At 46.8% G+C, this 576716-nt stretch overlaps 1 protein-coding gene across 2 annotated transcripts; it reads left to right on the plus strand.

Moving 5' to 3' along the window:
- Positions 1-24877: 24877 nt before the first annotated feature.
- CCNI (cyclin I) lies at positions 24878-456078 on the plus strand. 2 transcript variants are annotated; one of them, XM_078676373.1, is made up of 7 exons: positions 24878-25159; positions 26090-26246; positions 135760-135894; positions 322336-322410; positions 368796-368936; positions 453837-454067; positions 454463-456078. In XM_078676373.1, exons 2-7 carry the CDS (start codon positions 26133-26135, stop codon positions 454913-454915), a joined length of 1149 nt encoding a protein of 382 aa, XP_078532499.1. In that variant the 5' UTR covers positions 24878-25159; positions 26090-26132; the 3' UTR covers positions 454916-456078. The 2 variants fall into 2 exon arrangements, with proteins under 2 accessions (XP_078532499.1, XP_078532500.1); XM_078676374.1 differs by lacking the exon at positions 26090-26246 and having other exon boundaries at positions 24896-25159.
- The last annotated feature ends 120638 nt before the right edge of the window (positions 456079-576716 follow it).

Here is a 576716-nt window from a genome sequence, read left to right on the forward strand (position 1 = left end):
AAAGCACTTACACTGCTACACGCCTTACACTGCTGCCCGCCTCACACTGCTGCACGCCACACTGCTGCATGCCTCACACTGCTGCACGCCTCACACTGCTGCATGCCTCACACTGCTGCATGCCTCACACTGATGCACACTGCTGCATTACTCACACTTCTGCATGCTGCACACTGCCGCACGCCTCACACTGCTGCACGCCTCACACTGCTGCATGCTGCACACTGCTGCATGACACTGCTGCACGCCACACACTGCTGCACGCCACACTGCTGCACACCTCACACTGCTGCACACAGCTGCATTACTCACACTGCTGCATGCTGCACACTGCCGCACTCGTCACACTGCTGCACGCCTCACACTGCTGCATGCGGCACACTGCTGCACGACACACTGCTGCACACACACTGCTGCACACCACACACTGCTGTACGCCTCACACTGCTGCATGCTGCACACTGCTGCACGCCACACACTGCTGCACGCCACACAGTACTGCCCGCCATACACTGCAGCACGCCTCACACTGCTACACGCCTCACACTGGTGCACGCCTCACACTGCTGCACACTGGTGCACGCCACACACTGCTGCATGCCTCACACTGCTGCATGCCTGACACTGCTGCACGCCGCACACTGCTGCATTACTCACACTGCTGCATGCTGCACACTGCCACACAACTCACACTGCTGCACGCCTCACACTGCTGCACGCCACACACCGCTGCACGCCTCACACTGCTGCACGCCTCACACCTCTGCGCGCCTCACACTGCTGCACGCTGCACACTGCTGCATTACTCACACTGCTGCATGCTGCACACTGCTGCACGCCTCACACTGCTGCACACCACACACTGCTGCACGCCACACACTGCTGCACACCACACACTGCTGCACGCCACACACTGCTGCACACCTCACACTGCTGCACGCCTCACACTGCTGCATGCCTCACACTGCTGCATGCCTCACACTGCTGCATGCTGCACACTGCAGCATTACTCACACTGCTGCATGCTGCACACTGCTGCATGCCTCACACTGCTGCACACACTGCTGCATGCCACATACTTCTGCACGCCTCCCACTGCTGCACGCCTCACACTGCTGCACTTTGCACACTGCTGCATTACTCACACTGCTGATTGCTGCACACTGCCGCATGCCTCACACTGCTGCACACCTCACACTGCTGCACGCCTCCCACTGCTGCACGCCTCACACTGCTGCATGCTGCACACTGCTGCATTACTCACACTGCTGCATGCTGCACACTGCTGCACGACACACTGCTGCACGTCAGATACTGCTGCACACCTCACACTGCTGCACACCTCACACTGCTGCACATTGCTGCATTACTCACACTGCTGCATGCTGCACACTGCTGCACGCCACACACTGCTGCGCGCCACACACTGCTGCACGCCTCACACTGCTGCATGCCTCACACTACTGCATGCCTCACCCTGCTGCACGCCACACTGCTGCATGACTCACACTGCTGCACGCCTCACACTGCTGCACGCCTCACACTGCTGCATGCTGCACACTGCTGCATTACTCACACTGCTGATTGCCGCACACTGCCGCATGCCTCACACTGCTGCATTACTCACACTGCTGCATGCTGCACACTGCTGCACGATACACTGCTGCACGCCACACACTGCTGCACACCTCACACTGCTGCACACCTCACACTACTGCACGCCTCACACTGCTGCACACTGCTGCATTACTCACACTGCTGCATGCTGCACACTGCTGCACGCCACACACTGTTGCGTGCCACACACTGCTGCACGCCTCACACTGCTGCACGCCTCACACTGCTGCATGCCTCACACTGCTGCACGCCACACTGCTGCACGCCTCACACTGCTGCACGCCACACACTGCTGCATGCCACACACTGCTGCACGCCTCACACTGCTGCACGCCTAATACTGCTGCACGCCTCACACTGCTACACGCTGCACACTGCTGCATTACACACACTGCTTGTTAGAAATGGGATCCCTGGCTGGCCAGGGCTTGCGCCAAAGTCAGTCAGAGACCACCACTTCCACGTCAGGGCAAGGGAGTTACACGCCAAGATAACCCCTGCTCACCCCCTTGGTAACGTAGCACGAGCAGTAAGACTAAACTTGGAGGCAATGTGAGTTAAGTGTTTGCACACACACCCCCAGTAACAACACCCAAGGCCCACCACAAAGGAAACTCCACATAAGGTCATGTATAAAAATAGCCTTTGTATTACTAAAACACATCAGATAAAAACACACACTTTACAACGTGCCAACAGGCACGGGCAGAATTTACACGGGATATGTACTGAGGTACTGGGTTTTTAAGAACCGGTACAGAACCGGTAACCCAGCGGTGCCAGGGGATCAACACCCAGAGACCTCGGGTTCTCCTGAGTCAGACCTACAGAAACTTCAGAGTCTTCCAGGTGAAGTCAAAGATTAGTTTATTGGCTGCAACCAAGGTGACAGGGTCCTAGAAGTACGATACGGCTATATTCAGGAGACTGCACACTTTCACGAAGTTAGGCTTCTCTTCTTATACATAATATTCAGCCTTGGGCAAAACATTCCTTGGATTCGTGGTATTTCATTTACGGTTACTGATTACAAAAGAAAAGCAGAGTCATGATGACATGTACATATTTCACGTCGTGCTGCCCATAACAAATTATCCGGCAAGGCCCAACATTTCATCAGATATCGCTGGACCCCTAATAAAAATGGTCACCTCCCCATCATAAAGTAAGTGAAGAAAAGGAGTGGAGAAAGATGTGAGCGAGATATGGCAGGTGTGCGCGCTGAAATGGTTTTATGGCTGGTTGGGCCTAGATGCTATCTTGCTCGGCCACTGGGAGGGAACTGACCTAACGAGTTCGGCCTGGGGCAATGGTTCTAACTTGTACTGGGGTCAGGAAGAAGTCGATTAAGGAGTATGTGTCCTTGTGGAATCAAATTCAACTGGATTAAGGCCTATGTAAAGGGCAACATGCAGCTAAGGGTTTAGAAGGTAAATGACGATTTCGAGGTGAAATCGTCACTCGAATATGCCGAAAATACATGTACTTGATGTACTCGTCATTCTCGGTCTTTTGATACCAAATTCGTCCTATTTCGACGAAGTTTTTATTCTCGAGTCCAGAACTATTATGGATCCAGATTTTTCAGAACCACAGACCCTCCTTTTGCCCTTACATAGGCAATTAATCTATCCTCATGTTAATCTGAGTCCAGATCTATATTCCTAAAGTCATTGAGATGTTGCTGCAACATCATTCTAGTGCTGAGCTCATGTCTTGACACAGGCTTCCTTACACATAATGTAGCACAAAGGCCACATATTGCAGGAGCACACTGTATGCATAGACAGAACAGGAAAAGAATGGCTAAGACCATCCCAATGACCACCAGAATTTTCCATCCCCAGGCAGATATCTGTCCCCAGAACCATCCCATTAACGACCAATCTCCTTTATCCACATGAATAGAGTCGGAAATTTTATGTAGTTTGGAGATGGCCCCGTATACTGTTGGAGCATTATCTGGAATAAAGATGCAACAACTGGACTGGATCAATTTGCATACTCCACCTCGGTCCGCAAGTATTACATCCAAAGCGACCCGGTTCTGAAGGGTCATAAGTCGATCCGACTGGAGCTCAGCAGTCAGGTTACTAAGGGCACCAGCAGTTTCAATCACGGTGGATTCAACTACCCTTGTCAATTGCCTTATGTTTCTGCTGTTAGCCATGGCTCCCCAGAACGGCAGAACACCCATTGCAAAGTCACCAAATTCTTGACCTGCAGTGTCTTCTTTACTCAAAACACCTCTAACTACCCTTGTCCGATGGTAATCCGCCGCTGCTGTGTAGGTGGGAGGTAACAGGAATGAAACAAAACATGAGCCCGAGAAGTCAGGGGGCAACCATGTATAGGCTCTATCATGGCAGATGAAATAAGTACCCTTAGCGGCTAAAAAGGCAGGGGAAGTCTGGGATCCAAAAACGTACGTTTCTGTACAGACACTCTTCCCTAGCTGAGCTCTGGGATTCCTACCAATACCTTGCAGACACAGGTGACCTTGATGGGGTACGATACAGATAGGGGACGATCTCTTGGCTTGCTGTTTCTCACTTAATGTAGTGCCATATCCGGTCACATTCCAACCTACATATGCAAGTATCTCATCATCCGGGGTATCTTCGTAAGAAGTTACTTCCTTGATCATGTCAACTATACCCTTGACTAGGGCGCTAGTCTTGAGGTTGTCTTTTACAGAACGTAGGGGTTGGATTTCTCGTGCATATATGAACATTGTCCTATATGCCCATACTGACCCATTGTGACTAAATGGCAGGACCAAATAGGGGATACCTCTATCCGTGGTGTGGGGCATGAGACCACACACCCAACAGTTGGTTGTGTTCATTACAAGTTGGTGTTGGTGTAATAACTGAACGAAGGAGTTATTAATGAACTCTAATCTCCTATTTGATTCGTGGTCAGGCAAAGGGTGGAAAGAATGAGAGGAAACAGTAGGAGGAGGTATGGGTGATGTAGTGGGCGCAAATGTCACATGAAAAGAGAATAAAACATAGCTTATAAAAAAGACCATTACGCTAAATAGCATAAAAATACACATTATTATAAAAATTTTCTTCGTCATTGTTTTCAAAAGTCTCTGCTTAAAGTTCATTTGTTTGGCAGGCCTCTCCACATCAGGAAACTCCATCCTCTCTAAGGTGCTGCCCGCGGTGGTAGGTTGTTTCTGCTAAAGGATGCTTCCGTCAGTCTAGGGCAGCTCCCTTGGACCAACTGGAACCAGCGACCTATCGTCGTCAGCTGCACCCAAAAGTCTTTAATCAACCGCGACCCTAGCAGCGGAACCCGGATGGCGGTTCGAAAAAAACAAAAATAAGCAAGTTACCTAGATGGGAGAATCTGCACTTTCAAAATTAGGATTTGGGGAAAAACACACATTTTTATTAGTCCACAGGTTTTTCTCTCGGATCATAAAATAAATCACTTTTACTTTAGTCTGTTTTTCTTGGTCGCAATTTGTAGCGTCTTTTCCCGGGTACTGTCTGGTCCAGGAATAGTATTTCAGGTTCCACAGAGTTCAATTGTTCTGGTGGTGGCGCAGTGTCTTGAAAAATGTTCCCACTTTCATAATCAGGATTAGCTTCTTTTACACGTTCGTCAGTTGTGCGCTCTGAGTCAGTGCCTCCTTTCCGGACCCATTGGTCATGTGGCAGAGGGAAGGGTATTTTCTTACAATGGATCCCGTGGACCCAATTGGCCTTCCCCTCCACCCTAACAGTCGACCTTGTAGACAGGAGGACGAGGTGAGGCCCGGTCCATCTGGGCTGGTCGTTTCTTGTTCTTCGGAAATTTCTTACAAGCACCCAGGAACCGGGGTCAATGGAGTGACCCGGTGTCTCAGAGACCGGAGGCAAGGTGTTGTGGACCTGTTGATATAAAACATGCAATTTAGCCGTCAATTCATACAAATAGTCAAGCAAAATGGGGTGTTGCAGCTCGCTAAACTTCGTGGGCCTAGGCACTCCCCATATGTTGGCTGGCCGACCAAAGATTATTTCATAGGGGCTGAGTTTCACTCGCGAATGCACAGTCATTCTGGTGGATAGGAGTGCTAAGGGTAGAGCGTCAGGCCATTTAAGACCTGTGCTCGCTTGGATTTTGGCCAATTTAAGTTTAAGCGTGCCATTGTAACATTCCACTAATCCAGCTGATTGGGGGTGATTTGCAGCGTGGAACTTCTGCCTAATGCCTAGCCCTTCACACACTCTTTTCATCACACAACCCACAAATTCACTTCTGTTGTCCGACCAGACCATTCTAGGCATTCCGAACCTGGGGAAGAACTCTTTCACAAGGGCTTTCGCTGTGGACAAGGCAGTATTGTCCCTTAGGGGATAGGCTTCTACCCATCTTGAGAACGCACAAACAACCACGAGCACATATTTTAAGTTGTTGCACCTCTCCATGTGTATGAAATCTAGCTGCAAAACCTCGAACGGATACGTAGGAGGTGCAAAATGACCAGCTGGAGTTGGGGTTCCCCTACCAGGATTGTGCTTCAGACATACCATGCAATTCTTGACAACATTCTCTGCACACTTGGGAATCCCTGAATTCTTCCACACTGGGGCCAACAACTCGCAAATCCCTTTCGCGCCGATATGGGCCATCCCATGAGCCATTGTAACCACTGCAGGCACATATGCATCGGGTAACAACCATCTCTGTTGCTTTGTCGATTCAATCCAACAACCATTTGCATCCATTCTCCCTGTACTTTCTCTCCACATGCTTAACTCTTTCTCCGTGGCCTCAGCTTGGATGGACTTCACACTTTCTATCGTGTCTTCACATATTCCAACATCACCAGTCCATCTTTCTGGGCTCGCAAACATACATTCGGCTCATCATATTCTTTGCAGTTTCCTTAGCAGTTTCATCAGCAAATGCATTTCCACGACCAACATCATCAATCACTTTCTTGTGTGCACTACATTTCACGATCGCTACTTTCAGGGGCAACGTCAGTGATTCAAGAAGCTCATTCACCAACTGACCATGCTGAATCTTAGCTCCATGCGAAGTCAGGAACCCACGTTCTCTCCACAATCGTCCAAAACTGTGAGCCACTCCAAAAGCATACTGACTGTCGGTATAGACAGTCACTTTCATTCCTTTGGATAACACACATGCTCTCGTCAGTGCCACGAGTTCAGCGGCTTGAGCTGAACCATGTGGTATTCGCGCAGTTTCAATGATTGTGTGCAAAGTTGTGACAGCATATGCTGTAGTCACATTACCATTTGGGAGTTTAAAGCATGAACCATCCACCCATAATGTACCATCATATTCGGCAAGAGGAGTGTCGAATAAATCAACTCTCCCTTTCGTCTCTTCCTCTGTTCTGAGGAAACAATCGTGCTGCTCTGAAGCATCCGATTCCTCAGCAATTGGTAACAATGTGGCTATGTTCAAGGTACTGCACCTTTTTATGTGCACATGGCTTGCTAGTAGTGTCAATTCATAACTGGACAGTCGAGCACTAGTTAAATGCTGTGTCTTGGTCCTATTTAACAATGTGTCTACTGCATGCGGGACCATCACGATTAGTGTATTATTCATTACTAGACCTGCAGACTGTCGAATAGAAACAGCTGCTGCTGCCGTGGCCCCTAAACAACTTGGCAATGCTCGTGCTACCGGATCCAAAGTTGACGAAAAATAGGCGCATGGCCGCTGTCTATCTCCGTATAACTGAGTCAGCACAGACAATGCACAGCCCTCCTTCTCGTGGACATATAATGTGAAAGGCTTACTGTAGTTGGGGTTACTTAACACAGGGGCCGAACATAATGCTGTGCGTAATTCGAGAAAACTTTTCTGACACTCATCAGACCAAGGAATGGGATTGGGTGTATTTGTACACGTTAGTGCCAATAAGGGTTTGGCTAATAACGAAAAATTTGGAATCCACTGTCTACAGTACGATGTAATGCCCAAGAAAGCGCGTACTTCTCTCTGCGTTCTTGGCACATTCAATTTAGCTATTGCCTGAATTCTTTCTGGGGTCAGTTTCCTTCCCTCCTTCGATAAGAGATGACCTAAGTAGGTCACTTCTTGTCGGCAATATTGAAGCTTGGAAAGTGACACCTTGTGATGCAGATCACATAGATGACGCAGTAATGTCAACGTGGCCATTTTACAAATTTTCTCAGTATCCGCAGCGATGAGCAAATCGTCCACGTACTGTACGAGAGTGGCACCTTTGGGCAAAATCATTGCGTCAAGCTGACTTTTCAGAGCTTGACTGTATATTGAGGGGCTTTCACAGTAGCCTTGAGGAGCGCGTTTAAAGCGGAAGCTGCGACCACCTAAACTAAAGGAAAAAATATCCCTGCTTTCCTCAGCAATCGGGATACTGAAGAAAGCATTCTTCAGGTCAATCACCGAAAACCAGGAGGCAGAGGCTGGAATCATAGTCAATAATGTTGTAATGTCGGGGACAACTGGGAATTGTGGCACCACTATCTTATTTACTTCTCTAAGATCAATCACGAATCTATACACAAGTGGCTGAGAAGGGTCAGTTCGTTTTAAAACAGGCAGAACAGGACTATTGCAAACATTGCCTCGTGTTTCTTCAATTACGTCTTTTTCAACCAACTCGTAAACAATCGCTAGCAAAGCTTTTTCGCCCTCATTGGATATTCTGTATTGGGGAATTCGTGGCATTTTGACATTCGACTTCAATGTTACAACATATGGTGGAATTTCTAAAAGACCTACATCATTCGGACCAGTAGCCCAAAGAATATCTGGAAGAAGTGCCAATTCTGCTGGAAGTGCATTTCTCGACAAATACATGGGAGAAACCACTTTCTTACCTAAAGTAAGTTGTACTCCTGAGGGAGAACAGTACAAAGTCGCATACAATCTTTTTAGCAAATCTAATCCTAGCAAATTTTCACCACAACCTGTTGTCAAAATAAGGGGTGCTTCGAATTCACAAGGACCAACAGAAAGAGATAAAGGGTCAGAAATCGGATTTCTAACCGGGGCGCCAGAAAAACCTACGGAAACGTTCATTTCGCCAGACAAAGGTGCGCCAGGGAGTTTGGAGTGCATAATAGAACTCTTTGTAGCACCAGTATCCAACAGAAAAGGTTCTGACACACCCGATGTAATCACCTCAACGTAAGGTCCACTCTGATCTACTGGAACTGAAACAACTCCCTCTCCTTGTCTAAGGCTGTCCTAGCAATCATGATTCTCCCACTGCTCATTTTCTGTGTAATACTCATCAACGTAGTATTGAGCTGTCCTGTCAGATACGTTATTTTGCTGGTCAAACCTGTTCATAGAGTTTTGTGGTGGAAGGGGACGTGCGTCCTGAGGGGCGTTTCCACGCCCTCTACCTCTAGGCGCTTGCTGACTACCACGACCTCTTACGCCAGAAATTCCATTTGCACATTGTGGCAGGGCAGGACAGTCATATTTGTAATGACCCTCTTGTTTGCAGTATAAACACTGATTGGGACCTACGCGGTTTTGATTGTAATCGAATCTCTGCAAGTTTCTCTGAGGCTGCTGAAAAGTGTTCTGGTAGTGATTCGGACCATTATTATTTTTATTACCACCACCACGTGGCGGATAGGCTTGCTGTAGCAAAACCTTCGTTTTGAGTTCTCTAGTTTTCTTTTCTACTTTATCTTTCTCATCTTTGTCTCTATTCTCGTAGTACTGTGCGGTAGCTAATATCTGGGCTGAAGATGAGACTGCCCAAGAACTTTCCGAATCTTTCAATTTTCTACACAAGTCTGGAAGTAGATTGTGCACAAATTTATCGACAAACAATCTCTGACCACCTTCTGTGGTCATATCTTGACCGCTGTGGTCAATGAATGTTTCTTCAAATCTGGTGAAGAAATCTGACACAGTTTCTTCTTTCTTTTGCTTGCATGCAGATAACTTATCCTAATTTACGCGTATTGCAGGCATTATCGTTTTCATGTAATCTACTATTCTACCAGGTAGTTCCGCTATCAGAGGCTCAGGCTTGGCACCACCGACTTGTCGTGCATCTGCAGCAGTAATATTAGCCCACGTGTCACCTAATTCCTGGTCATGATCTACATGACGAATTTTTCCCCATAACGGCTGTGGAACAACGTTCCCGAATAACATATCGATATCGGCCAAATTCATTATACATGACCCAGCAGTTTGCGACAATTCTTTATAGTACCCTGCAGGATTTTTACGCGGATCTGGTAGTGTTTGTTTGAGTGCTAAAACTTCAGCTCGCTTCCATGGGACATGTACCCATACGCGGTGAAAGTGGGGCAGGACAGGTGGGACAGCTGTCGCGTCACCCTCTCCCCATTGTGGGGGAACTTCTCTCATAGGGTATTGTCGTGCCTTTTTCCTACTAGATGCACTGGATTCCGATGGTGACCCAGAACTGCTTCCCTTACTTCGATATGATAATAGCATTTCAACTGCTTTTTTCACATCGGGACCTACAATCATACCCTCTCCAAACTTAAATCGTACACGACACATCTCTAGCGGGATGCATTCTTGATCATTGTCTTCTAAATCCTCGCCAAGAAAGACACACATCTGTTCGAACACATATCTCTGTGTCGCTGCTTCCCATTGATGGAAGACTTCCATGACAGACTGTAAATCATATTTTGCAGTGTCCATGACCCATTTCCGAGCTAAACTATTCAGGGAATCTCTCTCTTGATAATCAGGCAGTTGACTTCGCAACTGTCTTCTACTTATGTTAGGGGTCGTAGCAGGCGACCCGAAAAGAGGTAAAAGAAGATTAGTAACAGTGCTGGCCATTTTCTGCCGAAGGGAAGGTGAAACTGAAGGACAAACAGATGAAAAAACGGGGTGAGATAAGGCGGGGGTAGAGATGGCAGAAGAGGTATCAGGAATAATAGATGTGGTACTAGGCAAAATCATAGAGGGGGCATTAGGAGATGTAGAAAGTACAGTAGGCAAAATCGTAGAAAACACAGGTGAAACAGAAGTGGTCGGTGGGCCTGGAGGAGGCTGCACCGGAAAAGTAGGAGCCAGCTGAAGAACAGCTGGTGGGTGCTGTGGAAGAGCCAGAGGCGCAGCTTGTGCAACTAAAGGTTGCGGGGGTGCTGTAGCATTCTGCGCATAGGGGGGTGGCGAAGTTAATAATTGTGACATTAATGGGTCTTTTTCACGCTCTTTTGCTGTCCCTTGCTGAAGAGACGGCAAAACTGGATAACATTTATCTATTGCCATTTTACGTTGCCTGTGCAACTGCTCATTTATCTGCTCTTCCTCATTATCCTTAAACTGCACGGCAGCTTGCATTACTGAAAGTCCCCCTTCTCTCTTATTTTTCTTAGCTAATTTAATTTCTTTTTGTTTGGCTTCTTTGCGCCATAAGCGGAAAGAGTCAAACATCGCCGGCCGGGCTTTCCTTTTGAAGAGTTTAACTTCAAGGTTGTCTAAGATTTCAGAATCGAAGCTACCATATTGGGGCCATTTTAAAACACCATCTTTCCTAGTGTATTTAATCCATACCTTGTTGTAAACGATGGGGCCTACCCCATGTTTAACGTACAGCTCGTAAGTCGGAGTTCCAACTGGAGGAACCGGACATGAGTCCTCCAATCGGGACTCCCTATTATTACTACCAAGACAAAACCAATTCCCGAGTCTAAGACTAGGCATCCTCGCTCTCTAGTCTAGTTCCAAAACTTCAAAGGATTTATCGATTACGATATTTCTCGTGAAGACACGAGTCCTTCGGTTATGGTGCTTGCAAGAACCAATAAAAACCTTATGTATCTCCAAGATACCACAAAGTAAGTCCAACTAAGGACTGGGAGACGCTCCACTTATACTTAACTGAAAAATATCGATGGCTTCACCAGAAGACCCGTCTCAGCGTTTCGCTCTACCGAAAACTTCAAGGGTCCAACATCAGGGCGATAGCCAGGGCAGCAGTCCTTGTAGCCGTCGGGAAGCGGGGAACCTCGCAGTAAAGACCTTCGGACCACGTCGACATGCAGGGGTCGATGAGGTGGTGGGCCCTCCTCCGGAATTTCCACACGAAGCTCCTCACGATCTTCAGGCTGATTGGTACCACTGGAATCGCCCAACGTTGGGCGCCAATTGAGGTACTGGGTTTTTAAGAACCGGTACAGAACCGGTAACCCAGCGGTGCCAGGGGATCAACACCCAGAGACCTCGGGTTCTCCTGAGTCAGACCTACAGAAACTTCAGAGTCTTCCAGGTGAAGTCAAAGATTAGTTTATTGGCTGCAACCAAGGTGACAGGGTCCTAGAAGTACGATACGAGTATATTCAGGAGACTGCACACTTTCACGAAGTTAGGCTTCTCTTCTTATACATAATATTCAGCCTTGGGCAAAACATTCCTTGGATTCGTGGTATTTCATTTACGGTTACTGATTACAAAAGAAAAGCAGAGTCATGATGACATGTACATATTTCACGTCGTGCTGCCCATAACAAATTATCCGGCAAGGCCCAACATTTCATCAGATATCGCTGGACCCCTAATAAAAATGGTCACCTCCCCATCATAAAGTAAGTGAAGAAAAGGAGTGGAGAAAGATGTGAGCGAGATATGGCAGGTGTGCGCGCTGAAATGGTTTTATGGCTGGTTGGGCCTAGATGCTATCTTGCTCGGCCACTGGGAGGGAACTGACCTAACGAGTTCGGCCTGGGGCAATGGTTCTAACTTGCACTGGGGTCAGGAAGAAGTCGATTAAGGAGTATGTGTCCTTGTGGAATCAAATTCAACTGGATTAAGGCCTATGTAAAGGGCAACATGCAGCTAAGGGTTTAGAAGGTAAATGACGATTTCGAGGTGAAATCGTCACTCGAATATGCCGAAAATACATGTACTTGATGTACTCGTCATTCTCGGTCTTTTGATACCAAATTCGTCCTATTTCGACGAAGTTTTTATTCTCGAGTCCAGAACTATTATGGATCCAGATTTTTCAGAACCACAGTACAAGACAGGGCCACATGGACCACTGTCAGGAATATGCACTTTTAGAACTTAGGGGCACATGCATCATTGGTTTTTGCATTCGCAAACGGGGTGAATCGCAAAATTCGGCCGTTTACGAATGCAAAAACCTTTTTTGGGATGCATCATTTTTTTTTCATTTTTCTCAATTTAAGAATTCGCAATGTTTTGTGATTTCTTAAATTGCTATAGCATTTAAAAAATCACAATTTTTGCGATTTCTTAAATGCTATGCATGATTATTTTAAAATAGCGAATTCGCAATTAGGAAGGGGAAAATTACCATGAAGTTGACCTTCATGGTAATTTGCGAAAAGTTTCAAAAATTCACAAAAGTGCATTTTTGAAACTTATATTTTACACACACACCTGCCCTTGGGACATGTGTGTGAGTAAAATGTACTTACATGACATTTCAGGGGTGCAGGGGGGGTCCTTTGGACCCCCCCCTGCCCCCTTGAAATTGCATTCTCATTTTGCGATTCCTTAATTGCGAATTCGCAAAATGAGAATGCCTTCCCATTGATTCCTATGGGCCCAAATAAAGAAAATTAAGGAATTGCAAAAACTTTTGCAATTTCTTGATGCATAGGATTTTGCAATTCCTAAATTGCGATTCCTTAATTTTCGCAATTTAGGAATTGCAAATTCCTATAATGATGCATGTGCCCCTTAGCACTTGGAACATATAATAATAATCACTGTAGCACAAAATAGAACATAAAGCACACAACCAGTAACCACTGGTAACCGGTAAGTACCACCTACGCAACCCTAACCACCTTAGGAGAATGTCACGCAGGGAACCGGGGCCTCACTAGCAACACCTGTACTAGGAGAAAAACAACCACCTAAGTATCACCATACATTTAGGGGTATAAGCATAGGAACATTACACATGATGCATAAACATTCAGAGGTGTAGGGAAGGAAAACACATGATGCATAAACAACACATTCAGAGGTGTAGGAACAAGGCACATGACGCATAAAAACATTCAGAGTTGCAGGAAAGAACAATTGCGCAAAATTCACATTAGTCACCACCTGTGACTGTCCCTAGGCCAACTGGCCTCGCAGGGGCTAGGACGCCCTGTGTCCCAAAGTCATGGCGGCCTAAACGGAGCAGCTGCCCACTAAGTGCTGGACAGCTGTGGAGACAATGGGGCCAATGCTGGAGCCTCGCGGCCCTAAACAAATAGAATGTCCCCCTGACGTTGGAGTCCCCCCTCTGGGGACTCGAAATCAACAAATGGCCCCAAAAGCCTTGTGGGCTCTAAACAAACACTGCGGCACTCCAGAGCCTCTCAGGGCTCGTAAAACAAATATGCCCCCTTGAGCCTCTCTGGGTTCGCAAACAAAGTGATGCCCCCGGAGCCTCTCTTAGGCTCGAGAACAAATAGGGCTGGGAGCCTCTCGGGGCTCTAAATAAAGTTGTGCCCCCTGAGCCTTTCAGGCTCGAACACAAAAATGCGGCACTCCCGAGCCTCTCTGGGTTCGTATCAACTGGTGCCCTCGGTGGAGCCTCGGGGCTCTGGGACCAAGATGCCGGGAAATCGTTGGAGTCCCCGCTTGGGGACTCGGAAAAAGAATGCCCCCTTACACTGGAGGGGAGGGACGGGCACCGGCAATGTGCCCCGACGCCCTCCTCCTCGATACTGCACACCGGGCCCCACTCACCGGTCCGCAGACTCCTCCGGACTCCTCTCCTGATGGCCGGGGGAGTCCAAGGGCCCGCGGGGCTCTCCTCTGGGGCTCAGGCCTCGCTGGACTGCTCCTCAGGTGCCGCGGGTGGGGCTCCCCTCCTCCAGGGCCGCGCCTCTGCTGCTTCACCCCGGGGCTCTCCTCTCGTCTCGGAGCCCCGGGGGAGGGAGGTTGCTTCCGAGTGTCCGGAGGTCCCGCCCCTGGCCTTCCTGACTTCCGGCCGGCGGCGGAGGTTCCTTTCTCGGGGACACGGGGTGAAAGATGCCGGGTGGGCACCGGCCAAAGCGATGGCAGCGCTCCCAAGCGCTATAGTAAAAATGCGCTGGGGCGCTAGAACTAAATAAAGCGCTCCCAGGTGCTAGAGCAATATAAAGCGCTCCCAGGCACTTAGAATACAAATAAAGGGCTCCCAAGCGCTAAAGACAAAATACAGCGCTCCCAGGCGCTTTAAAGCAAAATAAAGCGCTCCCAGGCGCTAGAGGAACAACAAGTCCAGCAAAAGGTCCCTCAGCAGAGCAAGGTAAGGGGGGGCAAGGCTGGGCCAGGGGCCAGCTCACTGGGCCCTCCAGGCAGGAAGGCAGTCCCAAGTGGCGGTTCCTCCTGGCACCCAGCAGCAGCCCCCCTCAGTAGGATCAGGAACAGAAGAACACATTGTAAGGGGACACAGCCCCTTTTTATACATAGTATTCCTTTGTCTGGCTCAGGGTGAGGGGAAAAACCAGTCGCAGCTGGTTTGTGAGCACTCTTGATGTGCTCAGCCCCTCACTCTATTCACTGACAGGGCTAGGGATATTAGACGCACCACAGAGGGCAGAGCCAGCATTGTGTGGGGAAAGCCCAGCCCTATTCAGGACCCAGGTGCACCACTCCCTCACATCACACATGCTAATCTCAACACTCACCAACGGGCAGACCCATCATGACTCATGGAGCCTGGCACCCCAGCCAGCTCCAGCCAATCACACACCAGCACCTTTACAGCACACGCACAGACATGTCTAGAAGTGGCACTTCCACACTAGACATACACGCCGCATACATCATTGCGCAGCATTCAATCACACGAGTCCGCACATACCAGACTCGAGCCTGCACACCCCACGCATCAGGAACTACCAGGGACACATACATTCCCCATGCATTCCTATGGGAGGGCAGGCCTATCTCACCACATGCACTCAGAGAGCGCACGCACTTTCCACTGGGACACAGTGAAAGTGGGCAGAAACCAAAAATCACCATCACTAGGTCACCATTAAAAAGCAAAAAGTTTAGGGGTGAACCTGCCAGGAGGGCCAAGTCCAACACTGCTGCATGCTGCAAACTGCTGCACACCTCACACTGCTGCCTGCTTCACACTGCTGCATGCCTCACACTGCTGCACGCCTCACACTGCTGCATGCTGCACACTGCTGCATGACACACTGCTGCATGCCTCACACTGCTGCACGCCACACACTGCTGCACGCCTCACAGTGCTGCACACCTCACACTGCTGCACGCCTTAGACTGCTGCACGCCTCACACTGCTGCACGCTGCACACTGCTGTATTACTCACACTGCTGCATGCCTCACACTGCTACATGCCTCACACTGCTGCATGCTGCACACTGCCGCACGACTCACACTGCTGCACGCCTCAAACGGCTGCACGCCTCACACGGCTGCACGCCTTACACTGCTACATGCCTCACACTGCTGCACGCCTCACTGTACTGCACACCACACACTGCTGCACGGCACACACTGCTGCACGCCTCACACTACTGCATGCCTCACACCGCTGCACACCACACTGCTGCACGCCTCACACTGCTGCATGCCTCACACTGCTGCACGCCTCACACTGCAGCATGCTGCACACTGCTGTATTACTCACACTGCTGCATGCTGCACACTGCTGCATTACTCACATTGCTGCATGCTGCACACTGCCGCATGACTCACACTTCTGCATGCCTCACACGGCTGCACGCCTCACATGGCTGCACGCCTTACACTGCTACACGCCTCACACTGCTGCATGCTGCACACTGCTGCATCACTCACACTGCTGCATGCTGCACACTGCTGCACGACACACTGCTGCACGCCACACACTGCTGCACACCACACACTGCTGCACACCTCACGCTGCTGCACACCTCACACTGCTGCACGCCTCACACTGCTGCATGCTGCACACTGCTGCATGACACACTGCTGCATGCCTCACACTGCTGCACGCCACACACTGCTGCACGCCTCACACTGCTGCACACCTCACACTGCTGCACGCCTTACACTGCTGCACGCCTCACACTGCTGCACGCTGCACACTGCTGTATTACTCACACTGCTGCATGCTGCACACTGCTGCATGCCTCACATTGCTACATGCCTCACACTGCTGCATGCTGCACACTGCCGCACGACTCACACTGCTGCACGCCTCACACGGCTGCACGCCTCACACGGCTGCACGCCTTACACTGCTACACGCCTCACACTGCTGCACGCTGCACACTGCTGCATCACTCACACTGCTGCATGCTGCACACTGCTGCACAACACACTGCTGCACGCCACACACTGCTGCACACCGCACACTGCTGCACACCTCACACTGCTGCACACCTCACACTGCTGCACGCCTCACACTGCTGCACGCCTCACACTGCTGCATGCTGCACACTGCTGCATGCTGCACACTGCTGCATGACACGCTGCTGCATGCCTCACACTGCTGCACGCCTCACACTGCTGCACGCCTCACACTGCTGCATGCTGCACACTGCTGCATGACACACTGCTGCATGCCTCACACTGCTGCATGCCTCACACTGCTGCATGCTGCACACTGCTGCACGCCCCACACTACTGCGCACCACACAGTACTGCACACCACACACTGCTGCACGGCACACACTGCTGCATGCCTCACACTACTGCATGCCTCACACCGCTGCACACCACACTGCTGCACGCCTCACACTGCTGAAGGCCTCACACTGCTGCACGCCTCACACTGCTGCATGCTGCACACTGCTGTATTACTCACACTGCTGCATGCTGCACACTGCTGCATTACTCACACTGCTGCATGCTGCACACTGCCGCACGACTCACACTTCTGCATGCCTCACACTGCTGCACGCCTCACCCTGCTGCACGCCTCACACTGCTGCACGCTGCACACTGCTGCATTACTCACACTGCTGCATGCTGCACGACACACTGCTGCACGCCACACACTGCTGCACACCACACACTGCTGCACACCTCACACTGCTGTCCCTGCTTGCAGGGCCGGTCGCTCCACGCACCGCGCGGCTCCCCCCCCCCGTGAGTGCCAGGACCTCTGACCCCTCCGCTGCTGCCTCGCTCCAGCTGAGCGCCTAGATTGCTTGTGTTAGTAACTTGTGCCAGTTTCTTCATTCTGTATTAGCTTGTGCCCCTGTTTTTGCCAGTCTCTTGTTTTCTTAGCTGTACCCCTGCTATTTTGTTGTCCCCGTGTACCCGTAATTGTTTTCCCGCCGCTTCTCCCCCTCCCCTCTCCCCGCCGCTGCTCCCCTGCCGCCCCGCCCCCTTTTCTTTCTGTATCCCACCCATTGGCCACCCCGCTCCCGCCTCCCAGCTGCTCCTCCCTCCCACTTGGCCATTTATGGAGGTCGCCGCACGGTGGTCAGCTGTGACCTTTGTCCCTGCTTGCAGGGCCGGTTGCTCCACACACCGCGTGGCTCCCCCCCGTGAGTGCCAGGACCCCTGACCCCTCCGCTGCTGCCTCGCTCCAGCTGAGCGCCTGGAGTGCTTGTGTTAGTAACTTGTGCCAGTTTCTTCGTTCTGTATCAGCTTGTGCCCCTGTTTTTGCCAGTCTCTTGTTTTCTTAGCTGTACCCCTGCTATTTTGTTGTCCCCGTGTATCTGTGATTGTTTTCCTGCCGCTTCTCCCCCTCCCTGCTCCCCGCCGCTGCTCCCCTGCGGTCCCGCCCCCTTTTCTTTCTGTATCCCACCCATTGGCCACCCCGCTCCCGCCTCCCAGCTGCTCCTCCCTCCCACTTCGCCATTTATGTAGGTCGCCGCACGTTCGCGCCGATTGTGCGCCGAAGGCGTGCCAAAGGCAAGCCCGCCTGCGCCCGTCTGCGCCTGGACCGCGCCCAGCGCCAGGACCCCTGCCCCCCGACGATGCCAGACCACATGACGGACCTACGACGCCGCCACCCTCAACGCACTCATCGCCGACCGGAACCCCGCCTGCTACCGAGACTCCCCGAAACGCACCCACGGACCCTTCACCTGCCAAGCCTGCAATTTCACCTGCCACCGGACCAGCACCACACCTGAAAGGCCAGGCACCACCAACAACCACCTCAAGTGCATCCTGCTCAACACCCGCTCCGTCCACAGACACACTGTCGAACTCTGGAACCTCCTCGACACAACATCACCAGACGTCGCCTTCCTCGCGGAAACCTGGATGAACGCCTCCTCAGTGCCCGACATCGCCATAGCCATCCCGGACGGATACAAGATCACCCGGTGGGATCGCGTTAACCAGAACGGAGGAGGCATCGCCATCGTCCACAGGAACACCATCCGCATCACGACCAACTCCGACGACACCTTCACCGCCGCCGAGCATCTCCACTTCCAGATCCACACCGACCCCAAGACCACCCTCAGAGGCACCCTCATCTACAGACCCTCGGGACCACGCACACAATTCAGCGAAGCCATCGCAGACTTCATCAGCCCGCACGCCCTCACCTCCCCTGACTACATCCTCCTGGGGGACCTCAACTTCCACCTGGAGAACAACAAGGACAACAACTCCACCACCCTGCTGGACAACCTCGCCAACCTCGGACTCAAGCAACTGGTGAACACCCCCACCCACTACGCCGGCCACACGCTTGACCCCGTCTTCTCCTCCAGCAAGCACATCTCCTTCAGCCACTCCACCGGACTCCATTGGACTGACCACAGCTGCGTCCACTTCAGCTTCAGGAGAACCACGACCCACCACCACCCGCAACAGGTTCCCCGCAGGAGCTGGAGCAAGATCACCGCCGACCAACTCACCACCTCCCTCAGCCAGAACCCTCCTGCCAGCGCAACGGACCCCAACGAAGCAGCCAGCATCTTCACACAGTGGCTCACCAACTGCGCCGACAGCCTCGCACCACTGAAGAACCCTCCCAGCAGACCCGGCAGCAAGAAAGCCTTGTGGTTCACCGACTAACTCAAAACATCCAAGAAAAACTGCTGCACCCTCGAAAAAGCCTGGCGCCACGACCAGACTACAGAAAACATGACTGCCCTCAAGAACGCCACCCGCACACACTACCAGCTGATCCGCACCACCAAAAGGACAACATTCAAAGAACGACTGGACAACAACACCCACAACAGCAAGGAACTCTTCAGCATCGACAAAGAGCTCTCCAACCCCAGCGCCGGAAACAACAACATCACTCCCTCGCAAGACCTATGCGACTCACTCGCCTCCTTCTTCCACCGCAAGATCGCTGACATACACAACAGCTTTGGCGCACCGCCCACGCACCCAACCACCGAACCACCGCCCCCCACCACCACCCTACGCAACTGGACCCCGGTCAGCACCGAAGACACCACCCGCACGATGAACACCATCCACTCCGGATCCCCTACCGACCCCTGCCCCCACCACGTCTTCAACAGGGCCGACTCCATCATCGCACCCCATCTCCGAGACATCATCAACATCTCCTTCGCCACCGCCACCTTCCCGGAGAGCTGGAAGCATGCCGAGCTCAGCGCCCTCCTGAAGAAACCGACAGCGGACCCCTCCGACCTCAAGAACTTTCGCCCCATCTCGCTCCTCCCTTTTCCGGCCTAAGTCATCGAGAAGACCGCCAACAAACAGCTCGCCGCCTTCCTCGAGACGAACGGATCCCTTGACCCCTCACAGTCCGGTTTCCGAGCCAAACACAACATCGAGACCACCCTCATCGCAGCCACCGATGACATCAGATCCCTGCTCGACAACGGGGAAACAGCTGCCCTCATCCTCCTGGACCTCTCTGCGGCGTTCGTCACGGTCTGCCACCGCACCCTAATACAGCGCCTCAGCAACATCGGAATCCAAGAGAAGGCACTGGAGTGGATCATCTCATTCCTCGCCGGAAGAACCCAGAGAGTCCGCCTCCCCCCGTTCAAATCCGCGGCCACCGAAGTAATCTGTGGCGTTCCACAAGGATCCTCTCTCAGCCCCACCCTCTTCAACGTCTACATGAGCCCCCTCGCAGCCATCGCACGCCAACACAACCTGAACATCATCTCCTACGCCGACGACACCCAGCTGATCCTCTCCCTCACCAAAGACCCCGCCACCGCCAGAGCCAACCTCCAGGAAGGAATGAAAGACGTCGTAGAGTGGATGAAGACCAGCTGCCTGAAACTGAACTCAGACAAGACGGAAGTCCTCATCCTGGGATCATCCCCCTCCGCCTGGGACGACTCCTGGTGGCCCCCCGCCCTGGGCTCCACCCCCAAGTCAACGGACCACGCACGAAACCTGGGCTTCATCCTGGACTCCTCCCTCTCGATGACCAGACAAGTCAACGCCGTCTAGTCATCCTGTTTCAACACCCTGCGCATGCTCCATAAGATCTTCCGATGGATCCCCACCGAAACCAGGAAGACGGTCACCCAGGCACTCGTCACCAGCCGACTGGACTACGGGAACACCCTCTACCACTGCCAAACTGCAGAAAAGACTCCAGCGCATACAGAACGCCTCCGCACGACTCATCCTGGACATCCCCCGTCACAACCACATCTCCGACCACCTGAGAGACCTGCACTGGCTCCCCGTCAGCAAGAGGATCACGTTCAGACTCCTCACCCACGCACACAAGGCTCTCCACGACCTGGGCCCCAAGTACATCAACAACCGCCTCACCTTGTACACGCCCACCCGCCAGCTGCGATCGTCCAGCCTCGCCCTCGCCACCGTACCACGTATTCGCAGAGCCACTGCCGGAGGAAGATCCTTCTCCTTCCTGGCGGCCAAGACATGGAACTCCCTCCCCATCCACCTACGGCTGACCCAGGACCACCTCTCCTTCAGGAAGCAACTCAAGACCTGGCTTTTCGAGCAGTAGCGGACCCCCCCCCCCCCCCCCCCCCCCCCAGCGCCTTGAGACCTTCCAGGTGAGTAGCACGCTATATAAATGTGGCTGATTGATTGATTGACTGATGCACACCTCACACTGCTGCACACCTCACACTGCTGCACGCCTCACACTGCTGCACGCCTCACACTGCTGCACGCTGCACACTGCTGTATTACTTACGCTGCTGCACGGCACACTGCTGCACGCCTCACACTGCTGCACGCGACACACTGCTGTACGCCACACACTTCTGCACGCCTCACACTGCTGCACGCCTCACACTGCTGCATGCTGCACACTGCTGCATTGCTCACACTGCTGCATGCCTCACACTGCTGCACGCCTGACACTGCTGCACGCTGATGCATGCTGCACACTGCTGCACGACACACTGCTGCACGCCACACACTGCTGCACACCTCACACTGCTGCACACCTCACACTGCTGCACGCCTCACACTGCTGCACACCACACGGCTGCACACCACACTGCTGCACGCCTCACACTGCTGCACGCCTCACACTGCTGCACGCCTCACACTGCTTCACACCTCACACTGCTGCACGCTGCACACTGCTGCATTACTCACACTGCTGCATGCTGCACACTGCTGCACGCCACATACTACTGCACGCCACACACTGCTGCACGCCACACACTGCTGCATTACTCACACTGCTGCATGCTGCACACTGCTACACGCCTCACACTTCTGCACACCTCACACTGCTGCACGCCACACACTGCTGCACACCTCACACTGCTGCACGCCTCACACTGCTGCACGCCACACTGCTGCACACCACACTGCTGCACGCCTCACTCTGCTGCACACCTCACACTGCTGCATGCTGCACACTGCTGCATGACACACTGCTGCATGCCTCACACTGCTGCATGCATCACACTGCTGCATACTGCACACCACACACTGCTGCACGCCACACACTGCTACACACCTCACACTGCTGCATGCCTCACACCGCTGCACACCACACTGCTGCACGCCTCACACTGCTGCACGCTGAACACTGCTGCACGCTGAACACTGCTGCACGCTGAACACTGCTGTATTACTCACACTGCTGCATGCAGCACACTGCTGCACGGCACACTGCTGCACGCCTCACACTTAGGGATGCTACACACTGCTGCACGCCTCACCCTGCTGCACGCCTCACACTGCTGCACACTGCTGCATTACTCACACTGCTGCATGCTGCACACTGCTGCACGACACACTGCTGCACGCCACACACTGCTGCACACCTCACACTGCTGCACACCTCACACTGCTGCACACCTCACACTGCTGCACGCCTCACACTGCTGCACGGTGCACACAGCTGCATTACTCACACTGCTGCACGGCACACTGCTGCACGCCTCACACTGCTGCACGCCACACACTGCTGTACGCCACACACTTCTGCATGCCTCACACTGCTGCACGCCTCACACTGCTGCACGCTGCTGCATTGCTCACACTGCTGCATGCTGCACACTGCTGCACGACTCACATTGCTGCATGCTGCACACTGCTGCATTACTCACACTGCTGCATGCTGCACAACATACTGCTGCACGCCACACACTGCTGCACACCTCACACTGCTGCACGCCTCACACTGCTGCACACCACACTGCTGCACGCCTCACACTGCTGCACGCCTCACACTGCTGCACACCTCACACTGCTGCACGCTGCACACTGCTGCATTACTCACACTGCTGTATGCTGCACACTGCTGCACGCCACACACTACTGCATGCCACACACTGCTGCATTACTCACACTGCTGCATGCTGCACACTGTTGCACGTCTCACACTGCTGCACACCTCACACTGCTGCACGCCACACACTGCTGCACTCCTCACACTGCTGCACGCCTCACACTGCTGCACGCCACACTGCTGCACACCACACTGCTGCACGCCTCACTCTGCTGCACACCTCACACTGCTGCACGCCACACACTGCTGCATCTCACACTGCTGCATGCTGCACGACATAATGCTGCCCGCCTCACACTGCTGCACGCCTCACACTGCTGCACGCTTCACACTGCTGCATGCCTCACACTGATGCACGCCACACTGCTGCATTACTCACACTGCTGCATGCTGCACACTGCCGCACGACACACACTGCTGCACCCCTCACACTGCTGCACGCCCCACACTGCTGCACGCCATACACTGCTGCACGCCACACACTGCTGCACGCCACACACTGCTGCACGCCTCACACTGCTGAACACCACATCACTCAGGGACACCGCCATATAACTCTAGGACACCACCACATCACTCTAGGACACCACCACATCACTCTGGGGGCACCACCACATCACTCAGCGGCACCACCACATCACTCAGGGGCACCACCACATCACTCACAGACACCACCACATCACTCAGGAACACCGCCACATCACTCTGGGACACCACCACATCACTCAGCCCAACCACATCATCACTCAGCACCACAACAGCATCACTCAGCACCACAAAAGTACTGTCCTTGCTTGCTACCAACAAGCATTGCCATAGCCATTAGGAAAGTGTAAGCTATTGGCTTTGTGAATAACAATGCTATTAATTTATATATTTTCAAAGCCAACACATATTAAAAAAAATAGTCATTTACAATACCAATAGCTCTCACTTTCCTAATTCAAGACCCATTGCATTGCAAATGCTTGTTTATTTTAAATCTCCCTCGTCCCTGTCGTAAAATGTTGGCATGTATGCATGTAAAGCAACCCAATCATTTCGGATCGAGTTTGTGCTATATCAAAGTGCAAAATAAAAAAATCTCCGTATAACCGGTTATGGCAAGACGAGAACAGAAACCATTTTGCACGTCTGCAGGGCACAAAAAAGCCATAAAACGTAGAATGATTTTGTTGACAACGGCAGAAAAAAAAGAGCCCGCCCTGAGACGTTGGAAATAAAGGCAGGACTAACGTACAAACATCTTTAGCGGGTGTAGTATTTCGTCCTGGCACTTGAAGATTTAGCCATTGATCCCAATACTCCGAGTTTCTACCAAGAAAAATCAATGCAAACATGTGTATATATATATAGATATACATATATTTATATGTATATATATATATATGTCAATAAAGCGAAAGATTTATATAAACTATTTATAGTATTGAGCTAGTACAGGGATCCGCGTATCTAACCAGTTTTTAAATACTTATCCTATGAAATTCTTAAGTTCATGAGAGTAGCACGATTAAGTCACACTTATGTATTGTATTCATGCATTTTCAACTTGGAAACTTGTAAGAAAGGACTGTATAACACGGCGCCGTAACCAGCATTTGCAGAGCCTTTGTCCTTCTTTGGTTTTTAAACATTTTCACCGTGATTATGTATCCTTCCGCGGACAGCCGGTCCTTTTTTTTATCCCCGCCCCCTGGCAGTGCCTGCTCTGCGTCTTACCTTTTCCTAGCTTTATATTTTTTTTATATAATTACCCCCTTTTATTTTTTTAATCCCCTGCCCCGCAGGCCCCGTGTCCACTGCCAGGATGCGCCCCCAGTCCAACAGCAAGATGCAGGAAGCAGCCTGAATATTTTTTCTTTGTATTAAGATATTTTACGTTATTTTTAATGGACCGGATGAGCTCCAAATGCAACTGTGAATTTTACAGGTTTGCAGGGGAGGTAAGAGGTTTAAGTGGAACTTGGGGGGTAGGGAATCGAGAGGGGGCGGGGATTGGGGAGGAGGGGGGGGGGGGGCGGGAAGCCCTTGACCTTTCCGATCTTTGGTGATTTATAGTTTTACGCGGAATGCACCCATTTTCTAATAGCGGCAAATGGTATGACTAGCGTATTTTGGTTTAAAAATACGAAGATTCACAATACCTAACTATAGTGTTTTTTTTGTTGTTGCAGAATTTTTTTGTAGGTTTGTATTATGTGTCCCCGAAATTGATGGTGCTTTACCTTTGTGGATGTTGCTTTACCTTTGTGGCGTCACTTATAAATTGACTTGATTAGAGTGACGTAACAGAGGGTTTCTGGCATCGTTGAGGTATTAGGCACCCTAAATCTATATTGATGGATACCACTTTTTTGTAGCTGCCACGAAGAAGCGATACACAAGTGACATGTTTACAAATAATAAAGTTTAAACCTCATAACTTTGGCACCTCGCCAGGTGTAGTATGCACTATATATGTGCTAATTTAGTTTTGATAACTAGAATGAAACCGAATCAAACTGTAATTTGCCTTTTTATTTATCTGAAGTGTCAGCGAGTACGATGTGTCTGCATATCTGTTGGGACTCTGTAATCCATATTTTCTGTTGTATTTTCTAGATTAATGCCCTTGAGTGTTTTTTTTAATTCAATTTAAAGTGGCCCAGCATTCGCACAACGTCGTTTTCCTATTGTTGCCTGTCATTTAGGTATTCTTTCACTCGAACAGCATTTAGGTATTCTTTCACTCGAACAGCAAACATTACAGTTTGTGAAAATCACCCACCGTTTGGACACAAAATCGCGTAGAAAGCTCAATCCTAGTTCGCATTTGTCTAAATATGGATCTGATGTACCAAAGCACATTTCTGCTTTCTACTTTACTTTCTCAGGTAGTCGTATCCAGCCGGGAGGCAGGCGTATCCAAGGGGTACCATGAAGTTTTCAGGTCCCCTGGAGAGCCAGAGATTGTCATTTCTTTTAGAAGTGGCAATTTCTAAAGAAGCCCAGATGGGGAAGGTGTACGTGCCCAAAATTCTCAATAATCAGGTAATGTTTTCCTTTTTTTGTTGCAGTTGTTGTGCCATGCCCATAATAATAACCTTCTGCTTAAGGTCGTCACCAGAAGTTACTTGTGGGTGTTACACCTTACAGTTTTTGTGCTGATCAGCCCAAAGGAAAAAAATATATATCACTGCCAGAGGCCTATAGCTGTCTTTTGGGTGTATATATTCCTAACCCGAAGAATTCATATTCTATCTGTTAACCTTAAGGACTGAAATACATTTTCCCAAATACTGCTTTCAGAAATGTTTTCTGTTCAACTTTGTGATTACAAATCTGCAAATGTGGCAAACATAGAAAACTCATAATGCTGGAACATTCTGGAAAATATGTCTCAGACTTGTGCTGTTGGTTTATTTAACATCGAAATTCACACGAGTGACTTGTGCTGTTAGAGGAAAATATATCTATTAAAGAAACACCAAGAATGACAAGTTAACAATAGAATATGGGTTTATTACAATACTGTACTGAGGATCAGTCACTACAGGAGAGATCAGTTCACCTCAAGGGAGATACAACTCTGTCTCTGCCCCAGCTTAGAATCAGCTGTATTTATTCCTCCAAACCACAAGAGAAAAAAGTTACAAGCATAGGATGTACGTCCCAAAAGAGTAGATTAAAACCAGCAGAAACAACAATTTCCTGAAAACAAAGCACATATAGATATGGGCCACATGGCCCTCGAATCTCATATTGGCGGAAACCCCCTCAGTAGTTTTCCTGTTGTCAGACTTAAAACGTCATTAACAACTTTTACACGGATCTTTTTTCCTGTGAAGCAAGTGATTACGCTTTTTGGCCACGCTTATCTGACCTCTGACTTGTGGTTTCATTGATCATGCCAAGCATCATATAAGTGTGACATGTGGTTTTCAACTGAAGCGACTTATGAGCATGGGCAAGATTTGCAGCTGGGCCAGTCCATCCTGTGTATGCGGTTAATCTATGTGTGCATGCATTAGTAACACAGTTGCAAAATACATGATTGACACCTTCCAGCTCAGTCTCTTAAGCAGATGGACTTGTGGTTTTTGTAGTTCCAACATTTATAACACTACTGCTTTCCAGAGTCTGGAAGAAGATATGATCTACTCTTCATGCAGTAGCTTATCTTTGTGACTGCAGGCCATTTCCTGACCTTTCAACAAACTGTGTGACCTGATAAGTTCAGCTAAACTCCATGTCCTTTGTAACATGCTTTTTCTGACCTATTTCTCCTGCAGAGGCCTGGCCTGTATTTCTACTGAGTCCTAAAGCTGCTTTTCACTTGAAACTTCTGCATACAAGTTGCAGGCCTACTCTGTGTGTTCGTTTGCACAAAATGTATCCTATTGTTCCCTATATCATTCCCCCCTCTAGTTGATTCTTCAACTACTTCTTCTCCTAATCTCCCATCCTCGAAGGGAATCTCCTCGTATATAAAACTCTGTTCTAAGACACCTGTGGTGCTTTTCCTGACAAAGAATGCTCCTCCCACACTAGTTGTCATCTTTTTGCAACAGGCTAGTATCACCTGAAATACAAGGCACATTAAAAGCAATACAACAATTCAAGGCAACAAGGCCTTGAACAGCCCCGACATCCAGGATGGCACCCAATCGAGCCAGCCTTCGAACCGCTCATCCAGAACACCCACCTCTTCAACCAACTTCTTGTGTAGATAATGCAGTGTCTGAATGGCCCCATTCAATGTCCCATTGTCCTCTTGCACACTCCCCCTCATGGCTGTCATTATCAACGTTATTCTGGTTCTGCTTCAATATCTAGTGCGGGGGAGCTCCCAGGGGGCTTGGAAACCGCATCTGGGCCTAGCCAGATCATCTCCTCTTCCCCCTGGGTCAACCCTTTGGTGGCAACCCCTAATGACTGGCACGATGCTACTTATGACCACATGTGTCATTGAATAGTCTGTGTTCCTGTGGGACTGTTTTCCCAAACCGCTGTGCCATAGTATTCTGCAGCTTGCTTTTTCTTCCGCTGATGGTGAAACAAAGTCTCTTAGACAGCACATGGGGTGGTCATACAAATCGTAGAAGTCCACTGCTGATATCACCAGGGAGGGTGTGTATAAGTCACAGACGCCATTCCAGTTCGGGGTCAGGTGAATGTGAAGCTGAGTCCCGTACTGACAAAATTGGTCCGTCAGGCTGGCGGTGCCCCCCCGCATGTCCGCGTCGTCCACAGTGGTGTTGCAGTTGAGGTTACTTCCCCTTTGCTGTCCTATTTCCTCTGAAACAAAGAGAAAACTGAGTTAATTTCACTGCTATTCTAGAGTGGTGTGTTTTAGTTCCTGTCCAAATATATCTCTATATGTTTACTTTCCATATTAGCTTAAACTGTCCTATTATGTTACCAAATCTTAAAGGGCTACTTGTCCCTGCCATTCTACAATGATACAACTCTACATATGAATGTGACACCGGCATGCCATTTATCATTGGCAAATACTGATCCTGTACTACATTCAGATGATGGTTGAGTTACCTCTAAAATACCCCTGTCTAATATCCCTTTTTTCCCCCACTTTGGCCAATCTCTCTTATGACCTGTTTCCTTAATTCTTGATATCTGATCTCTATTCTTTAGTCTATCTGTCAAAGTCAGTAGTACTTCAGCCATGGTATCAAATCTTGTTGTTTTAACTTGCGTAGTAATGGGGCTAAGATATGTTTGTTGCAGCTGTGCTTTTATTCTACATAAAAAGGTGCAAAAGACAGTGAGTAAAAGCTTGGGAACACCTCCTTAGGGTAATGCAAATTATCTACTGCAGCAACATAAGGGATGAGGGAGCATACATAACTGGTATTAGCTGTGGATTTGCCTTTACTAAGCATGTGGTGGTACCTGGTACCACATATCTTCAAAACAAAGCAGTGTAGAGAAGATCATGGTCAGAATCATTATCGGCTGTTTTGCGCATGCATATAATGGAAACAGACAAGGGTTAACAAGCATCAGTATTAGCGCACAGAGATGAAAAAAATTAAATCAAAGCACATAACTTAATATAAATGTCTCTTGTTGAAGCGGTGGAGGGGGCTTTACTCCTGTTGCTTCTCTGTTCTCCCCCCTCTTTTTGCTGCTTGGTGTCCAAAGGGATGGATATCACAGCTAGGGCCAGGCAGATGTTGGAGTGAGACAGAAATCCATCGCTTGTAGCTGCAAATTTTTCACTACAGGCAACTGTGCTGTCAGAATCTCTTCACTGGTGAAACAGTTTCTAATGCAAATTAGAGTTTCAATGGCAAGGATGTCAGTTAGTCATGCACTGGAGGGGCATCATATGGAGGGGCTTTGACGCGCATGGCAGCTACAGTGTACCCTGTTTAGAGACGAACTTTGACACTTGTGTTAGGTGAGACAAATAAACATACATTTAAGTTTGTACTATTTCAGGTGCACTCTCAGTCTGTCACCTATGTCTAGTTAGTAGCACAATGATGTTCTTCCTTCCCTCTGTCACTATCTGATGTGGGGTCAAATGGTTGTCGGACCTGAGGTGTTTCTCAAGGTGAGCAGTGCTAATGGGAGTCAGTACAACCATTTCTTTTCTAATGTTACACACAGTTTACTTATTGTGTGTTTTAAGAGGTAATTTAAGCACACCAAGATGTTGTTACTTTGGGGGTGGTAAGCTAACAAGAGTTGGTTTGTCATTCTTAACAAAGTAGTGAGATGGGGGAAGATATTATTGAAAGAAATGCGTGCGCCAAAATCATATCTAATCTCCCGAGGAATGCCCCACTGGAGCATTCTCTCACCAACCAGAATATTAGCAGCAAACTTGGCATCACAATGGACATGAGTTCTTACTTTATCACTGGTGGCGCCTGGTGTGAAAATGTTTGTTGGCGCTCCCCAATGACCACCTCTGCCACTGATTCCCTCACTACCAACCCTTAACAGTGCCCCTTAAGTCATTTAATTAATTCTCATACCAGGGAAGGGTGTCAAAATACTCTACACCCACATTACATAGAGACAATCAGTCACACGTGTAAATCAATGTATAAGAAATGTTTCATAAGACCGAGAACTACAAGGTGTAGGAGTTACAAGTCATCCATACAGATACTCTCTCCCACACTCATCTGTCCTCTTGTCCACTGGACCACACTAGCTCCTCCCAGGACGGCAATTACAGGCTCACTCACAGCAGGCAAGTGGGGCGGCCAAAATTAGCTGACGTGCTTCAGGTCCTCCCATGTAAGCCCCCAGGAGATATTGCTCCAGTCCAGGTTTTCACACTCGTTCCCGCTGAAACGCTGCCATATTCAGAGAGAGGTGGTAGTGGACGCCGCGGTGGTGGCTCACCCCTGGACTACCTGCTGTTTAGCTTGCCGTTTCACCTCGCCGAGTCCCTGTGAGCCCCTCCGAGGCTCCCTGTGGACCCCACAGCCCGAGCTGCGCACCGCGCAGAAAAAGGGCTGAAAGTGAGTTGACGCACAAGTGCTAGTGAGGTCGAGACACATGAGCTTGTCTCAGTGATGCCACGGTGCCTTGAGGAAGTAGATGCGACACACCGAGTGACTAATTAGCAGTGAGAAAAGACAGCGACAATCCGTGCTGAGGCGAGCTGAAGCGGGCGAATTACTGCGGTGTGCGGGGGAACCGCTACATAAGAGCAAGGGAACGTGAACCTGCAGGACCACAGCTAGTATTGGCGGGGAGGCGAATGCTGGGAAGTTGACTGCCTGTAACGCCCTCCCTAGCAGGTGGACGAAACCTGGTGCCGAACTGGCAGAGAATGCCGCTGCTCAGCGGAGGTGGGCTCTCTGCGTGAGCACCTGAGTGTGCTGCAGGCTTTAATTCGACGGCGCTGCCCTCGGATTACACCGAGAGTGACCTCCTGGTTGTGAGGCGAGGGGGGGGGGGAATCAGCACGAGGCCTTATACCCACAGGGACACTTGCAGGAGAGTGACACCACATGCCCCCTTCTGCACTGCACGCAGAAACAGCTGAGGATTGCACCGCTGCAGTCATTAGGATTGTACTGGTATAGTTCTCATCCGAGATCTTTGGGTCCTGCACTGAGTAGCAACAAACAAACTCTGAGGTGACCTGAACGTGCTGTGAGAGGAAGACCAACGCACTGTGACAGCTGGACTTCCTACTGGCCAACGGCTTGTCCAGTTGATCAAACGAACTTGAGGGTTGTGAATCTCGATGCCTTCGTGGTGAAATGTCTTTTTGACCAGGTACTCTGCCTCATTTGCCCGAAGCTAGCACCTAAATCCTTCAGTGGGATAAGATAAGGGCCAAGTCCAGGACCGGGAGTGTAGCGAGTGGTGAGACTACACTCCCTATGGTCCCTTGCGGCCAGCCACGCCGCCGTACACCGCGGACGTCATCAGAGTGCCAGGAGGCGCGTACTAAAGAGCCCATGGGCTCCTGCAGCGCGGGACGCGCGTGGGTGTGCCCGTTTGAGCCCGTTGGAGACCGGAGGAGGCCGGGCTAGGCTCCCTCTCTAACCCCTGTGGATGTCCAGGCTAGTTGTTGTTGGTTACTGATTGCTTGTTCCACGCTATATCTTGGACACTAATCTCTTGGGAACTTTGACCTGATCGTGTTTCTTGTTCCCCAGGACAAAAAGAAAAATAACACTTGCGAGGGTAAATGTAGATCGGCATTGACTGGGGGAAGTGTTGTTGGGACTTTGGACCAATTTTTAAACGTTCGTCGCTGGGTGGCTTAGTATCTGCACGCTCTCCGGAACGTCTCATGGTCACAGCGATCGAATCCCTTGACCCAATAAGAGTCACTAGTCAGTCCTCGCCGGTGTGCCCAGAAAATTCATAATTACTGGAGAAGTCAGCTAGCCCCGTACCGGTAGAGGTGGTCAAAGAGGGCGTGTCCGGTGGCATACATCTGTGTATTGCCACAAGGTCCGCCCCCAATCAATCTACGGTGACCCCTGTTCCAACACCAGAGCCGGCGACAAAAAGGTAGAGGGGTGATGGCACACAAAGGCAGAAAAATCCCAAAGTCTAAAAGACAGACAGGAATGGTAGGACAGCACCTCCAGTGCCCCCAGTGCTTCCACCCGCTACCTCGACTCCAGTTTCATTGGGCGGCCCACTGTCCAATACCCATGAGACCTTGTTGGCTGAAGTTGGGGCTCTTCTTTTGTCCTCCTTATCACTGATCCTCGATAAACTGTCCCTGATAGAGGAAAGACTAACCAATCTTGAGTTGCATGTTACGTCGAATTTCTGTTTTATTGAGGGCACTTTTGGGAAAATTATCCGGCCTCTTGATACTGTTACCAATGTTGTGTGTGATCCTGTAAACTCTAGACCCCCTCCAGTGTGTAATAATGGTGAGGTGGGTATTGCTACTAAAGATGTTTTAGTCTCATTGGGGGATCAGGAGGGTGTGCTAGGGAACATGTCAAGAGAATTTGCTCAGTTGATTCCGAGTTCCCCCAGTGGGGATGGCAGTAGATCCCGGGGCAGGCCTCCGAGTAATCACACCCAGCATTATTCTAAGCGTAGGATATGGGACCAGCCCAATATCGCCCCTTTGCATAATAACTGTGAACCCTCAACTGTTCATAACCCCCTGGAAGGTAGCACTGGTTCTATGGTCCTACACCTCCCACCAGCTGCAGCTCCTCTGGTGGTGGTTCTGAAGAATGTACCGCTCCTCCTAGAGAGTTAAACGGAATCCACCGAGCAGCTAATGGCTAAAACAATGCATTGGCTTAGTGCTCAACTGAAGGCGGAGGGGGTACCGGGATGGGATATTTGCAACCAAATGATTATGGCTAGACGTGCATCTTGGGTGGGCCACACTAAAAAGGAAGGGTGGGGTGATTGTGAAGTTGCTAATTTTAATAATGCTCACGCTGTTAGATTTCTACTGGGTCATCTAGGGAGTAGAAACCATTGGCGCTATCCTGAGAAAATCTCCCTTCTGCCTTTAGGTTTCTTTTACAGAAACAATCATCTTTCTTTGCAAGCGGACGGGAGAAGTTCTGCACCACAACGCTCCACTGTTGGCCCCTTCAATCTCAACCTCGTTAACAGATTTGCTCCTCTGTCTGGTTTGGACATGTGCGATTGACTGGCCCCTGTAGCTTTATCTGTAACTGAGGCACAAACTAACCAATCTGCCCCCTCTGCTGGGATAGCTTCAAGTTCTCAGAGGGCTACAACTGAGGGGCCTGAGCATATGGAGGCTCCGACATTAATGGATCGGGGGGATGGTATAGCCACAAGCTTATTAAGCATGTTATCGTGGAATATTGCTAGCTTATTATCAAAGACCTCTTCCTCTGACTGGTCTACTTTCATCGAGTCTTATGATATCATTGCCCTGCAGGAGACCTGGTCCTTGAGTACCATCTGTCGACCAGGTTATTTGGCCTTTGGTAAACCTGCTATTGCAAATCCCAAGGGACGTCCCTCGGGAGGTCTATTGGTTTGGATAAGACAGCGGGTGGGTCTTCAGATAGAAGAACTTGGGATTGACAACCCAGACATCAAGCCTCTTAAAATAGATTTTGATCATGACCCTGGTTTGATATTGATTAACGTCTATGCCAGAGGTATGCCCGGGGGAAAGCCTCATCAACTATCACTAGCTTAGAGCACTTTACCAAGTCAATGGAAGGATCAAGTAACTGGGTCATTAAGGTGGACCTACTTAGCGAATTGAAGGACAAGTGGGTGCGAGACGGAATAGAACTTGATGATGAGGACTGGCAATCGGCCGTGTCTTCTCCTAGAGTGGTCGCCATTCTTGCACGGCTGCGGCTGGTTCAATTAAAAATATTACACAGGGTCTATGTTACGGGGCCCCGCCTTGTACGGATGGGTCTGTCTGATACCGGACTGTGTAGGCGGAAATGTGGTCTTGTGGGGACATTCCTCCATGTTATCTGGGAGTGTCAATATATTGCTGAGTATTGGCGTAAGATTCACAACACTATTCATGAGGTTTTGGGGGTTTCCTTGCTACCAGAGGCGAGGAGGTGCCTTCTTAACATATGGGAACCTACCAACCTTAACACCGCACAGACACAATGGGTTACATTGAGTTTCATGATAGCAAAAAGGAATATAGCCCAGCAATGGGGATCAGAACAGCCTCCCACCCTTGAGATCTGGAAGAATAACTTCGATTGGAGCATGTTCCGGGAAAAGACTGTTTTTATGGAAAGTGGCCGCCCTCGAAAGTGGGCTTCAATATGGGGACCCTGGAATAAATATAGAGGAGAGATTTGTGTGCCACCCAGGAACGCTGTTTTTGATGTACCCCCATCCTCGTAGGGATTCTGACGTGTATGTACTCCTATATCCTGTACCCCCGTGGGTTATGTGTTGAATGCGACATTACTCTTCTGTACTGTTTTTTTTTATTGATGCTTTGTTTCAATAAAAAGATTTGTTAAAAAAAAGTAACTGGGTCATTGTGGGGGAGTTCAACTGTACGTTTGAGCTGCTCGGCATAGAGGATACAAGCTGTACTAGCGAAGTGGATGCGAGCTGGGGTGTTCCGTCCTTAACGCTTCCCCCAATTAATAAATGGACGGAGGCAGTCCTCCAATTAAAAAGCTTGACACTGGAGGCTGGGCTCCGGGCACTCCATGGGAGAACCAAATCTGACTGTAATGGTAATCCCACTTTTAATAACAGGAGAAGAAGTAGCAGGATCAACTACATTCATATTAATTTAGAATTGTGGGCAAGACTAAAGGATATGGAGTTTTTAGAAACACCAGAGAGCGATCATTACGCCTTTGTCTGTAGCACTAGAGGTAAAGGGCTGCCCACTGCCGAGCTTGGGTTCGGATATCGCCATGGCAGATGTTGTCATGACCCTTGATTGTCGAAGAGTAAAATAGGCATCGGTATCAGAGGATGAGGGTGCCATGGTACAGATAAGATCTACTCTCGAAGAATCTCTTGTAGTCCTATCCAATCTTAACTCCAGTGAGGCTAGCCATACTACTCTTATAGAGGCCCATGAGTCCCTGTTTACTAAGCTGAAAAGCTATTTTACAAAAACTGTAAGGTCCCTCCCACTTACAATGCTGCAAAATGGTACAACGGGGAATGTAGGGGAGCTTTTAGACCATTGTCCCAAGCCATAAGGGTGGGCTCTGTGCAGGAGATAAGGAAACACAGGGCAGACTACAAGGACACCCAACATAGGGCAAAGAAAGCCTTCGATGAAAATAGATGGAGGAACCTCCTAGATGCAATCAATGGGAAAAACTGGTGTCGGTTCTGGCACATAATAAAATGGGGTAATAGCAGTGCTGGCCCGGCTCCAGTTAAAAATGTTCCCCCAGAAGCCTGGGTCGCGTATTATCAGGCCTAATTTTCATTCACCGAAAGTGCCCTGTGTAGAGACGGACTCTGTCCTATCCTTTACATTAGTGGAAATTGAGAGAGCCATTGATAGAGTGGCTGCAGGTAGGGCACCTTGTCTGGATTGTATCCCGGCGGACATATATAAATCAGACTGGGAAAACTGGGTAAAATACATTCATATCCTTGCTAATGGTTTGGCCAGAGGTGCCCCTATTCCGGACTCCTGGCTTGGGGCTGTAATGTAATAATCCCCATATATAACAAGCATTTGCCATGCAATAGGTCTCTCATTAGGAAAGTTTGAGCTATTGGTATTGTAAATGACACATTTTTTATTTATGTGTTGGTTTTGAAAATAGCGAAATTAATAGCTTTGTCATTTCCAATGCCAATAGTTGTAACTTTCGCAAATGTGACACCTGTAGCATTTGTAATGCAATGTGTTGTATTTACGTGACTTAGATGTATTGATATTACAAATAACAAAGGCTTTTACTTTTTTTTAATAATCAATACTTAAATCAAAGTTATTGTCATTTATAATGCAATAGCTTAAACTTTTGTAAATAACTTTTGTGAAGATTATGTTCAGTGTATTTTATTGTGACGAAAATCCAAGAACAGAAGTGAAATATTAACATCTTTTTGTGACATTTGTAATAAAGCTTGAAACATTGAGAGAACATATTTTAACCAGCTGTTGTTGAATGGTTGCACAGATTGATGCTGTGGTGGCGCTGAGTGATGTGGTGGGGACGAGTGATGCTGTGGTGTTCAGTGATGCTGTGGTAGCGCATAGTGATGTGGTGGTGGCGCTGAGTGATGTGGTGGTGCCCCCGAGTGATGTGGTGGTGCCCCCGAGTGATGTGGTGGTGCCCCCGAGTGATGTGGTGGTGCCCCCGAGTGATGTGGTGGTGCCCCCGAGTGATGTGGTGGTGCCCCCGAGTGATGTGGTGGTGCCCCCGAGTGATGCGGTGCTGTCTCCGAGTGATGCGGTGCTGTCCCCGAGTGATGCGGTGCTGTCCCCGAGTGATGCGGTGCTGTCCCCGAGTGATGCGGTGCTGTCCCCGAGTGATGCGGTGCTGTCCCCGAGTGATGCGGTGCTGTCCCCGAGTGATGCGGTGCTGTCCCCGAGTGATGCGGTGCTGTCCCCGAGTGATGCGGTGCTGTCCCCGAGTGATGCGGTGCTGACCCCGAGTGATGCGGTGCTGTCCCCGAGTGATGCGGTGGTGTGTGGGGGTGAGAGGGTTGTGGGGGTGAGAGGGTTGTGAGGGTGTGAGGGTGAGAGGGGGGAGGGTGATGGGGCTGAAGGTGATGGGGGTGAGGGTGGGTGAGGGGGTGAGAGAGTGAGGAGATGTGAGGGTCCGAAGTATTCCGCACCCACAATTTGGAACACCCTCTTAATCAGTTTAAGAAGTGCCCAATATCCGTTACTTCAGCAATAATTTAAAAAAAAACTTCAAGACCTACCTATTCACAAGATACCTCAGCTAAGAACTTTCAAGAAAAGTTGCTACATCTCAAGGAACCAAGAGCTCACAAGACATTATATGTACAGTACACACACACATTACAACTGCCCAGTATGGTAAGTATGTCGCAGTAGCAGATGTTACATAAGTGTTTCTACATAAGAACCACCATGTCTACCTCCCTTCCACAGCAGCCGTCCCTGCTGATCTGCACATTTTGATTGATTTTATGTTGTAGCTGTTGTAAACTGATGCATGTAAAGCAGTCTAACACCAACTGGTGAAATGATGCTGTGGAAAACAATGTAAACAAACAAGAAACTAATAACCTGGAAAAAGTAAATGTAAGTTCACGTGCCCACAATTCCAGATTTCACTCACTGGATCAGGCTGAAACCCTGAGCCAACTGAAACGCCCACACAGTAAGCTGTAACACAAAGACAAAAGACACACGGGCATTTGAAGTTCCACAACATGTTTTCAGGAGTCAGCAGCCAATTGAAAACACATTTATGCAAATACGCAAAGAAAACTTCCAATCCCGCATCTGAACTTCAGTAGCACGAACAGGAAGGAGAAGCTAGACAGGACCTGTAGCGTTTAAGAAAGAAAAGTCTGAAAGGAACGGGGCGAGTGGCTGGGGGCCTGGAGGAAGTGAAAGGCATTGTCACCCATCGGAAGAAACAAAGAATTTGACATCGGTATGTAAGTTAGGGCTTCCTTTACACGGGGATGTCACAAAAGTGTCTGTCCAGAGAGCAAGCAAACAGCCCTTCAGAGGAAGCCAAACTCCGCAAATAAAATGACAATTAATCTGGAGAATTTCAGAAGGAAATGTTAATAAGAGAAGCACAGGACTTACAGTAGACCAGTTATTAAATTGTTGATCAAGCTAGAATATACTGTACGCACGTGAGACTTGCAACCTTGAAGAATCGAGACTTACCCGAAGAGAGCTCAGAGCTGACTGACGGAGTTTCATACTTTACGGGATTTTACATCCTATGACAAGCGCAGCTGTATAGGGTTCTACACTGCACTTACCCTATGTGAGGGTTGACCATACTCAGCTGTCCGCTTTACGTGTTCACCACACTTCAGCCTAACTACAGACTTTGTCAATGCTCGCTTCACGCGTCTGCAGGATTCTGGCGTAGGGAAGCTATGCTCCGGAACTGTTTTGCCTCGACACAAATGAAATGCTTTTATTGCACCGAGTAAGGCAGCTAATTCTGCTTTGCGGAAGCCTGCTGATAGCATCTTGTTAGGAGGCAACGGGCTACAATGTTACATAAAGCTGCATCACCAGCTTGTAAGCACTGTGCAGAAGAGAGAGGTTCTTCTTGAGCCAACTTTTATGTAGGATCACAAAATCAATGGTCGAAAATATAACCACACATCTCTTTAAAAGTATGCTGAGCCTCAAACTGATGGGCGTGTTCCAAACTGCCCCAATGTTTACAGCTAAAAGAGCGCACTCACTAAATAAAAGGAAAGGTCGGAGATGGATGGGAAGTGAAAGAAAGAAGAACAAGCATTTACAATGCAACGGTTTCGCCTTTGGAAAAGTTAGAGCTATTAGCAATGTAAATGACAATGCCATTTATTTATCTGTTTTCAAAACCAACACATAAATACAAATTTTGTCATTTACAATGCCAATAGCTCAAACTTTTCCAAAGGCGAAACCGTTGCATTGTAAATGCTTGTTTCTTTTGTGTGAAGCACTCAATAGTGTTTTTGTGCTGTCACCCTCGTGTACTTCTCTATCTCTGCCCTACAGGCTGCTTGCTCGTAGCACTTGTGTTGCTATAGACCCTCCTCAAATTCCCCATCTTGCTTCTCTGTCACCCCCACCCTCAATGTTGTTTTAGCGCCGTTCCCGGTGTTCCTTCGGCATCCAGTGTTGCTGTGGCCGTGCCCGCACTGCCTTGTGTTGCTTCCACCTTCTTCTTGCTTCTGCTCCCCAACCCCAAAAATAAATAAATGCTTTTGTACGTTTTATTTTCCTTTTACTTACTGAGCCAACTTGGATCAGTAACTAAAAAGATATTTAAAAAAAAGCTCATAGGCCATTTTGTAGATATGCATGGATGGTGGATGCGCAGAGGAAATGACGTGAGAAGATGCTTCAAAGGCTTTTTTTCCCCACATTTATGTATGTTTTTTAACACTTTAGCCATGCTGCACATTGTGTAACACATTGCCATGCTGGACAGCATTGGACACTACATTTGGTAAACCTATAACCAGACAATAAACATATGCTGACGTACAGATCAGTGAGCACAATTAAAGTGGTTAGAACATCAAGATGCAGTGTGGTTCTTATGGATCAAATACCATTTCTTGATGTTTTTTTTGTTAAATGTAGGCCAAAGCTGGTATATGATACTTGGTCTAAACACCAGTGAAAACTGATCTGGTGCATACCAAGTTAGATACTTTGTCAACAACTTGATGAGGTACGTAAATGCATCCTTATAATGCTACGTCTCTCCCGTGTCCGGAGTCACCTTTACTTTCTACAGAGTCTCGCTCTGTGCATACTGGATGCGGGTTCGCGGCAGACCCCCCAGGGCTTGCGGTCCAGTTGCCCTTACTTGTAGTAGCCTGCCAACCCTTACGCGGTGCCCCTGGACTTCCTATTAGCGACAGTGGCCATCTTGAGTGGGCGCCATTGTCCGGCCACGTGAGTCAGGGGCAACACAACAGCTATCCACACGGCAAGAATGCTCTTTGAAAGCACCCGCACTCACCGACTGTCTTCTGGCGGGCGGGGCTCTCCTCCTCACACGGGAGCCTTGCTCCCTGCAGCACTCCTCCGGCAGTCGCTTTGGGGCCGCGGGCGGGGTTCCTCTCCTCCTGGGCTCTCCTAGATGCAGCAGGGCTCCCTCGCATCACGGGAGCCCTGCAAACCGGCCGCCATGCTTCTTCTTTCTTCCCCCCGGGCTGCGGGGGCGGGCACTTCCGGCCGGCCGGCCGGCCGGCCAACCACTTCCGGGTCGCTGCGGGCAGCGCAGCGGCCCTTCTCCTTAGGTAGGCAGGCGGGGGCTGATTTTTACTAACCCTGGGCGTAGTGGGGCTTCGTGGAGCTACGTGAAGTGGGCGAGAAACTCCGCCCACCTCCGCACTCCGCGTAGCCCCACTACGCACCGCAGGCCACCCTCCCGCCCTCCCTAAATACTTTCAATTAATGGTGTAAAAGAATTAAAAGGCACTTACCTTGCCCGCCGCGTCCCCGCCGCGTTCCCGGGGCTCGCTATCTTCATGGCTGCCGTCTTGTGTACTAATGCGCATGCGCGGGCGACCGCGCATGCGCATTTCTCGTGAGACATGCGCATGCGCGGCCGCTCGCGCATGCGCATTAGTACACAAGACGGCAGCCATGAAGATAGCGAGCCCGGGGACGCGGCGGGCAGCGGCGGGCAAGGTAAGTGCCTTTTAATTCTTCTACACCATCAATTTAAAGTATTTAGGGAGGGCGGGAGGGAGGCGGGTGGCGGCCAGCTACGCTCCGTCTGCGGAGCGTGCATAGTGCCGGATTCTACGCCTGCTACGCAAAATGCGTAGAAGCCAGCACTACGCACACTCCGTGCACGGAACGTAGCCGCCCGCCCAGGGTTAATTTTTACGGGCAAATGCCGGGTGGGCACCGGCTCTTTAAAGATAACCATCAATCGAGGTGGGCACTCGATCGGCCACAAAACGGTCCAGATGCCGGGTGGGCGAGGGGGACACGGACAGCAGGAGGGGGTGGGAACGGGCACAAACCCATTAAAAAAAAAACGAAACTCCGCCCACCGCTGCATGACTACACCGAGGGAACGCCCAGGGAAAAAAATCGCGGGAACGCCCCCGAATCTGGTTTCGGCCTTGACGGACAGATCTCTGTTCCAATGGCTAGCCTCCATTTATGGAGCTAGCCAATGGGACAGGGGGGCGTATTCCATTTTCCTTACTGAAATCAAGAGATTTCTCTGGAGGCGGAGCTAAGAGCTCCGCCCTCCACCGAAACCTAAAAAGGCCAGAGGAATAACGATGCGTGGTGAAAAAGAGATAGAGAAAGGTGATAAGTGAGAAACAGAAAAAAGTTAGACGGAGTGAAGGAGAGTAATAAAAATATAAACAGATAGGTAGAATGCAATTAGAAGAGATAAAGGAGGAAAGACTAAGAGTGAAATAGAAAGGATAAAAGTAGTGGAGAGAGGTGAAGATTTCGATAGGAATGGAGAACAAGCCCGTAATGCGGCGTTGCCAGGAATAACGATGCGTGGTGAAAAAGAGATAGAGAAAGGTGATAAGTGAGAAACAGAAAGGCTCACGAGAGCGAGGCCAGCAAGTTCGGGCCCCTTGATGACAGTCAATAAATAGCTCACTGCTATATAATATGAGTTTTAACTTACTTATAAAACTGCAAGCAACAAAGAGGATCCTGCTAACAAGAAACAGTAACCCACCAACCTATCCACATTGTATGCACTTTGTATATACTTAGTGATTTGCCTGAGGCAATGAATGTTAGCAAATGCTTTTGAAACCACAATATACTTGGAACCTGCGCCCCCCCACCTGAAACCAGCAGGTGACCGGTGTGGTGGAACCGGTCGCACCGCCCTAGAGTTGGCCCTAATCCCAGTGGAGGGTTCTCAATGTCAAGTACTGTAGAAACTGTTACTTTTTAAAGGTGGGGCTTAATGAACCCTGCTGGCACACAGTACAGGTGTATTTCTACATTGTGGTCATCTCATGTAAGTTGCAAACAAACCAATCTTGGCGTATTTAGAGAGACCTTGTTTCTAGCAGTGTGCCAAGGGAAATGTAGCTGATTTAGGACTTATAAATAGCAATGCTTGGGTATCTATCTATATATTAAATCTGTTCCTGTCTTTGTGCATCCAATGGGCCTAAAGGTGGAGATGTTTTACTAGCTAACAAAACTATAGTATGTGTGTTATTAAGGGACCATTTTGCACTATTGCAGTGACATAGCCTTAATCAAAGTATATGGCTATTGCTTCCCCTTCCTCTTGTTTAAGTGCTGGCACTAAAACTACTAGTTCAGCAACCTAAGTTAAGTAATAAAGTGACAACGTTAGCTGGTCTGGTATCGGCAATATATCTGAAGAGTCATGCAATATGGCTTTGACCACTACTGCACCTGTGTGTCTCAATCCTGTGTCCTAATCTATTGTGGAAACCCATCTACAAAATATACAACACTGCCTGGAATGGGGTCTTCTTGTGTTTGGCTTAACTCATCTAGAGTATATGTGGCCTAGTCATAGATATTGTCGCCTGGATCTGAAATAGGTTTTGTAAAATATACAGTTGTGTTGTCTTTATGACACTTAGCTATCTTGATGCGAGTCAAATGAGGAGGACATTTGTTTTCTCCCAAGGTCCCTTCTTCTGCTTTATTATCATTAGGACCCTCTGCCTTTGGCCATTTTTGTGGTCTCCCTCTTGGCCTCTTCTGGGCTTGTGCATCTACTACTTGTTTTTGTGAATGGTTTTTCTTTATGCTGCCCTTGGATCTGTCTCTGAGTCTCTTCTGAATGGGAGAACTGCCAGGATCTTGGGGCCATAGTTGTGTGTGGTATTTAGTAGCCTTGTGCTATTCTGTACAGTTGAGTCCTATTTGGTCTCTGTTTTCAGAGTATACCTCAACCAGGCGTTCTACAGGGGACCCATGGCACTTTGGAGGACCTTGTCTTTATGTTTGAATATAGAGGACAATGCATCAATATCTTAGCACACAATGGTCCAGCACACTAATTATGAATACATTCCAATATTTCAACAGTGATAACGATTTTAAGTTGATGAAGACAGCAATTCAGTGGAGTTGTTTGCAGTTCATTCTTTATTTCTTTATTTTTCTTCAAATAAAAGACTGTAGCCGTAGCCAATGCGTTTCGTCCTTCACTGACTTCTTCAGGGCATTAAAAATAATGATTTGTTTGTCTTTAGCAGGTGTTTTAAGTCTCCCCAATGGCATCCAACTTAATTTCATATTGCCTTACAAATCCTCTTTCTTTTTTATATTCAGGGAAGCTTGTAGCAAGGGAGCTCCTGTATCCAATATTCAGTCATATATTGAAATCCCTGATATTCAGAAATAATTTAAGGCTCGGCTCCCAGCCTGGCAAGGACGCTACGCTACGGAGCCGGCCTTAAATTAGGCCAATGGTGAGTGTTAAACTACCAATGGCAAATCTATAAGTCAGCAATCTACCCTCGGCCTCTTTGTGTAACACCTCCCCTTTAAACCGCTGAGCCACCAGGATAGCAACCTTTGCTGTTTTAGTTGGACCTGAGGAGAAAAACTGGGTTGGGAACTTCCGGGACCGGAGGCGGTGACAGTCTTTAAACAAGAGGTGCATTTCCTGCAACAGGCAGATATCCGATTGGGTATGTTCCAGACACAAAAGAACCATTCTGCGCTTCACCGGGTTATTAAGACCTCTCACATTTAAGGTGAGTATTTTAAGCGGGGTAGCAGACATTCACAATGGTAACAGTATAAAAAGCAATGGTGGGGCGCTGGATCCAATATTACAGAGGCGCGGGTATTCTCTCGCCTTAGAGTGCCAGGATGACGTGGACCTACGCTAACACTGAACGGAAGGTGGACAAGGAACACTGGAACCCCCCCAAAAGTATAACATTTGAAAAAGGAGAACAGTAACATATTGTCCATCATCCATAGGTGATTGAAAGTGTGGCAAATTGGGGTAGTTGACCAAGATTTGAAAAAGCCCCCTTCCCTCCAACGGCCGAGGGCATAGAACAAACAATCAGTCGCCCATTTGATATCGTAAATGTCAGGCCCAGCTCCGCAAGATTCAGTCGCAGCAGAATACATGGTCCACCTCCTGATATTACCAAGTCTCTTGATATGGGGATATCCCCCAGGGTCTTCAAACTATCAGGTGAGGGAAATGTAGGGAAGGGAACAGTGGGGAAATAGGACCTAAAACAACAAAAACAATGGTTTAATACAGGTAAGTATTCTACTCTCATAAATTCTCACTAAAGACAACTTGAATGTACCTGGGTAACTAATGCTGAGAACCATGTATATGTGCTCCAATCAACATGATGTAGGGCTACTTGTAAAGAAAGCATTTAAAAGCATGACTTCATAACCATTCACTCATATGGTTTATAAACATCCAGTACTGATGTATGATCACCTACCCCTAGTTCAAAAGTATTCTCAAAATATAGAGTAATCTTCTGAAACCACATTTGTTCCAATTGGAATAGTCCTAGAGCGCTAAGCAGGGTTGACGTCACCACTGAATAAGTTTATAGCATGTTCCCCATTGCAAAGGTGTTTTAAAATGTACAAAAATAGCCCCCCCCCAGGGCATGAAGAGGTAAACAAAATAAAGACTTGACAGTCAGTTCTTAATGTAACGGGAATATGCGGTTACGACCGCCGCCGTACTCCGCTACTAAGAAGGATTCTCACTCAGATAAATAATAAGTAGCTGATCACAGAAATTAGTAGTTGCGACCACCACTACATTCTGTGTCCCAAAACGAACAGAACTGCTCACGGCATTATGCGGTTGCGAACACAGCTATAATCCGCTGCAACCCAAATGCCCAAAAGAGCTTCACCAGAAAGGGAGAAAGTAATACACGCTGCTCCGCAGATAGCGGTTAAGAGCACCGCTGGGTTTTGCTGACAGCGGTTTGGATTTTCACTGTGATAAAGCAATACATGGAACACGGTAATACGTGGCCTACCAATACCGCTGTATTCCGCTTCCAAAATAGAACACCATCCAAGGTACTCACGGGCGCTGAACCAGAACCGGACAAAAAGGATCCCCACTCCTCAAGACCCTCCGGCGACGTCCTCTCTCTCGGCCGAGAAAGTAACTCCAGCAACAGATCAGATTACGCGCGTCTTCCCGCGCAACTTCAAGCCTTAAATTCCACTGCCCCGACAGGCATTCTGGGCAATGTAGTTTTTTATCCGCATATGTAGGCGCAACCAGCTCGAATCCTGACAGTATGTCCCCCTTCCTAGCGCCTCCTAGGCCCAAGCTTCAATGGGAAACATCTGTGGAATGAACGAACAGCAACTGGCGCATGTACGTTGCTGCAAGGTTCCCATGAGTCATCCTCGGCTGTGTAACCCTTCCATGAAACCAAATACCACAACACTCCGCGGCGCATCTTGGAATCACGTATGCTCTTGACCTCGTATTCGAGACCCCCATCGCAGATCACCGGAGGAGGAGCACGTCGGCGAGCCCCCATAGCAGGTTTCAAAAGGCTACAATGAAACACAGGGTGGATCCTAAGGGAACCAGGCAATCTCGGCCTGTAAGTGACAGGGTTGACATGTCTCACTATGGCGTAGGGTCCAATAAACATGGGATGAAAGATGCTGCGCAACTTAAAACGTATGTTCTTGGTGGCGAGCCATACCTTATCCACCACTTGGTACTGAGACCCATCACGCCTGTGGCGATCCTCCCATTGTTTATAATCCTTTTTAGCTTTAACCAAATGCTGTCGGACTTTTCTCTGTAGAGGGTGCAATTTTCGTCCTTGGGACAAAACCATATGTTGATGAACCACTTCTTGCGGTATATTGATGGGTAGTATCCTAGCATCATATCCATAAGTGGCATGGAAAGGAGGCATACCAATGGAACTGTGCCAGGCATTATTATAAGCCAATTCTGCCATCCACAACATATCCACCCATGACTCTTGGGCTTCCTTTGCATAGCATCTGAGATACATTTTTAATGTCTGGTTTAGCCTTTCAGTCTGTCCATCTGTCTGTGGATGAAAGTTAGTCAAAAGTGATGGTTCAATGTGCAAAGCCTTGCACCATATTTTCCCAAACCTGGCGATGAACTTTGGTCCCCTGTCTGACACAATAATTTCTGGCTATCCATGTATCCGAATAACATTCGCCAACAACAACTGAGCCGTTTGACTAGCAGTAGGGAGATTTGCACAGGGAATGTAAGTCCAATTTTTGTGAGACTGTCTATAACCACTTGAACTGCTGAAAAAGCCTTTGCCAAAGGCAATCCCGTGAGGAAATCCAAACTGATGTTGTGCCATGGACACTGGGGTGTAGGCATGGGTATGAGTTTGCCTTTCTTTCCAACAGTCTCGTTCTTGGCTCTTGCGCATTTCTGACATTTGGACACCCAAATGGCTACATCCTTGTTGAGCTCAGGCCACCAAAAATGACGTTGTATCAACTGTTGAGTCTTTCTTATTCCCGGATAACCAGCTAATGGAGCCGCATGACACCAGGTAAAAGCCTTTTTTCGGAGAACATCAGTAGGAAGGAATAATCTCCCATTCTGTAAAGGCAGCCCTTGTCGCACTTTACGTTCTCTTTCTTGTGCTGCTCAGACTTCCCAGTCAAGAACAGAGTTATGTTTCCTTACCTCATCCAGATGGGTCTCTATTCTGATAGCACACAGTACCATGGCAGGTTCAATAATCGCCCCAGGTGTAGCTTCCTGAGAAAGGATGTTTTCTGACTCCAATCCGGACAGTGAATCAGCTTTGTGATTTTCTGCTCCAGGGCGAATTGTTACCACAAAATCGTACTCTGCAAAAAACAGCATCCATCTCATTTGCCTCAGTGAGAGATGTCTTGCTGCTTTCATGTACTGTAAGTTTCTATGATCAGTATAGACCGTGATGGAATGTCTGGCTCCCCATAAATGGTGTCTCCATACTTCAAATGCCTTTTTAATAGCCAAAACTCCTTCTCAGCTATGGTATAGTTCCTCTCTGCAGGATTCAACTTCCTAGATAGGTATGCCACTGGATGCAGCTGGCCAGTATAGGGATTCCTTTGAGACAAAATAGCTCCGATTGCATCATCTGATGTATCGGCTTCAACGATGAAAGGATCCTCTGGACGGGGATGATCTAGTACAGGTGCTTCCATAAATGCCTTTTCAGGTATACGAAAGCCTCTTCAGCCTCCTTGGTCCACTGAAATGTGCTACCTTTCCTAAGCAGTCTGGTAATAGGTACCGCTACCTTGGAGAATTGGAGAATAAATCTCCGGTAGTAATTTGCAAAGCCCAGGAAACATTGTACATCACGCACGTTCTTTGGGGTTGGCCATTCCTGTACTGCTAATACCTTTCTTTCTGCCATGTGTAGGCCCTCTGGACAAAGCATCGCACCCAGAAATTCTACACTTCTTACCCCAAACTCACACTTGCTAAGTTTGCAAAAAAGCCTGTGAAGACGTAGTAGAGACAGGACCCTGCTCACATGACTGACATGTTCCTCCGTAAATCCTGAATATATAAGGATGTCTTCGATATATACGACAACAAACAAATCCACAAATTCTTTAAGCACATCATTAAGAAAATATTGAAATGCCGCCGGCGCGTTGCAAAGGCCGAACGGCATAACATTAAATACAAACAAACCATACCTTGTCTTAAAAGCTATTTTCCACTCATCCCCACTCTTGATACGCATCAAATGATACACCCCTCTCGGGTCTAGTCTGGTGTAAATCTGTGCCTCTTTCACCTGGTCCAAAAAAACTGAGATAAGAGGCAAGGGGTCAAGGGGTACCTATTGCGAACTGTATTCTTGTTTAAAACTCTATAGTCTACGCAAGCCCTGAGATCACCATTGGCTTTTGAGATGAAGAAAAGAGGGGATGCAGCAGGTGACCTTGATGGCTGAATGAATCCTATTTCTAAGTAATGATCCAAGTATTCACGCAGATGTTTAGTTTCTGGCTCAGAGTGCATATATTCTACAGGCAGGGATGGTGGCTCCCTCGACTAGATCAATTCTACAGTCATACTCCCTATGAGGGGGTAATTGCTCTGCCTGCATCTCACTAAACACATCCTCAAACTGAGCGTATTCCATTGGCAACTGTATCTCCTTTTCCACTGCAGTGGCTACTATGTATGGATGTGACAGAGCCACTGTTGCTAACTGTGAAAGGGGTCTTGGATGTTCTAGACATTCGTCTGAGAGAAACTGGATAGTTTTTGTTTTCCAGTCTATCACAGGATTATGATGAGACAACCAAGGCATCCCCAGTATGACCTCATACTACGGGGCCTCAATTATGTTGAGAGACAAACTCTCGGTATGTCTCTCCTGTTTCATGTTGAAAGTTAACACAAGGGTATCGGTTCTTTCCACTACCAAACCGGACTTCAGAGGTTTACCATCAGCAGAGAATACTTCTTCTGCTGTATCTAGGCGTACCATCTTTATCCCAAATTGAGTGACCAAACCACTGTCAATAAAATTACCCGTGGCGCCTGAATCCAACATAACCTGAACCTGGTGTATCTGATTGCTATGTACAAGGTCCATGGAAAGTTTCATATGTGATTCAGTTTCTAACAGCTCAGAAGCAGCCAGAGAGGGGAGCTGCAAACCTTTGTTTATCGCACTATCCACCTGAAGAGGTTGGGTAACTGGAAGATGAAGCTGCCACCTTTTTACTTCGTGACCAAGCTTCGGAAGCCTTAGGTTTGGTGGGACATTCCCTGACATAGTGGCCTTTTTTCCCACAATACATTCACAGTCCTTGTACTCTTCTGGTGTCTTTCCTTTTTGGACAAAGGCGTACGGACTGCTCCTATTTCCGTAGGTTCAACATTTGTCTCAGGGAGACTCATGTGTCTACGAATAGGTCTCAGATCTATAAGATCCCTTAACCCACCTTTTCCTATCGCCCCCTCTCTGCGCCATCCTACCATCTAATCTTAAGGTCAGATTTATCATGTCAGTACAGGTAGATGGCTGAGGGTCTATTTGGGCCAAAACATCTTTAAACTCCTCTATTTGGGCCAAAACATCTTTAAACTCCTCTTTCAGTCCTTGATAGAATAGGGACATTCCATTTTCCTCAGGACAGGCAGTTTCTGCTATCAATCTATTGAAGGTGGTTAGATAAGTAACCAAATCTCCTCTCCCTTGTTTAAGTTCTAACAATTACCTGTCAGCACTAAATGTGGTTGCTCTGCGATCAAAAACTCGCTTAAACTCTGCTCTGAAAGCTACCCAATCAGACAACACAGCATCATCATTTCTGACCAATGGAACTGCCCAAATGGCGGCATCTCCAATTAAGTAAGAAATGGCAAACGCTACCCTGGAATGGTTTTTGGGAAATGAGGCAGGTTTGCAAGAGAAATGTAACATTATTTGGGTTAAAAATACCTGCACTTTGGATGGATCTCCTGAAAATCTTTCTGGGCTGGCCAGTGGAATGGTTGGAGGGACAGTGACTTGAATCTGGGAAGATCCTGGGTTAACATTAAACAGATTTCTGGACAATTTCTCGACCTTCTCTTTTAAAGCTGCAGTCTCAGCTTTTGAAGATGCCAATTCTTGCTGCACTAACACTAGTGCCTGAAGAACGTCATCCATGGTTGCCATGTTTTTCTACCTCGACTGAACCGGGCGAAGCTAAATTCTTGGGCGCGTAATTCTGTCAGGCCCAGCTCCGTAGGATTCAGTCGCAGCAGAATACATGGTCCACCTCCTGATATTACCAAGTCCCCTGATATGGGGATACCCCCCAGGGTCTTTGAACTATCAGGTGAGGGAAAGGTAGGGAAGGGAACAGCGGGGAAATAGGACCTAAAACAACAAAAACAATGGTTTAATACAGGTAAGTATTCTACGCTCATAAATTCTCACTAAAGACAACTTGAATGTACCTGGGTAACTAATGCTGAGCACCATGTATATGTGCTCCAATCAACATGATGTAGGGTTACCTGTAAAGAAAGCATTCAAAAGCATGACTTCATACCCATTCACTCATATGGTTTATAAACATCCAGTACTGATGTATGATCCCCTACCCCTAGTTCAAAAGTATTCTCAAAATATAGAGTAATCTTCTGAAACCACATTTGTTTCAAATGGAATAGTCCTATAGCGCTAAGCAGGGTTGACTTCACCACTGAATACGTTTATAGCATGTTCCCCATTGCAAAGGTGTTTTAAAATGTACAAAAATAGCCCCCCCCCCCCAGGGCATGAAGAGGTAAACAAAATATAGACTTGACAGTCAGTTCTTAATGATACGGGAATACGCGGTTGCGACCGCCGCCGTACTCCCCTACTAAGAAGGATTCTCACTCAGATAAATAATAAGTAGCTGATCACAGAAATGAGTAGTTGCGACCACCACTACATTCTGTGTCCCAAAACGAACAGAACTGCTCACGGCATTATGCGGTTGCGAACACCGCCATAATCCGCTGCAACCCAAATGCCCAAAAGAGCTTCACCAGAAAGGGAGAAAGTAGTACACGCTGCTCGGCAGATAGCGGTTAAGAGCACCTCCTGGGTTTTGCTGACAGCTGTTTGGATTTTCACTGTGACAAAACAATACATGGAACACGGTAATACGCGGCCGACCAATACCGCCGTATTCCGCTTCCGAAATAGAACACCATGCAAGGTACTCACGGGCACTGAACAAGAACCGGACAAAAAGGATCCCCACTCCTCAAGACCCTCCAGCGACGTCCTCCACTCTCTCGGCCGAGAAAGTAACTCCAGCAACAGATCAGATTACGTGCGTCTTCCCGCGCGACTTCAATCCTTAAATTCCACTGCCCCGACAGGCATTCTGGGCAATGTAGGTTTTTTATCCACATATGTAGGCGCAACCAGCTCGATTCTGGACAGTAAAGTTCAGCCAGGTTGAGAAGTAGCCAGTTCTGTCGAGGCAGTTTCAAGAGCGGCCTGCTGGCCCTTTATTTCTGCAGCAGGGGATTTCCTAGGGCGTCGTAATCGGCCCTGTTGGCGCCATCGGGGCTTGGAGTCATCCATTTCCGTTTTGGGGCCCTCCGTTTCATTCTCCTCCGTAGGGGGATCCACACCCAGCAAGCGGCAGGCTTCCGACAGGGATCGTAACTGGTACAGTTTATTGTCCATGCGGAACCCCAGGCGGAACGGAAGGCCCCAACTATAGGAAATATTGCCCTGTTGTAAGTGAGCAGTGATGGGTCTAAAGGTTCTATGTTTTTGCAGGGTGAGTGCTGACATGTCCTGGTATAGAACCGGCATCTGGTTGCAAAACGTCAGAGGGTGTAGCTGGCGAGCTTTTTGGAAGATATATTCTTTGGTCCGGTAATATTGCACGCAGAACAAAAGGTCTGGTGGCGGAGCCTATGGGGTCCGCGGGGGACCCACCCTATGTGCTCTGTCCAGGCGTAGCTCCGTTTCTAGGGGTCTCCCTAGGATGTGATTGAATATCTCCCTCGTATACCTGAAAAGGTCCTTCGTGTCGTCTTCTAGTTTCACTCCTCGAATCCGAATATTATGGCGCCCGGAGTGGTTTTCCAGGTCTTCGAGGTGTGTCTGAAGGTCAACCTGCTGATCATGAATCCTGAAAACCTCCGGCTGCAGCGCTGCTAGTTCCGTGTCCTGTCCCTTCCGTCGCTTGTCTTCCAGCTCGGCGACTTGTTCACCTATGCCGTCCACGTCACTGCGGACCTCCTTTTTATTTCCTCTGCAAATTCTTTCTTGAGCGTTTGGATATCTTCCCTTAGCGCAGCAAACATAGATTCCTAGAATGCCTTGGTGATTGGTTCCGCCCCATCATCTCGCTCAGATGTGGGCCGGGTAGTGCATGATGCCATGCTGGTAGACTGTTGCCCGGCCTGGGCTTTCGCAAACAAGTCTTTCAGTGTCTTATCTTTGCGCCGCCGGGAGGAGTACATATCACGTCAACAACTGAGTCCCAGGGGAGCTGTGAGCTAACCGGGTTTCCACCGGGGTACCAAGACCCACTACTCCAGGGAACGGTGGGATCTGGGATGTCTGACCTTCTCGCTGCACTTAGCGCTTTTGGGCGGCAGGGCACTATGGTAGGCGGGACTGGGTGGTGCCTGAGCTGTGCAGTCACTAGCGGGGGGCCCCTGTGTCTCTCTCCCTGTGCCCCCTTTAGTAGGCCCAACTTCTCCCCCGTGCTGTCTTACACCCAAGTCCCGGCAGCTAGGCCTCCGACCCCCACCTCCGTGTGGCAAACGCCGAGTCAGGCTGCTCCGCACCTATAGTGGATCTGCTCATGACTCCATTGTGGCCACGCCCCCCTGTAAGATGTTTTAAACATTTTTCCAATTAATTCTTTGGAACAATTATCTACTCTTCTAAAATATCTAATGTTATTACATCAATGTATGTTGTCCTTAGACCTAAAGGTGAGGTGGTGTCATTCCTAGGCGCTCAAGGATTTCTCCCATTAAGGGATTATTAGGTGGTGCTGGGATTGGATGTCTACTGAGGTCAATGCCGTTAGAAAAACCTACAACCTTACTGTTATAAAGATGGACAATTAATTCAGTGACCTGTTGTGATTGACTACCTAAGTCCCCTTGAGACATTTGTCTAAATGAAATCAATTTCTAGAATTCTACAATATTTCTCACAAAATGTGAAATCCTGACTACATAACATAAAAATAAGACTACAATATGACATTAATTTGTGGCCACACTACAATTCATATTTACATACACAAGTTAATATATTGTAAAACTACTCATTGATTCTAAAATTAGTTACTATTCTAAAACTACTTACTATTGCAAAAATAATGTACTAGGGCAAAAGCCACTATTGCTCATCACTTCTGGACTCACAAGGAGGACTTTCATTGCCTGTAACTACAAACTGTGACTTCAAGGTTTAAGACCTGGGATGAATTGATGGTTCTGCCTTTTAGAACATATACTGGTTACCCAGTCTCAAGTACTCTACCCTGACCACTTCTGCCTATTTGAGTCAGGTTCCCTAGTACCTTCTGGACTGTATACCAGAACTCTAGTCCTTCTTAAAGCATGCATGAATTTCTCAACTTAGAAATAATAAAAAATATTAACATTTAACATATTCTATCGTCAACATGTCACTTGTAAAGTAAAAGGAACGAAATTTGAACCGTTCTCACTTTTTAAAAGTGCCAAGTCCTCCCGTCCCAAAGAAATGTGAAAGACCCGACAACAGGGGCTCCTTACCTTCTTTTAGTTGCGCAAATCATTTCAAGAGGACAGGAGGAATTTCAGGATATGGCAACAGGTGAAAAGAAGTGGAACTCCTGGCTGGCTCGCCAACATGTTAGAGGAAAATATATTTATTAAAAAAAACACCAAGAATGACAAGTTAACAATAGAATATGGTTTTATTACAATACTGTAGTGAGGATCAGTCACTACAGGGGAGATCAGTTCACCTCAAGGGAGATACAACTCGATGTCTCTGCCTCCGCTAAGAATCAGCTGTATTTATTCCTCCAAACCACAAGAGAAAAAAGTTACAAGCGTAGGATGTACGTCACAAATGAGTTGATTGAAATCAGCAGAAACAACAATTTCCTGAAAACAAAGCACATATAGATATGGGCCACATGGCCCTCGCATCACATATTGGCGGAAACCCCCTCAGTGATTTTCTTGTTGTCGGACCTTAAAAAGTTATTAACAAAGTTTTTACACACACCTGTTTTCCTGTGAAGCAAGTGATTATATTTTTGCCTAACGCTTTATGGCCACGCTTATCTGACCTCTGACCTGTGGTTTCATCCATCATGCCAAGCATCATGTAAGTGTGACATGTGGTTTTAAACTGAAGCGACTTATGAGCAGGGGCAAGACTTGCAGCTGGGCCAGTCCATCCTGTGTGTGTGCTTAATCTATGTGTGCATGCGTTAGTAACACGGTTGCTAAAGAAATGATTGACACCTTCCAGCTCAGTCTCTCTAGCAGATGAACTTGTGGTTTTTGTAGTTCCAACATTTAAAACGGACTAGTTTCCCGAGTCTGGAAGAAGATATGATCTACTCTTCATACAATAGCTTATCTTTGTGCCATTTCCTGACCTTTAAACAAACTGTGTGACCTGATAAGTTCAGCTAAACTCCATGTCCTTTGTAACATGCTTTTTCTGACCTATTTCTCCTGCAGAGGCCTGGGCCTGTATTTCATCTGAGTCCTAAAGCTGCTTTTAACTTGAGACTTCTGCATAGAAGTTGCAGGCCTTAACTCTGTGGGTATTTGCACAAAATGTATCCTATTTTTCCCTGTATCAGTGAGGTCATGAAGGCTAATGCAGTGAACCAAGCCATAACCATTTTCGAACCAATAAAAGGACCATAAATATAGAACACAGAGCTACTGAGTAGAACTCTGTGTTTATATTAACTTGCATATTCAGGTTATAGGGAGATTTCTCTACCCAGTCAGAATATCATACCAGAGGGATGTGGTCTAACCAGGTTTTCTAACGGACTTGGTAATTTATTGATTATTATCCATACGTTATAGACCGTGTTGCCGGAATCCTCTTTAATGCGGGCGACCAACCTAGGGAGAAAAACTTACTCTCACCAAAATTGAGTTTTGGGAAGAGGGATATGTTCGATCTGCTGTTGGACCAAGGTGGTCTCAAGGTTTTTATGAAGAGGCGTTTTATAACTCCCTTTTCATACGCCTTGTCGGAGGGTGGGTGTTCCAAAGTTTAGGATTTTCCTCTAATTACCAACAGGGTTGTTGAATTTTAATAAAATATCTACTTGTCCATGGTTGAAGATGATTAATAAATCTACTTGTCCTGTAACAAAATCCCCTTGTCCCTTTTGTGCCATGTAATGAGACGACAAATTATGGCAGCAAACTCATTATATAAGAGCTCTGATAAAGCCTCTCGGATTATGCCAGGACTCATACCATGGTAGGGCTGGAATACTTGCAATTCCCTTATTTTACCATGTTTCCGCAGATCTACATACTAGGGCTGAAGTTAGTGGTAAGCAATGGTTCCAGGGTTGAAATGCACTTTTGAGTTTCTGCAAAGCTTTTCACTTGCATGTTTTAAGCATTTTCACCAACACTTCTTTAATCTCTTCCCATACTGAGAAGTTGAAAATGTACTCCTGACAATGTCAGCCATAAAACTTCTAGGGCTGGGAAATAAGTGGTTGGAGGGAAAGTGAACTTCCAAACACTCAACAGATTTTTGCATGAGCAAATCTACACACCTTTTTGCATTTTTTGTGAACATTTTATTTCGAAAGCAAAGAATCATCAATCTTGCTTTCAAGTTTATGCAAATATTTGCATCTAATCAGAGAGCATTCTGGGAGCATTATACGAAGCCTTCTATTGTTATACATTTAGAAAACATTTGTATGCATTTGTATACTGGAACCACTGTCAGTAATGCAGTCAGAGCATTAATACATGCACACAATTAACTGCAGACAATTCCCTTCCTTGATCCATAATGTGGTAATGTAAACTGGCAGCCGAAGGGTTTGTGCTGTAGGGGGTTAGACCTACACGTCCCAAGGACAAAATACACATGAGAACTTGTTGCCCTTGACCCCAAACAATGTCCTGGGCATCGGGCTATAGGAATTACCATTCTTATTTTAGATTTGAAAAACTATGCTCAAACTTTTATTCAATAGTGAGAACATTTGTCCTGAAAAGGTTGTGAATCCTGAGTTACGGAAATGGTCACCAATGCCTTTCTTCAAAAAAAGTTTTTTTTTTCTGTAGTTCTCTTTTTAGGTCTCGCCTGTCAATGCGCATGCGCATTGAGCGGAGAGAGACTATAGGGGCTTAAACAAGAGTTTAACTAGACTGGCGATTTGATGCAGTGCATGTGCGCTTTTAGCTCAATGCGCAAGCGCAATGAGTTAAAATGCGCGTGCACAGCATCAAATAGTCATCTTGGTGCCGCCAGCAGCTCTTCCCGCTCCGCCCCCTGCTGCATCAAAGGCTTTGCGTTCTGCCTCATCCCAGCCATTCTCCTCCCCTAATTGCCCCCTGCTGCACCAAAGGCTTTCTCACGGCCTGCCGGCCGTGCTTTCAGTTTCACGGCCGCCAGGCCATGTCTCCTTCTATTTTAATCAATGTTTATTATTTTTTTATAAATGGCTGTGCCCACTTACTCTCTCCACCTTTAACCTACTTCTCGTCCCTCTGCTTGTAACGACGCACTCTGTACCCTCGAGCACACCCAGTATCCATTGCCCCCCGGTCTGCAGCTCCGGCTGTTCTCTGACGCCCTTACACCACTGGCGTTAGGCCGTGTCTCCTTCTATTTTAATCAATGTTTATTATTTTGTTATAAATGGCTGTGCCCACTTACTCTCCCCACCTTTAACCTACTTCTCGTCCCTCTGCTTGTAACGACGCACTCTGTACCCTCGAGCACACCCAGTATCCATTGCCCCCCGGTCTGCAGCTCCGGCTGTTCTCTGACGCCCTTACACCACTGGCGTTAGGCCGTGTCTCCTTCTATTTTAATCAATGTTTATTATTTTGTTATAAATGGCTGTGCCCACTTACTCTCCCCACCTTTAACCTACTTCTCGTCCCTCTGCTTGTAACGACGCACTCTGTACCCTCGAGCACACCCAGTATCCATTGCCCCCCGGTCCTCCGCTCCGGCTGTTCTCTGACGCCCTTTTACACCACTGGCGTTCAGTACCTACTTCCGCACTCTTCTAAGTTCACGCCACAATGAATCCTTTTCTCTCTTCTATTTATACAGATTTATCGTTTTACGCATTTTTCTCTCCACAGATTATTTTGGTAAACCACGTTTTGAGTGCGCACTACATTCAAGGCCTGTGCCGCCCGAGGCTTTACACCGACACACCTCGCTCTCACCCGCAGCCATGGGGCCGTGAGGGCACTGAGAATAACCGAGGCACTCAGTTATGGGGTCTCCCCAAGCAGCAACATGAGCAGATTGAGTCTGAACCCTACTGAAACGGAGGCCTGCGAGGGACAGCATACCCCGTCCCTGCAGTCACAGTCTCAAAATGCTCTTTTATTTTATGGATTTCAGCCTCTGCCCCTGGGAGTGAAGTGAAGCGCATTTGGAGGTCCCCTGCATGCTTTCCCCTGTCCCCACACCATCCCATTTAAAAATGCAAGTGGCGCTCGCAGACAGGGACCACTTTGTGAATGGGCACCCCCAGTTTTGGTGGGGAGACCCAATACCCATTAAAGATTTTCGAATCAGTAGGGACGCCCAGTTTATGCCACCTTTCCCTATCAATCCATATTATGTGTCAAAGAACGCATTGAGTGTCACAAAAACATTTATTTACGTCTTGTAATGAACCTTAAGTACATTGCGATTTAGGGCTGTGTCTCTATAAAGCCTGTAATTTTCCAAATTACAGATTTTACGACTGCAAAACTCTTATGTGCATCAGGCCGTGCGTTTTTTGTTTCCTGCTCAGGACAAAGATCTTTCCACTGGGGGATGTTTATTCATCTTGGGCAACATTGTCGCATCTTTATATGCCGGACTACAGCAATAAACGACTGAAGATGACTGGTTAACATTCCTAAAGTGTCTGTGTGCAGCACTTTTAATAACTGTCAATTAAGTAACGGAATTATAGATTGTGTGATGACTGACGGAAATAAACTTTTCATAGAAAATGCTCAAAGTCACATTTTCCCACTGGGCTGGGTATAGCTCATCGCTTTATTGGCTTGCTGTCTGCAAGATAGCACATCGAGTGGAATACTCCCTGCTGGCAAATCTGGTGATCTGAAAGTCGCCATTTGAAATCCTGGCAATACCGACCGAGCCTGTCATCCTTCTGAGGTTGGTAAAGTGAGTGGTAAAAGCAACATCTGTTATATTACAATGCTTATTTTATTGATAAATTATTAGGGTGCTTTCAAACACCAGGTCTCGTATGAAACTCTCTCTCTATATGTGCAAGCATTATAGACATACATGTTTATTACTGCAGGTTCCTAAGTAATGTGGCGCAGCTTTACATATGGGTGTGTGGGTCTCTATAGGTGGCACAGGCTGATGGGTGCTATGGCGACATCTCTCTTTTCCCTCGCGTCGTCACTGTCACTGCCGTCTCTCTCTTACCTTCTCCCATGCCTCTCTCTCTCCCACCCCTCAGACCTTCTCCCTACCCCCTCTCTCTCTCTGTACCCTTTCTTTTTATTGCCCCTCTCAACGCTCTGCTATGTTGTCTCCATCCCTCAACTCTCTCACAGCATCACTCCGCTCAACCCCAGCATCACTCAGTGGAACCACAGCATCACTCAGCATCACCACAGCATCACTGGTTCAAATATGTTCTCTCAATGTTTCAAGCTTTATTACAAATGTCAAAAAAGATGTTAAAATTTCACTTCTGTTCTTGGATTTTCGTCACAAAACACACTGAACATTATCTTCACTAAAGTTATTTACAAAAGTCTAAGCTATTGCCATTATAAATTACAATCACTTTTATTTAAGTATTAATTATTTAAAAAAGTTAAAAGCCATTGTTATTTGTAATATCAATACATCTTAAGTCACGTAAATACAAAACATGTTGCATTACAAATGCTATAGGTGTCACATTTGCGAAAGTTATAACTATTGGCATTGTAAATGACAAAGCTATTAATTTAGCTATTTTATAAAACACATAAATAAAAAAAATGTCATAAGACCAATAGCTCAAACTTTCCTAATGCGAGACCTATTGCATTTCCAATGCTTGTTTGGCTTAGTTTGTGTGAATTTCCTTTGAGGCAGAATTACCTTAAAATGCTTTTTGACGTAGAAACCTTTCTGCACACGTATATTGGTTGACCATAAACAGCAGCCGTGACCTAAATTAATTAAAATAGACTTGTGCAAAGTCCCGGGGTGATATACTCTCACTTCTTTTAAAATTGAGAAACCAAAACACAAGCATGCATGCCAGTATCCGAAAAGATGCCATAGTTGGGATTTCACTCCACAGTTACTTCTTTTAAGCCCCTATTTATGGAATTCTCTACCCATTCAGTTTGTGCACCTGCTAAAATAGACTTGCAGCTGAAAATGCAATGTCCTACATCGCAGTTTCTCCCTGTCAGAATGATACTAAATTTATGACTTGAGTGAGTTCTGGCTGCTGGAGCATAACTGTATCAAAGTTTTGAGATAATTTCTTTTTAATCATTCTCTATATTTTTTGACGTAGGGAAGATGAGTTTTAAACTAAGTGTCATGATATTAATGGAAAACCGCTCCAAGTACTTATACGCTTCTTATGAAAAAGTTGTGTGGGAGAATAATGGTTTTATCAGACCAATTCCTGGAAATTCAATAAATGTTTAGTGGAGGTCAGCAATGTGTTCTCACACATTGATTAATCACTTAAAGTTACGATTCTCCTTTGTGAAGCTTTTTTTTTATATTTCTTTTTATTAAGATAAGGCATCAAAAATACAAGCATAGTACAGAGGAGACTCTCCCACACAGCACCACATCTTACAGGAGAGGGAGAGGGGGGGGACAGGGAGCAGGGTACATATGTATTAAGAAATTACGGGGAGGCGGGATTATCAAAGATAGAGTCTACAGGTGGCACACAAATTTCCCCCCTGCATCGGTTCCACAGCCCTCACACTGATGCCCACTTACGAGGGCGGCCCCTCGCCAAGTAAACAGTCTTTTCACGAATCGTACATCAATCCATATTCTCTTTCCATCCCTCAAGGGTGGGTGTCCGCTCGGATCCCCACTGCTGAGCTATATTCCTTTTCGCTATCATATCACCCAGTGTTGCCCATTTAGTCTGCGCTGAGTTAAGATCGGTAGGCTTCCAAATATTAAGGAGGCATCTTCTCGCCTCCGGCAACACCGTTACCCCAAAGACCTCTTGCATAGTATCATGTATCTTACTCCAATACTCGACTATATACCGACATTCCCAGAGAATACTTTGTGACGCTTTTTAAAGAAGCAGTTGGGCATAAATCAGTATATATTTTTAGTTTGTCTGTATTTACCTTTTTCACCAATCATAGGCACCGTGCCGTTCACTTTTATGTGGAGCACCTGTTATTTAATTACATTTTATGCTTTGTTCGATAAAAAGCCCCTTTCAACTTATAACAAGCATTAGAAATGCAATCGGGCTCGGATTTATTTGAGTTTGAGCTAATGGCATTGTAAATGCCAATGTATTGTTGCTATGTGTTATGGAGTGTGTTCATGTGGTGTGTACTGCCAGTGATATCCTTGTGAGTGTGAGAATATTGCACCGTTACTGCCTGTGTTGTCCTTCTTGTGAGTGTGAGAAGCTTGCACCTCTGCTGCCTGTGGTCTCCTTGTGAGTGTAAGAAGCTTGCACTGCTGCTGCCTGTGATGTCCTTCTTGTGAGTGTAAGAAGCTTGCACTGCTGCTGCCTGTGATGTCGTTCTTGTGAGTGTGAGAAGCTTGCACAGCTGCTGCCTGTGAGTATGAGAAGATTGCATTGTGCATCTCTGTGCTGTGCCTGTTCTTTATAAGGGACTCTTGCTCTGTTGCTGCTGCTGCCTTGGCACAGTACCTGCTGTGAGTGTGTGAGGGAAGCTTGCACCGCTGCTGCTTGTGATGTCCTTCTTGTGAGTGGGAGAAGCTTGCACCTCAGCTGCCTGTGGTATCCTTGTGAGTGTAAGAAGCTTGCACTGCTGCTGCCTGTGATGTCGTTCTTGTGAGTGTGAGAAGCTTGCACCGCTGCTGCTTTTGATGTCCTTCTTGTGAGTGGGAGAAGCTTGCACCTCAGCTGCCTGTGGTATCCTTGTGAGTGTAACAAGCTTGCACAGCTGCTGCCTGTGATGTCCTTAGTGTGAGAAGCTTGCACCGCTGCTACCTGTGAGTATGAGAAGATTGCATTTCTGTGCTGTGCCTGTTCTTTGTAAGGGACTCTTGCTCTGTTGCTGCTGCTGCCTTGGCACAGTACCTGCTGTGAGTGTGTAAGGGAAGCTTGCACCACTGCTGCTTGTGATGTCGTTCTTGCGAGTGTGAGAAGCTTGCACCTCTGCTGCCTGTCATCTCCTTGTGAGTGTAAGTAACTTGCACTGCTGCACTGCCACTCTGCACCACCGCACCGCCACTCTGCACCACCGCACCGCCACTCTGCACCGCCACTCTGCACTGCCACTCTGCACCACCGCACCGCCACTCTGCACCGCCACTCTGCACCGCCACTCTGCACCGCCACTCTGCACTGCCACTCTGCACCACCGCACCGCCACTCTGCACCACCGCACCGCCACTCTGCACCGCCACTCTGCACTGCCACTCTGCATCACCGCACCGCCACTCTGCACCGCCACTCTGCACCGCCACTCTGCACCGCCACTCTGCACCGCCACTCTGCACCGCCACTCTGCACCGCCACTCTGCACCGCCACTCTGCACCGCCACTCTGCACTCTGCACCGCCACTCTGCACCGCCACTCTGCACCGCCACTCTGCACTCTGCACTCTGCACCGCAACTATGCACCGCCACTCTGCACTCTGCACCGCCACTCTGCACCACTGCACCGCCACTCTGCACCACTGCACCGCCACTCTGCACCACTGCACCGCCACTCTGCACCGCCACTCTGCACTGCCACTCTGCACTGCCACTCTGCACTGCCACTCTGCACTGCCACTCTGCACTGCCACTCTGCACTGCCACTCTGCACTGCCACTCTGCACTGCCACTCTGCACTGCCACTCTGCACCGCCACTCTGCACCGCCACTCTGCACCGCCACACTGCACCGCCACTCTGCACTCTGCACCGCCGCTCTGCACCGCCACTCTGCACCGCCACTCTGCACCACCGCACCGCCACTCTGCACCGCCACTCTGCACCGCCACTCTGCACCGCCACTCTGCACCGCCACTCTGCACCACCGCACCGCCACTCTGCACCGCCACTCTGCACCGCCACTCTGCACCACCGCACCGCCACTCTGCACCACCGCACCGCCACTCTGCACCGCCACTCTGCACCGCCACTCTGCACCGCCACTCTGCACCGCCACTCTGCACCGCCACTCTGCACCGCCACTCTGCACCGCCACTCTGCACCGCCACTCTGCACCGCCACTCTGCACCGCCACACTGCACCGCCACTCTGCACTCTGCACCGCCGCTCTGCACCGCCACTCTGCACCGCCACTCTGCACCACCGCACCGCCACTCTGCACCGCCACTCTGCACCGCCACTCTGCACCGCCACTCTGCACCGCCACTCTGCACCGCCACTCTGCACCGCCACTCTGCACCGCCACTCTGCACCGCCACTCTGCACCGCCACTCTGCACCACCGCACCGCCACTCAGCACTGCCACTCAGCACTGCCACTCTGCACCACCGCACTGCCACTCTGCACTGCCACTCTGCACCGCCACTCTGCACCGCCACTCTGCACCGCCACTCTGCACCGCCACTCTGCACCGCCACTCTGCACCGCCACTCTGCACCACCGCACCGCCACTGCACTGCCACTCTGCACTGCCACACTGCACCGCCACTCTGCACTCTGCACCGCCACTCTGCACCGCCACTCTGCACCGCCACTCTGCACCGCCACTCTGCACCGCCACTCTGCACCGCCACTCTGCACCGCCACTCTGCACCGCCACTCTGCACCGCCACTCTGCACCGCCACTCTGCACCGCCACTCTGCACCACCGCACCGCCACTCTGCACCGCCACTCTGCACCACCGCACCGCCACTCTGCACTGCCACTCTGCACCACCGCACTGCCACTCTGCACTGCCACTCTGCACCGCCACACTGCACCGCCACTCTGCACTCTGCACCGCCACTCTGCACCGCCACTCTGCACCGCCACTCTGCACCGCCACTCTGCACCGCCACTCTGCACCACCGCACCGCCACTCTGCACCGCCACTCTGCACCACCGCACCGCCACTCTGCACCGCCACTCTGCACCACCGCACCGCCACTCTGCACCGCCACTCTGCACCACCGCACTGCCACTCTGCACTGCCACTCTGCACTGCCACTCTGCACCGCCACACTGCACCGCCACTCTGCACTCTGCACCGCCACTCTGCACCGCCACTCTGCACTCTGCACCGCCACTCTGCACCGCCACTCTGCACCGCCACTCTGCACCGCCACTCTGCACCGCCACTCTGCACCGCCACTCTGCACCGCCACTCTGCACCGCCACTCTGCACCGCCACTCTGCACCGCCACTCTGCACCGCCACTCTGCACCACCGCACCGCCACTCTGCACCGCCACTCTGCACCGCCACTCTGCACCGCCACTCTGCACCGCCACTCTGCACCGCCACTCTGCACCGCCACTCTGCACCGCCACTCTGCACCGCCACTCTGCACCGCCACTCTGCACCGCCACTCTGCACCGCCACTCTGCACCGCCACTCTGCACTCTGCACCGCCACTCTGCACCGCCACTCTGCACCGCCACTCTGCACCGCCACTCTGCACCGCCACTCTGCACCGCCACTCTGCACTCTGCACCGCCACTCTGCACCGCCACTCTGCACCGCCACTCTGCACCGCCACTCTGCACCGCCACTCTGCACCGCCACTCTGCACCGCCACTCTGCACCGCCACTCTGCACCGCCACTCTGCACCACCGCACCGCCACTCTGCACCGCCACACTGCACCGCCACTCTGCACTCTGCACTCTGCACCGCCACTCTGCACTCTGCACTCTGCACCACCGCACCGCCACTCTGCACCACCGCACCGCCACTCTGCACCACCGCACCGCCACTCTGCACCACCGCACCGCCACACTGCACCGCCACTCTGCACCGCCACTGTGCACTCTGCACCGCCACTCTGCACCGCCACTCTGCACCGCCACTCTGCACCGCCACTCTGCACCGCCACTCTGCACCGCCACTCTGCACCGCCACTCTGCACCGCCACTCTGCACCGCCACTCTGCACCGCCACTCTGCACCGCCACTCTGCACCGCCACTCTGCACTGCCACTCTGCACTGCCACTCTGCACCGCCACACTGCACTCTGCACCGCCACTCTGCACCGCCACTCTGCACTGCCACTCTGCACTGCCACTCTGCACCGCCACACTGCACTCTGCACCGCCACTCTGCACCGCCACTCTGCACTCTGCACCGCCACTCTGCACTCTGCACCGCCACTCTGCACCGCCACTCTGCACCGCCACTCTGCACCGCCACTCTGCACCGCCACTCTGCACCGCCACTCTGCACCGCCACTCTGCACCGCCACTCTGCACCGCCACTCTGCACTCTGCACCGCCACTCTGCACCGCCACTCTGCACTCTGCACCGCCACTCTGCACCGCCACTCTGCACCGCCACTCTGCACCGCCACACTGCACCGCCACTCTGCACTCTGCACCGCCACTCTGCACCGCCACTCTGCACCGCCACATATGCGCTGTCATCGCTAGCCTGTAGATATGCATTATCATCGCTAGCCTGTAGATATGCACTGTCATCGCTAACCTGTAGATATGCTCTGTCATCGCTAGCCTGTAGATATGCATTGGCTTCACAAGCCTGTAGATATGCACTGTCATCGCTAGCCTGTAGATATGCTCTGTCATCACTAGCCTGTAGATATGCTCTGTCATCGCTAGCCTGTACATATGCACTGTCATCGCTAGCCTGTAGATATCCATTGGCTTTACTAGCCTGTAGATATGCATTGGCTTCACTAGCCTGTCGCACGTGTGACTCCACTCAGCCTTTCATCCTTCTGAGGTTGATAAAATGAGTACCACCGAGTCGGATAACAGTAAACATCTGTTATCTGTCAACAGCAGCACTCTAGCTCTTGTGGGGTAAAGTGGCGCTCTGTAAATGCATGTTATATAAGAGAGAGAGAGACATTTTCAGCAGAGCAAGAAGGTTTCAAACATCCAGGCAAATAACCTCACATTTCTGGCAATTTTATTCACATTCCAGTCTATTGCCCAGATTGTGGGCTGAATCGCGACCCAGGAGAGGACTCGAAACCACTTCCACATGGCATTTTTTCCACGTATGGCCAAAGAATGGAATGTTATTATTATTATTTTTTTTGGGTGCATGCACATTGTCAAACTTCTCCCAGGCTGCTGATTTAAAGCTCGGTAAGCCCCCACAGAGCTGCTTTTTAATTGCTTCCGAGGGATGCAGGTCAGATCTCCAGTTAGCCGCAGCGCCTTGTGGTTGCAAAAGTCAGACTGTGGCTTTTATTTGCATTTGGAAAACATTTTTTAACTTATTAATGGCATGTAGGTAAATAATTAATTATTTTTAATAAACGGAAGAGAAGCCTACGATAAAGGAATACCGTTCACAGAATTATGCGCTCTTTCAGCGCTCCCACAAAGGGTCCTTAGCTCGCTTACAGTGTCACTGCAATGGTGAACGCGCTCGCACCATCTGGATTGCATTACACGGGCACTCTGACAGCTCGTAATTAAGATTAATGACTCTGCCGTCCTCGTTCTCGCACACAATATGCCACATCGGGCACGCGTAAATTACTTACAGCCTATCACTTCAAAGCTACTACATACACAGCACAGCGAAGACGAATCACTAGGCAGATGACAGAATACACTAAGGAATGTGTCTGTTTAGAGCTCTAGAGATCCTTTCTTTCTTCTTTAGCATTAGGAGCTCGAAGCTCCACCCCCTTCGTGGGCGGAGGCCTCGCCCTAAAAAGGGGTGCATATTTCAGTGATTGATCACTGCGTGAGGTCACGTTACTGGCCTCCACTAAATATTTATTGAATTGGTCCAACAGAACCATTGTACACTCATGCACTTCTGAAACCCAGTTTCTGAGGAATACAGGGTCACCACTTAATACATGTACCTTGTGAAAAAGTTAGCACAGGTTTGGATTTACTTCGGAGTTCAGAATGGACAAGTCCAAAGCTACAGCCAGCCCAGGGCTGGTAATGTTTGAATATCAAGATGTCAAGCAGGCTGGTGACTATATCAATGAAAAGTGTTTATTATAACACCACCTCTTCCACAATCTCCTGTTTTTGCTTTAAGGTCATCATATGCATTTGCATATGACTGGTCCCCTTGACCCTGCTCCTCATGGGAACAGTCTACCCCAAAATTGGCAGGCCAGGTCCTCCCTGAAATGGGAACACAAGTAACCTAGGAACCTTTTCTCCCCTTTCAAAACTGAGTGGACTGGCGTGTGGACCCATATTTATTTACAACAGCACTAATTACTGAAAATAGAGATTACTTCATGACCAGGAGGCAGACTACGATTGCATTATAAAGGCACATAATCAAATTCCTGAATCGGTATATCTACTTTTAACCAGGATAGTAACTGGTACTGGTCCAGTAAGGAATGTGTGGTTTAACAAGCTGTGCACAAAGTAAACTTGCCACAACCCTCCTGTCATCCCCTAGGGACAAACTCGCCAATCAGGCTTGTAGATCCAGTTACAAAAAGTACTTGCTTAACAGGAAAAGAGTTACATGAGGAGGTCTGGGCTCACCTGATCAAGGTAGCAGAGACCAGGGATAAGTCTCTACGTTTCCTTTCTTAATGAAAACCTAGGACCAAAAACATATTTTCCCATTTCTGCATATGTATGGATGGATCATTTTACATCGCTATTTAACTTGGCTAATAGCTCTGAGCAAAACTCCGAGGTGAATATGGTCTCCCTGCAGGTCTCCATTACCTTCACCTTAGAGGAGGTAATTGGAGTTTAGGATAAAAGCTCAAACAGAAAGGCTCCTGGCCCAGATGGTGTCCCTCTTGATAGTTAACCAGAGTGGACGATCGGGTCCTAGGTAGCGTGAACCGTCATACCTTAAAGCTATGGTTGTACTAGACTGCTTTTAAAACCTCTACAAAGCTTTGGTGTGAACCGTTGAGAACCGGCAGTTGCACATATGGGTCGCTTTTAATCATTTTTAGGTCTCGGTAATATCCGGTCGGCAGACCGAAAGTCCGAGATTTATTGTTACTTAGTAGGCTGCTTTATCCCGCCTCTGTTTTCGTCTCTCCTCCATTGGCTGGCTTCCTAAACAGAGGCCAGCCATTGGAGGAGAGAGCCGTCCCTCCAAAGTAGCTCCGTCTTTTTCGGATTTGGGGGGCGTGATTTTTTGCGTTCTTTAGACAGTGACGTTGTCTGTCACTCAGAACCACAAAACCACGCCCCCGATTCCGAAAAATTCAGAAGCTTGAGGCCGCCATTTTGTTTCACCGCAGTGAAGGTGAGCCTCGAGCCTCTGCCCCCGTTTTTAGTGCTCCTGCACCCCTGTTTGTGCCGTTGTTCGGTCCCTTCTTGTGCTCACAATCAACGTGTGATTAAATCTTTCAAATAAGGATTATTGTAGCTCCGTAACTCGTACAAAGTCCTGCTGTCCAAGTCACACGAGCCTTGGGGCATACTAAACTCCTCTGTGATTGAAGCTACGGTTGGCACCAACCAACTGTCCCAAATGGGGGTTCCGGTGAAAAACGTTGCATGAAAACTCCCATCGCGAGCATTTCTTGGCTTTTAATCACGGTGTAATATGTTGCTTTACAAGTGTCGTTAGGGGTAGCAGGTGATACTGCCTTCAGGGCGCTCCGATGTTAGCGCTGCTCCCCCCTTCCATGGTGGATGGAGGCGACCGCTGAGGAGAAACTTCGTTGATGTCCGGCAGGAGCTGTCAGGGGCCGCCGGGGGGCGATGCGGCCAGACCGAGGGAGTAGCGGAGGGAGCCGGCGGGCCAGTGCCTGTCCCCGCTGGTAGCTCTCGCCGCCCGGGCCTGTCGTTTGTGTACAGCGCGCCGGGAGCCACCAAAATGCCGGTCCGTAGAAGCGGGGCGCCCCGGCCCCCACTCAAGGTAGGTGTCGCCCTGTGTTTGTGAATTTGGGGGCGGTGAGGGGGCTCGGTCGGCCTGATCCGAACAAGTGTTCCTAAGCTGCCATGAACCTTGTAGCGCAGGACAGACCGCCACTGCGCAGGGCAGCGGCTCGTGAGACGGCAAGTGGTCTGTGCAGTTCTCTCAGCTGGGATGAAAAACTAATATTTAGAAAGTGAGACGGCTCCGGACAAACTTATTTGATGCACCCAGCAGCCTTATGTAGACGTCTATCAAGGCGACATTCACGTGCGTGTATTTTTAAAGAATTACTTTGGGAACCTTGCATTGCCCCGTTGTGTACCTGCAGAACTGACTGCGCCCTTCATCTTTACCATGTCGATCTAGAGCTCGATTTAGGTGTAGAATAACGCATTCGGACCGGTCATGTTCTGCTGAGAGCTGAGTAATTCACAAGTGCTTGCCGAACGTGCGCCTCTTTATGTCCTGCCCATCACCTGTATTTCTGAAATAAAAAAAGAGCGTCTCGCCTCCATATTTATTTACAGTAGTCAAAGTGTTGATTGTCTGGCGCTTCCCCTCAATTTGTCTTTCAAACTCACGGAGGGTGCCATCTGCTCGGCTTCTGAGACCCAGATTGGTTGCGGAGTGCACGAGGCACCGGCTGCGGAGCAGCTCCAGCTGGGTGCACTCTTATAGCGCCTACAACCGGTTGGGGCGCACAGGTCGGGACTTAGGTCGCATTTGCCGTCGCTTTGACATTTAGTGCGTTATCTTGCTTTTGATGCACATTCATGTTTGTTCCTAAATGTTAAAAGAAATACCTCTAACTGGGGCAGTCCCCGATGGGAATGCATTTTGACTTGGATTGTGCTGTCGTACGATAGCCCCTTTTATTTACCATCAAAGTACCTGCTCTTCTCTGCTGTTTAACAGCGCATGCAGTGCCAGTGTTACTTTTTTCAGTATCGGCCCTTCGAAACAGGACTGCTGTACCAGTACTTTATATGCGAACTCTTCTCACTTCTGCGGCTGGGCTGTGCTCATTTATTTGTGTGGGTGGTGGGAAGGAATGTGTGTGTTTTTTCTCCGATTCTAGATACAGACTTGGCTTAACTTGGGATATTGTTGAACTGAATTCTCAAACCCATTTCACCACATTTTGGTTATGGCTATTAATTAACTCTCAAAGTGGCCCGCACATGGATACAGCGAAACCAGCAGATTAGTAAAACTGCACTTTTTTTGTCACATTTAAACGTGATAAAAATGTGACAAAAAAGTGCGAGCATTATCCAGGGATGACCACTTAACGATCGTTTATCTACCTCAAAAAAGCGCAAAGAACGAGCGCTCCGATTAATTGAGTTTTTTTTTATTATTATGAATCAATAATCAGTGTAACATTAATCAGTTTCCATTTGCTCCCAGTTAAAAGCAAGAGTTAACTGAATGCAGTGCTTGCCTGTGGGAACAGTTGCGTCAGAGAGAACACGTACAGTGATGATATCCCTGTGAAAAGGGCAACGCAAAGTCAGACAGTGGGAGCTGGAACTGCCCATGTGGGCCCAGTTGCATCACAGGCCCTGTGACTGGGTCTAAAGAACTAAAGTGTTTCACCTCGTGTATTTTGTAAACCACATGAGGAACTTTCATGTCTTGTCCTAAAAACAGATTTAAAAAAAGAACATAATTCGGCAGCCCCAATAAAGTAATACAAAATGAAGTCCCCCCACGCCGCCTGCAAGATGTCATGAAGGCCCTCGATTCACCTATATCTCAAATATTCAATGGTTTTGGGCTGAATGGGAGTCCTCTGAGGCATTGCGGCCTCTCTACTTCGTCCTCTCTACTTCGCAAGGGCCTGCATTATGCCTTTGAGCTGCCCCTTTAGTGAATCCATGCATAATCTTTGCTGCATTTGCTATTTGTAAGCTATTCAACAGAGGCACCAGAAACCAAAAGAAGTCGAAGACCCAAAATGCGGTGGTGCTTTGATTTTAATCGACGTGCTTTTTTCAGGAGCTTGCATCACTTTACCGCTTAAGCTAAAAGTTTGTAGCTTCAGTCTATGCATTTAGCATACTGGGGTATGCTGATTTCATACTCGCTAAACGTACCTGGATTTTGCAAAACGCACATACAGAACTAAACGCCTTCCCTATAGCTGTAATGGTACAGGAATCAAATCCGCTATCCAAACTCTGAGCTAATCTCTCTACCTACCAATTTGTGCTATTTGAACCCTCTACATGCTCCTTATGCAGTCCTCTACACAATCTCCGCTGCCCCCAGTCGCTCTGTAACCTCCTTCTCTTAAAGTCAACCATGAGCATTCTTGTCCATTCTTGCTGCTTGCTATCTCCTATCCTTCTATCACTTTTCTTTACCCTAACCACCATCACGTCACGAGTCCTACTCACCCCCTTCTTAGCCCAGGCTTCCTCTGGCCAACTAAGTATTTTAACCCTACACTATTAAATCGCTCTCCGTGCAACTACATTTTCCCTACATATGTTTGCTTCTTGCTAGCAACTACCCTTCCTGCTTCACGATGGCTTGGGTCCTCACTAACTGCTTAGTAGATGTCTTTGCCCTCAAACTTTTTACCCTTTCTCTTGACTCCAAAATCCTTAAATGACTAGCACTCAACAGTCTTATCGTCACCCCCAACAAACATGGGGAACATAAAACAAATTAAACTTATCTACTGTAGTGTAAGCAAGCAGTATCTCCACGATGTTTGTGGAGTCGGCGTGCCTCGTAGAGTATAATCACATATATTACTCTTGGGTTATAACTAGAAACTCAAAGCAATCCTCGCCCGCCTTTAAAGGGACCAATGCTGTTCATTTAGTATTTGGAGGCAGTGTACAGAAGAAGCACACCGACCGGCTCCCCGCAGACGGAATGCCAACATAGTCTGAAAGAAAAGAAAGGAAGCATATATCCCCTTTCAGCCCCCACCCTGCGGATGCAAGCATCTACGCTTAAATGAATGAATTACTGTATGTATGCAGAGCACATTCATGAGACGGAAAGATATCTTTTTGTGTATTTAACGCCCTCTAATGGCCAACTATATTATGTTTCTACAACTGAAGTAGATTTGGCCGTAAACTACAAGCCCATTTGGAGTTTCCACAGAATTACGGCTATCTGCAGGAATTTTCATAGGAGATTCCTGCAGTTCAGTTAGACTATGAAATGGGGAACAACAATGCAGGCCGGATTTTTCCTGAAGGCATTGTCTCGACGCTCCACCTGTACCGTGAAAGAGGGCCGGTCACCGCCTGAGAAATAGTAGTGCGTGCAGAGTGCAGGGTAGTGCGTGCAGGGTAGTGCGTGCAGGGTAGTGCGTGCAGAGTGCAGGGTAGTGCGTGCAGAGTGCAGGGTAGTGCGTGCAGAGTGCAGGGTAGTGCGTGCAGGGTAGTGCGTGCAGAGTGCAGGGTAGTGCGTGCAGAGTGCAGGGTAGTGCGTGCAGGGTAGTGCGTGCAGGGTAGTGCGTGCAGGGTAGTGCGTGCAGGGTAGTGCGTGCAGGGTAGTGCGTGCAGAGTAGTGAGTGCAGTGTGCTGTTGAGTGCAGAGTAGTGAGTGCTGTGTGCTGTTGAGTGCAGAGTAGTGTGTGCTGGCAATGTAAATGACAATGCCATTTATTTATGATTTAAAGAAAAAAAAAGAAATGTCATGAGCAATGCCAATAGCTCTACCTTTAATGATGCCGAGACCATTGCATTGTAAATGCTTGTTAAGATCTGGTTCCCAGAGAAAGGCATCTTCTAATAATTTCACATATAAAATAGTGGTTAACCAAAGAAATCACTGACCCTGGGCTTAAGTATTTTGAGTAGAGAACCTCACTACGACACAGATCTGTTAAATAGAAACAGCGAGTCATCCTTGAATTATCGGCTTTATTCGAATACCGCTTGCTACAAAGTGCATGGGGCACCGGTTTAATGAATTTCAAAAACTGAAAGGAGGAGAGTTAATCATATGTTTGTCCTGATGAAGATGGCCATATAGGTTTATCCCACCGCAATGCGTCACCGCTGGAGTTTTAGATAAATTTGTTATAAGAGAAACATATGAGGACAGAGAATTAATTCCTCTGTGGTGTGCTGTCTATTGTTGCAAATTAACAATCTAATGACAAATTGAAGTGTCTTATTATATTCCTTTCCATGGGGTTGTTTGGATTTTAAAGATTTATGAAAGTGTAATACATTATGTTGTTAATTGTCATATTGAACGTATTCCCTGATATTTTGTACGTTTTTATTGAACAATTTATATAAATATATATTTTTAAAATTATATGACTAAGTGTCTTGACATCCAGATCTAATGTGTTCCCTTGAGGGGTTGCTGATTGTGTATGATGGTAGCGGATGTCTGTACATGATTGTGTGTATTTCCAAAGGGATAATTAATATTTTGATTGTTCAGTCCCTCTGGAGAAATATTTATAAACTCTTTGGGCTCTTCTGCTCACTGCAGTTTTAAATGCGGCAGGGGCCACCGGTCTTGTTCTCTTTTCTTAGTCAAAAACAATACTTGTTCAGAATGTTATGCAAAATTACTAGAAATAATAATTCACTGAGATTGGACCAGTGAGCAGCTGAGAATTATATTTTGGCTAAATTACAGTATGGATTTAGAAAGGGATAGGTCACAGTGGAGCAAGGCCTTAATTGAAATCTCCTAGTGGGGAAGTGTAAAAAGGAGGATAGTGTATAAATGTGTTTTATGGATCTAAGCTGCTCCTTTGATCTTGTAAATCACAATAAATTGTAGTATTGTGTGCACCAACTCGGTGCACTAAAGGATATAATTTGTCTCTTAACACATATGTATGGTAACTTATCCGCCAGGGTGCGCTTTGGCCCATAGGGGAAATTAACCCAGCCCTTCCAGATAAGGAGAGGAGTGAGGCAGGGTTGTGTGCTTGCTCCCTTTCTTTTTTATCTTTGTCATAATGGTGTGGAAAGGAGACTTCAAGGTCTTTCCTCCTATGTTTTTAGTGTTGCCCAGCATCCTGTGCCCATACTACTGTACGCTGATGATGATGCGGTTCTGTTATCTGTCTGCAAACCTTTATTAACGCGTTCACAATCTATGGAGGAGCGAGATCTGATAAATAAAAAAAAGAAGCTTTTGTAATCAGTTGTGGAATGGGATGGATCAAGACTTGTTCCTTTCATAAATTGTGGTGCATCACAAAATCACTTAAGTTCAACGTTTCTGTTTGGGTTTACAATTCTCTACACATGACAACTGGAATGTCCAAAAGAGAGCTAGCTATATTAATCTGATAAGAGCCACCAAAGGTGTATTTAGATTTGCCACCAAATTAGGCACTAAGCATATTAAAGAAATGTTGACTCTACTGTAGCAAATACTTTATGGAGCAGAAGTCTGGGGTTTTAGAAGTAATGCCATATTGCAAAGATAAGGGAACACATTTCTAAGAAGACTACTAGCTGCTCCCAAAATCGACCTCTGAGACCTTTATTGCTATGACACTGTATCTGGATAAAAACTGAGACCCTGTTCACTGAAACTACCCTCAAAGATTGGTTAGTCCTTGATCATGCTTTTTAAAATACCATTGCTCACGCATATTAGAGACCCCTTGCGGGAATAAACTATCTGAATGGAGACCTCATAGCAAACCCTTGAATATAGCCAGTCTCTCTCGAAAAAAAAAGAATTAAAAGATCAACTTAATGGCATGAGAGAGCTCCAAAGAATTCATAGGGATTCTAGTAAAGCTACTCTTTGTAAATTATATGTCAATCTGTGAGAAAACGGGGATACAACTGTATTGTTGGTCTGTAAAACTTATCACAGGAATATCTTAACCTCCGTTTGCTTAGGAATTGTAGACTTGGTGGCATTCCAAAAAATGTATTTGTTGAAGAAATCGATTTGTCCTTCGATCAAAGGTCATTTCAGTTGACTATGCACTCAGTACTTTTTTTGTTAAATTGTATACAACACACAAAACAATTTTAAAACCGCTATTTCTACTAATTAAATTGTATAATTATCGGGAGGCATTTATGTACTTGTGTAGATAAGAAAAAGTTTTAGCATGTAATCCTGTTACTCTTTTTATTTCTCATGCTATATTTGAAAGGAAACACTGAACTCATTTGGAATCATGATGAATACGTTCATGGAAATTATTTTTAAATGGATTATGAATCATTGATCTTTTTATTGATTTATGGTGGCATTTGTATTCTTGTATTTTTATGATGATTTTCTTTTATAGTTTGTCTATAAACCGAATAAAGATTTCAACTGAACTGAAATAGATTTAACGTTGTGAACTAGTTTGATTGGCGTGGTGTGGATTTGTTTCATTAATTGTAATTGAGAAGGATAACTACAGACTTCTCTGAGATTGTTTAATTTTTCTCCATTAGACATCTCTGACAGAATGATTGCAATATATATTACTAAAAGACAGTATGGTAGTTCTCAGATTGTAATATCATTATACACCCCAAAAAACAAATCACACTTTGGTAAATATATGCTCTTCTGCATATATGTATTTTGTGCTCACCCTTTGGGAGCTCTATGCCTTATGTCACCGAATACTGTAGCCCAGAGTTAATTTGTTACTTCAATATATTTATTAGACCAATCTCCTATTCTTTTCAACCTGCTGTTCTTAAAGTAGCACACAAAATCCAGTCATAAGTATTTGCTTCCAGGATTAGAAGGTTTAGTGAAACCAAGCTTTAACTCACTCTCATATTTCCCCATTGTTGAACAAAGCCACTTGGTCAAACTCTTGATACCTGAAAAGTTATACCTCTCAAGATTGATGCTACTCTTGGACATGGCTGGTAATCTGTTCTCATCTTCCTTCTTACTCTATTGTAGGACTGGGTGAGTGTGATAAATTGTGTTGTTGGTCTTGGAGGGGGGTGAAAGATGAACCCTACTAAAGCTAAAGCTGCAGTCCCTGTCAAGGTGAACCACTAAAGTCGCTAAATTAACCTTTGGTTAATCCTCTGGTATCCTGGCACAAAAGCAGTCTGGCTTAACTTGGAGACAATGTGCAAAGTATTTATGCTGCACAACACTACGAAAGAAAACACATTCCCCAAAAAATCCCACACCAATTTAAAAAAAGAGTACATTTTAATAAATAATTTCACACCAAGACAGCGGCAATCCAATTAGTAGAATCGGAGATATGTAATTTAAAGGTTTAGATAAAAATAGTGTTTAAAAGTAGAAAGCTCCAACTGTGGTTCTCTGGTCGCACCGGACCTGGTCAAGTCACAAGTTCAGGCCTGCTGAGATAGAGCCTAGGCCGGATACAGGGACTAGGTTAGGCCCCCTATGAATTGTAAGCCATGTCCATGATGCGAGGCGCTATGCAGCGGTGGTTCCGAGGTATGATGCGAGGTCCTGCGTCTAGATCCATCACGCTGCACAGATTCTAATGAGCTGTAGAGGCTGCGATGCGAGGTCCTGAGTTGTTGCGTTGCGTTAGTTCTGGTGGGGACCAAAGTTGGGCTGGCAGAACACCTTTAATCCCACTTCCATCGGACTAGAACTGGGAACGTACCACTCTGGTCATCGGGACTCACAGCAGGCAGAGTCCAGGTACAGGGTTCAAGATGGTTTTAGCTTTTTCTGTCTCTGAGGCTCTGATCAGGAGGCCAGCCAACTAGTCCTTGGAGTCACTCTGGTGATCCTGGGTTCAAGGTTCAGGTCTATTCCTTCTTACTCAGGCAGGAGGGCAGCAGAGCAGTCCTTGTAGCAGGGCATTTGGCCAGGTCTTCTTGCAGTAGGGCACCAGAGCAGTCCTTGTTCTGAGTCTTCCACAGGTGCAGAAGTGATCTGAAGATTTTGGTCTGAATGTCCAAATGTTCTACTTGGTGCCCTCTTTGAAGAGTAAGAAGCTTCTGGAGTTTTACCCCATACAGATGTGTCTGGAATTGCCTGCCTTCCTGCCCTGGTCCCAGTATGTCTAGTGGCAAAATAGGCTACTGTGAAGTCCTTTGTGAGTATTCTGGGCCAGTGCCTTTGGAGTTCAAGTGTGTAAAGTGGCCGATCTGCCCCCTCATAAAGCCAGGATGGCTTAGCCTGCCAATTCCCAGAACCCCTATTGTGATAGTGTTTTGGGCATGAGAAAGGTTTGTGCCTAATCTATACATAGAGAAGTAACTGGGGTAAGAAACCCTAAAGTCCGATGTACTTTTTAAAGTATAATATGCTGTGGTTAGGGGGCGTGGCTACGCAGCGTAGCGTAATGGTCGCTCTTCTGTAGAGTTCTGGCTACCCCAACCCTAAAGCGCATATCCCACTCACTTATCTTGCTGTTTGAAGAGGAAACCAGCAATCAGAAATAACCTGGAATCTAGAGCTGAAAGAACGGAGGCGATAATCTAGCTCCGTGCTGAGATATTCGCCCTGGCAGCACACGGCCTGCGGAGAGAAGAACGCCGGGACCTCGAGTGAGGAGAGAGCAGGCGTACGTGCTGACGCAAGCGGCGGGACTCTGAGCCCAAATCTGGACTGTGCGCCCCAGATAGACCTCCGCTGTGGCCCTCAAGTGAAGCAGAAGCGGAGGGTGAGATTGTTGGTGGGACCGCGGGATGGGCGGTGTGGTCCGGACTAGCAGACTCTGAGCAGAGCGTCGGTGAGCCTCTACCGGAGCAGAGGAGGTTCCGGCTTAACGATCTGTGGAGACCGCAAAAGGGGGTTAGGCTCTGAATGGGATGTAGTGAGCTCCCCTACACCCGCCAGTTTTGCTCTGAATGTGCGGTGGCCTCAAGATGAGTAGCTGACTCGGGCAATCCACTAGATGCGACTAGGGGTATAAAGGGCCAACGGAGCAATATCTCTCCGCGACGTGGCAGAGGTGCAGCTTTACGAGAGGATGGTCATGGGCTGCTCGAGAGGCATCCCAAGGGAATTATAGTGGCGCCATTCCACACTAGTCTGTTCCGGATACCCCCGCAGCCTTTGATTGCGGACCACCTGCGATCTCGCCTACATTACCCAGAAAGTATCAGACCCGAACCTTAATCCAGCGCCCACAGTGCTTTTGTCGACCACGCCACGAAGCGTACTTCCCGCCTGTGTTGAACCAGATTATAGCAAAAAACAACAAGTGATGGACTGAATGTGAATCAATGTCACACACTCCCCCAGTCAAAAGATCTGGGCCCAAATCCATCGTTTTTTTGCACTCCACACCACCCTGGGTCAGATAATGGCTTTATGCAAATCAGCTCTGACCCTGTTGCCCCATGGGAACAGTCCAGTCCGAACTACAACAGCCATATCTTTCCCAGACCAGAATCAAGCATCCGAGGACCGGACCGGTTTCGAGGTAACACCTCTCTTCAGCCCGGCTAGCTTGACTCCAAGTGGTGTGGAGTGCCTGGGACCCACGTCTGGGCATCCCCAGCGCACTTAGGGCGGCAATTGCAAAAAACAACAAGTGATGGACTGAATGTGAATCAATGTCACACACTCCCCCAGTCAAAAGATCTGGGCCCAAATCCATCGTTTTTTTGCACTCCACACCACCCTGGGTCAGATAATGGCTTTATGCAAATCAGCTCTGACCCTGTTGCCCCATGGGAACAGTCCAGTCCGAACTACAACAGCCATATCTTTCCCAGACCGGAATCAAGCATCCGAGGACCGGACCGGTTTCGAGGTAACACCTCTCTTCAGCCCGGCTAGCTTGACTCCAAGTGGTGTGGAGTGCCTGGGACCCACGTCTGGGCATCCCCAGCGCACTTAGGGCGGCAATTGCAAAAAACAACAAGTGATGGACTGAATGTGAATCAATGTCACACACTCCCCCAGTCAAAAGATCTGGGCCCAAATCCATCGTTTTTTTGCACTCCACACCACCCTGGGTCAGATAATGGCTTTATGCAAATCAGCTCTGACCCTGTTGCCCCATGGGAACAGTCCAGTCCGAACTACAACAGCCATATCTTTCCCAGACCGGAATCAAGCATCCGAGGACCGGACCGGTTTCGAGGTAACACCTCTCTTCAGCCCGGCTAGCTTGACTCCAAGTGGTGTGGAGTGCCTGGGACCCACGTCTGGGCATCCCCAGCGCACTTAGGGCGGCAATTGCAAAAAACAACAAGTGATGGACTGAATGTGAATCAATGTCACACACTCCCCCAGTCAAAAGATCTGGGCCCAAATCCATCGTTTTTTTGCACTCCACACCACCCTGGGTCAGATAATGGCTTTATGCAAATCAGCTCTGACCCTGTTGCCCCATGGGAACAGTCCAGTCCGAACTACAACAGCCATATCTTTCCCAGACCGGAATCAAGCATCCGAGGACCGGACCGGTTTCGAGGTAACACCTCTCTTCAGCCCGGCTAGCTTGACTCCAAGTGGTGTGGAGTGCCTGGGACCCACGTCTGGGCATCCCCAGCGCACTTAGGGCGGCAATTGCAAAAAACAACAAGTGATGGACTGAATGTGAATCAATGTCACACACTCCCCCAGTCAAAAGATCTGGGCCCAAATCCATCGTTTTTTTGCACTCCACACCACCCTGGGTCAGATAATGGCTTTATGCAAATCAGCTCTGACCCTGTTGCCCCATGGGAACAGTCCAGTCCGAACTACAACAGCCATATCTTTCCCAGACCGGAATCAAGCATCCGAGGACCGGACCGGTTTCGAGGTAACACCTCTCTTCAGCCTGGCTAGCTTGACTCCAAGTGGTGTGGAGTGCCTGGGACCCACGTCTGGGCATCCCCAGCGCACTTAGGGCGGCAATTGCAAAAAACAACAAGTGATGGACTGAATGTGAATCAATGTCACACACTCCCCCAGTCAAAAGATCTGGGCCCAAATCCATTGTTTTTTTGCACTCCACACCACCCTGGGTCAGATAATGGCTTTATGCAAATCAGCTCTGACCCTGTTGCCCCATGGGAACAGTCCAGTCCGAACTACAACAGCCATATCTTTCCCAGACCGGAATCAAGCATCCGAGGACCGGACCGGTTTCGAGGTAACACCTCTCTTCAGCCCGGCTAGCTTGACTCCAAGTGGTGTGGAGTGCCTGGGACCCACGTCTGGGCATCCCCAGCGCACTTAGGGCGGCAATTGCAAAAAACAACAAGTGATGGACTGAATGTGAATCAATGTCACACACTCCCCCAGTCAAAAGATCTGGGCCCAAATCCATCGTTTTTTTGCACTCCACACCACCCTGGGTCAGATAATGGCTTTATGCAAATCAGCTCTGACCCTGTTGCCCCATGGGAACAGTCCAGTCCGAACTACAACAGCCATATCTTTCCCAGACCGGAATCAAGCATCCGAGGACCGGACCGGTTTCGAGGTAACACCTCTCTTCAGCCCGGCTAGCTTGACTCCAAGTGGTGTGGAGTGCCTGGGACCCACGTCTGGGCATCCCCAGCGCACTTAGGGCGGCAATTGCAAAAAACAACAAGTGATGGACTGAATGTGAATCAATGTCACACACTCCCCCAGTCAAAAGATCTGGGCCCAAATCCATCGTTTTTTTGCACTCCACACCACCCTGGGTCAGATAATGGCTTTATGCAAATCAGCTCTGACCCTGTTGCCCCATGGGAACAGTCCAGTCCGAACTACAACAGCCATATCTTTCCCAGACCGGAATCAAGCATCCGAGGACCGGACCGGTTTCGAGGTAACACCTCTCTTCAGCCCGGCTAGCTTGACTCCAAGTGGTGTGGAGTGCCTGGGACCCACGTCTGGGCATCCCCAGCGCACTTAGGGCGGCAATTGCAAAAAACAACAAGTGATGGACTGAATGTGAATCAATGTCACACACTCCCCCAGTCAAAAGATCTGGGCCCAAATCCATCGTTTTTTTGCACTCCACACCACCCTGGGTCAGATAATGGCTTTATGCAAATCAGCTCTGACCCTGTTGCCCCATGGGAACAGTCCAGTCCGAACTACAACAGCCATATCTTTCCCAGACCGGAATCAAGCATCCGGTCTGGGAAAGATATGGCTGTTGTAGTTCGGACTGGACTGTTCCCATGGGGCAACAGGGTCAGAGCTGATTTGCATAAAGCCATTATCTGACCCAGGGTGGTGTGGAGTGCAAAAAAACGATGGATTTGGGCCCAGATCTTTTGACTGGGGGAGTGTGTGACATTGATCCACATTCAGTCCATCACTTGTTGTTTTTTGCAATTGCCGCCCTAAGTGCGCTGGGGATGCCCAGACGTGGGTCCCAGGCACTCCACACCACTTGGAGTCAAGCTAGCCGGGCTGAAGAGAGGTGTTACCTCGAAACCGGTCCGGTCCTCGGATGCTTGATTCCGGTCTGGGAAAGATATGGCTGTTCCCATGGGGCAACAGGGTCAGAGCTGATTTGCATAAAGCCATTATCTGACCCAGGGTGGTGTGGAGTGCAAAAAAACGATGGATTTGGGCCCAGATCTTTTGACTGGGGGAGTGTGTGACATTGATCCACATTCAGTCCATCACTTGTTGTTTTTTGCAATTGCCGCCCTAAGTGCGCTGGGGATGCCCAGACGTGGGTCCCAGGCACTCCACACCACTTGGAGTCAAGCTAGCCGGGCTGAAGAGAGGTGTTACCTCGAAACCGGTCCGGTCCTCGGATGCTTGATTCCGGTCTGGGAAAGATATGGCTGTTGTAGTTCGGACTGGACTGTTCCCATGGGGCAACAGGGTCAGAGCTGATTTGCATAAAGCCATTATCTGACCCAGGGTGGTGTGGAGTGCAAAAAAACGATGGATTTGGGCCCAGATCTTTTGACTGGGGGAGTGTGTGACATTGATCCACATTCAGTCCATCACTTGTTGTTTTTTGCAATTGCCGCCCTAAGTGCGCTGGGGATGCCCAGACGTGGGTCCCAGGCACTCCACACCACTTGGAGTCAAGCTAGCCGGGCTGAAGAGAGGTGTTACCTCGAAACCGGTCCGGTCCTCGGATGCTTGATTCCGGTCTGGGAAAGATATGGCTGTTGTAGTTCGGACTGGACTGTTCCCATGGGGCAACAGGGTCAGAGCTGATTTGCATAAAGCCATTATCTGACCCAGGGTGGTGTGGAGTGCAAAAAAACGATGGATTTGGGCCCAGATCTTTTGACTGGGGGAGTGTGTGACATTGATCCACATTCAGTCCATCACTTGTTGTTTTTTGAACCAGATTATAGGCCACACCAGGCAGTGTAGTGGTAAACTGAAGGAAGGCAAAAGGGCGTCCACACCGGGCTTCAAGACAGTACAATCCAACAAATTGGACGAGTACGCATTCTCAAAGGAAAGCATGCCGGAGACCTCCCCATAACATCGGAATGCAGGAGAGCAAGGGAGCCCGGATAAAGAACCCACTCTTAAAGATGTAATGGCAGTCATAGCGGAGATCAAAACATTGCTTGGACACCATAACGCTCGAGGTGAACCTTATCCGAGCAGATCTCAACAAAAACAATGAAAAACTTAAACAAGTGGAGCTCAAGACTACCAGTTTGGTGGAGGACACCTCGCAACTGCAAACCGAGATACACGGACTGCAAACCTTCCGTAAGTTCGCGGAAACTAAGTTGGACGATTATGAAGGACGCCTTAGATGCAATAACGTATGCATATTAGGGGTACCCGAAATAGCAGAGGGAGAATCGGTTGATCTGTTTGTGGAAGAGCTTATCCTTCTTCATCTCAAGCCCAAAGGACTTGGCAACCTCTTTGTAGTTGAAAGAGCTCACAGAGTCCCGGGGGGTCCGAAACCCGGGGCCCCCGTGTCCTGTTCTGGCCAGGATACTCAATTACTGAGATTGTGACGCAATACTTCAACACGCCAGAACGGGGCCTCCACTCAGACTTGATAATGCTGATATCACCTTTTTCCCTGACTTTACCTAGTTGGTCCAAAGGCAACGATGATCCTTTCTGGGAGTAAAGAAACTACCTGGAGACAAGGGCCTTAAGTATGCAATGCTCTTCCCAGCTAAGCTCAGAGTAGAAGCCGATGGCAGGGCCTGGTTTTGTGACCAACCTGAGATAGCAGCAGACTGGTTGGAGACCCGCAAAGCCTGAGATCAGAGACGTCAACATCAAGGCCACAAGCTCAGGACTGTCGAAAGTCACTGAGTAACACCGGAAGCACTAGACCTCCGCGAGAGGAAACGGGGTGCCGCTCGCAGCAGGACTCTTGGTGTTTGCTGATTCCCGAACTGGTGCTGGATTATCCCTGTGGTGTTTTCCCCGTCGTGGCTGTCTGGAGGCTGTAATTCTGTGGAGGACCCTGACCACTAGGACCCACAGCGGGAGCCTGGGACTTCGAGGACCGCTACAAGCTCAGGACTGTCGAAAGTCACTGAGAAACACCGGAAGCACTAGACCTCCGCGAGAGGAAACTGGGTGCGGCTCGCAGCAGGACTCTTGGTGTTTGCTGATTCCCGAACTGGTGCTGGATTATCCCCGTGTTGTTTTCCCCGTCGTGGCTGTCTGGAGGCTGTAATTCTGTGGAGGACCCTGACCACTAGGACCCACAGCGGGAGCCTGGGACTTCGAGGACCAGCATTCCCTGCAACACCCACAGCTGGTGCCTCTTCCCGGGCGTGCCCCGCCTCCTTTCACCGGCTAATTACTGCTTGCTCGCAGCAGGACTCTTGGTGTTTGCTGATTCCCGAACTGGTGCTGGATTATCCCTGTGTTGTTTTCCCCGTCGTAGCTGTCTGGAGGCTGTAATTCTGTGGAGGACCCTGACCACTAGGACCCACAGCGGACTCTTGGTGTTTGCTGATTCCCGAACTGGTGCTGGATTATCCCTGTGTTGTTTTCCCCGTCGTAGCTGTCTGGAGACTGTAATTCTGTGGAGGACCCTGACCACTAGGACCCACAGCGGGAGCCCGGGACTGCGAGGACCAGCAGTCCCTGCAACAACCACAGCTGGTGCCTCTTCCCGGGCGTGCCCCGCCTCCTTTCACCGGCTCATTACTGCTCGCGGCCCCCGCGGAGCGGGGGCCGCTCGCAGCAGGACTCTTGGTGTTTGCTGATTCCCGAACTGGTGCTGGATTATCCCTGTGTTGTTTTCCCCGTCGTAGCTGTCTGGAGGCTGTAATTCTGTGGAGGACCCTGACCACTAGGACCCACAGCGGGAGCCCGGGACTGCGAGGACCAGCAGTCCCTGCAACAACCACAGCTGGTGCCTCTTCCCGGGCGTGCCCCGCCTCCCTTTGTGTACTTAATTGACGTTCTCACCGCGCATCGCGGGACGCGCGCGGGACTTAGCCCGGGGCTAAGCCTGGGCAAAGGGCGGGCCCGTTAGAGACCGTGTAAGGCCGGGCTACCCCTCCAACTTCTGACTCCGAGATAGGACTAAAACTAGGTGCACGTATTATACTATATTTCTTTGTTTGCCATTTGGGCATATTCTTTATAGACTATTGTCAGTTATTGACACTTGATAACTATGTGGTGCACAAGAGGGTCTAGAAGCAACACTGCAGCGGGGGGGGGGTACCACAAATAGGCACTCTGGATAATTTTATCATAAGGGCTAACTCCTTCATAGAGCAAGAAATTTCATCGATGGAGCGCAGAGTGTCCCAAGACCGTGCCCTTGCAAAAAGATTTTCTATGGGCCACTTTGCTACAGCCAAAACCCCCGGACAACCAAAGGGTTTCATCCCCCTAGAAACCCTCGTAATAACTAATGCGGATATACATGTCAGCAGACAGAGTCTGCCTGGTACGGTAGACCTATCAGTGTCCCATCTCTCACTAGATTCACAACTAAGTGTAGATCTAGAAAAAACCCCGGATTTAGCCGCTATCACCTCACCCGTTGACTTGAGTGCCAGCCAGCTGAAGGGCAAGAGGGAGGGAGCCATCCCCAAAAAACTCAAGCCAAAAAAAGTAAGGGAGAGGGGTAATCAATCGAGAAAGGCTTCTGGGGCTCTTGTTCCAAACCCGACTACAGACCTTGATCCCTGTGAATGTAGAGGCCCCGGATATTCTAGATAGGATTAGTGTTAGGGATGATGAGGTTAACATTTCACTGCTACCTAGGATAGCTGAACTTTTTAAACTTTACCTCACCCCTATTGAGATAAGATTAGCCCAAATTGAAAAACAGATAGCTGATTTGTGTGCTGTCCCAAAAAAACAAAACCCGCAGGGGACTCATAAAACAGGGGGAACTAAACTAAATATAGATAAATCCACTGATCCTGCCATTAAAAAACCATCAGCACCAGTGACTAACCTAAAACCCAAGTCTGCCTTGGCCCCCGCGAAGATAACTGCATCAAAAACTAAAACCTGTGTCGCCCCCCCCGAGAGGGGCATATTCCATCTAGGGAACACACGACGCAGCCAAATAACAATATTAATGACGGAGGATCACTTAGGAGACGAGCGGTGAACTTGCCCCCTGAGGCAAGTCCCTATGTGGTGGTCATGACGGGTCCCAGAACTGGGTGAGGCCGACGAGGAAGCCAATTGGTCTTTAAAAAACAAAGTCCAACATTGGCTTAACATAAATCGGCCCCTACCATCGAACCGAACAAGTAAGATTCTGACGGTACGTAGGGTAACATGGGTGGGTCATGAGAGGAAATCAGTCCAGGGTGATTGCATCCTGGTTAATTTTGTGGACCCTCACACAGCTGATCACGTATGTACATGGAACACACAGGATAGATATGAGGGGATTGCAACTAGACGCCTTTCCTTCTTTTATCCCCCCAGGAGTGGATCGATACGTGACTGGAACAATGATAGCGATTGGCATACAGTAGGGCGTCGCGCAAGGGGTGGAGACTGGGGGATGAGGGGGGCACAGGGCTTTAGAGATCAAGCATATAGGGACAACTGGGGTGGCTTCCCGACTGTCAATAGATTCAGTTGCCTAGAGATGGTCGACTGACAGCTAAATCCTACTAGCTTATCAGAGGGTAAGAGGATGGATCGAATAGCCCCAAGGGGGGGAGTAAATAGGCACTGTGAGCGATCCACTAGCGGCGGACCGCTTACCGCACCCCGGTCAACCAAGAAATCTTCCCCTAATACCAACAAGAGGAGTCCCCATCCCTTGTGAACGGAATTGTTTCCAGGCCACTCGGGATCTAGCGGATCCAGCTGTAAATGGGCCAAACAACTGTTACAATGTAGACCTGCGCGATAGGGGTTACATCTCCATTGTCTCCAGGAATTTGGCAGGTCTGGTTAATAAACTTGACTCCCCGGATTGGGGGGCATTCATAGATTTACAGGACGTCTGCCTCTTCCAGGAGACATGGGCCAGAGAAGACCATCGGCGTGTAGGGTTTGATACATTTTCAATCTGGGCGAACTGGAAGGGGAAGGGACGCCCGTCTGGTGGACTACTCATCTGGGTGGCCTCCCATCTGGGCTGTAAAGAGAGGGCTCTCGTAACTAATTCTCCAGATGTCCAATGTGTACTCCTGGAATGGCCTAATGCCGTAAAATTGGCACTGATCAATGTTTATTCAAGACCAGTGGGCATAGCAAAAGCTTCTAGCACCATCGAGGAACTAGTATTGTTTTTGAGTACCATTCCCCAAGGTACTCCGTACGTGGTTGGGGGAGACTTCTATTGCCAATTTGAGCCCCTCCCACTATTTCTAGAAGGTGCAACCACTGAGGAGGATGATCAATGGGGAATTCCTAAACTGGCTGGCCTGCCAGTGAAGTCTTGGTCACCACTAGCGACACAAATTATGTGCCTGACCGTAGCAAATTCTTAAAGGGCCTGCAATGGCCGGGTAAGTGGAGATATCCCTCCCAAATCAACCTTTAACAAACCGGGGCACAATTCCCGCCTGGATTATATACTTGTGGAAATGTCTGAATGGGCCAGAGTTGTAGATTTTAATGTAATTCCGCGAGATGACAGCGAACACAACGCGCTGATTCTAAAAATTTCGGTCCCGGGTGTTACGTTTTCTATGCAGGGGGGTGATGATCTCACGGACTCGAGTATGATTTTATGTAGTAACCGGCGCAGAGTCCGATGGCCCAAAATTATAGGAAACCCCAAGGACATCCAGAGGCTGTATGCAAAGACTGTTCCAGTCTTGCAAAAAGTTGATAACCTCATCCACCAACTCCCGTCTGAGGAGAGCCATAGAGAACTTGGTGAAATTCATCTGGAGTTGTGTAGCACCTTAGCTGAGGTGCTGAACCCTGTGCAGAGGGTAAAGAAAGGGAAGGCGACGCGTGCCTCGTGGTATAACGCCGCCTGCAGGAAGGCTAAAGCCGACCTACTAGAGGCCATGAGCAACATGATCATATTTCACTGGTTAGAGCTAAAAGGAAGGAGTATAAATATCTTATTTGTAATGCCAAGATTGAATGGGATAATGGCAACTGGACAGATATGACGGGCGCTCTCAAGTTCCGAGACGCCCGGAAATTCTGGCAGATTGTCAAAAATGGCTCGGCTGATCCCACTCCGGCAGTAGAGGCTAATATTGCACCTAGTGCATGGGAGGATCACTTTAGATCTTTGTATGTCCAAGCCAACGTAGATCTCTCTGGGGACCAAGAAGACCTGGTGGCAGGCCTGACCCCTACGCCATTTCCGGAAACAGATAAATTCACCTTGGCAGAAGTTGGGGCAGCTATTGCCAGACTTGCTGCAGAAAAGCCCCAGGGTTGGACAAACTCCCTGGTGACTTATGTAAAAATGAACCCACTGTCTGGGCTCCCTACCTACAGGTCTTATTTAATGCAATTCTAGGAGGGATGCCGGTGCCTATTACTTGGCTGGGGGCGGAGATTGTTCCCATCTTTAAGAAGGGTTCACCCCTGCTCCCAGTCAACTATAGGCCCATCAGCTTAATTGACGTCCCGCAAAAGATTTTTGCTAGGCTGATCTTGGATCACCTATTAGAATGGATGCTAGACCACTCAGTCCTGAGTCCTTATCAAGCCGGGTTCAGGTATAAAGTATCCACTATAGATCAAGTCTTTCGTCTTGCCATCTTATATTGGAAAACGGTACAGTTGGAGGGTGGCAGCCTCTACACTGTATTCGTTGACCTACGAGCGGCTTTTGATCTTGTACCTCATAGGAAACTTTGGTCCGTGCTTTCTGGCCTGGGGGTCCCGCAACATCTTCTAAACATGGTTGTCAGATTACACACTGATAACTATGCTCAGGTCAGACGTGGCAGGGAGGGAACATCGTCCAATAGATTCCCCGTTGGCAGGGGGGTAAGACAGGGCTGTGTGCTTGCACCGACCCTGTTTTGCCTCTACGTCAACGGGGTAATTGCCCATCTGAACGGGGTTGAAAACCGCGATGCCGCCAAACTTGGAGGCAGCAGGGTGCCGGCGATTATGTTCGCAGACGACACCCTGCTGCTGTCCAAGTCGCCAATGGGGATTCAGCGAGTTCTCAATGGTTTCGAGGCATTTTGTAAAGACCATGGCCTCGAGATCAATGCACTGAAGACAAAATATATGGTCTTCAACCCACCATCTAAAACTCGCCCTAATCCTTATATTGGTGCTAACAGACTAGAGCGGGTTTGAACCTTTGAGTACTTGGGGATTACCCTAAATGAAAAGATGTCGTGGGTGCACCAACAGGAGAAATCACAACTGAAGCTGGCCCAAATAGCAGGCGGAATTATTAAGCTTGTTACTAAAAATAAATCTTGTTCTAAGCCGGTTGGTCCCCCATTAGAGATCTACAGAGCACAGGCTAGGGCTGCGGTCATGTATGAAAGTGAACTCTGGGGCGACATGTGCAACCGCGATTTAGTAGCAATAGAGAATACATTTATTTGACAGCTTCTATCATCCCCCTCCCCCCCCCCCCCCCCCCCCCCCCCCCCAGCACCACCCTGTTGCCAATGAGACTCGATTTGGGTTTGAGACCCCTCGATGAAGATATGGGACTACGGCCTCTAATATTCTGGCGCAGGATATGGTCTGTACCAGAGCTAGTTAACTATAGGCTAGAACTGCAGGAAATTCTTACCCTTCCAAATGTTGGGAAAATTCCCTGGTTAAATTTCATAAAGAAAGAACTAGGGAAACTAGGGTTATCCACCTAATGGTCTGACCCATTGTCATCATGCTCTAGGGTCACACGGAGGCAGCTTACCACTCAGTATCAGGAAAGCAAACTTGCCACACACTTACAAAGAACAGACCTAGGCACTTTAACGGTATCATTTTTAATAACTAAGGATATTTATAGGTTTGAAACTGTTTTAGATGTCATATTCCCAACTACTATCGGGAAACTGTATCTCCAATGGAGGTATGGCAGTTTGCCGATACGGGCCCATACTAGTAAATGGGCCGAATCTTCCCCGACCCATTGTCCAGGGTGTAAATTTGAACAGGAAACTGATTTGCACATACTGTTTTTTTGTAATGCTTACGCGCAGGCGAGGAGGAAATGGATTGTCCCAGTGTGTGAAAACCTGGGGTTCTCTCACTGCTTGCAAGCATATAGGGTCTTTAAAACCGACCTATCTGGGCATATAGTTTTTGCACTAGCTAAATATTTGGGGATAGTTTGGCATAAGAGAAGATATTTTTTAGCTGGGGATGTATGACAACTGTCAAATTATAAATTTATTACATCGATAATATCTGTATGTTTAAAGCTGGCTTCTATATTTGTACATTGGTTTTATATGCTTTAATATATTAATATTTTATCACTACTTGTTTCTGATGCAATGTTCTTTGTACCTTTTTATGGCATATGTTGCCGAAATAAAGATCATGATGATGATGATGAAACGAAGGGCCAGAGTGATACCTTAGATGGACAATATGGAACATTATGAAACCGGTAAAGGGGATGACACTAGCCTAAGAGCCAGGACACATAATGGTGTACTGTTTCCTCTCGGACACGCACAAATTACTCCTTGGTGGGGGGGTTGAGGGGGGGTGGGGGTGGAGTGCGGGTGGAGCCGGGCTATCACGCACCCCCATTTTCTTCATTTAGTGCAGAAGTTGTGCGACAGGCACTCTGCCGATTTAGTATGGGCAGTTTCAAGTCCAGAGGGCAGGGAAGCAGGGTGGGGGGTTGTGGAGGGGAGGTTTAAGTTTTTTGTTGTAGTTTTTACATCGACAAGCAATGTGACGTGCATGACTGAAGATTTGAGTTTTTTCACTAGTTTCAATGCATACGCAGTGGGATAAGAGCGCCAGAATACTGAGCTGGAATGTCAACCGGCTTGGGGACAAAGTTAATCGCAGTGTAGTTCTTCAGTATATCAAGAACCAAGCACCTGACATTGTCCTTCTTCAGGAGATACACTTGATAGGAAGCTCATGTAAAGCGATGTGCAGGTGGGGATACAAGCTAGTGGCGCATGCCGGGTTCACTACGAGTTCGAGAGGAGTAGGCATTATATTAAAAAAAAAACACGTTCCTCCTCAGTGTGGATTCCACTTGGGTGGACGACAGGGGCCACTATATAGGTATTACTGGGTCCTGGGAGGGACAAACCATTACATTAGTCTCTGTTTATGTCCCGTCAGGCCTCCAGACCTCTACATTCCAGGACCTACGCACCACTCTCCTTTCATTACCGGAGGGACTTTTAGTACTGGGAGGCGATTTCAATTCAGTGGGCTCGGGCAGATTAGATCGCCATCCCCCGCGTGAAATGGGGCCTTCTACTAGATGGCTACCAGATTTCCTTGAGTCCAGGGGATTAGTAGACGTCTGGCACCCTTGGAACCCTGAGAAAATACAGCACACTTTCCACTCCGGAGCTGACGCAGGTTATCCAGGTTAGACTACATTTTGTTCCCTAGCCCCCAAATCTCACATTCACGAAATCAGACACCTTGCTAGGGGCATATCCGATCATTCACCGACGTAGGTACATATACTCCTGGACAGGGTTAGGGTGGGTAGAGTTGTCCCCCTCAATCCCTGGTATCTCCGCAACCCTTCCGTTCGTAAGACACTTGTCAGTGCGATGGACATGTATTTCCATGAGAACACGGGTACAGTAGACTCCTCCCAGACGCTCTGGGAAGCTTTTAAAACTGTAATTAGAGGGGAAGCTCTGTCCCTAATATCTGGACAGAAGAAGGAACAACAAACGCAGATGTCTAACATGGAAGACTAGATTTACCAATTAGATAGAGACATGGAAACAACAATCACACCAGATTCGCTCCACCTGTTGCGTCTTAAACAGGACGAGTACAAGGCATTAGTTACAGAGAAAGCTAAGACACTGGGGAGGGAGAAACTAGGCAGACTTTATGATCTAGGAGATAAAGCGGGAAAATTGATAGCCTCGCTTGATAAATGGGAATGGGCAAGTATTTTGGTCCTGGCCCTGCGGGACACTAACAATATTTGCATAACCGACCCTCAGGAAATAGCAAACCGCTTTGCTGGCCATTTTAATGCAGTGTATACTGCAGTAGCCCCCTACACTGAAGAATACTCAGACGAATTGTTGAGGAACATAACACTTCCCACCCTCTCCTTGACAGTGTGGCAATTCTTGGATAGCTCCTTGACAACAGACAAAATTGAGCAGGTGATTAGATCGCTAAACTCAGGGAAAGCCCTTGGTCCTAACGGCATTCCAATCGAATTATATAAACTTAACCCTGACAAATTGGCCACTTATCTTAAAGCCATGTTCGAGGGGAGCAGAGAGAAGGGGGTGCTACAGAGAGACCAACGAATAGCCAACAAACTGTACCTCATATAGACCTATTTCCCTCCTTAATGCTGAACCTAAAATTCTTGCCAAAGTACTTGCTAACCGGCTGATTAAAATAATACTTCACCTGGTGCACCCAGACCAATCAGACTTTATACCACACCGGAACACAGCGCTAAATTTGCGCCGAGTCCATTGGGTCCTCGGTAGGGCGGACACGATCCTGGAACCGGCTGTGCTCATCTCCTTGGATGCCACCATGGCATTCGATACTATAGTGGCCCTATCTCATAGCGGTGATCCGACGGCTGGGGCTCGGCCCGGAATTCATCCAGTGGATTTGCCTCCTGTATTCGACCCCACTGGCACAAGTCGTGGTCAACAATAAAAAATCAGACACTTTTGCCTTGAGCCGAGGCACCCGTCGGGGATGCCCGCTCTCTCCCCTCCTGTTTGCTTTAGCGTTAGGACCACTAGCGGCATGGATCCGACGAGATCCAGTTATTCAGGGCATGCGTTGGGCACCTGAATTGGAGGATCGCATGTCGCTCTATGCAGATGAAGTATTACTCTATTTAACTGAACCCAAAAAATCCCTAATTGCAGTTCTAGACCTACTGTCAGTATTCTGCAGGTATTCTGTATTTACGATCAACTGGTCCAAGTCTCATTTATATTTCCTTCAGGGAGATTTGCCTGCCTTACCCCAGCACTGTCCAATCCAGATTAGTGCCACAGAATTCAAATATTTGGTGATGTTTTCCTCCTTAGACCCGCACTTCGATATGAAAAAAAACTCCTTCCTCCAATACTGCGATTAAAGCGGGACATAACCAGCTGGAAATCCCTTCCCCTCTCTCTTCTAGGCAAAGCTGCACTTTTTAAAACGATGTCCCTCCCCCGCTTCCTCAACGTCCTACAAAACTCACTTGACCCTGTACCCCTGACATATTTTAAAGAAATTGAACGCCTTCAGAGAGAATTATTGTGGAACGGGATGACGCGCATAGCCTTGGGCAAACTTACACTAAAATGGTATGATGGAGGCATCAGCCTCCTTGATATAAAGAAATATACTGGGCGGCGCACCTGGCAGCTATCACTCATGGACCTACGGTGGCCCTAATGATCCAGGCTACTGTATGGATAGGTGGATTTTTCCGGGAGGGAATTATAACAGATCACATTATTCGAAACCGGGTCGGCCTCGTTTGACTGGCCCCACTGGTCACTCAGTGTATGGCACGCCGCAAACAGATCCCTCGGATGGAAGGGCAAACTAATGTTGGCCACTCCCCTGTGGGACTCCACACAATTAGGTAATCTATGGACTTTGAAGGGATTTGATAAATGGGACATGATCGGTATTTACCAAATTGAAGACATATGGGAGAAGGGAGGAGTGAAAACATTTGCCACTCTCCAAAACCAACATGAGCTGGCTGATACTGAGGTTTTTCGTTATACACAGGTTCGCCATGCACTGCAATCACGTCTTCCAAAGGGCTCTTCCCTCCCGGAATCATCCCCGTTGGAGGATCGGATTCTGGATGGCCACCTCCCGGAGAAGGCCATCTCATTAATATATAACAAATTAATATACAATATGGAAGACCCCCTCTCCGTATTGCGATAGAAATGGGTGGCTGATGACATAGAAATGGATGATGAGGAGTGGCAGGAGTGGATATCCTTTCCTCAGGTGGTGGCTATTCCAGCACGATTGAGACTAGTACAGCTTAATATCCTGCATAGGATATATATGACTAGCCCCCCGCCTGGTACAGATGGGAAGAGCGGGAACAGGAGACTGTCGCAGAAGGTGTGGGCAAATGGGAACCTTTATGCACATCATATGGGGACAGTACTTGATACTGCTATTCACCCTGAAGCACGTAGATGCGTACTGAACATATGGGAACCAACTGATTTAAATACCCACCAAACACAATGGGCCACTTTGGGGTTCATGCTAGCCAAGAGAAACACTGCTCAGGCCTGGGGGGCGGCAACACCCCCCACACACTGTAGACGTGGGAGATTAGTATAGATTGGTGTATGTATGTTCATGGAAAAGGCAGTATATACTGCACGAGGCTGCCCCAAAAAGTGGTCCCGTATATGGACACCATGGAACTTGTATCGTGGAGACATTTGTTCGCCCCCCCACCCCACAGCGCATTGAACTGGATGACCTGCTCACTCCTTGAAAAATCCCTACTGTGTTTAAGGTTAAAGATTATTGCCTCATTTTGTCATGCTTGTGTTGCTACTGATCTGAATCTGTGATGATTTGTATGTCGATGACTTATTAATAAAAAGATTTATTTAAAAAAAATATGCTCTGTTTATTTCATGCCAGAAATGCAGGTAACCAAGGATCAGCCGACATGTGTTCTGCCTGAGCGGCCGGCAGGCCAAGGACTTTCTCAAGGCAACACGTTTTGATAATGGACATGTAGTTGTCGTAGATGACTCTGTCCAAGATACGGGAAAGGTCTCTGTGGTCGGAGAGAAGGGTGCAGACACTTGTTGGCTGTTCCTTGGTTACCTGTATTCCTTGCATGAAATAAACACAGCATATTCAACTTTAAAAAGTACATCAGACTTTGGGATTTCTTACCCCAGTTACTTCTGTATGTATCTCGGGCACAAACCTTTCTCATGCCCAAAACTATCTCTTAATTTGGTGGCTCTTGGGTGTAGCCGCTTGATAGGTACGTGCCAACCACTAAATTGGGTCCTGCCCCATTGCACATGAACCCTGGCAACATCCACCCACCACCCCCTATTGTGATATTGCCTGGGAGGAGTACACAAAGGCCAGCTGCAAACATCACCTAGTCATGTAAGACAGGAACAGGCAGCAAACACCAAATGGTTAGGACAAGAAAATGCCAACTTTCTAAAAGTGGCATTTTCAGAATTATAAGTGACTTAAAATCTGACTTTAAATTACAATTCTTTAGGGACCAAATTTGACCTTGCAACCTACTCCTAATTAAAAGTTATCACTAAATATAATGAGGTAACCTAATGTTATCCTATGGGAGCCTTGCAGAAGTGAAAAGCAAACGTAACCATTTTTCACTACGAGCACATGTAAAACTTAAACGTGCATATCTTATTTTTTAAATACAATGCACTCTGCGCTAGATGTTCAGTGCTTACCCTACGGGTCTCTTATATGTACTGGAAAGGAAGGTTTATGCCTAGCAAAAGATTTATTTTGCCAGGTCGAAATGTCAATTTAAAACTGCACACACCGACTGCAATGGCAGGCCTGGGACAGGCTCCTTAAGTGGGTGGTTCAATAAGTGCTGCAGGCCCACCAGCACCATTTAATCTACAGACCCTGGGTACCTGTAGTACCACTTTACTAGGGACTTACAAGTAAATTAAAGGTGCCAAGTGAGTGTATGCCAATTTGACTGTTTAAAAGAGACAGCACAAACACTTTAGCGCTGGTTAGCAGTGGTAAAGTGTACAGAGTCCTAAGGCTGACAAAAACAAGCTCAGCAAAATTAGGAGGAGTGAAGGCAAAAAGTTTGGGGATGACCTTGCAGAGAGGGCCAAGTCCAAACAGTCAGGCATGCCAAATCTTACTTATGTGACAGCAAGTGGTTACCCTGCCTTCATACTTGCAACATTCTTTCTTGGGCTAGGCGCTGGAATGGGATTTAGCCCCCCAGTGTGCAGAGGCCAGGCGGGTCCTCAGGACAGTGTCTTGCGCTATAAAGTGCTCACAGCCTCCTGCAGCATGTGATCTCGGCAAGCGGTTTCCGTGCCTGCATACAGGCAGCATTGTTTTCTGGGCTAGGCGCTGGGGTGGTACTTCATCCCCCAGTGTGCACCGAGGCCAGGCGGGCCTCAGGAATGTGTCTCGTGCTTGAAGCGCTCACAGCCTCCCACAGCTTGAGATGCGCCCTGGTGTTTGCCCGGGAGAAGACCGGGACAATATGCGCATGCCCAGACTTGGCTGGTCTGGGCCACCCCTCTTGGCCGTGCTCCTTTACCAACTGGTTTCATCCTAGAGTGACGGGACTGCTGCTGACCTGTGAGTAACCCTTCATATAATTACCTCTTTGCTGCATAATGGGGAAACGGAAGGCCACTGAGCTTAGTAGAGGATCTGGAAAGAAACCCACACCTGCTATAAAACAAGCTGTATCGAATTGTACATAGCCAATATTGGCAACCTAACTGAAGAGGTTGAAGAACTACTATCTTAGGGCAAAGCACAAATTGGAAGTAAGACTGCCTCCTCTCTCCTCTGGCCTCTATTCCTTCTGTTGGATCCTCTCCATCTTCTTTCATTGTTTGCCAAAGAGTCTGAATCGTTCGATTCGTCCTCGCTCGCGGTGGTGGAATAATTAGACACTTATTTCTTTCCTCTCTGATTGAACTGAGGAGGTACATAGGTATCGCTAGTATAAGTATACACTTTTTCAAATTCAAATTTGGCAAGGTCTTTTTTTAACTTAGTTATTTTAGTTGCAAGAACTGAGTATTTAAATTCTTTATTGCTTTTGTTTGTTTCATCTGCTTGTTTTTTTTATACAGAGATCACCAATACTGATTTAATCTGGATCCAGTGTCTGTATCTCTACCAAGACGGTGTTCGCAATGCGTTTGTGTCCCAGCATCCCACTATGTTTTCTGTGGGCCCAGCTATTGAATTGGGAGAAGTTATGATTGCTATGGCTAGTTGTCCGGTTGAGTGTGCTCCTGGTCCAGACTGGCTTCTCGCTGATATGTTTAAAACGAACACGCCACTGTGGGCCCCTTTATTTGAAAATGTCTTCAATGCCGCCTTAGTTGCTCCCCCCCCCCCCACCCCCCCCCCCCCCACCCCCCCAAGAACTGGTCCCATGCGCCTATTCCTATTTTGAACAAGCATTAAAAATGAAATAGGTCTCGCCTTTCATTAAGTTAAAGCCCTTTGCTTTGCAATGCAATACCATTAGCAAAGCAAATGGCTTTAATTTAATCAAAGGCGAGACCGATTGCATTTCCAATGCTTGTTGAAGCGGTTTTATTTCTTCCAACATTCCGTTTGGAGGGGTGGCAATTCTTTTATTACTCTGTAAAAACCTGTTGTAATATAACCTCATGTTCTGTACGTCCTTGCATAATTAGTTTTTTTATATTCCACTAAAGCACAGATGTGGGTTCTGAATCATGACAACAGTTTGGTACATGAGCATGAACCACACAAAGCGTTCCGCCTCTTAAATTCAGTCTGTTATCAGAGACACTCAACAGGCTCAGCCTCTTATCGTCTCCTGTTTGTACCCGACGGTAAGTGTCTGGTGTACAGTTATTGAAGGACCTCTTCTTTCACTGGGGATAACTAGATTCAGCCTAACCGTACTTGTTGTAAGGAGACGCCACGCCAAGCATGCAGCATATTGAGGAGGGGGCGGGAGCTGGAAACATCCCAACTTGTGTTCGGTGGCATGCATTTATAGTCCATTTTCTGCATTTAAATACAGGAGTAGAGATGTGAAAAGGCAACTGCGATAAGTTAGCCAATGTTCTTGTCCGCACCTGTGATTGCTGTTATCGGTTACTTCGGGTCATACAATCAGTGTTATCTGAAAACATGTGTTTTGAGGGGAATGAATAGCTGTTGTGCCTGAACTTAATGCTCCTTTATATATTAGCGTGAAATCCAAAAAGCCATGCTCTGTACTTAAAACTGAAAGTGAAACCTATATTTAAGTTATAAAATAAGAACTAAGCAGTTGCTGCATATAATATTTGTCACATAATAAGGACTATAATGCTGCTGGTACGTACATACAATATTAATGTGTGCAGGTAAAAACTAATAGGGCAAAATTAGGCCGAGTTCAACACAAATACATAGACCGAAATACACTAGAAATAAACAAGAGACGAAGATATAAGAGAAAGGGTAGAAAAGAGAAGGAAGAGAGGCAAAAGAAATACTTAAAATAAATTACCTTGTCCCGTGCAGTTGGAGGTAGCACACCGCATAAAAGGGTCATCGCTCTGCAGGACTATAACAATTTGTTTTCTATTGTCACTTGACAGTCAGTAAGCAAACAGAGGCAAACCCTTGACGATAACATCCCTCTGTTCCCCAATCCTGGGAGTTTTACCCTGTGACTTCCGGGTTTGGTAAACAGAAAAGGGCTGAGACGCTAGTGAAGACAAAGGTGCCACTCCGAGCTTCGTGCATAAACATGAAACTTTCCTCTGCCTGGGTGGACAATATTTTAAGCTTTTCGCCTTTATAGTGTAACAATTAGAAAATTGGCTTTTAAAACAAGTAAAGTGCGGCATTTGAGAAACGGGTGCCACAAGAGCCTTGAAAGTGCGGCGTGCCGGGCCACCATTTTGCAGGGAAAACAACTGTCATGAAATGACTAGATCAAAATCTATTTATTAATTCCATCTTAAGTACTTGCCCGCGATTATGGGAGGCAAGCAAGCTGCACAGAGGAACAACCTAGCCAGCGGGCGTATTTCTTGCATCCATTCGGGGAGAGTCTGCTATTTAAAGCACATCCATAGTGCATGCCCACTCACTAATATTAAACAAGCGTGGACGCGAAAAAACATTGTCCCTGCGCGCGCTGCCGTGGACACGAAACTAAAACGAGAAAAATAAAGATGACGTAGGCCTGTCCACATGAGCCGTCCGCCAAGTGGACAAGGTGTTAACCGAGAAGCCCGCTTTCCAATCACGTGCCATAGTTCAACATAAATGAAGACGCGTGCCAATGGAAAGAGAGGCGGGGCTTCAAGTGTACTTCTGGAATCCAATTGATTCCAAAAGGCACTCGCAATGGCGGGAGCAGCGCCTACGCGCTGCTATCGCCGGGCGAGACCCAAAAAGGATTCAAAAAATGACCCCCATTCTTATCGCCCCATCTCACTGATTAATTCCACTGCAAAGATTATGGAACAAATTCTGTTGGACCGTACGCAGCTATGGGCAGAAACCCATAAAGGAACTCTCGCAGGTTTACAAAGCCAAATGCTGTGCTATTGCCTCATATGGGGCAGGGATGTGGGGCATTGAAGATTAGGGCAGCCTTGAAAAAATTGAGTGGCTTTATTAAGAGATTGCGAACTGTCTCCGAAAGCACTAGCTCCTTCGTCTGCCACACTGAGGAGGGATTGGTTACATAAGCAATCTAATCAAAATTCAACTCCTGTTGTGGCTCGGAATCTAGACCAAAAGTCAGTCTTACTTTAACAAGGCTGTGCTTGCAGACTGCTTAAAACTCGACCACTGTTTGAATATTGCCTGGCTGAAGTATATTCAGAATACTTGTCGTAGTATGGAACGGGAGGACTTGTTTACCTCTCATAGCAATTCACTAGCCAGCTCTATTAGGACTCTGGAGAATGTGTTTTTAGAGGGATGCTTGGAGGATAGAATGCAAAGTGCTGTAGATAAACCAACGGTCCAGAACTATATGGGGATTAGATATTGGCCCCAGGGAACTAGGTTCTATATGGGGATTTGCCCGATTGTTAGTCCGGCACCATACTTAGTATGGGTGGGAAATATGCATCATAAATTTTTATTGACTAGACTTGGGCTATGCACGTTGCACTTGCTTGCTGCTTTTCTGTCACAAGGCCCATATTTTTTTTTAACTTTCCTTGTGACGACCAATCACCCCAAACTACCCTACATTTTATGTTCTGTAAATGTTATTTGTGGCTGTGGAAACTTCTTGCTGCCCATCCTCAGGGTGGCCAATATTCGTTATTGCAGAGCTGCTTTCATGTATCTGCTTTTCTGCTGTCATATATATTGAATGCACCATTAGACAGAGGGCTACTGTTTTTATGTGATGCTTTTTAATTTTACGTGGATATTTAATGATTTTTTGTATATTGATTGTTGTGCTTTTTATCTCTGTATAGAATGTTTTCTATACTTTTTTTTATCTCATACAACCCAGGTGACATAGCGGACCCCGAACAAGCCCACTCCTAAGGACATTTTTCGAGGTTTTTGTTCCTCTGGCTTTTGTATGAGCACCATGGAAGCTTTTCTGACAACTGATGTTGTATGACTGTTTTACATATTGTCATGAGCTGAGATTTGTATTTATAATGTTTTTAAATATATTTTGCTTTGCACTGTGCACTTTTATGGCTCATTGAGCCGAAATAAAGTTGATTGATTGATTCCTCCACTTTATAACCCTCATTGTTATAAGAAACATTTCATGTACATTGATTTACACAGTTGTGTGATTTATTGTTTCTGTGTGATGTAACGCACTCTCACACCCTACACTGGTATGATTAGCACTGCAAAAGACACAAATTAAAAAATAAATGAGTGGGTGCCATTTAAATCATAATTTTTGTAATTACTCATACGCACAGATAAATATTGCTTTCTTGCAGTGCAAACACATCTCTTACATATCAGGGTTGAACAAAGTCAAAAACCTGCCTCCAAGTCATAGTTTCTTGTGAAATTATGATCTGTGTGCTTTTGTTTCCTTCCATTTTACATCTAGGTGTCTCCCAGCCAGTATGATGCTTGAGCAGGAGAATGGCTGACTGCCCCTTAAATTATGCCTTTGTTTGTGCCCAGCCCCCTCCCCGTCTCACGGTGCTGGGCCATGCAGAGCGCAGACAACATGCAAGGGATGCTTAATTGTGTCCTGATGTTATCCTGCTGAATCATACAGTCGTGATCATGTGCCAGCCCTATGTTGAGGACTGCCTGTGTGTACCCGCCTCCTCCTTTGTTGTAGGGTGTGTTTGCACCCATTTTTGTTGTTTGTTATATGCAAATTATAAACCAAAATAATGATAATTTTTTTTAAAGTGTCCGTATGTCGGAAGATGACACTGGGGCAATTCAATTCAATTAGTTTATTTGTTACGGAACTCCAACGGAGGTCCACAAAAATACACCAATACAATAAAAGAAACATGCTTTATAACAAATACAAAATTCTACCTTAAGCAATCCGCATAACATTACACATACCAACTAAACTAAAAAAAGAAATTCTAATAAATAGCCAGGAATGTTTTAAAAAATTTAAATATTCTTTGGCAGATCATTTCATTTGGAGGGGACAACACAAAAGATCGGGGCCTCCTGAGCGGAACGAATATTAAATTTATTAAATGAGGGTCTCAAAAACATTCGCCTTGCCCTTAGAAGTTCTGGACACACAAATAGCACATGATTGAGATCCTTTATTTGGGAACGGCACAGTTCACAAATTCTCTCCTCTCTAGGATTTTTTTCCCAAATGTCCGTTACTTCTCTCAGGGGCAACAGGTTAGTTCTTAAAAGTAGTATTAGCCTTCTGATTCCATGTGGGACATTCCATGAGAGATAGGGCTGGGGTCTGCTCCCCGTCGCACTCACACAGATCACCTCATTGCGGACTTTAAGGTGACTTAAAGCTATATCTCTTGCTGTACTAATCGTGCTTACTGACTTCTTTAGAAATGACTTCAATACAGGCCTTGGCATGGGTAAATCACAACTTAAATTGAGCCCAAATAAATGGTTTGCATGGGCGAACAATCTAAAAAAAGCTGATTTATCTTTTAATTTTGCAAAAATTTCCAACTTCAAGGCAGCCCTTAGAGTGCCCTCATCCCCCCAAAAGAGGGAGTTCCCCCACCTCAGGACGGCTGCCAAAGAAGTATAAGAAGAAACTAGATGGAATTCCAAACCAAGAACATGTGGGGCAGCCAAGGAATTTAAATTGCAAATTTGACGGAAAAACGGCCTTCAGCCTTATCAAAAGAGAACCAGTAATTCCTATCCAAAACTTCTGCAGCATAAGCTAATGTCGGGGGGGATTTTAACCTTAAATACTGTCAGAACGTGATTAAAATGACGTCTCCCACAGGTCTTATTAAATCTATTTAGAGCTCCAGCCTGGGAGGCGGCCTTACCAACACACCGTTTGATGTGCTCTGAGTCACGACCGTTTTTTGAGTAAACCTTCCCAAATACAGGTACGTATTGACCAGTTCAAGGGGGAACACCAGAACACTCACATCAGCCTTGCCAGGCCAACGGGCCAAGCCGTGAGGGAAACGGCGGTAGCGGTAGCGGGAAACCGGAGCCACCGGACTACACCTCCCAGCAGCCCCTGGGGCGCCAGCGCGCCCGTGACGCGCCAGAAGCGCCAGGAGGCGCCAGCAAAACGCTGACCCCCGCGAGACCTGGGGGAACACCAGAACACTCGCATCAGCCTTGCCAGGCCAACGGGCCAAGCCGTGAGGGAAACGGCGGTAGCGGTAGCGGGAAACCGGAGCCACCGGACTACACCTCCCAGCAGCCCCTGGGGCGCCAGCGCGCCCGTGACGCGCCAGAAGCGCCAGGAGGCGCCAGCAAAACGCTGACACCCCCCTCGCCCCGCGAGTCGCGCGCGGGAGAAGCCTGGGACAAGGGCGGGCCGTCTGTGGCCGTCAGGGGCCAGAAGAGGCCGGGACGGGCCACCCCCCTTGGATCTGCAAATGGGTAAGCGCAAGCACTTGGGCCTTGAGGGTCAGGGGGCTAAAGAAGCTAAAGTGCCACGCAAGGCAGACACTATTATCTCTTATCTCACATCGGCGGTAGGTGCAATAAATCAAAAAATCGCCAATGTCGAGAAAGAACTAGAATTGGGTAAAGCTTCTAACTTGACTGTCATTGATAACGAGCACTCCCAGCACCCCATTGTGGCGAGCACGCAGGAGGAGGGCTTGCCAGCCAACAACCCAAACACTATAGTTCCAGTGGAGCACAAAACCGATAACGGGGAGATGGGTCGACCGCTATCTCCTAACAGCCCCAAAAAGAAAGCTAGCAAAACTGGAAAAGAAGGCGCCCCCATTTTTAACCACCAGGATTTTGTTGATGACATCTGTTTAACATTGGGGGACAAACTGGAGGATATGGTCACTGCTCGTCTTGAGCCAATACTAGAAGAAATCGGGAAAGACATCGTGGACTGCCTAAACAGCTGTCTAGCAGGATTGCTAAAAAGGTGTGAGAGAATTGACACATTTATAAATGACTTTAGGGCCAAAGAGCAGGTGTCAAATGTTATTATCAAGGCCACATCCAATACCTCGAATAGTGTTGAAATAATGGACTGTACTACAACCAAAACTAGTCCAGTCAATACAAAAACGACACACACCATTGACCAACCACCATCGGCTTTGTTAGCCTTAAATACTGTGCCAAGTGGGGGTGTTACCCCTCAGATCACCACCCAAGGAAATTCCCTAACAAGCCATAACAGCTTGCACAATCGCACTACAACCAACACCGCTAGACTGTACCTTCCCCCTCAAGCAGCCCCGTATGTAGCAGTTATATGCGGAGTCCCACCACATCTCGACAAGGATAGAGAGTCTATTACAGATCTCTTAGATAAATCTAAAGGTTGGTGCAAGCAATATTCAAGCGGCGATTTAGATATTACTCCTTACATTATCATGGCCAGAAGGGTGGGGTGGGTTGGACATGGTAAAAAGTGTATTAAAGGAGATTGTATTGTTCTCAACTTTTCGGACAAAGGAGTGGCTGATAAACTATTCTGGGATGGTTCACCCATAATTGACGATGACATCAGACCACTACCTCTGGGTTATTTTTATCCACCGAGGGGGGTCAAGAAAACCATCTTGTCCAAACATAAGTCATCTGGGGGCAGATATAGCCCAACCCTAGGACCCTGTGACTTTGCAATGCAACCTAAGGCTAAACCGTTAGCACCTATTAACCAGCTTGCCACCCGATTCACCGAAAAGAATTTACAACTGACTAACGTACATAGAGAAAGTGTCCCCTTGTCTAACCGTTTCTCGCCTTTGTTAACAACAGAAGACTCGGTTTGACTAGAGAAGCCAAATGTCACCAATCAGACATCTGGTGAGTTTAATGGGAAGACCTGTAAGATCCTCAGCTGGAACATTGCAGGATTAAGATCGAAGGCTGATGATGAAAACTGGCTAAGTTTTATCTCATCTTTTGATATCATCTCCTTACAAGAAACATGGGACATTGATAACAAATTTGAGATTGATGGATTTATGCATTTTAATATCTTAGCTACACCGAGTACCTCAGGTAGAGCAAAAGGTGGCTTATCCACTTTCATTTCACTTAATTTGAAAGGGAATGCCAAACAGTTATTGTCTTGCTCCCCGCATTTCTTGGTTGTAGAGTTAATAATGTCAAACACACTTATTATTCTGCTGATTAATTTTTATAATTCTCCTGAATTTGTTCATAACAACCAAATTCTGATGTTACTCGATGAATTTCTGGAAAACTATAAATTAAGCAAACATGGTTACGAGATTATATTGTCAGGAGATTTTAATATTCATCCCTGTAGTATGAATTGTAAGCTTATTGATGAGGATGGCCCATCCAATGCTCTCCCAGTACACTTTGAACATACAAAAGGAGGGGAGGGCCTGGAGAATCTTTTGGCCACGCATAACTTATATGAGTCTAGTTGTTGCCCGCCAGGGCCAAGACCTTCGACATACAAAGGGAATGACACAGGTTCAATTATAGATTTTATTTTTATTTCATCCTTTATTCTGAATTATATCTTAAGTTATAGAGTCGTGGACTCTATTTTTAGCGATCACAACCCTGTGGCATTAGAGGTATCGCAAGTAGGATTTATTGATTTTAAAGATTCTAATGAACCAGGGGTACAACTGATGAAAAATTTAACATCAACATGTAAAGGGGGAAAGTTGAAATGGTCTAAAGTGACACCAATTGCTTTCTTACAGGAAGTTTTAACAAAAACCGAAAGGGAAGTCGGTGTTTGCCTAGACCCTCTATCTACCAATAGCAACATCGTACAGGCTTTTGAAACAATATGCCAAAAAATTAACAAAGATTTAACCCTTAAACCAAAAAGGGGGAGACAGATTGTTAAACGTTGGTTTGACTCTTACTGTTCAAGGGCCCACGCTAACTTATTACATGCCCTCAAAGAGACACCAAGAAACAAGGCCAAAGTCATCCAACTAAGGAAAGAGTATAAACAGGCCATTTGGAAAAGAAAGAAGGACATCAAAGAGCAGGCCTGGTTGGACCTTCAATCGCCAGAGGTCCTCCGGGATAGTTCAAAATTTTGGGAAGTTATTAATCATTCATACTTCTCGGAAGGAGATAGCCACTCAGTAGAGTGTGTTATCCCTGACGATCAGTGGCTATCCCACTTTGGTAATATTTATAAACAAACTGTATTCAGTCCATCACAGGATAGCCCTGACCACTCTAACGCTGACCCAATTGAAGCTTTCACAATAGAAGAGATAGAGGATGCAATAAATAAGACATCTATTAACAAGGCCCCAGGACCTGACGGGGTCCCGGCCGATCTGTACAAAGTAGCACCCACATTCTGGTCAAAGGTTTTGAGAAATGTGTTTAATGCAGTCAGAACAGGTGTGATACCACAGTCTTGGGCTACCTCTATCATCATACCCATTTTTAAAAAAGGCCTCAAGAACGACCCTGCCTGTTACAGGCCTATCTCCCTAATTGACTCTGCTGTTAAGATCTTGGGCAGAGTCATTTTGGGGAGATTAACATCCTGGCTGGAGGGCAGGGGAATTCTTTCGAACGCCCAATATGGCTTTAGGGCCAAAAGAAGCACATTGGATCAATGCTTAAATTTGTATCTGATAACCTCCAAATACACCATAGTCAAAAAAGGAGTGTTATATATGGCTTTCATGGACCTCTCCTCAGCCTTTGACCTGGTTAACAGGTCGAGGCTGTGGGGGGTCCTTTTGGAGATAGGCATTGATAAATCCTTGGTGGGCTTTTTGGCTGACTTACACCAGGGGCTGGAGGCCACAGTGAGAGTGACCAGGGACGGTAGGTGCACAAATCCCTTCAGCTCCGAGAGAGGAGTGAGGCAGGGATGTATTCTTGCCCCGCTCCTCTTCACTTTGTACATAAACACCCTTGAGCCGGTTCTCTCTGCCTTGGGCGCCGACGTCCCGCGTGCAGGAGACACTAACATCCCAGTTCTCCTGTACGCGGATGACGCGGTCCTCTTGGCGAGAACCGGTGTTGCCCTGAATAAACTCCTGGCCTCCTTTGGGGAATTCATGACCTCACTAGACCTAAAAGTGAACACACAAAAATCTCACGTCATGATCATGGGAATAAAAGGGATAAAGAGGAGACCAATAACCATGGTCTGTCTAGGAAAGGAGGTCCAGAGGGTTCCCTCTTTTACCTACCTGGGCGTCCTATTCGATGATAAAGGTACGTGGGGTCCCCAACTTAAGGCCAAATCCAATGCACTAAGCAGATCGACAGGACCCATCCTGAATTTTGCCAGAAAACTGGGTTCAAGACCGACGAGCGCGATCCTCAAAGTATATAATGCCAAGAGCATCGCAATCGCTAATTATGGGGCTTCAATCTGGGGATTCATAGAGCCCGTCCCTATTCAAAGGGCAGAAAACAGGTTTTTAAGATCATTGCTTTCTGTTCCCCAGTCGACCCCTACTTTTTCCACCCACTCAGAACTGGGAGTTGGGTATGTCTCTGATTTGATAAAATCTGCCCCGGTTACTACTTGGCTCAAAACCTGGTTAAATGAAGAGATCTCTTTAAATCATAAAATTCTAGATGATTGTTTAAATTTGGATGGAGTTCTCAAGATCCCCTGGATGTTGTATGTAAAAAATATGTTAGCAAAGGTGGGACGCATCGACCTTTTTTACTCACCTAAGAGCATAACCAAAGTGGACGCTAAAACAGTTAAGGATTCACTGATGAACCTTTTTATTTCAGAGCGAGAGGAAACCGAACTTATGAAATTTACAGTGAGAAGGAATTTCAGATTGAAAACCGTCCCAGGCCCAGAACCCTACCTGATACTTGTAAACAACTCTTTCCACCGCTTTCTTTTAATTAGATTTCGGTTGAATTTAATTCATTTTTTATTGGGCTCATACTATAGATGGGAGACGCCGGAAAACAATAAACCATGTGATTGTGATAACTTCTCACCCCAGGACACCCTACATTTTATTATGTTCTGCGATCACTATGATAAAATCAGAAGGAAATATCTTGTCCCCATCCTTAGAGAGGCCCGCTTCTTACACGTGAAGCCAGCGCTCTTATTCCTGCAACTTTTGCACAATGCACACGTCACCTTTCATGTTGCAAGTTTTTTAGTAGCAGGAGTACGCATCAATAAAAAGCGCAGAAAATGTAATAACGGATTGATTATAAACGAAATTTTTTAAAGGCAACTGTTTTTAAGAATCAAACTCTCACAAGAAAATAGATTTAGCGATGTTTTATATATTTTAAATGTACCTTTTTAACCTTTTTATCTATTTCTTCTGTATATAGGAATTGCGTGCGCTCATGTCACTTTACATTTTGCTGCTATGAACTATGAATTGTTATGTACATATTATGTAAATATTCTCCCTGTGTTATTTAATTTTTTTTGTACGTGTAACATTTGAAATGTATCCTGTGTCTTTTTATGATTTTTTAAAAATCGAATAAAAGTGACTGACTGACTGACTGACTGACCAGTTCAAGTTCTTCCTGCCCCAACAGCCACTTATACTCTTTCTTTATTCTAAAACCTTTCTTGCGAAAGACTAAAATTTTGCTTTTAGCAATATTACTTTTCAGGCAATGGTCCTCCGCATATTTAGTCAAGGCATCCAGACGACGCTGCAAGCCAATGGGGGTTAAATCGAAAATTGCAACATCATCTGCATATAGTAGAGAGCCAATGGACATTGTACCAATTCTAGGGGCGTCCCCCTTCACTGAGTTTAATTTCTCGGGGAGGTCATAAATATAAAAAGAAAACAAAAGAGGAGCCAACAGGTAACCCTGCTTGAGATCATTATGTGTATTAATCCTACAGGAAAGCCCCTGCGAGCCACCCATCATCACTTGACACCAAGTGCCTGTGTGTAATTCTATTATGAGGCCCAGGAGATGGTATGGCATACCAAGATGAGCGAGCTTTCTCCACAGCGTCTGACGATCCACTTTGTCAAACGCCATGGAGAAATCAATAAAAGCTGTGTAGACTAACATGCTTTTTGAGAAAACCTATTTCTCCACGATGGTCTGGACGACCGCGATGTTATTCAGCGTTCCGTGGTTCTTTCTAAAACCTGCCTGTTCTGGCGGTAAGATGTTCAGGTCTTGGGCCCATTGCTGCAAATGCTGAAGTATACTTTTTGCAAATAATTTACCCGCAGCGTCCAGCAGCGTGATCTGTCTAAAGCTAGTAGGTGACCATTTTGAGCCCTTTTTATGTAGCGGAACTATGATACTCCCCTTCCAAGATGAGGGAATACTAATCCATTGAAAACAGAAGTTAAACAATGGCACCAGAAAGGCTCCCCATGCAGCTGGATCCTTTTTAATTAGCATAATCGGTATACCATCCGGACCTTGTTCAACGGAGGTTCTAGCGTTCTTTATATAGCCCATCACTTCAGCCCTTGACGGGGGACCATAAGCAACACAGACAGCCTCCCCTATTACAGGCATCTGAAAAGGCACTGAGCTGTTAAGTTTATATAGTAGAGAAATATAGTCCACCCACTCCCTTTCTGGAATCGGGAGTGCCCTCTGTCTAGAATCACAATACTCTGCGATCAAGTGCCAATACTTTTTTGAATCTTTGGCTCGCGCTGCTTCTCTCAACCCTATCCATTTAGCATCCATCTCGTCTCTCTTTACTCTTAATTTATAACGGCCTCTAACACGCTTTAGGCGATTAATTTCCTGTTGCGCGTCTGTAGAAAATTGTTTATATTGCTTCCGAACTAAATTGTTAATTTCATGGTTTCAGGCCTTCAGGATAGGGGGAACCTGATTTACTCTACGTCGGCCAGAGGATACTGAGCTTAACATTTTTATCTCCCTAATTTGTGCCTCAAAAAATTGCATGATATTAACAGAAGCATTGCCGTGCTGTTCTGGGAAAGATTTTTTCACTATCGCACCTACCTCAACGGTATTTTTTTTTGTCCAAAATGAACGACCATTAGATTTATTAAAAACAATCGAGCCCTGGCACAAGTGCCCTCGATTCAGTGCAGATAGGTTAAAGGCCAAAGTCAAGCTTATTACACTGTGATCACTCCATACTGACGGGATCACCTCCAAATTTTCACAGGCCCCAAACATTTTGTAAGAAATGGCTACGTAGTCCAATAGGCTTTGTGTACGAGAAGAATGAAAAGTAAATTGAGCTGTTTTATCGACTGGCATCCTCCCATTTAGGATGACCAAGTCTGCGCTTCTAATGCTATCAAGCAGAAGGAATCCCCGTTTGTCCGTTTTTATTTTATCCGTTAAAAAGGATTCGGGAATATGCCAGATTTCCTCTTTGTCTGGGTTAGCATATATTACCTGCGACGAATTACACATTTTTGCATTTAAATCTCCCACTAATACCACTAGAGGGCATTCTTCCATGGTGGCTATCTCATTAATATATAAAAAAGTGAACTCAACAGATGGTCAAAATTTTCCCCTGTGGGGGGGGATATAGAGATTTGCCACCAGGAAGAAGGTAGACCTACCAAACTCTCCCAGACAGGCCAACTTCAGGCAAATGCAAAGATTTGATGGGTAGTAAAAAACTTTCTGATTCCAATTAATACTGTTCTGAAGCAAAATGGTGACCCCCCCCCACTGGCATGTCTCCTTTCAGAGTGCTTAGCGTAGCAAGATAAAGTAAAAAAGCCATTACAATCAAAGTCTTTACACGCCCAAGTCTCTTGCAGGCATATAATCAGAGGATTCAAAGATTTTAAATAATTCAATTTTTCCTTATCATGCCCCAGACCGGCCATATTCCAGGACAGAAGTAGCCCCCCCATGGCTACCTGAGAGGAGCACTTCTTTCTACCTCTGGACAGTTGGTATTCAGGGTTTTTGCTACCCAACTCCACTGGGCTAAGTCATCTTCTTTATTAGGTGAATGACGCGCGACTACAGAATCAGACACCAAATTTTTTGATCGCCCTTTTTATTTAGTGAGACCATAATATTTTTAGCGTTGCCCATAAGAAACTCGAAGTCGGGGCCCATAGCGTCCAACACCACAGAGTTACCCGGCCTCTGATCTTGTGAGCGTAGGATTGTACTACACCTGGTAGAATGATCCTCAAAATTTGATACAGAAGTTATATCTAACCCTCGTTTTAAAAAGTGCTCACAGTTCTGTATGGCTAAGTTGGCCACTAGCAAAGAACAGAAGGTGACTCTAGAGAAGGAAACATTCTCGTGCTGAATAATATTCACAATTTAGAATATCCCTGCTTTCTAACAACTTCAATACCTCTATTTCAGAAAAAAGTTTGAGAATGAGTCCTCTATTTATCGGATCAGACTCAGTCTCAAGTAACCAGATGAAATCCACTATGGGCGATGAAGCAGTCTGCACCATAGTGGCTTTCTTTACGGCATCTCTTTGGGGAGTCCATAGAGGTACCCTATCACCATTATTAACCGCCTGTACCTTCGCATTGAACTCTATCTGCCTGTGAGACCCCACCTCTAGGTTACCATCTAGTCCATCCCCCCGAACTGTGGACCATGTTTGAAATATAGTGTCTCCATCTCACAGTATATTTCTCCTCCCCAAGGGATCATCCCCCTCACTAAGCTGAAGAGGATGAGGTACTAAAGGGGTACTGCAGCGGAAGACTTGATGGCGCCGCTACCGCTCCAGTGGCCCCTACTCTCCCATTTGGAGACAGAAGTACTGTAACGGGGTTCCTGGGTGCACCTTCCCCAATTAGCAGTTGAGAACCACCCTCCTCCGTTGCAGTCTGAGCAACAATCTGGCTATCTGGGATCTGTGGAAAATGTAACTTTAACATTTTTCGTTTAGGGAATCGTCTTTTCCTTTTTTGTTTCTTCTTCCTATTTTCCCCTTTGCAGTTTGTTGCAAGCCCTCCCCTCTTCCCTACTTTCGTTCCCAAGTTCGCCAAAGAGTTCGAAAGTTGGGCCTGTGGGGCAAATGGAGTTGGGGCCTCCCCCTCTGTCCCTCCCCCTCCTTTTTGCCCAACATAACCCTCGATTTTCTCTGCTTCCTCAATGGCTCCACCGGCCCCCCTTTTCCCCTTAATGAACAAAGGGTAAGGTTTTAGTGGGACATGTCCCAAAGGAAGGCCCACTGCAGCTTCCTCAAAAAGTGAGCTTAAACAAAGCTCTTCATTTTCAAGGTTACAGGAAGATTCTATTGGGGACAATGAGAAGAGGTGTACCTGCTTGAACAGACACATCTTTCTGCTCTACACGGGGAACAAGTAAAAGGGGACTAACATCAGTTTGTTCGTCCAATCGCGCGGGTATAATAGAGGGGGGAATAATGGTGCCCAATTTATTTACTTTTTGTACTTCGAACAACATTACGGAGATCATTTCCAGCATATGATCTGAACTAAAAACAGATTTCTCCAATAAAGACAAAAAAGAGCTTAAAAGTCTTTTGATGCAGACAAAGTATTCCGAAAACACACCATCCCTCTCATTACCCAGCTTTGGTTGTGAGCAAGGCAAAATACATCATGAACATCATGAGTATCATAGACGGACTCCACAGAATTGCCATTCAGGGGACTTGTACTACAATATAATGGGGGCAAATAGAGGCGCCTGAGGGGGGAGTTTGCAATGCAAGTGTTTTTCTCCTTCAGACTGCTCGTTGGATACCCGTTCTTCACAGGGTTCTACACAGGGTTTACGTTGATGGCTCCCCACCCCCTTGTTTGAGCTTCAGTGTCAATGTCTGGGAGTGTAAAGTCTTCCCTTAAATTGGATTCTTCACAAAATGAAGCCTTTTCCACCATTACAACAATGTCCTTCCCGGCATCCTCCCGAATTCCTCCGACACACCCAAGCGCACCCTCTTTACTGAGTCCCTTGCCGATGTTCCCCTCCATAGGGGCAACATATACACCCACGGTCTTACTGGATGATTTTTTCCTGCTCAATGAAGTGGATTGCTGATTCTGCTGGTTAAGAGGATGATCCGAGCCCATGCCTACGTTCGAAGCAACGTTCGAAGCAACAGGTATACCAACAGCAGGAAACTCCATTTCTGATGGATTCGAAGGAATATATAGGCTATGTTGTGACTGTTGGGACCGTTTGATTAAATGATTACCACATGGGCCAGGGACCAAATTTGTCCTTGAAGATAAATCCGGTAAAAAGCTAATTGAGTCCTCTTCCGCGCCTGATCATATCTGGCCCCTTGCCCCTTCTTGGGACATTATCAGACTCCCCGTGGAACCATAAGGGTTTCCCTGAGCTTCCCCTGTAGACAGGAGGGACGATGTTACTGAGGCAAACTTGGAATGCAGACTATCTTGCCCCAATGTTGCCTCCGCAGGAACAGTCAAGTGAGCTTACCGAAAGAAACCCGTAATAGTTGATTGAGATTTATAACAAAGGTGTTGTAGATTTTTAGTTCCACTATATGATCTCTTCAATTTCCTTATACAGCTAGGAGATGAGGTAAGTACGCGCCCAGAGCGTAATTTTCTGGAAGTCATCTCACGCATAGGATGGAGACTTAAGCCTCTCGCCCACTATCACCACCGTCTCGACCGCTGAAATGCTCTTAACATATGAAATGTCCCCCTATAGAAGTCGACCAGGCTGCGGCGTGTAGTGGTGGGCTGAGATAATCCGTAAGTACAAAACCTAGCTCAGCAGCTAGTCCGTTTCCTTCACGCATCCACCATCCGCCAGCGTCTGCAGGCTCTCAAGGAGCGTGAAATCCTAGACTAGAACTGCAGCAGAGGTCTCAACTGCGAGTGTAACAGTATTTCTCCTTGCAGACACAGTAGCATGGGTGAAGTGAAACAAAATGGACAAGAGGTGGCAGCTGAAGTAGTCACAGCCTACACCTGCACCTGCACCGGCACCACAAGCCAAGCACAAGCCAAGCACAGGCACCACCACCTGTCTGAATTCAAAGGGGACTCACTCACCTCCCGTGCCAGCAGTTTAATAGTGGGTACCTTCAACCTCTACGCTTGGCTCGTGCTTCACTTGGGGTTGCTGAGGTTGCTTGCTGGACTTGCAGGTCTTGTACCGGCACTGGGGGTGGGCTCGACCGCGGTGCTGTAAGTCTCTGGCTCCTGCTACCACACAGCACTGCACTCCGTAAGGTGTGGCAGGGGCCCCTCTCTCCTAGTAGGGGACCCCTGTTACCCCCCTTTCAAACTCCTGCCTCCTGCGATTCCTCAGTCCCCCTGCTGCTGGGGTCTTGGACGCGCCCCCAAGCGCAGTCTTTGTGTAATCTCAGTGCAATCAATTCTGCTACAGTTTCACAGTGTTCGCGGTTTCACAGTTCACGGGGCTCGCGACTTACCACAGCACCGCCGCAACACTCCAATACTGCTGTGGACCAGTTTTCCTTGATCCTCGCTCCTCGTACTTGCTGTGGCACTCCTGATGCGGCTTGCTGGTGTGGCTCGCGGTACCGCGAGTTTGCCGGTTTTGGGTCTACCGCTACTGGCTGCCGCCTGCCGCCTCACCGCTTCTGCTGCTCACCCGCTCTGCTAAAACCCGGACTCACTCCCCTCCACTGACCTCCACTGTGCTCATTTCACGGCCGCGGAGGGGTAAAGCTGGGTGTATCTGGACGGCTGGGGGTAGTTGAACGACCCGGCCGTCGCGGTCGCAGTCGCAGTCCAATTATTTCCCTGATAGGTTTACAGATTTAAAGATGAAGGTGTTTGGTAACAGAGTGAAACTGGAACCGGGCTGAAGCCGTGAACTAGACCACGGGTTTCGGCGGGTTTTCGCCGTCCCTGCTCACAGCTTGCTCTCGCTCTCACTGGGGCAAATTCAGCATATTTTCCCAGGTCGGTCGGATCCCAGATCTGGCCCAGAAGTAGCTGTCAAAACTGGCCTCCAACATGAGACCACATCCCCCTCCCCCCCCACCACCACTTTGCAGCACTGCTCATGTTTCTACAGGCTCTCTCAACAGGCTGCTTGGAAGCACTGCTGTGTGGGCCGCAAGAAATTGTAGCAGGCAGACTGCTACCCCAGTTCCAGGTACAGCCATTTACTGCCTAAAGTAAGGAGTAGTAGACGCTGAAGGCAAAGAAAGTGGCTGTGCACTCGATACACCTGTCGAGGCTGTGCCAGTGCGGTCTCCCTCTGCCTTGCGTCAGCAAATACAGAGTCCGGAGCAGGCAGTCAGACACAATCACTGCTGGAAACGAAGATCCCAGTTCTCGTAATGGCTCTTAAAGTTAGGATCTTGACTGAAGAGAGGCAAAATGGCAGCAAAAGTCATTCTAGTCTGAGTAAGGCATACCGGAATCGGGAATCTGAACCTGGGCATCGACACCCAGGAGGAGCTTCCTTAATGGTAATAGTTCTTTCTAGTGGTGTAGGTAGCTATGATTATATTAACTGCTGTTTGCCTCACAAACACCCCTCTCCAAATTTGGATCTGTTACCATCTTTATCATCCTGAATCTCTTACAGCTCTTGTCTGGCTTTCTGCCTGTCCTTGGGGATAGGGGACATGTTTCCCCCTTCTAAATACACCTGTGATTAGTAAAAAAAAAAACAACAAAGAAGGACATCAGCTCACTCTGGTTTGAAGGCCAATAAGTAATACCTTTTATTAACTGTTGGATAATTAAATAGGTGTAAGATGTATTTTCACCTCCCTCCACCTGCCCTGGATATGTTGGAACCTTGTTTCCATACTTAGTTAGCCAAAAAGAAAAACAAAGTATGCCAAGACATAAATCCATATGAAGGTGTTCTAGTTTTCTGATCCATCTAAAAGATAAGGCAAATATGTCTTTAACAGGTAAGGACTATGCTAGTTCAAAGCACTTTACACATAATGGAATTACACCACATTTGGAAGAGAGCTAGATCCTGGTCCAGAAGTTGTGCTGTTTGTGATTTGGTGTAAATCTGCTCAGTAGTTTTTGAGAAAGTAAAGTTCAAAATGTATGTATATCTCACGCCGCGAAGGGTCTACGGATCCAACAAACCCAAAGAAATCTGGTTGGCTGCCACCACATCAACAAAGATGTGGCAACAGCCATTTTAGCACTCTGGGAGTCAGTCCCCTGTCCTGTAAAAAGTATATTTTTTTTTAAATAGAGAGGGCATACCCTGCACCTCTAGGCTTGGTGGGGAGGGCAGAGGGAAGCCTCTGAAAAGCCCTCTGGATTCCATCCCCGGGATAGATCTGTATTTAATATAGAGGGGGCGTGCCCCCCCCCCCTCCACTAGCTATTAGGAGGCCCAGAAGATGTTATCCTCTGGGAACGAAGTTGTGTTTATGGGAAGGGGATATGGCTCCCACTCCCCGAGCCTCTCAAAGGCCCTGGGAACCCAGTTCTCTGGAGCCGATATCTATTTTATGGGGAGTGGAGTAATGGGCCCCCTTCCCTTTTAATATGTCACCCCTAAGGTAGGCCTTTCTAACCTCAAGGCATGGTGATGTGTATTAAAAAAGTATGTATTTTTATATGTCCTAACGGTAAAACCCAAATCGTTGTTTTTACTGTAAAAAGGCTTGTGGTCCCATTGGCAAGTACAGGGTTACATGCCGACAACTCGGCTATGCTAACGAATGCATAGTACTACTAAAGTTTGTACTTCAAGGTATCAAAATAATCGTTCTATTAAACTCATTTGATGTCCAATTTGAACCTAATATCATTTTTAAGTATAAGACAACTTTAGAAAGCAGTTACTCTGTTGCCCATGTTTCCAGTAGCCATTTAGTGTGTTGCCTATGAGTGAGCCTTCTACCCTCATTGGAAGAGGTATGAACGAGGGAAAATGGTGGACACACAAGAGAGGGACTGCTCTCTTGTTCCAGTAGACAAGGTGCCATAAGGGACAGATAGATGAAAATAGTTGCCAAACTGTTTTACCCATGGGCGTCTAGCCCTCAGGGTAGTAGCCACACCTATAGGTTGAGCTTCCAAGTGTCACACTCCGAGATAAGGGTTCTGCCATCTTGAGAAATGGGCAGAATATTGCACTATGGGATTGCTGGATGCCGCAGATTGCAGGAAGTCGTCATCATTTGGAGGGGACCTGGAAGCCCATTGGCCACTAGTCACTGCATTCCCTGAGGGCAAGTTGTGTGTGAATAAAAGTGGCACCCCTGGCATCCAGACCTCAGATCACGTCTGCACTGGGGAGAGGACTGAAGGACTGCTCCTCTGTTCTCTTGACCTAGCAAAGACCTACTGCACCTGGTGCTCCTGGGCTAGCAAAGAGATGACTGTGCCTGTGGGGCCGTACATTAGGAAAAGTTATCCCTGAGCTCTTAAGGCAGGAAAGGCCCCTGGCCCTGATCAAATATCGGGTGATCTTTATAAATCTGAACCTATGGTTTGGGCTCCCTATATAAACACCCTAACACACTGCATATCCGCTGGAGGGGCTATCCTTCCAACATGGAGGGGAGCCGAGATAATCACTATACATAAGAAGGGTGACACTTCTGTCCCATCCAACTACAGACCATTCAGTTTAATAGATAACTTGCAAAAAATGTTTGCCCGTCAAGTTCTGGATAAACTACAGAGCTGGATGGACGAGAAGAAAGTGCTGTCCCCTTATCAAGCGGGCTTTCGCTTCAAAATACCACGTGACCAGGCTTTTAGATTTACTCTCCTGACTTGGAAGTATGTGCTACTGAGAAGACAAAAAGTTTACGTGGCATTGGTCGACTTAAGAGCTGCGTTCAACTTAGTGCCACGTTAATTCCTGTGGAAAGTAATGCTCGACTTAGGGGCCCCAATTGAACTGGTGACTCTGATAGCCAGACTCCATGGGAACAACTATGCCCAGGTCAGATGGGGTACACAAGGTGAATTAACTGATAAAATGCCAATAAAGCGTGGGTGCGCCAGGGATGCGTGCTGGCCCCTGCACTTTTTTCCTTGTTTATCAATGATGTGGCCAGCAGCTTAATGGACTACTGCCTTGAAAGTTACCAAGGTCCCAATCCTGCTCTTTGCAGACAATTCCTTACTTATTTCCACAACCCCATTGTGTTTGCAAATCCTTGTGTATAAGTTTTTGGATTTCTGCAGGAGTCTGGAACTAAACGTTACGAAGACCAAATTTGGAAATCCAAGTGTAAATCAAGAGAAGTCAGGATCGCACTGGAACCCTTAGAGCGGGTGAAAAGTTTGATTACCTGGGCATAAGACTGAGTGATACACTAGGTTGGGAGCAACAGCTGTAAAAGAGCTACTTAACTCTTGTCCATAGGCCAAAATCAATACTGAGACACTTTAAGCAGTCTTGTACTCGATCACGGACTAAAGCTCTTAAAGTGTATCGAGCAAAAGCTCAGAGTGGTGCTTTGTTCGGAGCAGAGATATGGGGGTATATCAACATAAATAAATTTACAATATCCGAAAATATATTTGCCAGATCATTCATGTCAGTACCTATGACTACTCCCCTATTTCCACTGTTCTTTGACCTTGGCATTAAAAGAATCTGTGATATGGTGTCACGGAAACCTTTATTGCACTTGCTGCGCTTGTGGACAACACCGCAGCTCTCTGATTATTGCAACTCCCTAAAGGAGGTCTTGAACATTAGTGGATCCAAAAGCCTCCCCTGGTTGGAGCATTTTTTGAGTTGGTTTACAACTCTTGGTATGACAGAACTTTGGGAATATCCAGAGAAGGCAAATAGAGAGGATTGCTCAAAGTTTAAGATCATCAGGCCAGCAAAATGGCCAATTAACTTCAGTTTTTATGTGTCAAGCCATGCCCTTCCTTTGAACCTTTCCTGGATCTAATCACGCCACCACTTGCAAAAAGCCTATATGTTAGATTTAGGTATGGTAACCTTCAACTACGGTTTTCTAGCGATCGGACTGCGGGACTATCTTTAGAACCCTGCCCTGCATGCGCTAAAACTTTGGATACCGAAGAGCACGTCCTTTTTTTCTGTACAGAATACTAAAAGATCCGTAGGAGATGGATACGACGGACCTGCATAAACATTGGAGTTAGGCAACATCAGGCTGCCTATAAAATCCTGAAAACCGACACCATAGGATCAATTGTTTACGCGGTCAGTCGTTTCCTATTCTCGTTCTGGATCAAACGGCAAAAGCTTCTGCATATAGTTGATGGCAATTGTTAACACTAAAAATAAATCCTTATGATTAGAATTGATTTGCTGACTTAAATGAATTGTACGCTGTAAGCAAAAACCCCTTTATTACTGTTACCCTAGTGTCCTGCTACTCAATTGTATGCTGCTTTACATGTTATTAGCTGATAAATGTGCTGATAATTGTTTTTAGAATTTTTAGCTACACACTTTTATCGATTTTAGAAATTTCTAATGACTTTTTTTTTTTGTTCAAATACTTTTAGAAACCAAGTATTGCTCGTACTTGTATTTGTACACTTTGATGATTTTAAACAAACCGAATAAAGTTATTCAACAACAACGACTGCACCTGCTGCTCCTGGGCTAGCAAAGAGATGACTGTGCCTGTGAGGCCCTACTTGAGGAAAAGTTGTCCCCGAGCTCCAGACAATGTGAACTCAGAGTATTTTGACTGACTTCTGTTGGAGCTCCAGGACCACAAAGCTGAAGAAGCCACCTCTGCAAAGTTTTTTTTTTTTTTTGATTTTCAAAACCTTTATTGACAAGTTCAAAAACTGTCAGAGTACATTTTGCATCAGATCAGAACGGCATACACAGTAGATTCCAAGTCCATCGTCGCGCACGTAAAGACAGTCCCCAAATACAGTAACCACAGACCAAATGCTATAAGTATGACAGCAGAATAAACACAAAGATTGTCACCAGGGAGGAGGTGTGAGCACCATGAGTATGCAAATGCCACGTGCAGCGCACAGGGGTGGATGGAGGAGTATGGGAGGCAATTACCGACCAGCAGCGGCTTCCGCCGCGGGCGGGGTGCTGGTGGGGATCGCGGGAAAGGCAGCTTAGCTCAAGGGACTTCGGGAATGGAGATATGTCACCAAGGGACCCCATATGTCCACTGGGCGAGACCTCGCAGGCATCCAGTCCGAAAAATCCGAAAGCAAGGTCCGGCATCTAGAGGCGACCTCAAGCCGGTGGGCGAATTTAGACGCATGCCAACGACCTCAACACATGGCCACCCTACGCCTAGCCAACACGAGCAGCATTGCAATCAAGCGGCGGGAAGCATCCGGGCAATATTTTACAAAGCCCAGCAGACAAAGCGGAGGGTCGGGCTGCACCGTCGCTGAGGTAATCTTGGAGATAGCAGCACATACTTCCCGCCAAATGTCAGACACCTTGGGGCATAGCCATGCTAAATGGGCAAAATCCACAGCAGAGGAAGCGCAGCACAAGCAGCAGTCACTGGGCATGAGTCCTAGTTTGTGTAGCTGAGCAGGAGTGCGATATAGCCGAAGTAGATACTTGAAATGAATGAGACGAAGCCGGTAGTTTGGGGACAGTTTCTTTGTCTGATTACAGCAGTACAGCCAGTCGGCCTGGGCGATGTCCATACCCAGGTCTATGCCCCATGCAACGCGAGCCTGATCAGTGGAGATGGAAGAGGACGCCAACGTGAGGGCATATAGTTTGGTTACTATTTTGTGTGGTGTCGGGGAGGTGTATATGAAATCCAGGGCTAGCATCGAGGGCGGGGGCTGGGGAAACGTAGGATGAATCTCCCAGCAAATGGCATGTAACTGATAATAAAAGAGTGTCCAGCAGGCCAAAAGAGGCAGGAAGAGAGTAGAATGTGTTGCCGGGGTATAAATCTGCCAATGTCGATAGGCCAAGACTTGATGCATGTCTGGACATGCCGGAAGGCAGGAGAGGAGGAAAGGCAGGATGACGCACGATCGGCATTGCATTTGCCGACAGCATAGGAAAATTGGAAATACGGCGCAGTCCGGACCAGGCCCACCGCAGTGTCTCAACCGTGTCCACCTCCGCCTGCGGCGACACGCCGGGGCAAAAAGGGCCGCGGTCAGCTGCCAGGGAGATGCAGTATCAGTCTCCACAGCCACGTGTGGTTGATAAGGGGAGTGGTGAATCCAAAGGTTCAGAAAACTGGCCTGGGCACACAAAGCGTAAAGCTTGAAATTAGGAGCACCCATACCCCGAAAAGGTAGAGGAATTTTGGCAATGCCACCATCTTAGCAATGGCGATGCGGCCGACCAGAGACATTAGAAGCCGACTCCAATTTGGAATCTTAGATTCTATCCAATCCACCGCACGCCCAAAGTTAGATCTCCAGAGGTCATCGAGGTCCCTACTCAGCCATATACCCTGGTACCGGGTGGGGCCAGTGGCTCATATAAAAGGGAAATCCGGAGCAAATTGTCTAGTGGCATCCATAAGGGGGAATAACACACTTGCTCCAGTTTACCTGGATGCCCGACAGTCCACCAAAATGAATTATCTCACATACAAGAGGACTAAGATTGCCCCGGGGGTGGCGAACGTACAGAGTATTTTTCGTCCGCATACATGGAAACCAGAAGAGATCAGGCAGAGTACCCTATACCCCTGTGGGTGTGACGTTGCCGGAGTCTAGCAGCAAGGGGCTCCATCGCAATAGCGAAGAGCATTGGGGAGAGAGGGCAACCCTGCCGGGTGCCATGTCCAATACAAATGGGCTCCGTTATTTGCCCATTAATCCGGAGATGAGGTGAGGGGCAGATGTACAAAAGAGCTACCTTTCGTATAAGCATGGTGCTGAAGCCAATACGAGGTAAAAGAAAAAAGAAAAAGGGCCATTCGAGCGGCCTATTGAACGCCTTAGTGGCGTCCAGAAGGGCGGCCACTGCGGGATGTGGGGTTGATCTGGTGAAGGACCGAGAAAATGGTCTGGAGATTATGTGAGGTGGCTCGTCCTGGAATAAAACCAGGCTGGTCGGGGAGAGCAATGCAAGGCATGAGTAGAAGGCGAGAGGCGATTAATTTAGCGAAGATTTTGTTTTCAGTGTTTATAAAAGAAAGGGGGCGATAGGAATTGCGAAAGTCAGCTGGCTTATCGGGCTTAAGTAACAACGTTATCATTGCCTCCCGGAACGACTGATGGAAGAGGCCATTGTCAAAGGATTCATTGTCCATAGCCGCCAAATGTAGTTCTAACAATGAAGCATAAGTTTTATAAAACGAGGCAGGAAGGCCATCCAGACCAGGAGACTTGCCCCCAGGCAAACTGCTGATTGCGGCGAGTATTTCCTCCTTAGTGAAGGGCTCATCCAGAAATTTCCGGTGGTGATCTTCCAGCCACATCAACGCAATAGTCTTGAAGTATTGTTCAAAGGCCTCACGAGATGGGGGGTGGCAGCAGTATATAGCTGCAAGTAGAAATCACTGAAACGGCTCTTGATTTCCTCCGGAGAGGTGGTTCTAGCGGGGCCCCTGTCGCTGAGGGCTATGATTTACGATGCAGCACTTGGAGGGCGCAAGAGGTTGGCCAAGGTCATTCCAGGCCGATCACCTTCCCCGAAACAACAAGCCCGGGCCTCTCTACCCCAAAAAGGCAAGTTCTCTCTCAGCCTCCTCAGAAAAGTCAGTGTGCTTTTGCCTCAAGAGTGCCAGGGTCTCAGGATTGGGGTGTGCTGCCTGGGAAGCATCCAAAGCCCTAATCTCAGTCTCCAACTTTGCCAGAATGGAACGGAGAACGCCGCCGGCCTGTTTCGAAATACATTCGCCACTTATTACTGTTTTAAAGCCTTCCCAAAAGGGTGGAAGGAGAATCTACGTAGCCCACTTTTAGATCAAAATAATTGACAATAGCTGTTTGAATTTCATTGCAGAAAACTGTCACGGAGCGTGTTTGGCGGGAGCCGCCATGTGAATGCTCGCTGTGGGGCGGGCGGGAGACGAAGACAAATTTGGACCGGTGCATGGTCGGAAAAGGTGCACGCCTTATGTGTTGCAGAAGTGAGCCAAATGATGACGTCTGGAGAGGCAAGCCATATATCAATACGTGACCAGCAGTCCCGAGCCCTGGTGACGCAAGTGCCCTCACGAGTAGCAGGCCACAAATGACGCCAGGCATCAGAGAGTTGTCGATGAGTATAGACTGAAGTGATGCGGTGGCGGTCCAGTGCCGCTGAAAGTGTAACATTGAAAGCCCCCCCCCCATAGAACCGCCGCCGGGCCAAAGGAGGAGATAGATGCCATACGTGACGGAAGAATTCGGGATCATCTGAATTAGGACCATATATATCGCAGTGATCGTCATAGGCTGAGAAAGCAGTGTGCCATGCAATATTACATATCTACTGTCCGGGTCTGGAAGCGCCTGGATAGTCTGCCAGGGGAGACCCCTATGTATCAGAATTGAGGACCCCCCCCCTTGCGTAAGAAGAATAGAACGAGGAGTGTGGCTCCCCCCATTGGCGCGACTGGAGACTAGAGGCAGACCCCGGCAATAGCTGCGTCTCCTGCAAGAGACATCTATCCACCCTGTGTCGCCGCAAGTGAGAATGAATGAATAAGCCTGGCTTTTCGGTGATCATTAAGACCACGTATATTCCAGGTCCAACATATGGTATCAGTCATGCCTCAAGATACCTGGGTGGAATGTCGCGGAGTGTGACTCGGAAAGACCACTGGTGGCATACGGCAGTGCAGTAACCCCCCAGGAAGGGAAGCAAGGAAGCCGCCACCCGCAGGTGGTATGCAGCAGATGGGGGCAAAGCGCGTGAGCAGGTCGGTCATTAGAAGAGGCTCCATGTTCGCAGAGACCCAGTGTTCAACCAATACCAGAGGAAGGAGGGAGCCGTGCAGTGGGAGAAACGGACAATGTAGTACATGTCGCATCAGCAGCGGAGGACAAGGAGCACAGTGCGATGAAGCAGTCTGACTGAAACGAACGAACCTGGAGCAATCGAAAATTAACACCCCATAGCCCCCCCCCACCTGACAAACCCCTCTGAACACAGATCAAAAACCAACCCCAGAACCGTGTCAGTGTCGCGCCCGCAGCCCAACTATCCCACCCCAACCAAACTGACAATAGCGACAAGATAACACAAAACCCAACACCCACCCCCTCTCCAAAAACAGACCCCGGAAAACCCTCCACCCCCACAACCACTGTAACCCTCCAATCAGGCGGAGAGACAGCCCTTTCCCACCCCAGGAACCCACAACTTGGAGAAGGAGAAACCATTAGAATATTGGGAATTATCCCGGTAGGGCATAGCAAGGCTCGGCGGACATCCCTGCAATTAAACAGGATGGCCAAGCATCCGGAACTTCAGACAACGTTCAGAAAGTTAGAGTCCCAAGTAATACAATCAAACAAGCATAGTCACTCAAGCGATCAGCAGCCACCGGCTAAGAGCTGGATGGTGAGGAGCGTAACAATGTGTTGAATTGCTTTGCAAACACGAGAGCCTCCACGTGGATTAGTCATTGTCACTGAGGCGGCAAGCTGAGAGCTCGATGGAGAGCATGAGGATTTTTCAGGTTTTTTTTGCTAAAGCGAGGGCAGCTTTGGGGTCAAGGAATATAAGAGTCTTTTCCCCGTGCCGTACTCTCAGCTTTGCCAGGTAGGCCAATGAATACAGAACCTCATGTTTTTGCTGGATCGTTTTGCAGGGAGGAATTCCCGCCGGGCCGCCTGGACAGTGGGGGTGTAGTCCGGGTAGAAAGAAAGAGAGTTACCTTGGTGAGAGATCTTGCCCATATCGCGGGCAGCCCGGAGGATGGCATCCCGATCCCTAAAATTGAGAATTTTAGCAATGATGGGGCGAGGGGGCAGACCTGGACCAGGGCGAGGGCCTAGGGAATGGTGTGCGTGTTCCACAATAAAGACCGGGGAGAGCGTTGCTGGAAAGTTCCCTGACCAGTTGCTCCACGAAGTCCTCCATGCGTGGGATATTTGTGAACTCCGGAACACCCGTTATGCGGAGGTTGCTCCGACGGGAGTGCGCTTCCAAGTCCTCGTTTTTCTCCCGTATGGGTGTCGGGATTTTGTCCATTTGCAAGTTTCTGGTGGTCCTGAGTGGCGGCATCCTCAACCTCCGATACCCTGGACTCCAAATGGAGGAGGCGATTATTATGGAAGACCACTCGAGCCTTCACTGAGTCCAGCCAGGCGGAGAGTTGGTCCAGCTCGGTGGCGATTCCAGTGACCGTGGACTTAACGTCCAGCATATTGGCTTTTAGGTCATCCTCGCGGGTGGGATGCTCCTCCAGGCTGGTAGCGGGGTCACCACAATCCGAACCAGCGCCATCCTGATGGGTTGACCGGCGCTGTTCGAAAGTTATTTTGGGCTGCTTCAGGTCGGTTCTCCCCATGGTGAGTGTGACTTGATGAGAAAAAAAAAAGGGAAAAAAGAAAGGGGGGGGGTTTCTAGGGTGATGAGGAGTAAGGATGAAAGGAGCCACCAGAGTTTGCAGCAGGATCCGTCATGGAAAAGCAAGCCCCCCCTTGAATAGGTCTCAGCTCCCCCTCGGGGTGGAGGCAGCAAGGACAGTAAGCCAGGAGGTAGGCGAGCCGGGGTGGCACACAAGGGTAGGCCCAAACGCGTTGGCAGAACCACAAATTCCACGGCGGCCCCCAAGCCGGGGGGGGGGGTCCAAAGAGGCGTGCAGGCTCCGAAGTGGGGGAGGGCCACAAGGTGGGGAACGGGCCCGGGAACATCCAGGACAGTAGCTTGATAAGAGCGGAGGGGGTGCACTAACAAGAGAGCCTTGCTGCAGGGTGTAACAGACCTCCGCTTTGCCCAGGAGCCTCCAGTCTCGCAGGTAGCAGTGGCGGGTGAGAAGGTGCAGGCGCCGGCCCTCTGGCAGTAATTGGGCCGCCCGTCGTCCGCAGCAGCAGGCCGTGAAGTGCCGGTTAATGGATGGCAGAGGCATAGAAGCAGACACACCCCCGGCAAGAGAGAGGCAGGGGAGTGCGCATCAGAGGCCGGCCTCGCCAGCTGGGAAACAAGGGGGGCCCGCCGCTCCCATCGCAGGCCCCCGGGCGCATTCGGCCTCCGAGCACTGCAGGCGCACAGTATAGAAAATGGCTCCTAGGCCGCAGCGCACCAGGTCCGGCGGTGCAGCCCACGGACTCCTACCCCGCAAGCAAAAGCCGCCACAACAACACAACTCACCGGGCCACCAACTGGATGTCTGCCGGTGCTGCGCCGGCGCCACAGGGCCCCCGCACATCAGGAGAGGAGGCGAGGCTGAACTCGACCGTCAAGATGCTCCCTCCCGGCGCTAATGTCCAGACGACGTTCACGGCCCCTGAATATCGCCAGAAAGCTGAGGCTGAGTCTTTCAACGCACCAAGGGACGCCAAGTCCGGATCGGCTTCTCCTGGGCTGGTAAGTAGACGCTATCTGCAGGATTATTGCGGATTATGGGGCTTGGCCGGCAGAGCTAGCCCACTCAGTGTGCGGCCATCTTGCAGCCGGCCAAGCGAAGCCCCAGAAGCCACCTTGGCAAAGTTGATAGCCACAATTGCTTGATCGTCGAAGAGCAGCACAGGAGCCCGAACCCTGACACTCAAAAGTTACACTCAAAAGTTGCACTCGAGTCTGATGGACCGGGGAGAATTTGAAGTGCAGTTTGGTCACCCAAGACAGACCGTAGCCGCAGGTAAAGGGAACTGCTCTTAGAAGTAGCCAGAGCATGGGAGGCCTTATATAGTGACAACGCTTAAACGACCGGAGGTTAGTTCAAGTGAAGAGGAGGAGGAGGTGCTGGCGTAGAGCTGGCAACCTAGCGGGTGGACTGCTCCCAACACAGATCCCATGATGGCACACACACAGTATGGACACTGGGGAAACTAACACCCTAACACAAACAGACCTGTTCAAAGGCACTACTAGGTGGAGGATACCTATTGACACTATCTTTGTTTAAGGTTGATTGCGGACGCACTGACAGGGGTGGGGGGGGGTTGACGGGAGGTGGGATCTGTGGGGTTTGTTTCATAAAAGGCATAAGTACCAATACTGTGTATCAATCTTGAGTTGTCAAACACTGAAGTGATATATTGATAGATGTTCCTTTTTGGATACGACTGCCAATAAAAAAGTTGTTTACAAAAAAAAAAAGGTAAAGGGAACTGCTAGTTTTGCTGCGAGCAGAGACTGGTGGACCAGTGGCAACTGGTTTTTGGCTGGACTTCACCCCAAGGTCGAGGAACATTGACCTCTATAGCTAAAGTCTCCCCACCATGCTTATGGAATCATATGAGGCAAATGTGGGAGGATAAGGGAAGTAGGGCTTGCAGAAAACACGGCATCTTATTTAGTTCAGTTTACAAAACTGATCAAAGCAGTGCTCAAAGATAAGGGATGTCAGCTAGCATCCCTAATTTAAACTTCAATGAAACTGTAACTCTGAGGACATGCAGACTTATGTCCAAAGAAAATTCATCCGACAGCCGTCCTATGTCTGTCTTTTGTTTAATCAGTCAGCACTTCTTACACCAGCCAACGCGTTTCATCTTTGGGTTCACCTGCGGCTCTGAATTGAGCTGCGGCCGAGAGAGAGAGCTGCAAACTGCAGCTAAAACCGCCAACGGGAGTGAGGCGGGCCCAAGCAGTACTATTCTTCTGGGACGGCCGGCGGCCTGCACGGCGCTCCGAACTTGCTGCTGGTGCGAGGCTCTGTGTACCTGTGAGCATCGGATTCCCCCATAAGGCGTACCCCCCACATAGCTAGAATCGGTAGCTGGTCTTGCATAGAGGCCGAGGAAACTTACAGGAGGCCTTGTAAAGTGCATAATGGAGGCAACTGGACCCGCATTGCCACTTTGGAGACAGCCTGTGTGCACATTTGAGATCCCTGCAGGCAATACTCAGTAACCAAAGCAGGTGAGCCTAAGGCCATTAATAAAGGCTGCCTGAACCTACGCTTGCACACGTTGTGGTCACTTTATGCTGGATGGGGTCCCAGTAGTAAAGAGAGCCACCAATTGGGACACATTTGCTGAGCATAGGCACAGAGTTGCTGTAAACTTTGTGGAAACCGCTGTGGGGGCACAGCGGCTGCCGTGGAGACTTGCTGCTGTACCTCGTCCACAATTCAGTTGGGGCCCCCCTGCCTGCATTACTTGGAACCCCTACACTACTGTGTGGTACTCTCGGGTTAGCCAAATTCATGCAATATGGTCAAGACGGACAAGCTGCAGCCTAAACTTCAATTTGACCTGCGCAAGACCCCCAGATCTAAGGAGCCCGCGCCCACGGAACAAGACGCTGCCTCAGACAATCCAGAAGCAGGATCAGACATAGATGTAAAGAGTGCGTTCCGCACCATCCAGCAAAGTTTGTTGAAAATAGACAGCAAGATTGACACTGTCATTCCGCATGGACCGCATGTCAGAGAGGCTGGATAAGCATGGTGATCTGCTTGACCAGGCAGAGCAACGTGTGTCTGATCTGTAAGAGGTAGTGCATGCAGATGCGGAGACCGACAGAGAGAGAGATATAAGATTTTGCGCACGCTGCAGTTCAAAACTAAGATCTCAAAGTGCGCTCGAGGAGGAACAATGTCTGAATTATAGGGGTGGGGGACTCAACAAACATTGGCAACATGGAGCAGTATGTAGAGAAGCTCTTGATCACGCTGCTTGGGGAAGCACTTTCTCCGATATGTTTATCATAGAGCGCATGCATTGCACATATTCGCCCAGGCCAATCCCAGGAGCCCCTCCTCGGCCCATCATAGAGCACACATTGAATTACAGAGGCCGAGACGCAGCCTTACGAAAAGCATGAGAGCTGGGATCTCTCCAACATGAGGGATCGGAAAGATCTCTCTTCCCCGACTTCACACTGCAGGTATAGAAGGCGAGGCGACTCTTCATCCCTGTGAAAAAGAAACTCAGAGACTTGAATCTGGAATACAGTATGCTGTACCCAGCAAAGCTAAGGCTCAAACTAGAAGGGAAAGTTCTCTTTTTTACGGACCCAAAGCCGTTCTGCGTGTCATCAAAGACAAAAAGCAGCGACTTAAACGACGGAGTTCACCGACCACCTCGCAGTCACATGCAGGGGATTCCCCAAACCATCGAGACAAACAAGACCTAGAAGAATGAATATGTGGTGTACGCCGTGCTGTTTTATGCTCCAAGTAACATGAGACACTAACTACTGCAACAAACTGCATTGAGGCAGTAAACCTCGTCCAGTCATAAACAAGGACAGAGTGCAAGGTTTTTAGCCAGTCCGGATTGACACTCTTGAATCCTAAAACTGATTGTTGTGGGTGCATATTTGTTAAGAAGCATAAACTGGGCTGTCTGCATGTCGCAGTACTAGTCACTTATGTACGGAGTATAAGTGTCAGTTGTTTGAGTGGCGTAGAGAGGTTATACAGATGGCAACATCTACCCCTAAAGTGTATCACACAATTGCCTTTGCCTGTTTGGGGTGTTTCGCATGTGTTTCGGGTTGTGGAAGGGGCGGGGGGAATGAGTATTGCTGCGACTGTTGTGGGTTATCGTGCCATGGGTGGGAATGTTTGTATGTTTTGTGTAGAGGCTAGTTTAGGATATGAGTTTTTGTTTTGTTGTTGCACAGTAGGCATCACAGGCACAGAGATCCGTTTAGTACAGATATCCCATGAACCGCATGGTCGCTGAGGGTACGAAATCACCGATTCTCTAACTGATGACATGGAATGTGCGTGGCCTCAATGATAATGGGAAGGTTCTAAAAATATGTGTTTACTTAGAGACACTTGGTGTCCATCGCAATCTTACAAGAGACACATCTCACTCCAGAGAGCAGTAGGGAGGTACACCGGAGGTTGTAGGGAACATGTTACTCATCTAACTTCACATCCCATGCCAGAGGGGTCTAACTATGGGTTGATAAAAAGGCAGGGTGGAAATGACGGCTTGTTCAGTGACCCCCAAGGCAGATTCGTAATAGCCTTCTGTAAGAAGGGAGATTTGAAATTCATATTAGTGGGAGTTTATGGTCCATACTATGATGACCCCCAATTCTACTACTCGTTGGTGGATAAACTACTACAGTGGAGAAATATCCCTCAGGTTTGGGGAGGGGACTTTAAATGCATTTTGGATCCCACTTTAGACAGATCCCAAGGCCCACCCAGACGGCCAGCAGCTGCAGCAGGGGCCAGACAGGATAATATGTACACCGAAAGGCTCATCGATATTTGGAGACATAGATCCCCCTCTGTGCGAGATTACACACATTACTCCTCTGTCTTTGACACCCACACCAGGATAGACTTCTGGCTAATATCTGGGAGATTAGATTCAAGGGTATCCGCCTGCGCGCATCTTCTGCGAACGTATTCTGACCACTCCCCAGTGACTTTTAGCGCTCCAATATGCTGCACCATGAATCCCAGCATTCACTTGGCGGTCTCCCCCCCCCCCCCCCCCAATTCATTATTGGATGCAGTATTTAAAGAAGATTTAACAGTGGCGATAGAAGAATTCTTTACTAATAATATAGGCTCAATACCGTCTTTCAAAACAGTTTGGGAAACATTCAATGTATATGTTAGAGGGGTGATGATCTCCACACATGTGGGTGTGCTGCGCTCCATCCGAGGCAGGCTAGATTTATTAGAAAGGGATATAGGGCGCATGGAGCAGGATCGGGTTGAGAGAGAGTGCCCAGATCGCCGGAAGCCTTAAGCTAAAACTGGCGGAGTTTCAGGACACTGCCAATGATGAAATGAAACACATGGGGAAATATGCTTTGGCGCGCAAATATGGTGTGCGGGATCCACCAGGTGCTGCGTTGGCAGGATTACTGAGACCCAAAAGAGTACTAGAATAAATGGCGGGCATGACAAACGAGAGCGGGGACCTTTTAGGCACCCCTGAGGAAATTGCCACACACTTCCGCTCTTACTATCAATGGTTATATATGTCCCAGATCTCAACTGATGATAATGCCATAGAGGAATATCTCTCATATATTAAACTGCCTTGGCTAGTAACGGAGCATCTAATGGGGCCATCGACAACCGATGAGATACGCAACGAGCTGTGTGAGATGGCAACTGGGAAGGCCCCGGGTTCACAGTAGCTTTCTACAAAGCTTTTCAAGATATACTAACCCCCTATCTCAAACTGCTTTATGAGGAGTTGGGTCTCATGCCGCCCTCAATGCGGGAAGCAGACATCGTCGCACTGCTTAAACTGGGAAAATTGCCCAGTAGTTGTTCATAATAGACCTTTATCTCTACTTTGTCCTTGGATGCAAAGATCTATGCTAAGATTCTAGCAAACAGGCTGGCCCCGATATTGCCTGGCATTATTAGACCGGATCAAGCAGGGTTTTTTCCCAGCCGTAATCTATCCCTTAACCTAAGGACACTGTTGGGTGCGGTGCAGAGACTGAATCCAGGGATCAAGTCTGCTGTGGTATTTCTCGATGCCTAGAAAGCTTTTGATTCAGTTGAGGGGCTTCATGTTCGCGGTGCTGTGCAGGATTGGTGTTGGTGACATATTCTTCTGATTGATTAATATCAGTATTGTATGCATCACCCACAAGTAGGGTACAAATTGGAGACGCACAATCATTTCCTATCACGCGCGGAAACCAGCAAGGCTGCCCGCTCTCTCCTGTACGCAATTGTTGCAGACCCACTGGCCAGTGCCATCCGGGAATATCACTCACACAGGGGGTTAGGTAGTATACGCTCAACATTTCAGCGTACGCAGATGACACCTTACTTTACATTCGTGACCCAGAGTTAAATTTGTCCCCTATATTGAGAGAGGTGATTCAGTTTGTTGGGCTTTCTGGGCTTCTTGTCAACTGGGATAAATCAATCATCTTCCCGCTCACGCCTGCCACCACACAACCTACTATGGAATTCTCACTGCACTGGACCACAGATGCAGTGAGATACCTGGGGATTCAGTCCCACACAGACCCGAACTTGGTGATTCGGGAGAATTATGGTAGGGCAACGGAGCGCTTAATTGAAAATGTAGATAGATGGATCAGACTCCCACTTTCACTAATTGGGAGAGTCACCATAATGAAAATGGTGGTTCTACCAAGATATTTATTCTAATTTCAGAACATACCCATTCTTTTACCTAAACATTTATTTTAGATTTGCCGAATGCAACTGATATGGCTTGTGTGGGCCGGAAAACAGCCCTGCATACAATGGGATTCTCTCACTCTACCCTATGAGTTGGGCGGGTTGGGAGCCCCGGATCTAGAAAAGTACTATAGTGCTGCTAATAGGGTTTTTGCTCATTATTGGGTACATGGCCCATGGGACCTACCCTTTTTGTATTTAGAACGAAACGCAGCAGACCGCTGCTATTACCCCAGCTCCTCACGCGACAGACCTCTAGACTCTTTCAGGTTTTTGACTCACTAGCGGTCACTATGCAAGCTTGGCAGACGTTACTACAAATGCAGGAAGGACCATTCCTGTACTCTCCAGGAATGCCAATCCAATGGGGGTTGTGGTTCTCGTTGGCCCAAGACGTAGGGGCACGGCAGGCATTACAGAGTATAGGAATCACGAAAATGGGAGATTTCTTCAAAGATGGAGTATTGGTAGCATGGGAAGCCTTACAAGGCCCGAATGTGAAACCGACAGGCACAGCACTATTTCATTTTTTCAGAGCACTGCACATATGGCACGCCCTTTAAGGTGATGATATGCTGGAACCACAAGCTATGTCGACATTTACGGCACTCATTAAGGTAGAAGAACCTCTTAAATTAATAGCAACATTTTACACAAGCCTGCAGGATACTAGTCATTCTGTAGTCCTTAGGGTTAGACAAAATTGGCAGCGAGATCTGGGCACTCCATTGAGTGACAGAGTGGCAGTATTGCTGTTCTCGAACCCGCTCAGTCTCTTTCAATGGTCGGCACAGACTTATACATTCTAAGTTCTTACACAGCGCGTACTGCACTACTGAGCGCCAGTGTACGTGTGGACTAGTGGAGACCTCTCGATGTCAAAGGTGTGGGGAAGTAGATGCAGGCTTCTGGCACTTGGTGTGGCAGTATTCCGGCATACAGGTGTTCTGGGGCAAAGTGTTTCAGGAATTGGGAATTATCAGTGCCGACTTGGAGCCAGATCCTAAGATGGCACTCTTGGAATGGGATCTTCCACTAGACAAGACAGTGCGCCCCTTGCTAGCGATTGGGCTTCTCCTGGCCAAGCCCTGGGTGGTATTACGCTGGATGGGTGGTCCGCTATCGCAGATTGAGGATTGGCAGGCCGATATGCTGTTCTGCAATACACAAGCTGATTCATACAATGAGTTACTCCCTCCTAGAAGCCGGACTAGGTATTATCTGGGGCCATACCAAGCATACCTTTGTCTAATTTTTAAAATACTCGCTCTTTGCACTCACCTTGTAATAAGGCTCGCTGTTCTTGCCACTTTTTGCCAGCGCCCCGTTCCACCACGGGGTTTCCCGCTTGTTGTGGAGGGCGCCGGCACAGATTGTTGATCTCTCGCTGATTGGCGACCCAGGGTCACGCGCTAGTCTCTCCTTCTGGCGCCGCCCTATTTAGTCCTCATGATCTGCCCTGTGCTTAGCGGTCTATGATGCTGTAATTTACTGACTGATTGCACTTTACTCTGCTCTTTTAACCTGATTGTTTTATTTGTCTAATTTTTAAAATACTTGCTCTTTGCACTCATCTTGTAATAAGGCTTGCTGTACTTGTCACTTTTTGCCAGCGCCCTGTTCCACCACGGGTTTTCCCGCTTGTTGTGGAGGGCGCCGGCACAGATTGTTGGTCTCTCGCGGATTGGAGACCCAGGGTCACACGCTAGCCTCTCCTCCTTGCGCCGCCCTATTTAGTTCTCCTGACTTCTTCCGCGCTCAGCGGACGCCCGCAGTGGGCGTGCGCCGAAGTCGCGCCTAAGTTCAGCTAGTCTGGGCTGAGTTCGCGCCTGGGGCCTGGGAGGCTGGGCTGGCCACTGCTGGTACACCAGTAGGTTTCTGCTATTCTAGACAGTTGTTGCTTGCGCTGAAGCAGTTAGCTAAGCCCTGCTACCATACTATTGCCCCTGAGGCTTTCTCAGTTAGGACGTGCTGTGGATGTTTAAGCAGTGGTTCCGGAAATGCGAATTCCCGGAAAGCACAGCCGAGTTTTGACGCTCCTAAGCCCTTCCCCAACACAACGACTGAAAGGGGGTTTCTTAACACCAGGTCCTTAATAAAAAACAACATTGCTTTCAGGGACTTTGTCTCAGCCAGAAAACCCACGTGGGTGTTTATCACAGAGACCTGGGCATCTGATACCTCGGGTCCGGATTTGATAGATGCCATTCCCACTGGGTATACCCTAGCCAGGATGGATAGAACTGGTTGTCGAGGAGGAGGAATAGGAATTCTATACAAGGATTCTCTCATATGCCGTACTGAGTTTCTGTCCTCTCCTTCTGACTCTTTTCAGGCTTTGTATTTTTCCATCAACTCCACCTCTTCTGTCTCTTTCTCCGGCCTCCTCTTTTACAGACAGCCTGGCCCTAGATCTTCTTTTAGCCAGGATCTGATCAAGCTCTTAGAGCCATTTGTAGAGAGGCCCAATATCACTCTCCTGGGCGATTTTAATTTCCATTTGGAAAATATGGGGTCCAGAGATACTCAGATCCTCCTGGACACTCTGGATTCCTGTGGTCTGACTCAGTTGGTGGCAGGTCCCACCCACCTGGCTGGGCATACACTTAACGGAGTTTTCTCCAATGACCCCAGGCTGAAGGTGGGCCCTCCGGTCCCCCTAGCCTGGTCCGATCATTTGGCCGTTCCACTAGACCTGTCATTTTAGGATGCTCCCCCTTCTCTCCCGGACCTCAAGAAGTGGGAACTCCGAAGGAACCTTAAAGCTATTAATAACGAGGTTCTCTTTCCTTTTTTGAATAAATTGACGCCCGTTGAATTGCAGGATGCCAACTCTGCCGCTCTTGAACTCGCAAGCACCATTTCACGGGCTCTGGATATCGTGGCCCCCTTTAAACAGCACTACTCTGCGAGAAAGAGCCCTTCGGCCCCCTGGTTCTCGGACAGACTTAGGCTGCTGAGACAAGGGTGTCGGACACAGGAGAGGCTCTGGAGGGCTCAGTTGGATCCCTCAGAGAAGGAACAACATAAACTCTGTTTAAAGGATTATAAACTAGTTATTTTGGAGGAAAAGAGGGCCTATTTTTCCAAGATTACTGCTTCCCTTAACTCTCCCAGAAACCTTTTTAAAATCATAGACTCTATCTTCTCCCCAGGGAGCTGACTCGATAGTGGAATCTCAGGAGTTGTGTGATAATATCGCAACCTATTTTCACTCAAAGATCGTAGATATTCATAGCTCTCTTGAATCCCTAAATCTTGGCCTGCCCCCTCCTGATAATTTTACTCCTTCTAGAGTTTGGAGGCCGTCTGGTGGACATCCCCTGAGTTTTATGTCCTTCCCCTTTCTTACTCCTGAGCTGATGACTCAGCTCCTGGATAACACCAAATCGGGTTCCCCCTCAGATCCTTGCCCGCTTAAAGTCATGAAGGCTTGTCGGGATGTGGTTATTCCCCCTCTCATGAATGTCATGAATCGTGCGATCTCGGAGGGAGTGTTCCCCTCTTCATGGAAGATGGTGGTTGTTAAGCCCCTCCTTAAGAAGCCCACATTGGATCCAGGGGTTTTGAAAAACTTCCGCCCCATCTCTCTTCTCCCTGCCTCTGCAAAGATGCTGGAATCTCATCTTAATCGGCCCCTTAGTTCCTTTCTTGGGGACTCGGCCCTCCTTGATATCTCCCAGCATGGCTTTAGGAGATCTCATAGTACTGAGACCGCTCTCACGGCAGTTGTTAACATCTGCTCCCAGGTCGATAAAGGCCATACCACTCTTCTGGTCCTGTTAGACCTGACGGCGGCTTTTGACACCCTGTCCCATCTATTCTGGTCACCCGCCTTAGGGATATAGGGGGCGGAGGTCCTGCCCTGATCCTCCTGGCTTCCTTTCTGAATGAAAGGGAACAGAGAGTGAAGCTGGGTCAGTTTCTTTCTGCCCCTAGGCCTGTGCATTGTGGGGTCCCCCAGGGCTCTTCATTGAGCCCTACACTATTTAACATCTATGTGGCCCCACTTGCCAGGGTAGTTAGATCTTTTGGGCTGGAAGTACTGTCGTACGCTGATGACACTCAAATAATGGTCTCCCTCTCGCAGCCTGGGAAGGACTCTGCCCTGAATTTCAGGAACTGCATGGAGGCTGTGTCTCAGTGGATGATACAGAACTTCCTGAAACTGAACGGGGAGAAAACGGAGGGGTTGATCTTTGGGGGCAGTCAGGATATTAGGTCAAATGACTGGTGGCCGGCCTCTCTCGGGGACTGCCCTCCCCCTCGCCAGTTTGCTAAGAACTTAGGGGTGCTGATGGACACCGCACTCTCGTTTGACCGTCAGGTCAGTAGGACTGTCTCTACCTGCTGTGGCATTATCAGGGTTCTTAGAAAGATTGCCCACTATCTCTCTCCTGAGGCACGGAAACAGGCCACTGTGGCTTTAGTTTCCTCAAGACTGGACTACTGTAATGCCCTCTATGTGGGCATAAATAAGAGTCTTATCCATCGTCTCCAGATGGTCCAGAACGCGGCGGCAAAGATGGTTCTTAACCTCCCCAGACTTGCCTCGGCAGCCCGGAGAAGCCTACATTGGCTTCCTATTCAGTCCAGGATTTCTTTTAAGATTCTTTGTCTTGGCCATGGGGCCTTCTACGGTACAGGTGCTGAGGGTCCTAGGTCACTTATTCACCTCTATTCTCCTAGTCGATCCCTTCGCTCCTCTAATAAACCACGGTTGTTCCCAGGTTATGGAACTCTCTCCCCTCTGAACTCCTGGGGCAACCCTTGCTTGCTCTGTTCCGCAAAACACTGAAAACCTGGCTTTTTTCTGAAGTGTATCTGTAAGGACTTCACCAGTGACTACACATTACATGACCTGCTTAGGCGCCTTGATGCCCTTGGGCTAAGTTTCGCGTTAAAAGATTCCTTTCATTCACTAAAAGATTCCTTTCAATAAAGCGGCAGAAGTAGCCTCAGATACACATTCTGACATTATGCGGACACTGACCCAGGAGACAAGAGTATTAGACCATTATGACTTTGTGGATGAGAGCATGATATTTCCTATGAACTAGAGGGATAGGGACAGAGACTTGATCAGGAAAAGTTCAGTCGAGTTAATCTGTTAACCAACAATGGTCGCGATTATTATTCCAGGAGGACATTGCATGTATGGTATTACTTTAATGCCTGTATTATAGCTGGGTGTACTTATATCGAATATGTATTTTGGTGCCAAATTGCGATATTACTGTGCGTTATAGTGTGTGTATTATGTTTTAAGATACAATCAATAAAATAATTTTAAAACAAAATAATAAGCGTGCACCATATACTAAGCCAGCCTCGTACACTCCTGCTGGTGATTGTTTGGGTTCCGAGTATGTAACCTCCTCACTACCTTCTTGTGGCACATTGAATCGATCGCCATTGCTACTCAGAGTCAAGTACAGAAAGGATGTGCCTGGCTAAGTTAGCAGAGCTGTAATAGCATACCATTGGCAAATTACTTCACCCATCAAGGTAGGGAGGGGCTCAGTAGTCCCTGTCTGCCCTGTGACCAAACAAACGGGTCTGGTGCTGTGTTTGGGACTTAGTATCTTAAGTCATCCAAAAAATATTTACGGCATTTCTGTGTAGGATGCCAATGTGCCATGGGATGTATTTGTTCCCTAGTGTAAAACACAAATATTAGCAGAAAACTGAAGCAAAGTTTCATGACCGAGATAATGACTAATTCGTTATGTGATAAAAATGTTACTTAAATTACTTCATTTGTGCAAGCTGTGTTACGTAGAAAATTTAGGAATCAATTTCTTTTACCCCATTTAAGCTGGTACTCATTTTATTGACCCTGGAAAGATGAAAAATTTTAACAATATCTCACCTGAACAAGTTACCTGCAAGCCACTTACAAATCTCAACCTTGAAGAGAAAGGTAATCTCTATACGTGAGATGCATGAACATTCAATCTAGGTGTCTACTCTAGACCATATGTTCCCAAGATGAATATAAACAGTATTATCCTTGGAACCGAGACCCATTAAAGTCAGGGTTATAGCAGGTTTGTGAGCCCACTATGATGTAGTTGCACATTGCTCATGCTAACTATCCACTTCCTCTATCTACTCATTTTTCCAGGAGTTGTGCCCAAATCCCATCAGGGGAAAGAATGGGCAGAAGTTATGTAGGATTAGTTTCTACAGGGGTAGATTTACATATTTTAGATATTTGGATTCATCTTATGTAGCTTTGCTGAGGAATACTAAACTGATTCAAATTCAATCTTTCCAACAGGATGGAACTATTTCTCCAGAACAACGGGATGAAGTAATCCAGTGGTTGGTTAAACTGAAATACCAATTCAGCATTTATCCAGAAACGCTTGCCTTGGCGATCTGTCTTCTAGACAGGTTTTTAACTACTGTAAAGGTAAATATTTGTATGATAAACCCACTGCAAGTTTGTGTTTCATTGCAGTTCATATCGGAATACAGATCAAAGTTCTTCTGTGACTTGTGGATTTCATATGATGTGTCTGGTTTATTGCAGATTCTCATGGTAATTTGTGTTACACCTATAAGAAATGGAGTATCTTGTTCGGCAGCTCTTGGGCCTCTGTATGTGGGTGTTTTGGGAATTATGTAAAATTTCAGTTCTCTAACCTTTGTGTGATGGTGCAGTATGACAATGTCCGATTAAATTGTTTAGTAGGCTGTGGGGGGCAGTGAGGCCTCCTGGACTGGGCTCCTGGAAGACTGATATTGACTGGTGCATGCTCCAGGAAAAAACGGTGTATGTGGCACGTGGATGCCCACGGAAATGGATTGAAGTGTGGTCCAACTGGAATGAATATAGAGGCAACATTTGTGAACCCCCCGAATTGCCCCGATTGACGAACCGCTCGCACTGTGAAAAGTAATGTGATACATTGTTCTGACTACTCTTGTACTGCACATGCTCTGTGATTTCCCGCGATGCACATGTGAATATTATGTATCTTGACTGCGTTGACCACCTATTTTATGTTAATAAAAAGAATTTAAAAAAAGAGAATACAAAGCGCTGTAGCGTTGTTGTGCTACAATAAACTCCTAAGGTTCTGATTTATATATTTATTGTGCAATTGAAAGCATTTGTTAATGTATAGTGTGTATGTATGTGGGCGTATATGTTATTTCTATAGTGTGAACCTAGACAAAAGTCAGCGGCGTACTCTACGTGGTCAAAGACCAGCATAAAGTCAATGAATACTAGGAGAAAATGTGGGTTGTGGACAGTTGATGCATTGAAATGCGTTCATTAAAAAGGTCTTTGACTCTTCCTAAATTGGAGCAGTGTTTGGGCGGTCCTGATGGATACAGGGACATTGTTCCAGATCCTGCGTGCATAGATTCAGAAGGCCTGCTGTTGTTGTAAACGAATCTAGGACCCTAGTGTAACTTTTCCCGATTCATGCCCTTATATAGGTATACTTTACCCTATCCTTATATAGGCATAGAAATCATTACCATATTTGGCCTGAGCCTTACAGCCCAAATACGGCAAGGCTACTTCCACTAAGTTCCGAGAATTCACAACGATTTCTTGGAGAAACCCGCCTTCAGCAGCTAGGATCTTCCCCCTGCTTGAATATTAAGTTATCCAAGAAATCCTGGAGTTTTCTAGGAATTGAACCTTTGAGTGACGTTATTAAGTCCAATCATGCGTCAAACTCGGCTCCTTCATGGTATAAATATGCCTACATTTGCCCAAACTAACAAACGGTGGTTTGTGGAGCAGATCGACTAACTACTTGCCCGACGCCCTGCAGCAGCAAGTGCCGAAGGAAGCTGACCCTCCAGCAGACGCACTGAGAGACGCGGTTTCTTCTCTTGCCGAGAAATCCAGCTCCAGTGTTTCCAGCTTACCCTTGCGGGTATCTGGGAGATCGAGTCCTGAGAGAGAGATACAAGACCTCCTTAATTCTAAACCAAGGTACGGAGCTGATTAGACCCTTCGAGAATTCTTGATTAGACTCTTGGCAGATTCGAGGCAAAGAATACTAAACTTAAAACTACTCCTAAAAACGTATTTCTTCCCTTGTGCTAGGCTTAGGTCAGGTACACCAGGGTAGGCGTATTTTAGAAGCACCAGTTGAGTAGTTTTAGCCATCTCATTTATCATTGTATGTATTTTATCTATTTAAAGCAACTTATGGCTTAGAAACCATATCATGCTTTTACAGTACTACTTTATAATACTGTTTGTATTATATGCCTTGTACTTTATAACCAGCATTACTATTGTAGCAGTACATTTCTCATGCTTGAGACAGAAGACTGTTCAATAAATACCTTTTATTGAAAACGCCCGTCTCTCTAATTTCTCAGCAACTCTGGTGAAACTAAGTATACACGATTGACTGAGTAAAATAGTTATCTATTGTTTCCGCCACTCTGAAGATTGATTTCTTATTCTCGGGAAACAAAGTTGTCATGTTATATGGTTGTCAGAAACTAATCCCTTCTTGTACTTTCGAGAAAGTTGCTAGTGGCCTCTGAGCTAGCTGGCACACACATAATTAAGTCTAATATATTCGGCAGAGACCTAGTTGACCTTAGTCCTACGTCTAAACTGCAGTATATATTATTCCAATGCGCAGAGCCTATTGGGAATATAGGAACTACACTACACGCTTGTTTATTATTTTTTACACTACTTAGTCTGCAGTTTGATGGTCTCCTGGTTGTGTGTGTGTGCGCCTAGAACCACCAGAGATGGTGAGCTTCACTTTCAGGGATCCCGCTCAATAGTCATAAGCACTGAATATTCCCTCCCATGTGCGGGGACCCCGAGTGCATTACATATATAATTTTTCCATAACTAAAAAACACAGCCTTAACCAAAAAGGCTAGACAATGCTTCCATAAATTGCATTTGTTCCAATAAATAAATATTTGCTTTCAATTGTTTTAATCGCATTTGTAGGAAGAAAACCAGGTATGCAAAGAGATAAACTGCACCATATGCATTGTTAGCCCACAGTATGCATTGAAAACTCATAACGGAAGAAAAAAAATTAAAGAACTGGCACCATGCCTTTAAGGCAGCCATGACCCCTTGCCTCCCATCATGCCTCAGTGGTTACAATTGGGTCAGTTTTTCTTTCCGGCTCCTTCAGTCAGGACCCTGGAGTTTGAGCTCACACTTTTTTGGCTTTTTTTTTTACAAACATTTACTTTATATTATTAGTAGTTCCTGTTTCACTTGACCTCTTATACCTGTTGGTGTAAGGGGCTATCATTTTCTGACAAAATGTACCTTTTTTCTGTGAAAAGTTGGCTTCCTTGTTTGATCCTTGCTCTTCTTGTGGCAAATGAAGGCTAAAACAGACACCCATGCTGTCTGTATTCTCTGTCTTCCTGAGACACATGTTCCTGAGACTTGTCAGCATTGTAAGAATTTATACAGGCGTACTCTGAGAAATAGAGAGAATCTGCCTGTATGGTCTCTTGGAGAGATAAAAGTCGACTGCTGGATCCAGAGGAAGATCACCCTATAAACACAAGAAAAGAAAACCCATATCTACCTCTAGAAGTACATTTCCTGTGAGTTCTCGATCAACGTCGAAAATGCCTGCCGCAAATAAGAAGAGCAGGTCGCTGTCGCAGATCAATGTCGCAGGTATTGGCGTCGATGTTGCCACCTCCGCTCTTGTTGTGAAAAACGGCAACAGAACATTCATCGACCCACCACTCCATGACAAAGCTTTCATTGTCAAATAGGGTGAAATCGGTGTCCTCTCATCAGCGTTCACTACCGGCACATGATCCTGAGATGCCATAATTGCGACGACTATCGACGTCAGACCAGCACCCTCCGTTGACGCTAACTCGGTCACGTTCAACGTCAAGGAGTCGTTCTCCGTTGGCGTCAACCCTGCAACGCTCAACGTCGAGGCATCGGTTTCCATTAATGTCAACAGTCAACGTTGAGACGGCAATCTCCGACGTCGTCCAGCCAACGTACGACATCAAGGCACCGCTCTCTTTTGGCAGCATCCCTTCGACATCCGACGTCGAGACATCGGGTCCCACCAACGTCATCCCAGCGACATTCGACGTCGACACAAGGTTTGCCACAGGTTTCTGCTCCATGTCGAGACCGGGTAGACAGGGCATCATTCTCCACTGGCGCCGGTAGTTCAAAGGCGCTCGACATGGAGACTCGCAGAGGTCACATTTGATGTTGAGGAGAAGCTCATCATCTAAAGAGCAGTCCAGGAGCTTGACGCTGACCCCATCGCCGCAGTGCACGCCTTCAAGAAAAGGGACATCATCACGATCATCAGCACAGATGCCCCCCACGTTGTCAAGCGGCTCTTCTTCACCTTCTCCTGACAGGAGGACACAGAAAGCGATGCCACAGGACATCCAGAAGACTGAACCTAGCACTCATCAAGAACAGAGGGATCAAAGAGCTCCCCCCTCTGAAGCTTCTGTGCACCTGTCTCCTAGATGGTTATTACCAGTGTGACACTGGCAGAACCCTACTTCTGCTCAATTGGATCAGCCTCAGGACTTCTCAAGTTCTCTCCACCACTCATCTCTTGTGTGGCTGGCAGAAGCTGTAGACCTCTCACCTACAACTGCTCGCCGAGGTCGCGAGCGTTCTTGTACTGGAAGTCTTCCACCTAAAAGACCAAGATCGACCAAACCGACCTGTAGGTGTCATACACCACCTGGACATAGGTCTCCTACATGGTCCTCGTCCACGCACTTGTCAAAGAGAGACTGTTCACTTATTCCCACCTTAAAGTTCTCTCTAGTGGATGACATTAACACCTTCCACGAGGTACTAGCTAGAGGAGCGCATAAGTTGAATATAGAGATGCCTGCTGCTCCAACAACATAATCAGTCATTTTTGAAACTCTACACCAGAGATCAGCCTCAAAAACATTGCTGCCTTTGGTGGCTTGACTCACTCAGCCAGTGATGGACACCTTCCTCACGCCGGTCTCCCTCAAGTCTGCTCCTGCGAGGATTTAAAAAAAACATACAAAGCACCAGAGCAAGATTGCTATTTTTGAGAGCGGATCCTCCACTGGATTCGGTGATAATTGCTGCTGCAAAGAAGACCCATGCAGTAGCGTCTTCATCTACTGTTCTGTCAGTCAAAGAGAGCAATTCCCAGGAATCCTGGGATAGGGTAGGTGTGGCACCTCTGCATCCTTCTTAAAGGTGTTCAGTGCATCAGCCCTGTTGGGGTGCTACGACCGGTCCTTATGGGACTCTCTTGAAAGGTTCTAAGACAAGATGCCAAGGAAGATCGGCAGGATTTTGAGGAAGTGCTCCAAGAAGCAGGCATAGTAGCGAACCAGATGATGAGCGCGGTAGCAGATGGTTCAACCCTTGCAGCACACGCGTAAGCCCATGGAATATGCGCTCGATGTTTGTCTTCGCTCCGACTTACTGCACTCGAGCAGGAAGCCCAACAACACAATTTGAATCTGCCCTTTACCGGTAATCCACTCTTTGAATCCCATGCAGACGACGAAATGGCTAAAATGAAGGCGGAACTCGAAACACTGAAGGTGGTCGGTCTGGAGAAGGAAAAAGATTTCCGTCGTCAGTACAGGCCATACAATTGCAGGCCCTCTCATCAGAGGGTTCCAGTCCCTCAATGGTCACAATGTTAGCAGCAACGTCAACCCACAGCGCACTACCAAGGATGCAGCACTACAAGCGGCTAGGGAGCGCTGCACCATACCTCTACAAAAACCCCAGGTACGCAATGAATAATCTCTTCCTCTGTTTGTTCTCCACTCCAGTAGGGGGAAGTATTCATAATCATCTTCAAGAATGGTGCAGCATTAGAAAAGATCAATGGGTATTGAATACGCTGCAAAATGGGCACGCTCTACGGTTTCGTCATCCACACCAAGCGATTCCTCCAGTAAAATCTGTCTGCCACCAGTTAAAACTACTGCAACAAGAAGTTTCAACTGTACTACAAAAGGCCGTTATAGAGGAAGTGGGTGTACTCTCGTTCTTTTTTGGTGTGAAAGAAAGACCCAGAAGTGGAATTCAGACCTATATTGGACCTACGTCTCCTAAACAAGTCCATCCGCAGGTAGACATTTGGAATGCTGGCTCTTCATCAAATATCCTCACCTCCATCAGGGGTAGACTGGATGTGCTTGATAGACCTGCAGGATGAGTATTTTCATGTGCCAATCAATGCAAAGCATCAAAGTTCTTCGCTTTGTGGTAGAAGTCAAGCATTAACTATACAAAGTGTTACCTTTCGGCCTATAGTCGGCCCCACGAGCCTTTACCAAGTGCATGACTCTGGTAGCAGCGGCCTTGCGTCTGCAAGTACTGTTCGTCTATTCATATCTGGATGACTGGCTGCTAAAGAGTTCTTCTCAACGTGCAAGAGACCAGTATCAGACATGTCTCAACTTGCTCCAGCGGCTAGGTCTCCACATAAACTTTACCAAGTTGGTTCATTAGCCGACTCAAAGGATACATTGTCTGGTCGCGACACTGGGCTCCAAGGTCGCAAAAGTGTGTCCTTCGGAGGAGAGACTGTCATCTATAGTCCTGAAGTGCAACCTTCTTCTTCTCACTCTTCAGCCATCAGTCCGGCAGGTTGCCTCTCTCCTGGAATCAATGACATCTTGCATCTTCCTGGTTCCCAAGGTCAGGTTGAAAATGAGACCCCGGCAGCAGGATCTGGAAGACAAATGGGATTGCGTTCAGCTTGACGGGACGACAAAGTCAATCTCTCCCAGATAACCAGTGCTTCTATCCCGTGGTGGACTCGTCGCAAAAATTTTCTGGTGGAACTTCCATTCCACCAGACACCGCCAACGCAGACACTGATTATAGATGTGTCTCCGGGAGCTGGGGTGGGGGGGAACACATGGTCTTCTTCAAACACAGGGTCTGAGGTTGACCAAGGAGCAGGCATATCACAGCAATATGCTGGAGCTACGGGCAGTACATCTAGCCCTCAAGGCAGTTTCCCCCTCCATTCAGGCCAGCTCCCTATTGGTCCAAACGGACAATACGACCACGATGTACTATCTGAACAAGCAGGGAGGGACCCGATCTCGCCCCCTATCCCTGGAGGCTCAAGCGATATGGCATTGGCTCCTGGCCAGATGACTCACCATTACAGCGTTTCACCTACCAGGGGAACAAAGCACTCGAGCAGACTCCCTGAGCCGTCATTTTGCAGACCATCAAGACTGGGTTCTGCACGACGACAAAGTAGCAGATCTTTTCAGCGAATCGGTCCAGCCGCACATAAATGTCTTCGCGGATGAAACCAACACAAAATGCCAAGACTTTGCGTCAAGATAATACCCACCAGGAACAAATCGGAATGCCCTTTTGATCAATTGGTCCGGGACCTTTCTGTATGCTTTTCCGCCAATTTCTTCCATCCTGAAGGTCATAACCAAACTGTACCACTCCACAGCCAGGATGATTCTGATCGCTCTGGACTGGCCACGCCAGTGGTGCTATCTGGACCTCCTACACCGCTCAGAGCACCACTCAGGAGGCTCCTGTGCAGGTAGGATCTCTTTTCCCAACTGAACGGGAGAATCCATCACTCCAACCTTCCCTTGCTAAACTTGACATCATGGCTCCTGAGTTCCTACAATATAGGCATCTAATACTTCCACAGGAGTGCATGAACATTCTAAGAGAATCATAAAGACCTTCCATGCAATGCTCCTATGTGTTTAAGTGGAAAATATTTTATATGTGGTGTGTACAGAAAGGTTCCATCCTATTCAGGGGCAAGAGGAGGTAACACTACCAAATATCCTACACTTAGCTAATTCAGGTTTACAGTTTGCTTCAGTTAAAGTGCACCTTGCAGCCATTGCGGCCTATAGAAAATCACCTTCTCAACCATTGTTCTTCCAGCTTATGTGGTTAAGGATTTCTTGCAAATATTAAAGAAAGTCTTCCTACAAGGTTCTACCCCGCTTCCCAACCCTCTAACCCACACAGGAACACACTCTAGTCCTATCTAAATTAATGCCCCCCCCCCTTTGAACCGATACACTGAATGACACTACAGCATCTTATGTGGAAAGCTGCTTTCTTAGTAGCGATCACCTCGGCTCGCAGAGTGATTGTAATCCAAGCTCTCTGTTCTAAAGAGCCATACACAGTTTTTCACATCAACCGGGTAATAAGGAGAACTCGCTCTGCGTTTTTGCATAAGGTAGTGTCTGATTTTCACATTGATCAGACCAATTCACTACCAACGTCTGCCTAATCCCCACCACACCAGCTGAAAGGTCTCTGTATTCTTTAGACCATAAAGTCTTGAAATTCTACTAGAGAGGTCCAAGGCCCTTAAGAAATCTGATAATTTGTTAATTATTGTTCCATTAGAACAGGTATCCCAGCCTCCAAACAATCGATCTGCAGATGGATAGTTTCTTTTATACGACTGGCTTACCAGTTATCCAACAAACTCCTTGCGGCTACACCCAAGGCACACTCCACAAGGGGAAAGGCAGCTACTGCGGCCCTGCTTCAAAATGTTATCATCTCTGAGATCTACAAGGCAGCCACATGGAGATCAGTACCTAGGCTCATGAGGCAATACTGTCTCGATTCAGATACGAGAGCAGACACTCAAGTGGGCCAGGCCTGGTTGATAAATTTGTTTCAATGTTGAGAACAGCAGCTCATGATTCCTTATCATTTGTCCACAGAGGTAGGTGATGAGCTTTCTACTCGATTCAGTGCTTATGACTGTTGCTGAGGACCCCCTGGAAGAGAAGGATAAGTTACTTACCTGTAATCCTAGTTCTCTTCCAGGGGTATCCTCATCAAAGTCATAAACAACCCGCTCACCTCCCTGGACAAATGATCAAGCAGTAAGTCCTCTCTATATGCCCTGATCTTCAGATCTCTGTAAAGAACAACTGACCTAACTGTCACTACTTAGGCATCATGGGAGGCAAGGGGTCAAGCTTGTCTTAAAGGCACAGTGTCAGTTCTTTCATTTGTTTTCTTCTGTTATGTGTTTTCAATGTAGCCTATGGGCTAACAATGCCTATCTTTTTCCATTGTAATTTGTGCAGTTCAATTCAATTCCAATCTTTATTCGATCAAGTTAAAATGATCATAAAAGCACAGATAAAAAGAAATCTAGTTTCATAAAAGTAGCATTTACCCCCTCTAGTTCATCATAAATTCTCAGATAAAAAACAAGCCTAATACAATAAAATATTTCATATGTTAAAAAAAGAATATACTATACAATTGGGTTAATCATGAGGTAAGCTCACAAAACTGACACCCCACCCTTCCTCTTTCTCATGCAGGCCCATATGAATGTCGCTACCGAATAAAAAAAAATAAAAAAATCAATGGATCGGATAATGATTTAAAGAAATATAGTGCCACCCGACGCTGGTTAAAATTCCTTTGTTTTAAGATTAGGTTGAGGTAGTGATTCCTTTCTTTGTTCTAGAGCCTGCAGAAAAAAAACTAAATGCAACTCTGTCTGTAATGAAAGATTGTCACATGGGCATATACTTAAGTCTGAGTGATTGTATGTTTTTTCAGGGTACCCAAGCATCAAAGGGATCATGTTCAAACGGAACCTCAGCAATATAAATCTATGTTGCGGCCAAGTGACATTTACGAAGTATAAAAAACCCTCTTCTCGTAATGGGGGATTTTGACGATATAAACAGACCGCTTGTTTCTCTTTATGGTGTTCCTTTCGCTTGTACTCAGACCTCAATAAAAACATATTTGTGACCTTTTTTTTGGAGACCTTTCGGCAAGCCAGTGGATTATAAAACAAATCAGGGAGGCCGATCTCCTTTTGAGCAGATTCCACATAGCTTAGCCATCTAGAGGTCTTCCACGTATCCATGCTTAAACAACTCTTTATTATTGTTTGGGTGAGTGTTACTGTATCTCTCTGCCAGATTGAGTGCCAGAGGAAAATCGGGGCTAGCTGTATAGAATCGGAAATGTAGGATATGGCCAATTCTGAAAGTAAGATATAGTTAGAAGTCGAGGGAGGAAGGCCTACTATGGATTTAAAAAAACTGTTTTCAGTGAATTGGAGTGGTGTCGATGTTACCACTCCTCACACACCCGCTCCATAGGTCGCTGCTGCCTTTACCTTTGCCTGATAGATGTTTTTCATGGGTAGAATAGGTTTAGCGCCCAATTTCCGAGTGAAGGATTGGACAGCAGCGATACCTCTATCCATTGCCAACTTCCTTCCTTCTATCAACTTGGACCATGAAAGAAAGGTCTTTGTCAAAGAGGACCCTCGGTTAAGGGAAAGAATCCCCCACATCTATTTTTTTGGCAACCCCGTGCAGATAAGGTGTTTTGTCTTTGTTTTTCGCCCCCGCTATTATTACAAAGGATTTGGTTTGGTTTACCTTCAGTTGAAGGGAATCCATGAAGGAGACATATGCATTTATCAATCGTTGTAAACCAAGTCCTGTTCTGGCGATTAACACCACGTAAGCCAATATTGGTAATAGTTGGGAGTCAAAAACAGGGACATCCTGGGAGGCCATAGTGAATGCTTTCTCGACTCCATTAGAATATAGGGAAAATGGAAGTGGGGCAAGTACACAACCCTGCCTTAGTCCTCTAGGAATTTTGAAGGGGTGTGTACAGTCTCCGTCCTTGGTACAACGGACTGTTGCCACAGCATTTAAATAAGATTGTCTAATGAAGTCTAGTATTGGTTGGTCGATCCCCATCACCTCCATAATATTCCATAGCTTAGCATGGCCCACACAATCGTATGCGGGTGTCAGATCCATGAAAGCCATGTAAAGCCCTTTCTCCCTTCATCCTAGTACATTTTTCTATGGTCAGTGCTAAGTTTAAGCACTGATCCACGGTACCCCTACCCTGCTGAAATCCATACTGGGCCTGGATCAAGATGTTATTTTCCTTTGCCCACCCCTCTAGCCTAGAGAGGAGGAGGCGATCCATCAATTTAGATTTTGTGTCCAATAAGGAAATCGGTCTATAATTCTTAGGATTATCCCTGTTTCCTTTTTTTATGGATTGGTATGATCACACCTGTTGACCATGATGGGGGTGGACCTACTAGAACTATACTATTCATTACATTTGTCAGGAGCAGTGCCCATAGATCTAGGTTTTCCTGGAAAAAATCGATTGGGAAACCATCCGGACCTGGAGCCTTTCCCTTACTGCAGGATTCTAGTCCGACTTTGACTTCGTTGAGTGAAAATACGAGAGGGTCATAAAAGTTTTGCTCTACAGTCATGGAGGGGATTGAGAGTTGGATTTTAAAGCAAAGATGTTTTCAAAATGGGATACCCAAGTTTCCTCATCCACATTTGTATCTATTGTGGGGTCGTTATGGTTTTTAAAATGATATGCATTTACCAATTTCCTAAAATCGTGGCTATTTCCTGTGCTAGCCGCCTTGTCAAGATCTGCCCATAAGTTCTCCTTAATGGCCCCTTTCTCTTATTTTTCCGTACCAATTTGTACAAGGCCCGTAGTGTTTTTATCTCTTCCGGAACTCTGGGCCTAGTTTTCAAAGCTAAGGTCAATGCCTCCCTTGCTTTAGAGCAAGGTTATTCAAACCAACCCCTGTCCTTTTATTTATTCGACTTTTTTGTGCAAATACAGTCCAGTTTTACCTTCTCTAGAATATCACAGAAAGCCAACACCACTCCCCCTGCATCAGCCTCCTGATCTAGGCACAGTAATATGTTATCTTGTATATTTGTTATAACATCTGAAGTCATCTTTGTTCTATCAATGCGTGCCCATTTCAGTTGGACTCCATTTTTCCTTGCCACTATTGTAGTTCCAACTTGCTTGTGGTTATGTGTGTCCCATATAGATACTTTCATCTTCATAGATAAAATAGAATGATCACTAAAAGTTATAAAAACGTTTCCTACCCTGGAAACCCTTAATCTGAAGGGGGTCATTAGAAGTATATAATCAATCGTTGACTCCTGCCCGTTTCGGTGGAAAGTTCCCCCTGAGTTTTCTATAGCAAGATCTGTATCACAGACTACTTCCATATTTGGGGAGACTAATAACCTGTTTAGGGAGTTGCCATACTCATTATGAGTAAAGTGATATATAGGGTTAACCCCCCATATCCTCTAGTCCACAAACTGGGAGTGTATTGCAACTGCATGGGTGAATGTTAAAATCACCCATCCAAATAATATTGGCATTCACACCCTTTAAATTTAGTACAATGTTTTCTATTGCCTTAAAAACCTCGCCCGCATTTAGGTGCATCTTTGGGCCAAATCAGTTATTGTAAAAATGTACTGATAACCATATCCCTTCCTGTTGTATCTCCAACGTCAGGATAAGGAAATTTGAATTCATACAATCCCATTTTTTCACATTGACCTTTAGATCATTTCTATGTAGTGTCAAAATGCCTCCCTTTGCCCTTCCCGAAATTGATGTGTGGCTTTAGTCTGGAAGGTGCGGTAGCCATTGATGTACACTGGCCCCACAGTCCACCTTTCCTGAAAACATATAATTTCATGCTCTTGCCATACACTTAGCCAGTTATTATCGCTCAGTTTGGGAACAATACTAGCTACATTCCATTAAGCTAATTTTAAGACCACTTTTTGTTTCCTCTGTTGTCTTGTTGGTATCTGTGGTATATTGCTGGTATCGGGGGGCCAAGATGTGCTGATTCTCACTACTCTCTGTGTGACTTAGTTTCACAGACTTTAGTCAGTCGCAGGCTTCTAGATCAGAGAGGGGTGCAAATCTATTTTCAAGTCTCAAATCTGTTAACATGGGGATCCCCCACAAGGCCTCCCATGTCTGTCTCTCCATATGTTGGAGGCAGCTCCCTGTTGCTTGTTGGAAGAGTGGTATATAAAAGAAGCCCAATGGAAACACAGTAATATTGGAGTCTCGGTCAGAGACATTACCCAAATTGTCCAAAAGGAATCTGACAATAAAACCATTATTAAAGTTTGACCACGCAATCTCCCCACATTTATTTCCTTGTGGGCCCTACCCAGGTGACTCTTCTAGCCATAATCATTTGACTTTGTAGATTCCCGCCTAGGCCCCCCTCCCCCTCCAATTTTTGGACCACTCAATGCATGGCTTTAGACATTAGTTGAGATGTTGATACTGCCTGGCCCTCCCGCAGTGGTGGCACATTTACCAATACCACCACCAGGGGATCAGCTGCTGGGGGCAAATGTAAAGTCTGAGTTCCAGCCGTCAATGCTCCACAGGCTGATCTTTCATTCTTCTTGTTGGCTCCAGGACTGCCCTTCCCTGGAGGTAATCTGTTTTGCCCAGTTTTTGCACCATTAAAGTTATCCATTAATGTATTGGTTTTATCACCCACTTTATGCAATTCTTTGGCACAGGGTGGGCTCGGGTAGCTTTGGGCGAATCCGCTGGATATGTTGGCTGTCAAGATGTTAGTCTCGTCAGTGCTAATGGCAGAGTTAATATCTATCGGGGTGCCAAGTTTTGGGGTGCAGTTATCGTCTTTATAGATTTTGCAATTAGGGATATTTTGCTTGCCTCTTGGGTAACTTAGGTAATTTGGAATTCTCCAACTGAAGTTGACCTGTTCCTTACTAATAATGCCTCTAGTCAAGTCAAGTCAAAAACCACTTTATTCGATTTAGTTAAAAATCATAAAAGCATGCTACAATCAAAAAGGACAATTACAGAATCATAAAAAATTCATACAGTACAATTTCATTATATATACAAGGTTTAAAACAAAACATTAAAATAATTACAGGATAAAATTACCATATATAAAAACTGTTTGTCCTCCAACATGGACCCCAATATTACATTTTCATTCTCCTCCTCCTGATCCTAACAGCAGCAACAAGATATTTGGCCACACTAAACATAACCAAGGGTGATTCTAACATTTGTAAATACAAAAGAGCTGGTTTTGCCTGTAAGAAAGCTTTACATTTCAATATGGGGACCAAGTACTTCTGTCTAGGGGTATTATAAAATGGACAGAACAACATTAGGTGCATATTGTCTTGTATGGAAAAATTATCACATTTGCACACAGGTGCGTCCTCGGGCTTGTACCAACCATGACTGTCACAGAGAACCATGTAAATCTGGTTAAATCGAAATTTAACCAGAAGCCACCTGTGAAAAGGAATATTTACAACAGCAAGGTACGGTTGAATAGCTAAACAGGTAGTCGTCAAGAAATGGGCTCTGACCGTGGGTTTGATTAATTCATTTTCCTCCCGATCCAAGCCCTTCAGTTTAGAAAAGTTAAGCTTGACCCATTCTAGATCTGCCTTTTTTAAACCCAGAGGGGAGGAAAAGATCTCAGGACGTCCAAGATCTATTGAGCACTTATGAATATATGACAGCCAGTCAATATCTTTAAATTTATCAAGTTTTAAACAATCCATCAATATTTTATGATTCAGATCTAAGTTGTTGTTCGTCCAAACCCTAATCCATAAGAGGATAGGTGCCATGGAAAGGATATCAGTGATGTACCCTAAACCAAGCTCCTGATGAACTGAAAAAGTGGCTGTCGACTGAGGGAGCCCTAATATAGACCGAAGGAACTTGTTTTCCTCCCCTTGGATAGTTTTACTTTTCGCGTAACCCCACAGACCTGCTCCGTACCTTGCTACTGCTAGTGTTTTTGCCTTGTACAAGGCTAATAATGCACCGGTTGGTTTCCCACCAAGTCTCCTTGAAAAGCTTACGATTGCATTTGCCGAGCTCCTCACCGCTTTAGTTTTAGCTGTTAATTGTGGAAGCCAGCTCCCCTTGGTATCAAAGATTATTCCAAGATATGTAAAAACTTTGACACTAGTGATCGCTTCGCCGTTACAAAAAAAGGATTTGGTATTCTTTTTTACAGCCCCAAATGCCATAACATGCGATTTAGAATTATTCACCACTAGGTCAAGCGAGGACATAAAATCACTAAAAGTATTTAATAATCTTTGAAGACCCAAATGAGTCCGGGCTATTAGTGCAGCGTCATCCGCGTACAGGAGAACAGGAATTCGGGTATCTCCTGCACGCGGTATGTCCACAGAAGCAGTTAAAAGATGCTGCTCCAGAGAGTTTATATATAAGGTGAACAGCATGGGGGCAAGGATGCAGCCTTGGCGCACACCCCTGCTTGATTTAAACCAGGCTGTACGATTCCCTTCTTGGTTCATTCTAATAGATGCCTTTAAATCTTTATGAAGTTCAGCCAGAAAATGGACAAGAGGTGGGTCAAGGCCCAATTTTAACAACATGGACCACAGCTTGGCTCTGTTTACTAGGTCAAATGCTGTTGACAGATCCATGAAGGCCACAAAAATTGACCCCTTTCCTGCCTTTGTGTATTTAGAAATTATCAAATGTAAATTTAGACATTGATCCTCTGTGCCCCTTCCTGAACGGAAACCATACTGGGCATTGGATAAGATGTCATTCTCCACTGTCCACTTATTAATTTTAGCGAGCAAAACTTTGCCCAGGATCTTCATAGAAGAATCCAACAAGGATATCGGGCGGTAACATTTGGGGTCACTTCTTTGCCCTTTTTTAAAAATAGGGACTATGATTGAGCATGCCCAAGTTTTGGGAAAACCCCCAACATGTACACAATTAAAAACATTCGCTAGTATAATTGCCCACATCTCTGAATTTAATTTGTAAAGATCCAAAGGAACCCCATCCGGACCAGGGGCCTTGTTCCCAGCAGAACCTTTTATCGCTACCTCAACTTCAGTTATACTAAATTCTAGTTTAGGTAGCAAATCGGAGTGGTGGGGCATATGGAATGTCTCAATGACTTTGTTACTTCCATAAATTGCAGAAAAATGTTTAAGCCAGTCTGCTTCAGGAATATTTACTTCAAGATCTGTATTTCTTGATTGGGCAAAAAGAGGGTTATTAATTATTGACCAGAATTTAGAGCTTTGTTTAAGGGTAGTAGAGTCCATTAAGGAGTCCCAGGCTTCTTCTTTTATAATCTTTTTCCTTTCCTTCACCACCTCAGCGTATTTCTTCCTCAGTTTGGCTACCAGTGACTTATCTCTAGGAGTATGTTTAAGAGCTCTCAACAGTGCAGAGTGAGCTTTGGAACATGCATGATCAAACCAGCCATGAGGGGGTGCCGGTCCCCTCCTTGGTCTAACTGTGAGCTCCTCTTCCACTCTAGAACAGATAGCCTCAAAGGCGGCGACTACCTCTTTCCCCCCCATTTCTGGGTCCCTGCAAGTATCCAGTTCCCTTGCTAGTTCTTGTTCAATCAGGCCTAAAAAGTCCTCAGGGCACACTCTACACCATTTTAGTCGCCTCCCTTGATCTTTACTCTTAACATCCTTCACAGAAGTGGCCAACAAGGCACCTTTAAATAGACCAAGAGACCCATCCATGACTAATGACACCGGATTATGATCACTGAACCGGCTTATTATGGCGTTATAAAAGATTACGTAGTGGAGAAGACCTGGTGACATAAAAATATAATCAATAATCGACTCACTTCCCCTTGCGTTATATGTGGCCACACGATCATTTAAATCAAAAAAACCCGGTTCATATAAATCATTTGATGATAACAAATCCTCCATAGCTGACCCCTTTGAGCTGTGCTCAAAATGAGGCAAAGTTGTGTGTTCAGGACCATCAACAACCTCAATCTGGCAATGTAACCCACACAAATGAACATTAAAATCTCCCATTAATATGAGTTGCACAAAAGTGGTTTGCTTTGACACATAATCAGTTAAAAAAGAAGATAAACCTTCTAAGACAAAATTTGGGGGACCCCCCTGTATTGAGTTGTAGCAGTTTATCAGAACTATCTTATTTTTATCTGGGATTAGGATTTCCAGCAGCTGAAAATAGTGTGAGGAGCTGGATATCTCCTTAATACTACCGACTACATTAACGGACACTAAAAACATCAAGCCTCCTCTATCCCTTCCTACCGGGGAACTCTGGGCTTTGACAAAGAATGACGTATAGCCATCTAACCAAAAAACATTGTCCCTTGACCAAGTCTCCTGTATGGCCACTACATCATACTCTTTACTTTTTTAACCAAATCGGGTCTTCCTGCTTTGAGCGTAAGCCCGCGATATTCCAGGACAGTAACCTGACATTACCCCGACCAGGGTCTGTTGGTGCATCACAAGATTTAGATAATATATTACCAGGTGAAATAGTAATAGCATTGTCATGACCATAGGCTTTCTTACTTGTTTGATCAAGCTCTAGTCAGTCAGTATCAGCCTCCGTGGCAAGAACCATAAATCTATTTGCCAGGATCATATCATCTCTAGGCATGTTCCTTGAGATATTAGCTGTAACACCACCCCTGGATTGCTTTGTAACACGTTGGTTGACTTGTAAAGGCATAATTGCTTTATCTACTTCCCATGGGTTAATGTTATACTGCGGCCTAGTTTTTTCCCCGCCGACTGACATGTGTACTGGGGGATAGAAAAAACCCAGGGGCATAGCACGAACGCCCTTACCTACTGGGTCCAGGGGTGAGGCATCCCAAAAAAGGCAGCTAGTTACATTGCGAGATTTAAAATTGACTATTACACCTGCCACACATTTCTTTGTTCTGCCCACCCAATTTACCCTCCTGTCTGTCAATATATTGTCTGCAATGTTACTTTCGCCCGAACAATTCGCATTGCACCATTTTTTGATATGATTAAGAAGGGTTTCATGTGATTCTACCTCCCCGTCAGCAAGTTTGGGCACATTAACCAATATTGCTACAAAAGGTGTTGCATCTGGTGGTAAATTTACTGGGGGTACCCTAACCGACCGCCCCCCTTGAAAGCCTCGTGCCCTTTCCAAAGGAATGGAACTAGGCACCGTTTCCATAGTAGGCGTGGATTTGGCCTTTTCAACATTTTCTTTATTGTGCACGAAGTTATCAGTGGCCATGTTGATCAAGGGACTATCAACCTTGGGTGCAGGAACCTGTAGATCTGGTGGACATATCTCTGTTTGTGTGGAGGGTGTAGTGGCCGGTTTGTTTAAGAAATCATTAATACGGTCACATTTCACCAAAAGGTCCTTGACACAGTCCTTCAGAGTCTCGGTTATGTCCGTGGCAATCTGGATTAAGGCAGATTCCAGTCTGTCAGAAAAAAGTTTTTCTAGTAGAGACGAAATCCCCTCCTCTGTGATGTAAATAGCACGTGGGCCCCCAATCTGGCTACTTGGAATATTCTCTGTCACCAGAGACCTCAGATACGAGAGGTATCACTATTTCAGGCAATTCCGGGATAGGAAGTACAGTGGGGGACTGGGACATATTCGGTCTACATGTCTCAATAATGACCCTTGGTTCCAGCGGTATACAATTGATGGTAGAAGTATTAAGTGTGCCGGAGCCCACTGGAGTACTTTCAAGGCCCAGCTCACGCTCTGTAACCGCAATCTGGGTAGAGAGTTCGTCCACTTTAGTAGTCCGGTACGTAATAATGCTGGTGGTGTACTTAGGAACTTTGGCTTTCGCTTCCCCCACCGCAGATGTTACTAATTTTCGCTTACCCATGATGTTATGGACGTGGCCCGTCCCGTCCCTGGTCGTCCTTGGACGGCCTTAGACGGCCCGCCCTCTGCCCGGGCTCCGCCCGGCATCGCCCACGCACGTCCCGTGACGCGGAGGGAGCGTCCGTCCTTTGTAGCGCCTCCGGGCGCGGAGAGGGCGGGAGGCAGGAAGTGCCCGCAAAGCTCACTGGGAGCTATAGTCTCCAGCCGCGAAGATGGAGCAGCGGCGGCGAGACACACAGCGTTCCCCACCCAGGAGCAGCTCTCGGCGTAACCGCAGGACACAGGTAGCAGCTTGGTTATCCCCCCGCTCCACCGAGGGAGCGTCCGTCCTTTGTAGTGCCTCCGGGCGCGGAGAGGGCGGGAGGCAGGAAGTGCCCCCAAAGCTCACTGGGAGCTGTAGTCTCCAGCCGCGAAGATGGAGCAGCGGCGGCGAGACACACAGCGTTCCCCACCCAGGAGCAGCTCTCGGCGTGACCGCAGGACACAGGTAGCAGCTTGGTTATCCCGCCTCTAAAGCACGAAAGTTATTCTTCGCCTGGGATTCCAGGCCATTTATTTTACCTTCAATCCGGCTCAATTTCAGTGTAATGGGGTTTAGCATGGTGGAGACCAAGGTTTCTAGTCTTTGCCACATAGCCTCATTCATCGCCGGACATGGGGCTGGGGTCAGCGTTTCAAAGTTACCTGGGTCTGAGTCTGATGTGCCCCCCCCCCCTTTTATACGGCCTTGAGGTCTTGGTGCCCCCCCCCTTTCTCTTTACAGCAGGGTCAGGAGTAGAACCTGTATATTTTTTCAATACTGCTGCCCTGGTGGAGGCTCTTTGAGTAGTATGAATAGGTTCAGAGTAATGGGATATCGATCCTGCAAATATTTCTGGGTCTGGGACTGGTTCTATTTCTATAGCTCTGTCTGGGCTCAGAGGTTGGTCGGAGGTAATATGGGGTGCCAAGCCCCCCAAAGAGGTTCTTTTGTGGGCAAAAGGCTCCAAAGATAGAAGTCGCTCCGTTATTTCAATCTTGTGCGCAAGTACAGAGGTTGCCCTAGTTAGAAATTAGTTGAGTGCCCCCACAATGCTTCCGCCTAGTTGCACACCCTTTCCCTCTCGCTTGCTCATCTTGTTAGTAGCTGCCTACAGCAGGAGTTGACATGCGAGAGGTCAATGGCAATGCCCCAGAGGTGTTGGAGTTCGTAATTAGGTACCTTCTGTTAATGCAGATCTCAGAAGGGGGGCCAGTCCAGGCTCCGACGGGCGCGGACGGGCCAGCCCTTAGCCCGGGCTTTGCCCAGGCCGGCCCCGCGGGCAGGCGTGGTGATTAAATAGCGCGTCCGCGCCCTAGAGCGGCTGGTACTTGTTGTCCTTTGGCAGGGAAACTGCGGGCACAACAGCTGAGTCCCCAATGGCGGCTTCAATAAAGAGAGAATAGATTGTTTCTTTGCTTAACTGGCTCTCTTCAAAGAATTGAGATTAAGAAAATTGAAAGCAAATCTATGTGTATTAAAACAAATGCACTTAAGAAAGCATTGTCTAGCCTTTTTGGTTAAGGCTGCATATTTTAGTTATAAAAAAAGGAAATATATATCTCTACTGGAAGCGAACTAGGATTACAGGTGAGCAACTTATCCTTGTCTGCACGATAAGCTGGAGCCGTAGTCATGATTTTTGTGTGTACATGATGCAGCTAGTTCTGAAGATGTTGTGGGCTAGCAAGGAGAGCCGATGGAGTTCCATCAAGATGGGAATGATGTGATCCTATTTCTTCAGGCTCTGGATGAGATCTTCTACGGCATGTAAGATGGCCCTAAGGGGTGCCAGTGTGGAGTCTGGGAGGCAATGTAGTATCGTATTACCACCATCTAGGTGCGAGGTATAGGGTCTTGAACACCAGTTTAGAAGTGACTTTCAGGAAGAAACAGTTTGACTTTCTCTGGAAAAGAAAGGTGGTAGCAGCTGTTCTTGCGGTTTTTATTTTGGGGCGGAGGGCAGTGTGTTTTTTGAGAATAAGGTTGGTGTCCAGGGTGAATCCAAGTGACTTGGTGTTCAGTGAATATTGGAGTTTGAAGCCATCAAAGGGTCATGTAATTGAGCCAGGTTTGTACTGTATTTTGTTATTTCTCTTGGCGAATAACAGGAATTTTGACTTGGCTAGTTTGAACTTCTGATAGGCCCTGGACACCCTTGTCTGAATGATGTCCAAGCAGTGTTTGAGTCCTTGGTGTCTGAGGCAGAGGAGATTTAAAGTAGAGTCTTGTATCTTCAACATATTGTGACTCTTGATGCTATTTTCTATGAATAAAGCACCAAGCTTCTCCATGTAAAAGTTGGAGATGAGAAGAAACTGTATGAAAACCCTCGGCGACACCACTGGTCTAAGGGATCTTTTGTGACCTGGTGGATCCCACGTAAACAAACTGGTGTTGGTTGAAAGTGAATCAGAACAGGTGAACAACATTGTTAGTGACTCCCATCCGAGTTTCGAGGGTCCATTTGAGAATGGGATGGTAGACTGTGTTGAAGGCAGCTGGGTTCAGCAGTATCATGAGGAATGGGTCAGCTTCATCTGTTGTCAAGAGGGCATGGCCTACAATGTGTAAGTTGGCAGTCTCTGTGCTGCAGCATGATCTTAAACCAGACTAGTAATCATGCAAGAGATGGTTATCATTCAGAAGATCTTGGAGTTAATCGTAGATTGCCTTTTCATTGATCTTGCTGATGAAGGGTAGGTGAGAGATGGGCCTGGTTGTTGGTGAGGTCATCAGGGTCTAGTGTAGGATTCTTTAGTTAGGAGCAGAAGGATCTTACCTGTCTTCAGAACTTCTGGAAAGATGCCTTGAGTGATAGCAATGGTAAGTAGACATAAACTAGCATTCCCAGGGAGAGCTTTGATGAAAAACAATGGGAAGTCATCTTCATAAGAAGTGGATTTGAGGGAGTTCTCAAAACCACTTCTTATTGAGAGATCAGGGAGTGATAGGTCTTTGAAGGGTGAGCATTGTGGGGTTTTCCAGGAAAGGGTGGTTGGAAAAGGTGAAGCAGGCTTGATGTTGCCAATGTGCTGTCAGATCTTCAGTATTTTTTCCCAGTAGAAGAAGTGGTTGATGGCATTGCATCATTTGTGGAGTGGGTAATAGGTGGGTGTGGCAGTGGGTTGATGCAATGCTTGATTACTTCTCTTGGGAGCCTCACTGATGGTGTTGCAATAGTACATTGCTTTCGTTATTGTGATGAGCTATCTGTGTGTTGCACGGAGTGACATCAGTATCAAATGGTCTTCGGGAGTTCTGTTTTTCCTCCATTTTCCTTCCTGTCTGTGGGTGATTTTTTTGTGAACAAGGTCTTTAGAGTACCACAGTGCTGAAGGATTTGTCTTGTAATCAATGAAATCCTTGTTCTGCCCAGGAGGCCTGTAGTTGAAATAGAAGGTGACTGTCAGAATTACAGAGAGTGGGCAGTGGCCTGTCAGCAGTTCCATTGAGTTGAGTGTGATTTGCTTGCCTAAGGTGCAGGACCTGGAGGACTTATGGATGAGAGCAAGCCCTCCTTTCTTATTGTATGCATGGTTCACACAGTAGAGGCTGTAACCTGTGGGTAGAAGGATGTCTAGGGTATGTGAAGGTAGGGGCATGAACCGTATTTCTGTGATGAAGGCGGCATCAAGCTTTTGATAGTTGATGAGGTCTACAATGTCTGGTCCATGGAGTAATGCAGAATGAGCATTTAATGAGCCCAAGTTGGAAAGTATGTTCTGTAGTTTGGTAGTTTGAGGGTATGTGGTAGCTGATGGGTAAGAGGTTGGCTCTGTGTACTGTACTAATGCTTATGGGTTGTCTATATATGGGTCTGATTGTGGCGATTGGCAGTTTTAGTTGCTGGGTGATGCACATAATTTTAAGTTACTTTGTAAGTGTTAGTGGAATAGGTGTCTAGCCCCATGCTCTCCCTGGTCACCATAGACGTTGCCCTTGTCAGCAGCCCGCCTTTGCTGCGGACTCCTGGGGAATGGGACGTCCTGAAGAGTAGATCGAAGCCGAGAGAATGTTGGAAGGAATGTAACTTCCTGTGCAGGTGGATGAAGGGAAATGTAATGGTTTCAGTTCAGTTAAAAAGCCAGCTCCATATAAAAGTATGTAGAAAGAAAAATGTGGTCTAAAAGAAATGAGTATATTTTTGAGCTTTGAAGTCTACTTCTTTTTTAAAATGGATATCATCTTCTGTTGAGGCAAACTGAAGAAATACGGTGCCAGAGGAACAGAAGATTCATTAATAGCTAAACTGAACTTTTCTGCACCCCTTGAATGTTTTCTGTTGTAAGCGTCATCTTCCTAACAGTTGATATGTTTTATTGTAGGTTAATCTTTATTATTTTATTGCTTCAGCTGTTTGCCTTGCATTAGTGGTGTTCAGAAAAACTTTCAGGTATTGTGTGCAATGCTTTTATTGATCTTGTCATGCCTTCGTTTTTGTTGGGATGAGAAAGTCCCCAAATACAGGTGTTGTTTCCCTGTCCTGAGTGCCCGACTTCTTATGAATCTGGTATCGTGACTTCTAGTTAGTTCCAGGTTTCATGCTAACCTAGTGTGTGCAGACAGACCTAAGCCCATCTCTAACAGCATGAGGTCTAGGGCATATCTTGTGTACTGAAGCGGTGCACCAAGTGTGCCGTCATACTGGACATTAGACTACTTTCCCTTTTCTGAGTCCTGAGTGAGGAGGGTGGAAGTAGGACTGCCGTAGAAATTTCAAGTAGACTTTGTTAGCAAAGAGCTGCTGTTATATTCTTCCTGAGCACTTTCATTTGGTAGATGGTTGGTGTGGAGGCTGGGACAGCAGTTTCTATTGTTCCAGGTATGTTTCTACACGAGGTCTGCACTTTCAGCTCTCCCTCATTACTACTTAAAGTATGATAATGGCAGCTACATAGATGTCACACTTCATTTTGTCCATGTGTTGCACGCTTCTCCTTGGAGGTAGCCAGAGTTGTACCTGCTATGTGAAGCATCTCTTTATCCAAAAGTGCTGTCTGGAGAGCCTGAGAAGGAAACTTGACAAGAAAACCAGACTAAACTGGTTTTAAAGTTTGAGACAGCAGATGCCCTATCCCATGTCTGGAAAATGTGGATGAAAGTGGGATCCAAATCCCCCCCCACTTTGTCCAGAGCTGCATTCTTCTTGGCCAGGTAAGGGAGCGCTCCACAGAATACTTTAACAGCTGCTATATAACCTGGCCTGGATCAGGGTCTCCTTGAGGCGAAGAGACATAACCTGAAATCTAATTTTTTTGCTGTAGGAGCTCAGGTTCTGATGGAGGCCTAGGAGCCTACCTACCTGGTGAGGAAGGGAAGAAATGAGCAAACCAGGCATGACTCTCAGACATTATGGGCCATGAACTAATGCCACTGGTGCCAGTAGATCAAGAAAGCACCTTGCGGTTGTAAGCCTGATTGGCATTGGATGGCACAAATGCTGGAGGGTCTGTGCCATGTACCAGCCGTGCTAACTCGACCCAATTACGTTGCTACCAAAGGGAAGCGCTCATGAAGACTGAAGGTGCGTACTGTGTTGCCTCACCATCTAACCTGCAAAAACAGCTTGCAGGCTCCCTGACTGAAGCAAAACGACTAATATGCATTCGAAGGAGACCTGCTCAAAGTAATCCATGGGTAAGAACAAGTGACTGAGTTGCTAGCAGCGCAACCAATTCCATATGCAGTTTCTGAATTGGTTGCTCTGCTTGCAGGCTTAATAGACAACTAACAGGGGAATTACATGAGGATGTAACAGCTGATAGTGTCAAACATACAACCTGGGGTTTGAAGATAGAACCTGACGTATTAGTGAGTTTCGCCTTGAAGAAGTCACGTGAATAGGGGCGAAACACATAGGCTGTTTCCATCTTAAACATATTTTATCGTAACACTTGAGCACTTTATGTATAAAAAGCTATCTGAATGTGAAAGAAATCTGTTCATTATGAATATTCGCGGTTTCTTGTTCTTTCCCGCGCTTTATATATATATACATCTCAGGCAGTTTCACATTAAGTTTTACTTCACACTTGTCTTGTCTATAAGCTTGGTGGTACTTGTATCTTCCTAAGAAGGGTAAAAGGTTGTGTGGGCTCACAGTGATTCGAACAGAGTTCCTTCAGATTACTTGCAGAGTTCTGTGATCCATGCATTTGTCTACTGAGTTATTGTACTGGCTACAAGAATGAGGTTTTCTATGGTGACTACAGATATGATGTCATCTGCATATATGGCCACTTTATAGGAAGTGTTTTTGACAATGCCTTAGCACACACAGTGATAATGAGCGTGCGCTGAGACCTTTCCAAATCTGGAGTAAGTGGGTATCTGTGTTCGGGAGGGCACACCAAATGTGCCTCTCTCTTCTCTTTTTTAGGAGAGTAATGACTTCTCTACCAGGACTGTAGAGGACTGGCAGTCTTAGGAGCAAAGAGATTATAGTTTAGGCCCAGATCCTTGTACTGGGGTGAATGTATGACATTGTTCTACATTCTGTCCATCAACTGTGTTTTTTGCAATTTTCACCCCGAGTGTGCTGGGGATGCTCAGACGTGAGTCCCAAGCTCTCCACACCACTGGAGTCAAGCTATCCAGGCTGATGAAGGCTGATAGCCAGAAACCGGTCCTTGGATGCTTGATTCCGGTCTGGGAAAGACATGGCTTGGTAGTTCGGACTGGACTGTTCCCATGAGGCACAGGGTCAGAGCTGATTTGCATATAGCCAGTGTCTAACCCAGGGTGGTGTGGAGTGCAAAAAAACGATGGATTTAGGCCCAGATCCTTGTACTGGGGTGAATGTATGACATTGTTCTACATTCTGTCCATCAACTGTGTTTTTTGCAATTTTCACCTATAGTGAAGGGTAGGCAGGGCTCGACCCCAGCATTTCAGTTTGTCAGAGTAATGGTGCTAAAATTAAGGAAGAGGTCAGAGCTTTGAAGCTATAAATTTCCCCTTCCGGCTACCTGGCCCATAATTCTCTGGAAAGGATACTCTCCACTGGATAATAGGAAGTTAAATGGGGCTGGGTCACTTGCTTTTTGTGCTCATGTTGTGGGTTAGTCGGAGAGGAGGCCCCCAGCTCCTCCCAGCCTTCCTGTTCATACTTGTCACAAAGTCCATGGCTGGAAAAGACTAAGTGGAAATCACAGCAGTGCAGAACTGCACATAACTGGTTACAGAACTGAACAGCTGGAATACACTGCAGCGTGTGTATAAAACGAGGCTGAACATTTCAATCATTGTGCCAAGTTTTTCTGATCAAAAGCTTGCAGGTCTATACCAGAGGCCAGGTAGATTGCTTTAAGCTCCAGGGTTGGGTTTCTGACCACCAACCCTTCTTGGCCGATTCAGGACCTTTACCTGGGGAAGAGTTGACTAGCCAAGTGGGGCTGTCTGGAATTAACTTAGGAGAGAATTGATTAATGGTGCGGGAGGGGGCTTTAAATATGCTTGTGAATGAAGATGACACTGCTTAGGAGTAACCAAATCTGTGAAGGTGCTCTGCAAGGCGAAGCAGCTCCAATACAGTGAAGATGTGTGTCTCCAGTGGAGGCAAAATCACTTTCTGTACTGATGGTGTACGGGAATCCATGAGGAGGAAAATGGGTGAAGGTTTTCAGATTGGGCCTGAGAAAGACCTAAGCTGCAAGGATCTCTATAGGTATGAGCTGTGCCGCCCACAGTGCAGCTCTGACTAACTGACACTGCCATGATCTACCTAAGTTTGGGGTGCCAGCAATGATAGTGTACCAAAATCCTGATGACTGGGCCTGACTCGAGGCTGCTCGCCCTGTACAAGCGGGCTGTACGCAGCACATTATTCACTGTATGGCCCATTCCAGCTCGCACTGCACAGAAGTTATCTACACAGGAAGGCCTCACAAACCACTCCACAAGGCAGTACATTGTGTCCGCAACAGAGGAGAAAAGTGTACTTAACTGGTCTGGGTACCTGAGACCTTGTCTAGGGGAAAGAGAGAATCTCACAAGATTCGCTCCAGTAATCCTCTCTGTGATTTTCTCTCAGGCTAAATGCGAATGCCATTGCCTAAAGGGGACTGTTCAGAAGTCACTGCTTTATCCCATTGGTAGTGTGTAATTGGAATCCTCTGTGTCTTATGTACAATATATATTTCCTGTGTGTGTAGTATTCAAAGTGCTTCTTGTTTTTGTAACCTTAAGTACTGACTGAAAAGCAATTTGATTTATTTATTTATTTATTTATAGTGTTTTATATAGCGCGGACATGACCCGTGGGTATCAGAGCGCTTTACATACAGATTACAAATTGGCATTATAAAAGCAGTTATAGCAGCAAGCATATATGGATGTAGAAGGCGATACACTATCTAGGGAGGTTACAAACTGACATAGAAGGTTAATAAATTGACATTATAGTAGCAATGAAAACAGCAAACAGATATGAAGGTAGGAGGCAATATGCTATCTAGGGTGATTAAATAAATATATTCTTAACGCCTGATCACTTAGCGATAAGTGGTGCATATGGTTTAGGTTGTGTCATAGACCTATGGTCAAGTTCGATGAGGTAGGATTGTAAATTAATTATCAGAGCAATGTCAGAGTAATTACGAAGGAGTAGAATGGGTAAGACTAGTTATAACGATCATAAATATTCACATGACAAGGTAGGGGTAGTGTCTTTGGTGTGAGACATAGTGCAGATAACATCTAAAAATGAGGTAGCGATAAGGTGTACAGCCAAGCCTTGGGTGGATAGACATAGCTAGAGTGGTTAGACATTTGTCTTATTGGACTTCCAATTGTTTATGATGGCTCCCATCCTCTTTGGCGTAAGAAGTTTGTGCCATTAGTCCGAGGTCGTCACTATGTAGGGTATTTACTCATCATATGTCTTTTCAGTTCCCTTTTAAACGCTGCAATATTTTGAATCTTCCTGATGTAGGGTGGGAGTGAATTCCAGACTCTGGGGGCGGCTCCCGAAAAAGCTCGGTCATAGGTCTTTTTTTTTCGGAAGAAGGCTGGCCGTAGTAGCAACTCTTTAGCGCTTCTAGTTGATCTGTTCCCTCCCGATAGCTTGATTTTCTTGGCTAGATATCTCGGCGTGTTGTAGTGGACCGCTTTGTGTGTGATACAGGCCATCTTCATTTTAATTCTAGCATCGTAAGGTAACCAGTTCAGTGCCTTCAGGTGAGGAGATATGTGATCGAATTTCCTCGTTCCAGTGATAAGTCTTGCCGCTGCGTTGAGACAGGCTTTTAGCGGAGCAGTGAATGTTTTTGGTAGGCCAGCTAACGTAGTGCAGCCATATTCGATCCTTGAGATAACTAGCGATTGGATAGCAAGTTTTAGATCTGCTTCTGATATAAGGGGTTTCAGTTTCCTTAGATAGTTCAAATGGAAACGGGCGCTCTTGGCCATTGCATTGATGTGTTCTTTCATGTCTAGGTTCTCGTCAAGTGTAATTCCTAGAGATTTGGCTGAATTAACAAGTGTCGGTGTGCAGTTAAGCGCAGTCACCATTTTAGCCCATTCCTTTACCTCTGGTTGACTCCTTGTCGGTGAGATTAACAGGAATTCTGTTTTGTTGGCATTAAGTTTCAAATGGTTGGCTGTTAGCCAATGCAACGCTTTCTTTAGAGTTTCATTCATAAGGTCAATGTCATCACTGCAGGCAATCTTCATATATATTTGCGTGTCATCTGCGTACATGTGGTAGGAGATCTGTGAATTCCGAAGAATCTCTGTGAGAGGTTCTACATATAAGTTGAAGAGATCTGGGGATAGCGTTGAACCTTGCGGGACTCCTATTGTGTTGGGGCATGGGGAGGAGATTGCTTGGTTGACCAGGAATAGCTGAGTCCTGTTCTGCAGGAAGGAGTTAAACCACTTCAGAACATTTCCAGATAAACCCATCCTGTCATGTAGTCTGGTCATCAGTAATTCATGATTTACCGTGTCAAATGCTGATGACAGGTCTAGTAGAATCAGTAGGCATGCGTGATTCTGGTCAAGGGCTTGTAAGGCGTCATCAACAATATGTAATATCGCAGTTTCAGTACTGTGTCCTGTTCTGAAACCTGATTGGCAGTCATCTAATAGTGAGAACTTAGCGATGTGTTGACTCAGTTGGCCTTGCACGCATTTCTCAATAAGTTTGGCCAGTAAAGGGATGTTGGTCACTGGTCGATAATTATTTGGGTCAGTTGCATCCGCTGTCGGTTTTTTGATGATGGGAACTACCTGCCCCGTTTTTAGGCAGTTAGGGAGGGTCCCTTGTGATAGTGAGGCATTTATTATCTCAGTCCAGATTGGAGCTAGAGTGTGGCTGATTTCTTTTACACATTTTGCCGGTAGCGGGTCTTGGTAGTGGTTGTTAGGTCTAAGTTCCGCTAGAGTTTTGGCGATCTTTTCCTGGTCGTATAGTTCGAATGTATCCCAACTTGCCTTATTTTTTGTTGGGGGATCTTCCGTTGTCGCGTTCGCCTTATTTTTGGTAGCGGGATGGGTCGTGAGGTTGGTCGCTGCATTTGTGAGCTCAGCTTCTAGTAGTTTAGTTTTATCCATGAAAAATGAGGAGAATTTCTCACAACTTATGGGATTCTTTGGGTTCTCTTGGGCCGTTTTAGTTAATTTGTTTGACTGTTGTTTTAGGATCTCGAAGAGTTTTCGAGGTCTGTTTATGGCATTGTCCAGTTCCGCCCTTATAAATTCTTTTTTGGCGCTAGTTATCTTCAGATTATATTGTTTTCTTGTTCTTCTGAGGGCCTTCAGTTCGGGGGAGGAGGGATGTTGTCTCCATTTCCTTTCTGCCATTCTCAGTTTTCGCCTGTCCTCGTTCAAAGCCTCATTAAACCAAGGATTTTTGGGCTTTTCCGAGACACTTTTCAGTTTTTGAGGTAGGGTGTCATTGACTATATTACCGATTGAGGTTATGTAATGATCAGTCAGCTCCTTTACATTCTGCTCGTTGTTGCGTGGCTTCAGGTCTTTCTCACATCTTTCAACCAAACGTTCAATATTAGCTTCTTTTGTATCTCGTATCAGTTTTTTGACCTTGCGAGGTTGCGTGTTCCTGCCCTTTTTCATTGTCGGTATCACGAATGTTATGGCATGATGATCCGACCAATCACACGGGTCTATAGCGCTGATTGAGATTTCTTTATTTCTAGAAATTATCCAGTCTAAGGTCGCTCCTTGTGAGTGAGTGGGCTGGGTGCATATTTGCGAGAGGTTTAGCTCCTTGAGGAAGTCTTTGATCGAATTGACCATATTATCATTGTCGTCGTCCCAATGGAGGTTAAAGTCACCTAGGAATATGTTGTTGGCATCTGGGTTAGAGTTAGCAGTTATGATCTCCATAAGATGCTCTGTGAACTTTGAGTTATCTCCCGGTGGGTGGTAAAACGCATGTAGGTTGTAATTTTGATTATCTGGTGATCTTATGTTAAGGCCGAGGTATTCACATGATTCTATATGGTCAGATTGGAATTGGTAGACCTCTATCTCTGAGCGATGGATGCAAGCTATACCTCCTCCCACTTTCCTGGGTCTGTCCAACCTGACAATGTTGTATTGTGGTGGTACTAGAAGATCCATGGTAGGAGATGATGATTCATTGAGCCATGTTTCCGTGAGGATGGCCAGGTCGATTTCTTTGTTGAGGATTAAGGCGGCTATGTCTGATGCGTGTTTATTTGCAGAGCGACAGTTAAGCAGTAGGCAGTTCAGTGTTTTCTGTGAGTTGACGCTGTTTCCATTTTCTATTTCGGTTGTATTTACCTGGATATGTTGTAGGTTGTGGTGGATTGCTTTCCTATCATTCTTTCGGGACGATCTATTCGGGTCAATAGGTACAATTTCGATAGGTACTGTCTCGATAATCTCTTCCTTTCTCAGAGCCTGTAGTTCGTAAGATCGAAGTAGGGCATGAGCTACTTCGTCTGGAATGGGGTTGGTCCGGTTTGGTCGGTTAGGTCGGAGTATTAGATTCTGGATGTGTGTGATTTTGGAATTCGTGTTCAACGTCATCTCCCAGATTTTCCCGATTGTCTGTGAAACTTTCCTCGAGTCTTGTGCCATGTTGCATATTAGTTTCTTTAGCTCCTTGGTTTCTTTCTGTGTTCTGGGTAATTGCTTAAGTGAGGTAGATCTGGCAGTCTGCGTTCTGCCATTTGCTCTCCTCTGAGAGTAGTCTGTTCTTGTTGCCACATGATTTGTCGTTGTATCCTTACTTTGGTTGTGATTCCTGATTCTGTTGAGGGTGTCATCATTGTTTCTTATATTGTTTGGTGTAGGGGGTGTAGGGGGTGTTTTTGTGGGTATGGATCCGTGGACTTCTCGTCTCGTATTCGAAGGGGGTTGGGGAGGGTGTATAGCCTCTACTATGTTTCTTTCAGAGTTCTCATCATAGGGGAGCTCACTCTGATCTGAGCTACCCTCTTCCGTTGGAGTGGCCACGTGTGATGGCGTCCGTGGTTCTTCCATTACGGTCTGCTTTTTCTCCTCATTTGGAGTGATATTATACATCGTTATCTTTTCAGTCTCATTCTCCGGTGTTGCCATCGTCGTAACAGCTAAAACTCTGACGTTAGAGATTTGATTGCCAGTTAAATTGACATCTCTAGTGACAGGGTAGTTGTTGTTGGGTGTGATATCTGGTGGGGTCATGTTTTGTTGGTGATTTGGTCTTACTATATTATGTTGGTGATTGGGTCCTACTATGGATTCCTTTAAAGTTTGGAAAGTTATCTCAAATTTCTCGAGTTCTTTGTTAGTTGCTTGTATCAGCACTATTCCCGTTTTGTATATGGTAATGCACACTTCTGTATTACCTCTTTTAGTTATTGAGGTCGTTATTTTTGTGCCATGTGGTATATTTTTTACCATTTTTGTGAACAGCATTTTTGTAAAGATATCACGCCATTTAGCGGTTTTGTCTGTGTAGAATATTAGGTCGTTCATCATGATACCTTTAACTCTATCAAAATATGGGTCCGCGAATAGCGTGTCCGGATTTTTTCTCAGTGTGGTATGTTTGAATTTTTTGGCAGCATTTTTGGATAGGGTGGAAGGATATTCTATATTCTTTGCATGAGACCCGGTCGACCCTCGGTATCTTCCCTCCATTTCCGCTTCGTTTTCACGTTGAGGGTCTCCCGAAGCCTTTGACTATATTGTATTGCGTAGTTCCCTGCTGGAACACACTACACACTTTTATTTCAATATGTCCGTGATGCTAATTTCGCTTCCATAGGCGTTCTTGGAGCCTTGTATTTGTTGTATCTGGTAACACTAATTGTAGTTGGCCCTTTATTGAGGTATATCGGTTAAAAACTAGATATTAGATATTCTAAGATGTCTGCTGTTTTTGTACTTGCTAAAGTTAGGGGACTTATCTCTTTCTACTTATTCCATTGGTCCATTTTCCCTTTCTCGCCTCATATAATCTAAGTTATGGGCTCCTTTCTCTATGTTTGTCCTTTTTCGTTTTGAAGGCTCCTTTCTCTGGATTTGTCCTTCTTCACTTTTTAGTCACCATGTTGTTTACTTCCTTTGTTATTCCATTGGTCCATTTTCCCTTTCTTGCCTCATATTATCTTAGTTGTAGGCTCCTTTCTCTGTGTCTCTCCTTTTTCTTTGTCCTTTTTCACTGTCTAGTCTCCAGTTTTGTTTACTTCCTTCATTAGGTTCGAGTTAACTGTCTCGCGCGGCCGCCATTTTAAGGTCAGGCGCGCCGCTTCGAGAGCTCCCGCGTTAGCTTTAATCCATTCCGTTCCCCTCATTCAACCTCTCGCCGTGTCTCTCACCCGCTGGCTCTCTTCACCTCCAGGTCTCCTTGTCGTCGCTCTTGCTCCTCATCCGTTTCTCTCTCCAAGCCTCCCGCCGCGCCGGCAGTGCTCACACATCGCTCCTCGGACCTCACCGCTCCCAAGGCCAGCTCCCGGTCCCGGGGCCCCAGTCTCAGAGGTGCGCTGCAATCATCGTCGGCGCCCAGGCTGACCAGCGCTACAGCGCCTCCCGCAACGCCTCCAGGGACAACCAGCATCTAGGGCAACATGGACGCTGCCTCCCTTTCTTCGTGGCCACCGACCCAGCGCGGGTCGGGCCCGCCGCAGTCAGACCTCCAGGCACTTAGACCTCCGTCCCGGCGGCCCGGTCGATCCTCCAGGCCGACGATCCTCGGTCCGTCCAGGTGGTCCGGTCGATTCTCCAGGCAGACGATCTTCAGTCCAGCAGGGCGCAGTCTCGATGGATTCAGGTTTCCCTTCACCCTGTACCTCCAGGTAAGTTTGCGTTTATTCCTCGAGTTGTGGGGGGGGAAGGTGGGGGCGAAGATGGCTTTTGCTTGGGTTTTTCAGGATTTAAACTAAAAACTAGTTATCCCTAACCCAGGAGCTCTTACAGAGAGCTCCTATGTAGCGATTGATTGATTGTTACTTGATGTTAAGTGTGCTGAGTTGTTAACTCCACACCACCTCTGAGTGAGCCTTGGACTGTTCAACTTTACTACCCTGTGAGTCAAATACTAAAAATGTGTACTTTGGGATTAGTTTTAGGTCCAGTAGATGGAATTATAGGAGTAGGAATAAAGCCATGGACGCTAGTGATAAACAGCTCTGGTTTATACAGTCTGAGCCCAGTAATCCTTTACTATACAAGAACTCTTGAAAAAGGTCTCACGGACCCCTACAATGATGACTTTAAACATATTCCATTTTAGACTTCCTTCTAGAGATGCTACAGAGCTAAAAGGAAGGGAAGTGGGGATGGAAGGCAATATTGCCTGGTCCCATGCTTTTGAGTAAAGTTCTCCAGCATTAAATCTTTCATGTGAATACATGCTTGAATCCTTCCTTGTGAGGTTTGGAATCGCCTGTAACTTTAGTATAAGTTAATAGTGTAAATGCCCATAGACCTCAACAACAGTGTTTATTTAGTAGCACATCCCCCTCTATTGTTACGATTCAAACTTCGACTAATGAGGTGGAAGTCATAATGTCTCCTACTTCCATTGGAACCCACCATAGCTCAGACTTCTACCACAGGTCGGCTTGAGGGATTCTCTGAAAAGAGCTCTGCTCTGACTTTTCACTGACCTTAGCCTGACACTTTTGTGGTCTGCTCTGCAGCTTAGCAGCTCCATTTTTACCTTTCAGTGTACTGTGAGTTGTTTTTGTGGTAAATTTGGTTCTGGGAAATCTCCAGTTGTCTTTCCCGGCTTAAGGCCTTTACTCTGTCACCAACTGGTATCATGACTGACGGAGAGAAAAAATACATTTTTAAAACTTCCTCAGCCTATGGTAAGAAACTGATCTACACTGATGACCCACATTAGGAATGCATTTATTACCATTATCCAGCGCACAAGGCTCCACGTTGCGATACTTGTAAACCCTTTCCTTCAACCTACCTCGAAGATAGGAAGAGGAGGTTGGCCCCTATGTACTGGAAAGGATGAAATATCCTCCTTCAATAGGAAATTGTATGAAATTGGGTTATTAGTTGAGGGGGTAAATATCCACCTCAAGTAATAATCATAATCCTTGTCAGTGTGAACCCTCGAAGACACTAACCGGAGTTCAAACCCCTTGTAGGTATGGCATATTCCAGACAGACTTAAATTAATGCAATCTGTAAAGTATTTATGGAGTACTAAAACAGTAATAAAGTTGAACTGCAAAATGATACTATTCCCAGAACTAATTAGAAACGGAGTAAAATTTCGTAAAGAAAATGGCAAATATCAAATAATTGGAACCGGAGATATGAATTTTTTAAGTTTTACATAGAAATAGTGTCAAGTGGAACAAAAGTCGAATGATACCCAGTGGTCATGGTAGAATAGGACATTTAATGCTAACCACAATGGAGCACGGGTGAGATACAATAACTAGGTTCGTCTTGATGAAAGATTTTGCCTTCTGACCTAAGTCTTTTAAGTCCCAATCCACCACAGGAGTACATTTCTAAAAACCCCAAGGACCTCAGGCGAGGCATTTAGAGACTCACAGGGTGGCAGGCAGAGGCCAACAGGAGTGTTGAGTTGTCCATTTACAGGAAAAGGCCTCTTCTCGCTTGTGTGTCCCTGCCGCTTTAAGTGTAGGTCAGCCTTGTGAACCTTAGAGTTCTCTTTCTTATCCGGAGTACAAAACAGAGAGCAGGCCCAGTATTCCAGGGCTCTTGTTGTCGACAACAGGTTCAGTCTTCTCATCTTCTTTGGTTCCAGGAGTGTTCTGAAGTAGGAGCCTTGAAGTACCACATTTACGCCTAGCACACCGTAGTGGATGGGAATGACCCCTGGGGTTGCCCTAACCAATGGGGGAAAGGTTCATGGGCTAACCCTATCCACTTTGGCATTTTCAAGATGGCTGAAGTCTTCGGCCACACTAAACTTGGGGTGTTAGATCAGGGGGTGTATTACTATTGTAATCCTAGTGCCCTTCCATATTTAATACCAAAATCCAGTTTGTGGCCATCCCTGTGCCCACAACAACCTCAAAGACGGAAGTCTCCGTCACCGAGAAGACCGTCAATGCCCAACTAACGAAATTCATCGAAGAAACCTCCATCCTCGACCCCACTCAATCCAGATTCCGCAGTAACCACAGCACTGAGACCGCTCCACTCGCCACCACAGACGACATCCACACCCTCCTCAACCAAGGACACCCCGCAGCCCTGATCCTCCTCGACCTCTCTGCAGCCTTCGACACCCTCTCCCACCACATACTCAATGCCAGACTCTGCAACGTCGGCTTACAGGGAACCGCCCTTGACTGGCTCCGCTCGTTCATCACCGGCAGTACCCAAAGAATCAGACTTCCACCCTTCCTCTCCGATCCCACGGAAATCAACTTCGGAGTACCCCAAGCATCATCGCTCAGCCCCACGCTCTTCAACATCTACATGGCCCCCCTCGCTGCCTTCATCAGACAGCACAAACTCAGCATAGTATCCTACACAGACCACACCCAGTTCATCTTCTCCCTCACCAAGGACCCCATCACTACCAGACTCCACTTCCAGGAAGGAATGACGGACGTTGCATCCTGGAAGCGCAGCAGCTTTCTGAAGCTCAACTCGGAGAATACAGAGGTCCTCATCCTCGGACCCTCCCCCTCTGCATAGGACAACCCCTCTGCAGCCCCCCACCCCCACCCCCACGGACCTCGCCCGAAACCTCAGCTTCGTACTTGACTCCTCCCTCTCCATGACCCGACAGGTCAGTGCCGTCACCTCCCTCTCCATGATCCGACAGGTCAATGCCGTCACCTCCAACTGCTGCTAAAAATGTATGTAGGTAGATGGGTATTAGTCTATTAGATAGAATGTTGGCGTATATTTTGAATCCATAGTGTAAGTGAGACATTGTTTGATAGCTCACAGGCTCAAGTGTATCTTTCTCCTTTAATACTATAGAGGCTTCACCAGGAGAAATTGTAAATATTCTGGTGGGTGCAAAGAACTCAAATCTTGACTTTAAAGATGAAGTTTAAAGAAGTGCGACTTGGAACACAATGGTGGTGGGCATATGTACACTGCGCTCTGCTCTAGGCACCAGCAAATCAGGTGATTTTGTGCTCCAAGAGGGCAGAAGAGCTCTGAACATACGGTGCCCAACAGTAAACAGGGCATTAGAATCAGAGGCGTAGTGGCCAAGGTTTTGTGGCGTGGTGAAAACGTGCTGTTGCTTTTATTTTTTTAAGGGTTATTGTTAGACTTGCCATCTTTTGGCGTGTTTCCCCTGTCTTTTGGCTTTCTAACCTCCTAGTTTAGACTCCGTTTTTGCTGATTTAGTGTGTTTGCTCACTTTCTCACTGCTGTTCAACGTTAATGTGCAAGTGCTCCTGTTGTAAATTATGTTATGGATTGGTGTTTCCATGATTGGCATATTACATTTACTGGTGAGGCCCTAGTAAAGTGCACTGAGAGTACCAGGGCTGGTAAATCAAATGCTACTAGTGGGCTTGCAACACTGGTTGTGCCACACACAGAAGTAGCCCTGAAAAGGTAACCCAGACCTGCCACCACCGAGACTGTGCTCGGTTTGTAGCTGCCATGTTGACCTGGCAGGCCCCAACCTTTCCTTTTCCTAAATTTCAGTCACCCCTAAGGTAGGCCCAAGGTACCCCTGTGGGCAGGGTGCTGTGTATGTTAAAGGTAGGACATGTACTGATGTGTGTGACAAGTCTTGGTGGTGAATTACAGTGTATTTCGTTTTTCACCATTGCCAAGCTGCCAGAATGGGGAGTTTTTTTATACCATCAAATAAACATAACTACCACTGGCAACAAGGTAGAGAAATCAAGTTTAACGTGCCTGAACTCCGAGTCTAAAGATGCATCTTTTACTAAAGGTGATTTTTACATTCTGTGTTTGAAAATACCACTTTTAGAAAGTAGGTATTTTCTTGCCTAGCCATCCTGTTTGCCTCTGCTGGATTTGTGGATTGACTGTCTGGCTTTGGGATGACCGGGGCTGGGGAGGAGCAGTGGCTCCAGATAGTCTAGATGGGTCAGGGATTGACTGAGTAGACCTGGGCTGCAATTAGAGTAGGGGGGGAGATTTCCTTTCACTTGAATGGGCCTGGTCTGCCTCTGACAATGCTGTCTCCACCTCCTGCCAGGAAGCTGCACCAGAGAGGACTGAACTGGTTCCTGCTGGGCACAGACACACTCAGCCTGAGAGAGGACAAAGGATTTTGGGCTATAAAAAGTGGGGCACAAACCTCTCAACTTTAGAACTCTTTTAGAACCAAGAATACTGCCAAGAAGAAGAGCTGGAGAAGCTGTGAGGAGGAACTACCACTTTGCTGTGTGCTTTGCTGTGTTCGCCTGCAGTGGCTGCTTCTGTCTTGGGCAGTGAAAGGACTGGACTGACCTTTCTGCAACTTCTTTTTTGCGAGTTTCTCCAAGGGCTTGAGGTAGAGCTTGCCCCCTATTCAAGAAGTCTCAGAAAGAGCAAAGACTTCAAGTTCTTCTGCCCTCCGCACTGCGGACTGTGTATTTTGTGCTGCAACAGAAGAAAAAGCAACCCGACTCCGCTGCCGACTCCGTGTCTTGAAGGCACCACAGAGGGCAACGCTGCACCGCAACCCTGGTCTCACCGATGCTGCCAGCTGACGCTGCGACCAAGCCGATGCTTGCACCGTCACCAGTGGGCACCGCACTCCGCACTGCCTTGCTTCATACCGTCACCCTGGTATCCCAGACGACGCTGCTGCAGCCCGACATCAACACCACTTCGATGGAACTGCTCGTAAGTTACATGACGCACCATCCTCATCCCGCACCGCTGCCTTGGCCTGCCATCGCTGGTGCCTTCGATTCCAGTTCATCAGCCGACGACAGCGCTTCAGCAACGACGACGACGCTGCTTTCACCATGACCTGCCAGCACCGCGATGAGCACCGCATCACTTTGCACCGCAGCCCTGGTCTCCCTGAATCTGCTGGAGGATCGTGACCGAGCTGCGACCTGAGGGCACCGCACGATGCACTGCTGCACTTCGCCCCCAGCACCCGACGCCTGCCGGCACCAGTGCTCCTGACTTTACCCACGAGGAGTACGTTCTGCAATGCGTGTGACGTCAAGGGCCGATGACTGCTGCACCGACCTCCGGAACCAACGCCTGCGGATGCCGTGCTATTCAGAGCTCAACGAGAGGTCGCCGACGCCCTGAATTTCTAAAGGTACTGTTTTGCGGGCCTGCTCAGCCAGAACTGTTCAGAATTTTCCGTTCATGACGCCGTGAAAGCTCCAGACGGAGCGATCGACTTGAAGGAATTTTAGTACTGTGTTGTGAATTTTTTTTATCATTTTTGGTTCTTTCTTAAGTATATAAAAATATTGGATATTTTTATAAACTGGTGTGATGTCCTTTTGTAGTGCTTACATTGTATTACTGTTGGCTATGTGCAAATGCTTTACACACTGCCTCTAGATAAGCTTGGCTGCTTGTGATAAGCTACCAAGGGGGTGAGCAGGGGTTATTTTAGGAGTGTAACTCCCTTATCCTGACTAGAAGGAAGGGGCCCTAATTGGACAAGGTGCAAACCATTGCCAACTAGAGGCCCCCATTTCTAACCATTATAAACACAAAGTGTGATAAGATTGCCCTCTAATCAGCTTTCAGTGGAGATAAAATAACTATGGACCAGATGTAGGTAATCCTGAAATACAGACTCCTTAATAGCGAATTTTACTGATTCGTTATTAAGAACTCTGTATTCCAGATGTACGTAATCAATCGGGAGAAATTACCGATTCGGTAATAATCGCAAAAAAAATAGCAAATCGGAATGAATCGGTAAAAACAAATACTGATTCCCCATTACAGAATCGTTATTTCCGAATCCTTAATACCGATTCGGTAATTAGCGATTCAGTAATTTAAAACAATCGGGAATTGTCTCATCAGCCAATTCTGTGCATCCTCATTACCTCCCAAACAGGAAGTGGCCACAACCATGCAGCTGCACTGAACCTGGAGCTGATTGTGAGGCAGGGAGCAGAGCAGAGAAGCCAGGAGCAACTCAACTGAATTTTGCAAACAAATCTGAGCAAAATGGACAAGCAGGAGAGGGAGAAGGAGGCAGGTGAAAGAAAAAGGAAGCTCAAATTCAATGAGAGGGAGCTGGAGGTCCTTACTGAGGATGTGACCAAGGACCACGACAAATTATTTGGCAAACTGTCCCTGCACGTGCCTGAGTGACAGAAAAGGCAGCTGTGGCTTGCAATTCAAGACAAAATAACTGCCATTGGAGTCACCCAGCGCTCCATTGAGGCCCTAAAAAAAGACGGTACGATCTGAGGAAGGCTGCTAAGGCGAGGCTGGCAGAAGCAAGCCTACTGTACAGGTGGAGGGAGGAACACAGCACCTGCATCAACTGCCCTAGATCTCCTGGTCGAGTCCACCCTCCAGCCGGAGAGTGTGAGTGGGATTGGGGATGCAGACCGCTCTGCCAGAGCTGCCAACAAACAAGGTAAGATGCATTCACAGCCTGCTGTGCCCCCCACTCCCCTACCCCCAATCCCCAAAGAGGCATAAGGACTCCCACTCCAGTACATGTTTTACTTAAAACCTGCAATGCATTATGGGGGTTGTAGTCTGAAGTAACACATGTCAGAACAGTCAGTCCAATGAACCCAAAGGCATGTGACACCAATTAGCATTTAACAAGCAGAGGACAGTCAGTGTGATTGGCAGGCATGACATTTATTACAATGCAGATGCTGCCAGATAAGTGAGCAAATGTACATTATGTCTTCACAGGCGAGCCATCTCGCAGAGCAGCAGAGGCTAGCAAAGGAAAGGCGCCCAGAACAGAGAGGACACGAGGAGGAGGTCCAGTCACCTGCAATTCACACCACCCCACCGCCACCATCACCACCGCCACCATCAACGCCACCAGCACCGAGAGGCAGGAGGCATGCAGTGGCCACCTTCCAGCAGATGGAGGTGTCCGAGGAGGAAAGCATAGGAGGACAACAGTCCACGGTGGCTGAGGATGCCAACAGGGCAGGCTCCCAGTCCCCCACAGAGCACGCCCACACACGTTCCAGACGCCGCGGGCAAGGGCAGCTAGTCCTCCTTCTCAGGGCGAAGATGAGTGTGTTCGCTGGCCTTCAGGGGAACATGTTGAAGGTCCAGCGCCTGCAAGGAAAAGCTATTAGGTCAGTGCAGTGGCAGATGACACAGATGAATGGCCACATGCATCGTATTGAGAAGGGCATCTGTTCCATGAGCACTACTGTCGCTGAGGGGGTGAGGGACGTGTCCGAGGCAGTGAGGCTTCTGTGCAGAAAATTAGATGAGGACCGTTTGTCAAGGCGCATGGAGAGGCAGACACTTGACAATTACAACAAGGCGGTGAACCGCCTCTCCACTGCCACCTCTCTGCTCTGCAGGCACTCGGTGGCTATGCAGGAGGAGATGGACCACTGCAGCCGTGATGTGGCAAGGGGGCTGGTCACAGTGACCAGTGCATCAGAAGTGCTACAAACCAACAAGGTAGCCACTACAGGCGATGGGGTGAAAGTGAAGAGGCTACTAGCCGCAGTAGCATTACATCCCACCCCACAGAGTCCAGGAGGCGCAGCGAACACCACAGCGCTGCCACAGGACAGGGTGGCAGTGAGGACAGTTGGGCCAAGGAACGCAGCAGTGCAGCGCATGGGAGCAAGAAGTAGAGCCAGCCATATCATGGTTTTACTCAAATGGGTGATGTAACCCAGTTTTGGTATGGACACTGCATTTGGTTTAGGCCTAACATGTGACACACTTCCATTTGTGGTGGTGTGCTATGATCATTAAACACCATCACTCACATACAGTAACTGGCTATGTCTCCTTACTCAGAAATAGTTGCATGGTATCTCAGCCCGTCTGTGTCGCCCATCCGGTGCTGCTGCCACACCTGCTGCGCTGTACTCTGGCTGTGGACAGTCCTCACCCGCATCCTCAGTCAGTTAGTTCCACTGCTGTTCCTTTCTTTGTGGCAAGGGTATGCAGCATTGCACATGTTGCAATTATTTTGCAGCAGATGATGGGGCGGTATGACGTGCACCTCTACTTTTATGGAGGCAACGGAACCTGCTTTTTAGTAGTCCAAAGGTGCGCTACACAACATTGCGCATGCTTTTATGTGCCACATTGTATCTTCTCTCACTTGGAGTTGAAGGGTTGAGGTATGACTTTAGGATGAATGACCGCACGGCATAAGCACTGTCACCTAAATGGAAAAGCAAGTGCCATTAATTGGAGTCACCAATACATTCATCCAAGGTATACATCAGGGTGTGTCACATTGATTTACCTAGCAGGTATCCTTCTCCAAATTCACTACCAGCCAGGGCTCTTTATATGCAGTGCACCTGATTACCACCTGCTTTGAGTCAGTGGTAATTACAGATTCTTAAATACCGATTTTAGGCAAATTCGGTATTACCGAATTTTGGTACGTCGCATTTGCGATTAATTCTTGATTTCTTATTTACCGATTCGGTATTTTAGTGTTTCGGTGTCTGCCAATTGGTAAATAACAAATCGGTAACTGGTTTCCCTTATTTTTACCGATGGCGTTCGGTAATACCTACATCGCACATGGGTAAATACCGCTCGGTAACGCTAACCGACCGGTATTTAGCCACCTACATCTGGCCCTATATGTTTTGCCGTTTTCCAAGTGGTTGTCAATATTTCTTTTTTTTTAAATTTTTTTTTTTTTTAAAAGATCTTTATTGTCAAGATGGCATATCATACAATCACATAAACATACATGCATCTCGCTCATGCATCATTGGCATTGTCAATCAAGGGAATAGGAGAAACAAAAAACATGTCGTGATCCAACAACTTACGGTTGCCACCTTGATTTGTGCATGGAGCATTCTTAAGATTCCGCGAAAGACAGGTTTCAAGTCATACCTTCATAACAGTCCCTCATGGTAATCCTTACGGTTCTTACTCGTGGTAGGTTTACCCGCTCCCAACAGGTCAAATTTTAAGCATAACAAAAACAATTAACTCAACTAAGGTCATCACATGGCAATAGGTAATTCCGTATATGGTCAGCATTCGGCCATTCCACACATGCATTACTGGTCCCAAGATAGCTTTGCCACCCCGCACCCTCTCAGCCCTCCCCAGTTTTCAGTGTGTGGACTCAGTCCATCTAGTCTTCATCCTCCTCCGACTCTGAGTCCTGGCCCTCCGGCAATGGTGTACACGGTTCCCCCCCTATATTTGTTCCACGGCGACCATACCTTATTCCACTTACGGGGGCAAGCTCGCATCAGATATACTGCCCTTTCTTTTACCATTAAAAGGTCCATGTTCCTGATCCACCCAGCTACTGTAGGCAGTTCCGGGGCACCCCATTTTTGCGCAATATCTCGTTTGGCCACCGTGACAGCCAACGTAACCCACAATCGCCCATACCTGTCCAGGTCAGTAGGTTCCCAAATGTTTAACAGGCACAGACGGGGTTCTGGCAGGACTGATACTTCCATGGCCTGGGAGACAGTACGCATAATCTGCCTCCACACCTCCTGGATTCGTGGGCAATCCCACAGGGTGTGGAGCAGAGTACCCTCCTCCCCGCAGCCCCTGAGGCAGTATGGGTGTGGCGCCCGCTGTATTCTATGGAGGAGCGGTCTGGTGTAATATGTGCGGTGTAGAATCTTGAGTTGTACTAAGCGGAACCTGGCCGATATGCCTACCTCCCGTGGTGATGCAAGCGCCTCGTTCCATTCGTTCTCGTCCATTTCGCCCAGCTCCCCAACCCATTTCTCCTTGAGCTTCTGTGTGGGGTCCGGGAAGTTGTTAACTAGTTTTTTATATGTGAGAGAGGTAGCCTTTTGTTCCATAAATTCTGTCAGTAGCCTGTCCTCCAGCGGTGATGAGTCTGGGAGTGTGGTGTCAGGTGGAATTGCTCGTAGGAGGGCGTGTCTGATCTGAACATACCTGAATGTCTCCGTGGGGCCTAGTCCATATTGTTGTTGGAGTTGGGAAAACGTAAGCACTGTGCCCCCTTCCCAAAGGTCTCCTACCACTGAGATCCCTATGTTGTCCCACTGTGTGAATCCCTTACAGGACCTCAAGTTTCCCAGCGCCTTAGTGTCCCACAACGGTGTTAACCTGGTAATTCTGCCCTTCCAGCCCAGACGCGATTGTGCTGTGTGCCACAGTGTTGCTGTGTGAAATGTCGGGCCTAGTAGGGTCTTAACTTGCGAGTAGTTGTATAACACCGCGAGCATGCCGTCCGTGCCCAGCTGAGACCAGTCCGCCTTATAAGCGGGATCGTCCCGTGGAGTGTGTATCCAGTGGTTAATTATTTTAAGCTGGGACGCCCAATAATATAATTGAAGATTAGGCAACGCAATCCCTCCCTCATACCAGCTCTTAACCAGTTTATCCTGTGCTATCCGCGCTGGGCCATTACTCCACAACAAGCCAGATACCAGTGCAGCGATTTGCGTAAAGTAGCGTGGGTCCACGATATAGGGGGAATTCTCAAGCACATATAGAAACCGCGGGAGAGCCATCATCTTATACAGCGCCGCCCTTCCAAGGAGGGTCAGCGGCAGTGTAGCCCAGAATTTAACGTCCGCACGCAGGCGAACTAGAGGCGGCAGCAAGTTCTCTGTATAAAATCCCTTAGCATCAGCAGTAGATTCCCAGGTACTTAAATGAGGTGGACGTTATCTTTAGGGGACAGTCGTCTTGCAACAACGGGGCCGGGCACCGGAGTACGTATAAGATGGATTTGGACCAATTCAGGGTGTAGCCCGATGCCCTGCCATGTTCATCGCATATTGCCAATAGGGCAGGGACTCCTTCGGCAGGATTGATCATGTAAATAAGCATGTCGTCTGCATACAAGGAGACTTTATCTTCCCATCCGTCCTCCCAGGAGATGCCCCGGAACAGCGGTGTCGCTCTGAGCAGAATTGCCAAAGGTTCCAGCACCAGTGCAAAGAGAAGGGGCGATAGCGGGCACCCTTGTCTGGTTCCCCGCCCCAGTGGGAATGGCGGTGAGATGTGACCATTCGCAACCACCTGTGCGACTGGCGACGTGTACAGTAGCCGTACCCATGCAAGATATTTTGGGCCGAAGCCCATTCGGGTCAGTACAGCGAATAAATATTCCCATTCAACCAGGTCGAACGCCATCCTAGCATCCAGGGAAATTATCGCTGCCTGGTCCGTAAGAAGATGCGCCCGCGCCATCACCCCATGCAGTCTCCGTAGGTTCAACGCCGTGCTACGGTGCGGCATGAAACCCGACTGGTCTGGGTGTATCAAGGTGTGTAGGTGTTGAGTTAGGCGACCGGCCAGGAGTTTCGCTAGTATCTTTGCTTCAATGTTGAGTAGGGAAATGGGTCGGTATGAGCTACAATCAGTTGGTGGCTTGGCTGGCTTGGGAATGGCCACGATCGTGGCTGTGCGCTGGTCGAGTGGGAGCATCGCCTTCTCTACGCTTTCAGTGTACATATCTAACAGGGGTTTTGCCAGCACTGAGGCCGTCGCTTTATACCACTCTACAGGTATGCCGTTGGGTCCCAGCGCTTTGCCTGACTGCAATGCCTGTATTGCCAACTGGATCTCGTCCTCAGTCAGGTCTGCGTCTAGTTCTTGCTGTGTTTCGTTGGAAAGCTCTGGGATATCAATGTGACTAATCGAGGCCATCGCCTCCCGTTCCGTGACGGACCGCTCCGGGGTGTATATCCCCTGAAAGTGGCGTGCTAAGGTACGTACTATTTGTTCCGGGTGTGTCTGTAGTTGGCCCTCACTGTCGTACAGTCTCTGTATCCCTCTATTACTGCCGCCCCGTTTGTCTAGCCATGCCAACATCCTCCCGGCCTTGTCTCCCACATCGTATATTCGGTGTGCGGTGTGTGCTAAGTGACCCTTAGTGATTGTTGTCAAGTGAGCCTGGTATTGCTGCTGTCGGAGGTGTAATGTATGAGTAGTGTCCGGGGTGGGGTCTGACATGTGAGCATTGTTCGCTGCGCCAAGCGCCAGCTCTAAATTCGTAAGTTCTGTTCTGGAGTCCTTTTTATGCCCAGCGATGGCCGCTATGGCAGCTCCACGTAAGACCGCTTTATATGCCTCCCAGAGTACCGAGGGTGAGCAGACTGTTCCTGCATTTTCGGTAAAGTAATGTGTCGTGGCTAGCTTGAGTTTCTTCCTGATCCCAGGGATCTGTAGGTAGTTGGGATAAATCGGGTATATTCTGGCGCGCTTTGACTCTTTGGTGGTAAGATGTAGTGATATCGGGGAGTGATCTGAGATGCCCCTGGGTAGAATCTCTAGCTTATCTATGGAGCCTAAACCTACCCCTAAAAGAAAGAAGAAATCAATACGTGAGAGGCTGTTATGTGAGGAGGAGTAGTGCGTGTATTGATGTGCTGTGGGATTGAGTTGACGCCATGCATCCGTGAGGCCCATTGCGTTCAGGAAGCTGGGAAGAGCAGAGGCCCCTCTCGGGCGGTCCCGTGTCGGAAAAGTGTCTAGCAAGGGATCTGTTATAGCATTAAAGTCCCCCCCGATGATTATGTTCCCCTCCGGAAGTTCTAGAAGAAACTGCCCCAGTGCCGGCAGTGCAGTAGAGTGCAGCGCCGGGGGGATGTATACTGACACCACATTAAAGGTTCTCCCCTCCCATTGACCAGAGATCGCCGCAAAGCGTCCCTGGTCGTCCGCCCTATGGCTGTGAACCAGAAAGGGCGAGTTTTTCTTAATAAGTATCCCAGTGCCCCTGGAGCCCGTAGTAAATTGAGCGTGAACTGCCATGGTGTATCCACGTCTATTTAAAGCCTTGCATGTATTCCCTGTCAGGTGTGTTTCTTGAAGTAGAACCAACTCAGGCCCGTGGCGTTTGATGGTGTGCATCACCAAACCCCTTTTTATTTTATCACCCAATCCCCGGACGTTCCACGTAAGTAGTTTCAGTGGGGGCACCATTGTTAGAGCGGGAGCGAATATTTCTTATTTTTACAGCTTCTACCTGCTTGCAGTTTGTGGGGGGAATCTGGTGAAAAACACATGTGTGAACCCAGAAAGCTGCACAATTCTGAAAACGAGATATAATGACGAATTCAAAATAGTGTAATTAGTGGAAATCACTCAAGGTTTTCTCAACAATACACATTCTTGAAATCAAAGTGTAAATGCAAGTTGAAAAAAAGAAATAGGCAACTAGGTCTTCATTGAGAGATTTTACCACTGAAGGGCGATCTATCAAGATAATATAACATAAAACACATGCCAGCCTTGGGTCAAAGATGTTCATACCTGACCCAAAAACCTGCGATACCTGGAGCCATTAAAGGAGCTACAGTTTCCAATGATTTGGAAAACATTCACCATAACCATAAAAAAAACTTCATAGAGGTAATACTGTGTATGACAGAAGGCTGTACATTTTGTTTTTATGGGATGTGTGTCATGACAACGCGGGCTTTACCCCCCGCTGCCATTACGATGCATCCATTACAACGCAAGTCGTTACAACGAAATGCGCTGGATTGTGGAATAGTTTAATTTTCTATTCCAACTCCAGCCCACGTAACAGTAGGGAAGGTGTTGGAATAGAAAATAAAACTATTCCTTTACCAAGAGCGCCCTCCAGCGCAAGTCGTAACGACTTGCGTTGTGATTGCAGCGTCGTAATGGCAGTGCGGTGTAAATCCCGCGTTGTCATGGCTGTCTCCCGTTTTTATGTACGCAAGAATCCAAGACTAAAAATAGAGGCTATTTATACTACTTGGAATGTTGGATTATCCATAATGCCAGGTGATGATTCTGAGGGAAAGCAAATCAAATTGTGCTTTTTACTTTGCATTAGAATCCAAAATTATATAGAAATCAAATAGATAACAAATGTCTAACCATCCTGTGTTCACACTTTTTCCAGTAAAAGAAGTACTCCCCTTGTGTGGTTGGGCGCCTGTGACACAAAATGCAAAGGCCCAAAGTGGAACCATGTGAAGGGAGAAAATGATTGGACAAGATATACTTTTCTGTTGGTTATTATTGCCTGTGGTATTGGGCCTCCCCGTTCGCCATCACCTAAGGAAACCTACCCTCTTCAAACATTTCTGAAAACTAAAGGCATGCAAGTTCAGGGTAGTCTGGGTTGTGTGGGTCGCACCACTTTTCTTTCCCAGAATACCCAGTAGATGTCAAATCTTGCTTCATAAAACAGGATGTCCTCACGTTTTTAAGACCGAAAGTTCTAGAATTTGTGTGGAATAAGAAATTTCTTACCACCGAGCCTTTCCAGGCTTCTCCTCATGAAAAGAGTATTCCATCCCTGTAGGGGAGTCTATTGCCCAGGAGAGTAAAGGTGCATGAACTCGACTCTGGAAACGTCAAGAGAGTTTCTTGGAATTTAATAGATTTTTTGGAATGTAGCTCGCTGCTATATTTGGGCTCAAGGTTGCCCGATTCTCTGGGAAATCTACCAACCCTAGACATTTCTGAATAATAGGCAACTGGAGATAGTATTGTTTGCATATATCCCAATATTTTATCGTACCCAAAATACCTTGCAGTTGGCAAACCTTGTGCAAAAATGGTGTCATTTTTCAAATTTCTATCAAGAAATGTTCTAGTAATGACGAGTCATACAACCTTGTTCCCCCACTCCTCTCAATAAATAACGGACCAGAATTATGTTGATGGGCCTATGGCCTGAGACCGAAAAGATCCATAATCTTGACCGTGGAAACCACAAGGAAATTGCTTGAATAGATCGATGTTTGGGATGTGTAGCTGCTACATTTTGCCTTGGGGTCAGCCAGGACCAAGGAAATCCTATCAGCCCCATACATAGACACCTAATGGAGTCACAGGTGGTGTAGCCTGTGTGGATCCCACTACTTTTTTTAACCCCTGCAAACACTAAACTTTGCTTCAGAAACCAAGATTTCCCTGCATTACTGTGAAGGAACGTTTTGGAATGGAGTGAATGGCAAAAATCCTACCTTACAGCATTCATTCCCTTTCCACTTCCAATAGACATTGTACCCCCATGCTTGGAGTTGCTTGAGCCAAGGCAAGAAATGCAACTACAGAATGGTATTCAAATATCTTTTTTCAAAGGCCTTTTGTGATTTGTTGAGTTGGCAAGTGCCCAGAGAACGCTCAACCATAGGCATTTCTGAAAATTGAGACCTAGGGGAAAACAGAATGATGTGGCTCATGCAGAGCTGCAATTTCTCATACCCAGAATTTCCTGCAAACATCAACAGCTTTTAAAAAAATGTGCTCGGTTTCCATACAGGATAGACTGAAAACTAGAGATGTAGCTGATATCCAGCCTCAAAATCAAAGCAAGGGTGAAAAGTCACTGCCTCATATTTATAAGGCCTAAATCTCTGGAATTTCCTTGCAAAAGTCCTACCATCCAGCATTCCCATTTGTTCTCCTTACGAACACGGTACCCCATATGTGTGGGTGGGCACATCTTATCAGACCGGTATGGCCCAATCAAGTGTTAAGTCTGTTCAATTTCGATTTATTGGTAGATCGGATTAAATAATTCATCAGCTTACTTAAAAGCAATCATAGCACTACAAAATAATAAATATCTACATTAAAAATTGCATAGACGAGGAGGAGCTACGCTAGCAACCAAGATGGCCGTGTAAGCTCCCGGCTCCGCCGACCTCCGCCAGCAGCTCGACTATCCTGCCGTCTATCCTGACTTCACACCTGACTCCCCTGTTCATGAAGTTTTGCTGCTTCTAACGGTGCAATCCCGAGTTTTCTACCTCATCGGTCGACGAAGATACGCCGTGTCTCCATTCTCGGCCTAACATCGTATGGAAGCCGGGACCTCGAGTTCTAACCTATCCGGTCTGGAAGTGATCAACAACGGCCGTGAGACCGGGACTGAGCCCGGTCTCCCGAAGTGTGCCGTGAATTGTTGCTTTTTGATGACGATCCTGTGCTTGATCTGCACCGAGGACACACTAGCGTGTTCCACTGGATGCCGTGGTGGGGGTCTGGTGCCCGAAGACCTTGCTGACCTCCCGGGGTCGACGGGACGAGGCCCTCGCTGACGGCAGAGGTGTGTTCTGCTATATGAGGAGCGCCCACTGTTTGACATCTACTTGCGTGGCCTTTTACCCCGGAGTAGCCGGCCTCCAGGGTTCAAATCCGGCTCTGCTGCCTACTGAGAGGGGACGGAGTGGATGGAAGGCACGCCATCGCTGCGGGCCATCATGGCCGCCATTGAGGCGCTCCACTCGCTTACTAGCGCTGTGTTCCGGACACTGATCGAAAAAGTGGACAGTATCCTGGAACCGAAAGATGACTCTTTGCTGAGTTCTCCGCTGGCTGTTGTACCAGCGGTGCACCGCACGTCTGGCCTCGAGGTCCCTGTGCCGATACCGAATTTCCTGAGCCCTGGCGGTTCCGAATCGACGACTCTTAAGCCTGTGCTTCGTTCCATCGTCTCCTGTTCGATTCTGTTTCCTTGTGCTACATCCATGAACGGTCTCCAGTGTGCTAACAAGTTCTTCAGTGACTTTTTGGAAAACGTGCTGTTCTTGGAAGCATTTCATTGTTTTATTCATGAACATTTATCCTGCATGCGACTCCACTGCACCGACGAGAACTTTCATGGATGCTTTGTCTTTTTTCTCAAGATGGCGGCTCGTGGGAAGGAGACTCTCAATCAAGATCGTACTGGCCAGGGCTGAACTCTACTGTTTTGATCCGATGTTATGGTTTTCAGCAATGCCGGGGTTGTGCCTCTAGTGTAACGGGAGTTGGGTGGCTATTGACTATACTCCCCCGACTGGTTTGTATACTTTGCTGAATGTTGGCTTTATCACGTCTGGGGGTGGTAGCTTTTGGCGGGGGGGCACGGGAGACCGGGAGTGTGTTTGGTTTCTCCTCCTCCACTTTTTCTCTCTTTCCCTTCTTTTAGGGTAGTTCTTGGGCGATAGGCACGCTGCTAGTGGGGTTAGGCCGTAGCCATTGCAGGGGTACAGGGTGGGGGGTTAGGGGAGGTTTTTTTTATTTTTCCTTTGTTTTGTTCTATGGCCCCTTTTGTCTTTCCTTTTTCCTTTTCCGAGATGTGGGCTGTTTATTCACCACGGATCCTTCTTGCTCGGGTCTCTATACTGGCTTTAATTATCCTGTTTCATTGCGGATGGGGGGAGGACGGGGCGGGTTTTTTTTGATCGTATGATAGACTGTTTATTCTTCTTAACTGTTGTGTATAGCCGCGATTTACCGTGGGGCTCCTTATGATGATTCCCGTATGTATAATTCCCCCGCCTGTCTCTTTCCCGCGCTGTATGGTTTGACACCCGATATCTGTAATGCCTACTCTTGTCTTACTGTTAAAATAAAAAGATATATAAAAAAAAAAAATTTGCATAGACAATTTCATTGTATATTACACAATGTCTATAAAAGGAGGGAAAATGTTTACAGTTTTAATTCAGAGGACTGCTTTCACCCTTCTGTACCACACTGATTATAAAATGTAGAAACAAAAAAAACAAACCGCATAAGTAGTGTCCACCTTACATTTGAGACACAATCCAATAAAGACCGAGTCCCATAACCCAACATATTGGAACAATCCATTTGGTTCTTGTATTATGATAAGCCCCACTGGGATTTATAATCAAACCACCTACTAGTGGCAATATGCCAAGTCTACATTTTATATAGCGAAGCTATGCTAAAGGACCAATGATGTAATCTAAATAAACTTCACATTTTAATTCACATTTAATTGACAAAAAACAGTCAGAAAGATCCCCACTCGAAATACTAGACCACGATTTACAAGGGATAAATTCACAATATTTATGTTTTATGATGCTTTAGCCATTAATGGGAATCCTAACAGGAAACCAATAGTCACTTAAACTCAGGAGTTCATCCAAGGTAAGGTTACTCACAAAACTTTTCTCGGAACAAAATTACAGTCTGGTTTGTGGCCAAGGGCTGCACCGATGGGCCTGCGGGTGGGGGAGATCTCGGGTGGGGGCTGAGCTTCCATAGCAAAAAAAAATCACCACCTTTTTAAAACATTACTAGACAGTGCTGTAGTTCAAAAGCAGATGAGGATGTAGCCTTACACCTAGAGCAGTCGTCCTCCAAGCTGGGGAACCGGGTTTCAGTCTCAGCAACGAAGCTCAACATCCTGTGATTCTGGGCAAATCATCTCCCTGTGCCTAACAAAAATGAATGTGTCCATCTGTAAAAAACTGGTGCTCATGTAAAGCGCTCTGATACCTGATGTCTTCGGGTCTAGTTTGTGCTATATAAAACTCTGTGACGTAGAGGAGAAGGAGCCCAGGAGACAGAGGTTTGAGTTATGCAAAAAGTTCTTTATTTTCTCTTTGGAGGGGGTTTCTAACATAAACTGTAGACGGGAAAATAGACGGGAAACACAAAAGTTCTCCTCTCTCGATTTGGAGAGTCTGGGGTAATGTAGGAGGCCTTGTTCTTCTGCTTCCTGATCCTCGTCTGGCGATTCCAATTGTCCATGACTCAGGCGGTAAGGAAATGTATTAAATTCCAAAAGATAAGAGAAAACAGGGAAGGGGGAGTGAAGGACCAACAGAACACCCGACCGTCACCAGTGATACTTTAAGTACGCTCGGCGCTATGGAGAGATTTGGCGTCTTAATGGAAAACACAGCTATGAAGGCTTAGCGGGCGTCCCGCCCCTCCCTCCCGTCCTCCGTGTCTCCCAAGCGGTCCCCAACTGGCTCCGTACCTTTGTAAGCCACAACCCTCCGGGGCCGTGGCAGGCTTCAGCGTGGTTCCGGAGGGGGTCCGGCTCCCTCTTTCTTGTAATCCGGTTCTCTGGCGCTTCCTTCTGTGGGTCGTTGCGCTCCGCTTCCCTTCCAGGTTCCGCAGGCCTCCGAAGTCCTCCGAGGCCAGGCACGATGAGAAAGGTCCTTACTTCAGGCTCCACCGGTGCAGACGCTTGACTCCAGGACGAGCACGCCAACTCCTCGGTCTCTTCCTTTTTCAAGGAGAAAACATCAGCTGACCAGGTCACATGATTGGCCGTGGAGGCCGGGAAAGCTGACGTCTTAAAGGGATACTGCTCTTCAACTGTGGGAGTCTGTGAACAGAGGAGCGGACAGGGTGATGGGTAAGGCGGCAACTGATCATCGGTGGGAAAGGGGTCAGGAGACTGTACTTCGCCACAAACTCTAAAAATCGAAAAAATAAAACTGTGACTACAAAGCTAGAGGGAGGAGCTTTTCAAACAATTGAATGACCTTTCAGAGATATTCACACTTTAAAAGACACATTCTATTGCCATTTTGATAATATATTTTTATTATCAGACAATAGCAATCTTACGTGTCATTGCATGGTAATCCTCATTAACTGTATACTTTGCGCTAGCTCAATGCAGCACATGTTTAACTTAGTCTGAAAAATAGGTAAGTTAAAGACAGATATGCTAGGAACTAACTTTACACTTCATATCTCCTTTTAGTCTCCTGCAATCTGGTACTATGTCTGATATGGTAAGCCTCAAGAGCTGATCCGGATATACGTCTGTAAGCTTATTTCTGAGTATACTCTTCATCACTCCCATTGTGAAAGACAAAATTCTCACAAACCTATGTTGATTCAAACATACAAATTACTTACTAGGCCACTGTAAAAAAGAAGAGGAAATTCATCCGAAGGCACAATTTTCCAGAATTCTTCTTCTGCTCACCTCAAAAAAAGATGCTTTGAGAGCTGAATTGTGCTGCATGTCAATCAGCAATATTTCTGGTTGTGCCCTTTTCATTCCCGTAAGTTCAAAACTTCGAGATTTTGTGTGCTCACCTTCCAGGGGTTTTCAACCAGCCTAAATAGAGGCGTGAGGGATCAGTCAAAAGTCTAATGCATGAAAGAGAATGGAATCAACACCCATCAGATAAGACATTATTTTTTAATTCAATTGAGAGCAAATTATGCCAGAGGACTTCAAAAAAGGTGTCTAGTCCAGATTGTTCTTTGTGATAAGACTTGTTGTTTTTATTGAAAAATAGGTGAAATTATTAGAATCCAATTTCCATAAAAATCCATTACACCATTTAGCCAACGCGTTTAGTCTCCGAGGAGACTTTTTCAGGGTTCTACTTATTAACAGTGTGCCGTATCTGAAAATCCAATGGTAAGCATATTTGTAAAAGAGTGCGATGTCGATTATGGCTTAGGAATATTGGTCTCTGGAAAATAGTGAGATATTGTTTCTGAGAATCCAATAATAAACGAACTTGTAAAAAAATATGTTGTCAATTGTGACTTTGTAGTAATAATCTTAACATGATGATGAGTAGGGTAGCATCATCAGTGCCTTTCTCTGTTACACAAGCTTAGATGAGTATCGCTGGCCACCCTGTCAATTACTGATGATGCTACCCTACTCATCATCATTTTAAGATTACTACTTCTAAGTCGCAATTGACAACATATTTTTTACAAGATCGATTATTATTGGATTCTCAGAAACAATATCTCACTATTTTCCAGAAAAAGGTGTTATGTGAATACACCTTTGAAACGCGTTGACGCACTTTTTTTAGTCACAAATCCAATTGTCTGAATATGACCTTCGATGCATATTTGTATGGCAACAAGGTGAATTGGATAGAATTCTGATGTTCTTTGATTGTGGCAATCGATGACAAAGGGTATTGTCTGTTCTATACCCTTGTGCAATATATAAAATTGTTTTACTTCTCATGTTTTTAATTGGGATCTAATAGGTTTTAGATTGTATGTACTGCAATTGTCTTATTGTGATTTTCTTTTTTTTTTTTTGTAACTTTTTATTATTTGAAACAAAACATCAAACAAACAAGCAAGGCATTACAGTAATAATGCGGCCATTAGGTCTGTGCTCAAGGAGGACGGGAGGTACATAATAGCAGGAGAAAAGAGTCTTTGAATACAGATGAGGGGAGGGAGGCAGAGGTAGGATTGCATATGAACAGCACAATATACCACAGCTAGAAGGGACGAAGGTCAGGGCGATTGGGAAGGACTTGGAATAGCGGTGAGCGGGGGCGTACAAATATCTCCACAGTATGAGTTCCAAGGATTCCAAATCTTCCCCCATTTTTTGGGCCTGCCCCTTGCAACATACACTGTTTTCTCTCGGAACATGCACCAGTCCAGATTCTCTTTCCAAGCAGTCACTGTAAGCGGCCTTGGGGATCCCCACAGCTGAGCAATATCCCTCTTCGCAACCATATTGGCCAGAGTTACCCCACGAAGCTGCGATACGTCATAGTCATTTGGACCCCATACATTCAATAAACATTGTTGGGCTTCCGGCATCATCACAACACCCGTAACTTCATCCATAATCTCATGTATACGTTTCCAAAATCGCACCACCTCGGGGCATTCCCATATGATATGGAGATAGGTGCCAAGAAGACCACACCCACGCCGACACATGCCATCCGTGGAGTAGCCCATATGAATCAGACGGGGACCGGTGACATAGATTCTGTGGAGGATCTTGAGTTGGACCAGACGGAGACGGGCCGGAATCGCCACCTCCTTGGGAGAGGAGATCGCAGACTGCCAGTCCTCGTCATCCAGTTCAATACCGTCAGCAATCCAGGCCTCACGGAGGCGATCGAGCAGACTCGATCGGTCATTAATCATTTTCTTGTAGAACAGTGAGATAGTACTATCTGGCAACTAACCATCTAGGATACGATCTTCGAGGGGGGAGGAATCCGGAATATCACTACCCACTGTCAACACAGAGTTCAGAGCATGACGTACCTGGATATAACGAAATCTCTCCCTATCACTAAGCTTATACTCTGTTTGCAGATCCGAGAAGGCCTTAACCCTTCCTTTAACCCAGAGATCGCGCACTTTACCAATACCGATCATGTCCCACTTATCAAATCCCTTCGTCCTCCATAGGCCACCCAGCTTCGCAGAGGCATAGAGCGGTGTCGCACCAGTTAATTTATCACCCCAGCCCATTGCCGTTGTTGCGCTATGCCATACCCGCACAGCTATAGCGGTAGGCCCCGTGAGTTGTAAACGGGAGGATCCCGAATAGAGCGCCCTATAATAATCACCACCCGGGAGCAGCCACTTATCCATTTCGAATGCTGGATTCAACGCCAGGCCATACATCCCGTGGTTGATGGCAGCAAGGTGGGAAGCCCAATAATACCTGCGAATATCCGGGAGCGCTATACCGCCATCATACCAGGGAAGTGTCAATTTCGGAAGAGCTATGCGTGAACGTCCGTCCCATATCAGTTGCCTCTGCAACGATTCTACTTCCCGAAAATATTTCGACGGGATGACATCAAAACTATTCTGGAGGGCATATAGGAACCGCGGTAAAGACATCATCTTAAAAAGGGCCGCACGCCCTAGGGGAGATAACGGTAATTTACGCCAACGCACCACATCGGATCGTAACCGTTGGAGCGGGGGGAGCAAATTAGGTTCATAGCGAACCGCCGGATCCATCGAGATAAAAACACCGAAGTACCTAAAGCCAGACTGCGACAACTGGATGGGACAGCCCCGGGGCAAGCGAGGGACATCACCCGCAAGTACATAAATGTAGGATTTCGACCAATTAATGATAAGACCCGAGTTCTTCCCGAAGGAGTTAAGTACGTCAAACAATACGTTGAGCGATTTTTGGGGAGATGTAAGATGCAATAAAATATCATCCGCGTATAAGGAAATGCGATCTTCAAATTCCGGCGTCCAGCGTATACCCTTCATCGAAGGTTCCCACCGTAACCAAGCGGCAAGAGGCTCCAACGCCAAAGCAAAGAGGACCGGGGACAACGGACAACCTTGTCGCGTGCCCCTTCCAAGAGTAAAAGGCACGGAGATGCGGCCATTAACCACCACCTGTGCCAGTGGCATCTCATACAGGAGTTTGACCCAACCAATAAAACCCGCGCCGAATCCAAACTTGGCGAGTACCGCCCAAAGATAAGACCACTCGATTGTATCAAAGGCCATCGTGGCGTCCAAGGACGCCAAGATGGCCGGTTCACGCAGCTTTGGGGCCCTCGCGAGAACACCATGCAGACGCCACAAATTTAATGCCGTATTACGGTGCGGAATAAAACCCGATTGATCCGGATGAATCAGGTCGCTAACAACCATAATCAGACGATTAGCAAGCAGTTTGGCAAGGATCTTGGGCTCCGCATTTAAGAGCGAAATGGGTCTACAGGACGAGCAGTGATCTCGTGGTGTACCCTCCTTATGGATCACCACAATGGTCGCAAGACGCTGATCTCTAGGGAGGGAGCCATTATCTTGCGCAGCCAAAAACATATCACGGAGATAGGGAGCTAAAGTATCAGGGCGTAACTTATACAGTTCCACAGGAAGGCCATTGGGGCCCAGAGCCTTTCCGGAACGAAGGGAGCGTAGCGCGAGAGCCACCTCATCCACCGAGGGCGTGGCATCCAAACAGTCACGATCCGATTTCGACAAACATGGAAGTGCTATATCCCGAAGCAACAACCGCGAATCCTCCTCGGGCCTGTCGGACACCGAGGTATAGACTTCTCGAAAATAATCAGCAAAGCATTCAGCAATTTCGACAGGATCAGTTACGCTCACACCACTGCATGTCTCAATCACCGGAACCACTCGATTAGCTCTCTCCCTTCTATCCAGCCAGGCAATCAATTTTCCTGCTTTATCACCCACATCATAGAGCCGACCCTGCTGGTCCCTACTCATCGTCTTTGCAGCATCAGTAACCAAAGTTTTATATTCTAATTGTTTAAGGCGAAGGACATGTAACGCTTCTCGAGACACCTCCCGCTCCAATGCAGTCTCCAGGTCTGCAATTTCAGTCTCGAGCTGAACAACTGCCTCATTCTTACATTTCTTGGCACACCCCACCAGAGACCATGCTTGTCCCCTGATCACAGTCTTAAAAGCTTCCCACTAGGAGACAGGCGAGGATACAGAACCAGCATTCTCCGCAAAATACAGATCAAATGATTTAATCAATTCAGCGCGAGTCTTAGGGTTGAGGAGATACCAGGGGTTAATCGGAGCCACCCTACCTTTGGCCCGATGCTAAGAGTAAAGTGAAACCAAATAGGGGAATCGTCCGATATACCCCGGGCCAAGTGTCTAATCTCTCCAACCGAGGGGGACAGTGCAGCAGGTATCAGGATATATTCCAACCTAGAGAGACTACCATGGGCTTCCGAATGGAAAGTAAACTGTGTTTGCTCTGGATGCATTAGTCTCCAACAGTCTACGAGTCCCAATGTTTCCAAGAAGTCACCCAACCAGGATTGCGTAGCAGGGAGATCTCGGGGGTGGGGTGGGGGGGGGGGGGGGATAGCGGTCCATCCTGCCAGATATGACGGAGTTAAAGTCACCCAGTATCAAAACACCCTCCGGGAGGCCCAGAACCATCCGCCCCAGGTCCGTAAAGGTCGTGGATTGTAAGCCCGGGGGGACATAAACCGATATCAACAAGACTGGCTTTCCCTCCCACCGCCCGACAAGTGCAACATATCGACCCCTGGCATCAAGGATCACATCATCAACCTCGAGGGGGAGGGAAACCCTAAGCAGAATACCCACTCCTCTAGAACTAGACGTGAATCCAGAATGGGCAGCAAGACGATAACCCCGTCTATTAAGAGCGTGACAAGTGTTTCCTACCAAGTGTGTCTCTTGTAGCAGAACGACATCAGGCGAAAGGCGCCGCAACAGCTGCATAACCACCCCTCTCTTTATGCGATCCCCCAACCCATTCACATTCCAGCTTAATACCCTCAACCCTCTCCCCCCATCCAAATCCACAATGAACTCCCATCTCAAAATGAGCATCACACCAGTGTCAAAAATAATGAAAGTACCTTGCTTTGAAAAAGAAAAAACGAACAATCCCCGAACATAACCCTCCCTCCCCCCAAGGTTCCCAACACAACACCCCCCCACCCTGCACCCCTGCACCGACTCAGAAGCCACCCCAATTTGCAGTGTGCCTGTCGCCCTAACGATTACAAACAAAGAACTAATCTACACAAAGAAAACCCCAGAGGAGGAAAGGGCTCCGCCATCCCGCGACCTCCCAATATACGAATGGAATGATCAAAAAAGCCAGTGAGCCTCAGCTGGTCACGTTGAGTAGTGTTCCGGACACAGGCACCATAGTCATTCTCGGTCCATCAGTCCCCCTTCAACACCATCAGCATGTTCCTGGCCAGCACGGCGAGCCGGCAAAGTGTCCAACCAATCACTCGCTTCCTCAGGTCTGACGAAGAAGAATGTTCGATTGTCATATTCAACCCGCAGTAGGGCAGGGACTAACATAGCATATTGTAGTTCCATGTCTCTTAGTCGCCGTTTCACACCTTGAAATCCCATACGTTGTTTCTGGACCGATTGGGAAAATTCCGGATAAAAGTTCACAGCAGCGTTCTCGAACTGCGTAGGGCCGCTTGTCCGTGCCGCCTGCAAAATGGCGTCGCGATCTCTAAAGTTGAAGATTCGTGCAATAATCGGACGGGGGGGAAACCCGGGCTTCGCCTGTCCCCCTGGCACTCTGTGCGCATGTTCGATGGCAAAGAATTTGCTCAGGCCCTTGGGTGCAAGATGATTAAGAATGAGGTCCTCCACTCGAAGATCAGTGGCAAGGGAACTAGAATCTTCCGGGACACCAATAATACGCACGTTATTGCGCCGTGCACGGCCTTCAAAATCCTCCAAGCGACGAGCAAAAAAGTCATTAGCAGAGCGAAGGTTGCGCACTTCTGTTTGCAAGTCGGACACATCCGTGGTGAGGCTGGATGTCTTGAGGTCCAATGACTTCACTTTTTCATTCGACTTGGCTAGGTCAGTTCGAATGAGGTTAACATCAATAGCCACGTGTCCAACTTCAGAGCCAGGGCTTCATACTGTTGGCCAATAGAAGACTGGATACCAGCAATGGCGCCCATCACGTCCTGTAGCGTTAAGTCCGCCAATACAGTAGGATCGTCGACAGCCTCTTCCCGAGTCTTAGGTGCGCCACCAGGGGATCCCTTAGAGAGTGTATAGCGATCCATGACATTCGTCTGGGTCGAACCTCCACGGATAGTGGTCTTGACTTTCCGTTTCTCACCCTCAGGCTTGCCCGTCATGGCGAGTCGGGTGCCCCGGAGAGAGGCTTGGGATCTGGTCCAAATGGCTCCTTAAAAGGCACACACAAGAATACAGGAGGCAAAGTTGAGCCAACTGAGTCCACAGCCAAACAGTCGCCAGCTCGGAGCTCAATGGGCTGGCGTCTGAGCTCGTCCGATCAACAGACACACCGCAGATATGGGGCAGCGCGCCGGAGAAACGAAAGTGAAGTGAGGCTGTGGTCTGATCCCCTCAAGCCGTTGTTGTTAAATTACGACATGGGCACTGCCACAACTCAAGGTCCAGGATGTTCCATGGAGAAGGCCGCAAATTTCAAGACGGCAAAACTCGGGGACCCTGCGTCCGATTTCGACCAAAAAACCTGCTAGTACATCAGCCGGGTTGTGTCTTCAATGATCTTCCATCAAATCAGGATATTGTCCAGGATAAATATGGGGGTGGCAGCGAGGGTCCTCGGGAGCCCTGTGTTCACGCGGCCATCTCGGATGCGCGCGAAGCTCCTCCTTATTGTGATTTTCTTGATTGTGATGTCCTCGATTAAATGTTTTTATTATGTAATGTTCTAAATAATACATTGTTTTAATAAATACCAATCATCATTTATACTTGCTACAGGTTTTTTGTGCCAATATTTAGCGGACTCAAAGGTTGGTTGGGGTTGTTATGAATAAATGTATATGTATGTGATTGGAAGCAGGGGATTGAATTATAGTTGAAGGATATTATTAAGAAATTTTCCAGAGGACGTTTAAAAAAAAAAAAATGCTCTAAGCCTTCCACATAGTTTAATACAGGCACTTTTACTCCAGAACTCTAGTTGAATTTGAGCCGGTGATGCTGCTTGCTGAATGAGGACAATGTTTTTATAAACCTTTGTTTGGATGTTGTTTAGGGTTGAGAGCTCGCAACCCCTCATAATTTCGCTAAAATATGTGACAGAAGGCATTGACTCTGCTGACATAACGGATAGTAGGTGGCTGTAGGATGGACAGCTTGATTTCTTTTTTAGTAAATTGAAGCTGTATATTAGATTTTGGACTTTAGCCCGCATTGCTAGAAGCTGATGCTTATATTTCTGTTTTCTCTTGATTTTAAACCCCAGATATTTGTATCTTGTAGCAACCTTGACTTTGTTCCCGTCCAGAAACCGCAGGTATTTATTTAAATTTGTCATCCACTAACCCCTCTATCTTTGTCTTAGATAAATTTAGTTCTAACCAGTGTCAATCCATATACTTATCTAGTGTACTCCTGCTGTGTTGAAGCCCAGTTGGGGTTTCAGTTGTGAAGCACTATGTCGTCGGCGTACTCAAGTCCCTGATTTCATCTTTGGCTAACGACGGTGGATGGCTGTTGGCTTCAGTGAGTGCTTCTTCAAGAACGTATAAATTCAAATTAAAGAGGCTTGGGGCTAACATGCACCCCTGTTTTAATCCATTAACGTTGGTGGATGGCTTTTAGCTTCAGTGAGTGCTTCTTCAAGAACGGATAAATGCAAATTAAAGAGGCTTGGAGCTAACATGCACCCCTGTTTTAATCCATTGTGGGTGTCTATTTTCTTTGTTACGCAACTGCTATCACCTATTTTCACCTGAGTCCAGATATCCGTGTACAGTTCTTTGATGGCATTCAGTAAGTTGTTAGGAAAGCCGCACTTTGATAGTTTTTCCCATTAGTGTTTTCGGGGCACACAATCAAAGCCCGACTTTAGGTCCACAAAGCAGATGAACATCTGCTTGTTCTGTTATTTGGCATTTTCTGTTAATAGCGTTAGAGCTGAAAGATTAGTTAGTGTGCCTGCCTCTACCCTGAACCCAGTTTGGTACTGAGGTAACTTTTTATTGTCATCTGACCATTTTTTAGATGTTCTAGCAGACAGGTGACATATAGCTTAGTTTTAACATCTATTGAAGCATATAGTTGCTAGGCAGTGATGGATTTCCACCTTTAAAGATTGGTTGAAATATACTTCACCTCCATGATTCTGGGATTTTATTTCTCAGAAACAGCTCCTTGATAAACGGGGTGAAATAATCCACCCAGTATGAAGCTTCTCCCTTAACTAGAGCTGGACCTTCTGTTTTTAGTTTCTTTATGATTTTTGTTAATTGGTCTGTTTCTGTAAGTTCAAGGATATTTATGCTTTGATGTTCCTTATTCGTGATGGTTTTCTCTTGAGTTCCTGAGTCTATCTGTGTAGCTGTTAACCAGCCCCTTCTATTTTCTGTTATAATATCACAACTTTCTGTTTTTAGTTTAGAGGTGAGGATCTGAATTGAAAAAATCGCCCTTTGATCTCCCCAGAAACTTTCTTAAGACATGTACCAAGGTTTAGGATTGACAACATTGTTGTGCATTTGGAAAACTTTGAGTCACAGCCTACAGTTTTGGTAAGTGGGTAAAGTCAGCATCATCCAGTTGCTCTTTGAATAGCCCAAGCCTACTTTCAAATGAGTAAATATAATTAATTATGGATTACACAAGTTGTTTGTCTTGCAACGTCAAAGTGAGAGAATTAAAGTGTGTAAATGGATCTGAAAGAAAATGGGAGCAATATAAGCCATTTCACATCCATTAGTTCTGGTAATGATTGGCCTCTGCTGTTTACAAAATGTTCAATTTTAGGAAGCAAAATGATGAACTGCTCCAGAAAGTGCCCTTTGCTTAGCCATTGCACTTAGATGTTCATCAAGGGATCTGTATATTCAGCTTTGGAATCCTGCTGCATTGCTTTAAAAAGTCTATGGTTAAGGGCTTTTGGCACAATTAAAGTGAACAATTTTCATTGCAAGTTTTAATACATTATTCAGTTCTCCGTGCTTTGCGCACAAAACCTCATGATGGATAATGCAGTGGTATGATATCAGTCTGTCCTGAGATGTTCTTTTTAAGCAGAGATACAAAGCTTCTGTCATGGCCTACCATGGCAGGAATCCCATCTGTTGTGATGCTGGCAAGTGTGTTCAATGGTGTATGTGAAGTGTTTAAAAGTAGTTGCAGATGCCGTCCAGTATATCTTCTACTCTTGTGTGCCCTTGCTGTGGTAGAAGGAATAGGATCTCTTCTTTGGGATGAAACGATTGGCCCAAATACCTCACCCAAACTAATAACTGGGCCACATCGCCTATATCTGTGGACTCATTAACAGTAATGCTGAAGAATGTGGGGATCAGCTGCTCCTGGACGTTTTTACCCACTGCCTCTATTCTGTGTACACAATTAGAGTCAGATAGTTGTAATGCACCAATATCCTTTAAAATGCTTTATTACTGTATTTTTCAAATAAAATGTCAGCTGCCAAAAGGAAACATATCTTTACCAGCTCTGCCTCTGTGAATGTTTTTTCATGTTTGGCAAGCAAGTAGCATATTTTGAAAGATGCTTCTGTAACAGCATCCGATTCCTTCATCTGGAAAAGGAAGAGCTTCTGCTAGGAAAGCAGAGATTGCTTTAACATTGCCATTTTTGCATAACACAGTATTGAGTTCAGTGGCAAGTTCTCTGTATTCCCTGAGTGGCGAGTTTTGCAGTGCCATTCAGGTTATATCTTTTAAGAACATTTACTTTCTCTTTGCAAAACAAACAGGTGGCTTTCTCGTTTGAACATTCAACAAATAAGTACTCCTCTTCCCATGCTGCCTGAAATGCTCTGCCATCACTTTTTATGGATCTGGGTCGTTTGCAAGGCTTGGTAACAGGACAGTAGGCCATTGCAAAGCTCTCCAGCTGGTTTGTTACAGTGTAATAAGTAACAAGGACCAGGAATCAGATTTTCTGCTTCACGACCGATGGTCTGGCACTGCCTCACAACCCATAGACCTGCACTACCCCACTTGACCACATCTAGTCTTGTCCGACCACCCCAGAAGTGACAGATGCAAACGCAGTGCCAAACTGTAAAGGAGCAAAGAACAGTGAGAATAATGCAATAATGCCAATGATGGGAAGTATTTGGCGGGCTAAAGCCCCCACTTTTTTTTCTCTCATTCTCGATATATATATATATATGTTCGAGGCATGTGGGCTGCTGAATTCATATCTTGTGCATAGATCGCCGCCTAGTGTTGGGTCCCGATGATTGCACATTGTTGTCCTGGAAGAGTCTTCGAAGTATCACGAGATAGGTGGCTCCTCCCCCGGACTACAGTGCGCATGGGCATCCTCTCCATCCTCAGATTGTTTTTTTCCGCCATTGGGTTCGGATGTACTTTTCTTTCCTCAAGTTCGGAAACTTATCTACAAGGCCAAAAGGCCTTCGGGGTAGTCGGTATTGTTATTTTGATCGGTGCCGAGTTCTTGTTCCAGGTCTTTTCGAGCAGGACGTCGAAGAGAGCCGCGTGGCCTTTTTGACACCAGAGGCCCGATCGTCGATGGAATGAGCCTGTTCAAACGATGCCCCCTTTGTAACTCTAAATACCCGCACATCGATGTACTCCCAGTGTGCAACAAGTGCTTATCACCAAACCACAATGAGGACAACTGTCTAGCTTGTGCTCGATTCCGGTCAAAGAAGACGCTTAGGCTCCGACGTGCAGCGAGACAAACTGACGAAGCCAGCGCCCGACCCGGTGAATATCTTCGATGAAGATGACGATGAGGTCGTCGAGACTGAGGATCCAGAACAGCCGTCGGATCCGGGTTTGGAGCACGACTCCAATCATTATGAAGACGACGAAGAAAACGTCGATGATGAAAACGTCGATGAGGTAAGGGACGACACGTCCCCCATCGGAGCCGTCGATGACGACTCGAGCGATGAACCAGGCCCAGCAGTGGGTATTGGGCCCAAAAAAGACACTGAAAAACTTCCAAAGGCTCAGGTCGAGGCATCGCCAAAAGGCCTTAGCCAAGATTATGACAAACATTCTATAGCCCCGCGTCTCGGCCCGGCTAAGAATATATCACACGAGCCATCGGTCGCACTACTGAAAGCGAAACCGAAAGCCATCGAGTCAAAAACTAAACCGAAACTGCTGAAAACAGTCTTCGGATCGAAGAGTTTGAAAACATCGGATTCGACGAAGAAAAATAGTGTTGACGACCCTGCGGGGTCAAACATAAAGGGTGTCGAGCCGAAGATTGGTGCGCTAAAGTCCATTGCTAAAGCCAAGCACGTCGAACCGACGAGGTCGACGGACAGCGACACAAACAAGGGACTCTAGTCTCGGAAGGTTCTCGATCCGAAGCACCGAGTCGACAGACCACAGCTCGTCAAAGCCCTCGAGCCAAAACCCAAAGGCGCTTCGAAGGAGCAAGTCGAATCAAGGCAAAAGAGCGCGCCTCCGACGCAACAAGCACCGAAGTCGACGCAAGGCCACAAGCACGACGACAGGGCGAAGTCGGTCAGTCCTATATCGACGCCGGCCCCGAAGAAGGTCAGTCTGTCTAAAGACGCTATGCCACCGATAAAATTCGGGCTGCCCCCGACTGCACGCCCTAAGGCGATCGATCCGAAAACAGGGGTTGAAACACCCAAGACGGTGTCACTTGGAAAAAGGAGTCATCCTCTGGAAGAGGACGTTATGTACCAGGAGCCCTCCTATGACGATCAGTCGAAGCTACATATCGACTCCGAATCCAGCAGACTTACTATTTATCAAAGAAGGATCAGGTCGGAAAATCCACTGGAATCATAAAATTCCACTCAAAAACAAAAGGGATTCTTCTACATCGCCTGTCCTTTTTGAGACTGTAAGGTACCATGGCCAGGACACTTCTGCATACTCACCCACACTCTCTAATGAGGATATGGGGTATGACTATGATGAACAATATTCTTACCCTGCGGACAATGATCAGGATAACCAGACTCAAACTTGGACAGACCCTATTGACCAGGGGGAGTCGCAAACTATTCCTGATACTCCTTCTTATCCTGTCAAAACTTTGCCAACAGAAGATACAGCAGCGTTTAACGCATTAATAGAAAGGGCAGCACAAAATCATGATGTGGACATGCATGCTGACCCAATTGAAGAGGGCTTCTTGTTTGACACTTTCTCCACTTCAGAGAAATCAGTTAAAACATTGCCAATATTAAAAGGTGTCCTTAAACACGCAGGAGACATTTTCAAGGAAACCACAAGAGCAAGGATTGTTAACCCCAGAATTGAAAGAAAATACAGACCGGCACCTGTGGACCTTACATACATTAAGGGACAGCTGCCGTTGGACTCTTTGGTGGTATCCAATGCTCATAAACGTGCCAACTCACAAACTACTGGTGATGCTCCTCCTCCAGACAAGGAGTCTAAAGTATTAGAAGCTTCTGGGAAAAGGGTAGCTGCTCAAGCAGCTAATATCTGGAGAATTTCCAACACACAGGCCCTATTAGCCAGATACGATAGGGCGCATTATGACACATTAGAGCAACTGCTACAACATTTGCCTGATGCCTACAAGGAGGGAGCAGAAACACTGATACAAGAAGGGAAACTGATATCCAACGCATCCATTAAATGTGCACTGGACGCAGCAGACACCGCAGCCAGGGCCATCAACACAAGTGTCATGCTCAGAAGGCATGCTTGGTTGAGCATCTCTGGGTTCAAACCTGAGATTCAAACCACATTATTAAATCAGCCTGTGAACCCTGATTTTTTTATTTGGTCCTGATGTGGACACAATCTTAGAAAAGATTAAAAAAGACACAGAGCCAGCCAAATCTATGGGTACCTTGCAGTCACAACAATTCAGAGGAGGCTCCTTTCGTCGCTCCAATAACAGAGGAGCTACAAGAGGCCAGGCATCCCAGCAGACTCAATAAAATAAAGGGAGCACGCAAACCACCTATAATAAAACCAGCAGAGGTGGATACCGTGGCAACAGCAGTAAAGGCAGAGGACGAGGGAATAACAACACCAGGTCCTCCGCCAATACTAAACAGGGACGCCTGGTCACTGCCCCCGGACCATGTAACACCGGTCGGGGGCAGATTACAACAGTTCCTGCCAGTCTGGGAAAGCATTACCACAGACTGGTGGGTGAGACAACTTATTCAGTGCGGCTATTGTCTAGAGCTAACCTCCACTCCACCCAACATACCCCCAAGACACCGTCCTATGTCCGCAGAGCACATACACTTATTGCAGCAAGAAGTCATCAGCATGCTGCAAAAAGGGGCCATAGAACTCGTCCCTATACAGCAACAGGGTACAGGGGTGTACTCGCTGTACTTCTTAATCCCCAAAAAGGACGGGTCTCTCAGGCCAATACTGGACCTCAGGCCCCTAAACCAATACATCTTGTCAGAACACTTTCACATGCTCACTTTACAGCAAGTTCTACCATTACTCAGTCAGGGAGACTTCCTCGCAACACTAGACCTAAAGGATGCATATTTCCACATACCAATACATCCAGCACACAGGAAGTATCTCAGGTTTACCATCCAAAATCAGCACTACCAGTTCAAGGTACTGCCTTTCGGGGTTACAACAGCCCCCAAGGTGTTTACCAAGTGCCTAGCGACAGTGGCGGCGCACCTACGAGAGAACCATATTCACTCTACCTCTATCTGGACGACTGGCTCATCCAAGCAAAGTCAGCCCAGCAATGTGCCAGCCACATGTCCCGCATTATTCACCTCCTACACAGCCTCGGATTCTCATTAAACTACCCAAAGTCTCATCTTCAGCCCACCCACGTACAACAGTACCTGGGAGCAACAATAGACACTCTGGCAGCAAAGGCGCAGCCAAACTCAGCAAGAATCAACAGCATTCTATTACTGATTCAGAAATTCAGACCCCTACAATCGCTCACAGCAAGGGTGTTTATGCAGTTGATAGGCATGATGGCCTCCTGCATCTTCATAGTCCCTCACGCGATACTACACATGCGTCCGCTTCAGGAGTGCTTTGCACGGCAGTGGAACCAGGCTCAGGGATAATTGAAAGACCTAGTGTTGGTGACCGGTCGCGCATACAGCTCTCTGCATTGGTGGAACCCAGAAAACCTTTGCAGGGGACGACCGTTCCAAGAGCCTGTACCACAAATAGTGCTGACGACGGACGCATCTCTCCTAGGATGGGGAGCGCATGTCCTCCATTACACAGTGCAGGGACTATGGACGACACAGCAGAAAAGGATGCACATCAACCTGCTGGAACTGATGGCAATCTTAATGGCAATGAAGGCGTTCAAGGTAAATTTGTGCAACAAAGTCGTGTTAATCCGGACGGACAACATGACTGCCATGTACTACATACAGAAGCAGGGAGGGACACACTCTCCACAGTTTTCCCATCTAGCGCAAAGCATGTGGTAGTGGGCCATTCAGAGAAACATCTTCCTCATGGCGGAACACCTCCCAGGCAGGGACAACCAGATGGCGGATCTGCTCAGCAGACACAGCCACCAAATGCACGAGTGGGAGATACATCCCTCAGTGCTGCAACCGTACTTCCAGCGGTGGGGTCACCCAGAAATAGACTTGTTTGCCACAAGGGAAAACGCAAAATGCCAAAGCTTCGCCGCCAGGTTTCCAAATCCGCAGTCTCAGGGCAATGCGATATGGATGAACTGGTCAGGCAAGTTTGCGTACGCTTTTCCCCCAGCCCCGCTCATACCACTAGTGGCACGCAAACTGCGACAACACTCAATGACACTCATCCTAGTTGCTCCAACGTGGGCACGGCAACCATGGTACACCACGTTCCTAGAACTTTCCGTGGTTCCTCATCAAAGGCTGCGATTAACACCCAGTCTTTTAACGCAGAGCCATGGCGACATTCAGCACCCAGATCCGCAACAGTTGAACCTTGCGATCTGGCTCCTGAAGTCATAGAGTTCGGTTACCTAAACTTGCCTCCTGACTGTATGAATATTATCAAAGAGGCAAGAAGACCTACAACCAGAGCATGCTATGCGGCGAAGTGGAAACGATTTGTCATCTATTGTAACAATAATGACATAAATCCGCTAGATGCATCTACTCAAAACATCATATGTTACCTGTTACAGATGCAATCTGGCTTACAGTTCCATACGTATACATTTAGCTGCGGTGGCAGCTTATCTTCAAAACAGGCAGCACCTTTCACTCTTCAGAGTACCTGCTATTAAAGCTTTCCTAGAGGGACTCAAACAAATCATTCCTCCAAGACACCCACCTTCACCTGTCTGGAACCTAAACGTGGTTCTAACCAGACTAATGGGACCTCCTTTTGAACCTCTACACTCGTGAGATACAATTCCTAACATGGAAAGTGGCTTTTCTAGTGGCGATTACATCACTTAGAAGAGTTGGGGCCCGATGTAGGTAATTCTTATTTACCACTTCTTAAATACCGAATTTTACCGATTCGATATTTAAGAAGTGGTAAATATGAAGGGGTGAGATGTAGGTATTTCCTGATGTGGAAATACCGAATCGTTAAGATTCGGTATTTACAGAATCTGGAAATACCGAATCGGTATTTCATATTGATTCCTATGGGCTGTGAAGCCCATAGGAATCAATGGGCAATACCGATTCGGTAATTACAGAATCGGTAAATACCGATTTTAGCAAGGGTGCAGGGGTTGTCACTTTGACACCCTCTGGCACCCCAAAAATAGGCATGTGCGCCATGTGGCACACAGACATTCCCTAAGGGCATGTCTGTCTGTCACATGACTAGGTGTGCATGCACACATGTGCATGCACACCTGAATTCGGTATTTTAACACCCAATTGGATTGGGTGTTAAAATACCGAATTTGTAGGGCCTTTGGGAGTCTGAAGAGTCCCACCTACATCTGAGATTTACCGAATCGGTAAAAATACCGATTCGGTATTTTACAGAATCGGTAAATTTACCGATTCTGTAAAATTGTGCTCCTACATGCCAAATCTGTAATACCGGTCGGTAACGGCCGAAAATACCGATTTTCGGCCGTTACCGACCGACCTACATCTGACCCTTAGTGAGCTGCAAGCCCTAACTATTCAGGAGCCATTCATACAAATTCACGCAAATAGGGTAGTGCTGCGAACAAACCCTAAATGTATGCCAAAGGTGGTATCCCAGTTTCACATCAATCAAGCTATAGAACTGCCAGTATTCTTCCCGAATCCAGATTCCGTGGCAGAACGAGCTCCACATACCCTAGACGTTAAAAGAGCTCTCCTGTACTATATAGACAGAACAAAACTTTTCAGAAAGACTAAGCAACTGTTTGTTACCTTTTCACCACAGCACAAAGGCAACCCCATTTCGAAATCAGGTATAGCCAGATGGATTGTTAAGTGCATACAAATTTGTTATCAAAAAGCTTAACGCACATTAACAGTTCCCCCAAGAGCGCATTCAACACGCAAGTTAGGGGCATCCATGGCTTTCCTAGGAAACATTCCTCTAGAAGACATATGTAAGGCAGCCACATGGACTACCATACATACATTTACCAAACACTACTGCGTAGATGTACACTCCAAACAGCAGGCAGCTGTAGGGCAGGCTGTACTCAAGACTCTTTTTCAGACTGCTGCAGCTGGCACGGGCAACCGCCGCTAGGGGGAGACTGCTATACATTCTATGCACAAGATATGAATTCAGCAGCCCACATGCCTCGAACGGAATATGCTACTTACCAGTATGCATCTGTTCTTGGCATGTAGGGCTGCTGACATTCATATCGCCCTCCCTCCTCCCCGGTGCCTGTCGCAGCTGTAGCACTCAGAATTAATCTCTAGCATGGACATCACTTACTGTATCATACTCCATCCCTGCCACAATGGCGAAAAACAATCTGAGGATAGAGAGGATGCCCATGCGCACTGTAGTCCGGGGGAGGAGCCACCTATCTCGTGATACTTCGAAGACTCTTCCAGGACAACAATGTGCAATCATCCGGACCCAACACTAGGCGGCGATCTATGCACAAAATATGAATGTCAGCAGCCCTACATGCCAAGAACAGATGCATACTGGTAAGTAGCATATTCCATATATATATATATATATATATATATATATATATAATCTGTTTTTTAATGCAGTAGGTCACCAAGCAACAGCGCGTCTGTGCTGCCTGCAATCACGACCTGGGGAAACAAGCATTTCCAATGCAATAGGTCTCGCAATAGGAAAGTTTGAGCTATTGGTATTGTAAATGACACATTTTTTATTTATGTGTTGGTTTTGAAAATAGCGAAATTAATAGTTTTGTCATTTACAATGCCAATAGTTATAACTTTCTCAAATGTGACACCTATAGCATTTGTAATGCAATATGTGTTGTATTTACGTGACTTAGATATATTGATATTACAAATAACAATGACTTTTAATTTTTTTAATAATTAATACTTCAATAAAAGTTATTGTAATTTATAATGGCAATAGCTTAAATTTTTGCGGCGATAGATAGAGTGAGGGCAATAGATAGATAGATAGATAGAGTGAGGGCGATAGATAGATAGATTGATAGAGTGATGGCGATGGATAGAGTGTGGGCGATAGATAGTGTGAGGGCGATAGATAGAGTGTGGGCGATAGAGTAATTATGTGGCCTGTAATTATGTGGCACTGAGTGGTATTTGGAGTGTATGTTGCGCTGAGCGCAGGGTAAATATGTAGCATATAATTATCTGGCACTGAGTGGTATTTGGAGTGTATGTTGCATTGAGTGAAGTGTAATTATGTGGCATATAATTATGTGGCACAGAGTGGTATTTGGAGTGTATGTTTCATTAAGCGCAGTGTAATTATGTAGCATATAATTATGTGGCACTGAGTGGTATTGTGTGGAGTGTATGCTGTATTCAGGAGAGGGTATTTGTCTGGTGTGTAATTATGTGGCACTGAGTGGTATTGTCTGGAGTGTATGCTCCATGCATAGAGTGGGGGGCTCTTTTTTTAACGTATATCCTTTTAGTAACATGACACTGCCCCGCCTGCGGTGGAAACAGCCAGAGGAAGGCTCGAGCAGTTGTGGTGACCCGACCTCTGATCTTTACAAGAAGGTGTGACTCTACCTGGCTTAAGTCGCTGCTTGCCCGGGCCTACTATAAACCACTCCTAACATGATGTTGGGTGCATTTCTCAATAAAGATCGTTTAAAAAAGTAAAATTACATACCACTAGGTGTCAAAGTTGCCATTTCCTGTGAGGCCATCGGTATCAGTGGCGAGGGGGTGTGATTGTTTCTTTTTTTGCCAGGGAAGTGTACATTCCCTTATATTAAATAACCTACGAGAAGAAGGGTCTGAGGGAAATATTTTAAGACCTACCCTGAATGGAATCCCCCTAACTGTGAACATTAATAACAAAAAACAAACTGGGGGTCTATAAGGGAGATATTGGTGCTCCAAAATTACACGAACTTGCTACAAAGGTAAGTACGTGCTTAAGGTATTAGAAAAAATCTTAGTACCATTCAATGTGTAAGGAAACAAACTACGCTGATTGGACCCACTATGATTGTTGATAAGACCCGTACAGAGAAAATTGGATTCCCATCAAAAGTGAATGTAGATCAAATGTTCTCATTTGGTCATCCGAGTAGGGATGGTATGCCTCTTGATCATCAAGACTGATCCATTCCCTCTACTCTGCTGGGTCGCACCCTCAATCATTATGGTGACCGTGAGACTAGGATCAGGACGGGATCTGGTGCAGTGCAAAAACGAAAAAGTGTAGTGAGTTAAAAAAGGGTAGAGGATCAATGAGAACAACTTTATTGAAAATTGACCTCTCCCTCAATAAAAACAAGAAGAACAGTGCAAAAAGAAGCAGTCTAACCATGTAGCTGCTTTTATAAGGCCAAAATGTTTCAGCCAAGCAGGAATGTTTCCCAAGGCTTTCGTCAGGGCCACAGTTCTTAAAGTCTGCTACTGCATTTAGAAAGTGCAAAAAGTAAATCAATTAAAGGATATCAGTGTATGAATCAAATGTCGATTTCCTCTGTATCAACTGGTGTCTCATTACATCTGTGCAAGAAACAAAACATACAGTGAGAACCAATCACTCGAAGAACAAACCTTACACTGCCCCCTCGCGGTGAGCCAAACAGTCCATTTTATATTACTCACCCGAATTGTACACGGAGTGTACCTCACCTCTCCTGGAACCTTGCTCAGGAATGGAGGAGGCACAGCTCTGTAAAAGGTAAGGAAGGGTTTTTTTGGAGAAAAGGGAGTAAAAGAACACCAGTAGCTCTATCCTACCCTTTCAAACTTATTATACCCCTCACATACTCAAACCTCCCCGAGTCAGTAACAAATCTCAGATCAACGCTCCAGGTACCATTACCACGCTATAAGTCTCTAGTCTAACCACTAGTCTCATCCTTTGTTGCTAGAGAGCCAACTTTGACCCTCTGTTGTCTGTGAAAAGAGCACTTCTATATATCTGCTCACCCATATCATACTAGACTATGCTGGATCAACTCTTCATGATTTTAATAAGAGCCATCACACTAACCTGTCCGTCGCGACCTCGTAGCTGGGTACTGAGCTCAGGGGGAGGCGAGGCAGAGTTAGCCTCAACTGTTATTATAGGGAGGAGCACAGTTTGGGGAGGAGCCGAAAATATCGTGTAGCTCCTATGTGGCATAATATTACATCTTAATGCTGCTGTTCATGTACCACCAAATATTGTCACTCGGCCCTCTCCCTCGTAGCCGAAGTATTCATACGTTTGCTACATCTCTGTTTACATTAGAGGCAAGCTCCGTCCTCGAAAGAGCGGGATCTCGCGAGAACTGCGAGATGGACTACCAGATGTCGTCATTGTTCAACACTCCTGTAGTTTCTAAGTCTTCGAGTTTCAACTTAAATTAAAAAAGCCCCGATCGCTCTATATTTATGGTCAACAAACGGAGTGTGTTGCACAGGACACCCCCGGTTTTCTGTCCGTCATGTCCCAATGTTGTGAGCAATATACAATTATCGCGTAATCTCGCCAGATTACGAAAAAGAAATCAATCCTGACTGCATGAAAGTTAGATCTCAAACTATTCAATCGTAAACCCTATAGGAGCCATATATCATGATTGTTGGCCAGGCATGTGTGATACACGCCTGCCAACAAAGACTACATGATGGCCCCATATTTGTAGTTTTTTAATACAAAAACGGTCGTGCTTTATTGGTACTCATCTTCGAGCAACCAAGTGTTATCTATTTAGCCAACAAACTTTCCTCGGTGTGAATTCCAATAATACAATACCGGTTCTACAACCTCTTGCTAACTAAAGCAGATGTATAAAACAGTTTAGGAAAAGAGTGTATATTAACGGCTGGGAAGCAATACATTTGCATGTACACAAAATGAAAAGAAGCAAACCACTCCTGGATATAGGTTCCCTCTTATTTTTATCCAGAAATGCATCAGACCCTCTTATGTTACAGAAACAATTAGCAATACATTGCACACAAGGGTATTCAGGTTAGGGCCACCCAAGGTATCTCGTCATTGAGCCCCTGGGTGTCAGATGATATTGTAAACCCATTTCTGTTCTTTAAGAAATAGAAATTTAGAAACATCTCCTATATGGGAAGGAACGGTTTGTCTAAGACCGTCCATTTGAAATTAGTCTCCAAGTGATTAAAATCTACAAAGTGTTTTGTCAATTTGGAGACCGTTTTCTTACACCTAAATAGACTCTTGTGCTCCAGCATCCTCGTTCGTACTTTCCGGGTAGTCATGCCAATATATTTACTGTTGCATGGGCAGGTTAGTTGATAAATGACGTGAGTGCTATTGCAATTAGTGAATTTTGTCTGCACCCATGGGCGGTCCATCCCAATGTCTATTTGGAGGGAGCGTGACGTATGTTGACAGACAGAGCAAGCCCCACAAGGGTGATGCCCTATCAGTGCTGGTAAATCCCATAAGGTGCCCACCGCTCTTCTAGGTGTATCCTTGGGACGAGTGTGTACCAGTCTGTCACGCAGGCTTGTTGACCTCCTAAAGGCATACAAGTGAGGCTCAATCTTGTCATTACTTGCGTTCAAGAGCCTCCAGTGCCGTCTTACTATTTGTTGTATGCAATTGGAACTGGTATTGAAGGTACTCACAAAGGTCATGCGCTCTAGAGGTGGTTTCTCCACTGGGGGATCAAGTAGAGCTAGACGACCAGCATGGGCAGCATTTTCGCCCCAAGTTTGGCGAACTTGTATGTCCATGCTTTCGAACAACAATCCGTCTTAACACCAACTAATCCCTTCCACCCTTATATCAAGTGGTGGAAGAGGTATATAGACGATATCCTGATGGTCTGGAGGGGTGACCGAGAGTCGATCCTTTTGTTCCATCAGTGGCTAAATATGCAAAATCAATACCTGCGTTTCACAGTGGAGATTAATAGAGAAAGGATTTCCTTTCTAAACCTCTCTATTTATGCCACTGAGACTGGTTTGGAGAGCGAATTGTTCCGCAAACCAATGGCAAGGAATTCCCTTTTGTTGTATTGGAGCCAACACCCCAAAGTCCTCCGATATAATTTACCATATGGGCAATTTCTCCGTGTTAGGCGTAATTGTTCGGAGAAAGACACTTTTTCTAAACATGCAGAAGATTTAAGCCACCATTTAACTGAAAGACAATACCCGAGGAAATTGATTAGACGCTCACTCAAACGAACTACTAATACCAATCGTCTAGCTCTACTTGATATATTGGCATGACTACCCGGAAAGTACGGACGAGGATGCTGGAGCACAAGAGTCTATTTAGGTGCAAGAAAACGGTCTCCAAATTGACAAAACACTTTGTAGAATTTAATCACTTGGAGACTGATTTCAAATGGACGGTCTTAGACAAACCGTATATTCCTTCCCATATAGGAGATGTTTCTAAATTTCTATTTCTTAAAGAACAGAAATGGGTTTACAAGTTATCATCTGACACCCAGGGGCTCAATGACGAGATACCTTGGGTGGCCCTAACCTGAATACCCTTGTGTGCAATGTATTGCTATTTGTTTCTGTAACATAAGAGGGTCAGATGCATTTCTGGATAATAATAAGAGGGAACCTATATCCAGGAGTGGTTTGCTTCTTTTCATTTTGTGTACATGCAAATTTATTGCTACCCAGTTGTTAATATACACTCTTTTCCTAAACTGTTTTATACATCTGCTTTAGTTAGCAAGAGGTTGTAGAGCCGGTATTGTATTATTGGAATTCACACCGAGGAAAGTTTGTTGGCTAAATAGATAACACTTGGTTGCTCGAAGATGAGTACCAATAAAGCACGGCCGTTTTTGTATTAAAAAACTACAAATATGGGGCCATCATGTAGTCTTTGTTGGCAGGCGTGTATCACACATGCCTGGCCAACAATCATGATATATGGCTCCTATAGGGTTTACGATTGAATAGTTTGAGATCTAACTTTCATGCAGTCAGGATTGATTTCTTTTTCGTAATCTGCCGAGATTATACGATAATTGTATATTGCTCACAACATTGGGACGTGACGGACAGAAAACCGGGGGTGTCCTGTGCAACACACTCCGTTCGTTGACCATAAATATAGAGCGATCGGGGCTTTTTTAATTTAAGTTGAAACTCGAATAGACTTAGAAACTACAGGAGTGTTGAACAATGACGACATCTGGTTGTCCATCTCGCAGTTCTCGCAAGATCACGCTCTTTCGAGGACGGGGCTTGCCTCTAATGTAAACAGAGATTTAGCAAACGTATGAATACTTCGGCTACGAGGGAGAGGGCCGAGTGACAATATTTGGTGGTACATGAACAGCAGCATTAAGATGTAATATTATGCCACATAGGAGCTACACGCTATATTCAGCTCCTCCCCAAACTGTGCTCCTCCCTATATTAACAGTTGACGCTAACTCTACCTCGCCTCCCCCTGAGCTCAGTACCCAGCTACGAGGTCGCGACGGACAGGTTAGTGTGATGGCTCTTATTAAAATCATGAAGAGTTGATCCAGCATAGTCTAGTATGATATGGGTGAGCAGATATATAGAAGTGCTCTTTTCACAGACAACAGAGGGTCAAAGTTGGCTCTCTAGCAACAAAGGATGAGACTAGTGGTTAGACTAGAGACTCATAGCGTGGTAATGGTACCTGGAGCGTTGATCTGAGATTTGTTACTGTCTCGGGGAGGTTTGAGTATGTGAGGGGTATAATACGTTTGAAAGGGTAGGATAGAGCTACTGGTGTTCTTTTACTCCCTTTTCTCCAAAATACCCCTTCCTTACCTTTTACAGAGCGGGGCCTCCTCCATTCCTGAGCAAGGTTCCAGGAGAGGTGAGGTACACTCCCTGTACAATTCGGGTGAGTAATATAAAATGGACTGTTTCACCGCGAGGGGGCAGTGTAAGGTTTGTTCTTTGAGTGATTGGTTCTCACTGTATGTTTTGTTTCTTGCACAGATGTAATGAGACACCAGTTGATACAGAGGAAATCGACATTTGATTCATACACTGATATCCTTTAATTGATTTACTTTTTGCACTTTCTAAATGCAGTAGCAGACTTTAAGAACTGTGGCCCTGACGAAAGCCTTGGGATACATTCCTGCTTGGCTGAAACATTTTGGCCTTATAAAAGCAGCTATATGGTTAGACTGCTTCTTTTTGCACTGTTCTTCTTGTTTTTATTGAGGGAGAGGTCAATTTTCAATAAAGTTGTTCTCATTGATCCTCTACCCTTTTTTAACTCGCTACACTTTTTAGTTTTTGCACTGCACCAGATCCCGTCCTGATCCTAGTCTCACGGTCACCATAATGATTGAAGGTGTGACCCAGCAGAGTAGAGGGAATGGGTCAGTCTCGATGATCAAGAGGCATACCATCCCTACTCGGATGACCAAATGAGAACATTTGATCTACATTCACTTTTGATGGGAATCCAATTTTCTCTGTACGGGTCTTATCAACAATCATAATGGGTCCAATCAGCGTAGTTTGTTTTTTGATTTTTTCTAATACCTTAAGCACGTACTTACCTTTGTAGCAAGTTTGTGTAATTTTGGAGCACCAATATCTCCCTTATAGACCCCCAGTTTGTTTTTTGTTATTAACGTGTACATTCCCACCTGGGCTACCACGTGACCAAGATGCCCAACCTGGTGGGGCACGAGCTCCATACGGACGCTGAGCTGCAGCTCACCACCTTCACGCCCCTTATCCAGTACGGATGCTCCAGCCAGCTGCAGGTAGGTGCCCGGCGCGCGCACTCGCGCATCTCCACCCTGTGCCCAGGAGCACATGGCACCTGCCGCTCGGGGTGGGTTGAGCCTGTCACTGCTGGTGCCAATGTGGGAGAGAGACAGGGCTCCTAATGCAGAGAAGCCAGAAACCCTGCATTCACTGGGGACATACATTCCTATACAGAAGTGGAAGATTGTTCTGTACCTCCTGTTGGATGAATTTAAAATGACTATATCAAATAACACTTCCTATTGGTGTTATTTATTTTTTCTTCGTTCTTCCTGGTTTTAGGGAAATGAGGCATAGAAAGATAACTTAAATTGTCTAAGGTCACATGACTTGAAGCAATAAGTAGCCGGGATTCGAACTCAGTTAGCGTTGTTTTACAGTTGACAGCGAAGTCAACTAGATTAAAGAGAAGTGGCAAGATTATTTTTTTGAGTTTTTCCTCTATATGTATCTCTTGCGTTCAGTCTTTTTCACCATTGAAAAGTCTCTTGGAGTGTAAACAGTTCGGATCACCTGTTAGGTTTCCTCCTTGTGTGTTTTTGTGTGGTGGCGGCTAAGAATAGGCGTGCCCTTGCCAGGCTCGTTAAAATGATGCCCCCTTTAGTCTTTGGCTGTTGTGTGGGGCTCATCTGCCGTCACCTCTCGGCGACTCACTGTTTTCTGGTACACACAGAAAGTGCCACGTGTGCCTGGGTGTTGTGGAGGGCGCCCCCCCTTAGTTGTCACTTTAATGAGTTTTGAACGAGGGTCCAGAGGGAGGTGACCCCTTGCGCGGCTCACCCACAGCTCCCTGCTCAGATCTTGGACGCACTGGGCTGGCGTTCAGGGCACAACACGATAACTCTGAGGGGAGAACCCGTAGGTAACATCACCGGTGCGGAGAGAGTTTTAAGAATGGGGGTGCTGCCATCAATGTTAGTCCTGAAGCTGTAGGGGTTGTGAAAACCCCAAGCATTACACAAATCACAAGTGCAGGAAGCGAGCCACGCTTGTTCAGCAGGAGTGTGACAGGAACGCAATATGTGTACAGTGGTGTATTTTTGAGCATATTGTCCGAAATAAACTAAAGCATGGGACGGTAGGCTACTACTGTTACAAGGATCAGAGTTTACATTGAAAGGCACACTAAATATGCACCAGAGATGCCTAAATGGTGCACAATACTTGTGTGGCACCAGGATACCTAAAGCACCTCGCGGCAACTCTTAGCGCCTGGCAGTGGACAGATGTGCGCCTTCTAAGACCTGTGTGAACCTCGGCAGTGGGCAGGCTGCTCTGCACCCCTGCATGGGAAGTGGGCAGGGTGTGCAGTGCCGTGGTGCAGGGGGCAACCGGTGCTCTGCTTGAGTGCAGTGGAAAGGCTGTCCTGTGCCATAGTGCAGTGAGCAGTGCTGTTTCTACATGCAGCGGGCAGACAAGTGCGCACCAGAGTCTGCGGTGCCCATCACTGCTGCACACAAAAAACTTCATTTTGAGGCATGGGTTTCAAGACGCTTTAAGTAGCAATTTATTTTATCACTCTCGGCTTCCGGAAGAGGAGCCTGGCCCTCGACACTGAAAAAAAAATAATAATAAAACACACAACAGTGAGAAAAGCAGCTTTTGTTCGCCGTCCGAGCAGGACTCAACAGGGATCCGGTCTAATGTTTCCTAAACCTCGGTTTATCCCTGCACTGACGGTGCTGACACGAGGCGTGAAAACCACCAGCTGCTAAACAGAACCCATCCTTAAACAACTCAGTCATTGATTCCAGCCTTGTTAGCTATTGTCCAATGTGACTCGTCTGCATTATGCGTGTACTGTCAACAGGCCACGCAATCCGGGTCAGTTACAGCCCTCCCCACGGAACCAAATCCTTCCCTGGTACTCTCAACCTGCCTGGTCTGTCGCGAGTTTTTGCAGGATGCTGTCCCTCCGTAACAGTCCGGTGCTTCTGATAGTCCTTTATCCAATCCGTGTCGGTTAATATTGACACGGCCGACATGGAGTTAACAAGACATTCGAGGAGACCTGGGAGGGCGGGGGCTGCCCGCGCATGCGCGCCATTCATAACTTTCCTTATGAGGGGCGAGCCCGGAGCCAAAGCGAAGTGCGGCCGGGAGCCGAAGTCCCAGGTCCCAGGAGGGGGCCCGGGTGAAGACCAGCAGATAGCACAGCGGGGCTCCCATGCCTAAGGGGAGAGACCCGCGTCGTGCTGGCAGAGGAGCTGGAGTGCAGAGATGACGCGACAACAGCCCATTGAGATAAGAGGTGGGGGTGCGCGTGTGTGAGTATGCAGTGTGTGTATGTGCGTGCGTGCCTGCGTGTGTGCCTGCGTGTGTGCCTGCGTGGGTGTATGTGTGTGTGTGTGTGTGTGTGTGGCTGTGTGTATGTGTGCGCGACAGAGAGGCATGGCGGCATGGATGACTTCCCGGGAATCTGAGATAGGAGTTGTGCACGGTGCCGGGCTGGGCGTGCGCGCCCACGAGGTGCAATCCACGCTCATGCCCGACCCCTGTCTCAGATTCCCAGGAGACGGGCGACAATAGTTGTCGAGCTGATGGAATGCTTCGCATTGCTTAGCTCGACCTAAAAAAAGGGGGAGAGTGAGAAAACAATTAAGAAATCAACTGTGGAAGAAAATAATGCCAGCAAGCCAAATACAAATATGACTACAACCTATTAAGGGTGATAGATAAGGATTCAAGAAAAGCATTTTGTTTTTTTTAAATGTACAGGAAGTAGTATTGCCACCTTTTCCAGTTGAAAATATAGGATATTTGCTGACCGCTAGAAATTATTTTTAATGGGGTGAGGCTCAGATAAAACCTATAACAGATATGTCTATATCTCTATCGAAGAAAAACGTGTTCTCCCTCTGAATGAAAGCAAAATGAGCACTCCGTAGGTTAGATATCTGGCAGATTTTATTTTAAGAAAACATGAAAGTGTTTCACCCGTTACCTCACAGCCTTGTTCACGATGCCTGACCCATACCTAAAAATCATTTAAAATAAAAAAGAACAGCAGTATATGGGCATAGACATTAACAAAAAGACAATCACATTTCCCAACAGTGTGTGATCCCGGTTTACATCGCAAATATGAACATGTTATTTTCAGTTCAAGCATTTTCTGATTATTTACAACCTACTTCTACGCCTCAATATTTTATACATAATTTCTTGTTGTGTATATATATGTGTGTGTGTGTATATATATCGTCATGTGATTAAGGCAGGGATCTGCCGAAACGCGTCGTGATGAATGGGTGCACATATGAAATAAACTAAAAAGAAGCACCAAATATATATATATATATATATATATATATATATGCAAAAAAGGAGAGAACTCTGGGTAGGTCTCAGTTTAGGTGGAAAGCAGCTCCTTTTAGAGCACTCTCAACACCAGCGACACTCTAGATCTGCTCACCTCAAATGTCTGTTTTTCTATCAAAGTTTTTAAGCATAGGATTAGACAGTGCTATCCATGCCGAGATAGAAAATGACAAAGTCTTTCGCCATTTAAACAGCAAAGTCTTTAAGCATAGGACTAGTACAGTGCAGTCCTTGCCGAGCTGTCAAATAACAAAAGCCATTTATCACTCCAGGCACAATATTACAGCTTTGAATTGGTAAAATACCAACTCAAGCCAACCTGGAATGAATAAAAGCAACCCCTGACACCGTGTTTCGCTCTAATTAGAGCTCTTCAGAGAGGTATAGCTTTGTCCAGACACAAGGGAGCACCCAGTATTAAGTCAAAACAAAACCCTTTCAGGCATAGAGTGACGCATAAATTATGCAAAAAAGAAGGAGAGAACTCTGGGTAGGTCTCAGTTTAGGTGGAAAGCAGCTCCTTTTAGAGCACTCTCAACACCAGCGACACTCTAGATCTGCTCACCTCAAATGTCTGTTTTTCTATCAAAGTTTTTAAGCATAGGATTAGACAGTGCTATCCATGCCGAGATAGAAAATGACAAAGTCTTTCGCCATTTAAACAGCAAAGTCTTTAAGCATAGGACTAGTACAGTGCAGTCCTTGCCGAGCTGTCAAATAACAAAAGCCATTTATCACTCCAGGCACAATATTACAGCTTTGAATTGGTAAAATACCAACTCAAGCCAACCTGGAATGAATAAAAGCAACCCCTGACACCGTGTTTCGCTCTAATTAGAGCTCTTCAGAGAGGTATAGCTTTGTCCAGACACAAGGGAGCACCCAGTATTAAGTAAAAACAAAACCCTTTCTGGCATAGAGTGACGCATAAATTATGCAAAAAAGAAGGAGAGAACTCTGGGTAGGTCTCAGTTTAGGTGGAAAGCAGCTCCTTTTAGAGCACTCTCAACACCAGCGACACTCTAGATCTGCTCACCTCAAATGTCTGTTTTTCTATCAAAGTTTTTAAGCATAGGATTAGACAGTGCCATCCATGCCGAGATAGAAAATGACAAAGTCTTTCGCCATTTAAACAGCAAAGTCAGAGAGGTATAGCTTTGTCCAGACACAAGGGACAGCTCGGCAAGGACTGCACTGTACTAGTCCTATGCTTAAAGACTTTGCTGTTTAAATGGCGAAAGACTTTGTCATTTTCTATCTCGGCATGGATAGCACTGTCTAATCCTATGCTTAAAAACTTTGATAGAAAAACAGACATTTGAGGTGAGCAGATCTAGAGTGTCGCTGGTGTTGAGAGTGCTCTAAAAGGAGCTGCTTTCCACCTAAACTGAGACCTACCCAGAGTTCTCTCCTTCTTTTTTGCATAATTTATGCGTCACTCTATGCCTGAAAGGGTTTTGTTTTGACTTAATACTGGGTGCTCCCTTGTGTCTGGACAAAGCTATACCTCTCTGAAGAGCTCTAATTAGAGCGAAACACGGTGTCAGGGGTTGTTTTTATTCATTCCAGGTTGGCTTGAGTTGGTATTTTACCAATTCAAAGCTGTAATATTGTGCCTGGAGTGATAAATGGCTTTTGTTGTTTGACAGCTCGGCAAGGACTGCACTGTACTAGTCCTATGCTTAAAGACTTTGCTGTTTAAATGGCGAAAGACTTTGTCATTTTCTATCTCGGCATGGATAGCACTGTCTAATCCTATGCTTAAAAACTTTGATAGAAAAACAGACATTTGAGGTGAGCAGATCTAGAGTGTCGCTGGTGTTGAGAGTGCTCTAAAAGGAGCTGCTTTCCAACTAAACTGAGACCTACCCAGAGTTCTCTCCTTCTTTTTTGCATAATTTATGCGTCACTCTATGCCTGAAAGGGTTTTGTTTTGACTTAATACTGGGTGCTCCCTTGTGTCTGGACAAAGCTATACCTCTCTGAAGAGCTCTAATTAGAGCGAAACACGGTGTCAGGGGTTGCTTTTATTCATTCCAGGTTGGCTTGAGTTGGTATTTTACCAATTCAAAGCTGTAATATTGTGCCTGGAGTGATAAATGGCTTTTGTTATTTGACAGCTCGGCAAGGACTGCACTGTACTAGTCCTATGCTTAAAGACTTTGCTGTTTAAATGGCGAAAGACTTTGTCATTTTCTATCTCGGCATGGATAGCACTGTCTAATCCTATGCTTAAAAACTTTGATAGAAAAACAGACATTTGAGGTGAGCAGATCTAGAGTGTCGCTGGTGTTGAGAGTGCTCTAAAAGGAGCTGCTTTCCACCTAAACTGAGACCTACCCAGAGTTCTCTCCTTCTTTTTTGCATAATTTATGCGTCACTCTATGCCTGAAAGGGTTTTGTTTTGACTTAATACTGGGTGCTCCCTTGTGTCTGGACAAAGCTATACCTCTCTGAAGAGCTCTAATTAGAGCGAAACACGGTGTCAGGGGTTGCTTTTATTCATTCCAGGTTGGCTTGAGTTGGTATTTTACCAATTCAAAGCTGTAATATTGTGCCTGGAGTGATAAATGGCTTTTGTTATTTGACAGCTCGGCAAGGACTGCACTGTACTAGTCCTATGCTTAAAGACTTTGCTGTTTAAATGGCGAAAGACTTTGTCATTTTCTATCTCGGCATGGATAGCACTGTCTAATCCTATGCTTAAAAACTTTGATAGAAAAACAGACATTTGAGGTGAGCAGATCTAGAGTGTCGCTGGTGTTGAGAGTGCTCTAAAAGGAGCTGCTTTCCACCTAAACTGAGACCTACCCAGAGTTCTCTCCTTCTTTTTTGCATAATTTATGCGTCACTCTATGCCTGAAAGGGTTTTGTTTTGACTTAATACTGGGTGCTCCCTTGTGTCTGGACAAAGCTATACCTCTCTGAAGAGCTCTAATTAGAGCGAAACACGGTGTCAGGGGTTGCTTTTATTCATTCCAGGTTGGCTTGAGTTGGTATTTTACCAATTCAAAGCTGTAATATTGTGCCTGGAGTGATAAATGGCTTTTGTTATTTGACAGCTCGGCAAGGACTGCACTGTACTAGTCCTATGCTTAAAGACTTTGCTGTTTAAATGGCGAAAGACTTTGTCATTTTCTATCTCGGCATGGATAGCACTGTCTAATCCTATGCTTAAAAACTTTGATAGAAAAACAGACATTTGAGGTGAGCAGATCTAGAGTGTCGCTGGTGTTGAGAGTGCTCTAAAAGGAGCTGCTTTCCACCTAAACTGAGACCTACCCAGAGTTCTCTCCTTCTTTTTTGCATAATTTATGCGTCACTCTATGCCTGAAAGGGTTTTGTTTTTACTTAATACTGGGTGCTCCCTTGTGTCTGGACAAAGCTATACCTCTCTGAAGAGCTCTAATTAGAGCGAAACACGGTGTCAGGGGTTGCTTTTATTCATTCCAGGTTGGCTTGAGTTGGTATTTTACCAATTCAAAGCTGTAATATTGTGCCTGGAGTGATAAATGGCTTTTGTTATTTGACAGCTCGGCAAGGACTGCACTGTACTAGTCCTATGCTTAAAGACTTTGCTGTTTAAATGGCGAAAGACTTTGTCATTTTCTATCTCGGCATGGATAGCACTGTCTAATCCTATGCTTAAAAACTTTGATAGAAAAACAGACATTTGAGGTGAGCAGATCTAGAGTGTCGCTGGTGTTGAGAGTGCTCTAAAAGGAGCTGCTTTCCACCTAAACTGAGACCTACCCAGAGTTCTCTCCTTCTTTTTTGCATAATTTATGCGTCACTCTATGCCTGAAAGGGTTTTGTTTTGACTTAATACTGGGTGCTCCCTTGTGTCTGGACAAAGCTATACCTCTCTGAAGAGCTCTAATTAGAGCGAAACACGGTGTCAGGGGTTGCTTTTATTCATTCCAGGTTGGCTTGAGTTGGTATTTTACCAATTCAAAGCTGTAATATTGTGCCTGGAGTGATAAATGGCTTTTGTTATTTGACAGCTCGGCAAGGACTGCACTGTACTAGTCCTATGCTTAAAGACTTTGCTGTTTAAATGGCGAAAGACTTTGTCATTTTCTATCTCGGCATGGATAGCACTGTCTAATCCTATGCTTAAAAACTTTGATAGAAAAACAGACATTTGAGGTGAGCAGATCTAGAGTGTCGCTGGTGTTGAGAGTGCTCTAAAAGGAGCTGCTTTCCACCTAAACTGAGACCTACCCAGAGTTCTCTCCTTCTTTTTTGCATAATTTATGCGTCACTCTATGCCTGAAAGGGTTTTGTTTTGACTTAATACTGGGTGCTCCCTTGTGTCTGGACAAAGCTATACCTCTCTGAAGAGCTCTAATTAGAGCGAAACACGGTGTCAGGGGTTGCTTTTATTCATTCCAGGTTGGCTTGAGTTGGTATTTTACCAATTCAAAGCTGTAATATTGTGCCTGGAGTGATAAATGGCTTTTGTTATTTGACAGCTCGGCAAGGACTGCACTGTACTAGTCCTATGCTTAAAGACTTTGCTGTTTAAATGGCGAAAGACTTTGTCATTTTCTATCTCGGCATGGATAGCACTGTCTAATCCTATGCTTAAAAACTTTGATAGAAAAACAGACATTTGAGGTGAGCAGATCTAGAGTGTCGCTGGTGTTGAGAGTGCTCTAAAAGGAGCTGCTTTCCACCTAAACTGAGACCTACCCAGAGTTCTCTCCTTCTTTTTTGCATAATTTATGCGTCACTCTATGCCTGAAAGGGTTTTGTTTTGACTTAATACTGGGTGCTCCCTTGTGTCTGGACAAAGCTATACCTCTCTGAAGAGCTCTAATTAGAGCGAAACACGGTGTCAGGGGTTGCTTTTATTCATTCCAGGTTGGCTTGAGTTGGTATTTTACCAATTCAAAGCTGTAATATTGTGCCTGGAGTGATAAATGGCTTTTGTTATTTGACAGCTCGGCAAGGACTGCACTGTACTAGTCCTATGCTTAAAGACTTTGCTGTTTAAATGGCGAAAGACTTTGTCATTTTCTATCTCGGCATGGATAGCACTGTCTAATCCTATGCTTAAAAACTTTGATAGAAAAACAGACATTTGAGGTGAGCAGATCTAGAGTGTCGCTGGTGTTGAGAGTGCTCTAAAAGGAGCTGCTTTCCACCTAAACTGAGACCTACCCAGAGTTCTCTCCTTCTTTTTTGCATAATTTATGCGTCACTCTATGCCTGAAAGGGTTTTGTTTTATATATATATATATATATATATATATATATATATATATATATAGCCATAGCAATATATGAACAGTTGTATTCCTCAGTCACATTCTTTCACAATGAAGCACACTTATGTTTGACATACCTGACCATTGCGCTCTATGTGCTCTGCGGAGACAGTCCAAGGATTGGATGAGCATGTATTCTGAACCCATTTATGACCGACTGATGGGTACTGTGACACAATTGCTTTCTCTCAGACCTGAACGTCACAGTTCTTAGCTGTGCCCTGTTATAAACACCTGAGCACAATCTGAACACACACAGATACAGAGGCAGCTCTTCACACAGTGCAGCACACAAGAGTAATGTATTGTATGAAAATAGCTATGAAAACACATCCTAAAAAAAAAGAAACGCAGGGAATGCAAGATTATATAAAATATAAAAAAAAGAACAACATGGCTGCTCCCGTGTTGGGAGGTCAGTGTCCTTTTTTTATCGACTGCAGCTTTTGATAAGGCAGGAGGTGGGGGTCAAGGCAATTACTGGTAAGAGGGTGTCTGGTCAACTGTGAACAGAGCCAGAGATGCCTATAAAAAGAGACGTGCAGTGGCATCGGGGGCGGGAGGGTCAGAGTCAAATTGGGACATAAAATAATCCCCAGTACCCAAGTAAAAGTGTCCCCTTTTAGTAAATTAGAAAACTAAAAAAGCAACCAATGTCAGCACATTAGGACAGTTTGTATCTTATAAAGACATGCTGTATATATTTTTTGCATGGTATGGAAGACTTCATGGACTTGAGCTTAATGCAAGCAATAGTTTTTACATCCGGGAAATCAACAGTAAAAACTGGCCCAGCAGACCTTAAAACAGACCCACCAACAGCCCAAAAAAAGTCCGTCACTGACTTGAAGGAGGACCTGCAATGACCTGCGAGGAGCACAGGCTGGTGGCGAGCAAGTTGGGAAAGAATCTGGTCTGCTGGCAGTGAGCAGACTGACAAAGAAGCTGGTCTGTGGGTGGTGAGGAGAAAAGCAGGCTGGCCCGATCCACAGGAGGTCCCCTGCTGCATTCCTCAATGGTGGCGTAGATTAAGGACAAGATCGGGATGCGGGCGACAGTATCAGTAAAGGCAGCAGGAAGTTTTCTGAAAGGCCTCGCAAAAGTCAGCTGGCAATGTACAACAGCTGACTTTTAAAGTTCTTTGCTTCCCACCAGTGCTTAGCGCGTGACGTCACTGAGGCTATGAGTAAACAAAAAAGAGGGCCGTTGGAGCATGCGCACTGGAGCGATTACACTGCTCCAGTGCCATCTATTGTGTTTACTGAGAATCTCGAGGAGTCCGTTACAAATGGAGCAGCTGTGCAAAAGGTCAGCGGTCCGCGAGCCGCCATGGAAGGTCTGCCGGTCTATACTCCGAGTACCACAGATCCAAGCTATCTTAAGACAGTAGAACTTCGTTTGATATCGTTTAGCACCTTTCTAGAAATGTCTTATTCCTGCGTTGTTCAAAACATAGGTTTGCTACAAATTCTATGGTCTTTAAAGCAAGAACAATCTGCAAAGGCATTGCCGGTGCACTCGGGTAATTTCAGTAATGATTTATTAAACTTGTTTTTACATTTTCTGATTCAAATCCATTTATTGAGTTTATACTGTAAGAACAGCCGCCACCTACATCCATAGGTGGGGGGGAGGATAATAACCTGTGTGAGAATGAAAAAAAACCAAAACTATAGTTGTAAAGAAAAGATTGGGAAGAAAAGCACTCGAGAGCCAGAAATGAAAGGAACCAGTGGAAATGTTGAAATGATTATAATGTCCAGGCAATCCAGAAATGTCGTAAGATGAGTTTATTAGAGAACAACTCCACCCAGCACGAAGGAGCGTCCTTCCAGTGGCAAGTCCAATGGTGACTATCGGTCCTCGCTCGAACCTCCACTGAACGGACTCACCAAGCGTTCATTAGCCACATATTCGAACAATAAATGTAAATGTAAATGTATGTGTCTTGTAAAGCGCACTGCTGCCCTGAGGCGTCGTGGCGCTGTAGACCACTGGGGAACCCGTCCTGGCTATCCCTGTGAGATGGTCCCTACTGGGTATCTCCAAGGTGAAACCAGGCATCCCCGGCAAATGTGGGGGGCCTTTGTAGAGATGAGGCAAGCTAATGCCCAGAGTTGCCGAGTGTGATCCCTGGTTAGAGTAGGCACCGAGGCGAGAATTATTGAGTCCGCTGACCCTGGTCCACGACCCTGCCGCGTCAGGAATTGAACCCTGGTCCCGGGCCGTTCTCTGCTTCCGGGTCTGCCGCCTCTAACCAGTGAGCCACACCACTCCATAACAAAGGCATGGTACATAACACGCGCATGTCGCGTGAACAATAAAGTACATTAAAGCATCGCGTGCTACCCGCGCGATGCACATTTACCACCACACCACCTTCCCCCTGACAATAAAATGAACAAGAAAATAAATAAATAAAGAAAAAATAAGGAAGAAGATGAAATAGTACAGTTCTTAATATCTGACAAAACTATCAAATTTTATAGGGACCTTAATTGTCCGACCACGAGAAGAACATGCAAAAACAACAGAGGTTGACTGAATTGGAGTTTCGACTTTACTAGGAATATCTAGCCAGTGACTCCAATCTAGATTCTCTGTTAAACCACCCGCCTACTCTGAATAATCTCTACTTGATGATGAGAAATCTTTACAAGTTGTTGTTTGTTCCACCAACCTTTTTTATCAATAAAAGAAGCTCCTTTGCTAACTTTAAGGACTTGAACTTGGTCAAAGTATTTCGATTCCCCTTTTTTAATTCTGTTTGGCTTTTTAATTAAAACCCAGTCCCCGACTAGTACATCCGTATTGAAAGAATTGTGCTTTTTATCAAAATTAATTTTCATTTGATTTTGTTTAGCATTCACTTTCTCACACTCTTCTTTCAAGTCAATTTTCTTTTCTCCAGCAATATTTTGTAACAATGTTGGGAATAATACAGAATGTGGTTCTCTACCCCTCAACAAAACAAAAAGTGAGACCCCAGTGGTACAATGCGGTGCAGTGTTGTAACTCCACACTTTCTGTTTAATGAAATCTTCAACATTAAGGTTAGAAGCCAAGGCAGTTTGTATCCCTTCTTTGATTACCTTATTTCATATCTCCACCAAACCATTCGATGAAGGAGAATATAAAGCAATCTTGAGTTGTTTAATATCCAACTCACATAGAAACTTGCACATCTTTTCAGATACGAAATGTGTACCATTATCAGTAATGATCACTTTAGGAGAACCTTCCAAACTGAAAATCTTTCTTAAGAAAGAGATCGTTGAATCAGTATCAGGGGCTTTTACAAAATCATGGTACATCCACTTAGAATAATAATCGATCAATAAAATGACATATTTCTTTTCTTGATTTAAAACAGTATAAGGACCAGGAAAGTCCAGATCAACTTTCTCCCAAGAAATATGTGGGAATTCAGTGGGATGAAAGAGATTTTCAGGGTTTGCCAGTGCTTGTCTGACAAGAGGCACTCCGGACAATCATCAACAACCTTCCTAACCGGAGTGTCTAATGAGGCCACCAGTAATGTTGTTTTATTTTCATAATGTTTTAGTGACCCCTAGATGACCCCGATGTGCTTCCTTCACAATTGAAGGACGTAAATCAAATGGAGGAACAAACTTGTCACTTCTCCGAACAATGCTGTTCTCTACTGAAAGTTCCTCAGAAACTTGAGCGAATCTACGTAAATCGCCATCTAAGCCCCTAGGTTCTGGCCAGCAATGGGTAGACTAATCAATGACTTTCTGAAGGGTACTGTCTTTTTCACAAGCCAGCTTCCAATCTTTTTCTGATAAAACCGAACTATATTCAAACACAGCATCCACAACAGCAACGCATTCAATATCCTCATTAGAAATGTCCTCCTCATCATCTTTGATCATTGATAACCTAGAAAGGCAGTCTGCTCGGAAATTCTTTCCGCTCTGAATATGTTTCACATCAAAATGAAACTCTTGAAGCTTGAAATTTTTGGCCCCATATGTACATTTAAAATTTTTGAACTGCCCATACACATGCCAATGCTTCTCTCTCAATTGTACTGTATTGACGTTCAAAGGACTTGAGAGACCTTGACGCGAAAGCTACCGTCTATTCCTGACCTTTTATTATTTACGTAAGCACAGCCCCAAGTCCCGAAATACTTGCATCTACAGTTATAATAGATGTACAATCATCTCTGAAAACATGTAGGGCTTGAGCAGATACAATCATTTTCTTGACCTCACTGAAAATGTTGTCAAGATCAGAAGACCAGTTGAAACTATTACCTTTCCCTAATAGCATGCGCAAGGGTTCAACTACTTGAGCATAGGATGGGACAAACCTAGCGTAATATTCGGCCAATCCTAAAAAAGACCGCAAAGAATCTGTCAGTGGGGTGTTTTGAATCCTCGATGGCTCTAATAACCGAAAAATTAGGTTTGATCCCTTGCTTAGAAATTGTGTGTCCCAAATATTCTAGTTCTTGAACTGCGAACTTACACTTGTCTGACCGTACAGTCATATTCCTTGACATCAAAATTGATAAAAAACGTTTCAAAATTGTTTCAAAATTGTATTATGTTCTTCAATAGACTTTGCAAAAATCAAAATATCGTCAAGATAAGCCTGTACGCCCTTAACTTCACAAAAAAAGAGAATCCATGATTTTCTGAAAGACGCTTCCGGCTGATGCCAAGCCGAACGGAAGTCGTAAAAATGTGTATGCCCCAAATGGTGTAATAAAAGTTGTTAATTCTTGGGAGTTTCTTGCTAAAGAAACTTGGTGGTATGCTGATCTTAAATCGATCAACGAAAACCACTTAGCACCTCTGAGATTTGCAAGTAACTCATGGATCTTAGGAAGGGGGTGGCAGTCTATGATCCTATTCCTATTCAGTGCTCGTAAGTCCGCGCAAAGCCTAATTTCACCAGACTTTTTGCGTGCGACAACTATGGGGACCACCCACATTGAAGAATCTGTAGGTTCTATAATACCTTGATTGCACAAATTCTTCAGGGTCTCTTTTAATTCACTCCTCCTGCTTAAGGGGACAGGGCGTACTTTGTGGGAAATAGGTTGGGACCCAGGGATTAACCTGATCTGGTGTTCAAAACCTTTAACACTGCCTACTTTGTCACTGAACACTGGCTTAAATTCAGAGCTAATCTCCTTTAAAATTTCTGAATCTGAATCAGACATGTTACATTCAATTTTGCACACAGGTAGTTCCCCCACCTTAATTGGGTTTTCGTCCCCAGGAACTAAATATAGACCCATACGAGCAAGGTCTTTCCAGCCTACTATATTTTTACCTTTCTCTGCAACATACATTTTTGTCATCGTTTCCCTTCCAAGACATTGTACTAAACCGGTGAAATACTCAATCCTGTTTGTCTTTTTCCCCAAACGCTTTAAGGGTTTACATCAGACTTTAAAAGATCCACTTTCCTTTTCCGTAAATCATAAAAAGTAGAGTCCCTCAAGATCGTAATTGGTAACCCTGAGTCAGCCATCACCTGTAAAGGAACATAATCAATTACAGCAGAACATAAAGGACCCTTTATGGATTCAATTTCACAGTCACAATCTAAAGTGACAATTATGTTGTTAACCCCTTCAGCGCTCATGACAAAGCCAGCTCGTCATGGGCGTTACCTGCCCTACGCGCATGACGAGCTGGCTTTGTCACGTAACGCAGGTTTTTCAAATTTTCAGCGCACAGCGGGAAAACCGCTAGCGCGCATGCGGTTAAGAGAACTACTACATGCCTCAACCTCTGAATCCACATAGTTCACATCCACTGACTGCCTGGTATTCCTGCAAACCCCTTAAAAGTGTCCAATCTTTTTACAAATTACACATCGTTTGTTAATGGCAGGACAATTTGGGGAATTTCCAATGTGGTTTTTAGAACCGCATCTATAGCAAAACAATGACTGTTTCCTCTGTCCAAATTTAAAATTTTTACTCTTTACATTTACAGCATGAATGGCATTGTCTTGTTCAGTATCTGATGATTAGACCATATTAATTCCACTTTTCGAAGAATTCTGCATTGCTTTACTGGAGAGAGTGGAACGCTCAATACTTAAAGCAAGATCAATTACCTCTGAAAGAGAAGGATTTTTTGTACCCTAAAATCCTCTTTAATTTTTTCGTGAAGCTCAATTAAAAACAAATTGGTCTCTAATATAATTATCAGATAACGGACCAAACCACATGTTGTTGACAAGACTCTGAGTGCAGATATGTACTCTTCAACTCTCTCCTCTTTTTTCTGTTTCCTTGCATAAAAATTATGACGTTCTAGCATAATGTTTGGTTCTTCTGAAAACTGTTTTTTAAGACGAGCAATAGCTTCAAGGTAAACATTCCACTGCCCATCACCTGCATGAGATGCCTGAAAAGGAATAGGAACAATACTTTTGAAATTTCTTTGTGCAGCTTGGCCAAGACAACTAAAAAGTATTGCAAATTTGCGGGCAGGAGAATAAGCCGCTGCGTCAATGGCAATTAAATGGTTCTCAAAGAGCCCAAACCATTATGACCAGATAATTTCAGTGCTTCCAGGTTTGCTTAGAAAAGGAGGTGGTTGAGTAACTTGTTGTAGCTGTGGATTAACATTTTTTGTAAATTACAGAACACACTCAAATAATTAATTAAAACATGCGTAAAAGAATATGCCCACAATGAAAATAAAAAATAAGTAATTAGCGTGTGTGTCGCTGCTGTTAAACTTGACACACGATGATTGAACTGAAATATACTTGGCAAATGAGTTAAAAATACAAACAATTAAAGCGTGTGTGTCGCTGTTGTTGAATTTGATCACACGATGATTAAATTGAGATATATTTGTGTGTTGGAATTTGAAAACAGAGGAAGATTCCACTGTGACACAGTTAATATAGCGTGCGCATCGGTATAGAAGAGTGAGGCGCTTTGACTGTAGAATCCAAATAATGCAATAACATCAAAGCGTGCGCATCGCTGCTGAAACTGTATGCAATAACATCAAAGCGTGCACATCGCTGTTAAAACTGTATGCGCGCAATAAATCTCTTCTGAAACCCAGAATAATAAGCGTTCACGTCGCTGAAAGAAAGACGAAACGTGCTGTCAATCATGAGCCCCAAGAGATACAATGTATCCAGATAGACGCTAACAAATCAGCGTATGCGGAAGAAACGGGCTGAAGGGTTTGCTTCTTTAAAATAACCATCCAAGTCAGTCACAGGCGGGGTAATGGCTTAACGCTTGCAGCCAATCACAAAGCGTCTCACACCATGAAGGAGAGGATAAGCCAATGGAGGATTTAACAGCAAGCTTTCCACGTACCTTTTCCGGTTCAAACCCTTGAAGGAAAGTAAAGTCCAAATCCTACCGGAGCACTCGTGAAGCAAACGCCGAAAACAACCGGGTTAATGGAATGACGAAGGATGTGGAAATTATATAATCCTCTGCGCAGGTATGGGTGGAGTTTTCCCGATTGTCACCAAATGTTGAAATTATACAATGTCCACAAATGTCGTAAGATGAGTTTATTAGATAACAACTCCACCCAGCACAAAGGAGCATCCTTCCAGTGGCAAGTCCAACGGTGACTATCGGTCCTCGCTCACCAAGCGCGCATGAGCCACATATTCGAACAATAACAAAGGCATGGTACATAACATGCACATGTCGCGTGAACAATAAAGAACAAAGCATTGCGCACTACCCGCGCGATGCACACTTACTACCACAGGAAAATTGCAGAATAAATGTTACTCCTAGATATTTATTCAGGCCACACTTCAGAGTATTATTTTTGCATATTACTCTCATATTTTCACTTTATGGACAGGAACCAGCCATCTGCAAATTAGTAGAAATTGTGCAGACCAAAATAGCACACTCAGTCCCACCAAGAAATGAACATGGTCCATGTAATTACCTGATCAGGTCGTCCCCACCCCTCAGACTGGAATGCAACCCTAAATAATGACCAGTGTATAAATGTAATGCAAACAATCCACCCATCATTATTTTGTTTTTCAAATTAAATGACCTAGCTATCAAGGATATCCCCTGATGTGCTATAGGAATTAAGCTGGACCTAATGGATAAGGCAGGCAGAAAATTAAACAATTCTGGGGTTTCTTATGCTCCTGCCTAGAGGGAACCCAGCCTGGCAGTTCCTGCTGAACTGTTCCTATTGAAGCTGGGACGTGTCGTCTGAATTATGAAGGAGTTGTGTAGGGTTCTTGGGGGAAGTGCTTAGTACCACTTTTGCAAACTGGTGTTTCTTACGCTACCCAACTCTAAAACGGGCTCAATATCTTTCAAACAGAGCTGAAAATGAGGGTTCATGTCAATAAAGGGAATCTTAAGATCTTAATTAATTGTCACATTACATACTGGACAGGCAGTGATTATACAAGGGATAATTGTCCCAAACGAAATTCTTGTTTCAATGTGAACTGTAGTAATGCAAATTGAAATTTGTGCACATAGAAAAAATGCTTATTGTCAACGAACTTCGTGGATGTGCAGTAAGAGACGCTCATCTAGGAATTCTGAATAAATAAAAGGTGGACCTTGAGTGTTGAGCAGCCAGTCATAGCATGGCACATTCAGAGGGATATGAGACACACACACAAGCTCTCTCTCTCTTTTTTATCTCTACCTTCTCTCTCTCTTACTACTTGCAGTTACACTAGTTTCTAATTGGTTCAGGAGCCGCTTACAAGCACGAATGGTTCCATTTGAATTTTGTACGAGTACCAGTATAAATGTAGATCTGCACACAAATCCCTCAAGAATTAATCCCTTAAGAATTAAGCCCTCAGCAATAACATTTATCTGTGGCTAAGGACTAAACATACTGATTTCACCTATAAATAAAATCCTCAGAAACTCCTCTGTGAGCCAAATACTGAGGAGTCCATTCTCTCTGCTGGAGGAAACAGGCTTGTTCTCTTCACCCAGGTAATTCCTCAGGTGAGTTAAGAGGCATGTGCACATGCAGGAGCTGATTCCTGCATGTTCATGAATGGGCTTTTAGAGTTGGTAGCCACCACAATGTTCAGACGTCATGGTGGACTATAACCGTCCACATTCTGTGCTCCTCGATCAAAAGTGCATTGGTCTGTGTATTCACAATCTTGGGACCCTGAGCATAACATCTATGACCCTCATTCTGAATACACCGAATGTTTTCATTTAATTTCTGTCTTCATGCTTTGCATCTGTTTTCTTGAAAGGGGTGCCTCTGTCAGAAGCTCTTTGTAGTGTGATGTAAAACTATTTCCTTGTTCGGGACATAGAAAGTTGCACTTTGCCTCAAGGGCCTGAGAAATGGCTAAAACACACTGACTATCTTTACTACTACACTAAGGCGGCTCACTAAAAAGCGTGGGAGGGGGCTAGAATGTTCAATGTTTGTGATAGCTATACCTTCGTGATCTCAGTGGTGCTATTTGCATTGGATCCTCGGGTGTGTTTGTCCTCACGTTGTGTGCATTGAATTGCACAATACTTTGCACATGGATAGACTGAACACTAGGTGTGAATGTAAAGTCAAGGGCTTCCTACGCATACCATCAGACCTGTGAGTTCTGTTAAAGTAAACAATAAAAAATGGTGAGATGAGCTCCACGTTTGATGAATTCTGCCCAAAAGGTCCATTCACTGCCTCACGCATGTTTTTTTTCACTGTGTCACTGTGACCGTGCAGTTTCAATTTAATGACCTCTTTAATTTACCGAGGATGTGAATGAGTGGACATTCTGGTAAACTTCAGGCTTCATTTACACATACAGTGTATTCTGCATGTTTGGGGAGGGGGGAAGTTTACACGCTAGCTTACGGGGGCACCGTTGAGGGGGCCTCTCAAGCTTAAGTGCTCCAGTCCTGTGAGTGCGATATATGTGGCAGCCGCAACGAACGCAGGGGGACCTGTGGGGATTGTATTGTGCTCCCACCGCCTCTGCGGTTGCCTGAAGTGAAAGAGTGGCAAGCACCGCTCACTCCTCTTGTGTCAAGCACAGTACAAACCGCTAAACTGTCGGAGAGGGTTTCGTGTAAACCTTTTCGCAACTGTGGTGATGGCGGAAATATGATGCTGTGAAAAATGTATAGGATATGCCAGAGTAACTTGTACAATGCAGAATCGTAACACAGATTAGACAGGTAGGAGCTTTTGTATGCACGTGGCTGACAACGGAAAAGTGCTCAAGTAAAAAACACAGCGGTTCCACTAAATCTGGTACTCCATAGTAACAGCATCTGGGGAAAGCCTGGTCTAGTGAATGGAAACTGTAAAGTGAGAAACTGGTCTGTTTGAACCTCCTGTGCATCGTGGAAGAGCCCAGCATTGGCCTTCTTCGTGGGATATGGTGTACTCCAGCATGGGTAAAAGGGAAGTAAGCCGATCTGCCGCCCTCTGCTGGCACCTGGGCATCAGTATTTACTTAATGGAAAAACAAGACGGTAGAGTCTAATATGATCAGGGGAATGTTGGGGGAGAAGGAGAGACTAGCCTTAGAACATGTTGTGCATGGAGCCTCTGTAATCGCAGTGAAGATGAATGCTAACGCTGCAGTGGAGGTAGCGAGGGATGCTCTGCATAGGACAACGAGCAGGGATGACGTGAAGCAGGCGCTGTGCTGATCAAGCCAAACAAAACACTAACACTTGTGGGAAGTGCTCGTTCAGAATTTTGTTTTAAAAAGTTCCTGAGCCAGGAACTAAAAAGGGACGAGTGGATGTCTACAAGTAATTGGGGACTGCTGTATGGGAGAGAACTGACAACGAAAAGGAGGGACAAATAGGAACAAATAACAACTTGGAAGTATGGATTTTTAAAGGACACTGAACCAAACAAATGAAAAGCAATGGGCGGGCTGTAAGCCAACAATGTATATCCAACATGTTTCGAAGAGACCGCACAAGCACTGTCTAGGATTGCCCTAAAAAGTTTGGGTGCTAGGATACAGCCCTGCCATAGGACTCTCTCAATATCAGTTGTTTGAGTTAGCGCTCCATTGATAGCCCATTTGACTTTTGCAAATCTGCTAGAATAAAGTTGCATAATTACTAATAACTTGTTGCAGGCAGCACATTGATCAAAGAGTATTTCCCATAACTTAGATCTTGGGACCAATTAAATGCAGCTCACATATCTGCAAATTTGACATACAAATGGCTCTGATTTAAATCAATTGCCTTCCATTTTAATAACATGAAACAAAAAAAACTGGTCTATGGTGCTAACCTTTGGTCTAAATCTAGCCTAAAGTGAATATCTGTTTTTCTCCTAACTGCAAACCGGATTGTCTAAAACATGTTTATAAAAATGTGTTTTATATGGTCTGTAAGACTAATGAGCCGATAATTCCCTGGTGAGCTAAGAGAGCCTTTTATAGGTCGAGCCTAGCGGAGTCGCTCATTCGCTGCTCGCTCTGCAAGGTATGCTGTATCAGGGTATGCACTGGAAGTCTCGCCCACTCTCCTCCCATATTTGTCATTGGCTTTTGTCATTGTATTTCTTTAATGCTGGATTCTAATTTACAAATAGGCTTGTTAATCCCTCCTTGATTTCACCTTGTCTGCATTTGTTAACGCCCATCACGACTGGGCCTTTTACTTGGCTTGTTACATGGTCTGCATTATAAGTGGGTGAGCACTATTTTGTTTATTGACCCTGATGGGGACAATGGTGGCTGCTTTTCTTTGTATTTGCATGCTGAGCGCGGTGCCTGCTTCAGGGACACTGCGCTCTGTTTATTTATTTATTTGAAACTTTAATACTGAGCGTGGCTACTGCTTCAGGGACACCATACTTGGTTTTGTTTTTATATTTTTAACTTTAATAATGAACGCAGCACCGCTCAGTCTTTTAATTTTTTTTTTTTAAACTTTCATAAAAAGTGTGGCGTCCGCTTCACAGACACCATGCTGAGGTCGCTGTGCCTGATACGCTGCCAGGAGCAGCTGATGCTACTTCGCTGCCCTATCCCTCAGCCAGTCCGCGCTCGCCTCCTCTATTGGCACCCTCCTTCCCCTCTCATGAGGGCTTGGAGCTTAGGGGCAATGAACATGGAGTACCAACCGGTTTCTGCCGCGACTGCTCAGGTGAACGGGAGCGTCCCCTTGCTGTTCTCCTTCTCAGTCTTCAAGCGGACCTCTGCCGTGCAGCATGGCTCCGGATATGAAGTGCTGATCCAGAAGTTCCTCAGCTTCTACGGAGACCAGATCGTAGTGCAGCTCTTCGTCAGTAAGTGGGGCCAGTACATCGACCTGCCAAAGGGCTTCCTAGTGAGCAAGAGCTGCAAAGAGCGGCTTGTGACCCTGCAGATCCAGGTGAGTGCCGCCTTGTCCTAGCAATGTTTTTGTAGGCCCTGACAGTTACCTTAAGACCCAGCTTAGTGCCCCTAGCGTTCAGGTCTGCCCAGCACCCATGATCAGATGGTCCTGTAGTGTCCTGTGCTCACTGTCCCCGAGACCAACTTCATGTGCCCCTTCCTGGGTGACATCCTTGTTAGTGAACACTCGCCTGCAAGTTTTTGAAACAAGCATTTGTAATGCAATAGGTCTCGCAATTGGCATTGTAAATGACAATACCTTCTATTTATGTATTTAAAAAAAATGCAGGGGGCGTGGACAAGATGGCGATCGGGTAACGTGTTTTACTTAGTCTCCCCGCTCCCGAGGCCCGAACTCGCCCATGCCGGCACAGTGCTTCCCCTCATAAGCTAAGGACTGCAGCGAGCTATACCTCCGGCCCGTCAACGCTAGTTATTTAAGCCAAATGGGGGCTGGGGAGCAGCCGACTCTGTGCTGGAGGTGAGACACACCGTGAGAAGAAATGGCGGCCGCCTCCAGCTAGAGGAGAGGTGATTGGGGGAATCGATCGGCGGCCGGACTTCGTAGAACGGCCCGGCCCCGGAGAGCAGACCAGAGCCTGCTCGGCACAGCGGTGAGGAGTCCAGCAGGGTCCGGTGCAGCGAGCAGAGATGCCGAAGGGGCGGACGGGAGCCAGGCTGGGAGCAGGGGATAGAGGCCCGGCGGGCACAGCAACTGGCGCAGTGCCCCGGAGGGAAGTAGCAGCGCAGGGCCCGCAGGGTGAGGCGGAGGTAAGCATCCCCCAGGCAGCGGCCAGACTATCGGGTGGGTTCGAGGATTTGCAGCGCTCCCGTATCGCCATTTCCAAAGAGGTCAGAGAAGGGCCCCACGTGGCGCGAGGCACGGAGGACAGAGTTTGGCTTAGGGGCCGAAGTAGGGAACAGCCCAGAACACGGTGGGCTCTGTGGAGCAGTCTGGCCCCTGAGCGCAGCCTAGCGCCTGCTTGACACGGGGGAAGATGGCGTGGGGGCCGACGGGGGATCTGGGCAGCATTTGGCAGTTACAGAGGGCAGGCAGATGCCAGGCCAGGAACAGGGAGGAGAAGCCCAGCGCGCTTAGAGGGTGCGGGCCCTGGCATGAAGTGACAGTGCAGGTGACGCAAAGAGGGGCGGCAGTGGTCATCTCCCTGGCAGCGGCCAGACTATCGGCTGGCCCTGGGGAAGCACCGCGTTACAGCAAAGTGGCACCCACTGACAGTGGGGCAAGCCCCTACTTGGAGAGAAACTGCCGGATCGGGACTGGGCGACATCTGCGGGGATTCTGTAGGTGGCGGACCCCCGTTGGACCCCAGGCGGCACAGCACTGGAGTGCGATAACGCATAAAGAGGCTCGAGCCGAGCACCGGGGCAGAGACCTTAAAAGCAAGTGCGAGCAGGAGGCGGTGGGCCAGGAGCTGAGAACGCCACGTGGAGACTGCCCACCCTACAGGTCGACAGGAGTGCGGGTGGGGGCGACCCTGCTGTCGGGGGCCCCGGCAGAGACTAAATTGGCCAGAAGCACTGACTGGCTTGCCCCCTGGAGGTGCAGCAAAGGGGAGTGGGGTGCACCGGCCGCACTGCATCTGGGATATCGGGGCCTTGCTGGCAGGGGCAGGCAAGCCTGTACAGAGCGGCAAGAGAATCCAAGCGCCCCTGTCATGGTACGAGAGGAACCGGGGCGGTGCAGGAGGCAGAGCGCGGAGTAGGGGGTAATGGTCAGACTAATCGTCTGACGCCCCTATAGCAGAGTGGGGTGCCCTTGGGGGCCTGCTGCGGTAAATGGTAGACCCGTTGAGGTCATGCAGGGCCCGGGCAGCAGCATCGCCAATCAGTGATGCACATAGGTCGCACCTCGCTGTGGGGAGCGTGCTGGCTTGGAGGTGAGCAGAACGTCCGAGGCAGAGGGCCGGATTGAAAGCAGCAAAGGCAGGTGGACAGCTGCGCGGACGGGGCGTCGGCCAGGGAATTGGTTGGCGCCCGGTCTGACTGATAGTCACTGGAGGTCAGAGAGAGCGAGAGGAGGGCAAGAGCCTCACCTTCGTTGGTGGAAGGGAAACTAAATCGCTGACAGTGGGACAAGAGGGGCCCGGACACCACTGAGACCGTCCTCCCTGGGTCTAGCGGGAGGAATACAGGAGGCCTCACATATAGGGGCTCTGGGTCAGAGCGACTAATCTGAAGAATGGAGGGCTGTGAGCCACGCTCCAGCGGGCAAGTTGCCATAGGCGGATGCCATCAAGAGTGAGAAGGGGCTCCCGACCGGAGACACGCCTGGCCCGTTATCGCCATGACAACGCAGCGAACCAAAAAGAATTGTACATTGAAGGATATGCTCATCTGACCGGCGCCAACGACGACCTCCGACGTGGAGGGGGCTGATGGCCCGATCACCCATGCTTTTTTAGAGGCACTATTTAACACCTTGCAGGAAGATCTTGAGACTCGGAAAGTCGAAGTAGCGGGGGAAGTGAGGGAGATCCTACGCGAGATGGATAACCTGGGAGACCGAGTGGCCTCTATCGAGGATCTGGAGCAAGCAAAGGATTAGGAGGTGTGACAACTCCAGCAAGAGGTGCTCCGCTTGCGGGAACAGCAAATTGACCTCCAGGCACACACAGAGGATCTGGAAAACCGCTCCGAAGCAAAATAACATACGAGTCCAGGGAGTCCTGTCGGACGCTGAAGGGTCAGACATGGTCCAATACCTCCAGGCTCTGTTTCGAGAGATACTAGGGACTCAGAAGACACGGAGATCCGCATTGATAAGGCTCACAGAGTTGGTTTGTTCCGGAGGGCCCTGGCGCCACCTCCAGATATCCTTGCCTTCCTGCCGGACTATCCCCTGAAGGAACGCATACTCCAGTAAGCCAGAGCAAAAAAGGAGACTTCTGAGAGGTAACCTCCCACCTGTGTGACAAAGGATTGGCATATTCCTGGGGCCATCCCTTTTGCGTCATATTTAAATGGGAGGGCAGACTCCACCAGATCCGCTCGCTACAGGAGGCCCATAAGATGTTGGGCCATCCACCGCGCAGTCCAGATGAGCATTCCAGCAACATTCAGCAGCCACCTCGAGAAAGATGGCTTGAGACTGCTTTCTGGAGCGTCCCGGGGGCCAGACCCATAGGCGATGGCACAGGAACGAAAGGCGGCATTGGAGACTGTGCTCAAGGACACTGCATCGAATGATAGCTCCTGATTGAAAAGGGGACTGCAGCCATTTGTAATGCGGTAGGGGACGGGGGGCTTAGAGGGGGGGTAGAGAAGTCACTGGTATTGTGCCACGTAATGCCCCTGTTCACCTTTTCTTCCAGGGATGCACAATTAAGCCTTGTGGGCTCTGGACATGGGAGGGTAGGTTGGGGTTAGGGTGGGGAACTGGTGTACGGAGTGGGAGTCTGCGTAAGCGGCATAGGCAATTGGCGGGGCGCAGGGTCCAGGAGGGCGGTTATGGTGATCTTGAAGGCGGCCCAGTGCGAGTGATCACCGGTCGTCCATGACACATTCAGAGTTACGCATTCCAACCCTTAATGTGCGCTGCTCAAATAGCCCTAACAAACGAAAGTCCATACTGTCATACCTCGAGCATTCCGGGGCGGATATATGTCTCTTACAGGAGACCCACCTTCTGTCTAAAGATTGGCCTCAGATGCAGTCCAGGGCATTCCCCCAACAATGTTTTTCTTCCACACAGGACAAGAAGGCAGGTGTGGCCCTGTTAGTGGCTAAACGCTTCGTGGGGAAGGTGGGAGACAAAATAGTGGAGATCAAAGGCCGGCTGTTAGCATACAAATTCTGGGTGGGAGGTTCGCCCCTGGTGGTGGGGTGTCTCTGTGCCCAATACTGCACAGGAGAAATTCCTCAAGGCAGCCCTGTCCGATGTTCTGGGGCGCAGGTACGCTGGGCTGTAGTTGGAGGGGATCTGAACTTGGTCATGGATACGTCAGCGGACCGGTCTAGTTACAGGTATGTTCAGACGGGCAATATCTGTGGAAGGGCTGCAGTGGCTACACAATCAAGGGTTCATAGATATGTGGAGAGCAGCTCATCCTCACGCCTCGCAGTTCTACTATTCACACGCACATCACACATATATCCGTTTAGACCATTTGTTGGGCATAACGGAGGTGAACGCCTTGGTGAGGGAGGTCACTATGACGCCTGCGGCCCTATTCGACCATGATCCGGTTCAGGCGACCATGTGGGTGCCGCAGCCACGTAGGACGGGAGGGGGTTGGAGACTGGGAGAGGGCACGCTTCACAAGCCAGCAGTGCCGGGGCAGATCCGCAAATGCATCACAGACTCCCTCGCCACCACTGATTCTCCGGAGGTCTCTAGTTCTACTCTGTGGGAGGCTCTTAAAGCCGTGGTAAGGGGAGAACTGATAGCGATCTCCTCTGCTGAAAATAGGGAGCGAAGGGCTAAACGCGACCAGCTTACTGCCCAAGTGTTGGAACCTGAGAGGGTACACAGCAGTACAGGGGCACCGAGGGTTTGGCGGCAGCTCAAGGCGGCGCAGGCCCAACTGGCGGGACTCGACCTAGACAGTGGCGAATACGCAGCGCTCAGGCTCAAGCATTCCTACTACATTGGGGAGACAGGACAGGACGCATGCTTGCGAGTAAATTGAGATTTCGCACCCTACACGCAAAGGTACAATCTCTCAAGAAGACCGATGGGACAGTGGAGGACAGTGATGAGAAGAGAGCGGGTTTTTCGATCCTTCTACGCCAACCTGTATCCTAGGGAGTCCCCTTCACCCGACAAGGTAGCGGCCTACTTGGCAGAGACCCACATAACCGCTATGGCGTCCACTCACGCAGTCTTGCTGGAGGAACCCATATGCATAGAGGAGGTCATGGGGGTATTTCGCGCCTTAAGCCTTTGTGGTCGCCTGGACCACATGGCTTCTCGGCCTTGTTTTATAAAAACGTTCTGCATGGTGCTGGCCTCTATTTTGACAAAACGTTTTAAATCCTTTATGGGACCCGGGGCGATCCCCGCGGACATGCTGGCGGCTTCCATAGCGGTACTACCGAAGCCTGAGAAAGATAAAAATCCCTGTGCGGCTCCTACCGACCAGTTTCGTTGCTTAATGTGGACCTGAAGATTACGGGTATACTGGCAGCTAGACTGGGGCACCTTATGCCAGGTATCATAGAACCCGATCAATCCGGCTTTATACACAACAGGCAGAGTGGTGATAACACCAAACGCCTATTCCATCTCATCGACAAGGCCCACCGCACGGATATGGATGCCCTTCTCTTGTCGGTGGATGCAGAGAAGGCATTTGACCGGGTGGACTGGGATTTTCTAGACCGCACCTTGCTCCATTTCTGGCTCGGGGAGAGGTTTCGGGCATGAGTGGCGAGTTGTTACAGCAGGCCCACGGCGACCATACGGGTTAATGGGGTCACGTCCAGACCATTCGAGATACTGCGAGGAACCCTTCAGGGGTGCCCGCGGTCACCTTCTTTTCGCCCTTTATGTCGAGCCGCTGGCTAAGAAGATCAGAGAGAATCCCGACATATTGGGCATCCCGTTTGGTGGGGAAAGACGCACAATAAGCCTATATGCAGACAAAATCATTGCCTCCCTGGAAGTGCCGGCGCGGTTGGTCCCAATGTTTTTGCGGGAGCTGGAGGCCTTTGGTCGTGTCTCGGGGTTCTGGGTTAACGTCGGGAAATCAATGATCCTATGGTTGAATAGCGCAGGACGTTTACTTGCGGCAGGGGCACACATACGAAGGGATCCCGGTTAAGACATCTATCCCCTACTTAGGCATTGAGCTGGTGCCGTCTGTGTCCCAAACGGTTACGCTTATTTATACCAGACTAGCAGTGGAAACAGCACCAGCTTTCCCTCCTTGGACGGGTGGCTGCCATCGAAATGTTTATTCTGCCCAAAGCACTATATCTTTTCCAAACAATACTGATTTGGCCACTACCAGGCACTATTTAGAAATTCCAACAAGCAATTCATCACTTTGTATGGGCTGGGGCTAGACTGAGGCTGCGCAGGGAGTTAAGCTACTTAAGGCCGGAGGAAGGGGGATTGGGAATCCCAAATATTCTGGAATATTTCAGGGCGGCACAGCTCCGGTATCTAGTGGAGTGGAATAGAGCCGAATCCAAGAAGAGATGGCTCTTCCAAGATAGGGCGTTTGCCAAGTTATTGCTCTGGAAGGTTCCCTTTATTAAAAGTGGGGAACGACCTCCTAATCTCAGGGGCTCACTCATAACGTACACGGTGCATCGAGTTTGGGACAGAGTAGCCATCAGGAAGGGACTGTCCTCTTTCCCTCTGCCCATGATTCCTATTCTAGACAATAAGGACTTCACCCCGGGTGCTGACAAAAGGGCAATCCCGAGATGGAGGGAGGCTGAATGCAAAGCAGCAGGGCACTTCTTCGATTTGGAGGGGATCCCATCTTTCCGGGACGTACGTGCAAAATATGGCATCCCAGAGAACGAACGGTTTCACTACCTACAACTGAAACACTGGCTACTTAGTCCGGAGGTGCTGCCGAAGGTCTCCTAGAAGCTGACGAAATTTGAAAAATGGCTCTACACGAAGACCACGGATAAGAAAATGATCACTGAGCTTTATAATGAGTTACGCCCTCAAGCCCCAAAAAAATACACTGTGGTCAGAGGAGGTGGGCGGGGAAGCTAGGGAGAGAATTTACAGCAAAGGAATGGATGGATGTTTACTACCGTGCTACCCACACAGCACACAACACTGCTAGCAGGGAGACTGCAGTTAAGGTAGCTATGTACTGGGTTCACAAGGGGAACCTTGATCGCAGCCCAGCCTGCTGGCGTGGATGTGGGGCAGATGGTACGTTGGTACACTTATTATGGGAAGGCACAGAATTGAAGAGTTATTGGGAGGCCATTTTGGACAATGTAGATCAACAATTCGATATGCAGATCCCGAGATTCCCTGCTTATGTGGTCCTGGGCCTGCCTAATCCGCTGACGTATCCACTAAGGTCCCGTAGAGGGAAACAAATGGGGTTGGCATTGGGGGGCAGCTCTTCAAAACATCTTATCGCACTGGGGAACGTGGGTGAAGCCGACTTAAGTAGGGTGGCTACATAGGCTTTGGTATATCATGGGTATGGAACGCATTCAGGCCTCACTCACCAACTCCACGACAAGCTTCACTGAAACCTGGCATCCACTACTATCATTATTGTCAACAGAAATGAATGAAATCACCTGCCCCAGATATCTGCGCCTTCTCCGCCTGACGGGCGCTGCCTCCCCGCCGTAGGACGGTGGCAGTCCGCGTATGCTTGTGCCGCTAATAGCGATTAAATCAGTCATTCCCAAGCCCACCAGTTCGAGGGATGGAGAGGGGAGGGAGGGGTTCTGCTCTTCTGTTGGTTTTTCCTTTGGGGTTTTATTCTCTTTTCTTGTTAAAAAGGCATTGCTTTTCCAGACAGGGCACGAAATGTTGGACTATATGGACTATAAGGAGCTGTGTGGACACTTGTACAGGCCCTTCGAGGCCAGGTTGGGGGCACGCAGTCACAGCACGTTAAGGACGGCTATACGTGGTAGTCTGCTCGGTATAGCGCACAGTATATTTCTAGCATATGGAAATGTTTGTTATTCTATTGCTGAATGCCAATAAAAACAAAGTTAAACCTAAAAAAAATGCAAAAATAAAAGGCTTTGCCTTTTACAATACCAATAGGTCAAAGTTTCTAAAATGCGAGACTTATTGTATTGCAAATGATTAAGTCAGTGGTTCATGGTTACTTATACAGTTCTAGATCTGGCACGATATGGTCTGCAATTGGGGTAAATCACTCTCTTGAAGGTGGGCTAAGCTGTGCTAACTGAAAGTAATGACTATTACAAGCTCAATTGTCATGTGAAAGGGTCATGGCAGCTACGATAAGATCTGTAGAAATACAGCGCTTCCTAGGGGTTTTTTGAAGCTCCGTATACCCCAATATTCATTCTGGTCTTTTATGAGGTCGATCATTGGGCCAAGCGATCCATATGTTGTGTTGAAGTGACCAGTGCCTAAACCAGTGGTTCCCAAACTTTCCAGAGCCGCGGCTCCCTTGGCCTATTGGCCATTGGCTACGGCTCCCCTTTGTTTCTTTTTTTTTTGGCGGGTAGTAGGAAGTAAGGGGGGGATTTAAACCCTGCCTCGGCTTGCCATCAGTGTATATATGTAAACAAATATACACTCAACCATTTATCTATCACTTAATTATTAAAGGCATTGATTTTTCGCACTCATTAATAATGGTTTACTTACTACTACACAGTGGAACCAATTTAATCAACCTTAAAATGGCAGTCAAAATTAAAACGTGCATGAGCTGTGTTTTTTTTTGGGGCAGTTTTATATAGCTCCAAATCGACCCAAAGGTATTAGAGCGCTTCACACGAGCTTCAGTTACATTGCACACAGAGACATTAATTTTTTTTAGGCACCTGGAGATTAAGTGATTTGCCAAGAATCCAAGCACTAACGAAGCTCTCTAGTTTCCCAGATCCATGCACAAGTCATTTTTCCAGCACAGGCTTTTCTTTGCATTATGGTGCTTGTAGTTTTGTTAGAGATTACAAATTCTGGACTGAGTCCCAAAATGGAAAGAAACAAGCTGGATTGGATGAGCAAGTGTACCACCTAGTGAGCGCCAGGTGCAGTGCACCCGTCCTACATACCAGCAGCCGACATCATTCCTAATGGATTATTGGATTCATCTCAGCAAATGTGACTGTGGCGCCCCTGGCTGCTTTTGGTGGCGCACTGGGGTGCGCGGCGCACAGTTTGGGAACCACTGGAATAAACCACAACTGACTTACTACAGTAATCGCGAATAGCATTTAAAAGAATAGTAGTGGGAGATTCTTTATTTCTGTGTTCATCTAGTGATGACAATATATATCCCACTAACCAATCTTAATCTGTTTCATCTTGCAGTCTAAAGATGACCTAACCAATATAATAGCCCACTGTACCAGCTGTAGACTCCTGAACTGTAATTCATATAGCCTGAACTTCAGACTGGAGAAATAGCTCAGGTTTCTTGGAACAAGCAAAAGTGATAGTCCTCAATAAAATGACCCAACTTTCTAACCACTGTTTTTGCATTAATCCCTGCAATGTTCCAGCTAAGTAACTTAGTCTGTGGGGTTGTAAGAGAGTTAGCACCAATTACCCATTTCCACTCCTCTCCCTTTGTAATGTCAGGGTGCATTACAATAGTTATATTCCTTAGACAACTGGAACCTTGGTAAGCAAAATTCTGCTTCCAACTTTCTGGGGGAACTTGGGGGAGGGGTGTTGGGCAATGGGAGGGTTTGGGGGATGAGTTAGATGTACTTCATCTGTCAGGAAAGTGGAGTTTAATAAAGTTTCAAATTTGTTAGCCACACTAGTCTCATCAGACCACTGTTGCATGACAAAGCGAGTCAGGTTTTTGTTATTATAGGGCCCTCAGAGTTAGCAGGATTTCGGCTGGGGGTACAAAGAGAGGTGTTAAGTTTACTACTAGTTTAAGGATTAGGCTTCATTCCTTTTGCATGATTAAATTAAGCTGGATCTTGGAGTCACCTGGTGGAAAAGTTCTTTGGTCAAGCAAGATTAATCCTTCTGCTAATTTTGAGCCCACCCTTAACATCAGTGTGATCCCAGTGACCTTCAATGAAGATTGATCCTCACAGGCATCTAATCGAAGTTTTGGACCGCCAGTCATAAAAAACACTTTTTATTTCCTGCCTGTCTTTTAGGCTTAAGGCACTCTCTCGTGTGGTTTAAATGTAGGACTTGAATACCATAAGGATTGAAAGCTCCTTCACATGAGTATGAATTGGGCCATTGCTGTTCCCATCCAGAGAGCTTTTGGGACTGTATGCAGACTCTAATGTGGATTTCTCATGGAGCAAGGAACATTCTTGTCCAAGTGAACTTTGGGGAGAGTTCTCACGATGGCATGTGATCTCAGAATAAGACCGAGGTTGTCCCCTCTTACACCTATAATAACAATTTGCACGTCTCGAGTTGGATTAGCAACACTCTTTTGAGTTTCTCTTAATGGGTAGAGGAAATAATTAATTTTTATATCTCCCCTAATATTTCTTTGTGAAATTTCCATTGGTGTTCCTTCTGTTAACCTTGGCAGTAACCTGCAAATTAATTCTGAGTGTCTAACTAAGTCATGTCTTGAATTTCCCTTTTTGGGTTTCTCGTAGGCGGCGCATGCGCGGTCTCTTATCGAAGTTTTGTTTACTGATGGTGCGCTTGGTGCCCTTTCATTACTTACCATTGTGGGCTTCAAAGCCACTCTTAGTTGCCTGCTTGCTCAGTTCTACGGTCAGCACTTTCCTCTTCTTGCTTGTGACCCTCCCCTAGAGCTAGGCCCAAGTACTTGTTTCCTTACACTGCTCGCACTTTTGGACCTATATTTTTTCTTTTTATTGATCCACTGTACAGGGTGCATCTTTCCTAGTTGACGCTGTAGTTTGCTTGTTGTTTTAGGCTGTCCGGTTTGACTTTGTCTCTCCTGTGAGTACTCGCTATCTGTAAACAGGCCTTTAAATTTTGCTCTCATCTCGTCAAATTTTCTGTGCGTTCAGAGACTGAGGTCACATGTCAGTCATTGTATTCTGAGGGAACTTGGTGTTTGCTGTTCTTTCGCTGACTTCAAAGTGTGAGAATTTGTCTGACAATCCATCCCTGCTGAGTACCCATGCGAGAGGACAGGCTGTAGGATGTTTTCTTTTCTAGCACACAACCAAAATGAACTGTGATGATATTTCAGAATACATTAAGAATGAGAACAGTAGAAATTAAGTAAAAAAAATGTGTAATTCTGAAGTGTGATGGAAACGTATTTTAATACGATCAAAACAAATCAATACACTTGGTGATGACATTTCCACACATTATCATTTGTGCGCAGTAAAAGTGTATGTTGTGTGTAAATGTAAGGACCTTTTTCGATTGGAAATGTGTGGTCTGTAATGGCAGTGCGCTATCACACCATGTATACTCCTCACTACGCCACTCCACTTTACTCTTTTCAACTGTACAACACTCTATACCACTTCCATCTACTGCACTCTGCTCCACTCTATGCTATGAAGTGAAAGAGTGGCAAGCACCGCTCACTCCTCTTGTGTCAAGCACAGTACAAACCGCTAAACTGTCGGAGAGGGTTTCGTACTTGTACAATGCAGAATCGTAACACAGATTAGACAGGTAGGAGCTTTTGTATGCACGTGGCTGACAACGGAAAAGTGCTCAAGTAAAAAACACAGCGGTTCCACTAAATCTGGTACTCCATAGTAACAGCATCTGGGGAAAGCCTGGTCTAGTGAATGGAAACTGTAAAGTGAGAAACTGGTCTGTTTGAACCTCCTGTGCATCGTGGAAGAGCCCAGCATTGGCCTTCTTCGTGGGATATGGTGTACTCCAGCATGGGTAAAAGGGAAGTAAGCCGATCTGCCGCCCTCTGCTGGCACCTGGGCATCAGTATTCACTTAATGGAAAAACAAGACGGTAGAGTCTAATATGATCAGGGGAATGTTGGGGGAGAAGGAGAGAGCTCAAAAAAGTGTTTTTTAAAAACTAGCCTTAGAACATGTTGTGCATGGAGCCTCTGTAATCGCAGTGAAGATGAATGCTAATGCTGCAGTGGAGGTAGAGAGGGATGCTCTGCATAGGACAACGAGCAGGGATGACGTGAAGCAGGCGCTGTGCTGATCAAGCCAAACAAAACACTAACACTTGTGGGAAGTGCTCGTTCAGAATTTTGTTTTAAAAAGTTCCTGAGCCAGGAACTAAAAAGGGACGAGTGGATGTCTACAAGTAATTGGGGACTGCTGTATGGGAGAGAACTGACAACGAAAAGGAGGGACAAATAGGAACAAATAACAACTTGGAAGTATGGATTTTTAAAGGACACTGAACCAAACAAATGAAAAGCAATGGGCGGGCTGTAAGCCAACAATGTATATCCAACATGTTTCGAAGAGACCGCACAAGCACTGTCTAGGATTGCCCTAAAAAGTTTGGGTGCTAGGATACAGCCCTGCCATAGGACTCTCTCAATATCAGTTGTTTGAGTTAGCGCTCCATTGATAGCCCATTTGACTTTTGCAAATATGCTAGAATAAAGTTGCATAATTACTAATAACTTGTTGCAGGCAGCACATTGATCAAAGAGTATTTCCCATAACTTAGATCTTGGGACCAATTAAATGCAGCTCACATATCTGCAAATTTGACATACAAATGGCTCTGATTTAAATCAATTGCCTTCCATTTTAATAACATGAAACAAAAAAAACTGGTCTATGGTGCTAACCTTTGGTCTAAATCTAGCCTAAAGTGAATATCTGTTTTTCTCCTAACTGCAAATCGGATTGTCTAAAACATGTTTATAAAAATGTGTTTTATATGGTCTGTAAGACTAATGAGCCGATAATTCCCTGGTGAGCTAAGAGAGCCTTTTATAGGTCGAGTCGCTCATTCGCTGCTCGCTCTGCAAGGTATGCTGTATCAGGGTATGCACTGGAAGTCTCGCCCACTCTCCTCCCATATTTGTCATTGGCTTTTGTCATTGTATTTCTTTAATGCTGGATTCTAATTTACAAATAGGCTTGTTAATCCCTCCTTGATTTCACCTTGTCTGCATTTGTTAACGCCCATCACGACTGGGCCTTTTACTTGGCTTGTTACATGGTCTGCATTATAAGTGGGTGAGCACTATTTTGTTTATTGACCCTGATGGGGACAATGGTGGCTGCTTTTCTTTGTATTTGCATGCTGAGCGCGGTGCCTGCTTCAGGGACACTGCGCTCTGTTTATTTATTTATTTGAAACTTTAATACTGAGCGTGGCTACTGCTTCAGGGACACCATACTTGGTTTTGTTTTTATATTTTTAACTTTAATAATGAACGCAGCACCGCTCAGTCTTTTAAATTATTTTTTTAAAACTTTCATAAAAAGTGTGGCGTCCGCTTCACAGACACCACGCTGAGGTCGCTGTGCCTGATACGCTGCCAGGAGCAGCTGATGCTACTTCGCTGCCCTATCCCTCAGCCAGTCCGCGCTCGCCTCCTCTATTGGCACCCTCCTTCCCCTCTCATGAGGGCTTGGAGCTTAGGGGCAATGAACATGGAGTACCAACCGGTTTCTGCCGCGACTGCTCAGGTGAACGGGAGCGTCCCCTTGCTGTTCTCCTTCTCAGTCTTCAAGCGGACCTCTGCCGTGCAGCATGGCTCCGGATATGAAGTGCTGATCCAGAAGTTCCTCAGCTTCTACGGAGACCAGATCGTAGTGCAGCTCTTCGTCAGTAAGTGGGGCCAGTACATCGACCTGCCAAAGGGCTTCCTAGTGAGCAAGAGCTGCAAAGAGCGGCTTGTGACCCTGCAGATCCAGGTGAGTGCCGCCTTGTCCTAGCAATGTTTTTGTAGGCCCTGACAGTTACCTTAAGACCCAGCTTAGTGCCCCTAGCGTTCAGGTCTGCCCAGCACCCATGATCAGATGGTCCTGTAGTGTCCTGTGCTCACTGTCCCCGAGACCAACGTCATGTGCCCCTTCCTGGGTGACATCCTTGTTAGTGAACACTCGCCTGCAAGTTTTTGAAACAAGCATTTGTAATGCAATAGGTCTCGCAATTGGCATTGTAAATGACAATACCTTCTATTTATGTATTTTAAAAAAATGCAGGGGGCGTGGACAAGATGGCGATCGGGTAACGTGTTTTACTTAGTCTCCCCGCTCCCGAGGCCCGAACTCGCCCATGCCGGCACAGTGCTTCCCCTCATAAGCTAAGGACTGCAGCGAGCTATACCTCCGGCCCGTCAACGCTAGTTATTTAAGCAACATGGGGGCTGGGGAGCAGCCGACTCTGTGCTGGAGGTGAGACACACCGTGAGAAGAAATGGCGGCCGCCTCCGGCTAGAGGAGAGGTGATTGGGGGAATCGATCGGCGGCCGGACTTCGTAGAACGGCCCGGCTCCGGAGAGCAGACCAGAGCCTGCTCGGCACAGCGGTGAGGAGTCCAGCAGGGTCCGGTGCAGCGAGCAGAGATGCCGAAGGGGCGGACGGGAGCCAGGCTGGGAGCAGGGGATAGAGGCCCGGCGGGCACAGCAACTGGCGCAGTGCCCCGGAGGGAGGTAGCAGCGCAGGGCCCGCAGGGTGAGGCGGAGGTAAGCATCCCCCAGGCAGCGGCCAGACTATCGGGTGGGTTCGAGGATTTGCAGCGCTCCCGTATCGCCATTTCCAAAGAGGTCAGAGAAGGGCCCCACGTGGCGCGAGGCACGGTGGACAGAGTTTGGCTCAGGGGCCGAAGTAGGGAACAGCCCAGAACACGGTGGGCTCTGTGGAGCAGTCTGGCCCCTGAGCGCAGCCTAGCGCCTGCTTGACACGGGGGAAGATGGCGTGGGGGCCGACGGGGGATCTGGGCAGCATTTGGCAGTTACAGAGGGCAGGCAGATGCCAGGCCAGGAACAGGGAGGAGAAGCCCAGCGCGCTTAGAGGGTGCGGGCCCTGGCATGAAGTGACAGTGCAGGTGACGCAAAGAGGGGCAGCAGTGGTCATCTCCCTGGCAGCGGCCAGACTATCGGCTGGCCCTGGGGAAGCACCGCGTTACAGCAAAGTGGCACCCACTGACAGTGGGGCAAGCCCCTACTTGGAGAGAAACTGCAGGATCGGGACTGGGCGACATCTCCGGGGCAGCGGGGATTCTGTAGGTGGCGGACCCCGTTGGACCCCAGGCGGCACAGCACTGGAGTGCGATAACGCATAAAGAGGCTCGAGCCGAGCACCGGGGCAGAGACCTTAAAAGCAAGTGTGAGCAGGAGGCGGTGGGCCAGGAGCTGAGAACGCCACGTGGAGACTGCCCACCCTACAGGTCGACAGGAGTGCGGGTGGGGGCGACCCTGCTGTCGGGGGCCCCGGCAGAGACTAAATTGGCCAGACGCACTGACTGGCTTGCCCCCTGGAGGTGCAGCTAAGGGGAGTGGGGTGCACCGGCCGCACTGCATCTGGGATATCGGGGCCTTGCTGGCAGTCGCAGGCAAGCCTGTACAGAGCGGCAAGAGAATCCAAGCGCCCCTGTCATGGTACGAGAGGAACCAGGGCGGTGCAGGAGGCAGAGCGCGGAGTAGGGGGTAATGGTCAGACTAATCGTCTGACGCCCCTATAGCAGAGTGGGGTGCCCTTGGGGGCCTGCTGCGGTAAATGGTAGACCCGTTGAGGTCATGCAGGGCCCGGGCAGCAGCATCGCCAATCAGTGATGCACATAGGTCGCACCTCGCTCTGGGGAGAGTGCTGGCTTGGAGGTGAGCAGAACGTCCGAGGCAGAGGGCCGGATTGAAAGCAGCAAAGGCAGGTGGACAGCTGCGCGGACGGGGCGTCGGCCAGGGAATTGGTTGGCGCCCGGTCTGACTGATAGTCACTGGAGGTCAGAGAGAGCGAGAGGAGGGCAAGAGCCTCACCTTCGTTGGTGGAAGGGAAACTAGATCGCTGGCAGTGGGACAAGAGGGGCCCGGACACCACTGAGACCGTCCTCCCTGGGTCTAGCGGGAGGAATACAGGAGGCCTCACATATAGGGGCTCTGGGTCAGAGCGACTAATCTGAAGAAAGGAGGGCTGTGAGCCACGCTCCAGCGGGCAAGTTGCCATAGGCGGACGCCATCAAGAGTGAGAAGGGGCTCCCGACCGGAGACACGCCTGGCCCGTTATCGCCATGACAACGCAGCGAACCAAAAAGAATTGTACATTGAAGGATATGCTCATCTAACCGGCGCCAACGACCTCCGACGTGGAGGGGGCTGATGGCCCGATCACCCATGCTTTTTTAGAGGCACTATTTAACACCTTGCAGGAAGATCTTGAGACTCGGAAAGTCGAAGTAGCGGGGGAAGTGAGGGAGATCCTACGCGAGATGGATAACCTGGGAGACCGAGTGGCCTCTATCGAGGATCTGGAGCAAGCAAATGATTAGGAGGTGTGACAACTCCAGCAAGAGGTGCTCCGCTTGCGGGAACAGCAAATTGACCTCCAGGCACACACAGAGGATCTGGAAAACCGATCCGAAGCAAAATAACATACGAGTCCAGGGAGTCCTGTCGGACGCTGAAGGGTCAGACATGGTCCAATACCTCCAGGCTCTGTTTCGAGAGATACTAGGGACTCAGAAGACACGGAGATCCGCATTGATAAGGCTCACAGAGTTGGTTTGTTCCGGAGGGCCCTGGCGCCACCTCCAGATATCCTTGCCTTCCTGCCGGACTATCCCCTGAAGGAACGCATACTCCAGTAAGCCAGAGCAAAAAAGGAGACTTCTGAGAGGTAACCTCCCACCTGTGTGACAAAGGATTGGCATATTCCTGGGGCCATCCCTTTTGCGTCATATTTAAATGGGAGGGCAGACTCCACCAGATCCGCTCGCTACAGGAGGCCCATAAGATGTTGGGCCATCCACCGCGCAGTCCAGATGAGCATTCCAGCAACATTCAGCAGCCACCTCGAGAAAGATGGCTTGAGACTGCTTTCTGGAGCGTCCCGGGGGCCAGACCCATAGGCGATGGCACAGGAACGAAAGGCGGCATTGGAGTCTGTGCTCAAAGACACTGCATCGAATGATAGCTCCTGATTGAAAAGGGGACTGCAGCCATTTGTAATGCGGTAGGGGACGGGGGGCTTAGAGGGGGGGTAGAGAAGTCACTGGTATTGTGCCACGTAATGCCCCTGTTCACCTTTTCTTCCAGGGATGCACAATTAAGCCCTGTGGGCTCCGGACATGGGAGGGCAGGTTGGGGTTAGGGTGGGGAACTGGTGTACGGAGTGGGAGTCTGCGTAAGCGGCATAGGCAATTGGCGGGGCGCAGGGTCCAGGAGGGCGGTTATGGTGATCTTGAAGGCGGCCCAGTGCGAGTGATCACCGCTCGTCGATGACACATTCAGAGTTACGCATTCCAACCCTTAATGTGCGCTGCTCAAATAGCCCTAACAAACGAAAGTCCATACTGTCATACCTCAAGCATTCCGGGGCGGATATATGTCTCTTACAGGAGACCCACCTTCTGTCTAAAGATTGGCCTCAGATGCAGTCCAGGGCATTCCCCCAACAATGTTTTTCTTCCACACAGGACAAGAAGGCAGGTGTGGCCCTGTTAGTGGCTAAACGCTTCGTGGGGAAGGTGGGAGACAAAATAGCGGAGATCAAAGGCCGGCTGTTAGCATACAAATTCTGGGTGGGAGGTTCGCCCCTGGTGGTGGGGTCTCTCTGTGCCCAATACTGCACAGGAGAAATTCCTCAAGGCAGCCCTGTCCGATGTTCTGGGGCGCAGGTACGCTGGGCTGTAGTTGGAGGGGATCTGAACTTGGTCATGGATACGTCAGCGGACCGGTCTAGTTACAGGTATGTTCAGACGGGCAATATCTGTGGAAGGGCTGCAGTGGCTACACAATCAAGGGTTCATAGATATGTGGAGAGCAGCTCATCCTCACGCCTCGCAGTTCTACTATTCACACGCACATCACACATATATCCGTTTAGACCATTTGTTGGGCATAACGGAGGTGAACGCCTTGGTGAGGGAGGTCACTATGACGCCTGCGGCCCTATTCGACCATGATCCGGTTCAGGCGACCATGTGGGTGCCGCAGCCACGTAGGACGGGAGGGGGTTGGAGACTGGGAGAGGGCACGCTTCACAAGCCAGTAGTGCCGGGGCAGATCCGCAAATGCATCACAGACTCCCTCGCCACCACTGATTCTCCGGAGGTCTCTAGTTCTACTCTGTGGGAGGCTCTTAAAGCCGTGGTAAGGGGAGAACTGATAGCGATCTCCTCTGCTGAAAATAGGGAGCGAAGGGCTAAACGCGACCAGCTTACTGCCCAAGTGTTGGAACCTGAGAGGGTACACAGCAGTACAGGGGCACCGAGGGTTTGGCGGCAGCTCAAGGCGGCACAGCCCAACTGGCGGGACTCGACCTAGACCGTGGCGAATACGCAGCGCTCAGGCTCAAGCATTCCTACTACATTGGGGAGACAGGACAGGACGCATGCTTGCGAGTAAATTGAGATTTCGCACCCTACACGCAAAGGTACAATCTCTCAAGAAGACCGATGGGACAGTGGAGGACAGTGATGAGAAGAGAGCGGGTTTTTCGATCCTTCTACGCCAACCTGTATCCTAGGGAGTCCCCATCACCCGACAAGGTAGCGGCCTACTTGGCAGAGACCCACATAACCGCTATGGCGTCCACTCACGCAGACTTGCTGGAGGAACCCATATGCATAGAGGAGGTCATGGGGCTATTTCGCGCCTTAAGCCTTTGTGGTCGCCTGGACCACATGGCTTCTCGGCCTTGTTTTATAAAACGTTCTGCATGGTGCTGGCCTCTATTTTGACAAAACGTTTTAAATCCTTTATGGGACCCGGGGCGATCCCCGCGGACATGCTGGCGGCTTCCATAGCGGTACTACCGAAGCCTGAGAAAGATAAAAATCCCTGTGCGGCTCCTACCGACCAGTTTCGTTGCTTAATGTGGACCTGAAGATTACGGGTATACTGGCAGCTAGACTGGGGCACCTTATGCCAGGTATCATAGAACCCGATCAATCCGGCTTTATACACAACAGGCAGAGTGGTGATAACACCAAACGCCTATTCCATCTCATCGACAAGGCCCACCGCACGGATATGGATGCCCTTCTCTTGTCGGTGGATGCAGAGAAGGCATTTGACCGGGTGGACTGGGATTTTCTAGACCGCACCTTGCTCCATTTCTGGCTTGGGGAGAGGTTTCGGGCATGAGTGGCAAGTTGTTACAGCAGGCCCACGGCGACCATACGGGTTAATGGGGTCACGTCCAGACCATTCGAGATACAGCGAGGAACCCTTCAGGGGTGCCCGCGGTCACCTTCTTTTCGCCCTTTATGTCGAGCCGCTGGCTAAGAAGATCAGAGAGAATCCCGACATATTGGGCATCCCGTTTGGTGGGGAAAGACACACAATAAGCCTATATGCAGACAAAATCATTGCCTCCCTGGAAGTGCCGGCGCGGTTGGTCCCAATGTTTTTGCGGGAGCTGGAGGCCTTTGGTCGTGTCTCGGGGTTCTGGGTTAACGTCGGGAAATCAATGATCCTATGGTTGAATAGCGCAGGACGTTTACTTGCGGCAGGGGCACACATACGAAGGGATCCCGGTTAAGACATCTATCCCCTACTTAGGCATTGAGCTGGTGCCGTCCGTGTCCCAAACGGTTACGCTCATTTATACCAGTCTAGCAGTGGAAACAGCACCAGCTTTCCCTCCTTGGACGGGTGGCTGCCATCGAAATGTTTATTCTGCCCAAAGCACTATATCTTTTCCAAACAATACTGATTTGGCCACTACCAGGCACTATTTAGAAATTCCAACAAGCAATTCATCACTTTGTATGGGCTGGGGCTAGACTGAGGCTGCGCAGGGAGTTAAGCTACTTAAGGCCGGAGGAAGGGGGATTGGGAATCCCAAATATTCTGGAATATTTCAGGGCGGCACAGCTCCGGTATCTAGTGGAGTGGAATAGAGCCGAATCCAAGAAGAGATGGCTCTTCCAAGATAGGGCGTTTGCCAAGTTATTGCTCTGGAAGGTTCCCTTTATTAAAAGTGGGGAACGACCTCCTAATCTCAGGGGCTCACTCATAACGTACACAGTGCATCGAGTTTGGGACAGAGTAGCCATCAGGAAGGGACTGTCCTCTTTCCCTCTGCCCATGATTCCTATTCTAGACAATAAGGACTTCACCCCGGGTGCTGACAAAAGGGCAATCCCGAGATGGAGGGAGGCTGAATGCAAAGCAGCAGGGCACTTCTTCGATTTGGAGGGGATCCCATCTTTCCGGGACGTACGTGCAAAATATGGCATCCCAGAGAACGAACGGTTTCACTACCTACAACTGAAACACTGGCTACTTAGTCCGGAGGTGCTGCCGAAGGTCTCCTAGAAGCTGACGAAATTTGAAAAATGGCTCTACACGAAGAACACGGATAAGAAAATGATCACTGAGCTTTATAATGAGTTACGCCCTCAAGCCCCAAAAAAATACACTGTGGTCAGAGGAGGTGGGCGGGGAAGCTAGGGAGAGAATTTACAGCAAAGGAATGGATGGATGTTTACTACCGTGCTACCCACACAGCACACAACACTGCTAGCAGGGAGACTGCAGTTAAGGTAGCTATGTACTGGGTTCACAAGGGGAACCTTGATCGCAGCCCAGCCTGCTGGCGTGGATGTGGGGCAGATGGTACGTTGGTACACTTATTATGGGAAGACACAGAATTGAAGAGTTATTGGGAGGCCATTTTGGACAATGTAGATCAACAATTCGATATGCAGATCCCGAGATTCCCTGCTTATGTGGTCCTGGGCCTGCCTAATCCGCTGACGTATCCACTAAGATCCCGTAGAGGGAAACAAATGGGGTTGGCATTGGGGGGCAGCTCTTCAAAACATCTTATCGCACTGGGGAACGTGGGTGAAGCCGACTTACGTAGGGTGGCTACATAGGCTTTGGTATATCATGGGTATGGAACGCATTCAGGCCTCACTCACCAACTCCACGACAAGCTTCACTGAAACCTGGCATCCACTACTATCATTATTGTCAACAGAAATGAATGAAATCACCTGCCCCAGATATCTGCGCCTTCTCCGCCTGACGGGCGCTGCCTCCCCGCCGTAGGACGGTGGCAGTCCGCGTATGCTTGTGCCGCTAATAGCGATTAAATCAGTCATTCCCAAGTCCACCAGTTCGAGGGATGGGGAGGGGAGGGAGGGGTTCTGCTCTTCTGTTGGTTTTTCCTTTGGGGTTTTATTCTCTTTTCTTGTTAAAAAGGCATTGCTTTTCCAGACAGGGCACGAAATGTTGGACTATATGGACTATAAGGAGCTGTGTGGACACTTGTACAGGCCCTTCGAGGCCAGGTTGGGGGCACGCAGTCACAGCACGTTAAGGACGGCTATACGTGGTAGTCTGCTCGGTATAGCGCACAGTATATTTCTAGCATATGGAAATGTTTGTTATTCTATTGCTGAATGCCAATAAAAACAAAGTTAAACCTAAAAAAAATGCAAAAATAAAAGGCTTTGCCTTTTACAATACCAATAGGTCAAAGTTTCTAAAATGCGAGACTTATTGTATTGCAAATGATTAAGTCAGTGGTTCATGGTTACTTATACAGTTCTAGATCTGGCACGATATGGTCTGCAATTGGGGTAAATCACTCTCTTGAAGGTGGGCTAAGCTGTGCTAACTGAAAGTAATGACTATTACAAGCTCAATTGTCATGTGAAAGGGTCATGGCAGCTACGATAAGATCTGTAGAAATACAGCGCTTCCTAGGGGTTTTTTGAAGCTCCGTATACCCCAATATTCATTCTGGTCTTTTATGAGGTCGATCATTGGGCCAAGCGATCCATATGTTGTGTTGAAGTGACCAGTGCCTAAACCAGTGGTTCCCAAACTTTCCAGAGCCGCGGCTCCCTTGGCCTATTGGCCATTGGCTACGGCTCCCCTTTGTTTCTTTTTTTTTGGCGGGTAGTAGGAAGTAAGAGGGGATTTAAACCCTGCCTCGGCTTGCCATCAGTGTATATATGTAAACAAATATACACTCAACCATTTATCTATCACTTAATTATTAAAGGCATTGATTTTTTGCACTCATTAATAATGGTTTACTTACTACTACACAGTGGAACCAATTTAATCAACCTTAAAATGGCAGTCAAAATTAAAACGTGCATGAGCTGTGTTTTTTTTTGGGGCAGTTTTATATAGCTCCAAATCGACCCAAAGGTATTAGAGCGCTTCACACGAGCTTCAGTTACATTGCACACAGAGACATTCATTTTTTTTAGGCACCTGGAGATTAAGTGATTTGCCAAGAATCCAAGCACTAACGAAGCTCTCTAGTTTCCCAGATCCATGCTCAAGTCATTTTTCCAGCACAGGCTTTTCTTTGCATTATGGTGCTTGTAGTTTTGTTAGAGATTACAAATTCTGGACTGAGTCCCAAAATGAAAAGAAATAAGCTGGATTGGATGAGCAAGTGTACCACCTAGTGAGCGCCAGGTGCAGTGCACCCGTCCTACATACCAGCAGCCGACAGAATTCCTAATGGATTATTGGATTCATCTCAGCAAATGTGACTGTGGCGCCCCTGGCTGCTTTTGGTGGCGCACTGGGGTGCGCGGCGCACAGTTTGGGAACCACTGGAATAAACCACAACTGGCTTACTACAGTAATCGAGAATAGCATTTAAAAGAATAGTAGTGGGAGATTCTTTATTTCTGTGTTCATCTAGTGATGACAATATATATCCCACTAACCAATCTTAATCTGTTTCATCTTGCAGTCTAAAGATGACCTAACCAATATATTAGCCCACTGTACCAGCTGTAGACTCCTGAACTGTAATTCATATAGCCTGAACTTAAGACTGGAGAAATAGCTCAGGTTTCTTGGAACAAGCAAAAGTGATAGTCCTCAATAAAATGACCCAACTTTCTAACCACTGTTTTTGCATTAATACCTGCAATGTTCCAGCTAAGTAACTTAGTCTGTGGGGTTGTAAGAGAGTTAGCACCAATTACCCATTTCCACTCCTCTCCCTTTGTAATGTCAGGGTGCATTACAATAGTTATATTCCTTAGACAACTGGAACCTTGGTAAGCAAAATTCTGCTTCCAACTTTCTGGGGGAACTTGGGGGAGGGGTGTTGGGCAATGGGAGGGTTTGGGGGATGAGTTAGATGTACTTCATCTGTCAGGAAAGTGGAGTTTAATAAAGTTTCAAATTTGTTAGCCACACTAGTCTCATCAGACCACTGTTGCATGACAAAGCGAGTCAGATTTTTGTTATTAAAGGGCCCTCAGAGTTAGCAGGATTTCGGCTGGGGGTACAAAGAGAGGTGTTAAGTTTACTACTAGTTTAAGGATTAGGCTTCATTCCTTTTGCATGATTAAATTAAGCTGGATCTTGGAGTCACCTGGTGGAAAAGTTCTTTGGTCAAGCAAGATTAATCCTTCTGCTAATTTTGAGCCCACCCTTAACATCAGTGTGATCCCAGTGACCTTCAATGAAGATTGATCCTCACAGGCATCTAATCGAAGTTTTGGACCGCCAGTCATAAAAAACACTTTTTATTTCCTGCCTGTCTTTTAGGCTTAAGGCACTCTCTCGTGTGGTTTAAATGTAGGACTTGAATACCATAAGGATTGAAAGCTCCTTCACATGAGTATGAATTGGGCCATTGCTGTTCCCATCCAGAGAGCTTTTGGGACTGTATGCAGACTCTAATGTGGATTTCTCATGGAGCAAGGAACATTCTTGTCCAAGTGAACTTTGGGGAGAGTTCTCACGATGGCATGTGATCTCAGAATAAGACTGAGGTTGTCCCCTCTTACACCTATAATAACAATTTGCACGTCTCGAGTTGGATTAGCAACACTCTTTTGAGTTTCTCTTAATGGGTAGAGGAAATAATTAATTTTTATATCTCCCCTAATATTTCTTTGTGAAATTTCCATTGGTGTTCCTTCTGTTAACCTTGGCAGTAACCTGCAAATTAATTCTGAGTGTCTAACTAAGTCATGTCTTGAATTTCCCTTTTTGGGTTTCGCGTAGGCGGCGCATGCGCGGTCTCTTATCGAAGTTTTGTTTACTGATGGTGCGCTTGGTGCCCTTTCATTACTTACCATTGTGGGCTTCAAAGCCACTCTTAGTTGCCTGCTTGCTCAGTTCTACGGTCAGCACTTTCCTGTTCTTGCTTGTGACCCTCCCCTAGAGCTAGGCCCAAGTACTTGTTTCCTTACACTGCTCGCACTTTTGGACCTATATTTTTTCTTTTTATTGATCCACTGTACAGGGTGCATCTTTCCTAGTTGACGCTGTAGTTTGCTTGTTGTTTTAGGCTGTCCGGTTTGACTTTGTCTCTCCTGTGAGTACTCGCTATCTGTAAACAGGCCTTTAAATTTTGCTCTCATCTCGTCAAATTTTCTGTGCGTTCAGAGACTGAGGTCACATGTCAGTCATTGTATTCTGAGGGAACTTGGTGTTTGCTGTTCTTTCGCTGACTTCAAAGTGTGAGAATTTGTCTGACAATCCATCCCTGCTGAGTACCCATGCGAGAGGACAGGCTGTAGGATGTTTTCTTTTCTAGCACACAACCAAAATGAACTGTGATGATATTTCAGAATACATTAAGAATGAGAACAGTAGAAATTAAGTTAAAAAAATGTGTAATTCTGAAGTGTGATGGAAACGTATTTTAATACGATCAAAACAAATCAATACACTTGGTGATGACATTTCCACACATTATCATTTGTGCGCAGTAAAAGTGTATGTTGTGTGTAAATGTAAGGACCTTTTTCGATTGGAAATGTGTGGTCTGTAATGGCAGTGCGCTATCACACCATGTATACTCCTCACTACGCCACTCCACTTTACTCTTTTCAACTGTACAACACTCTATACCACTTCCATCTACTGCACTCTGCTCCACTCTATGCTATGCCACTCCACACACCTCCACAACACTCCACTGTAAGACACTCTACGACACTTCTCGCCATTTCACTGGACGCCTCCCAACTCCACACCACTCCCTTCTACCCAACTCCACTCCAATATACCCCAACCCAGTTTAATCCAATCCACTCCAGTAAACCCTACTCCACATCAGTACAATCTACCCCCACTCCATTCCAATCTATCATTCCAATCTACCATACTCTAATCAACGTAGTCAGTTAATCAATCAGTCAGGGTTTAAAAAGCACGGCTAATCACACGTTAGTGTATCCAGGTGCTTGCAGGTCCTGGAGGCTTATTCGAAGAGCCAGGACAGGAGGGCCATTTGAAATTCCGGATGTGAGGTGATGGTCTGGAGTTGCGTGGGGTGACTGTTCCAGGTCTTTGCTGCGATGTGGAGAAGGAGCACGCTCCACTTCTGCTTCGGTAGATGCTGGGAGTATGGGCAAGAGAAAGGAAGGGGTAGAGTAGTCTTCTCGAAGTTTGGTGGAAGGTTGGGCGGTGGTTAAAGTAGGCGGGTCCTTGGTTGTGTAGAGCCTTGTGTGCGTAGTTCAGCAGCTTGAATTGACCTCTCTTTCGTACACGGAGCCAGTGGAGTTGCCTGGCGTGGAATGTGATGTGGTTCGTCGGAGAAGACTGAGGATGAGCCTGGCTGCGACGATCTATGACGATCTGTTTAGTCTGAAGTCTCTGACCACGTAGGTGAATGAAGAATGACAATGGCTGACAGGCAGGAACTCCTCTAAAAGGTCCTGGGTAGGGTATCACAATAACAGTGTAAATTCTTGCGATGCCCCATCTAAGAGCAAAACTGTAAAGCCCTGGAACAGGATTACTGGAACAGGAATTTCACACTGACGATGACCATCGAGGCAACAATGTAAGAGTCATCATCACGGCTGAGAGTGTTCATTGGGATGAGGCCATTTGGAGTGGGTGCAGACAGGAGCAGTGAATGTATGCTCCCAAGTACTCTGTGTACTCCTGGTGCTTGCATCAGGAGCACACCGTGACTCCGGTCACCCTAGTCACCTTTTCCTGCTCACCTCTGCACCGAGTCAGAGTGCAGATGGCAGGAGGCCTCCACACAGGAGAGTGAGTGTCCGGTGAGCAGCAGGAGAGTGCAGAGGATCTGAGGGCCACCACCTCCAGTCTTTTGGGGGTGGGGACGATGGGAGCGTGCTGGATACGGGACTAGGTGTGCAGTGTGGTCATTCTGAATGGTGCAGGTTATTGCTCTGGGTTCGTCCAGACACTAGGGAACCGAGGAGAGTGCCATCGGGCATATAATGGAGATGTGTCCAGCAGTAGGGGAGCAGAGGTGAGAGTGACAAATGGAGCAGCGAAGGCTCCGTGCCCCAGTCTGAAGAAGGAGGGGTAGCCCTCTTCCAACAAAAGAGATCAGAGGTAAAATGCTGGGGCCATTTGTGAACCATTTTTGGTCAACGCCTAAATAAATGGTGATAGAAAAAGGGCTTTTGACCAAAAGAACACAATCTAAGGGGGCAGCTGTCTTTGACTGGTGATATTTGGCTTTGGTCCCTTGCAACATAACTGAGAGGACTGGGTTCTCTCATCCAATCATGATAATGTTTTTAACCGAGGCAGCCATATTGCACTAGGAAATCAGATAACCACCCTGCTTATTTCAATTACAATAGCCTATTGAGGGGCACTCGAAGCCCCTACTCAAACCCGATTTCAGCCCCCCAAATATTTGTTATCCCACTCGGTACTACCCCACTGCGGTCATCTATAGATAAAATACTTTGTTGCTGTTTGTCGCTTAGTAATGACAAAGGGCTGTTCCTCGTAACAGAAGGGAACCAATATTGGTCTTGCTAATAAAGAAAGATGTTGGGCCACAATAATGCAAATGCTCCCACTCTGTCGCCTTCGGGAATTAGCTCACTCAGAATCAACTACCCACCTGAATTAAACAAAATATTTTAAGGAGCAATCCTGAAACTCTCATATCGGACTCCTTTTATTGCTTCTCAAGAGGAGCCATTAAGAACAATCTGATCTTCCATATGAGAAGCACAGCAAAATGGTGTAATGCTTTATACTCCCTCAAGGCAATTAAAGCCACACTAAATATCCCCTATAACCTCAAACTCATAATATTACCCTCCCTCTTACGCAAAGCGACTACCATCTCCATTTATAAAAATGGCACCATCCTTCTCCAAGCAGTGGACAATGACCTACAAGTATTTGACTTGCTTTTAGTGACCTGAAAAGGCAAGTAGTAGCTCCAGCAAAGTCTCCTAGTTACCCATCTCATACTCCGACTCCTAACCATTATGTTAAATCTACCGACCCTGCCCAAAGAACTACACCCACCGACAATTGTAGACCTGCAGTTTACACAGCTTTACAGAGACTCCAACTAGACCCTTCTACAAAAAGCACTCTCTGCCCGAGGAGCAACTACTCAACAACAGGAAGTGGGCCTGTGCCCAAGAAACATCTTTCAGACGAAGAGCAGAGGATAGAAACCCTGTTGTGGTCCACTCAACCTAAAGTAAAGCCTCACTGGTTCAACAATGTGACCTGCAGGGAGACCAGGATCTGTGACACATCCACACTTCTAAAAAAGGAGAAACCACGCTCACACATTGAGCAACCAAAAATACAGCCATGATACCTACAACTAGGGGCATCCATGCAACAACAAGATGGCACCAGCCACCAGACAAGTGAGCTTGAATCGGTCATCAGTTTCTGTGCTGCAATCTTACCCCACCATAGTGGTTTCTCACAACAAATCCCCTAACTTTGCCCAGTTGACCCTTTCCAACCCAGTTCCTACCGAATTAGACACCATACAACTACCTCAGAGCGCTACACCCAATCTACCTGCAGCAGAATAAAGCTAATTTTAACGACTCTACTCCGCAAAGAGGCAGGCAGGGCTTCTCCAAATACTGGGAAGAGACCTACCCTAGACACAGCCAATCAGAGGACAGTCCTTCAAACTAACACCACCCCTCTATGAGACCAGTGATACAGCAGATTCCGAGCAGACCTCACAGGGCAGCCCTAACTGAAGAAGCTGGACATGGGACTGGCAAATCTCAGGCACAGAACACCACTAAAGATAAAACGCAGTCGGGTCATGAAAGTTTGCAAACATTCACACAGAACGATAATATAATTTGTCAGTGCCTAACACACATTTTCCGGAAACCAAATATAGACATTGAATGGGTCAAGAAGAAAGTCATCACGCTTCTACTCACCCTAGAGAAAATGTTCACACACACACTACCAAGCGCACTGACTCCCCAGCTAGCAGAAAACCAATTTACAACAGCAGGCTCACAACTCCCACAGACAACAAGCTTCACCGACCGAGAAGAACGAACAATCACTTATCAGAAGAAAAGGTAAGTACCCTAACATACTATCAGGATGCACAGAAAACCTCTCTTGACACAACATCCAGATCGTCAAGATATCCAACTACAAGAAACAGAGATACAACTCTCCACAAGTCAATCACAGCAACCTGATCCCAATTGCAACAAACACAATGCCCACCACAGTAATTCACAAACCAGTGACAACCCTGAAATGCATGCTGCACAGTTGCAGATCAGCTGCAAAACACACAACTGATATAGCAGATGAAATGTTAGTGCATGATCTAGACATTCTCTTCCTTACTGAAACCTGGCTCAACCCACCGGCAGCTCTAATACTGGACCTTCTTATTCCCCCAGATTTTGCTGTCTTACGTCGGGACCGCACATTGAAGCAGGGGAGTTCTCGCTATAAAGTACAGAAACTCCCTAACCTTAAACTTGCTCGAAGATACATCCTCATTTGAACTCTTGGGAGCTGAAATCAAGCTTGAAAAGAAGCTGCTAGCGAAAGCACTCTTTTTATGCCATCCACCTGGTGACAACCGAGTCGGCCTGGAGCAAATTGTGGAAACGATAACAATCAATGCTACGTCACTCTCTAATACAATATTAGGAGATTTCAGTTTGCATTAAAACAATGACAAAGACCTCACATTGTCTGCACTCAGTAACCTGCTTCTGGACCTCAACATGATTAAAGTATGCAAGGGACCAACTCAGACCAAAGGTGTTACACGTGACCTCCTCTCTAAATTGGAAGCAGTAAACAGGCTAGACATCACCCCAACAGGCTGGTCATCAAAGTCTTTTCCAAATATCTGCACAAGAAACTAAAATCAAGGGTCAAACGTACAGGGAATTAACTTGGGGGAGGGATTAGAGCCACGTAAACAGAACAGAACTGGTGGGTCTGTGCAAAACCTTCTGGCACCTCGGACTGGGGCCAATCATCATTTCCAGAACTAACGTATCTCTACAACAGCAGTATGATCGACATAGTTCAGAAGGCTGCTCCATTTCTTATAAAAAGGCAAAAGAAAAAATCTTCAGTTCCATGGTTCAACTAACACAAAAACATGTAAGAAAACATGTGCGAGATCTGGAACAACTATGAAGGAAGGACCCAAACATTAACCATCTCAAACAGTTGAGAATGCACAGAATCAGATACAAAAAAAGCTATCTGGAAAGCCAAAACAACAGCAAACTGATTACAACTATACAGAGGGAAGAACAAGCCCAGTATTCTGTTATAATAAAACAACAGTGAGGAAAACAAGCAGGACCCACATTTGCAAACAACTCGCCGGACATCTGCAAGGCCGCCTCAACTTTCTTTAAAGATAAAATCACAACATAAAGCAACTATATTCCCAGCCAAACTAGCGCCCAACCTAAGGAATCCATCAACTACACTCTCATAACACACATCAGGAGTACTGAACAACACACCCCAACTGCCCCAAGGAAAAACAGAGCTTTCTGGAACAGTTTCAGATCTCTGTCTGAGGAGGGAAATCCAGAAATCCAATCAGTCTATGAAACCTACCCAACACTTTGACGATACCATTCCCTCCCACCTACTAAAAGTGATCCACCAATCCGTGACTTCCCTGTGGACGGAAATGGTAAACGCATCTCTCCAACAGAATGCCTGAAGTTGGGCCAAGTATCTCCCCTACTAAAAAACAAATGGGCACTGGTCAAAAAAACTTTAAATAACTTCCATTCTGTATCCAATATGCCTTTCCTGGCTAAATTGATAGAAAAATGCACACATGATCAACTATGTGAGCACATCAAGAATTTTGACCATCAGGTTTAAGGCCTGAACACAATACTGAGGTCGCCATTTTAAACATCCTAGATGATATGCAAACCTAAATGGACAAAAACAAACCCTGTTTCATAATACTTCTCGATTAATCAGCGGCGTTTGACACAGTCAGCCACAAATGCCTACGAGAAAGTCTTGAATTCAGAAAGGGCCTATCAGGAGACGTCTTTAACTGGTTCACTTCTTGCAGAACCAACAAAGAAGCGTCAAAATTGGCAACACCCTATCTGATGTAGCAGACCTCGACAGGGACGTTCCGCAAGGATCTACAATTTACCAGCGCTCTTCAATATATTCATGGAACCACTCACTGAATCATTTAACAATCAAATATCTTGTACCACATGTATGCGGATGATAATCAACTCTACCTCAAACTCTCCTCTCAAGAGGATGTCCGGCGACTGGATGACACCCAGAGGAAATCACAGGACTGGCTAGCACATAACCATCTAAAACTGAAGCTACTAAAAACCCAATTTATTCTTTTCTCTCTACCCTTTAGATCCCAACAACCATAACCATGGTCCCGTAACCTCAATTCGCTATTCTTTACCCGACCATCTGCAACTCCATAAAATCACTAGGTGTCACAGTAGACTCCAATCTAAACTTACGAGCTGACATACAAGCTGGAACCAGAAGCACTAACCTTCATCTGTACTTCCTAAGAAACCTCACAACGGTGGCTCAGTCTCTAGTGCTCTCAAGACTGGACTATGGGAACACTGATAGGTCTACTTAATTTAGCCTAGCCCCAAGGAAAGCGACAACAAATGCAGCGGCATGACTTTTCACCCCTTAAGTGCTGCCGTTGGCCGTTGGACGTTGCGAGCACTACCTTCGTAGTGCTGCGCACGTCCAACGGCTGACGCAGCCCGCCTGTTTTGTGGAAGTGCCGCACTACCGCTGAATCGCGGCCGCCGCAAACAGGTTAACAGGCATTCATTGGTATGATCGCATTTCCCCACCACTCAGAGCCCTCAACTGACTCCCTGTTGAATGTAGGATCCAACTGAAGGTTGCATACTTAATACACAAAGCTCTACCTACACAACTCTGGTCCAAAATACATGGTAGTTAGGATCAAGCTATCAGGAGGAGGAAGGGATTCTAGAAGTGCCAAATCCTCATACTTGAACCACCCAGATTCAAAAAAAGGAAAACACATAGGCGCACTTTCGCCGGATCCACTCCAAAATTATGGAACTCCCAAACACCCTCAATGAGAGCCATTACCTTATTTAGGCCTTACTACTAGAAGAACATGTCATAAGAGAACTCTTTTGAAACTGTCATTCACCCTATTATATATTGTATCCTTTTATTTTTGTACTTTTCTCTTTGACTTCTATGTACTGCATATAATAAGAGTCTGGTGCTTAACTGTACTGCAACCCTCATTCAGCTTTCTCTTTGTACAGCGCTCTGATTCCAAATTGGTCATAATCGTGCTTTATAAAACACAAAAAAAATACAAATAAAAATAAGGTGTGTGGTGATTCATATATAGATTACGTTTCCGTAGTTAAGTTGGCTGGTGATGAGGGACTATGTCCTGGTGCATCTCGTGTTTGATGATAGCCACTTGAAGATCTTACGTATCATGCGCAGAGTGAGGGAGAAGATGGCGTTGATCTGTGATTTCATGGTGAGCTTGTTGTCAATGATGATTCTGAGGTTTCTGGTGTGGTCAGAGGGAGTGGGTGCGGGTCCTAGGTCTGATGGCCACCTGGAGTTTTTTCATGTGTTGCTGCTGTTGCTGAAGGTCAGTAGTTCCACCTTGTCGGTCTTCAGCTGCAGGCAGTTCTTTATCCAGTTGGCGATGCTTGTTATGCATCTGTGGAAGTTGGTTCTTGTAGTGGTGGGCTCTGTAGGAGAGTAGGATCTGCCTACTATGGTTACCCCCACTTTGTGCTGGTGTTCCACTGTTTTCGACTTTAGTCTGGCTGGGGCCCTGCTATCCAGGACCCCAGCCTAGTTGCTTCCTCTATAAATTGATTGCATGTACTTAGGTATGCTCCAGTTTGGTTACTGGGGTACCATTGTGAGACCCTAGTATATGGTACACTAGCTACTAAGGGCATAGGTACCCCAGAGGCCTACCAGGGGCTGCAGCATATATTATGCCACCCCTGGGAAGCCTTCCAAAATGACACCACAGAACTGCTACTGCAACCTGGGTAAGGTGGTGCATGCACCCCTTACTAAGATATAGGTTACCTATATCTACTTAAATCACTGCACATAGAAACCTATCAGTCACCCCTATGGCAGGCAGGGTGCTTGGTTTCGTGTGAGAGGGAGCCCATGCATGGGCAGGTGAGCAGAGCCCCTCTGCAGCCTTCAGAATCTATTCTCTGGGGCTGTTCTGTGATGCAGCCAAACCATATACTCTTAAGTGCATTATAACCTCGCAGTAAATGCTAACTTTGGAATGCTTGCATGGAAACATGTTGTGTTTGGTGTCAAACACTTTGGAATCCTGCCCCCCCCCCCTCCAATCCTGGTGGCGGGTAGATTTCCACCCTTCTAGAGGGAGAGACGTGTACACACAGGTCTATCTGGTAACAAGTTTAAAGAGCCCTGGCATCACAAAATGAATGCTGCAGCCACAGACACGAGTCTGGCCTCCTGCTGCTGACCGAAACTCCGGCAGGGGAGACCTGGACAATAGGTTTCCTGTCACAGGGAGGTGTAACCACCTCCCAGACAGGCTTTAGTGTATTGGGGCTGGGTTGGTGCACTCCAAGAGTACTTTGAAGTCTGCACTGTGGGCACATTTGGTGTCCCTGTGCATAGCCCAGTTCAAAACGGTTGCAGGGGCTACCAGCCCCTGCTCTGGCGTGCAACTGGACCTAGGAAATGGGTGTAGCCACCCCTCTTTCCAGACCCTCTCATAGGTGGGTCCCCAGAATATGTCCAACCCATTTCTTAGGTATAAGTAAGGAACCCCTGGCAACAGGACTTTAGATTACACCTGGACGAAATTCTGAAACTTCAACGCTCTACTAAAGACCTGAGAATGGAAGATTCTTCTTTGGGGTCAAGGAGTGACTCCCCTGCTTGGCAGGCACCAACGAAGCATCTTGCCGGTCTGCATTTCCGAAGCTCCCGCGGGACTCCTAACATTTGCAACACAGAAGAGGATTTCCAGACTTCTCAGAGGCCGACCCGAGTCCCCAGCAAAGCTGAGACCTGCAGCCCTCGTGAGTGACGTGGAACCAGAACCCCTGGACACCGTTCACATTTGCAAGTGCAGTGACTTCTCGACGGCTCTTGAAGTTGTGCTTTAGGTTACTTGTAGCCCAAGCCCGAGCACCTTTTGCACCGAAGATTGTGGGCCTACACTCCACGAGAGTTCCGTGAGCCTGCTTCTTGCATTTCCGCTCGAGGCCCCTTCGCGGTCCCTGCTCCGTCGACTGGTGGTTCCCTTCGAAGGCAACTCTGATTTTCCTTGGGCTTCCCTGGTTGCTCCAGACGTGCCCTGACTCCCCACTGCCTGGCGAGTCCCTCGTACCTTGCTGGTCCACATTGAAGCATTTCTTTGATTCCTGCGTGGGTTGCTGTTGCAAAGGCTGGTTGGGTCCAATCCGGTCACGGACACTGCAGCACTCGACATCCTTCGTGAGACAGATCGATTCCAGATCCTGGTCATCGTCGACACCTCCTGGTCCTCGTGGCTGTAGAGTCCAGCTTCAACTGAAATCACCCGACATCTGTGGGCATTCGATTATCGTGCCCCTGGTCACTGGCAAGTGACCCAGACTCTGTCCCCTCTGCTTTCGGGTTCTTATCTTCGATCCAGGCTTGGATCACACCGGACACTTTCCACATGGACGGCAAAAGCACTTTGCAGCAGATCACCATCGAAAACTACGACGATTCCCGACACAAAAAGACACCTATGCCCCCGGCTTCCCTGGGTGAGTTAACTCGAATACTCCGGTGCTCCCATGGGTGTTGGCCCTAGAACCCCTTAAGTCTAAAGGTGTTTGCTCAAAGTCCTCTCCTAAGTGCCCTTAATCTTGAAATTTCCAATCACGACTTTCCCCATAGAAGCGAACGGTGATTTGCGGCTGTGTTCACACTGCACGCCTCCCTCTGTGTCAGTTCCTTGGGTGGTTCCTTGAGGCGGGGAATTGAACCCTGGTCCCGGGCTAGACCCTGATGCAGAGGTCTAGTCCGGGACCAGGGTTCAATTCCTCGCCTCGGAGGGTCTTGGGCTCAAAATTCCACGGACCTGATAATTCTCGCCTCGGTGCCTATTCCAATCATGGAGTCCCACTCTGCAACTCTGGGCAATAGCTTGCTTAATCTCCACAACGGCCCCCACAACGTTAAGGATGCCTGGCCTCCACCTTGGGGGTACCCAGGAGAGGACACCTCACAGGGAAAGCCAGGATGGGTTCCACAGCGGTATTCGTACAAGCGCCTTGAGACCCTTGCGGGTGAGTAGTGCGCTATACAAGTATCAATTTACATTACATTACATTTACATTACATATATCTAGTCAAGTCGTGGTTCTTATACCACTTCCTTAATATAGTTTAGTTCGCCCCTAGGGCTCAACGTATATTGTGCTAATTTACTGTGTGATATTAAGTGTAACTTGTGTGTTTTGACCTCTAGCCTCATAAAGAGACTAGGATGTGTTTAGAATAAATACATATATTTTATATATATACCTGGTGTGGTTCTCCTTTCATTTGGTCATTCAAGAGATTCTAGACTGGTAAAACAACTGCTTTATGTTCCTTCAAGACTTAGCCTGAAGGCTGGTCTCCATGGCTACCACTAGGCTAGCTTTCAATAAAGGTTTTCTTTAACCTATCACCTCTAAGGGGTTGTTTGGACTGGTACAGGGTGCCCACTATAACTATTGGACAGCATATGCCAGGCCAACTTCTCACAGGCTCTTCAGTGAGTGAGAGGATGAGATGGGTGTCATCTGAGCAGGAAATTATATTGTGACTGTGGAATCCGAAGATGCTGGCCAGCGCGGTCATATATGCGTCGAAGAGCGTGGGGCTGAGCAATTAGCTCTGGGGACACATCAGGTAATCTCCTTGGGTTCAGACGTGGAAGGTGGATCCGCTGGGTTCTTCCGTGAGGGAGGAGGTGATCCATCTGAGAGCCTCCCCTTGGATGACAATGTGGTGGAGTCTATCGATCAGCGTATGGTGGGATTCAGTGTCGAAGGCTGCCGAGCGGTCGAGGAGGATCAGTGCTGCTGTTTTTCCTCAGTCGAGGAAGGTTAAGATGTCGTCCGTGGCTGCTATCAGAGCGGTTCTGGTGCTGTGATTGCTGCGGAAGCCGAATTGGGAGGTGATGAGTAGCTGGTAATGCTCCAGGTTTGTCATGAGTTACTTGTTGATGATCTTTTCCAGTACCTTCCTTGGGAATGGGAGATCGGCTGGTAGTTTTTGAGTTTTTGAGTTTGCTGGTGGTCGGCAGAGGTTTTTTTTGAGTAGTGGTCTGACTTCGGCATGTTTCCAGGCACTTAGGAATGTTGTGGTGGTAATAGACATGGTGAGCAGGGTTGCGAGTTCCTGGCCCATCCTTTGGTTTCCCTTGAAAATGTTAAACAGGCATGGGTCTGTGGGATCCGGCAAGTGGTTGGAATTTATGGTAGAGATGGTGTCATAGGTGGGGAGAAGGTTACAGCTAGGCAGTCTGTGGTTGTTGTCCGTTGCGGTGGTGGCGTATCTGTTGAAGTCTGTATGTGTGGGTTGGAGTCCATGTTTCTGTATATGGTTGTGATCTTCAAAAGTACATAGAGGGTCCCTGAATAGCTAGAAGAATTTGGAGAAGAGTGCATGGAAAGCTACATAAAGCAAGCAAACATGAACACTTCTCCAAATCTGCATATAACAGAACAGTACGTTTATGATCTACAAAAACCATATGTCAGACCAGTTGAGTTAATAATATATTCATTTTGAGTACAAACATATTATTTTTTTCCTTTTTTTTAAATTAAAGTTCCATGACATATATTATTGTGATATTTACTTAACACCTATACATATATACACAATTAGTGAGCACCACATATATGACCAAACAAAACATGTATTACATTTAGGTAGAGATAAGACACAGGAAGACAGATGACCAATTGCAAAACAATGAAAACAAAAAACACACACCATAACATTACATAACGATATTCACATAAACAGAAAAAACTGAAAAAATCATGAGACTTTAAAATTATTACTCAATGTAATAAGTTATAGTACAATAATGAGAATTCTACTGATCCACCATAACCCATAGGATGTATAAATATTAGTTCAGTTCAAGAAGTCTTTATTCGATTAGTTCATCATAAAAGACATAAAATACATTTATACATATAAAACAGTTAAAACAAGTATTAAAGCATTGTCATACTAATCAGCTTCTTGCATATATTTACAAAATTTACAGAGACGCACAAATGCAACCATAGTTAAACAGAATACAGGTCTCCATGTAAAAAGTCACATCATTTAAGACCCCGTTAGATTGCTTTTAATGAGCCTACTTCTATAGGTAGGACCTTGCAGGGATTTCCTAAACTTGATCAACAACTTCCTAAAATCAATTTGTCCCTTCAGGTGAATAGAAAGGTATTTACGAAAAAATCGGGAGAAAAGGGTAGTTGTTGGTAGCACAAGGTTCATGGCATCCCCCTTTTACCAAAAATTATGGTTCCATGTCGCTTGCCTTAGGGGCGGGTAGGGTCGAGGGCCGGGATAAAAATCGTACAAGTCCCAAATGCGAAGGGGACGATGTTCATAGTTTTGAATTTAATTAAAATAAGGTCGCCCGGAATGTCTTTGGGTGACGTACCAAGCCACCCCACTCTCCTGACCCTCAATATGCCGCCATCTAGAGCAGGTGGCAATGGTCTGTGTTGTTTTAGCCAGGAGATGGTTTTATTTAACAAGTCCTGATGAGATTCAAATTTTCCTTGGATCGGTGTAGGGACCCCAGAAAGAACAGTCACAAAGGGGGCAGCTTCTGGAGGTAGGTTGATTCAGTTCCTGCTTTCATGTGCAAATCTGGGTAGTCTATGGGGTGCAGGTACGGAGTTAGAAATAATGTTCCGGCCTCTTGGAATTGGTGGAGAGATGAGGGGTTCAGGAATTTGAGTTTTCATAGGTGGCGTGAATTGGAGGTTTTCTTTATTGCAGGGGAAAATAGGATAAATGGATGCGGCAGTTTTTTCAGTTGGGATAGGGTTCCTTGATAATTTATTTTCAATACTGGCCAACCTGTCTCCCAGCTCATTTATTTTAGTAAGCAGGGGTGATAGTGCGGTTGTTAGCAATTGTTCGATCTGTGCCATCAGGGTCAATTGAAGTGGTGAAACTGGGTCAGGTGTTTTGTTCAACGCCTCAGTTGGCAATATTATTGGTGGATTGAGAGGTTGTAGTAAGGGACTAGTGCACATTTTATCGGTATTCTCAGTGTCCGTGTCATTTACCTCATCGGCATCTCTACCCACTATAGGGGGGGTAGGTACATTCAGGGCGTAGTTCGTTCCACACAGGGCGTTCAGCTCCTCCCAGATGGACATGGTATACAAACAGTGCAATGACAGGATCGATATGAATGGATACAGTACCTCAAAATTCGTAACAGCCAAATGGGGTGTCCCGACCCGGCCTCCTCATGCCTCTGAGGGCCACAGAGGGCCCGCCCTTTGCCCGGGCTTAGCCCCGGGCGCTGACCCGCGCTCGTCCCGCGACGCGGGATCGGTGAACGAATGAAATAGGCTGAGGATGGGGGCGCGGCTTGCTCCCAGTCCAGGTGTGAGCCCAAAGGATCCTGGGACTTGGAGTCCGCCTTGGTGTTCCGGCGTGACTGCGACAAGCCCAGGTACACAAAATAATGCCCCAAACAATCCTCCTAGTTCCGCTGGTCTCCGTATGTCAGGGCAGGGCTTGGATCCGGCAGACAGCTTCTGATTTTTCCCCCCGGACCTCCACGCTGCGGCACCCTAAATATTAGTAACCAAAGCAGTGATACCCTCTGAAGAGGGAAACAGATGTGATAAGGGAAAGTTAACAACGTAGGCATTAGAACATTAATGAAGAAATAGAATTAGCGTGGGCAGAAAATAATGAATAGAATGCATAAAGGCGAATAATCTTAACTATCTGGGAGTTTCATTAGATTCTAAAACAACATGGAAAAACCAAATTGATAAAAGCAAGTTGTTATTAAGACAAAATACACTACCGATCCTGAAAAGACACCGGAATAGTCTCAACAAAGCTGTATCTCCAGCATTTGAGTTATTCCGATTTAAAGCACAATCGGCAGCACTATATGGTGCTGAATTGTGGGGCCCGTTGAGCAAAAAGGCGTTTGAGGTTAATGAGAATAAATTCTTAAGAGCTTTGCTAAAAATCCCAGTACGTACACCGCTTATTCCGTTAATGCTCGATCTTAATGTGAAGCCTACGGACCACCATGTAATTATTAGACCACTGATGTTGTGGGTTAGTCTCTGAACAACACCTGAGCTGCTGGATTATAGGGCGGCATTAACAGAGATCAAGGATTTGGATGAAAATAATTGCATTACACGGTTCAAACACGTTAGTACTTGGTTTAAGAAGATTGACTTAGCACATTTTTTGAGTAGTACACTGACATTAACCGCAAATTCAAGAAAGATATTAAAGGCTTCTTTCTGGGCTTTCATAGATCAAAATAGTTTATATGATAGAGAAAAAGGATCCTTGATTAGTGAGTTTCTTATGTTTAAAGATAGTGCTTGCTTTGAATCCTTCTTGGATGAAGTAAACCCACCGTTGGCAAAAACATTATACTTGAAGTACAGATATTGTGTACTGATGTTAAAATCAAGTACAACAAGGTGGACACATTCTAGTAACAACACATGCATGTTGTGCTCAGGAAAAGTTAAGGAAGACATTACACATGTTCTATTTTTTTGTCCGGCCTATTCGATCCCAAGAAAGAGATGGATCAAACCTCTTTGTATAAATATGGATGTGAGATCGTATAGAGAAGCTGAAAGGGTTTTAAAAACTGACACTTGCCAGGTTATTTTTTTTGGTATTAGCCGGTTTCTGCTGGCCGTAAGCTTCCTCAGGGTAAAGGCTGGCGAGAAGTTGTAGGAATGCTTAGGGGATCGCTAAAGTAATGTATAATGCATTTGTGAGCTAACACAACAATCTGAAACTGTAAAGGATAAATATATGCATATCAAATGATACATGCGCTGTGGAATAAGTTGTATATTAGCCCACCGGAAATGCAATTGTAAATAGAATGAATTAATTTTTATAAATGCCTTTTTAAATTATTTATATGGTTTCTAGCATAATGATTGACGCCCCCAATCCATTTCCATTAATTGTTGATTTATATCTATCTATGGTAGTTGTAATATTGTATGTGTGTAAAATTTTAATGCATCTTTTATGATACTGCTGTATCGAAATAAAGATTATGAAATGAATAAAGAGGAATAGTAAGAATGAAGTGGAAAGAAAAACCTACTATCAAAGAGGGCTCCTCATTCTTATAAACGCCAAAAGCACACAGCAGCAGACCAAGGTTCAGCACATCAACTTCTTCTGTTTCTTGAATTCGCGTGGTGCAACCACTCTCACCATCCGCTGCCAAGGATGTCTGTCATGCAAGGATTTTTACAAAGAATTTGAGAGGTGCACTCAATGAAGTCAGCAGATCAGAAAGTTCATAAATTTAGTGAGTCTTCTGTTCCTTCTTTATTGGTATCTTTTTTTTCTTTTTTAAAATATACAGGCACAGCCAACGCGTTTCATTCCCATTTAGTGCCTTGGGAATTTCATCAGGGCATTGAAATGGAACATCTTATTCCAAAGGACCAGAATCTGGTTGCACCATCAGTGTCAGTGCAGCAGGAGTATTCTCAGCGGTGTTGCCCTTATGTTCCTGAATTTTACAAGAGTGATGTTCCAAGAATTATTCTGAAGCGTTGTTCCACAATAAACGGCAATGGTATGTGGAAAAAGGAGAAGAACGGAAGTATTTCCTTGCCCCCGTTGGCGTACGGTCCGTCGTGCAAGGAAAGCTCCGTGAGTGAAGTAGGGTAAAAAGTATTGGTTGATAACTGACATCCAAAAGGGTTGCCAAAAGGTCCTCGAAATGCGGGACCTGTGATATGGTCGCCGCAGTTTCCTGCTTCTCCACCCGGAATATCTGAAGCCGGGTGGAGAAGCAGAAAAAATAAAGATCCCATTAAAGAAGGAACAGAAGACTCACTAAATTTATGAACTTTTTGATCTCCTCATTCTTATGATATAGGAACTAGTAACCAAGGACTGATGTGTAGCGAAGTCTGGATAAGAATGGTACCCACTACAACTTCACAATGGAAGAACATCTGAATAGAGAGCAAAACCGCAAACAGGAGGGTTAATACAACGAGAAGGCAGATAGAGAACGGGAGGTTCACCATGGAAAACCAGAACTACTTTCCTCCCGTAACACTCCATGGGATGAAGGACAGCAACAGGGCTCAGATAGCCAAGGTCGAAGATAGAGGTACGATAATCACTACCCAGTTATAATCAACCAGGGGCAAGGTCCTGGAATAAAGAGCCGAAGAGGTCTGTAAGATAGAAACAGAAAAAACTGACTGGAGGCACAACGAAAACCGATATCTGCAGTTAAGTCAGAAGTGGGAAGGACACCCACTAGGAAGGGTAAAACGCCCGACTCAAAGTAAGTAGGCAGAAAGGTCAATCCTTACCTGGCAAAGTCTAACGAGATCAAACGCTTCCCATAGTGGCCTTGATTGGGTTGACAACCATAGGGAGTGAGACGGCTCCTTGTATACCATTGTCTCGAACCCAATTCAAGAATAATAACCTTCAGGTGTAGGGCCAGAGAAGACGGACAAATGCCTGCATTGACTAGACCGATTACCAGATCTCTTGCATAAAAATATGGCCAGCAATGTTGGAAGAGCGCACTCGTAAGTAAAGAAAGCCCGAATCGCCTAGAAGGATTATTAGATATCGAGCATAGAAATAAGGCCGCCATGTTGGAAAAGCCCATCATAAGTAAAAAAAAAAAGCTTATTACCCCATATACCAGTTAATTGATAAGGGTATGGGGTGGAAATAATGAAAAAATAACAAAAAAAACCTGAAAAGAGTAACACGATAGGGACTGCTAAAGAACAAACAAAACAGTAAGAATATGCATATACCCTACTTCAAATGTAAGTCAAAATAAAATCGTATAAGCATAGGGTGGAGTGCCATCTGGTGGTCAGCAGGAAGAAAAGCAGACCCTAACTTTACTAGAGAAGACGGCAGGAACTACCGTAATACGAGCACATTAGAGTGGCATAGACAAGCCCATAGGTACCAACGGAAAAGCTGATGAGGGCCAGAAGATGAATAATCATGTTATGGCATTTTCCCATGGGAGAAGTTCATTAAGGCCAGAGGTTGCTGTTGGTAGGGTGAAAAGCCAAAAGGCCTCTTTTTTCCTCAGGCGATCAATGTTACGGTCTTTGGGATATCTGATCTTTTCCAAAATGATTTATTTGAGATCTTTCTCTGTAGGTATTTTCTGGGACCAATGCTCCACTAGAGGGGCTCCTACTCGGTTATTTTTATTTATTTTTTTTGTTCAAAAACCTTTATTTGAGCAAGCATAGAAAAATACAAGAATGGGCCCACAACCTCACGGGCTGGCCGCTAATATTAAGGCACAAGGCATGAAGTAGAATGTACACCCGTGGTAAGGCACAAATCCAGCACAAAGCATTACTCCCAACATAACACAGAGCATTTTGACTTTTTATTTTGTACAAAAAGAAAAACAAACACTAAAAAGGCGAATGCACGGTAATTAAGGTCAGCCCAAAGAACGGAGGGGATGGTCCACGATCAGGAGAACATACCCAGAGCCCTGAGGCTCCAACAAGGTCGGGGGGGGGGGGGGGGGGAGCAGCGGGGAGAATCGGAAATTCAAAAAACAGTATGAAAGGGTTCCGGGAACGCTCGCCTAGGGAGATAGGACAACCCCAGTAGTGCCCACAAGGGGGGGGGGGTACAGATATCCCCACGATATTCATTCCACTGGCCCCAAATCTTCGTCCACGCCCTGGGTCTGCCCCATGCCACATAAACAGTCTTCTCACGAAACATGGACCAGTCCATGTTGTCCTCCCATTTCGAGACCTCAGGGGGCCTGGATGCGCCCCAGAGTTGCGCCACATCCCGTTTCGCAATCATGTAACCCAAGGTAGCCCATCTGGTCTGGGCCACAGAGTAGTCAGTGGGCTCCCAAACATTTAACAGACATCGTCGAGGCTCCGGCCGCAGGGCCACACCAGTCACATCAGTCATCACCTCAAGCACAGCAGTCCAGTAAGCCGCTACAACCGGGCACTCCCAAAGAATGTGCAAGAAGGTAGCACTCAACCCACAACCACGCTTACATAACCCATCCAAGAAAAAGCCCATCGTCACCAGACGCGGACCAGTGACATACACTCGATGAAGGATCTTAAGTTGAACCAAACGGAGACGGGCAGGAATGGCTACCTCCTTGGGAGAAGAGAGCGCCGATTGCCAATCTTCATCGTCTAGTTCCAACCCATCGCCGACCCAAGCCTCCCGAAGTCGGACCAGTAAGTCCGCCCGATTATTGATCAGCTTCTTATAGATCAGGGAAATAGTGCTATCAGGCAGGTGCCCATCAAGGACACGATCTTCGAGGGGGGAAGACTCGGGCGGGGCCTCATCAGGAGTCAAAACTGAGGCGAGGGCGTGCCGGACCTGCAGATAACGAAAAAATTCCCTACCATCCAAACCATATTCCGCCTGGAGGACCTGGAACGACTTCACTCTACCCTTCGAGCACACATCACCCACCTTACAAATCCCAATCATATCCCAGCGGTCGAAACCCTTGGTAGACCAGAGACAGCCCAAACGTTCCGAGGCATAAAGCGGCGTCGCCAGCGTCAATCGATCCTCCCATCCCAAACTCACATTCGCAGCACGCCACACAGTTACTGCAGTCCTGGACGGGCCCACAAGATGGCGCCCGGCAGATCGAGAATAAAGCGCTCTATTAAAGTCCCCACCCGGCAGCTGGAGTCTATCCATCTCGAATGCAGGATTCCGACCCGGTGAAAACATCACGTGATTAATAGCAGACAACTGGGAAGCCCAGTAATATCGCTTGATATCGGGGAGCGCCATGCCCCCGTCGTACCAAGGGATGGTGAGTTTCGAGAGGGCAATACGTGGACGCCCGTCCCAAATCAATTGCCTTTGAAGACTCTCGATCTCTCGGAAATAGGTCTTGGGGATAGCGTCATAGGAGTTCTGGAGCGCGTAAAGGAACCGCGGCAAGGACATCATTTTAAACAGGGCCGCCCTGCCCAGAGGAGACAAAGGAAGCTTACGCCAACGGGCCACGTCCAGTCGCAATCTAAGTAGCGGGGGGAGGAGATTACGCTCAAAGCGGAGCGAGGAGTCCAATGTAATAAAAATCCCTAAATATTTGAAGCCAGATTGGACCACCTGGATAGGAAGTCTGCTCGGCAATGGGGGCAAAACACCCGAAAGAACATACACGCAGGACTTGGCCCAGTTAATAACGAGGCCTGAGTTGGCACCAAAGGAAACAAGAACGTCAAATAAAACAGACAGAGATTTACGCGGGGAGGTGAGATATAAAAGAATGTCGTCCGCATAAAGCGAAACGCGGTCCTCAAAGTCCGGAGACCAGCGAATCCCCTTGAGCGAAGGTTCCCACCGAAGCCAAGCAGCCAATGGTTCCAGGGCGAGTGCAAAAAGCAACGGAGACAAGGGGCATCCCTGGCGGGTACCTCTACCAAGGGTGAAAGGAGCCGAAACTCTACCATTAACCACTACTTGTGCCAGAGGTTCCGCATATAATAACTTGATCCAACCAATAAACTCAGGCCCGAAGCCAAATTTCTCAAGAGCCGCCCAAAGATAAGGCCACTCCACAGTGTCAAAAGCCATGGAGGCATCCAACGATGCCAAAATGGCCGGCTCCGTCAGAAGCCCCGCCCTCGCAATCACGCCGTGAAGACGACGTAGGTTCAGAGCCGTGTTGCGATGCGGGATAAATCCGGATTGATCTGGATGGACCAAGTCACTAATGACCGTCAGGAGGCGGGACGCAAGGAGTTTCGCCAATACCTTGGGTTCAACATTTAGCAGGGATACGGGCCTATAGGAGGAACAAAGGTCTCGCGGTTTACCATCCTTGGGGATGACAACTATCGTGGCCAGTCGCTGATCATAAGGGAGAATACCCCGTTCCCGGGACTCCAGAAACATGGCGCGAAGATATGGCGCCACCCTGTCGGGACGCAACTTGTACAGTTCAATTGGCAACCCGTTCGGGCCCAGTGCTTTGCCCGAACGGAGTGAACTGATGGCAGTAGCTATCTCATCAACAGTAAAGGGGGAGTCCAACGCCACACGATCCAAATCGGAAACACTGGGCAGAGCTACATCACGCAGTAGAAGGCGAGAGTCAGCCACATCTCTCACAGACACAGGGGTATACACCACACGGAAATACTCAGCAAAACGGTCAACTATTCCAATCGGGTCCGTCACTCTCACCACTCGAAGACTGAATCACGGGTACCACACGATTAGCTCTCTCCTTCTTATCCAGCCACGCCAGCAATTTACCCGCTTTGTCACCCACATCATACAAACGACCCTGTTGCTCCCGAAACATCACTTTAGCAGCCTCCGTGACTAATGGATTTATAGGCAAATTGTTCCAGACCCAGGGCATGGAGTTTCGCAGACGTGACACCAGATTCCAAAGCATCCTCCAATGCAGAAATCTCTCCCTCAAGGTCCACCACCTCCCTATTCCTCGCCCTCTTAGCTTCAACAATAAAGGAGAGGGCCTGCCCACGAATCACCGTCTTAAAGGCCTCCCATAGGGTCACAGCTGAGGAAACCGACCCCTCGTTATCCAGAAAATACGCGTCCAAAGACTTAAGCAGAAGGCTGCGGGTCTCGGGGGAGTTAAGGTACCACGGATTGATGGGAGCCACCCGGCCGACTGCCTCCACTCCAACCTCAAAACGAAGCCAGAGCGGAGAGTGGTCAGAGATACCCCTGGGTAGGTGTACAATCTCACGCACCGCTGGCGACTGAGCCGCAGGCATCAGGAAATAATCCAGCCTAGACAGACTCCCATGGGCCCCAGAATGAAAGGTGTACTGAAGCTGAGTAGGATGTAAAAGCCTCCAGCAATCCACCAAGCCAAAGGTATCCAAAAATCCACCCAACCATTGTTGGGCCGCAGGAGTATCCCTAGGGGGGTGGCGATCGTGGAGACCTGAGAACACAGAATTAAAATCACCAGCCAGAAAGAGAGTACTATCAGGGAGGTCCAACAAGACACGGCCCAAATCTGAAAAGGTAGAAGTCTGCAAGCCGGGGGGCACATAAACAGTAAACAAAGAGAGGGCACGACCTTCATAGCGACCCACAAGGACAGCATATCGCCCCCGGTCATCCTGAATCACATCATCATTAGCTAGGGGGAGGGAAGCCCGAACAAGGATACCCACACCCCTAGAACCCGAGGTAAACCCCGAATGTGCTACGAGGCGATAGCCCCACCTATTCATTGCATGACAAACATTGCCTATCAAATGAGTCTCCTGCAGGAAAACAATATCAGGAGATAAACGTCGTATACATTTCAACACCACACTTCGTTTGATACGATCTCCCAGACCGTTAACGTTCCACGAAACAAATCTCAACCCGCTACCCCCCATCCCACCCAACAAAGCCAAAACCCCCCACCAATGAGCATGACACCAGAAACATTTTCAAATACAGGATAAAGTCGCCTTGAAAACAGAACACACAAACAACAAACTTCCCAACCACCCTCCCCCCAAAGAACAAGAAAACACCCCCCACCCTGCACCCCTGCAAAAAGCTAAAAAGCCACCCCAACCTGCAGTGTGCCTGTCGCCCAAGAACCCCTATTCTACACAAAGACCCCGGAGGAGGAAAGGCTCCGTACCACCCGCCACCCCGATCAAAACCAATGACGAGAAAAAGAACATACATCAAACACATAAGCAATAAAGGAACACAGGCATACACCCCTGGAGAAGTTATTCAAAACAAGGCACCAGGCATGGACGAAATGTTCAGCTCTCTACACCACCTTCAGCACCGCCCGGGTGGGCATCGGACTCAGTCTCAGGAGGTCGGCTAGGCAAGGAGTCCAGCCAGTCATTCACAGCATCCGGCCGATCAAAGAAGAAAGTTCGGTCATTATACTCAACCCGCAGCCTGGTCGGAAAAAGCATAGCGTAACGCATCCCCATGTCCCGAAGACGCTTCTTAGCACCACGAAAGCCCATCCGCTGCTTCTGGACCTGTTGGGAAAAGTCCGGATAAAAGTTCACCGTGGCATTCTCAAAGGCCACCGGGCCCTTCACCCGCGAAGCCTGCAGGATAGCGTCCCGATCTCTATAGTGGAAAAGCTTCGCAACAATAGGTCTCGGCGGGGCGCCTGGCTTACCCTGGCCCCCCGGAACACGATGTGCACGCTCCACTGTGAAAAATTTACTGAGGCCAGATGGAGAAAGGTGGTTCTGGATCAGGTCTTCAACCAGGAGATCGACCGAGTGGGGTTCTGGGTTCTCCGGCACACCAACCACGCGAACATTACAGCGACGTGCCCTGTTCTCAAAATCCTCCAAGCGCCGGGTCATGAAATCGTTCACCCTACGGAGATTGCCAATCTCCGTCTGTATGTCAGAGACGTCCGTCGTGAGGCTGGACGATTTGATATCCAGCGACTTCACCTTCTCGTTCGTTTTGGAGAGATCGGCTCGAATTAGATTCACCTCGATTGCCACAGTGTCAAGTTTGTGGGCCAAGGTTTCGTACTGTTGGCCTATTGACTCCCTCATGCCAGAAATGGCGCCCATGATGTCCTGCAAGGAGGGCTCCGTCGACGCATCCACGACGTGGTCAGACGCACTGGGACCGGGCAGGGCAGCTCCGGGGGACCCCTTAGAGTGGGTATAACGGTCCATAACATTAGATTGGACCGGACCCCCGCGCAGAGGTGTCTTCGTCTTGCGCGTCTCCCGGTCCCCTCTGCCCGCCATTTTGGAGATGCGTCACAAGGAGATTCACCAGGGTCAACGGACCGGGCACCAGAAATGAAGGCCCCGGGACCAAAAGGACCGCAAGAGGGGTATCACTAGGATAGAGGCAGCCAACGAGGAAAGTAGTCCAGCCAAAGGCCCGACAGCCGACGCGTGTCCTGGCACCAGCTCTGGCCCGACTCCCTCACCGATGTCCCAGTCTGGGGCAGAATCGAAACCGAAACTTAAGAAGGGGACCCACAAGTCCAATCCCCCTGCCGTTGTTGTTCAACTCCAAGACGGCCACCGAACCTCACCCAGTCCCGGGCGCCCCTCAAGGGCGGAGCCCAGAAGTTCAATTCACCATAACTCAGGCACCCGGTGTCCAAATCAATTTCTGAAAGGTCCAGGTAGATCAGCCCAACGTCCTCTATACAAATCCTCGCGAAAAATCAGGATTCATGCAGGATATTATGCCGGGAGCGGCGGGGGTCCGGGGAGCGCTGTGCTCACGCGGCTATCTCGGATGCCCGCCAAGCTCCTCCTCCCCTACTCGGTTATTAATGGCAGATTTATGTTCACGAAATCTAGCATTAACTTCGCGACTGCTTTCCCCCACATAGCCTAAATTGCAGGGACATTGAATCGATATACAATATTGGCAGTCCTGCAATTAGACATCTCATTGAGTTTAAATGGTCTCTGTCCTCAATCCAAGGTATTAATAATGAGTGCATGATTTCACGCATGGCCATTACCATACTTACGGTTCCCCATAATGGGTGTAGATCCTATTATAGATTTCTGAATATACTCCCTTTCTTCTTTGTAGGTCGCTTTGACTAGGAAGTTTCTAAGGTTCCTGTAACGTCTAAAGGCAAAGACTGATCTGGGGAGTTTGGTGGATTGTTCTCCGGCATTAAGAGTATGCCATTGCGACCCAATAATTTGTCTGATTTTATTGTTGAGGTTAGAATGCCGTGTAACACAGACCAATTTGTAGTCATCCTTTTTAGATTTATCTTGGAAAAGGGTATCCCTATTAAAATATTTAGCTCTTTTATGAGTATTTTAGGTATCCTCTGGCAAGGAACTTATGTTTGAGTTGTTCAGCATGATAGTCGTAATCCTTAATATTTGAACAGTTTCTGCGCAACTGCAAAAACTGGCTGAATGGAATGCCGTCTCTCTGACACCTTGGATGATAGCTGTCATAATGGAATAAAGTGTTCTTCGCTGTGGGGTTAGTGTAAAGGGATACCTGGATATTATTGCTTTCATTGAAAATTCATATATCTAAGAATTCAATTTTGTCTTTGCTAGTCTTGGGGATAGACTTAATGTGTGGATCACACAAATTGATCCAAAGGAGGAATTCAGCGAGTTGTTCTTCTTCTCCTTTCCATATGAAAAAAATATAATCAATGTATGTTTGCCATGGATGGATGTTTTCAGTGAAGGGTGCTGTTTCATTGAAAATAAATTGGTCCTCAAAAGTGCCCATATAGATGTTAGCTACATTAGGGGCATAAGCATCCCCCATGCTAACTCCTAGGATCTGTTTCTAAATGGAGTTGTTGAACCCCTGACCTCTGGGTAGGTTGTCACCCCATCCTCAGCGCCACCTGTGCGTCCAGCTCCCTGCTGCTGCTGAATCTGAGGCCCTCCTCCACCCGCAGGCTAACACCTGCGCCTCATCCCTGGTGGCCAGTGATAGGCCATAGGTAGGTTCTTGTTGTTGTGAGCATCACTGTTACAGTCTTGCCCCTCTGTATTTGTGCCCCCACTGTTTTCCACAGTTGTTGCCCTTCCATTCTGTGCCCCCACTGCTGCTTACTGTTTTCGTTCTGTGCCCCCACTGCTGCTTACTGTTTTCGTTCTGTGCCCCAACTGTTTTCCACTGTTTTGCCCTTCCGTTCTGTGCCCCCACTGCTGTGCACTCTTTTCGTTCTGTGCCCTCACTGTTTTCCCACAGTTTTTGCCCTTCCATTCTGTGCCCCCACTGCTGTGCACTGTTTTTCGTTCTGTGCCCCTTCTGATTTCTGTACCCCTTCGCCCTCCTGTTTCCCGCTGCTGTGTCCCCTGCGGCCCGCCCCCCTCGCTAAACATTTGCTCCCTCCCGCTTGCTCCTCCCTCCCACCTCCCCATATATGGCGGCCGCTGCTCAGTGAGGTGAGCGACCCCTGACCTCTGGTTAGGTCGCCCTACCATCCGCGCAGCGCCACCTGTGCGTCCAGCTCCCTGCTGCTGCTGAATCTGAGGCCCTCCTCCACCCGCAGGCTACCACCTGCGCCTCATCCTTGGTGGCCAGTGGTAGGCCGTAGGTAGGTTCTTGTCGTTGTGAGCATCACTGTTACTGTCTTGCCCCTCTGTATTTATGCCCCCACTGTTCTCCACTGTTTTTGCCCTTCCGTTCTGTGGCCCCACTGCTGTTTACTGTTTTTGCCTTTCCATTCTGTGCCCCCACTGCTGCTTACTGTTCTCGTTCTGTGCCCCCACTGTTTTCCACAGTTTTTGCCCTTCAGTTCTGTAACCCCACTGCTGTGCACTGTTTTCGTTCTGTGCCCCCACTGTTTTCCACTGTTTTTGCCCTTCCGTTCTGTGCCCCTACTGCTGTTTACTGTTTTCGCCCTTACGTTCTGTGCCCCCACTGCTGCTTACTGTTTTTGGTCTGTGCCCCCACTGTTTTCCACTGTTTTTGGCCTTCCGTTCTGTGCCCTCACTGCTGTTTACTGTTTTTTCCCTTCCGTTCTGTGCCCCCATTGCTGTGCACTGTTTTTCGTTCTGTGCCCCCCTGTGCCCCTTTTGATTTCTGTACCCCATCGCCTTCCCGTTTCCCGCTGCTCTGTCCCCTGCGGCCCCGCCCCCCTCGCTTACCATTCGCTGCCCCTGCCTCCCGCCTCCCAGCTGTTCCTCCCTCCCACCTCCCCATATATGGCGGCCGCTGCATGGCCACGCGCAGCAGCTGGGCTGAAGGCGCGCCTAAGGCAGGCCTGTGTGCACCCGTCCGCACCTGGACCGTGCCCAGCGCCAGAACCCCTGGCTCCCGCATCTGAACGAAGACCGCCTCAGAAACGACGCCAGCACCCCAGATCGCTCTCAACCCAGGACGGACCTCCACCTGCTTCAAAGCCCCCCCAAACGCACCCATGGTCCCTTCACCTGCCGGAACTGCAGCTTCACCTGCCTCAGAGACCCCGAGACTCCCGCCAAGAAGGACCTCAACCATCTCCTGTGCATCCTACTAAACACCCGCTCCGCACGCAAACACGCCGTCGAGCTCTGGGACCTACTCAACACCTCATCACCAGACGTCGCCTTCCTGACAGAGACCTGAATGAACGTATCCTCCGCGCCCGACGGCTACAAGATCACTTGCAGAGACCGCACCAACGGAATCGGAGGAGGAATCGCCATCGTCTACAAAGACACCATCAGGGTCTCGACCAGCACCGACAACACTCAGCACTGCCGAACACATGCACTTCCAGATCCACACGGATCCCAACACCACCGTAAGAAGCACCCTCCTCTACAAACCCCCCGGACTCCGGCCCTAGTTCAGCGACTCCATCGCCGACTTCATCAGCACGCACGCACTGACCTCCACCGACTACATTCTCCTCGGAGCCCTGAACTTTCACTTGGAGAACAACAACCACAGCAACTTCTCGACCCTGATCAACAACCTCGCCATCCTCGGACTGAAACAGCTCGTCACTACGCCGACCCACATCGCGGGACACACGCTCGACGCCATCTTCTCCTCAAGCTCTCACGTCTCCTTCTGCCACACCTCCGAACTCACCTGGACCGACCACCACTGCATCCACTTCACCTTCCGGAAACCCGCCGCACACCACCGCACCCTACAGATCCCCTGTAGATGCTGGAGCAAAGTCACCGTAGACCAACTCCAGATAAACCTCGCACTCGGCCCACCCACCGACCCCTCCAACCCAGACGCTGCCCGCAATCTCAGACGATGGATGGACGACTCCACCAATACCTTCGCCCCGCTGAAAAAAACAAGCTACAAAAACACCAGCAAGAGAGCCAGCTGGTTCACCCCGGAACTCCTAGCATCCAAGCGCACCTGCCGGAAACTGGAGAACAAATGGCACAGCGAGTAGATGCCTGGCAGCCGTACGGCCCACAAAGACGCCATCCGCAACCACCATCACCTCATCAGGTCTACCAAGAGGACCTCCTTCAATGACCGCCTCGACAACAACGCACACAACAGCAAGGAGCTCTTCAGCATCGTGAAGGAACTCTCCAAACCCAGGTCCAATGCCAACGACATACCGCCGACGCAAGCACTGTGTGATTCCCTCGCCACCTTCTTCCACCGCAAGATCGTCGACATCCACGACCGCTTCGACTCCCGGACGAACCCAACATGCCCGACACATCAGACCTGCCGCACCCCATCGACCACGACCCCCTGACAGCCTGGGTCAACGTGAACACCAAGGACACAATCAAGACCATGGACACAATCCACTCCAGCTCCCCATCAGACCCTTTTCCACCCCACATCCTCTACAAAGCTGGCAGTTCCATCGCACCCTACCTGCGCAACGTCATCAACCTCTCCTTCGAGACCACGACCTTCCAGAGAGCTGGAAACACGCCGAGATCAACGCAGTACTCAAAAAACTCAAGGCCGACCGGAGCGACCTCAAGAACTTCCGGCCCATCTCCCTGCTTCCGTTCCCAGCTAAGGTCATCGAGAAGATCGTCAACAGACAGCTCACCCGCTACCTCGAAGAGAACAGCATCCTGGACACCTCCCAGTCAGGATTCCGCAGCAACCACAGCACCGAGACCGCCCTCATCGCCACCACAGACGACATCAGGATCCTGCTGGACAACGACGAGACGGCGGCCCTCATCCTCCTGGACCTCTCCGCTGCCTTTGACACTGCCTGCCACCTCACACTATGCACACGCCTCCACGACGCAAGGATCCGAGACAAGGCCCTGGATTGGACTACCTCCTTCCTCTCCGGCAGAACCCAGACCGTCCGCCTCCCCCATTCCGATCTGAAGCCTCCGAGATCATCTGCGGCATACCCCAGGGATCTTCCCTCAGCCTGACACTGTTCAACATCTACATGGCTCCACTCGCACGCATCACCCGACAGCACAACCTCAACTTAATCTCCTATGCCGACGACACTCAACTGATCCTCTCCCTCACCAAGGACCCCCTCACCGCCAAAACCAACCTCCACGAAGGAATGAAAGCCGTCGCCGACTTGATGAAGTGCAGCCGACTTAAGCTGAACACAGACGAGACGGAGATCCTCATTCTCGGCTCCAACCCATCAGCCTGGGATGACTCCTGGTGGCCCTCGTCACTAGGGGCACCCCCAACACCAACCGTCCACGCACGCAACCTGGGAGTCATCCTCGACTCAACGCTCACCATGACCAAGCAAGTTAATGCAGTCTCCTCCTCCTGCTTCAACACCCTCCGCATGCTCTGCAAGATCTACAGGTGAATCCTGAAAGACACAAGAAGAACAGTCACCCAGGCCCTCGTCAGCAGCAAACTCGACTATGGAAACGCCCTCTACGCAGGAGCCCCGACCAAGCTCATCAAACAACTGCAAAGAATCCAAAATGCCTCTGCACGCCTGATCCTCGACATTCCACGCCACAGCCACATCACCCCCCACCTGAAAAACCTGCACTGGCTCCCCGTCGACAAGAGAATCTCCTTCAAACTCGTGATCCATGCACATAAGGCACTCCACAAGACCGGCCCAGCCTACCTCAACAGTCGACTATCCTTCTACGCTCCTAACCGTCACCTCCGCTCCTCCGACCTCTCCCTGGCCAGCGTCCCGCGCATCCGGAGAACCACCACCGGAGAAAGATCCTTCTCCCACAGCGCCGCCAAGATCTGGAACACCCTTCCCCTCAACCTACGACAGACCCAAGACCTGCTGACCTTCAGGAGACGACTCAAGACCTGGTTATTCGACCAGTAGCAGCAACCCCCCTCCCCCCTTCTCTCCCTCAGCGCCTTGAGACCCTCGCGGGTAAGTAGTGCGCTTTACAAATCTTGTGATTGAATATTGGAATTCAAGATAGTTATCTTTGAGAACAATGGCCAAGCATTGTAGAATAAAACTATGGTTGTCCTGACTCTCAATTCTTACTAGGGTCTCTTTGACTGCTTTTAATGCTTGTAGCTGAGGAATATTGGTATATAATGCATCAATGTCCATCGTGACCGGTGTGTCAGTGTTGGAATTAAAAGATATTCCTTCTATTTTAGATATCATGTGTCCTTTGTCTTTGTCATGGCAGAAGTCTGCGAGATAGTCGCACAGCTCCTGTGAGGGTGTAATATGATGTTGAAAAGCCCCTCGCACAGCTCCTGTGAGGCTGTAATGTGAAGTTGAATAGCCCCTTGGTGGTGGTGGCGCTGATTTTTTTGCATTCGTCTAGGGCTGTCATCTTTGTTGCCGTCATCAGGCCTTGGTAGAGGTTGAGGGAGAACTTGAAGGAGGGAGAACTTGAAGGCTACCCTGTGGAGGTGTCCTTGCTGGCGCACCATCTTCTCTCTAGACGTTTGCTGTCTTGTTCGGGGTTCTAAGTTCTTTGGCCTTTTTAGAGGATTTTTCTGGATGGGGATGATGCTGTGAGTTTAACTGGAGATCCAGCCGTTGAAGTTCTTCACTCCCTGTTCGAGGTGGGCGGTGATAGTAGGTGTCCGATGGGGGGGTCTGGTCATCTTGGGGGTGGGAGTGCGGAGGCTGAAGTGAAAGACTGAGTAATTGGTCCATGTAGGTTCTGTGATGTAGCCGTACTTATGTGGTTGCTGGAGGTGAAAATGGGGTCACACATGTAGCTTGAGGTGTGTGTAAGGTCGTGGACGATCTGGGTCAATCTGAGGCTACTCATATTGTTGAGGAGGTTTGTAGTGGTGTTATCATTGGGGTCGTCGATGTGGAAATGTAGGTTGCTGAGGAAGATGGAGTCTTTGAAGTCAGGCTAGGGGTAAAATGAAGGCTTCAATGGTGTTGCAGAAGCTGGAGCTCGGGCCTGGGGGCCAGTATGCGAGGGTTGGTTGTCTTGTCATCCGTATGGAGCTTGAAGTTGAGATGCTCCATGGGGTGGTGGTGCACTGGATGGTCTCTTTGTGGATGATGGCTGTTCCTCCTCCCGACTTGTTGGTGCGATCCTGGTGAGTAATTTTTTAATCTGTCGAGAATTGCCGTGGCATTGTTTGGGGTGGATGTGGGGTTGAGCTAGATCTCGTGAGGAAGATTGTCTCGTGTGAGGGTTGTGATGAGGCCCTATAATTCGGTGGAATGATTACATAGTAAGCGTGTGTTGAGAACGGTGTATGCGAGTTGCTGTTTTTGTTCAGTTGGTGTCTGCGGTGTGTTCGGGGTGGGGCTGTCTGGTGGCTGGTGTGTGTTTTGTTGCAGGTGAAGTGGCAGTGGATGCAGGTGAAAGGTCCTTCTGTGGAGTGTAGGTCGATGTAGTGGCAGGGTCGAGAGTATAGAGCTCAGCGATGGTGTATCTTCAGGGGCGGGAGAGAGACTTGTTGTGGCGCTGCATGCGGTCAAACCGCAGAAGGGCTGTCCTTTGTCACAACAGTGGCATGTTTGCTGCCTGCATCCGCCAAGGTGCCGTGCTGTGACCTGCATAAAGTAGGTCCTGGGGTGGGCGGGACTTCTGTTGGTGGGAACAACAGTGAGTGGGAAAACCTGGGCAGTGGTGGTCACACTGGATCAGTCTGGAACATGCAGGAACTGCAGGCCACAGGCAAGTGGCAGGCTAGGTGGCCAGGTGCCTACTCCACTGTAGTGTACCCCACCCCACCCCACTCCACCCCACTCCACCCTAATCTACCCCACTCCACTCTAAACTAACCCAATTCTACACCACTCCAATCTACCCCACTCTACTCCATTCCAATCCACCCTACTGCACCCCATTCTCACCCACTCCACCCCATTCTCCCCCACTCCACCCCAATATCCCCCTCTCCAACCAGTCTACCCCTTTTCATTCTACCCTATTCCAATCCACCGATCTACCCCACTCCACTCCACTCCACACTACCCCAATCTATCACGCTCAACTCTACCCCACTCCACTTCACTCCAATCTATCCCACTCCAATCTACCACAATCCGCTCCAATCTAACCCACTCCACCCTAGTCTATTCCATTCCAGTCTAGCCCAGTCTACTCTACTACAATCTACTTAACTTCAATCTACTCCACTCCACTCTACCCCACTCCACTGCACTTCAACCTACCCTACTCCGCTACAATCTACCCCACTCCATTCCAATGTACCCTGCTCTATTCCACCCAATCTACCCCACTCTAATCCCACAATCTATCCCACTCAAAGTAACCCACTCCAGGGCAATCTGCTCCCCTACTCCCCTACACCCCACTCTACCCCAATCCACCCCAGTCTTCCCCAATCTACCCTATTCTAATCTAACCTAGTATACCTCGCTCCACTCTCCCCAATCTACCTGGTCTACTGCACTGCTATCTATCGCAATCCATCCAAATCTACTCCTACCTACCCCAATCCACCTAAATCTACCCCACCCCACTACAATCTACCCCATTACAATCTACCACACTCTCCTGCACTCAATCTAACCCACTCTACACCACTACAAACAGGTGTTACCCCCCCACTTCCTGCCCCCAGTCCTAATGAAGACCCACCATGACCCACAAACTGGGCGTATGTAGGGTTGAAACGTCGACGGCAAAAGCCTTTGGACCAGCAAAGAGTATTCCGTGTCACAAGCTAACAGAAGTGGCAAATAGGAATAACTGCAATTGAGTGCTATACTGGCCAATATTCCTTCTCCCCATCCCTTTGCTCACTTGTACATAAAGTCACTATTATATGTCACCTAATCACTACATGTCACTGCGCACGTAATTTCACCCTCACTGTATTGGATGCACCGTTCTGAAAATGTGCTGGAATTTTTAAGACGTAAAACAGGGTATCTGAATGCAATTAATTCATTTAAAGATTTGTCTATACCCTACCTTGGTTTGGATTTGCAGTTTTGTATTGTCTATAGTTTTGATTGACTCAACTAATGACCAAGGAACTTCCGAACGAACTGTTTATAATTGAAAGCAACCAGGTCTGAAACCCGACAGAACCACTGTTTATTTAATACTAGTATGCAAATACTAGATGTCATCGTGCCCCGTTGCATGCCAGGCTTGATTTTCTGGTTTACGTTTTCTCTGAAATCTTGTTTCAAAAATATATATATATATATATTTTTTTTTTTCACATGTGGTCGTTTAAGAAGGTTAGCTGATAGTCTTCAGAACTTACTTTTGTGGTCTGAATAACTTTTTTTTAATAACTTTTTATTGTTTTACATGTTGTACTCTATAAAGTTTGTCAGAAATTGCATCTCTGAGTGCATTACAGCCAAGTGCCCCCCCTTCACCAATTATCTGGGTACACTGATGCTCCATTCTGCCCCACGGAGTTCTAACGTTTGTAAGACCATGTCCATTGTCTTGGGTCTTTGTTCACATGGCTTAAGGTGGATCACTCCTTAAATTTTCCTGAGTTTCTCGGGGTAGACCCGGGCCCTGTAAATGGGCCGTTCTAAGTTGTGAAAGCAATTCAGCCCACGCCTCCACTCCTCCAGCGCAGGTGGCACCGAATCAGTTCATGCCTTGCAATGTCCTATGTGGCAGCAACCATACCTAGCCACAATAAAGCCTGCTTGTATCTATTCCCATCCATGTAATCAGAAATAAGGAGCAAAGCAAGCCTGGGATTTCTTGGGAGGTTCCATTCCAGTACCCTGTCCAGGGTTGTCAATAAATACCTCTTCCAGAAGGGTACCAGAACTATGCAGCCCCATGTAGTGTGAAGGAAGTCAAACCTGGGCGCTGAGCATCCCAGACAGGTTTGTGAGAGTATTGCTTCCATTTTCAACAGGCGCACCCTTGTGAGATCAACCCGGTGAAAGTAGTTCAATTGGATGGCGCGGAATTGAGATGCTATAGCAGCTTCCTGGGAGGATGCCAGGGCTTCCCTCCAGTTGTCTTGATCGTGTGTACCCAGGTCTACTGCCCATTGTTCTGCAATTGGACAAAGGAGTCCGGAGTGTTGGCCACAAGGGATTTTTATATGAGAGAAATGTGATGTTTCTTGAGATATGTCAGCAAGACTTTAGCCTCTAATGGGCTGTGTGGTCCGAAATGTCGTCTAAGTCGGAGATGTAGGGGTCAATTGTATGTCTACTCTTCAAATTGCGGTAAAACTGAGTGTGATGAAGGTCGAATTGTTCCTGCAGATCAAGAAATGAAGTTCATGTGTCCTGATGGACAAAAACTCCCAATTTAGATCTACCAATGAGGATCCAGCACCCAAAGCCCAACAGCGTTGCTACTTGTCCGAGCCAAGTGCTAGACCATGAGGGAATCTCTGGGGTCAGGTGGAGAAATTAGCCAAAGGTCTTGAGCATGTCACACTTGTGCCGCTGGTGGGAGGGATTTTGGAATGGAGCCTCCATAAAAGTTGGGATACTTGCATTCCATTCAGCACCCACCCTTCAGAAGTATAGCTGGGTAATAAAAACCACTAGTCATTTAAAATTGCCAGCTGTGTGACTCGATGCCCGGCGTTGCTATTCCACCTTCAAAGGTGGATTTAAAATATTTGGATAACGCAATCCTAGGAGGACAGTGTTCCATAGGAAGTACTGCAGCAGTGCATTGAGGCAGGTGAAGGCCTTCGGAATGGTATTGGGACAGTTCTGCAGGTGAAGCAAGCACGGAAGCATCACCTTCTTAAAGATGGCTGACCTATATAGGAAGGACAACTGGAGTGTGACCCAGAATCCGAAGTCTTTCATTATTCTGTCTAATTGCGGTTATACGTTCTGATCCTAAGCCCTCTGTGGATTTGTGGTCACATATTCTCCTAGGTAGTGAAACCTTTTTGGAGATTAAATGGAAACCAGTCTTCTAAGGTGCACCGGGAAGATCTGTGTCTACAGAAATCCCAATAACTGAGTCATTCACCTGTAGACCAGAGAAGTTCCCCAAAACTCTGCAAGATCTGTAGAGTAGGGGCCAGACCACAACGGATCCCCCAGGAAGATAAGGACATTGTCAGCGTATAGAGAAACGCCCATTTAAACCCTCTGACCTGTGTGTCCATCCTCAACCACTCCACGGATGGTTCAGTGGTGAGTGCAAACAGCAAGGGTGACAGTGGTCTCAGCTGCAGCATTCCACTTTCAATCGGAAACGGCTCAGGGATGACCCCTCCTATGGGAACTCTCGCAGACAACCACATATAAAGCAGTTTCACATAGCTAATGAAATCGGGACTGATGTTCATTTTGGCAAGTAGAGAAAAAAACGTAGTCCCATCCCATTGAGTGAAAGGCCTTGCAGAAATCCACCTAAATCAGTGCCTGGTTTACGTGTAGTCTGGATGCTAAGGCTTGTGTGATATGGACTCTCTGGATATTGTGGTTTGGTGAGGCATGAAACCTGACCGGAGGATGGATGAGGGATCCCACCACTTTTATCAGTTGAAGTTCTAGGGCTTTGACCTAGATCTTCACCTCTTTCTTTAGAAGGGAGATGGGGCAGAGAGATCTGCAGTTGGATGCCAGTGGGTTCAATCTCTACATACCAACCATGTCAGCTAACCGCAGAAATGACCCCTTCAACCCACCAGCCTGCCAGAAGGTAGCACGTTGTGGGCTGAGGTGTGACCAAGCTTCAGGCGCCAACCCTTCCCGCCACTGTGCGATCTCATCTGTAATGTTTTTTCAACCTCCGAATGACTGAAAGATCAGGACCTGGGATCTGCATGCTTCCCACTCTTGGGTGCTCTGGTTAGGAGAGCAAGAAACAGTCCAAAAGTGAAAATGAATTGGGCACCCTTGAGAAGGTGTAAACTCTCTTAATTGCAGGGCACGAGTCGGGGGTACATGCGAGTGGACAGCGTCCATCCACTTTTCTCACAGGGTGAACGCCGTCCTCCCTGCCAAGAATTTGGGCCCAACTGAATAATGTGCTGAACGTGTCCTGGTGTAATTTCCAAACACCGGGACACTTTTAACAGTGCCTGCAAGTTGTTTGCTTCCCTTCTGCAACAAACAACAACGTGCAGGCGGGGACAGGATGAAGCTTTCTAATTGAAGACTCCTGCTGCGACAACCTCCTTTGAAATATCCATAGCATCAGACACACCCGATTTGATTTCTCCACCCGCGAAAAGGTATAAGTAGCATACTGCATCAGCACCGCCAAAGAACAGTCTCCAGAAAATGTTTAATAAAAAAGGGGACGATATCAAGACAGGCGGAAAGGGATTTTATGACAGGACCCGAAGATTTAACACAACATATGCAAGGCATTGAGACACTTTTTAAAGAATTGCATGGGAAAATAGACACTTTTGAAAGGCGGGTTATTTCTGAGATAATAATATTGCAAAAAGGCATTATCACATTAATGAAACTGGTTACAGTTTTGCAGACACCACATCTTAACAATATATGTCAGAAACCTATACTTAGTAGGAATGATGATAAGCAGTTATAAAATGTTCAAAGCCATGTTAGTGAAGCAGTAAAGGCTAACAGTCATCAATCGCCTGTATTGCAAACAATGGAAGTACCAGGATCGTCTAGATCACTTCCTGTTGCTACCAAGATTAACGGTAACTCACAAACTGGCACAAAACATAATCAAGTGATTGATGGCTATCATCGACCTAAGATGTACCCGGGGGATCTTTTAGCTTGCCCCCTCAAACCACTCCCTATGTTATTGTATGAAAAAATATCCCTAAACTTCGTGATAATTCCACCGAAACCTGGGACTCCCAGAAGAACCAGGTTGTACACTGGTTCTCCAGTAACACCCATTGTAGCACTAGGCGTTTATTCCAAGAAATAATCATGTTAAGAAGAATAGGCTGGTTGGGTAAAGGAGAACAGTTATGTGATGGGGATTGTGTTGTAGTAAATTTTCGCCATCCCGAAGTGGTTGGCCGCCTATTGGAAGAGGTATCAGTAAAATACACCTGGCCATACGATGGCCTTAATGACCGCATGTTTGCAGTACCTCTTGGATACTTTTACAGATCTAGTCTCGAGCAGCCCCAGTTAACAGGTAGAGCCAATCATAGCCCTGTTAACCTTAGGATATCACTTATGTCAAATAGGTTTGCCCCATTAGGAAGCTGCAGCGAGGTTGATTGACTGGGCCCAAAAACAACAGAACCTGATGATAGAATACACACCCATGGAAGACGTATGTGTGGAAGTGGAGCAGACGAATGAAGGTAACCATCGTATCCCCTCAAATGGTATAGAAATAGATTCTATGGAAGCGCAGCAACCAAATGTTTATAATGATCCCATCTTTTTGAACAACATGACTGGGGTACTTTCAACAAGCAGTTCATTGGTTGTATCATTACAAATGAAGTCATGGAATGTTGCAGGGGCCAAAAATAAATTGCACAATGCAGTATGGCTTTAAAGTATTCAGCACTGCACTTTGGTTCTTTTACAAGAAACATGGTCGCCCGAAGTTTTTTATATTAATGATTTAAAAGAAAAAATTCTAAAGCAATACCGTCTAAGGCTGGGAGAGCGAGTGAAGGCCTGGCAGTATTAATTTCTGTGTCCGCACCCCTGACCCTAATAAACATACACAAATTTACAGTATTTCGAGCTCTTAGTTTTTAGTCTCAGAGGAAAGCAGAACATTGTACTTACTAATTTCTACAATAATCTTTTTGATAATACGAGACAAGAGATAATTACAAAACTGGAGGTAGAGTTGGACAAATTTCTGAAGATATTGGGGGGTGAAAATATATTAATTTGGGCAGGTGATTTTAATAGTGAATTATGTAAACATACCATAGGGGACCAATGTGGCTATGGAGACGTACATGGTGATCATATTCCCCTTTTCCATCACAATCCTTATAGTGAAACAATTAATCATGTTATGTATAAACTTAACTTAGAAATTATGGAGCCAGGCCCTTATGAGGGCGTTCATGTTAATCATACATATGAGGAGGCTAGGTCGTCTTCATGTATTGACCACTTTTTAATATCTAGGAACTGTAGGCCTCTGGTTGATAAATGTTTTATACAACCTAGTCTGCTTAGTGACCATCATCCCCTTTTGCTAATATTAAACTCTAAATTATATTATAGAGCTGTCCTTACAACCAATATCAAAACGCAAGCTGAAAATGAGATATTGATAAAGTGGACAGGCGTTGATCCCACAGTTTTGTGGAAAATGTAATTCAAAAAAATACCCATCATATAAAAAAATGCCTGGACAAACTATCTGGTAACATTGATATGGTTTCAGCCTTCCAAAACATTTCTGATAAAATCTCTAAGGATCTGAAAGTTAAAAATAAGAAAAGCAGTGAGGATTGTCCACAATGGTTTAACCATCGCTGCTGCAGATTAAATGGGGATTTGAAGGAAGAATTGAAAAGTAAACCAAGGAATAGAGATAACATTTGTAGTCTTCGGAAGAGCTATAATCAAGCATTAAAGCTGAGAGACTGAAATCAGGGAGAACGCGTGGGATAATCTGATCAAAGCAGCCGAGACTAAGAACTCTATCCTCTTCTGGTAAACCATAGACTAACCTTTGTTTAAAGATGTCTCATCTGCAAAGGTTGATACATTAGTTATGCCAGATGAATGGTTAACCCACTTTGGGCATATTTTTAATTCTTCACAACAGTCTATGGAAACAGATAAAAATCGTTACATCACCTTAATAAATACCCCTAAGGTAGAAATAATTACCATAGAAGAGATAAAAATAGCTTTAAAGAATAGCGCAAGTGAGCATGCTGCAGGACTGGATGGGGTCCCCATCGATGTTTTTAAGCATAATGTAGATTTCTGGTCCCCTATTGTAGTAATTTTGTTTAATGCTATCATTAACGGGGTGCTACCAGTAACTTGGGCTGAAAGTGTGATCGTCCCAATTTTTAAAAAAGGCGACAGAGGTAGCGCAAAATGCTACCGACCAATATCCCTTCTCGATTCCACCTCTAAACTAATGGGCAGAGTTTTGCTAGCCAGGTTGGAGTGCTGGGTAAAAGAGAAAAACATCTTAACCAATGCCCAGTACGGCTTTAGAAGGGGTATTGGAACGGTTGAGCAGTGCGTCAACCTCGAGTTGCTTATAGGGAAATACACACTTGTCAAAGAAGGTCTACTCCATCGCTGTTTTGTCGACCTTTCCAGTGCGTTCGACTTGGTAAATCATTCTAAGTTATGGCAAACATTAGCAGAGATGGGCGCCCCATGATATCATAAATTTCCTATCACAGATATAGGCCTATTTAACCTCGAAGATGCGCTATGGCCAGAAGGGGGAATGCACAGCGCACTTTAGCCCCTTGAGTGCTTGTGACGAGCTCAGCTCGTCATGAGGCACAGTGGAGCTGCACACATGACGAGCTGAGCTCGTCACGGCCGTTGGAACGTTCGCACGCGGGGATAATTTCCTCGCTGTGCTGAACGTTCCAAAAACGGGTGTGACTGTGACGAGCGCAGCTCCACTGTGCCTCATGACGAGCTGAGCTCGTCACAAGCACAGTGGCACTGCGCATGGCCCCCCTCCCCCCGCACAGCGGGGGGAAAACACCCCGCAGTGAAGGGGTTAAAGTAACTCGAGGAATCAGACAAGGTTGCGTTCTTGACCCCCTTCTCTTTTTCACTCTATATTAATGGTGTTGCCTTTTTAGGTCTCGCGACCTATCAGTGCGCGCAAGCGCATTGAGCGGAGCGAGAATTCATGTCCTCAAAACGCTCGTGAAACTAAGGGCTTCTTGCGCTGCGGTTTTCATTAAGTTCACGTGAATCACGTGACTAAACAAGCACGCGCATCAGCCTCCCTCCCTCCCTCCTCATTGCATTTTGTAACGGCCGCCAGCACATCAAAGGGCTTCGCCCAGCGTGCGCTCTGCGGCTTCTCCTCCCCTAACACTTTCACTTTCACGTGCCTCTCTCCTCGCCTACACGCTCGCTCTCTTTTTGACTCTGAATTACGGTTTCATGCTCTTTGGAAACCTGCACCACCCTCCTAACTTGCTTTATCTTTCATTCACTTTAGTGGTATTTCAGTATGCTACGCCCCAGCACACGCACGTCCTCGCCATCAATCATCAGCACCCTTACAGCCCGCGATCGATGCACTTTGACTTTCACGTGCCTCTCTCCTCGCCTACACGCTCGCTCTCTTTTTGACTCTGCATTACGGTTTCATGCTCTTTGGAAACCTGCACCACCCTCCTAACTTGCTTTATCTTTCATTCACCGCCATTTTAGACACACAAACGAGAACACACAAATCAATACATTCACCAACACGTACTGAGACGAGAACATTCACCACCATTACTGACACACAAACCAGAACATTCCCCGCCATTACGGACACACAAACCAGAACATTCACCGCCATTACTGACACACAAACCAGAACATTGACCAACATGTACTGAGGTGCAGACCAGTACATTTCACTGAAATATACTGAGAAGCAGACCAGAATATTCACCAACAAGTACTGAGGCACGGACCAGTACATTCACCAACAGGTAATGAGGTGCAGACTCGCACAATCCACAAAATATACGGAGACCTAGGCCAGTACATTCACCAAAATGTATTGAGTCGCAGACCAGTATTTTTGGTAAAATGTACTGACACACACATGACTCACCACTAAGAAATTACGCTCAGATCAATACATTGCCAACATGTACTGAGACGAAGACCTTTGCATTCACCACCAAGAAGTAAAGCGCAGACGAGTCCATTCACCAATATGTGCAAACCTATCGGTTCACCACAAACAAGTGACTCGCTGACCAGTAAGTTCACCAACATGTTCCAACGTGCAGACCAGTACATTAACCACCAAAATTGACTTGCAGACCAGTATATTAGCCAACAACAAGAGACTTGCTGACCAGTATATTAGCCAGCATGTGCCAACAGGGAGTCCTGTACATTCACCCACCAAGAAATGACACAGGCCAGGACACATGTAATGACACACAGAGTATTGCATTCGTCACTAAGAAAAGAAACAGACGAGTACATTCACCGTCAATAACTGGCACGCAGAGAGAAGTGGGTGAGTGAACACAGCAACAGGAGAGCAGAGACAATGGTCTGGCTTGGCTCTTAAGAGGCCATGCACCAACCGAGCCATGAAAATGTTTAGCATATAAATCGATGAACAAACACGTAAATGTATGATAACGTCTCTTAAAAATGTGTTTTATAAAGTATTTTTTTTAAATGCGGAAGCATTTCACCCCTCCCTCGCATTCCCGCCCCCCCACCAGGCTCTCCCGCCCCCATCCGGCTTCCCTCCGGCCTCTCTCACAAATGCAGCTTGATCGTCACTTCTGTATGTTGCAGAAAACGATTGGTATGTGCAGTTAGTTTATCCTGGTACTGAAAGATCATGTATTTGGCAACAATGACAGAGAAACGCTTTTCTCTTTTTAAGCACGATTTAAATAAAACAGAATCAATGGTCCCCGCCCCCATCCGGCCTCTCTCCAAGCGCATCGCGCTTTCGCACACCGGCATTCCGCCTGCCACACTTCTCCTCCCTCGCATTCCCGCCCCCCCACCAGGCTCTCCCGCCCCCATCCGGCTTCCCTCCGGCCTCTCTCACAAATGCAGCTTGATCGTCACTTCTGTATGTTGCAGAAAACGATTGGTACGTGCAGTTAGTTTATCCTGGTACTGAAAGATCATGTATTTGGCAACAATGACAGAGAAACGCTTTTCTCTTTTTAAGCATCGATTTAAATAAAACAGAATCAATGGCCCCCGCCCCCATCCGGCCTCTCTCCAAGCGCATCGCGCTTTCGCACACAGGCATTCGCCTGCCACACTTCTCCTCCCTCGCATTCCCGCCCCCCCACCAGGCTCTCCCACCCCCATCCGGCTTCCCTCCGGCCTCTCTCACAAATGCAGCTTGATCGTCACTTCTGTATGTTGCAGAAAACGATTGGTACGTGCAGTTAGTTTATCCTGGTACTGAAAGATCATGTATTTGGCAACAATGACAGAGAAACGCTTTTCTCTTTTTAAGCATCGATTTAAATAAAACAGAATCAATGGCCCCTACTTAGACCACACTGCACCATAGATGCAATGTACGCACTTGTTTACAGTTGAAGAAAATGTGAAACAATGTTACTTCCGGTCACTCGATCAACTCCTACACCAATACAACCATTTTTCCCTACTAGAGCTCGTGGCCCACCTCTGCACCTCACCAAAGGACAGCTTCTCAACTCAAGACAAACTATACTAGGCCTTCCTGCCTCCAAGTTTTACCAGAATTCCAAAAGCGACACAATCAAGATGCTATACTACAAGGAATACCAACTGCAACTGCATGGCTGAACGTCAGGTGCTTCGTCACAACATAAATTTGCATTACAGTAGCACACAGACACTGGAATTTTGCGATTCTGCAGGCATGGCTTTCTTCGCATAATTATGAATTCGAGGCATTTGCCACATACTTCGCCCTCTGCTATGTCATCTAAAGATTTTAACAAACAAAATTCTTTCACTCTTAAACTGATCAAAAGTTACTAAAACATGGCCACAAGTGTTTGTGAAGGCCCATCGCATAAGGTAACAAGTCATATTTCAGTAGATTATTTTTGTATGGTTGTTAAACTAATACTAATGAGGTGAAATATTTGCCCAGAAGGTAGTGCAATGTATAAAAATAACAAAATACTTAAGTAATACTATCTAAAAATGTGCAGCTAATTTGGCTTTTCCTGCATGGTCATTTAGCAAGCCAGCCACATAATTTGGTTGTGACCCATAATTCAAGTGGCCATGCACTAGCACAGGCCCTATTGTTAAGGTGGCTTCAAGTGTTCTGGGCCAAAGTCGGGTCATCAGAGGTACAACGCCATATTCTGATTTTGGGGTATATCACGAGGACATTTATCTCAAGTGAGCTCAGGGAGCCTGACAAAATATGTCAGTACGCCCTGGACAGCAAAAATCACAAATCATTTCTGAAAAATTTGCAAGTGCGCCTTCTGCTAACGCTTGTCTCTGTAATTATTGTTAAGACCTGTAAAAGAGCGGAGCAGCGCAACCACCTGATATTTACCTTTGAAAACGTGACATGTTCAATACATTCCTTATATATTTCGAGTCCATTCAACACCGGGTACATGCTAAAATAAAAAATAAAAAGTTTACACGGGAAATGCAGCACAACCAACATCCCCAGACTTCCATGCGCCAGCGTATTTAGTCTCTGGTTACCCCTCGGTGCTTCTAGCATGAAGCGTGCCGATACAAAGCCTTAAAAAAAAATCATACTGTCTCCCTCCAGTTACGACACACACGGAGACAACCCTGCCTGACTGAAACAAGCACTGGCGTTGCCAATAGGTTTCGCATTTGGAAAGTTGGAGCTATTGGTTTTGTAAATGACATTTTATATTTATATATTGTTATTGACAATGCCAATAACGATATATAAATATAAAATGTCATTTACAAAACCAATAGCTCCAACTTTCCTACTGCGAGACCTATTGGCAACGCCAGTGCTTGTTATTACAGAGTTTGAAAGCTGATGCCACTGTTGTTGGCAAACGTGTCACCCCAGTTTTATTATATGCAGATGATGCAGTCCTAATATCTAGGACTGCAAATGGCCTCCAACTTCTGATAGATAATTTTACAAACTTCATGACCAAAAAAGACTTAAAAATAAATTTGAGTAAAACACTTTTTGTGACGTGTGGGAAAAGGAACATTAACAGTAGAACAGTAGAGTTACCTCACCCAGGGAAGCCGTGTGCATTGATGTCTTTTGGTTTCCTGTTTCGTCGTCATTTTCAATGGCGATCTGCTGCAAAGTGCTGCTGGCGACCAAGTCGAAAGTGTCCGGGTGGATCCAAGGGTGGATCGAAGATCTGAAGAACCTGAAAGCAGAGGGGACAGAGTCTGGGTCACTAGCCAGTGACCAGGAAGGCGATGAGAAGATGCCAACCGATGTCGGATGATTTCAGGTGAAGAAGATTAAGCTTGACTCTTCAGCCACGAGGACCAGGAGGCGTTGAGGTTGACCAGGAGCTGGATTCTAGCTGTCCCACGAAGGATGTTGAGTGCTGCAATGTCGGTTTCCGGATTGGACCCAACAAGCCTTGGCAACAGCAACCCACGCAGAAAGCAAAGATTGGCTTCGGTGCAGACCAGCAAGGTCTGATCGACTCACCCTTTGGAGGGGAGTCAGGGCACATCTGGAGAAACCAGGAAAGCCCAAGAAACAGAAGAGTTACCTTCGTGGGGACCCACCAGTCGACGGACCAGGAATCGCGAAGGAGCCTCGAGCAGAAATGCTAGAAGCAGGCCCACGGAACACTCGTGGAGTGTAGGCCCACAATCTTCGGTGCAAGTGGTGCTCAGAGTTTGGACTATGGGTGGATCCAGGGAGGGGGGTGGTTACACCCCTTTCCCTTTGTCCAGTGTGTACATGTCTTCTCCCTCTAGAAGTGTGGAATTCTACCCCCCCCCCCGGGTGTAGGATTCCAAAGTGTTTGACACCAAACACATGTTTCCATGTAACCATTCCAAAGTTAGCATTAACCGCGAGGTTATAATGCACATAATAGTATATGGTCTGGCTGCATCACAGAACAGCTACAGAGAAGTGATTCCGAAAGCTGCAGAGGGGCCCTGCTCATGCATGGGCACCCTCTCACACAAACCAAGCACTCTGCATTCAGTATTTATAAGGCCTGCCATAGGAGTGACTTATTGGTTTATATGTGTCAGTGATATAAGGTAGATATAGGTAACCAATATCGTAGTAAGCGGTGCATGCACCACCTTACCCAGGCTGCAGTAGCAGACCTGTGGTGCCATTTTGGAAGGCTTCCCAGGAGTGGCATAATACATGCTTCAGTCTCTGGTAGGGCTCTGGGGTACCTATGCCCTTAGTACCTAAGGTACCATATACTAGGGACTCACCATGGTAACCCAGTAACCATTCTGGAGTGTACCTAATGTACATGCAATGAATTTAGAGAGGAAGCAGCTAGGCTGGGGCCCTTGTTAGCAGGGCCCCAGCCAGACTAAAGTCGAAAAACCGTGAAACACCAGCAAAAAGTGGGGGTAACCATAGTAGGCAGATTCTACTCTCCTACAGACTTCACATGTAAGTTCTTGTAAACTAAAATTTTTGATATCAAGCGAGTCGGTCTTCAGATTCTCCCAGAAAATAGGCAATAAGCCGATACGTGAGATCTTAAAGTTATATGGGAGTAAGTGCATCACAGGGGTTTGATACGGTGGAGCATTATGGGGCATGGCAGATATCTCCCAATTACAAACCCTTGAAAATAAATTTCTAAGAAGGGTATAATCGGTTCCAAACTCAACAGCTATTTATATATCTCATAAGATGCACCATACCTGAGCGACTTGATTGGCGTGGCTGCCCTCATATTGTGGCACCAAATCTGGACAAATAATCAAGCACACTTTACTAAATATATAATTCTGGATTGCTTTAAACTAGACTTTTATAGGAACATACCATGGTTACATTATATCTATAGACTCCTAACCAAGTGCAACATGGTAACTAACTTTTAAGATCTTGAGAGCATTCAGATCTATGATACAGGGGCGCTCAAAAGGAGATTTCTGAAATCTAGAGAAATAAAGAAGGTAGCTGAACTCCGTACAAAACAAGGTGTCAGATCTTATTGTGAAGGACCGATCTCTCTGGGCACACAACCATATCTTATTTTTACAAGAAATGTACAACAGAGATTTTATCTAACGAGATTAAGATTGAGTATGCTCCACTTTCAAGTAGCTTTCCCCTAGAGGGGCAAGTGGAGCTCTAACTTACTTAGGTGCCCGTGTGATGGCAAAACCTCCCAGAGTACTTTTCATTTTATACTCTTTTGTAATTTTTATAGGGACATTAGAAAATTAATTTTACGACCACTTTTTATTACTAATAAGCTGTATTCTTATAAATCTGCTTTTTATTACGTCTGTAATCTTGAAAATGCATCGATATGTAATGCGGTTATCCTTTTCATTCAGATGGCTATTAAACGGAGAAAGGATCTTACATATTTGGAAATGCTCAATTATGAAATCGAATAGATTGCATTTTAATATATATATTTTTATATCACACATCCTGATATCATGTTTTTAGTGATAATAAACTGCTTTTTGAGGTTTTTACTATTTTGTATGGATTATTGTATGAATCGACTGTCGATCTTTATCGTTTACAGAGAAGACTTTCAAACAGTTAATGGTATGCTTCATTCACATCCATGAGGAAATTTGTTTTTGTGAAAATTTATGGTACGAAAAATGTATTTCTTTTGGTTTCCCTTAACAATGAAATATTTTTTTTAATTTATGATGAAATGTTTTATTGTAGAATGCTTTTATGGTTATATTTCTATTTACCAAATACAGCTTGATTGAATTTGAACTTGACTCCTGCTGGGCCCATAACAAAGACCGAATTTGAGGGGTCATCGGGCCTCCTTTTGTTGGAGTCTCTTGACTGGAAGCAGTCAGGAGCCTCACACCTGTTGCAAATGAAGCGAAGAGGTAAATAAGGCTCACACCTTGTTAGCACTTCACACATACTTAAGAGCAGCAGCTTTTCACTTTGTTCAGTCCCGGTTTAGGAGCTGTGCATGCACTGTAAGAATTTCAGATGTGTTGGTCTTTCCCAGTATTTACAACAAAGCAATTTGCATTTATATAATGCTTACTTCCCCTGATGAGGCGTTAAAATAATTTAAGTACCACTATTTTCTCTTGCAGAGCCCTACTCATTCCAATGCAGGGTGTCAGAGCGCTTTACATCACCCCACTTCTTTTTTAGGTCGAGCATTCGAGCCCTCTTGTTTACACTTTAGTATATATACATTAGTATTACTTATATGTGTATGTACTTTGTGGGCTCCAGAGATCAGACCTAGGACTGGTCTGATTCCGCTTAGGGACTTTCTTTTCTGTTCAACTGCCTCTATTTAACCGTCTTGATAGAAAATGACCGGCAGAGGTCAGTAGAAATACCAGAATTGCTTTTTGCTTCTGGACTTTCTTTTTTTATTTTTGTGGCAACTGCCTCTATTTAACGTTCTTGATAGAAAACGACCAGCAGAGGTCAATAAAATACCAGAATCACTTTAGCATTCTCTAGATTCCAGTCCAAAGAAATTGTCTTCCACAAGCACCCGTAGACAATAATATATTTTTTTAATCTTGTATTTTCAATGATATGACTACCGAAGGTCCTGCTTTTATATTAAAAACAGAGCTTTGGACTATACCATTTCCCGCTGAAAGGCAATATTTCTCTCCATGTGTTCCCAGCATTTTGGTGCTTACTTTCTCTCCTTGTTAAAGAACAGTAGATGTTTTAGCAACCAGGCTAATGTGCTGCATAGCTAAATACATATAAGGTCGCAAAGGCGAGACCGATTGCCTTGCAAATGCTTGTTTTGGACTTGAGCCCTGCTCAATTGGGTGATGTCGCCAGGCATCTACCAGGCCCATGGACCATAAGAAACCCAGCTAAGAACATCATACTTGCCCCTTTTGTCCCCTTACAAATTGAGTTTGAATGGACCCCTCCGAAATTCTCCACGATTGTTGCGTCTTGAGGACCCCTCCGCATCTTCCTCATGTGCCTCGAGTAGGTGGACAGCCTTAATAATGTGGGTGTGATGCTCCTTCTCAAAGTAGGAGTCACATCAGGACGTTTTTCAGCTTGCCTGTGGGTGGGTCGGACGCGTGGATGGTTTGCTACTCCTGGAAGTGTGCTGGTCTCAGTGATGTGTGGACCACGGGGCTGGCCCTGCTTCTCCACCGCTGCAGTCTCCTTATCGCCAGTCTGATGACAAGCAGGCCGGTGGATATTCTCCGAGGGACTCGGAGACCGCCAACTGGTCCCCGGGTCCGTACAGCACTCCCAGAGACAGTCAGCTCACATATCTTCAAATCAGGGGATGTCCCGCTAGTCCTTCACTGTCCAGACCCCCACAGCATTACTTGCTGCATCTGGAACTTAAGGAGGGGCCAGGGCACCCTTCCCAGCCCACTGCTAATAGTACAGCCCACAGGCCAGGTCCACAGAGGCAGCCGCCAGCGCCTCGGCCTGATTTGTGGGGCTACCTTTAGAGAGTCCCAGCGGGGCGGCGACACCCGAGCCTGGCTGCCACATTCAAGAGCCGCCTGGGGGCCTCTGATTTGCCCTCCGGCGTGGTGTCTTGCTGCACCCTCTCAGTCATCACCAAAAGAATGTCTTTTCTCTGGAAGTATGGGAGCAGGGCTCGAGTCGGGGGTACTCGAAGGTACACGGCGTCCCCCCACTCTTTTCACAGGGTGGACGCCGTCCCCCACTGCCAATATGCTGTGCCCCACAGAAATATGCTGAACGTGTCCTGGTGTTATTTTCAGACATTGGGACAAGTTACCCACGTGTTGTCATGAGGTCATTTGCATATTGTCAGTCCCCCCACTTCTTTTTATAGGACTTGTGCCCTGTAGGGGATGTTCAGTCCGGGGGTGGCGGGGTTAGGGAAGTGCCCCGCGCATCCCTCCTACCGCGATCTATCAGGCTGGCCTGGTCTCAGATGCAAGCGAAAGACCTGCTCTAGCTACTCGTCTTCTCCAGTGGTAAGCCCGCACCATAGCCCGACTCCGCAAAAGTTTAGGACCGAGCTGGACTGTGGAGGTAGGCGGTCACCCTGACACACTGTGCCTCTCTGCCACTGTTTTGGGGAGCCCTGGATGCACATCAGTGCTCAGTTGATGAAGGATGTTGGCAGGTTCGTTGAGGATCTTAGCACCTCGCGTCTGGCATAGTTTGTGGCTAAGCCACGCCCCCTAGATGACTGTATTTTAAGGTGGGATTGACAAAAGCATGATCTGAGATGCAGATTGGAACAGTGCCAATGGAGTCCACTAGTTTGACAGCATTTGCGTTTAAAAGCTACTGTGCGATGTAGGAATGGGGAAAGCAGTAAAATATGAACTCTTGACCGGTTGAGTTGTTTAGACTCTGGGGGAGAGGTCTCGGACACCGATGTTTACAAAGGATTTAGAAACTTGAGATGTTTGGGAGTGGAGTGTGGATGGACTTTCATCACAATTGTTTATCTTGATTTTGAACAGAAGCTCAATTAAAATCACCCCCTACTATATGTTTTGAAATAACTGCATCTTAAATCATTTTTCATCATTATTTTTCCAGAATGTGAGTCCATCACTTGGGCCATTTATATATTTATTTGACTCAAAGATCTTCAGATTCACATCTCAAATGCGCAACTCCTCATCAGGCTGGACAATTGCACTCTAAACTAATATTTTTAGGTATGTTTTTGACCGTAAAGGTTACCACGTCTGTATTTTTCTGGTCAGTTATGAGAAAGTACCATGAGCCCACTCTGAATATATTTTTTCCTTCTTTTTTTGAGCGTTCTGATCTCTTTGTGAAATAATTATATCTCCGCTGACTGAGTATGCTATAGTATTCTTCAATGTTGCACCTTTTCATTGTTTGATTGAGAACTTTGTCGTCTAAGGGTAAAATCTGGAGTTTACCTTTCAGTTGTTTATTCTGTGTGTAGGACTTGTTGATTTTAGACTGAACACTTATACGGAAGCAGAGCCCGTTCAATGATTTGTCTTTGTAGTGTAAGGATAGTAAATTGTCCTTATTAATAACACGTAAGTACTGGATAAACGTAATAATTAAAATAATTCTGTATGTATGTTGTACAGTGTAAGTAAGTCTTCGGAGTGCAGACTTACAAGTCGTTAGATATATAAGTTAAAATATAAAATTTTAGGAACGCAAGCTTTGTTTTTAAGAAGTCAGTAAATGCCATGTTTGGACTATACAGTTTTAATCGCAAATATGGGGGTTACTTGGTTGAACGACTTTTTGTGGTCTGTCTTGACAGCGCAGCTGTCGCCAGACAATAATGTGGTTACCACTATAAAGGGACTTTGGCTCCGTCCACTCGTTGCGAGCCAGGAGTAACTGTTTTGATTGTGCCGATGTGTGCTTCCTCAAACAAGCATTTGCAATGCAATAGGTCTCGCATTCACACAAGTTTGAGCTATTGGAATTTAAAATGGCAATGCCTTTTATTTATGTTTTGGGTTTTAAAACAAAAATAAAAGGCACAGTCATTTACAATATATAATACCTTAAACTCTTGCAAATGTGAGACCTATTGCATTGCAATAAAGGGCCTTCTCAACCGCTTTTTAGATTGTAAATATTAGAGGAAGAGACCGGCCTGCAACGTCTTCAAATTAGTGATAAATAGTGCAGAGTAGATGTGTAAATGTTGTAAATTACACAGACGCAAAGTGTGAAGTGAGAGTTAAAAAGATGATCTGAGCTATAAACACTAATAAAGCGCTCCAACACCTTTCGCTCTGTGAATACACTGTCGCGGCTTAGTACAAAGAGCGGGTTGGGGTGGCTATTTCCTGCCCTTTCCTTGATTTGAGTGTGTAGTGTGGCATTGCGTAATGTCATTGCTACCTTTGGCCTAATAAAAAATACTCCAGCTGTAGTAGGGCCCTGGCTGCACCTCCTGGTGCAGGGCGGGCTGTGCTTTATGGCAGGCATGGAGGGAGGGATGGTCTTGGCTGCAGCTCCGGCCTCGTACAGGGCCCCTGCTATTACTAGTGAGCGAGAGGCTCTGAGGTGGTGGTATTGGTGGGGGTTGTGGTTTTGGTATAATTTGTATTGGTGGTGGTGGTATTGGTGGCGTTATTGGTATTGGCGGTTATGGTATTGGCGGTGGTGGTACTGGTGTTGGCGATATTGGTATTGGTGGTATTGGTATTGGTGGTGTTATTAGTATTGGTGGTGGTATCAGTGGTGGTATTGTTGGTGGTAATGGTATTGGTGGCAGTGGTATTGGGGGCGATGTTTTGGTGGCTGTGGTATTGGCAGTGCGGTGGTGGTGGTATTGGTGGTGGTGGTTTTGTTAATAAAACTGGCTTTTGAAAACAATCCGTCAGGTGGCTTAAGTGCAGATGACATGTAACATAGATGTGATGTTGTCAGCTTCAGCCCATTAGCACAGGATTATATGCTATCTGGAATTCACAGGACTTAATTTGCCAATCATTTCTAAATCCATTTTACTTGGTGGCTGGGGGGGTGGGTTGAAACAAACACAAGATAATGCCAGGTTAAAGTGATTGAAAGCAGGCACCCTTGTGTCAGTAGCAATAATGAAGGTGTCAGGAGAGTTCAACTCTGACCCTTTAGCCAATTTAGCTGAGAGCAACAATCGCTTAGGTCTCCAAATGAGATTACAGGAACTAGATCTCCCTTTCGGTACTGGAGATTTTAGCAGCCTGGGATACTGCACTATATCCCATGGCAGGCTACACCTCACCCCCCTCACCTAGCCTAGCATGTTGTGCATGCCCCACTCAGACACCTGCAGAACATATTAAATACACTTTGCTTCCTTCAACTGTAGACTTTGGCCTCACATCTATTGCCAGTCATCGGCACGCTCCACAGCCTGAGGTCCAAAAACCACTGTTATACTCTCTCCAACTTAAACAGTAAGACTCTGCCCATATCCAGTTAATGTTTTCCGTACTGCAGTATAGCAGCTGCTTCTCGTCATCCATGGCAATAGGGGCTCCGCTCCCCATCCCCCCGCAATCCCAACACTATGGCCCCCATGCCTCAGCAGTCACTGCTCTATCAATCTAAAGCCAGCAATCTCAGTCTAACTCTTCCATCACTACTCACAACAATCAATTCCCCCCTTGTCCCTCACATCTGCATAAAGTGCTCATCCTCCACGCCTGGTCTCTAGGCCCGGCAACCACAGTTCTCACAGTGGTCATCCAACGCATCTCTCTGGCTCTTCCTCAACTGCCATTGTTGTATCCGTAGTCTAGCAGTGATGGTCATTCGCCTCAGCAGTCCACATTAACCTCTGGAGTGGCTGTCACCAGCTCAAACCACCAAACCCCACCACACACACAGCATAACACCAACCACTGCAATGTGCAGAAAGGGCGGACAGCCACTGTTGTCCTCCCCTCACCACTCAATCCTCCGCACTCCCCCCACACAGCCCCCTGAAGACCGTGCTCCTAGCTTCAACTGTTACCAATCTGTCCTCCCTCGATCCTGCCACTGCTCGTTCCTCACCAATCAAGCCTTTTACTGTGCAATCACTAACAACAACAAAAGAAGCAAAGGTCTATTTACAGAGCAGACTTGGACGTCTGATCTGGCAACTTCGGCACAGGTACAGGAATAACAAAAAACATTAAAAAGAAGAAATAAATAGAATTGGACCCATTTAGCAGCTGAAACAGGAACGAATTTCAAAACAAACTTGAAAACTTTCACCCATCGTCGCCTGCTGTCAGGACAAATTTTTCTTCCAAACACAGAAGTGTTTACTCACAAAGTTTCTACTCACCAAGTTTCCCTGCTGGGCCATGCCTTGCATACCTCCACCCATCCGGAACAGTTTCTTCTGCAAATGAGCAGTCTTTAAGCGTTCTTGGTAAATCTCTTGCCGGCACTTCTACGTGACAGCAAACATTAAAGCATGCATACAAAAAAAGAAGAAAAAAAGTACACGTACATTGTAACAATCAAGTAAAGGTGCCAGTAGCCATGGGAGGATACAAATGATGATATGGCCATACTAAGGAGGGACTAACAAGCCTATTAAGGAATCAAAATATGGGCAGGGCTTCTCCTCCGTACTCTACCTACAACAGATCTCCAGAGCAGCGCTTGTGCGCTGGCTCATGCTCGACCTAAAAAGAGCTTACAGTTGACCAACTATGATCATTTTGTTTATTGATTCAGCTGGCTGAGCTTGAATTTTCGGGACACACACATGACACTGTAATGCTGTAAAAATGTGTCTTAGATAAGTTATGGTGTTTGTCTTTCTCTGGCAGCAGCCCAGAGGGCAGTCATTCACTTTCATGGAATGTTAGGCTCACAGTGCAGCTGTCACCTGACCTTTTAACCTACACACTATTAGTCTACAGTTCTTTGCCTCCACTCAAATATATGTGCTATTTACTTATAATGCTGCACATTACAATACAGCATTCCTTTAAAGCCAGACTGATTAGCATTGCTAATGCTTGTTAAAGTATCTAATGGTAAAGGAAGGGCCACCGTGAAATATAATTCCTAAACTTTAAAGAGTTTGAAGGTAAAGCAGATAGGAAGGCCTTTAAAATACCAAATGCTAATGGAGAAGAGTCTCTGCAATTGGAGATGGGCATGCTGTTAAGTAGAAATCCAAGTTACTAAGTATTTGATTAATGGCTATAGTGTTTAGCTCAGTGGCATTTAAGTGTGTCTATAAATTAGTATAGGGGCAATGTGAATTTGTGTATAAGGAGAAGCGAAACCTGTGTGGAATGTTTCAGAGACCATTTGGATCATGGGTACTTGAAAACATTTTGCCCGGAGTAAAATGTTTGGTCTGTGATGTGACTGGGGATTGGTGGTAAGATGGGTGTAGGCTGCGTACAGCAAATACATCTAGTGGCTAAATTGAAAAATGTGAAACCAAGAAACCGGAGATTAATCCCGGTTCCACACTTTACCCAATTTTGTTATCCCAGGCCATTTTTATTTCACTTTCTCTCCTTTATCTTCATCATCACGTATAAGATAACCTTGAATTACATGACTTCAGGATGTGCACTGTCAAAACCTTCTCCTGTGTTTTGATTTCATAAACTATACTGCTGTTCATGTGTAATAGGAACCCAGGTCACCCAAAGAGTACATATAACAACTTACTTGCCTCTTTAGTACACTATTGGCATTGTTGTCAGGGTGGGGAGAAGAATTGATGTCTCTAAATTCTTGTCTGGGGGGCGTGGCCAAGATGGCAAGCGGGTGAGACGTGTTTTACTTCGTCTCCCCGCTTCTGGGCACCCAATTCTGTACCAAAGTGCGCTTTGACCTCATTCACAGCTCCGAGACGCAAAGATGATCTTACCTCCAGCCCCGCTGTAGCTTTGTAGCCGGGGGTAAGGTGGCTGGGGGCCAGAACGAGCGGCTAATTTCCAGGTGGCGAGCCGCAACGTGGAGTGGTAAAATGGCATCCAGGCCTGGCCCTTATCGCAACAGATCCTAAGGAGAGCTGGGGGCATTGTAGGTGCCAGGTCTCCAAGCTGGACGCCATCGATTAGCTCCATGTCGGTGAGCAGCGGTGTTTGGCGCGGCTTCCTGCGGCCATCGGTGCGGAGTTTTCGGAGACGGGAGAGGTAGGACGGTGGCAGAACGGACGCCCGGTAGGCCGTGCGGAGACGGCACCTCCTGTGGGCAAAGCGGAGTGTGTGCAGAGCTGCCCGGCAGAGGGATTCGACCAGGGCGTTGGCTGGGTTGCCCCCCCTTTCAGCGATAACACCGGGGGACGGAGCTGGGCTGCGAACTGCCAGAGTGGACTCCAGGGCCTTGGCGACAGATGCAGGCGAGACAGCGGAGGGCCCGGTGCAGTTGGTCAGCCCCTCAGCATTAAGAACGGCAGGGCGGTGGCAGTGGGAGGCCAAGCGCGGTGCAGAGGGGCAACGGCCACTGGTAATCGCGGCACACGCTCGGGGACTGCTCCGGAGGCCTATCATTCAAGAGTGCGGCCTGGGCACCAGTACCACCAGGCTTTGCAACACGCCGCCATTGGACCGAGCCAGGGGCACATCGGGCCACAACGCCACTAGTCTCTCAGTGGTGCAGGGTCTGGCAGTAAGGAGCAAGGGCAGGCGCCTACGCTGATGGCGCTGTGAGCGTCTAGCTCCTGACAATAAATAAGTACTTTCACATCCATACCTGCGTGTATTGTACTTAATAACCTCGTAGCGCAAGATCACTGATAGCGGGCTTCGGCCAGGGATCCGCCTGACGACCGCTCTATCTGGTGGCGTGGTGGTTGGCAGTAGGGCGCACTTGGGCGGCCCTACGGCAGTAAAACAGTGGTGAGGCAGCGGGAGGAGGCCGACCGTGGCGCAAGAAGGCAGGGGCCAGACTCAACGGCTGGCACCCCCACGCAGTTGTGGCAAGCTTCTTGAGGTTTGCTCCGGTGGTTGGGGTGCCTCTCACTCAACCATGTGACACGAGCGACGGGGCTACCAGCTCTTGCAGCGCACTGCCGAGTGTCAACGCCGTCGGGCGCACCGGACCGGTGCACGTCCAGAGTTGAGGTTGCGCGGGGCCTAGCGGCCTGGAACAGAGACAGACAGTCAAGTGGAGAGAGCAATGGCTCATTAGGGGCATCGGCCAGGGGGACCGACTGGCGCCCGAACTGCCTCAGGGTGTGGTTGTCGCCTCATCACAGTTCACGCTTAACTGCACCATTTGAGAGCGCTACCCCTCAGCCACGCAGAAGATTGGATTCTCAGGGTCGCTCTCCACAGTGGTTCACCGGACATACGCTCACCCACCGTGGTCCTTCTGAAGCAGTGGAAAGGGGTGGAGGGCCCTCACTCGGGACAACTCCAGGCGGGAAGCGGCGAATCTTAGGAGACTGGGGACGACATGGCAGCGCTCCCTCCACCGGCGTACACAGAGCTAGAAGCAGGCTTTCATTGAGACCGGGGAGAGCCTTCAGCCGAGAACTCGCCTTGCCCGCTGTCGCCATGACCCGGGACCGGTCGTTTTTTTGGCGGGTTTTATAAACATTTTGCACGGCGCTGGCCCCGGTATTGACAAAACTTTTTAACTCCTTCACAGGCCCAGGGCCGATTCCCTCGGACATGCTGGCGGCCTACATCGTACTGCCGAAACCCGGAAAAGATAAGTCCGTGTGTAGATCCTACTGATTGGCGTTGCTGCTTAATGTGGACCTGAAGTTGTTCACGGGCATACTAGCAGCGAGGCTGGGGCCCCTTATGCCGTGTATCATCGAACCTGACCAGTCTGGTTTTATTCAAAATCAGCAAAGCAGTGACAATACCAAACTCCTTTTTCACATTATCTATAAAGCTCACTGCACAGATATGGATGCCCTTCTGTTATCGGTGGATGCCGAGAAGGCATGTGACCGCGTGGACTAGGACTTTTTAGATCGCACCTTGGTCCGTTTTTAGGTTTTGCCTGGCGAAAAGATGCGCTCTGCGCATCTTTTTCGCGCAGGCGAAATCCTGATGAGTTCTGTAGTGTGGCTTTGGGTCGGCCCTCGTCATTCATTGGCTGGCTCCATAAATGGAGCCTAGCCATTGGACGAGGGGCCTGTCCGTCAATGCCGGACCAGATTCGGGGGCGTTCCCGCGATTCTTTGGCTTTTGCCGACGTCACGCGACGTCAGCCGAAAGCCGGGAACGCCCCCGAATCTGGTCCGGCCGGGCCGTGCTTGCTGCTGTCCTGCCTTCCTCCGTGTCCCCACTCCCGCCGTCCCATCTCCCCCCCTCTGTGTGCCCGTCCCCCCTCCCGCTCTCCGTGAGCCCGGGGCACATTCTTGTTATATATATATGCTGATGCAAGAGTCAGAGCAGCGAGACACCGCGAGTCTGGGGAGGCCTGAAGCAATGCACGGGCAGCAAGGGTAGGTGGGCAGTAGTGCAGAGGGATACTCAGCAAGAGAAAATATATATAAAGATATGCAGACGTGATGCCTGGTATCAAGGGTGAGGACATGTGGCCTAAAGGCCTCAACACTGTGGAACGAAGTTCGAGTCCCGGCGCGGGCTCACCATGCTGTGATCCTGAGCAAATCACATAATCTCCCAGTGCCTAACATATGAATCGGACCTTCTGTAAAGTAATTTGAAGCTCAAGTAAAGCACTTCAATGCGCTATATAAAACTGCAAATGAATAAATTAAATGAGTGGGGGTTGCAGTTCGGGGAAGGGTTGGGCGTCTAGTGCAATAAACCAAGGGCACAGTCGAAAGTGAGCCTGGGCTCAGGGAATTGGAGCATGGTACCCGCCTGCACCAGAGAGTGAGGCCAGCAGCAGGGGTGCACTGGCTGTAGAGGGTTTGACTGCAGTGGGCAGAGAAGAGATGTACTGCAGGAGCTGAAGCATGCAAGCTAGAGAGAGTCTGGAATAGGGGGCTGAGGCCGGGGACAGCAGCGATGCACAGCTCTAGGGCGCGAAAAGAGGAGATTTACTGCAGGAGCATGCAGGGAAACTCGAGTGTGGAGAGAGAGGCCTGCACAGGGAGCCTGCATCGGCTATGCACTGGCACCTACTGGGTCAGCAGTAGTATGCAAGAAAATATTAGTCTGGAAGCACAGCACGCCACCGTGGCATTGGTGTCCGTGCAGCTGGAGGCTGCCGATGCAGTGCACTGGCAGTGGGGGGTGGGGGAGGTGGGGCAAAGGGTGACAATGTTTGAATCACGCAATAGAAACCGAGTCCGGAGGCAGCAGACACTGGCCCGACCGCAGTCACTGCACCTGCAGCAAGCGGAGTACGGAGAGAGCGCCCACTTCATCAATCCTTGACACACCCAGTGAACACCTATGGATTGCATAAGGAACAGCTGTAAAGTACAAGCAGCAATGCCAGGGAGGGGGTACAGTGCGGGAATCGGCATTGCACAAGCTGCAGAATGCATGAAAGGGCGGCGGAAGTCAGTGCTCCAGGATTTTGGTGCACTGAGCTGTGTCTGCAGTGACGGGTGGGCCGAGAACTGTCCGGAGCGTGTTTTAATTGCTTATGGAATCGACCAGGCAGGGAGCGATGGATGTGGCCAGCTGCAGGGTGAAGGGAGAGATGTATAGGGCAAGGTAATGACGAAAACAGACAGAGGAGACCCGGGTTCAATACCGGCCCAAAGTCTATAATTCTGGGCAAAGTACTCTGCCCCTCCCCCCAATCTCCGCACTTATCTCTGTCCTTTATGTTAAACGGTTTGGAAATCTTGAAACTGAACACAGAGCGCCATATAAACACCTGACTTGAATTGTAAGTCTCAACATCGGCGTGATTATTATAATACGGGTTTTCTGCCGCCTGGCCTTCTCCAGTCATTCCTGTGTGGGGGGGGCTCGCAGTGTGTGGGGGGGGCTAGCAGTGTGTGGGGGGGGGCTCGCAGTGTGGGGGGCTCGCAGAGTTGTTGGGGAGACTCGCAATGTGTGGGGGGGCTCGCAGTGTGTGGGGGAGGCTCACAGTGTGTGGGGGAGGCTCGCAGTGTGTGTGGGGGGGCTCGCAGTGTGTGGGGGGCTCTGTGTGTGTGTGGGGGGGCTCTGTGTGGGGGGCTCTGTGTGGCTGTGTGTGTGGGGGGCTCTGTGTGGGTGTGTGTGTGGAGGGCTCTGTGTGTGTGTGTGGGGGGGGCTCTCTGTGGGTGTTTGTGTGTGGCATTTGCGAGAGATTAAGCTATTGGCATTGTAAATGACAATGCCATTTATTTATGTTAAAAAAAACATAAATAAAAATAATGTCAAGAGCAATGCCAATAGCTCTAACTTTAACAAAGGCAAAACCATTGCATTGTAAATGCTTGTTGGTTCTGGGAGAGGTTTTGGGCCTGAGTTGCGAGTTGCTACAACAAGCCCACGGAGACTATAAGAGTAAATGGAGTTACATCCCGACCATTCGAGATACAACGGGGAACCCGGCAGGGGTGTCCGATGTCGCCACTTCTTTTTGCCCTCTACATTGAGCCGCTCGCTTAGAGGATCAGGGAGAACCCTGACATATCGGGCATTCCGTTTGGAGGTGAGAGGCATACAATAAGTCTTCATGCGGAAGACATTATCGCCTCCCTTGAAACTCCAGCGCGGTCGGTCCCGGCGTTTTTAGGGGAGCTGGAGGTCTTGAGCCGGGTCTCGGGGTTCCAAGTTAACGTCGGGAAGTCGGTGATCCTATGGCTGAACCGAACAGGTCATTCCCCCGCCTCGAGCGGGAACACATACACGGGTATACAGGTGAAGGCGTCTGTCCCCTATTTAGGCATCGAATTGGCCTCCTCGGTGTCCCAAACTGTAACGCTCAATTATACCAGATTAGCCTCTCAACTTGCTCAGGACTTACACCAGTGGTAGCATTACCAGCTATCCCTTCTGGGACAAGTGGCAGCAATTAAGATGTCCATCCTACCTAAAGTATTATACCTCTTCCAGACAATCCCAATTTGACCTCCGCCCTGCACTCTCCAGAAACTGCAACAAGCAATACAGCACTTTGTATGGGTGGGAGTTCGGCCTCGGCTACGTAAAGAACTGGTCTACTTACGGCCGGATGAGGGGGGGGGTTGGGGATACAGAATATCCTAGAGTATTTTAGGGCATCACAGCTTCGATATCTAATGGAGTGGAGCAGGTCTGAATCCGAAAAGGGATGGCTGTTCCAAGACAGGGTGCTGGCCAAGCTGTCACTTTGGAAGGTCCCATTCCTTAAGCGTGAGGACAGACCTCCCAATCTCAGGGGCTTCCCTGTCACGCACTCATTGCTAAGGGTTTGGGATGGAGTCGTTCTGAAAAAAGGGTTGTCCTCTTTTCCTTCGCCAGTAACTCCCATCCTCGACAATAAGGACTTTTCCCTGGGGGCTGGCGAAAGGGCGTTTCTGAGGTGGAGGGAGGCGGAATGCAAAAGCAGTAGGACACTTTTTCGATCTGGAGGGGATTGTTTCCTTCTATGACATGCACGCAGAATACGGCCTTCCAGAGACCGAATGGTTCCACTACCTGCTACTGAGGCATGGGCTGCTTCATACAGAGGTGCTACCTAAGGTCTCTAGGAAGTTGGCAAAATTTGAAAAATGGCTTTACAAGAAGACCAATGATAAGAAAATGATCTCTGAGTTATGAGGCGCTACGCCCTCAAGTCCCGCAAGAATCCACGGCTGGACAGAGGAGATGGGCAAGGGACCTCAGTAAAGGGGTGGACGGATATCTACTATCGCCCTAACCACACTGCACGTAATACCGCTAGTAGAGAGACAGCAGTTAAGGTTGCTGTGTACTGGCAGTGTGTCTGTCTGCATATAGGGATTCCTGATCATAGCCCAGCTTGTTGGCGTGGGTGCTGAGCAGAAGGCCCACTAGTTAACGTATTGTGGGAATGTGCAGAATTGGCGAGTTATTGGTCGGCAATCCTGGATGATGTGGATCGCCAATTCGATACACTGATCCTGAATATCCGGCCAACGTGGGCTTGGGCCTGCCTAACCCGCTGACATATCCACCAAGGTCCCGAAAAGGGAAACACATGGGGCTAGCATTGGGGGCGGCTCTCCAAAACATCTTATCGCATTGGGGAACACAGGTGAAACCGACATATTATGGGTGGCTACACAGACTATGGTACATTCTCAGGCTGGAACGCATACAGGCCTCACTCACCAACTCCATGACGAGTTTTAATGAAATCTGGCAGCCGCTGCTCTCACTTTTGTTCACTGAGATGAACGCAATCACATGCAACAGATACCTGCGTCTCCTGTGCCTCACAGGCTCTGTATCCCCAGTCTAACACAGCTGCAGTAGTTATGCTTAAGTCGCTATTAGTAGATAGTTCAGTCGTCCTAAGCTCACCAGTTCGAGGGAGGGCGGGGGGGGGCTTTTTTTTCGTTATTTTGTTTAATGGCAGTGCCACCTACGAGTTGGAGCGAGATTCCAGACAGTATAAAGACATTTCGGACATTTAAGTAAGCCAACTCGGAGCCCTGCTGAGAGTTCCTGGTTATGGCATGTCAAGGAAGAACATGGGTTGTAAAAGGCTCTGAATGGCGAACAGCAGGGTGCAATTGTCTGGAATTGTATGTTACTTTATTGCGGAATGCCAATAAAAAGAAAGTTAAACCTAAATTCTTGTCTGAATCACATAATGTTTCTAAATTCATGATTGAAGGCACTGATATAATCCGATGTACTAAGGTGAAAAGGTGCTGCATGATAATTAATCTTTTTGAATTTTGGAGACATATTTTTACACTTTTGCTTCAAGATGCTTTTAAAAATGAAGGTGTTCCGAAATTTCAGTGGGACTCCCTAGTTACTTCCTTTCTTTTGCACCAATGCACCTTTAACCCCTTCGCTGCGGCGGCAATTCCGCCGCAGCGCTAGGGGGGTGGGGGGGCCGCGCGGCGCTCCCATGCTTGTGATGGAACCGCTCCATCACGAGCCTCGGGTGCGCTGTGCTGATGACGGAGCGGTCCGTCACGGCCCCGCCCACACAACAGAACGTCCAGCGCAGGCGCGGAATCCGCGCCGCACAGGCGCGCCGAGCGGGCCGTGGCGGAACCGCTCCGTCATCAGCACAGCGCGTCCGTGGCTGGTGAAGGAGCGGTTCCGTCACCAGCATGGGAGGGGTTAAATGAAGGCTTGCTTGCTTATTTAGCATATTTATTATTGCTAGTGCAGAGTCGAGTAAACTGCAGTCGAGTGCTGCTGTTGACCAGGGAACCGCATGTAAAGGTCAGGAGGGCCGCATTCGATCCCCGGGCCGTACTTTGAATTTCTATGATTTTGATTGTAATTCGTGAAATTAAATAGACCAGGAATCCATAACTATTTGAGAATTGTGTTGGAGAGCCTTTAGAGTCTATGCCTGAAAGCGTCTGACCCTAACATGGCAATGGCTAAAGAGGGATGCACCGGAGACCCTTTTAAAATTTTGTATTGTATGGTGTGTTCAGTGGTGACACAAGGTATTGCCAAATACCTACGGCTTTCTGCAGTGAGATTTAATTATGTATCTGACAGCCAAGTAATTCTTATTTTCATTATAGGCTATTACAGTGTTTATTTAAGGTTACAAAAATGTTTTTTTTTTTAGCAAAAAAATGTTTTTCGATCTAAACATTGAGCACCATTTTACCTAACTTTTATTTTGGGCCCACTGTAGCGTTGGCCCCCTCTTACTATTTAATTTTGGATTCTTTTGGGAAGGATAGAGGTATGCTAGAGGTTTCTCTTAGACGTTCTGCAAATATGTGCGAGGAATCCAAAACGATTCATGCATTTGTCTGTTATGTCCACGGTTTTAGTAGAAAAGAAAAGGCATTTGAAATCTGTTAAGACTAAGGTGTACGAAGGGTTAGCGACACCTGTGAATCCCTTGTTTTAGGAACCCGTCGTGTTACAACAGAGCTGTGCTACAATTAATGAAGATTTAAATTAATGTGTTTTTCGTTGCTCCTTGTGATATTATATATGCTATTATTTAAAATGGTAAAGAACACAGACTAGCCGTATTCACCGTGATATTTTATGCTTTTTCACCGACCTGGATTCAACTATCCCTATGTTGATGAGGGAGTGAGATCTCTTTGGCCAAGCTTTAGGCTTCAAAATCAATTTCTGTAAATACTGGGGGATGGGAGTAACAGACCCATATGATAGCTGTAGCGGTCCTGTTCAACGAGGTGGCTTTCAATGGGCGACCTCAGGAATTACATACCTAGAGGTCCAGCTTCTGACACACTCGAATGCCCTATACAATAGCAATATTTCTCCCCTATGTACTGCCCTTTACAAAGAACTCTACAGTTGGGCAAATTAGACATCTCTTGATTCGGCCGGCTGCATTGCCTTAAAATTAATTTTATGCCTCGATTATAGTACATCCTCCAAACCCTTCCCCTTACTATCCCCAAATTGATGCAGACGCAAAAAAGGAACAAAATGCTTGGTTTCGTCTGAAGGGGCAAAGTGCCACAAGTGGCTCAGGCGACTCTTTCGCTCCACAGCTATAGGAGCCTTAGATTTTCTGGATGTTGCCACCTATGTCCTAGCTGTGCTGCTACGACCCTCATTGGACTGGAACCACAACCCCAAAATTAAACTCTGAGTACAGGTGGAACAGGACTTTTTATTTGTGCCTCTGGGTGATCTTCTCTGGCTTCCCAAGTCTGCTTGAACAGGCGGTCCCTTACCTCTGCCCTTGACATTCACACTCCTGGTGTACTGGGGCGAGGTGTGAGGGCTGAGCAAATTTCCGGCATATCCCTTCCACCTCACTTCTTCAGCAATCAATCCAGATTTTTTCCCTGGCATGATACCTCTAGGTTCCTTTATTGGGGTTTAGGGCTGCTCCCCTAGTCTGCACTACTTTTAAAGTAATGGAGATATGCAAACAAATAGGGATGTTGTGGAGAAATATGCTTTGTCTAGGCGGGACACATTGGGCTGTGTGACCCACTGCCCGCATAACTATGCAAAGGGAGCTAACGCCCATAGAAATTCTATAATTAAATAGTGTTCACCACAGCTGTATATCTTGGCTATATCATTGCATCATTGAGTTACCTCCGAAGAAGCATGCCTCTGTGAAAATATGGGAAAGGGAATTGGACATGGAAATTACAGATGAAATATGTGGGGGGCAATATGGCAGAGGGCTTCTAAGTCTTCCATTTGCCTCTGGTACAAAGCGAACTAAATCCTCACACACGGGTATCTCACTCCAGTGCAGCTCCATAAGACGTATGGGGCTCAGAGCTATGTTGGAAGGGGTGCAGCGACAGGAACATGCTCTTCCACACTTGATGGACCTGCGTGACCATACAAACATTCTTGAACGAGGTCCTAGATACGGTACAATCCATCATTAATGTTACACTGCCATGCAACCAGCTCTTGGTTATTTTAGGTAACCTGGTGGCAGATAGGCTCTTCCACACTCCGACTCCACAAATGGTGGCTTTTCTCTCACGTCCTCTTGGTAGCAAGACTGAGCATAGCTCATATGTGGAAGCAACTACATGCACCTCAGTTTAACATGTGGTGGGGAAGGTGTGGACTTTCTGCACCATGGAAAAGCTGACTGCAATCCTAAGAGACAGAGTTGCTACGTTAGACACGACCTGGCGTTCCTTTACCACCTACATAAAGCGACTGCAACAAACTGGGGGGATGCATCTAACAATGTCTAAGGCACTGCGGCATCAGAGTTATGCATGATGCCCCCCTCGGACACAGAAAACAACCCAACTTCAGATGCTGGTTGATGTAAGCACCATTATCTACTGTGGGCTCAGAAGGTGGGTGTTTGGATCCCATATTACAGATAGTCAAAGGAAGTCCTTGTAGCCAGTTTGACTACTTATTTGTGATCCTCCATTGAAAAACAGTTGTGGGGTTGGTCCCGCCTTAATGTCTTATGCCATTGATTTTCAAGGTGCATGTGAAATGTCATGTTTTTCTTTTTTATATAATGCAAAATGCTAAATAAAATTGTTAACATTTTATATAGACATTTTCTGAATAAATAAAGACAATTGGATTGTCCGGCTACGTGTGCTTGTTTCCACCCAATCTTGTCTCAATCTATTTTCTGTACATTTCTTAAGTTTCCAATATAGATAGTGTGAGATTTTTAATCTGCTGTTTGACTATAAATTGTCATGCTGGGCTAAACACAGAGGACCATTGCAGATTGGCTGCAACACTTAGGTGGTTCATGATCATGTGATTGCACATATTTTTTTTATAGTTGATTAAAAAAAAATAATAATAATCTGATATTTTTATTGTGTAGATCTTACCCAGAACTGTCAGGATGGACTTTTCAGAAAGATGGGCTACACATGAGGTGTAGAAACATCGGGCGATGTTTACAAAAGCAGAATATGAGATGGTTACATCATAGTTAGTTATAAATAGCTTAAAAGGCATAGTAGAACACAGTTTACTTAATTTCGATGCACTTGCGTTGTGGGCTCTGTAATGGTAAATTGTCAAATGGAGAGGAAAGATAATGCGACCCATAGGGCCTTGCATTCTTTTCTGTCCATTGCTAGAGATGATGATAATCTCATATGGGGAAGAGCAACATGAGGGAGAGGCTTGTTTTTAGGGCTCGGGCCTCCGCCTCCACGAAGTGGGGGGCGGAGCTTCCGAGCTCAAATGCGTTAAAAAAAAAAAGAAATCAGAAAGGGGTCCGGCTGGCACATTCCTTAGTTTTTTATGGCATCTGCGTAGTGGTTCGTCTTCGCTGTGCTGTCTATTTTTTTTTCTTCCTGCCGTTACATACTTCTGATATCAGTTGATTAGTGCTGCAGATGATGCAGACATAGCAAGGGAAGGAGAATGTTTATGCTAGGAATTCAGGTGTAAGGCCTTGTAGATTACATACAGGATCTATATTTGGTGCTTGCCTGCATTGGGGCCATTAGAGGTTTCTTCACAGAAAGCTGATATAAGTGGAGTAAGGGAGGCCAGTGAGGAGAGCATAGAACCCATCAGTATTGGTCAGAATAAGGACTTGTATGATCATGCAGAGGATGGACGCTGGGAGAAGTAGAGTTTTCTTACAAATAATGATGATCTGATCCCAGGCGTTGACCATTCTTATTGACATGTTATCTGAGGAAAGGCGAAGCCTTAAGGTCAGTAGAGAACCTTAGAAATCTCAAATTGTTCAGCGTGGGTTGGCGTGAACCTGTGTGGTCGCATTTTGTGCAGCTACTTACAATCTACTGCTGTGATTTGTCACCATTGATTAGTTGTCACTCTATACAAGCATTTTTGTAATGTTGTACTTTTTATTGTAGGCTCGTCCAAAATATCTTCGATGCATTGCAGTGAGTTGCTTCTTCCTTGCCGCCAAGACCATTGAGGAAGATGAGGTACTACTTTTTTTTTAAATGTGTTTTTCCCAAAGTTTATGTATCACTGTGGTATTCTATCGTCTTTTAACAGGATCTTGTCCAATCTTTCTAGCTTGGCAGGGAAGTTAAATGTTGGATTTTTCCTAATTTTCTCTTTACGAAAAGAATGATTTGTTTGCTTTTTCACAAAATTTGACTTCAGTAAATTTGATTTTTATGTATATCGTCTGTAGAAATATAGACACATTTCCAATCCCATCTAGTCTCCTTGTTTTGTCTGCAGATGTAACATCAGTAGTTTGTCTGTAGCTCTAGATTTGATTTTAGTGTTGCACCTTTGTGTTCTTACACAGTCCTTATTTCAGTCTTGGTTAATGTTTCAGTGGCTTCAGATCAAGTACATTATGTGTACAGATCACCAAGGGCTTGATTAAGCTTTGAACCATTTTTCCACAAGTGTCCTCCTGATCCTTTGTTGCTCAGTAATAAATACCTTGTAAAAATAATCATCTCTGCCAGTGAAACTAAACCTTTAAAGTACCTCTGTATTTGGAACCTTGTCTACAAACTCTTGGATGTTTTGTCCCCGTTCTAGACAAACACGTAATTTCTTTTTTTTTCGGTACTGATGGGATCCAGTGCACATGCGCTGTTCATCCAGGGTCCTCCATTCAGTGCATCTGCCTGTTCTCTCTACCGGAGTCCTTTCTTCCACTTGGGTTTGAGGGAAGACTTTTTTTTTATTATTTATTTTTTTAAAGTGAGTTCCGTCGAGTGCATGCATTCATGGCGTTTCCAGATTCTTTTATTCATTTCGTTCTTCCCCATTCTGTAGCCAACTTCTGTCACCATGCTTAGCTTTTGGATCCACAACCACCTTAAAAACATGACACTAATGTCTACTACAGTTGTTATGAAGTAACTGTCAGAACTTGCATGGGTCTGATCCAGACCTGACAACACTACTTTGCTTTCTCTCTCTGCTTTTGATGAGCATGCCCCATTGTTGCTTAGTTCTTATTGAGGTCCCTGGTCTTTCAAAGACATTAGGTAGTCGTAGCGTGGAAGCAGCAAACAAAACAACTGTTTTTTTTCCAGGACATTTCACACTGATACTCAAGGAAAGACGGTCTAAGCTATTGGCTTGTTGGCCCTGTTCTGTCCAGTATGATATGACTTGTTGGCACTGCTCGGTCCAGTATTGAGTCTCGTTTCTAGATGGTGAAAAATACCTAACCCTGGTATCTCATCCCACTTACTTGTGCTTCTTCTTTTAAAACCAACTCTGAGTTTCCACAGAGCCCTAACTTTGGGGCTTAATTCCATGTGCTGTGAAACACGAAGACTGTGGTGCACCTCAATATGCTGCCTGAACCTCACGCCAAAATATGTTCAGAAGGACCCACTGGCTCTAAAATCTCGGGAATTTCACCTTCGTAAAGCTGACGATGACAGATAAATGAACTGTGTAGCATAAACCTATATACAATGTAGGGAACCATGTCTTCAGCACAGGTCTAAGTTCTTGTTTCAACATCTGTGTTTTTCTTTAAACTCTGCAGAATGTCAGTTGATGCCCTTTCTAGCCCACAGAAATAAAGGAACCGATCCAGAATCTCCTGTGTTCCGTTATGTCTGCTGGTGTAAAGTCCCAGACCATCCTCAATAGTGTTGTTCCATTTTACACAGTACTATGTAGACCGGACAGTGGATATGTCAGTATTTCCTTTCTTGAAAATTAGTGAGCCAGTTGCAAGTAAGCATTTCAGACTGTTCACATTTCTGCTTGATGATGATTCCAAATTTGCTTCCATTTAGGCTTCCTTGTCTCCACCCATGCTCGTTCTGCTGATGTGCACTTTGTTCCTGAAATGAGGTCTTTCACTCCATCTGGGGACTGTCCTGTGGGGAAACTGTGCCCTGGAGTATGCTTGTCATATACACCTTTAATATCTTTATTTCCGAACACTCTATCAATTAACAGATGCACAGATACCAGATCCCATTTCTCTAGTACAAATGCATGCATCTGATCTAAACATTGATGCCCTAAGGAACCAAAGATAGCAGATTCTGCCAAGGCAAGTACAGCTTACAAAGTCAGTGTCATACATTCATTAGACTTGGATACCAGTACCAGACTAATGACCTCTGACTTCATGAATCATTTTGAAATTTTCAGTGAAAGACTGCATGGATGTCGCCCACTACACTAGCAGGGTTTAAACTGTGCCACGGTTGCAGTAAGCAGATGACATTCACAGCCCTCAACAGTGTTTGTAGGGTTTGACTTTGGTGCCTCAGCGCCATGCTTGACAACAAGTCCTACAACAATTGCTCCGTTATGCATGGAAAGCCATCAGGAAGCTGAAAGACCAGCTCTATTTCAACAAGCATAAAAAGAGGGGGATGTATCGCTCTAGGTCACAAGCTGTTAGTTGACCTTTGGTAAGACCATGACAACATTCAAAGAAATGTCCAAACGTATACATAAGAATTCAAAGTAAGGTTGTACTCCTTTCCCGATGCTTCTGCTTTCAGCAGAAGTTGTGTAGCCTACAGTCCACGGGCCACAATCTGACTTCCACGTTCATACTTGAGATGATCTCTGCTTTGGAGCTGATGCATCCACAATTTCCTAGGACATTGTCTGTTGAGAATCTAAATGAGGCCTTAAAGGATGCCATGCCGCAACTCTTAAAAATGGTTTCGGGAGCCACTGATGCACATTTGAGCCCCACGGACCCGGTGGTTCCTCCAGTTGGGCTTCCATACTAACGTGGCCTTCCCTGGCACAAACTGACCCCATTCGATCTTAGTGTAGCTCGCGTTCCGCACCGGACACTTCGACATCCCTGCTACAATCCTTGCCGGTTCTTCTGGATGGAAACTGGCTAAGGTTGCAGAGGCGTCAGTTGCTGAATCATGGACGTGGCATCCATATCCCTGATACGCAAACAAGGAAAAGACCGTACGCTCGGTCAATTATACCAACCAATATCAATGCTCTATCGATATTAAACTATTTTCAAAAATACTAAGGGTAAAACTGCAATGGCTGAGTAGTATTTGATTCACCCAGATCTGACAATGTTCATTAAAGGGAGAGGGAGAGACGGGAGATATTGCTAAAAAGATCCTTCATACTGTGGAGAAATGTCAAAACACCAGAAGCGAAAATACAGTTAAGAGTCGGGTACAACGAGGTGAGATATAAGGAGGGGCACGAGGCAAAGGTGTTTGTATTTCCCCTTACAGTGATCCCTGAGCCTCACACTGTATACAAAGGTACCCCATCTACAAATCAAGTGAAGTTGTGACCAGATGTCTGCAAAGGGCAGTTTTTGCAGATGGCATTATTCTCACCTTTATTGACCCATTAATGCTCTTTGCATCGCAGATGCTGGAACTTCTTTCTACATTTCCAGGTTATTATCTTGAAGGTTGATAATCTCTCCAACTCTGAGGGTCTAGCCATCAAAGTGTCAGCCCAGACGGTGCAGAAGCTTTGGATGTATGTGTCCTAGCAGTTGGCAGATGGAAAAGTGAACTACCTGTGGATAATAGGAATCTCAAACCTCAAAGACTTTATCAGACACCCTAACCAGGAATATGAAAAGGTCGCACAGGCCGTTAAGGTGGAACTTTCTAACTGGTGGGAAATATATTGTGAGTTGGGCATTTGGATATGGTTAAAGGACTATCTTCTGTCCGAGGCATGTGAGTTGTAGATCATGTGCTTTGCATACTCCTTCCATCTAGTGTTGGCTCTGGATGTTTGCAAGGTATTTTTCTTCGAAGAAGTCTTTCCAGTCACAAGGTTGGTGACTCCTCCTCTCAGTGATAGAGTGCATGGCATCGACTCCATTGTTAAATTGTTTTTTTTCTGCCTTCGGGTTCAGACATGAATTACTGTGCGCCAGTTCAACACCGTTTCTCAGGTTTCCCTCGGTGTGCAATCCACTTACCCTTGACGGTATTGTTTTCAGTCACGTATTTCCCTTCTCCTCATATCGTATTTAATACAAAAACTATTTTCGATCTTGAATCTCGTGGAAGGCCATCTGGCCTATCCGCATCGGTCTGCCTTGCAGTCGATGGAACGGACTCCATTTAAATTCTGCCCTTGGTGCTACGCAAAGTTCCCGTGCATGTGCAAACTGTGCTTATCTCTGGAGCACAAGGAACAAGACTGTGATGCATGTAAATCTTTCCGCTCGAAGAAAACACTCTACGACCGTAAGGCTGGACGTTGCGACATGCAGAGCCAAAATACCGGCTCCATTCCGGACCTCTTCAGAGAAGATTCTGAACAGGAAACAGTCAATGCCATATGAGACAGGGAATAACAAGAAGAGCATATCTCCGAGTCCGGCTCTGATGTGGACGAAGACATCCCGCAAGGTCAGCTTATCATGAGTAGCAATCCTCCCTTGCCCCAAAGTCCAACTCAGCCGAAGAAAAAGGCTCCAGTCCCACCTCTGCCTTCGGTCCATGGTCGGCACAACCACATGCTTCCAATGCCCCGCCTTCGGGCTCGGCACCGAGTTCCGGCTCGGGATCGAGTCGTCCACACTCGATCATCAAGCTGAAACATTCGTGGTTGAAGACAAAACCCATCACAGGCCCACCACCTTCGACGCCCAAATAGTTTTCGGAACCTAAATCCTCGGCACCCAGACACTGGCACTGTAAACTTTGGTGCCGAAAAACATAGATGCTTTGATATCATCAAAGGAACCCCGTTTCGATGTCCCTACTCCAAAACCAGACCTGAAACAGGAACTGTACATCAAACCAAAAAACTGGACATATTTTGACTAAATTGCCACTCAAAAATAAATCTGACTCTGCGGAAGCCTTTCACATCCCTTTAAAACGGAAACACGTGGTTACTAAGCCCCCTTCTACACCACCTCATTCCCCGGAAACACAGCACTTGGTAATTACCCCTACTAATTCACCACCACCACCATACACACTTGATGATCAGGATGACAGGGATGGGTACAATGATCCAGCACCTGCAGACCCCTGGAAGGATTACAATACAGTATCTCCCACAGGTAACAATCCTGATCTCTACTGTACTAAACATTCTCCACCAGATGACAAAGTAGGCTATATAGAAGTATTAAGTAGAGCTGCTGATTATCACGGTGTTCAATTACACAAAGACTCTCTAGAGGAGGATTTCCTTTCTGAAACACTTAGAAGTTCCCAAAGATCTACTCGCACACTCCCCATGCTCAAAGGTATTCTAAAACATGTGGATGACATATTTAAGGATGCTGTTCGGGCACGTATTGGCACCCCTAGGATAGACAAAGTATAAATCTGCACCATCAGACCCAGTTTACATCAAGGGCCAGTTACCCTTCGACTCATTAGTAGTTCCTAATGCCTGTAAACAGGCTATTTCTTAAACGTCAGGAGATGCTCCACCTCCGGACAAAGAGTCTAAGTTGATAGACACCTCAGGGAAAAGAGTAGCATCCCATGTAGCAAATTTCTGGCTAATATCCAACACCCAAGCTCCTTTAGCCAGGTACGAAAGGACGCATTGGGACAAAATGGAGCAACTGTCCAACTCCTGCCTGATGAGCACAAGTCCAAGGCTTAAGCCATAGTGTAAGAGGGAAAGCTCATCTCTAACAATTCCATTAGGAGCGCGTTAGATGTGGCTGACACTGCGGCTAGAGCAGTCAACACTGGCGTGCTACTAGGAAGGCATGCATGGTTAATAATTTCTGGGTTTGAACCAGAAGTTCAAGCCTCTATTCTTAACACGCCGTTTGACAAACACCTCTTTGGTCCTGTTGTAGACACGCCCTTAGAAAAGATGAAAAAGGACACAAACATGACCAACTCTATGGGAGTCCTGCAGTCCCCTTCTGGCCGTGGTTCCTTGTGGCACTCCTTCTATTGTGGGTGGTCCATGAATAACTCCTCAGACACTGCCTCTACACTGTACAAAAGCAACAATCAGCCCTCTGCTTCCAAGGGTTTCTTTAGAAGGGGCTACAGAGGCAACAATGGCAAAGGTAGAAGTAGAGGTTCAAACACACGAACCTCCGCCTCCAATACCAAACAGTGACTTGCCTACCCCCCAATACCCCCCCCCCCCCCCGTCTTTCACAATTCCTACCCTCTGGCAATCAATAACTACAGACAAATGGGTACTGGGAATTATCAATTCTGGTTATTGCCTGGAGCTTACCAACAATCCTCCAAACATTCCTCCACGTTCACACAAAATTTCACCAGACCATTTACTCCTCCTCAAACAAGCGTTTCAATATCTCCTTTTTAAGGGAGCCTTAGAAACCCGTACCATTACAATATCAGGGGTTGGGCGTCTTCTCCCTGTACTCTCTCATACCCAAAAAGGACGGTTCTCTCAGACCTATTTTGGACCTCAGAGAATTAAACCTTTACATACAATCAAATCACTTTCACATGGGGACGCTTCAACAAGTACTCCCACTGTTACAGCAGTGCAACTTTGTCTACTCTACACTTAAAGGATGCGTATTTCCACATTCCAATTCATCCTGCTCATCACAAATTTTTGCAGATTTGTAGTAGCGGACAGCATTACCAGTTCAAGGTACTCCTCTTCGGAGTCACCACTGCTCCCAGAGTCTTTATGAAATGTCTGTTAGTAGTCGCTGCTCACCTGCAAAGACAACACATTATTTATTTATTTATAATGTCTTCCCGTACATGGACGACTTGCTTATTAAAGCCAGTACATACCCAAAGTGTCTCCAGCACACTCACATAACACTGCAGTTACTGCACCAACTGGGGTTCACAGTCAATGTGTTGAAATCGCATCTTCAACCTTACAACACTCAAAAATATCTAGGAGCCACTTAGATACTCAAAGAGCTTTAGCTTTCCCCAATGCAGCCAGGATTCACAATATTCAGGCGCGGACTCCAGTTTTAGCCCTCTCACTCACTACTAGCTCGAGTGTTTGTGCAGCTTCTCGGCATGATTGCCTCTTGCATCATGATCGTTCCCCATGCCAGGCTTCATGTGCGTCCCCTTCAGGAATTCTTAACAAATCAGTGGAGCCAGTCACAGGGTCTCTTAACCGATCTAGTTTTGGTAAATGGCATTATTCATTGCTCACTGCAGTGGTGGAAAACACAAAATGTATCAAAAGGACGGCCTTTCATAGACCCAGTTTCACAGACTATGCTAACAGCAGGCACGTCGCTCACTGGCTGGGGGGCTCATCTCCAAGATCACACAGTTCAAGGCTTTTGGAGTCAAAAGCAAAGAGCTCTCCACATAAATCATCTGGAGCTTCTAGCATTGTTTCTAGCACTCAAAGACTTTCAAGTTCACCTAGTAGGCAAAGCTGTCCTAGTTCGCACCGACAACATGACCGCTATGTATTGTATACAAAAACAGGGGGGGGGGGGCACTCCCTAACCGTCACACCTGACTCAAGACATTTGGAAGTGGCCCATTCACCACAAAATCTATCTCCCAGCAGAACACCTCCCAGGAGTTAACAATCAGTTTGTCGAACTTCTCAGTAGACAGAGGCAGCAAATTCACAAGTGAGAACTTAACTCTCAAGTTCTCCTCCCATACTTTCAAAGTTGGGGGTTTCCTCAAATAGATCTTTTTGTCACACATCAAAACGCAAAATGCCCAAACTTTGCCTCCAGGTATCCACTCCCGCTCTCACAAGGAAATGCACTATGGATGAACTGGTCAGGGATATTTGCCTACGCTTTTCCGCCTCTCCCACTCATTCCAATAGTGGTTCAGAAACTCAGGCAAACATCCCTCACACTGATTCTAGTAGCTCCCACATGGGCCCGTCAACCTTGCTTCACAACCCTGTTAGACCTATCAGTAGTCCAGCATCAAAAACTGCATCACACATCCAGTCTCCTCACACAGAGCCATGGAGAAATCAGACACCCAGATCCCAAAGAACTCAATCTGGCGATCTGGCTCCTGAAGTCATAGTTTGGTTATCTTAATCTTCCACCAGACTGTATGAACATTATTAGAGAGGCCAGAAGTCCTACTACAAGAGCTTTACACAGCTAAAAGGAAGCGTTTTGTTATCTATTGTAATAACAGCAATCCTCAGAATTAGCTTATACTTCTCTCCGCTTACATCTTGCTGCAATAGCTGCATATTTACAAAATAGGCAACACTTATCTCTCTTTAGAGTATCCGTTATCAAAGCTTTTATGGAAGGACTAAAAAGAGTTAGACCACCAAGACTTCCACCTGCACCGTTGTGGAATGCTAACATAGTCTTCACATGATTAATAGGCTTACCGTTTGAACCCATGCATAAATGTTAACTGCAATTTCTCTCATGGAAAGTCGTGTTTCTCATTGTAATTACTTCACTGAGGAGATTTGATGAGCTACAGGCACTTACTATACAAGAACCCTTTTTCCAGCTTCACAAAGACAAAGTGGTTCTTCATACCAACCCTAAATTTCTACCTAAATTAGCTTCTGCCTTTCATATCAACCAATCTGTTGAGTTACGCGTGTTCTTTCCTCAACCGAATTCAGTAGCAGAACGAGGTATAGACACTAGATGTCAGAAGAGCCCTTTTATACTACATAGAAAGAACAAAGTAATTCCATAAGACTAAACAAGTTTTTGTTACTTTGCTCCACCTCACAAAGGCAATCCTATTTCGTAAATCCGGTATTGCCAGGTGGATTGTTAAATGTATTCAGGCTTGTTATGCAAAAGCAAAAGAACTTTAACAATACCTCCTAGAGCGCATTACACTCGCAAAATAGGGGCTACTATGGCTTTCTTAGGAAACATTCCCATAGTTGACATTTGTAAGGCTGCAACATGGTCTACACCACACACATTCACCAAGCACTATTGTGTAGATGTGTTAAGACAACAAACTAATGTAGTCCAGGCAGTACTTAGAACACTCTTTCAGACAACTGCAACAGCTAAAGGTTAGCCACTGCTTTGGAAGAATACTGCTTTATAGTCTATGCAAAGCATGTGATCTAAAGCTCACATGCCTCAAACGGATAATGTTACTTACCCAGTCAACATCTGTTCTTGGCATGTAGAGCTGTAGATTCACATGCGCCCACCCTCCTCCCTGGGTACATATACCTGTTGCAGTTTCTCTCTTACTTTATATACATACGCATGGACATCTCTATTCCACTCTTACTAACTCCATTCTTCCACTCTGCAGGAAAACAATCTAACAATGGAGTTGATGCCCATGCCCACTATCATCGAAAAGAGGAGTCACCTACAATGTGACTGGAAAGACTTCGGAGCAAAACAACTTGCAAACATCCGGACCTAACACTAGATGGCAGGAGTCTGCAAAGCATGTAAATCTAAGGCTCTACATGCCAAGAACAAATGCTTACTGGGTAAGTAACCTTATCCGTTTCACACACTTGCACTCACCATACAAAAATAGATATCTAGAGTTTACAAGAACCATGCACCAACTATATTTGGCAAGTGGGCTGAGCATATCCCATCTGCTCATATATTATCAAGCATCACAGCTAAGCTACCTGCTAGACTGGTCACACACAGAAACAAAATAAGAATGGTGCTTTCTTATTCATACTTTATTGGACAGGTCGTTCTGGAAGGTCAGGTGGTTGCTGAAGTCTCAGAGTGATACATGGCTGTGTATTTCGCTTTAACATGATGCACAGGGCTTCATTCTTTTTCTGTTGAAATGATGGGCAGTGTTCAGTATAGAGAAAATAGGATATGAATTTGTAGAGAATTATAACAATTCTGGAAGATTTGGGGACCATGTCTGCACTTCTCGAAAAGAGATTACAATGGAGTTGAGTGTCCCAGCGCACCTAAGGTCACTTTGATTACTTGAAGACAAATTGATAAATCGTGTTTCTTATAGCAACCTAAATTCAAGTCAATGATGCAATATGTCGCATGTGGTTAATGCATATGCACTATGGAGTAAGATGGGAGCTGGGCTGCATGGAGAGAGACTGGGTGGGAGTTTAATCGGGAGGGGTAAGTTGAAAAATAATGGCTTATCAAAAATATTAAATAAAACATTGAAACCCAAATAAAAAAGCATTGTAAAGCCACTGTATGTTGGTTTAGCTACCAGCCTTTAGGCGTTGTGAGTGCCTAGTTAATGTTGTCATTATAGTAAATTAAAGTTTATTTTTTGGTCTCCAAAAGCACACAATGCTATAGTTGTCTATGGCTCTGAAGGAAATTTCTTTGCGTGCAGATGGGCTCTTGTGAAAGATCATAATGCAGTTACTCCCAGTGAAGTTAGCCAAATATTGCAGTGGGCTGACCCATTACCCTATGGTATATGCAGTAATGGGTGAAATAGGAAAATAACAACACAGCAGACCGAGGAATGAAAAGGTCAGGCTCAAACCCCATATATATATATATCCAATGCGTAGCAGGCTGATCAAGCAGAAACAACACTGGAGCCGCGGCCACAATTATGAAGCGTATTTATTGACACCACTAGGTCCTCCTGTGGTTTTGGAGTGTGATTATCAAATCAATTTGTGATGAACATTGCGCCCACTGGGGCAAAACTGAACATTGGACATCTGCTACTGCCCACTTGGACTAAACTATGACAAAGTGCAGGTTGATGCATTATGTAAGATCGTAACCTGTTTAGAGAATAATGCGCGGGACTGTGGGTAATTGATAAAGGTTTTGAAATTTGAATTATACCAACGTATGGATTTTACAGTCGAACCATCTATACCCGTAGCGAAAATGAATCTAAAATGCATTTATGTTATTTCTGGTTTGTTAGCGAGAACTTACGTTACCAAAATACGAGAAAACAAAGCTGGCGCATTTTGAAGTTATAAAACACAGCAGTGTCTAAACCACTTTCACAATATAAATCTGATGATGGAAATGTGATTATAAATACTGAAACCAAGGTTTATATTTTATCTCCATGTAAAATAAGGGGAAATTGGACATTTCAAAAGGGCTGCCAATGGCGTTTATGTTGTACAGTGGGTATTTGCACATGATGTAACTGACATGCTTTTAAAAATGGTAGAGTGTACGAATTCAGCGAGGGTGAGCAAGCCGTAAAGGTGAAACGCGTCGTTTTTCCACTTGCTGAATACATTTTCACTGCAAGTAACTTGGGTGTCCGAGTATTTTCCTAAAGATTGATGGAAAGTTGTTGTAAATTTATGGAGAAGATCCGGTCTCCCAACTTGGACCGCCATTGACAGCTCGTAAGATCTACAACCGGAACTAGTGAAACGAATATATATATATATATATATATATATATATATATATATATATATATATATATATATATATATATATATATATATATATGTATATATATGTATGTATATATATGTATATATATATATATATATATATATATATATATGTATATATATATATATATATATATATATATTCACTGAAAAAAGCATAGGTTTCATACATGTTATAGTTAGCTGGACATTTCACTCGTACAAAACCATTGAAATTCCCCCGTTATAGTTAGTTCAGCTAACTAGAACTCGCGCGCCCGCAATGCACTGCTGATGACGTCACATATTACATCACTCATGACATGGTCAGTGACATCACTCATGTGCTTGCAGAGTGGTGGAGAAATGAGGTGTGGCCTGTGTCCACCTCTCAGCAATCCCACTGTGTGGGGCATACTGGAGGTAAGAGTTAGGCTAGTTGGCTTCAAAGGACCCCCAGCAGCAAAGGTGACGTCAATCCCCATCCAAGAGCGTGCCAGGGAGCGCATTTGCAGAGTGGTGGGCTAAGGGGGTGTGACCTGCAATGAGAACTTAGCAATCCTGCTGTGTGGGACTTACTGGAGGTAATAGGAGGGGTAGTTAGCCCCAAAGAATGTCCTTGGGGGCCAACTACCCCTCTTGTTACCTTCAGTAAATCCCACACAGTGGGATTGCTAAGACTTCTTCAGAGGTCACACCCCCTTTCTCCACCACTATGCAAACGTGCCTCCTGGCAGTCTACGGGATGGGGAATGAATCCACTTTACTTCTGAGGGACTTTGGGGGTCAAGAAGCCCTCCTGATAAATTCTGTTAGTCCTATGCAGCAGAATTCCTGAGCGCTGGTTGGAGGCCCAGCAACCTTTCTACACCACTCTGCAAACGCGACTATTAGTTAAAGAAGCATTTGTAATGTAATAGGTTTCACATTTGCGAGAGTTAGAGCTATTGGCATTGTAAATATAAAAGTTTTTTTACTAATGTTTTTTGGTGTAGAGTGGATGTATGTTGTGTGTAGTGGAATTATGTGGTATGATGTGCAGTGAAATTATGTGAATGGAAAGTATGTGGTATTTAGTGTATAGGAATTATGTGGAGTGGGAGTATGTGTTTTGGAGAGTAATGATGTCGTTTTGTAGTCTGTGTTGTGGAGTGGTAACCTCAGGTTTAGTCTTCCTCGTTTCCATAGAAGCTAAACTATAAACTCAATGAAAAAAAAAATTAAGCACTGAGGAGCACTTCTGGACCTAGTCAAAGGTATGAGCAGGGCCACTGGAATTATGGGACTGTTCGGATACAACAATGTTCACATAATTAAACATTGTCTTCATTAGCCAAATATTCTATCATCTGCTGCTTAATCTGTAGATTTGAACAAAAAAAGCCTTGTTTCTAGCTCAAACGGCTAAAATGTTCCCAAAAATGCAGCGTCGCGTGTTAAAGCGTGATGGAAGGCCCTTTACAAAGCTGGAATAGTCACGTGTTATTGTAAAATGTAGGTAAACTGGTACTAACGGTGCACAAACCACTCTTCTTTCTGTGCCTTTCTTGCCATTTTCTGCATTTCTCTTGCTTCTTTCTGCACCCAACTTCCTCTTTCTTCATCTTACTGTCATGTTTCTGCACTTCACTTGCCCCTTTCTGCACTTCTTTTGCCCATTTCTGCACTTCTTTTTCCCCTTTATGCACCTCACCTGCCTCTTTCTATACTTCAATTGCTTCTTTCTACACCTCTTGCCTCTTTCTGCTTCTCTTGCCTCTTTCTGCTTCTCTCTTGCCTCTTTCTATACCTCTATTGCCACTTTCTGTACCTCGCTCTCTTCCTTCTGCACTTCTCTTACCTCTTTCTGCACTTCTAGAGCCTCTTTCTGCACCTCTCTTGCCTCTTTCTGCACCTCACTTGCCACTTGCTGCTCTTCTCTTGCCTCTTTCTGAACCTCACTTGATTCTTTCTGCACCTCACTTCTTTTTGCATCTCTTGCCTCTATCTGCACTTCTCTTGCCCCTTTCTGCACCCTTCTAGTCTCTTTCAGCGCCTCTGTTATTTCTTTCTGCACTTCTATTGCCCCTTTCTTTACCCCTATTGCCTCTTTCTGGACCTCTCCTACCTCTTTCTGAACCCCTCTCGCCTCTGTCTGCACCTCTGTTGGTTCTTTCTGCACTGCTCTTGCTTCTTTCTGCACCTCTTTTGCAAATTTATTAATCCCTCTCGCCTTGCTGTACCCCTAATCCCTCTTTTGGCACCTCTTGCCTCTTTCTGCACACCGGTTCCCTCTTTCTGCATACCTGTTCCCTCTTTCTGAAACTTTCTTGCCTCTTTCTGCAGTTCTCTTGCTTCCTTCTGCACTTTTATTGTCCTTTTTACATACCGCTCTTGCTTCTTTCTGCTCCTCTCTTGCTTCTTTCTGCACCCTTCTTCCGATTTTTGCGTCCCTTTTGCTTTTCTTTTGCCTCTTTCTGCACCTCTTGCCTGTTTCTGCACCTCTTTTGCCTCTCTCTGCACCTCTCTTGCCTCTCTCTGCACCTCTCTTGCCTCTCTCTGCACCTCTCTTGCCTCACTCTGCACCTCACTTGCCTCTTTATGCACTTCTCTTGCTTTTTTCCACATCCCTGTTGCTTCTTTCAGCAATTCTCTAGCCTCTTTATGCACTTCTCTTGCTTATTTCGGCACCTCTCTTGTCTCCTTCTGGACCTCTGTTGTCTCTTTCTGCCCCTCACTTGCTGCTTTTTGCACCCCTCTTGCCTCTGTTGCACCCTGTTTTCTCTTTCTGCACCTCTGTTGCGTCTTTCTGCGCCCCTGTTACCTCTTTCTGCACCCCTGTTCCCTCTTTTTGCACCTTTCCTGGCCCTTTCTGCACCCCTCTTGGCTCTTTCTGTATGTCTGTTTCTTCTTTCTGCACCCATCACACCTCTTTTAGCACATCTGTTGCTTCTTTCTGAACCCCTCCTGCCTCTTTCTATACTTGTCTTGCCTCTTTGTGCACCTCTCCTACTTTTTTCTGCACCCCTCTTGCCTCTGTCTGTATCTCTGTTGGTTCTTTCTGAACTGCTCTTGCGTCTTTCTGCATATTACTTGCCTCTTTCTGTACTTCTCTGCTTCTTTCTATATCTCTGTTGCTTCTTTTAGCAATTTCTGCACTTCTCTTGCTTCTTTCTGCACGCCTCTTGCAACTTTCTGCACCTCATTTGCCTCTTTTGGCACTTCACCTGCTTCTTTCTGTACCCCTTGCCTCTTTCTGCACCCCTTGCCTCTTTTTGCACCTGGTTTTTCTGCAGTGTTTGATTCTTTCTACACCTCATTTGCCACTTGCTGCACCCCTCATGCCACTCTGCACCCCTCTTCCCTATTTTCCACCTCTTTTGCTTCTTTCTGCACTTCTCCTGCTTCTTTCTGCACTGCTCTTCTTTCTGCATCTCTCTTCTTTCTGCCCCATCTTGCCTCTTTCTGTACCCCCTTCCCCCTCTCTGCACCCCTCTTGCCTCTTTATGCACCCCTTTTGCCTCTTTCCGCACTTTTTTTTAATTTATTTTTTATTGCACAAGCTCAATACACACAGCTTCAGGCCTACAACCTCACGGGCCGGCCGCGTCATATGTTTACCATACAATTCTGAGACAGTACGTTACACAGCCCGTCGGCCGACAACCCGGGGGTCCGGCGGCGTTTTCCAAATGGCTACCAATCCATATTCAGGAGTATTCCCTAGTAGTGCTGAATACATTTTTTCCATGCATTTTCTAGTATTACGCTCTGTACTTCTCACCCCTACCCTGCTACATAGCGCATCAGTTAAACTGCCTAGGCCTGAAAGCACATGTGTAAACGAAAGAACCTCAACCCTTAGTGCAGTCTATATCCCAACACCCCTCCCCAACTCCTTTCCCCTCAGTTGGTCATCCTGTGCTATGCCGTTGAGTCCGAAGTGGTGTAAACCTGGCCCACCACATTTCCGCTTCAGCTACTCATGAGCCCCTCAGTTGAGTACGTATCCCCCCTGTTTCCAGCCCACCTGCATGTCCGTGCCCAGGGTAGTGTCTCAGCCTAGCTGTGCGTGGTCTGTGTTTCTATTGATGCCCACCCACTGCTCCGCTCCCCACGTAATGTGTTTCCCATTGCCTCCCTCCTCAGTAGCAACACCCCCACTCCTGCATTCACACAGTCAGTCCAGCGAGTCAAAATGGTGTAGAGTCAATGTCCCGTCTACATCCTATTCCTAAGGTTCATTGTCTGAGTCACTAGGATTGTCACGCTGCTGCCCCAGTAAGTAAGATTGCTATAAAGCCCAAAAGTTTTTGGGGCGACTCTTGGGGGGTAACAATTCGCTGTACGTTTCCGCATGAGTGCTGCAGTACAGCATGTCTTGCGTCCATCTAGTTTTAGTCGGTAACGGACCTCTCATCCAACATTGGGCGACCACTCTCCTGGCCAGCAGCATTCCCATGTCTGCGAAGCGCGACTGGGAGCCCCCTGGAGTTCCCAATAAGAGCCACGCCCGGGTCCGGGGCCATATCCACCTCCAGAATTATGCTCATTTCCCTAAAGACCTCGCACCAGTATGCCTGTATGCCCGGACAATCCCAAGCTAAGTGCAGAAAGTCTGCATCGGCTGCGTGGCATCTTTCCCAGTTCGCCGTTGGGCGCAGACCGTATCTATGTAGTCTCTCCGGGGTGTAGTACACCCTTTGCAGAAACTTGTAATGGATTAGTCGATGCTTTCCATTGTGGGAGATTCGCTTCGTGTTCTCACAGCAATACCGCCATGTTGCGTCATCAAGTGTTACGTTTAAGTCTCTCTGCCAATCTAGTCTAGCTTTCATGAGTTGGTGCTCACCATGTGACCTGGCCACTCTGTAGAGGTTCGTAAGAAGCTTCTTGGGTTCCTTACATTTAATGACATACGTCAATTCGGGGACGTCCGGGGACTCTGCCATGTCCGGACCCAGTATCTCCATAAGAGCACACCGGACCCTATGAAAGTGAAAGCATTGGAGGAGGGGAGGTTCACTACTATCCCCTCGCACCTGTTCCCAGGTTTTGACTATTCCATCCTGAAATAGGTCGCCCGCTTTGCTGAGCCCAATCTTCGCGAGTTCACTTGTGACCGCCCTTTCAGCCATGGGTGGAAGCCAGAGCATTCATTCCAGTGGCATCTCCGGCGAATACAGTGACGCCCCTCCTTGCCGGAGCAGGAGGGAGTGCCAGGCATGGTTGGTGGAGGTTATAGAATCCAAGATACCTGCTCGACGGTCCTGTGGCCTGCAGATCGTTGCCGGAAGTGGCAGCGGATGTGCAAATAGTCGTTACATGTGGCGTCAGTCTGTCGCCATGTATCCAGGTGTGAAGATGCGATGCCTGGGCCGCCCTGTAGTACAATTCAAGGTCCGGAGCCGCCAATCCCCCATACTGTAAGGCAGAGTGAGCGTCGTCCATTTTACTCTCGGCTGTTTACCCGCCCACGCCAGCTGGATCATGAGGCTCGTCAGTCATTGAAAGAAGGCCTTGGTGAGGACTAAAGGCAAAGCGTTAAAGAGGAACAAGAACCTCGGCAGCACCACCATTTTCATAACGGCTATGCGTCCCATGAGTGTAAGAGGCAGTTTGCTCCATATCTCTGTCGTCCTCCAGCTTGCTGACCGCTCTGCCATAATTCTGGCTGATGAGCTGGTCCGGGTTCACGTGGATTTGTATTCCCAAGTACCTGATCGGATCTTCGGTCCACTGTATAGGGAACTCAGTCTCTACCTGTTTGGTCACTGGAGTCAAGGGCAGCACTACCGATTTTGCCCAATTCACTTTGAGCCCGGATAACGCGCCGAATCGCACCACCTCTCAGAAGTGGGGGAAGCGCTTTAGCAGGGTCATGCGCATATAGCAGCGTATCATCCGCATACATGGACACTACAATTTTGTACGTCGGGAAGCGTATGCCCTCGTGGCTGTGATATTCTCTCAGCGCGCAGGCCAAGGGCTCCGCAGCCAGTGCGTATAACAAGGGAGACAGTGGGCATCCCTGGCGGGTGCCCCTGCCTATGTAAAGGGGATTTGAGATCGCATTGCCCACTCGTACTCTAGCCGAAGGCCCCTCGTAGAGGGCACCCACCATCTGCAGGAAGGGCTCACCTAGTCCCATACGCTGCAGCACCTGCAAGAGGAACGGCCACTCCACCAAGTCAAATGCCTTCTCCATATCCAGAAAGAGCGCTACCGCCGGTATATCTTGCTGGACATGCTGAATGGTTCCCAACACAGTTCTAATATTGTATGTCAAATTTCTGGTCGGAATGAACCCCGCTTGTTCTGGGGCCACTAAGTCAGGGGCCAGCAATGCTAGTCTAGTTGCCAGGACTTTAGCATATAACTTAGTGTCAACATTCAGCAGCGACAGCGGTCGGTATGACCCGCAGTCGTCGTGTGGTTTACCCGGCTTGAGAATGGTGACAATCATGGCCTCCCTCATAGAGCCAGGCATGCGGCCCTGGATGCAGATGTCCTTCAGAAGCGTGTGTATGTGCGGCAGCAGCTGTTCCTGGAAGGTTTTGTAGAAGTCCACTGTCAGCCCGTCTATACCCGGGGCACTGCCCGATCGCATGGAGGCCAGGGCATCTCTGATTTCGTCCAGCTGTATAGGGCAAATGAGGAATTCCCTTTGAGAGTTTGGAAGGAACGGAAGTTTTATGTGTTCCAGATAGTCTAGTATCTCAGCCATCATGTTCCCACTTCTGGAAGAGTAAAGCTCCGAATAGTAGTCTCTAAAGACAGAGGCTATATCCGCCTCGTCTGTGACCCTGACGCCGTCTGCATTTCTCAGCTCTGAGATTACCAGCTTCCCCCGGCGGCCCTTGAGGATGTGAGCTAGTACCGAGCCAGGCCTCTTCCCTTCGCCGTAGGAGCGGCTGTGGCATATTTGCTTAAGTGTTGAACCTCTCTGTCTGCTTCTTCATGGAACTCCACCAGAAGGCGCTTGATCTCCTCCTCAGCAGGACCGTCTGATCTAGTGTGTCCCTGCTCCTCCAGGGCTTGGAGCTGACGCTCCAGCGAAGCTAGTCTACCCCTGATCGCCTTCAGGACACTGGAATGTTTAGATATCGCAATGCCTCGTATGTAGACTTTGAATGCCTCCCAGACAGTCTGGAAGTCCTCCACCGAGCCTACGTTCTTTTCGAAGAATACGTCAATCGATTCCGCTAATTCCCCGCGAAAGGTCGGGTCCAAAAGCGAGTATGGTGGGAAGCGCCATGTAAAAGGAGCGATCCTTCTCGTGGGGGTCTCTATGGATATTAGTATAGGGGAATGGTCCGACAGTGTGCGTGGGAGTATTTTGCAGTTCCTAATAGTTCGATTGATCCCCGCAGTGGCAAACCAGTAGTCAATTCTGGTGTGTATCTCGTGAAAGGCAGAGTAGTGTGTAAAACCGCCCCGGTCTGCATTCCTACTTCTCCATACATCTGCCATGTCCAACACTATTAAGTTTTGCTGTGAGCAGCTGCGCGGCTGCCGAGGGCCTATCCTTGTCCGGATTAAGCGTTAGGTTGAAGTGCCCCCCCCCATAGTATGTGTGGATTATCATGGCGACCAATCTCACCAACCAGTGTGTCATAGAATTCAGGGGAGTCATAATTAGGGCCGTATGTATTGACAACCAGCAGGTCCATACCCATACCTCTACAAGACGCTATAACATATCTGCCTTCTGTGTCCACACTGAGCGTCTGAATTTGAATGTTTGCCTTCGGGTTTACCCATCTAATAACACCCCTTGCATGAGTGGTGAACCCAGCTACTGCTATATGTCCTTCTAATCCTCTATGGTGTAGCATATTACTCGTCAGAGGTAGGTGCGTTTCCTGCAGGAGTGCTATATCTATATTGTGACGCTTGAGGTAGCCTAACACCTTCCTAAGCTTTCTGTAGTCGTTCAACCCTCTGACGTTCCATGTAAGGGCGCTGAGCGAGGCAGGCCGTGCATCTACTTGTACTCCGGTTACATCAGCCATGAGGTCGACGTGCCGTAATGTGCGGGCTTGTGACCTGGTCGACAAGAGTTAGTTGTGTCAGTGCGGCACCTCCGCAAGGTGGGTACAACCCGGGGATGTAGTAGGTTATGGCGTGCACTTTGAGAACACTGAAGAAAATTGTATCAGAAAATAACATTCAAACAATAACATTACCCGTCACCCTTGGATCCCCCTTCCCCCACCCACAGCAGACCAACCCCAACTCGGCCTAGCATGAAAAGAGTATCCCCCCTCCTCCCTCCCCCATGACCTACAGTATCCCATGCGGGATTAACTTGTGCGAACAGCGCAGAGGCGGAGGTCACCAAAATCAGTATAGGTAACAATTGCATACTCCATCTCGGCATTGAGACACCCTTAGCGCCGTCACCCCTTCAGTGTCTTTGCGTCCGAGCTCCAGCACGCGAGCTATTGCCCACCACCCAGGAAATCTCCAATAACATCAATGCGGCAATCCCCCCCCCCCATCCGTAGGGACAATACGTTTTAGCCGCACACAGCCAGTGTTTGCAAGCCGTTACTCTGTCCAAACAGTTCAGAGTGTATTTGCATCATTACTGGAAAAAAGAATAAAAAAAAATTAGAATGATCTCACCAGGACCCGGCAGGATCGCAGCTCCCATAGTCCCGCTGGGATCAGGCTCCATGTGGACTCCAACACGCCGAGGGGCCCATTCGACACTGTACTATCCTTCCTCGGGGGCCCTCCTGCGGCCGATGTCAGGATACCACTGGTCCATGGCTACATTTCAAAGGCTCTATTCCTGATCTTCCAGGCCGCTGGCTAATTCTTGTTCTCCGTCCTGGTGTCTAGGGCTGTTCTTCCTTTCCTTTGACCAAGTTTTCAGGGCTTTCTGCAGAACCTTAGGATCGGTGAAAAAATGAGAATGTCCCTGTCGGTTGATGCGTAGCTTTGCCGGGTACAGCATGGCGTAGTCCAACCCTAGGTCTCGGATTTGCTGCTTGTATGGAGCGAAATGTCGACGTTCCTCCTGTACCCTCGCCATGAAGTCCGGGTACAATGAGATAGTTGATCCCTCATACTGCAGTGTTCCCTTTTCTCTGGCCAGTCGTAGAGCAGTGTCCCTGTCCCTGTAATTCAGGAGCTTTGCTATGATTGGTCTTGGTGGAGCGCCCGGGCGCGGTCGTGTGCCCAGCGAGCGGTGCGCCCTTTCCACTATATATGAAACACAACAAGGGCACCCAATCGAGTCAGCACAGGACCTCGGGGAACATAATAGTGTGAGCATCAGTGGTCCCATGCATAAAGGGATTTCAAAGCAAGATTCAATATAGACACAATGGAAGCTATATTATATATTGACTTGCCCAGCCGGACAGTGGTCCAATGTTTAATTTTCAACAATAACTTCCAGAAAGAATACCTTCAACAATTTCTTAGAGATGGGCACAAGCCTGTACCCAAACATTTACAGATTGCCATTGTTAGCAGAGTGGACAGAAGGTAAAACAAGATTCTTAGGCAAAAGCTATTATATTCTGTAAGTATACCAATAACAGAACTTTCATTCACACCATTACTGAAATTACAGTAATTAATACACAACACAGTATATGGTGTAAATGTCGACGGCGTTTCGATCCCATTACAAGGTTACAAGGATCATCATCAGGACTGAATAAAGCCTAATTATTCCTAGCCATGATAGCCGCGATACTCAGCTTGCACACGGTGGTGCCGCCCGGTAAAGGGTAATTGAAGCCGCAATTGCAGTCACGATCCGTGGAGAGGCTCGTCGTTCCGTGTAATTCAGGCAATAGTTTCAGCAATTAAGGCGGAGAACAATATCCCCGTTTTCGGAGGAGACGCGCCAGCAGTTGGCTTGGTCGAGTCACTGGGAGCCTCCACAATCGACTGCCACAACTTCCCGGCTTTCCACTATAAACATGGGCGAGAACACATCGTCACCTAGTAGTGTGATGAGTAGTTTCTCTACAAACAGCTCCATCTTTCCAACTTGCGTTGTCTCCGACACGCCCGGGCCTCCAAATCTTCTGATTTATCTTGTATAACCTGGAGGAGATTCCCAATCTGTTTACGGTCTTTATCTAGTTCCATTTGGGCCTCTTCCACTTCAGTTAGGCGCCTTTCGGACATGTCTAGTCTCTCCGCATGTTTATCCACTCTCTCAGACATCCGGTCCATGCGGTAGGTGAGGGCGTCAATTTTCGTCCCTATCGCCGCCATACTGTCCTGGAGGCCCTTCTCCATGGTGACTAGGAGCCCCTTAATGTCCGCATAGAACGTGCACTCTGGACCCTTGTCTTGCTGTGCTGGCGAGGCTTCCCGGGTTTCCGGGGGCCTTACTCTGCGCTTCTCAAATGCGAGTTTGGTCTGCGTCTTATCTCCTTTGCCCATGTTGTCTTTTGTTCGTGGCTACAATACGGCTGCTCGCCGCGGGCTCTTTAGTTGCGTCAATCAGCCCAGGAGAGCTGCAGCCGGGCCCCCGCCCACGCACCTCACCTGCATTCACCGCACTCCTTCACGTCGCCCTCAGGTCCCACGATTCTCCTGGTAATGCCCACAGTCTCCTGGAATCTAGGGTTCCCAATCCAAAGGCACCGTGGCTGTCCCTCCAGACCGCAGCGACTCGCGCGCCGGTGGGCGACCTGCTCTGTTAACCTTCCAAGAGGTCCCCGGGCACACCCAATCTCGTCAGGTGCGTCCCGCAGATGTGCGCAAAGCGAGTACCCAGCCACGGCCCCGCCTCAACCACCGTCAGGTTCAGGCCACGGGCGTGCAGGAAACCCTGCTGTGCCCTTCGCCACGTGTGTGTGTGGTGCTCAATCACCCCTGCCGCTCTAGGCCTTGTCCAGCAGTTCGACGCCACACAGCACTCCCCCACAGTCTTAGGGCCATGAGACGCCCAGTTGGGCTTAGGCGTTATTCCTCCGTCTGCCCGTTAAGGCTACCGCTTCGCCCCTCCCATGGACCGGCAGACTTGATGAAGAAGCACCCTAGAGGAGGACAAAATGGCGCAGCGCCGCCGGCAGTAGTCTCCCCGCAATCCTGTGCAGTCCAGTTAGGGCACTCAGACGTCTGCAGTCCCGGCTTTACTCTTGGGGGGGGGAGGGTGAACAGCACTCACTCCGCTCCGCTTCTTTCTCCCGGTCTCAGCCGGAGGTTAGGACCCCCTGCGGCACCGGCCGGCTGGCAGGCCGCACGTCGGGTGACACTCTCCAGGGTGGATGCCAGGCCAGGCCCCAGCTTGACTGCCCAGTCCGCCGCAGTTCACGCCGGAGCACGATCTCCTCTTTGGCGGCTCGGAGCTGTGCCGCGGCTCCGCTCCAACAGTCAGGCAGTCCCGGGGGCTTGGCAACAGCATCGCTGCCCTCGGCGTTCGGCAAAAATAGGATTAATGCAGGATTATGAGAAGTGACGGCGTGGAGCTCTCACTTCAGGCGTCCGCCATCGCTCCCGGCAAGCTCCGCCCCCTTTCCGCACCTTTCCTGCCTGGTTCTGCACCTCTCTTGCCTCTTTTTGCATCCTTGTTCCCTCTTTCTGCACCCTTCCTGCCTTGTTCTGCACCTCTCTTGCCTCTTTCTGCACCTCTGTTGCTCCTTTCTGTACCTCTGTTGCACCTTTCTGTACTTCTCTTGCTCTTCCTGCACCCTTCACGCCTCTTTAAGCACCTCTGTTGCATCTTTCTGTACTTTTCTTTCTTCTTTCTGCACTCCTCCTGCCTCTTTCTGTACTCGTCTTGCCTCTGTGCACCTCTCCTACTTTTGCTGCACCCCTCTTGCCTCTCTTTGCACCTCTGATGGTTCTTTCTGCACTGCTCTTGCTTCTTTCTGCACCTTACTTGCCTCTTTCTGCACTTCTCTTCGTTCTATACCTCTGTTGCTCTTTCAGCAATTCTCTTGCCTCTTCCTGCACCTCTCTTGCTTGTTTCTGCATTTCTCTTGCATCTTTCTGCACCTCAGTTTCATCTTTCTGCACCCCTTTTGCCTCTTTCTGCATCCCTATTCCCTCTTTCTGCACCTCTATTGCCTCTTTGCACCCTTGTTCGCTCTTTCTGCACCTTTCCTGTCTGTTTTGCACCTCTCTTGCTTCTTTCTGTACCTCTTGCTTCTTTCTGCACTTCTCTTCCTTCTTTCTGCACCCCTCCTGCCTCTTTCTGTACTTCTCTTGCAAATGTGTGTTTCTCCTACCTCTTTCTGCACCCCTCTTGCTTCTTTTTGCACCTCTGTCATTTCTTTATGCGCTTCTCTTGTTTGTTTCTGCACTTCAGTTGCATTTTTTGCACTTCACTTGCTTCTTTCTGCCCCCCGCTTGCCTCTTTCTGCACCCCTCTTACTTCTTTCTGCGCCCTCTTCCCGCACCTCTCTTGCCTCTTTTTGTAACTCTGTTCTTTCAGCACTGCTCTAGCTTCTTTGTGCACCCCTCTTGCTTCTTTCTGTACCACTTTTGCCTCTTTGTGCACCTCTCCTGCCTCTTCCTACGCCTCTCTTGCCATTTTCTACAGTTCTCTTCCCGCACCTCTTTTGCTTCTTTCCTCACTTTTCTTGCCTCTTTCAGTACCCCACTTGCCTCTTTCTGCACCTCTGTTGGTTCTTTCTGCACTGCTCTTGCTTCTTTCTGCACCTCTGACTTAGAGGTAGTTTTAATCCCCCTGCTCTATTATGTACTAGGGTCTTACAGGGGAGGTCATGCGAATCACAGGGGTATCCCTACCCATAGTGTACCCTAGTGTATGTAGGTGTTTTCACTGAATTTAGTGTCTTTTAGCATAGCATTGGCTCCGGGCCTGTTTAGTCCGAGTCAGTTAACCCCCGTATCAGTCAGCAAAAACATGGGGGCACAGGATGAATTTGCAACAAGGCCTCTTTGTGAACCTCTGTTGTTTTTTTTGCATAACTGTTGCTTCTTTCTGCACCTTTCTTCGTCTTTCTGAACTTCTATTGCCTCTTTCTGCATTTCTCTTGCTTCTTTTGGCGCCTTTCTTGCTCTTTCTGCATATGTCCTACCTATGTAGGCATAGTTAAAAATTAGCATTTAAAAAACCTTAGAAATTCAATGAAAAAACCATAGGTTTCAGGGACGTTATAGTTGGAAATTAGCATGTGAAAACCCTTGGAGATTAACTGAAAAAAACATAGGTTTCAGGGACATTATAGTTAGAAAGTAGCATTTAAAAAACCTTAGGAATTCCCTGAAAAAATAACTTTGCTTGTGTGCAGATTCCTTTTGGGAGAAATTTGTGCTAGAAGATTATTAAACTATAAGTACCAGCATGCCTAGAATCGTGGCTCACTTGAGAAATCCACTGGGACTGTTTAACAAGTGCGTGCAGTAATGGTGCCGTTATGACCCTTGCAATATTTGCCACCAGTTTTCAAACTGCTAGTTACTCATGCAGATTTGGAAATACAACACATCACGTCATTGCATTTTACTTTCACAGTTGTATTGAATCAACTTAATTTCAAACATCCTTTCATATTTTTTAAAGCATGAAAAGAATACACATTTCATTCATTTATACATTCCTCATGAATAAATGTTAATAAACACATAAAAAACTGGACAATTCAAAAACTTAAACATGACGACAATCAATTCAAATCTAACGATTAATTCAAACAATTACACCAGTCGGTGATTCAAACAATGCCTGTAAGCGTTATGACATTAAGTATTGTTCAGTTCGTTGAGCGCTTCAAAAGTCTTCGTGTTTACTTGTGATGACTCCCACCTTGTATCCTTATTCTTCAAGCTTCACTTGGCAAATGGCATTTTTTTTTTTTAAGTCATTCGATCCTCCCAGGGTTCTGGAGGTCACTGGTTGCAGAACTAGGTGACTTTTAGCACAGGATCTCTTGTAACTGCAGACGGGCCGGTAGGGCTGGGGCCAAGTCAGTTCCTCTCTGCAGTCTCCTCTGCTGGACGTCCTTCTTAGGTTGCTGGAATCTGTCCCCTAAATACTGTATTTAGGGGGTGTTTTAGGAGGTCTCAAGGTCAATAGCCAATGGGCTACTGACCTTAGGGTGACTACACCCTTGGTGTGCTCACCCCACGTGGGGGAGTGGGCACAATCCCTAAACCTGATTAGAGAGGGCCTTCCATCTGCAAGATGGCAGGCACTGAAGAATGGGCTTCGCCTCGCCTCCCCTGAGGGGTGAGATTGGCAAGGGGTGAGTGGTCACACCTTCTGGGCTGTGCTAATTTTTATCTCCTCAAAGTAGTAGAGACTGGAAGGGGCCCTGCTCCTGATACCAGGAGAGGCTGTGGGTCGCATTACAAAAACAGCAAGGTCGTAGAAGCTCCTCTGCCACAGATTGGTCTTCCTGGCCTGGGGTTGTTGTGACCGTCTCTGCCCAGGAGAAGCTTTGTTTCTGGGCTCAGGAGCAAAGGCTCCCACCTCAGGGGTCCAGAAACATCTCTCGTGGTAGCAGGCTGGTGTGTACCAGTCAGGGAACCCACCAGAGGCTGGTCATTTTTCAAGGGGCATTTCTAAGATGCCCTCTGAGTGCATTTTTCATTAAATCCCACACTGCCATCAGTGTGTGTTTAATGTGCTGAGAAGTTTGATACCAAATGTCCCAGTTTTCAGTAAAGCCATTATGGTGCTGTGGAGATCAGAAGGACAAACTCACAGACATATGGCCAGAGAGGTGCCAATTAAAGGTACAAGGTACCGTTTTGGGAAAGAGCACAGCTCCTGGGAACCTGATTGCCTATGGCCAGTTTCCTTCCACTGGCCATAGGCACTTGCAGACCACCAACACCAAAATGAAAAACCCTTTGGAGCTGAAATTCTTAAAACCAAATTCCTGCACGACAGTCCAGCCCATCCTCTGTTGACTTCAGCAACAGCTGGACTCCACAAAAAAACTTGTCATCCAGCCTCATTTGGACCACATCTTTGCCCGGCCTCAGCAGCTGCTGCTCCACCGACTTAGTCAGTTGTTATTTCAAGAAGGAAACAATGTTGCCTGTGCGCACTCTTAGCTCGATAGGATTTTCTCTGGTTCAATCAAGTTCTATCGTGATATTGTGTGCATCCACGCTTGGTGTCTGGTCCCTGGACACCCGATGCAGTACTGTATAGAAGACTGTGAGAGAAGCACCTTCTCCCTGGCGGGAGCACAACTTCAGCAACAATGAGTTGCTTTCCTCCGGTTTAAATCAAATGTTATACACTCAATAAATCCTGCTCAGTAATGGTGAATCTTCAATGCTTTCATGAAGTATTTATTCTTGATCTTCAGTCCTTAATCATAGCAAATAATGATAAATTGGTTCCATAAACGTTAAATCATGTTGAATTCACAACCCAATGCATTTCGGGTCGATATCACAACCCTTCATCAGGGGTCCTGATGTAAGTTCTACAAAGCAAAAGAACAAGAGTTTGGACTCTATATCGTCCCAAAACTGATCACATTTCTAATGATATACATGATGTGGCGAGGTGGTGCAGAAAAAGAAATCCTGAGAAGTGCCCATGAATACCTGCCTGAGTGCAGTGCAACATTCCTGTAAGCGCGCTGTTAAAAAACGTGCTGCGAGTTGGAACTCCGTAAATAAAAAGCTTGAGATGCCCTAGAATATCGTAAGTGTCGTGAGCAATCTGAAGACACTTCAAAGATGTGATGCCATGCAGTGGAGAGAAAAAAACAAGAACCCTTCAAAATCCCATGTAGCTTTGCATGCCGAAAGTTGAAAAGAAGCCGTCTGAATTCCGTATCGGATTACTGACCAATATCTGCTCAATACACCGTGACCGTGGCATAAACTGTGTGCGGTAAAAGTACAATCAACAACATGCATTGAGGGGGCTAAAATCTATTACAGGCAAAAAAAGACTAACAGCTTACCGTATCAACACCGGTTCTTCTGCCACTCTATACTTTTAATCAGGCAGTTTACCTTTTGAATAAATTACTGCTAGGACTAACTGACCTGTTTTAACTCACTTTATTTATTTTATTTTTATTTATTTAACATTTATATGGCGCAGCGAATCATCCCCAGGGGGATCTCTCGGCGCCCGGCAGTGTAGAAAAAGCAGGACCCTCGACCAGCCTGGGCCCCTAGAACAGCCAGGTCTTTAGACTCTTCTTAAAGTGGCCCAAAGAAGTACAGCCACAAATTGCTTCCGGTAGTCTGTTACAATGGAAGGGGGCAAGATACGAAAAAGCACGCCCTCCCATTCTAGATTTATTAATTTTGCACGGAACTAAAAGATTTTGATTACTGGATCTCAGTTGACTCCCTGGCCCATACGCTCTTACCTTCTTTCTTAAGTATACCGGGCCCAGGCCTTGCCTTGCCTTGCCTTAAACACCAGGATAAGAAGTTTAAAAAGTGCTCTCTTCTTGACGGGCAGCCCCCCCCACATCTACACACACTAGGCCCCTCACCGCACTCAACGGCAGGAACAAAAAATCCCGGCCAAAGAGCCCCGTACTGGGTGCCCGTCAGGTATTGCAGTGCCGATCTGACGAGGGGCAGGCTCATATGATGAAGCAAGACACCTAGCTTGCTAGGTGTGTGAGAGCCCTAGTTCCGAAAATGGGAATTCCCCTTCCTTTCTCTTCAGTGTGGGGCTACTCATGGCTCACCCCCACCTTTAGTATCTCCCTGCTCCTTCACTTGGACTCAGTGGAACTCCATACCCTTCTTGTGTACAACCCTTCAGGAGGCCCTTCTGCTTCTTCAGCTAGGTGACTTCATGGCTGCGCTAGACCTAAAGAAGATCTATTTCCACATTTTAATACATCCGGCACATATCCAATATCTCAGGTTTGTGGTAGGCAGAAGGCACTACCAATTCAAAGTCCTCCCCTTTGGGGTGACTACTGCACCTTGGGTACAAGTGCCTTGCAGCAGTACATGCTTACCTGCCTAGACAGGGCGTCCATTTATTCCAGTATCTGGCCTATTGGCTTATCAAAGCTGCCACTCTTCAACAGTTTCAAAACCACAGGCACATCACAGTAGATCTGCTTAATCACCTGGGGTTTACCATATATGTCAGAAAATCCCACCTCCAACCCCTACAGATCCAGCCTTACCTAGGAGCTATTTTCAACACACACATAGGCCTAGCCTATCCCAATAGTACAAGGATTCAGTCTTTCCAAAAACAAATACCCTTGTTTCAACCAGATCAGCCGCTTAGTCAGGACAGTCATGTGCTTCATAGGCATGATGGCTTCCTGCATAGCTATCGTACCTCATGCAAGCCTACATTTGCGTCTGTTGCAGGAATGTTTAGCTCTACAGTGGTGTTACACAGAGTGTCATTGGGACGATCTGGTGTTGATCTTCTGCCCCACTCAACACTCTCTGCAGAGGTGGAACACCAACAACCTGTTACGTTATGTTAACAGTTTCTTATAAAGCGCACGTACACCCTGGGGCTTCATGGCGCTAACTGACGGAAAATACTAATGGAGGGGTAGAGTGCTTAAACCGATGAGAAGAGCCAGGTTTTAAGCTGTTTCCTAAATGCCAGGAGATCGGTACAGGAACGCATCCCCAGAGGGAGGGAATTCTAGAGTCTGGATGCAAGAGTGGCGAACCTGCGTCCGCCCTGGCATTGCAGTTTGAAAGTTGGTGTGACCAGAAGATGAAGATTGGCAGACCGAAGGTTGCGAGAGGGGATATACCTGGGGAGGAGAATGTTGATGAACTGAGGGCTACGGACATGGAGGGATTTGAATACCATACAGGCTGTCGGAAGATCAGTCTGGCTGCCTGGTTCTGAACCAGTTGAAGACGTTTGCCCAGATGAAGAGGGAGGCCCAGATAGATGGTATTGGCATAATCCAGATGGGACAGTACAAGTGCTATCACCACCTGGATCAGGGCCGGCTGGGTCAGCATCCGACTAATTTTCCTTATTCTGCGGAGTTGATAAAAGCAGGAAGATCCCACCGATCCCACCTGGGCCTTCAGTGACAGCTCACTGTCGATGATTACTCCCAGGCTCTTCACTTATGCGGAGGGAGTGGGTGGGAGACCCAGTTCAGGGGGCCAATAATGTGGGCCCCAGTATATTTGGCTTTTACCATTAAGGATAATTTCTGTCTTGCCCGGATTCAGTTTTAAATGATTCGAGTCCATCCAGCGACAGATATGTAGCATGGTCTCTTGAAATTCCCTGATAGTCGGAAGAGCTATCTACAGTGAAGATGAGCTGCAGGTCGTCCGCATAATTAAATGTGACGGCCTTAAATTTCCTCAAGGATTGGATCAGAGGAACTAGGTATAGGTTAAACAGAAGAGGGGACAAAGAAGAGCCCTGGGGGACCCCACAAGTAATTGGGAGTTTAGGGGCAATGAAAGGGGCCAAGCGGACCGCTTGAGTGCGGTCGCTGAGGAAAGAGCTAATCCAGCTGTATGCTGAGTTCCGGATGCCAGCTTGTGCGACACGGTCGAGCAGGATGGCATGGTCGACCGTGTCGAACGCCGCAAACAGGTCTAATAAGACCAGAGCCTGAGGAATTGCTTTGTCTACGTTGGCACGGAGAGAATCCATGACAGTTGTTATGACAGCCTCGGTGGAATTGGCAAGCCGGAACCTAGCCTGATGGGGATCCAAATGGTTAGAGTATTCAATAAAGTTGGAGATAAGGCTGGTAACATGGGCTTCAAGAATTTTGGCCAAATAAGGAAGGAGAGAGATTGGCCTGTAATTCGAGAGGACAGAGGAATCTGCACCTGATTTTTTAAAAAGAGGTACGATCACTGCCTCTTTGAAAGCTTTGGGGACCACGCCCTGTAAGAGGGAGGCATTGAGAAGGGTCAAAAAAGGGGCAGTAATAGCCAGAAGAATTTCTTTTTGGATATATGGGGGACAGCAGTCCCTAGGGGAGCCAGATTTAACCCTTGTAGTTAAGGTACGTAAGGAATCGACATTGAGGAGTGGGAAGTGGTCAAAGATGATGGGACGGCTTTTCCTCGACCTTGTTCTGTACACCTTTGTTACTACCTGTGGGAGATCAAATACCGGGGCTCCACATGAACTACCTGAAGCTTCTAGCTGTTTACCTAGCATTGCAAACTTTCCTACCTCAGGTTATAGACAAGGTTGTCCTAGTCCGGATGAATAATGTGACAGCCATGTATTAGCTACAGAAACAGGGGGAACACGCTTTCCACAACTTTCAGCTGTCTCAAAGCATTTGCCGTTGGACTCTTAGTTACAAAATTCACCTGTTAGCGGATTGCCTTACAGGGGTGGACAACAATCTTGCTGACCTCGGCAGGATGCAGCAACAAGTCCATGAGTGGGAACTCCACCCACAAGTCTTCCATTGTTACTCTCGCAAATGAGGATTCCCTCAAAAAGATTTGTTTGCAACCACGGTCAATGCCAAATGCCCACATTTTGCCTTCAGGTACCCACACCCACAGTCCAGCGGCATTTCACTATGGATGAATTGGTCAGGGACATTTGCCTATCCTTTTCCTCCTCTCACTCTTCTTCCATTTGTGATTCAGAAGCTCAGGCAAACCCCTCTCCTGCTCATCTTGGTAGCTCCCACTTGGGCTCTACAGCCTTGGTTCACAACTCTCCTCCACTTTTCTCTAGTTCCCCACGAGAAGCTACCAAACAGTCAGGACCTTCTCATGCAGAATCCTGGCGAAATCAGGCACCCAGGTGCCTCAAGCTAGTGATTTGGCACCTGAAGTCAGAGAATTTGGATACCTAAATGTTGCCCCTGAGTGCATGAACATTCGTAGGGAAATCTGCAGACCTACCACTTTGGCATACTACAAAGCCAAATGGTAGAGGACTGTCTGCTGTTGTCACTCTAAACAAATTGACCCTTTAAAGGCTACAATACAAAACATTGTCTGTAACTTGCTTCATTTACAGATCTCTGGCCTAGCCTTCATTTCTATATGATAATATTGAGCCGCAATAGCTCAAGGTCCTAGAAGAATGATTATATCATGGGTCCCACCTGCACCCTCATTTAATCTTACACTGTCCTCATACGACTGATGGGACCCCTACCGCCTTCAATTTCTCTCTTGAAAGGTCGCGTTTGTAATTGCTGTTACCTCGCTCAGGCCTGTTAGTGAGCCGCAGGCATTAACCTTGGAAGAATCTTTCTTCCAACTCCACAGAGACAGGGTTGTCCTCCACACCAACCACAAATTCCTTTCAAAGGTAGTGCTCATCTCCATCTCAATCAGTTGGTCTACCTGTGTTTTTTCCTCAACTAGACTCTGTTGCCTAGCGGGCTTCAATACTTTGTATGTCATAGGAGCCCTCATGTAGTACATTGATAGGACAAAAACGTTTAGAAAGCCTTAACAACTCTATGTTGCTTTTTCCCTAGCTGATAAAGAAACGGCTATATCCAAATTGGGCATTGTCAGATGGATAGTTAACTGAATTCAAACATGTTATACTAAAGCTAAAAGAACGTTACCTGCTCCTCCTAGAGCGCACACACTACTCAAAAGAAAGGAGCATCTATAGCTTCCTTGGGGAATATTCCAGTAGCTGACATATGTAAAACATCTACCTGGTCTACACCACACACTTTCACTAAACACTCATGTGTGGATGTTCTAGAAAGCCAACAAGCTAACATGGGCCAGGCAGTGCTACATACAATTTTCCAAACAACTGCAACACCCACAGCTTGGCCACCGTTATTGGGGAGGACTGCTTTACAGCCTGTGCAGAGCATGTGTATCTATAGTAACACATACCTCGAACGGATAATGTCACTTACCCTGTAAGCATCTGTTTATGGCATGTCGTACTGTAGATTCAGACACACCCACCCTCCTCTCCAGACTCCTGCGGCCATAGCAGTTTTCTCCTAATATTGTTTTTCCTCTTATGCATGAACATCTCTTTTCTTATCACTCCATTTCACACTCCATCCTCCCCGCGGGAAAACAATTTAACAATGTGGAGTCCATGCCCATGTGCATTGTCACCAAGAGGAGTAGTCACTCTCATTTTGTGACTCAAAAGACTTCTTAGAAGAAAAACAACTTGCACACATCCAGAACAAATACTATATGGCAGTAGTATGCACAGCATGTAAATCTACACCACTATATGCCATAAACAGATGCGTACAGGGTAAGTTACATTTGAACATTTTCCTTCTGGTGGGTACTTTATCTAACTGCAGATTCCTCACTTCATTCCCACCATCCTGTTCTGTGGAGTGGTATATTTTTAATATCTAAAAACGCCCCAAGATTTATTATCTACAATTTTTCGTTCTGTGTCGGATGGTGTAGAAAAGGCAAAGATAAGAAACTATCGTCAGCTCCCATGGGTTGTGCTTATATGTGGCTTTGCTCTGTCATTGGGCGGGATGGAGTGAAGGCAACGCCATCTAGCCGTGTGGGGGAGCACTGCTAAAAAATGGTCCAGCCTGATGCCTGGGGGATGTTATAAGGTGAGGAATCTACAGTCACATAGATTACCCACTAAAAAGAGTATTCTAAAGGTTAAGTAACTTGTTGAATAGTGGCACTGCAGAACGTCCACCTTTTAACATATACCAACCCATGGTAATTCATGTTAAACAGGCAAAGATGCTTTTCCAAAGACTGGTTAACACATTGATGAAAATACACATGTCGGACACTTCTACAGTCTCATTTGTGTCTAATGCTATTTCCACTGCAGCTCTGCAACATTTAACTACTGCCAATGCTTCAGTTAAGCAATTTTTGAATGGTTTCTTGCGTGCCAAAAGCCAAAAAACTAGAAAAGTATGAGCCTGGACATCTTGAAGGATCGGCATACACAATTAGTCTCCAAACTGGCAGACCTTCCTGCATTTCCCCACGTGCTCTGTCTTTCATTTTTTTTTTTACTAAGAACTGACATGAAATCCAAAGTGAGTTTACCGGGCTCCTTGTTTATCTATCGAGTTGTCCAGGAAATTGTTGACTTCCAACACTTTATTCATGAAAGTATTTAGACTTCTGAAACTGAGGATAACTTCCAAAACTGTAGGCATTCAGTTTTATGTAGAATTTCCACTCCAAAAACGCTAACTGAAACTTTGAGCAAAGCCAATTAAATTAAATGGATTCTCTCATTGGGTATTTTCTGTAGAACTGCAACAAATATTACGAACACCTTTATCAACAAGTGTCTGTACCAACCCCGCTCAGACATTGGCAAGGCAGATGGCCGCTAGATTGATCTTGATAAGCTGTACTTGGCCATGGTATCATGATTTTAATCAGATACACGTGCACATTCAGAACATGCTTTTTGAAGGAACATTCTTGACAAATGGGTTAAAGATATCCCAGAAAGAATAAAAAAGAGACTTTAATGGCACACTAAATTGGAGCCTTAATAGCTTGTCCTCAACCAAGAATGTAGGTAGGCTCATGCCAACTGCCATCCTCTGCTACCTAAAATGTTCTTTCTATATTAGGCACAGGGCTACATCTAGCCACTAGTTACGCATGGCATACAGTTCAGATCTTTAAACAATGAAGGCGAAGAGGAGACCCCATTTAAGAGGAAGAGGTGGCTCTGGAAGAGGTACCAGCTATCTCAACAGACGCTTAATTGTGGACACCGCCACACCCTCATTCACTACTGCACCCTGGCTTAGAAGCAGCTGAGAAACTTCAAGGATAGTGAATAGTAATAATAGACGAATTTGTGTTTGTTGCAGCTTTTTAAGGATACATCATCTTGTTAAACAAGAGGCCATTCAGATACATTCATAACGTTTGCTGCTATTAGAAGCCATAGAGGAGGTATCACAAACAGAGCGAGGACAAGAAATTAATTTTGCTTACTTTGCTGATACCAAATGAAGTATCTGCCTTTAGAATAGTGCTGTAATAAGGGCACTAAGCAAATGGGTTTAAACAATTAATTTAATAACCTCATTAAATGATGTAATACCATGTAGGTTCCAAAATGACTTACTTTTTCACTTGATTGGAAGAATGCACACTCTACCTGTCAGTGCTTTGGAGACACTAGAGATTATTACTTATATTGTGTGTGCCAGACATTACCATATCCCTCTTTTGCCTTTTGGAATACAATGAGCTCTGAGTGGTTTAGGAAAATGCTTGGTAATTTCCTGAACCTCTCACACCTCAGCCAACAATTACCACTTAAGACCACAGAGCCTATTTTTCAGTTCCTTTCAGACTATCTCGTGTGACAAGGTGATACCAATGAGAACAGAATTTCTGATGGATACATTTGCCAGTGGATTCCTCACCTTGTGAATATCCCCTGCGTCAGCAACATTCGGAAAATCTTTCGTAGCTCTTCACGCCGACGTGGATGACGTCACAGAATCACGGCATCGCGCGCAGCTCCGCTGACGTCACCGACTCCATAATAGGCCTACATCGGCGTGATAACATCAGTTCCCTTTTTTCCGTTTTTTCTAGGGATCCTCAGTAGCTACTGGGTAACTATGTTACTGTTTGTTACTTTTAGTGCTTTCATGTTTCTTTGTCTCCTGTCGTGATGTCCTCGAAGAAGACCGGATTAAGGCCGTTAGGAGAATGCGGAAAGATGATGTCTATCACGGATCCGCATGAGGACTGCGTACGGTGCCTTTCTTCAGACCATGATGTCCAAGGGTGTCTATGTTGCAAGAAAAATTAACCCCAGGGCCCTTAGAGAAAGAGAAGCGAAGCTTCTGGTTGCAAAGATGAAAGGTAAAAAAGACAGGAAGAGCTCGAAGTCACGCTCGAGGCGGTCGAGGTCGCGTTCGAGGTCCCGCTCGAGGTCGCCTCCGAGTTTGTCTTCGGGTCATGCTTCAAGATCAAGGAAGAAGCATAAGGAGAGGAAGCATGGTTCTCGACGTCATTCCGAGAAGGATTCGGACATGAAGTCGAAGTCTCCAGGTAGGAGGCGTCGGAAGGATGATATATCTCCTTCACCTGTTGATCCGGAAGGTGAGGCTTCGCCTGTGGAGTCTCCGGAGCATTCTCCGTCTCCGGCATCAAATCCGTCTCCGGCGCCGTCTCGATCTCCAACTCGAGAGGACGAAGAGGCTCCTTTGCCGGAAGGGTCTGCAACTCCGGAGAATCAGCAAGAGGACTTGGCTGATGCAGTTCCTGTGCCTCAGCAGGAGCAGCCTGGGGGTCAATACCCCGCATTTCCAGGCCCAGGTCAAGACCCTACGCATTACCTAAATGCCATGTATGGAGTCTTCTCGAGAGCCATGTACCCCTCTGGAGCACCGGCTGGTCCCATGGGTCCGATGGCCTTTAACCGCGGTGTGCCTCAGGCATATGCTCCGGCACCATTTATGCCTTTTATGCCGACTCCAGCGCTGAGGTATTCGACGCCGGTTCCATCTTCGCCGGCTCCGGTCCGACCTCGTGCACTTCATACTGCGCCACCTGCTCTGTCGGAGTCGGTTGTGGCTCCGTCAACGCCGACCCCGAAGATGAGGTCTAGGCGGGAGGCTCAGAGGCTTTTGGAGGAGCGTAGGTATAGAGCGCAGGACATTGAAGAAGGTGAGCTGCAGAATTCTGACGTTCTCTTTGAAGAACTTAGAGGCCAGTGGTCTGGAATTGTCTCCAGAGTGGGAAATTCTCTCCGCTCCTGACGTCCCTTCGAGGGATGTAGTGCCATATCACACAGTAATCAGGAAGGCGGCTGAGCTTTTGGATCTAAATCTGACCACTGCTGAGTTCAAGTCGAACATCTTGACAGAGGCATTACATTCTCCCTCTTTAGTGGTGGAACCTATGTTGCCTTTTAATGAGGCAATTACAGAGCCTGTTTTAGAGGTGTGAAAAAAGCCCTTTTCATCGCCTGCTGTTTCGCGAGCTGTTGCTAGAAGATATAGGGTGGCTCCTGGAGATCCTGACTTTCTCTCGACTCATCCATCTCCAGACAGTTTGGTTGTTCAAGCAGCCTGTTCCAAGACTACAACTGGGGCTTTTCCGCAGGTACCTGCTGACAAGGAGTCTAAAAAGCTGGACCAATCAGCTAAAAAGGTATTTTCATCAGCTAGCATGGCTCTCAAGTCCACAAATGCAACGTGCCTTTTAGGACGATATATACATGCTTTGATGGACTCTGCTAAACAGTTGGCACAAAAAATACCGGAAAAGGATAGACAGAATTTCAATGAAGTTCTTGCGGATACTCAGGCTGCTGCTCGCCAGGTGATCAAGAGTGGCTTGGATACAGCTGACTCTGTGGCGAGGGTCATGGGGTCATCTGTTGCTACCAGAAGAGCTGCGTGGTTAAAGTTCTCTGAATTTTCTCCTGATGTACAGGCAACATTAATAGACCTCCCATTTGATGGCTCTGGCCTGTTTGGGAAGAAGGCGGATGCTGCCTTGGAATGGATCAAGGACAGTAGGGCAACGGCTAGATCTTTGGCCCTTCAGACCAGAGGTACATCGGGCAAAACATACAGATGATTTGGGAGATCTTCATTTCGTGCCTACAAGAAACCACAACTGCAGCAGAATCCTCTGTAAAAGTCGTAAAGGGGTAGAAACAGAGGCCGCTCAAGAGGCCGTCAAGCTTCCTCCTCCTCCTCCTCTTCCTCTTCCCACCCCCCACCAACCACAGCAAAGCAGTCCTAGATCCGCCATTCCGGATCATGCTGGTCCTGTAGGGGGTCGGCTTACTCATTTTCTATGGGATTGGGAATCGGTTACATCGGACCTTTGGGTTCTCAATCTCGTGGAAAATGGGTGTGCTCTTCCCTTTCAGGAATTTCCCCCAAATTATCCTCCTTGCCAAGGGTTCTGCACAGAGGATCACCTGCTACTTTTGCAGAAGGAAGTCCTGGTGTTACTAAGAAAAGGTGCAATAGAGGTGGTTCAGGATCAGGAAAGGGGTCAGGGATGCTACTCACAGTATTTCCTGATCCCCAAGAAGGATGGCCGACTTTGTCAGATTCTGGACCTCAGGGTCTTAAATCTTTTTCTGAAACAGGAGAAGTTCAAGATGCTCACCCTTGCGCAGGTTCTTCAAGCGCTGCTGGAAGAAGACTGGATGGTGTCGATCGACTTGCAGAATGCATATTTCCACATCCCCATCCTGAAGTCGCACAGGAAGTATCTCCGTTTCACGGTGGGCTCGCAACATTACCAGTTTGCGGTCCTTCCGTTTGGTCTTACTACTGCGCCTCGAGTCTTCACCAAGTCAAGTCAAGTCAAGTCATAAAATTTGTATAGCGCACTACATACCCAGAGGGTTTCAAGGCGCTTAGGAAGAGGAGGAGGATTATTTGTCAAATATCCACGTTTTAAGCTGCTTTCTGAACGCTAGGTGGTTCTGGGTGAGGCGGAGGTAAGCGGGGAGTGAGTTCCATGTTTTAGCAGCCAGGTATGAAAAGGATCTGCCTCCCATGGTGGTCTTGTTGATGCGAGGTACAGTGGCGAGGGCTTGGTCGGAAGAGCGTAGTTGGCGGGAGGGGGTGTAGAAGGACAGTCGAGAGTTGAGGCAGTCTGGTCCGATGTCGTAAAGTGATTTGTGTGCGTGGGTGAGCAGTCGGAAAGTGATCCTCTTATTGACGGGTAGCCAGTGGAGGTCTTTAAGGTGACCAGAGATGTGTTCGTTGCGTGGGATGTCTAGTATGAGCCTGGCTGAGGCGTTTTGGATTCGTTGGAGTTTCTTCTGGAGTTTAGCGGTGGTACCTGCGTAGAGGGTGTTTCCGTAGTCCAGTCGGCTCGTGACCAGGGCGTGGGTGACTGTTTTCCTAGTTTCGGGGGGGATCCAGCGAAATGTTTTTCTGAGCATGCGAAGAATGTTGAAGCAGGAAGAGGATACTGCGCTGACTTGTTTGTTCATTGAGAGTGAAGAGTCCAGAATGACGCCAAGGTTCCGTGCGTGGTCTGTCGGGATGGGTGCTTTTCCGAGGGCTTCCGGCCACCAGGAGTCGTCCCAAGCAGAGGGGGATGTGCCTAGGATGAGGACTTCTGTTTTGTCTGAGTTCAGTTTCAGACGGCTTTGTTTCATCCATTCGGCGACTTCTTTCATTCCTTTGTGCAGGTTAGCTTTGGCGGCGCCGGGGTCATTGGTGAGAGAAAGGATCAGTTGAGTGTCGTCCGCGTAAGAGATGATGTTGAGGTTGTGTTGGCGTGCGATGGCCGCGAGGGGGCTCATGTATACGTTGAAAAGGGTGGGACTGAGTGAGGATCCTTGAGGTACGCCGCAGATGACTTCAGAGGCCTCGGACTTGAATGGAGGAAGGCGGACTCTCTGGGTTCTACCGGTGAGGAACGAGGTGATCCATTCCAGTGCTTTTCCTTGGATTCCGATGTTATTGAGGCGTTGTAGAAGGGTGCTGTGGCAGACTGTATCGAATGCTGCAGAGAGGTCGAGGAGGATGAGGGCGACTGTGTCTCCATTGTCCAGTAGAGTTCGAATGTCATCTGTTGCTGCGATGAGGGCGGTCTCGGTACTATGTTTTCCTCGGAAGCCAGATTGTGAGGGGTCGAGGGATTTGTTGGCTTCGAGGAAGGCGGCGAGTTGGCAGTTGACGGCTTTCTCGATGACTTTGGCCGGGAATGGAAGAAGCGAGATGGGGCGGTAATTTTTGAGTTCGGTGGGGTCTGCTGTTGGTTTTTTCAGAAGGGCGGAGAGTTCAGCGTGTTTCCAGTCTTCAGGGAAGGTAGCGGAGTTGAAGGAGCAGTTGATGACGTCTCGGAGGTGCGGCGCTATTACGGAGTCTGCTTTGTTGAAGATGTGGTGAGGACATGGGTCTGTGGGGGATCCTGAGTGGATGGAGTTCATCAGGCGGATGGTGTCCTCAGTGGAGATTGGCTTCCAGTCGTTAAGGGTGTTCACGGGGGGAGGATGGACAGCAGACGGCATGGTGGGTTGGTTTCCGGGTTGGTTGTCAAAGCTGTTGTGGATGTCTGCAATCTTGTTGTGGAAAAAAGAGGCTAGGGAGTCGCAGAGGGTTTGAGAGGGGGTGATGTCGTTGGAGTTGGCCGAGGGATTGGAAAATTCCTTGACGATGTTGAAAAGTTCCTTGCTGTTGTGAGCGTTGTTGTCGAGTCGATCCTTGAATGCTGCTTTCTTGGCTTTTCGGATTAGTTGGTGGTGAGTGCGGGTGGCGTTTTTGAAGGCGTCCTTGGTGCTGGTGGTTGGGTCTTTTTTCCAGGCCTTTTCAAGGGAGCGGCAGAGTTTCTTGGACTTCTTGAGATCATCGTTGAACCATGAGGCCTTCTTGCTGCCAGGTTTGTTCTGACGTTTTTTCAGAGGTGCTAAGGTGTCAGCGGTGTTGGATAACCATAGGGTGAGATTAGCGGCGGCTTCGTTAGTGTTGGAGGAGGGGGCTGGGGTGTGTTGAAGGAGCGATGCGGAGATTTGGTCCGTGGTGATTTTGTTCCAGTTCCTTTTCAAGGTAGGTTGGAGGTGGATGCTGGGTTTTGGTTTGTTGTAGGTGAAGTGAACGCATCTGTGGTCAGTCCAGATGAGGTCCGTAGTGTGGCTGAAAGAGACATGGTTGCTGGAGGTGAAGATGGGGTCGAGTGTGTGACCTGCGATGTGGGTGGGGGAAGTGACCAGTTGTTTAAGTCCGAGGTTGGTGAGGTTGTCCACGAGGGTGGCGGTGTTGCGGTCGTTGATCTTATCGAGGTGAAAGTTGAGGTCTCCCAGAAGGATGTAGTCTTTGGAGGGGAGCGCGTGTGGAGTGATGAAGTCCGTGATGTCTTCACTGAATTTTGCGCGGGGTCCTGGTGGCCTGTAAAGGAGGGTGCCTCTGAGTGTGGTCTTGGGGTCGATGTGGATCTGGAAGTGAAGGTGTTCGGAATTGGCGAGGTTGGCGTCAGAGCTGGTTGAGATGCGGATAGATTTCTTATGGACTATAGCGATTCCTCCTCCTGTGTGGCTGGTGCGGTCCTTGCGTGTGATCTTATATTCATCAGGGATGGCAATGGTGATGTCTGGTGCTGAGGAAGCATTCATCCATGTTTCCGTAAGGAAGGCGATGTCCGGAGAGATGGTGTCTAGTAGGTTCCATAGGTCGATGGCGTGCCTGTGGACTGATCGGGTGTTGAGAAGGATACAATGTAGGTGGTTGGGGTCGGGTATCTGTGGTGAGGTTGTAGCGGAGATGTTGTCGGTGCCGATGAATTTGCAGGAGTAGCAGGAGAAAGGTCTATGGGTGCGACCAGGAGCGGCTTGGACGCAGTTGGGAGCGCGACCGGGGTTAAGGGCTAGGAGGGTGGCGGCATCGTAGGTAATGCGGGAGGGCTGGGTAGCGCGAGGGGCAGGGGGTCTGGCGCTGGGCGCGGTCCAGGCGCGGACGGGCGTAGACGGGCTTACCTTTGGCGCACCTTCGGCGCGGATTGGGCGCGGTCGCTGCGCGCGGGAGCAACTGTCATAAGAGGTTGTGGAGGGGGAGGGGCGAGGGAGGATAAGATGGGAGGCGGTTGCGTGGTGGAGGGGGCGGTCTCAGGGCAGAACAACAACAACAGAAGCAAATGGCGGCTATAGCGCGATTTTGACCCGGTTTGAGGAAGGTTTGACCCGGTTTGAGGAAGGAGCAGAGGTAAGGGCTGAAAAACGCTGATAAATGGTCAGCAAATGCAGGTTACAGCAAAGGTAGTTCTAAAAAAATCAAATAATGCAGGCACAGTTATCACAAGCAGGCAGGCACGTTCTAGCGCTGAGCGAGGGCAGCAGCGCTATGCAGGCAACAAAGCAAGTTAACAGAGGCGTCCAGGAAGCTTAGCAGCGCGATGTAAACAATACCAGGCAGCTCAGGGCAGGGGTCAGCGAGGGCAGGAGGGAGCGACCGTGCTCAACCAGGGTCGAGGTGGTCACAGCGCTATGGAGGACAGGGGTGAGCTTACAAGCAAAGTGGGAGGGAGGATAAGATGGGAGGCGGTTGCGTGGTGGAGGGGGCGGTCTCAGGGCAGAACAACAACAACAGAAGCAAATGGCGGCTATAGCGCGATTTTGACCCGGTTTGAGGAAGGTTTGACCCGGTTTGAGGAAGGAGCAGAGGTAAGGGCTGAAAAACGCTGATAAATGGTCAGCAAATGCAGGTTACAGCAAAGGTAGTTCTAAAAAAATCAAATAATGCAGGCACAGTTATCACAAGCAGGCAGGCACGTTCTAGCGCTGAGCGAGGGCAGCAGCGCTATGCAGGCAACAAAGCAAGTTAACAGAGGCGTCCAGGAAGCTTAGCAGCGCGATGTAAACAATACCAGGCAGCTCAGGGCAGGGGTCAGCGAGGGCAGGAGGGAGCGACCGTGCTCAACCAGGGTCGAGGACCAAGGTGATGGCTGTGGTGGCAGCACATCTCAGAAGGTCAGGGATACCAGTATTCCCTTATCTGGACGATTGGCTGATCAAAGCAGAATCTCCAGAGAAGGGGCTCCATCATCTGCAAGTCACAACTCAGTTGTTGAACAGATTAGGCTTTTCGATAAATGTACCCAAATCTCACCTGGTGCCTTCCCAGCGCAACCTATTCATAGGTGCGGTACTGGATAGTACTGTGTGTCGGGCATTCCCTCCACCTCAAAGGCTTCGCGACATACAGGAAATGATTCCTTTATTTTACAATGGAACGGTCGTTCCAGTCCTGAAGGTTCTTCGTCTGCTCGGTCTGATGGAATTCCTGCATTCTGTTGGTCAACCATGCACGCTGGCACATGAGGGCACTCCAGTGGTGCCTCCGCAGGCAGTGGTATCAGCACAACTGAGATCTCAGGGAGTCTGTGAGGATCTCCAGAGAAGCTGCAGCGGATCTGTCTTGGTGGAGAGTGGAGGGCAATCTGTCTCAAGGAAAGCCCTTCCATCTGCCTCCATCGGTGGCCACGGTGATAACGGATGCATCCACTCTAGGTTGGGGTGCTCATCTGGGGGACCTGGAGATCAAGGGTCTTTGGTCTCCAGAGGAAAGGTTGCTTCACATCAACCTTCTATAGTTACGGGCGATACGTTTGGCGCTCAAGGCATTCCTCCCTTCCCTTCGTGGTCGGTCGGTTCAAGTCCTGACGGACAACACGACCGTGATGTGGTATGTCAACAATCAGGGAGGAGTGGGATCGCATTCACTTTGCAGAGAGGCTCTGCGTCTCTGGTCCTGGGTTCAGGACCACCAGATTTGTCTGATGGCAAATCATCTGGCCGGAGTTCTGAACGTACGTGCAGACAGTCTCAGTCGGCAGTTCTCGGCTGACCACGAGTGGAGGCTTCATCCCGAGGTGGTTCGTCTCGTCTTTCGGACGTGGGGAACTCCTCTGGTAGACCTGTTTGCCACTCAGGAGAATGCTCACTGCCCGTCATTCTGCAGTCTCCAGTATCCGATGAAGGGAGCTTTGGGGGATGCGTTTCAGTTGAGTTGGGACACAAAATGCCTTTACGCGTTTCCTCCCATACCTCTGATTCCTCGGGTTCTGAGGAAGATTCGCCAAGACCGGGCCCAAGTCATATTGATCGCCCCGGATTGGCCAAGAAGGGTGTGGTACACAGATCTTCTCCACCTCTCCTCGTGCCCGCCGCTCCGTCTCCCTCTCAGGGCAGACCTCTTCTCTCAGATGGAGGGGCAGGTTCTACACCTCCATACCTTACACCTTCATGCCTGGAGATTGAACGGGGCAACCTGAATTCTTTTTCTCTCCCACATGACGTGGTGGATGTCATCTTATCAGCCAGGCGTCATTCCACCAAGTCTATCTACTCTTATAGGTGGTGTAAATTTGGCTCATGGTGTGGGAAGTCCATTGACCCTTTGAAGGCTCGATTGTCTCACATTCTTCAGTTTGCTCTTTCTTTGGCTCAGCAAGGGTTGGCTGTAGCTACGCTCCAAGGTTATCTATCGACCTTGTCGGCATTCCTCTGTCTGCTGGATCAGCCATCCTTGTTTAATTCTCCTATTGTTTTACGGTTTTTAAAGGGCCTTACTAATAAATTTCCTCCTACCCCATTTATTGTGCCACGATAGGACTTGAATCTTGTGCTTACTTTCTTAATGGGTTCACCGTTTGAGCCTTTGCACAAGTGTCCTTTGAGGCTTTGATCTTTTAAAACAGTCTTTCTGATGGCGATTACCTCGGCAAGGAGGGTAAGTGAGCTTCAAGCTCTGAGTTCAAAACCCCCATTTTTGACCATTCATGCTGAAAGAATGGTACTTAGGACCAGGGCTGCTTTTCTGCCTAAGGTGGCGACTCCCTTCCATCGTGGCAATCCATTACCCTCCCTACCTTCTATCCTCCCCCTTCTAAGGAGGACGAGAGACTTCACCGCTTGAACCCTAAGAGGGCGGTGAGCTTCTACCTCGACAGAACTAGTGAGTTCAGGATTGATGACCAGCTCTTCGTGGGTTTTATTGGCGCCAGAAGAGGAAAGGCTGTGCACAAGCACACGCTGTCAAGATGGATTGTCTTGTGTATCAAGATATGCTACTCTCTGGCGGGTAAGGAACCTCCTGAAGGTTTGAGAGCTCATTCTACTAGAGAAAGGTCTGCTACATCTGCTTTGTCTAGAGGTGTGCCTGTAGAGGACATCTGTAGAGCGGCGACTTGGGCCTCCCTCCACACTTTCGCCAAGCACTACTGCTTAGATTCCGAGGTGAGGAGGGACGGTCATTTTGCGCGTTCTGTCGTCCAAGATTTTCTGGTATGGAAGAGTGGACACCCGCCTCCGAGAGTGGGACTGCTGTGGGAATCTATTCACAAGGTGAGGAATCCACTGGCAGATGTATCCATCAGAAGAACAAGTTACTTACCTTCGGTAACGCTTTTTCTGGTGTATACAGTATCTGCCTGTGGATTCCTCACTGACCCACCCGCCTCCCCGTTGTCCACTCTTTTTTACCGGCATTAGTGACATTGTTTTAATGTATATATTTTATTATCAAAGGAAATGTGTTGTTGTAATTGCTTTCCAGCATTGACTGCACACTGTGTGTGTTACCTTGATTATTTGGTACTGTGTACATTGTGTATATATCTACTATTGTTGGTCCGTCCGTGTGCCTTGAAGGCACAGAAAAAAGGGCAGAGCTGATGTCATCACGCCGACGTAGGCCTATTATGGAGTCGGTGACGTCAGCGGAGCCGCGCGCGATGCCGTGCTTCTGTGACGTCGTTCACCTCGGCGTGAAGAGCTACAAAAGATTTTCCGAATGTTGCTGACGCAGGGGATATTCACAAGGTGAGGAATCCACAGGTAGATGCTGTATCCACCAGAAAAAGCGTTACTGAAGGTTAGTAGCTTGTTCTTTTTTTTTTTTTTTTTTTGAGAGAGTTTTATATAGCGCGAACTTGAACCGAACCGAATCCGTTATCAGAGCGCTTTACATAGCACCAGTTACTTTCATTTTTTAGGCACGGGGAGATTAAGTGATTTGCCCAGAATCACAGGGGGTTTTGGCGTCGTTACCGAGACTCGAACCGAGTTCCCCAGGTCCGAGGTCGAGCGCCTTAGCCGTTAGGCCAACCCCTCTCCCAAGGTTCTACCTTGCGAAGCCGGCGGAATACCCTAATCACAACTGTTCTTGGAAGGTCATGAGTAATTGACATTGATCTTTCAGAAAATGAATCATTCTCAGGGTGAAACGTGTGCCCTAGGATAGAAAACGACATAGCAAGCGTTTTTAGTCATTACCTAGAGGGATATTTGGGTCTAAGCATTAGGGTAGGTTAGTTGATGACTCTTCCGTCAGCTGTTGGAAAGCTTCCTGGATATTTTAATCACACGCAAAGTATTGGGGTGTCCTTCCCTTAAGACATAAGGGTACCCAATAAAACAGCAAGGCCTTAGCGGTGCACGCCAGTAGGATTGCAACGTCTGCATACAAGAGGACATACTTGGGAACAGAGTTAGCAGAAGGTACATCTAAACAAGAAGTGATCAAATGTTGGTTGTTTGTTAATTAGCACATCCCTCTGTCACATGAAAGGCAGTCCTTGATTATCAAGTGATTAAAGAGTATGGGGGATAAGTCATACTGAAAGCTATATATATATAGGGCCAAATTTAGCAAAATCTTCTAAATAGGGGACGCCAAGTTTCCCATGACAGATTTAATACGATGTAGAATGGAGTAGGGAGAGGAGTTATCTTCAACATTGAATTTTCTCCACTTGCAGGGCAAAGCAGTTGGTTTAACCCCAAACAACCACCCCATATATAGCCGTTTGTATGCACTGGGTTTTATAAATGTTCAGTAGTAGTATAATCGGTTTGCCACCCAGGGATCGTGATAAACCCCCCGGATGAGGGAAATGGAGTATTTTTTCAAGCCTGTTGTTTATAGTGAGACTCCGTAGTTTGGGGCCACTTGCCTTTTTGTGCAACTTAGAGAAGTTGGTAGCTAAGTCTAAGTTAGAAATAAACGGAGAGAAGGCACTCTAAGCACAGCAAGGGTTTAGTAGTGTGGGCCTGTAGGACTGCATTTTCTGCATGCATGAGGACGGGAGTAAGAACAGTGTTAACAGAAGGTAAACCAGAAGCGATCAAATGATGCTTAGGTTTATTAATGTACATATAAATAGGAGATGTGCAAGAACCCAACCCTGGTATACATCCTTGTACTGTAAATTAAGTGTTTCTGAGAGCTCCCCATAGGTCCAGATCGCACCCTAGCTGAAAGGTGTTGCTGTAGGACCTATTTAATATGCACTAGAGCTACATCTGTTCGCAGTTCAAGGAAAAGCAACCAGAGTTTGGTTCGATTTACCTTATTGAAAACACAGGATAGTTTCATAAAGACTAGACACAATGGGCAGTGCTTAGCTATGGAATAGATGGGGATTTAAGCGCTGCTGCACTGTACGAAGCTGCTCCCTGAAGCCATATTGCATGGACTTAAGATGGTATTCCCCTGTGTCCGCTCCCGTATTCTCTTGAAGATTACTCTTCCAATGAAGTGGCACTCAATGTGCTGACCTGAGACGAATAGAAGGTTGAATCTGCCTTCCTTGGGTTCAAACTTGTTACCATCAGAAAACTGTAAATAATAGAGGCAAACACTGGACTCCGTAAGCTGTCCCATCGGCTCTATCATTCTTTAGTCTGAAAACCTTGCAGTCTCAAAATGATATTTGTTTATTCATTAGGTGTACATATATTTCATTTGCCTAAAATATCTGACTTTATCAACTGCTGTGCTTGGCAGCCATGATAATTGGTTCATATTTCTCCTAGCGAATTCCAGTGCTGAAGGTGTTGGCCAAGGACAGTCAATGTGGTTGTTCTCCTGCTGAAATACTTCGGATGGAAAGAATTATTCTGGATAAACTGAATTGGGATCTTCACACAGCCACACCACTTGATTTTCTTCACATTGTAAGTTTTACAATAATAATAATAATAATACTTAGTTTTACATACTGCTTAATACCACATGTATTCCTTTCTATTTAAGTAATTAACAGGTGCTTCTATTACTAAAATAATGGTACCACCTTGCAAACATCAGAAAGATGACACGGTTGTCTGAGTTCTAACTAGTTGCATAGTTGGATACTTCTGCTGGTAGATCCCTTACATTACATTTTGAAACCTTTCTGACACCAGACTGGTTGTGAAAAACAGTGGCATCTCTTGAAGTAAAGTGAATTTTATGGAAAGCGGCACACATTGACCAACCCAATAAAAAGATGACGCCACCTACAAAACGTAGGTTACTCATAAACAGAGAGAGAGATTGTGTGTGTCTTTCGTTTGCTTAATATGTTAAATCTGACACAATGTTGGATTTAAGAATTTTAAACAAACAACATAGGCTTGCAGTGAACTGGTTGCAGGGTGTTTACCTTTTCTGTATCACAGCCTGGCACATTCAATAGCTGTGCTGAGGTTGGGGGAACACAGGACAAATAAAACAGGGGTATGGTCCCCATCTGGACCCCCCTAACAAAAAAAGAAGCCAATGCTGGAAAACTTCCTGTAACATCACTAGCATGCAGGAAGCGGTGCTATTGGACTCTGTAGAGGCTTGACCCCTCTTCTGGAAGTGACGACTCAGAGCTGCTTATATGCACCACCCCTGCACACTGACATTGGTTCCTTTTTTCCACACTATTGAAAGCAGATACAGAACTCTGATCCCAGCTTTTCAGTTTTAAAGATTTTTTTTAAAGCATGTACTTGAAATGAAAATAAGATGAGGTAAATTCAGAGTCTTCTTCATTCAGCCATCCACACTCCACCTCAACTGACATTAGATCAACATTCCATGGCAAGCTCCCACTCCCATTGGAATGTACAACTGGGAAATAATATACACAGCAGGTAATGGGACAAACCAAATGGGATAAAAGTGTATGTTGATACAGAGAGAGGTAAATTACAACACACCTCCCTTACATCATAAGGAAAACAACATATTACTCCATAACTGATCATTCTCAAGTAATACTACATTTCGGTAAGCTTTGGTCACACGACATTGAGGATAGAATTTGCTGTGGCTTTGCTGATCCTTAATGCTCCTTTAACCTATACCAAATTACCCCCTTTCCATGTGAGATTTCTTACTCCATTCCTCCCATCATATCATTTCCTGTATTGGCTCTGATGTTCTACACTCTCTCTGGTTTTAACCCTATCGGTGCTCACATCCATACCTCCTGCCACCCATGGGGGGTTCATTTTGGTACATGGTTCTCTCCCTCTGAGGGAAACGAAAAGAGACATGCCTGTGAAGAAATTGGGTGAGGTGTGGTATGCCCAAAAACAATCATCTAAGGATGTTTCCACATCTTGACCATTTACGAGTGCTAGTTGAATATGTTCTTTGATCAACCGATTAGCTCTCTCAACTAAACCATTTGCTTTGCGGCAATACAAAGCAGTTTTCCCATGTTTTGTATTGAGGGTTTGCAAAAAATCTTTTATCTGTTGGGATGTGATTTGGACACCATTGTCAGTGACAATAGTTGAAGGCATTCCTTCCTTGCTAAACGCATCTTTTAGGAATTATAAGACAATATCACTGTTCGCACTGATCTATACATGACCCAATGTGAGATATAATCAATTAACACCAACATATGTTTCTTATAAGTTCCTATGTTATCCATCGGTCCAATGATGTCCATGGCAAGTTTACTCCATGGTTTCTGAGGTACCACAACCGGGGATAAAGGGGCCTTCAGTGTGATTTTAGTTGTCTCACTTTTAGCACAGCTGTAACAATCTTTAACGATTTGTCCCTCTAAAGCAGTGGTTCCCATACTTTTTACTCCTGAGGACCCCCATTGAGTCACCACTGGAAGCCGGGGACCCCCAAGCAATTTGTATGATTTTAAATTTCAAATATTAAAACAGTAATTCGAAAACAAAAACACGTATGCACACAAAATAAATACTCAAATTACTAAGGATTTTGGGGCCAGATATACGACCATTTCATTTAGCGCCTCGCAATTGGCAACACATTGCGAGTGGCAAATTGCGAGTCGCTAAATGAAATGTACAACAGTGTGTTTAACACTGTTTGGGATTCCCAATGGGGTCACAAATTGCGAGGCTCATTAATATTAATGAGCCTCTCGCAATTTGTGAGCCCATTGGGAATGACAGCCCTCCCAGGGATGGTGCCCTGCTGGGCTCAGCAGACCACCATGTCTGGGACTGCTTTTAAGTAAAACATTTTTAAAAAATGCAGCCCATTTACATGCATTTAAAAAAAAAAAGAAATTGAAACATTTTCGTCTAATTTTTTAAGGGCAGGCAGTGGTCCACTGCCTGTCCTTAAAAAATAATTTTCCATGCATTTGTAAAGGGAAGGGGGTCCCCTGGGGACTTGAATTTACCATCTACTTGAAGTAGGTGGTAATAGCGGGTATTTTGCAACTGCAATTGCAGTTGCATAACATATGTACATGGTTTTGAGACTCGCTATTCGGAAGGGAATGCCCCTTCCAAATAGCAAGTTGCAAAACCTATTTAGCGAGTCACAAAAAAATTGCGACTCGCGAAATAGGCTATGTACATGGCCCAATAGGTTTGCGGACAAGTTTGCGTATATAAAAACGGGTCATACATCTGGCCCTTAGTATTTTATATTGAAGGAATTAAAGGAAAACATTTAACGGGAAGGTTGGTGCTGCATCTTCGTGACTAACTTTTAAATTGTTGGTTTTATTTCGCAGTACGAGGCCTTTTAACAGCATCAGGTTAATGAATGACTGGGAAAAAACATAAGTAACTAACTGGTACCAATCAGTTTGCAAGCAGCTCTTTGATGAAAGTTTATAGGTCTCTCTGTAACAAAACAATCTCTGTGACAAAAGCAGTACCCACAGACCTATGCATCTAAAATACTGCTTTTGAAAATGCATGTTACAGGTTCTTTGCAGTAGGCATATAAACCCTCTGTGCTACATTAGTTAAGTCAAAGCTGCCACTGATCAAAACTCTCATCTCTCTCCAGCAGGTACATTAATCACTGGCATTATCTTGACACTTTTATTGTTGCTCAAAAGCTGCTAATTATACAGGAAACTTTGCTGTGCTTTTAAAACTGCTGTCTACGGACCCCCTGGGAATGTGTCAAGGACCCCTGGGGGTCCACGGACCCCAGTTTGGGAAACACTGCTCTAAAGAATTCATTCTGGTGAACCAGAAGTTTATCCTGTCTATCTTTTTAGATACTTGTGCCTAAGTGTCCCTCATGGACCAATTCTACAATTTTCTTCCTTAAACCTTCTGGAGGTATTATCTTATTATTTGAAAATTTTATACAGCGCAAACAAGACCCAGATGGGTATCAGAGTGCTGTACAAAGAGAAAACTGAGGAAATAACAATAAAGCAGCATGAGAAGAATCTGAGGCATAAGAATAAATGTGGGTGCTAGGGGAGGAAGAGGTAGCAAGTGAACAACATGTAGAAGCCCAACTGGATGGGCCGTACAGTTTCATAATCGAACTACTTCCAAAGAGCGACGACATACAGTTTAAATCCCAAGTAAAAATGATTGTCCAGCACATATTTCAAACGTAAAGTGAAAATAATTGTCAAGCATAACTTCATTGAGCGAGAGGAAGTGTCTGGCAAAAGTCATAGAGGTTATTGCTGAGGAAGCCTAGATGGCCAAGCAGTTTCAGCATCAAACTACTTTCAAAGAGCGACAAGATACAATTTAAACCTCAAGTAAAAAAGATTGTCCAGCACATATTTCAAACACAAAGTGAAAATAATTGTCAAACATATATTTCGACCCATAACGTAAAAATGATTGTCAAGCACGAATGGGAAGTATCCAGCACAAAGACAAAGAGGCTATTGCTGATGATGTTCTTACAACAGTAGCCATTGACCTGTTTTTTTAATGAAGCAGTCGAGGGGTTGGCTCTGATCTCCATTGGGAAGGAATTCCAGATTCTTGAAGCTAGCCCTGAGAAGGTGCACTTGTAAGTTCTTTCTTTGTTGAACTTCAGAGGTTTCAGTAGTAGGGTATTGGAGCTTCTTTATTTTCACCTGGATCCGGAGAGCTCAAGTTTTTTTTCCAGGTAAATGGGTCTATTGAAGTGTAGAGCTTTATGTGTCAGGCAGGCTATCTTGAAACAGATCCTTGCTTCAATTGGAAGCCAAATAAGCTGGATTACGTCAGGTGTAATTAGATCATGCTTTCTAGCACCTGTGATGAGTCTGGGCGAGGCATTCAGAGTAGCACTTAGCGGCGCTAACCTAGATTTAGGAAGCCCTGCTAGGGTCACCAAACTGTATTCTACTCGTGAGATGACTAAGGACTGGACTGCTGACTGGAGATCCTCGGGAGGTAGGAAAGGTTTATTATTACTGCAAATCTTACCCTCTATGATACAAAGTTCAAATCTTAATTCCCGAAATCCCTAATCTCCTCCATAACCACATGCGCGCTAGCGTTATTCCGCTCCTGTGCTGAGTTTTTTAAAACCGCACTTTACATGACGAGCTGGGCTCGTCATGAGCGTGCGAGGAGGCTACCTCATGACGAGCCCAGCTCGTCATGAGCGTGGAAGGGGTTAAACTCACTACACTTATTAGGCCAGCCATTGACAATCTGGTCCTTGACTAAACTGATTGTCTTGTTTTTCTCCATGCTCTGTTCCCATTTGACTTCAGATAACACAGGTACCTGCATAGATAAAATGTGACTGTCCAACATTTCTTCTGGCGTTTCTATTTGTAAAGGGGCTCTAGACAAAAAATCTGCAATAGTATTTTCGCCTCCTGGAACGTACTCAACCTTGAAGCAGAAATTTACAAGACCTAATATCCATTTGGATGTAGGAGGAGTACTATGTTTAATCCCTTCCTTTGATAGAGAACATAAACATAAGGCATTTGTGATCTGTGTGGACAGTGAAATCTAAACATCAGAGATGAAATTTGAAGTGTTTCACTGCCCAAAAACACACCAGAGACTCTTTAATACAACAGAGTAGTTACACTCTGCTTTTGTTAGCACCTGCCTGCGAAGGCTAAAATCCTTTCATTCCCTCCATCTTTCTGAGAGAGCGGGGCACCTTGGCCTTTGTTAGAAGCATCAGTACTGAGAATAGTTTTTCTCCTACGGTCAAACGTACATTAAGCAGTTGAATCAATTATGTTTTTGTATTTCTCTTTACACAAAATCGTTGCTGTTTTTCAATAATTCACGTAAACGCTTACATTTACTTGAGAAGTTTTTAATATATTTTGCCATATATCCCAATCCCCCTAAAACGGATTTGAGAACATCTTTATTCTGAGGATAAGGAGCTTCCTTCACTGCACACAGTAAGCTGTTTTTAGGTCTGAACCCCTCTTCTGAAATTGGGAGATCTAAATAATCCACAACTGTGACCCCAATATGACACTTACTTTGTTGCACTGTCAATCCAGCATCCATACATTTCTTAAAAACTAATCTGAGAGTTTGGTCATGGGATTCTACTGTAGGTCCGTACACCAAAATATCGTCCAGAAAACATAGTGTATTATATACGCCCTTTAAGATTTGGTGTATTATTGTCTAAAACAACGCTGCTGCCGATGCCCGACCAAAAGGCATTCTCAGGACGTTGAACGCCCCAGGCGGTTTAATAAACGCCTTTAGGGGTCTAGATTAAGGTTCGAAGTCTACTTGGTGGTAAGCCATAGAAAGGTCACTAACACTGAAATAATAAGCCTGACCTATGGTACTAAGCATTTCATTTATTTGTGGAAGTGGGTATATTTCAACCCAGATAGATGTTCTCGTTAAGCCTAGCAAGTCCACACAGAAAGGAATGCCTTCTCCATTTGCCTTTGCTGCAATAACAATCAGAGCCAGCCATTCTGAAGAATCAATAGGTTGAATGATACCCGTACCACACAACCTATTCAATTATTTCTCCAACGGTTCCTTCATCAAATGAGGTACAGGGCGAGACTTAAGTACCACAGGCCTGGCTTCTACCCTTAACTTTCTTACGTTGGAAATCATGAAGTAATCCCAGTTTCTCTGAAATAAATTTAGGGAATTAATTTTTCACATATTTCTGCACCAACCGTGGCTTCCTCCAATAAAAGAACCTGCTCCTGTTTATTCGGATCGAGAATGATAACTAACTCTTTCTGATGTTGCCATCCGAACAAATTTAACAAGTTTCTACAATGTACATTTTTCCAACAGTAGATCTGCCTTTAAATTCAATAAGCATTTCCTGCATACCGATAAGCGGTATCGGTTCCTTAGTATAACCTTTAGGTGAAATGTCAGGTTTAACTAGTAATACCTTTCCTCCTAAATTCATATTTGCAAAATCTGAATGATTCAACAAAGTGAAAGGCAAACAAGAATCTGCACACATTGACACTGCGTTATTGTTGAGATATACCTCACACTTATGATAATTGATTTCACACTTGAGTATCTTTAACTTGGACAATATATTTCTTTTTATTAGAATATCCACTAGTAATTTTCTTAACTTGTCCATCCTCTTTCTCAGCATTTTCCCTATTGGTTAACTCTCCCCCTCTACAAACTCTCCCAAAATGTCCCCTTCTATTACATTTCTTACATATTACATTTCTTGCAGGACATTGTAAATTATTTGCCAGATGATTACTGCTGCCACATCTGAAACACTTAAGATTCCTTTCACCTAGAGGAAATTTACCCTAATCACTTCTTTACTCTTTGCCTTACAAATTTCCCTTTCGACTACACTTTCTTGAATATTGGCAACCATTTTTGTAGGAGTCCTCATCTCTTTGATGCACTTACCTGTGTTTCACTGATTGTTCAATGTCAATGGCCTCTCTGAGCAGGATTTTTGTCTCATAGTTTTTCTTGGATCCACACATTATTATTACAACGTACTAGCTGATCCCTGATTAACTTATCTGTGAGGCTACCAAAATCGCACAACTTGCTCAAACCCCTCAGAGCTGCACTGTAATTACTTATAGATTCTTATTTCTCTTGGCACCCTACAAAAAAACCTGTGTCGTTCTAATATTACATTTACCTTGTCACCAAAATGAATTTCTAACTTAAGCAGAGTGGTACCGTAGATATCCAACGCATCTTGTTCCTCTTGCCCAGCATTATCAGGTTCAGGCAATGACACCTACATTTTCCTACCATATTCCCCCAAATTATGTAATAAATATGTTGTTTACGTAATGCAGTGAACCTTTCACCCCTAATAGCAATTAAATAAGATTCAAATAACTTAACCCATTCTTTCCAATGTATATCGTTTTCACCTATATCATTAAGAAATGAGGGAGGCTGAATCATGCTTGCAGCAGCCATCCTATTTAGACTTAAAAAAAAAATTTACCTACAAGGAAAACTAATACTTGAAAGTAGGCCTAGCAAGACCACTCTGCTAGATAAATGTAACCCCAAGGTCTCAGACACACCATAAAGGGGTGTGTATCCCCGCTGCAGAAATAGATGGATAAGAATGGCACTCGGAGAGAAAAAAACACAAGACACACAAAATGGTGTGTGTGTCACTGTGATGCTCTTGAGATAGACTGGAAGAACATGGGAAGCCCAAAGCCAGACTGGCACAAGTACAGAATTAGGTCTTAAAACTGCACCTTTATTTTCAGGGAGAGAACCGGGCACAGAGGAGAATATGTCCCTAGATACTTGCGTAGGTATGCTGCACACAAAAACTTGTTTCAGAGTGAAAGAAGTGTCCAAACTTCCGCAGTTTCACAGCTTCCCGACTTGAAGAACCCTGATGCTCTTCCGTGTCTAGAAACTCCTTCCCAGGTCCCACCTACATAGGCGGGCCACAGGAATAACTCCAGCTGAGGAGGCTTCCCTTCCTGACTGGAAGTAATTTTCTGCCAGACGAACTTGTGCAGTACACACCATCTTGCGCAGGCGCACAGTTGCAGAGACCCGGAAAAGAACTGCGTCCCGCAACACATGTAGAAGGAACTCTGCTTTGGGAAACCTCTCTGCTGGGATCACATCTGCAGGGACACACTTCACAGAATTGAATAGAGGCACTGACTGGAAGGAGAAAAAGACTCCAGTGCATAGGAAACCTCCACACTGGCACCAGGTAAAGCAAGAAACGCAGTGTTCAAAACTCCGGAATCTGGAATCCAGTCATCTTGCCCCAATCTTCCACAACGAGAACAAGTTCTTCACAAAAGGACAAACTGTCTCTTCCAACGACCAGAAAAGGAGAGAGTACTCAAAGGGTACATGGCTGAACTGCCCCTTCACAAGAAAATTGTCGCCAGTGTTGAAAAGAATGTACTTGAAATGAAGACAAGACGAGGTAAGTTCAGAGTCTTCTTTATTCAGCTATCCACTCTCCAACTCAACTGTCGCAACTGACATTAGACCAACATTTCTTAGCAAGCTCTCATTGGACTTTACAACCGGGAAATTCCACAGGGGGGAAACTGGACAAACCAAATGGGATAAAAGTGTATGTTGATTCAGAGAGAGGTAAATTACAACACTGATATTGCAATCACATGACTTAAGCTGTGTCATGCCTGTAGCAAACAGATATCAGTCAAAGACCAGCACAATTTGTGTCTTTGGTGCCGTGGCTCCAAACATTACTTGAAGGCATTCCAAATATCAGAGATCATGACGCAAGCTTTACAGAAAAGTCACGGCATTCCTGTTTGACATTTCAGGCCCATTTTCTGTCACAGATAAATTCAATCATTCACAACACAAGACCTTTTCACGTGGTCACTATCCTCCTCGAATCCTAACCAATCAGTTATTGTATCTCAAACAATCTGTTGGGCCAGTGGATTTATCATATACCATCTGTGCTATGAGGATACGGATCACCATTTTTTTTATTAAAATTTTTGGATGCGTTGGTTTAAACCGGTATCCCCCCCATTCCAACCCAACCCTCATGTGATACGATTGTGCTACAGATACGCAGAGCAACCGTGAGAATGAAGAAAAAGTGTGAGAGGGGGTTGGTGGTGCCTCACGGAAGTAACACCATGGGAGTGAGCAGGAAGGTACTCGCCTGCTTCCTCAGGTTCTCATCATTAGCATCCACCAACCCAAAAGAAACTGTGTTAAATTGGGTGAAAGAAAAAGGAATAAAGACATGGTGCTAGGGTGTGATATCAAATACTGCCTATGCACCAGGCAGTTAATTACAGTGTGCGGCAGAGTCAACCCAAAAATAGGGACTGCGGGGTCCAAACTATGGTACCGCCCGTCCCAATTAAAACCGAGCTAGATCACACTGGCTGTTAAATTTTATTCAGAGCTGTGTGTGGGTGAGGTATCTGTTCTTGGGCTTGTAGATAGTATTGACCTTCTACATATGGGAATGCCCACTCGTGGCTGAATCTATCTAGATTCCTTCTCAAACCTTTGATTTTCTGGTTGACCATATAGGTTTGATACTCCCCAAAGTCACTCTGGATCTTATCCAATTGTTTATTGGTGTCTTGAATAGTGGTGTCGGCTTTGATTGCTTCTTCTATCTCTAGGATTTCTTTTAGAAGCTCTTCAGTTCACCTCTTGGCCGTTTTTATAATTAAGACAATCCAATCCCAGGTGCATTTGTTAGCTATGTAGCTCCAGTCCACCCTGAATTTCTTGTCCTACAAAAAGATTACAATTTTAATGAGCAGGCTCAAGGATACAAATACCTATTTTAAAAAATACGATGGGCTACAATGTAACCAGGCAGACTAAAGTGAATGATATGTAACATTAGTCATTTCATTGTCCATGGACAATGTGTACAAGGATAAAAATACCAGGTTTTATTTGGCTCTGGGAGTTTTATACTTATGGCAAAATGATAAGATGTGTACTTCAGATTCAGCAGTATTCGAACAAAAAGGGCATCTCTTAAGTCCTTGGCCATGACACTTTGCAGTAAAGGACCTTGGCGGCAATGTCCCAATTCGAAAATAAATGTACAGAGACTTAACATCAGATGGAATAATCCTATTGAGAAATGATTACAAATGTGGAGTTGGCTTGTGGCTCAGAAATGTGTCCAGTAGCCCTTCAGACCTCATGTCACGCCATGTTTTTCTAAGACAAAGTCCTAGAAAATACCTTTTATTCGTCTGCCTGAATTCCTATCCAGCGTAGTAGGATCTTCCCATATACTCATTAGATTTAGGTTATTGCATAAAGATCTTACTGCACTCAACCACTGTGTGATACAATTCCAGTCTAGTGCGATAAGCTCCTGCAAAGGTACTTTATATGGGATTAGCTATTTGGTTGTCCAAATTCTAGCCCAATAAGTCAATATTTTAAAACAAGCCAATTGACCAATTCTTTTCAGATTTAAGTCTAACCTTAAAGGTGTAAGGGGAGTACCCGATGAACATTTGCTATGATCCTTATGAACCTAATAACGTGGTGATGAGTCTTGAAGTATCATCTAAGCCTTATATTTGAGCACCATAAAGAGCTCCACCCACAGCCAACGCGCTGCACACCTAAACAACTGGGGGGACTGATCTATTGAGTGTTGTTTTATGTTTCCTAGCAATCACCGCTGCCGTATGGGACAAGAGGGTGTTGCTTTTATGTATCTGAAGATCCCAAGTGTGCTTCTTCTAGAATCTAACTCCCAGGTAGTCAAAGCTCTTGTTCGATTGGGGATCAGTCAGATTATTTCTAAATGAGTAGTGGGGATTTAATACCACCTGTTTGGATTTTCTCACATTAATCTCAAGCGCTTTGCACTTGCTGAATTCTACAAAGTGATTCAACAAATTTAGACCCATAGGGGTATGTGAGATTATTAGGGTATCATTCGTAAAAAGCAGTACTGGGGCGTGTGCACCAGCTATCTTTGGGGTGTTGTGCTGGCAGTTGGACAAAACCATCCATTACATCATTCATAAGCAAAGAAAAGAGGGTGGCAGGCATCACACCCCTGGCATACTCCCCGCTATATAGGCCTCCATGGGGTTAAACCACTCTGGCGTTCCACTTCACCTGGGCATACATATCTGAATGCAGCCTGATTAAAGGATGCAGGAGATCATGAGGCAGCCCTATCCGCGCCAGCACCTCCCTGAGTGCATTTTTTGGTACTTGATCGAATGTGGCCCTCTTCTCCATAAAGGCCACATACAGACTCTTTCCCAATAGTGATGTATTTCCCGCACATCATCTTGAAACGGAATATCTGGTTGACCGTCCTAGTCTTCTCCCTAAAGCCCACCTGGAAATGTGATAGGAAATTCTGTTCTGCCATCCACTCCTGAATCCTAGTTAAATCTTCTGGGTGCAATCCATTAGGCTAATAGGCCTATCATTTACGAGGATACCTCTGGGCCCTTTTTTGTGGATATGGAGTATTATTGCACCTCACCATGTATGCTACAGTTATTTTAGATGATCCTGGGTCTCTTTGGCCTCCCTAGACCCATTGAGGCCTTAAGTTAGGCATCACCATCAGATCTCCCTGGTACCAACTGACCCCATTTAGGCATCAGCCTGAGCCAGGCTTTCTCCCCACACCTTTGACGCAGGCCCTACCGGTAGTGCCCTGTTCACTGCCGACCTCTGCTCCAAAGACACTGGTTCTGGACTCTATCCTGATTTTAATGCCAGATCAAAAGCAACTTCACCCAGATACCAGCCTACGTCATGCTACAAAATGATTGAAATACTGCCTGCGACTAGGGAGGATTCCCATATTGTTCCTTTGTTTCACCACCAGTACTGTCGGAGTTTAGAAGAAACATTTTGGTACCAGCTCCAATGTGGTCCAGGGGCTTGAACAGGTTCCTCACTACAAACATGATTATGAGGAGAACAGTTTACTCTCTCTCCTCTTTCTATGATGCTGGCCTCCACTTCGACCCTCGTAATGCCAGTGGTCTGTGCCCTTCAGCCTACCTACTTAAGAGAGTGTGACTTTTACAGTGGTTGTACGCAGGTTTGCATAGGTTTTCGATTTACGCTTCTCCATGGTGGAAACAAAGACAAATTTGCTGACTGAAATGTTGCAACTTAAGCCATCAGTTACTGAGCCTTTACTGCTGTATCAAGTTGCCCTGATCGATGCTCCTATGGTAACCTGGTTCAGACCTTGTCCTGCACCATCTGTGAGATTGTTCGGTACCACAGGCCTGTGGATCCATCATTCTGATGCAACACCTAACCCTGCAGAATTTTCTGATTGAGGCTTCTGCGAGTAAGGTGAACTTCAATTCTGTCCTTACTGTCCCTTCTGATAAAGAATTGACTCTCTGAGCAAAACGGGTTTTCTTCTGCCACTTTTGACCTGTTTTTATTAAACGCTATACACCTTTTGACCATGATACACATACAGGCTTCAGCTTCCTTTGTTTGAAATTGGTATCCAGTTCATGCAGCAGTTCTCATCCTGTTCCTCACAACCTGTAGCTGCCGTGTCACTTTAGTTACCCCTTTATGGGTCATATAAGACCAGTAGGGGGGCAAAATGTGATTTTGCCTGGCTGACATGTTACTTCGTTGCAATGGTTGTTCAGTTTGATTACACCCTTCTCTTTTTGGCCACCTCTCCACAATTTTTTTTTTTTGTGGATGAGCATGCCTTCATCCTGGCCAGAGAAGTCCAAATACTATTTGCCAAGGGTGCGATCAGAGTGTTGCCCAAGGTGGAGATGGGCACAGGATATTTCTCCTGATACTTCTTGGTCCCCAAGAAGGACACACGTTTGATGCAGATTTTTGATATCTTGCTTCTGAACTTTTTGCACAGGACGGACTTGTGTAAGATGCTGATGTTGGCTTGGGTCTAATCGGTTTTGGATCCAGGAGACTGGTTACTGCCCATGAACTTGCAGGGCACATACTTTACTGGTCCAATCCTGCAGCTCCACAGGTGTTTCCTCTGGTTTTTAGTTAGGTTGGAGCAATTCAGTTCACTGTCCTACCATTTGGGCTCTGCCACCCAAGTGTTCACCGAGATGTCAGTGGTCGAGGCTCATTTTTGCAGGTGGGGACTACATGTTTTCCAGTCCCTTGACTGGCTGCAGAAAGTAGGCTCACCCTAGTCAAGTCTCTGATCAGTTGAAAACAACTGTGTAGGTACTGTCTGTCCTTGACCTATTGACATTATTAATGCGTTTTTAAGATGAGGATGTTGCCTAGTTTGATGTATGTGAACATATGGAAATTTGAAAACTGGAAAACCACACTGGAGGAAACCAAATCATGGAAAAATAAATTTTGAAGTAAGGCATTTTAAAGAAATACAAATAAATCGAAAATTAATGGAAACATTTTTAACAAAAGATATAATTAAGACATGTGCCACTGTAGTTAGTGTTGGGCTCTGGTATGTTACAAGTCAACAATAGGAGAGGCAGGGAGATTAAAGGAACTCTCTCTTAGTCCCCGGTTCAGTATAAATCAACAAAAGAAGAGAGGTTATGTGAGCTTCATAAGCCACAGAAAAGGAGCAAAGCCACTCAGGAGTCACACATCCACTCTGGGTGGTTTAGAAGGCCCTCACACACCGACCTGGTTGGTGTCATGCTTCATCATCGGGCCCCACCAAAGAGGCCGAGTGCCTCTTCGGTGTGCTACGACGCCAGGAGACTGCGGAGCTGGTTGTGTGTGTAGGGCGTGCGGTGAGGTATATATTAAAAGTGCCAAAAGGGTATCTAAAAAATTATTTTAATATGTGATCCCTAAGACACGAACAAAGGTGAAAAAAGAACTATGTGTCTGAATGTTAAGCCAAGGTAATGGTATGGTTAATTCAGAGTTCTTTAAATTAGTCAGTCAACATGTTTCTGCCTTACAGTGGTTTAGATTCACCTAGGCATTCGTCAGGACTCAATAAACCCCGGCGGTATGGACTCTCTAATCGTCCACCCTAACCTGGGGACGTGAAAGTGAAAAATCAAAAAGGGGGTGAAAAGTGCATAAAAAAGTGGAAGAGCAATTAGCTCATTCCAAAAATTCTCCAAAGTCAGGAGAGTATCTGCACCTGTAAATGAAACGATACAGACAAACACGTAGACATACACACATTTAATTAATCAAATGTATTGGTCATAGCATTTATCCAAAGTGCTCCATAATGGTGGCTTAGATAGTGTTGAAAAATTAGACACTAAAATTAACACCGTCCAAATAAACCAGCTGGGATATTACTACTAGTTCTGGGTATGTGAAGTGAAGAATCTCGTGCCTATAGCAATTGGTGAGGCTAGAAAGGGTTAAAAACATATTAAAACACTCCAAATGGAGGGATCAATGGACCAAAGGTCTGTGACCCCACCGTAATCCTTGAGGGTATGTTGAATATCTCACTTTATAGAATGGCGCTATTTGCACCATGGGTCTCGGGAGGGGGGTTGGAGCGTACCTGGCACATCCTAGAAACAAAAGCGAAAGTTGTCACTATTTGCGATCAGGTTTTACTTAGCTCACTCTTGTAGATGTTGGTACTGCAAGAGAGGTCGGTACTCACGCCCTCAACGCTCTCAGCCCACGTCTGCCACCTAGCATATCCTCAAAACCGGACCCCGACGATAGGGAGCGGGGCCGGTAACTGAAAGATAAATGATTTTGCCGGGCGACGCTCTTCCTGGATGGGCGTGTCCGGTTTCAGATCGAGGCTTGGTGGGCCGACGCGCACCAAGCCTCGATCTGAAACCGGACACGCCCATCCAGGAAGAGCGTCGCCCGGCAAAATCATTTATCTTTCAGTTACCGGCCCCGCTCCCTATCGTCGGGGTCCGGTTTTGAGGATATGCTAGGTGGCAGACGTGGGCTGAGAGCGTTGAGGGCGTGAGTACTGACCTCTCTTGCAGTACCAACATCTACAAGAGTGAGCTAAGTAAAACCTGATCGCAAATAGTGACAACTTTCGCTTTTGTTTCTAGGATGTGCCAGGTACGCTCCAACCCCCCTCCCGAGACCCATGGTGCAAATAGCGCCATTCTATAAAGTGAGATATTCAACATACCCTCAAGGATTACGGTGGGGTCACAGACCTTTGGTCCATTGATCCCTCCATTTGGAGTGTTTTAATATGTTTTTAACCCTTTCTAGCCTCACCAATTGCTATAGGCACGAGATTCTTCACTTCACCTACCCAGAACTAGTAGTAATATCCCAGCTGGTTTATTTGGACGGTGTTAATTTTAGTGTCTAATTTTTCAACACTATCTAAGCCACCATTATGGAGCACTTTGGATAAATGCTATGACCAATACATTTGATTAATTAAATGTGTGTATGTCTACGTGTTTGTCTGTATCGTTTCATTTACAGGTGCAGATACTCTCCTGACTTTGGAGAATTTTTGGAATGAGCTAATTGCTCTTCCACTTTTTTATGCACTTTTCACCCCCTTTTTGATTTTTCATTTTCACGTCCCCAGGTTAGGGTGGACGATTAGAGAGTCCATACCGCCGGGGTTTATTGAGTCCTGACGAATGCCTAGGTAAATCTAAACCACTGTAAGGCAGAAACATGTTGACTGACTAATTTAAAGAACTCTGAATTAACCATACCATTACCTTGGCTTAACATTCAGACACATAGTTCTTTTTTCACCTTTGTTCGTGTCTTAGGGATCACATATTAAAATAATTTTTTAGATACCCTTTTGGCACTTTTAATATATACCTCACCGCACGCCCTACACACACAACCAGCTCCGCAGTCTCCTGGCGTCGTAGCACACCGAAGAGGCACTCGGCCTCTTTGGTGGGGCCCGATGATGAAGCATGACACCAACCAGGTCGGTGTGTGAGGGCCTTCTAAACCACCCAGAGTGGATGTGTGACTCCTGAGTGGCTTTGCTCCTTTTCTGTGGCTTATGAAGCTCACATAACCTCTCTTCTTTTGTTGATTTATATTGGGCTCTGGTATGTGCAATTTGTTTTTCGAGTCACATGGTATTGTGACATCTCCACTTGTTGAAAATGCACGTGAGCATCGACTCTCATTGTAAGATTGTTTTCTTTCTGCTGTCAGAATTAGACATGCACTCTTTTGCTCCAGATCGACTTTGTCACAGGGCTCTTCTCAGCCTTCACAAGTTTCTCTCCCTCCGCCTGTATTGTTTCCATTTGTGTTCCCTCTACTACTGTTCCACCTTGAAGTCTCTGTCCCTTGTCCCGATTGAATCTCCTGTCACCCCACGTGGGGTCTCGCCCTTTGGCGCCCCCCTGGTTTCGTCTCCTCCATTTTCTTGAGAATAGTTTGACTGTGATGGAACGGACGCCCTTCAGATATGATCCTTGTTGCCACATTAAGTACCCCTTTACAGATCTCTATCAGGTCTGTAACCTCTACCCCTTGCACAAGTACGACTAGGCCGCCTGCGACCTGTGCCGCTCTTTCCGCTCAAAGAAAAATCTCCACGACCATAGCACCCATCACCTTGAGATGACGTGTAGGAGCTGAGGCGAAACCACCAGACCTCTTCAGCAACTAGGACCTTGAGGCGGAACAACATGCGCAACCTTTGACCGCTGATATGTTGACTTTCTCACCCGACGCAAGCTTTGGCTCCAACCTGGAAACCAAGGACATTCCTCCAGCAGAAGTAGTCATGAGTACGGCTCCCCCTGCCAATCCCCCTTGACACCATTCGCATGTCAAGCAGCCCTCTGCAAAGGTATATTTAGCCTTCTGGACCAAGAAAGCTCGGCGTTCGGGCCAACACTGCCTGCCTTCGGGCTATGGTTGGCACCGAACCTCTATGTTAGACACAATAGGTGGGCTCGGCTCGGCACCGAAGAAACTATCAAAGTTCGCAGCGCCTGCTCCAGCCATGGTGCTGACCCATCTCTTGGAGCCGAAACCCTCTACATTGAAGTTGAAATCTGCACCAGTCCCGAAGACTCCCAACATCGGCTCTGAAGCTCTCTGCGCCGACAACAGTCAAACTGATCCTGCAGAAGCTCCGGGACGAGATCAACGCTTGGCACCTGCATCTTGTGATACATCCCCACATGGGCTGGATCCTCACCCACCCACCAGTGACTACTCCTCAAGCCCCCAAACAGCTGAACTTTGAGAAAGACCATGACATGCTCATTCCAGCAAAACACACACAGAAAGAAGTCAGATAAGGCCACCAGCCCTATGCCGGACATTGAGCCATCACCACCCCCTCCTTGCTCTTCTCTGCCTGATTCATCACCTGACCCCCTCAAAAAAACACCTCAGGGGTCCACCACACTCTGATACAGGGGAATACGGGGAGGAGAGGTGCTCAAGACACATCCCCATATTGTGATGCGATGTGGACCATCCAGGGGACACTAATTCTGACCCATCCCGTCCATCCCCTCTTGATGACTCCACATCTTACCATGAGCTGTTAGCATGAGCAGCCTCTTACCACAAGGTCAATATGCATGTCGACCCCATAGAATAGAATTTCCTTATCGAGACTCTTTCCACTACCCACCGCTCCACCCAACATTTGCCTATGCTCAAGTGCATGCTGCATCCAGCCCCTTACATCTTTCAGGAATCAGTCAGAGCCAGTTTTATCACTTCCCTGGTGGATAAAAAGTACAAAGCATTCCCTACTGATCCCATCTACATTTGGGGACAACTACCCCCTTACTCACTGGTGGTACACACTGCTCTAAAACTCTTAGGGCACCAGAGACACCCCTCCACCTGATAAGGAGAGTGAACAAATTGATGCTGCAGACAAGAGTTGCAGCTCAGCGAACTGATCCTTGATGCGTTAGTTTGATTGATTGGTTTTCCTGTTATGACCGCTTCCACTGGGACGAAATGGAGTAGCTCCCTCAATATTTCCCAGATAAGCTCAAAAAGAGAGGACATGAGATGGTATCTGAGTGCAAACTTATCTCAAACACAGCCATTCAGTGTGCTCTTGACGCCGCTGGCACCGCCACCAGTGGCATCAACTCAAGTCCAGCAACATCTGCTTAACATGCTGTTCAGCGGTCAACACCTGCTAGGGTGGTAGGTTGACCAAATGCTTGAAAAGATAAAGAAAGATACGGCAAAGGGTATGGGCACACTGTAGACTCCAGCTCCTCGTGGGTCCTTTCGCAGCCCACGCTATCGTGGAGGATCAAAGATCACCTCTCTTGAAACCTCCCCAGCTTTCATGCGCCCACAGGCACATCAGCCCTCCACTAGAGGCTACTTTGGGGGGGTCCTACTGTGGCAATAACGCTAAAGGTAGAAGCAAAGGTGGCTCTTCCAAGGGTGCCGCCACCACCACTAAGCCTTGACTCGCCTCTTCACCACCCGATCACACAATACCTGTCGGGGGCATCTGCAAAGGTTCTTCCACACATGGGAAATATCCCCTCTGACCAGTGGGTGCTAGATATTATCCAGCATGGTTTTTGTCTGGAGCTTACTTGCACACCTCCCAACATACAAGCCTGCAAACACAGACTCTCGCAGAACACCAACGTCTGCTCAAGGAAGAGGTCTCAGTGTGCCTCCTCAGAGAGGCCTTAGCGTTTATCCCACACCATCTGTAGGGCACAGGGTTCTACCTGCTTTACTTCCTGTTTCTGTAGAAGGACGGCTCACTCTAGTCTATTCTAGACCTCAGGCCTCTAAACGAATACATCCTATAAGAATACTTTCACATAGTCACTCTTCAGGATGTTATTCTGCTGGTCCAACAAGTCGACTTTACCCTTAAAGATGCCTATTTTGACATGACAATCCACCTAGCGCATCGGCGCTGTCCCAGGTTGGTGCTCAGCGGAAAACGTTACTGATTCAAAGGGCTTGCTATCTGGGTCACCACCGCTCCTATAGTGTTCATCCAGTGCCTTGCAGTGGTGGCCGCTAACCTGCACAGACAGGGGGTCCACGTCTTCCCCTACCAAGACAACTGGCTGATCAAGAGTGCCACTTGACGGGGCGTGGCCAACAGCATGGCTGTGTAAGATGCGCTTTCGCCGAGCTCCGGCGGAAAGCACCATCCGACGATAATTCCGGCAGTTTACAGGCTCGAAGAACATTTATTTTGCTACCTAAGATGCAGCTGACACCCCAACCGCCCTTGAGGACGACTATTGAGCAGTTTCTTGCCTGGGAGGCGCCGATCTAGGTCCAGGAGAGACCCTGTGTCCACGCTGCCAAAATGGCAGCAAAGCCGATCCGGAACCTCTTCTGCGGTAGAGGCTGTTCCCCCGATGCCTGCTGTGCGTTGCAGGGCTGAGTTGCACCCGGAGAGGCGGCTTCCTGTTGATCCGCACCACGAGGAAGGCACATCATGTTGCTGGATGCCTGCGGCCTGAGGCTGAGATTGGAGAGCGCTGCACCTCCCAATGGCTCTAGGTGAGCTGGGTGGCTGGGAGACTGCGCCGCCCGGTGGCGGGGCCTGGGGGTCAGAACTTTGGCAGATGGGACACAACAGATCGGCGCAGAGCGCTGGGCAACGACAGACCCCTGCGGGACTACGGCCTACGGGGGTAAACCCTTCAGTTCCCTGAGACTTGTGCCTTCGCCCCACCCCCTCTCTGTGAGCTGGGGCCGGGACCGAGCTGCAGCAGGAGCCAACCGTCTCTGAGGGTGGACGATCCTCCTCCATACGCTGTGCGCGTCTGCTGCAACTTGGGCCCCCGGTGCTACCGGGAAGGTGGTGACACTCATCCTATTTCTATTTGGGGGGTTTTGTAAAGCGCATGGTGACGCAACAACGGCGTGTCCCCGCGCTAAGGAGCTACTTTCATTACTGGACCATACAGAAACGGCGCATCAACTAAGCAAATAGAGCAGTTTTGAGCTTAGCTCTAAAAATTGATTCAGATGGCTCAAGTCGTAGCGCCGTAGGCAGCTTGTTCCATCTAGCGGCTGCAAGGCATCTGAAAGATCTTCCCCCCATCCGCGCTCTGGACACCTTAGGAACAACCAGGAGTCCAGAGCCGGAAGATCTCAGGGAGCGGGGAGGCTCATAATGTGTCAAAAGTTCTTGTAAAGGGAGAGGGGATCTCCCATTAATGATCCGATGGCACGTGCAAAGTGCTTTAAATTCTACCCTGCTTCTGACCGGGAGCCAGTGCAGAGACCGGAGAGCCGCTGCAGAAGCAGCTCTTCTGGGTAGTCTAAGCACCAGTCGGGCAGCGGCGTTCTGTAGGACCTGTAGGCGGTTAAGGTTCTTCTCCAGGGTGCCTAAATAGAGAAGGTTGCCATAGTCCATCCTTGATGTGACTAGTGCATGTACCAAGGTCTGTCGGGCTTGCACAGGCAAGAACTTCAGCGTCTTCCTAAGGCTTTTAAGAATACCAAAGCATAGTCCGACCACCTGGTTGATCTGAGGGCCAAAGGTGAGGGCGGCATCAAACCAGATGCCCAAATTCCTCGCTTTTTGGCACGGAATGGGTGTTGGGCCCAGGGAAGATGGCCACCATGCCGACGTCCACGCAGACTGGCAGCCCCCCACGACCAGCACCTCGGTCTTGCCCCCGTTGAGCTTGAGGCAATTGGCGGACATCCAGGCAGCAAGGTCTTGCATGCATGCTCTGAAGGTGTCCTCCGAAAGACCGGGTGCGCGCGATAGGGAGATAATCAGCTGCGTGTCGTCGGCATACGACACCAAGCTGAGGCCGTGACTCTCTACTAAGGTGGCAATCGGAGCGACATAAAGATTGAAGAGTGTTGGACTCAGGGACGAGCCCTGCGGCACCCCCTGGTCCAAAGAAATTCGCTCCGAGTAGTAGTCACCCTGCCTCACTTGGAAACCTCGGCCAGTGAGAAATGAATAAATCCACTTCAACGCCGCCCCTTTCACCCCGATCTTGTCCAGACACTGTAGCAAGATGGAGTGTGCTACAGTGTCGAACGCAGCGCTAAGGTCTAATAAAATTAGCGCCATTGTTTGTCCCTCGTCGGCACCCTGCCTGAGGGCTTCGGTGGCCCTCAGAAGGGCGGACTCCGTCGAATGACGGGGCCGAAACCCAAATTGGGTAGGATGAAGATGGTTGCCTTCCTCCATGTATGCTGTTTATTTGCCACCTTCTCCGCTACCTTGGAGAGATAGGGCAGCAAGGAGATGGGGCGTAGATTGTCCAAGTTCTCGAAGCTAATATTGGGCTTCTTGCGGAGGGGAAGCACCACAGCCTGTTTCCAATCGTCAGGTATTGAACTGGATCGGAAGGAAACATCCAGCACATGCCTGATGTAGGGTTCCAGGGTCTCCAGACTGTCACTCAATCTTTTAGGGGGTGCGGGATCTCGAGGGGAGCCTGATTTAACAGACCTACAGATTTTAATTAGCTCTTCCGGTAAAGGGGTGATAAAGTTAAGTAACCGATTACGATCATCTTCCTCTACTGCTAAATCTGTTGGCTCTTCCGCTGCACAAGGTATTTCAGGGAAGGCGGCGTAGATTTTCGACACTTTGTCTCCGAAATAAGTAGCGATGCGGTTGCATGCTGCTACTGAGTGATCTTTATCTAGACTTGCAGTTTTGGGGGTGGCTAGAGACTTATATATGCTAAACAGTTCCTTAGCGGAATTCTCTGCCCTCTGGATTCTGTCTGCATAGTATGTGGCTTTTTCAATACGGATTCTGTTATGATAGATGCGTCTCTTGATAAGGTAGACTTCTTTCATCGAACCCTCATATGCCACTCTCCATTGTCTCTCTGCCCGCTTGCAGTCCCTTTTGGCGAGACGCAATGCCTCGCTGAACCAGGGAGCAGTTATCTGTCTGCGGGCACCTTTATTTGGCCGACCCAATGGGGCTGTACAGTCCAGAGCGGCTATAATACGATCATTAAGCAAATTGTTTGCTGATGTCACATCCTTGCCTCCTGGAGGTCCTTCCGCAATGAGAGCCCTATTAAACTCTGGCAAGGAAAATGTTGCCCACCTTCGACGAGGGTAATTGAGAGGGGCGGAAGCATGAGCCTTGTATTTAGGCAGGTGAATGACAAACGGGACAAGGAAGTGATCTGTCCAGGGCAGGGGCTCTGGAGGTGCAGCCAGGACATCCTCCCAGTTAGCAAATATAGGATCTAACAGATGCCCACGGTTATGTGTGGGGAGTTGACCCTTAAGCTCTAGCTGTAAAGTATTCAATTCCTCACAGAGCTCCATCGCTCCTTTATCTAGTGGATCTTCTAGATGTGTGTTTAAGTCACCTAGCAGCAAAAAGTTATCACTTCTTAACGCTGTTTCAGTGATACACTCTAGCAGATTGCCTTTAAATCTGGACATAGGCCCTGGTTGGCGGTAGACTAACAAGCCTTTTAGAGTTGTATTACCGTCAATTGTTATGGTGAAAAAGCCCGCCTCACAACTTGGCAAACAGATTGATTCAAGTTTGCAGGCCCAATGTTGTTTATAGGCGATCGCAATTCCACCTCCTCTGCCTTTCGGTCTATCCAGGCGGACCATCTGATAGTTCTCTGGTAAGGCCTGTATAATATCAGGGTCACAGGTGGGATCAAGCCATGTTTCTGTAATGAACAGTAGGTCAAAGTTTTTATCGATAAGAAGTTCATGTACATCATATTTATGACAGCTCAATGATCTCACGTTAATGAGGCCGCAGGACAAGGAGAAGTTACTAGTCTTACTATCTGCTTTCCCTGTGTGGAAGCGGAAGTGACAGTGACGGCACCCATCATCCAACCCCACTCTCATACTGTGGAGTCCTGGAGTACACACATTGAATGAGTACCTTACCAGTTCATTCCTGCTCCAAGTGATTCTGCTGGTCGGGGCAGGGGTTTGGGCCCTAGGCCGTGTCCGGTCGCGGACGGGCGCAGACGGGCTTGGCTTAGGCGCGGCTTCGGCGCGCATCCGGCGCGCCCGCTGCGCCAGCCCGCTGCGCCGTCTGGCCGGAATACACATTATATAGGGTGTTAGGAGGGTGGGAGGGCGGCGCGACTAGAGCGCACCCCCAGCCCTACCTAAGATGGCGCCCGCCGGCGCTAGCAACAGTTCCAATAAAACGACTGGGCGAGGCAGGGAGGGTACAGTACAGCGTGTGAGCAGGTGTCAGTGTGCCTAACGAATTCCCCAATTAAAACATAGTATTTAGAGCCCCCAGGTACAGATGCTAAAAAACGCTATTTTTCACTCTTTAAAATGCAATTTCCTCCGTTAAATGTGCCAACAGGAAAGTCCAGCTAAAAGTGCTCGCAGCCCTAGTGTCTCTCGCTAGGGAGAGCTCAAAGAAGGCAGCGAGAGTGCTGAGGAGCAGCCCTAAATAACCTGGGAGGGCGGGAGGGCGGAGCGACTAGAGCGCACCCCCAGCCCTACCTAATATGGAGCCCGCCGGCGCTAGCAACAGTTCCAATAAAACGACTGGGCGAGGCAGGGAGGGTACAGTACAGCGTGTGAGCAGGTGTCAGTGTGCCTAACGAATTCCCCAATTAAAACATAGTATTTAGAGCCCCCAGGTACAGATGCTAAAAAACGCTATTTTTCACTCTTTAAAATGCAATTTCCTCCGTTAAATGTGCCAACAGGAAAGTCCAGCTAAAAGTGCTCGCAGCCCTAGTGTCTCTCGCTAGGGAGAGCTCAAAGAAGGCGGAAAAAAACAATCTGAAGATGGAGTCAACGCCCATGCGCACCATCGTCCAAGGGGGAGTCACCCATCTCGTGACCACAACAGACTTCCTCCAAGACAACAAGAAGGCGCAAGCATCTGAGCCCAACACCAGATGGCGATCTATGCAAAGTGCACCAACTGCAGCTCATATGCCTCGAACATTTATATCCGACCTGAAGAGAAGTTTCTTGAAATCAGAAGGTTTGAAGAATAACAACAGAGCAAAGGGAGACTCCCTTCACATGACGTGCAGTAGAAAATCTGAGGGAACTAGCCTCTGAGGGGAAGGTTGTAGACGGTGCTGTTGCCTGATAGATTGTAGACTAAGTTTGGTCCATTAAATAAAAAAAAAGGGTCATAGATAGACTATTAAATTCAAGACCTAGTGCCATTGTAGCCTATGCTACTAATATTATGATAGCTTTGATATAATAGCGTGGGACTACCACTTCGACGACGGGGAAGGATTCAAGCATGTGAAAGATCCAATACTGGAGATTTTTTTTATTTTTTATAATACACATAAATGCTTGGCTTGATATCAATTACTCACAAAATTTCATGCAACGTAGAAAGTAGAGAACCACTGTAATATTTATCAAAATGTACTCCTGGGATCTACTAGTGTTTGAAAATAGGGTCCTAAAGTAACAAAACCCTTTCTGCGGGAAAACAGATTAGAGATATGTGAATTGTTGCCAAATCGTTTGTGCCCAGAGGTTTTAGCTTCAGATAAGTTAGTTATTTATTAGTGTTATAAAGGGCAGTCTTGAAACGTGGAGTGCAAAAGGGAACACAGTTTTGATGAAAAGTCAAAGTTTAAAAGTAATGCTATTGTACTAAGCTAGAGAGAAGATTTTGTGTATATGCGCATCAGAAAGGCGTTGTGTCTGAACACGAGGTTAACTAATTTACTATACATGATCATGTCAAGGGACTGCAGTCCTGGTATAAGATGCATGAAAAATATACTTTTAGGTTTAAATGTAGGCTGGGTTTGTGCAGCCCGAGCATAAAAGTAAATTTAACATATTTCAGGTTACAAAAATGGAATCTGTACATCAAGGTTAACATGACAAATCATTATTATTTTGCTTACCTGCTACAATGTTCCCAGAATGTGCAACAACCTTGAAACCATCAGCTACTTTGTCTACACTGTCGCCATGTGTGAGCAAAACCACCTCTTCTTTCTGAAGTCCCCTGCCACACGCCCTTTTGAGTAGTATTTCAGATTAGAGGTACCCAGCCGTTGTAGGTGTTCAGACATCATCGAGGGGTTCGGAGGACCTGAAGTGGGGACGACACCCCTTCAACTGCCCTGCCGCTAAGGAATGGGGGGTTGCTTCTGCTGGTCCCTGGTGGTTCTGATCGGCCTGGTCCCCTAGGTGCATGCGGGCGGTCCTGTAAAGTGCCTCTGTTATCCGGTATCGGCTGGAGGGCCCGACAGTTGACCGATTTGGTGAAGGAGCGAAAGTACCCTGGTGGGACCGAACAGCCCCCAGTTGAGACGGCGAGGAGCTCTGCGGCCTGGTGTTGCCTTTAGAGATCGTCCTGCAGGGGGGGGGTGAAGAACTGGTCCCCCCTCCCCTCACCGCCATCAAGGTGATGAACCCCAGCCTTGACGTCTTGCATCGCTAGCCCCACCCCGGGGAGCTGCAAAAATGGGCAAGGACAAAGAACCAAAGCTGCAACGACAGGGGAAAATTGATCGACATACGAAGGTAACCCCCCACCCCCCCCTGGAGGAACGGCCGGCTGCCCGCACTGATACGGACACTCTCCTCCAAGCGATCCAGTCTTCTAGGACGGCATTGGAGGGGAAGATAGGAGAAGTGGGCAAGGAGGTATCGCTCTTGAGGCAAGACCTATGAAACCTGCGGCAGGGTCACAGAATCAGAGACCCGTTTGGGTGAGGCTGAAGATGCCCTTCAGGACCTCTGCAAAGGCATGACTGACCTTCAGTCCTCGACCAAAGTTCCTCAGTGGCGTGTTGCGATGTGGAAAACAGGGCACTACGCAACAACCTGCGCTTTGTGGGCTTTAGCGAAGGCATTGAAGGGACAAATATGATGGAATTTCTTCACGCTTGGCTCCGCCGCACCTTACCGACAGATCTGTTCTCTGCCTGTTTCGTCATAGAAAGGGTGCATAGAGCCCTGATGCCACCCCCGGGAGCACAGCCACATCCAGTTATAGCACGTTTTATTAAATTTCCTGGACAGGGACATGATCCTTCGAGAAGCTAGGAAACATGGAGAAATCAGACACGATAACACGCATATAATGATTTTTCCGGACTATAGCAGGAAGGTTCAGAATCAACGGCGGTCCTTTGATTCGGTGAAGGCAAAACTTCGAGAGCACAATATTCTATATATGCTCCTATTCCCCGCAAAACTGAAAGTGTTATTTCTGGGGAAGACCCACTTCTTCCAAACACTGAAGGAAGCGTGGCAGTGGATCGAGGAAAGGCCCGTCTTGAAGCAACCGGAAATCCCACCATGTCGTAGCCAACCACCCGCAGGGAGTGCTCCGCGATCCTCGGACCGTCAAACGCTACGTCCAGGGGGTAACCGAAGAGGCCGTCTAAAGCAGGCCACGCCTTATGCATGAAGGGGTAGTGGCAGGATCCGGCGGCGTAGTGGTCGTTCACTAGACTCTCGCCTGTCGGCAGGCTCACACACCCTCCACCTCCCCGACCACCCTGAACCTGGCACAGAGACGGACACTAGTGGCAGTACGTCCGGAGACGAAGGTGAGAACAAGCCCTCTCTGCATCCCTTGGCTGCCGCAGTAGTTGCAATGGAGCAAGACGCAGGGACAGAAACTTTGGTATCTCATGGGGACCCCCCCCATGACTCGCACTCCTGAATATGAGCCATTGACACTGGCATGGCATCAGTATAACACAACAGAGTTTGTTGATTGGATTATGTGTTGCTCCCCCAGGGAGCCATCCAGGAAATTTATGAAAGCGGAATACATGGCCCAGGGTTTGTCTGACCACTCACCCCTATATGTTCTGGTGGGAGAGAGGACCCGCATCAGTCGGGGGTGCTGGAGATTATCGGCCTGGGACCTACAAAATATGGAGGTGCTCCAGGTTCTTCATGCGATTGTGAGAAGTTAGCCTGGCATATGATGTCCATTATTCTAGTGGGCACCTTGCACCAGTCTAATCGACCCTTATTGATGGTGGTTGTAAAGTCAACCTTATAGACAAGCTATCCTAGTGGTAGCATGGACCAGCAGTCTTAGGCTAAGACTTCAGAGAGCATGTGAAGCAAGCTGTTTTACCAATTATAATCCCTTGAATACCAAATGAAAGGACACCACACAAGGTATATATCAAATATATATGTATTTATGCTAAACACAACCCCTCTGCACTCTTTATGAGGTCGGAGGTAAAAGTACATTACAAGTTACTCAATTAGCATACAATAAGTTGAACAAATACAGTTCTGTAGTAGGGGATCTCTGTGTATAGTCATAATCTAGGTAATAGTCCCGCCCATGTGCGCGGACCCCGGAGCAATCAAAAATAATCTCTTAAGTTGTCAAAAAATGCAGACCTGCACAGACACTTAAGAGAGAATTTAAAGACCGATAATGCAGCTTATATCCACAGGCTACACTGTCCAGTACTTCAACTAGAAATTCCACCAAAAAAAACACAAACAGCACAGCCTGTCCAGCTTTCCCCACAGAGAAAAGCTTTCCTTTACCAGCAAAAGCCTCTGGAATGATAGAGAGGGAGGAGTGGACAGACAAGCCCCATAGGCTGCCATTATGTGGCTCAGAACAGGATACTGTGCCTTTAAGAGAACTTTCCAGAACTCTCTCAGTATCCCAGAATGCACAGCAGGTCCCTTTTACTTTCAGTTCTTTTTTCCGGCTCCTGCAAGCAGGACCCTGGAGCATTGAGCTCTCCCTTTTCAAGGGTTTATTTAGTGATTTTTTCACTTTTTCTAGTACTTGAGTGCTTTCTTTGAAGTACTTTGGTGTTTTCTTCCTTGTGTGTGTCTTGGTGCACTCTTTTATTTGTCAAAAGGCCTGCTTTGTTTGACAAATGCCCTGAGTGTCCGAGGAAGAAGGCCAAGTCGGACCCACATGAGGTGTGCATCGTCTGCCTTCCCTCTTCTCATGTTCCAGTGGAGTGTGGCATCTGCCAGACATTATCCACCAGGACCCTGAGAGAGAGGATGAAGATCAGGCTCCAAGGCCTGGAAGATAGAAGACTGCAGGCACAAGGTGGGTCTGGGCATGCTTCATCTGCCCATGCTGAGGCCTCTGGGGGGCTCCCCAAAGGCAGGAAGGCCAGCAAACGTCCTATTTCTTCGCCGCCGTCGATAGCCTCGACGAGGGCGTCGAGAGGGATGACAGCAGTCTGTTCCCCGTCTCCCCAGGGCTCTGGGTTGAAGAGGCGTCGACGTTCGATGTCGAGGGGACTGATGAGGCCGGCGTCGGCGCTTGCCGTCGAGGCGACACCACCGCTCGCCATCGGCGAAGAGGAGACGGTCGTCGTCGAGGGGATCCTCGACGTCGTAGACTCGCAGGCGGTCGCCGTCGAGGAGACGTTCGACACCGAGATGGCGTTCGCCGGCGAGAAGGCGTTCAACGCCACGAAAGCGCTCGACGTCGAGATGTCGACGGTCGCCGTCGAGGAAGAGACGTTCGTCGTCCAGACGTGATTCAACGTCGAAACGAGGGCACCGGTCGACGTCAAGACGGCGTTCTCCGACGCCAATGAAGCGCAGAAGGAGTTCTGGTGCCAGGAGTCACTCTGGATCCACTGGGGCGCCTCGGCGACGTTCTCCAATTGGGGACACTACATCGCCTCCGCCTAAGAAGAAGAGGGAGTCACAGGGTTCTGTGTACTCCGAGGTATATACACCTTCCAAGCCAAGATCGACTACCCCTCCTCCTCCCTTGCCCAAGGAAACTCCGCCACGGAATCACACTCCGCCTCCGCTTCCACCTCTGCTTCCACCTCATGGTCATCCTCTGCTACCTCCTCATGGACCGCCTCCGGTACCGCCGAGGTCTGTGTCGCTGCCACGGTACCCGACACCTCCTATGGGGACTCCTCAGCCGAGGGTCCCGGTCAGGCCGCAGTCTCCTGTTCCTGTGAGACCTGCGGAGCGTCCGAAGCCGAGGAGATCGCGCTCTCGTTCCGGACGGAGGGAGAGATCGCGGAGTCGTCACCGGTCATCGACAAGATCAAGGCGACGCCACTGGAGGCGCAGATCGAGATCCCACACGGGCTCGTCTCCGACCAGGGAATACTCGCCGACTTTGTCGGAATCCCCGGGGACGAGGGTGTCGCCAGTGGACGACATTGTCTCATTCCAAGATGTTCTGCTGATGGGTGCGGCTAAGTTGGGCATCACGTTGACGGTGCCCACGCCCACGACGTCCGTGATTTTCGAGACGCTACATAAAAAGCACCTGTCTCGGCCGTTGCTACCCTTAGTACCAGGATTGGTAGAGCCCGCTCAGGAGTTGTTTCTCACTCCGGCGGTGACGAAGGCGGCTCCCTCCAGGCTCCTCAAGAAGTACTGGGCTCCGGATTCTGATCCGGCCTTTCTCAGGAAAGATCCGCCACCGGACTCGGTCATAGTGACAGCTGCTAGGAAGCAGCATGCCAGCATGCCACCACCCCGTCGTCCACCTCCGTACCTCCTGATAAGGAGAGCCGGTGGTTAGACTCAGCTGGCAGAAAGGTCTGTGGGACGGCTTCTACTGCAATGAAGGCTGCAAGTGCCGCGACTTTGCTAGGGCGATATGATCGAGCCCTGTGGGAATCCCTCCAGCAATTCGCTGAGCTCCTTCCTCGAGAGAAGAAAGAGGACTTTCAAGAGATTCTCAACGAGGGACTATTGGTGTCGAACCAAGTCATCAGCGCGGTTGCTGATGTGTCCCTTCTGGCGGCGCATGGATATTGCCACGGTGTCAACCAACGCGCCACGCTTGGCTTCGCCTTACATCCCTCAAGCCTGAGGCCCAACAACGGGTGACCAACCTGCCTTTCTCGGGGGAAACCCTGTTTGGCAAGCATGCGGATGACGAAATGGCCCGCATGAAGGCGGAGGCCGAGACCCTGATGGCTGTAGGGTTGGAGAAGCCCAAGGAGAAGAAGACCTACCGCCCGTTCCAGAGACGGTTCGGGGCGCGAGCGCGCGGGCAGACTTCTGGACAGCAACAGCAACAACAGCAGCAGCAATTCCGGAGGCCCTTCCAGAAGCGCCAGAAGGGCAGAGGCCTGCAGTCCGCAGCGGCGAACAAGGGCCCGGCTGGGTCTAGGCCCTGAGCGGTTACTTCCCCTACATCCGTTACCCACTCCGGTGGGGGGAAGCGTTCAATTTTTTCTGACTGAGTGAAGAAAAATTACTCAGGACAAGTGGGTGCTGAATATTGTTTGCAATGGACAGTCTTCGGTTCATCAGCCCCCCTCCAGCAATTCCACCGGTCAGCTCGCAGTTTCAGCTGCGCGAGCTCCAGGCGGAGTCCTATCTCCTGTTAAGGAAAAGGGCGATAGAAGACGTACCTCTGTCTCAAAGGGGAAGAGGTCTGTACTCCCGGTTCTTTCTGGTTCGCAAGAAGGACAAGAACGAGTTCAGGCCCATTCTGGATTTGCGACAAGTAAACAAGTGGATTCGCAGAGAGAAATTTCGCATGCTGTCGTTGCATCAGATTTATCCTCAGCTGCAACAGGGAGACTGGCTATGTGCTATAGACCTACAGGATGCGTACTTCCATGTGCCCATTGCACACAAACACAGGAAGTTCCTGCGATTCCAAGTCGGCGCCAATCATTATCAGTACACAGTACTGCCATTCGGGCTGAAGCCTGCGCCCAGAACATTCTCGAAGTGCATGGCAGTGGTAGCTGCACACCTAAGGAAGAACAAGGTGTTTGTCTACCCGTACCTGGACGATCGGTTGATCAAGGCCTCCTCCTTCTCGGAAGCTCAAGCGCACTTCCAGAAGACGTGCGTTCTCCTGAACAAGCTGGGGTTGCACATCAACATGTCCAAGTCTGTCCCGACTCTGGTCCAGTGCATACAGTACTTGGGAGCCTCCATCAATACTCTGTCAGCAAGCGTGTCTCCTTCGGAGGAGCGACGATTATCACTCCTCTGTCACGGTGTCTTCTCTACTGGGGTCGATGGCTTCTTGTATCTTCCTCACGCCACACGCACGGCTGCACATGAGACCATTGCAGGAGTGCTTGGAGGATTAGTGGGATCAGGGGAAAGGGTCTTGGGACGACAAGATACGACTGTCTCTTGCATGCTCTTCAGTCTCTGAAGTGGTGGTGTTCGGCGGAGAATCTCCTCAGAGGGGTTCCCTTTCACAAGGACATTCCCACACAGACTATCGTGACAGATGCGTCTCTCCACGGCTGGGGAGCTCACTCCAGAGACTTAAAGATTCAAGGAACGTGGTCCCCGATGGAGTCCACGTACCACATCAATTTCCTGGAACTCAGAGCTGTTCACTTGGCACTGAAGACCTTTCGTCCGTCCTTCCGGACCACCTCTCTGCTTGTACAGACGGACAATACAACCACGATGTATTACCTCAACAAGCAGGGGGGCACGAGATCACGCACTCTGTCACAGGAGGCGCAGGCGATCTGGGGCTGGCTTCTGGCCAGAGGACTGACGATAACGGCTACCCATCTACCAGGTGTGCAGAATGTTCAGGCGGATGCACTGAGCAGACTGATTCAGGAAAACCACGAATGGGTCATAAACGATGACGTACTAGGAGAAGTCTTCGCAAGGTGGGGGACTCCAGACGTAGATCTGTTCGCCACCACCGAAAACAGCAAATGCCGAAACTTTGCCTCCAGGTACTACCAGCAGGGGACGCTGGGGAATGCGCTATGGATCAACAGGTCGAACAGCTTTCTGTACGCTTTTCCACCTATTCGCGTGATTCCGGCAGTGCTCATCAAGCTGTCCCAGTCCAGGGCGCGGATGATCCTGATTGCCCCGGAATGGCACAGGCAATGGTGGTTCACGGACCTGCTTCCCCGGTCTCTCCTTCCTCACATACGGCTGCTGTGCCGGCCAGGCCTTCTCACGAAGTTCGGGGGGCAGATGGTGCACCCCAATCTCTCGTCTTTGAGTTTTGAGTTTGGCGGCATGGCTCCTGAGATAGTGCAACATGGCCATTTGAATCTACCAGAGGATTGTATGGACATACTGAAGGAGGCTAAGTGACCTTCCACTCGGACTTCCTATGCTTACAAGTGGAAGCGATTTTGCATCTGGTGCAAGTCCAAGAACTATGACCCAACAACATGTAAGGAAGATGTCATCCTTCCGTATCTTCAACATTTGGCGCAGTCTGGCCTTAATGTCCATTCCATTAAGGTTCATCTCGCTGCGCTGACTGCCTACAGGAAGTGCCCTTCACAGACTTCCTTCTTCCAGATCCCTGTGATCAAGGATTTTTTTGGAAGGCTTGAAGGTGTTCCCTCCTGTCCGGCTTCCTTCGCCTTCATGAGAATTGAACGTGGTGCTGTCCAGATTGATGAAGGAGCCTTTTGAACCTATTCATAAGGCTTCGTTGCAGCACCTGTCCTGGAAGGCGGCGTTCCTCGTGGCCATTACATCGGCCCGCAGGGTGAGTGAAATTCAGGCTTTGTGTTGCCAAGAACCTTATACTGTATTTCATGCTGCTAAGGTTGTTATGCGTACTCACCCTAAATTTCTTCCAAAGGTTATATCTGATTTCCATGTTAACCAGACCATAACTTTACCTACATTTTTTCAGAATCCTTCATCTCCAGCGGAAATCTGCATTCCCTGGATGTTAGGAGGGTGTTGAAATTTTATCTGGATAAAACTAAAGATATTCGTAGGTCAGACCAATTGTTTATCAATTATGGATCAGTCAGGACCGGTCTTGCTACCTCGAAACAGTCCATCTCTAGGTGGATTGTGTCCTGCATACAATTGTGTTACCAAAAGGCTAATAAGACCTTAGGGGGTAAACCTAAGGCTTATTCCACCAGGGGCAAAGCTGCCACGACTGCTTTGCTTTGTAATGTTCCAATTGCAGAAATCTGCAAGGCGGCCACTTGGAAGTCGGTCCATACCTTTGCTAAGCATTACTGTCTGGACACTGATGCCAGGACAGACGCTCAGGTTGGGCAAGCTTCGCTGCGAAATCTGTTCGCACAGTAGTGGTGTTACTTTTCTTTTCTCCACCGCCACTTTGGTGTGGGGATGGGCTTGTCATTCTATTCACTAGATTATGACTATACACAGAGATCCCCTACTACAAAAACAAAAAACTACCACTGCACATGTGCTACATTGATTTTAGTGCGGCGTTTGATAAGATCGAGAGAGACAGACTCGGGGGGGAAACTGGAACAATTGGGAATACCGCAGCAAACACTAAGTATGCTGAAGTTTCTTCATTCTGATACCTGGGTGCAGGTGAAGTTAGGAGGCGGCACACATCTGTCATCAAAAGTCTGTACCACCAAAGGATTCAAGCAAGGGTGCGTGCTTGCCCCAATATTGTTCATCCTGTACATGGCGGATCAGGCATACTAAACACATGCAACTCCCACTCCCCGAGGTTGGGAGGGAAAACTCAGAGTAACCTTCTGTACGCAGATGATGTTGTGCTATTGAGCCATACCTACATCGGCCTCCAATAGCTACTGAATCAAATGCATATGTATGCCACGGAAAACAAACTAAAGATAAATTTGAGCAAAACACGCACCATGTCGATAAATATACACAAAAAGCTTCAGAAGTCTTGGACATTGGGCGGTCAAAAAATAGAGCGTGCATCCGTCTACAAATATCTGGGAGTCATCTTCGACAGAGACGTTCATTTTCACAGCAAAAGCAGGAAGTAAAAAGGAGAGGGTCTTGCATTGTTGCCACATTAAAAAGTATACCCAACCAACTGACGGGACCAATCCTGACTCCCTACCTGAAAGTCATCCAGGCTAAACTACTACCTTCCATCTACTATGGTAGCGAGGCATTACGCGGGAGAGACTCCAAGAACCTTGACATAATCCAGACAAAAGCCTGTAGAACAATGTTTTCGCTCCCGTCCTACACATCGCCCGCCCAAGTCAGGCTGGAATTTGGATTACAAAAACAAACTCTTGCAAGACAGGGTGCTTATATTAACTGCTGCCACAAACTCCGTTCTGCTACTACTAACACTCTAAATTTGCTGCTATGGCAAGATATACAAAGCAGGGACGGATCTCAGGCAAGAACCTATCTGAAGGCAGCCTTGGGGGCCACTAATGTATCAGCGATCTGGGACATGCATCTCGGGCACAATGCGTTCAAAAAATTGGTTTGGAAAACCGTCAAATCTCTTTCACTATTAGAGGACAGAGACTTTTGCCAAAAGAAATCATGCATGGGTGATTTTAAACTCTTATAAATCCCTGACACCACAACCATACTTCAGTCAGGGTTACCCAAGGCAATTAAACTGAAGTTCTTAAAACACAGACTATGGGTCTTGCCTACCAGAGAGTATTTTCCACCATGGCTCAGGAGCAATGGCCATGACGCTTGCATCTTTTGCAACACAGAGAAGGGCGACATACTTCACATGACCTGTCTCTGCCAAGGGCTGCGGCCAGCCCGCCAACAGCTCTTAAAGGACCAGCTCAAGCAGATAGGAACTCGTACTAGAAGGCAAGCGGTGCTGGCTTGCCTGAACCCTCCAAACACGAAACTGAACTGCAGATACGTAAAGTTCCTTGCGTTAATCGAGCAAAAACTGTCAAAAAATATTCCGAACATTGACACAGAAAATATATAGACGCTTATCAGAACTCAAGGAACATGCTCTTCTGCCTTAAAAGAAATTGACCTGGTCATTAGATCGGGTTTTTTATTGTTTGCTCTTTTAATGATGACTTATTAAATCGATTTTCTTATGAGATTTAAAAAAAAATTTGTAAAATGTTTGCACTGGTTTTAATTAACTATGCATAATAAATTTACCTTACCTTACCTTACCTTACCCTACTACAGAAGGAGTAGTTTCTGTCCTGTAACTCCAGTTCTGTAGTAGGGGTATCTCTGTTATAGTCATAAGCGCCCGCCCTCCTCCCTGGTGGAGAAAGATATTCCTGTAAGGAATGCTACAGGTCTGGCGTGTTACGCCTTCAAAAAGAACTGAAAGTAAAAGGGACCTGCTGTGTGTAATAAAGTTGAGGGAGTCCAAGTAGTTTAGATAAGCAAGTGTAGTTTATTCAGCCCCAGCCAACAGTCAGCTAACAACTGACAATCCTGGAATTACCAGTAATGGGAACCTTGGTGACATATGGTTCCAAACACTAGGTTCCAACATGGAACCAGAATATCTAGAAAGACAAGTCATCACACTTCTCCCTCTTAAACATTAAACAGGTTTACACGTCCAGCAATGAAGTAGGCAACAGAAAGATAAAGAACTCAAAGAAGAAACTACCTAGACATAATCACGCAAATGAACAGGAGGCCTGCATACTCTCACACTCTTGCGAGAATAATTAGTATGCAGATCAGGAACAGCAACAACATCATCACACTTCCCTTTACCCCCAAAATGAGAAACACGACTATTTTCCAGATACGACCATCCTCCGTCTTTACAGCATTTTTGAAAATTTTCACAATGGTTCTAGGAACAGAAAACTTCGACCAATTTTGACAGCCCACAGGAGCCCTGATCTTTACTATCTCCCCCACCACAAACTTCGAATCCTTTGCAGAATTTCTTCTATCCACATATATTTTCCTTTTCCTCTGTAGTTCCAATTCCCTTTCTCTCCATGTCCCCACCTCATTATTTTTTACACCTTTGTCTGCAATCATCCAGGCAGGACATAAGTAAGTGTTAGGTGCTCTACCCTTGAAAAGTTCAAACGGAGTTTTTCCTGTAGTTGAGTGAGGAGAGAATCGATATGCTGAAATTCTATTCTGTAACTCCTTTCTCCAGTCCAAATTGTTGACCCTTGCTAATTGAATGCTTTCCTTCAAAGTTTTGTTGAGTCTCTCCAAAGCACCATTCGCCTCAGGGTGATACAAAGAAATTCTCTTGTGAACAATGCCACACTTACTGAGGTACTCCTCAACTTTCCCTGAACAAAATTGTGGTCCATTGTCGGAAAGAATGGAGTTCGGAAAACTCTCACGTTTAAAGACAGACTCCAAAAAGGAAATAACAGACTCGCTTGTAATCTCCCTTACCAAACTAACCTCAACCCATCTAGAATACAAATCCAATAGAACCAACATAAATGGAGTTTGGTGCTCACCATGTAAAGGCCCCACAATATCCACTGCAATTTCATCCCAGAGGGACCTAGGCAACCTCCTGCAAACCATTGGAGAAGACCTCGTCTTCAAAACTTTATCACTTGCCTGACAAGAAGAGCAATCTCTAACAGTGCGTTCCACCAACAAATCGATACCAGGCCACCAGAAGTCCATTCTTATGCGTTCTTTCGTCTTTGAAATACCCAAGTGCCCCTCATGAGACATGTCAACCAGAATACTTCTGAGATTAACTGGTGGAACCAACCTAGTACCTCTCATGAGTAAGCCATCCACCACTGCCAACTCATCGGCAATCAAAGACCAAGGTTTCTTCAAAGAACGAGACCTTCCACCTTCCAGCAATTTAATGACCTCCTTCAACTCCTCATCCTTACCCAGCTCTTCTCTCCAAGCATCTTCTTTCACCGCCCCCAAGGTGACGTCACACACCTTTAAATCACCCTCAAAATCGTCAGCCAAGGCTTCCTCACCATTCTCTACCACATCCACCAACCTTGACAGACAATCTGCCGAGACATTAGTTTTCCCAGGTATGTACTCAAACTTGAACACAAACTCCTGCAACCAAATTACCCATCGCCTTATTCTTGCAGAGATGGAGTCTAGCCCCTTTTTTTCGAAGACCTCCTTTAGTGGTTTGTGATCAGACCTGACAGTGAAGGAGGAACCCCACACAAACTTTCTGAATTTATTCACAGCCCAATATATACCTAGTGCCTCTTTCTCTATGACAGAGTAATTCAACTCTGCCCCCTTCAAACACCTCGAAGCACAAGCTATCAGGACCTCTTTGTTCTTCCTCACCTGTAACAACAAAGCACCCAGACCCTTGCTGCTAGCATCTGTAACAATAAACGTCGGATCCCTTGGAACAAACGCCTGCAAATTTGGTGCATTCCTCAGATCCATCTTCACCTGATCAAACTCTCTGCTTCACTCTTCTGTCCAATTAAACACAGCATTCTTACACATGATTTTCCTCAGATTAACAGTCTTATCTGCAAAATTTCTGACAAACTTATTATAAAATTCTGCCATGCCCAAAAACGATGAAACTTCTTCTTTTGAGCATGGTTCCTTCAACTTTTCAATTGTTTCTACAAGATCTTTTTTTGGAGATATGCCCTTCCTTGAGATGTAGTGGCCCAAAAAATCTAGCTCATTGACACCAAACTTGCACTTGCTCTGACGCAGAGTTAAACCAACATCCAACATTTTCTTCAACACTAGGCAAACCCTCTCATCATGTTCCTGTTCGTTCTTACCAGAAATGAGAACATCATCCTGATAACATCTTACCCCCGGTATTCCTTTGAACAGATCTTCCATAATTCTCTGGAATACCGAGGCTGCTGAAACCAGCCCAAAAGGCATTCTTAAGAACTTGAATGCACCCATTGGAGTAATGAAACTAGTAAGCTCTTGACACTCTTCTTTCAGTGGAACTTGGTGATAGGCTGAAGCCATGCATAAGGTGGTAAAATAGCATGCTCCATCTAATGTAGAAACCAACTCCTCTATGTTTGGCAAAGGGTACTTGTCAACTATTACTTCTTTATTTAAAGCACGAAGGTCAACACACAGCCGAATCTCATTGTTAGGCTTCCTCGCGACCACAATAGGTGCGAGCCACTCAGTTGCTTCTACTGGTTGTATAACCCCAGTCGACAACAACTTCTCAATCTCTTCACCTACAGCATCTTTTACACAAATTGGAATGCGCCTTACTTTAGCAGCAACAGGTACCGCACCCAACTTCAGCTTTATGTTGTGATTGTAACCCTTTATGCATCCTAGTTTTTCACTGAATAACTCTTTAAAGTTCTTTATAAACTTGTTCTCCACATTGTCTACAGCCTGAACTTGAATAACTGGACGAGCATTAGGATTGAGACTCACCCCCAACCTTGCTTGATGAGACCAACTCAACAAGTTGTCTCCCCTGTTTACCACATAAACTTTTGCTTCTGTATACCTTCCCTTATATTCAATGCAGTCAAAAAAGTAACCCATTATTTTTATGGGAAGTTCTTGATAACCTGTTGGTCTTATATCCGGTTTACACAAGGACTTATTCTTTCCGAACGCATTCTCAAACACTTCGTTTGAAATGAAGGTGACATGTGAGCAAGAATCAAATTTCATCAACACACGTGCTTCTCCTATCAACACATAATCAGAAGGGTGTTCCACCACATCATCATTAATCTGAAAGCTAACTAACTTGGTCTCGGTCTTCATTTCTCTCCCTACTCTTGTTCTGCAATTTCTACCAATGTGTCCCTTTCTTCCACACACATTGCAATTGAATTTAAGGGCAGGACACTCTCTCGCATTTGCCATATGCCCATACCTCCCACATCTGTAACAAGTTCCTTGAAAAGGAGTTGTGAATTTCTTACTTGTCTGTGTTTTAGAAATGCCACCATCAACCTCCCCTTTTAATTTTTCCTCCTCACACACTTCTTTTTTCTTCTTCTCATCCACTCTCTTCACAGCCTGACACACCACTTCTTGTGTTGAAGAACTACTTGGCTTTTCATCCTTTTTCTCCTTGCTTAGTTCTCCCACGCACTTTAACATGTGTTCAACCCTTTTTGCAATGCCTACCACTTCTTCTAGTGCAGGTTCATCTTTTAGCCATAACTCTTCCCTTATTTTATCACTCACACACCTCAAAACAAACTGATCCCTAATTCGTTCTTCTACCAGAACCCCAAACTTGCAACTTGATGCCAACTTTCTGAGCGCAGTAATGTAGTCCTCAACACTCTCTTCCTTGCCTTGTTCTCGTAACCCGAAATAGTACCTTTCCATTATGGTACTCACTTTAGGAAGATAGTGCAAGTCCAACTGCCTAGCACATACCTCATACTCATTCAATCCTCTTTGATCAGCATGTGAGAGAACTGGAAGTGTCTCCAGAATTTCCTGACCTTCTCCTCCCAGACAATGCATTAATAATGCATGCTTCCTTTCGCCACTCAAATTTGCACCACACACCCTCGCATAGTTTTCAAATATTTTCTTCCACTTTTTCCACCTAATCAGTGGTTCCCCTGGTTCCATCAGAAAGAAAGGAGGTGCAGTTACATTCTGCATCTTGCTACTCCTATTCACCTCAATATACCTTGACTTTTTCTACTTTTATAATTCACCATCAAAATACCTCCACCCTTCCCTGATAGAGTGTGCCTATCACCGTTGACAGGCTTGTAGTCACCCACTCAGTTGCAATTGTTTAGTCTCATCAACACCTCCAGTCGCTTTTCCAGCTTATGCCCCTTAGTCCAATGCTCCTTCGGCTTTACTCCTCCTTCTTTTCCACTTTCCACTTTTTTTCAACAACTCTGTTTTTATCCCAAATATGAACTCCTATAATGTCATTTCCCAAAATACCGTTTTTTCAGTCGAAACGCCGAATTTCCTGTCACCCTCGATGTCTTCTTCTTTACAAACTCGAAAAACGACAAAAAAAATTTAAAAATGGCCGCCACCAACTCCAGAAATGCACTCGGGGTTTTTTTCTAAGTCGATTGGCCGCCACACAGCGATCAGACTTCTTTCTTCGGCTGATCGGGCTTGTTTCTTTTTCTTTTTAAAACGCTCCCATTCAAAGATGTCTGCCACTTTCCTCCAACAAACAGTCTTTTTTCTATGGGAATTTACCCACGAAAATCGACGTCACGCTCAAACTCCGTTTTTTCTCCTTTTCCTTATTAAATCAAAGAAAAGAGTCTACCTTTGCCGATTTTCGCCGCGTTTTGGTCTTTCTCTTCAATATTTACAGCGCTACCTTCGTTTTGCTGTAATCCTCCTCTGAAGATGCCAATCCACTTTCCTTCTTCCAGACAGCAGCCAAGTGGGTGTTTTTTTCTTCTTTTTACTTTACACCTGTTGTTGAGGCTGACTTGCACACGCAGACCTTTCCTCAAACGTCGACAGTGTAATAAAGTTGAGGGAGTCCAAGTAGTTTAGATAAGCAAGTGTAGTTTATTCAGCCCCATCCAACAGTCAGCTAACAACTGACAATCCTGGAATTACCAGTAATGGGAACCTTGGTGACATATGGTTCCAAACACTAGGTTCCAAAATGGAACCAGAATATCTAGAAAGACAAGTCATCACACTGTGCATTCTGGGATACTGAGAGAGTTCTGGAAAGTTCTCTTAAAGGCACAGTCTCCTGTTCTGAGCCACATAATGGCAGCCTACGGGGCTTGTCTGTCAACTCCTCCCTTTCTATCATTCCAGAGGCTTTTGCTGGTAAAGGAAAGCTTTTCTCTGTGGGGAAAGCTGGACAGGCTGTGCTATTTGTGGGTTTTTTGGTGGAATTTCTAGTTGAAGTACTGGACAGTGTAGCCTGTGGATATAGGCTGCATTATCTGTCTTTAAATTCTCTCTTAAGTGTCTGTGCAGGTCTGCATTTTTTGACAACTTAAGAGATTATTTTTGATTGCTCCGGGGTCCGCGCACATGGGCGGGACTATTCCCTAGATTATGACTATAACAGAGATACCCCTACTACAGAACTGGAGTTACAGGACAGAAACTACCCCTTATGCCCTAGGGGCCTCACAAACCATATACTAAAGAAGTGGTATAAGAACCACGTGAAAGTTAGACAGCAGGCCTAGGGCCTGTAGAATCGCTGGGACTACACTAAACAACCAAAGGTTAGGAAGTAGGAGGCCCACGGGAGACGCCTGCAGTGTCTAAACAGTCGCGAGTTACCATTTACTTATAATGGGAAACGAAGAAGTTACAAAGTCACTGTTTAAGGACACTTCCGGATGGACTACGATCAAACCCCTTTAGACTAGGACACTTCGAGAGTCAAGACCTACGGGAGCACCGGAGTACTTGTGTTACCACACCCAGGGAAGCCGGGTGCATAGGTGCCTTTTGGTGTTGGGTTTCGTTGTCGTTTTCTATGGAGAGCTGCAAAGAAGTGCTGCAGGCGACCAGAGGAAAAGTGTCCGGGTGAATCCAAGGGTGGATCGACGATGTGTAGAACCCGAAAGCAGAGGGGGCAGAGTCTGGGTCACTAGCCAGTGACCAGGAAGGAACCAGGCGATGTCGCGTGCTTGAAGGTGAAGGTGAGCTTGGCTCTTCAGCCACAGGGTCCGGGAGGCATCGATGATGACCAGGCGCTGGATTCGAGCTGTCCCACGAAGGATCTAGTTGACTGCAGTGTCGGTATCCGGATTGGACCCAACAAGCCTTGGCAACCGCAACCCACCCAGGATGTCGAGATTGGCTCTGTTGCAGACCGGCAAGGTCTGTGGCGCTTCTCCTTTGAAGGGAAGCTGGAGCAAGCCTGGAGCAATAGTAACAACAAAAGAGTGTTCAGGTTCGTCGGAAAGGACAGGTTTTAGAGCACAGAGAAAAGGAGAATAGGGACACCTTCTTGGTGTTTTTTAGAAAGCCCTCACTCACCGACCTGGTCGGTGACATGCTTCATCATCGGGCCCCACTGGGAGTGGCCGAATGCCACCCCAGTGTGCTGCAACGCCAGAATTACTTCGGAGCGGGTAATGTGAAGTCGTGAGTGACTAAGTGGACACTCTTTTGTTGTTATTATTGATGATCAGTGGGGAATAAGAGTGTTCCCTTCTCCCTACCTCTCCCCTTGTTGAAACGCAAGCCTAGAGCAACCAGGAAAGCAGTTTAGTTGAAAAGAAAAGTCTTCAGGGGGCTCACTAGCCAATGGGCAATGAACCGGGAAGACACGTCGAGCTGAAATGCAAGAGCGGGCCCCACGCGGCACTCGTGGAGTGTGGAGGGCTGAGCTTCGGTGCAAATGGCGCTCGGGGGCTTCTCGTACCCCAAAACACAACTGCGAGGGTACCTCGGTAGTCGAGCTGTTAGAAAAATGCAGGATGTCCGGTCCCACGTTGCTCGTGTCCGCCACTGGTCTCAGCTTTGCTGTGGATGTGGTTCGCAGTTAGAGAAGTCTGAGAGTCCAGTTCCTGTGTCGCTGAGTCTTCGGGTTCCGGCGGGAGCGTCGACAAAGCAGACCGGCAAGTTACTGGTGGTGCCTGTTTGCACAGGGTGGTCACTCCTTGACCACAAGGGAGATGTCTTCCGTCTTCTAGTCAGAATAGAATGTCGAAGGTCCAAGAGTTCTGTATCAAAGTTTCTTTCCAGGATAATCTAAAGTCCTGGGGACACAGCTCCTATACTTATAGTAAGCTAAGGGGCTGGATTACCTGCCTAGGTCCCTCCTATGGGTGGACCTGGGAAGGGGGTGGTTACATCCCTTTCCCTTTGTCCTGTTTCGCGCCAGAGATGGGGCTGGAGTGCCCCAGCAACTGGTTTGAACCGGGCTATGCATGGAGCACCTTGTGTGCCCCAGGCAGTCTCTCAAAAAGCATCTGCTGATGCAGCCCTCCCTGTCCCAATACACATCTGCCTGTCTGGGGAGGTGCTGGCACCTCCCTGGATAGGAAACCTATTGTCCAGCCCTCCCCTGCCGGAGTTTCGTCCAGCAGCAGGAGGCCAGACTTGTGTCTGTGGCAGCAGCATCCATTTTGTGATGCTGGGGCTCTGTTTAACTTTAACCGGGTAAAGCAGTAACATACATGTCTTTTCCCTCTAGAAGGGTGGAATGCTACCCCCGCCGCCAGAATTGGCGGGGGGTAGTATTCCAAAGTGTTTGACACCTTACACGACATGTTTTGATAAAGCCAAACCAAAGTTAGCATTAACCGCGAGGATTATAATGCACTTAAGAGTATATGATATGGCTATATCATAGAACAGCTATAAGGAGATGGTTCTGAAAGCTGCAGAGGGGCTCAGCTCATGCTAGGGCACCCTCTCACATAAAACCAAGCACTCTGCCTCCAGGATTGTCGAGGCCTACCATAGGAGTGACTTATAGGTGCATATGTGTCTTTATATAAGGTAGATATAGGTAGATTACACCACCTTACCCAAGCTGAGTGATCAGCCTGTGGTGTCAGTTTGGAGGACCAGCCAGGAGTGGCATAATACATGCTTCTGCCCATGGTAGGCCTTGGATGCACCTATGCCCTGGGTACCTATGGTACACTATACAGGGGCTCACAAAAGTGACCCAATACCCAATCTGGTATGTACCTAAAGCACATGGTATCAATTTAGAGAGAACAGCTGGGCTGTGGGTCTGATTAGCAGGCCCACAGCCATACTAAAGTCGAAAAACCAGAAAATCACATAAAAAAGTGGGGGTGACCATAGGAAGCAGACCCTACTCTCCTACACGGATACTAAGGTATTCTTTGCCGAAAACGTGGGATCGGTGCAGTCCGCGGTCACGATATGGGAAGCCTATAAAACAGTGTTACGTGATAGTGCTCAGAACCGGATAGCCTGGGGAAAAAGGAAGGCCCAGGAAGAACTCGCCACATTGGAAGCCCAAATTCTTACCCTAGAGCGGCGCCATCGCACACATAGAGACCCGCAGGTGTTGAGGCAGTTAACGGACATGCAACACCAATATAGGGCTCTTGCCACTGAGGAGGCTAAGGCACCGGCCCAAGCGACCTTGCATAGGCTTTACGACGTGGGCGACAAGTCGGAAAAGCTCCTGGCATGGCTTAGCCGTAAGGAGATGGAAGCCCGTTGGTTGGAGAACGTGATGGATTCCCAAGGAATTACACACACACAAGATACGCAGATAGTACAGACATTCGCGTCCTACTAACAGCGCTTCTACAATGCCCGAGACCTGAAGGCGCCTGCGGCCATATCCGACTATCTGATGGGCATTCAAACCCCATCGTTGGACGACAATGACAGGGACGGCCTAGATTCGGATATAACTGTAGACAAAATCAAAATGGCTGTAACTAGACTATGTCCTGGGCCAATTGGCCTCCCTGCAGAATTGTGCAAGAAAAGCGTCAATCTCATAAGTACACACCTCCTGCAGCTTTTCCAGGATGCCTCTCAAGAGGGGATCCTACCCCTGGATCTGTGAATGGCCACGATTATACCTATCCACAAGCAGGAGAAGCCCCCCACGACTGTGCTTCCTATCGCCCTATCTCCCTCCTTAATATGGAGGTGAAAATATTAGCGACTATCCTGCGACTTCGTCAGGCTATCACTAACCTAGAAAAACAATTTGAGAGAGAGAGAGGGAAGGAAAAGGGACACTCTCAGTCCCCCGGGTCAGTATATGTCAAACAACAGAAGAGTGTCGTGAGAGGTAAATGTTTCAAGCACAGTAGCAGAGAAGGAGGAAATGACCTAATTAGTTCACATTGGAAATCATTAGGGATTTCTTTAGGAAGCCCTCACTCACCACCCTGGGTGGTGACATGCTTCATCATCGGGCCCACCAAGAGAAGCCGAATGCCTCCCTGGTGTGCTACAACGCTAGAATACTGCGGAGCTGGTTCTTTGTGACAATAGTGTGAAAAGAATGTGGATTAAAAATGTCTGAAAGCTGTACCAAACAAACAAACAAAGTTTTATTCAAACCCCCTCCCGAGACCTATGGGGTGTGGATCTTTTAATTCACAAACTATACAGGTTCCTCAAAACCGAGGTAAAACCCACAACTTGATGGTTTGTTTTTTGCACATATTGATTTTTACACTTGATTTTAACTTTCACGTCCTCTGGTAAGGGTGGGCCTTAGCGCGCCCACACTGCCGAGGTACATCGCTAACGGTCCTGATGAAAACCCAGTAAATTCACACATAGATGGGCAGAAACATGTCGACCCCACTTTAAGTGGAAATACCCAAAACATTGTTTGGTAGATTTCCCAACACGTCTGGCTGACCTTTGAATAAAATTTTGTTTGGTACAGCCTTCAGACATTTTTAATCCACATTCTTTTCACACTATTGTCACGAAGAACCAGCTCCGCAGTATTCTGGCGTTGGAGCACACCAGGGAGGCATTCGGCTTCTCCTGGTGGGCCCGATGATGAAGCATGTCACCACCCAGGGTGGTGAGTGAGGGCTTCCTAAAGAAATCCCTAATCATTTCCAATGTGAACTAATTAGGTCATTTCCTCCTTCTCTGCTGCTGTGCTTGAAACATTTACCTCTCACGACACTCTTCTGTTGTTTGACACATCACTAACCTAGTACATCAAGACCAAACCGGATTCCTGCCCGGTCAGGCGACCCGGCTGAACCTACAAAAAACCCAGAACTGGCTCATGGCGGTTCAAGACCGAGACGACCCGCACTTGCTACTGTTCCTAGATGTGGAAAAGGCGTTTGACGCCGTACACTGGCCCTTTCTCAAGGCCACCTTGGTTAAATTCGGTATAGGCCCTAAGTTCCGAAAATGGATAGGGCTCTTATGCAGGCATCCCCAGGCGAGGGTAGAGGTGAATGTTCAGATCTTCGGTTATTTCCCCATCAGAAGGGGCACCGACAGGGATGCCCACTCTCACCACTACTCTTCGCCCCTTACGACGGAGATTGTGGCCTGTGTGGTCAGACAGAGCTCGGAGATTCGAGGTTTCCGCATCACCCCAACGGATGCTGCGGAAGAAAAGATTTCACTTTATGCGGATGACATTCTGCTTTATATTACTCAACCGACTGTCACGATCCCGGCTCTGTTTGAAGTCATGGACCTCTACAGGATATGCTCCGAATTGCACCATAAACTGGCACAAATCTGTCACCTACAGCCCAAGAGCCGTGACCACCAGGCCGGCTCTCTCTGGGACCCTACAGTAGGCACATACTGGGTTTACATATTTAGGGATCTACCTCACCACAGGCAAGAGGCTTTCATACCAGAAGAATATCCAACGGGTCATAACCAATTTTGCAACAGATGCACAGAGATGGAAATCGCTCCCCCTCACAATCCTAGGTAGGGCGGCTATGTTTAAAATGATTACCTTGCCCCGTTTTTTTTACGCCCTCCAGAACGAGTCCTACCTCCTCTCCCGGCAAACCTTTCGGGCGGTAGATGCTGAACTGCATTCCCTTCTATGGCTTGGAAAGCAGCCGAGGATTGCATTGACCACACTGCACCGCAACCAATACAATGGGAGGATTTCATTGCCTGATATAGAGGCCTACTATTGGGTGGAACATCTAACCCCGGTGAACGAATTGGTCCATGCCACGGCAGACCATCCCACCTACAGGCTTGAAAGGGACACTATGCCATACCTGTACTATCTCTACGGGGGAAGGGGCAAGGGAAGACTTCTTCCGGCCACACAAGTTACACTGGAGGTCTGGGACAGGGCGTCGAAAGCATTAGGGTGGGAGCGCAAACCTACAAAACAAACATCTCTTTGGCACTGCCCCTGGTTAAAGGAACAACACAAACTGAGAGTCTTCGAGGGATGGGATGTCATTGGCATTTCTACCAAAGGTGACGTTCTAGCCAAAGCTAAACTCAAAAGTTTCCAGGCACTGCAGGCGAACTTTGGGTTGCACGCCTCCCAATTTCTCAAATATGCACAACTTCGCATGCATGGCAGGCGGAGGGCTCCTTATCCTTCTCAATATTGGAGTATGCACCACTGGAGGGACGCCTACTACAAGAGCACATACTTACTAAGGTGGTCTCGCTGCCATATCAAACCTTGAATAATAATGCACCAGGCAGGCTGGGGAGACTGAGGGAGTCCTGGGAACATAACCTAGGTACACTTGAAAATATAGAGTGGGAGGGAGCTTTAATGCACCACCGCGAGGTAGCCATTAAATCCCGTCCTCGTCTCATTCAATACAAGGTTCTACATAGGGTTTATTCCAATAGGGCCCGACTCCACCACATGGGCCCGCCAGTGACCCGAACTGCCTGAGATGTGGACAAACACAAGGGGACTTCTACCATACCATTTGGGGCTGCCCCGTTATACAGAGATATTGGGAAACGGTGTTGGGTGAGTTGAACAGGGTCTTAGGCGTAACACTACCACTGGACCCTAGGATCACACTGCTGGGCATTCACAGGGATGTAGACTTAGGCCGTCCGCACCTCATTTTCGCCCTGTTGGCTCTGGTGGTGGCAAAACGAGATTTAGCTCGAGCGTGGGGAGCAACAGCCCCACCTCAGCTCAGAGATGGAAGACGGGAATGGATATGTACATGGCGGTAGAGAGGGTCACGTACAAGGCGAGGGGCTACCCGAGAAAGTTCCGTAGGGTATGGGGGAAATGGAGGGCATACTATGGGCTGGATGGAGGACTTGGTGTTAACTAGTTGGCCTTACAGAGGTCCTTACATTCCCCTTAGAGATGACTGTCGACCCGCTCGTCTCCGAGCATTCCAGGCATGGAAGAATCATGGCACACTGCAGTGGGGAATAGTGAAGTCCAGAAACCAGAAGGACTGACGATGTGGGATTCTTTGTGATGAAGAGTGTACATGTATGCCTTTGCATGACTTTAACCGAAGGAACTCCACTTTCTTTTGTTTCTTGTTTTGTACAAAATGCAAATAAAAAAAATGAAAAGAGTGCCACTCGACAACAATGTTGCAAACACACTCAGATCATAATAAACCTTCTGCATGAGCTAGGTTTTACTACTAACACAGCCATATCCCACCTACAAGCCCTCCAAATCCAACTCTACTTTGAGGTAATCCTCACCTCCGAAATAGGCAAGGCTTACCCAACCCCTGCCTGATACAATCCTTACAGGCACTGCTTCCTCTTTTCCAGCCTGGTCGTCAGCTCACTGTCAGGATGGTCATGTGCCTCCTCGGCACGATGGTCTCATATATCGCTATAGTCCCCAACCCCAGAATACATATATGCCTGTTGCAGGAGTACTTCGTGGATCAGTAGTTTCAGGTGGAGGGTCATTAGGAACTGGTATTGATTGGCTGCCGCACCAATCGCTCCCTGCAGTGGTGAAACACCAACAACCTGTTGTAGGGGCAGGCTTTTCCTGACCAAGTTCTGCAGGGCACCATCACAATGGATGCCTCCCTCTTAGGGTGGGGGGCACATTTACAGTACCTGGCTTTTCAAGATCAATGGGAACCCAGACATCAGGGTCTCCACATCAGCTGCTTGGAGCGTAGGACTACCACACATGCATGCTACACTGCCACATGGAAATGCTTTATTCATTATTATCATTCCAAACAAATTGGCCCTTTGTCATCCGTGGTCCAGGATTTAGTCTGCTACATGCTTCAGTTGCAGACGGGTGATCTAGCCTTCATTTCCATTTGCCTTCACCTGACCGCAATGGCTTCTTATCTTCAAAATGTGCATCACATTTTCCAGAATACCAGTCATTAAGGCTTTCATGGCAGTCCCAAAGAGGTATCCCGCAATGAACATATGCTTATAGGGTAAGTAACATTTTCTTTAAGGAAATACAAATAAATCAAACGTTACATTAAAATAGAAAATTGGAGCTAAACAATACCATTTTACTATACTTAGAAATTGCATGAAATCTGCAATTGAATATACATTATCTGATAGACTTCTAGCCACAGATTCCTTATCTTAGAACTGTCCCCAGGTGTCTAACTGGATCCGGACATTCTTGAGCAGTACGCCAGCACGCTGGTAGGTGGCACTGTTCGGCTCCACATCAACTGCGCCAGAAGTGACGTGCACAGGGCCTATTTAAGCCCCAGCACACTGACCTCAGTTTCTTTTCACAACCATTCCACACCAGAGGCGTGGTGCCATAAAGAATGCTGAAGAACTGGTGTGCATCAGTACAGGCCTTCTAAGGTTGACCTTATGCAGAAATTGCTTCGCTGAGCAAGGAGGATGGAAGGGTCGGTGAGGAATCTACAGAATAAGCCGTTACCAGAGGTAAGTAATTTGTTCATCTGATAGAGGCTTCTGGTTGCAGTGTCCTTACTGTAGATTAGATATTGAAGCAATACCTACCCAGAGGTGGGTCTGTGAACTGAAAAGTTCAAGTGCAGGACTGAACGGGCAAAGGCGGGAAGGCAATAGTGCTGGGTGATTGTATGGAAAGATGACAGATGTCCAGGACAGGGACTCCTTGAGCTCATGCAGTGATCGCAGCCTTGATTGTGGTGGAATTAGCAAATGAACTCCAAGCGTGTTGCTTTTTGACCAGTGCTTAGCAGATTTTTATGCAAAGCACCATCATGAGATCTGTTTCTACACAGCCTTTCATTTCTTCGCCAAAACATACGAAATGAACAGTTGACCGTCCATCTGGAACTCTCAAGTATGATCAGTGTGGACCGATACTGCTTTTTTGGGTGCAGGTGGTGGAGTCTCTCTTATAGAAGTGTGAGGCGGGGCAAATATAGAGATAAGGAAAAACGTAGTCCTACATGGAAAGGAGGAGTCACTTCCGTAAGGAAGGAAACACGGGTTCTCAGAACCAGTTTGTCTGGATAGAAGGATGCACAGAGAGTACTTGCAGTTCGCTGACTCTCCTTGCCGATGTTATGGCCACCAGAAAGGCCATTTTAGTGGTAAGCAATTGGAGTGGACAGTTGTACTGTGGCTCGAAGGGCACACACATCAGAAATGCTTAGACCCAATTGAGGTCCCATTGGGGCATAACGAATGGCCTGGAGGGAAACATGTGTTGTAGCCCCTTGGGGAAATGAGTCACAACAGGTGACTTAAGCAAAGAAGGTTGTAATTTAATATGTAAGCCTGTTTATAATGTTTGTAATTGCATCTGCCACATTAAGAGCTTGACATGGTGGTAGCCACTGTAAAGTTATAGTTAAAACCACGTATCCATAGGAAATAGATTTTTGCTTTACTAATAACTTTAGCTAAAGAAAAGGGCGAGTTACCCTTCTGTGCCAAAAGGGACAGGGTTATACATCAACAAGAAAGAATATTTCCTACTTATGCTTAACTCTCTCATAAATCGTTTATGAATCAAAACAGACCTTCTTATTAACCCAATTAAACTTCCAAATCAACTATGAAATAATTCCCTCTCATTATAGTCAAAAACAATATTATTTGGTGTTCTCTGTTAAAAACATAGCAATCGAATATATTAAAAACACATTTCATAAAAAAAACCAATGTTACTTTCACATGATGATCAAATACATAAATCATTCTATATTAACATCAATTTGCTTGAGAGATTTGTCGACATGGAGTTTTGGTGGGATCAGATATAGTTCATACCACCTTTATCAGGACATATAATTTAAAACAATTACCTTGTGGTTGTTTTTGTCTCTCATAAAATCTATATGTGTCACAAATCCCACAGTTTGATCAGGGACTCGAATGCTTAAATATCCTAATCTTTAATATATTGCCAGTTCTCCCTAATTGGAATCTCACTTCTTCACTACCAAAGGGATCTTGTTTAACCCACTGCAAAACACTTTAGGCAGATTGCTTCTAGCTCTGGAGCTCGATCCTCCTTTGCCTATTCCAATTGCTCAAAGAATCCTTGTGTAACTCGCGGCAGACCACTTCAGCTGAAATGTTATATTTTTTTTTAAACGAGAGTAGAGTTCTCTATTCCCCAATCCAATTGCCCAAGGAATCCCTTGATTGTCCTAGAAGCTGCTTTACCCCACTTGTTCCGATAAAAACACTGCACCACTTGTTTGGCTGAGTACCCGCAACAGGAACAGTTCAAACCGAGGTCAATCTGATCCCCCTCGCAAGTGTGCGCATTGACAGTGGTTTGATCCGTTCTTTTTGATGGCACTAGTCCCAGCCACGCAAGTGGGGGTAGCTTTTTAATAGGCACAAGTGGGGTAAAGCTGGGTGGTAGGATTTATGTGGATTCTTGCAGATTCTGGAAGTTTCCATCACAGAAACGTTAAGCAAATGTAAGATTTCAGGCATAGTTTGAGGTTTTGCAGGGCATTATGGGTAACAAAACCTCATGGGATCCACTCAATAGATCCCACCCTGGACCAGTTTGTTCCTTTTGGGAGTAGGGGTGTGGCCAATGCCAGAGTACAAAACCTGCACCACTTTTGTGTGCCATGAAGGCAAAATCCCTGGTGTTAAGTGGACTTTCTACCCCCTAAGGCATATTTGGGTCAATCTCCACAATTGGTACAAATATCCTACCTGTCCTCAGTGGGGCAGAAAAACACTATTGAACCTTCTGAGGAGGGGTATGGCTCGATGCCATTGTGGGCTGCACATTCATTTTGCTTGTTGTGGCTCTTTTTGAAATGACTAGTGTTTAGTGGACTTTCTAGCCCCCCCCCCCCCCCCCCCCCCCGGGCAGTTGGGGGTTGACCTTCGAACTATGCCTTCTTTTCGACCCACAGTGGTTACCTCTTTCCACATAGGACAGACCATCACTTTAACCACCTTCTTCTGCCCCCATATCCTTCCAAGGAGGAGGAAAGACTCCACTGTCTGGATCCAAAACATGTGTTACCATTTTATCTGGATCGCACAAAGCAATTCCGGGTGGACGATCAACTCTTTGTTGGCTATGTGGGCTCCACGAAAGGTCGGGCTGTGCAAAGGTGGACCATCTCTCGATGAGTCGTTCTTTGCATTAAGATTGGTTATTCCTTGGTGAAAAAGGAGCCACTGGTAGGACTGCGCGCCCACTCCAACAGGGTGACGGCAGCCACTACTGCTTTGGGACATGGAGTCCTCCTCAGTGACATCTGCCAGGCAGCCACATGGGCATCACTGCACACGTTCACTAAGCATTACTGCCTGGATAGTGTAGTCCGTAGAGGCCGCTTCTTTTGCCGTTCAGTTCTCCATTGATTCTTAACTGCCCCACCCATCCTCCCCGTTCCACGAACGGACTTCTAGAGTAAGGGACTCCCTTTGAGGGCCCTAGTTTTGTGCCCCAGAAATCACTGTCTTGCATGGCTCTGCGCTTCTGGCGTGGAATATTGTGTAAAAGAACTGACGTCGGCACACAGGGGCGGCGTCTAAGTAGATACTGCAAAGTCATCCCGGTGATCACGACGCTGACGAAAAATGTGGAGTCAACCGACGCCACCTACCGACAAGCAGGGGTACTGCTGAGAAATTCTCTGGATCCAGTCTGACGCCTGGGGGTAATTCTAAGGTAAGGAATCTATAACTAATATCGGTCTCTTACAGATATATCGTTACCTAAGGTAAGTAACTTGTTTGTTTCATATAGTGCCGACTCAACATTATTAGGGTATCGGAGTGCTTTACAATTGGTTAGGCAAGACGAAAATATGACAACCAAGCAACAAATGCTGTCAATACCCATTGCAAATCGGAGGATGTCAATGAGTTAACCACCCAGCCGACGAACGGCAGGTGTGAGCTCAGGTTGGCATTATACTATGCCTGTCCTTATGTGTTCTATGGGTAAACACCCACAACCAGTCGATATATCTATTACCATCAACAGTGGGTATATCTATAGCCTCCTGTCCGCTTGTGCTACTTATAGTCACTCTTTATGTAAATGCTCATACTTTAAAACCTATAACTCATATTTAGGAGGATAGGTCCTATGATCACAGGGTCACTCACGTAAATACACAGAGTTTTCTTTTTGTGCACATTTTATCCCCTTTATTTTTCGGGTTGGCAATTGCTGATGATGAGAAAGTGAGGAGTCAGGCGAGTACCAGTCTGACAAATCCTCCCTTGGGTGTTGCTCCCGTGAGGCATTGCCAACCTCCCCTCCCCTTTTTTAATTAGAGAAGGGTAGAGATGGTCACTAGACCAGCACATGGAGCATAGTTACACACACACACTTGGTTTTAAAGTATGAGCATTTACATAAAGAGTGACTATAAGTAGCACAAGCGGACAGGAGGCTATAGACATACCCACTGTTAATGGTAATAGATATATCGACTGGTTGTCGGTGTTTACCCATAGAACACATAAGGACAGGCATAATGTAATGTGGATCATGGTGAGTGGGGGGCTGCCTGTATAAATCCTTGTCCAACTCTCCCTGGGGCCCCTTGGTGTTTGGAGTGTTGTGCACGGCAGCTTAGCCGTGAGGGCCAGAGGACACAAATATTGGTTTCCAATAGGAACATAGATTGGCAAGTAGGATATCTCCACGCCATCTGTCTTTTAGCGTAGGGTGTCTCGAGTGGGTGTCCATACCACTTTTCTAGGTTTTATAATGGCGAACTATTGTTTGGCATTCACGGATGACCATATAACGTCCATACTGGCAGCACCATCTTTATTGCCAGACACCCCCCTAGGGGGGCCCAATAAAGCTCGAGATGAATGGGAAAAACTATCAACATTAAGGAAACGTCAGATTAGAATAGCTCTACATGGAGCACTAATGACGGAGTACTTACGGGCAGGAGCAGCACCAGCTAGCCTCCTGGTTAGATTGGAACCCAAAATATTTCTGGAGGACAAGCAGTTCCGGGTGGACTGGAGCTATATAGCAAACAAGTGCATCCGGGACTGGCTCATCCTCATAATTATCACGGCTAAGCGACTCAGTGAAGAGTTGCTCACTGAGATACTGGATTTGGAAACCAGTATAAAAAACGACACAACAATCCTAGATACAAAGGAGCAACTAAGCAAGATTCAAACAGATTTAGGGGAATACCAAGCATACATGGTGAATCAGAAAATTAAGGGATTGAGGCGCAATCTTGATAGGTTCAGCCATGGATGGGCATTCCCTTACACAGAGGATGAGTATTACCAACAGACTCCTAATCAGAACACAGGACCCCAGCGTGGCAGGGGAGGGAGACCACAAGAGAGGAGAACCCCCAATAATTAGGTGTTTGATAACACGAGTAGCGAAGAGGATGAACAAACTGCACCACACCAACAGAGCAATACCCGAGTCAGATTTAATCCGGAGATTAACACTGATCAAGATCTAGGGGCAATGTTTAGGGCTTTTTTAGATCAGCATCCATACAACCAGAGAGGATCAAACACAAGAGGCAGGGGAAGGGGGCGAGCGCGCCACATACCCAATGCAACACGACAAATGCACTCCCCCAGAATCACCCGCAGCATGGGACGAACATTGATATAAACGCCCAGGTAAACATTGTGGTTAATCTTTCAGATTACCCACTATCAGAAAATGAGAACAAGGTTTTAAATAAAGGTTTGGGGTTTGTCCCCACACCCAGGCATGACAGCTTTCAACTTAGGGGTGAGTTGAATGGTGTACTCAGGAAGATCAAACTCCACAAATTCTTTGAGGGAAAGGAACAATCATCGATGTCCGGGTCCTTCAGTACAGATCTACGACGACCATCCACCTTCACTCCCTTGAACCACCAAGTAGGGCCTGAAGTGACAGTGTTCGAACAAAAAGTCCTCAAGGATATCACAGATTTGGAACAAAAACAACTCAAGATGTCACACAGCAACATGTCAAAATCAGACTGGATGGCTATTAAATCTTTAAAAGATAACACCTCCATCACCATCAAACCGGCCGATAAGGGCGGGGCGGTGGTGGTGATGAATACCACGGTCTATGAAAGTGAAATTAATAGACTGTTAGGGGTAAGAGAACATTACCAACCTCTCCTCCGAGACCCAACTGAAGAGTTGAAAACAATCATTCAGGCAATGGTAGCAACTGCTAAGGAGAAAAAATGGGTAACTGCAAAGGAGGCGGAGTTTTTAATCAATCCATCTCCCAGGGTTCCGTCCTTCTATATTGTGCGTAAAATTCATAAAGCACAGCGGCCTCCCCCTGGACGACCGATAGTCTCGGGCATCAATTCGATACTCGAGCCACTATCGCAGTTCTCAGACTTCTTTTTACGTGAGTGTGTGGTGACACAACCTTCCTACGTGCAGAACCCCACGGATATCCTGAGACATCTGGAAACAATAACATACGACCCTGAGGAACAATTTTTAGTGACGATTGACATTGAGTCACTATACACGAACATACCCCAGGAAGCGACGCTGGTGGCAGCAGCGCGTTCCCTGGGGCAATATGAGTGGTTTTATGATACTGCACCAACGTTTGTGTTGCAGTGCATAGAGGTTGCACTCACCCGCAACTTCTTTGCTTACAAGGACCAGCTGTACCTCCAAACATCGGGGACCTCGATGGGGGCCTCGATGGGGGCCACTTTTGCCCCGAGCCTAGCGTGTATTTACGTCGGGCAGTTCGAGATGAATTACATCTACCATGAATCAAATCTCTTCCAGAGGAACATTGTCCTCTGGAAGAGATACATTGATGACATCTTGTGCATCTGGAGGGGCCCAGCCGCGATATTGGACCAGTTCCTGACCTGGCTTAACAACCTGGACAAATGTCTAAGATTCACATGGAATGTGGACCGACAGAAGGCTACATATCTAGATTTGGATATACAAGCAGCAGAGAACAAACTGGCCACGACTGTACACCAAAAACCCACGGACAAGAACTCTTTGCTGCACTATAGATCGTTCCATCCCAGGGCCCTCCGGGAGAACCTCCCGGTAGGACAGTTCATGAAATATCGCAGAAACTGCACCACGACAGCCAGCTATCTCGAACAAACAGAAGAATTGGCCGCCAAACTTACATCTCGTGCCTACCCTGATAAAATAGTGAAATAAGCACGTAAGCGGGCATTGAACACCCCTAGGGAAGCTCTTCTCACGAAACAAATAAGAGAAAGGAAAGAATGTATTCCTGTGGTCACCACCTTTGGCCCACAATCCACTAAGATCCGCCAAATAATCAGGAAACATTGGCACTTATTAAACACCAATTCAATGCAGATGCCGCAACCGAGGTTCGCCTTCAAAAGATCGTCCAGCCTGAAAGACCGATTGGTCCACTCGCGCCCAGTATCAGTGGTGAAAGAATCCAACATTCCACCGGGTCATTACCCGTGTGGGAGCTGTACAGTTTGCGGACTCACGAGTAAAGTGAAATCATTTACCAGAGCCAGTGGCAAGGTGTGGCACTTGAACACCTTTAGTAACTGCAACACTACTAACGTGATCTACAGACTTACATGCCCTTGCAATTGACATTACATCGGGCTTACTTCAAGGAAGATAAAAGTCAGGATCCAGGAACATCTCAGTACCCTGAAAGCTGCCAAACTGACGACCAAACTGGTACAGCACTTTTCCAATCAGAAACACCAACCCAGGGACCTGCGTTGGATAGTAATTGAAACAGTACAAGGGGACCAGCATAACATGGACAACATACTCCACAAAAAAGAGGCCCGTTGGATTTTTGAAGAGGCAACAGACCAACATGGTCTGAACGATATTATCGAGTGGCACAGACTCCCAGTGACCTAATGAGCATAGCAAAACAGCAACGGAATATAGAGACATAGAATATACCACCACAAGGAATGATATGAAGTTACAAAACTCCATTCTCCAACATAATTGAGGTTTAACCTAAAATATTTGTGGTGTAACTAGTAAGAGCTAGGGTTACAGAATTTTAACACACAGAGCAGGGATGTGGGTAAAATAGTAATTATATTTACTCATTGATCACAGATGATACAGTAATTGGGTGAGAAAGAACGAATCTCCATTTTATTTCAATTCATTGTATTGGTATGGTTCAGTCAAAACCTTTTTCTAATTGAAATGCATTCAAAGGAGTTTGACTCTTGAATTCATGTCTCGGTAATCTGGTAAGAAAGAGTGGAGTGCAACTAAAATCCATATGTAATAAACGGCACCACGAAGCCCCGGACCCACTCTAAGATGGCCGCCATGAACGAATAGGAAATATTAGGCACACCCTGGTAGAGACAGATACACGTGACCAGGAAACGCCAGCGGATCTCTACAAACAGAGGTCCCGCCGAACAACACGAAGTAGCAGGGTGAGCGGAGGCCACAGCTACATGCACTAACGGTAAGGAGCGCAAATGCCATATCGACGGGGGCTGGGCTAGACTATAGGGAGCTATAGCAGAGTCAAAATTTTAATGGAAATGACACCGCGAACTACCGAGGGCTTAATGCCCTACGGTACTTATCAGCAGACCGTCGAGCTATCAAGTAAAAGCGCGGGCTTGAAAGACCAAGCAATTGGCCCATGCGATAAACGTTACCTCGAAGGAAGGGTGGATACTTGCACCAGAGGGGCGAGGGAAACTCACTAAAATAGCCCGATAAAGTTAGATACCGAGCTGGTGAAATTGACACGTGCAGAGTGGGACGTAGACACGAAAACCAATGGGCGGGTACCGACAAGAGATATTAATATATGGGTTTGGTGATAAAGAGTACATACATTAATTTTTTAGATACCGACCGAAGGGCGGAATGCAAGAACCTACACACGGACAAAGGGGTTCACTCAGTACTAATTTCTTCTACGGGAGCCTGGTACGCGTTGCCACACAAGGCGACCTGGTAATGTATACTACAAATGTAAAAAGGCATTTGAGAGGGAGGTAGATCCCACCCACTCAAGACGCAATGGATAAATATGTGTGTGTGTGTGTGTTTTATTTTTATTTCCATGTGTGTATATAGGTACAATAAAGGGAGAAAAAAAAAAAGTGCAGGAATCACGCTGACCCAGTATAACCCTGACGAAATCGCCGGTAAAGTAACCTGCGGCGATGAAACAAGTTGGTTGTTTTTAACTAGAACAGGCATACGGCACAGAATAAAGTTGGAGATGCTAGTAGAGCTTAGTTCTTTTTAAATTGGTGGGGCCTATAACTCATATTTAGGAGGATAGGTCCTATGATCACAGGGTCACTCACGTAATTACACAGAGTTTTCTTTTTGTGCACATTTTATCCCCTCTATTTTTCGGGTTGGCAATTGCTGATGATGAGAAAGTGAGGAGTCAGGCGAGTACCAGTCTGACAAATCCTCCCTTGGGTGTTGCTCCCGTGAGGCATTGCCAACCTCCCCTCCCCTTTTTTCATTAGAGAAGGGTAGAGATGGTCACTAGACCAGCACATGGAGCATAGTTACACACACACACTGGGTTTTAAAGTATGAGCATTTACATAAAGAGTGACTATAAGTAGCACAAGCGGACAGGAGGCTATAGATATACGCACTGTTGATGGTAATAGATATATCGACTGGTTGTGGGTGTTTACCCATAGAACACATAAGGACAGGCATAGTGTAATGTGGATCATGGTGAGTGGGGGGCTGCCTGTATAAATCCTTGTCCAACTCTCCCTGGGGCCCCTTGGTGTTTGGAGTGAGCTCAGGTTGGGACATTTTGTCAGTTTCTTCCATATACTGCGTCAGAAGGTTCTAGTTTAGATATTTGTTCATCAGAAATGGTTTGACTTCTTTTTTGAATGAGGTGATTGATGGATTCAGTCTATCAGGGGAGATGGAGCTCCAGATTCTGGGGCCATTCCGGAGAAGATTAGGGCGTAGTTTTTTTTTTAACAATTTCTGTGGTTTTAACAGTAAGGTGCTGGCACTCCTAGAAGATCTAAAGCCGCCAGTTCAAGTTTGTCAGCTAGGTACTGTGGTGTGTAGAAGTGTAGTGCTTTACGTGTCTTATCAAGAAATTTTCAGCTGTATCCTTGCCTCATAAGGGAGCCAGTTTAGTGTCTTCAGATCAGGAGTGATGTGGTTGTTTTCTTGGATCCAGTGATGAGGTTTGCAGCAGAATTAAGGGACGCCTTTAGTGGAGCCAGTTTGGATCTAGGCAGACCACAGAAGGTAGTATCTCAATGTTCTACGCTGGGAATTACTAGTTCTTGTACGCTCTATTTAAAATATTTAAAAAAATAATTCCTGGTGTCTTGCAGGCTTTCTGACCCACAGATAGGTAATCATCCCATCTGCCCTCCAGAGGGGCAGAAAGACTGTCACCTTAGTTTTGTGGGGGTGGTGGCATGGCCGTGCCCATAGTGTGTAGCCACCACCCCTATATTTATGTTCAAAAATAGATCCTGCTGTCCAGTGTGTTTTGTGGCCTCTGGGGGGGAGATCAGGGGTAATTAGCCCCATCCCCCCACACCTCTGGGGGAGCAGAGAGGCTGTTCAAATATGTGGGTGGAGGAGCACAAGCCCTTGCCTAAGTGGCTGTGCGCCCCGAATTCACTGGTGTCTAGTGGGTGGATCCCTGATTGGGGATCGCTCTCCTATGTTGATCCCATAGCAGGGATCATCTATCATTGAAAAGGGGAGTTTCTTCCCTTTCCAATGATAGCTCTTCCACCCAAATTAGTGCTCAGGGGGGGCTGAGATATCCTCCTGAGCACTGATGGAGTGAACGTAAAATGTGTCCCATCTGCTCGTTTTACTTTCACTTCAGTGTATTGACGACCGCATGCTCTGCACACTAATCAAAATTACACTAAAACAAAAACAGCATCTGAACAAGAGGGGCCTTAATGTACACCCCCCCCCCCTCCCAGTGTCAGCTAGTGGCAGTCTGGGGTGGTAGTGCGGGTGCTGGCCTTTGGCCGACACCCGCTCTGAAGAGGTTAAAAACATGGTCTGATAAATTATAGTATATTAAGGTGTGCACTTCTCTCTCCCAGAAGGCTACTTGTACTTGCTTACAAGGCTAAAGACAGATTAAAATTGCAAAGACAAGCTTTATTTGTCAATATATAAGAAGAAACAGAAGTGGCCGCAAGCCACGTTAGATGCCACCATCCCTTCCCAATGCAGTAAGTAGCTCTTCACGAAGCCTTCAAACCTGGCAGCAAATCTCCACTAGGCACAAAAATAGCTCTCAGCCACCCGAGTAGAAGACGCTTGTGCAATTGGAGCGGCTAAGTGGAATTTGCAGATTTCAGCAGGCAGACTAATTGGCAAGCTAAAAGAAGTATTGGCAAAGCCAGTTGGCCTGGCCTTGATAAGCCTAGCCTTTTTTAATTCACTTATTTGTTTTTTGCAAACATATGCAAGGACATTGAAAGTGTAAAAATAATTAAAAAAAATTAAATATCTGGATAAAGGGGATGTGAATATGTTTTTTTTTTTAAAAATGACCCATCGCACAAATAAGCAAACATGTTGGTAAAGCAGAAATGAAAGCAGAAATTCTCATACCAGCCCTGACACTAAATGGCACTTCTTTTTTTGGGAAGAAGAGCATAATGCCTTCACTTACAGTCAAGAGAAATGGGCTGACCCATAGTTTGATGTTGTACTCTGGGTGAATGAAACTTTAACAAACCAATGGGTGTATAGGGCTAAGCGAAAGCTTCTCTATACATATATGTTAGGCCTGATATCCTTGATGTGGTCTTCCCCCAAACATTTTGCCTTCAACATTTCTGTTTTCTGAATTTGTTTTTGTTGGGATTAGGGCTCTTTGCACTTTACCACTGCTCACCTGTGCCTAAAGTACTTGTGCTAACTCCTTTAAACATAGTATAATTGCCTGCACTTGATTGACACATTTAAAATACTTGTAATTCCTTAGTAAAGTAGTACTGCATGTACCTGGGGCCTGTAAATTAAGTGCTAATAGAGGGCCTGCAGCACTCCTTGTGCCATCTACCAAACTAGCATTTTAAAATGTCTCAAGCCTGCCACTGCCGCCTGTAGTGCAGTTTTAAACTGCCATTTTGAACTGGCAAAATACACCTTTTGGCCTTAACCTTCCTTAATGCATTGAAGTATCCCCTAAAGTAGGCCCTAAAGGTCCATAGTGCAGGGTACATTGTATTTACAAATGCAGGATATGTAGGTTTACGTTTTACATGCCCTGGTAGTGTAAAATTCCTAAATTGATTATTCACTGCTGTAAGACCTATCTCTCCCTTTGGATAACATTGAGTTACTGTATTACATTTAATAGGTGCAACCTTTTCATTGGGAACAGGTAGGCGTGTCATGTTTCAAATCAAATGAATTGAGATTTAAAATCCTGTTTAATGGTAATGTCGGATTCTAAGTCCCGATTATAAAAATGCCTCTTTTAGAAAGTTGACATTTTTCTTCCCTAACCATTTGTGTGCTTCTGCCATGTCATGGTTCACATGATGGCCCTGCTGTTGGGGGTGTTTGTTCCTGTCAGACAGTGAGACAAAGGGGACTGATGGTAGGCAGAATTGGCTATCCTTCCTAGATAGCTTGGGCCCAGCTGTTCCTTGCCTCACTTACACTTCAAAGGGTTTGCCTTAACCAAACACAAAAGAACCTGACATCAGTGTTGTCACCCCAGACTTCTTGGAGCCTTGTCAGGGAAAGGGGAGAACTTTTCCAAAACCATATGTGGGGGTAGCCCAGGATTTCCCCTAACTTCAGAGGCTGCCACCAGGTATAAATAATGGACTCTCAGAAAACCGTTTCAATATACCCCTATACCTTTGGAAGATTTCAGAAGGACTTATTGTACCCCAGAGGACTGCCCGGGGCCTTCAGAGAACTGCCCTGCTGCTTGAAGGCCTGTCTTGCTGCTTAAAGGAGAACTGAACATCTCCTTCAACCCAGGTCTACCAGAAGTGATTCCAAATGCTAGTTGGCTGGCCTACTTTGTGAGCTCTTGGGACAGAACAAGCTCCAGAGACCTTAAAAACTGCACCTGGTCTCTGCTAGAGTAGGTCCTAATCCCTCAAGTGGTAGATCCTGGACCATTGAAAGTGGTGTTAGAGGTGTTGCTCATATCCCTAAAACGTGGGACTTAAAAACTTTTTCACCAGAACATGCCCTGGGAACAGACAGAAAACTGGGACTTATCTGCTAGACTATCCGCCCAAGGTGTGGCGCCAGCCGGCATGACTTTGCAGGAGTTCCCACTATGTTCTTTTCCTCAGCAGCAAATCCTGTTCAGTAGTGTCAGGGTTGTCAGTAGCCACAAGTAGGAGGTGCGCCACTAGCCTTGTATATCAGCCAGCAGCAACGATGTCGTGGAGAATGGCCTCCTTCTTCCCCCGAACACTATCACCCACACAATGCCTTGACTACAATGCTAGAGGTGAGAGTATCCAAGGGAAAAGGGAAGAGGATAAAATAAGAAACAAGATCCTGTTTCGCCACAGGTCAGAACTGGAGCGCCTACCTCTCTTGGGTGTTCTGTATAGACAGAAAATGGAGAAGAAGGTAAGAGGCACAGAGAATAAGGCATTCACTCACTATAGGCTCTCTAGACTTCACACTCACTTGTTGAGTTGGATGATTACCTGTTTCAGCACAAAACTAATCTCCCAAGGTGTTCTGAAGAATCACAGGTAACAAGGCGAGAGTAGGAATTGTTAAGTTAACATAGTTCCCCTATTCCAGCATAGGTAATGCTATGATGTTCGTACAATAGCGAAATTCCCCTTTCTTTCAGGCTCCCAAAATATATCAGTTTTTTTGGTGTTTAGTTTTCCAGTTAACCCAAACACGTTGTAGCAATTGGAATGAAATATGAGCAGAGCTATTATTAATGTCTGAGGTCGGCTACCACAGTATGCTCTTGTTGAAGTCAAATCGAAATTAACAAGTGAAAGAAACCGAAAGGTTTTGAGCGGCGTAAACTCTCTGCCACCACTAACCCCGAGGAATGTTATGCAAAAGATTTCCACATTAAAAGAAAGAACACCGCGCTTCGAGAGGAGAGCTTATCCTGGAGCAGTCTTCCACTCACGAAGACGCGTCGCTGATTACCTGGCAACCTTTGGTTAATCTGCTCCGAGAGCCGGTATCATCTGACAGGAAAAAACGCCCAAAAGAAATGCGTCGAGAGGAGAGCTCCTCCGGGAACAGTCATCCACTCTCCTGACGCAAACTCGGGCACAGGAAAACACTGAAGTCACAATGTCTTAGAAAGGATCCTCTCTGATTAGGAAACGGTAGTTGGCTGTAAAGACGAACAGAAGCTGAATCACTGGAAGCTCCGGGTCAGTTTGTCAAGCGCCAGTTTCCTGTAGTGGAGGGTTTAAATAGTGCATACCTGGGAACCCTCTGACGTGATACACGGATAGGTCATCCCTCGGCATTATGGGAGATGTAGTGCAATGTGGCTGGTTCATTCATAAACAAAGAGGTATGTGTGCGTATTTTCCCTGTTCTGATTCTCCTTCGCCTTTGCCTACCTATGATCGTGACAAGTAGGACCTCTCTGCAAAGGCTTCCCACCTCAGGAGCCCTCGTCGGCTACAGCCTACAGCTGCAAAGTACCTAGGTAAAAATCTTCACAGCGACTACGTCCAGAAGCCTCCCAATGTCAAAGCCTCTTCATCAGACAGTCTGTTGTCTTGCCCTGCTGAACTCTACCTTCACAGAAACATTCCTTCAAAATTTATTTCAAATCTGAAGGTAAGTCGAGACCAGGCTCGATCGATCTTGTGTTCCGACCCAGGCTCCATCGCGGTTAGCCTTAACTTTTGACTTTGTCCCGATCTTGCGCGACCAGATACTCGAGATACGCAAGCTTTGGATCCCACCAAATATGGCTTCGGAGAGGGGCACAGCATGGAGTCCGCACTAATCAAATCTACGGATGAGCTCAGGATAGCCCTGGATCGGGGAGGTAAGGCTTCCTTGATTATGCTGGATCTCTCTGCGGCCTTCAACACGGTCCATCACGATTTGTTGTTTGACCGGTTGCCAGATTGTGGAGTCCAGGGTAAAGCTTGGAAACTATTGAAGTCCTTTCTATCAGACAGATCACAAACTGTCTCATTTTTTTTTTTTTTTAAAGACCAACGGTCTCAAACTTTATTTAATTTCACAGATAAGCCAGTAGTTATTCATACAGTGTCATAACAGCGGATTATTGCCACAAACAGTACCCAGCAGATGGCGCATGTCGACACAGCAGTTACACATGAGTGAAAATAAACAGTTGCTAGTAGAGGTGCATTAGTACATAAGTGACTGTGCCAGGAAGTGACTCATGGTGCAGTGCCCGCAGTTCGCAGCACTGCAGAAAGGGACCAGCGTGTTCAAAAAGAAAAGTCAACAGTCATTGTGTGAAATGGAGTCCCTTGAGCCAAGTAGCAGAGGATAGAGGCAACAGGATACCCTCCGACGTCGCATGGATCGCTGGGTGTCCGCTTATCACAAACTGTCTCATTAGGTGAATTTTGTGCTACACCGTTCTGTCTGCCCTGTGGAGTCCCACGGGGGTCATCTAGGAGTCCCACTCTCTAAACGTGTATGTGTCCTCCCTGGGAAAAAAAACTTGGGAGTCTTAATAGACGATAGACTCGACTTTGAGGCCCAAGTCAATGCAGTAGGCTCAACCACGTCATATGTCCTTAGGACATGTAAGAAAATGCTGCAGTTTTTGCCAGGGGACAGTCAGCGCTTGGTGACTACTTCACTTATTATGCCAAGACTAGACTACTGCAACAGCTTATATCTGAATATTCGGGAGCGCTTTATGCATAAACTTCAACTTAGGGCATTTTTAACTGACTGCTGACCAGGAATTTTTATCAATGGACGGGCAGCAGTGTTTTGTAGCGAGCGAGGAAAGGAAGACTTTTTCTCAGCTTTTTAAGAATGTAAAAAGTTGCAGAAGTGATGGAACTAACTTGGTATTTGAAGGAAAGGGATTGCGTCAAAGATTACTCCCAGATTTTTAGCTTTTGCTGCAGGGCGGGAAAGGTTCCCAAGTTCCTAAGGCTACCAATTCGGTAACCTGAGAGAGACATAGGATCCAAAAAGCAAAACCTCATTCTTCCCTGAGGTTAATTTCAGGCAGTTTTCCAGCATCCACTTGCTAATCTGTTGCCTGCAGTTGTGGAATCTAGTTGCTGTATCGTGATTGTTGTTAGTAACTAGGACAATAATTTGGGTGTTGTCCGCATACTTCACCATGGCACATCCAAAGGATTTAATCAATTGTGCCAAAGAGGTGACATACAAGTTAAACAGCGACGGGCTGAGAGAAGAACCCTGTGGCCCATAACATGGTAGACTAAATGAAGGAGATACCAAGTTGCCTATTTCTACGGCTTGCTCTCTATCAGTCAGAAATGACTTGAGAAGAGATAAAGCTGCGCCACTAACACCCAGTGGTTAATCGGCTTCAGAGTCCTGCCTGCTGTAACAGACATCCTACAGGAGGAAGAAGAAAGGGGAGAGATGCCCATTTCAAAGAAGCAGGACCTCAACATGAAACATCAAAGGTTATACCCTAAAACTCATTGTGTGCATGGAAAAGAGCTATAAGAAGGGTAGTCTAAAACCCTAACTTTGTCCTCTGCCTAGCAGCCAGCCGTGTTGCATCAAGAGGAGAAGCTCTGCAAGACTTCTGCCTATGACCAGTACTAGGGGCCTAGCCTGCCAGTCTCCCTGCTGGGTGAGGGGATATCACCCAGGGAAACCAAGATCGCCTACCTGCCCTGGAGTCGGGAGCACCAGTACCTGACTGCTTGCCATGACCCGTGTGCCCTTGAAGCAGAAGAGCATGTTGCGGAGAGTGACATCCAGAGATGAGCCCAGGCATCTGGGACTCCTGAGCAAGGAGTGAGAAGATGTGCGTCACTGATCAGGCCATTACCTGTGTGCCACATTGTGCAGTTTGGCAACCCCTGCATGCCAGGACAGGCCACCATGCACCAAGGACAGTGCCACATCTATCGGCCTGTTGCCCATGTGTGTCATTGGGAAGTTTGGTGATGCCGTTAAGTCAAGCCACTGCGCACCAAGGACAGTGCTGCAATTGGGCCAATACCTGCCGATCGGGCCAATACCTGTGTGCAGCATTGTGAAAGTTGGTGACCTTGTATGCCAGGAGGGACCACTGTGGGACAAGAAACTGTCACATCGATCAGGCAGTCGCCCTTGTGAAGGATGTTGCCTCAACCCCGTACGGCAGGAGGGGCAGAGGCAACCTGAGGCCAGCGTGACTGGACATTGAGGTTTGTTGGAGCAACCATGCATGCCGAGAGGGGCTGCTCGAAGCATTGATTATTTACAACAAGGGGTGGTGATGGACAGAGTCTCTGAATTAAGCAGAGTACTCTCACCCAGTCAAGAGATCAGGGCTAGAGCCAACACCGTTTTTTAGCTCATTGCACCATCCCAGTTTCAGAACCTGGCTGTATGCAAATTAGTCTGTCCCTGGCCCAGTGCATCATGGGAACAGGGCAGACCAGACTACAAAAGCCAATTCTTACACTGGGAAGGAAACAAGCTTCCGGGGACCGGTTTCTGAAAAGCGGTTTTCCGGTAGCTTGTCTCCTTTCTGGTGAAGAATTGGCTTGGTAGTTTGGTCTGCCCTGTTCCCATGATGCACTGGGCCAGGGACAGACTAATTTGCATATAGCCAGGTTCTGAGCTGGGATGGGGCAGTGAGATAAATAACGGTGATGGATCAAGCCCTGATCTTTGGACTGGGTAAGAGTGGTCTGCTTAATTCAGACACTCTGTTCATCACCACCCCCTTTTCTGAATCGTTTTTGGCCACTATAGGTGTGGCAGGGTATACTCAGACATGAGTCCCTCTCTCACTGCTCCATCAGGATTCAAGCAAGCCGGGCCGAAGAGGCTGAAATGCCAGAAACCGGTCCCCGGTAGCTTGTCTCCTTTCTGGTGAAGAATTGGCTTGGTAGTTTGGTCTGCCCTGTTCCCATGATGCACTGGGCCAGGGACAGACTAATTTGCATATAGCCAGGTTCTGAGCTGGGATGGGGCAGTGAGATAAATAACGGTGATGGATCAAGCCCTGATCTTTGGACTGGGTAAGAGTGGTCTGCTTAATTCAGACACTCTGTTCATCACCACCCCCTTTTGTGAATCGTTTTTGGCCACTATAGGTGTGGCAGGGTATACTCAGACATGAGTCCCTCTCTCACTGCTCCATCAGGATTCAAGCAAGCCGGGCCGAAGAGGCTGAAATGCCAGAAACCGGTCCCCGGTAGCTTGTCTTCTTTCTGGTGAAGAATTGGCTTGGTAGTTTGGTCTGCCCTGTTCCCATGATGCACTGGGCCAGGGACAGACTAATTTGCATATAGCCAGGTTCTGAGCTGGGATGGGGCAGTGAGATAAATAACGGTGATGGATCAAGCCCTGATCTTTGGACTGGGTAAGAATGGTCTGCTTAATTCAGACACTCTGTTCATCACCACCCCCTTTTCTGAATCGTTTTTGGCCACTATAGGTGTGGCAGGGTATACTCAGACATGAGTCCCTCTCTCACTGCTCCATCAGGATTCAAGCAAGCCGGGCCGAAGAGGCTGAAATGCCAGAAACCGGTCCCCGGTAGCTTGTCTCCTTTCTGGTGAAGAATTGGCTTGGTAGTTTGGTCTGCCCTGTTCCCATGATGCACTGGGCCAGGGACAGACTAATTTGCATATAGCCAGGTTCTGAGCTGGGATGGGGCAGTGAGATAAATAACGGTGATGGATCAAGCCCTGATCTTTGGACTGGGTAAGAGTGGTCTGCTTAATTCAGACACTCTGTTCATCACCACCCCCTTTTCTGGCTCGAAGCATTGATGCCAGAGGTCCGGGTTATGGACTGTGATACGGAAGTGGTGTTACAACCAAAACGAGGGAGGCTTTGTATCCGAGGAGGCCCGCGGACCGACAAGATGCTGTTGAAGCTCCGCCAGAGGAAGGGGACTGCCCCATCCCCGAGCAAGGAAGAAAGAGACTTTCTGCGTGTGGCTGGAGCCGGAGCAACATAGATTGTCAGGACACCGGCGCCTGTTAGAAGCTGCACGTGTGAACACGTGCAGCTCGACTTTGCTGAACTGGGCCAGGACCACACTGCACCGATGGCAGGGCTTGTACCGCCTGAGCGGGTAAGCAGAGAACTGGGCATTCCAGTCCCTGGGGGATATACTGCATCTGGTTTTTACAACTCCACTTGACTCGAAGTGACTACACCTTATTGACTGAGTCCAAGAGGAAAAAACCCCATTAGCATGGCCTAGTAGTTTACAGTCCCTGAAAGTTGCCACATGTGAGTTGGCAATAACAGCACACCTATTACATGGGAACTTGGTAGCGTGCGGGGTGGCCTGACGATCTACTAGGGTGCCTACCTCAAGGGAGACTGCATTATTGCCTATTGAATGTAGTTTACCTTTACATGTGTAGAATTAGTATACTTGTTTTATACAAAATAAATATTTGACCGAACATTGATTTATTCTGCATGCTGTGCGCATTTAAAGGCATGGTTGTGTATCTACACTTCCATATGAGGCAGCCTTGACTGCTCGTGCTACGCTACTAACTGAGAATCCGGTGCAGAAGGAGGTGATTGACCCAGTTGAGCAGGATCCATTGTAGGGTGGGCCAAGGGACATCAGGAGTAAAAGGCCTTAACCACCTTGGTTGGGCCCACTAACCCCTTCTTCCCCTGTGGCACTTTGAAAGGAATTCTGACAATTGGTGGCAGCGAAGGGATGCCTAACACTTTAGGAGTCAACAGATAGAGGGGGCATTGGCCATTTCCAATTTGCAGCAGAGTTGCAATAAGTCCAGTTTTATTTCTGTCTACTCTCAAAGGCAAAACACTTAGGTTTTGGAGAACATAGAGTTGGTAATTGACCTCAGCACCATGTCCATAGATCAGATGTTATGTTATGTTATGTTATACTAGTTTTATAGAGCGCACAGCTACTAACAGTATCCCGGCGCTGCTACCAAAGAGCCTACCACAGAACCGGCTGTAGACTCAGCAAATCAGGAGGGAAAAAGGCATCAGAACAGCAGTGTTTTTAGTTTCTTCTTAAAAACTGCCGGGTCAGAGACCATCCTGAGGGCAAGAGGGAGCTCATTCCAAGCTGAACCAGCTTTGCGAGTGAAGGAACAGCCGCCCAGCCGATGGCGTTTAAACCGGGGAGTCTGTATGAGGAGTTTGTCCGAAGAACGCAATTGTCTAGAGGGCGTGTAAAAGACAAAGCGCTTCTGAAGGTAGAGTGGGCCCAGCCCATACAAGGCCCATTGAACAATGGACAGCATTTTAAATTTAAACCGAGACTCAACTGGGAGCCAGTGAAGGAGGCGAAGATGTGCCCGCACACACTGCCTGGGAGAAAGTCCCAGCAGAAGTCTAGCTGCCGCATTTTGTACTACCTGCAGCTTCCTGGTAAGATACCCCGGACATCCCACCAGGAGAGCATTAGAATAGTCGAGCCGGGAAAGAATAAGTGCCCGGACAACCGTTTCTTTGGCACCGGCTGGCAGGAGAGGGAGGAATTTTCGCAACGTTTTTAAGATGCCAAAGCAGGTCCCTGCAAGTTTCTTAACGTGAGTCGCAAAATTAAGGTTTTCCTCAAACCAAACCCCTAGATTTTTTGCTAGACCCTTGTCAGACTGGGGGGGGCGGAAAGTCAGATGGCCAGAGGGTGACTCTAAAATCCGCAGGGAACCGGCCAAACAGGAGCACCTCCGATTTCTCTTCATTACACTTAAGCTGTGCATTAGACAGCCAATGGAACACCGAAGAGAGCCACTGCTGCACGGAGCTGACCGAGTCCTCACCCCTTTTCCAGGTGAACAATAACTGCGTATCGTCCGCATAGGCCATCACCTGAGGCCCCAATGACTCCGCCAGGTAAATCAGGGGAGTCATGTAGATGTTAAACAAAAGGGGGCTAAGGGAAGAGCCCTGCGGGACGCCAGTGGAAAGAGGAGTGGGTTCAGAAGCACACGGGGGCAGCCAGACCTGTTGAGACCGGTCTTCCAGAAAAGATCTGAACCAACTCCAGGCAGAACCAACAATGCCAATGTCATTAAGCCGCTCAAGGAGAAGAGAGTGGGGAACCGTATCAAATGCCGCCGAGTATTCCAGCATCACCAGAGCTGCTCTCCCGCCGGCATCTAAACAGTCACGGATAGCTTCCGACACCTCCAACAGTGCTGACTCCGTACTATAGGAGGCACGGAACCCTGATTGTGCCGGGTGGAGCAAACCCGCCTTCTCCACAAAATTAGTAAGCTGCGAGGTCACTACCTTTTCGCAGACCTTGGCCAAACTAGGCAGGAGAGAAATGGGTCGGTAATTGGCCGGGAGGGCCGGATCAAGGGAAGGCTTCTTGAGCAGGGGGAGTAGAAGTGCCTGCTTCCAGGAGCACGGGACATATGCCTCCCGAAGCGACTGGTTAATCAAGATGTTGACTTCCGGGTTAATCGTGTCGGCTAATTCGGCTAACAGCCTGGCCGCGCAGGGGTCCTTAGGGGAGCCTGATTTCAGTGCTCCAAGGATTCGGCGCGAGACCAAAAGGTCTATAGGACAAAACGCCGAGAAGGAATGACCTGGATCCCTCATCGGGACATACAATCGGGTAGGCAAGATAGAGTTAGAATTTTCCGGAAATGAAGCTTGGATATCGCTAATTTTTAACCTAAAATGATTGGACAGGGTGTTACACCAACTATCAGAGGGAGGGACCACCACCTCCTGGGCACTTGGCGTAATGAAACTCTGCACAATTGCAAAGATTTCTTTAGCATTATTATTCGCCCGATCGATGCGAGTAGCAAAATGCTTGCTTCTTTCCGTGGCAATAGCTAAGTAGTACATTTTCTGCTTAACTCTAAGCGCCGGTTTGGCGATAGGGCTGTAGCTACTAGCCCGCCAAGCTCTCTCCAAAATCTTGCAGTCATGCTTGAGAGCCTTCAGCTCCGAAGTAAACCAAGGCTTGGAGGGTGACTCCCTCCCCAGTTTGCCGGAGCCCGATGGAGCAAGAGTCGTAACAGCATCGCTAATCCAGCTTGAGAATGAGGTGACATTGTCCTGAAGGGCACCCAAGAGGGTGGGGCGAGAAGCCGCCAGATGTCCCCCTAGGCGAGCAGCATCCAGCTTCCTGGCTGTGGGAGTGCGATGGACCTGAGTTAATATGTGCTGGCGTGGGGCTTGCCATGAAAAAAAATATCGGGAAGTGATCAGACCAAGTGATCGGGCACGGCTTGCTGACTTGCAGCGGGAAGTTGGAGCAAATAGGATCCAGAGTATGACCCCCCTTATGGGTCGGATCCATCACCCATTGAGAGAGCATAGCCAACTGGAGGTTCTCCATAAATGCAATGGAATCAGTTGACTCCCCGGAGTCAAGATGTAAATTCAGATCCCCCAAAAGGAGATAGTTGGAAAACCTTAAGACTCTGATGGGACAGAGGGTGGAGGATTCCGTGGGGACAGAGAAGTCCTTTCTAATTTCATTAGGGACCAGTTTGAGATACTGGTTGAAAGAGAGGAGGCTGTAGCTGACCCTGGGGAGGGAACCATTAGGAACCCAGGAATAGAGCGCTGTGGATTAAGGCTCTAGAATGCCCTTAGCACAGATATGTCCTAGACACATGCCGAGTGTGCCCCCTGTTACATTTGCCATAGTTTCACCAAGACAATCACCACCTTTAGTTTCTTGAATAACCCACGTGTGTACAACACCTCGAATATCTAGGGCACCACTGTCACCACAGGCAGTAACCACTTGGAAGAGTTGCGTCTAGTAGAGACCCTGAGCTTGCACTTGGCACTTCAGAAAGCTAAGGCTGAGGAAGATGAGAAAGCCAGAGAGTTAAAGAGGGAGAAGCAAAGACTAGCTCACTGGCAGCAAGAGGAGAGGATATGGAAGAGACGGTAGGAATGGGCCTGGGAGTATAAACTGCTAGAGTGGTAAGAGAAACAGCCCGAAAGGTAGGAGAAACAGAGATTGGGAGGAGAAACTGAAGTAAAAGGAAAGAGCTGGAAAGGGAAAAAATAGCCTTTGAGAGAGAGAAACATAGGATGACAGCAATGACCACTCCATTTGGGATAAGTGGCTACTTCGAGTTCAGGCCAGGTGTTGACCAAGGTTCCAAAAGATCTTGTGCATGTGTATGTGGAAGGTCTGGATATTTTGGAATGGTTTGTGAGCTTTGAGGTGGCTTGGAAGGTGCAGGCCTTGATGAGGCGTCTAAGGCAGCTGCCTTAGTAGGGAGCATGCCATTGAAAGGGACAGACTTCATTGGAAGGGTGCCTGTGGCAGACCAGATGGTCTATGAGCGAATAAAGAAAGCTCTCATTAGAAGTGTGGACTGAGGCCAGTTCAATACCTGCAAAGATACTGCAAAAGAACGGATGATGTTCCGTTTGAGACTTGGATTCATGGTGTATTTAATGATTGGAATAAGTGGAAAAGAGGGGTGAAGGCCAAGGATTTTCAGTACCTTAACCAGTTGATGTTGACAGAGCCCTATAAGGAAGCTCTACCCCACATAGACAATACCTGTCTGGTATGAAAGAGCGATCCAACAAAACTTGTAGTGTTAGATGATAAGCAGTTAGATAACAGGGTTAACAAAGGGCTGGACCAGCACAGTTGTAAGCCAAAGGAGGAGAAGAACTCTCCAGAGACTGGTTCCAAACCAAAGGGTAATTACTCGAGGAGGCCCCAGGAAACATGGTAATGGTAATAGTGTGTCCAGGAAGAAGCATCCTGAGAAGGGAAGGCAAGGAAGCCCTTCTAATTCCAAGGTTGTGACTTTTTTTAATGGCGCAAGGTGGGACATTACAAGAGAGATTGTCAAGAGAAGGAACTTGACACAGCCACGTCTGAGGATGGACATATGGGGGAAGGTGTCCGTGAGGGACCGGTTGCATTCTTAGTCTCCATCAACAATTTTTTTTTTTAATTAATAATAAACGGTGTGATTACTTAAAATCTTTACAGTATAAAATACAACAAACTACAATAAAATCCAAAGAAATACCCCCCCCGTTGTGCACAACTCCAAGTAAGACCGAAAATGCAGCTATATAGTTACTAAGACTGACTATGTGAGCTGCTTTAGTCCAGTCAGAGTTTTATTAAAAGAATAAGGATTTTGATTTCTCCATGAGTCCACGCCTACTAGAGTCTCAATGAAGTGTAAAAGTTCGACGTCATCTGTCACGCTGCGGAGCCAGTTGACAGTGGGTAGGTTCTGCACCAGGCCCTTAACTGACCCAGATTGAATGCCTCAGTCCAAAGGTTCCAATAACTTTATGACATCTCCCTGATTTAACTGTAGGCTAACGATCATGGGGCGGCATTCAAAGTGCCAAGCCCACTGTCAAAATCCCTACGGATCTGTAGCCTTTGATTGGGAATCGAGGGCCATTTTAACTTGGTAGATGAACTTGCCGACCCTGGCTAACATGCAGGTCGTAGTTTCTGAGAAACACCAGTCCGAGGCCTCTCTGCATGTTCTATGGCCCAGGTTCCGTAATGTCGGGCGCAGCAATCGCTGTCGATCGCTGGCCAACTTTGTGCAGCAACATAATAGATGTAGCCAGGATTCTCTGTAATAGTTGCAAAGTCGGCAAGCGATGGCTCCGTCCGTTCGTGCCCAATTTGGGTTGAAGTCCGCAATCCTGAGGGCCAAAAGGCGCAGAAACAGAATTTTCTGTCTTACATGGATTGTTAAAGAATCTTGCAGATATAGTTGAGGTTTGCCGGGAATGTAGGAGTTGTCCAGGGCCAGAGTTAGAGGGTTGTGTCGGAGCGAAGAAAGGTCAAGCTCAAATGAGATGGACTGGACTTGACGCTTAACTGCTTGGGCCCAGACAGAGTGTGGAATATCGTGCATATACAGACTCCTTCCCTCGATTTTCAGAACATCAATAGCTAGTTCCACCTTGGAGTGCCAAGGCGAGCCTTCATCGCGAAAAATGGATTTTAGGAAGTGCTTTAGGGTGTTTTCGGGCGATTTTAGTACTCTAATATAGTATTTTAGCAAATCCCCCAGTAGTGCCAGCTCTGGTCGTTTCAGGCCTATTTCTAGTCTTAGCCTGTTGTTCCGTGCATGTCTGGGGGCCCGTAGCACCATCTTATATGCTTTCGCCTGAGCCGCGTTGACCACTTTCTCGAATGCCCCTGGGTAGGCTATATGGCCGTACGTGATTGCGGGGATCAGTTTAGCCCTAAGTACTGACAGCATCGGTTCTGCTGAGGGACTGGCCAGGCCATGACTTAAGCATCTTAAAGACGATATTATTTTGACTATTTTTGGTTTAAGCTCCTTCAGATGTTTGACTGCGGTGGCCCTCTCAGATACCCATATGCCTAGATAGTTGTAAGATGTGGCCGTGGTGATTCGGTGCTCCCCCAGGGACCAAGAAGCTTTTTTTTTGTGATGGTATTTGCCAAAAATTACTATCTTGGTCTTGCTCACGTTGATACATAGATTGTTCTCCTTGTTGTAGGTGGCAAGACTATTTAAGGCTCTTTGAAGCCCTACCTTGGTGTGGTCCATGATTACCATGTCGTCTGCGTACTGGAGCGATCCCAAAACCAGCTTCACCAATCTTGGAGGTGCTAGGTTGGCATCTTTCAGGGCTTGCCCCATGTCCGCTGTATACAGATTAAAAAGATGGGGGGCCAAAACGCACCACTGCTTTAAACCAGAGTTGGTGGCAATTTTTGTTGTTGTGATTGTAGGGCTTAGTTTCACCTGAACCCAGGTCCCCTCGTAAAGTGCTTTTATGGCTTTTAGCAGGGCTTTGGGGATCCCCCAGGACTCTAGTTTTGCCCAGAGCCGGCTTCTGTTCACTCGGTCAAAGGCCGTAGAAGAGTCTATAAAACAACTAAACAGAGGCAACTTATTCCTCGTGTTAGCCTTCTTCGCGAGGTAAGTGAGCGCTGTGACGTTATCCAGAGTGGAACTATTAGCCCTAAAGCCGGTCTGTGAGGGCGGAAGAAAGCCGTTCTTATCCACCCAGGTCTCCAGGTCTTTTAAAAGAAGGCGGGCATATACCTTAGCTTCAATGTCAAGAAGGGCTATGAGTCTATAATTAGCCGGGTTCGAATGATCGCCTTTTTTATGAATGGGGAATAATATTGAGCCTTTCCAGGAAATTGGCAAGATCGCGGTTGCGAATGTGTGGTTGTATAAAGGAGTAAGTGTGGTTGCAAAAAAGGCTGGGGCGGTCTTAAAAACCTGGGCAGGGATCCCGTTTGGGCCAGGGGCGCCGTCGGTTCTGATGGCTTTGATGTGCTTTACTATCTCCGCCTCCGAGAATTTTCCGGGTCGGGTCGGTCATAGGTCTTCTGTCAGAGCACATTCAGTTTTGATGGTAACGGCTGCCGCCTTTGGCCACTCGGTTTTACAAGGGGTTGGACGATTTGGCTCACAGGTATACAGCCCCTTTGCATATTGTTCCCACACTTTCCCTGCAAAACTGTTTTCCTTATACACGCCTCCACTAGACAAGCTATTGATGTAGCGCCAGAGCTTGCTGTTGTCTTTTTCTTTAATTAAGGAAAACACTGTCAGCCAGTTCTGTTCGGTCCGCTGCCTTTTCAATTCCCAGATCTTCTTTTTGTAGATGGCACGCAGAACGGCAATGGGGGGTCCCCCTGGCAGGTGGGTGCCTTTCTTTTTTGCCCTAGCTGCCTTGTTCAGTGCACGCTTGATCTGGCACAGGCTTTGCGTTTTTAAGCGACATGGCCTAATGTTTCTTTGGCAGCATCTTGGTTGGTGAGTGTTGCCCAGGCACTTCAATATGTCCTTGGTCAATGTTTCCCATAGGTGTGTGATATTCTCACTATCTTGTAGCCTACGTTCTACCTCCCTACTGGCTACATATGCCGAAAGTCTATGGCTGAGATTGGTCGACCATTTTATTCCTTTGAGAACTAGATGAGAACTACAATGGGGCCCCGGCCTACGCAATCCACCGCCTGCAACTGGTGCAGAACCAGGCGGCTCGCCTGATCTATGGCCAGCCCAAATACCATCGGGCTACCCCACTGCTTAAAACCCTGCACTGGCTTCCAATAAAAGAGCGCGCCCTCTTTAAGCTTGGCTGCCTCACCTACCAGGCCAGATCAGGCACTGCCCCTGAATTCATCTGTTCGGCCATTAAGCCCTATCTTCCCGGCAGAGAACTCCGTTCCACCTATTCGGCCCTTCTTGCTATTCCCCGCTTTAAAAAACAGAAAGCGGGTGGATCTAGATTTGCTGTCTTGGCTCCCACCTTCTGGAACTCCCTCCCTACTGCCTTGCGCACTTCTCCTTCCTACCTCCTGTTCCGGAAGAACCTTAAAACCTTCCTCTTCACGCAAGCCTTCCTGACATAGACTTCTCCTGTCACCGCCGCCCACCGTCCGCCACTAGCGCCATGAAACCGCCTGGTAAACGAGCGCTGTACAAATGTTTTTAAATTCAAATTCAATGATGTTCTTCACCTGTGGTCGTACCAATTACTTCGTGGGAATCCACCTGTTCACATGTCAGGTCATATATGGCACGAAGGGGCCTATGGTCGCTTTCGACTCTGTCATCCACGGTGAAATTGCAAAGTTTGTGAGCCAGTCCTTCATTGGTAAAGATATAATCTATAGTGGAGACGTTCCTAAAGGTCGGATTAGCGGTCCATGCGGGCTGGCTCATTTCTTGTTTCCCGTGGGTGCATTGCAGCTTATAGTTTGCGAGGAGTTCGATCAAAGGGGCTGACTTCTTACTTGGGGGTGCCACAGGGATCAGATCCAGGCCTCTCAGGGTAAAGTCACCCGCTATTATTACATCATGGTGCTGGCAGCTTAATAGTAGGTCTTCCAGAGCGATGGTCAGTGTTTCTAGGACATGAGGGGATTGATGTTTTGCTGGATTGAAATAGCAGTTGATAAATAAAAGCGGGCGAGGTGTTTGATCCGCTCTCATCCCTTCTATTGTGATGGTTTGCAGGTCAGGTGACTTCAGATTTAGTTCTTTTACATTAAATTTGCAAGCATGGCTTACGAAGATGGAAAGTCCCCCGGACGGGCGACCAAAGATTGTCCTTTTGGTTGCTGATTTAAAATGTTCGTAAAAGCCAGCTATTGGGGTCGTTGACCTTGCCCAGGTCTCCTGAATACACAATATGTCCCCCTGTGCAAGGTAATCAAGAGTGGTAGTGTCCCTGAAAATATTACGTAGCTCCGCGATGTTCCATGAGATGATATTTAGCTTGCAATCTTGGCTCCCTAACGGGTTTACGCAGGCTCTGTTTTCATGGGTGTAAGCAGGGTTATGGGCCCGGTCTCCATGTGTCCTCCATGTGAACCAGTCCTTGCTGAGGCCGCAGAACTCTACGCTGCTTTTCTTTTAGCAGGATTTTTATTTTTAGCGGGGTTCTTGGCCTACTTGATTTCAGTCCCCCGTCTGGGCTGGTAGATTTTGTGCCTTTGAGAACAGAGATAGGTTCTTGAAGGCCGTAATGAGGTCTGAGGACATATGGGTATTTTGGTGCCCTGGGGGCGATGACTTCAATGCCCCATTCTGCCAGTTGTATTACTTCATTGAGGACAACCTGTTGGGCTTGCTGATTCGCAAATCCGACTATGGTGGAGTCGCCGTGGGTGTCTCTCTCCAGGCTCTTGAACATCACCCATTCGATCATCTCCGAGGTGATATGTGCCAGGGAGTCAATATGGCCAAAGAGTCAGACAATATTGGACCTGTTCAGAGTGTCAAAGGAGCCTGTGGCTGTGTATCTAGGAGTAAACAGCAGCTCATGTATTTCTGATGAATTTTTATACTCTGTGGAGCACCGTTTTACCACTTCTCCCAAGGACGTGGGCCTCCGATGAATTGAGGGTAAAGGATTTTTATTATGTCTCCTGTCTGCTGTCTGTCTGACGCTACAATTGATAACCCTGCCTCTCTTGACGATCCTTGCCGCTCGTCGTTGGTTGCATTCTGATGTGGGAGGTTTTTGAATGTGGCTCCTAGCTGCTGGCTACCAGGTGCCTCAGTTGGTTGCCCTACCAGACAAGACGGTCCCAATTGCGCCCCCTGGTTTAGTGCAAGATTTGCTTCTATCTTACGTTGGAGTGCCCACGCAGTAGGGCCAGTGGCGCTGGGTTGTGCGTCGATTACCACCTGTGGAGACCTAAATTGAGCCTCCACATTGGCTTGTACCTCCAAATGAGGGATTTGATGTCTGTGGGTCTCGCATGGGACGGGAGGTGCTTCTCTGGGCTTGTCAGTCTTAGATACGTGTTTAGGGATGAAAATGGGAAAGGCTGGGTTAAGACTACTTTTAATTTCATGCACGCCAGTGGTTAGTGTGACTGGTGGTATGTTCCTGCTTTTAACTTTAGATTTCTTTAGTTGTTTCTTTAGTCTTTTTTTTGGCTCTCCTTGACAGCGGAGCATTTACACTAGCCGGAGCACCTTTGGCCTTCTCCGAGGGAGGTATGGTAATGGATGAATCGTCACTTTCGGTGTCGTGGTCCAAGACCACAAGGTCCCCACTCCCTCGTTCTGCCAAAATGAAATTACTGCTCGGCCCTACCGGTGGATCTTTAGGTGAGCTAATAGCCGCAGTGCAATGGTGGGTCATTTCCTCCTGCACTTTGGTCAGAGCTGGTAAGTTTTGTGTGGCTTGTACTTGAGGAGAGCTCTCACCCAGACCCTTGGCTAGTGCAAGCATGTCTTTTAAAACTGCGGGTAGACTTGCCCATTTTTCTATAATTGCGGCACAAGAGTTAATATTTGCCGCATGGGCATGTTGAACGTCGAATAGAGCCTCTAGCTTTGCCAATTTGTCATCTTGGCGCACCACGTGTTGGGCAATTGAATGCAGGAGATCAACTTGAACTTCCATCTTCGTGGACTGCCAAAGTAAGGCCCTAGCCATTGTCTCTTGAACTTCTCTTATTACGGTCAAGTTTAAATCTATGACAGTGGGTCCGTCAGTGGGTCCATCGATGGGGTCTTGATGTTGTGTCAAGCCCAAGGGGCTCCATTCCTCCGTCTGTGATGTTCTCATACCACTCATTCTACCTGAATTTATAGGTGTAGCTTCAAGTGTGCGTTCTATTGACTGTTCTAATTTTTGTAGGAACGATGCCGTTAGCGCGACCATACCCGGAGAGGTCGACTTCGTTATTATCCGGGGTGTCTCCGTTGTACTCAGGCGCTTCCCAGTGCTCTTTGGGGAAGAGGGTGTGGTGGCCACGTTTTGCTATCTGTCTCCGCGTTTGCCCCAGCAGTGGGTCTTGTGTGAACATCTGCTGTAATCCTTAACGGGCTCTTCACCATAGCAGAGGCTGGGGCCATGCTTCCGGGCTTCCGATTTTTTCGGTGTTGGCAAGCTCACTGGAATGAAGGCCCATCCGAACTTGGTTGGGCTTTGGATTATCGCTGCCCTCAGGACCTGGTAGTCTCGCGTCCGGGACAGTCTGGCCACTGGGTACCTGAAAGAATTGAGTAATGAGACCTTGTGGGAGGGAATTGCCAGAGATTGAGTCCTGGGATTTTTGGGTGCTAGTGCTTCTAGTTACTCTTCTTTGTGCCGCATTTTTAGGGTTCATCTCCACCCCCTCCTCCTCCATGCAAGACTTGGTCTTTCTGAGCGTCATCCCTTAGGAGTCTTTATCTTGAGCTCTGCGTGGTAAAGTTCGTTTGCTGTGGCCTTCTTGAAGGGGTCTTTCACCTTAGGGAGCCTTGTATTTCTTGTGTGTGTCTAGTTTATATGTGTCTGGCTCTCCACACAAACTGTATGTGGTCTGCGTCTCTACAGGGGGAGAGAGGGGTGGCAAGCGGTGCACACAGGGGGGCCGCAGGCTGGGGGACCTAGTCGAGCAACCTCTTGGCCCACAACCTCGGCTCTTACTTCGCGGCCGCCTCTAATGGCGGCCGCGCTCGCCACCACCACTTACCTCCCACACTGGCTGCTCAGACGGCTCCAAATGGCCCCCAGGCCAGTGCCAGTACTCCGAGTGGTCCCGGCTCCGGATATTACAGATGCTCCAGTGCCCGCAGCTCTTGGGCGCGGCTGAGGTGTCTATGCTGCACAACCACTACTCAGCTGCGGCAGCTGGGCCACGCCGCCCCTCCACACGCCGCTCCCCGGGATGCACTACGGCGCGGCACTGTGCTCCGCAGTCGCGGGCTCCGGACGGCTGCACAGCTTCACGACAGTCGTGGAGTTGGAGTTGGAATCCGGCAGAAAGCCCTGAACCCCCCGAGACCGGGGTTCGGCTAGACACGGCTGAAAACGGCTTGGCGCGGCAGCTGCAGCTCAGCACTCGGAGCTCACGCAGCTCGCTGCTCTCTCCCTCTCGACTCCCGGCTCACAAATCGCTCTTCTCTCTGGATTTAACATAGCAACTATGGACATTTGGGGGTCAGTCCTAGATGCTCTGAAACACATCCATCCTTACACACTGGCGTTTGTGCAGGAAGTTAGTAGCAGTGGGGGGAAAGTACCTTCCCTGAGGTATACTGAAGCCTACCGCACTATGGTTTCGAAGATGTGCCTTAAGAGCTACTCCCTGGATCCAAGGGTGCAGGATTGGTAGCCAGTGGAGAGGGCATGTAGTACCCACTTGCCAGAGTTAAGAATGAGCTAACCATCCACTGGATAGTCACCGCCTTGGTGAGTACTGTGCATCTACAGCCACGCATTCTTCAAACAATTTCTGTTACTTATCATGTAAGCATCTCTTTGTTGCATGTAGTGCTGTAGATTCACATGTCCCACCCTCCTCTCTGGAAGTCAGTTGCAATTTTTTGTTTCATAGACAGATATATTATCCAGTGGCGGTCGCCACTGAGTAGTTATAGTTAGTTCGGCTTTTCCATAGGAAATGTGTTTTTTGTGATGCTAATAACTTTGGCACAGTTTGACAAATCTCTTCGAAACGTTTCAAAAAGCTGCTACTTCTTGACTAGTTTGTGCATGGAAAGTTTCAGGGTGATCTGTCTAGCGGGGGCAGAGAAAAAAGGGGTCGCAACTCACAAAATCCGCATCCATTTTCCATAGACTTCTTTAGACCTGGCTACAGCAAAAACTGCGTAACAGATTTACACCTTATGTCATTTGAGATGTTATCTGTGATGTTAAAATGATATCACGGTGTTAGGAGTGATGTAATATGTGAGGTCATAAGCAGTGCATGGCAGGGGCGCAAGTTATAGTTAGCTCTGCTAACTTTAACTGGTAAATTTCAGGTTTTTTTTTTAAATGTTAATGTGACTGGCCTATTTACCTAAATATAACGTTACCTTAGCCTTTGTGTGTTTTATCTCCGTAGTCTCATTTATTTTTTCAGGCTCTGCATGGAATTAAATACCATGTACGGAAGTTATGTTTGGACCGTTGGAATCTTTTTTAAATTTTGATTTCCAACTGCCTTTACTGCAGATTGCTTCTTAAAGGCCCTTCCTGTAAATTGCTTCCTAGTGGCAATTCCTCCAGATTACTTATTGCTAGAACTGGGGGTCTCTAGTTGGCAGAGCTAGGTACCTTTGGCCAAGTAGGGAGCCTTGCTTCTAGTCAGGGTAAGGGGGCTACACTCCTAAATAACCCCTGCTCACTCCCTTGGTAGCTTGGTACGAGCAGGTAGACTTATCTCAGAGGCAGTGTGTAAAGCATTTGTGAACACATACAGTAATACAGTGAAAACACTACAGATGGACACCACACAGATTTTATAAAAATAAGTAATCTTTATATAGACTTAACGCAAGACCCAAACGACAAAAATCCACAATTCTGTAATCCAAAATAGATTTAAAAATGGTAAAAGTAGCTTAGTTCAAGGTTGATGGTAAATGCAACACGTTTCTCACAAAGTACCTTAAATGCATAACGCAAAACAAACAAAAGCGTCGCAGGGAGAGTGATGCGCCGGTTCCTTGCTTCGGGGGAAGCAATGCTTCTGTTCCTCAGTGCTTGTGCAAAGTAGGCGATGCGTCTGTTTCTTACCGGAGAGGTGGTGATGCGTCGATCTTACTGTGTTCCAGTTACGATGTGACAAGATTGCGCTTCAATGCGTTGGGACAATCTGGTGTGATGCGAGGAGATGGCGCCCTTGATGTGATGCGACGACTTGAAGACGATGCGTGCACACCCCACGACCGTGCGGCGAACTCTGTAACTTCTGAGCCGCGGCAGGCCCTGCGACACGCTTCTCTGGTGATGCGACGACGACCCTTACGGTGGCGACACGCTTCTCCAGTGATGCGACGACAAACAGCTGCGACAGAGATGCGCTTTGCCAGTGATGCAGCAGCGACCTTTGCGGCGGCGACACGCTTCTCCGATGATGTGACGGCATCAGCTGCGATGGCGTCCCACTTCTCGTTGAGTTGCTCTCCCAGCTCCTAACAATTTGCAGACAGAATCTCCAGCAAGGGAATTCAGGGTGGAGCTGGTGGTGAAGTCTTGAATCCCTGAGACTTCAGCAGGAGGCAAGCACAGTTCAAGCCCTTGGAGATTCTTCAAGATGATGAAAGTTCAATAAAAGGTCTTTCCCCTTTCCTTGGCAATTAAGTAACCACTGCAGGCCAACCCCAGAAAATAGCACACTGGCACAGGGGCAGTCAAATCCTTCAGCTTCCTTGGTTTCTTCTCCTTGGCAAAGGTCCGTCTTGATTCCCAGAAGTGATCTAAAGTCTTGGGGTCTGAGCCCCAATTTTTATACTAGTAAATCCTTTGTCCTCTGAAGGCAGAGGGTGCCTGTTCCTAGTTAAAACCAGTTCTGTGCAGCTTCCTGGCAGGAGGTGGAGACAGCATTGTTGAAAGCAGACCTGGCTCAGGTAGCTGAAAGAAAATCTCCTCCCCTACTCTATTCTATGAGGGCTCAGGGGAGTGACAGGAAATCTCCGCCCCCCACTCTCTATTTAGTCAAGGTCCTATTCAGCTCAGCCCTGACTCATCAGACTGTTGGAGCTTAAGCCCTCCTGTCACTCACAAACCAGACATGCAATACACAACCTAGCAGAGGCAGGCTGGATGGTTAGGTAAGAAAGTACCTACTTTCTAAAAGGATATTTTCAAACACAGAATGTAAAAATCACCTTCACTAAAAGATGTGTTTTAACATTCTGAGTTCGTTTTTCTTCAATGTTCCCTGGTTCAGTTAGGATTATAAGATGTTATAATCAAACTGCCCATTCTGGCCTATTGGGACAGGAAGCCTTGCAATAGTAAAAAATTAAATTTGCTGTAATTCACTACCAGGACATGCCACACACACCAGGGCATGTCCTACCTTTTACTTACAATGCACTCTGCCCTCGGGCCTACCTTAGGGGTGGCTAACTTGTAGAAAGAGGAAGGTTTAGGAACTGGTAAGTGGGTGCACATACCAAGTCGACATGGCAGTACTAAACTGCACACAGGCTCTGCAATGGCAGGCCTGAGACACATTTTACCAGCTGCTTCTGTGGGTGGCACAATCAGCGCTGCAAGCCCACTAACAGCATTTAATCTACAGGCCCTGGGCACACATGGTGCACTGTACTAGGGTCTGACAAGTAAATCAAACAAGCCAGTCATGGAGTCACTAATCCATTACAATACTTAACCATAGGGAGCACTTGCACTTGCACTGAATAGCAGTGGCACAGTGCCCAAAGCATCTAAAACCAGCAAAACATATAAAAACCAGAGGAGACAACAGAATAAAACGGAAGCGAGACTCACGCCAATGGTACCAGGTCTAACACGCATCATGACCCCTTCTGAAAATTGCTTGATTTTAGCATTTTCTGGAGCTTGCTTGCTAGCAGTCGGGGCTCCTGTGAGAGGACTTTACAGACTTGCAATAGTATGCAACTGTCTTAGCAGGAGTGTTATTGAGGATAAGATTCCCAAGTTTTCTGGTTTGATGACAAATTGAAAGGCAATTTTGCCAGGATTTCCAACCCTTCTTTACATTGCATCTAAATATAAAGCCATTTTTATGGTGGAGCTTCAATGCAGATTTTAAAATGCAATAGAACCACCCTTATTTTCTTTTGATTTCTTACGTCAGTGTTTGTCCTTATTGCAGCAATATATCATCGACTCAAAAGCAACCAATCACTGTCTCCCTCAATCTTCCTCAGAGCATGTGTTACTGCAGGGGTGTTTGTTTGAACAATCAGACTTGAGATATGAGCATGATCACCCAACTGCTCATTTTGTAGGGTATATGCAATAGATCCGAAGGTAATACACGATTTCCTTTTTTAAAATAATGAAGAAAATGTATAAAAAGTGAATGGGTAGAAACAACTAATCTAAATCATGAACTGTCTACATCGTAAACATTGACTTGGGGATCATCAATTGCAGAATTACTCCTAAAATCTTTAACAATAGTCTGTGTGTATATCTGTGTCTGTGTGTCTGTTTGTGTCTGTATGTCTGTTTCGGCGCACACGCACTCATGCACACAGGCCACATTCATCAAGAATGTTTGCATCAATAGTTAGAGTTAGACATGTTACAAATAGGGCACTAGTTTTTTCCCACGATGCCTTTAGCTGTTGGCAAAAGCACCTGAGTTTGTTTTGGACCTGCCTTCCCTAACATAGATGCTGAATTAGTGTGAAAAGGTGCCCTAAACTAAAGTAATAAACCAAGAGTAGGGCAGTGTACCTCATCTTAGCTGGTAGTTATGGCGAATGTTGAGCAGGTACCACTAAGAAGTTGTGGTCACTGGACTTTGAAAGTGTAGATTTCCTTGCAGCGTTTACTCCTGTCGTGGTTTAGTAAAAACGTGTGAATATAATGTATATTTCAAGAAACATTCATTTGTATGGTTAGTATGAAAAAACTGACTGCCCACATTTACTTCTAAGGCAACACTGCTTGTGAGGGGTGGGAAATGCAAAGTAGTCCAGATGTTGTGGTTGCAGTTGCTTTTTCTAGTTTGGGTTGTAGTGTTAATTTACATGTAAATAATTCTGTTAGTGGTTGAGTTTGGAATGTTACCTTGTTTTTATCAATTTGTAAAATTGTCGGTGTCAACTATAGGAATGTATCAAATGATTAATTATGACATCTATGTTATACCCATTGATATCCACAGTGCCCTACACCTTAATGCAAACTTCAGATTGTATTTTCCTCCCATCAAGTGCAATGCCATGGTCCGTGTCATTCAGGCACATAGGACCTACTGCTGGTCAAAACTAAAGAAACCAACTTGTAAGCTTCCGGCCACCCTAAATAAGCAGTGCAATATTTTGGTATAGTCCAGTGAATTTCGGTGGTCTCTGTCGTGGTCTTGGCATGATTCCCAGGGTTTACTGAGACCTTGCTTTATCATAATTTGCCATTCAGCTTGACGTCGTAGCAAGAAGTAGGACACTGTTTGTAGGCCCACACACACATGTAGGCTATTGCTTGGCTTGCCAGGACTTGAATTTCTCATACAAAGGTCAGCAATATGTAGTTACTCACTTAAGTAAACACGCTGCCTCTAAAAGCTGTACTAGTAACTTTTTCCTAATTGTCTTTTATTTCCAGTTCCATGCGGTTGCCCTGAGCGTCAATTCTCAGCTGATAGCTGGCTTGCCAATGATGAACCCATCCCAACATGTGGCAGTTCTCACGACCCAACTGTTGCAATGCATGGCCTGCTCCCAACTTCTGCAGTTCAAGGGTTCCATGTTGGCACTGGCTATAATCAGCCTGGAAGTTGAAAAACTCCGTCCTGATTGGCTTGCTCTCACTCTCGAGTTGCTGCAGAAAGTGAAGGTAACAGCGTTTGCCCATTTCATTCATGCCATCTTACACTTTTTTGTCACTCTTGCATAGTGCAGAAACTCTATTCAGCACCTCAGGTAGCCACAATTATGTTTTACAGCGAGATCAAAAATCTGATTGTAGGTCTTTGAAACTATGCCTTTCATTGCATCCACTTGTTTGCATATTCTTTCTAAGCACGTTGTTGGTATTGTGGATACTAGCAGCGAGCACACACAAAAGACATCTGTGTGTCCTAAATGTTTTACTATCTACCTTAAAAGTAATTCTTTCTCAATGGTAATTTCTCCCAAAAAGGATTAATAAAACTAGGATCTTCTTTTAATGAGAATACGTAATTGTGTTAACCTTCATTTGTTTTTCTGTATTCTTTCTTTTATATCCAGATGGACAGTTCACAGCTGATCCATTGTCGAGAGCTTGTGGCACTACATCTTTCCAACCTGAAGGCTTGCCTGCCTCCCAATGCTGTATACATCTATGATCCCCTTAAGCAAACCCTGGTCACCTGCAATAGAGGAGTGTTTAGATGCCACCCCTCCTCTATTTCAGGACCCAGAGTACCCAAAGACAACCGACCAGAAGTGCCAGTCAACGGTACAGCCCTCTTCCGACGCCTGCCAGACCCTGCTGGATGTAAACAAAATTCTGCTAAGCGCAAAGTTGAAGAAATGGAAGTGGACGACTTCTACGATGGAATCAAACGACTCTACAATGAAGACAGCACTGCTGAGATTGGGGGAATGGAAGGTGTAGCTGCAGGGTGTGGTACTGTCTTATCAAGGCAAGAGGGCAGTGTTTCTCCCTGTCCACCTTTGCAGACTGTCTCAGTCATGTAGCCACAAAGGAACTGGCAGACCCATTGTAGAAGACTTTTTTTCCCCCTCCATTTTACAACATCCAATATCAGGCAGAATTTTTGAAGAGCATACCTTGCCCAGGCTAAAAAAGGGAGCAATCTATTTTCCATGTTTTCTTGTGCTTCTAATTATAGTTCAACGATTACCTAAGCACCTAATAAAAAAGTTTTAAAAAACAATTATAAAAGAACATATGTATAAAAAAAATGGACAAAAGACCCAAAAACCAAATAACAAAAAAAGTAGCGAATTGTTTTACTTTCTGGTCCCCTGTTCGTTCCAGTGTTTTTTCGCCAGTGTGTGTAATGTAACCTTTCTCCCAAAGTTCACATTTACCACGCATCCAAACAATTTAGCTTAATTGTCATTCAACCCCGTTTCCCTGTACGTACTCTCCTCTTTCTGTGTATTGTGCATGAAGAGTACTCTTATCTATCACTACAAAATATTCATAGACAAAAAAATTACTTTGGTGTACAAAGTTGTTTGTTATAATATTTTAAGTGATTTTTAATGATTTGCAAAATATGCTGGCCAAGTGTCTGACATGTTAGTGGACTGCACTGGTTAGACATGTAATTAGGTTTGATGTTTACTGCCTACATTTTTCAAGTTTCTCTTGCGAGTAGCTCAGTTGTGTTCATTTACCATTTCAAAGGTTGATCACTCAATTGTAATGTTTTCAACACTAAAGTTAAGAAAGTTGGTATGCTAATCTTACACTACTTTTGCCAAGTACGAAATATGGTTGCAGAAAATTACCTTTTCTTTTTATATTCTTAATTGACAAAGCGTTAACATCAATTAATACTCTATACTTTGAAACAAATGTTTGACTTTAAGCAGGTGAAAATGTATTTCCTTAACTTCTTATTTGTTACAGCACAAAGTTACTGCTGCTTGTTCAACTATTGCAAACGGTTGTATTACCCTTTAATTTTAACATGTGCCAATCCCCTTTGTTGCTTCCTTCTAACCAAATGGAACTTTTAAAGCGTGTACTAAATTTGAATGCACATTTCTTTTTCCTGCATTGCCTTATCCTCCTCCTTGATCGCTCCCGGCAGTCTGTGGAAGGTACTGCTGTCAAATCCATTGTACCCATGAATGCTCTTCTGGTAGCAATAAAAAGTTGTCCTTGCTCTCTGGTTCTGTAGTATGGTTTTTTAAGCCAAGATGACAGTGTGATAGTAATAAATGTGGCAGGAAATATAGTTTATTTGAAATAGGTATAGATCGTTGATGGCTAGAAATAGAAATGATAATAAAACACAGCAGATATTTACCATTCATTTAACGTAAACGGAATATACCTTTTGTATCTGTAAGAAACACGTAGTGATAGATTCCTTACCTTAGAATTACCCCCAGGCATCAGACTGGATCCGGAAAGTTTTTCGTCAGCAGTACCCCTGCCCGTCGGTAGGTGTCGTCGTGCGGCTCCGCATGCGTAGTTGGCGCCAAGATGACGTCACCGGAGCTACTTAGACGCACCCACACGCGCTGACGTCAGTTCTTTCTTTTTCCACGCCAGCAAGCGCAGATCCGGGAAGAGCAAGTACCCCCCCAATCACTGACTGAGTTTTTTGAGGCATTTTACCTCATCTTTTCGAGCCGATCGACTCCAGGTGTCGTAGGGATGCCCGGGTTCAAGAACTGTGGAGTCTGTCACTACATGATGTCGGTGACAGACCCACACCGCGTGTATCTCTACTGCCTGGGGCGCGACCACGCGCCTCTCGAGTTCCCGGTCCCGTGGGAGGTCGATGGGCCGGTCGCGGAGTCATCACCATCATTCTTCTGGATCGAAGTCTTCGCACTCTGAGTTAGGTAAGTTGAAGCATTCCAAGAAGAAGTCAAAGAAGCATCGTCGCTCTTCGACTTCCGTCGCGGCTGAGGGTGAGGGCGGTGCCACCCCCGCGGCGCCACCCCCGCGGCTCCGGCGGAGCCTGCAACGTCGCCCCCAGTCTACCCCCCCTTCCCGGGTGTGGGGGCGATGCCTGCCCAGGTGCAAGAGTTTCTTGCTGCTGCCATGGCCCGACTCCTTGAGCCGTCTGGCCCCGCCGGTGCGCCTGTGGGCCCGACGGGGTTCCTGCTTTGCCATCTCCTGCGGCTCCGGCCCCCAAGGATCCGGGATCGGATCCCGATCTCCGCCAGTTGACCTAGGGACATCTCCACCGGCGCCGATCTCCCCGGCACGGCTTCCAACGTCGCCCTCTGCTCGGGACAACGTCGTCCTCAGGTTTAGCCCAGACACTGTGCCGGATCGACGCTGCCAGACGCCGATACAGACGCCGATGGGCCCTTTTGTGCCCTATGTCCCTCCTCCTTATTTTGAGCCTGTTCCACAGACTTCGGAGGAATGGGAGGACTGGGAGGGGTCTGAGGACCCTCTAGCACAGGACTGTGCTTATGATCAGGACTGGGCAGAGGATTTGGGGGGCCAGTTGTCTTGACACCTCACCTGACCTTGTCATGCTGTCTCCTCCCACCGTGGCTATGGAGGAGGGAGCCAGTTATGCAGTGGTGTTGCGCGTAGGGTGGCCGAGGCTCTCCACCTTGAACTCCCTACGGTGGCCGTCAGGACTAACCTCATGACATAAGTGGTCCAACCGGCGGCTACCTCTTCGGAGCCCTTGCTGCCTTTTAATGAAGCACTATCTGACGTTCTTTTGGGCACCTGGTCCAGCCCCAACACAGGGGTTCCTGTGGATAGGACCGTGGCCCAACGCCATCGCTCGGCTCTGGGCGACCCCTCTCTTCCTTACCCAACACCCCACCCCGGAGAGCTTGGTTGTCCAAGCCTCTACATCCCAGAGCACGTTCCCTACCGTACCTCCAGATAGGGAATCCAAGAAGTTGGATCAGTTTGATAAGAAACTGTTTTTATCTGCCAGCTTAGGGCTGCGGTCGGTGAACACTGCATGCCTCTTGGGCCGTCATACCCACTCTCTGTGGGACACGGTTGCGCAGGTGCTGCCTAACTGCCCGGAGGAGGCCCAGGTAGTTCTTTCCCAGGCGATTGCGGCCGGGAGAGACTCAGCAAAGTTCACCATACGTTGTGGGCTGGACACCGCCGACTCACTGGGCAGGTCGATTTCCACAACTGTGGCGCTTCGGCCACGCCTGGTTGAGGACAACTAGCTTCTCAGAGGATGTCCAGAACACTCTGATTGACATGCCCTTTGATGGCATTCGTCTTTTTGGCCATAAGGCAAATAGTGCATTGGAGCGCTTCAAGGACTCCCGTGCTACGGCGAAGTCCTTGGGCCGCGCGGCCTCCTCCTCCTTCTGCTTTTTGTTCCTTTCGTGGCCACGGAAGGGGCGCCCCACAGCGTTCGCAGAGCCACAGGCCACAGCAACAACCTCAGCATGGTCGCGGGCGTGAGAACCGCTGAGGCAGTAGAGGGGGCCAGCGGGCGGGTCAGTCCACTTCACCACCGCAGCATCCACATCTAAGCCTTCCTCGTCCGACCTTTCAGGCCCATCAGACGCCAGTGGGTGGACTAATACGCCATCATCACCACCAATGGCGCAACATCACTTCGGACAAGTGGGTGCTGCAAATTATCCGAAGGTCCTACTCCCTCCCCTTCAAGACAACCCCTCCAGGCATGCCACCTCAGTACCACCGCATGTCAGGGGATCACTTGGTGCTTCTCCAGTAGGAAGTTGCTGCTCTCTTGGCCAAGGGGGCCATTGAGCGCATTCCGATGCCAGAAATAGGTCGTGGTTGTTATTCCCACTACTTTCTGGTTCCAAAGACAATGGCCTGCGTCCTATCTTAGACCTTTGGAACGTCAATCACTTCCTCCGCAAGGAGAAGTTCAAGATGCTCACACTTGCTCAGGTCTTGACTGCCCTAGACCCACAAGACTGGATGGTGGCGTTGGACTTGCAGGACACCGATTTTCATATTCCCGTCCTGCCTGCCCACAGGCACTACCTGCGATTCATGGTAGACCACAAGCATTTTCAGTTTACTGTACTCCACTTTGGCCTTACCAGTGCCCCTCGGGTGTTCACGAATGTGATGGCGGTGGTCGCAGCTCATCTGCGCAGATCAGGTGTTACAGTCTTCCTCTATATCGACGACTGGCTGTTGAAGGCGGGCTCGCCCCAGGCAATTGTCTCCCACCCCCAGACTACGGCCGACCGCCTGCATTTGCTTTGGTTCTCCATCAACGTGCCAAAGTCGCACCTGATTCCCTCACAGAAGTTCCTTTTCATCGGAGCAGTTCTGGACTCGGCGCAGTTTCGGGTTTATCCTCCAGAGCAGCGAGTCTGGGACATTCAGGCTATTATTCCGATCTTTCAGCCTCTGTCCCGGGTTTTGGTCAGGATGACCCTTCGACTACTGGGTCTGATGGCCTCCGGCATCCTGCTGGTGGATCAAACCCGATGGCATATGCAGGCTCTGCAGTGGGACCTGAAGTTCCAATGGGCACAGCATCAGGGCAACCTGTCTGATCACGTCCAGATCTCGGAGGGCACTGCATGGCAATTGCAGTCGTGGCATACGAATCGCGATTGGGTCAATGGCAGATCCCTCTCCCTTCCCCAACCTGAACATACAGTTGTGACGGATTCGTCCCTTCTGGGATGGGGTGGCCTTATGGGGAGGCGGAGATCAGAGGCCTCTGGTCTTTGGCGGAGTCTAAGCTCCACATCAACCTTCTGGGGCTTTGGATGATCTGACTTGCACTGAAGGCATTCCTTCCGTCTGTAATGGGGAGAGTAGTGCAGGTGTTCACCGACAACACCACCATCATGTGGTACTGCAACAAACAGGGCGGCGTGGGGTTGTGGACCCTTTGCCAAGAGGCTCTGCGCCACTGGACTTGGCTGGAACATCAGGGAGTGTCCCTGGTGGTTCAACACCTGGCAGGTTCTCTGAACGCCAGGGCTGACTAACTCAGCCGCTGGTGCATGATGGGTCAGAAATGGCGTCAGAACTAGGACGTGGCGCAAGGTCTCTTTCAGCAATGGAGAGCCTTGGTTAGATCTATTCGCCACCGAAGAGAATACGAAATATCATCACTTCTGCACGTTAGAATTTCCAAGACGACACTCGCTCGGCTACGCTTTTTGTCTCAAGTGGAGTTGCGGTCTGTTGTACACCTTTCCGCCTATACCACTTCTGCCCAGAGTACTGAAGAAGATCAGGTGCGATCGGGCCCAAGTCATTCTTGTGGCTCCGGACTGGGCTCGAAGAGTATGGTATCCCGAGCCACTCAGTATGAGCATCGATCCCCCGTTCCGTCTGCCTCTTCAGGAGGATCTTCTGTCCCAGCAGCAGGGGACGGTCCCCCACCGAACCTGTCCAGTCTCCACCTCCTTGCTTGGAGATTGAGCGGTGGCAGTTGACGTCTGTAATGTTATCTTGGCCGCCAGGCGTCCCTCCACTAAGGCGGTATACGGCTGCAGGTAGAATACGTTCGTGGCATGGTGCACTGCAAAGGCTGTGGATCCCCTTACTGTCCCACTTTCAGAGGTTCTTCTTTTTCTTCTCTCTTTGGCCCAGCAGTGCTCTTCTCTGGGCACTATCAAGGGCTATCTCTCGGCCATTTCCGCGTTTTTAAGGCTCCCAGATCAGCCTTCCCTTTTCAAGTCCCCTGTGGTAAATAGATTCTTGAACGGCATCACGCACTTGATTCCTCCTGTTCCTTTCGTGATGCCTCAATGGGACTTGAATCTACTTATTATTTTTCTGGTGTGTGCTCCCTTTGAGCCACTTCACAATTGCCCTCTTCGTCTCCTCACTCTAAAGACTGCTTTCCTGGTTGCCATGACCTCTGCCAGAAGGGTGAGAGAGCTCCAGGCTCTCTCCCCTCTAAGACTCCTTTTCTCTTTGTTGACTGTGGGGGCCAAGAAAGGTCAGGCTGTGCACAAGCGGACCATCTCTCGGTGGGTCGTTGTGTGCATAAAGGCTTGTTACTCCTTGCCTAAAAAGAAGCCTCGCGTGGGGTTGCGCGCCAACTCTACCAGGGCGACGACAGCCAATACGGCTCTGGGATGCACAAGTTACTTACCTTCAGTAACAATATATCTGTAAGAAACATCAGTAGTGATAGATTCCTTACCGCCCCACCCATCCTCCCCGTTCTGCGAAGTGATTTCTAGGGTAAAGGTCATCCCTTTCAGGGCCCTAGTTTCATGGCACCAGAGGTCAGTTTCGTGCCTGGCTCTGCGTATCTGGCACGGAAAGTCATGTACAGAATTGACGTCCGCGCGCGTCTAAGCTCCGACGACGTCATCCCGGTGCCAACGATGCACGCGGAGCCGCACGACGACGCCTATCAACGCGCAGGGGTACTGCTGACGAAAAACTTTCCGGATCCAGTCTGACGCCTGGGGGTAATTCTAAGGTAAGGAATCTATCAATACTAATGTTTCTTACAGATAAATCGTTACCGAAGGTAAGTAACTTGTGCTTCTGAGGCAGGGCTCGAACAATGCACTCACCCAAACAATGCACTCACCCACTCTCATTGTTTAGCAAGATTTATTCAGGACAAGCTATTTTTAGGGACTACTCGCTCTGGGAAGTTGAAAATCCTCTAACTTCAGTCACAGAACAGAAAGTAAATGTAGGAAGACAAACTGACTTTTGACCTGTCTCTGAAAGCTGAGCAAATGTGACAAGAAAAGATTTAAAGGCATCTTTATTTCTCACAAATTGATAGAGCAAAAAACATGCTTGTAAATCTTGTTAACTTTTCACATTTGCTAGCTTTCAGAGACAGAGGTCAAAAGTCAGTTTCTGCCTACATTTACTTTTTCTTCTGTGACTTAAGTTAGAGGATTTTGTAAAGTGAACTGTGTGACAATTGAACTGTGCAAAGCATGTTAAATCAAAGGCTGTAAGACATCAAGCTTATTTCTGACACAACACTGAAATAGCTAAGTGAACTGCTCAAACATTTCAAATATATTTCAGTAGTTATGAAGACCCATTTTTGTAAATATGTGATGAAAAAATATTTTTATAAGATCAAAACAAATTACAACACTTTACTTGGTGATCTGCAATTTTTTCAATTTTTTGCTGAAATCCAATTTCCAAACATTGTTTATGCGCTATTATCAGTAAAACTACATGCTAGTCGGAATGTTTTGTGGCCGTTTCAATGGAAAATATGCTATCTGTAAACAGTGCACTACCACATCATGCTTTGGTAATATATTTATGAAAAGTGAGTTTTTAAACATGAACTGGGAATTATTACTGCTCCTGCCCAGATCACAGTGATATTAGTAAACTAAGAGGAAAGCCAGGGATCACGTGTACCCTCTATATGGACGTAATTCTTGTTATACATGGAGCAAACATTTAGTCTAGTAAATGAGTTTTTTTGTACAGTAGAAATAATGAACTTGATTATTGAAGGTGCTCTCTTGTGTGATAATAAAGAAAAAGGCGGCTTCGTAAGACAAAATATTTGCCTAGCATCAAACAATTTGAGACCAGTTGAAGGGTCAAGTACATTACAGTGCAGGTCTAGTAATATTTTTGATATATCGAGCCCTGAGGGGATGTTGCTAATGCAAATAATACTGCTAGATCTCTTCCAATTAAAAATCAAAGTTCACTTCCATGATCACTTGTTTAATTTTCTTACACCTGATTACAAGGTAGTTATCTCAAAGTCAGTGGCGGACATGGACTCTCTATAACATAATATGAAGTGCTGCGTGCCCATCTATTCTGACTGACTTAAAGGTGGTTAGAGGGTTCTATTGGATGCTATTATTGGCAGGTAAATGATTGACCTTTTGACAGAGAAAGGTGAGGAATTGTATATCATACTTCATTAGCACCAGATCTTTTGGAAGCAGTACATTTTGGTGGATGACTGTTGAGAATGGAAGTTACTAGCAAACCTGGGAGGTCAGTTATCACAGTGATCACAGTTCAAATAGCAAAAAACCTGTTATAGGAAAGGACAAAAGATTAGTAATCACTCTCTTATAGTGTTCTCATACTTAAATCAGGAGTTCCGACTAAGAACATGCCTAAAAGCCAACGGATCATCACGTATAAAGTCCCCTTTATTCAACACTTGTTCGGTGTCCAGACAAGCAAGGCGTGAATGAAAGCCCCTTTGCGCAATAATTATCTGGGTTTTAAGAAACACAAAGTCAACTCCTCTGCTCTGTCATCTCCTTCCCTCTGATTTTGGAAAAGGGGGGTGGTGATGGACAGAGTTTCTGAATGATGCAGAATACTCTTACCAAGTCAATAGATCATGGTTTTAATCCATCACCGTTTTTTAGCTCACTGCCCCATCCCAGCTCAGAACCTGGCTATATGCAAATTAGTCTGTTCCTGTCCCAGTGCATGATGGGAACAGGGCAAACCAAACTACCAAGCCAATTCTTATACTGGGAAGGAAACAAGCTTCCGGGGACCGGTTTCTGGCATCACAGCCTTCTTCGGCCCGGCTTGCTTGAATCCTGATGGTGCAATGAGCAAGGGACTCACGTCTGAGTATACCCTCCCACACATAGTGTGGATAAAACCGATTTTGGAAAAGGGGGGTGGTGATGGACAGAGTTTCTGAATGATGCAGAATACTCTTACCAAGTCAATAGATCATGGTTTTAATCCATCACCGTTTTTTAGCTCACTGCACCATCCCAGCTCAGAACCTGGCTATATGCAAATTAGTCTGTTCCTGTCCCAGTGCATGATGGGAACAGGGCAAACCAAACTACCAAGCCAATTCTTATACTGGGAAGGAAACAAGCTTCCGGGGACCGGTTTCTGGCATCACAGCCTTCTTCGGCCCGGCTTGCTTGAATCCTGATGGTGCAATGAGCAAGGGACTCACGTCTGAGTATACCCTCCCACACATAGTGTGGATAAAACCGATTTTGGAAAAGGGGGGTGGTGATGGACAGAGTTTCTGAATGATGCAGAATACTCTTACCAAGTCAATAGATCATGGTTTTAATCCATCACCGTTTTTTAGCTCACTGCACCATCCCAGCTCAGAACCTGGCTATATGCAAATTAGTCTGTTCCTGTCCCAGTGCATGATGGGAACAGGGCAAACCAAACTACCAAGCCAATTCTTATACTGGGAAGGAAACAAGCTTCCGGGGACCGGTTTCTGGCATCACAGCCTTCTTCGGCCCGGCTTGCTTGAATCCTGATGGTGCAATGAGCACTGTGCAGAGATCAGCACACATCCATGGGCTTTAAAACACCAAGTTCTTCCCCTGACAGCAAGGGAAATAGATGCAGTTGTATAACTTCCCAGCTTTTGTAGTGCCAAATATTCTTTTTCACCTTTGTTCACATGTTTTGTCTGAGAGGGGTAGGTTATTTCAGCCCTGCTGTTGTCTTCCTCCAATGGTACAAATCTGTCTTGTAGTGTTGGTAGTATAGGTCTCTGAACTCTACACATAAATCACTCTTAGCGCAGTGTCACTTGAAACAATCACTTGAACATGGATCTTACTTAGCAATCATTTGGGAAATGTACTAAATTGTTTTCATAAATATAACAAGGCTTTTAAGAAAAATATAGAAAACATAATGAACATCATAAATAATAGAACTCAAGTGTTCTCATCAGCTAATCCGTTTAAATAATAATGTTCAATATAAATTCGGGCAAATTGACTGAACCTCTTATAATTCAAAACAATTCAACTATCCCTCTCCAGAATTCTTTATTCAGTTAATCCATTATCTTTGGGTCAAGTTGCAGTTGATAAGACACCGTTGCCATTTAAAAAATTGGGTATTTGGCCATTCTATTTCAGAACCTGGGGATCTGAAGAAAAGCCTTACTCCTTTTAACAGGAAGTTGCCTAGACTTCTCAAAGCCTAATTCACCTCAAAACAGATACGCCCTGGTCATTATGAGCTTAGTGAGTCCTGTAAAAGAACACATTTTGTACCTCCTCCAACAGACTTTCCTACAGACAATCAACCTTTGTATCAATGGCAGTTAATCCAGTGTTTTCAGTATTGAGTCACCAGGAGTTTTGTGATATGTACCTTATAATGGGCCGTTATGGGGACTAACTTATGCATGAAGCAGCACTGTTTGAATCTGATTTTACCTTGATCCATTGAGGTATGCCGTGGTGTAGATGCAGTTTAAGCTAGCCATTCCATCTCCTAGCAAAAAGAATGGTTAGGATCCTATTTTTCCCTCTGGAATATGCCGTAGTACTCCATATTTTTGCATTGATTTAGTTAATGTGGCTGGGGAGTTTTGTAAATGTGTCTCTCTGCTGTTGACTTTGGTATTGTGGTCTTTTCCTAGGATGTAAGGAATTTGACGGCTCGTATTCTAGTGGACTGAATAGCTAGTATATGCATGAGGGCCTTTCTGTTAAAACACGAGTGCCATCTAGTCCCGACTGATTCTGGATCATGTAAAGAATGACCTTGGCCTTGGTTTTTGTTGCCTCAAAACCTGTTGCTGTTCTACTCTTCCTCAGATTCCAATCTCAACCAACCCCTTTATATAGTGTTTCTGAAATTCCTTTCTGGCATCACTAAATTTCAAGACCTAAAAGATGGAATATTTCTATCAGTACCCTGGAACAGTAGGCAATGTTCAGTTCACTGATTGGCAATATCTTTTGTCTTTATCCTTTCACAGTGGAAAACAGTGCAGCATGGTAGTTATCAGAGTAGTGGGGAGTACTGCAGGTTTTATATCAACAGGCTGGTGTAGATTCACTGCCACCAGTTACGGATATTGTCATTTTACCTGTGAAGATGGGCTTACTCAAATGAAGCCAGGTACTGGGAATTGACAGCATACGGATTCACTCATGAGTGTCACATTTGCAGTGAGGTAGTTTTCCAAGACTGGTGTACCTCATAAATAAACCTTATTCCTTTAGTTGAGTAATTAGTGTGCTCTCCGTGCATTTTGGGTTAAGAGAGGGTACTGTTGTTAAAGATTCATTCTTGATCACCTGTAGAAAAGCAGAGCATTCAGGAAGGTCCTGAAAGGTCAATTTAGCCCATCCAGTTACTTTAATTGGAAAATATGAAAGGCAAACTGTTAAACACTTATAAATGTAGTCAGTATATCCGTAGATTTTACTGAGGCGTGAAAGTTACCAAGTGAAATGTCTTCCTCTTTAGTGCAAAACACTTAGATATCATCACAAACAAGGTGACTTATATCAACTTTCATAAGCACAGCCTTGTGCAAGTTGGATGGATCACTGTTACATGTCTCACTTCTCATACTTTTTGCAAATAATGCGAGTTGCATTGCATTGATTCAGATGGTCTTTTTATTAGACTTACGCAATAATCAGTTTTTCCAAGGCTTCTAGCTGGTCTGAGGCATTTCTACGGTACTGTTCTGAATTCTTTATAATCTTCTCATGAGTCTGGAGAAAATGGAGAGGCTTTACTCAAAGATGCAAGCTACTTGTTCATAGAGCATGCATGTAGAGTGAATGAAGTTGGTCTCTTGAATTTTATCCCAACTACATATTATTTGTCATGACGGGTAATTGAATGTTCGAGGCATATGAGCTGCAGATACTACACTATGCATTAGATCGCCACCTGGTGTTGGGCTCGGATGATTGCATGTTGTTGTCGTCTTGGAAGAAGTCTTTTCTAGTCACGAGATAGGTGACTCCTCCCTTGGACGATAGTGCGCATGGGCATCAGCTCCAACCTTAGATTGTTTTTTTCCGCCACTGGGTTCGGATGAAAGTTTTCCGATCCCGCTAGAAAAAGACTTTTCAAGCACTTCGAAGCGCGAAAAACTTCTCAAAACTCATCAAACTAACTTACCGACTAACATTGTTTCGATTCCATCAGCTCGATTCCGCTCGTCGACGTGGGCCCTTGGGCCTATCCACGCCGTGAGGCCTACACCTCATGGAAAGGACGCCATTTAAGAAATGCCCCGGGTGAGGAGCAAAGTTTCACGCAGTGACCACCACAAGCTCTGCAACCTGTGCTTATCACCAGAACACGACGAATCCAGCTGTACAGCCTGCGCGTCCTTTCGATCCAAGAAAACCATCAGGGATCGGAGGGCACGTCTACACGACATGCAGAGATCAGCCCCGGAACCGGTGGATATCTTCGATGAGGAGGTTCCGCTCGTTCCCGAAGAAGATTCAGATGATCTCCAGATCGTATCAGAGGGAGACGACTCAGATGACTCCATACCATCCGGCCAGCGCGTGAGTACTACTGCCCCTGCACCACACACAGCACCCAGATCGAAGGCAAAGGTCAACACTCCGCCTCTTGGGCCCAGTCGTGACCGAAAAACCACTTCGACAGCCCCGCCATCGGGCCCGGCTCAGTAGAAGATAACTAAGCCTTCCGGTACCTCGGTACCAAGCAAACGGCATGTGCCGATACCACCAGCTCCCTCTGCTCCGAAACCGTCGACTTCTAAAGACAAGGGTACGAAGCCAGCGTCCGACGCCTCGAAGCCGACGAGACCAGCTTTCATTCCGAAGACATTGTCTTCGGTGCCGAAACCGAAAAGGCCTGATTCCGATGCGCCCAAGCCCTCGAAAGAGCCTACGACACGGAAAACAACACCCTCGGTGCCGCAAACTACGCCAAAGGACATTGTAACACCTCCTAAGGCTAAAGACAAACAGCAACCTCGTCCGGCACCGAAAAAAATCGACGCCGACAAAGGTTCCTCAAACAGAAGAACTTTTCCAACCAGATCCTCTGCAAAAGAAGATCTACATCGACCCTAAGACAGGTCAGGTGTCCACCATACTACATAAGAAGAGGAAGGCTGATGAACCATCCACTCCTGTGGTTCCTGCCAAGAAGAAGGACTTTGCCACATCCCCTATGCACCCTTCTTCACCTATACTTCCTTCTCCTTCATCTCCTGTTCCTCTTAACAATTCACCACAGATTTCTCCCTCACATTCTCCTCTTTTATCAACACCCTCACCTCAAAATGATGATGATTATAGTTTAGGAGGAGGGATAGACCCAGATGAGCCTTTCCCATACCTTACAGGTGACAGTCTGGGAGTACCCAAACCCACAAGATATACCAGACATTCCTGACCCACAGTCATACCCATCAAAGCCTTCTCCCCAGAAGATAAAATTGGATTTGGGCACCTATTAAACAGAGCTGCCATTTACCACGGGGTCACCATGCACTCTGAAGAGGCAGAGGAGGATTTCCTATTAGATACATTCGAACAATCACAGAGATCTGTTCAAATTCTCCCTATGATTAAAGGGGTCATCAAACACGCTCCAGAAATTTTAAAGACCCTGTACGTACTAGGATTGAGAAAAAATATAGGCCTGCACCTGCAGATCCAGCCTACATTAAAAGCCAGCTACCATTGGATTCCCTAGTCGTCTCCAATGCTAGGAAAAGGGCAAACTCACAAACTTCAGGTGAGGCATCTCCACCTGATAAAGAATCAAAGGTCATAGATGCCTCAGGCAAAAGAATAGCCGCACAAGCTACCAACATATGGCACGTAGCTAATACACAAGCCCTCCTTTCCAGATATGATAGGGCTCATTATGACCAGCTAGAAAAACTGCTAGACCATCTACCTGATCAATATAAGGCACAAGCAAATGATCTTATACAAGAAGGGAAACTCATTTCTAATGCCTCTATCAAGTGCGCACTAGACGTCGCAGATACTGCATCTAGAGCTGTAAATACCAGTATAGTACTTAGAAGACATGCGTGGCTACGCATTTCAGGATTTAAACAAGAGGTCCAAACTACTATTTTAAATCAACCATTCAATCAAAATCAATTGTTTGGACCAGAGGTAGACACAGTTCTGGAAAAAATAAAGAAGGATACAGACACTGCTAAATATATGGGAGCTTTACAGTCCACACAAACTAGAGGATCCTTTTGTCGCTCCTTCTACAGAGGGGGCTCCAAACAAACAGGTACAGACAGTACAACATCCTTCAAATCTAACACACAAACATTCTCTAACAAGGGATCTTTTAGAGGAGGATATAGAGGGAATAACAACAAGGGAAGAGGTTGAGGTAACAACAGTAATCAAACCTCTTCTGCTACAAAACAGTGACTTCCCTCTGCTCCCCCAACAGCATTCCAATCCTGTGGGGGGCAGATTAATGCAATTCCTGCCTGTCTGGACCTCCATGACAACAGACAAGTGGGTAACAGATTATCCAGTATGGCTACTGCCTGGAACTTACAGCAACCCCTCCACACATACCACCCAAGCAGCGTCCAATGTCTACAGAACACCTTAATCTGCTCAAACAAGAAGTTCTGTCACTTCTACAAAAGGACGCAATACAAATAGTTCCTTTACAAGAACAAGGAACAGGGGTTTACTCGCTGTATTTTCTAATTCCCAGGAAGGACGGGACACTAAGACCAATTCTCGACCTCAGGCCCCTCAATTATTCATTATTACATACAATCAGATCATTGTCATATGATCACTTTACAACAAATGCTCCCACTGCTGCAAGAAGGCGATTTCCTTACAACACTAGACCTAAAGGACGCCTACTTCCACATTCCTATACATCCTGCTCACAGAAAGTATCTTAAGGTTTGTACTGGAAGGACAACATTATCAGTTCAAAGTCCTTCCATTCGGAGTGACAACAGCACCACGAGTATTCACAAAGTGCCTAGCAGTAGTAGCGATACAAAAGGGGATGATGGACGGAGCGTCTGAGCAAATCAAACACTCACCCCCAGTCAACTGATCTGGGTTTAATCCATCACCATTCTTTAGCCCACTCAGCCACCCCATTTCAGACATGGCTATATGCAAATCAGTCTGACCCTGTGCCTCATGGGAACAGTCCAGCCGAACTGCCAAGCCATGTCTTCCATGGACCGGAAACAAGCATCCTGGGACCGGTTTCGGATTCATAATCCTCATCAGCCAGGCTATCTTGAATCCAGTGGCCAAGTGAGCAAGGGACTCACGTCTGAGCATACCCTGCCACACTTAGGGCGAACAAAGCGATACAAAAGGGGATGATGGACGGAGCGTCTGAGCAAATCAAACACTCACACCCAGTCAACTGATCTGGGTTTAATCCATCACCATTCTTTAGCCCATTCAGCCACCACATTTCAGACATGGCTATATGCAAATCATTCTGACCCTGTGCCTCATGGGAACAGTCCAGCCCGAACTGCCAAGCCATGTCTTCCATGGACCGGAAACAAGCATCCTGGGACCGGTTTCGGATTCATAATCCTCATCAGCCAGGCTATCTTGAATCCAGTGGCCAAGTGAGCAAGGGACTCACGTCTGAGCATACCCTGCCACACTTAGGGCGAACAAAGCGATACAAAAGGGGATGATGGACGGAGCGTCTGAGTAGTAGCAGTAGTAGTAGCAGCACAACTCAGGAGACAACAAATACATGTCTTCCCTTATCTAGACGACTGGCTCATAAAAGCCAAGTCATTCAATCAGTGTGTCCAACACACATATCAGACAATTCAAATGTTGCACGACTTAGGGTTTACCATCAACTACACCAAGTTGCACCTGCAACCCTCCCACATACATCAGTATCTAGGGGCTACAATAAACAAGTCTACAGCTCTAGCGTATCCCAGTCCAGCAAGGATACAGAGCATTCGAGCCTTAGTCACAAATTTTCAACAGCAACAATCTCTGCAAGCCATAGTGTTCATGAGACTAATAGGCATGATGGCATCTTGCATCTTCATAGTACCACATGCAAGACTGCAAATGCGTCCGTTACAAGAATGTCTAGCACAACAGTGGAACCAGGCTCAAGGTCAACTAACAGACCTGGTGTTGGTAGACAGCCGCACACATCGCTCTCTGCAGTGGTGGAACACCAAAAACTTGACAAAGGGGCGGCCATTCCTCGAGCCGGTTCCACATCTAGTGCTTACAGCAGACGCATCCCTCACAGGATGGGGAGCTCATCTCCTACACTATACAACTCAAGGACAATGGAACAGTCAACAACGATTGCTCCATATCAATCATCTAGAGCTGCTAGCAATATTCTTAGCACTCAAAACATTACAAGTACAAGTACAGAACAAAGCTGTCTTTATCCGGACGGACAACATGACAGCCATGTATTACATACAAAAACGGGGGGACACACTCTCTGCAATTGTCCCAACTCGCACAGAGCATTTGGAGATGGGCCATTCCACAAAACATATATCTGTTAGCAGAGCACCTTCCAGGAGTTCACAATCAGATAGCAGATCTGTTGAGTCGGCAGACACAACAAATTCACGAATGGGAACTACATCCGCATGTTCTTCAACCATTCTTTCACCAGTAGGTCCATCCAGACATAGATCTGTTCGCCACACACGAAAACACAAAATGCCCAACCTTCGCCGCCAGGTTTCCACACCCGCTGTCCAAGGGCAATGCGATATGGATGAACTGGTCAGGCAGATTTGCTTACGCTTTTCCGCCCATACCACTAATACCATTAGTCGTACGAAAGCTCAAACAACAGTCTCTAAAACTGATCCTGGTAGCTCCCACAAGGGCACGGCAACCGTGGTTCACCACACTGCTTGAACTATCTCTAGTCCCACACCAAAAACTATGACTGACTCCATCCCTACTCACGCAGAACCATGGAGACATCAGACACCCAGACCCAAATCAATTGAATTTGGCGATCTGGCTCCTGAAGTCTTAGTCTAGTGGTAGGTTAAAATAACAAACTCTGTATGAACATCATTAAAGTGGCCATAAGACCTACTACCAGAGCTTGTTATGCTGCTAAATGGAAAGGATTTGCCATTTACTGCAATAATAGTCAAATTGATCCCCTGGATGCTTCAATCCAAAATATCATTTGCTACCTTCTACATTTACAAAGGTGTAACTTGGCATATTCATCCATATGCCTACACCTTGCAGCAATTGCGGCATACTTACAGAACAGGCAACATCTGTCTCTTTTTAGAGTACCTGCAATTAAAGCATTTATGGAAGGTTTAAAAATAATCATTCCACCCAGGTTACCACCTACTCTTGGAGAAGTGTGGCTCAGGGGTTAGAGGCAGCAGACCCGGAAGCTGAGATCGGTCCTGGACCAGGGTTCAATTCCCCGCCTCGGCGGGTCTTGGGCTAAAAAATTCCACGGACTCGATAATTCTCACCCCGGTGCCTCCTCGACTCACGGGTTCACACTCTGCGACTCTGGGCAATAGCTTGCTTAATCTCCACAACGGCCCCTCGCGGCGGGATGCCTGACTTTCACCTTGTGGATACCCTGCTATCTCACAGGGGAATACCAGGAAGGGTTCCCTAAGCAAGCGCCGGGACACCCACTGCGGGTAGCTGTGCGCTATATAAGCTCAACTACATTTACATTTACATTTACATTTACATTTACTCCAGTGTGGAACCTTAACGTGGTTCTTACAAGGCTCATGGGACCCCCTTTTGAACCTCTACACAAATGTGAACTACAATTCCTCACATGGAAAACAGCTTTCCTTATTGCTATCACCTCCACCTCTCTTAGAAGAGTAAGTGAGATACAAGCGTTCACTATACAAGAACCTTTCTTACAACTACATCGTAACAAAGTTGTTCTAAGGACTAATCCTAAATTCCTTCCAAAAGTGATTACTCCTTTTCATTTAAACCAATCTGTAGAGTTACCAGGGTTTTTCCAAAACCCTGACTCTGTAGCAGAAAGAGCTCTACATACCCTAGACGTTAAAAGAGCTCTTCTCTACTATATAGATAGGACTAAATCTTTTCGGAAGACACAACAATTATTTCTATCTTTCTCTCCACCTCATAAAGGCAACCCCATCTCTAAGGGTGGAATTGCAGGGTGGATTGTAAAATGAATACAAGTCTGCTATCAAAAAGCAAAACGTACATTAACAGTTTCTCCTAGAGTGCACTCCACACGCAAGCTAAGAGCCTCCATGGCTTCCTTAGGGAACATCCCCTTAGAAGACATCTGCAAGGCAGCAACATGGTCTGCAACACACACCTGCACTAAACACTACTGTGTTTTTTTTGTTAAATCTTTTTATTAGAAATTAAAGAAACAAACGAGGCAATAAACACGATACAGCAGGATATCAGTCCGAATGAGGGAGGAAAAGCAATACAGTAAGGTATACAGACAATATTAGGGGAGGGAAGCAGGGGAGAGACAAGCTCCAGACAAAATATGTATAACACAATGCGAGGAATGGCAGGTCATGGGGAAAGTGGAACTTCAGGAATATCCACAAGGGGAGGAGTGCAAATGTCTCCACGGTAAATGTTCCAATGGCCCCAGATCTTACCCCATTTCCTGGGTCGCCCCCGTGCCACATAGACCGTCTTCTCCCTAAACATGCACCAATCCATGTTTTCCATCCATGCCTCGACTGTGGGCGGCCTCTGGGAACCCCACAACTGCGCTATGTCTCTCTCAGCTACCATATTTCCCAGGGTCGCCCACTACATCTGCGTGACATCATAGTCATTGGGTTCCCAGAAACACTACTGTGTTGATGTGCAAGCCAAGCAGCAAGCTGCAGTAGGCCAAGCTGTTCTTAAAACTCTCTTTCAAACAACTGCAACAGATACAGGTGACCACCGCTAGGGGAGACACTGCTGCACAGTCGATGCATAGTGTAGTATCTGCAGCTCATATGCCTCGAACGGAAAATGCTACTTACCAGTATGCATCTGTTCTTGGCATGTAGAGCTGCAGATCACTACACGCCCTCCCGCCTCCCCGGGACTTGTATCTGTTCCAGTTTCTATCTTACTTAGATGCACGCGCATGGACATCTTTTCTTTACTTCTACTAACTCCATCATTTCCCATCATGGCGAAAAACAATCTAAGGATGGAGCTGATGCACATGCGCACTATCGTCCAAGGGAGGAGTCACCTATCTCGTGACTACAAAAGACTTCTTCCAAGACGACAACATGCAATCATCCGAGCCCAACACCAGGTGGCGATCTAATGCATAGTGTAGTGATCTGCAGCTCTACATGCTAAGAACAGATGCATACTGGTAAGTAGCATTTTCCTCTTGTATCACAACATATTTACAACAGGCCGGCTTTCGTAGCACTTTTCCTTTCTATCACAGATATGACAAAGTTCAATGTAGAAGAAACTTGAATTAGGGACAGTAGCAGACTGTAGGCAGTGGCGGCACCCATCATATAAATCTAAGGTCACAGATGTGGTACACGTTGCAGTGTCCCCGTCAGCCCAGGTCCTCAATATACCCACGCCACAGATGGAGAGCAATTCTACACATATTTATTCCACTACATGTAAGTCAAAGCTCAACATTCTAAGCCTGCCTTCAGTTCTTCTCTCCAACGCTTGCATCACAGGGCTTCGGTGTATAGAGGGAACCAAAGGACTTCAGCGTTCTTTTATTTGCAAGATACTACATCTACCTCTTTGTTAAATTAAAAGTTACCACTTGCACAGATAATCATTACACTTCTTCATTCAAGCATTGTTGTTGCCTTAATCACACGTCCTGATCAGGTCACTGAAAACTGGCAGTAGAAGTGTCTGTGATTTGCACAGGTGAGGTGGAATTATCAGCAGTCACTAACAGTCTGTCGGGACCCACATTGACATCAATATTTGGTGAGTGATGAATCACATGTTGAAAATGGGAGATATCTCTCGTAAGAGACTTCCCCGGAGGCTGGGCAGTCACCATGTGTCCTTTGGTGTTAGTGATGGCAAAGGGTTCAGCCTAAAAAAGGAGCATCAGACTTTCTTAATCATTGTTGTCTGACAAGCACTCTATCTGCTCTTGTAAAGGTGACGTCTTTTACATGATGTCTGTCAACATATATGTTCGAGGCATATGAGCTGCAGATCTCACACTTGTTGTTGTCTTGGAAGAAGTCTTTGTAGTCACGAGATAGGTGATTCCTCCCTTGGATCACAGTGTGCCTGGGCATCGACTCCATCCTTAGATAACTTTTTTCCGCCATTGGGTTCGGATGTAACTTTTCCGCTCCGGTTCGAAATCTACTTTCCAAAGTAGTTTGACGCGAAAAAACGTCCTTAACTCTTCAGATTAACTTCTAAACATCTATAACCTTCGACTCCACTTCATCAGCTCGATTCCGGTCGTCGACGCGGGCCTACAGCTCATAGAAAGGATGCCATTCAAGAAATGCCCCCAGTGTGGAGCAAAATTCCCGCACAGTGACCATCACAAGGTCTGCAACCTGTGTTTATCACCTGAACACAACGAGTCCAGCTATCCAGCCTGCGCATCCTTTGGATCGAAGAAGACCATTCGAGATTGAAGAGCCTGTCGACACATCATGCAGAAATCAGCTCCGGAACCGGTGGACATCTTCGACAAAGGCCCAGATGTCCCAGAAGAAGATTCCGAGGATCTCGAAATCGTTTCAGAGGCAGACGACTCCGATGACTCCATGACAGAGAGTGAGTACTACTGCCCCTACCCCCACCAAAATCGAAGACAATTCTCAACACTCCGCCTGCTGGGCCCAGTCTCGACCAAAATCATACTTCAGGAGCCCTGCCTTAGGGCCCGGCTCCGAAGAAATCGAAAAGCCTTCCGGTAGCTCTGGACCGAGCAAACTGCACGTGCCTATCCCACCAGCACCTTCGGCACCGAAACCGGTTCCGACCCTGTCGACTTCTAAAGACAAACCGGGCCCGAAAACTCCCAAGCCCATAGACAAACCGGCTTCGAACGCTTCCATACCGAAACATCCAGATTCGGCTTCGAAACCAAAACCCTCAGAGCCAAAAGCTACGCCAAAGGACTCTATCACGCCTCCTAAGGCTAAGGACAAAAACAAATGCCAACCCCGCCTGGAACCGAAAAAATCGGCGCCGAAAGCGGTTCATGAGGAAGAGGAGGTTTTTCATCCAGATCCTATTGATCCAAAGCAGAAAAAGATTTATATTGATCCAAAGACAGGACATGTCACCACTGGACCATATAGAAATAGGAAGTTAGACACAGCACCTGTTCCTCCAGTGCCTGTGAAGAACGACTCTGTCACATCGCCTATGCACCCTTCTTCTTCTATACTTCCTTCTAACCCACTTCCTCTACCTAAACCGATTACATCTCAAACTTCTCCACCTAATTTTTCTCCACCTCATACACCTCCACATAATGATGATGACATGGGGTGACCCAGATGACCCTTTCACGTACCCAACTGACCCACCTGATTGGGAGTACCCTGTCCCACAAGGCATACCGGACATCCCAAGTCCACCTACATACCCCTCAAAACCATCTCCTCCAGAAGACAATATTGGTTTTGGACACTTAATTAATAGGGCTGCCATCTATCATGGTGTCACAATGCACTCCGATGAGGCAGAAGAGGACTTTTTATTAGATACTTTTGAACAGTCCCAAAAGTCAATACAAATATTAACCAAGATTAAAGGAGTCATAAAGCATGCCCCTGAAGTGTTTAAAGATCCAGTACGTGCCAGCCAGGATTCTAAACCCTAGAATAGAAAAGAAGTATAGGCCTGCCCCTTCAGATCCTGCCTACATTAAGGGACAGCTGCCCTTAGATTCTCTGGTCGTTTCCAACGCTAGGAAGCGTGCAAACTCCCAAACCTCAGGAGAAGTGCCACCTCCTGATAGAGTCCAAGCTACTAGACGCTTCTGGTAAAAGAATAGCTGCCCGAGCAGCCAATACCTGGCGCATAGCTAACACCCAAGCACTACTCGCAAGATATGACACGGCCCATTACGACCAATTAGAAACCCTACTACAACATTTGCCTGACCAATATAGAACACAAGCAAATTATCTAATCCAGGAGGGTAAACTAATTTCAAATGCATCAATAAAATGTGCACTTAATGCAGCAGACACTGACTCTCGAGCCATAAACACCAGTGTGCTCCTTAGACATCATGCCTGGCTCTGCGTCTTAGGTTTTAAGCAGGATGTCCAGACTACTATCCTTAATCAGCCGTTTAACCAACAACAACTTTTTGGCCTGGCAGTTGACACTGCTCTAGAAAAAAATGAAAAAAGACACTGAGACTGCCAAATCCATGGGAGCTTTACAGTCCCCACAAACACGAGGCTCCTTTCGTCGCTCCTTCTACAGAAGAGCCTCCAAACGGATGGGAGCAGACAACTCATCTTCCTTTAAAGCCACTACACAAACATCCCCCAATAAAGGATATTTTGGAGGCGCATACAGAGGAAACAGCAATAAAGGAAGAGGTCGAGGTAATAACACAAATCGTGCCTCTCCCACCACAAAACAATGACTTCCTTCCGCTCTCCCCACAACATCCCAATCCAGTTGGGGGAGATTAGCACAGTTCCTACCTGTCTGGAATTCCATCACAACAGACAGGTGGGTGAGACAAATTATCCAGTATGGTCACTGCCTAGAACTTACAGCTACCCCTCCACATATACTACCCAGGCAACGTACCATGTCCACAGAACATCTTACGCTACTAAAACAAGAGGTTCTCTCGTTGCTTTAAAAGAATGCAATATAAATTGTTCCCTTTCAACATCAGGGAACAGGGGTTTACTCGCTATACTTCCTAATACTCAAGAAGAACGGGACACTAAGACCAATTCTCAATCTCAGACCCCTCAACCTATATATACACTCAGATCATTTTCACATGCTCACTCTACAACAAGTGCTCCCGCTGTTACAACAAGGCAACTTCCTTGCCACACTAGATCTCAAGGACGCCTACTTCCACATTCCCATACATCCTTCTCACAGGAAGTATCTAAGGGTTGTACTGGACGGACAACACTATCAGTTCAAAGTCCACCCATTCGGAGTGACAACTGCACCCAGAGTGTTCACAAAGTCCCTTGCAGTAGTAGCAGCACATCTCAGAAGACAACAAATCCATGTCTTCCCATATCTCGACGACTGGCTAATAAAAGCCAAGTCATTCAATCAGTGTGTTCATCACACTCCTCAAACCATTCAAACATTACACAACTTGGGGTTCACAATCAACTACACCAAGTCGCATCTCCAGCCCTCTCATATACACCAATATCTGGGAGCCACAATAAACACCTCTCCAGCTCTAGCATATCCAAGTCCAGCCAGGATAGCGAGCATTCAAGCCTTAGTCGCAAAATTTCAAAACCAACACTCTCTTCCAGCCAGAGTGTACATGCAACTCATAGGCATGATGGCATCTTGCATTTTTATTGTACCATATGCAAGAGTTCAAATGCGTCCATTACAGGAAGTCTAGCACAACAGTGGAATCGGGCTCAAGGACAACTTACAGATCTGGTGTTGGTGGACAGCCGCACACATCGCTCTCTGCAGTGGTGGAACACCAAAAACTTGTCCAAAGGGCAGCCGTTCCGCGAACCTGTTCCACAAATAGTACTTACAACAGATGCATCACTCACAGGATGGGGAGCCCATCTCCTCGGACATACAACTCCGGGCAAACGGACCACTCAACAAAAAGTGCTCCACATCAATCACCTAGAGCTACTAGTAATATTGCTAGCATTAAAATCTTTCCACATACATGTACAGAACAAAGCTGTCTTGATCCGGACGGACAACATGACAGCCATGTATGATATACCAAAACAAGGAGGCACACATTCTCTGCAACTGTCCCAGATTGCACAGAACATTTGGAGATGGACCATCCCTCAAAAAATATATCTACTGGCCGAACACCTTCCAGGGATTCACAATCAGATTGCACATCTGTTAAGTCGACAGACACAACAGATTCACGAATGGGAACTACATCCACAAGTTCTTCTACCATTTTTCCACAAGTGGGGCCAACCAGACATGGATCTTTTCGCCACACACGACAACGCAAAATGCCAACCTTTGCCACCAGGTTTCCACACGCATTGTCCGAGGGCAATGCGATATGGATGAACTGGTCAGGCAGATTTGCATACGCTTTTCCGCCACTCCCACTAATTCCACTAGTGGTACGCAAGCTCCGACAACAGTCTCTCAAACTAATTCTAGTAGCTCCCACATGGGCTTGCCAACCTAGGATCACAATGCTGCTAGAACTCTCACTAGTTCCACACCAAAGACTGTGCCTGCCCCATCCCTACTAACGCAGAACCATGGAGAGATCAGACATCCAGATCCAAGTCAGCTGAATCTGTCGAGCTGGCACCTGAAGTCTTAGAGTTTGGTTACCTTAACCTGCCACCAGACTGTATGAACATTATTAAAGAAGCCAGACGACCTACTATTAGAGCTTGCTATGCTGCAAAATGGAAAAGATTTGCCATTTACTGCACCAATAATCATATTGATCCTCTGGATGCTTCCATCCAGAATATAATTTGCTACCTACTACATTTACAAAGATGTAATCTGACATAGTCATCTATACGTTTACATCTAGCAGCACTCGCTGCCTACTTACAAAACAGACAACACTTGTCACTATTTAGAGTCCCTGCAATTAAATCCTTTATGGAGGGCCTAAAAAGAATCCTTCCTCCTAGGTTACCACCTTCTCCAGTGTGGAACCTAAATATTGTTCTTACCAGGGTCATGGGACCCCCATTTGAACCTTTACAAAAATGCGAACTACAGTTCCTCACATGGAAAACAGCTTTCCTAATTGACATTACCTCTCTTAGAAGGGTGTGTGAAATTCAAGCGTTCACTATACAGGAACCATTCTTAGTTACATCGTAACAAAATGGTCCTCAGAACAAATCCAAAGTTCCTTCCTAAGGTCCTCACTCCATTTCATCTTAATCAATCAGTGGAGTTGCTAGTGTTTTTTCAAAACCCAGACTCTGTAGCAGAAAGAGCTCTACACACCTTAGATGTTAAAAAAGCACTTCTTTATTACATTGACAGAACAAAATCCTTTCGCAAGACAAAACAATTGTTTGTAGCTTTCTCCCCACCGCATAAAGGAAATCCCATCTCTAAAGCTGGGATTGCAAGGTAGATCGTTAAATGTACCCAAATATGCTACCAAAAAGCAAAGCGCACATTAACAATTCTTCCTAGAGCGCACTCCACACGCAAACTAGGAGCCTCTATGGCTTTCTTAGGGAACATTCCCTTTGAAGACATCTGTAAAGCAGCAACATGGTCTACAACACACACCTTTACTAGACACTATTGTGTTGGCGTACAAGCCAAGCAGCAAGCTGCTGTAGGCCAAGCTGTTCTTAAAACTCTCTTTCAAATTACTGTAACCGATACAGGTGACCACCGCTAGGGGGGGATACTGCTGTATAGTCTATGCTAAGTGTGAAATCTGCAGCTCCTATGCCTCGAACTGAAAATGCTACTTACCAGTATGCATCTGTTCTTGGCATGTAGAGCTGCAGATTCTCACACGCCCACCCGCCTCCCCGGGACTTGTATCTGTTCCAGTTCTATCTTATTTAGATATACACACATGGACATCTTTTTCTTTCTACTAACTCCATCATTTCCCATCATGGCGAAAAACAATCTAAGGATGGAGTCGATGCCCATGCACACTATCGTCCAAGGGAGGAGTCACCTATCTCGTGACTACAAAGACTTCTTCCGAGACAACAACAACATGCAAACATCCGAGCCCAACACCAGATGGCAATTCTAATGCTAAGTGTGATAATCTGCAGCTCTACATACCAAGAATAGATGCATACTGGTAAGTAGCATTTTCCTCTTCTCTTTGCGACAAAAGTCTGTAGCATGAATGTCTTTCTGATTCTCGGATCTGAGATTGGTCCATTGGGGCAGCTTGATCGTCATGGCTCTTGCGAACATGAGAGTTGCAGAGCTTTCCCCTGACATTGATTGAGGGGTCGAATGGTAGGCTCGAAGGGCAGTGTTCAGAACAACTTTGAGGTAGAGCTTCTCCATTTCAGCATGCTGAGCACTCCTGAACTGTTCTACCATACCATTTGCCTTAGCCAAAGAGGAGTGCTTTTTTGATGCTTTGTATTGAGGAGATTTAAAAAGTCTTTGAATTCTCGATATTAAAAGGTGGCCGTTGTCAGATTCAAGATTGCAGGTATACCCCCATGTCGCAAAGATGCCATCTAATTTTTGAATAACCTTTTCATGTGTAGTAGATGTGAGGTCTTCTACCAATTGAAAATGGAAGTATTCATCTACAATAACTAGAAGATGATGCCCATTTTCAAGAGGACTACAGAGATCAATAGCGGTGTTCTCCAAAGTATGATGTGGCAATTCTGACATGTTCAAAGGGTGCTGAATAACTTGAGATGAAAGGCAGTTGCATATGTGACAAATCTTCAGTTCTTTTTTTGCCCCTTTTATCAAGATACGGAAACCAGACTTTATCACAGAGAGCTTTCTTAGTAACAACTATTCTTCGATGTCCCTCATGGATGACGTCGATCACTTGCCAGAGACTCTTGGGAGTAACAATTTGTGTACCTCGCAGATTAAGGCCTTCTTGAGTCACTGAAAGTCAATCTGTTATATTTTTGAACTTCACATACTGTCATTAGTGAGAAGTCCAGAGTGCTGGTTCCACGATTGATGAGCAATAATGTCTTAACTTTAACATGTCACTATCTTGGCTCGTGGCGGTGCCAATTTGTTCTGAAGACATGGCAGCCAGTGTGCTCGATTTCGCAAATACATTGATGTAAGCCTCCACTGTTCTGAAAAGGGGAGCCAGGGATTCATACTGGCACTCTTGAAAAAATGATCAGCAGGATCCTGTTCTTTCCCTGGACGATGAAGAATTGTTGTATTCTTGTAACCTCAAACCCCAATGTTCAGTTCTAAGAGGCACTTTGTCTTTGGGATTGCTGAATATCATCAGCAGTGCTTGATGATCATTCCACTACTGTGAAGGGCTTTCCATACAGAAACTCGTGGAAATATTCCCAAGCCCAGACCACTGCCAATCTTTCTTTTTCATATTGTGAGTAAGGATGTTCTGTTTGTGACGGGCTTTTACTGGCATACACCACGATAAGGTCCCTGGGCATCTGACAGGGATATAGAGTCTGTGAAGTTTGAACAAAAGTAGGCCATTTCCGTGGCACTCTCAATAGCTTGCTTGATCTTTTGGAAGCTCTTCTCACGTTCTTGTGACCAATAAAAAGATGCATTCTTTTTCGTTCGTTCTCATAACGGTGCACTGACTGTGGCAAAGTCATGTATGTACCTAGAACAGTAACAGTATCTGCCCATTCTAAGAAATAATCAAAACCTAGAAATATCATGTGAGGGATTTGCAGTAGGCCATGCTTGTACTTTAGCTTGATCAGGTCTCCCATCAGAAATGGCATGGCCAAAGAATATCATGCTTTTCTTGTGTAATCCACATTTGTCAGCATTCAGAGTTAAGCCTGCATTATTCAGCAAATAACATACTTGAATGGCAACTTTGAAATGCTCTTTCTCTGTAGCTCAGAAAACTAGAATGTCATCAAATGAGTTATATCAGCAATGTGCAGATCAGGATATCTCTCTCGTTCAATTGCCTTGTTGACCTAACACATGTTAACGCATATGCGTACAGCTACTTCACTGTCTCTTTTAGGCACTATTACAATGGGAGAAACCCATGTTGTCAGACCAGTGGAGCGTTCAATGATGTCATATTTAACAAACAAATTAAGCTCCTTTGCAGCAGCTTCTTACAAGTGAAATGCAACTCGTCTGTGCCTTTGAACAGGCCGAACATCCTCAAATATGTGCACGTTTATTTTCACTATTTTGATTATTTCCAAACCATGAAATAATGAAGGACATTGACTTACAATTTAGTGATGAGCATTCATATTGTAGTTCATTCATATCAGTCCCATATCAGCAATAGTGTTGAAACGCAGCAAGCCCACATTTGTAGCTGTTCCTTGAAGTACATAAATAGGCGGTTTTACCACAACTTTATTACGTTTCATCAGTGCTACAAATGAACCTTTAATCTTTAAGTGTATTGAGTCAGCCCATGTGTATACTTTAGTCTTTGACATCGTAAATTGTGGTAACTGAGATCATTCTTGATCCTTCTCCTCCGGCATGATATTTATTGCTGCACTGCTGTCAATTATGAATGGTATTGAATACCTGCTTATGTTTACAGTGATCTTCAGAAAATATTTTAATGTTTGTGATGCTTTTTCATGTCGCTTTTTTTTCACCTTGGGTTTTTCCTCACATTCCACTAGACCCATACGTGCATGCCTTTCTGAAGTAAACTTCGACATTGCATAATTGTCATTTTCACTGGAAACAGATATTGAGAAACTCTTTGTCAATAATTTAGATGATGATCAACTTCATTTGGTTTCGGTTTGTGTGACCGCTTGGCCTTGTGGGAGCGTTTCGAATGTTTCCGAGGTAGCGTTTGGTCAGCCATTTTGTCTTCTGGCTGTGACATACTTTTCTCTTTGCCTTGCAAGTCATCACAAAATGGTTTGTTTTACCACAGCTGATGCATATCTGTCCAGTGGCAGGACACTTACCTTTATTTGGAAATGACAGTCCACATTTGTAATAAATTTTCTTTTTCTACAGAGATATTGCCTTGTTTCCCTCTGCCTTGTAACTTGGCTTACTTTTCATGCTTGTGAATGACGCACTTTGGGCGCATCCGGCCTCCATGTCAATCGATTGACGATCAGTACGCTCTTCAGCGCTGTCAGCCTTGAGGACTTGGTCTAAGCTCAGTTTCTTTCAGTATTCATTGTCCAAAGAAATCTGACAGGCATCCATTGATTACTCTGAGGTGGGTATCTTCCTCATCATTAACTTCATTGAATGTATAGTGCTTCACCAGAACATCCAATCTCTCAAACTCATTGATGGTTACATGGGCTCGGGTGTTCTTGACTGAATATGTAGCTTACATAATCCACATTTGATTTGGTACTGGATTAAATTGGACATCCAGAACTGCTTTGATTTGAGCATACGTCAATTCACCTTCTTGTGGTATCTTTTTCATGGCGTATTTCACTCCTTCACCAGCCATGTTTCCCAAATAGTTTATGATCTTTTTATCATGTTTTTCATCTATTACATCTATGGAATCTTCAAAAGTCTCTATCTGTGCAGTCCATTTTTATTGTAAATATTGTATTTCTTGGCTGTATCAAATACAGATGCAGTTTTAAGAATGCAACAGCCGTTTATACATTGGTGGACAGTGGTGGTCTCTCGGGCGCTTCTTGTGGAACTGAATGAGGCAGATTTTCTTTAGCAACGTGTTGGCTTCGGGTTAGCCTTAATGACTATTGGAGCTTGGATCTCATCCTGGCTCTCCATTGGAGCTCTTTACTGATGGTGGTCTAGAGAAATGCTGTGAGACCATACCTGGCAGCTTTGGTGGTGGGCTGCTTCATTCAGGGACAACTCTGCTAGCACAACACCCAACCCACTTCTGGTCCTGCTCCGCAGCACTTCGTTGCATGATGAGCTGTTAGTGGTTTCAGTAAGTAGATAAACCTTGTATTCTAATAGTCCATGAAAGCAGATAATGTCAGGATATTTGGTCAGCGTTGTGTTTAAATGTTTCTTCACAAACACCTAGTTAATCTGTTGTATAACACATGAATTTCAGTTTGAAAGTACTGAAATATAGCTATTCATTGCTTTCGTAGCCAGGTTGCATCTGCTTTTAGCGTTCTTACTCTGTAGTGCGTAAGGCATTAATTTGCATAGTGGTGCAGTACCTTTTATTTCAGGCCCTTTCATTCAGTTCCTGGCCACAGACACGCAGACTTTCAATTAAGATTTCTTATCTTTAAGCGTCTTATGCAGGCTAGTGTTACGCTGAGACTCCACCGGTGCCAGCATTGACTCTGCACTTCGACTGTGACACAGGTGGCATACATGAGCAGTTTGCTGGACCACGGCAAACTGTGGAAGAGCGCTTTCAGTGCATGGGCTTCGTATCCACTTTCTCGTCGCCAGTTGTAGCGTCCTGCCAACCCTGGTATTCGTCAATATCCACGCCACACACCGAGTTATTTTACATGTCTTTATTCTGCTGCATGTAAGACAGAACTTAACATTCTGAGCCTGCCTTCAATTCATCCTTCCAAAGCTTACGTCACAGGTCTATGGTGTACAGTGAGAACCAGAAGAGTTTCAGCGTTATTTAATTCACAAGACACTACACAGGTTACTCGTCTTAGTGATTTATGCAGTGGCAGTTATTAATCCACCATCTTCCCTTTCTCGTTTGATGCTAAAGCTTACAAGCCAAGAAATGCACCATCTTTACACAGCATAATTTTTTTCTTTTTTTTCACAATGTTCTTTTTGTTTTTATGTAAACACACATAAAAAAGTGCATTTCCAGATAAGGAGTTTGTAAAGCATGGCATATAGGTATATTTCTATGAAAATAAGCCCAGGCTGCTGTTACCATTTAATCCTCAGTAATATCTTGACCTACAATTCAACATCTGAGAAACCTGTCATGGATCCAGCACCCTTGGACATATGTTGCACATCTTTGAAGCAAACAAATGTATTGTTTATTATTGGGCTCTGTTGAATTGTGAGCAGATAGATCCTATTAAGGATCTTTGAAGGGCATTTTGTGCATGGATATCTGTGCCATAGGACATTACCATTTGTTTAATTCTACTGAAACATACAAATGTTCACTGCCCGACTTCAGGTGAATTTGATGTTCTGATGGATGTATCTCTCTGCAGCCATTCTGTGGGTATGTGTTGTGATATATTTGTTGGGGACATAGGTTTATCAGTATAAAGTTTTGGACTGATGAACAGTTGAGTTGGTAAACACTTGGGCAACTTTATGACTTGATCCCAAGTTATCCAAATGTTGGTGCCAGGGGTTGTCTATTTACTGTTGGTGTAGGGTGGTGTGTGAGTATAACTTGATCTCGATGGGTCATTGAGTTGGCAACTCTTGACCAATTAGATGGCATGGGCTGTGTTGCATGCATGATGGATCCTATGGATCATGAAATTGTCTTTTTTTTGTTACAATTGTTGTAGGACATTGAGTTAGTATAGTCTGAACTTGAATGTGCTAGTGTGGTCGCAAACATTTTCTCCTGAACTTTTATCTCCTGACTATATAATTGTTGATAAAGACCTTACTGTTGATGGGTAAGAAGTCATAGTCTAACGGCCTCTGGACCGGTGAAGACACTGAAAGACCATTCCGTCAACCGAAACAGATTGTCACAGATGATTTTACCTGCCATGGGACCTCTTTGGCAATGATCCTATCCAAGGCAGCCATTTCAACAACAAGGTCATCCGCACCGTCCCATCAATGATCCTGTGACTGATCACAGCTCCACTATATACAGTGCCAGCACTGATCGCATTGATGGTTCCATCGACTGTGGCGGAGCGGTCTCTTCTACCTTCTGTGGAGACTGTCAGCTTACATTAGCCACTGAAAGTTTCCATTAATTTACCTGTGCAGATCTTGGACTCTGAGTTACAGGTAGCTAATAGTGATTAGGAGCATGTCTCGGGCACAGCTTATAGCCCAACCCAGTTGGATCTACGCTATATACCAGAGTATGAAGAATGTGACCATGGAAAGTCTCCAAAACATTGTAACACAGGTTTTCAACTGAAAGAATAAGAGGGTTGTGCACCTCATGGTCCATCTTCGGAATGTTGTAAAAAAAAAAAGGGTACATATGCCCTTATGAGCAAAGGCATCATACAGGTAATCTCCAATGATGCAAGTGACTGTCATGTTCTGATAGAGCCTTCTAGTTGCAGATCCCTCACCTTTTGAATAGTCCCAAGGTGTCAGACTGGATCCAGAAACGTTTCACCATTGCCTCTGTGGCGCCCTGCTGCTCCGCACTGAGGCCGTTCCACTTCAGAAATGATGCACTGAGCCTACATGGCACCACTCACACATGCTGAAGTCAGTTCTTTTATTTCCATGCCTCCTGACTCAGATCTAGAGCTTCCTCTCGTCTCTGAGACACTTTACCTCAATTATTTTTTACATAACATAATGTTATGTTAATAATTTTTCCAAAATTCCACAGTATGCAAGGAATTTCTCCTTCTAAAACTACAGGGTTTAAACGTTGTAGGGATTGTCACAAGCATATGTCTGTGACGAATCTCCATCAGGTGTACCTGGGGTCGAATCACGATTCCAAGGCCTGCAGTGACTGTGTGTTAATGAACCTACAGGCCATCTGGGAGGGCAAGGCCATACCCTGCATCACTACGCATAAGAAAACTTCTTGCAGAGCCTACTCTAAGTTACAGTCCAGAGTCAAAGTTCGATCCTGTTCTTGCTCCAGGAGTTGCAGAAGCAGCTCAAGAGGCTGGTCTTCATCGGTAAGTCTAAAAACCAAAGCTCCCTCTTGCCACTCCTATTTGCCTGAGCAGGCCCAGGGATGACACCATGGATCTAGATCTTGCTCCCGGAGCCAGCCAACTTCTGGGCTCATCCCCCAACTGGTTTGTGCACAACCAGAGTTTTCAGGGCTGTGAACCACCCTGCAAGAGTTTGAAAAGTTGGCCCCTTACCAGCTCCTTCCGGCACTCCTTAAGGCTCCAAGGTGCTGAGAGGCCCTCCACTTGAGTAGCACCAGTCAGTTCACCTCTGCACCAGCTGGACCTTCCTAATCCATTATGACCTACCTGGTCCAAGTCAGGACCCCGCCTCTGGCGTCATGGTCGAAGCCGATGCAGAATCCATACATGCCAGAAGAGAAGCTTTTCATAGTACGGTCCAATGCTGCACAGAACAGTTGAGGCGCCACTTCCTCTACTTGCTGTGCCACCTCCACAGGGAAAACCATGAATTCTACATTCACTTTTTTAAAAGGACTCGGACATTGATTATGATGCGCCTGATGAGTTAGCTCAGCCCTATGAAGATGACAATTGGTATAATGACTTGCAGGAGGCTAGGGGTCTCAATACCTACCCTGAAATGGGCCTTCTCTCAACCCTTGGACCATCCACAGAGGAGTCGGCTTCCTACCCCGTGGTAATGTTTATGGCTGCTGAAGTCCTTGACCCCCAACTCTCATCCACTAACGTTATAATAGAAGCTCTCCAGCCAGGGCAAACATCTTCTGAGCCCCTCCTGCTATGTAACAAGACCTTAAAGACACCTTATTGGGGGGCATGGGCCAAACCTTCCTTTGGTCCACCAGTCAACCTCCAAATTGACCAACACCATTACACTTCCCCGGGTGATCTTGCTTTTCTGTATATCAGCACTTCTCCCCGAATATTTGATGGTGCAAGTAAGACCAATCCTGGCACATTCCCAACCACTCACCCTGTCCGAGTAAAAATATGTTGACAAACTACTATTTTTGTATACCAGCTTGGTGCTCAGGTCAGTGAATGCCAGATGTCTGCTGGGGTGCTGTCTCTTTCTCCTTTGGGACTCAGTGGCTCAAGTTCTTCTAGGTGTTCCCAAAGATCTCTGACCTGTCCTTGCCTAAGTCATTCAGGATGGCTTGGATGCTTCCAAGTTGACGATACGTTGTGGCTTGGACAGCACAGTTTCTGTTGGGCAGGCCATTAGCACCAGTGTTGCCATTCGCCATGACTGCAACAGGTTTTTCAGGCAAAGTCCAGTCGTCCCTCATGCACATGATGTTTGATAGGACTTGTCTGTTTAGGGACAAGGCAAACTTAGTTCCTGGGCAGTTCAAGGAGAACAGAACATTGGCACACTCCTTGGGTTTATCTGCCCCACCCTGCCTGCGAAATCCGCCCTACCACTCCTTTCACAATTTTGGCAGAGGTACCCTATACTGCCAGCCAGTGCAATCCCAGCATGTTGCCAAAAAGTTTCACAGTTGTTACCATGTTGCCCATCTCTCCTGCGGCTAAGGTCAACGGGCCTCCCGGGCCACAACCCCACCTACAGCTCTACCTGCAAAACCCCCTTTTGCGTGCCCTTAGTGGAGCATGTCCACCCAGAGGGAGGCAGGATCGAGGTTTTTTGCCAAGTGGCCAGGCCATAACATCAGACAGGTGGGTCCTGCAGATGGTTGGGAAGGGCTATGCACTCCCTTCCTTTCTGCACATACGCATCTTCCACTTTTTCCCAAACGACTGACCAAATACCATTGTTTCCTTTTTTAGCCAAAGGGACTATTGAGAGCGTGCCTGTGCCAGAAGTAAGACATGGTTCTCACTCCTGCTACTTCCTGATGTCCGAAAAGAATGGAGGTCTCCTGCCTATTTTAGACCTGCATCCTCTCAACGTCTCCTTCAGAAATAAAAACTCAACATGCTCACATTGGCCCAGACCTTGTGTGCCCGAAATCCTGGAGATTGGATGGTAGCGTTAGACCTGCAAGGCTCCTATTTCCATAGGCGTGTCTTGCATGCCCTCCAACATTACCTGTGGTTTGTGGTGGGACAGGAGCATTTTCAGTTAGCTGTGCTCCCCTGTGGCCTGAACAGTGCTCCTCAGGTGTTGACAAAAAGTGATGGTTAGGTGTGCCAGTCTTCCCATACCCCGACCACTGGCTGTTGAGGACAGACCCTCGCCAACCACCTCCAGACTATGACGAACTGCCTGTCTTCTTTGGGGTTCACTATCAACGTGTGTAAATCACACCTGGCTCCTTCTCAGACTCTTCCCTTCATCAAAGCTGTTTGGAAAACGTTTTGGTTTTGTGCCTTTCCTCTGGGAAATAAAGTCCAGGACATTCATGCTATGATCCTAATCTTTCAGCCTCAGTTGTGGATTTTTCGGAGGTCGACTCTGAAACTACTGGGACTGAAGTCCTCCTGCATCCTGCTGGTCAAGCACACCAGGTGGCATATGCAGACCCTGCATTGTTTTCTAAAGTCTCAGTGAGCACAACATCAAGAGGACCTCTCCAAACACGTTCAGATTTCGTAGGAGACTGCAAAAGATCTGCAGTGGTGGTTGCTGGACTGTGATGTGTCAGTGACAAACCCCTCTCCCTTCCCTAACCAGAGCTGACAGTGGTGAGCAAAGTCACTTCTGAGCTGGGGCAGTGACCTGGAAAAGTTGGAGAACAGAGGCCTCTGGTCTCCAGGGAAGTCCGACTCTATATTAACCTACTGAAGCTGAGGGCTATCTGCTTAGCGCTGAAAACCTTCCTTCCGTCCATCAAGGGGAGGTTTTTACAGGTGTTCGGAGACACCACCTCCATGTGATACTGCAACAAAGAGGGCGGGGTTGGATCACAGACCTTGTTCTACAAGGCTTTGCACCTCTGGAAGTGGCTGGACTACCAAGGAATTTTCCTGGTGGTGAACTACCTGGCAGGATCATTGAATGCCAGGGAAAACAGACTCAGCTGCCATCGCTTAGTGAGTTCTGTTACACCCGAAGGTGAAGCAGAGTCTCTTTCGTTAATTAGTAGAACCCTGACTTGATCTGTTCGCTATCGCAGAGAATTGTCAGTGTCATCACTTCTGCACATTCCAAGGCGGCGCTCACTCGGAGATGCATTCTTCCTCAAGTGGAACTTGTGACTCTTTTATGGCTTTTTTCCAATACCACTCCTGCTCCAAGTTCTCAAGAAGATCAGTACTGATTGGGTGCAAGTCATCCTAGTGTCTCCAGATTGGGCAGGGAGAGTATTGTATCCGGAGTTCCTGGACTTGAGCATCTGTCTGCTAATCAGGTTGCCCTACGCCTCTCTCCTGGGAGGACCTACTGTCACAGTTATAAGGCAGGATCATACACCTGGCCTTCACAATCTCCACTTCATGCATGGAGATTGAGTGGCAACAGCTGAACACCTTTGACCTTTCGCTGGAGGGGGTTGATGTCCTCTTGGAAGCCCAGCACCCCACATCTAAAACTGTATACAACTGTGGCTTGGTGTAGTTCTCGGCAGAACGCCTAGTTATCTTACGTGTTATTCTTTGTTTTGTCCTTAGCCTGGCTTTTGAGGTTGCCAGGATCAGCCCTCTTTTTTTAAAAGGTTATAATATTTGTTCTCCCTGCCCTTCGTTAAGCCACATTAGGACCTCAACTTGGTCCTCCTCTTTTTAATGGGCATTCCATTTGAGCTGCTTCATAGCTGTCCCTTGCGGCTCCTCACCCTCAAGACAGTGTTCCTCATTGCCATAACATTGACTCAACTTGTAAATCAGACCTTCACCCTGCTTGGCGTTCTGTGCTTCACCTCACCCCTCTAAGGAGGAGGAGAGACTCCACAATTGGACCCCAAGAGAGCACTGAGCTTCTTTGTAGATCATACCAAAGAACAGCAGGTAGACAGTCTGAAATTCTGAGGTTCCCTGGAGTGAAAAAAAGGCATGGCTGTGCAGAAGAGAACCATATACCGCTGGGTTATGCCCTGCATAGAGATCTGCTTCACACTGGACAAAAAGCAGCCTCCAGAAGGACTGCATGCTTATTCTATCAGGGCTAAGGTTGGTACCTCTACGTTAAAAAACAGAGTCCCTGTCCTAGACATTTGCCTGGAAACTACCTAGAATTCCTTCCTTACATTCATGAAGCAATATTGTCTAGTCAATCAGGTCTGCCGTAAAGGGCAATTTGCCTCCTCCCGTTATACAGGACTTTCTGGTTTGAGTCCTTTTACAGCCCACTTTCAATTAGGTACTGCTTTGGTATCTATTACAAAGGTGAGGAATCTGCATCTAGAAGAACACCTTACCTTCGCTAGCAACCTTTCTGAAATAGATGCCATATAGCCACAGAATCTTCCCCGACCCTTTGGTCCTCCCTGTTCTGTGGTTGAGGTCTATCTGTTAATAATATCCCAAATTTAGGAATCTGCACACTGGTCTTTCAAGGTGCTTTTGGGGCTTTGCATATGGTGCTGTGGACAGTTTCGAAAGCAACTGATGCCAGCATGTGGGAATGGCACCTGTATAGACTCCGTGCGTCATTTCCAAAGAGGAATGGCGTGAGTGCGGAGACGTGAGGCACCACCTACCGGCATGCATAGGTGCTGCTGAAACATTTCCAGATCCAGTTTGACTCCTGGGGGAAATTAAAAAGGTGAGAAATCTGCAAAAAGATAGTCCCAACCAGAAAGCGTGTTGCCAATGTTATTTGTTCTTCATGAGTAAGCCATTCAAAGGCTGATTCTTCAGCCTCCACATCTTTATCATCCACAGGGCCACCAACTGGTACACTTCTGCATCCTGTTCCCACGCCACAACAACCAGTTACCTGTGCCTTAGATGCACCTTTCACAACATCCACCAGCTCTGCTTCCAGTACCACAGCCAGTACCTCCAACACTAAAGGATGTGATTTTTGCAGGAAGTAACCCAACATGCAAATCAGTCCCAAGGCGCACTGTATTTTCTACCGCCTGTAGGCTGGATCACTTGCAAAACAGTTCCACACTAATTAGTATCTCAATATTAAAATATTACTTTAATGACCAAGTTCATTATCATCCATTGATTCAAAATATGTATTCCCTAATAGTATACTTCATCCATGATATTCAGGTTTGTATCGTTCTTCATATTTTGTTACTGAACATCCCAATGTAGTTCGAGTCACAGACCCTTCATCAAGGACATGCTCTAACATATAAATCCGTATACATTTGGCACAAGAAGCAAAACTTGTGATTTAATGAATGTGAAACCATATTGTTACCTATGCACAGAGTTGTCCTCATGCAACTATTGTGTATCATGGTGCAACTGAATTACCCCAAACTTTCACTACTCATCAAAAAACAAAACTCACTCTTAAATCGTCTGATACGTATATCGAGATCCTCACCGATACTTACTATGAAAACCTGAGTGCACATAGCCCGACATGGAGTACCAAAACACTCACCGAGCACAAATTAATCATTCCTAAATAATAACGCATCCAAAAAAACGGTAAATACCTTTCCGTTTAGAGTAGCCACTTCAACAGTCCTCAAAATATGGATGGATAGCATCATGCAACCATCCACAGTCACAGCAGTTCCATTTTTAAACCGTTACAGCGAGATGGATATCCGGAAATAAATTCCGAGAACTCGAACATCCTATTGGTGTGTTAGTGCTCACTAAATCATTAAATCAAAATTACCATCAATATCCCGACCCAAAGAGATTTAATAAAACCAAATGAAAAAGAACTGAAAATCAAAGTAAACATCCGAGAACCCCACCAAAGATGGACAACTGCGACCCCCAACTGTGTCATGCTCTGGACGTGAAAAAATCACATAACTCCAATACGTATAGCAATACGGTGCCCATATTCAAATGATTGACTCCATGGCAACAAATGTCAATCAGGGCATACGCACTAATTCATGACATCAAGACTCTCAAGTGAACACTCAACTTAAACCATATTGATCGGAAAAAGTTAGAAAACCATATTTCCAACATGCCACCTCACCCGAATGTTAGTGAAAATCATATAACATCTCCGTGTACCATGATTAATATGAAAACTTACAAACGCCATAAGGGCATAAATCTAAACAAACGAGGATCAGAACTTGATATTTTGACATTTATGAAATGCCCCAAGAATATAAATGTTGTTGAATGTGCAACAGTGCTCATGATTACAATAAACACTTAAAAAATTGTTACAGACTCCATAACAGTATAATTTAAAATCAAATCTTTTTCAACCTCTAGCAGTTTCACAATCAATAGGCAATCAAAAAGTAGGTAAATAAACCTCCTCAATATAATTACAAAAAAACTCTCATTCATCCTGTTAAGATGGATAGTGTCTAGTAACATAATCCATAACATTTCTCTCTGAAGGAGGTGTTTGTCGAGGTGAATACTTGAATCACATGTGACCTTGTTTTTCTAGTTTGTAGCTACACTGGATTATTTATATTGATTCTGTTTATTACTTTTGTGTTCTGTGATCCATGTCTTTATCTTTCTTTACATTTTTCCCACATACAATAAACCACACAAGTATTTTAAACTGTAAGTAACATTTTGACTGTTGCACTTACTAGAATATTTCAAAGGAATTAAACAACCTTTTTTTGGATGTATAACCACATTGCCTGTAATTGCATTATTACAATGCTTGCAATTATTACATTTCCACATCCCGATACCACCTCTTACAGATCCTTTTTTTATCAGAGGTCAAAATTGATTTGATTTTTTTGGAACGTCAATATGCAAATAGAGGTCTTACTTTAAATAACCCTTGAAAATCAGATTATGTGTGAAATAACTCCTATCTCTTGTTTGACCTTCTTTATGACCGATTTGGCTGAAAATGTAGACCGAAACATTCTGGTGGAGTTTTTTTCTTTCAGTCTTATGTAGCAGTACTTCTCTGTTAATTCTATGCACTCTCTCAACCGAGCACTGTATAACTTTCTTTGGGTAACATCTTCTCTGAATGTATCCTTATATACAGCCAATGTACATATGTATTCTTCTGGACCTGATGTAATTTTTTGAGACGCATAAAGTGAGGGAAAGGTAAATGTTCTTTCAAAGATGGCCCTGATGAAAGCTTTAAAAATGAAGACCAATGTTCTTATCCGTTGGTTTTCAATATACAGTAGTATTTATTTATGACCACACTTATTTATATAGTTTGTAAAGCGCCTGGTTACACTAGCTAGTGTGTCCCCGCGCTGAAAATTGCTGACTGACTGGTCTAAAAGCAAGAGTGCTGGGCAGGCCATACTACCTTCGTTAGTCTCTAGGAAACAGGATAGTTTTTAGCTTTTTGCGAAAAATCGCTTCCGATGGTTCGAGTCGAAGCCACTGAGGTAGTCTGTTCCAGTGGGTAGAGGTCAACACTCTGAAAGATCGCCCTCCCATTCTAGCTGTGTGGAATCTTGGTACCTGGACTAGCCCGGTTCCACTTGATCTCAGAGATCTAGTAGGATGGTAGGGGTCCAGTAGATTATGCAAGTACGTGGGGCCCTTCTTCTGAAGGATCCGGTGGCCTATACAGAGTGCTTTGAAGACCACACGTTCTTTGACTGGCAGCCAATGCAGAGTTTTGAGTGCTTTCTTAGCTGACTCCCTCCTAGGGAGCATCAGAATTAAGCGGGCTGCCGCATTTTGTATGTGTTGCAGCCTCTGTATGCATTTAGCATTGGCTCCTAAATACAAAACATTTCCATAATCTAGACTGGATGTAACTAGGGCATGGATCAAGGTCTGTCTAGCCTGTTGTGGCAGAACGTCCAGGGTTTTCCTAAGGACCCTCAGTATCCCAAAGCAAGTGCCTGCCACTTGTTTGGTTTGGTTCTCAAATGAGAGTTTGTTATCCAGCCAGACCCCTAGGTTTTTCACTGAGTTACTGGGAGTGGGCAGCTCACCCAGTGCGGTGGGCCACCATGCCGAAGTCCACACTGAGGGAGCCCTGCCCACAATCAGCACCTCCGTTTTGTTCCTATTTAACTAAAGGCAGTTATCGGCCATACAAGCTGCAAGTTCCTGCATACACGCATTAAAATTGGTGGCACATAGCTAACACTACGATTACCAGTACATCCAGAAACTGAATTTTAGTCTTATCAGTTTGATGAGTGAACTGGATACTACGAATCTTCATGTTGTGTATTCTGATGATAATTTACAATTATTCCTTGTTACCTCTCCACATGCTAAAAATATTGTCTATTTAGCGAAGATGCATCAATAAATGACCATTCCAATCCTGTTGTTCAAAATTTTCTTGTTTCGAATGAAGACATAAAACTGTTACATAGATTGGTGCCTGGGAAAAACCCATAGTGGTACCATTCTTATGGTGAAAATAGCCTATCCTTCCATTGGAAATAACTGTGATGTAAAGCAAAATGGAGCAATTAAAAAAAAATATCTTGCTACTTCCAATCAATCCGGTGAAAAAATTTCAAATTTGTCAATTCCAGATTCTAAAAATTGCAGCATGTGATTAAGTTGCTTGATGCCGGATCTGGTGGCTTAGTGAACTAATGCATTCACTGCAGGGGCCTGTGTTCGACCTCATGGTCACAGGTTCAAATCCTGGCGGGTCCACCCAGCCTTTCATGCATCTGGGGTCGATAAAATGAGCACCATTGAGTTGGGTAACAATAAACATCTGTTATTCAGCGCCTTGAGACACACGGGCGAAAAGTGCGCTTTTTACAAATACACGTGTTATGTTATGATGCTATCTATCTTAATGGGTTGAATGAGAGATCAGAAATGTCCTGTTTCTTGCAAATAAATTGAGCTGGTTCATTGAGTTTTTGAGTGCATATTGAATGTGAAACCACAAGAAGTTGAAAAAGTTATCTTAATATTTTGTCATCAGTAATTTTTCTTTTTTCTTTTTTTTGTTCAGTTTTTGTAAAAATATTTTTGCCGGGGTGTTGAGGTTAGTTTAATAAAATTATTTTGTTGAGTTTTATTGAGCATTGATTTATAGGATGTTTGGGTTCTCATCGTTCATTTCCGAATGACCATCTCGCTGTAACATTTTAAAAATGTAACTGCTTTGATCAGGAACATCATTCTATTTAGAGGATTGATGCGGTGGCTACCCTAAACGGAAAGATATTAACAGTTTTATTAGGTGTGTTAATATTTGGGAATGATTTATTTGCACTCAATAAATGTTTTGGTACTTCACGTCAGGCTTTGTGCACTCAGGTTTTCATAGCAGGCATCAGTGAGATTTTCGATGTTCGTATAGGAAGACTTAAGAGTGAATTTAGTTTTTTTAGGTGTAGGGAAACTTTGGGTTTATACAATCACACCATGATACATGATAGTGACATGAGGGCGACTTTGTACATTGTAAATTTCAATTTTTTTGTTTTTGTGTCAAACCTACACTGTATTCTCTTATGGCATGCCCCAGATGAAGGGTCTGCGACCAGACATGCATTGGGTTTTTCAGTAACAAACTATGAAGAACGATACAAACCTGAATATCATTGATGATGTCCACTATAAGTAAATACATATTTAGAATTGATTGAAAATCAATGGATGATGAACTGTCATTGAAAGACACTCACATAATGGACAGAATGCGCAGCAAATCAAACATTCATCCCCAGTCAAGAGATATGGGTTAAATTCATTGTTAATTTGCTCACCATGCCACCCCAGTTTAGTCCCAGCCATATGCAAATCGGTCTTAATGCTGCTCCTCATGGGAACAGTCCAGCCCGAACTGCAAAGCCAGGTCCTCCCTGGACCAGAAACAGGCATCCTGGGACCAGTTTTAGGGTATCACCCTGCATCTGCCAGGCTAGCTTGAATCCGGTGGCACAGTGAGCCCGAGACCCACCTCTGGACCTACCTGGCGCACTTAGGGCGATAAAGAAAAAGATACACAAAATGATGGACGCAATGCGGAACAAATCTAAGATATACCCCAAGTATATCTGGGTTAAATCCATCGTTCTTTTGCTGACCATGCCACCCCAGTTCAGACCCAGCCATATGCAAATCAATCTTGACCCTGCGCCTCATGGGGTGGCATGGTGAGCAAAAGAACGATTTGAGGCCAGCTTTAAGACACAATACAGGTCTTGGGGGTGGCTGCCGATGACCTGCAGTGATGGCTGACCATCACAATCTGTCCTACAGTAGTCCACTCAGCGGTGGTTCTTCCATGGGAGAGGAGGATCGCCGCCCCTCTCCCCGCACAGCTGCAGAAAGTTGGAAAAATAAAATGGTAGTAGAAGGATTTTATTACCATTTTAGTTTTCCGTCTTTCTGCCGGACGGAGAGGGCATGGCGGGGCCAGTGCGTCATTGCTGCTGATTGGCAGCAATGACAACTGGCCCTTTCAGTGTAAATTGCGCATGTTGGTTTGGCTGGCTACATTATTACGGCAAACAAAACATGTGTAATTGAAGCTCTTCAACCCGGCTGTCATAGACAGCTGGGTTGGAGAGCATGCACAGGCCCTTCAGTGCTCTTCAGAGCTCTGAGGCAGCCTGCCCAGTCAATCCAGACACTTCTCTCATGCAGCATGAGAGCAGTGTCTGGATTGGATCAGGAGCTGCTAGGTCTGTGCTGGCTGGAGAAGTCGGGAGCAGGCCAGAAAACACTGAGCTGCAGCCTAAAAAGGTGAGTGAAACTTTTTTTTAATTTAAAAATGTAAATCTTTATTTGTATTTTGTTTAATTTTATGTCGACCCACCCTCCCTCACCCAGATATAACAGTAGTGACGTATGCATTGATACTGGGCTGGCTCACCTAGGGTAGGTGGAGATCATATTCCTCTGGTCTCTTTTGGGGGCTGGTTCCACATCAGCATTCTGGAACTATGGGCCTTCTTTCTGTCCCTAAAGCTTTACATATGGAGAGGCTGATACAGGTTCTCATGGACAACACCACTGTCATGTGGAACTTCAAGCGAAAGGGTGCTGTGGGGTCCTGGGACTTGTCCAAGAGACTTTGCGTCTATGGAGGGGACTGGAGCACCAGAACATCTTCCTGTTCGCCAACCACATAGCAGGGTCCCTGAATGCTAGAGCAGGCAAGCTGAGCAGACATTTTGCAGATTGCAAGTTGTGCCTACATCATGAGGTGGCACACAGAGTATTTGTCATGAGCTCCATCTCACCACTCAAAAGAGTAGGCGAGGCTCCATTGGTTAAACTTGAAAAGGGCTTTAAGTTTTTACATTGAAGGACAATCCGCTTGACAATCAACTTTTGGGGGTAGGTTCCGGAACAATAAAAGGAAAAGCTGTGTACAAGAGGACCCTATTGAGCTGAATAAGCGTCACTATTAGGATGTGCTGTGCACCGGCCAAGAAGCAGCCTCTGCTGCTGTGACTGTCAGATCTGGCAGAAAGGGCACTTTGCCTACTCAGTTCTGCAAGTCTTTGTGTGAGCCCATTTCAGAGACCCTCCTCTGGTGGGGGAAGTACTGTTTTGGTACCTTTTTTAAGGTGAGGAATCTGCTGTTGGAAGTACCCATCCAAAGAACAAATCACTTAACTCTGGTAACCCTCTTTCTAACTGCAGTCCTCCCTGCCTTCCCACTTCTCCATTCTATGCAGTGGCAATTTTGAACCTTTCATAAGGTCCCAAGTTAGTGATCAGAACCCTATCCCCAACAATTTTTTACAAGAAAGTGACATCAGGTCAAAGGGGTGGTGCTTATGTGGCTCTAATCAGGCATTTTTGGGGATTATCGACTCAGTACGGGACCCACAGGGGACCACGTCTGCGTTCAAAAGCGCTGCTACATAATTCCCCGGATACAGTCTGTCACCTGAGGGTATCAGTCTAAGGTCGGTAATCTGCAGGTAGGCCACCAGAGTGTTACCAAAGGTAAAACAAAAAGGGGTGGGAGCACACTGCTTCACCTCCTAGCACAGTTCGCCCTTTAGCATTATGGTAAATGCAATTCATGGTACATGCTTACTTGAATATTTAGTAGAGTATTCCACCAAAGTTGGTGCAGGTTAGTGCTGTAAATCTCTAGACACGTGTTTCTGGATATCATCCATCATCAGTAGAGATAAAAACAAATTTAATCTGGGGTTGCTGAGCAGGCTGCCACAATCCTTTCAGGTCTCAGTACCTCTCACAGGCATATCTCCACAAGCGTGTCTGCTCAATGGCTCATGGGAGCCTTTTCAAACAAAAAGGGGTAAGTACACACTGCTTCACTTCCCAGCACAGTTCGCCCCTTAGCATTATGATAAATGCAGTTCATGGTACCTGCTTACTTGAATATTTACTTGACTGTTCCACCAAAGTTGGTGCAGGTTAGTGCTGTAAGTCTCTAGACACGTGTTTCTGGATATCATCCGTTATCCGTAGAGATAAAAATTAATTTAATCTGGGGTTGCTGAGTAGGCTGCCACAATCCTTTTAGGTCTCAGGACCGCGCACAGCTTCATCTCCACAAGCTCGTCAGCTCAATGGCTCAAGGGAGCCTTTTCAAACAAAATGGGGTTGTAGCACACTGCTTCACCTCCCAGCACAGTTCGCCCCTTAGCATTGTGGTACATGCTTACTTGAATATTTACTGGCGTTCCACCAAAGTTGGTGCAGGGTAGTGATGTAAATCTCTAGACATGTGTTTCTCGATATCATCTGTCATCGTAGAGAGAAAAACAAATTTAATCTGGGGTTGCTGAGCAGGCTGACACAATCTTTTCAGGTCTTAGTACCTCTAACAGGTCCATCTCCACAAGCTTGTCAGCTGAATGGCTCAAGGGAGCCTTTTCAAACAAAAAGGGGTGGGAGCATATTGTTCCACCACCCAGCACCGTTCGCCCCTTAGCATTATGGTACATGCTTACTTGAATACTTACTTGTGTTCCACCAAAGTTGGTGCAGTTTAGTGTTGTAAATCTCTAGACAAGTGTTTCAGGATATCATCCGTCATCAGTAGAGATAAAAATACATTTAATCTGGGGTTGCTGAGCAGGCTGCCACAATCCTTTCAGGTCTCAGTACCTCTCACAGGCGCATCTCCACAAGCTTGTCTGCTCAATGGCTCAAGGGAGCATTTTCAAACAAAAAGGGGTGGGAGGACACTGCTACACCTCCAAGCACAGTTCGCCCCTTAGCATTATGGTAAATGCAGTTCATGGTACATGCTTACTTGAATATTTAGTAGAGTATTCCACCAAAGTTGGTGCAGGTTAGTGCTGTAAATCTCTAGACACGTGTTTCTGGATATTATCCGTCATCAGTAGAGATAAAAACAAATGTAATCTGGGGTTGCTGAGAAGGCTGCCACACTCATTTCAGGTCTCAGTACCTCTAACAGGTCCATCTCCACAAGCTTGTCAGCTCAATGGCTCAAGGGAGCCTTTTCAAACAAAAAGGGGTGGGAGCACACTGCTTCACAGCACAGTTCGCCCCTTAGCATTATGGTAAATGCTGTTCATGGTACATGCTTACTTGAATATTTACTGGAGTGTTCCACAAAGTTGGTGCAGGTTAGTGCTGTAAATCTCTAGACACGTGTTTCTGGATATCATCCGTCATCAGTAGACCTAAAAACACATTTATTCTGGGGTTGCTGAGCAGGCTGCCACAAGCCTTTCAGGTCTCAGTACCTCTCACAGGCGCATCTCCACAAGCTCGTCTCCTCAATGGCTTAAGGGAACCTTTTCAAACAAAAAGGGGTGGGAGCGCCCTGCTTCACCTCCAAGCACAGTTCGCCCCTTAGCATTATGGTAAATGCAGTTCATGGTACATGCTTACTTGAATATTTACTGGAGTGTTCCACCAAAGTTGGTGCAGGTTAGTGCTGTAAATCGCTTTGTAAAACTTTGGTGGGATACCCTAGTTAATATTCAAGTAAGCATGCACCATGAACTGCATTTACCATAATTCTAAGGGGCGAACTGTGCTGGGAGGTGAAGCATTGTGCTCCCTCCCCTTTCTGTTTGAAAAGGCTCCCTTGAGCCATTGAGCAGACGAGCTTGTGGAGATGCACCTGTGAGAGGTACTGAGACCTGAAACGATTGTGGCAGTCTGCTCAGCAACCCCAGATTAAATTAGTTTTTATCTCTACTGATGACGGATGATATCCATAAATACGTGTCTAGAGATTTACAGCACTAACCTGCACCAACTTTGGTGGAATACTCTACTAAATATTCAAGTAAGCATGTACCATGAACTGCATTTACCATAATGCTAAGGGGCGAACTGTGCTGGGAGGTGAAGCAGTGTGCTCCCACCCATTTCTGTTAACGAAGGTAAGCAATTTGTTATTTTTGTATGACTTCAAGGAGCAGCCCAGGAAGACCACAAAGTTCATCCCTGTCTTGGCTCCTGTCTGGAAGCATTGCATGAACCTCATGACTATTCCTTCCACAGTTCAAGTAGTGGTGCTGCATCTTGATAAGAAATATAGGGCAATTTACTCCACTCCAACAAGCTATACCAGCCACGCTAAACTAGACTCAGTAGCACAGTCTTAAAAATGGTCCTTTAATGCTTCTCTCTGCTCCCCTTGACAGAGCTGTTAAATTTATAAATACCTTGGGTAAGGTTGGCAACATGCATAAAGGCAATGCGACATGATCCCAGAAGATGGAAAGTGGTAAAGCAGGTAGCTAAGTCCTCAGCTGCCGCTATTGTTGCAGAGATGGACATCTGCAGTGCAGATTTTTGGCAGGTAGCAGGTGCTGCTGTCCTTAAGAGGCAAGGCCTTGTGCCCATTTGTGAATGTCAAGATACTTGACATGCCCCTTGACAGACATACCCTGTTTGGCATTCATGTGTATGATGCACTGTGAATTATAAAAACAGAATCCAATGTAGCTTGCTTATTGAGGGCTCTACAATATGAACATGCCCCTTCTAAACCTTTTCTGGCTCAAGATCTTCACCTAAATACATGGGTGCCTACAACCAATACAACAGACGAGGTTGTCATTATTACCCTTCTCATCTACAACTAGTGTATTTCGCAGTAAGAGGCTAAGGACGTCTGAGTTGCCACATAGCTGGAATGAAGTGGGGTAGCTCACATTTGCGTTCCCAGGAAACCACCTAACAAGCCCATACAGCCGCCTCCTACTATCCCTGCACAGGCTGTAGGGAGCAGGATTATCCCACTTCATTTCTGAATGTGACAAAATTACAACTAATTGCGGACTGTGAGCCCTGGAATGACTGCCCAATCGCTCACCCAAGAAGGAATCCCATCCACCTGTGCAGTAGCTTTAGCAGGAAATCCTTTTCCTTCTTTTCAAAGAAGTGTTCAAACACGTACTGAAGTTCCACAGAAATTGGCAATTCTACTGCAGCTTCTTCTTGGATAATGGAGCTCTATTCCCAACCGTCATGAACTTAACAAATTCCTGGACAAAGTCTTTTAGGATGGTCACCTTGCAAGAGTTCCTTCTGTTTCCGCTGGAAGGAGAATTCCTTACCTCTGTTCTAGAGAGCCTGTGTTCATGATTCCATATATGCATACCACTGGCATGGTTCTGTGAATCTCCATGGTTGGGCAACAGCTACCTGTCAGAGCAGTCCCTTTCAGTCTAAAATCCACCCGTTAGATATTCACATGTGTCTGGCCCTTGTGGCAGCCTTCCTACAGAGGTACAGTCACCAGGTGAACCAATACTTGGATGAAAAGCTAGTAAAGGCACCATCAGACGAAGAGGCACAAGCCTCTATGTGCCTACTGAATGATGTTCTTAGCCTCCACAACGGCTGGCATCAATGTTTTTCATGGGTTGTGTCTAATGCGAAATGCCCAAAAATCCTCCGCAGCACTGTTCCCTGACGCACATAGCCCCAGAATGATCGATTTACTTCTGGTAGACTGACTTAGTACGACTGACCCTAAAATGACAATGGTCAGATACTCCGTCACAGCAATACTGTCACAAGTATGTACACTAGCAACAACAAGAATTTACAACACCTAGTGGAAACACTTCTCTGTGTGGTGGAGGAAGAACGGACTGAATCCCATTTCCAGGAGCTGCTGTACTTGCTGCATCTATCCCAGGTAGGTTTCAAATATTCCGCAGTCAGAGTCCACCTTACAACAATATCACAATTTAGAAGAACATATGCCACATCATTGTTTTTCAAAAGGATCGTCAAGGAGGGCCTGTTTGAGGTATGTTTTCCTGTTAGCCATCCTACTGTGCCACAGCAGTTGAACGCAGTCCTTAATCAGCTCATGGGAACACCCTTTGATAAAGTCCCTTTGCACACCAGGCCAAGGTTGATGCCAAAAGTTCCCTCATACTTCCCTTCTAATAAGCCTGTCTTTACTCCTCCTTTCCATATCCAACTACATCAGCTGACAGAGTTTTGCATACAATAGATTTGCAAAGATGCATCAAATGTTCTTGAACAAAATAAAGGGCATAAATATGTCTGATCTGCTATGTGTCTCCTTAGTCCATCCAGGCTGGGCCGCCCTGTGTTGGAGAGCATTGCTCCCTGACAGCATGCATTATTTCCTGCCACATTATGGTTAAGTGCCTGCTTCTGTGCAGAATATGGGTACAGTCCTCACAAAGTATGTATAAGCACAACTCAGAGAGTTCTACAGTGCAGTTACTTGGAAAAACAGGCCCAATTTCACCAAAGCAGTACTGCCTGGAATTGAAGCCGCAGCCTAATCTCTGCAGTGGGACAACCAGTTGTACACAGCTGGTTTAATTAAAGGTAAACCTGATGCTCCGTATTTAGGAATTTGATATAGTGTTTGCTGTTCTGATTCAAGCATGTGAATTTATGAAAGATCCAATGCTGATGGAGAAATGAGTTACCTTTAACTCCAGTTCTCCAGCATTGGTACCTTTCACAGATTCTCATGCAATCCGCATTCCTCCCCAGTGAGAGGGTCACTAAAGCCTTACTACCATTCATACTTGTGCTATGGATTCTTGATGGTTATAATGATGAAAGTGCCCTGGAGCCTGCTGCCCAGGCCCCAGTGGCTGTGCTCTCTCCCTAAAACTGATACTTGTGAATTGGTAATTCCAATTGGGAAGGACTTTAACCCTTGGCACACAAATCAAGCGGGAAAAAACGTTTTTGCTTGGTAAGGGGCCGAGAGGAACTCAAGAGGGGAGTGCACCCTCCCGTGTCATAACACTATTTCACAAAAAGTACTCCCCTGATTACCTTACCGCTGTCAAGTCATTAAGTTTCCTGGAACAATCCCTGAGCTACCATTAGGTGGGAAACCCTATGTGAAGCAATGAATACAACACCACTCTAGAGTGGGAATGCAGGCACGTCCTTTTGTTTTATAGTCCCTCACACACCCTAGTGGTGTCATGCTTCATCATCGGGACACCCTGACGCCTAGAAGTCAGGGTGGGCTCGACCATCTTTCAGGGAGCACTTAATGAGATGTTTTTGGCCAGGGGGATAAAGTTTAAAAATCCACTGTCAGATCCCAGTTTCCCTTTATTCTTGGATCTGGCAGGGATAATAAAAACAGAGAGAAGGGTCAGTAGGGATATTATGGTCCTAAGACCCTATTGCCAACATGTTTCAGTCTGCTGTTGCCCCATGAAGGGTGCTGGACTTTCTTCAGGGCGGGAATGGTTACCCCCTGGAACAAGGAATAGTAAGAGAATTTCCCTATACTACTTTGAATAAGGGCAGATAGCTGCTCCTTAGTTATCTTGGACTTATGTGTCTTTTGTAATCACTTCATCTGTGCAAGGCAAAAGAAAGAGATAATACACAGCCACCGTTGTATTTAGGTTCAGAATTGTCCACATATTCATATGTTTGTGCTCATACCACTGTGTTCAAATGTTATGACGGTGACAAACGCAGAAAATGCATGTGATATACTGTCATTGTCTATCACACACACATATTTGTGTAATGCCCATTTTGGTGGCGGCCGGTTGCCGCATTCTGTCATCTTTCCCTCATTAGTGTGATCAGCATTAATGAAACATCCATGTCATTCACACTCATTCAAACATGTAAAGATAAAAACGCCATATCTCTCATTACTGTGGTGATTTTATAAGATCACTCTCTCTATATTCACTTGAACATACATGCTTCTTACCCCGTTCTGGGAGAGGTTTTACACCACGTGGGACCTCACTTTACACCGTGGTAGCCCTGCAGTCGAACACTGTTTTTGTCAGGATAGTTGTAACGACTAAGTAAATCAGGGTTGCATTGCAGTAGGTTAGTATTCACGATCGGTAAAGCCAAAATGAGGGAAGGGGGAGAAAAATGGAATAAGCGGTGAGATAAAGATGGGGGAGATACTCCGGAGTGGGTTGGAGCTCACACATACCTTGGAACTACGAGTGTTCCACAGTCATGGTTTTTAAAATGAAAACCAGGCTCTCATTGAGGATGCTAGACCCCGCCCATTTCCAGGGATTGCGTAGTCTGAGTCATCGCGCCTAGCAATGGTATCTTGGGTAATGTAGTTCTTACTTGTAGTTCATTATGCTATATCTTGGGAAATGTAGTTCTTACTTGTAGTTTATTACGCTATATATGGTGAAAGGTATCTTTTGCTCGCTATCATCATGCTATTACTGGGGTGTAGTACCTCTTATATTAGGAAAATTATTAATTTTATAGCTCCAAGCGGTGGTAACCCCCTCCAAATCGGACGATACGCGGGGCAGGACCCTTGATGGCGTGAATAAATACGTAGCTAGCAGCAGCCGGAAAGTATGTGTGAGCTCCACCCCACTCAGGAGTGGCTCCCCCATCTTTATCTCACCACTTTTTTCAATTTTTCTCCCCTTCCCTCATTTTGGCTTTACCGATCATGAATACTAGCTTACCGCAATGCAACCCTGATTTACATGGTCGTTAAAACTATCCTGACAAAAACAGGGTTTGACTAAAGGGCTACCTCGGCGTAAGGTGAGGTCCCACGTGGAGTTAAACCTCTCCCAGTACGGGGTAAGAAGCATGTATGTTCAAGTGAATATAGAGAGTGATGTTATAAAATCACCACAGTAATGAGAGATATGGCTTTTTTATATTTACATGTTTGAATGAGTGTGAATGACACGGATGTTTCATTAATGCTGATCACACACTAATGAGTGAAAGATGACAGGATGCGGCAACCGGCTGCCACCAAAATGGTTATTACACAAATATGTGTGTGTAATAGATAATGACAGTATATCACACGCATTCTCTGCGTTTGTCACCGTCGTAATATTTGAACACGGAGGTATGAGCACAAACGTATGAATATGTGGACAATTCTGAACCTAAATACAACGGTGGTTGTGTATTGTCTCTTTCTTTTTCCTTCCGCAGATGGAGTGATACACGAGACACATACGTCCAAGATAACTAAGGAGCAGCTATCTGCCCTTGTTCAAAGTAGTATAGGGAAATTCTCTTACTATTCCTTGTTCCAGGGGGTAACCATTACCACCCTGAAGAAAGTCCAGCAACCTTCATGGGGCAACAGCGGACTGAAACATGTTGGCAATAGGGTCTTAGGACCATAATATCCCTACTGACCTTTCTCTCTGTTTTTATTATCCCTGCCAGATCCAAGAATAAAGGGGAACTGGGATCTGACAGTGGATTTTTTATCTTTATCCCCCTGGCCAAAAACATCTCAGTTAGCGCTCCCTGAAAGATGGTCGAGCCCACCATGACTTCTAGGTGTCAGGGTGTCCCGATGATGAAGCATGACACCACTAGGGTGTGTGAGGGAATATAAAACAAAAGGACGTGCCTCCTTTCCCTTTCTATAGTGGAGTTATCAGTGGTACGCAGGGCATCGGAGCTAAAGGGGTCACCAGGTCCTGAAGCACTGTTTGTGCTACCCTGAGTGTGCCAAGTAAGCAGATGACAACAGTCATGCCATTGCAGACTGTACGAGCAGTGCAAACTGCTTGAACTCAACTTCGCGCTCAACATGTGTGGCAAGGTCAGTGCTCTATTTTTAATGTATGCCAATTACCCTTAAGGAAGGCCAGGGGCACAACCAAAGGCTACCTCATTTCCACTTCCAGTGGTTGAGACTCCCTTTGAGAGGGTAGGGATTGAAATTGTTGGTCCAGTTGATCCTCAAACTGCATCTGGGAACAGATTCATTCTAGTGGGAGTGCACCATGCCACTAGGTACCCAGAGGTAATTCCCCTCAGGTCATTCACTGCCCCTGCAGTGACAACAGTCCTTCATAGTATCTTCACCATAAGGAGGTGACCTAAAGAGGTAGAATCTTAAAGGGACGTATTTCATGTCTGCATCCCTGAAGCCTATGTGGGGTGAGCTACAAGTTCACCATCCCCCATACACTCCCAGACAAATGGTTTAGTTGAGAGATTCAGCAAAACTGTGAATGGCATGATTATGAGCCTCCCAGAAAAATTCAGAAGGAGATGGGAAGTTGTGATTATGAGTCTCCCAGAAAAATTCAGAAGGAGATGGGAGGTCCTGTTCCCTTGTCTCTTGTTTACCTACAGAGAGGTGCCACAGAAGAGTGGTGGCTTCAGCTCTTTTCAACTTCTGTTGGGCCATCCTGTAAGGGGTCCTCTAAGTTTGGTAAGTAAAGGCTGGGAGAAACCTCTTAAACAGCCCAACCAAGACATAGTGAACTATGTACTGGACCTGCGTTCATGCATAGCTGAGTACATGAAGAGGAAAAACAACCATATTGAGGTCAGCCAGGAGCTTAACAAGCACTGGTATGACCAAACAGCAGCACTGGTTGAGGACCAGTTGGTGTGGATGTTGGAGCTGGTGGCCCCAGGGCTCTCCAGGACAAGTGAATGGGCACTATGATATTTTGGAGAAGAAAGGGGGAGTCTCCTACTTGGTAGAGTTAGGCAGCCCCAAGAGTCCTCACAGAGATCTCCATGTAAATTGCCAAGCAGCACTAGGACAGAGCTGACATGACCATGCCCATGGTCTCTGATGGAGGCCAGGAGGTGACAAGTGAACCCCTCTTAGAACTGCTGTCAAATAACCCAATAGAGGGTGGTGTTTTATCAGTCTCTTACTGAGCAATAACAGTCTGACTGCAGGCAAGTCCTAGGCCAGTTTGTTGAGCTCTTATCTTTGACCCCTAGTCAGACAACATGGTGTACCTATGATGTGGACACTGATGACATCCTCTCTGTCAAAATCAAGATATGCAGGCTGAGATCAGCAGGGTGCGATAGCTAGGGGTGATTGAACCTTCAGACAGCCCTTGGGTTATCCCAGTGGTACTGGTCCCCAATCCTCACTCCGAGGGTGGAAAATCAGAGATGAGTTATTGTGTGGATTACAAAGATTTAAATGCAGTCACTTAAACTGACACTCTCTCCATTCCTAGAGCAGAGGAGACCATTGACAAGATTGGTGGGTCAAATTCTCGAGTACTTTGTACTTTTGATTCAACATCACAGTACTGGCTGATTGGACTCATCTAGGGAGCAAAGGAGAGATCAGCATTTTAAACCCCTGAAGTCCACTTTCAATTTGAAGTAATGCCTTTTGGTCTGAAAAATACACCTGGCACTTTCCAAAGGTTGGTGTGTCAAGTTCTTTCAGGTCTGTACATCTTTAGTGCAGCATATCTAGATGATCTAATTGTCTTTAGTTCCACCTGGGTGGATCACCTGGTCCCCCAAGGGAATTTTGACATGCCCTGCAGCAGGCAGGTCTAAATATCAAAGCCAGCAATTGCCAGGTAGAGCAGGGTTCTGTTGTGTGCTTGTGCCCCCTTGTAGATGGAAGTCAAGTCCATCCTCTCCAACCCAAGATCCAGACCATTCTGGAGTCAGAGGCTCCCAAGAACCAGACCCAAGTCAGGGCTTGACTGGATACTACAAGAGGTCTTTAAAGGGATATTGAACCTACCTCCAAAAAGCAACCTAAGAAGGTCACCTGGGCCACAGAATGCCAAAAGGCCTTTGACAAAGTGAAAGAGGCTATATGCTCAGCACTTGTCTTGAAGGCACCAGAATACGGAAATGAGTTAATTGCCCAAACAGATGCTTCTGAACATGGGGTTGGGGAAGTGTTGTCACAAAAAAATTATTAGGGCAAGGATCAACTAGCTGTCTATATCAGCAGGCTACTCCTCCCTAGAGAGCTGCGTTGGAGTGCCATTGAGAGGTAAGCCTTTGCTGCAGTTTGGTCCCTGAAGAAGCTGAGACCGTACGGCCTCTTAGATGGCTGATGCAGATGAGAGAACCCCAAATTGTTGAGGTTTTTCGTTTCCCTACAGGGTATGGACTTTACAGTGGAACGCAGACAAGGGACTGACCATGCCAATGCAGATGGCCTTTCCAGGTTTTTCCACTTAGACACTGAGAACGAGCAGGTAATAGGTTAGCCACTCATCACCTTTTTCTCCAATCCTGATGGTTAGGATTGGAAGTTCACTGGAACCTGCTGCCCTGGTCCCAGTGTTCTCTCCCTAAACCTGATAACGGCGAATTGGTAACCCTAATTGGCAAGACCTTTAACCTCCTTATTTGTCACTAGTATCTGATACTAGTGACACTTCAGGACATGGGAAGGGGTCACCAGGGCCTGAAGCACAGTATGTGCCACCATGAGTGAACCAAGTAAATAGATGACAGCAGTCCTGCCATTGCAGGCTGCAGGAGCAGTGCGAACTGCTCAAACTCGACTTTGCCCTCACCCTGTGTGGGAAGACCAATGAACTATTTTTAATATATGCCAGTCAAACCCTAAGGAAGGCCTCCTGAGCCCAGGTGATATGGTACATTAAATTAAAAGTGAGGACATATAAGAGCAAGCTTATTAGTCTTTATAGTAGCCATCTCCATTTAGGGCTACTATAAGTGATCAGCGTTCCATAGGATAACATGGGCTGGCACCCGGGTTACCATGAGGTCTCCAGCTCCTTTATAGTACCACCATAATATCATGTTTGGTATCAAACAACGTGCCTCATCACCTCCGACACGAATCTTCTGTTGTGGACGATATAGCATGAACCCAGATTGCCCCAGCCTTTTCCATACTCTGGCTGCCAGCCTACAGCTGTTGCCACCAAAGCCAGGAATCTGACCTCCTGCCAGGAGATGTGAACTCTCCCAGGAGCCAGAAACAATCCCCTCCCTCCTTGACAAGATGGTTAATGAAGTGGCACATCATGGTGGTGAGCCTCAAAGCCTATGATATGCACCCAGGCTTCCCCCCTAAGGAAAAAACAGCCCTCCCCCTAGGCACATTTGCATCCGGGCACCTCCAGAATGCTAGCCGCACCTCTAGGGTGGCTACCTGGTCTTTACAGCTAAGGAAGGTGACTGTCCTTTTTAAAAGTAGCAGGATAGAGGGTTGTGGGGAGAAAAGGTGACACACACCCCTGGATGCGATTACCTCAGGGGTGGATTTGCCACTGGGGCTAGGAGCCAGGTTGCCACTTGCACTCTCACACCCCCCTAATTAAAATATTTAAAGGGCATCCCTGGCACCAGAACTTCAGTTCTTATCTGCAACAGAGGACACAGAAGAGACGAAAGTCTGCGACAACAGGAGCTGCACAAATCAAAGGAGTGATACATCGCACCTGTGGCAACCTTCTTGGAACAGCATGACTGTGACTCGACCCGGACCAAAGACCTGTTCCTTAAGAGCCAAAGACAACTCCAAGCGCCCCTGGACTAGTGCCCTGCATCAAAGAATCGCTGGCCTTCGGACCCTCCGAGGGATCGCCTAACAGTAGACGGTCCAATGCATTGTGGGAAATGTAGTCCAACCTCCAGCTGGTTTCATGCAGCTACCATTTTCTAGCAGACCTCGAAATAACTTCTTGCTGACCAGGCTTGTTGGTGGCCAGTCCGGCAACCACCACCATTACTTGACATTGCAACTTAAGGGAACACCGCAACACCTTCATCCGACACCAGCAGTGGCCTCATTAATGACTTTTTGCACCTATTTCCTCACCAGCACCATGTAAGACCAGCTCCCCCTTCAGCCCCAAGAACAGCCAGGACAATTCTGCACCCTGGCTTCTTGAGCCAGGTAAAATTTAACTGATGGTTGTGGCTTGGTCCTTGGACCTGTATCACCTTAGCCCTCGTTGTGTTCCACGCAACTCGACCTGCAAGTGACGGATTGCCACTAGTGCTTTTCCCCCACTGACCGCAATGCAAACGTTTTGAACTGATTTAATTTTGCTTCTAAAATCCATAACTCCGGTTATACTTATCTGATTGACTTTGTTTTGATGTCTAAATTTATGTACAAATCGGATTTATTAATTGATGTCGGATTTTTTTCGAGCGGTGTCAATTACTTATCGTCCATGTTAGGACTCTGAAATGCTTAGCACATGTTCCTATAGTAAAGCCTGACTGGCAAAGAGCCTGACTGCTCTTTGCCACTCTATCAGGACTGAGCTAAGGATTTGTTATTGTGAATCCAAGGACCATCTTTGGGATGTTGTGAGAGTATTGCATACTGAAACCTAACCAGCATCACTGCATATTACTCCACCTTCTTACATGGTCGTTTTAACTTTGTTTACTATTTTAAAAATACTGATGATCTCCAGTCTGAAGATAGGGATTGATTCACATATGTAAACTAATGTCAAGTCTGGAGAACTGGAAATACAAGTAAGTAGATACATTTTTGTACAACCACCAGCATTGGCAATGACAAAAGATTTCACATGTGTATGGCATGCAGTGTGAACATGTTCATGTAGTATACATGTCAAATCTGTTTTGGCATTGTCAGTGGTTGATTTCCCTGCAGTACAGGGGCAGAAGTGCAGCTAAAGGAATCTGAAAAATTGGATGCTGAGGAATACAAGCATTGGGAAAGGCAATAGGTTTTGCCTTTTTGATCTGAAAAGAAAACAAGCATTTACAATGCAACGGTTTCGCCTTTGTAAAAGTTCGAGCTATTGGCATTTTAATGACAAATTTTGTATTTATGTGTTAGTTTTGAAAACAGATAAATAAATGGCATTGTCATTTACAATGCCAATAGCTTAATCTCTCACAAATGCGAGACCTATTGCATTTGCACACACACACATAGCACAAACACACACACACAGAGCCACACACACACAGACAGAGCCACACACACACAGCCACACACACACAGCCACCCACAGTCATTCACATAGAGCCACCCGCACACACAGAGCCACCTACACAGAGCCACCCTCACACACACAGAGCCACCTACACAGAGCCACCCTCACACAGACAGAGTGGGGGGGTGGACACCTGCACAACGAAGAGGAGCGGGGGTGGGTGGGACCTGGATGAAGGTGTGACTCCAGCCATTGTGAAGTACACACACAACCCAGTAAATCCTGTTTTTCTTGCGGGAGGGGAAGTGAGGAAAGTATTAACAAAGCCGACCACCTACCTTAATAGTTGGCCAGCAATTAGAACAGTAACGAGCCCGTCCTTGTGTTTTCATGCATTCTCTGCTGACAGACGGACGGACATTCCTGAGACAGACCTACTCAGCCGAGTCCCTGCAAGTTAAACCACTTTCTGTTAATTAGAAGGTAGAGCCGGGAACCTGTGAAGACGGATCGCCTCATATCCTGTCCGCTCTGCCACTCGCCAGCCTACATCAGAGGTGTCTCCGCCTGGGAGGAAACGGGTTTCACCAATCTGAAAGGTGACAAAGGCGCACGCGGAATGTTGTGGTGGAACCGGAAACCTTTGCTTTTCTCTGCACTAATCCACATCAGAGTGTACCCCGAAGCACTCAGATGGCTGGGGTAGAGTCGTGCTGTCCGCCTTGGCATGTTGCAGCACATGAGTAAGGGAGCCTTGTACATACTGAGGAAGGAGGCGGGGGCTCGAGACTGTGGATAAAAAGGGGTGGTGTGTTTTACCATTAGCCCTGGGATGGGGGAGGAGGCCCTTGGAAATTCTTCATGGGGTGCACCTTGAAGGGATGAGCCATCACCTCTTCAATCAGTTTTAGAAGGGATGTCACACGCCTGACAACTTATGTCAGACCCTAGGCCCACAGACGGGCAAGGCTGGACTACATCATTTATTACACTGCCTCTTTTCGTAAGTCCTGTCAATACCGCGGCCCCTTGTGTGCATTACGCCCCTTGTGTAGAGGGCTGTGTGGCCAGGCTCAGAAGTTGGTATCAGGTGGCGGGCGCCTGTCTTCCCAGCCCTGCCATGGATCACAAGCTGTTTGACTGACCCTGGCCACCCCTCTCCTGCCTCACACTCGCCGAGGAAACAATAGTGCCTTGAGGTCTTTTCCATCTCGTTACACTCAGTTCCCTAATAATCCACATGGGGCTCCCACAAGACATTTGGCAATTCGATTTAGCACTTTCCAAGACTCCCCCGGGTTTCTCACCCCTGGCTTCCTCTCAGCCCTTACTTATGTTACGAGCAGGACCACGCGATATTTGACAGGACGTTTTAATAACACGGCTCTCCCACAGCGCTTTTCACCCGCACAGGGCAGCGAAGCACTGTGCCACAGGAGATGTGACTGAAGCTGCTGTCAACTGAGGACGGGCAGTCGGTACCGGGGAGGGGGGGGTTGGGGAGCAGGCTGTCTTGGGGAGCATGCCAGTAGCCTTTACTGGAGAGCGCTCTAGACAGTCTGTACCACTGTGTCCTGGGGGAAGCCTGCCAGCTGTCTCTACCAGTGTAAGGAGGAGCAGTCGGTACTGGGGGGCAGTCTGTACCAGCGAGCAGTGTGAGCAGTCTGTACCAGGAAGCAGTCTGACTTAGGAAGACCTGGCAAGCACTCTGGAGAGTAGTATAGACAATCTCATGCAGTCTCTTATAGGGTGCAGCACAAGCAGTCTCTACTGCGTGGCTGTCTGAGCAGTCTGTGTCCAGGGGAAGACTGTCAGCGGTAAGTACATGGGAGCAGTCTGTACAGGGGAGCAGTATGAGCAGTCTGTACCGGCGAGCTGCCTGCAGTCTTCTATAGAGCAGTGTAGATAGACAACCGCACCAGTGTTATGTCCCGAGAGAAGTCTGTCTGCTGTTTGTACTGGGAACGTGGCATAACGGCCCGAGCTGCCGACTTTGAAGCTGGGGAACCGGGTTATAGTCTCTGTGTCTGCTCACCATCCTGTGATTCGGAGCAAAATCCCGTAATCTCCTCGTGTCTAAAATACGAATGTGTCCTTGTGTAACGTAACTGGGGCTCATGTAAAGCGCTCAGATACCTTTGCGTCGAGTTCTTGCTATATAAAACAGCAACAAAATCTGAGAGAACAGTGAGCGCTGCGGTCTGTACTAAAGAGCTTGCTAGGTAGTTCATACAGTAGAGCAGTGAGTTGAACATGAGCATACCGTCTGCACAAGCACCCTGCCCTTGAAAATAGTGCTCGCTGTCTGTACAGCCGTACGTGGCTGTAGCACGTCATCGGTGACAATTTCTGCCAGCCCCGGACTATTTACCGAAAGGTGCACGGGTGACCTATGACCACTGTAATGATAACTATTGTATATAGCACTTGATGCTGCCCTTCTAATTTTTATATACGCTTTAAACAACAGGTGTTAGTAGTAGTTAATTTAATGTGATTCAGTGCACCGATTGGTAACTCTCGACTTTATGTCGCTGCCTTACTTCGCTTATGGAGTTAGTGCACCAAGGTGTCCTGGCAGCAAAGAGGGTTGCAGGAGAGGCCATGCATGAAAGGTCACTGCACCGGAGGAGCGCCGTGGGGGCAGGTTAGGGGAGGGTCACAGGGCGAACAGGTCACATACCAACCACTTCTGTGTCCGCGCTGACCCAGCCCAGTCACACTTTTCAAGCTACTTCCTCGACCACTTAGAGTGAGCTAACTAAGCGTGCGTGCGGACACAGCAGTGGGAGCGGAACCAAAACTACAACTCCCAGAGTGCCTCACTGATGAAATAAAACCCATTGCTAGAAGCTTAGACGCAACTAGTCGCCATATAGATGACCCGAGGGAAGTGTGCATGTGAGGGTGTCGCACACAGTAGAGATCACTTCTACGAAAGGCACAAAGGGGAAGTTATCTATGAATCGCCAAACTTCAAGCACGGAGAAACTTCGCCGGGAGAACTGTGAGCAGAGAGAAACGAAATACTGTCCAGAAGCTGCGTGCTCTCACTGGATAACAGGGAGACGACATGAGACGTACAAAGGAAAACGAAAATCCATGTACCAAAAAAACATAGACGACACACTCAAAGACGGAAAACAAACGGAACAAGCACTCACCTAGGGAACAACGGAGGCCCAGCACGGAGCGGGCATTTCGGCAACCCCGCCCACGGCCGCGGTAATGTGCGCTCTGAAAAACATGAAGCACACGGACAGGGGGGGGGCGGGAACGGACAGCGGGAGGGGGGTCGGGAAGGCTTCCTCCGTTGATAATGTGCGCTCTGAAAAACATGAAGCACACGGATGGGGGGGCGGGAACGGACAGCGGGAGGGGGGTCGGGAAGGCTTCCTCCGTTGGCGGTCGGCCGCGGAATGAGAACACAAACATGGACGCACCAAAAAAATAAACCCCGCCCACGGCCGCGATGACGACATCGCAGAGGCGGAGATGGAAAAAATCTCGGGAACGCCCACGAATCTGGTCCGGCCATGACGGACAGATCTCTGTTCCAATGGCTAGCCTCCATTTATGGAGCTAGCCAATGGAACAGAGGGCGGGACTAAGCCCCACACTGTAGGGACATAAGATTTCTCCTGGGCGGAGCTAGGAGCTCCGGCCCCAGGCGAAACCTAAAAAGACTCATTTGCATTATGGCGCTGCAGCCACATCATTTAGTAGGAGCACGTGCAAAACCAAATGTGTACCTACTGAATGACAAATACGTCTCTTTGTGTTTTTCCCAGTCCGGGGTAGGGTAAGCAAGAGACAGGGTCTAGTGGCAAGGTAAGCAAAATGGGGTAGGTATTTGAGGGGGGGGCTGTCTCTTTCTCCATCCACGCGGCGGGGCTCGTCCCGGCGTCATCGCTGTCATTTGCCTGCCTCAGGTAAGCTTTGCCCCTCCTCCCTGGCGCGCCTTTGGACCCCACAGGGGGGGGACACAGCCGGCGGGTTTACCCTCTGCTCTAACCGAGTGCCCGGACTCTAGAGTCGCCGCAGGTAAGCATCCCCCCTCCCTGGCGCACCTCTGGGCCCCAAAGGGGGGGTAGGGACTCAGGTTGGGACACCGCCGGCGGGTTTACCCTCGGCTCCAACCGAGTGCCCTGACTCTGACACCAGAGTCGCTGCAACGTCGGGATACGGCCCGGAGGGTTATCCCACAACTTTTAGCCCTTCCATAGCGCTGTCGCACAGCTTTCCGAGGCTCCCTGCGGCATCGCTGGGGGTGGCCGCGGCGCTGTGCATGACACCACTTTGGCGTACTCTCCCGCAGGTTTCCACCTCGGGGACTGTTGAGTCTACGCCGGTCCGACTCCGAGCGGTCGAGGCCTTTTCGGAGGTCGCCGGCTCGACTCGGACGGTCGGGACCTTTTTTCACAGACGCTGGCTCGAGGAGTCAAGGTCTTTGAAGGGCACCAGCTCGACTCAAGGCCTTTTTGGAGGTCACCGACGCCGGCTCGACTCGAAGGGTCGAGGCCTTTTCGGAGGTCGCCGGCTAGACTCGAGGAGTTGAGACCGGTATAAAGACATAATATCGACTACAAAAATATCGAGGTACCTAAATATCGAGTTGTAAATATCGAGTAGACAGAATATAGATAAGACAAAATATAGACTACAAAAATATCAAATAGAATGACAATAATATTGAATCAAAAATATAGAATGGACAGAATATCGAATGGACAGAATACAGACAACAAAAATATCGAGTGACAGAATATAGACAGCAAAAATATCGAGGGACAGAATATAGACAGCAAAAATATCGAGGGACAGAATATAGACAGCAAAAATATCGAATTTTAGGTAAGTAAGTAAGTAAATGTATGTTATTTAATTTTTTTGTAATATAATTCTGGAGCGGGTTGTGGGTTTATAGGGGAATAGGGTGGGAAGTAATTTAATTATAATTAATTAAATATTTTAATTTATTGGTATTTATTTACAATTAATTCCTAATTAATTTTTAATTGGCAATTATTTAAAATATATTTGGTAATTAATTTTGTTTAATTGATTAATGGATAATTATGTTCATTTTGTTTATTTATTTTCTTGAGCGGGTTGTGGGTTTATAGGGGAATAGGGTATGAAGTAATTTAATTATAATTAATTAAATTATTTATTTTTTTATTGGTATTTATTTAAAAATCTTTGTTAATTAATTTTTAATTGGTAATTAATTAAATTATAATTGGTAATAAATTTTTTTTAATTGATTAATTGATAATATATGTTCTTTTTATTTATTTATTTTCTGGAGCGGATTGTGGGTTTATAGGGGAATAGGATGGGAAGTAATTTAATTAAAATTAATTAAATATGTTAAAATATTTATAGCTACTTATTTACAATTAATTGTTACTTCATTTTTTAAATGGTATTTAATTAATATATAATTGGTAATTAATTTTTATTAATTGATTATTTGATAATTCTGTTAATTTTAGTTATTTAATTTTGTATTGTGTTGTGGGTTTATAGGTGAATTGGGTGTGAAGTTATTTAATTGTAATTAATTAAAAAATTTAATATATAAATTGGTAATTATTTTGAATTAATTGTTAATTATTTTTAATTTTATAATAATTTATTGTTATTTGTAAATATTTTGTATTAATAGGTAATTATTTTTTAGTAATTAAATTAATTTTATTATTTTTAATTGAAAAATTATTATAATATCTTTAATTGGGAATTAATTTTAAATAATTTGTAATTGGTATTAATATTTACTTTATTTTTAATTATATCTTAAGTATTTACTTTCCCTACTGTTGCTCTATTTGGAGTGGGAATAGTAATTTTTACCTTCCTGCTATCCAACGCTTTCCCTACTGTTGCACTCACTGTAGTGGGAATAGTAATTTTTTCCCCTACGCTATCCAAAGGTTACCCTAATGTTGCACTCTTTGGAATTGGAATAGTAATTTTTACTCCTATGCTATCCAACGCTATCCCTATTGTTGCACTCTCTGGAGTGGGAATAGTAATATTTACCTTCCTGGTATCCAATACTTTCCCTACTGTTGCACTCACTGGAGTGGGAATAGTAAATTGTATCCCTATGCTATCCAACGCTTTCCCTACTGTTGCACTCACTGGAGTGGGAATAGTAATTTTTACCTCTACGCTATCCAACGCTTACATTACTGTTGCACTCTCTGGAGTGGGAATAGTAATTTTTACCCTTACGGTATCCAACGCTTTCTCTACTGTTGCACTCACTGGAGTGGGAATAGTAATTTTTACCCCTACGCTATCCAACGCTTACCCTACTGTTGCACTCTTTGGAGTTGGAATAGTAATTTTTACTCCTATGCTATCTAACGCTTTCCCCACTGTTGCACTCTCTGGAGTGGGAATAGTAATTTTTACCTTCCTGGTATCCAATACTTTCCCTACTGTTGCACTCGCTGGAGTTGGAATAGTACATTTTACCCCTACGCTATCCAACGCTTTCCCTACTGTTGTAGTCACTGGAGTGGGAATAGTAATTTTTACCTCTACGCTATCCAACGCTTACATTACTGTTGCACTCTCTGGAGTGGGAATAGTAATTTTTACCCTTACGCTATCCAACGCTTTCCCTACTGTTGCACTCACTGGAGTGGAAATAGTAATTTTTACCCCTACGCTATCCAACGCTTACCCTACTGTTGCACTCTCTGGAGTGGGAAAGTAATTTTTACCTCTACGCTATCCAACGCTTTCCCTACTGTTGCACTCTCTGGAGTGGGAATAGTAATTTTTACCTTCCCGGTATCCAATGCTTTCCCTACTGTTGCACTCACTGGAGTGGGAATAGTAAATTTTATGCCTACGCTATCCAACGTTTTCTCTACTGTTGCACTCAGTGGAGTTGGAATAGTAATTTTTACCCCTACGCTATCCAACGCTTTCCTTACTGTTGCACTCACTGGAGTGGGAAAAGTCATTTTTACCCCTACGCTATCCAACGCTTTCCCTACTGTTGCACTCTCTGGAGTGGGAATAGTAATTTTTAACCTTTCGCTATCCAACGCTTTCCCTACTGTTGCACTCACTAGAGTGGGAAGAGTAAATTTAACCCTCTCGGTATCGTAAAAAAAATATTTGTATTTATATTTATTATTTATTTATTTTAATGCTATTAAAGTATTTTAAGTATGTTTAAGTTAGTTATATTTATTATTTCATTAATTTAAAATTACTTTTAACTATTTAAAAATTTCGATATTTTGACTATCTATATTGTTGTTGGTCGATATTTTTGATTCGATATTTTTGTACTTACCTGTTTGAAGATAGGAAGTCGATATTTTGGCATTCTATATTTTTTACTTGATATTTTTGTAGGTCTATATCTTTGCAATCGATATTCTTTCAGTGATCCGTTGAGACCATTTCGGAGGTCGCCGGCTCGAGGAGTCGAGATCATTTCGGTGGTCGCCGACGCCGGCTCAACTCGAGGAGCCGGCTCCACTCGAGGGGCTAGAACTTTTCAGAGGTCGTCGGCTCGGGCGGTCGAGGCCTTTTCGGAGGTCGCCGACCCTTGCTCTACTCTGCCAGTCGGGGCCTTTTCAGAGGTCTCCGATGCCGGTTCGACGTCCCCTCGGCGCCAATCGACGCCGGTACCGTCTCCATTCTTAGTGGTGGAGGTTGTGATCCCGGTGGGTTCACCACCCCCTGAGTCATCTCACTGCTCTCCGGAGCAGGCACCAGTGGAGCATTGGCCTCATCCTGCTGCTGAGCCTCTATTAAGTGACCTGTTTAGCTTGTGTCCATCACCTACTGATGGCTTGCTTTCATCTGCCTCGCGGGGCCATGGAGGCTAGTGGACGTTCGTCAGGCTGTATGTAGGGCTGCAGACATTTTAAGATGGAGTTCTTTGGAGCCTTGCTGGATATTCTCCACCAGGGCACGGTGTACATGGAACCCTTATTGCCTTTTGCAGAGTCCTTGTACCTCAATCTTGGAGCTGGAGGTCTTGTGCTTCAGGCAGCTCTCTCTGTCACTCCTGTTATGTTGCATCCTCCCACTCTGGAGACTCAGTGGTTGGAGTCATATGGCCGTGCTTGCATCCGCCAGCTCGGGACTCCGGTCCCTCGACACGTTGTGTGTATTTGCTCGGGCTACATTTGCCCTTTGGGACGCTGTTGACTGGCTCCTCCCCTCCTTGCCGGGGATCTCTCCTGCCGCTCTGACCCGCCTAATCAGTGATGGCCATGATATGGCACACTTTTCAGTTCGGTCTGCCATGGACACCACGGACACTTTGGGTCGTCAGTTGCCATACGCCGCAAAGCGCGGTTGCGTGATGTTTTTTTCCCAGAGCATGTTCAGGAGCGGTTTAAAGATATACCATTTAATGTGGTCACTCTTTTTGACGCCCATGCTCATTCAGCGGTCAAGTACCTACTGTATATGTATCTCTTTTCTGTTATCCGTTGTGGGCCGCAGATGTTCTGGGTTGTGTGGCTGCTCAGTGGTGTTGTTTACTTATTCTGGTACAGCTGGTTAGGCTTTGTTTACCTTTCTTTTGAGCCTCTGCCTACGAGCTTGTTTCAAAAGGGACCCTTGTTTTGTAGGGTTGTGCCTTACCCTATGTGGGGTATTTGTTGGCAATCCTATTGCTACTCTTCTTTGCCCAGGAACTATTGGCGCAAGCTGACACTTCCTACTGTTGTAGGATGTCTCTTCTGGTGAGATCCATAGGATTGGTTTCTCTCCAAGGGTTACCAATGGTTGTCTATGGTTGGTCCATAATACATTCCCGCCTCCGTAAGGGGTTTTGTCACTCTGGCGTGTTCCTACAACATCGCTGTGCATGTTTTGCCTGTTTATCGGTGGACATGCGCCCCTGGGAGGGGGAGCAGGTCTTCCCTGGCACAGTCTCTGGTTCCTTGCTTCTGGCAGGACACGGGGTCCGGTTTGTCCCTTCCTGTCCTGTGCATATTCCTAGTTCACAAGGAGGGGTTCGGGTCTATGCCTTTCTGCCTCTGGATCTGTGCTCCACCCCTGATGTTTTTCTGGGTGTGAGTTATTACTCCTTTTATGGCACAGGTGCTTCTTTAGGTAGCATTACTGTGTATGTTTTCTTCCCGGCGTTCTCCATTTTGGGAGATGGTGTCGGTCTTTGGCGGTGCAGGCTTTTGGCGCCAGGCTTCTGTCTGTTCCTTCTTTCTATCCTTTATGGGCAGTCTTGTGGTCTATGTTTCCGCTGTCCTACGGGAGACCAGGATTCTTCCCCCTCGGTGACCTGTTATTTTTTCTTACCTGTTATGCAGCACACCGGTGCCGTAGTGCTGCTTGCATTACTCCCCTATTAGGATTTAATCACTCCACGTACGTGTGTCGACATGCATGTCTCTTCTGTGTGTATCGTGGATTCTACACGCCACTGAGGGGCTCGCATACTAAGTCTTTTTTGCTTTAGTGTCCGACATTCTTACTTACTCTTTTCTTGGGGATGATGTCCTCTGTGTGTTCATAGCCTTGCAGTTTATCCACTCACAGTGGTGCCTTTTAATTCGTTTGGCTGCATGACTACCTCCTGAGCTTTGCTCAAATGGTAGCTCCTCTGTCTCTGTTGTCACTAGACTCTGGGCTCGGCCCTGCCACTGTTGTTCCATGTCCTCTGCAGTACACATTAAGGTGTTTTTTTCTTCCACCCACGGGCCTCATGCTGCGGCTCCGGTTCTTGAGAGGACAGTCTTCCAACTGTCCCCTGTTTCTTGTGGCTTCCACTGTGGTCCTTTGGCATGTTGTTTTGACCCTTGGTACTTCGTTCCTCTTGGGCTATAGGGACCGATGCCTGGATTCTTTTTTGAAGGTCTCGCTGCATTGTTTCTTACGTTGGCACAGAACTTTCTAGTTCTGTTTTCCTTTCGTCTATGTGTGAGCAAGACAGGTCTCACTCCGTCCCACGTCGGGTTTGGTGTCTTTTCCATCCCGTGTTCATGCTCCTTAAGGTGGTCATGGGTCTGATGCCTGTTGTCCTGGCATGGCGGATACCACCGTTTTTTCGTCAGCCTCTTGACGAATATGTTCTCCTGGAACTTGGTGGTTGTTTCGCAGACCCTCCTCCTATAGTGTATGGCTTTGTTATCTAATCTAAGTTAAGGAATCTGCGGCTAGATGTCTCTATCAGATGGAAGAGTTACTTACCTTCGGTATCGATATATCTGGTAGAGACACAGTCTATCCGCAGATTCCTTAACGCCCGCCCATCCTCCCCACTCTGCGAAGACCTTTTCATATGGTGTTTTTCCACCTAGCCTCCCTCTTTCTGGTGGCTTTGGTCTTCCGGAGGTGTGCTCTCGCACTTCACTCTGGGGTAGGGTGTGTTGTTCTACGTGGGGCCTCCTGACTCCCCTCCATCCTAGTGTTTAGTTGGTAGCATGCTCTCTCACCTTCCTTTAGCAGTTTTCATGCCCTTTGGCTCTCCACTCCGTCCACGTTTTAAGGTGGTTCAGGTCTATATGTTTTACTACCTTATATTTTTCCTCCTGTGCTACTCACACGTGGAGTTATTCTGTTTATGATTCCCTCCCCCGCCCACACCTAGGCCTCCTCCTTTTTTTGGCAGTCGGCTAGATTGGGTTCGCTTGGTGCTACAGTTCTTCAATCTCTGGAGTGTGTGTGTGGTGGACTTTCTGGTGGTTGTTCACTTCTAGTGACTTGTCTTGCAACATGTTGCTTCAATATTGTGGTTCTTTTAATTTCCCTTGGTGACAAGCGGTTCCTCGCTTGTCATACCCTTTGTACCGCAGTCGTTGCCCCTCCTCTAGGTGGGGCACTGCTTGGCAATTTCTGCGGCCCTTGCTCACAGCAAGTACCCTGTGAGCTCCCTTCAGTCCTTTCGGGTACCGGGTGCTTTTTCTATGGTTTTGTTCTTTTTTAACACACACTGTTCCTATGCTATCGCAGTTTTTTGCACGGCTTTGCGTTGGTGCGTGGAAAAGTATCCTGTAGAAAACTGACGTCAGCACGCCGGGTGGGGCGTATATGGCTCTACTGACGTCACTTCCATGGACGACGTCAGGACGGAGCTGGGCGACGCCACCTCCCGGCGTTCAGAGGCATTGCTGGAGAAAAAAGATTTTCCGGATCCAGTCTGATGCCTGGGGGGGATATTTTAAGTTAAGGAATCTGCGGCTAGACTGTGTCTCTACCAGATATATTGTTACTGAAGGTAAGTAACTCTTCCATTATGCCTGTAAAAATTGTTAAGTGGGGCGGAATGGAAGGGACCCAATGCTTTAGGTGTAAGGCATATGGGACGGATGCGATTCATATCTTCTCTACATGTCCTAGTTTAGAATTAATACGTCAAGAAATATCTGGCTTTCTGCAGCATGTGTTAAAAGAAGATGTGCTGCTTTCTCCTCAGCTTATGCCACTAGGGGTAATCTCACAAGATGGCCCTGGTAGTGAGCTCTTATTTATAGCAATGTTAGTTTTCAGATTATGTGCTGTCTCAGCCTGGTTAGATCCCTCCCCCCCCCCCCCCCCCCGCCCCCACCCAACTTTTCAGCAGTGGAAAGGCCGGCAGTTACACATATTTAATTTGGAAAAAGAATTCTATGAACATAGAGGCAAAAAAAGGGAGAAATAAAGAGCTGAATATTTGGTGTCCATTAAAAGACTGGATTAACCTATTAATTTAGGATGAGTAATCTGTTTATTGTGATTAATTATTCAAATGTAATAATGTCTTTCTCTTCTTATGAATGTGGTTTTTGCTCTATGTCAGATGATTTTGCTCTCTGTTTCTCATTATTTATATTTAGGGAAACATAGGTGTTATGGAAAGGATTTGTGAATTATGCAGATTTAAACTGCTTTTGCTTTTTTTTCCTCTTCTGTTTTGTGCATAAATAAAAAGAAAGTATAGCACATGATTCATGTCAGTCTATAATATTTGTCTGTGCAGAAGAGAATTAAGTTAGTAAATATGAATTATTATTTTGCTGAGAATGATAGCTACATTTAAGACTAACACATTCTGAGGACATTTATGTATTAAATGTATTTTAGATTTTTTAAGATATTGATACAAAGTGAAGCTATAATTGATTTTACGTATGTAAGTTTCTGTTGATTATAAATCATGTATGTGCTCTATATAAACAAATTTAAAATAACAAATAATTATATATCTAACGCCATCTTTTTTTAAAGTGCTATATAAATAAATGCATAGAAGTTGTTTCAGTTACCTGCTTTTGTTTATCTGGGAAGCTGGGGCTGAAGCCGAGGTGGCATACAACAGGCAGCATATTAGCAATACTTTATTTTTTTGTAGAGCTGATCAGGAGGAATTCAGTGCAGCAGCCTTAACACTGCAGGCAAGTGTTGCTGCCACCCGGAGTGTATCACAGTTGGCCTTATGAAGATAAATGTTGATGCTCAATATTGATGTGTGCACGCTTTCAGTGTTTCTTTAGGAGGCACAAGACAGAGGCTGAGCGGACGCCAGATTGCTCCATTTAGAGGGAACTTAGTGGAGGACTGAGTTATGATCAATCAGACGCAGAATGGAGTCTGGCTCTCAGTTACCCATCCAGTGTGTCCAGGAATGCATGAATTGAATGGTTACACAGTGTTCGGCAGGGTTTGGGGGGGGGGGATCTGAGGGGCACAACATGGCCATACTTTTTTAATTTTAGACAAAGTTCCCCTAATTTTTGTGAAGGCGTAGGCGATGGGCGCCCATTCTCCATTGCTTTGAAGCTGGGTTAGCGCTGCCCCTAGCCCATAGGGGCTGGCGTCCACTGCAACGTTGGTGGATCTGGTAGGGTCAAAGTAGGATAAAGTCGTATCCGCCGACAGGGCTGCCTTCGTGGCTTTGAATGCTTGTTCCTGTTCCGGGCACCATTGCCATGTGGTGGTGGACTTTGTCAGTTCCCTGAGGGGTTTCGTGAGGATGGAGAGGTCGGGGACAAAGCGTCCGCAGAAGTTCACCATTCCCAGAAAACTTCTTATTTCCGAGATGTTGGATGGGGCTGGGGCTTCTTGGACGTCCCTCAACTTGTAGGGGTCCGGTGCTATTCCTTGGTCGGTGAAGGTGTAACCGAAGAAGCTGATCTTGTTCTTTAAGAACTGGCACTTCTCACGGTGTAGGGTCAGGCCGGACTCCTTGATCCTTTGGAGGACTCCTCTCAGTCTCTGATGGTGGTCTTCTATTGATGATGCGTAGATTAGTAGATCATCACTCACATTTAGAAACTCCTGGGAGTCTGCTGAGGTCTTCCCGGATGGTATTTTGGAATACCTCAGCGGCACTCGAGATTCCGAAATTGAGGCGACGGTATCTTCTGAGACCTACGTGCGTGGAAAAGGTGGTTATATATCGAGAGTCTGGGTGGAGTGGTAGTTGATGATAACCGGAGCGGAGGTCCATCTTTGAGAACCATCTTGCGCCGTTCAATTCTCCCAGGATGTCATCGAAGGTTGGGGGTAGGTGCCGTTCCCTCTTTACCGCTGCATTTGGGAGGCGCATGTCCACGCAAATGCGGACTTGCCCCGGCTGTTTCGGCTTCCGGGCCATCACGATCAGGGACACCCACGGGGTGGGCCCGCTGACCTTTTCAATAATACCTTGTTTCTCCAATGCCTCCAGTTCTTCTTTGACCTTCTTCCTCAGGTGGAATGCAATGCGCCTATGCCTCAGCGCCACTGGTTGGACCGACGGGTCAATATGGAGGGAGACTTCTTTCCCTTTGAGGCATCCGTTGCCCTTGAATACTTCTCCAAACTCTTCCATAATGGTTTCTAGTTCTTCTTCCAGCACCGCCATGGCAAACAATATGAGCCTCAATTCTTCCGCTGACTGCCCACTTATTAGCATGCCACTGCCTTCTTTTGTGACATACACGGTTGTGGGTACTTTCAGGCCTTGGTGTTGCAGCTCAGTCTTGAAACTTCTTATATGGGGAATAGGTGTCTTCTGGCCGTACGCAAACACTCTGATCCTTGCTTCGCGTAGAGGAGGCCGATCGCTTAACTGGTTGTACACATTGGCGGCCATCAGCTCAATGGATGCTCCTGTGTCGATAGTGGCTCTCACTTCCTGCTGTTGAATCTTGATGCAGCACTCCGGGAGATGCCGCTTCTTCCGTCGTGGCTGGTCAATCGCGAACACATAGTGGACCGGGTAATCACCTGTGTCGTCGTCCATGTCTTCACTGTCACGTTCCTCCAGCACTGCGTGCGCAGCTTCTTTCTTGGCCTTCGCTGACCTGCACACCGCTGCAAAGTGGTTCATCCACCCATATGCGCTGCACTTCTTTCCTTTCGCCGGGCAGTCCTGCATGCGGTGGGGCTGGCCTCCGCAATACCCACACTCTTTCTTCTTATCTTGCTGTTCCTTCCCCGTGTTTTGGCCCGCTTTTGGCCTTACCACTTTCACTTTCTCCGCCATGTTGACTTGCTCTGTCTTGACGGGTCGGTGGAGGGCTGCTTCCATTTGGGAGGCTCTGGCCTGCGACAATTCTTTGGAGCGGCCCAGGGTGAGGATGTCCGCTAGTGGCTTGCCGTCTTCCTGAAGGATAGTGACTCTGAGTTTGGACAAGTAACACCCTTGGATTATCTGCCCTCGGGACGATGGGGCCCCATCCACTACGAATGGTTCAATGGCGGGAATTGACGCCATCTTGACGCGCGCGTAAGCACTCCTCGCGGCACGTGCGCTGCTCACCTCTTGGGCGCACCGGTAGCTGCTTGTCCGAGAGTAGTTATGACGATGCCGGAGTTCTCTCCTGTGGCCAGCCGTCCCTCACTCTTGCCACGATGGTTGTCTGCCTGTCCACTCTGCCCTGTCCTCAGAGGCGGGCACACTTGGCACCTGGGTGTAGGCCAGCTCCTGGGTGTAGTGTGGACTTACTTTCCCCTTTACAGGGCATGAGCAGGGGCCCCAGGGGACATTCCAGTAGCAGCACCCAGGACTAGGAGCACCTCTCAGGCAGACTCGAAGTCAGCGTGACTCCCGTGGGCCCAAAGCACAAGGACTCTCAGTGTGGATGAATCACGAGGTGAGGGAGGGATAAATTGCACAGCCTGGGGTCTTTTAGCCCCTCGTCGCCAGTGTAATGTGCCAGGTCGCACTAGCACGGGTAATTGCGGCGCCGCCGCAATAATAACACTCAGGACACCGTGCTCCGTTTGCTCGTGGCTCTGACTGCCTTCGTCGGCCACGCCTCCTTTATTTTATAGAGTGCGCGTGACGTCAAGCGTCAGTACTAGCGTGCCCTTGCCGGCGCGGGTAGACTGAACCGCTACCCTCCGCCGTAGGACACTACAGGGCCTACACATGCAAGTGAAGATACCGCCCGCCCACCAAGCCGGCAAGTCTCGCTCGGCCGCACAGAAGTGGAGAGAGATGATCCGCCCGCAATAATACACCAGGCAACACCGGAATGTGGCGAGGGCAGCGGAGAGCCTCCTTTCCCCGGACACTATACGAGCCTGGGTAATGGCCAACGGAGGGCCTGACTGATGCTGTCAGAAATAGGAGAGTGGCACCACGAGCTGTGACCAGCAAAGGCAGCAGATACGGCCCAAAAGTAGATTAGGGCATATATACTGTGTTGAGGACTGTACCCCCCCTCTAGCGATGGTGACTCAGCGTTGTTGGTGAAGAACAAGCGTTCTAAGGCCAGCCTGGTGAAGTAATAGGCCCAACGGGGCACAGGCCTCAGGCATAACCGGGCTCTAAATTGGACTGGTATGGCACAAGAGCTGGAGTGAAGTTGACACAACAAAGAGCCAAGCACTATGAACTGATCAGCACTTGGAGTTGGGGGCTCAATTGAAGGGGCCGCGTAGAATCATGGAGACCGACCAGCGAGTCCCAGGTAGCTGAGCAGTATAAATATACTTTATGCTGGGATGACACAAAATGGCGGCCTATACTACAAGTGGATATGTCAATCTCTAGATGAAGTGACCAGGTGTGGCGACTGGGAAACGGATCAGACACGTAGTGACTGCCAGCAAAGACAGGTGCGGTCAGCTTTAGAGGCTCGCTAAGCAAAGTAGAGTGCAGGATCTGCTGGGGACCCTAACAGCAACAATAATACACCAGAGACATGGTGAAGAAACCGGCATGGGGAGAACAAAAGGAAAGCTGGTTGACCTGGGCCCACTGTGAGAAACAAGCTCCAACCCACTGCGCCACTCTCCAAATATGCAGGAGGTAATCCCATACACCCTGTCGCAAGCAGAGCAGCCTGCAGATACATTGGAGATTATACTGCAGGAAATACGCGAATCAAAAACAGTGTTGGAGCACAGATTGGGCACACTTACAGCAGATGTGAGCCTACTTCATGCAGACCACAAGAAACTGGCAGAAAGGGTACCGACCCAAGCAACAACCCTATCGGATATCATTCCCTGGGGAAAGGCGCAGTCGGAAACGTTCACACAGATGCAGAGGCAGATAAAGGAGCTCCAAGACAAAGTGGATGATGCCAAAGGGCGGGCACGCAGAAGAAACAACGAATAGTTGTAATGCCTGAAAAAGGTGAAGGCCTGGACCCCACCCTTTTCATCAAAAACTGGTTGCGCACGGAGGTGGCGCCTGAAGCACTGACAGGAATGTTTAGCGTGGAGAGGGCACACAGAGTACCAACGGGGGCGAGGGTCCCTGGGACGCCAACACGGCGGATAGTAGCAAAAATCCTGAAATACAGAGATAGAGACACTACTCCACCAAGCATGCAAAAAAGCTCCACTTCTTTACGAATATTCCAGGGTCTCCCTGTTCCAGTACTACACAATGCAGGTGCAAAGACAACTGGAAGCTTTTTTCGGCGTTAAGCAGCACCTGCAACAGCTCAACTTGTGCTACGCGCTGATATTTTCTGCCAAACTGAAAATAATGCATGACAATGCATGCAATTTTTTTGAGGATGCAGAGGCAGCTTGGCAATGTATTGAGATCAACTTTCCAAATCTGGCGATATTAGATGAACATCGGCTGAGTCAATGGCGCAGGCGCACAGGTCCAAGGCATACAGGGCAGCAGAAGATGTGGGACGAGAGGGCACCTACTCTTGAACAGAAGATCAAAAGTAAGGCGGAGCTGAGAACGGCAGCAGCATGGAGAACGACTGGAGAAACCAGCAGCTGGGAATCCTCATCAGAGGGTGCACCAGCAATGGACTCAGAAACAAGCTAACCTCTGTTTCCCTCTTTGACGCCATAGGCTGCCAGAGACATGGAGGACTGATCACATTAGCAGGATAGACATGAGGAATTGTTGCCGAACACAGGCGAAAATGTTGGAGTGTCCACTCAGTTGAAGATCAGACACATTATGGACTGAAACAGGGAGAAGGAGTGCTGTGGGTGCCAGCGATAGTTGGTAACTATTGGCATGGATGCTCAAAAATGTTTAATATATGTAATGTGGGGGCTGTGCCCCAGAAGGCGATCTGAATTTTTTTCTCCTTAGTCTTTTTTTTCTAAATTTCCAAGTATGTACGATTCTCAGTTTTATGCATTACGTTATTATTGTGCAATCCTTGCAATGTAGCCGCCTAGCACGGTATGGAGGGCACAGCAGGGTGTGAGACGGTCCGCGGCTAGTGAAAGCAAAATGTAAGTTAAAGCTGTTGTCATTTTTAGAAGCACTATGGTCAAGCACAATTCTAGGGTTGGATCTTCATATTGGGGTAGTTCACAGGGGAACTCAGCTGGAAGCAAAGTATATTGTACCAGAAGTGCAGAGACAGGGCGTGCATAAAAGGTACACAAAGCACAAGTAGAATTGATGACGTCACAAGCATCATATACATTTCTCACATGGAATGTACGGGGCATGAGCACTCTATATAAGAGATGTCGCATACACGCACAGCTGAGCCGGCGCAAGGCGCACATAGTACTTCACCAAGAGACACACTTTAATATTACTGAGGCATGCAAACCACAGAAGAAGTGGCGAGGTCAGCTGTATAGCACAACATACTCAGCATATGCAAGAGGTGCCGCAGTATGGATATGAGCCGGGGTACCGTTTGTGAGAAGGTGGCCTGGGATATGCTGTCCACTAATCAAAGTGGGCACCCTGTACCAGTCCACACGACCCTTATGATGTACGTGGTCAAAGATAACCTTATTGAAAGCTATCCTAATGGTAGCTATGGAGAGCAGCCTTCAGGCTTAATCTTGAAGGAATGTAAAGCAGCTTGTTTTACCAGAATATCACCTCCTAAATGACTAAATTAAAGGAGAACCACATAGTGTTTATATACAAATCTGTATTTATTAATATAACACTCTCTACTAGTCTCTGTGCGAGACTAGGGCACAAAGTACACAATACTGAATCAATAAAACATTTGTAAATAGCAAAATACATGACGGGCTCCAGGGGGAGACCGAACCATATACTAAAAAAATGGTATAACAACACTGACTTGACTAGACACAGTGCCTAGGGCACGTAGAATAGCTGGGATCCCAAGGAACCACCCAAAGGAGTGACACAGGAAGCCCACGGAGGACGGGTGCAGTGAGGAAACACGAACGCGTGCTCCGTACATCTCTATGGGAAAGTCGCGGTTGTTAATTAACAAGTTAAGGACACTTCTAAGAGGACTTCGAGCAAACCCTTTGGAACTTAGGAGGTTCTAAGGCCAACCCACCAGTGAGTACCGAAGTGCCCATGTTACCTATTCCAGAGGAGCCGGGTGCATAAGGGTCAAGTGGTGTCGGAAACCTTTGTCGTTTTCAATGGAAAGTTGCAAAGAAGTACTGCTGCCAGGAGGGCGAAGAATGTCCCATGGAACCCAAGCCTGAATTCGAGGTGAGAAGAACCTGAAAGCAGAGGGGACAGAGTCTGGGTCACTTCAGGTGACCAGGGGCTTGGTAGTCAAATGCCCACCGATGTCGAGTACTTCAGGAGTGAAGAATCGTTGCTCGACTCTGCAGCCACGGGGACCAGGAGACGTCTAGGATGCCCAGGATCTGGAGGTGAGCTGTCCCATGAAGGATGTTGAATGCTGAGAGGTTGATGTCCCGCTGGAGCACCAACAAGCCTTGGCAAATGCAACCCACGTGGTCAGATGAAACAGGCTACGGTGTGGACCAGCAAGGTCCAAGGCACTGTCCAAGCACTGGAGAGTCAGGGCATGTCTGTAGGAACCAGGTAAGCCCAAGAGCAAACAAGATGACTCTCACCAAGGCCCACAGGCCAATGGACCAGGGATCCTGATGAGACCTCAAGCAAGTTTGCAAAGTACCAGCCCACAGGACACTGGAGTAGTGGAGGCCATAAATCTTTGGTGCAAATACTGCTCGGGTCAGGACTACACGGAGTCCAATGTACAAGCTCTGGATTCGTCCCTAAGTTATATGCAACTGCAAAAGCACGCAGTGCACAGGGGTTCGGGTTGCACGGTCCCCACGATGGATACTGGACTCAGAATTGCTGAGAGGGCAGATCGACCTCAGGGACCTTCAGGAACCCACCTCCTGTGTTGCTGAAATCTTCGGAGTCCTCAGGAGCTTGGGAGAAGCAAATCGGTCAGAAGCGTTTAGGTGCCTGCTTTTGCAGGGTAGTAACTCCTGTACTCCAAGGGAGATTCTTCAGTCGTTCAGCATTGTGCAGGCAGTTGAAGTACTTGTTTTTTTTCTTAGCAGAATCTTGTCCAGGTAAAATCTAAAGTCCAGTACTCAGGTAACCCACTTTATACCCATGGGAAGTAGTTGGAAAGATTCTGTGGACCCTCCTAGGGGAGGGGCCAGACAGAGGGGTGGCTACACCCATGTCCTTTGTCCAGTTTTGCACCATAGCAGGAGCCAATGGCTCCCAGAACTGGTTTGAGCTGGACTATGCACAGGGTTTCGAAATGTGCCCCCAGTGCAGACTTTCTGGCACTCACCCACCCAGCCCCAATACACTAAACCCTGTCTGGAAGGTGGTCACACCTCCCTGTGACAGGATGTCTATTGTCATTGCTTCCTCTGCTCGAGCTTGGCTCAGAAGCAGAAGAGCAGAATCGTGTCTGTGGCTGGCAGCGTCCATTTTGTGCTGCCCAGTTAGAGAAAGCTAGTACTGGGTAGACCGGTGACCCACATAGTCCCTTTGGAAGGGTGGAAGCATACCTTCCACACCAGTTACTGTTAGGTAGGTATGATTCCAAGGTGTTTGACACAAATGTCTAAGCAGCCGTTTCAAAGTTAGCATTTACCGCGAGGTTATAATGCACTTAAACGTATAAGTCTGGCTACATCACAGACAACCCCGGAGAATGGTTCCTGAAGGCTGCAGAGAGGCTCTGCTCATGCAGGGGCACCCTCTCACATAAAACCCAGTGCCCTGCCTTCAGGATTGATAAGGCCTGCCATAGGGGTGACTGATAGGTATTGAAGTGTAGTGATTTAGATAGATATAGTGAACCTATATCTTAAGTAAGTGGTGCAAGCACCAGCTGACACAGTCTGCTGTAGCAGGCTTGTCGTGTCAATTTGAATGGCCTCAGGGATGGCATAATACATGCTTCAGCCCAGGCCTCTGGAGTAGCTATACCCTGGGTACATGGTGTACCATATACTAGGGACGGATAAGGGTACCCCAGAATCCAATCTGGAGTGTACCTAAAGTACATGCATATCAATTTAAGGGAGAAAGTAGATAGACTGGGGTCCTGAATAGCAGGATCCCAGTTTGACTAGTCCAAAAACAGTGTGGCATCAGCAAAAAGTGGAGGTAACCATAAGAAGCAGATGCTACTTTCCTACACCATTCAGAATGCTAGAGCAGAGAATATATTCTGAGGCCAGGTATGTTTTATTGAAAGGGGAGATGGATGGTCAGACGTATACGTACCAAATACGGAGCAGGAAGAGTTCCTGCAACGACTAAGCACTGCACTGGCAGATTGGGCGCACTGCCCCTGGATATTGGGGGGGGACTATATTGCGGTACTAGACACGCGCTTAGACAGGTCGCATCCGCCGCATCACGGAGTATTGGCAATAAGGCCAACTAATACACTTGGGGAGTGGGTAGATGGATGGGAACTCCTGGAGGTATGGCAGAGTAAGAACGCAAAAACGCTTGAATACTCTTTCTACTCCCCGGTTCACACAGTGCACACCACAATAGACCATATTCTCTGCTCCCACGCCATTCTCCTGCAGGTGTTAGACACAGCATATTTAGGTAAAAATGCTCTCCGATCACAGTCCAATGGAGATAGTGCTTGACTGGGGACATGTCCCCACACCTGTGCCGACATGGAGAATGAGTCCTCCATTATTAGAGGATGGGGCTTCTAAAGCGCAATTGTCTGACACTATTACTAACTATTTTTAACGGAATGCTGGTACCGCCTCATCCCCGTTATTTGAATTGGAAGCGTTTAAGGTGGTGGTGAGAGTCACTACTTTTGGAACTACGGTTGGAGCTAGACAAGAAATAGTGCGCAGCCTGTCTGATGTGGAAGGGCAGTTGAGACCGTTAGAAAAAGTAGAGGCCGAGACCCCAGCTAAGGCGGACAAACTGCAACAAGTGAGGATAAGGCATGTTGATTTACTGGAGAGGCTAAGAGTGGTAGACTATAGGGCGTTTGTACAGAGAACGCATGTAGAGGCAGATAAGCCAGGTACCCTGTTAGCTCATATCATAAGTAACCAGCCCCAAGCCACTCCTATAACTAAGATTCAATCCCCCCTTGGAGATGTGGCAGATACCCAACTAACGATAAATGTGGCACTTCAAAAATATTACAGACACCTGTATTGTGCACCTGAGTGCTCAAGTAGGCAGGGAATTGAGGAATTCCTTTGTGGTGTAAACTTACCACAGCTGGATGAAGCAGACAAAGACGACTTAGCGTCGCCGATCACCACAGAAGAAATTCAAGCAGCTATTCGTGACCTTCCACCGAATAAGACTCCTGGATTAGATGTCTGCCCGCAGAGTTTTACGTGGCATATGCCAAAGAGTTAGCACCTCAGTTAAGTAAGCTGTATGAATCAGCATTGGAGGAAGGATCACTTCCCCAGACTACAAAACAGGCATTGGTGGTATCATTACTAAAGCTAGGACGGGATGCCACAGATAGTACAGCATACCGACCTGAATCACTTTTAAACACCGAATATAAAATATTGCGCAAGATTTTAGCTGCACGTTTAATGCCATGCCTTAATTCGTTGATACATGTAGGTTAATGTGGATGTGTGCCACGAAGGAGCACTGCACATAATGTGAGGAGGTTATATCAAGTAATATGGGCCCCATGGACCAATACCCGGCGGTGGGATGTCTGTCCTTGAACATGAGACAGGCGTTCGACTCGCTGAGTTGGGAGTATATGCTAGCGGCATTAGGACGGTATAGTATACCAGTTAAATTTCTGAACGGAATCTAACTACTGTATGCGGCACCGACTGCCCGGGTGCGATCGGGCAAGCATATTTCAAGTGAGTACAAGATTCACAGAGGCACAAGGCAGGGATGCCCACTATCCCCTAGGCTTTTTCTACTAGCATTGGAACCATTAGCGCATAAAGTGCAAGGGTCGGCTCAGGGCTGGGGAATACCTTTTGGATTGTTGATGCACGCTGCATCATTATACGCCAATGACATAATATTGTATATAGAGATTTGCACAGCGGGCTCCCTGAGGCTGCAGCCCTTTTCGCAGAGTTCGGTAGAGTGGCAGGACTACATATCAATTTTGATAAATCAATAATTTTCTTCTTCAAGCAGCCCAATGCACCGCAAATGCTTGATTTTGGAGACAGTAGAAAACAAACGACTCAGAACACATTTAAGTACCTGGGAGTGCACATATACCGGATGCAACAAGACACGCTAGACAATACTTTGCAACGGGCAATAGCCTCATTACGATCACTATCTGCCAAGGGCTGCTTGGCTATTGCGAATATGGTCATGCTGCCATGGGTATTGTATTATTTTGCAACAATCCCAATACTAATCCCCATGATAGTGTTTAAGGTACTAGACTCACTGCTGATAGTGCTGGTGTGGGGTAGAGGAAGGCGTAGGGTGGTGCTCAGGAAGTTAAAACTGTCGACAATAGAGGGTGGATTTGGAGCTCCAGATTTTAAGACCTCCTGTATGGCGAGCCAGTTGCAATGGCTCTCATACTGGCTAGCAGGCCGAAATGTGCAGGGCAAATTACATGCCAAATTGTATAGCTCGCATCCAATTAATACCACAGACTACCCAGTATTACAGATAACATTGAAATACTGGAGATAGGCTGTAAAATATACTAAACCATGCCTAACTTACACGCCAAATACCCCTTTGTTGGGACAGCCTATACCAATGGGAAATGTTATGCAGAGACAACTGACCGGTTGGGAGGAGGGAGGACCAACAACAGTTGGGGCGATGTTCCAAGAGGGTACACTGATGTCACACGCAGATTTTGTCAGTGCTAATGGGTTGCCGGACACTCTATCCAATTGCACGCAGGGTTATCATACTATGTGCGTAGGGAATGGGACCCGGCAGGCAAGAACGAACAACAAATAGACTATTCTAATGGGGGAACGGCAGGCACTTGATGAAATGGCTGTACACGGGCATTAGAGAAACACAGGATACTCCATTGGGGACCTTGCATGAGAAGTGGGAGGCAGATATGGACACAGAACTGGCATACAGAGAATGGATGACACGCCTAGCCTACCCGAAAGCAGTGTCATGTGACGCACAATTTAAATGTATCCAATACTTAATCACGCAAAGGGCATATCTAACTCCACACAGAATCCACAAAATGTTCCCCACAGCATCATCAAACTGCCCGAGATGTATAGAAGAAGATGTAGAGTTTGTACATATGCTGTGGGTGTGCCCAGTACTCTCACACTACTGGACACAGAAAGCGCAGGAGCTAACGGATGTGGTTGGCGGGCAGACCTGGAATATGGCAAAGAGCTGTATATTAGGGGTGTATCCAAATTCGAAGGGATTACAAAGTGCAGGCACGATGTGGGAACCTTGCGCTGCGCTAATACTAGCACAGTGGCTCAGTACTGGAAAGTGGAAGGCAGCAAGACCGCCAAAAATAGAGACATGGAAAGAGTAAGTAGTGAAATGGAGCCTAGCCGAAAGCACTGCGATACGCGAGGATGCAGGAAAATACCCATTGCAATGGCCCAGGATATGATATGTATGGCATTCAAAGCGTAGGATGGGCCCACTCAAGTGTCGGAGGAGAGTGCAGATGTAACAACATAGATATCGCCGCTAGTCATCTACGCGATGGTGGTGCACCATCGGGGAATGCCACAAGTAGAAAAGCGGGGTAGAGAAGAGAAAATTACATGTGTTTACTTGAAATGTACTGTAGAAATGTGTTCTGTGCAACCGTCTCTGTTGTCAAGCACCACGAGTATAAAAGTGTACTGGTGGGTGTACTTGAGCGAATACCGGCTGTTTTCCCAGTTAGTTAACTGTGGGGTGGGAGGGGGGAGGGATGTAGGGCGGTTGTATTATGTTTAGGGCTCCTGGTTTTCCGTTTTTATGGATTTTTACATATAAATACAGACGGAAAGCTATATTTCCTTTGTCTATATTTATATTTAGAAACTGTAAAATACTAGAAAATGTTGCCACGATCGAATCCAGAGTTCTCGCCATGCCCCCTTCCTGCTGCTGGAAATTCATTCCCGGGCGCACACAGCCGCACCCGAGTACTTCACAGGTCTTTTCAAAGACCATTTACTTGTTAACGACGCTTTATTGTTCTTTCACCCCATGCCGTAGCCTCTCCCAATGCCGCTGACACCCTGTCACAGGCCCCATACAGTGCACGTTTTAAGCACTTAATTTCACAGTGCTGCAGCAGCGCATCCTGGCACACAGCTTAAAAGTAATCGATTTCTTATTCGCTGTACAATAAATAAAGTACGTTGGTCATGCTCAAATGTTATGAGCCAGTCAAGAGGTAGTCTCAATGAGAGCTTTAAAAATTTAGAAAGCTGGATCACCACACAGATTGTTTAACTAATACTAGGATCGATCAGACACAGTGCTAATCCTAGCTCAAATGACTGAAACACCATGGTAGCAATATTAAAGGTAAAAGTTATTTGATGTCAGTAAGGAGCCCTACAATTGTCACTAAAATATTTACTATCAAAATGGCTATTCTTCTTTAAAAAAAATCTTAGATTGTGAATATCCCAAAAGCATCTTCTCAAGTCAAGATGAGCTGCAAATGTATTATGGTCAGAGTATGTTGTTAAATACTTCCAATCAGTTGCTATTAACTTCCATAGCATGCCCTTGAGCATTTATGTAGAATAAAAACTAAGGCCAGGAATATGCAGTGAGTGGCGTAGCAAATTTGCCATAAGCAAGTAGGAAATTGGAACCCTTTCGGTCCACAGTTTGGGCGGTGAAGTGCAGCTATAGTGGGGTACAGTGGGGCCCCCAGGCTCCGGTGCCCCTGCACCTGCTGCACCACCAATAGATGTTACTCTGGTTAATATTTTGTACCACCCCCATGATTTTCTTAACTTTGTTTCCAGTTCATATATAAATATTAACTTTACATTTCTATGGCATGAAAGTCTAATAACACCCGTTGCAATGTAAATGGTCCTTCCCCTTAACAATCACTCAGTGGTTTAATTCATAGTTAATGATGGAACACATCATGGCTAGTCTGTGGTACATGGACGTGCCTGTGAGGGAAAGGAGGGAGAATGAGGGGCAGATAGCTGGTGGCAGGGAGGCGAACGAGGGGAGGTGGAAGGAATGTCAGACTGCCCAAGACAGAGGCAATGAGGGAAAGGTAAAATGTAAAATGCATGGAATAATAGAAAAATATTGCATTTATTTAATGACCGCATCTGTTCTGTCAACCAGCATCAGGTAATTTTACCCCCGAGGAGTTCTGTTTATATTTTAAATTTGAAAGGAAAGTTTGATGTGAGGAAGCATTTCATGAGGCAGATCAAATGCAGTTCTTCTGCCATCTACAAAATATGACTGGTTCAAATTGTCAAAAAATGGCCATCTGCTGTGGAATGCCAATTTCACACAGCATTCTGTCTGTGGTTGAGAATGATCATTTTTTGGCACGGCTTCATATGTTCATGCCCTTCGAACTTTGCTGTGGGTGTGAGAAAACATGGATGGAGTGGAATAAGAGACACTTTAATCTGCTTGCTGAGATCACCCTAGAGTGGTTTAGCATCTATTTTCAGTCGGTGAACCTTAGACTGAGATGGTAACTTTCAGGGCACTTAGCGTGTAGCTTGGGATCTATCTGTCTGTCTATCTACACATAAACACACCACCACCAATATAGGTAACCTTACGTACTTTCTGTGTGAAAACCATAGACATTTTAAGGCAGATTTCTACCTGACTTTAGATGGAAATACAGAAGTGCTGACAACTGTTTGCTCCTGAAGTGTTTTTATAGCAGAACTGGGAAGCACATGTACTCTACTTTTCAAATTACTCAGTACTGGACCATTTAAAGCACTGCTTAAGCCACAACAAATCGCTAGTTTAAGTGAGCGCATGTGTGCATTGTCAATTTAAATAAATGTGGATAAATACAGACAAAATGCCACAAAAATAAATATGGATAAATACAGACGGAAATGGCAAAAAAATAAATACCATAAAACCGGGAGCCCTAATTATGTTTAATGGATATAAACATTACTCATTCAAACTTGCAGACTCTGGTACACTCAGGAAGAGTGCAACAGTTGCACGGAAGACTTAGGATATAAAAATGTCAGCACTATTATGAAGGATGTGACTAAGAATGTCAAGGCACAATCCATAATACTTGCACTATATGCCACAATTGTAAAATTATACATTGGCAATGTCTAAACATATGTGAATGTATGTTTTGAACAAATTCAATAAAGCTTGTGTTAAAAAAAGTCTCTGTGGCCTTTCAGGTTGGGGAGCAAGGAAACAAACTATAAAAACCTTCATTTCTCCCTGCATTGCTTTTTTGATAGCGAAGGCAGAAGTAAATCATGCCAAGGCTGGTTTACAAGTCAGGTGTCCTTCCAGAGAGAAGTCTTAACTGTCTGTCTCAAATTCAAACTCCTCCTCTTTTTTTAAGTATATATGATGGGCTAGCCCCCAGTCAGTGGGAGCAGATTACACACTATCCCTATGAAAGGCTGTGGTCAACGGATAGGAGGCCATGGCAAGATAGACAGACCCCCAAGAATTTGATGATGGTACTTGTAAACAACATTTTGGCAAACCAGATTGGGAATAGGGGAAATACATTTGCTCCCTTAATGTAGCTCTCCGATGCCTGGGAGTAGGAAGATTGGCCTACTGGGCCATAGAGGGGAAGGAATCCTCTCCCAATTTGAGAATCCTGAGTTGGAACATACACAGGTTTGAGCATCTTAAGAAGAGTGGTGACCTGGATAAAAGTATAAAGCCCTAACATGTGTGGTTCATTCAGGAGTCTTGGTTGAGCGAGAACAAGACAATAGATGGCTTTGTAGTAAAGGCTCTAGACAAGGAAAGGGTAGAGCCTCAGCAGGGGTCTTAACACTAATATCAACCAAGGTAATTTAGAAGCCAATGGAGGTTATTAATTTGTCTAGTGATATGCAGCTTTCTGTGGTTGAACCTGGTGTGATCAGCGTTTGTAGGTGTTTTTTTTTTAATTTATAAGTGTATACATCCACAGAGAAGAGTAGTGTAGAATGAAAGACTGGCTGGAGTCTTTTGATCATTTTTTTCTGGAAATCCTAGGAAAATTCCTGGAAACAATTAGAATAATGGCTGAGGATTTTAATGCTCGTCTGTGTCCTGCCCAGGCAGACATTCAGATGGAAGACGTTGGATTGTTAATATATCTCTCCAGCCTCATTTTAATCTGGCTCAATCAAGCAGGGGGGTTAAGGTTTTCAGCCAGCCAATGGCTGTTGAACAATGGTCTGGTATTCCTGTGTGGTCCAATTTAAAAATGATATTCCAGCAGCTGCAACAACTATATGCTTGGTCTCTTTTCAGACTTTAAACTGACCAAATAATGAGGGAGCTGACCATTGGGCCACATCGGCTGTTGTATATCTTCATGAGCACATGGTAGTGAAGAAGGTACTGCTTTGGTTATATCATTCCCTGGGAGGCTCACAAATCGCCTCAACCCTACCCACCTTCATCTTTTAGCAGCATATCAAGTAGTTGAAAACACTGAGGTATTTGTTGTGAGACAAGAGAACAGAATCTTGTGATTCAATGAGATCCTCAATGTGTTGGACTGCACATATGTAAACATAAAAACTGGTGGGTCACAGGTAACTTCCATGTTAAAGGGAAGAGTTGGTTTGATTCCGCCTGTCAACAAATGAAAAGCCAGGTGAGAGCCTGCCAGCCAAGATGGCGGGCGCGATCTAGTGAGGCTCAGACTGCCGAGTCCGTTATCTGCCCTTAATCCTATGCTAGCAACTGCACCAATGGATCTACCCAGGCTGGTCTGATCCCCGGAGTGCCCTGCTGCTGTTTCCTGCCATCCCCGTCCTGCTAGCTCCTCTGTTTCAGGGATTGGAGGCTGCGGTGTGGTGAGGCCTGACCCGTCGTGCAGTTTGGATGGCCTGTGACAGCAGGCCTGGCAGTCTTGCCTGCCTCTGGGCAGGAGGGTGCACCGCCTGCTGGCATTACTGCCAGCACCCTGAGAAAACACCTGCTGAGTCAGCTAGGGGTTGCCGTCAGAGTCCCCATCTGCCCCTTCTGAGTGGGGCAGAGCTGCGGGCTAGTTTCCCTTTCAGGCCAAGGTGGGAGCTGCAGCGGCTGAACTGTGGTGGCCTGTAAGCAATGGGGTAGTGATGCGTTGTTGTATGTCGATTTAGATTCCGAATGAATTTCCTGATTCATGCCCTTATTTAGGTACAATTCACATTGCCCTTATATAGGCAGAGAAAAACAGTCCTTATTTAGGCATAGCCCATGCTACCCAAATACAGGCATGGCTACTTCCATCTGTTCATCTATGTCACAACGATTTCTTGGAAAACAAGACTCTTAAGCAGAAGGGACTTCCCCTAGCCTGGATATTGATTTCTCCAAGAAACTCATTATTATGCATGAACATCTATTCCTTAGGGGTTCATTCATGACGTTGATATGCCCGACTTTTTGGTCAATACGGGCATTCCTAAACACCAAGGTATAAATATACCTTCACTTGCTATAGCAAAGCACGGTGTGATTCGGTGCAGTTCGACTACCTACTTGCACGACGCAGCTTGCTACAGCAAGTGCCGAAGGAAGCCAACTCTCCAGCTGACGCACTGACCAGAGGCTGCCATTCTCCTGCCTAGATTCCAGGTCCAGTGTTTCTGGCGCCCCTTGCGTGGTGTTGGGAAATCGAGTCCTGTGAAAGAGACACCAACCTCTCTCATTCTAAGGTATGGAGCTGGTTAAAACCTAGAGAAACCTTTGGCAATTCTAGGCAAAACTAAACCTATGCTAAAAAACAAACACCTACTTCTTCCCTGGTACTAGACCTAGGTTAGGTACATTGTGGTAGGTGTATTTTAGAAGCACCGGTTGAGTATTTTAGCCTGTGTAATTTATGTATGTATTTTTATATATGTCATAGCAACAGACAATGCTAATACAGTATTATTTAATATTACTGTTTATGCTGTAAGCATTATACTTCCCATTTTGTCCAACGATTTTAGCAGTTCATATCTCTTGCATGAGAAATAAGACTGTTCAATAAACCCCTTTTGTTGAATGGCCCGTCTCTCTATTTCTATGCAACTCTGTAGAAACGAAGCATGCATGATTGACTGAGTGAACTAGCTATCTATTGTTTCCACGACTCTGAAGATATGTTTCGTTTTTAGGGGAAACAGAGTTGTCATGTTTATGCGGTTGTCAGAGACTAATCCCTTCTTGTTTATTTGAGAAAGTTTCTAGTGACCTCTGAGATAGCTGGCCCACACACAATTAAGTTTAGTATACTCAATAGAGACATACTGACCTCAGTCCTATGTCAAATCTGTTGTGAATATTATTCCAATGCGCAGAGCCTATTGCGAATATAGGAACTACACTACATGGCGCCCAGCGGTTTGGTAAGGCACTAATTTAACGCGAGATACTAAAGTAACTCAGTCCTACTTTTCTCAGAGACCCCTTTTCCCGTAATACTCCAATAGACGTCTGGAGTGGGTAAAAGGGATAATATCCGCCATAGCTGAGTAGGACAAAAAAATCCTCTGTATTAGTTTTTGGTTGTTCAACGTTGAAGGATACAGTGTTCCAAAATATTGTGCACCTTATCTTTGTTTCCTTGAGGCTTGCTCTGCAAACTTTCAGTCAACGACGAAGATAATCGTAGGGCCAGTTGATCTAAGGCGACAACGCCGTACTAGCTTTTAATCAAACAGGTTTTAATGAAACTGACGAGAATGCTGTAGTCATTCCTCCTAATTCAAGGAAAGCCATCACTATAAAACATCATCAAGTGGTGGTAGGGCAGTTTTTGTGATTGTAACACATATGTTTCACTTCTCTTCTACAAAGAAGAGGAACCACCGGATGAGTATATTCCTTTCGAGGATATAGAAATTCCACTCACATACCATGAGCATGAGCTCTGGTTTAAAGGCGCCCTAAAACTGCTAAATCTTTACATCTGAGATGGATACAATGGGTTAATTCTCTTACTGCAACAGATATTGAATACGTTTTTGATACTTATTTAAAAGCACAAGCATTTCTACAATACGAACAAGAATGTCCTCTGCCTACTGAAATTCTGCCTCTTGACCAGTATGAATGTATAATTTATACTGACGGATCCGCTCAACCCGCTACGGGGGGGTAAACAAGCCTATAGTGCGGCGTGCACGATCGTTACAGGTCGCTGGTGCGATGGCAAATTTAGACCAATGGTCACTAAAACTCAATCCTTAGGAGATTGTACAGCTCAGCGATAGGAGCTACAAGCATTCAAGATGGCACTTGAGAATACGGATCGCGAATTCCCCACACTCATAGTGTGCGATTCATTTTATTGTGTTCAATCTTACAATAAATACTTGCAAAACTGGCTTCAAAACAGTTTCAAAGATGCAAAAGGTGGCACAATCAAGCATAAAACGCTTTGGGAACAAGTAGTTCAGTTACGAAAAGGACTACAGAACACTCACGTGATGCATACGCTGAGTCATCAACGTGATGGCATTCACGTTGAAGGGAATTCATTGGATGATGAAGCCCCGAAGGCAGCTGTGCAAACGGCTTCCGTAGCTGCAATCACTCGTTCATAAACAAAAATAGACAGCGAAATAATGCTAGCTGTCAATACAACATGCAAAGGCAGCAGTGCAGCATTACCTCAAAACTTTCAACTCAAATACTCATGTATAATTGATGCAAACAGCGTTCCTTTTGCTCGAATTCCTGGAGTGGGGATAGAGTAATTCCAAACAGTAAACGTAGGGTAACTTTGATTTATGAAGCACATCTGGCAGAGGGTCTGATACATCAGGGGATCTCTAAAACGATATTAGAATTAAAAGAGATGTACTGGTGGCCAGGAATGAATGCATATATTCACATATTTGTGATTAACTGCAAAGACTGCAATAGAGATCGCAACACAGAACGCCGCCAGATTCCTGACTATAGTATAGCCAGCCCAGTACAGACACCATTGTTAGACAGCATTAGACTTTCTACACACAGACGTCCCTGTGGACAGATGCAGTCCCACAAATGTTAAGACAAGGTTCATTTGGATGTGGCCTCAGCGCTCGGCTGATGCTTGAACTGTTATAAAAGATTTGCGAGTCTTTATCGGCACACACTCAGTTGGCACGCTACATTCTGACCAGGGTCCTGCGTTTAGCTCTCAAGCTTACAAGGAGGCCATGGCCAATTTGGGCGTTGCATTGCGGTATTCTAGTCCATTCCATCCTGAGGGAAATTCGGTTGTGGAGAGAACAAAACGGAACATAAAGCAATCTATAACAGCTAGGGTATTAGGTTTGGGTGACGGGTGGGTCAAACATCTAATAAGTGTCCAAAATAGTCTTAACAACTTGCCAAGAAGTTCTCTAGGGGGTATCACTCCATATGAAGTCCTTTTTGGGACAAGAATGCTGGTCGCGGACCTTGATTGTTAGACATCAGTGGTGGACCAAAAAGATTTTGATATAAAAGATCATTTGGCTGTTTTACAGGACTTAAATGAACTAAGACCAAAACAAAGCAACGTGTTCCTGAAGCCAACCACCACTGAGGAAAAACCGACCGTCCCAGCAAGGCCTGTCTGGATCCCGACGCTTGGGGATCTAGTCAGAGAAAAGATCGCGGACAAAAGGAATTTGGGCCTTCTTACAGACAACCAGTAACTGCCCTAGTAATCCACGGATCAAGAACAGTATTACTGCCATCCCTTGCTGGTAAAAAGGAGAGCAGGTTTGTGTCCATCGACCTGATCAAACCACACTATGTGGCTGATACTAAACAGTAGGCCAAGTGGACTCCGACCAAGTAGCAGACGCACTAATCTAGCTACAATCCAAGAGGTTCAAACTGAGAGACTCATCACCTTTGAGGAATCTACAGTGCGAAAAGAAGGACTATGCAACAAAGCTATGGAACTTGTACCTCTTGAGACCCAAATAACAGTTTGTCAAGATAAACCTGTCTACAATGAAGTAACAAGTGCTCAAGTGGTTCCAGCGATTTTAACTAATCCTGATGCAATCCCAACAATTGACAGAACTGCCTCTGGCCATTTAATTAACTTTGATACGTTTTTTGAGGATCCCAGCGAACCTGAAACAACACCAGCCAAAAGAACTTTCAGAGAACAAGCAACAGACCTTTTTCATCATCTGGAAAAGACTTATCTGGTTTCACCATGGATTGAACTTTGGATTGTGTTGGGTGTACTTTTTCTTCTACTTTGGTTTGCTCTGGTAATAACTCTGGGTATGCTGATAAATGGAAGATATGTCAAAATGGACACAGCAAGTAAGAACGTCAACTTACTCCTCAAGCCACACAAATCATCTCATCGTGAACAAAGAGACTTGTCAACAGTGAATATCACAGCCGTTCCTATACCAGGTGGTATCGCTTGGGACAAAACAGAATATGACATTTTTGACCCGTCTGAGCTGTTGAGGATTCCACACCAGTTCAAGATTTCATTAAGTGACTTTGTTTGATTTCGTACCTTTTCTAATGATTGGGACTTCGAGACTGTTAATAATATGATGTTAGACTTAGAAATATCTGCAGTGTTCACAAATCATGAATATTTAGAAGGATCATCAGACTTCCTAAAAAATGTATTTATGTATAACCAATGGGAACATTGTTCTATGCCACCAAAGGGTAGCTCAAAAACATTTGCTATGAAATTCCCATACTTTTCAGGGTTCAATGTATCAAATGCTGAGTCATTTTACTTTAAAAATGTAAACAAAACAGGAATGAATAGTATGTGACCAATACAAAACAGATTTATTCTGCAGCCTTTTATGCCCAACTGTCTAAACTAGGTTTCGACTTTTGGAAAGACAACATTGAGACAAAAACTGTCTGGGGTACAAAAGATTGGCAAGTGCAGGGTGTAGAAGCTTTATTTAGAGCCTGCATCATCCCTGAGCAAATTATGTTTTTGAATGACACTGTCCAACAGACGTCTTGCCGTAGGTTAGCCAAGATCAAAGATATGAACAATCCATCCATACCTACACCTGATAGTAATAACACTTCAGAGGGGTAGGTCGATGTACATACTATTTTGCTTCACAACAGAACAGATCCAAATTGGAATAAATGGTTGATCTGGCCCACAGACACAAACAACTGTCGAGATAGATTCCTGAACAGAACACAGGGTTTCACATTCAATAGGCCAGACCCAATATATGTTCAGAGACAGCATCCTGGAATAGTAACAACATACAGTGTAGGAAAGCTGTGCCTTGATTGGCTACATAGATCCACACTTAAGGATGTAAAGCAACACTTATCTTTACTTAAAGATGGCGCTGATTTTAGGGAATTCTTGCTAGGACCAAGAAAACCGCGTCATAAACGTTTTATATATGCCGGTATCTATGCTGCTTATAATGAATCATGGAAGATTACGCAAGCAGAGACTGCAGAACGAATACGAGAAATTGATCGTATTAATTTAGATAAAACTCTGTGGTTGACAATGGGTAAACGACTCTGTCGTCCAGGATATATTCATTGGACAGCATAGTGTCTTCTGCCATAAACATCATGGAAAAGGACTTGGTCATGTTGCAACATGGTCAGTTGCAATTACGTTCTATCATGCTATTAGTCTGGACGTTACAAAACCTTCATTCAGGCTATGTGCCTTGGTGTTTAATCAATACTACGTCACTGTTTTCAGAAATCAATCTCACTAATGAACAGATAAAATTGACACAAAGAGGAGCAGACGATACTGTGCTAAGCATTGAAAAACTGGAAAGATTGCCATTTACGGTAGCAGAGAAACCAGCTACTGAATGGATAATACATGAAACAACCACTATGCCTGTTACAATTTTCCATTTTCAGTATTGCCTAAAACACATACCAGGGAATTTATTTGCAATGGACTTAAATAAATGTAAAATTACTTCAAGGATTAGTCCATCTGGAGCAAACCCTAATGTGTTATCAGACAACTTCAACCAATGAAACTAATAAGCACAAGCACACGGGAGATCCTAATTCTTTGAAGGTGCAAATTTGTTTATATAAAGCAATGATTAAAAAGGAGTACAAACACATGAATTAAATCAGCAAAAGAGAAGTGAAATCAAAATATCCTAACAGTCCATGACCAACAACTATTCCAATACAATGCATAACACAACAAATCTTGTAATGAAAATGTATGTCGCAAGAGATTAACACAGTTTCTCTGGAATAGAAGGTGTTGTCGACGTTTCAGACTTGTGGCTCCAGTCCTTCAGACCATCTTCAGGACAATAGTGTTTGCTAGAACAAGAATCTTGTATGGACAATAGAATGCGGCCAAAAACCATGAGACGGATCAATGGTCGCAAATGTCAATATTGGCACTGATGTCTATGATGCATACATATATTTAAAGTCAGCTGGACCATTCGTATTGAGCAGGAGAGCAATCTTCCATGCGTAGTATATCTTTAATTTCTTTGGAGAAAATAGATGGCGTAGCGTGATGACCAGCGTGCGTCCGGCATGCTGCCCTGATTGTTGGCACCTATTGCCTATTATTGTATTGCCCAAGCCTCCAAGGGTTTATTGGGTTTCCCAATTTATTTACTAAAACACATACCAGCAGGCACATATGAAAGGTTGGGTAAAGAATACATCAAAACATCCTGGGAATTACCATACACACACAGATGTTGGAGTGGGGGACGTGAAGTGTTTCTTAGCGGTAAAAACTGAAAACGCATGAAGCGGTTCTCTCCTTTGTCAGGGTATTAATTTACATGGTGCCTGCGATGGTTCCTCTAACAATTTATCCTGTCACATGCAATGTTCACCAGCTGCAGTGATTGAGCCAATATTTGGACAACTTTCAAATGAGAGTTACCTCATGTTGAACGATCACAGCTGCTGTGGCATGTTGCCAGGTATAATTCTGCTGAGGAGGCCTGGGTGGAGGCGAATGGCTTGGTTGCCTCATGGCCCACCTCTGCTGTAGCTGTTGAAAAATGGCCTGTGTAAGCTGCACTAACGGGTCAGCGACAATAGGGCGGGTTCCCTTCCAACCCGACCCCCAAACCCCCCTGAAAGTGGTTCTGAATCTAGAACAGATGCTGACGAAGTGCCGGCAGACCCTGCACATTGCATCCATGATGCCCGACTGCACCTCCAGCGCTGATGGAGATACTGACTCGACAAAGTCTCTCAGTGACAATGGTTCCCCTAACACATGGTCATCACAAACTGATGCATTCACTCCTCACGATATTTCGCACCAGACAGCAGCGGATTACATCATTTGAATCTCAGACTTTGATCAAAATCATTGGGTACAATGGCCCTACAAGAACTATGTATCTCCTTAGATGGTATACAGTTGTTTGTTACCTATGGCTGAAATCTGCAGGGTGGGAGATCTAGTTGCAACATGTGCCTTAATTAATTATTTATCATGCAGGAGTTCTCTGGGCCTCAGCTTTAATGTTGCCATTTTGTCCTTGATGTATGTTGATTACTAGTATATTATAACCTGTATGTCGGGATTGCCTCTGGCTTTTTTGGAACATTCTCAAGGCCCTCAAATTTATCAATATCCACAGAAGTTGCCACAACCAGTTCTGTTGTTTTCAGCGGTCGCTTTCTACGCTACTGTTCTAATAGTGTTTTATGTATTAGGATTTACCCCCTTTTATTATTTTCATAAGTTTCTGCTCATTTCTCATACACACGGCCCTACAATTTGCCCGAGGCTGGTTGCTGGTGGTTGGGCCAGGTTTTCACCACTGATTACCCCTCATACTCATACTCATGTTGGTGTAGATGAGACCTAGGACCCTACTCGTAATGTATTGTAAATGTAATGTAAGCACACATTTATATAGCGCTACTATCGCTCCAAGGAGCATCTTGGCGCTCAACACCCAACCCCGCTGGAAAAGGTTGGTGGACAGAAGGCAATTTCAACGCATTACAAGCTTTACACTAGTGCTCTGCAAGCCACATCGGAGAGTGAGAAGATCCATGTCTTCAGAGACTTCCTGATTCGCTCTCCTTGACTATACACCGAAGCTGCGCTGGCAGTTTATTCCAAGCTCTTGAACCTAGTACAAAAAGAGATTTCCCCCCTTTGGTAGCCATTCTGAATCTGGGAGTCACCAAAAGATTTTGATTGACATCTCAAACAGCGTGCTGGCACGTAGCGTTTAAAGCCATTCAACAGATATCTCGGACCTTGTAACTGAAAGGCTCTAAAGGTGATAACAAGGACCTTAAATAGGACACGCTTGTGGATGGGCAGCCAGTGTAAGATCTTAAGCGCCGCCGAGGCAGATGACCTTCTCGGCCAGCGAAGTACCAGGCGAGCAGCAGCGTGCTGGACCATCTGCAGCCTGTGCAGCACTGCTTTGTTGGTACCTGCATAAAGACTATTGCAGTAGTCCAGTCTGGATGTTATCAATGCTACTGCTACCGTCTTCCTGGCTGCCAGAGGAAGAAGATCAAAAAACATCCTCAATGATTTAATAATCTGGAAACATGAGCTAGCCACGCCTACCGCTTGCTGCTTGAATGAGAGTTGGTCATCAAATTTAATACCCAGGTTTCGCGCAGAGGAAATAGTATTAGGAGGAGCTTCTGCATCCTCAGGCCACCATTGTTTAGGGGAAAGCAGATTTTGGGATCCAAAGGGCAATATTTCTGTCTTCCCTGAGTTACACTTGAGGTGATTGTTATTCATCCACTCAAATGTAGCCGTTAGACAGTCCATCAGGTTTTCCTCAGCCCCAGGCAGCTCCCTATCGAATACCAGGATCAGCTGCGTATCGTCAGCGTACGATATAACTTCAATCTGGTAGGATGCAATCAGCTCAATCAAGGGAACCATGTAGAGATTAAAAAGTACAGGGCTTAAACTAGCGCCCTGTGGGACCCCTGAGCTGATGACCTTTTCTTCAGATTCATAGTCACCTAGTACTATTATCTGACGTCTCTGGGAGAGGAAATTAGTAAGCCATGCCAGCACCATTCCTCCTATACCTGCGTTATCCAAACAGTCAATCAAGATGGAGTGTGAGACCGTATCGAAGGCCGCCGATAGATCGAGTAAAATCAAGACGGCCTTCTTCCCTTGATCCAATGCCATTCGTAAAGTCTCCGCTGTAAACAAAAGAGCAGATTCAGTCGAATGTTTGGACCGAAACCCTGATTGATTGGAGTGCAGGATATTATTCTCCTCCAAAAAGCTCGTGAGTTGATAATTAACTAATTTCTCCGTTAATTTGAACACCGCAGGGAGTAGGGAAATGGGACGCAGGTTGGACAGAGTAGTTGGATCTGGCAGGCCTTTTTTCTGTAGTGGCATAACCGCTGCACACTTCCAATCACCTGGAATTACCGCTGTAACCAATGAGGAGTTGATGATACTATTGATAATTGGGTTTATCTCCTCAACCAAGGTCCGCAGGACTATGGGCGGGCAGAGATCAAATGGAGATCCAGATTTTATGGCTAAAATAGCCTGATGTGAATCCTCCAGGGAGATATGCGTAAATGAGTCAAAGCGAGAGGTGTTAGTTGTCATGGCGCCTATCCTCATTGTTTCCGTGTTTGTCGAAGTAGGTGGCATGGATGGAAAATCCTTGATAATGTCAGAGATTTTCTTTTCAAAGTAATTGGCTATGGCATTACAAAGCGGGAGGGAAGGTGGAATCTCCTGAGAGAGTACAGTGGGATTGGTAAAGCTCTTGACTATCTTAAAGATCTCTTTCTGTCCCTTGTCAGAAGAAGATCAATTCAATTCAAAAGTGCTTTATTCGAGTATTACTCATAAAAGCAGACAAACAAACACATAATAAAAATACAATTAAATTACAGTTTCGAATATGACTTTAGCACGATGCATTTTAAAAGACGATTAAAAATTCATTTAACAAATATATATTGACAAAAAGTGCAGAGTTCACATGATAAAAATAGATTAAAACAGATCAGACACCCCGCATGGGGAACAGAGAGTAGATGATCTAGCAATCTCTGTTCAACTAAGCAGAGAGTAGTTACCCTACTAGCAATCTCTGCCTAATTACCCACGACCACCCCAAAAACTTTGCGGTCGCTATGGTAATCCAATTTAAGGAGGTAGTTTTTATTATACGTAAAGCTACCATACTGCTTTTAGTACCCAGATTTCTAGACATAGGAGCCAACCAAACACGTCTAGGAACAGAATATGCATAACAAGAGAACAAAAAATGACCCAACGTTTCCTTTCCTTCCCCACAGACTGGGCATAGAGCTGGACTTCCCTCTCTCCATTTTGCAGTTAGATTACACAGAGGTAGAGAGCCAGCCCTCATTTGGAAAAACAGTTTCCTATCCATGGGTTTCGTTATTAAATCCCAATAGATTTCATACATGGGGAAGAGCTTAGCTTCAAGAAAAATAACCGTCATAGACCCATGGTTGTTACTAAGAAGACTCCTGTTTTCTACCTGTTCCCAGAAAAGATTTTTTATAAATTCCTTAGTGGGGAAGGACGACCCAGTTGGGTCGGACCACAGTTCAGCTAACCCTAGTTCGCCTAATGCTGCTTTTAAAAATCTAAACCATTTGATTTTGTGAAATCGGTCTGCTTTGATGACATCAGCAAACCCAGCTGCATATTGTGACAACTCAGGGGTGGTCCAGATTCTACGCCAGTATAATATTGGACGTAATTTGCACATTACCGATATTTCTTTCCTACCGAGATCATATCTAAGAGGCAAAAGGGGACTACTCTGAGGGGTACCTGTAAGTTTGCGAAGGAAATTATTTTCTGAGACCTGAAGGTCCAGAAGATTTTCTTGACCCCACAACTCAGCCCCATACAGGGCTGACCCCAAGGCCTTGGCCTCATATATGATCAAAGGAGGTTTGATTGGTTTTGTCAGAGATTTAAAATGCTCCTTAATGATGGTACCAGCCAGTTGTTTATGTCTTAAAACTGCGATGTTTATATGTTGGTTCCATCTGTTGTCATTTGAAATATGAATACCCAGGTAGGTAAAAGAGTTTACTACTTCGAGGCAACGCCCACTCATGGTTATTTTAGATTTAAAATTTCTACATGGATTAAAAGCCATGAGCTTTGTTTTATCGGCGTTGACCTCCAGGCCATGGTCGCTACAAAATTTGTCAAAAATTACCAAAGCCTTTTGAAGACCGCTGGGGGATTTTGATAAAATTAGGGTGTCGTCTGCAAACATTAAAACAGGGACTTTTGCACCTGCAAGGGAAGGAGCATCCACTACCTGCGATTGCATGCGGGCAACGACTCCATTAATAAAAAGAGTAAAAAGTGTTGGTGCCATTGAGCAACCCTGACGGACGCCTCTGGCGACTGGAAAATCAATAGTGTCGTTGCCATAGCCACCCCATTGGATTTTGGCATAAGTGCCCTCGTGGAGTCTCATAATCATCGTTAAAATAATCTTTGGGACCCCTAGAGCTGCAAGGACCTCCCACAATTTTGCCCTTGGCACCAGGACGAATGCAGCCCGCAGGTCAACAAACGCTGCGTAAAGGCTGCATCCTCCCAGTACCACGGTCCTCCATTGTATCAATTGAAAACGGAAGACCTGGTCCACAGTGCTAGTTGCCCTGCGGAACCCAGCCTGGAAGGGGGATAAAACATTCTGCTCCTCAGCCCAATCTAACAAATTGTTAATAATTACACGTCCAACAACTTTTTGGACTGTGTCAATTAAGCTAATTGGGCGGTAATTGCAAGGTTGGGCACGGTCTCCCTTTTTATATACTGGAATAATAACAGCACCACGCCATGATACCGGGATTTCTGCTCCCTTGGCAATATGATTCAATAAGAGGCAGATATATTTACTCCACCTGTCGGTGTCATTTAGAAAGACATCCGCAGGGACTCCGTCTATACCCGGGGCTCTGCCAGGGTGAACAGATTTCAGGGCAGACAGTACTTCACTTTGCACAAAGATGTCATCGTCTGCATACAGGTACTTTAGACTTGCACTGTTAAAAAGTTGATCCCTGGAAGAGTACTGCTCACTGAAAAATTTAACCCACGCATCATGGGAGACGTTGTTATTGGGAGTTTCTGGAGGCCTATCATGACCCCATTTGACGATATGCCAAAAGAGTCTGGAATGTTTACGATCGCTTGCATCCTTTAGCTTCAGCCAGTATTCTTCGTCCCAGTCTCTTTTAGCCCTTACAATACAATTTTTGTAGTACTTCCTGGCTGAACGGATCCCGTCCAAATTTTTACCTTTAATTGCAGCTCCTAGATTTAATCTTGCCGTCCTACAGGCAGGGTTATACCATTTTGCTGATTTGCAAGGGCAGGCCCTCTTGTTCACAGGTTTCACAAAGAAGCCTTTGACTTCCGTAAAGAGAATAGTATGTGCATTTATAATATCCTCATTGCCCTGGGAACACCCGTCTACATTCTCCAATGCCATGATGGCCTTGTCAGCCGCAGCACTTATTTTTACAAGGGTCTGTTGGTCTGCCTTAACACCTACCCACCTTAACCTACGCATATTGTTAGATGGTAGAATCGTTGGGGGCACAAATTCATCTGGGAGGTTGTGAATAGTTTCTTTAGATGTCCACCATTTGTGTGAGACACATAAAGGGTCGTGATCGCTTTCTGGCCTGGCTATTACTACCATGTCATTGAGAGATGACCATAATGACGTACTACAGATGACATAGTCGATACGACTTTTATTACGCCCATTGTTAAAAGTCGTAGCAGGAACACGGTCTGATTTAGTTCGACCGTTCAGGGCTCGAAGCCCATGCTCAAGACACATTGCGTTCAAGCCTAATATGTCAGATGTCCAGCGAGTTATTGGTGGTAATTCTAATATGGGGATATTCCAAAGCTTATCTTCCTCTGCTCCAAGAGGAGAGTCGCCAGTGATAAGGGGTTCGAATGTGCGATTTAAATCGCCTGCAATTAGAATATTTTTACCTGCAGAATGAGTCTCAAGAAAGTTAAAAAGACTCAAAAGAACCTCTGATTTACCTTTGCTACCACCTCTAACATAGACATTATAAATGTCTATGGTGATGGATGCATCACTGGTCAATCTGATAAGCTGAATATCTTTATGGTCAAGCTCCACACATTTTACTATGGTTTTCAGAGACTGCCTGATCCATATGGTAAGGCCCCCCATTGGCCGACCTTTAGGGCCCTTAGTGGCAGGAACATAAAAATGTATATACCCCAGGGCAAAGATAGGGTCACATGCCCAAGTCTCTTGAAAGATACAAAGATCATATTTATTAATGAATCCCAACCAGTCAGCACAATCCATCCTCGAACATAGTCCAGCTATGTTCCAGGACAAAAGCTTCCCTGAGCTAGATATCATAGGAGAACAAGGGTTTATAATAATCTCGTGACTCTCCGTACCACCAGAGTTCTGCACACTATTATTTTCGTTGGTGGGGGCTACTAGCTCCACAGCGGAATTCCCCCAAATACAATCTTTAACAACATTACCAACCCCTTCAACAATACCTCCATCACAATCAGACAAAATCAAAGAATTGCTACTAAGTGGTTGTCAGTCGCAAGCATTTAGATTCGATAATGCAGAGAATCGATTTTCCAACCCCAATCCCCAATCCACTGAAGCAACATCCTTCCTCCCCCTCTTTGTCACAATGTTCCATTTAGTTCTTAGAATACTAGGATTTGGCCCGCTTCCCTTTCTTGGGTAAAAGAAGTCCAAAGTCAGTGGGACAATTGAGGTGGATCTCCGTTGTGGTGGGAAGATGTTGGGCAAAATGTTAGGTAAAACCCCTGGGTCTGAAAAATGTAGGACAACACACTCCCCCTTAAACTTTTTCGGTCTGTCCCCAATCCACTGTACCCTTCTCGCTTTAACAAGCTCTTCTGAAAGTTGTTGCTTACCCCAGGGAGAAATAACCATATTGTTTGTCAACCACGATAAGGATTTATTAATTAGGGAAGATGTTGTTTCCCTCTCATCGAGGGCCAATGGTGGTACGTTGGCAAGAACAAGTACTAGTGGGGAAGCTTCTACTACAAGCTCGAAAGATCCTTTTACCACAGCTTGGTCTTCAGTGTCGGGAGCTGGGATGAAAACATTAGAAGCATCACCAGCCGGGACGCACCTAGATACCAGTTGAGGATTTGGGACGGAAGTAGAGACCAATCCGCTGCTATCAATAGTGTGTGGTTTGCTTAGGATGTCCTTAATCCTGGTAGAAACATTTTCTGGGATCTTATCCATCTCACTCACAGTATCTTTTAATAGACCTTCTAATCGGCTCACCTCAGATGTTAACTTGTCTATTTTACTGACAAGAGGTTTAACCGCACCTTTAATTTTATTATCAATCAGAGACAATAGTCTGATGAATTGGGCGTTAGAAAGTGTAAGAGAAGCTTCATTGGTCAAATCAAGCTCCTCTTCCTCTGAGTGTTTCCTAGGAGGGTTTGCTACTCTGTTCTTAGCTGACCTTAGACCCTCCCGTTTCCCTACAACTAAAATAGGAGCTGAGGGGGAAATCAGGGGTTCGCTACTATTAGTGATCTCTATCAAAGCCTCATCAATACTGCGGTCTACAATTCCAGCTACAATACCACTAGGCTGAATAATGCTGGTATCAGGAGCAGGATCAGGCATTACGCCGTTAGAACAGGTGTTAATCTGAAGACCAAAAGGATCATCTAAATCAATATCAGTAAGGGAGGATTGGGTAGTCAGATCTATACCAAGAGAGGATCTCCTATCACTATTGATTCTTTCAACAACCTGTACAAGATAATTCTCAATAGAATTACTAGAAGTGACAGCCTTTTTAGCCGGCATGATAAAATATGTGCACAGCGTCTACAATACACACTTGTGAGAATCACCAGATTTGCCAGATGTAATAACACAACGTTTACGAACACCACAAAATAAGGGACCTGGCCCAACCCAACCTTGTCCGACCTCGGACGGCCTCAGACGGCCCGCCCTTTGCCCGGGCTTCGCCTGGGCGCTCCCGCGCGCGACTCGCGGGGCGAGAGGCGTTCCTCTCTTTTCAGGCGCCTCCGGGCGCAGAGGTGGCGTCAGGGACGCGACTCAGCCGCCGGGGCACCTGGGAGGTGTAGTCTTGACCCCCGGTGGCTGTAGGCACAATGGCGGTGCAAGCGCGACGGCCGTTCCCCTCACGGCGTCTCACTCGCGCTGCACAGGAAGATGAAGGCGAGGCGAGGGCAGAAGAAACAACAACAGCAGCCGTTCCCCTCACGGCAGGTAAGCAGAAATTCCGGCGTCCCTCAGAGCGCTCGGCGCTCCTCTCTTTTCAGGCGCCTCCGGGCGCAGAGGTGGCGTCAGGGACGCGACTCAGCCGCCGGGGCACCTGGGAGGTGTAGTCTTGACCCCCGGTGGCTGTAGGCACAATGGCGGTGCAAGCGCGACGGCCGTTCCCCTCACGGCGTCTCACTCGCGCTGCACAGGAAGATGAAGGCGAGGCGAGGGCAGAAGAAACAACAACAGCAGCCGTTCCCCTCACGGCAGGTAAGCAGAAATTCCGGCGTCCCTCAGAGCGCTCGGCGCTCCTCTCTTTTCAGGCGCCTCCGGGCGCAGAGGTGGCGTCAGGGACGCGACTCAGCCGCCGGGGCACCTGGGAGGTGTAGTCTTGACCCCCGGTGGCTGTAGGCACAATGGCGGTGCAAGCGCGACGGCCGTTCCCCTCACGGCGTCTCACTCGCGCTGCACAGGAAGATGAAGGCGAGGCGAGGGCAGAAGAAACAACAACAGCAGCCGTTCCCCTCACGGCAGGTAAGCAGAAATTCCGGCGTCCCTCAGAGCGCTCGGCGCTCCTCTCTTTTCAGGCGCCTCCGGGCGCAGAGGTGGCGTCAGGGACGCGACTCAGCCGCCGGGGCACCTGGGAGGTGTAGTCTTGACCCCCGGTGGCTGTAGGCACAATGGCGGTGCAAGCGCGACGGCCGTTCCCCTCACGGCGTCTCACTCGCGCTGCACAGGAAGATGAAGGCGAGGCGAGGGCAGAAGAAACAACAACAGCAGCCGTTCCCCTCACGGCAGGTAAGCAGAAATTCCGGCGTCCCTCAGAGCGCTCGGCGCTCCTCTCTTTTCAGGCGCCTCCGGGCGCAGAGGTGGCGTCAGGGACGCGACTCAGCCGCCGGGGCACCTGGGAGGTGTAGTCTTGACCCCCGGTGGCTGTAGGCACAATGGCGGTGCAAGCGCGACGGCCGTTCCCCTCACGGCGTCTCACTCGCGCTGCACAGGAAGATGAAGGCGAGGCGAGGGCAGAAGAAACAACAACAGCAGCCGTTCCCCTCACGGCAGGTAAGCAGAAATTCCGGCGTCCGTCAGAAGAAGAGATAACCTCTGAGTAGTATGGGTTTTTTTTTCAGAGGAAGAAGTGTTGGACACAGAAGGCAGATATGTGTTCATAAGGGGGTCGCCTGGATGGTGTCTGGTCGCACTATCTGGCATACTCTCTCGCTTGAGCGGGATTTCCTGGCTTCTAGGTGAAGATTTTAATTCTGTCCTCAAGACTACCCTGGATCGCTCTTTTCCTCCACTGCCATGTACGGCAGCCTTGTCTAACGCCCATGCCTTGAGCAATTGGTTGCATTAGTGATCTCTTGGTGACCTGTGGCGCAACCTCAAACCAACCATGCGAGTTTATTCCTTTTATTCCGGTCCGCAAAATCTACATGTGCGAATTGACCTCATGGTAGGGTCAGCTGCTCTTCTCCCCACAATCCATCACATTGATTACCTAGGTTGCACACACCCAGACCACAGCCCTTAGCTCCTGACGCTGGCATGAGACTGGGAAGTTCCTGCCTCCCTACGTGGCTCCTCCATCCAGCGGCACTAGAAGACCCACCATTTCGGGAGACACTAGATGTCACCACCACAGAGTAGTTCGATCTTAACGCTGGCTCAGGCTGACCAAGTGTGATGCCTTTAAGGTCACCATTAGGGGGCACAGTTTAGGCATCACATGGAATATGCATTAGCAGCTTGACAAGACTATTGCCAAAATCGAACATTAATTTTTGCCTCTTGAAGCACGATCGGTAAGGTGCCGCATCTCAACAAAACCCACTGCGAGAATGCCGAGCTACTCGAACGGCTGCCCTGCCGCAACTACACTATACACTCTGCGGAACCTATGCCACATTGGACCGTGCGGGCAGCTATGTCATGGCTAATACGTCAGGAGCAGCCCCGGCATCCTATTCTTGCCCTACATGCCCAAGAAGGTCACCTCCTTCACACACAACATGAAATACATGCCTAATTGACTCAACACTACTCTTCGCTATAGAAATCCACTGCTGCACCTAACCCAGAGTGCCTTGCTGACTTTTTCTCTGTTGTAACTCTGCCTGCTTTGTCTCCCATTCAACGGGAGGAGCTGGAGGAGCCTGTTTTGCTTTCTGAGATCAGTGAGGCCATTAAATCTTTAGCGTCCGGCAAGTGTCCTGGGCTGGACAGCCTCCCCTCTGCATACTATAAAGCAAATGCTTTTGTCTTGACTCCAAGCCTCCGCACTTTATTTGCAGATGCTCTAGGGGCATCTATCGTCCTAACATCATTGCAGGAGTTGCTCCTTATTTCCCTTCCTAAGTCAGATAGGGACTCTATTGCCCTAGGCTCCTAACGTCTTTTAGCTTTGCTCAATATTGATGACAACATTTTGGCCAAAATACTTGCGGATAGACTAGCACCTCTAGTCCTGTCACTGGTACACTCGGATCAAATGGGTTTCTCCCAGCCCACAGAACCTCCCTTAATCTGCAATGCTTCTTCCGCATCTCCACCTACTCCACACTTCTCTGGCCTTCCTCAGGCTGTCTTGTGCTTGACCAGGAAAAGGCTTTCGACTCTCTGGAATAGGACTTCCTCTATGCCACACTGCCTCCTTATGTACTTAAGCCCCCGTTCATTTGTGTGGTGCAACTGCTTTATACTGTGCGAATGGCTGGGGTGAAGAAGGGCTCCTACATATCAGACCCTATCCTGGTGTGCCGTGGCACTCGCCAAGGGTGCCCATTATCCCATCTGCGTTTCTTCCTGGCCACAGAACCGCTAACAGCAGTTCTTTGTGCGTGAGGTATTGATTGGGGCATTCCCCTGGGAGACGACACACACATCATATCTCTTTATCTCTATCTTTTTCTCTTTCTCCAAGATGTGGGGTCGACTCCCAGTGTACTGGCTCACATACGCACCAACTTTACTGATATCTCTGGATTGAAAGTAAACTGGGCGAAGTCTTGCTTGTTCCTCCTCTTGCCCGCATGTCCTGATCCTACCCTGACGCTTTGGGGTGTTCCCATTGCCTGGAAGCCCAACTCCTTCCACTTCCTTGAGATTAGAATCTATCATAAACCTGCTTATCTGCTTGATGGGACGCTTGTATGGGCTACGTTGGCTATTGGATCTCAGATGTTTATTAGCGCATGCTTCTTCTGTCGGTCATATGACGGCTATCCCTGCTGAAGATGGAGGTCCTGCCGCAGCTGTTATATTATTTCACTAATTTGCCCCATTATGTAGCTCCACTCTTTTATCGTGCATTTGAGCAAACAATGAGGGAGTTTGTTTGAAATGGCTCTCGCAGTCGAGTGTCACTCTCCAAGCTCTATTTACCCACGAATCAGGCAGCTGTATCTGTTCCTTACGGTAAACAACCTTTACAACGAAACTATTACAACGCACTACCATTACAACGCGGTCATTACAACGCAAACCATTACAACGCATTGCGCTGGGGGGCGCTCTAGGATAGGGAATAAGTTTAATTTTCTATTTAACATCTTCCCTAGTGTCCACGGGGACTGGAGTTGGAATAGAAAATTATACTTACCACTATCCAGCACCTCTAAGCGCTATGCGTTGTAAAGGTTTGTGATGTAAAAACCGCGTTGTAAAGGCAGGCGTTGTAATAGCCTGCATTGTAACGTCATACATCCGTTGCTTACAAGGGACAATGCTATCTTGCTTCTCAACTACAGTGGGTGGCCAGGTGGCAGGAGGGATTACATCTCACAGTCATGCACTTGCCTCCTTGGTTGCTCCAAGCGTTGCCTAGGTTGTTTCATCCTTGTGCTTGTGGCCGTATACTGACCACCTACTGCCTGGATGTTGCATATCGCTCCTATCGTAGAAGCTATCTCATACGGCTGACGATTCCTTAGGCACCAACACTACCCTTATTGGGCATCCCCCACTGTGTAGTAGTCGCCTTGTCTACTGAATTGCCCATGTGGTGGGAAGCTGGCCTCCACACAGTAGGTGATCTCTACTGAGAGGGAGTACTGATACCCTATGATACATTGATAGAAAAGGATGGGCTACACCCCGGGCAGTTTTTATTATACACCTCCATACTCGCTGCTTTGGGATGCCGATGTGGAGACCTGTTGAGCGAACACCAGGCCCACCTTGCTGTTCAATGCTTGCTCGTGATGGGAATGTGTAGGTGCCTTACCAGATGGTTTGTGGCTCCGCTGTGGCAGCAAGCAGCGGCATAGTTCGTCCCCCTGAGACAACGCTGAGAAACAAACCTGGTCTGCCCCTGCCCGGACAAAGAGTGGGTTGCAATCCTAGAAAGCCCTAACGGGATTCCCCGAAATACCAGTTTTCGCTTAATTCAATATTTCATTACATAGAAAGCATACCTTATCCCAGAGAAGATCAACCGATATTTCCATCGCACAGATGCGGCTTGCCCCAGATGCCATGCTGTGGGCGTGGACCTGCTCCACATGATGTGGTCTTGTCCCCATTGGCGGTAGGTCACGGCTTTACTGACATCTTGCACAGAACCTGTCATTGTGCACACCTGGGAGGAGTGCATATTGCACCTTTTCTCTAGAAGTCCACAACAAAGGGTGACTTGATGCTTCCTGGACTTAAAGCTCCTGGTGACTAAGTGCCTGATCACAAAACTGTGGAAATCTTTTGACCCTCTTCCACTGATAGTTTGGCGATGTTCACTATTGGAATGGGCCAAACTTGAGAGCATCGCCCTACACAAAGGAGAGACCCTCTTCCTTCAGCGATTCCCCATTGCGACTCTCTGAGATGCAATACTGCATGACTGTCAGGAGAGATCCCCAACAGAGCCGAGTTGCTTGAGGGATGCAGACCCGATGACAGAGGAGTGGAGGGTGCAGCAGGGGCTCCCCTCCCTTTAGTGACGTGTGCGCACTGGAAGGCATCCAAACAGAAATATGGATTTGACATGCCTCTACAGCTAGGCATGGTCAATGGGCATCAATGCGAAACAAAATACAGTCTACTAGCAACTGGGTGGGCCGATGTGGTTACAGACGGGCTAAATTCATCCTATTATTTACGATTTGTCCCACCACCCAGTTAGCAGGAGAGACGGCATGGCACCCTCACACAAGTTATTCCTAACGCTCTGCTACTGGCAGACTACTTCTCCTGGTCAATTAATGACACATGTCGCCAACCACATTCTTCTGAGTCGCTCCCATGAGGCACAGGGTCAAGACTGATTTGCATATGGCCAGGTATAAACTGGGGTGGCATGGTGAGCAAAAGAATGATGGATTTAACCCAGATCTCTTGACTGGGGGAGAATGTTTTGATTTGTTCTGCATTCCATCCATCAATTGTGTGTCTTTTGCTTTCTCAACCTAAGTGCACCAGGTATGCCCAGACGTGGGTCCTGGGCTCACTGTGCCACTGGAATCAAGCTCTGCTGGTTGATGAGGGGTGAAACCCCGAAACCGGTCCTAGGATGCTTGTTTCCGGTCCAGGGAGGACCTGACTTTGCAGTTCGGGCAGGACTGTTCGCCATTGTCTAACCCAGGGTGGTGTGGAGTGCAAAAAAACGATGGATTTGGGCCCAGATCTTTTGACTGGGGGAGTGTGTGACATTGATCCACATTCAGTCCATCACTTGTTGTTTTTGCAATTGCCGCCCTAAGTGCGCTGGGGATGCCCAGACGTGGGTCCCAGGCACTCCACACCACTTGGAGTCAAGCTAGCCGGGCTGAAGAGAGGTGTTACCTCGAAACCGGTCCGGTCCTCGGATGCTTGATTCCGTTCTGGGAAGGACATGGCTTTTGTAGTTCGGACTGGACTGTTCCCATGGGGCAACAGGGTCAGAGCTGATTTCCATATCGCCATTGTCTAACCCAGGGTGGTGTGGAGTGCAAAAAAACGATGGATTTGGGCCCAGATCTTTTGACTGGGGGAGTGTGTGACATTGATCCACATTCAGTCCATCACTTGTTGTTTTTGCAATTGCCGCCCTAAGTGCGCTGGGGATGCCCAGACGTGGGTCCCAGGCACTCCACACCACTTGGAGTCAAGCTAGCCGGGCTGAAGAGAGGTGTTACCTCGAAACCGGTCCGGTCCTCGGATGCTTGATTCCGTTCTGGGAAGGACATGGCTTTTGTAGTTCGGACTGGACTGTTCCCATGGGGCAACAGGGTCAGAGCTGATTTGCATATCGCCATTGTCTAACCCAGGGTGGTGTGGAGTGCAAAAAAACGATGGATTTGGGCCCAGATCTTTTGACTGGGGGAGTGTGTGACATTGATCCACATTCAGTCCATCACTTGTTGTTTTTGCAATTGCCGCCCTAAGTGCGCTGGGGATGCCCAGACGTGGGTCCCAGGCACTCCACACCACTTGGAGTCAAGCTAGCCGGGCTGAAGAGAGGTGTTACCTCGAAACCGGTTCGGTCCTCGGATGCTTGATTCCGTTCTGGGAAGGACATGGCTTTTGTAGTTCGGACTGGACTGTTCCCATGGGGCAACAGGGTCAGAGCTGATTTGCATATCGCCATTGTCTAACCCAGGGTGGTGTGGAGTGCAAAAAAACGATGGATTTGGGCCCAGATCTTTTGACTGGGGGAGTGTGTGACATTGATCCACATTCAGTCCATCACTTGTTGTTTTTGCAGCTGTTCCCATGAGGCACAGGGTCACAACTGATTTGCATATGGCCAGGTCTAAACTGGGGGTGGCATGGTGAGCAAAAGAATGATGGATTTAACCCAAATCTCTTGACTGGGGGTGAATGTTTTGATTTGTTCTGCATTCCGTCCATCAATTGTGTGTCATTTGCTTCCTATATTACAGAATAACATTTTACAGGTGAGGGTGAGGTGTAGCCCAATCTTTTCGTCCCGTAAATGGTGTCATGTGATCCAGGATGGTAATAGTTTATGCACAAGCCCCTTTAATGTAAAATGTATCTTGTCTTATGTACTTATGGATTGTGTTTATTATATTACTACTCATATTACGTTTGTTAGACCCTTGTTTTTAAAATACATAACATTACAGAGGTTGGAGGCGATGGAGCTGTTGTCTGAAATGTGCTATTTTGATGTGGCAGGTAGGATTTGCACTCTTATACTTACTGTCAAACAGAGTTTCACGTACTGGTTTGAATATGGGGTTTGGCTAGTGTGTTTTAAGTACATTTTACATTGTACAGGTATTTTTTATTGGTTTAGATTGTTAATGGAAAATTGTCCTAATAGACTTTGTTTTACTTCTACTACTAATTGAGGTGGATTCACCCCTCTTTTTATGAGGGTTTCATGGACATTGCTGAAACAATGGTTTAAAGAAAAGTGGTACCATTGCACACCATGACTAACATTTCACCATAGAGGATCTCTCTCAGTTATGGTCCCCTGGCCAACTCTTACTATAACCCAAGTATTGCTATAAAGTTCAATAATCCAGGATAGAAATTCATGTGAATGCCACCTCCACCTTGCCAAACAGTGTTTCCCCACAACTAGGGCTGATAAACAACATCAGATACACAAACATCTGTGAATACTATACACAAGGACACTTTGTCAGCTCTAAAAAACTTATGAGCCATAATGGTCACGGCCAACTTGTTATGCATCCTGGACCTTCCCCATGGGAATCAAGTCAGGGACACAGGAGGTCTCTGTATTATCTGCACAATAATTCAAGTGTTCCAATAAACTGTTTTGCCACAGGGATTAACAATACTGCTGAGTATAGTTTTTTCATTTTGGTCTTGCCACCTTTCTTGTACACGGTAGAGCGTATCACTGTTATTTTCTTTGTGAACTCTTTAAAGCAGCAGATGTTTTAAGTATCATTGTCCAAAAGTTGGGGCATGCTTTTATTGCAGCAGTACAACAAGACTCCGTTGTATTACTTCCAATCTGTCAGAGTCAGGAGGGTGCAATTTTAAATGTTGTTTTTGGGAGTCAGTCTCAATGTCAACCCCTTTAACCGTGTCACAGTACATTAATAGGATAGCAACGGGTTTCTGCTGTGAGCATGATCTGTCGAAGCAAGAGGGTACATCCTCAGAAGCGCCCTTCAGCAGCAATAAACTGTCTGTTGTCACCACTTGCAAGAGATGTAAATAACTAGCCATTTGTATTTCAACATACTTTTACCTAGATTCAGTACAGGATCTCACTGAGAAAGTTCCAATCAGCCTTATTCAATTCCTTTTTGGCAGCAAGAGCAATCACTACAAAGGGGAACTTCCTCTTCAGCTTCCTTTTAATCAGGTGGGAAACTATTTGTCAATGATTTGTCTGTCTCTTTTGAAACCTGTATTGGCAGAGTATATTTAAAAAGGCATTAGTTATTTCAATGTAGTACCAGAAATCTTAGTAAAGATTTGTAAATCAATGTCGAGGAGCACTATTGCGATGTGAGTGGCACAATAGTTGGGGAAGAGACCTCTTGTTTTAGAATACGGGTTCTAGGGGCGACGTGGCTTATAGGCACGCAAGATGGCCGCTGGTTCGTGAACCTCCGCGCCTCGACCAGGACCTATTGTGTACTTGGAGCAGCAGTACACAGGTATTTCACCTTTTTGGCTCCAAATAAGCTGTTTTTGACACTGTTTCCCCAGCATCACGCTCTCCTCAGTTTTGCCAGTTGCAGCCGCCATTTCCTTTACCATGGTAAACAATGTCCTGGGCATATGTTATGAGTATATCGTACTGTTAGAAATGTCTCGTACTGTATCAATTCTAGTGGTCGACACCAGAGTGTTCGTTCAAAATCATTTATTAGAGCAACAACAAAGAAACAACCAGCAGACAAGTGTTTCGTCGCATGTGGGAGGGCTGGGGAGGATACAAGACATCAAGTCAACAATTAATGGAACTAAGAACACAAAACAGAGTTGTTGCTGGTGAAAACTGTAAAATGTAGCGGTCACGAAAACATGGATCCGGATCACCCTTAACAAGTGGAAACCCAATGCGGCGCAAATTGAATTAAGCCTTTATGAAACTGTTTGATTTTTGTATGTACAGATGTCCTGGTGGCAGATGATGTGACTGTGTGAGTGGGAGGAGAACACAGCACAATGACAAAATCAGAACAGAAGGTGACTGTAGGCAGGTGAAGGACGACGCTGAAGGACGACAAAAGACAAGATTAACCAAAAAAGTGACTGGTGATGCTCAGGTGGCCTCTACAAGTTGACTTGGTGCGAACAAAACACAGTAATACAATGGTACATCACACCAGTGGTGACAACTTGAGTGTGAGTGACCACCCAAAAAGTCACTAGGCTGCTGTGAAGCTCGGTGGGGTGACATGTGATGCCCGGCGTGGGTATGAGGACCCGGAAAGGAGAAATGTAGCGTGGCTAAGTGGAAGACCTGCACCGGAGGTGCGAGTCAGTGGAGGCAAAATGAGGCCTCTGAAAGGTAAAACGTGTATAAGACATATTTAGGATGAAAGGGCGGGGAGACATGGGTAGGAAGACAGTACCTGTATGGTTATGCGAGAAGACCGGTGCTGTCACTAGACCTATTCAAGGATCAGAAAGGCCTCCGTGTCTTGTGGGAAAGTGTGGTCCTTAAGGGAAGTACTGTGATGCGGGAGCCTTTGGTGTGCGAGGCAATGAAATGAGTCGTTCCTAAGGGAGAGTGAGAAACAGGAGGACACGATGGAGACACAAGCCAACTAGAACAGTTGAAGCAGAGGAATGGGGACTTGAAATGCCTACCTGGAAGGGGCTCTCTTAAGTCGGGCTGCGACTTGGAAGAGTGGCAGGTGTGCACCTCCGTAAGGTGCGACACGCTGGTGGGAGGCAAAAAAAAAAGAACATGAGCATGCATGCAAGCAGGGTTGCAGGGGGGAAATGAGGAAGAGAATAGCATGGTGAACTCAGCTCCTGAAGGAAGGGACTTACCCAAGGAGAAGAAACAGCTCCTCCAACAGGTGGACGGATAGAAGCGGGTGTAAAGCGGGTGCACCATGGAGCCTGGTCAGAGCTGAAATAGGATCAGGGGGGAAAGAAAGTAAAAACGAGGATGGGGGCGGGGACGGGCTGGGCAGAACAAAAGGGTATTGTAGCAAGGAATTACCTTGGAACGATGGTGTGGAGGAATTCCAGTATCTGTGGTGGGCTGGGGGCGGGTACGCCGGTCAGCTGTGAGTAAAAGGTAAAAAACGGTCAGCGGATGGTGGGACCAAGAATCCCATGGGGAAGAAGATTGGAACCCTGACATGGCTTACCTTGCGGATAGGAAGGGCAGGACTGTAAGAACACTGGGTCCACCGGATTTCCGGATGCGGAAGTCTGTGGCTTGACAAGCAAGCTATTTAAAACAAGCATGAAGACTGTGGCGTCCTCATGTCCCTAGGGATAGACGTCATAGGACAGGCGGGGTTGACGTAAAAAATGGGCGGAGGCACTTGGCAGAACACTGGTCCGCAGTGGATGGTGACTGGGGAGGGAGGGCATCACGTGGTGAACCCGGAAAATAGTTCAATATAAATCGATAGGAATGGGGAAAGATAGGAGAGCAGGGCCACTAAGAGTCTGGTGGGTATCCCAGAAAGTCTAAATGCCAGGTGGATGGCAGAGGGCAAGGGAGAAAGGCACAAGGGAGAAGGAATATATATATAAATATATATATATATATATCAAAAATCCTGAGTCAACGTTTAGAAACTATGAGAATCTTAACCGGGACTCTAATGGTTCAGGGGAGAGACCCTTACAAAGAGGGATGGTCATGGCTGGGCTGGGAACCATCATAAGATTGTTGGGGGTGAAGTCAACCGCATTCTGCAACGGTTGAAAGACAGCCAAAAAAGCAGCTGTCCACACCCAGTAGTGATGCGGCTGCTGAGCAGAGTGTACGAAGTCATGGCAGCATTGGAAACGTGTGAGATGGGAGAAATTGATGTGGGATGACCCGGGGTACATGACATCAGGCGTGACATCAGGTGAAGATACGGCAGTATGTAGGTGTGGCATCCTGAAAGGAAATCAGCTGTGGTGCCAAAGGGCACCAGTGGACTGACAAACGTGTGCACAATCGAACAATAAGTCTTAAAATGGAAACAGTGCGTAGTGATGAAATGACAAAATAGTGGTTGGAGCATATTATTACTCCCCTAAATGAGTTCTCAGTACAAATGGGTCATGGGGGAGAAAAGGCATTAATACATAAGTCAGTTCGCATGTCACGAAACACGTGCCGGCTGGTTGTTTCTTTGTTGTTGCTCTAATAAATGCTTTTGAACGAACACTCTGGTGTCGACCACTAGAACTGATACAATACGAGACATTTCTAACAGTACGATAGCCTCATAACATGTACCCAGGACATTGTTGCTCATTTCTGTTCTGGGTTTCATGACTCACACATCCACGGGGGTTACAGGGTATTTCCCCCGACCTGGTAGCACCGTAATCACTTTCAGCATTATATACATAATGCATGGCAGCCAGAGCGCCAAGCTTCCTGTCTTACTAAAAACCCTACTTCAAGAATTGCTTTACCATGGTATGCAGTGGTAAACAGCTCCTTCCTGGCATGATGCGCCATTCCTCCTTAGTCCCTGCCATGCTTTGAAGGTGTAGGGAGTGATTGGCATCAACGTTTGGCAGTGCCTTAGTTTATTTAATTTCCTCTACTTGCCCCTAGCCTTTCAGACTGTTTGGCTCACCAGCTGTGTCATCATATGGATTTGTTCTGCTTTTTTCTGCATTTCTTCCGTTTTTTTTAATTCATTGTCTCACCATGACGGCTGTTGCACTGGTTCCTAGCTAAATTCTTATTGGAACTTTTTCCTTGCTCCTCCTCATCGTTCATTGGATTTCCTCTGGTGCCCTTTGAATATAGGTTCACTCCTGATATCTGAGCGATATTTGTGGCTTTGGCGCATTAGGTGGCTTATCTTTCTTTTTTACATGGCGCTCCCCACCTCATCTGGCACAAAGGTTACATCTAAGAACATGTCCTCTGTCTGTAAAGATTCCACCATTACTGCCTCAAAACGCCCCAAAAAAGCCATGTTCTCCTACTAAATCTCCATTGCCTCTAACTCTGGATGACCTTATGGAGGAAATAAACCTTTTGAAACCTTTTGTTATCAACACCAACACTACTTTTCAGAGACTAGAGAAGAAATGGACTAGCTTAGAATCTAGAATGTCGGTGGTAGAGCAAAAGATAAGTGATGTTCAGGATGTGACCACTAAAATTGACGCTTTGTCCAAGGAAATAGTACTTCTTAAACAACAAACGGAGGATTTGGAGAACCGCAACAGACGCAATAATCTCAGAATTTATGGTATTCCTGAAGGGGCGGAGGGATCTGATATGCTAGCCTTTCTTAGGATTCAAATTCCCAAAATAATTGGCCTTTAGGAAGCTACAATTCTCAACCTGCAGCATGCGCACCGCAGTGGCCCCTTTCCGGGGGGGGGGGGGTAGTCATCCTCTGCCTCATCAGCTAGTCGCTCCAGAGGGATAATTGTCCTTTTTTTTAGAATGTACCAAAAATGTAAATGGCAATATCCGCAGCCAAGCAGAGAAAGCAAATGTTATGGTCTGGCCAGAGGGTTTTCTTCTCTTAGGATGTGGCCCATTCCACTGCCGCTCGTCGTAAGGAGTTCCTTTCCTTTCGTCATGCTCTTCATTCCATGAATGCTAGATATGGTCTAATGCATCCTTGTTTTTTTAATGTCACGTACAAGGAAAGGACTTACTCTTTTGACTGCCCAGAAGATTTAAAGCAGTTTATTTTTTCATTACAAAGGTGAAGAGATGGCCTTTGGGAAATCCTGAATATGGACTTTCTTAATGTGTCTCAGTTCTTATTCTCTTAACATATTTTTATTTTTCAGGAACTGTTAGTTACTGCCTTCACTCATGGTTTAACTAGGTGGTTGTTGCTTGTTTACTTTTCTAAAGATGTTCCTGCTTAAATAATTCTGTGGTTTCTCCTTTACAGATGTCTCAGGTCTAGCACATATTCCCTTCCTTGATGTGTCCTCCTCCTTGTGCCTGCCTTCCTAGTCCCAATGTGTATAGTTGATCTTCATTTGTTGGTAAGCGTTACTCCCTTCATTAAATATGCACTTTTCCTATTTTGTTTTTTATACCATTTGTCTATTTGGCTTAACTCCACGTACTATTATTTTTTAACTGCTGTTGCTTATTCTATTTATATTCTTTGATTTTCATAGTGGTCTCTGTCGTTTCTCTTTGACTTTGCTGATTCTGCTGTCTGTCTTCCTCTTGCTTATCCTCGCCTCTCCATGTGCTTTCTTTCTCATTGAAAGGGTACTTTGTCATCTTTGACTGAAGTCCCTGGCTTTTGCTCAACTTCTCTTTTTTTACTATTCTTACATTCTTTTCTTTCCTCTTTCTTTTACTTTTTTTATCCTTGATCTATTTTTCTCATCTTTTATATTTTGAATTGTAGTTCTTTTCTCTCTTCTTCTTTTTCTTTTTATGTCTCTTATCTTCTACATTCATTTCTCTCTTTTTGTTACCTTTTAAACATTTGTCTCTTGTACATATTTTTAGTGCACATTTTTTTCCATGTTGGTTTCATATTTTTGCATGTTGAATTTCTATTATTTTCAATTTTAGAATGTTCATGGTTACTCCTAATATTCTTTCCATCTCAATATGACTGGTAATGTTCGTAATCTATCTTGGAATGTGAAAGGTCTACGGAATCCCAATAAGAAACAAAGAGTGCTTATTCATTTATCTAGATTACAGTGTATGATTGCATTGCTACGAGAAACACAACTTACTGAAGGCGATATTAGCTCTCTTCAGCAGTGGGTTGGTCATGTTTATTGTTCTCCTGCTAAGGAAAGAATGAATGAAGTGGAGACATTATTTCACAAATCTCTTTCCTTAACTATAGAAAAGGAGGAGAGGGATGTTGATGGCAGATGGCTTCTTCTTCACCATGTTATTAATTGTACCCCTCTTTCCCCCATAACATTTACCCACCCACTGGATTGGATGCACAGTTTTGACAATCCATGTCTCATACCTTACATTCCTGGTCCAACTCCAATCTCTTGGTGGGTGGAAATTATAATAAAATTGCGGACCCATTCATTGTCAGGAAATCTTCCTCCAGATATATCCCAAATAAAATGCATACTCCAGAATCGTGAGCTGCTAGAAAGGGTCAAGGGATCTAGAAGCTCCCGCCAAGTGGCCCCCCTCAGTTCCCGTTTACGGGAGGCCATCACCTTTTTATAAATGTTACGCAGATTACGGATCTGTATTCTGTCCCTGGGGAATACTTTTAATGCCGCTTTAAGATCTCTGGCGGCTTTGGAACATAAAGGACAAAACCATTTGGGCTCACTAGATGCCCTATTATTCCCTAGGACTGATAGTAGACTCCCTACTTTAGAGACAATCCCTTCAAAGGCATAGAGGGTGCCCGTAGCAGTCGATTCGGGGTTCAAACAGCATGAGAATTCTACTGCACAGGCTTCTTGAAGTATTTCATAAAACAGGGACAGAATTACTCGAGTCCATTTCAACCGACGCCTACCATCAGTTGGCTTTAGCATGACTGGGCCTATCACTTTATCTTTTTTTTCCATAAGATTCCCACCCATGTTGACACACACTGGGTTATGGTCACTATGGGCACTTACTAAAATTGAAAAACCCTTTAACGAAGCAAAAATAGTTCTAGAAAACAAGATGTGATCTATAAAAGATCCACCGCCACGGCCTTTAAAGGTCGGTTCCCTTTGTTTACTAGATGGCGAAGCAAAGCTCATAGCAGAGGACAAATCATACTTACTGAGCATATCGTTGAGAACATTTCCTTGTACAGAATGCTCAAAGTGAAGTCCCTCAATCAATGCACAGCCCAGTTTGCCCATGGCGGTGAATTTAGGATCACCACACGGGTGGACATTAAAATCGCCTGTAATCATGAGGTTGTTTCTATAAGGGCCACAACACTGCTCCACAAAGTTATTCAATTCGGTTATTTTGTATCCCTCATTTCTATGTACAGCATTAAAGAAATTTATAACACAAAGGCTAGCATTCTGACGCCCCAGCACAATTGCCTGTAAATCTCTATAGTCGGAGGAAATGACCTTGATGTTGCATCTTAGGGCCAGGGAAGTAAAAATAACCAGGCCTCCCCTCGCTCTCCCACTAATTGCTGGCATTGCTGGGACATAAAAGGATTTGTACCCTTCCAATGATAGGTTGCAGTTAACCTGCCATGTCTCTTGAAGACATATTACCGAGAAGTGGCTGACAAACTGCACCCATAGCCGGTCTGAGACCTTACCGGCCAGCCCGGCGATATTCCATGATATTACATTATTATCCTGCTTCATGGCATGATTATCAGGGGGGTCAGAGATTACCTCCCTGAGGCAATCAGCAGAGGTTATCCTAGTAAGTTCATTATCCCTAGGGCCAGCTCTTACAGCAAGGCCCGATGTTTCTAGATTTAACACTGCGAGCGTTGTTTCCGAGGGAGACCCTTCACCTTTAGCAGATGCATCTGCTGGTGCACAGCTACTAGCTGTATGGGCTGGGCTAACCACATGATCTCTGAGTCAGTTGCAGTCATTCAGGCCTGAGAGTGCTGCATATCTGTTTAGACCCTGTGGTAATGAAAAATGATTAAAGTCTCCCCAGGTATTTTCCTTTGCTACCCTAAAAGACAGGTTATCAGGCCTACGATGTTCCCTGTGTATGTTGGACCAACCAAAGTGCCTCAAGTTGTTTTTCCCGTGAGACTCCTCCCTATAGAAGAAACCCAGTGGCAGTATCTCAATGCCTTGACCCCTATGAGCTGCACCAAAACTTACTTCCCTAAATATCCTCTCAACTGGCAAGGAGTTGTTAAAATTTACCACTACACAATCTCCCCCTCTTGATTTCCTGGAACTACCCACCCAGGAAATGCGGCGGACCATAATGACGTTATGCATGATAGTATGACCTTCTTCAGTATTACGGGACAGCCAGTGTGTTACTTTATTCTTGAGTTGACCAAAATCCTCTTTTGCTCCTTCAGAGAGGGGTGGAACGTTACCCAAGATAATCACCAGCGGGGTGGATTGTGGAGGGAGATCAATAACTGGTAACTTAACCACATTTTTCATAGTCTTTACTGTGATAGATTTTTCCCCAGCTTGATATAATACTCCAAGTTTTTTTCCATCCACCCCCTTGGTGTTTTCTACTGCTACTATATCGGATCACAACCCACTACTCCTAACGGTTAGGTGGGTTCAGGAGAGGCCTGCACTCCCGATGTGGCGCCTAAGACCGGAGAGGGTGCTGGTTTCCGTGGGGATATAGAAATGAGCATTGAGCAATATTTTGCTGAGAATGAGGGAACAGCATCTGGATTAGCGATAGAATGGGATACTTTTAGGGTGGTGGTGAGGGGAGTGTGTATTGCCAAACAGGCGGGTGTGAGGAAGACGTTGCTCCGAGAGGTGGAAGCAGCAGAAACCCGGTTGCGAGGGGTGGAGAAAGAATGACCTGAGTGCCCAGAAGTGCAGGATGAATTAGTAGGGGCAAGAGAGGAGGTGGCGAGTCAAATGGCGAAGCAGCTTTGCCATGATTATAGGGCTTATCTGGCATGGGCGCATGCAGAATGTGACAAAGCAAGTACGCTGCTGGCTTGGCTAGCTAATCCGACACCCCGGGGCACACCTATACTGGCACTTAACTCTCTGTTGGGATTTCCGGTCTATGCCCAAAGAGGGATTAACTACCTGTTCCTAGAATATTATGATGGCTTGTATAGGAGTCGCGCAGGGGACCTAGTGATGCACTGGTGGAGCTGCTAGGGCAGGACATCATGCTGGGAGAAGTACGAAGTGCCATTAAGCACATGGCACATAACAAGACACCGGGTTTGGATGGCCTCCCAATTGAATTTTATTTAACCTATATTGACATACTAGCTCCAAAATTGGTGAGGATTTACAAAGAGGCCAGGAGAGTGGGGAGGCTCCCAACTTCTATGAGGGAGGCTGTTGTTGTCCCACTTCCGAAACCGGGAAGGGATGCAATGCATAGGTCGGCGTACCGCCCGTTATCTATGCTGACGTCCGACTATAAGATAATAGCCAGAATTCTGGCGAATCGGCTCTTGCCCCATATGGTACACTTAGTTCATAGGGATCAGGCGGGTTTTATTCCATCCCTGAACACAGCCGTTAATATACGGTGTCTCCTCCGCATATTGGATGCAGATCATGGTGACACTCCCACTGCCACAGTACTCTCAGTGGATGTAGAAAAGGCCTTTGATAGCCTGGAGTGGCCATATCTGTACCGCGCTATGCGCGCATTTGGCCTTGGGGAGGCCTTTATGGGGTGGACGGGATTAATGAATCGGGATGCGACAATAAGGGTTCGGACAGGGTTGACTGTATCCTCCCCCTGTACAGTAGGTCGAGGAACGCGACAGGGCTTCCCGCTGTCACCGCTGTTGTTTGCGTTGTCTCTTAAACCGTTGGCTGTACAGGCTAGGCTGGGGCGCCATTCTCAGGGCCTGACCCTGTGGGGTACGGCGGAGTCAGACGGATGTTTTGCTGTGAGTTACTAAGTAACACGTGCACCTGGAGAAACCCCGGGCATTCAGTGGAAGTAAATTAGAGGGAAGGAACGCCTCAGAAAAGGAGGTGATAACCATGGATTAATAGTGACAAGGGAGGCAGCAGGTTGCGGATGTGCAGTTGCTGCGCGTAGGACTATACCCCTGGCCATGAAGTTTGATGAACCCAGCTGTTCGTATATGGGTAATAAATTCATGTTTTAACCCTGTCCTGAGGAGGCCTAAGATGAAGATAAGCTGAAACGTGGTCAAGTCGACAACACTTTTCTGGAGGAGTCAATGGAGATATAGTGCACCTCTAAATTATAGAGTGTCACACTGTAAATCTTAGAAGTAGTGGTTTGTGGCTTAGAAGTGTGTGTTTACGACTACCTCCGAGTGGTCTGTCCAGATGTGAATGGAAGCAACTATCTAAAATTGTATTATTATTTAGGGTTACTTTGTGTTTTTTGTATAATTTACGTCCTTGTACAGAATGTGATTATATGAGAATTTTTGTAATTCATTGATAAGGTGTTATTGGCTATGAGGAGACAATGCATGTATGATATATTCATTGTAAACTATAAAACACAGGGAAGGTAAATTAAAAATAACTTAACCAAATTTAGTGTATTATTTATTCCTTCATACCGACTGTTGGTTACTCCTATTATATTGAATACCCAGGCTTAGAAGGGTTATTTGGGTATATCCCTGTTTTTTTTTAACTATATTGACATGCTAGCTCCAAAATTGGTGAGGATTTACGAAGAGGCCCGGACAGTGGGGAGGCTCCAAACTTCTATGAGGAAGGCTGTTGTTGTCCTATTTCCGAAACCGGGAAGGGATGCAATGCATAGGTCGGCGTACCACCCGTTATCTATGCTGACGTCCGACTATAAGATATTAACCAGAATTCTGGCGACTCGGCTCTTGCCCCATATGGTACACTTAGTTCATAGGGATCAGACGGGTTTTATTCCAACCTGGAACACAGCAGTTAATATATGGCGTCTCCTCCACATATTGGATGAAGATCGTGGTGACACTTCCACTGCCGCAGTACTCTCAGTGGATGTAGAAAAGGCCTTTGATAGCCTGGAGTGGCCATATCTGTACCTCGCTATGCGCGCATTTGGCTTTGGGGAGGCCTTTGTGGGGTGGACGGGACTAATGAATCGGGATGCGACAGCTAGGGTGCGGACAGGGTTGACTGTATCCTCCCCCTGTACAGTAGGTTGAGGAACGCGACAGTGCTGCCCGCTGTCACCGCTGTTGTTTGCGTTGGCTATGGAACCATTGGCTGTGCAGGCTAGGCTGGGGCGCCATTCTCAGGGCCTGACCCTGCAGGGTACGGGACAATATATATCCCTGTATGCTGATGATCGCGGGTGACACTGGAAGGAGCGACACAACTATTGTGGGTGTTCGGAGAAATGTCAGGACCGGTGGTTAATTGGGAGGAGACTTGTCTCTTCCCAGTGGTTCCAGTGGCTGGAGGCCCTGATCGAGTAGCGGGAATTCGGTGGGAGCCAACATGTTTGCCCTATCTTGGGACCAAGATTTATCATACCACTGCAGATCTGCTGGAAGGGAACGTGGGCAGGGCCCTACGTGGGCTGCGAGGGAACCTGACTTTGGAGTGCTCTGCCGCTCTCGGTTGCCGGGAGGGTGGTGCTCCTGAAGATGGTAGCGCTCCCCCGCCTGCTATATTACTTTCGTACATTGTCGATTTGGATACCGGGGGCAATCTTTAGGCAGCTTAGGTCAATGGTTAGCGGCTTCTTATGGGGAAATGGAAGGAAAAGGGTGGCATTGTCTACCATGATGAGACCCAGAGTGGATAGGGGGCTAGCGGTACCGGATTTCGAACTTTATTTTATTTTTATTTATTTTTTTAAAATACTCATATTGCGAATTTTTATACGAATGGAGTTTTAGGTTTCTGCCTCTGATTGTATTTACCGGAGTGGCCCCTTGGTCTTTCGTATTTGGGAAGTTGCCAAATTTTTCGAATTTCTCAGAGGAGTATCCTTAAACCATTACATATTGGCAGATCTGGTTTGCGATAGAGGTAAGAGCTAGCCACCTTGACTACTCGACAAGTATTTTACTCGTCCACCAGATGTCATTTCGCATTAATCATTGGACCGTTTGTACCAACCCTGTATTGGAGTCTAAATGGTTTTCCATGATTTCCCAAAAATTAAATCTTTTAGAGATAGTTCCCTTTCTGTCTAATTTGTTAACCCTTATGACAGAATTCATCCATGCTCCATGTGTTGGAGGTGATACACTAACCCAGTTGATACATATCTCCCTCCTTGCCAGTACCATTAGCACAAAAAGAAGGTTCTCTTGACATTTAGTTAATCTCCCTCCATCTTTAGTGTCTTCTATCCCAAAAAGAGTTAGAGTTGTACTTACAGTTAGTTGTTTATTCATGATCATGCTCACGGTCTTACCAACTTCTTCCCAGTAACCTTCCAGAGATGGGCAGTTTTTAAACATGTGGACATCATCTGTCCACATGATTTCGAACTTTATTACCTGGCGGCTCAGCTGCAGTGGCTGACACAAGCAGTGGCTCGAGAATTTCGGGGCCCAGAGGGCCAAGAGGGTCGGTGGATCCTACGGCATGTACTTTCATTTACAGTGTTACAATAACCCTTGAGCCTTGGATTGCTCACTGTTGAAGAGCGGACATTAGGACAATGTTGGACTCGGAGCCATCGCAGAGTCAACGTTAGTCGCCCATATGCTCCGAAGATTCCCCTGGGCATGTGCACTGCCCTCCCACACGGGGGATTGGTCG

This window comes from Lissotriton helveticus, chromosome 2_1 (genome assembly GCF_964261635.1).
Source record: "Lissotriton helveticus chromosome 2_1, aLisHel1.1, whole genome shotgun sequence".
Lineage (NCBI taxonomy): Eukaryota > Metazoa > Chordata > Amphibia > Caudata > Salamandridae > Lissotriton > Lissotriton helveticus.

Excerpts from the sequence above, each read along its gene's own strand:
- CCNI (XM_078676373.1), top strand. The coding sequence starts at position 26,133 with ATGAAGTTTTCAGGTCCCCTGGAGAGCCAGAGATTGTCATTTCTTTTA. Across the intron at positions 26,247-135,759 it reads CCAAAATTCTCAATAATCAG|GATGGAACTATTTCTCCAGA; the intron begins GTAATGTTTTCC and ends TCTTTCCAACAG. Across the intron at positions 368,937-453,836 it reads CACTTGATTTTCTTCACATT|TTCCATGCGGTTGCCCTGAG; the intron begins GTAAGTTTTACA and ends TTTTATTTCCAG.